General features: G+C 42.7%; 9 protein-coding genes and 7 long non-coding RNA genes across 47 annotated transcripts; 7 read left to right on the top strand and 9 right to left on the bottom strand.

Annotated features, from left to right (window-relative positions):
- Positions 1 to 6,169: 6,169 nt before the first annotated feature.
- On the bottom strand, positions 6,170 to 43,789 carry CLTCL1 (clathrin heavy chain like 1). Of its 2 annotated transcripts, XM_040577190.1 has the most exons (33): positions 43,478 to 43,756; positions 34,368 to 34,575; positions 29,895 to 30,163; positions 29,480 to 29,641; positions 28,583 to 28,696; positions 27,030 to 27,203; positions 26,507 to 26,704; positions 25,911 to 26,111; positions 25,635 to 25,787; positions 24,883 to 25,005; positions 23,983 to 24,120; positions 23,582 to 23,746; positions 22,987 to 23,167; positions 22,437 to 22,600; positions 21,566 to 21,691; positions 21,105 to 21,247; positions 20,258 to 20,492; positions 18,237 to 18,359; positions 17,665 to 17,810; positions 17,085 to 17,268; positions 16,309 to 16,501; positions 15,666 to 15,823; positions 15,409 to 15,573; positions 14,897 to 15,004; positions 14,357 to 14,524; positions 14,126 to 14,275; positions 13,168 to 13,299; positions 12,705 to 12,815; positions 11,971 to 12,141; positions 10,945 to 11,166; positions 10,211 to 10,231; positions 7,974 to 8,049; positions 6,170 to 6,952 (listed from the first exon to the last, which is right to left on the bottom strand). In XM_040577190.1, exons 1-33 carry the CDS (start codon positions 43,517 to 43,519, stop codon positions 6,837 to 6,839), a joined length of 5,040 nt encoding a protein of 1,679 aa, XP_040433124.1. In that variant the 5' UTR covers positions 43,520 to 43,756; the 3' UTR covers positions 6,170 to 6,836. The 2 variants fall into 2 exon arrangements, with proteins under 2 accessions (XP_040433124.1, XP_040433125.1); XM_040577191.1 differs by lacking the exon at positions 10,211 to 10,231 and having other exon boundaries at positions 43,478 to 43,789.
- Positions 43,790 to 44,805: 1,016 nt separating this feature from the next.
- LOC121079649 lies at positions 44,806 to 62,429 on the top strand. Of its 2 annotated transcripts, XR_005825123.1 has the most exons (3): positions 44,806 to 48,505; positions 52,250 to 56,789; positions 61,901 to 62,429. It is a non-coding gene; the product is annotated as an uncharacterized LOC121079649 (long non-coding RNA). The 2 variants fall into 2 exon arrangements; XR_005825122.1 differs by lacking the exon at positions 44,806 to 48,505 and having other exon boundaries at positions 49,622 to 56,789.
- Positions 59,567 to 67,104, bottom strand: SNAP29 (synaptosome associated protein 29). The gene is made up of 5 exons (XM_040577194.1): positions 66,800 to 67,104; positions 65,210 to 65,406; positions 64,160 to 64,245; positions 62,962 to 63,066; positions 59,567 to 61,256 (listed from the first exon to the last, which is right to left on the bottom strand). The coding sequence occupies exons 1-5, from the start codon at positions 66,995 to 66,997 to the stop codon at positions 61,099 to 61,101; spliced, it is 744 nt and encodes a 247-aa protein (XP_040433128.1). The 5' UTR covers positions 66,998 to 67,104; the 3' UTR covers positions 59,567 to 61,098.
- A 255-nt stretch (positions 67,105 to 67,359) lies between these two features.
- On the top strand, positions 67,360 to 128,140 carry PI4KA (phosphatidylinositol 4-kinase alpha). The gene is made up of 55 exons (XM_040577189.1): positions 67,360 to 67,593; positions 69,272 to 69,388; positions 70,917 to 71,010; positions 71,668 to 71,756; positions 72,258 to 72,330; positions 72,677 to 72,936; positions 73,644 to 73,710; positions 75,529 to 75,677; positions 76,246 to 76,311; positions 77,235 to 77,331; positions 77,632 to 77,823; positions 78,596 to 78,696; positions 79,402 to 79,531; positions 81,035 to 81,167; positions 81,799 to 81,894; positions 82,370 to 82,553; positions 83,272 to 83,375; positions 84,068 to 84,236; positions 86,988 to 87,038; positions 99,931 to 100,039; positions 100,492 to 100,628; positions 101,244 to 101,377; positions 102,484 to 102,566; positions 102,831 to 102,901; positions 103,001 to 103,125; positions 103,568 to 103,649; positions 104,381 to 104,464; positions 104,875 to 104,964; positions 106,113 to 106,232; positions 107,227 to 107,319; positions 107,666 to 107,822; positions 108,067 to 108,194; positions 109,350 to 109,508; positions 109,803 to 109,954; positions 110,501 to 110,608; positions 111,350 to 111,477; positions 111,558 to 111,677; positions 112,309 to 112,388; positions 112,535 to 112,728; positions 113,466 to 113,556; positions 114,342 to 114,509; positions 115,055 to 115,108; positions 116,343 to 116,463; positions 116,764 to 116,893; positions 118,484 to 118,554; positions 119,347 to 119,419; positions 119,533 to 119,603; positions 120,177 to 120,286; positions 120,943 to 121,047; positions 121,539 to 121,664; positions 121,976 to 122,096; positions 122,743 to 122,902; positions 124,227 to 124,316; positions 125,198 to 125,281; positions 127,429 to 128,140. The coding sequence occupies exons 1-55, from the start codon at positions 67,375 to 67,377 to the stop codon at positions 127,478 to 127,480; spliced, it is 6,372 nt and encodes a 2,123-aa protein (XP_040433123.1). The 5' UTR covers positions 67,360 to 67,374; the 3' UTR covers positions 127,481 to 128,140.
- Positions 89,853 to 98,474, bottom strand: SERPIND1 (serpin family D member 1). 2 transcript variants are annotated; one of them, XM_040577193.1, is made up of 5 exons: positions 98,319 to 98,474; positions 95,461 to 96,332; positions 91,833 to 92,106; positions 90,755 to 90,899; positions 89,853 to 90,364 (listed from the first exon to the last, which is right to left on the bottom strand). In XM_040577193.1, the coding sequence occupies exons 2-5, from the start codon at positions 96,314 to 96,316 to the stop codon at positions 90,173 to 90,175; spliced, it is 1,467 nt and encodes a 488-aa protein (XP_040433127.1). In that variant the 5' UTR covers positions 96,317 to 96,332; positions 98,319 to 98,474; the 3' UTR covers positions 89,853 to 90,172. The 2 variants fall into 2 exon arrangements, with proteins under 2 accessions (XP_040433127.1, XP_040433126.1); XM_040577192.1 differs by having other exon boundaries at positions 95,461 to 96,348; positions 98,319 to 98,472.
- A 756-nt stretch (positions 128,141 to 128,896) lies between the features above and the next one.
- LOC121079725 lies at positions 128,897 to 323,657 on the top strand. Of its 3 annotated transcripts, none has more exons than XR_005825149.1 (8): positions 128,897 to 129,145; positions 130,372 to 130,552; positions 215,276 to 215,437; positions 217,431 to 217,588; positions 247,365 to 247,467; positions 277,350 to 277,437; positions 286,204 to 286,298; positions 323,561 to 323,657. It is a non-coding gene; the product is annotated as an uncharacterized LOC121079725 (long non-coding RNA). The 3 variants fall into 3 exon arrangements; XR_005825150.1 differs by lacking the exon at positions 323,561 to 323,657 and adding an exon at positions 296,971 to 297,548 and having other exon boundaries at positions 286,204 to 287,923; XR_005825148.1 differs by lacking the exon at positions 323,561 to 323,657 and having other exon boundaries at positions 286,204 to 296,529.
- LOC121079726 lies at positions 212,708 to 228,503 on the bottom strand. 2 transcript variants are annotated; one of them, XR_005825151.1, is made up of 4 exons: positions 223,187 to 228,503; positions 217,394 to 217,609; positions 214,214 to 214,390; positions 212,708 to 213,314 (listed from the first exon to the last, which is right to left on the bottom strand). It is a non-coding gene; the product is annotated as an uncharacterized LOC121079726 (long non-coding RNA). The 2 variants fall into 2 exon arrangements; XR_005825152.1 differs by having other exon boundaries at positions 217,241 to 217,609.
- HIC2 (HIC ZBTB transcriptional repressor 2) lies at positions 231,082 to 305,662 on the bottom strand. Of its 22 annotated transcripts, XM_040577330.1 has the most exons (8): positions 287,629 to 288,568; positions 287,425 to 287,521; positions 286,153 to 286,286; positions 285,337 to 285,470; positions 264,031 to 264,100; positions 240,003 to 240,141; positions 238,423 to 238,555; positions 231,082 to 233,784 (listed from the first exon to the last, which is right to left on the bottom strand). In XM_040577330.1, exon 8 carries the CDS (start codon positions 233,746 to 233,748, stop codon positions 232,036 to 232,038), a length of 1,713 nt encoding a protein of 570 aa, XP_040433264.1. In that variant the 5' UTR covers positions 233,749 to 233,784; positions 238,423 to 238,555; positions 240,003 to 240,141; positions 264,031 to 264,100; positions 285,337 to 285,470; positions 286,153 to 286,286; positions 287,425 to 287,521; positions 287,629 to 288,568; the 3' UTR covers positions 231,082 to 232,035. The 22 variants fall into 22 exon arrangements, with proteins under 22 accessions (XP_040433264.1, XP_040433263.1, XP_040433277.1 ...); XM_040577329.1 differs by lacking the exons at positions 238,423 to 238,555; positions 287,425 to 287,521; positions 287,629 to 288,568 and adding an exon at positions 305,263 to 305,661; XM_040577343.1 differs by lacking the exons at positions 238,423 to 238,555; positions 287,425 to 287,521; positions 287,629 to 288,568 and adding an exon at positions 259,727 to 259,877.
- LOC121079728 lies at positions 322,691 to 333,682 on the bottom strand. The gene is made up of 4 exons (XR_005825154.1): positions 333,131 to 333,682; positions 327,804 to 327,944; positions 327,526 to 327,564; positions 322,691 to 323,227 (listed from the first exon to the last, which is right to left on the bottom strand). It is a non-coding gene; the product is annotated as an uncharacterized LOC121079728 (long non-coding RNA).
- LOC121079727 lies at positions 325,115 to 351,988 on the top strand. Its single transcript, XR_005825153.1, has 4 exons — positions 325,115 to 326,110; positions 342,870 to 343,025; positions 343,125 to 343,263; positions 351,012 to 351,988. It is a non-coding gene; the product is annotated as an uncharacterized LOC121079727 (long non-coding RNA).
- Positions 351,989 to 353,714: 1,726 nt separating this feature from the next.
- On the top strand, positions 353,715 to 373,328 carry UBE2L3 (ubiquitin conjugating enzyme E2 L3). 2 transcript variants are annotated; one of them, XM_040577354.1, is made up of 4 exons: positions 353,715 to 353,732; positions 363,783 to 363,878; positions 367,646 to 367,832; positions 371,235 to 373,328. In XM_040577354.1, exons 2-4 carry the CDS (start codon positions 363,810 to 363,812, stop codon positions 371,387 to 371,389), a joined length of 411 nt encoding a protein of 136 aa, XP_040433288.1. In that variant the 5' UTR covers positions 353,715 to 353,732; positions 363,783 to 363,809; the 3' UTR covers positions 371,390 to 373,328. The 2 variants fall into 2 exon arrangements, with proteins under 2 accessions (XP_040433288.1, XP_040433287.1); XM_040577353.1 differs by lacking the exon at positions 353,715 to 353,732 and adding an exon at positions 355,380 to 355,513.
- YDJC (YdjC chitooligosaccharide deacetylase homolog) lies at positions 371,741 to 393,952 on the bottom strand. 2 transcript variants are annotated; one of them, XM_040577352.1, is made up of 6 exons: positions 393,874 to 393,952; positions 389,809 to 389,981; positions 380,409 to 380,568; positions 379,632 to 379,731; positions 378,723 to 378,900; positions 371,741 to 376,585 (listed from the first exon to the last, which is right to left on the bottom strand). In XM_040577352.1, exons 2-6 carry the CDS (start codon positions 389,964 to 389,966, stop codon positions 376,255 to 376,257), a joined length of 927 nt encoding a protein of 308 aa, XP_040433286.1. In that variant the 5' UTR covers positions 389,967 to 389,981; positions 393,874 to 393,952; the 3' UTR covers positions 371,741 to 376,254. The 2 variants fall into 2 exon arrangements, with proteins under 2 accessions (XP_040433286.1, XP_040433285.1); XM_040577351.1 differs by lacking the exon at positions 393,874 to 393,952 and adding an exon at positions 390,385 to 390,606.
- Positions 393,953 to 395,668: 1,716 nt separating this feature from the next.
- Positions 395,669 to 396,697, bottom strand: LOC121079729. The gene is made up of 3 exons (XR_005825155.1): positions 396,445 to 396,697; positions 396,233 to 396,344; positions 395,669 to 396,068 (listed from the first exon to the last, which is right to left on the bottom strand). It is a non-coding gene; the product is annotated as an uncharacterized LOC121079729 (long non-coding RNA).
- A 222-nt stretch (positions 396,698 to 396,919) lies between these two features.
- SDF2L1 (stromal cell derived factor 2 like 1) lies at positions 396,920 to 400,858 on the top strand. The gene is made up of 3 exons (XM_040576905.1): positions 396,920 to 397,147; positions 398,072 to 398,268; positions 400,178 to 400,858. The coding sequence occupies exons 1-3, from the start codon at positions 396,976 to 396,978 to the stop codon at positions 400,454 to 400,456; spliced, it is 648 nt and encodes a 215-aa protein (XP_040432839.1). The 5' UTR covers positions 396,920 to 396,975; the 3' UTR covers positions 400,457 to 400,858.
- Positions 400,859 to 401,072: 214 nt separating this feature from the next.
- Positions 401,073 to 484,725, top strand: TOP3B (DNA topoisomerase III beta). Of its 3 annotated transcripts, none has more exons than XM_040576904.1 (18): positions 401,073 to 401,951; positions 470,448 to 470,607; positions 471,279 to 471,410; positions 472,408 to 472,514; positions 473,932 to 474,006; positions 474,937 to 475,133; positions 475,579 to 475,735; positions 476,837 to 476,950; positions 477,855 to 477,945; positions 478,255 to 478,409; positions 478,641 to 478,746; positions 479,582 to 479,728; positions 480,501 to 480,674; positions 481,451 to 481,579; positions 481,835 to 481,984; positions 482,461 to 482,561; positions 482,817 to 483,018; positions 484,208 to 484,725. In XM_040576904.1, the coding sequence occupies exons 2-18, from the start codon at positions 470,538 to 470,540 to the stop codon at positions 484,687 to 484,689; spliced, it is 2,589 nt and encodes an 862-aa protein (XP_040432838.1). In that variant the 5' UTR covers positions 401,073 to 401,951; positions 470,448 to 470,537; the 3' UTR covers positions 484,690 to 484,725. The 3 variants fall into 3 exon arrangements, with proteins under 3 accessions (XP_040432838.1, XP_040432836.1, XP_040432837.1); XM_040576902.1 differs by lacking the exon at positions 401,073 to 401,951 and adding an exon at positions 470,172 to 470,367; XM_040576903.1 differs by lacking the exon at positions 401,073 to 401,951 and adding an exon at positions 470,172 to 470,361.
- LOC121079517 lies at positions 401,087 to 422,352 on the bottom strand. Its single transcript, XR_005825050.1, has 3 exons — positions 422,281 to 422,352; positions 404,703 to 404,930; positions 401,087 to 403,611 (listed from the first exon to the last, which is right to left on the bottom strand). It is a non-coding gene; the product is annotated as an uncharacterized LOC121079517 (long non-coding RNA).
- Positions 484,726 to 487,948: the final 3,223 nt, after the last annotated feature.

Genomic DNA, 487,948 nt, shown 5'->3' on the forward strand with positions numbered 1-487,948 from the left:
CAGGCAGGCCGCTCTCCCATATGCACCTGCAATAGAGGCCACTATGACAGGGGACAGAGGCTGCTCCCTGGGGTACAAACCCCATCCCAGGACACCACTCAGTTCGCCTGGAGAAAGTCACCAGTGGGATACAGCTTTGCTTCCAATTATAACACCTGGTAGCTAGAGATCCCTTTCAGTATGAAGAATTATCAAGGCTCCTTTGTTTTACAGGAAGGCCCTTAGCTCCAAACCCTAATGCACTTGACCGTTTCTATTGCCACGTGTGCTACTAAATCTCAAAACCCCTGTCAGAAAGACCTTTGCACTCTTTCATCAGTACAAGCCCTGCGCCTGCCCCACAGCCTTGCTCTCTACATGAGTACTGACCACTGGCCACCTATGCAAGCACAGAGCTAGGGGAACTTAACAACACCATGAGGCTTCACCACATGCTTAATAGTAAGCAACCTCAATGGGATTCACAGAGGTGCTTACTTTGCTGAACAGAGAAAGGATTATTCATATTTAATCACACAGATTGCAAGCCATCTCAACTTGACCTCCAAGAAGCTGCTAACAACGCTCGTCAGCAGAAAGCCTGAAGGAAAAGAGCATCTGATGAAGATAAGCAACCTCTAAAATACTAGAGGCTGCAAAAAGCATGTTTTAAATCCTGTGACTTACATGAAAGTAAAGACTTGACCAGACTCATATGGTCAAGAACATCTCCTAGGAACTGGGTGACCAAAGCATAAAAGAGCAGCTACTATTACAGACAGGGTATTGAGTCCTTTGTTTTATTGCTCTCAATCCAGGAATTTTCACGGGAACAACCACTTGGCAATCTGAACCCATTTCTACTGCTGGTGTCTGGCACTTGTTTCTGCTGCCATAGAAACAGATAGGAGAACTGTTAAATACATAGACAGGTGCTATCGTAGTTCATACACCTCACAGCAGTCCTTTCAGGACCCAACAATCAGAATTGAAAATAACTGCTGAAGATGAAAGCAACATTCATAATTTTTTTGAACACACAAACATTGATTGCAGACAGAGCATCCTGGATTCTAAAAAGCACGTAAACAATGACCACACTTGATCAGCTCCAACTTATTCCTCCCTTGCCCTCACTCACCCTCTCCCAAATAATTTATTTATCACTGGCATAACTTGCATGCACACCATGGTTTTAGAGACCATAAGTGACCAATAACTTTCTATTAAATGTCCTTGAATCAGAAAATCTATTCACCTCACTGAATAAACAGCTCTATCATCAGAATTATTACAACTCAAACTACTACAATTTTTTCCACGCATTATTAATCCACATCGCTTGGGGTCTTACAGTACACTAAGAAACCTTAGTTCCTCTCAGGTTTCCTGACAGAGCAAACAATTCTTTCAGGCGGAACAGATCTTACATATAACAGACTTCAAGGAGAAGCGATCATGTCAGACATTTCTGAGTCAGTGTCTCATCAGCTTTTAGGCATACGCAGAGGGAACCTATGACTATAAGATAATGCTCTTCCAAAACAACTTGCATGATTCCCACTTGAGTACACATCCAAAAAGAGCTCCTGTTGATACTCAAGAGTATTTACTGAGATCAACAGGACTGATTATCCAGAGAGCCCAACAGAAATCCCTGTGACATTAACATTTCGAGTGGCCCTGACTCAGCTCAGATGATGAGTGAAATCCATGTAGTGCACAAAGCATTTACAGGTTCTCATTCTGCTACCAGACTATGGTCACACTTCCCTCTCAGCATGATATATTACTGAAAAACTACTTTAGTTGACAAACACTGTTTGCTGTTTACTGTAGATGAGACCATTTTCCCTTCCCACCCAAACATCTTCTAACTTCCTGGTGGGATAACCAGCACTTTGGGAACTTGTGCTCTGCATAATATGGTAGACCTCACTACTGCAGAAAAGAACGTACCAGATGACTTGGCAATTCTTTCCTTTTATAACCATTAGGGGGGAGGAAAAGGAGAAATACTTTTTTTTTAGACAAAGTTTTTTTTTTTTTTTTTAAGTCTTAATTATAACCACAGCAGACAGAGAGAAGAAAAAAGATATTTTTCCTTGACTCACTGAACCATGCAGAATGCATGACTGAATAAACTCAAATTTTGACTCAGAATTTTTAAATTCTGACACATAAGAGGAAGACAAGACTTACCCTTCACTGACTGTATTTCAAATTCACATGAACTTAATACTTAAAAGTTGGTGACATTATAGTATCTATTTTAGTTCAGAAGAAAAATTATGTTTTTTGCTACCTTCCTGAAAGACCTAAAAGTCTCCACACTGAAAGACCTAGACTGAAATATATGCATGCTAACAATTTTGCAGCATTTTATTAGTAAAATGTGAGTCAGGATCTATCATTACCTTTGGAAATATGCCCACAGAAAATACATAGTAATGAAAAACAAGAAAACTATACTAGCAACAAACTCTTTGAAAGCTGAATGCTTGTTGAAGTAGAAGATGTAACAGAATAAAAAGACCCCAAGACCATTAAGCTAGACTGGTACACCTGCAGGTTGCTATAGCAAGTACTAATTCACTCTGCAAACCACAATGTAATTACACACCAGTGTTACAAAGCACTCTTGTGTCGTTAAGCATTTTTCAGCTTTGGGTTCCATTATATTTTATCACAGATTCAAGACGTCCCAGTTTGACCTGGTGGAAACAAATGAGATCAAAGCACTCTTGGTGTATGCTGTAAAACAACAACAAAAAAATATACTCAGGTTGGAAACAGTGACAAGCCAAACCACTTACAACAGAACGCGAAGGACCAAGAAATATGGGAATAAGTTCTACAGTTAATTAATATGCCCTATCACAAAGTTTTATGCATGCTTTCCAAACTGCTTATTATGGAAACCCGGTATATATAGTGCTACTTGTTCTGAGATTTGCAAGTTATATAGCCTCATTTTTTTTCAGTGCAAATTTGATCCACTGGCATGCCGTTTTAATCACACTAAAAGTTTCTCAGTGGCCAGGCAGGTTCTAGCCTGCCAATTAAAATGTCACACACACAAGCATTATCTAACCATGCAGCAGTTTAAGAATCAGCTTTGCCTGAATATATCTACCATATGTGCCCAAGTACAAAAGATATCCACACATCTAAGCCAGTGGACATCAGACAACAAAAAATTTACTTGCCAGTTTTATAGTTGAAGAAACAGAAGCTTTTTATGCTTCTGAATAACAGTTGCTGGTTTTGCTAGGGAAAAAAAATAGTTTTCTCATTTTATGCAACCTTACTAATGGATCCATGTCATGCTAAGTGCCAGTTTTCAGCATTGCAGTTGCTTAAAAAAAAAAAAAAGGAGCTATTAAATCAGAATTAAGTTTTGGACCTCACAGTCACTATTTCTTCTATCACCCCCCAAACTGGTACCTACTTGAACAGGCTTTATCCACTCATAATTTTTATTTTTCAAGCAACAAAGCCACTTAGGAGCTTTTTCTTCTGCTATGCTACCATTTAATTGCATATCCCTTAAAAGAGGGGTGAGGAATAGAAGTCTGGTAAAACATCAGAACTTAGTGTAGACAAGAAGCAGCACTTACCCAGCAACACATTCCTCCTGAGCTTACAGGGTCGGCTCATCTGGTTCAACAGAGCAGACAGGAACAGCTACACGAGAACTCTGCTTCCAACAGCAGCTTAGACGTTCTTCCTTCCCTCCCCTTTCACTTGGTGTTTATACCAAAAGAAACCAGTAACATTTGAAGACGTGAGGGAGCAAACAATAGTGGTAAGGAGCTCAAGTGCTAGCTCAGAATGAGCAGCTGAATACAGGCCAGAATTTTATGCCAAGATCAGCACGTCCCTGCAAACATTTTTTGAGAGGTTCATTTCCACCTAGCTCACAAGACATTCAAGTGGCTGCACAGCAGTGCTTGTCAAATCTGATGCCAGACCTGTAGTTGCCCAGAGTTTGACTGATGGGGCAAAATCCCCCTAAAGTCTGTCAAATAGCAAGAACTATTACAAAAGGAAATCCATACTTGGTTTCTTACAGGAAAATCACGAGTATGTAAGACATGCTATGTAGGTTCTTAAGCAAGTTACTGTTTGACAGTATCACAAGCCCAGAAGTTAGTCTCCAGATACTGCTCTCTGCGGTGAGTTCTGCATGAACAGTCCATTCTGCATGACAGCACTAGCCTAGTCTCACTGAAGCAGTGGGAATTAGTGAGAAGCTTAGTTTTCAAAGGAGGTTTTGTGCAAACAATTTTATCCAAGTTTTTCAAAAACTTGGATTAACACTACAACTTCATAAACTGTATTAAGTCTTCCATGTAACCCACTAAAAGAGGGGTTATTTCCTGCTGAGAAAGACTTAACCATTAAAGAAACAGTTAAATAATCTGGTGTGCAAGCATTTGTTCCACAGTTTAGGTACAGTCACACAGTAACAGCAGGGACTATGCTTCTGGATGCATTTTAGAGTGTAAGAAGATCACAGAATTTATAAAAGCCGTTATACTTAGCAAGAGCTTAAGATTCCAGGAGACCAACTAAAGCAGAACTATTTATCAGAGCTGACAGCCTTGCCTTCCTTGAGAACTCAGTCATTCCTGTAATTAGATTTCTTGACTGAAGCAAATTAAGATCCCCAGGCTAGCTCAATTCTCTACAGGTCATGAGCTGTTCTGCTATTTAATCCAGCAGTTTACTGTATTTCACCATCAGCTTGTAATTGTTGCTATCAAGTCACAGTAAATTCTCAATTTGAGGGGAAGGAAACTCCCAGTCATATTAACTGTTGAGCTTGTCTTCAGTTCTAGCTGCCTCACCCAAGTTCCTGTTGACCCACAAGGAACTGGTTACAAAATGGAAGTATTATTTGCCTGGAAAATAGCATGCTACCTGGCTAATTCCTGCTAGGAATAAGTCTAGACAGAGTGCAGATTTGCTTGAACTCGTTAGCTGCTAAGTATTTCAAGCTGAGCCATTGAGTGCTGATCAGTACAAAACCAAGGTTAGTGTGTTACATCAGCACTCGGAGCGCTCTGGCCTTTATTAGAAAAGTAGATAGCACATCTCTTTGCCACTGCTATCACACAGTACAGCAAGCAAGGGAGACAACGTACTAGTTAGAATCATGCTAAAACAGTCTACTGTTACTGATTTCACAGCACTGTTAAGTCTCTACTGGTTGACACAAAGATGTTTTGCCCCATTCAAGCAGAATTCGATATGAAAGGTGTAGCTTACCAATACTGTTGCTGTATCAATGTATTTCAGTGGAGCAGACTTAGAAGACTATCTGCAGCATCTCCCCCAGCACAGGACTGAGCTTACACTTTTCCAGTCCTGTGAATGAAGTCACGTAAGCATGTGACCACCTGCTGCAGCATGACTCCTGCACATGACAACGTGTGCTGTGTTCATTGAAGAGACCGCAACTCCCTTTTACGTTACTTGCTAAGCCCTCTACGGTATGTGCTTTGGCACAATTTTCCCATTTCCTGTCTGGCATCCTTAGCTGTCACAAATTAAGAAAGCTGATGCTTTAAGTGGTAGTGCATTACTACTAACCAGTCCCCACCCCCAAGATAGGAAGACTAGAACCACACAGTGGATACTGCAGTTTTACATTTATAGTTGGACTTTTATAATATTCAAGATTAGCACAAGATTCATAACCATAAATTATACATTGTTATCTAAGTACATAAAACGTTAATGATACATGTATTTGAAGAGTGGCACAAAGTAATAATACATCCCTGTTGGCATTCTCAAAGAAAGAGGTGGGTGGTAGACACACCATTGATACTACTGCAGCATAGCAGAACTGAGTCACTGCATCTTGTTAATTCAGATGGTGTTGACTCTGCCCACCAGACAGGGTCAGAACATGGTGTGGCAAGAAGCCAATGCCAGAATCAATTAAAGGTGCAAATAAAAAAGTCAGGATTATGGCCCTCCCTACCGCCTCATTATTTTAGCAGTATGCCCCCCTCCCCAGCCCTGACACTGTGCTCTTGCATCTTTAGTACTTCGGCAGGCCATGCACACTCCCATGTTCACTTGCCACACATAGCTGAGTTTTCCTTTAGTACCATTTAATGTCAACAAGTAACATGCTCTCCTCTTGATAAACAAAAAGGATCTGGGAAATGTTTGCTCTCTGGCATGAGAAGATTTATTTTCTTTAAGTCTCAGATCTACTCCAGAAAATATAGAACAGACTCCAACAGCATTGAACCCCAACAGCATTATTGTCCAGAAAAGGAAGCTTTCCCAATATTCCTCTAAACATTCAGAGCACAAATATCAGAAAGCCCAATTTCTTTTGCACGTAAGACTGCAAACAAAATGGGGTAGTCAGATGTACATAAGCTTTCAACAATTCATTATTAAGGAGATGCTTCACTGAATTGTTAAGAACCCTGCTACTTCAGTAGCTTCAGCTAAAGCTTTAACAACTTGGTGCCAGGCAATTTCCCAGCTGCCTTCAATGGGCTTTGCAAAAGAAAAAAATACGCTCTTCCCCCTGGCCTCAAGCAGTTATTGCTATATGAGTTAGTGAAATAGTGCCTTAACTTCAGACAAGAGTCTCACAATGTCATTAACAAAAGCTGCCTTTCAGAGGTTGAAATGTAACCGGACAATAATCAATAAATAACAGTAACAGGCATCCCGTTGAAGTCTCCTCACTGAGCAGGGCAGCAAGTGTGTTCAGCCAACAGAAGGTCATCTGTGCCTTTAGGACCATTGTACACTTCTTGGAGAAGTTAAAAAGGGACGGGAAGGAAGAGAACAGAGACAGCAAAGGTCTGTCAGAGAGCTAGTTACATGTTGAAACCATAAACAGGTGGCTGGGTGAATCCTGGTGCTGAGTATCCGTATGGGAAGTTTGCCTGGGGAGGTACTGCGCTGGGGCCTGCTGTTAACATCAACTGCTGGCCTGGAAAAGCACGAGAAAAAAAAAGTTAGTTTAAGTACCCAAGGTTCCCTAGTGCTAGCTGTACTATGGGACAGGATTATTAGGCTTTTAGCTAAAAATCAGCCACTGTGCAAGCACACACTAGCAAGTTACGCTATTACTCAACATGCACCACACAGAGTGGGCACTTAGGCCATCTGCTCTCACTACCAGAAAACTAAGCAAGCAAGGCAAGACTCAGATGGGAAGAGGAGTATCAACTGTTCTTGATGGCAAGATAAACGTGGCTTGTTTTGAAAAGACCACACTGAAAGCCAAACTGATTCTATTTAAACACCATGCATGGTCAGAACTCAAAAGTAAAACAATTCAAGCAATTAGTTAGGTCTGTTAGGTCTCAGTCTGGAAAGTGCTGCAAAAGGCCTGAATGTACCTTGATAGAAGATATGTTTTCATCACTAGGAGCACACATGCTTCATGCATATATTAAATTTAAGTTAACATTTACATTAGACAGTGAACCAGTCACATCCTTCCCTTACCAGCCACTTCTAGGTGCTTGTTAGCAGAATGCCTCTTCATACGGGCTTCTAAAATAGCAGCACACTTGGACAGCCATGGTTTTTTGGCTGCATTTGTCTTAAAATGGATGAACTAGAAAGCCAGTCTGCCTTTCTACTTGGAAGAGCAGAAAGCAGACACATTCCTCTTAGAAAGGAACAACAGGAGGAATGAGCATGCTCTTTAAGTTATTTCTGGTGTTGTGCACACCTTGGTATCCCCTCTCCTGTTACCGTACTAAAAGGCTATTCCTAAGCTAGGGTTCTGAGCCATGTAAGAGGAGTAATACTTTAGCTGAAGAGTAGAAGTACTGTAAGAGTGAGGTGTCACTTCAACAACTTGTGCAGTCCATCTAGCAGAGACGACCATTTTACTAGCTACTGGAAACCAGCTTACTTTGGAGACAGTCATTCAAGTAACCTCCATAAAGAGAGACCACAGTGGCAATAGGTAATCAATTAAAACCAAGTCTTTCACCTACCAAATACTATTGGAGTGGGTTCAGTTACTTGTTCCTCTTCTTTTCTTAGGCTTTCAGAAGCATCAAGTTTATCCACCTACATTGAAGTGAACAGGAGATGTATGAAGGCCTTGCCCAGGAATTGCACTATCACATGAGGCTTTCAATGCCTGGTACCTTAGCTATCAAGGGTTCCTTACTGTAGTCCATTTTGGAGACTATGGCTGGGAACATGCAGACTGAAAGTCTGTAAACCTGCCTTCCCAATTGCTTTAGTTTTATTGCAATAGCTGTCAAATGTAGCTGAGAAAGACCACTATTACCTTCAAGCACAGCATTTTTGGGAGCCCTGCTCTAGTTACTGTTAACTCTATGACAAAGAAAACAAGTCAGCTCACTGTAGTTCCAAGGATCATCTCAAACGAGCCTAACCTAGTTGTCTACCTAGTTGTCTATTAACCTGCAAGCCCTCTCCCCTTCATTAAGGGCACCTAGATATTTGCAAATATTCCAGACCATGAAGTTTAATCTTATCTACAACTACAGCCTAACTCTGGTTACAGAGTACTGGTTTAACTGTATTAATATCCACATAGACTCCTTTTAGAGGAAATTCTAGAACCATCATAGGAAGTGGTCTAGTTGTATCAGATTTATATAGAACCCAGTGTTGTGCGAAATAAAGCTCTGTTCATGCTAAACTCACTTGTCAGAGTGCTATAGTAGTGCAGGAGCTCTGAACACAGCTTTAAATTGGGGGTGGGAGGGTGAAAGAGGAGGGCAGAGAAGGCAACAGTACCTTCCTTCTTTCAGGTTTTAAGTTACATCTTCCATAAGCGAACCATTGAGACTGAAGGCTGCAAAGGCATAAAATCACACAGCTTCATATCCAGATACAGATAGTACTAACATCCTGGGAAAACCTTCTTTTAGCCCAATGCCGTATTTCAGCTGCTCCTCAGCCTCCTTTCCCACTAAAACGATCATATCCAATTTGATGAGTGCTGCAAAAGGGGTCTCTATTATACTTTAGAAAGGTTACCTGGATCTATTGCTTAACAGTTTCCTGATGTTTATTTTTAAGTTTGATGCTCAAATTAATAACTTGAGTGTCAGTATATCTTAACTCATTCCCTCAGAGCTGTCAACCTAACAGCTTTTCAGGATAACACTAAATATTGGTGTTACAAATATTGTCCCTATTACTGTGGGTCAAAGCAATTGAAAGCTACTGCTTTCAAACTAGTTGTATTGCTGTACTTATGGCCTGGGATTCCCACTCTCTCCTGGATTAGACTTTACTCTTTACTGCCCCTAAAGCATTAAGGAATTGGGAACAGAAGTGCAGTTACTCCCTCTGTTGGAGAAATAGCAAGCATGCTGAGAGCAGATACCCTGAAGAAGGGACAAAAACAGCAACTCCAGCAAAGGCTAAACTTCTTTCCGATTTGATGCCTAGAAGTGAAGTTGTTTGAAAGGTTTCCAAATGAATGTTACCATATTTTTTGTACCCGGCCCCTTCTGGGACATAGGCTATTCTATGCTTTCACACCTTTGGTTTAATGCATAAGAGAAAGATAAGTTCTGGAAGACTTACACACTCTGGTGATAAACCAGTCTATTCTTTTGTACCTCTGAAGTTAGTTACATGACAGGATTTTAGACATACTACAACATTTATAAAACCCATTCTCTAATTTCATGTTTGTAGTTAATTCAGACTAAATTAGTTCCACTGTAAACCATTTTCATCATGCAGATTTTCCTTCTGACAAGTTATCTGGTATTTAGTAAGAGATCACTTGTAAATCCAACCAGCAATTTAAAAACCATGATCTTGAAGGTACACTTCGCATGAGGGAGTACAAGTGAACTTGTGTGGCAAGTTTCACCTCAGTAGAATTTGAGGAGGAAGAGTTTAAGATCAGTGCAAGTACTTTCATTATACTAATGGGCAAGACTTATAGGTATTTGTAAAAGATACCTGCCACAAGTTTTCTGTAATATAGTAATTAGGAGCCCAAACAGTCAAGTCCTCAATTACTTGCTTCCATTTCTCATGAAAAAGAGCAGAGTCTGGTTGGATTTTCAAGTTGCTTGTGAATAGTTATCCTTTCAGCATTAGAAAGTGAACAGAAAATGAGTTAGAGCTAAATTACACTGCTTTTCTGGCAGAAGCTACAGCTAGATTCCTGTAAAAGAATCCTAGGGTATTGAGGGAAACAAATGAACACAAAAGAGTTTGAAATCAGTGTCACCTTATAGAACAGCCCATCAACCTGCAAGAAAATTCAGAGGGGAATACTTAACATGACTGATTAGAGACAACCTGAAGCAGTCATTTCTAAATTACTGATTTCAACAGAATTCTCCACTGTGATGTCCTACACAACACTAGAGTCTTTTAAGGAAGAATCTTAGTTTAATATCCTGGGGCTGTTTGAGACAAGCATTTCAGGACCACACATGATCAGAATCTCTCCCTTCTCAGTTCAAGACTAGCTACTGGTATCAGTATTTTACAGCCAGACTATGCATCTGAAGTTCTGTCTTCCATAAACACCTTATTTTCAGCAATCTACCCATATGGTTGATGTAGGAACAGTGTGTACTGTTACAGAGAGTACAGCTTTTGAATAACTAACAAGAAAACATACAGAGTACTTTCACAGTTATACCAAGTAAAAAATGATGCAGGTTCTCTTCAGCAAGTCCTCAACTTCATCAACTATGCAGCTGATCTAAAAAGCATACAGTTGCTCACACCCATTGTTAAAAACAAAAGTTAACTACACCTCTTTCAAGTCCTATGCTTTCTATTTAGAAATTTAGCTATCTAGCCTGAAGTGACTAAACCCAGAGAAATTCCCAGAGGACTTAGTGTGAGGAATAATAATACTCTAAATACATGCAAAGAGCTTTACCTGGTTTGCATAACACTAATTGCCCAGCAGACTAAAAGACTCAACTTCTTAGCCTATGCAATACTCACTTTGGTAAGGTACTCTCTCATCACTTGGATGAAATAAGGCATTGCAAAGTCCATGATGTTATGCCTCCATGCCAACTCAAGGACTACATCTGGGTGCAGCAAGTCATAACACGTGAAAAGGCAGGCTGCAAAACACTCCTGCTTGCCTTCTTCCAGGAACCACTGAAGCAGCTTCTCAGCTAGTTCTGCATCTTTGGACTCTGCAGCATACTGCATAGCATCCTGCAGAAAAGGACAACAGTTAAGCTTGATCCTTGTCTGTCAGTTCGTTGTTTTATACCTTATGTATACGAAACTGCTAGCTAGATGGGCCATGTATTTTGCAAACCAAGAAGTTAGTCTTTCACATCACCACACATGTTGTACAGGAGCTAAGTTACGGTATATACACTCATTTAAGTCCTCTTATTCCCAGGCAGTCCAGGTGCTCATTTTAAGGAAAGCCTGTTGCACATTCATTTAAGTACTTGAAGTGGCCCAATGAGATTTTGCTTAGTTTTGAAGAAGCAAAGATAAACTTTCTGGTATCCCACCTACCTCACAATTAGACATTAAGGATTATCTACAGCAGAAGAAACTACTGCATCAACTGCTTGGTATCTGGCAAAACTGAAGACTATTTGTCAGCTTTGCTACAGAGCACTCAAGAACTGGCTCATGTGAAATCACTACAGGCTTAAGTGCTATACCACTCTACTCATGTTTCATCTCTACCCTATATGGACAAAGTTTTTAGGTCTACATAGAATGTTCTGCACTGACAGAGAAAACCGTCCAGATACCTTTGATGGATATAGAGAGATCTCTGAGTACAGGACAGCATTATCAAATTAGACTTAAGGTCTACATTTGAAATTGCAAGCTATTCTGCTCTAAGATTCTTTCCTTAAACTTCAAGGGAAGGGTTAAGATTCATTGGAACCCCAGATTTGAAGCTAACAGAATGCATTCAGTTTCCAGGAGCCTATGCTTCAGATATCAGACTCTTCTTTTTGACAGTCAGGGAGAAAAGCTGTGTTAACTCACCTTATACAGACGGTCTTTCTTGCATAGCTCCACGCTCTGTTTCCAGCGGTTGTTGCCCTTATACAAGTATGCTGCAATACGCCTAAATTCAATTAGTTCATGCTTTTCCAGACGCTGAGCCAATGTTATGTTATCAAAGTTGTCATAGGCATCAATGGAAGCTCTCAAACCCTGTTTGAGAGAGAATTGTTACCCATGCTTCCAGATGATGGTAGGTGAGAGCTACAGGAGAGAAGCATCCAAGGATGCCTCACAAGTGCTTAGGTTACTCCAGACAGATATTAATGCTATGGCTGGCTACAGCTTCTTTGCCCTGCATATTTCAGGCCTTTTTTTCAAAGACTGTTTTTAATACAGCAAGATTTTAACTTGGTTGTACGAACTTCACTTTGCGGACTAAATAGAATAGAAAAGCTTGTCTTACAAATAGCAGTCAACAGGGCCAGAAGAAAATCTGTTTACAGAAGTTTTGCCTACTGAAGTACATACCCAATGCCGACCTTTGTGAAGTCTTGTTCTGAGAGAAGTAACTGCGGTATCTGCTTTGTTTGCAGGTTATCAGATTGTGACCAAAGCAACCCATGGCCCAAAGGGTCTGATTCTATCCCCACTACTGTTACACTGCAGAAGTTCCCCTTTGCTCAAGGGAATTACACCTTGTCAGCTGCGAAACAACTAAACCATGACTACTATATTTTTTTTGATCAGGCCTACTGGTCTCTTGTGGGGCTCACCTGATAGTCTTCCTCCTCTGTTAAAAGGTTGTTTAGAGCTTCATTAACTCCTTTGTTGTTGTGGTTCTGGACTGAACGCAGGTAAGGCTTTACTAGAAGTAGCTGATTAACCTGGAATTAAGATATTTTCAATACAAGATTAACTATACTAGTTCTGACACTTGATATTCCTGAAATAAGTTCCCATTTGTTATAGCAAGAGTTTATGCTTACTATCAGAACTACAGACAAGTCATATTGTGTTGTTGCTGGAAGTAAAATGAAACAGCCTCCTAGGCCAGTTATGCTAACTCTTCTAGTGCTTCCCGTATTAATCCAGGACTGGACTGCTTCTCAGTCCCTCATACTTGAGGGAAAGCCACCTGACAGACACCAGTACTTTTTTTCCCCTCCTCAGACAGAGACTAGAATGTCTTTACTTGCACGGGGGGTTTTCTGTTCACCCACTATCTCCCAAACTCACCTTTGAGAAAAAATTGACTGTCCTCGTATGATCCAGTCGCGGAGATAATACAAGCAGAAGATCGTTGATCAGCAGAGGTTTGTAGTCCAAGTAGAATTGCAAGGCTTTGTAATACAGCTCCACGTTGGCCACCTGCATGGTTACACACTAGTAAGTACTTCACATGCAAGCAAATCTAAGGTGCTTAATTTGGATCATTTAACTCAGCAGAAAGTTTATCTGACTCTTATATAAAAGCTTAAATTTTCTTCCACCAGACAGTAGCATTACACTTGCATGCATAATTCTTGTTGAATCTCATGACTGCTTCTAGTGTCATCTGCTTCTAGATGGTGAAGTTACAACCTAGCAGGAGCAGTCCAAACCAATTCTAACCCATCCATGGTTAAGAGATCCCAGCACTGGCAGCCCACTAGACTTAACGTGATCATGTGTTTAACTCCTAAAGGCTGTAAACTTAACCACTCTTAAGTTGTTGCCTTGAAACCCGTAAGACCAGTAAGAATGGGTTCACAGCCTGAAATCTTATCTAAACTATTCATTAATACCCTATTCTCCACTGCATTCATAGGACTGCCCAGCCCATTTCTCCCACTGAAATAGCTGGAAACTCTGCAAGGATCTTTCATAAATGTTACAACCTCAGGCTGAGGCAACAGTCAGGTCAAAGATATTGAGGAGGTTGTACCCTTGCTTGTGACCTACAATCCTCAGCAGTCCCTGAAAACATTCTGTGCTATAGGCTGCCACTCATCAGAACGTGCTGCGCAACAGCAAACAAAGGGTACAAGCTTAGATTAATTCTTGAGCTAAACTATTTGGATGATTTGTTTTAAATACAGCATGAAAACTGGGTAATAGTAGCTTAAGCAAACTTAAGTGGGGATTCTGTTTTGCATTTTTGCCTTAGTTCTGAAAGAATCTTTCAGCACCCTGATTCCGTTAACTATCAACTTGCCTTGGCAATTATGTCTTTAAACTGCCCTTCTTTCCAGGCATCGGTGGGATGATTCATCATGGTAATTATTGCATTGTCATACTCCTCATATTTGTCATAAAGGAATACGAGTTCTGCCCAGAGATGAGCCTGTTCTGCAGCTCTGAGCACCTGATAAAATAAGAAGACAGTCAGTTTGATTCATTAACAGCTTCCCTACTTCACTTGCAGTGTAGTTACTTTGCTGCATACCTTTGGAATATTAACTCGAGACCAAAAGAGCTCCAAATGTTCCCTCATTTTCTGAGGCTTGAATTTAGAGTATAAGATGGCAAGTTCAGTAAACATCCCCATGTGAGCACGCTCTAGACCCAAAGCAGCTTCCAAAAGAGCAATCAGTTCTTCAAAGTAGCCACGATCCTGGACATTAGGAAAATAAGGATTAATTGCAAATTCATAACCAACTATCACTTAAAACTTGCTAAAAATAAAAAGCTTATTTACTTAAATTCAACAAACTTTTCTCTCCAAATTAGAGTGTTTAGTTTTATAAGACTCTATTCGAATAAGGCAACAGAATTGTAAAAGAAGGGACAGTGAAAGCTGTCACCCTTCCATTTACTATAAAAAGTTTGCATGAAACTATTAGGAAATAGAGGAAGAATAAATTCAATTTACTTCTGCAGTCATTAAACATTAGTCCCACAGGGTGTCAGGTTTTAGCTGGGACCACTTTATTAGCAGATACAAGTCCACTGTATAGATTTTCTAGGACATTAACAGTGATCTAACCTGATAGTAACTAATCAGCTCTTCAAGTTCATCAGCATGAATGACTATGTGTAAGCCACATATCTGTGCCAAGCGGAATTCTTTTCCATCCACACAGGCAAAACATACCTGTAATGAGAGATAGCAGAGTCAGTTCACAGGAAAATACTGCAATGCTTATTTAGACTCTTTATATTAGAGGACAAAGTTGATTAGCAAAGCTTTAACAAATTCAGGGCTTACTACAGTTCCTAATAGGTATTACTGTAATACTGCCATTCATTTTACACTGTTCTGAAACTAACCTTTATTATCTTGGGCAAGGTGACAGCTTATGAAGATACAGATGTGCTCTGTAGCCAGAAACAGCAAGTCACTATCAAATATCATCATAGATGGTTATGAATCAACTGTTCTTTAATTCCCACATTACTGACAGAGCAAAGGAGTCCAATTATGCTTCTGAGCATGTTGCTTTTGAGCAACAATAGTGTGTGTTCTGCAGATTATTAAAAAACGCAAGTTTTAGTTACCTCCTTCCAAGTCCTTGTGCTGTTGGCTTTGCGGCCACTGTCCACTGCTGCCTGATACTCTCCAAGGTGTACCAAGGTAGATGCCAGGCGAGCAAAGTTAGACACGTTGTTATAGAGTAGTTTTGCTGCTTCATACATCCCTTCTTCGTAACAGCGATCACCAACCTGGATTAGGAGTCCAAGGTAAACAAGGGTAACAGCAAGAATCAAGTCAGCTAAGCAGCAAGTCAGACATAGGAACTGTGATCAAGACATACCTGCTGTATATGGGCATTATTAGGGCCACTAATAAACTCCTCCAGTTCTGAGAGACGATTAGTTTTTGCCAAGGCAAAAATAAGTTCCGTCTCTACATAAGACTCTCTAGCCTTCTTCCTGGCCATCTGTAAGAACTTGACTAGGTCCTCCCAGTTATCTTGAAGAGAGAAGAGATATTTCAGATCCTCTATTTAGTTATTCTGTCTTGCTCTCCTTGCTTACATCAGGAACACAGTTTTCACCAGTATGCTCAATGATACTAAGCCATCTGCATCTGAGTTAAGATATTCTCTGCTAAACACTGAGTCACCTTCATGTAAGGTTGAACTTCTTGCAACTATCCTAGAATTCAATTGGCAAGCAATTCTGCCACGTACAGCTAAAATCAATACACTATACTCAGTTGTATTTAGACCATAACGGTCTAAATTATCTTCACAGGAAGGTCTTCATTATTGTAGCAAAACAGACAAATTTGTTGACAGGAATCTCACTAAACTGACTCATCCACTCCATAGACTAGCTGGTCCAATTTACTCTGAAACAGAATTTGCAAATCTCAAGAATCCTTGCTGCTCAGAGTAAATGAAATAACCCAACTCTTACCCAAGCAATCTTAAGTTTGAAGATAATTTGGCTTACCATTTCTATTAGCTGCTTGAACAACTTCCATGTAGGCAGACGGATCATCTGCCTTTATGTAGGAGTCAATGGCTTCTTTCACCAAGTCCTTCTGCAGCTGTGCTCTGGCTAGTTGGCTCCATACTGCTGGTTCATTACATCTCTCTGCAAATTCATAAGCACGGTCTAAATTGCCAATGTGTTCAATCAGCACCTGTTTGAAATTGAAATTGCAAGATAAAAAAATAAAATAAAAAATCAAAGCCTTGTAACATCATCCTTTCCACAAAAAACTCTTCCTTCAAACACATAGGTTGTTCTAAGTAAGCAATACAAAACTAACTGCTTTTAGAAAAGTCCTTTCTGTCCAGTGAAGTAGAGCAGCAAGAACAGAACTCCTGTTGCTATCATTTATCTTCCACCCTGAAGAAGTCAGTATTCTGGCCTGAAGACAACACCTAGTAGCATTTGATTCTCCTGCCCCTTTCAGGTGTAAGTCTCCAAGGCAGTCATTCAGAGTCAAACACAGCATGCACACAAGCGTGTAGCACAACACTCTAAAATCTTTTTATTACTTTGAACAGATCTGCATCTGAACTCATCACTTTGAATCTGTTTTGTTATTCTTTGCACGTATTCCCACTTTTTGCTACAAACTGATATAATTTAGGAACCATACTGTTAAGTCTCAATGATTTAAGTTACAATCATTCCAGGAGAATCAATTTAACATTATACTTTTTTCCATTCTCTCTATTACTAGCATTCTGTATGTTCATGTAGGAACCACACCTCACCTGGATTGCTGAAGTATTAACATCAAATTTTCTGAATATAGCAAAGGCTTCTTCATATAGTTCATTACTGATGGCAATGTTTGCAATATCTGGGGCATCATAGTTATCCAGTCGATTAATGTACTCCATCACACGAGTGCGGTCAGCCTTGATGGCAGTCAGGATCAGCAGATTCTGGAGGTTCCTTTGGTTAACAAAAGGCACAGGTTATAAGCAGGTGTTGTGCACTGTTTAAGTGACACATATTGTACATGCAACAACAGCTGCATACACCTGCTTTCTGTTGATAGCAACAACCTTTCATTCCCAGATTGAGGAATATTGATATTTGCCTTCCAAATGAAATTGCTTACAAGTGTTGGTGTTGTTTTCTTTCAATGCATCACTGCAAATTGAATAGCATGAACTAGCTCTGTATTTAAATCACAAAGAACCTTAAGTTCTCCTTTTTGGCCTGCCTATTCACATTTAGAAGCGCTTAGGTCTTGGAACCAAGAAGCCCACAAATAAGTTGGGTCACTTCACAACCTAAAGGGACGCACTGAATAGGCTAAATTTGTGAACAAAGCTCTCTCCTTACCTGTGTTCACTGAATACAGAATTATCCAAGACAATTTTTTCCAATAACTCAATTAATTCATTAGGCAGGTCTGCAGTCATGAAAGCTTTCACAGTGACAGAAACCTCCTCTGGATCCTGCGTCTCTGATAAAGCTGTTTGGACAACCTGGATTTGAACGTAGGAGAATATTAAGCATTTTTTCCAAATAAGATATTTACCAACCCATTACAGTGAGCTACAAATTAAGGCTTCAGAACTTTGAAAGTATTGTCATACCCAGCAAGAAAGAACTACTTCTGTACTAGATATACATATTAAAAGTCACACCTTGGGACTGCACAGGGAGCAAATTCACTAGAGACCCGTTCTGTCCTGTGGGTCACTCCATAGGACAGAACAATATCATCTTACTGATAATTAAGTTTTCTGACCATGAAGCTCTGAGCTAATACTTGCCACTCAAACTCTTATAAACTTTTGTACAACCGAGATGAGGCCTCAGAGAACCTTGTGGGGAAGACAGCTACTTCAGTGTTTCACAAAGGTTCTGAGTTCTCCTTATAGTGACAAAGTTTAGCCTTTGTGCTGTACCTGGTCAATAAGCTGCCGCCTGAATGGGTTGTTTTCTTCTAAAACATTTGCCCAGAGTTCAGGGTCCTTCCTGCGTACTAGATAGCGAGCCTCACTCTTAAACAGTGAGTTCTCATTGCAGACCTGAAGGAGAAGTTGCAAAAATTGGAATTAACATCAAGAGTTAGTACCACAAGACAGGTTTAACTAGCTATGAGTCAGACAGTCTAAAAAACTGACTAGAACTAATTGCTGACCAATGCTAATGCCACAGACAAAGTTCTTACCCAACCTCTGATCTGGAAGGCTCATGGAGAAGGTCTCCAGCAGAATTCCTATAGCTTCTCTTGGTTTTGCCCGACACACAAATACTGTGACAGTGGCTTCACAGTAACTATCTGCTTCTGTTTGAAGTGGAGACCTGCAGAAGCCTGAAGAACTTAAATTTTAAACCTAAGGAAAGGGAGCCACTTGCTTGGGCAGTGTTAAATAGTGAATTGAGGAATGGTGTTGGTGTTTAAAGCCAGAAATAGGTTACCTATTTGGTGTCATTAACTTTATGCTAGAAATGTTCAGAGAAGCAGGTAGCTTGGTTTCCCGTTAAAAAACATTAAGGGTACAGAATAAATATGGGATTTCCTATAGAAGTGCAACAAGTTGTTATGAGTTATGACCCTATTAGTGCCACTAATTTAAATGTCCAACTGGAAAAGTAGAAACCTGAAGGCCTATTCGGTCTTCTACCAACAGGTCATGTTCTGTTAGTATCAGAATTAGCTCTTGAAATCTCAAGTACTTCGCTGTAAGCAAATTAGTAGTAGCACAATTTTCCTTTACACTATACATCTATTAGTTGCCTAGTTTCAGGAGTTGAGCCCTTTCCCAGGAAGGAGCAATGCCTCAAGAATAGTTCTCACAGGAGGAAGAGCTTTCATTCATGACCTGAAGCACCCGTTCAGAATATCAGCTCAAGGAAAAAACTGGTACTGACAGGTTTTTATGATTAACATGAAAGTTAAAGTCTATCCTAACAAAGTCTCCTATGGAAACAATTCAGAGCCACTTTCATATTCTGAAGCAAGAAACAAGCTGAATACAGCCAGCTACTTGTTTTATCTTTACAGCTACAAAGTAGGTATTGCTTCAAAAATAGTTGCTTCAGGCTGAAAAGTCATCCACTTTTAGTGGCAAGTCTAGATTATACCTTCCTTCTAACAACTACAGTGGGGGTCTTGTCAGGAAACAGCATTTACTTCCTTTTACACAGTGCAAAACAAGCTAGTTCTTACCCCTACACAGCTGACATTCTTTGCATATACTATATAAGGCAGAAGTGCAAGTAGGAGAATGTTTTCTTTAACAGCAGTCACAAGAACTGCAATCTGACATTAAGCTCTGGTGTTCAGTATGAGACATTAGGACATATTTGAAAAACACTGTGAACTTCACTTGCCCTTGAACTTCTAAGGGAGGTTCGAGGAATCAACAAGTTTAAGATAGGAAAGGAATGCTATCTGAACAAGTCCTTGCAGTTTGACTGTCAACATTTATTTTCCTCATTTCTAGTTGTGCATCGAACAGCTCTTCAAGGGTCAACCACAGCAAGGGAAAATCACATGCCCCATTCTAGTTTCAATCCGAAGTTTCAGGGAGGATTTTCTTCCTCCTACCGAGTTAAACTAGGTGACAACCTCTCCTTTCTGTTGATCAAGTGCTCAATGCTCAAAGAAACCCAAGTTAACCAAGGTTTAACATTGGTATATTTGTCAGCTGGGCCAAGTAAACTTGATCTAATTTTGAGCAGTCTGTGGATGAAAGATATGAATGGTAGCTTAAATCTGCAGAGCTGCATTATTTTAGTTTTGACATAAAGCATGAGAGCTCCTTGTTATCATAAAAATTACTGTCTCCATGTAGAAGAATCCTGTCTACCTCAACTCCTGAGTGAGACTGCAAGACAGGATTCTGCAAATGTTAGTCAAATAGCAAGCTAAGTTTCTGCTTCAGGCAACAAGTATGTTTATAAATGTAGTTTTGCCAACCTTTATGAGTTCCAGATCACATTGCCCCCTCTCATATGCAACGCAGGCCAGATGAGGGTCCCTCTTTTCACAATATTTGCCAACTACACGGCTGTCATAGTAAGGATTCTCACGAAGGAACCGCTCTGGATTATTATTACTATCAATGTAGATTTTGGCCAAGGCATTATGAGTCGCAGGTTCTTCACAGCCTTCGTGAATCCTTGATTCGAGCCATGGCAACAGCAACTTAAGCCTTTGAAGAAGAAAATATTTTAGGTTTCTAAGTTAAATCAAGGTATGCATGACAGATACTAATTAATACCTGGCCTTCCCTTCAAGCAAGTTCTTCTGGTCAAACACAAAAGCAGATGGAAAACGGCCACCTATTTTTAAATAAGTCTTAAACGAATCGAGGCCAGGTCTGCAGTTTAACATCAGGGAAGCTGGCAGGTGGCATTAGTTTTGTCATTTTTCTTTATAACTTCTGTTTTAAGTGGCTCTTCACACTTAAATCCATTTGTACATTTTACAGGTGGCTACAAACTAATTACACAAGCTGCCATGTGCCTACAATGAGACTGTTAAGACAATTTTATCCAGATTTACTCCAAAGGCACATCCCATGGGAAGATGTTCAGCAACCTAGAGTTCAAATGCCATATTATCCATCATGTAGTGCTGTCAGGCATCTTATATTGCCCATGTAATTCAGAGACTTGCTAGCAAATCTAAACTGCTTTTCTATAAAGAAACATAAAACAATATTAATATTGTATCATTCAGTAGAACTGCATCCAATTCAATTTGGGCATATACCAGGGTCAGGAAAGCCTGACACTGGTGTTTACAGATCAATTTTCATTACCGATTTCTTTTTTCCACTTCAGCCACCAACTCATCTGTTGAGAACTGGCCTCTAACCACCATGATCAAGTTCTTAATTACATCTTCAGAACAATCCACATCAAGAAGCCCTCCAACCACTGCTGGTATACGGCTGGGATTCACCTAGAATAAGCCACAATCATTAAAATCAGTTATTAGCATTATTAATAACCCATCCCCAGTCTTCCACATAAAGAAAGTTCTAGTTAATAGTTTAAACTATGTTTTAAGAGCAGTGATTTTTAAGTTACTAACACATCTGTATATGAATTCCAGGAAAAACTACACTTGTAGGTTTGTGATAGAGGAGGGCTCAATGAAGAGCCTCTGCATGAGAAGTGTGAGCATAAAAGATGTAGCCAAATCTGCTCTAGTCAACCGAAAGGTTAAGTTCCTTAGAAGGAAGGAAAGAGCAGGAGCTTAAAAGTGCATTCTTCTTACCTTCTGTACATATATCTCTATATACTTCTGCAGGTTATTGCGATATAAGTAGAGCACCAGGTCATGAACAAAGTCAAATCGATCACAGACAATGATCAGAGGAAGTTGGTCTGTCAGCTTTGCCTCCTGTATTTTGTGCAAAAAAATGTAAGAAAGCAACCATCCTTTGTCAAAGCATTTTCAAAGCAGTAAAAGTCTGACCAAGTTGTCCCAGCACTAGAAATCACAACACATTCAAAAATTTAAGACTGCCTGCAGACAACTGACTTCAAAAGGAAGTTAGCCACTATGAGTGCCACATGGCCAGTCAGGCAATTGAGTTTTAAGTTTAGGCTCTTCAACAAGTGCTGTATTAGGCCCACATCCCTAGCTTCAACATGACTACCAATTCACATATCAATTCAGAAGACCATTGCTGGGCCAAGAACTTACTGCAAAATTAAATGGCCTTAAAATGCCATTTTACCCGTTACAAAGCATGCAAAGTGTTGTGCATGATGAGTCCTGTTTTAATAAGCTTCGTCTAGCCAATATCATTGATAAAGCTTCGGCTGATACTTCAGCACAGTATTTCCTTCTGCCAACCTGGATTCACCTACCGTTAGGTGAAAACACAACTTGTACCAAATTCATGAAATATCATACTGGCTAGTTTTATAGGAATGGTGAATTTGTTTTTCCAGACATAGCACAGAAGGACCTATTATATTCCTGCAAAAGGACTAGATTCCTATTCTGGTTACATAGTAAACTATTCATGGCCATGCCAGCTAAAACTTGAGTTGCTATTTCCCTTCATTTAGAAGGCTGTAGTTCTGCTGCTAAGCAAAACATACAGAGGATTGCTTGATTTGTTAGACAGAATATTTACCTTCAGAAAGTTCTTCACCCGTTCTGGGTTATAGCAGTTACTTTCACGGCAGATTCTTTCTACTTCCTTTATCTGACCTGTCTTGCAAGCTGCCTGGATGTACTTGAAGTGAACATCTGGATCCTGGCTGAAGTTTACAATGGAACCCAAGAAATAGAACAGTCCTAGAAAGAGTCACATGTTTTTAATATAGTTAAAAGGTGAGTGAAGCAAGTGTACTTATGGGCTTCATCTTTTAACTTTGTTCAACACTGCTGAGAGTAATTTCCCTTCAACTGCAGGAAAAGCAGAAGGTTTTTTTGTTTTGTTTTGTTTTGTTTTCCCCCCCCTTTCAGGTTTTGTCTCTCTCTGAGACTTACTCAAGAGGGTTAAGAAAGTTTCTAGACAAAGTTACCCCCAAAGCTATTCACTGTGATGAACTCAGAGCTTTGATCAATGCATTCCAAGATTCAGCCATGTGAAGGTGCCTTTCCCATAAAAGCTACAATCCTTACTATAAGCTTCAGTTGAGTAGTGCTTCCAAGGAAGCTGCTTCCTTTTAATACTGTACCTTCGTAGCTTTTGAAAGATTCAAAAAGCTCCACAAGAGACTGGGTGCCAAGCTGTTCATGGTACTTAGAAGCAACCTGCACACAAAGCTGTAGATTTTGCCTGATGTTGGCTGACAGCATAGCACGCAGGCACTCCACCGAGTCTTCAACAGAGAGAGAGCCAAAGAAGTTCACAAGCCACTGCAAAGAGAAATTTTACTGAGTAACTTATACAGGATTCATCTGACTTCTCACAACAGAACAACTAGCCAAAGTTTCTACCCCAGGCAAGTCTTTCATGTGTTAAGACCAAAGACTTGAAAAGAAACATACTCATCATCTTTACAACTGCAACAAAAATGCAGTTTGGAAATAAGATCTGAAATGCCCACCCAAGAAACTGAAGGCAGACAAGCTATCAGAAGTATAGATTAAGGTTTAATCATTAACTGGATAAATGTTCTTGAATCACAGTTACATGTGCTGCTTAGGTACTTGTAAAACATCTTATAGCTGCTGCAGGGATTCTAACAGCTACAGAAATGCTAAGGAGAGGTCACTTCACCCACCGAAGCTCAGGCTTTCATTTTTTTTTCCTGTGCTCAATAAACTTACCTCGGGATTCAAGAGATGAGTATGAACAACAGCACGTTTAATATCATAGAGATCGGTGTAGTGTTCCAAAGCTCGCTGGAGCAAGCCTGCCTTTTCACACAGCTGGGCAATATGAGCACGATCATAGTGTGTAAACATTTGGTTTCCAAGGATGGCATCTGCAACCTGGGAGATCACATTTCATTTCATACTCAGACTGTTAGAGAATCACAGCAGCTCAAACTGAAGTTTGTTGAAAAGACATAGCAGTGACTCGTTAGTAGTCTTTGATGTTGGTAAACTGTATATAGATATCAGTACCATACATTAGACTGTTGTAAGAACTTTAGATGTAGAAAATCAGCACAAGCCTACTAATGTCTCTCCTTCACTTTCTGGAGGAACTAGGTTAAGAGTCTTACCTGTGGGGCATGAATTAAATTCATTTCCAGCAGCCGAGTCTGAAGGTGGCCTTCTGCAGGGCGGTTATTTTTCAAAGCATCCAACAGAAAGGACGTGCATTGCTGAATGAGACTGTTCTCCATGAACACATCCACAATCTGTTGAGATTGTTAGAAAAGAGTGGTCTGTATATACACGTGCATGTTTATTTGTGTATACTAATGGCCTGGCTAGAAAGGCAGCTCATCACAGCACTTAACATGCTACATTTCCTTTTTTTTCATAGTATTACTACCATGGTAATACAGACACAAGTTTCACGCTTTGTTTTTTTCTCTAGAATGCAAGGAGTGCATTACTTTAATCTGTTATGCTAGATTTTGCCACCCACTATTCAGTTTTCACAAGGTAAGCAAATTCCATCCCTTGTCCTTTTTTGGGACAGTTTCAGAAAGAAAAGCTAATCCTTTTTCTAAACAGCTTCAGTTATTTAATAATGCAAGTTGTTGCTTTAGTTCTTTGTCAATTTAACCAGAAGCAGCCTCTGTAAGACAGCACTCATTTGAGGTTTGTTTGTTCACCTTCCTGTAACTTCTCTGCTATGGGAAGAGTTCACGGCTGCTCCATTAGAGCCAACAGTAGGAGCTTCCTAAATTGACAGTAACACTCATTATTGTTTTGACTAAGACTGTGACAGATTCATTATCAAGTTTCCTGTAAGAATCCAGAGAGCTTCCACAAGCACTTGAGAGCACACCTGCCTCTAAAGACTTTAAGGTAATCAAACTTGACTAGAATAGTTTAGTCACTTTTCTAACCAAGCCAACTAGAGACCTGAACTGGCCTTACCAGTCCCCAGAATGGTACTATGCTATTACCTCTGTCTAGAAAGAGACCAGTACTCTTGTTGTAGGCATCACCTGGTTAATGTTAGCCAGTGGCTCCTCATCCTGTACCAGCATCTGAGAGAACTGCAGGCCTTGATCAGGGCTGACTCTCATCACACTTCTCAGCAAGAAAATCCAGTCTGGGGTATAGCCAACCTAGAGATTTCAGAAACAGTCATGCGTGTCTGGGAAGCTTTAAATCTCTTTTAAGCCTTCAGAATCTTTAGCATAAGCACCGTGAACTGTTCTGAGGCTTGCCATGCCCATCTCCCATGTTCCAGGTATTCACAGACAAAAGTATTATCTGTATGTTGACACAAAAATTCAGTATTCACCTACTTAGTAAGTAGCTGAACTTACACTAGGGTACATTTTTTATTGGGTAAGAAAACTTCTAGAAACAAATTTTTACAAGCGTCTTAACGCATTATCACGCAAGGTTCTAAACTTGCAAGTGGACATAAGGTAAATTGTTTTTTAATTCTATACAAAAAAAACCAACAACCTGCCTTATAGATTTACAAAGAATCTTATCTTTATTTTCTAGAATAAACTTGAACCAATTCACAATTTGATAGTTCATATAATTGAGGAGGTTCTGATTTCAACTTTTGTGGATTGCTTTGCTGAACCTTAGACATACACCATGAATTCCACTATTTCTCAATCTTTGCTACTTATCAGTTTTGAGTAAGAGAAATCAAACTTATCTCATGGAAGATAATTTGAGAATGTACACATTAAACATAAAATAGAGTCTAACAGTTTGTGACAAACGAATTTACCTTTTTAGCATACAGCACTATTTTCTGGAATTGACCAGTTTCAGCGAAGCACTGTATCACTTTGTTTGGCACATTGGCACGAAGATAGACACTGAGTGCAAGGGTAGGGTCAGCTGTCTTCACCAAGTCTCCCAACTCCTCTGAGCACTCCAGCTGAATACAGAAGTGGTATTTTGTCAAGCACAAGAATTCAGAGATGTAGTACCAACAAAAGAGTTGTTCACACTCAACTGCTACAAGGCAACAGAATTAAGCTAGTGTAATGATCAAGCCTACCTTGTCTTCCTTCAGCCACTTCTCCAGAAGCTGCTTGCGGCCTTGCTGTAGAACAGGGCGACAGAGCTCTAGAGACTCAAACTTGTTCAGCTGTCCCTGGTCAAGCAATATCCCAAAGTACTGGAGCAGGGGAGAGGCCTGCCCAGGCTGAGCTGGTACACTCTGGAACTTCCTGATTGTATCACTGGTACGTAGAATTCCCTGTAGAGGCACAATATACAGAAGAGAAACATTTAATTTTTGAAGGCTGAATAGTAGTAGACAAAAACCAGGTGTTAAGTTCAGCTATGTACTGAGGCATCTATTCTTAACCCCTCAGGGTGGGGATCTTCAAACCCAAGCCAATGATGTTCTAGCTAGAAGTCAGTGCCCACAGCAAGTCAAGCCCATGGTTGGAAAAGTATGGCAGATGCTCCTTGATAGGACACAGGAGAATATATTACACAGAACAAGCAAGTGAACTGCAGACAACTAAGGCTAGTAGTGCAGCACTTTAGCTCTTGAATGTCAAGTGCTGAAATGCAAGTGACCTAAGCAAGTCAACTAAGCTAAGGCAATCCTGATGGCTTCTAACCTTTGCCCTTGGAGTTACTTACCTTTGGTGCAGATGCAGCTACTTTAGCAGCATCTGCATAGCTTCCTTGAGCAAACAATGTGTTGAACTTTCTGGCAAATAATTCCTCTGCGCCAGCTAGATTACTACGTATAGCCATACGCAGACCCAGATCAGGATTCTGGAGAACGTTTGTAGCGTAGTTCACTATGTTGTCTTCCTCAACACATACGGAAAGCACCTAGAAAGGACAAAAGGCATAATTGAGAACTACTGTCCCTTCCACAACTACCACAAAATATAGCAACCAAATGGCTACACAGACTATCAGTGAAGTGGTATGTTATTAAAAAATAATAATATATATATATAAAAAAATAATAATCAAAAACCACAAACAAGTTCCTCCCTCTCAAGCAGTCTGTGCTAGGAGAGGTTAAGAAATGATTGAAATCAAGTAGTAACTTGATCTCTTCCATGATGTTTGTTGCATCAAGTCACTCATTAGGTTTGTTACACTCATCTGAGCTTTAGAAGACTTAAAAACAGATTGATGGATTTGTTACCTGTCCTTTTTTGTTGACACCAATAATGCCTGAGGTAGGTTCATGAGAAGCTGTGACAAAAATAGTGTCAGCACTAATACGGTTCATGTAGATGCAAACTCCAGACTCCAAGTCATACATGTGAATATAACCATACTTCGTGATCAGGTAGATAACACCATGCTTAATTCCAATCTGCCAAAAGATGAGTTTTCATTAGTCAAGACTAAGATTACAACAGTTAAGACAGCTGCCTTTAGCCTAGTTACAAGGCAGTTTTGCAGTGACATGCCTTTGCACTGATGCTAGGAACAAATATAGCTTCAGGCTTCTTCATTACAGACTCAAAGCAATGAATAGCTTTGCTTGCCATTTGGAGCCAGAGCTCCACTGAACACTGAGGCTGAAGGGAAATTAATATTCATCTGCAGCAAAGGACTTACTACTCCTCATCCTAATGAGCCAGGATAAGGAATAAAGTTTGGACATAACTAGCATTCTAGTCAGATATGTCAGTACAAGTTTCTGTTCAAAAATATTAGCAAGATAATCCTCCTTTCCATCAAGGCCTACCCAAAGCACAGCAGAACCTAAACCAAGCTCAGCTGCTGAGAACTCCAGTTTAGCTGTTAAGTCACAAGAACAAGGAGGCTTTTAGACCAAAATGGTATTTAGAAGTATTTTCACTTTGGACCAAGTCTTCAAAAGTTTTGTTAATGAGATCCATGAGTCCTGCCATGAAGACAGCTTGCTTTGTTTAGTTTATTATGGCTTCTCTTGGTTTATTTATGAAGCTGGTCTATTAGACTGGTCAGCAGTTGCACGCTCCGAGATAGTTTGTTTTTCAAGTACAATGTGTAGTCCTGTAGACACCCTAAGTGAAGTTTTGTCTTTCAAAGCAACTAGTCATATTATTTCCCTGAAAAAAACTCCCAGTAATGTCCTAAGGTACCTTTTCTGTGCTGCTACTACAGGAGGTAGGCTAATATAGGAAACTCCACCCGATTTGTCGTATGACATCTACTGTAGATGAAATGCCACTTTCATGCCCAGTTACACCAGGGGCTGTACCACTCATATCTAGAACGCTAATCATTAGTAGACAGTTCAATAGCCTGAAAATGCAGAATTATCTGCTATTAACAAGAATGATCAGTATAGACAAGAACCCATGAGTTACAGTACTACTTATTTGACTGTGTCCAATACTTGGTGTCTTGTTACTTTTGGACTGCTGTCAATAAGACAGAAGCTAGTCAAACTTGTTAGCTATTCAACAAGAAGGTTGACCGATATTAGAGACATTCTACCAGAAGACACTATTGATTTTGTGTGTGTGTATTTTGTTTTTAATACAACCTTAAGTTGACATGTCCAGACAAATACTGGAACAGCCTATATATTTGTGGGTGAGTTTCCGTTTTAATGTGCAGTCTGCTCCCCGTAAGTCCATTAACAGTCCTCCCAGAGTTAGGAGGAATAACAGTGAAGCCACAGTAGAAAACATTCTTTATGACAGACACCAGCTACATGCCAGGCTATAAAGTTGGGGTTTTTTTTGGTCAAACATTTACCTGCATTGCCACAGGAAAGTCTGTCTGCGCCTCCGGTGGGAAAAACACATCAACAGCTTTCTTAACAAATGGCTGATTCCCAGTAGCTGGCTGACCCACTTCAATTATGTGAAGCTAGGAAGTAAAAGAGTACATGTCACAAGACTGCCTGCAAGACCAACCACATTAAAGAAGTTCCTCTATTCAGATAAGCTACTGAAATCATCTGCCACAGCTGGCTGCTAAATATCTGCCCAATCCTGAAGCAATACAGTCTGGGCAGCTGTGTTCCAGATACTTATCCGAAGGACAAGTTCCCCAGAACTTGATAATACAAAAAAAAAAACAGAAAAAGCTAAAGGACATGTTTTCTATGAAAGCAGACTGTATATTTCTATTTCAAGAAGTTTTGAGTGAGACTTCTTGTCAATTTATCAACAATTTGTGCAGTAAAAGACTAGAAAGCATAAGAATTTGTAATGTTCTTTACAGACCACTCAGAAATTGTAATATATTCAGCTGCTGCTCAGACCCACTACCAGCTAGATGCAAACAACCTACCTACAGCACTAAGGCTTATCAAATCTCTTCTGTACTGGATTCTAGACATAAGTGGCTGCTTGATGACTTACCTTCATACACAAAGCATAACTTGGGCATAAATTGATGCTCCAATAGCTTGGACTCAGTTCTTATTGCATCTATGCTTGTTCTTATGCTTAAGTTTCATGAAAGCAACTCAGACTTTTAGCAGTTTCTATCCCGTTAAAATAAAACATTTTCATACTGACCAAATATGCTGAATACAAGGTCCACAAGCTGTTCTTCCCACAGCATACAGTGAACTGTGAGCTCACTTAAGTTCTACTAGTACTGAGTTCTGCTATACCAAAACAAGAAAATTGTTGCAAACTTTACCTTGCCCCCTGCAGGACTCCTCACAGCAAAACAAAAGAGAGTGGAAGGTTTGGCATTTCCCTCTATTTTGAATTCTGCGAAAGCTGCTGCATGGCCCTCTATAGGTTGGGAGACTTTTCTATCAACTGAGTACAGCTGCATTGCACCAACCACACGATTTTGCTGGGGGAGAAAAAAAGTCAGCATTTAGAGGTAAGATTTCAAATGTTTATAGCAAGACCACTGGGACAGTTAACTAAAAAGACAAGTGCCTCTCTCATCCCCTCTTCCAATGCTTTAATCACATTAAAGGTCAGGTTATTCTTCCACGAAAGGCATTTTTGAAGAAACCAAACTTAAGAAACCACAGCAGCTATTAAGTAAGGCCAAGGCTCTCCTGATCATTTTCATAGCATGATGTTTACAGGTAACTTACCTGTGCTGAAATTCCTATGAGCAACAGCCATTTTTGGTGTTCATCAGTTCTGTAATTGATGATTTGGCACCCCGCAAGACTAGCATGCCTGTCAAACATCTTTTGGGGTTGAGATTCTCCCTCCATGCTCCAGTGGTAGACTGCTGTCTCTGTTACCAAGGCAACCGTATTCACAGATATCCATTTCCAGAAGATCACCTCCTCCGCCATGGTGTGGGCTTTCATTTTACTTTTCATCTCAATGTTAAAGATCTGTAGTGTTTTCCCAGCTAGTACGACAAAACCCAAGAAACATCATAGATCAATTATTACGACAGCCATCCTGTAGTCTGCCTACCTACAAACATCCTGTTCAGTCCACTATTCCAGTGATGTTACAGACAGGGTCAGTGTCCTGTCACACCAGTGTTCTTTGATACTTGACTCGTACCAAACAAAATCTCCTCCCAACCCACAACCTCCTCCAGCCCTGATGCAAAAAAACTTGTTATGGACACTTACACGGCATTCCAACCAATGACTGACAAGCATAGATATTTTGACTAACTATAAAGTGTAGTTAAAAAAACAACAACAACAAAACAATATAAGACAGAGCTTGAGTAAACTAGTTTATGTAGCAGCACTATGTATCAACTTATAGCTGTCTAGTTGATGTCATTCAGTGTAATTAATAGAAAGAGTGGCTCCAGTTTGTATCAATCTAGTAGCTGCTGTAGATCACCTGAACTGAATCCAACAGCAAGAGACTTGCAACAGCTCTTGAAATAGCTAGCCAAGGACCATAGCTTCCATTCTGTCCTTCTGTTGGAGCAGAACAGGCTCTGCACTTAACTGGGAAATGGATGGGCTATGTAAAACAGTAGTATAACAACTGCCTATTGAAGAGGACAGTAAAAAGGTCGGAAAGTTTACAGAAAGGCTTGGAGCTTTAGTTCCAGTTTAGAGTGCTGCTTCATGATTTGGGAAACTATATTGCAGGTTTAAGCTTGACTTTAGCATCTGTTTGAACCACCAGAAGCACGTAGGAGTAGACTATTAAAATTAATGTAATCGAGCCAACCCAATGAGCTGACTAGTCAAAGAATAAGGGATTCCATCCCTTTCAGGAAGTCGGTAATATTTTACTTGACTGCAACTAAGACTATTCAGCTCTAGGAATATTGTTTTCTGTTCACAAGACACCCACTCAGACTGCTAGAGTATTGGCTTGTAATGCCTTTATTTCTATCCACATTTCTGAAGTGTTTTCCCTGCTAGTAACACTTCTGATTATCTACTGGGAAGTCTTGATAGATGAAGGCTGCTGGCCACTGTGGAATCATTTCCAAGAGACAATAAACCCAAGTTAATATGCAACTCAGGCTGCTCTGTAAGGCTTTAGTATAACAAACTAATACGATCAATTTACTGTATAACAGTGCCAAGAGACAAAGCAAGACACTTCAGAATTCCCACATGCAGCATTTATGTTCCCTGTGTTAACAGCATAAAGATCTGTTATCATGATCAGTTAGTTCCTTGGACAGCATGCTAGTTTTCCTGAGACCAAAAGCAGCCTGTTTCTGATCACCTTGCCACCTCTGCACACGCAGTTACTGTGTTATACAAATGCAACAAACCCAGGCCTAACACCAGCTGTAAACTGATAGTTGGAAATAACGTATTTACTATGTTGGATATTTTGTCCAGCAGTAGACTGGTGTTGTCAAAGGACTGATTTGGGAATAGTGCCTGGCATCCAGAAGGCAGACAAGTAGTTCTGGAAGGGCTCTAGTTCACCACCTAAACAGGAACACCAGTGTGTGCACACAGAAACTGCTCTTAATCTTCCTAAAAACAAAGCAAGATGTCCCTAGTTTTAAGAACATAGAAAGAACCGATAAGCTAACAAAATGAGCTAAAAGCTCATGCTTGTCTATTGTCTAGAATAAACTGAACTGCTGTGTTACAGTTGGAAATGGCTTAAGAAGCTTCATCAACTGGCTAGCTCTTGATGGTGGGTGGGGACCGCAAGCTCCAAAGCCATGTTATTTAAGTATGGCAACATGAGTTTAAGGTTCAGAGCTCTAAACTGCAATTAAACTACAATAATTTAGTTACCTGGATTGAGAGTGGAACATGCTATGAAGTCACAAACAGCAAGGTTGAGTGAGTTTGAGTCTTACACCTACTTGAGTGCTTTCTTAGGCCAAGATCTGAGACAAAAAGCCAGACTCTTACATAGGTTTTCCTGGCCAAGATACAGACTCATCAGTATATTTAAGACTATTCTCTGCAAGTGTAGTCAGGCAAGCACCTTTTATTGTTTTTTTGGTTTGATTTGTTTTTATAAAACTGGCGTTTACATTTCAGTTCACTGGAGCATGAAGTTTCTCCATTCCACAAGGAATGGAAGCATCCGTTGAGTATTGCATTCTCCGCTGACACCGACTGGGGAGTACTCTCGGTACAGAGCAAAGCAAGAGAGAATCACGGACACAAGGACAATGCATAAAGCTTGGTACACCTGGAGAATGCCACATGCAATCCAGAAATGAAATTGTGCATACGCTTTCACTTTAACTCAAGAACCATTTCATTTCTTCTTTGGGAGTGGGATTGTATATTTATTGCTCAATAATCCACAGGTTATGAGCAACTCCCAATCACAGCACACTTGGTCACAATACGCAACAGTTTTAACTACTAATACCTCAGTCAATCAGCAGGGAAAGTCTGGTGTGACATACTGACTTAAAACCATATCCTCAGCACGGTTTACTGTAGTTACACTGGTTATCTTGGGTAGCAACAGCGTGTGGGTTAGGTAGCTTTATTTATTCTCTTTTCCCCAAAAACCTTTGGCCATTACACTATTGATACAAGAAAAGCTCTAAGTTTGCAATACCTGACAACACAACTTTGCATGTCAATGTGAAATCATACACTTAGCTTTGTCTGTTCACAGGACAAGCTTATTCACTCTGCATGGACAGAACAATACTCCTTTTGAGCAAGTCTAACAGTGGCAAGAATAAAAATATATTCTTAGAAACTGTTGATAATCTGTTTAGTAAGTGTTAGCAGGTAAGTTTTAAAAACAGATGCTACTGTTTCCTTTTAAGAGTTAGATGAAATTCTGCCAGTATAGAAAAGGCACTTTCCTTGCCAATAAGGTTTGTTAAAAAGGGGTCCAAGATTAAAGACAGTGAATGCTAACAGATCTGAAATAGATCTTTTCATCGTTACCTTTAACCACACCCCAGGTAAGGCAGTCCTTTGCAGGATGTATTAGCACCCCAGGTGAACCACAATTACAGCTAAAGTCAAATGTTAACACATTAGTTTTCACTTCATGTCAGTGTAAGTCTGATATTGTAGACAGCAAGTTATATGCTTTGTACCAGTTCTGAGGACAGTTATTTCTTGGACCCCTAAGCAATGTCGTCACACATTTTCACACCGAATACCACACTTAGGCAGAAATGAATAGCACACAGGACATGCTAGCAGAGGTCTCTCATAAAAGTATTGCAACTTGGTTTTGTCTATCAACTGTACTTCCATCATATATACACACACACACAAACTAAGAACACACTTCTCCACAGGGTACAGTCAATAGTCAAAGCAGCCAAATGGTTAGCAACAAGCCAATGGAGAACACTTTCACTGTAATACCAGTTGAGGATTAAGATCCCCTCTACAGGGCTATGAAGTGAACTGTCAAATGGCTACCTCAAAGTTCAGTACTTTTTATGAGATTAGACCATTCTGTACTACTGAACATGAAATGTCATGACAAAGTTCACTCACCATCTGTTTAGATAAGATGCAGAAAGAAAAGTACATAGTCAGTAACAAACAGTTATTGAGAGTAAATACTAGAAGTTACCCATTTAAGAAAAGAGATATACTAAAAATGATTTCTTTCAGGTCAGAGTGTCATTTAAAGCCAAGATCAATGCCACAGGTACTGATAAACAGATGTCTTCTATCTGCAGGTTCTCAGTTATCAAACTTAACATGATTGTACGTTCATGCTTTTGTATGTTCAGACTCACATAGTTACTGGCCAGCCTTATAACAATTTGCTGGCATCTAGTAAGCTCTTCAGAGCTACGAGAAAGGGTCAGCACAGAGCAGAGAGTAAGAGTGGCTTTACTCTCCCCCCATTCATGTCTACAAGTGTCTATTATGCTTAGAACATCTGCTTTAAGGGAAAGTATACCATACGTTCACCTGGTCCTCAGTGAAAATAGTAGGCTGCAGTGCCAAGCCCAAGCATCTCACACCTACTTGGAGGCAAATCATCCAAAGATTACTGAAAAATCCACTACCAAAATACGGCATGCAAGTTCAGGCAAGACTTGTTATTCTAATAGACATTCTTCTTAGAAAGCTTACACAGCTCTTACGCTTAAGAGCATACATGAGCAGTAACACAGCTAAACAGTAGGTTTCATGTTACAAGAATAAAGGGTTACTCACCTTTTAGAGCAATTACTTTAGAGGCTGGATTCATGATGGCACTTTCAGCAGAAATCGGACGTCTGATGGGTGTTGTTGGGTCGCTCATGTCAATTATCACTACTTGCGCCTGCTCTCCCACTTTCTCCCTGATGCAGATGAATTTGTCAGATTCCATTGTTAGGGTGCTGAATCCAATGTTTGCTGGGTTAATGCCCAAATTTTGGAGCTAAAAAGAGGGAACAGAGCACTTTACTATTCTTCTCATGGAGACGTCTAACGTAAGCCTCTACATATAAAATCTCCTCCAGAAGGAAATGCACAACTAGCATATTTATCTGAGAACAGTGTACATTTTGGAACTATAATTTATCATCTATTTCCTTGCTTTGCTCCACACGTAAAAACTACACAAACATCGATGTACAAGTTCCAAAGACATTCCACAGTTGTGTTATTGATGCAAACTAAGGAATTTTAACTTAAGTATTTACTACTTAATGTGGTTCTAGTAATTTGATAGGCTATATTCAATCAGTAGCATTACTATTCCAGAGAACCTACTACCCTTACGGAAACCATTCTGTGATGTTACAGAATGGAATCTACATAGCAGGTCTTAATCCTCTAGCCCAATTCAGCTGGTGAGAGAGAAAAGATGACAACACAGCAAGATACTTTCTCCTGGAAGTTCACCTGATCACCTATTTAAATTGCTTGCATCATATGTAGAGACATCAGACTTATCCCGTTTTCCCCTTAGATGGGAATTGATATTGCAGTATTCCCAAGACATTTAAGGAAGCATCAGTGTTTTGACCACCATAGTCTAACGTGGACTATTGCATTGACAAGAGTAAGTTCAGGAATTGTTAAGCATCGCTTATCTTTACAGGTTTTATGCCAGCTTCTCCACTAAAACAGATATTCTAATAAGCATAACAAGGTTGCAATGTTAAGTACGAGTTCTTTTCCAAGGAAGGGCCTTAAGATGTCAGAAATATTCAGCTGAAACATCTATAGTATTTCTAGTACAATTAATGAAGCAGTCTTAACTCCTTTATCTTTACCAAGCTTCAACTCTGTATCATCTCATTAGGAAAAAGAAAGCTGAGGGAGCAACAGACAGATGAAGAACATACATCACCCCAGGGCCTGTCTTAATTGCAGAGACCTCACCACGTCTACCTTGGCAAAGCTGGAACACCATGTTCCAGCTTTACAGTACTGGTGGAACGAAAAAACAGGATATAAGGCAACTAAGAGATAAAACTTCATCCTATTTTCACCTGGAAACAGGCTACATGACTGGCAGGTCCAGGAGTTCTCATTTAGTTTTGGAATATCTCTGATACCTCTTTCCTCTGAGATCACTCTAGCACCAAGTACTTCCCTGGAAGCACAAATTAACCTTGAATGCACTGGATTACAGTTATAGCTCATGTTTAGACAGTATTTATGCTATCTCTGTATTTTCTAACTAGCTAATAGATATCACGGTTCGGTAAAATCTACCCTCTGCCACACCAACCAAAATACTACACAAAAGAAAAATCTGAATTCTGCTGCCAAATAATTGGTATCATGGTGGTATTTGCTTCTTCCCCCAGAGGACCTTAGATTTGTTTCAGATAAACCTCTAGATATAGCCCCTATGAAGCTGTCCTGAGATGAAAGAAACTCTTAAGTTACAGTGGTACCAAATTTAATCTGCTTTTTTGAATTGCAGCTACTTCCTGCTGTCCAGCCTCTTACTTCTGCTGTAGTCTCAAAGGAACACTAGTGCTAAAGCTTCCAGGTTATTTCAAAGCTTTAGTAGAAATGCTGTGCAACTGCTCACACAAATAGCTCAGTGCAGTGCAGTTTTCCATGGCCTATTTTTATAAACGGACTTGTTCATCTTTCTTCTCTGAATTTAATCCTTACTAGTGCAAGCTAAGAAAAATGTGTTAAAATAATCAATTAATTATTTCATCTTCGCTTGCCCAGGATGCCACAGCATTTGGATTAACAGCAAAGACCAGGATTTCAGTGCAGACCTCGCCTCTGAGTCCAGCTCAGGCATAACTTGGGCTCAGGCATATGACCATACAAAGTAGCTATTCTTCATGCAACTTTAAATCATTCTGTGTCACTGCCCTAGAATATGAATATTTCTTACTTTCATCAGTCTGCGTTAACTTTGTTTCCAGCCACTTCCAATTTCAGATTAACAAGAGGAGGTGGCAGCGAAGGAGGATCACTGCTTCAGTTGGTCTGGAGTAAATCAGATTGACCTACGCAGCACGCCCCAGCTGGGCGTGGATGTAAGCTGCATTTTGTGCAACTGTAAGCATGACAAGCCCAAGCACCTGCTTCATGCCCCACAGCAATGATTTCCAAGCAAATGAACAGAGGCTTCAGCTTCACTGAAGCTTCTTAAGGGATTAACCTATACTGCTTTTCAGTGCACTGCAAGTGAAAAAGGACTGCCCTCAGGCAGAGAGGATAGAAATACCACCAGCATCACCCAGTCGTTAGGCTCCTTCCATGCACACCATCAGTACCCTCACACAATAGAGTAAACTGCTTGGGCAGCGAGGGACACACAGCTCACGAACTGTTTAGTGTGTTTTGATCTGTTTGATCATGGCTTGTTACAGCTCATGCAAAGCCACTCACCAAACCATAAACTGGGTACCTAAGTGAGATACCGAGCAGTGAGGCGGTGTCAGAGCTGTGCCCAGGATGTCTCAGGAACTGTTTTCTGTTCAGTTTTCTGATAAGGAGCTCTTCAGCTCAGTAACCGCTCATCTTGGCATACTGAAGTTTCAGTAATACAATACAAGCCAGATGTATGCAGGTATAAAAAGATGTTTGCTCTTCCCCAGAAGTCTGCCAGAACAGTGCATTGGGCATGCAGCTATTACAGGCTTCTGTGTCAGGAAGGAAAAACATTTACATATGAGGAACGCAGAAAGTTTTGGTACCCAGTAAACACACAAGTTGTAGCTGCATCATCTGAGCTTGATCAAGAGGAATAAATGATCGTCCCTTTGCTACAGTGCTCTTGCTCACATGCCAGAGCCTGGACAATGTCCACTTACTGACAAATTACATGTTCACATAAGCAGACACTTGAACACTTTAATGTTGGGCATGATCCAAGTCCATCTACCAAAGTATAGTCCATTATAAAACACTGATAAAATGAAGTGTCATGAGAAATTTAACTGCAGCATAGGCAAGTTTCTAACTCAGTTTAATTAATCCAAGCTCAGAGTATTGGAGTAGAAGTGAGTAGAAGTGCAGGCTGTCCGATGTCCCCTCTCGGTTACTGTGCTTTGGCTCGACATCCTCTCCAAGAAAGCTGCTTGACACTCAGTCTGTGTGGTGAGAATCTGGAGGCATTAGCCTACTTCAAGTTCAGCTTTAAGCCCAAGTTTATTCACTTCAAAATCTGGTCTATGCTGGCTATGCTGGAGAATCATAATCCTTTAGGTACCTTCAGTAACAGAAAGAAGATTTTGCATCAAACTCTGGTATTGTAACTTGCAGATTTAACTGTTGTAACATCTAGCAAAGGTCTCAGAAACTGACAGTACTACTGCATGACCACTGCTGGCGTTATTAGGGAAGTCAGTCACATCTTTTAAAGGCAAAATGTTAGTACTTCCTAAAGGATGGTCATGCAAATACTGAAGGCTTCAGTGCATAGCAAATTCCTACATTAGCAGTGTGAAAACACTGAAGACTCCTCCTTCCATCAGGGCAGGAGTAAGTATCCTTCTCAGAGGACATGCGCTCCACAGAAGCAGTGCAAGATGCACGTTCCTTATGACTACACCTAAGAGCAGATTCCCTTTACAACCAAATAAAGGAATATTAGCCAGCACTGCTTCTAGCCTGGGTGGGACTGCCTGCCGGGCCAGTCTGGACTATATTATCCTAAAACACTGTCTCCATTCCCTCAAGTACAGAGCTAAGAAAACTTTACTACAGTAGGTAGTATACATTTAGCTCTACATCTTAAAAACCCTCAAGTAAAGGCACTACATGTCAGTACTGAAGCTTACATACATTACAGATTTTTGCAGTTTTTTGTAAAGGAGTAAGCAGGCCTCTACTTGCTACTGAATTTCCATTTTTTATTATACTGCTTACGCAAGCAGTACTCTCAGACCAGTTTTGCTTTCTTCTGAAAAGTAGGACTCTATATTACAGAGTCATTCCAGAGGCATTTATTATGGAGAGCACCTCCTTAATGATTTTACCTCCCACTTTACTTTTTACTAATCCAGCTGAGAACTCCACTAAGCACACCTATGTAGGTCTCACTCTAGAGGAAAGGACAGCACTGTGTTCTAAAGTAACAGCCTGATTCCTCCCCTACCCTTCTCATGCCCTAATGCATCTTATCTACGCGTACAGTGAAGAACTCTTCACTGTCAGGCTGAATGAACCAGATAAGGATTTTTGCTTTACAGATATCTAGTATTACTGCAGGCTGGATTAGATCACTGCCTACCAAATGTATTTTTAAGCATCTTAGATACTGAGAACTTCTGACATGGTAAAAATTAACCTGAAGTGTATTATTTAAATCCTACACTTAGGATGAAATCACTGTTACTCTGAAATTTAGTAATCTTTCCTCATCCCGGTTTACTGATGCCTTTACATGAGAGTTCTACTGAACATTGGGCTTTCTAATGCAGTTCTTTCTGTAGAAGTGCAGGGATCCAGACTGAGAAAGCAGAGACCAATGCAGACACTAGTACAGAGTCTTCAAACAAAGCCCATTTCTCTAATGGGAAATACGTGAGCCTAACTTACTGTCTGTTCAGTACTAATACCCAAATATTTGGGCCATATCATCAGTTAAATGCTGGAGTCTAAATGACTTGGGGAATTTAAGATCCCTCCAGGGTTCACTAAATATCCCATTTGAGCTTAATGCCACACAGCTCTAGTGGAAAAGCTTTTCAGCGTTGATCAACTGTTGTTTTAAACCCACTAGAAAAGAGTATGGCTTGGACAGAAGCTATAGATATCTAAATATTAAACGCTGCCTACTAGAACAGCAAGAACATGTATCATTTAAAGCATTATGCAAGCCAGGAACACAGTAACAGTTTCTCAGAACACTTTATTTCACTTGTATGGATATATAAAGTTATAATCACATGCCCAGGAAGAATCACACATACAGTTGTTGGACATCCCCTCCCCACTCCCACTCTGTCTCCTGCTATAGTCTTTCCCATTTTGACAGGCAAGGGACTTTAAGGACATGCAAAAGCTGAAATATGCAAGACCACAGGATCACAGGTTTTAGTTTTAGTTCCAATTACACTTCCATTTTAAATGTTGGTTACTCCCAACACAAAACCCTGTTCCTGTATGTCAGCAATGATGACTAGATCATCTGTTCAGTAAGCCTCCCCACCACATGTAGAGCACTTTTCAACCCAAATATGAACAAATACGGTCTCTTCTACACTAAACAGCCGAATCAAGTCATGATATTTAGCCCTACCTTTTGAATACAAGTCCAAAAAAGTCATTTGCAGCTTGAAAATATCCTGAGTGCTTTTACACCCGCATGCCTAGCCAAAGCAAACTTCTGAAATCCATTACAGTTCAGCTCAGTCATGCCTATTGCACAACAGATAATAATTCTTAAGATGACATCTCAGACTATTCAAAAAAGTGGTTTTGTCAAGAAGACTACATCCTTTTATGTTTAAGACCAGGATACTTTTAACTTCTCAGTGCTGCACCAAGATGCATAAAACTTATGCATCAAAGGTGTAAATCACGCACACTTTTTTTTTTTTCAGTTGTTTGTGCTTAAAAGCCTTTATTAGTTACTCAGCAGAAAGCAGAAACCTGCCTACAGATACATGTATCTGTCCATCTATGGGACAAAGCTCCCAATGTAGAAACCTGAGAGTTGTCATAACCAATGCTTTCTGCACAGGCTAGCAGAGATTTGTGCTATTGAGTACTGAAAGAAGCTCACAAGGGGATGAAGAGAAGCTTTTAAGAACAAACCTAAGACTACAGAAAGAAAAAGTTTGATTTTAGACCAAAAACACTTTGTTCACTGAATTTGAGTAATATTGGTTCCAGTTTATGTACCAGCATATTTACAGTGGGAATGCCACAAAAGACTAACTATAATCCCGCTAGAAGAGTTCAATCTGGTAAATTTATATTTCACTGCTCCAACAGAAGCTGCATCTGGTTGACTAACAGAGGTAAAAGCAAGTCCTTAGTTTATCCCCATCCATTGCTGTAGGACTTAATTTGTTAATTATGATTACCTCTGTGGGAAGGATGAGCAAAATACTAGTTCTTTATGGATTTGTGAAGAGTTCACAACTAAAAACAATAGTTCGATTGTATTAAGTGGACCTAAACAAACAGTAAAACACATGAGTTTATTCTCAGCTTGAGTATTGCCCCATCAGTACCTGGACATCTTTATTTAACTACAGCTGCTCTCCCTCCTACAGCTCATATGCTCATACCAGAGGTGAACATACAAGCTATAACAACTTGGGATTTAATATGCACTGTGACTGACAGTCATTCTTCCTGCACAAGCTGGGAGCTACAGTTCAGTCAGAAGAATGTTCAACATAAAGCAAAATGAGCTTCACAAGGAATGTAAACAGTCTACTGATTCCTAGTACTCCTCCAATTTTACATGGACCAAGATCATTGTTTCAGTTCACATTATCGTTTATCCACTTCCAACTAGAAAGTAGGAGAGAAGAATTCCGTATATAGCACTACAACTTATGTTTAACTTCCCTGAAGAACGCTTTCTGCATCCTTCATTTCTCCATCCAGTAAAGTACAGGGGAGACTGAGGATAAGTGAAATAACATTCCCTCAGCAACAGGCTAAATTCAGAATTAAAAGCTACTCCACTTAAAGCCATATTTAATTAAAATAGCTACAGATATAAACAGTATACAGTTTGATTTAAGGTTAGAAAGACTCAATATAGGACCACTGATACGCAGCACAGTTATAAGAAATCTTTTTATTTAATATCATAGAGCAGTGTAGTAGAACTGTCATACTACTTCTTTTAAATACAACAATTTAACTGCTTCCAAGGAAGTGGCTTGGCTACAATCTGGAAAAAAAAGAAAGATTAAGCTGATAAAGGCAAACATGGATTATAATGAAACATTATAGGAGTGAAGGCCTAGGCCTTTCATAAGAAAATTCCCTACCAGCCAACAATAAGCAGCAAGTCTAGATGTTTACAACATAGTAAGAAGTTAGAGCTGATAAAACCATACTTCAGATATCTAGCCAGAGCAAACACTACCAGTTCCCACATTCCTTCTGATCTCCCTCTCCATTTCTCCTGCCATGTAGAGACAAATGCAGAAGCAACACCAAGGAGGCTGACTGCATTCCTGTTCCCAGCTACTAATCTCAGTTCCCCATCCGCAGGGCACTGGAGCACTGCTTTGGAGCTACTACTCTCAGCTGGGGGCGGGGGGGAGCAGCGGGGAGAACATGGAAGAGTGAATCCTGAAGAGCAATTTGGTCCCAAATGCTGGTGGCAGGGGTCCCCTACGCAGCTTCCATGCTGGGGGAAAGTCCCTTAAGTGCAGGTTTAGTCAGTCCAGTAAGATCAAATTCTTTAGAAGCAAAAGCAGGTGGTAGCAAAAAATAGAATATGACTTCAGTACAGCTCCCTTGAGATGTTGCTAGCCCCCCACCCAAAACAGAAGTATTACAATGCTAATATTGGCGGTGTTGCAAGACACAGAACTAGCCCTCACAGAAACAGTCATTTAATATGCAAAGCAGCACACTTATTAGGTATGATGCTCTCTCATCATTACTGTACAGACCAAACACAACCAGCAGGACTGGTTACATTTGCTAGCTTTAAGTTGTGAGAACTACATTCTTCTTCCCTAAGGAGAGCCTGACATCAAAAATGCTTTGATCTTAACTTTCTTACTCAGACTGCTGCACAGTCGCTCTCATGAATTAATTTTATGTTACTACAATCGCAGCTATTCCGTGGATGTTGGCAGGGAGAAGGGGAAGATACAGTCTAGTTCTCCTCTATATGAAACTCTCTTGACTTGCGAGAGCTCTGGGGAGACAGGTGTGTGCGCTCCCTCTGGCGCAGATTAGATATTTCTGGAACTCGCTTGCCCTATCATTGTTTTCCCAGGCTTGGTCTCCTTCCAGAAAGGCCAAGACAGTTCTCATATTCAACCAAAAATCCCTTCCCAAAAGGAGCTGGACCTGGCCGTAACCATTCCCTCAGCTGCAACGCCTGAGGTGGCACCAAGCCCCCCGACGGAGGGATGCCCGGTGCATATTTTGAAATGGATGCCTGATTTGACAGAAAGGGGCGGTGCAGAGACAGAAGGATGACTTGCCAAGTCCACTTCCTGTTCTCTCATTCATTTAGCGAATTCCTTTAATTCCTGACTCAAACTGCACGTTCAGAGGCTGCTGTTCCCTCACTCCATTTACAACCCTCCCTCACCGCCGCTTTACACGGGAACAGATAAACCGGTTTGTCTGCACCGCATCCATTAGGCATGGACCTTTTCCACTGCTGGCATTACGCTTTTCACAGGCTATTAAGAACAGAACCGTGTCATTTTTCGTCAGTTTCTTTTTCCATTTAACGTCGTTATGTTCGGAAGGCGGGACAGAGGCCGTGCAGCTGGTAACCCCGGGCGGTTTCTCGCAGCCCACCTCACCGCCCTCCTCCTCCCAGTCAGCAGCTGCGCGGCGAGGGGGTCCCCGGCACCCCCGCGACCAGTCTGCCGCTCGGGAGCACAGCGAAGCCCCCCTCCATGGCAGCCCGAGCTGGATGCGCCCCCCCCCCCGGGGCTGAGGAGCCCCCCGCGGCCCTGCGCTCCCCCACCTCCGTCCCCCAGTGACTCTGCACAAATCGCGGCCGCCCCGCACGCCGCAGCCGGGCGATGAGGGGAGGCGACAGAACCCGGCACCCCGCCCCGGGGCTCCCCTCACCACAGCGGCCCCGGCACCCCCCGACCGGCCCCTCACAGCGCCCTCCCCCTCCTCACTTCTGAGGGGCAAGGGCGGGACCGAGCGGGGGGGGAGCCCCCTCCGCCACCCCCCGCGCTCACCTGGAAATGCTCCTGGAAGCGAATGGGCAGGATCTGGGCCATGGCTGAGGGCGAGCTCCCCACCGGGGCGGGGGGTAAGGGGCGCGGGGCAGGGGCCGGTGGTGGCGGCAGGGCGGGCGGGCGGGCGCCGCAGCACCCCTCACAGGGCGGCGGGGAGGGGAGAAGGGGAGGGGGAGGCGGCGCAGGCGCAGTGCCCTGGTGGGGCCGGCGGCCCGGCGGGCTCGCCTCCCTTTTCTGCCTCAGCTCGGGGCCGCTCACTCCGGCCCGGGATCACTCCGCCCCTCACCAGCCTGCCAGGGGCTCCTCGAATAAATAGTCCCTTCTCCCAGCACCGCCTCCTCTCTCTCTCCCCCTCGACATACTCGCCCGCCCAGCCCTCAGCCCACCCCCGCGTGCTCGACGCCTCTCCGCTGCCACCGGGCTCCCGCTGGGTGGCGGAGCCGCTGAGGCAGCTCCTAGGGGAGGGGGCTTCCCCCTCTACCCCCCTCCGTTCGGCTCGCCGCGGTCAGGTATCCTTCCGCAGCTGCCACACAGTGCCACGTGACGCGCCCCCCCCCCCCCCCCTCCGCTCCCCACAGCGGGTGGGCGCTGCGGCCACCGCACGCTCCCCTCACGGCTCCCTCACGGCCCCCCCGGGGATCCCCGGCCCCTTTTTTCCACCCCCTTGGTGGCACGGAGCCCCTCCGAGCTCGTCCCCAGCCCGGCGGGTGTCCCCCCCGGAGCAGGGCCGGGGACGATGCTCAGCCCTCCGCGCCCCGAGGCTCCCGCCGCTCGCTGAGGAGAAGGGTGGGGGGCTCCCAGGCTGCGGCCCCCAAAACTCCCCCGCGGCCTCTGGGGATGCCGGCGGTGGGTCCCCAGGGGCGAGGATGCTCGCAGGTAGGTTTGCAAAGCCCCCTCGGCTCCTGTGGGGTTTCCGAAGGGAAATGCAGAGCCTCCCCCGGGGAGTCGGCATCGCAGATTGGAAAGGTATCGAGTAACGAAGTGAAGGGTCCAACACAGGTGTTTCAGCACCTTCTCGCTTTTTGTTTTTTTAAAGCCTCGCTCCCAGTTAGCCCATTGGCATCAGGTGGGGGAGATGTAGGTAATGTTACTGGTGTTATGTTCCTCTGAAATTACAGTAACTGATTTTTATCCTTTGAGATGAAAACTGATTGCTACTGTGTTGCTAGCTCCAGCAGTTTTATCATGAGCATGGTGTTATTTACATTTTCCCAGAGAGCCCAGCTCTGGGCAACATGAAATTATGGGACAATCTCTGGTTTATTTTTTTAAAAATGAGTTTCTCATGCTGTGGGTTGCAAAGAAAAACTGAACAAGGGACCCCTGAAGACTCAAAACCAGAAAAACAATTCCAAATATATTGCAATTTAAAACCTCATTCATTTTATTTTAACCTCATTCATTTCAGTGCATGGAGCTGGGAATTACCAAAATTGGGTTAGGTTTCCAAAGGAATCATAGGCATGACAATGCTGAGACATATTGGTTTCTCCTGGAGCGTGTGATTGCTGGCTGCAGTCGTGGGGACCCTCTTGCCATGTGTGGGAGACCTGAAGGTCTCCAAATGGACCAAGGAAATCCCTTAGATAGTGGCAAAAAGTGCTGAGACAGAGGTGCTGCTACTGCTACAACCCTAAGGAAATCTGGGGTCTATATCCCCTTAGGCACCAAGGGCTGTGCTTTCAAAAGCAAGGGAAAATGGAGCCAAGGTAGAGACAGCGTTTTTTCTTTACATGGTCTCAGAAGAGGTTTGAGTCGCATCTACTCCATTGGTTTGTTGATAGCAGTTTGTTTACAGTGCGTTAGCTCTATCGGTTTCTAAACAAAGGCAAGTCAAAAGTGGTGTAGAGACAAGACCATCTGCACAACATGATCTGTCACTGGTCCATTTTGGTACAATAAACGTGTTCTGTTTGCCTCCGTCCAACTGCATTCCCTCACAATTACTTTATGGACGCTAATTATTTTTATCTAGAGCTCCAGTCACTAGCTTTTGTTCTCAAATTTTGTAGCTAACTAGCTCCGTTTAAAAAAACAAAACAAAAAAAAAAAAAACTGAGCCACAGGCTTTCATCATCTATTTCATAAATGAAGCAGGACCTCTTAAGTAATGTGCATAGTCATAGGATGTATATTTTTATGTTACATTTATATTTTAAAGAAGACTGTGACAAAGGATGGCAACAACAGGTTTGTCTCTGAGATATTGTTATTAGCAAGGATTACAAAATCACTGTTTACTGTCTGCAGTCATTCTTAATAGTTTGGCACTGAACTGCTAACACGTACCAGAGGAATCACTGGCTAAGGGAATCAAGGCTCTCTCAAAGTATAGTTAGAATGAAGGGTCTGCTCTATTTCTTCAATCCAGTTCTAATAAAACAATGCTTCCTGCCCACACCTAGCTCACCAAAGTGTGCTGATTACAACATGCCCTCCTTTCTGTAGTAGAATAGGCATCTTACTTTGTATACATGTTTTTGGCAAGCTTTTGCCTGCTGATGTCTTCCTCTTCATTTGTGCTTTCTTTATAGTGTTGTGTTTAGATATCTGTTCTTTATAACACCTTGCTTTACTGTTCACAGGGGTTAGATTGTTTGCAGCCTGATCAGCTCCAAAGAATTAGTTGATACAGTTTGAAATTTAGACACAAATCAAAAAATAGGGAAAGTATTTTGCCTTTTTTTCTCCACTTTGCAACTAGCTAAGCTTCCATAGTTAAGTATCTTGACCTTTGTACAGCCGGTTGTGTGTGTGGATGTTTTAGCTGAATATTCTAACCTTGTTTTCTGTATTTAGTTTGGGATCTCTCAAATGAAAGGCACTACTGGCCTTATTTAGGCATTTCTTCTACAGTTTATAGTCTATAAAAAGGAAATATAAAGGGTCTCAAGTCTCTACATGTTTGCTCTGGTAGCACCCCTTAGACTAAGTAACTCCTTACTTGCTCCTTCATAATGGCAGAGCCACAGCACTTAAGAGCTGATGAGGGTGTAATCCCTAGCAATCCTTTAACAGCACAAATGGAAAAGCTTCTAGTAAATGTTTCTGTTTTTTTTCAGAGGTTGCTCTCCTCCAGAGGTTTGGTTTTCTGGCTCCTCCTATGGATGGCAGCCTGACGCTCTTTTTCAGTCTTTGGGAACAGCCCTGAGAAGAGCTACATTTTTGACTTGGAAGGGCTGTTATTTAAATGGAAAAATGTTACACATATAGTGCGTGTTCCTAGTCGTCTTCCCACAGAATCAGCCAAAGAAGTGTCACTGGAAAAGCAATATGCATTTCTCTTAAGTGTTTGTCTCAGAGTCTTGCTCCACAACATCAGTTCAAATCACAGTTTAATTACAGAAGTGCTCAATTTACAAATGCTTGGCCACTCTACTGTTTTGAGTAAAGAAATAAAGTGGCACTTGCACATATTCTGGCCTAGATGAGAGAGTGCCCGCTCGTCGACAGCAGAGCCTATGAGTTGCGAACAAATAAAGGCTCAAGTAACAGGGAGTCTGCAGGTTGGACCTGAACGTCCTTTTTGCTGGCCAGCTATGAACTGCTGGAGAACCGATGCGCATGGCACAGCAGTGAATGTAGAAGGTTTGATCCACATCTGTTTCCAGCCGCATGCTGGCTGGAGCAGCCTGAGCATCAATGCTTGCCCTATCAGGTAAATGCTGATCTTAGGAACACTGTACCAGCAGTCACAGCACAAAGGTGTGGTGGTGCGGCAAAGGCAGAGCATCACAGCAGCTCCAAAAGTTCTGACTTGGTTTCTCACAAAGAAAATTTACATTTCGTGCATCTCAAGGTCCTTACTGACTGCCCTATTTGCTTCAGGATCCGGTTTGAAATTGTATTCCTTGTTTTTCAAACCACACCCTCACTCCTTGGACTTTTTTCCAGTTTGTCTCCTGGAGACAGTGAAGCCCTCCCCTTTCCTTCCGTCTCTTCTCTCCTTCCAACAGGCTCCTTGCTGCTGAGTTCAGAGCTGTCTCCTCTCGTCTTCTCCTGTCCAGAACCGACTCCCTGTGTGTGTCCTGGAGTCATTTTCCATTTTAGTACAAAATTCCATTCCAGTAATGTCCTTTTCCCTTGGAATTCAATTCTCCTTGCCCCATCTGTTGTTCTTATTGAATGCATCGAACTTTGAATCATATCAAGCACTTTGTGGCTCTGGATGGGGTTCTTCTGTGGTTTTTGTAAGACATTGTGCAAATTCCTGACAGCAGGCTGGTAAAAATTGTATGTGGAATGTTTTGGAAAAAGCAACTTGAAATGCAAAGGTTCTGCTGCAGCATTGTTCAGTAGGTGAGTGTTTAATGTTTAAATTCCCTCTAGTTCTTTCTCTGGTGGGGACATGTCACTGTACACACTTAGCATTTAAAGGAAATCCCCTTTTATGGTGGATTTAACTCCTGACATGTTCTCGATAAAGGTCACTTCATGAATTTATAGCTTGGTATGTGAAGCCCCATCCTGTGTTCCCTGCGCATGGAAAGCTCAGCTGGAGATGATGAATTCTGATGGTATTTAATGTCAAAATGAACACAAGTGTCTAGAGGCAGTAGCAGTGCAGGCTGGAGGTCTCCAGATTCCCCATAGAACTGATGCCATGATGATACATAATTTACTTGTAACTTGTAAGCAATACACCCGTCTTTCCTCCCAGAAGCTCTTCCATTTAAAGAAGCCATGTCTGTCATTGTGTAGCGCGCTGACATTCATGCTCTCTCTGCATTCATACAGGCGTTTGGTTCTTCTTTGGACACCTGCATTCTCCAGAGTGTGCAGCACAGATGCTGAATTACTTGCACAGCAATGTATAAGGCAGCTGAAATTGCAACTCCTTCAGCCTAACCTTGTAAAAACAGAGTTCTACTGGTCAGTGACGCAAAGCTGAATAAAGAGCATGGGAGTCAACGTCTGTCTTCAGAATCGTGACAGTTGGGTCAGGGCTGCTTGCTACGTCAACATTTTTAGAAGCTGAATTCCTCCAGAGTGTTTTCTCTGGCAATATATCCATTAAATGGATAGAGGGTGAGCATGTTTTTTGAAAATATAGCTAATGAAAAGAAATGAGGTAGCTAATATAAATCAAGTTTGCATCTGTTGCTAATTGCACTAGTTCTGGAATGACAGAAATGTAGCTCTAATTATAAACAGACAAAATCTTAGCCTAAATTGGCTGAGTGGTTAAATACCATTCAGGAGAATAACTAGTAGGTGAGCATAAATAGGATATGAACATACGAGGCTGGAAACAATCTGAAAGGGTCTTCTGGTTATTACCTCTGCCCTACAGCGAGACTGAGTAAGCCAGTATTTTCTAATCACGGATTAATAGGGTGATTTGGGGAATACTGAATATATTGGCTGTTAGGGCCTTTTAGCTATTTCCTTTGAAACAGACCCTTGACAAGGAAACCTCAGTATTCATTTTCTTAACATTCTATTTTCCAGGAAACAGAATAAAGCCAAGAAAAGCAGAAACCCCATTACATTTTAGAGGACAGTAGTAAAACATGCAGATGGTAAACAGACTTTTAATTTTCTGTAGGGCCTTTACAATGTATTTTCCCTTCTATTAATCCTGGAAAGAAACACTTGCTAAATTCATCAGCTGCAAATTCCCCCCATCCCCAGAAGGAAATGAGACTTTTATGACCATGCTTTCATTATGTTTTCCTGTTTCTTTTTCCCCACCATTGTAAATTTTAAGACCACTGGCCAAATTCAGCCATGTGATAGAGATGAATAGGCTCACAGACACTGTATTTCTGTGAGTTTTGTGAAAATAGGCAGCAAGAATGTGGATGGAGACTTTTATTTAGACAGAATGGCTGAAAAGAGAGTTCAGTCCTACTGGAAAATCTGTGAAACAATGAACCCAAAGCATCAAAAAATAAAATCTTTGACCGAAGTTTGCATCTTCTTGCATTAGATTAGTTAGTCATGAAATACTTCTGTTCACTTTATGCCCAAATTCCTGTTTTTGTAGGAATCTGTACTTTCGTCTGCATTAACCTTAAAGATAGATAAGTTCAGAAATCTTCTCCTGAAAAGACCATTCTGAACTTTCTTCTCCCCTTCAGAAATGGGTTCTCATTGTACTATGTAGTGCTAATTTATGTAACACAGGTGTGGGGTTTTTTTTGTTCGTTTTTTTTCTTTTTTTTTCTTCTATTATCTGGTAGGATTTCAGGAAGCTCAAGATAGAAGTCATCCTAATTTTCTTACTCCCAGTTTTCTCAGTCTTAAATTGTTTGTGGAACAGGTTTTAATGGAAGTTCTTTGCATTTCATAGTTCCTAGTGACGTATATAACCTGAGTAAAATAGACTGGCTTTTCTGGATCTTCAGTCTTAGCTAAAATTTTTGAGACACAAGCACAACGCAAAGGCATTTCCCAGGGAGGTTCAACAGCTGTACATTTGCTGCCTTTTAGATTTTTTCAGAAAATAACAAGACTGCTAAGCTAGAATAAAATGTAGGTAAGTACAGATTTATGTGGTCGAAGTCCTCATAATGAAATGTCTAAACAAAAAATTTGCCTTTAAAAGTATTTCTGCCAGTGCTACCAGAAGCACTATAACAGCAGTTTTGCTACCTGTCAGTAGAATAAATTTAGATGAGGCAATGATTAAAGCAGCTGTGCCCCTTTATGCCAGTGCTTTCAGCGTAACTGGTACTGCTTGTTTCGGGGATGTTAAACAAAGAGAAAAAACTGGTGCAGAGGCAGCCTTTACAAACACAAGAGGGAATTTGCTGTCCAATCTTTTTAGAAATGTGTACCTTTTAGAAAGATCTTCCTGAATTTAAAAAGTATTCAGTACTTCCTGCTTTTCTAAAGGCCTAAAAGGTGCCTGCAACATAAAAAAGCAGTATCATTTTTTGGCAAACCATGCTGTTCCAAATATGTAAAGTGTCTTTAGCAAATGCAAAAATAAAAGGGAGAAACACACAAAGTGCTAGTTAAAACATTTATTTAGCATATTGTGGTCATACGTTGAAGATGTTTGGTCTTCATCATGGAATATTGTGATCTAATAGAGTGTTGATTTCAAAAAGAACGTGTAGAGGTCTAGTTATGTAGTGGCTTTTTGTTGCCTCCCTCTTTCTGCATCATGTAATACTGCATCCAGGAAGCAAAGAGATGATTTCTAGTCCCAGTGTCAGAGTTCTGTCTTCCTTCCTGGCTATCCATAAATCATTTGCTCAAACTCAACCAGAGCCTAGTGTAGGTGTATTTATTATACTGGATCAAGTAAGGCTGTGCTGCCAGAGCACATCAGAAGTTGTCTTTGTGTGTTTCTATCTATTTACATTTTATGAGGACTGAAACATAACTGTTAAGAATAATAAGCAGCTCTTCTTTTGTTTCTTTGGATAGGCTGGAAGAGGAGAGCTAAATAATTGAAAGAACCACATTTAGCATTAAGAAACACCACTTTTGTGAGTCCTCCCAAAGATCCTTAAATATCTGCATGTTTCTCTTCTAGCTAAGAATGTGACTGAGGCAGCACATGATGTGTTGCCTGATGCAAGAACTATGCTCAGTTAGTGCATATTGCCAAGTTTGTGTCTGCAGATGGGAGCTTGGTTTGCTATGTCTGGGCTGCAACTGATCGTACTCATTCATGGAGCAGGAGAACAAATGGATGTATAGACATCTGCTAGAATACAGGAAACTCAATGTTGAGCTGTTTGATCAATGATACCAAAACAGAGATGGTCAAGAATAGGCCATGGGATTAAAATACAGCGTGAATCCATCCTCATTTGTAATACGAAGTTAAACACTTTTGAACGGTCCGTCCCCTCTCAGTCTAACCACTCTTGTCAAAAATGATGCAGTTGTGTTGGCTGGTGATACCAAGATTCTGGTGAGCTATTGGCATGGTCCTGCTGTGGTTAGTCAGGGCTTTCTGATTCTGTTTGATCAGTATGTCACCTCCTCAGCTGTTGGGTTACGAAGCAACGAGCTAGCATTTATTATACTGCTTATCTCAGATATCACTTCCTCTCTATTCATTTCCATTCATAGTTACATGTGACATGTAGTATTATTTTCAGCTATATTTGGCTTGCACTTAATCCAACCTTCCAGCTCCTTTCTCTATTATGTAAATACAACAGCAGGGAAAAGAAGCCTTTTGTCCCCTTGTGCCAGGAGGATATGCTGAACATCAACATGGACATGTTCCTGAAGACCAAGCTGTTTTCTGGAAGTCTGCTCACAGATTTCATAATCCATCTGTTTTCTGTAGAATGCAGTTATTTAAAGCCACAAAGTTCACTTCAGAGACTTTGTACAGTAGCTGTTGTTTATGTTGGTATTTCTGATGAGGCTCAATATTGTCTATTTTCCATTATATCTCAACACTGCCTTTAATTGCCTTTTTCCACCAGATTTACATATTATCCCTCCCGGCTGTTCACACACAGACTTCCCTTTTACTTGGCAACCTTCCAGTCACTCCATACTACAACAGAGGTACTAAAATGGCAGAGCAGTTGATGAGAGTCAAAACGAAATTATATATTTATACTACATGGCCTATAAATAATTGAACAATTAAATAACAGAACATCTGAGACTGCCATCAGAAGTTCTTTTTCCTGAAAGACAGTTCAAGTAGTTTTGGGCAGGTATATAACAAGGTGGTAGAGGCTTAAGAAATATCTCCAAATGTTATCAATTCCATTATTTATCACTATTCTGAGGAAGGATAAACTGGAATTAGTGGTTCTCTCAAATACCAAATTAAAATTGTTCTTACAGGGCTTGGCTTCAAAACCCTGATGCTTGAGAGACCTGAGGAAGCAAAGACACTCCCTGCAGATTCGCGCAGATCATGAACACCATCAGACTGACTCAGCAAGTATTTCTACATATGCCTAACCACAGAGGTGTAAGGAAGTTTAATGGTTTTAATATGACTCTCAACACGATTAAGAAATATGCACAAATTTAAGCACGCATTTTTCAATTAAGGACCATAGCTTCTTGCCTTCTAACGCACCCAGGCTCCACTGCTCTGTTATTGCCACTGGCTGCTGGTGTCTAACGATACAAGGAAAACAGTAATGTCCTGCTTTACCCCATAGTGAAGAGCTGCTTTGGTTGTGCTGTTCAGCTTACCTCTCTTGGGCGCTGGTGAAGTCCTCAGGTGTCTGGCAGGCTGTTGCTGTAAACCCAGCATAGCACATGTTATCTTGAGAGGGGAATAAGACCTCAGTGCTGTGTTTCAAACACCCATTAGTAAAGCAAGCAATTAAAAAAAGTCTTTAGCTTATGGAGATTGCAGGAAGGAAAACAGCTCCAGAAATTTGAAGTTGGAAATGTTAGAGCAGTCAGGTTCATCAGTTTCCTAAGAACAAGCTTCCTTTCCACCACTTTCAGCTGCAAGGATGACAATCTGACCATCCACTTTCACGCACTGAGCTGGACAAGGAGTGGAAACAGCTCAACAAAGAGCTATTCAAAAGGGTCAAGAACAGGGATTTAGTCCATAACAAATAAACACCTGAAGATGGAAAAAAAAATCAGGCTCTATTTTCCCTCCCACATGTTTTGGGATCATCGTGCCAGGAAATTATTAAATCATACAAATTTCAGTAATGAATGCACTGCTTGGATGGCACGTGAAATTGCTGAGGGTTATGGCTAAGGAAAAATAACACATTTTTCAGGGTCAGTAGTGATGTAAAATCAGATAGAGGAGTTGGACTACAACTTAAACGGATTTCTGAAAATAGTACTGATACGGGAGGAGACTTCCCTACGTGATACAAGTAAGCATTAAGAGGAAGCACATACATAAAAAGTAGAGTTGCACCTGCTGCGATTCAGCACAACTGTTCCCCTTGATGTTTTTGTTTGATTGGGAAGACACTGCCACCTAATTAAAGGAGGGAGGAAGCACCACCACTAAAGCACTTTATGTATCTAGAAAACCATGTTTAAATATCGAGAACAAGGCTACTTTGGCTGTGCCATAAATGCCAGTTTGTAGCACATTTGATTTGTTCTGTGGTTATTAAAGGTTGATGCACTGTTAACAGGACTCTGACACTTTTCCCACCTGCACTTTGCTTATTGTTGCAGTTCAGTTTTGGTGCATTAGTTCTTGCTAAATGTGTACCAACAAAAATTAACGCATCACTAAATTATTGCAACTATGTCCTTTAGGAAACAATATCCTTCTCTCCATCTTGTGCTACAGTATTTTCCAATTAATATTTTCTCTGTATCTCTGTGAGTCACAACTGAACATAGAGCCTGTGGACTGGAGGTGGGAGGCCACAGCTGGCAGCCTGGCCAGAGCAAAGCAGGCTGCGGCATTGTTACTGACTGCTGCCATTTTGAGCACATCGGGTGAGGTGGGGATAATGCCAAAGGCAAGGATTGAGGATCAGCACCCACAAATACTGCTAGCTCCTATCTAATACTGTATTACTTCATGCCACTTTAGGAATAAAAATAAAAGCCAGAAATGTCAACAGCCTGTAACACAGCAAATGTACAACGAAGCAGATGAAATGACTCACAGGTCTCCTCTGCAGTGTTGTTAGCAGCTCAAGTATTTTCAGGGCAGAAGGCTGCAGAACTTTGAATCTGGAATTGTCTCAGAGTCTCCATCAAATTCCCATCTTTAAGAATTCTTGGCTTTCCACAAGAGTCAAATTACAATTGACAGGTCCTTGGACATTCAGTCCAGATCATCCTGCATGCATTGTTCCAGGGTGATGCTGTCCCTCCCTCCCAAAGCTCTTTCCATGGGCAGGTGGATGCAATCAGGTTTTAACCTTTGCTTTCTTACATGACTGTTTTGTAGCCTTAGTATTCATGTGTGTCTGATGGATTTCCTGGCTGCCTTTCTGCCTAGTCATCACTTGAAAAGGGAAGGAACATCCTGTCATCATCATCCAAGTGGACCAGTAGGCAGAGACATAAATAGATTGGCCAATCCAGACACAAGGCAACAGTGAAAATAAGTCAGTTAAGATCGACTTCATGAGTGTTAGTGTGCAGTAACTTTGTACTGTCATTACTGTGGATCCTACTGGAAGCTAAGAACAGACTGACTGCATTACCACCCTTCTCAGTTACCTCTCACAAGGGAATTCCTGCAGGAATTTTTCTTCAAAGGCACTCAAACATACTAGCCAGTAAACCCCACAGAACAAATGAATATTGGATGCAAACAAACATTGGTATTACACAGAAATTCTAAGAGAAATCTGGAGCTCAAATCCTAGGGTAAAAACGTCAAATTTTAGTACCCTCATAACTGAGCTCAACGCAGCATTAGACTGGCAGAATTAGTATACCGATGAGACTGTATTGAAAAAAAGTACCTTCAGTTAGCTCTTTCATTCCCGTAAGATGGACAGTGGATGAATGTAAAGGATAAGAGAACAAGGAAGAAGTTGGAAAAGACGTAGGAAAAAAATCAGCTAGAAGAAGCAAAATGTTACATTAATAACTTGATTGAATGTAGGGAAGAGGTTAAAAAATGGAGTAAATAGCTTACATTTTTATCTATTTTACAAAACTTTTAATGTCAGTAAGAAATTTTGTTGAATAAAGCCAGAGGAAGACAATTAAATTCTAATTTTTCCTCACAAGTCATAACATACCTTTTCTTAGATTATAAACTTAGGGGCAGGATTTCTCACTTCCTAGGGCAGATGTGCACCTGGCTAATTGACAAACACATTCCAGACTGTATCGTTATCTTTCTATGCTGAAGGGTTAATGAATGCAGCATGGCCTCAGTGGCACTCCTCATACTCTTGCTGCCCTAGCTGGCCTTGGAAGGTTGTGAGACACACTGAAGCCAGGCAAAGGTTTCTTCTAAGCAATAGAAAGTCTAGCAGTTTTTCAGAGTACTGATCTACAGGCAGAGCTTAGTCATTTGCCAAAGATATCTGTTAACAGAAAGAACAGATTTACAATTAATATAGAGGAAAATGAAGGATCAACTAGAATCCAGATGCCAAGGAAGACAGTTATTTTCCCAAAAAATATTCACAGAGAGAGCTGGAATGCCATTTTCTAGAAGGTTCTGCCTCGCTAACAGCAAAGTCACAATCCATCTAGACTTTTTATAGCTGAGGCAGGGCTCCAGAGTCACTGTATTTAGAAAACCCTGCCTGGCCCCCCTCCAGGGGTCTTCCCAATTTGGCAGACTGTTTATCGTGGGGGTACCTCCCTGCTTTCTTTCAAGTAACCCTTATCAGCCCATCAGTTCTGGATCCACAGATCCCTGGATCTCAGAGATACATATTTACTTGGAAGCAATGTACAACATACGATGTACAAAACCAAAATGCAAATTGTAAGACTCCCTCCTTTAAAACCAAACCAAACCAAGCTGCTTTTCAGACGCAGGGGAAAAAGACAGACAGGCAGAAGCACAGTACCTGCTCTTCCCACTTTTTCATACTTGCACGAGCATCTTTTTTACCACCCCCTTCCTCTCATTTCCCAGAAAGGCAGAGACTGCATTGTAAGAAAGGAAGTCCTTGAGAAAGCACAAAAGGGTTGAAATGCCGGACCAGCCATGAACTAATTAGTGTGAAATACTCTCTCTTCTGACTGTCCAATTCTCCATGCAAGTAGAGCAAGCTAAGAATATTTCTAGCAGAGACTCAGAATTCACCACACCACTCCATTGTCTACCATCTTCCTCTGTACTCTTGGCATTGTTTTGATTTTTCTATATGCAACAGTAAGGTGCAGAGATGGAAGAGCTCTCAGTTCCTATCTGTTGGAGAACTCAGCACAAGGGCAGGAAAACAGTTCTTTGAATCTTAAAAACCTGTCAATCATCTCTCTAGCATTCTGACTTTCCCTTTTCAGAGCTTCTGTAGTAGCACTTCTGTGGCTTCATGGTATCAAAGAAAATTAAATCTCTATTATGAAGGAAAAAAAAAGAAATTCAGAAGCCAAGTTCCTCTTCTCACATGCAGATAAGAACCTAGCTAAAGGTCAAGACATTCTGAGGACTTAATCAGCAAATTTGGGACCACGCAGGAATATTACATACCTGTGGCTTTTAAGTTTCCAAGATTGTACAATTGTTTTTGCCTTATGTACAATTGTTTTTGCCTTACTCCTATCTTGCCTGCCTTCTTCACGTATATATATCCAGTTGATGATATTCCAGATGATAACAAGCACTATGGCAAGACTACTTTTCAAGCAACATCTTGGATTATTTTGTCTGCACAAGTTAAGGTTTTGCATAAATGAATGCTTGTCTGCATTCCTCTTTCAGGATCTAGGAGAACCTACTCAAGAGCCACCTAATAAGGTAATACCTTTCATTTATTTCAGGAAAACAAAACCTACCAGCTGCAAACTGATTTCCATTTTGACATAAAATTAACAGAATATGCCCAGCATTTTAACAGATCTTATTATGGGACAGAAGTATCAATGAAGTTGTAATGAAAGAATTATGGGAAATAAATGCAAAAACTCTCCATTAACAATAAGCACCTTTATTGACCATCTTACCATTCAACACTTATTTAATTTAATTTCCTAAATTGATGAAGTACAGTCCAGTTTAGCATTTAAATAAAAGAAGAAGTGTTATAGCTGGGTGGTATAGAACTAAAGTACTGTTTAAAAAAAAAAAGCTGTAGACACAACTAACGCTACCTGTGATTCTAAAAATTAAGCCCCAAATATTTCAGAGTCAAACTTAATACATCTCCTCCACATGACATTATGCCTCAAAAAATGCCTGTGAAAGTCTGTCTGTTTAGAAGGCGGAGTGGTTAGTAGGTATTTTCTATTTCACCATTTAACAAGTGTCATCACAAAAAATACTAGGCAGCCAAATATTTCAGATAAGTTTTACAAATTAAAAAACAAAACAGAACAACTGTAAAACCTTCTTCAGGGAAAGGCCAGCTGATTACAGACAGCATTTGTATATAAACCAAATAAAGGCAGTAGTTTTTATTAGAAATTTTGGATGGCAGCCTTGCTACGTCCTCATAGGACACAATATAGCATCCCAATGATTTCAGTAAGACAAAAGAGTTCAGCACAGCAACAAATCTTTGCAGTACAGACGAAAATTCAGCTACGTATCATTTGTTACAGTATTTAATTCAACACTCAAGCAATTTAAAATCACATACACTGAGGAAACTAGTAACCAGGTATCTGGTTATTCCCACCTTTTTTTTCCTTTCTGTTTTTAGAACATATCTTACCACGTTTCCAGTACTTAATACTTCTTCGAAATTTATTAGCAAATTTTGAGAAGCAAGAAAATATCCTTTTATAAAGAAGATTGAAAAGAATTTTTTGGTCTCTTATGCTGACCTTAGTATTAAACTTCTACTCAAGCCAGTAAGAATAAAATTAATCAGAGCTATGTGGCTGCAAGGACACCCACTTCTATGCCAACATGAATATTTAGGCAAAAATTTATTTAGCTTATCAAGTTAGCACTGCTGCCTTCTGAAAGTCCTAAACCCTACACAAGGTAAGTATCCAAGAAGAAATAAAACTCTATGTCATATCAGGAAATAGTAAGAAAAGTTGCAGAAAGTCCTTCATAACATATATAAAGTGACATTTCCTGGAAAGGCAAAACTCATGTGTTTTTTTTCCTTTAAATTTCCCTTTCCTGCAGGATAGAAAGTTACTCTAATGAGAAAAAAAAAAAATCACTATTACAAGATAGAGTTTTCTCTTCACATCAATTAAACTTCTTTATCAGCAGAAAGTATAAAGCATCTTTATGAAAGTTGTGAAAGAAAATTCATTTTGTAGCAGATACTCATTTATAACCTTGCACAATCTTTTTTCCCCCCACAATGAAAGCTCAGCATGGGAAATAGTCCTTTAAAACAAGGCTATTAGCAAAACAAAAATAATGCCTAGAGCAGGAAAGCTTAACTAGCAAGAAAACAAATGTTTTCTCAAAAAAAACCAAATAAATAGCACTGGAAAGCCTACATAGCAAGACAACAAAGACATATGTTACTGAGACTGTGAATGGAATTGTTAGGAGAGATGAAATGTTAGGCCTCTAACTTCCACATGGCTGAGATCTTGGTTTTCTAGTCTGCTTGGATCATGAGGTTCTCAAAGCAGAAATAGGATTTATTTTTTTATTCCTCTTTTTTGCCTTTGTTTTCAAAGGCATCAAGAGAAATCCAGAATGCAGGCTGATACAAATAAGCTGTTGACCAAAAAAACTGAGTCCATTTCATGAAACAATTCAGAATGAAAAAAGGAAGAGCTTACATCAGAAAGACAACATACTTTTAAATCAATCAAAATTTTTGCTTGGATTCAAGCTTCACATTTCTTATTACACATAACATAACTAGATCTTCCAGATGCATTTTTCCTTCATTAACCATGACTTAGTGGAGAAAACCTCAGCCTACAACCTAGTTACCAAAGTCTAACTTTGGAAAAAATGTAATTGTGAAATAGTTGCATACAGATAAAGGCAGATTTCAAATTAAAATGAATGTTTTTAATTACTGTGCTTTTTTTTTTTTAATCTCCTCTATTCTCAACAGACTTGATATATCATTTTTAAGATGCAAGTGTTACTATTAATTACTTTAATAAAAAGGGGAGAGTCAAATACAAAATTAAAACAGGTACACTCAATTTCAATATTCCTTCACTGAGATACTTAGAGATTTTGAAAACTAATGATTGGCATCATTTCCTAAATAAATCCATTGACCTTCTTGAGACATTAAATCATATAATTCATAAATATTCTAACAGAGTAAAAGAGAATTAATTATGATATACACACACAAAAGTAGATAAGTTGTCATTAATAAGGTTTTCCAAGCTTCCACATGAGTGTAAGTGACATGTAAAGTGAAAGTTGAAAAGCAAATAGAGATGCTAATAGCTCATAAAGTTTTAAGTCTCCATGATGCATATCTTTTTTAGGGACCCAAACCAATGACACCAGTAAGGTAAGGAGAAACCGAGGCTCACTTTCAATCTAATTCACAATTGTACTTTGCTAGAAAGCCCAGGAATATATGCCTATTTTTTCATAATACTATGCTCAAGAAGTGTAGCTTTTTTTTAGTGATTTATTTTTCTACAAGTGAACTCTCAGGAGACACTGTAAAACAAGAAAGGCTTCAGTTTTCCTATGCTTCCTTAACAAACTAGGTACACTTTATAGCAAGTCAGCTCAAGGTAACAATTCTTTTTACAAAAGAAAGGAGAAACTGTGAATGTGATATTCATGAAAGATGCAAGCTTGACAGTCCTGAACATCAGGGTTTTAATTTAATTCATAACATAATGTGGTACCAGCTCAAAGAAATGACGTCGTCTTAGTCACTCATTGTCATTTGTGATATTTAAGTGTTGCAATGCTGACAGGGGCCTTCTCCAAACTGAAATAGCTTATTTGTTTTCAAGACAGACATCTAGTTCTCCCTGTCATGTCTTCAGGTTGGAGTAGAGCTGTAATTATTTTATTCTACAGTGATACTTACTGTAATAAAGAATAAAACAAATTGGAAGGCTCAACATTTATCTGGAAGACTCAAACTTTTTAAACCTTTCTTAATCTGCAGAAGCTTTTTATACCTGCTAAGCCAATGTAGGAGTATGCGAATCATAGTTGTGCGTCTTAAAACCAGTCACATTATCAAGGAAGACACAGCATCTACTCGCTCCCTAATCACTTTTATTTGAACTAAATGTTAAGTTAAGGAATGATCTATGATCTGTTCACACAGTATTAGACCAATTCTTCTTTTCTAAAATGGAAACTACTTTCAAATAACCACCTACCTGAATAAGCTGAGAAAGGGCAGAAAAAAAAAAATCAGATGATGACAATATATTACCCAAACCTTTTGGGTTTCTGTCAGTCAATCAAGATTTTGTGTAAACCATAATATACCCCTGTAGATCTTTACTGATAACAGCATAAAGGTGATGGCATTCACTGACTCAGTCATAACCACCACTGTTCATCCACCTCTTGGGAAAAGTTGTCTTTGGAAAGGGAAAAAGCAGAGGATTTTATCATTCCTGCATGACACCCTTGATAGTTAACAATTTACAACTTCCATAGAACAGTTTGTTCCTTAAGCCCCAGAAATGCCAGAGGACAGTCACAATTATTTTTACAGCTGGAAATCGGCATTTTTTCAGAATTTTAAATAGCTGTAGGTAAACAGAATTAGCAACATTTGCTCTGAACAAAGAAGTACATTCTGTTCCCCCTGACCCCTCCCCAAAACAGAGGCAAAATGTAGTTACTTTTCTCATCACAGCTTTCAGGCCAAGGACACTGAAGCTTTGTAGACTCCGAATTCTTCACGCACACAACACACAGTAATGCAATTGAGAAAGGTATCCAGCACAAAAGAATTAATAGAGTGCTGAGAGATTTTACTCAGTGTGCGCTTTTCCTATGTACATTATAAAGAAACTTAGGTATTATGCTGCACTTAAGGTTATGCAATTTTAATGGCAACAAAATCAATAACATACCAGAAAAAAATTAATAGATATTGTCCAAGATTTTTTTTTAAGAGATCTGTTGAGATAAGACATCCAAGAAGAACTAATGCTGGACAAAAATTTCTATAAGCTCTTTAAAGTTGTCGGATTTTTTTATCAGTGCTTTTAATATTGACATCCAGTGTCTCTACTTTTTTGGTTAGCCGATCCAGCATATCATCTTGCTCCTCTATTTCTGTCTGCAGACCAAGAGCTAGGTTTTTCAGACGACTCAACCCAGAAGACATCTCATCTGTCAACAGAGAGATTGACCGTAAGGATTCAAGGCAGTATAAAGCACACTGTTTAAACGGATGCTATCAGGACTCCCTCTTCTCCAAAACCTGGAGTTAGGAAACATTAGTTAAGACTGCTCAAGTCCGAGTATTCTCTAATAATGATGGCAGCAAAATTTTGACATGGCTACTGAATTACTATCAGAAAGTAATCACTTCCTTCTTCTTCCCATTAAAAGTTAAACACTTAAAACCAAATCGTATCTTTATAACATGAGGTATCCTGCAATATAGTTTTCACTTTTAAAAACATTTTATAGAAGGCTGGGATACATCTTTTCTCAGGTCGATATACACAATATTCTCACTAACTTTTTTTTTCCCTTTAAAACGATCTTCATGCAGAGATATCAATACACTGAACATTTAAAATTTAAGCAGTTAATTATTTAACAGATGTAAAAAAATTAATTTCCAGATTTTCTAATTTGGCTACAAGGAAACTCTTTTATTGTGTGATTGATTGGTACAAATGCTTCTGAGGCTAGTAAGTTTTTGCATGGCTTGGGAGTACAACAAATGTGCTTCCACTAACTCTTATACTTAATTATTTCTCTTTGATCTATTCCTTTCTGATTTCCTTCCAATCTCTTCTTTCTAGGTCAGCTAAACAGTGACACATGTAAGCAAAGAGGCACTTTGTATATATACCACAAAACAAGAGAACATCAGCTGAATATTTTTGGAAGTAATAAAAAGAAATGCAACAAATTCACATGTGAAATATTTAGTGCCTTTTGATTGTTCTGTTTTCTGCATTTTTTTTTTCAAAGTTGCACACAGTTGTAAATTCTTTGGGTTCAAACTGATGTACAATTTAATATCTCAGTTTTAACTGTCAATGAGATAAGTTGAATGCATCTTTCAAAACAGGTGGTAAGCTTTATATAAGTATCCATACTGGTCTAATCTGGCTGTCAATATGGGGCATTATTTCTTTCTTAATATTATTAGTATCTGTTTAATAATTTATTTTTTCAGAATGGAAGAATTAACCTGCCTGTCCCAGGGACATTCCAGTCACTTACAGGATGATTCAAAGAAATATTTTCATATCCTGAGTACAAGTGTTATGGGATACATCAGCACCATTTTCTCATTCAAATAAAAGAAACTTGCTAGCATATTCACATTTAGTAAGACTATTTTTTTTTTTTTATGGTCAATCTGTGATCCAAGAGGATTCATGCTTTGGGTGTAGTTTTTCTCCCAGTTTCTTTGTTCAGGGGCAGTTCAAAATCTAATAGTTTTAAAGCACAAGCATGTAGAAGAGTTAAAATAATGATGCCAGTAGTGTATTGGTTTCCATAAGAGATTTATACTATTCCAGGCATCCTACCCAGTTTGTTTCTAGCTGGTTTCATTTGAAAGGTATTTCTAACTCAGATTTGTTATTAATATGTGCAGATAGATGACCCACAGACATCCCACAGCATAGAAATATTCAAATAATGCATGCCTCAAAAGAAATGTTGGATTCTGTCATGGTTATAGTTCTGAAAGAGTCTACAAGTAAATGTTGTTGTTATTCTCAAAGCTCATATGCGACCTATACCAAAAAAAAATGCTTCTTGGGAACATATTGCTTAGAAATTCTCTCTGGCTTGAGAACCAAAAATTAAAAATTGTATTATGTCAAACAGCTTCAATTTTCTCACTTACCTAAGTTGTTATCAATTTTCTGGTGGTAAGCTCGCAGATGTTGATTCTTTGGATAGGCATCCCGTTGCACTGAAGTAACTAAATCTATGTTGCTGAAATCACTGTCTGCCAAGAGTATAAAATACATAATATTACACAATAAAAAAGATAGAAAGAAAAATTCAGGTTTTAGAAGGGCTATTAAAAATTGGTCTGACTACAGATGCCATGTAATCATATCGCCTGTTAGCCAGAGTATCAAGAGCAGTCCAACTTCTTTATCTATAGAACATGCTCAAGATTAACAGTTATTAAGCTATAATTATTCTCTTCTGAATTGCCTTTTGTAGTTCTGCTAGGTAGTTGAGGGAGAAAAAAAACAAAAGAAACCCACAACCAACAAAATAGGCTTACCTGCTTTCTATCCGCATTTAGCCCTCCCTCAGGTAAACCCACCAGAGAGTTAGTTCTGCCCTCTGTTGGTCAGACTTTTAATATTATACGGAGTGGAATGGAGATTGATGTTACTAAAAAGCATTTCTTGTCTTACAGAGCTACAATTATAAAGATAACCTGAAGCTTTCTCACTCTCACTAAACTAAATAATTAAACTTCACTTTAAGAAGTAACAGTTACTCTGTACATAAAAGTAATCCAAAGTTAACTCCTAAGAACGGGGAACAAGACCAAACCCTGTATGCTTCCTTGTGCGAATGAAGTAAGGACTTCATTGTGAAGGGTTATAGTTCACATTTCAAATAACAAGGAAAACATATACAAAAACTATGGCAAACCATGGTTAAAAAGAAGAACCTCTGAAAGTACAAGTCAACATTTTGGCAAATGTAGGACAAGGCTGGCTGTACATTATGTGGATTATTGGCCAAAGTCGCCTCTGTGCAAATATAAGCACTAGATGTCTTTACATCTGTAGATGCACTACAGTCTTTAATGCATATGGCATAAATCCCCCGCAGGAAGGGCTAGATACAATCCACGTGCAAGTAAAAATTTTCACATCTTCAGGATGGGTATAAAGAGATTTAGGGGCAGACAGTTCCCAAGAGTTGAAAGTCACAAACACTGGGATACAATCTGCAGAAGTTGGGTAACAATGCAAGTCAGCAGTTGGGCAGGGTAAAGGATCTCTGCCTTCATCACTGTGCAAGTTCCCTCCACTTTGATGGCAGACATTCAGTATAAAATAAAGTTAACAAACCTGAATTATCTAGCCGCCTTAAATTCGGATGAGTTTCCTGGTATTTTGACTCTTGTTCTTTACTAGACATCATTGCTTCTTTTAATCTGGTAATAAAGAGAGTAAAATTAAAACATTCTTATGGACCACAGGCTTCATTCTAAATCCATTAAACAAGAATGGGCATCAAAATTATCCAAGAAAATATTTTTTTTAGACTTAATCCAACAAGTCCCTTTACAATAAATTATTGTCATGTATTCAGTGAAAGCAGAATTGGTTGCTTTAGTGCTGAAAATAGTGTAAGCTTTGATATGAAGAACAAAACCATATCTTCGGTCTTGGAGGCAAACTATTCATTCTCTCTAATGGAAGATGGGGCAAGGAAAGAAAAAAATAGTAACAATTAAAAAAATAATAATAAAAAAAAAAATAAATCAATCCATGCAGCATTACCAGGCTTTACACAAATTTCTCAGTTGAAGAGAGACAAGTACTGTAAGACATGGTACTTTCACAGCGATTCATTTTTGTTTACAGCTTTTAATAAAAACTAGTGAAACATACATAATATTTAACTAGAAGCACTACAAATATAAAGGGATGCAAAAATATTTTTCTCGGAGTTAAAGAAAAAGGGAACCAGACACCATCTCAGGAGTTTACAGAATCAACAAATCTGTAATTGATTTTCTGGTGACATTTCAGAGATGCTGTGAGAAATGTCTCAAAAAAAAAAGTTAAAAATGTAAATGGACTAGGTGAGGAGTTTAGGGGAAAGATACACGAATAAAACTGGTGACACGGTGAAGAGACCCTCTCCCCAGGAGTCTGGTACTTAGAAGGACCAAGTAACATAAGTGTGCACGCACACAGGAGACAGCCAGGACTCTGATAACAGAATAATCTAATTACAGATTACTGGGGAGAAAAAGATTCCACTTTAAGAATTACTTCAGAAAAACTGTTCTAGATCCAGAATCTCTCAGAACATTTCTGATAACAGACAGGTCTCCTGTTAGAACCCAAGAAAATACTATCATTCCCAAGTGAAATGTTTATTTTCCTTACCTACTGTTAGCATAATATTCAGGAGTGCCATTCTGCTCTGGCTTGCTCTCTGGAGGTTTGGGTTTGAAGTAGTTAACCAGGCCCCCAAAAACACTCTTAATGCTATTTATGTGTCTTTGACTGGTCTTCAAGTCCTGGTCCATTTTATCTACCATCTGTTCTGTGCGCTTCAGTGACTCTCCTTGACGTACAAGCTCCTAATAGATATTGACAGATAAAAGGCAGCTAGTGAAGCCAAGATAAACTGAAACATCAAATATTTTTAACAGATATTCTGAAGAAAAATAAGAGCATTCCTTCAATCTATGTAGATGAGTTATAAGGGGGTGCAGCCTTTTCACTCACTCCTGTTTCTCCAGGGCATTTCAATCAAGAGCTGCTAGTCAGCTGTAGCATTAACCAGCTATAAAATCCTCATCAGTGCGATGCCGGTTTTCTGACAGGTACTACAAAGGGGAGCCAGGAATTTTCTGTATTGGCCGCTTGTCAGGTTGATGTTTGTATCTGCTCTCCGTGGGCAAAGTAGTGAAAATTCAAAGGTTTATGGTGCGGAAACTAGAACTACTTCTAGTTGTGAATGACACCTTCGTTAACAAGGGATGCTATTTTCATGTTACTGGGGTGTTCCAGATAACATAAACAGAATAACTGAAGAAAATAAACACAACTAGAATTTTTCATACTGCAAGAATAATTTTTTGGCTAACAGTGCAAGATTTAGAAATTCTGATATACACAGCTGTGTTACTTCCTATTTCTGTGGCACAAATACTATTCCAAAGTAATCCAAAGATTAATTTTGAGATTAATTTTGGCCGCAGAGTTGCCCACAGCCAACACTAGTGGGAAGCAAAGGACTTGTGCTCATACTCTGTCCAAAGCTCGGGGAATTATTGTTAAATGTGCTTGTTTTCTCACTCAAGCAGCAAGCCCACACAATTTCTGTTCTACCATTACCCCTGCGTTAAGACTAAGTTCTTAATTCCTCATTTAGGCTGTTTTTAACAAACAAATCACGAGGCAGGAAGCTCCCCGAAGCGCTGAGCGCAGCCCTGACAGCTCCCAGCCGCGCTGGGCTCGCCCAGGCCAACCCCCGGGCAGGTGACTCCAGGGGCAGGACCTCTCCCTATTACCGAGGGCCTGGACACAAACAGTCCTCCCGAACGAGCCCGTAAGCACGAAGGAAGTGATTAATCGGGATGAAACTGAGCGCCTGGTAAACAACGAAGCCAGCAAACGCTTCAATTAATTAGAGAACAGCTAAAAACTTTCTAGTCAGATGGGCATAAATACCATTAATAAGGCTTAGTAAGGAGTTTAGCATAGCTAAGCTCTGCTCTTGGCGCTGTAGGGGTAAGGAGGGACCCGAGGGAGGTTTTTGATGTAAAACCCAAGCCCCCTTCACCCACAAAGCCGCTCCTCGCTGACACACCGCCCTGAAACGCCGCCCAGCCGCCAGCCGGTGACAGCGCCGGGCCCGCGGGGCACAACAGCAGGGGCTTCCCCGCCCTCACTAACAGCCAAAACGAAAAAAAAAAAAAAGGGAAGGAAAATTGCCCCGCCGGACACCCCGCGGTGCCTCGGACCCACCTCGGAGGCGGCCACGCCGATCCGCTCCGACTCGTAGAGGAGCGACAGGGAGCGGGCGGTGCTGTCGGCGGTGGCGGCGGAGCGCCGCAGGACCTCCCGCTGCAGGTAGCGCTGCCGCTCGGCGCCGCCCGCCTCCTCCTCCGCAACCTCCTCATCCTCCTCGGCGAAGGGGTTGTAGCTCCTCGGGGGGGCCGACATGGCGCCGCCGGGCGGTGTCAGGCGCCGCCGCCGCTCCCCCTGCCCAGGCCCAGGCCCAGGCCCCGGCCCCGGCCGCGCGGCTCCTTCCCCACACAGGCCCCGGGCGGCCCCGGGCGGCCCCGGGCGGCCCCGCCCACTCCGCTCCGCCCCGCCCCGCCCCGCCCCGGGCGCCGCTCTGAGGCGGGCAGCGGCTGGGACCGCCCACCGCCGGGGATGGGGGGAGCCGGGCGAGCCCATTGCTGAGGGGTCGGAGGTGCGTGTGGGGGGGTGACTGGCAGTGAAGCCGCAGCGGGCGCCGCCATTTTGTTGACGCGCGGGGCGGTCCGAGGGAACGCCGTCCCGCGAGAGGGGCCCCGCCCGCTGGGCTCCCTCCCAACATGGCGGCCGCGGCGGTGGCGGCGGCGGCGGCGGCCGCAGCAACAGCGGCGACGGCGGCCGCGGCGGGGACCTCCGCCACAACGCCGGCGGCTGCCGCGGCTCCCTCGGCGGGCACGGGGCGGGGGAGCAGCGCAGGCACCGCGCGCGGCTTCTACTTCAACACGGTGCTGTCGCTGGCGCGCTCGTTGGCGGTGCAGAACCCGGCGCCGCTGGAGAAAGTGAGTGAGGGGCTCTCCCTGAGGGGAGGCTCCTCCCCGGGGCGCCGTGAGGGGCTCTCTCTGAGGGAAGGCTCCTCCCCGGGGTGCCGGTAGCTCTGAGGGGCCCCGTGGGGTGGTCCTGAGGGGGTGTCCGGGTGCCCCGTGGGGCCCTGTCACGCGTGGCAGGCGGCGGGGCTCAGCCGTGTCCCCTCCGGGGGGTGCTGAGGGGAGCAGAAGGCTGAGGTCCGGCCCTGAAGCTTGTGAGGTGTAATTAGTCTCAGCCTAATGAGGGCTGGTTGATTTACCCTGTGTATCTGGTGAAATCAAAGTGATGGAATCAGCTCAAGGTTAAAAAAAAAGCAAAACGAAAAAAATAGAAATTTTGGTTAAGATAAGCATCTAGTGACCGTGTAATTAAATAAGAGAATTTTAGCCTTGTGAGGGTTCTCTCTGTGGGTCCCGCTGCTGGCGTGGGCCGGCTGACTGTGCAAGTTCCCGTGACAGCGAAGAGACAACCTCGTGTGTCAGTATCTGTGTTGGAAGGGGCCGAGCTTTTAAATTGTTTCGTGCCTTAATGAGAAGTGACTAAATTGGTGAAAAGCACAGCTCTGCATTGGTGAAAATCATAGTGTGTGACTTATTCTTGGCCAGCTGTTGCAGGTGTCTTTGCTTAGTTCTTGTTCTGGAAATCTGTCATTGCTTTGACAGCCACCTGTAAATGTTTTCTTTAACGTCTTGCTGTTGGTTCACTCTTATCCAGTGTTTATTTTTTTTATTTGAGAGAGTACATGTAGGAGTTAAATGATATCAACAGGTCATATCTAGCTACAATTACTCATGTTATTCCACAAAGTAACCTGACGTGGAACACATGTACTAAAAGTTATTTCAAAGTTCATATTTTCTCTGCTGGATTTTACGCTAATCAAGAGGATTACTTGTGTTGTATTACAGATCTTGTAGTTATACTGGGCATCCACTAAGTTGTTTTAATCCTCTAGGAAAACAGTTTCTTAGTTTATAAATTTCAAGGTGGAATGTTTAAAGTTTACTATGTAAATGGGAAGTAGCTTGACATTCAAACATAGGTTTTGTCCCTTTTTGCTACTACTTACTAGCATCAAGAAGATTTATAGAAAGTCCATCTGCTTGTTGCATTCCCCCTCCCCTTTTTTTAATATAACAGTTCCGTAAGCAAACTAAGCATTTCAGAGATTTGAAGTATTCTTTAATTGTGCGTTTGCTGGGTATGCAGTGAACTGATAGGTAAGTTGTGGGGAAAATAAGTTCTGGAAACTTAACATGTTAAAAGGATCTGAGCAAAAGTCAAACTCAGCTATGCAGCAGCATTTATTCAGGGCTGTTTATGAGGAAAGCACTGGTGCAGTTGTAACACCACTTCAAATGCTGGATGTCTGAATGAATCTTGAAAACCACAGCCTGTCAGCTTGTTTCTCTGCTATGAAAATATTTGCAACTGCCTTAGTACTACCCAGTCTATTGCTTGGCATGCTCTAGGGCATGGACATGATGGCTAAATCTATTCCTTTAACAAAAAGCTGGGAGCTATTTGCATTGCTTTCCTTACCAAACATCTACTGGTAGATTTTTGAAAGACAATTTTAACGCTGTTGTTCCTTTGGATTGTTTTGACGCTTTTGGTCTTGTTCTCCCGTCCTTTCCCATCACTGTTTTTCAGGTACAAAAGCTGCTTTGTATGTGTCCAGTGGATTTCCATGGGATTTTCCAGTTAGATGAACGTCGAAGAGATGCTGTAATTGCTTTGGGAATCTTTCTAATTGAATCTGACCTTCAGGTATTTTTCCTCCCTTGGGCTATTTAACTTGAAAGATGTTGGATTAGTTGTTCAATGAATGAAAAATTGGTATTTAATGTTAATTTGAATTACTGTAATGTGGGGAAAATGAAATTTGTGAATGCCTTACACATGTGGTACAATATTCATGTCCTTGCTCTAAAGAGCTGACTAGATAAAAGATCAGACATAACAGATGGATGCAGGCAGGGGAGCACAAGGAAACAAGGACAGTACTGATGACAGAAATCGTGGTACTGCCACGGCCAAACTGCTGTCATGTTTCTTGGTCATCACAGCTTAAGGAGGGACAGGAAAGCTTAAATTGTTTTACAGAGGTTTTTTGGGGGTGGTAACCAACACAAAGGCACTTGTTTGTAGATTTTTAAAAGGTAGCTGATGAATTGGCCCCGTGGCATTGAATTTGAGGTAGTAAAGGAGGGAAGTGGTTTTTAAGAGGAAGCATGAAGCGTAGAAGTTTCATTGTTAGAATATATGTTGGCTGAATATGGAAGTGCAAGAAGTTTTCATAGGTGTGGGCAAACTGTTCAGTGCAATTTGCTCAATGTGTCATTGCTTGTCCTGCCCTCGCCAGCTTCTAAACAACAGGTATGTTTCAGGAGCAAACATGCTCCTGAATGTCAGGTTTGTAACAGCCTTTTTATGCCTGGGCATTAGCTAGGGTAAAAAGACAAACAGTGCGGATAGGTTGCATTGTATACAAATGTCCCTTTTGTATCTGTCAGCTTGTTTCTGACAAGGTGGTTCTCTTCTCTTCAAACTCTGGGGATGGTATTGTTTCTTGCAGAAGAAAGGAAGGATGTATGGAGTCCTGGTTTCAAAGACATTCACCTCACTTCAAGTCTTTTAATGTTGCTGGGGTTTGGATTGAGCCTGAATTTCCTCCTCTTTGGTGCCTGTTTACTATGATACAGCTTGCATAAATAGTATTAACAACTTTGTCCTATTTGCATTTTGTTAGTATGAAGTTTAAGGCAATTGTATTCATTTTTCTTAGCGTTTTTGTGATGTTTTCAAAACGATCAGTTTTAATTAATCCAGCTCTGTGGGGAAGGAAATTATTGTCCTTGGATTTGCAGATTTAACTGAGGTGTTAAATGGGTGTGCTAAGTGATTTGCTTAAGGCCATGGGATGGATCTCCAATATTGAATTGGGACTGGCATTTCTAAATATCTAGCTGCCTTAAAATTATTTTGTGACTTTGGTGCAAATTGATAAATGAATTGGAGAAAAAAGATACAGAACTTTAATTAATCCCAAGTTTTATGGAGAATGAACAGTTGCCCAGAATGAAATGCTTGGGTTTATAGAACTGAGTTAATTTGTTTACTTTCCTTTGCCTGTGTTGAAATAAATTTTGCAATATTCAAGAAGCCTGTGGAGTAATCATTAGAAAAAGTGTGTTCTGTGTTTGTTTAATGTAGTGTTTCCATGCCTCTAAAATACCTTGAGTAGATATTTTTCGGCTTTTTGCTTCCATTTTAAATAGAGTATTTTCCTCTTTAGCACAAAGATAATGTGGTTCCTTACCTCCTCCGACTTCTGAAGGGACTTCCCAAAGTCCAGTGGATAGAAGAAAGCAATGCACGGAAAGGCAGAGGTGATGTTTGTTGTTGTGCGTGTCCTTATCATTCTCATAGAATGGTAGACAAGAAATAGAAAGAACAAAGCCTATTCAGGACGTGGTATGAAGAGAGGTGGGAGAGGGTCTGGTAGGTCCTCAGCTCTTGACTTGACAGTGTTTAATACTGGTTGTTCTTTAGAAGCAAAGAGGAAGCTGAATACCTCCCAGCTTTCCTGCTTGACTGCTTTATGATAAATTGTACTTCCAAATAAATCTGTGCTCAATACATTTCAGGACTAAATTGGAGAAGTTTGCATGGCAGTTAGGTCAGGAGAGCAGAACCTGAGATTTTTGTGATCTGCTTTTAGTTAGATACTTAGTTGCTATGAAACCACTTAATTTCTTGCTCCCTTAATACCACTTAAAATGAATATAAGAATACTTCTGTTTCACAAAGTGTATTATATTATATTATTTATTTGAAAACCTGGAAAGGTTTTTACAAATTTAAAAATAGGCTTTTAACCCTTCACACTGGAATTATGATGGTTAGAAAGTACTTCTACATTATGTATGTAGGACTCTATCCACAGTCTGTCTCAGAACTGTACAGCATGCGAATCAGTTGTGTTGTCTTTATCATTATTTTCTCTTATATGCCATCTCTAACAGTACTTCTCTCTTACTTTGCAGGGTTGCTTCCAGTAGCAGAAAACTTCAGCTTCTGCTTGGTAACGTTGTTATCAGACGTTGCTTACAGGGATGCCTCTCTCAGAGAGCAGGTAGAGTTTAATTTTGTGCTTACCTCATACACCACTCCAGTGGTGTAAATGACAAATGTCTAGGCAAGAGTACATCACAGCTGCCTTCCTTCTTCCTTGCCAAGGGATTGGTTGCTTTGACATGTATACTGACGCGTTACTTTGCTTCAATTAATGAAGTCAGGTACACAGAAGAAATTCTTAAATCAGTTTTTGCTTCTGGATGTCAAAGCATGACAATCACTGAGTCCAGAGTTCTAGAATTCAAGCTTGGTACTAAGATCAGGGCTGCTGCAATTTTATTCTGTTGTACACACCAGTTAGCTGAAGGCTTTACAAAGGAAGCTCTGTAAGCTGAATGAGACCAATATACTTTTGTAGTCACATAGCATTAAAAACATCTTGTTTACAGAGATGCTTACATTGATAAGTAAGTGTCATATGTGTTGTAGTGATCTCATATATCATGATAAAACCTCTTTACCAACATCTGTTTTTGTATGTCTGTCATGATTGCTTTAGATTTTGGATGCAATTCTACAAGTTATGCAGTTTCTGTTGGGAATGTGCCAGACCCCACAAATGCATGATAAAGGTACTTTTAAAATAACTCTTCATATTTTTACTATATCTGAACTCGTCCTCTGAAATTCTTGTATTTTCAAACTATCAGGATCGCTCCTGAGAAATGAGAAGCTTTTCTCCGTTGACTTCTTAGCATGTGTTTACTCTGTTGCTGTAAATGAAATACAGAAGCTAGAGATGTATATTAATTTAAGATAACTTGGTGATTTTTCATCTGCTTTTGAACAAATCTTTGTAAAGCACTTTAGGCTGAAGCAGTTTTGTGAACTGGTAGAACTACCTCTCTTCAGTTTTGCGAAGTTACTGTTAATATATTCTTATATCTTTTTTTGTTGTTTGTTCCCCTCCCTCCCCAGAATATTTATGCAAGTATGCAGTGCCCTGCCTGATAGGAATTTCTCGAGCCTTTGGTCGCTACAGCAATTCAGAGGAGGCTCTCCTTTCAAAGCTTTTTCCAAAAATTCCCCCACATTCCCTGAGAGTTCCAGAAGAGCTTGAAGGAATTCGCCGACGATCCTTTAATGATTTCAGATCCATTCTTCCCAGTTCTCTGCTCACTGTTTGCCAAGAAGGAACACTAAAGAGAAAGGCTAGCAGTGTATCTAGCATCTCACAGGTCTGTATGACTTGCCATGTGTTGGAATTGGTGCTACAATGACATTGTGGTCTTGATGTGATTAAGGCAGCCTTAAGCCTGGATACGTAGAATGTCTCTTAACAAGTTATTTGACCACATTCAGAAATCTTTATTTTGGTTCTATGGCTGACCTTCAAAATGATTTTGGAGCTTCTGAGCTACAAAATAATTAGTGACAGTTAAACTAATTACTGTACCAATAAATCCTGATAATAAATTGCTGCCCAATTCTATTCCTAATTTTATATTATGTTTCATGTTATCCTCATTAAAAAAAATACATATAATGTTTATTGGAAAATTTGGGAAACTGTCAGTTTATGACTAGAGTTTTCAGAAGTGCTGAGCCTATAGGAGCTCTTGCTGGCTTTACTGGCAGCTGTGCATATTCATTGTCATAGGGGAAAAATGGGTTCAGGTGCCTGTTTGGAAACCATGGATTGTTATTAGCATAGTTACGTGTAGTACAGAAGTTGTCATTCTGATCTGTTTCCTCTAATCAAAACTACTGAACTAGCCTTTTTTAACTTCCCATTTTTTGGTTGTAATTGAGCTGTTGGGCCTGTCAATACATTGTTCTGGTAGTTTCACCTGAAGCTGTGTTTCACTATAAGGTGTGAACACACTGATGAGTATTTCTCAATAGTTTTTAAAAGGATGGTTTTAAAAAGTGTGTGATGTTTCAGGTTAGTCCTGAACGTGGAATTCCCCCACCCAGCTCTCCTGGAGGATCTGCAATTCATTACTTTGAAGGTAAATTATTTTGCAAATGAATAATGTGTGATTCTTTTATTTTTATTTCTCTTTACAGAAAATTGAGAACCAAAATCCTTTTGACCTCTTTCTCTACATTCTGGGATTCTTACAGTAATTCTCAGGCACATGCCTGCTAGGTTTCTGAAAAACTGTGAAGAGTGAAGACAGCAGGAAGTAGTCATTATTAATACTACTGATCTCCAGGGTCAGTTGTTTCTGGCAGGCTTCTGAGAGACATGATTTCCCGATGCTAGGCAGTGCCTAGTACTGAAGAGCTTAATTCGACTAAGCCAAAAATATTTGGGAAGATTAGGCTGAGTAACTTTCAGAAACAAGCGTTAATACTGTACTTCACTAAAGAAGTAAATTGGTGGACTAGTGTCTAGAATGTACCTCAAAGGTCTCAAAATTCTAGGATTCTAAAACAACAGCTCCATTTGAAGTAAATTTGGTACGAGTCACTGTTTAAGGACCTAGTAATTTGCTGAAGTGAAAAATAATAAAGGAGACACTGAAGTTGCCTCTTAACCACTGGGTTTTGGTACAGCTCTAGCTTTGAGTTTTTGTGCTGTGACATGTAGAAGCAGCGCTTGAAAATAAACCGTATTTGCACATGTTCAGTGGCAAACTAATTCCGCATGTGAGAAACAAAGTTGAGGTGTTGTGGTGTCTTTGGTTTTGTCTGGACCTTTGAAGTCTTTATTGGTTTGGACATTCTCGGTTTCTCTGTTCTTTCTGTCTCTGAAACCCTGGTTTAAGATGATTTCTCCCACACTACATTTTCTGTTTTCTTCATGTTACTGTTTGAAGAGGCATCTGTCTTCCTTCCTTGTATCACTGGGATGCAGGGTAATTCATCATAAGTGGCCAAGTAAGAAAAATAAGCTATCCTCTGTCTACTCTGTTGAACCAACCTAAACACTTCTTCAGCTTTAGGTTCTCAAAGTTTTGAGTGTTAAAAAAACAAACAAACAAAAAAGCCCGTCAGATTAAAGAGACAATAGCAAAATGCAAAGCATAATTAAAGCCTGGAGGCAAGCCTTATATTTTTTCTCATAGTATAGTCTGTGATAATCATCATATTTAGAAAATAAGACTAATGGTCTTGTTTTTTTTCTGGCTAAGGGCTTAGGGAAAAAAAAAGACTGAATTTTTTCATTGTTGTTAGTAAACAGTGCTACTTGAAAGTCTATTAATTGCAAGAACGCTACTTTAGCACAGGCAGCTAGGTACTTTAAAAAGGCAAAGATGTAACTTCTAAACTGCAAGCAGTACCCAAAGCAGTATGATTTGTAAGCTATTTGCTTAATAGAATATTTGAATCTGAAAAAATAATTTTGTATTTATCTTCGAACTGCAGTAATGAATTGGCTCTTCTTCTAAAATTAAAGCTATGCCCCATGCTCATTCGCTCTCATATAAGGAAAAATCTCACAAGATAGTTTTGACTCAGTCTGTTTTTTGTATCTCTATGCTCAATTCTAAAATCGCATTACAGAAATAATTTCGGGTAAAGGGACATCAGTAGTATGGTAAGAGTTGTTGTCAGCAGTGTCTGTGACATGAACACAAGCTAAAATCAATTCCTCGCAAAGGATTGTTGCTTTTTGATGAACAAATGTGTTTTTCATTGTAGTTTTGTCTTGATTTACCAGTAGATGAGCTGAATTGAGCCTCTTGATAACTTGTCAGTTAAAGACTGCACCCATGTTGGAAATAACTCTTCAGTGGTGATTAAACACTACCATTAAACAAAATCTATGTATCCTTTCTCTCCCAAAAATTTTTTCTCATACTTCTTTATTTTTTGATCAGGTTCATATCTTCCTGATGGGAGTGCACTGGATCCTGATTATTACTTCACTACGATCAGCTCCAGCTTTTCAGTTTCTCCTCTCTTTAATGGCATTAACAATAAAGAGTTTAACATCCCACTGGAAATGCTTCGCCAGCTTTTGAACATGGTATGTGATAGATTGCTATGAAGGTTGCAGCAATTTCCATACTAGAGGAAGATGCAGTTTATTTAAGCTTTTAGAAGTGCACATAAAAAGATTGTGTTTATCTTTCAAGCTTTGTGTAATGTTATTTTTATGGCATTTAACATCATGTTTCAATAGTATTCCTGAAATGCAAAGATGAAATGTGAAGTTGGAATATCAAATAAGTTTGTCAGATTCTTTCTTTTGGTGTGTCTCAGACCATGTGGTACTTGTGTACTGACAGTTGCTGAAGTAGATTGTTTTTTGCTGTGAGACTAAGACCCTCTTCCAGAAGAGTGTTGTTGCTGTGAATTCATGCTGAGTGGTAGAGGCTACTGGCCCTGGCTGCTTCATGCACGAGCTATTTTGGAATATTGCACAGAGGCTGAAATATATTAAATCTTGTTGCAACTAAAAATTCTTGTAGCATTAATTTCATCTTACACTTTGCAGTAGCGATGGGTGTTGTCTTTCCATGTGCAAAATTGTATCATCTTCCTATCTAGAGTCATGAATATAAATCATCCTTTTTTTCTTTTTTCCTCTGTAGGTAAAACAGATTGTTGGGGATTCTCTGCTAAAGACTTTAGATGCAGTTGTAGCTGAAGTTGCAGAGGTACGTTCTTAAAATACCTTTCTCTTGACTTGAATGCTTTGTCTTAATACTTGTAAATTAGTTTTGTGGTTTTTTTTTTTTTTTTTACTATCTAAGGTATGCCTTGTCTTTGTAAAAGGATATTTGTTTTCTGTTTGATCTGCTCTTTCAGTTTTTTTAATCTAGCCCTGGGCTGTGTTAAAATGAGGGGAGAGAATATTTTTCACTAATAAAAAAGGAAATAATTATTTTCTTTATTCAGCTACCTGAGCTCTGTTACCCTACTAAATTACAGCAGTGGTTGCCCAAACTGGTTTACTGTAGGCTCAGACTGTAGAATTGTTGCTTATTTCAGTAACGCTATTGTCTTTTTTCATGTAGTTAAAATGTGGTGTGTGTTTTTGTTTTTTCTCTTTTCTTCTGGCTTGGAAATCACTGCTGTTCTTGTAGGTATCATTTCAAGAAATGTCATAGCATTACAATTCTTGGACCTTCAGTTTTAGAGGTGGCATACGTGTTCCTGTACCACATATTATGGAGTTAGCCCCATTTCATTGGAGGTGTAAAGCTGTCATAAAAGGAGTATGTTCAGTTGTGTGGGAATGCAAGTGCTGTTCTCTCCAGCCATCTTTCAAGTTCTGCCATATTTGAAATGCAGGCCAAAGTGGAGACAGCTTCAGTTACTCCTTTGCTGTCTCAGTAAAATGATCAATTTGATTTTTATTTATTATTATTAGAATACTGAGAACACACATGAGCTTTTCAAATCAAAAGACTGACTGAATCTTGTTTAATGGTGGTTGTAAAGTTGTTAAAGTGCTTGTACTTGTCTTTCTGTTTACATTGTGGGGTAAAAATTGTGACTCGAATGAGAAGATTTATTTATTCATGTTATGGAAAATGTTGCATTTTTAATCTGGATGGTTGTTTCTTTTCTTTTGCAGACAGGTGCTAACACAGATCTCTATTATAAAACATTCAGTGATCCTCTTTATCTTGCACAGTTTAAAATGCTGAGAGACACATTATACTATATGAAAGGTATAGTATTTGTTTGTTTATTTTTTGCCATGTAATTTCTGATGTATTTTGAAATGTTTCCATGTAAAGGTGCTAGGGAAATAGAGAAAAAAATTCTTATGACACCACTGAAATGATTAACAGATGGCATTTTAATTGTCTGATTACTGGTGGACTTTGCTACATATTTTATCTTTTTAGGTAGGGCATAAACTTCATGAAATCATTCATGACATTGGCAATTAATTTCACACGTGCTTTCATTCTGATACACTATCTCCCTTTCTCCTACTATAATGCTATTTCCTTTTATTTCTTTAGATCTTCCCACTTCATTTGTGAAGGAAATCCATGATTTTGTGCTTGAACAATTCAACACCAGTCAATCAGAACTTCAGAAAATCCTTCATGATGTTGACCGACTGCACAATGAGCTGAGTCCTCTAAAACTGCGTTGTCAGGCTAATGCTGCCTGTGTGGATCTCATGGTGTGGGCTGTGAAAGATGAGCAAGGTGAAAAATGCTTTTCTGTCTCTGGAATGTCTGGTTTATATTTTATTTTTAACTTGTAGGAATACTTATAAGCTCTTTGAAAGCTCAGAGAAATATAAATAAACTTCAGTTGAATACTTTTAGTTATTAGAATGCACACCTTAAACTTCCATCAAGAAGTTAATGAATTAGTTGGCCAGGTAGTTAGACATCTCTTTACAGAAATGAAATCAGAAACTTCCTATTGGCTCATTTAGAAGGGACAGTACAATTGCTGCGTTTTGCTTTTTATTTTCTAGTTTGTTTTATGTTTTCAATTATTGCTTTTTGTGTCTTAAAAGTTTCTTAGTGATTCATTAAAGGGAATGTTTTTTCTTCATTGCTATCAGTATTGGTAAACTCTCACTTTTTCTCAAATTTCTTTTTCTTGTGTTATTCTCACACATCCTCTGAGTACATGTAGCATTTTTTTTCCTTTGACCCTTGCGAAAATTCATTTCTGTCAGGTGTGAAGTACCCTCAAAATCAACTTTAAGTACTGTCATTCTTTCCATCATAGTGTTTGACAGGGCTGGTTAGTGCAGATGCTACGATTTTGTGTTAACTCTAACACAACTTTTTTTTTTTTTTTTTAGAAAAAGTACTAAATCTCTTTGAGGAATTGTAGTACAAAGGGAGTGAAGATGATAAATTTTCTTCATGTTTTAGGCATTCCAATAACATTGAGCTGTGTGTGGCCTAATAACAAATCTGACAAACTTATTTTTTTTTCTGTTGGGTTTTTGGTATTAAGGTGCAGAAAACCTGTGCATCAAGTTATCAGAGAAGCTGCAGTCAAAAACGTCCAGCAAAGTCATCATTGCTCATTTGCCACTGCTAATTTGCTGTTTGCAGGTCTGTTTTTACTGTATTTGGCATGACTATATTGGGGAGGGAGTTGCAGGTTGCTAGAAGAGCATTTTATATCTCCTGTTTGCATTACTTTCCATCAATGTGTTCTTCATTTGGATTTTAGGGATTTGGTCTTGAAAGTAGATCTGCATAAGAGTAATGCTTTCAAAATTTACTTAGCTCAGCTTGTTCTTGCGGAATAATATTGATGAGTGTTTTTAACTCGTATTTCATTTCTGAAATATTTAGTGTTATAGCCTATTACATAAACAGCTAAACTGGGACTGGCAGATCACTGACATTGAAGACTAAAACTTGGTTATTCTAATTTTTGTCTTCTTGTTGGACACAGTCTTACAGATGTGGTACTTTGCGAAATTAGGATACTAAATTATCAGGATTCTGTACGCATTGGAACTTGTCCAGTAACTGTATTTTTAGACTGTGCAGTTAATTTCATATACCTCCTCTGAAATTAATTGTGAAGAAAACAGCAAGGCTTGAGTGGCATGCCATATTCTAGGATAACCTGAAAGAATTAGAGGCTTTAAATGTCTTCAGTCGTACACTAAATATTGAATCCCTCAGAACTATCTTTGTTTTTGGTGTTCAGATGAAGTTGCAAGCTTACAGTTGAATATAGCAGCACAGTTTTTATTTCAAATGATATATGTTACCTAAATGATTTTTTTCCTGTTTTGCTTTTAGGGTCTAGGTCGTTTATGTGAGAGGTTCCCTGTTGTGGTTCATTCTGTCAATCCATCTTTGAGAGACTTCCTTGTGATACCTTCCCCAGTGCTTGTGAAGCTTTACAAGTATCATAGCCAGTATCACACAGGTAACTGGGGGGTGGTGTCGTGTTCCAAAGGATATGCTAGCGGTCATTTTGCAACTGTTGTGGCTTTCTGATGCTTTTAGATGTTCTGTGATGATGGATCAGTAGGGGGAAAACGGAGATGAATTTGATTTTTAGAGTGGAGAGGAGGAATGCAAATCAAGGTAGAAGTATATCTGTGTGCTAGCAGTGTATGTAGAACTGCGTTTTATTCTAGGAGCAATATTGCTGCGCTTGTATGCTGAAACTGAGATAGTCTTATCTCAAGCACTTTTCTCCTGAGTGAGATCACCAGCAATTGCAGTGTGATGCTGTGTTATTGAAGGTTGTATTGTGTGTGTTTTATGACAAATTTACTGGCAATGTCAGCTTATTTAGCTTTAAGTAGAACTAACCTATGTTTTTCTAGTTCCAGAAAAGCAGGTGCTTTTTCCAGCAGGCAGTTGAAATAGTGTCCCATTGTGTAGACTGTGCAGCATGTGTTGATAAGCAGAGAATGGTTACTTTCAGTTTGCAGGTTGAATATTAGATTTGTATTAGGATGTTACCAGGATAGGGTGGATGAAAAAGTGTGCTATTTTTTGTTTGTTTGCTTTATAAGGCAAATCCTAAGTGGGTGGACAAATGTGTGGCTGCACTTTGGTACCTTTTGGCCACTTTTAGTGGGTCAGCATCTGTGTGCAGAAGGGTGTGCTTACATGCACAATGGGGTGAGCAAGTGTTGTGAATCAACTTCATAATCTTTAAAAATGCAAGCCTTTAAGGCTTGTTTTCTGTCCAAAGTTAATCTTGGAAAAAGTGGCTATCAGTATACTGTTCCATTTTTATTTTATGACAGCAGTTTGCCATGGAAAATGTTGGTTTTCCTGACTTGACAGCCTTGTAGAATCTTCTTGCTCAGGACAGCAAAGACAGAAGGGTGGCATTAAAATTCTGCAAGAAAATTTTGTTTATAATGACCAACACAGAGTAGAATTTTCTATGCAGTATGAATGAAAGAAAATGAGTAGATAGGATATGCAGATTCAATGTGTTTAGGAGGCTTCGTAATTTTAAACTATTCAATCTCTATTACATCATAGCTCAAATTTTAAAACAGAGTTCTTCAGCCCTCTGACTGTTTTGGTGGCACCCAGTGATTCTTTTGTTGTTGTTTTTGAATTGTATTAGTGAGTTATGATTTCCCAAAAGAAAATGTTCCATGTAAATTAATTGCTAATGCAAAAGCAGTATCGTAATGCTAAGGCAGAATAGATAAAAATGGAAACTTGAGGTGACTAAATTTAGGAATGATTGTATTTAATTATTATTAATTTATATTGTATTAAGTGATATCTCACAAAAGTACTGACAATATAAGCAATTTCAAAGTTCAACTCAATTCTCTGACCTGTAAAGTATCCTCTTTTGCATTTGCCAGATACAGCTCTGCCTGTGTACTCTCAGCTTGGGGCGGGGGGGGAACATTTTTTGAAAGGTGCTGATTTCTGTACTCTGTATTCTTAGTAGGTGGTAATGACATCAAGATTAGTGTAACCAATGAGCATTCAGAGTCTACTCTAAATGTAATGCCTGGCAAGAAAAGTCAACCATCCATGTATGAACAGCTCCGTGACATTGCCATAGACAATATCTGCAGGTAAGAGGTGTGTGGTAACAGGGGAGGCTTGCACCATTTAGGAATACGTGTTCTATTTCCCTAGCAGAAGAGTATTGTGACCATTTAGAAGGTGCTGCTCTGTGTTATAAAGGCTTTGTGCTCTTTTCGTTTTGTGATCTCACTTTCCTTCAGACAATCCCTTGGTGTTATGTCCTAGTCTTAAAATTCTCATTTAGTTTAATTGTTTTGCTTCCCACGTGGGTAATTCATGCTAGTCACGTTTTGGTACCCGCCAGGGTTTGTTTTTTTTTGTTTTGTAATTATTATTCTTCCCTTTTAGACAGCTGCACAGAGCTTTAGGGAAGACAAATAGTTGGTGACTAGAGGCAAGGAGTTAAGGCTTCTAAAGGAATGGATTCTGAACTTGACTTACTGCATATTCACATCCTTACTATTGCTGGAAGAAGCAGCAGTATAAACTTCAGGGTTTTTTTAATACATCTGTGGTGTTCTAGGCAATTGGTTCTTAAACTTCAGTGTAAATTCTTTTTCCTTATACTTGGTGTGCGTTTACAGTTGTACAATGTGAAATGTTTAATTCCTGTGACTCTGTTGTGTTGTATTTTTCCTTTGGCTGTTCTAGCATGTTTTCTGTTCATTGTTATTCCAGGTGCTTGAAAGCTGGCTTGACGATAGATTCAGTGATTGTTGAGGCCTTTCTTGCCAGTTTGTCTAACCGTCTGTACATCTCACAGGAGAGTGATAAGTAAGTTGTTAATTGTGAAGACTCATTTTCCTTCACTCAGTGAACATGAAGCTTATTCTAAAACTTAACGACTGACAGCATTATTTCAGAATTAAATATCACTGAGATTAGTGAGGGGAAGTCCTACAGTAGCTGGCCAGACTGTTGTGTCTTAATATTTTGCAGATCACATTTACTTCTTTCCACTGTTGTTTACAGAGTAGTTTGCACACAGATTAGTGTGAGTTTCTTGGGCAGTGCACTCGTGGGTTCTGGTTTCTATTTAGTTTTGCTTTTTTCTTTTTACCTATGCATGTACATCTCTAACGCTAATGTTCGGAGTAGATATGTGTGTATAGGGGCAATAGTAAAGTTTAGTGATGCTTAAATTTAGTTCACGAATTGTTTCGTATGTGAAATGTACCATACTTTGAGGTCTTGTTGACTGTTGAACAGTTAAATGTATCACTTTGGTTTTTTTGTTTGCTTTTAACAGGGAAGCTCATCTGATTCCTGACCACACAATTCGTGCTCTAGGGCACATTGCAGTGGCACTGAGGGACACCCCTAAAATGATGGAACCCATCCTACAGATCTTACAGCAGAAGTTCTGCCAGCCACCTTCTAATCTTGATGTACTCATCATTGACCAGCTGGGCTGCTTGGTCATCACTGGGAATGTAAGGAAAGAACTATCCAAGAGATTTTCAGTTCATGACTTTTTTTCTTCCCTTTAGTTAAAAGGAAAGCCTGTATTTTAAAAACTGCATTTGCAGACGTTTTTGAAGTATTTACATATCTTACTTGTTCACACTCATACAATCCTTGTCTCAGTGACATCAGAAAATAAAAGCTAATTAATAATGTGTAAAATGCTGTCCCCGTAAAGAAGATTTAGTCCCCACAGAAAATAATAAAAGTTTAGAAAACCAACCCCATGTTTTCAAAAGTTAAATAATTCCTAAACCTGGCCTGTATGCCCAAAAGATAAGCATTATCCTTTTTTTGTATCAGTAATCAGCTTAGAAGTCTTGTAGGTCCATATATTTAAAAGTAGAAGTTGCCTTGAATGATGCGAACACTGACTCTGCCTTTTCCAAATGTAACTTGTTTTTCTGAGACAAGCAATGAAGAATTGCCAGAACTCAGAAACCTGGAGAAAAAAATGGATGGAAAAAAAGGATGGGAGTTAAAGAAATTAATAAACTTTGTAAAATCCAAGCAGCTAAAAGCACTAATGAAAGCACTTCCACTGTGTGGTTTTTGGAAGCTGAAACTATAGCTCAGGGTACCAGTAGATAGCTAAAGAGCTTTGTAACAATTTATTTTACAGGGTCATTTTTCAGTGAAATCGTATTCAATAAACTCTACTTAGTGTGTGTTTGTTTTTTTTCACAGCAATATATTTACCAGGAGGTGTGGAATCTATTTCAGCAAATCAGTGTTAAAGCAAGCTCAGTTGTTTACTCTGCCACAAAGGATTATAAGGATCATGGATACAGGTAAGGTTTATCCGTACACTTAAGCGACACAGCTATTATACTGAATATTCTTTATTCTACATTGTGGATTTTTCAGTCTTTTCCAGTGCAGGTTTTCAAATCATGTTGTAAATAATGCTGTTCTTTTCTTAGTAAGTGAAGTATAATTGTAACAGGGACTGAAGCATAAAGATAATCACTGGCTTCATTGGTAGTTGGGCTAAGCTGGGTATGTTTTAAAATAGTATTTGAGTAACTATTAGGACTATTCCTGTCACTGTCGCATACTCTGACCCAGTGTGATCCCAGCTTTAATAACAACTGATACTAGTTCTGATTCTTCTGCTCTAAGACATTTCCCATTCCAGAAACACAGCCATTTGCTGTTCTTTTGTCTGTAGCCATATCTGATAAAGGAAAGTAATTTCCTCTTGGCAATGATAACATCATAAATAAAAACATCATTCACGGGCAAAGTTGACAAATAATTTTTTACTTAAATATTGATTGGAATAAAAATTCAATTATCAGTAAAAATGATTTACCGGTATTCATAGGAAAAAAAAAAAGCTCTGAGCGCAAAATAGCCCCACAAAAACTGATGTCAGCAGCCCTGCTAAAAGCATTGCTGTTCAGCATTACTAAGAAAGGACTGAAGGTAGAAAAGCTTCTGTTGAGGAATTGCTTGTTCATCATTTTTTTTTCTTTTTCAGGCACTGTTCCTTAGCTGTCATTAACGCCCTAGCTAACATTGCTGCTAACATTCAAGGAGAACACCTTGTGGATGAACTGCTGATGAACTTGCTGGAACTGTTTGTTCAGCTTGGGCTAGAAGGAAAGAGAGCTAGTGAGAGAGCAAGTGAAAAAGGACCAGCTCTGAAAGTAAGATATTAACTGTTTTTTGGTTTTAATTGCATGCAGCTTTGTTTATATACATGGTATTACTAAGCATAGTCTGTATCCTTTTTTGAATCAAAACCAAATGTTTGCACACATTTCAAAAAAACCCATATACTTAATAGAAATCTCCCCTGACTTGTAAGGGTGCTTTATTTAGGGAGCAAGCTTATTCAAAAAGCTTGCCTAAGAAAGGCAAGACTCGTCTCTTTGATGAATTTGTATGATAGGAATACTTTGCAGAAGAGTAGATTTAAGTAGCTATGCTTTAAGATACAGAGTTCTTTCTGAATGTGTTTTTTTTTTTAATTGTCATTTGTAAAATTTAACATATACTGGCCTGTAAAAGTCAATGAGAAGGTCTGGAAGACAAATATATTTAAATGCTAGTTGAATTTTTACAAGAGCAGTTTTTATGCAGTTACTTTATTCATTTAGAGTTCTGCTTTTTTGTTATTGAAGCCTTTCACCTCACTTCATACTAGTTTTTATTCCTATTTCAATACAATATCTGGAATTCTTGATATGCTTCTTCTATTTAAGAAGCATATAACAATCTCAGCCTTTCCCACAGTACCTTCCTCTCTTCTTTGCTCTAAAATATGCTCATAAATGTGCTGCTAACCTTGACTTTTGCAGTTGAGTTCTACCCTATCAGTTGAAAAGCAAAATGTGGTTGCTTCCTACTCATTGAAAACGAGATCTTTCCTCCCTTGCATTCAAATACAGTAACTTCTTGGCATTCTACGCTATTCCTTATCGTAACTTTAAAAATCTCATGGTGTTTGATAGTGCTTTTTTCCCCTTTTTTTTTTTTTGAGATGTGTTTTGAGAGCAGTTCCCTGCTACAACATTTTCTTTTGGTTAAGGCAGACAGGTAACATTTCCTTTTGAAATAGACACATTGTCCTAGCAGTAAAAGGAATCTAAGATCTGTGTGTTTGCTTCTTGTTTTTTCTCCTACCTGTTGTTTGTATCAGCACTCTCATCTGTAGCTCTTTGCAAGACGAGGAATGGGCTGTCTATACATCTAGAACTCTAGTGATTCATGGGTTTGCAGGGAAGGGAAAAATACACAACATCATGTAGAATCAATGCTTTAGAAAGCTGTGCAGGTCTTGATTGCCTTTCTTCTTTTGACTGTTATCTAGCAAGACAGTATTTGAGCTTTGTGATTAGTTTCTAAGACCTTAAATGGAGTTTTTTCAATAAAACACTTGAAAGTAAATGCCACTTGTCTGTGCAGTCTATTACTGTAGTACTCTGTATTTATTTGCATTCACTGCTGTTATTTTTGAGAATATCCCACAGACAAAGTGCAAATTAATTGGTTTACTTGAGACCTGCTCCTGACTTATGCCACTAAATGTGCATTCTCTTCGTTTTAATGGAACTTACTTATGGTCATTCACATCTGTGGGAATTCAAAATACACAATTCTCACCTGTGAGTTGCGTTGACCTGCATTGTAATTCCCCTTTTTTCCCTTTGAAGGTCAGGGAGGATATGAATTCCACTTGAGTTTATTGATGCTTTTACTTGAGCCTCAAAAACAAGCACAGTGGGCCAAATGTTTTTCTGTTCAAATAATTCTTCCTTACATTTATATGGCTATTTATAGACTCAATATATTTCAAGTGTTAAAAGATAGTACTGACTTCAGTTGGAAATTATTAATTAATGTGGTTAATATTATATACATACTCCACTTAAGTATAATATATGCTAATAAAACTTCAACAATAACAAATTTGAAACTTTTTTTTGCTTTTTGACCTCTTCCACCCTCCCTTCTGTGCATGCTACACTGTAATAGTATTAAGTTCTTTCTTTATCCCTTTATGGAATGGGTGAACTCTTGGTGAATCCCTCAGAAATGAATGTTTGCTTTAAAGGTAGACTGCATTTAATCAGGGATGCCAACTCTGCTTTTACAAAGGAACTAAGATATGTACAGAATTTGCTTTCCATGAAGTTTATATTGGAAAACATCTCTGCACAGCTCTCATAGATTCTTTTACCACAGATAAGCGAGCTGAAATGGTGAAACGAATTGTAAATATTGCACTAAAATGATACTTTTAAATTAGGTTCCACCCTCCCCCTTTACAGGGATGTTGTCGTACTGTTATTGTTTTAAATTGCTATGGGAGACAAATTGCTGTTCTGACTTAAGGCTGTCTGTAAATGGAAAAATGTGACTGATTTAGCCTGAATTTTGAGCTAGGAGGCAGTGTTTCTTTATTTTGAAGATACTGACAGCAGTTTTTACTAGAACACTCTTTATTCGATGTAGAGTAAAAAGTTATGAAAGAAATTCTGAAGATTAGGCTACTTCATTTTCAAGAAGAACTGAAGTTGGTAAGACATTGTACATGCTGTGCTCCAAAACAAAAGCATTTTTTTCTTTGTTGGTTGTCAGTTTGCCCATGTCCTCTACCACTTTTATGTGGAATTAAGTTGGCTTGCCAGCAATTAAAATGCTTTAGTGGCATTCCAGATAGTTGTTTTAAACCAGATCTTTCAGCCACGTGGAAGTGGCTTTTGTGAGGGAAAGGATTTTTTTTTCTATTGCTAGCAGTTAACATAAATGTCTATTGAGTAGCCCAGGGATGGAAGTAATGGCATCCATTTGCAGAGACAGTAGGAATTTTTAATGATTGAAATGTTACCTACCAAGTATTTTAGAAATGCTTTTGTAGACGTATTGATGATAACTTCCCTTTTCTTTTCCAGGCCTCCAGTAGTGCAGGGAATCTTGGTGTGCTTATTCCTGTCATTGCTGTGGTGAGTATCCAATGGTTGGTAGTTACAAACAGAATAATTTTTCTCACGTGTATCGAATACGAGTGCTATTGCAGAGTCAAGTGGTTTGATTAACAACTCGTGTAGAAGTAAGCATCCAAGATATAGTAGTATAGTAGTACTGTTAATCTTTCATGATTCACAGTTAAATTGTTGCTTGTCGTGAATTCAGGAGATTAATGAACTAAATAATACCACAAGGCATATTTCTTTGAATAATCTTTGGTGTGCAGTGCATAATAAATGGCACATACCTGAAGAAAAAGTGGCCTAAGAACAACGAAAAACAAAAGTTAATAGAAAAAGAGTTAAAAAATAAAACTTAGTTTGGCAGCACAGAGAATTCTGCTTCTTAAAAAATGATTGAGAAAGGAAGAAAAAGAAGAGGGAAAAGTATTGTGTATCTCCTGAAACTTGAACTGGCTATCATCCTAATGGCTTTTAAGGAAATGTGCAAGGACTCTGGCCATTCCATGGTCATTTGTTCTGATGTTTATCTGCTTTTGGTCTTGGATGATGACTTCTGGGGTCTAAACATTTTTTATTTTTTTAATAAAATGTAACTACTAATCCAGTCAAAAATGATGTGTGACCTTTATAGATTCCCCAGCTGAAAACTTGATTGTGTCCAAGCTTGGGTTCCCAAGTCAGTAGGACTAGTCATCTAACTCTGACAGTTTCTACAGAACAATCATGTCTAGAAGATCCATAGGCAAACTTAGTGGAGGACAAAAAACATCAGATCACTTTGTCCCCTTCTGAAGTTATATTCTTCTGTGGCTTTTTTTTCTGCACAGCTAGTGGGACAGAAGGGGACAATGTATTACGTACTTGCAGTAAGCATGCCTATTTGTAACTTGCTCCTATTGCACGTCCATTAACAAGAATAAAAAAGTCATTAATTTCATACTCTGCCCTCACAAACCTCTTTACTGAAGCTTTTCAAAGAGAAGGGCCTTAAATTAGCACCGAAGACTGCAGAACTGTTCCTTTCCTTCTCCCATCTCTTCCATCTGTTTCCAACATAAGCTCTTCACAAATTCACCAACAGTCATAAGGATCCAGGAGTGTATTTATAAGTGTCTCATACTACTATTATTCAGTAGCTGCCCAATTTTTGAATAAACTAGCTGGTCCTGTGTAGAGAGAGATTCTAGTGGGTAGTATTTTTGAGGTGCAGTGAAGCTAGTGGTAATATCACTGATTAGAGTGCAAGATCATTCCTTATGTATTTAAAAAAAAAAATTAAAAAATGTTAGAGACATTAACGTAAAAGTTATGGAAATACTTTCCTGTTTCAATTTTTATTGATGATGCGTCTGTTCTGAATAGCTGGTGATAACTATTTTTCTTAACCGATGTGACCTTTAAATAGTCAGATAGTGCCAGAATCTGAAGCAAGAGTTAATGGTTACATTATGGTTGTTGAAGCAAATATTTGACTTTCTTGCACAATATATGAAGATCATGAGTTTCGAGCAGTAGCTGATTTGCTTTTCTGCTTGACCTCTTTACCTTGAATAATTCTGGTTACTTGGGTCTCAAAAAAAAAATCCATCTCATTTAATCTTTGATATACTAATTAAATTTGCAACATGAAAATTTCATCTTTTGAATACCCTGTTCTTTTTTAATTTAGATAAAACAAAACGTGTACGTAAATGATAATGATTTCCATTGTGAAACTTCAATACTGAAAATTATGTCTGCCATATGGAGTTATGAGTAAGAACAGTATAAGCTAGGAATAGAGAAACATTTGAACTTTTTATTTGATGTCAACTCTTCATCATTGTGTCATTTAATACCAATCTTTCTTTGGCTGTCATGTTAAAATGGCTTTGTGTATGGGACAAATAATTGTAGTACATGCAAAATTACAAGTAGAAGTAAAATCAGTAAGTTGAATTTAATATTGAAAAATACCTTTTAAAGAGAATTCTTACTCCTTAAACTATTGGTTGATAGCTTTTCATATTTTTGCTAACACGAGACATTTATAATACAAATATATTTAGAGTGATGCAGTATTTGACACTGCAAATAAAAAAATCACTGGTTTGTGAGGTGCATCTTTTAGAAGTTATGATGCAATGGAAGATATAAGAGGTGAGTATGTCCATGGACTTTAATAACTCACATGTCAAGTCTAACTCTGTTCCTTGCACCACATTGGTAATAATACACTACAGAATGCAGATAATTTTTTGCTTTTTCAGACATGAAACAAGCTTGTATACAGCATGCATATTGCTACCAGAATGAGTCAGAAAGTTTACAGTCTTAGCGCAGGCCTTGCAAGGATTTGTCCATTGGATGGTGTGTAGAGAGTGCATTTGAATTCTTAACAAACATTGAAATTGCTGTAAATTACTTCTTGTAGAGAGGGTTAGGTTTCCCTGGCTGCTTTCAATATGTAAGGTATTCTAAGGTATTACCTGGTTGGCCTAAGCCTGAAATTGCTTCTACTGATGAATGTTGGAGAACTGTATCAAAATCATTGAAGTTAGGCTGGGGAAAAGTAGAGGATCCATTATTATTTCGTTCTTCCAATACATTTTTATCTCCTCTTATTTGGTACGTTGGTCCATAAAATTTATGTTCTGTGGCAGTCTGCTGAATGTTAAATGACACAAGCAAAAGCAAGGATGCAGGCACCTACTCTAAATAGTGTTAGATTATATAAAATACCCAGAAGAGACAGGTTTCTAATGTCAGTTGGGTATTTAGGATTTATCTATTCCTATTTATTATAAATAGGTGCCCTAGCACAAATTTAGAGGTGAACTTCAAAAATCCAGTTAGTCTAAATATTTTATTGATTACATTTTATACAGTGAAGTAGAACACAAAGTATAAGTTACTTTGTGGTAATTTTTTAACACACTTGCATTTATATATGGCACTAACCACTGCAGACAAATCATCTACTATTATGAGTCCATTCATGTGAAACTATTTCTAGGCACTTTATATATATATATATTTTTTTTTTGTATACCAATGGCTTTTGTATTAACTAATATGACAAAGAAAATTGCCTGTTATGATACTGCTATATTAATGCATAATTATACAGCCTGTGTATGAAAGCATGTTGGAGGTCTTCTCTGCTTTTAAGACTTGGCAGGGTTGACAACTCTACCCATGAACAGGAGACAACTGGTACGATGTTCGTAGATGAGAAACAAAAAGGGACGGTCAACAATAAAGCGAATCTGAGTAGAAAGAGGCATGAAACCGACGTTGGTTATTGCTCCAGCCTCTGTGCCTTCCTCATTCACAGTTATTGTGCCTTGGTGATTGAACTGCAAAAAATAAAATAAAGCAAGATCTATTCAGTATTCTCAAAGGATGTCCTCACAGCCTTCCCCCTGCCCGCCAACCCATGTCCAGCATGTGCCTCCCTTGTGACACTCCTGCTGGCAGCCCAGAGTGGCAGTAATCCTTTGCTTTTAGGTTCTAGGTAGACTGACTGACCAACCACACCATTTCTAGTAATTTGACATCTAATCAAACATATTCCTCTTTTTATAAACAGACAATAAAGACATGCAGAGAAACCCACATCCGTCCACTATCCTTCAGGAAAGATTATAAAATAGTATGTTAAACTGAATTACTTTTACAGCATTGCTTTGTTTTCAGGTTATAAAGCTTAATCAGGAAGGAAATGAAAACAGAAAAGGAATAAATACCCTGTCAATGGTGACTTTCTCATCTGATATACCAGAGTAGTCGCCTTTTTCATTGAACAGTTCTTCTATTCCCATGGATCTCAGAAAACCAATCAAGTTGTAGCTCTTCTCCAGCTTAAATTTAGGCAGAACCACTTCTCTTGTTCTAATAAAAACAAAAATGAAAAAAATTGTTAAGGAGATGCGTATCTGCATAACTCCTTTGCTTTACTTTTTTAAAACTTTTCAGCAAGCAGGGCATAAATATACAGGAAATTGTACTGTACTTTTACTTTCAAAACTTGGGAATAGCTAATCTTAAGCTGGGTTCTTTAAGATTAATTCCTGTCCCCAAACTGCTTATTTGTCAATGTAGCATTTAATTTATGATGCTTTACTTTGGTTGCGTGCATAGTATATAGGGCTCTGAGCATTTCAGTACATGATTGGGTATGCTTCTAATAAATATTGAACTGACAAATTTTCTGGAGTACTCAGGTGGGGATTCGTCACTTCTGTACAACAGAAATAGGCTGACCAATTGCATAACACGTCAGAACAGCTCTTATCTTTTTCTCAAGACAGAGGAGAGACTACCGTCTAGTCTGTCATATAGCCTGCCTTGGGCAAGATAATTTTTTACAGGAGAAAAAATTGTAGTCTGCATAGTTGACTACTGAATGTGTGATTTAATGTGACTTGTTGAAATGGATACTGCTGAAATGTAGGCTGCTTTCCATATCATCCAGATTATTCTCCATGAATAATCTGTTATTATTAAACTCTATTTTTTTATTCTCTTTGTAAACTTTAAAGAAAACAAAGTTCTTACTGATAAATCTATAAGATTAAATAGTTAGCAGCAAGAATGTTGGAGCTCTGTTAGAATTTTTTACTACCACTGCCCTTGATTTCTCAACAGCCTTTTTTGAGGCTTGATTTTTTTTTGTAAATTCAGTAAGTCCATCTTTTTTTCTAGAAGCTCAGTGTTTTTAATCAAAATGTCATGTGTTATCTTCTATTCTGTCTATTTGCCATTGCCAATATGATCAAGAAAGTATATTAAGACTTTAAACAAGGTGTAATTTTCAGCAGATACCTGTTTGTCATGCTTTTCTGCCATTTTTCCACCACTTGAGGGGTTATCTGCTTTTCTAGGGTTTTCATGCCAGACAGCTTGTGTGGAAGTACAATCAGCATACTGATATTACCCACAAATGGGAGCTGGATCACACCACAATCTAGGTCAGGGTCTGCAGCAGCCAGGAAGTTCCCTTTAGTCTGCATCATAGGAACCTTTATTGTTTGCTTATCATTCAGTCGGAAACTTCTTTTGGTTGTCATTTCCACTGGAAACTTATTCTCCCATGTTCCTGTTAATACAGTGCAGAAGACATGAACAAAAAGCCCCAGGACCTTATTTAGAAAAATATTCGCAGAATAACAACATATATTAAACTTCCTTTCATGTGAATTTGGATTTGCTGAAGGAGATCAATTTTAATTAAGCCTGAATAAGAAGACAATTTCAAAGCAGCTTTAAAATTTCTGACTTTTTTTTTTAACTTATTTGTCTTATTTGAATGTTCTGAATTACAAAAGGAGGTAAACACAGACTGGAGATCCTAAACGGCTTCATGTGTGCTTCTTTTCCCTACAAGAAATCTAGTAATTACAAAATATAAACATGCAAAATAGTTTACAGGGCTTGCACCTAGCAGAGCAACAGACACAGCTCTATGTTCTGAGAGATCTGATACTTGAAACCAGTACTGCAGTGGACTGCTTCAAGCATGGTATTGGTACATCAGAGCTAGGTAATAGCCAATTTCAGCATTACCTTGAAGACATTACTTAGACTTAACTTCATCTATGCTAATCAATGTACCATGTTAAGACCTCCTGAAGAGTTTAGGTGTTGACTGCCTAATTCTGTGCTGGAATTTGATTTAATTTTAGCACATTTGTATGTCGTCTGGCAGGTTTATTCCCAAAGAATGCGATTCACCATGTTTTGCAGCTGAGAAAGCATGATTCAAACCCTGATAGTAAAGATACGTGAAGATTCTGTGGGCATCCCTAAATATTTATTGACTGTGAAAATTGAATGGGAGAAAACACAACACTTTTTCAAAGCAAATTGCTATTGATCTTTTCAGAACAGTATCTCTGGAACAACATCCCTCTTTCTTAATAGGCAAAGCTAGAATTTCATAGTGGAAATAAGGCTACCGGTATTTCCTATTTAAACTCTAGACCATAGGTCACCATTGGCAAGCAAATGCATGAGGAGTGTGGCTGCTACTGTGTGGAGAGACTACAAATTTAACTTTAATCTAACCTTCTAAAAAGTTGCAAATGATTCTGAGGCCTTTAATCTGACTTTTCTAAACTGACTGTGAAGTAACAAAATTAAAACCAACAAAAATCCACATAAATCCAACTTTCATTCTAATATTTTCTTAATGTGTCTAGTCTATGAGAAGCAATAGAAGGAAATGCAGAGAAGCAAAAGAAGCAAATGCTTCTTTCTCAGAGAAGCAGTTTAGAACCTGTTAAAATTTTTCAGTTATCGAAAGCTGCCATGGTCTATCGTGGCTAAAATAACCAGCTTCTACTGAATAGGAAGCTCATTCAAACCCTGTCAAACTAGAGAATAGATCTCGGGTAGATGTGGAATGGATATCTATGCAGGCTAAAACTTACTTCTAACCAAGACTAAATACCTTCCAACGAATTCTTGATTGTATTTAGCGTAAAAGTAGCCTAAGACTTAATGACGTCTGCCAACTATAGTGTTACTCAATATTTCTTGTGTTGAGCATCTCTCTGTACCTGAGAATACTCACAGGTTTCTTAGCTCTGAGGGCTAAACACAGGTTCTCTGTAGTGACACAAACAGTGTAAATGTCATAAATGGAAAGATGTGGACAAAAATTAGTATGTCTTAAAGGAGCGGTAGGGACACTAAGAACACCAGGAGCAGAACCTGCTTTTGAAAAGTTGTTTGAATTGAAGTGGAATTACCAGGAGATGTAAGAATGGGAGATACTGATATAGAATACGTATTTTTTGGTTTTGAGGGTTAGAAATGATAGCCTTCAGCAGCAGACACTGGGGTAATTTGGAGTAACAGGACTTCATAAAGGAAAGAAAAAGCCAAAAGTCTTTTTGGTCTTGATGACTTGAGAGTTTCAATTCTAAAGCTGTTTAACTTTTGGTGGTGTTTTTTGTGTTTTTTTTTTTTGTTTGTTTGTTTTTTTGAGATAGTGCAAGCATTTAATGATTTCAAAGTATGTATTTTAAAATACGAGGTATTTTAAATATGATCAAATCAGGAAAAAATAATTCATCTGTTGCACATTGTGTAATGGTCTAATTGACAGTAAAGACATGCCTTTATTATGACAAGGTATTATCATTGGAGATGTACTTAAGGATACAAATAAGTTGATTTTGGATGGCACTTCAAAATAGGGTATCATTGGGTCTTGAGCTAAGGACAGCTCCAGAACTTTTAATGAGACAAGTAGCATTGCTCAAGGAAGTAACGCCCTGCAAGTGAGTGAAAAAGGTAACATTTTGTAAACTTGGAGGAACACTGTTGCAAAATCAAATGCTGACAATGCAGATTGCAAGAATGACCTTAAGCATCTGTTTCCTGGAAGCAGGGACATAAATAGGAAAAGGAACCTCCCTTTATAAGTTATGGAAAGCAGTATGTTGTACTTCCAAACATTGCTATCCGATTATGGTAATCTCTCTTTTCTTAGTGATGTTTTACTTTATCTGATTTTATTTTATACAGGCAGTAACAGATTTTGGTTTTGTCCTCAGTTCTTTCACTTGCACTTCCCACCTTGTGCTCATTGAATACTGTTTAAAAAATTGTTTAAAAAAAAAAACACCAAACTTTCAACCTGAGGGAGATAACCAATGTTAAAAACCTCACTCCAGACTACAAAATAAAATGTAAAGAGATTGAAAGTAAGAATTTTTAGTAACGGTATATATTTAGAGTAAAAGTATTTCAAGCCTGTTTAACTGTTCAGCCTATAGTGGAACATGTAGGAGCCTATAGCTGCAAGCTGCAGGCAGTCCATGCGGAATTACTGAAGTACTCCAAGTAGTGAATGTGGTTTTAGTTTTAGAAGAATAACATTTTGATTATTGTCTTCAGTCCGCTGGATTGACTTGTTGACAAGGATCACACCTTTTCATATAAAAATACATACTTTAAACTGAAATTCTATAGTCATTGCTGTGAATCTTGAATACTTCAGAAACGTTGTGTATTGTAACTGAAATCAACCTTTACAATTTCAGTGAAGCCACTAACCTGAAGCAGGACTGAATCTGACCATTAACTTGCACATAAAGTACTGCTTCACCATCTGAGACTCCTATGAAGTCCATGCTTTCTGAGGCAGTTATGCATTCATGTTATTTTTTAAGTCTCAGTTTTAGACTATAAGCTTTTAGGTGTAATAAGTGTTTGTTGTCCCTGTACAATACCCGCGAACTTCAGGGCATGACTAGAACATCAGTGTGCTACGGAAACATGCAAATTTTGGGTTAATAATAAAGATTCTTCTTAATGAGGGAATCAATAGGCTATTTTGAACTGTAGAGTAGATTGAAGTTTAGTCTGGAGTTTCTATTAAAGTATACAATGAAGTGCAAAGTAAGAAAATCTACAGCTAAAAACTGAAATATCAGATACTTACCTTTAAAGTAAAGACAGTTAAGAATCATCATCAGTGTTGTAGGGTTTACATTCACAAGAGCTTCCTTTATTAATCCTTTGGTCAGCTTCAGGATGCGTTCGTTGGTTTTAGTTATGAAGTTAGGATCTGAAAAATCAGCTGGTTGGGCATCAGCAAAGTAGTATGTTTTCATATTGTTTCTGAAATCATTCAGAATAGAAAAGTCCTTCTGAATATAAAGATCATTGACAGACCTCAGAGTATAACCAAAATTGCGCCTGAAGAGCCGATGAGTGAGTTTGCGGAAGAGATTATGAACAGTCATGAGCTCGTATTTGGTGCTTGCATTAATGAAGTCTTCAAAGCCAAGAACCGATAATACTTCCTGCTGAGTTTGACCCTTCAGACCCAGGGAAATCATAGCCATTGCAGTGGAAATACCAACAGGAGCCATGAGAATATTATCCGAAGAGTTGGCTTTGTCTGCCATACTCCGATAAAGGTTGAAGCCAAAGTTTGCATTAAGGATATTAAGGCGTTGGATTCTGGTTTTGCCTTGGAAAAGTTCAAGAATATTTCCTTGCTGAATTTCAGAAACAATGTACGGAGCAGCGTCAATAATGTCACTGTAGTCATCTTCACCCAGTATTTTGTCAAGATCTAGATAGTCCTCTTCCTCCTCCTCTTCAGGAATCAAGTCATTAGTGATGGTGTTTTCTCTGTGGAACTCCAGTGGTAAGTTTGGCATATCATAGCTCACGTTTTCATTTGGATGTGCATCACTGAGGCTTTCAAAATGCTCACTGAAGTCCTTGATTCCACAAAATGTGGAGGTTATGATGACAGCAAAGGCAAGCAAATGAAACAGGAACTTCATTCTGGCAGGTCACAACCTGAAAGACAACAGAGCTGAGATAGCATAGGGTAATTGAATTTTCATTGTCTCTTCACTAATTTTAGGTCTACAATGAATTCTGTTAGAGCAGAAAGTCTGTAGTTACTTTATTCAGCAGCAGTTTTTTTAGTGGGACAGAGTGTAATTAGATGGATAAATCGGTTTTACTGGTAATCATTTTTGCTTACATAATGCCTCCAGCCTGCCAAATGAATGGTTGAACTTCTCCTACAGAAGTAGTTGCTATTGACATATTTCAGTGGTAACAAACTCATTGCCTAAAATACATTGGACTCTTTGTATATAAACCACTAATACTTAAAATGTTTACTAACTGTGTTACTAACGTGTGCTAAAAATACAAGGTGAAGATAAGCTGAAAGATTTGAGCTTGGCAGGAGGAGGGACTAGGCGTCCACTGAAGGAGCATACCAGAAGGCTGAGATGTGTTGAAGAATTTGCAAAACAGACGTTGCATAGCTACAGCAAAAAATGAGTTTTATGGGAGTATTTTTGGATGAGTGAAGCTGAAATTTGATGGAATAAAGGAGATCTGGGGATGTAGCAACAAATCTGGGAAAAGGCATTTATTTGTACTAAATATTGTTAGTGGGGCTGTGCTGTGTGAAGTGTTAGGCATAAATGTACATACTGGCATGCTCATCATCTTACTCAGGTGTTACTCCATGGTCACATACACTTTCTGCAGCTGTGATATATGCATCTGTCTCTTTTGTTTGGATTATCTTGATTCTGCTTTTTGTTTAGGTTCAGTTTACTTTTTGTGTAGCACTGCAAAATATGCAGTGCTGTTTTCTTTATGAAGTGAAGTCTCTTAAGTTCCTATTTATAACTGTTTCTCTAATCTTACTATTTTTCTGATCCTAGATTTCTAACTTCATTTATTTTATTTGAGAATATGTTCAAGCAGAACCTGCTTCTTCCAAAGGGAAACTTGATCTCTTCTTCATCTATTATTGGACTGCTTTTTTTCTTTGTGATTTTAAGATCAAAATCTAGTCTTAGATACATAAAATTTGAAGAGAATTCATAAGCCTTACTCATCTGCCAAACACTAAAAAGAGGTGGGTCTGAGAGACTTTTCACCATAATACTGGCTTGCAATAACTAGTGATCTCAGATATGAAAAAGTGCAATTTCTTTCTGTGCCAGTCAAAAGACTAAAATAAAAATGTTTAATAACTATGTCAACTGAGACTGTAAAATGGGTGCGTGAATACTAGGATCTTGATTTTTGATCGCACTTTAGAAAGTTGGTGACTGTATAAAGTCTATCTCTTTTGATAGTACTTGTTCTGAGGGTTTGTTTGTTTAAGTATTATAATCTAGGAAAAAAAAACACTCAATATGATAAAAACAAAAGATTACTAATATGTTGATTAAAATGTTTTGTGAATTAGCAAATAGTCCAAAGAGGTATTCTGTGGAAGTAAAATACATAGATACACATCTGTAAATCACTGCTTGTGTCAAATATTTTCAAACATGTTGTAGGAGGACTGAAGTAACTGAGCTAAAACTTTAATTTTCTGAACTCTCCCCTCAAGCTAATAAGCCTGAAATCTTAAAACAATTCAAGATGATTATCCCATATCAAAAATGAATTTTTTTACAATGGTGAAGAATCACTGGAAGGTATGTTTGAAAATGTTTTACGTTGTGACTGAAGGTCTCGAGTCAATAGCACTTGTTTCTTCATAAATTCATTAATTTTTTTCCCCGCCCCCAGAAGTCAGGCCCTTTGGGCTGAGATTCTTTGTCCAGTAACCACTGGTAAATGTTTTCTGCTTTTGTCATGTAAGAGTTTGCTGTCTGTAGTTCCCAACATTATATTCTAGTCTTCACCAAAATTTAATTATCGTTCAGCTCCACAACACAGGCAAAGCATTCCCTCACTCTGCAATATATATATATACTTGTGTCAGATCTACCTAAAATAACAGAAGATGTAAATGAAGCTTACCTTTAAGCCACTGTACGGAAAGGATGTGTTGAATAGCTCAAGTGAGGGGAATAGCAGGGTTTAAATCTGAACTTTGACGCTAGTTTTTTTGTCTATCTCCCAAAGTAAACATTCTCTAAACCAAACACTGCTAAACTTACTTCGTCAGCCAAAATCCCTCCCTTGCCTAGTGATCTCTGCTGGATCGTTCGGTCTGTTGTTTGTTAAACTACTTTTATGGCTTTGCAGGTACTTGTTCACTTTTGAGGAAAATCTTTGAGCAAAAATTGGTGTGTATGTAAAATTTCAAAGTCAAGCACGCGCATAAACTTGGCTGTTTATGACTAGTAGGAACCATATCGCTGCTGTTTTGTGCTGAGTTGGGGATATATTGCTATTTGTCACTTCAAATGTATTTGAGGCTGCTGGGGTTGTGATGGTCAGGCTACTTTAGTCAGTGTGGATATGTGCAGACATTTGCTGACAGCTCCACAGGGCTTATTCTCAAGTTAATTTTACTATTGTAAAGGATTTTTTAATAAACAAATTGCTTCATGATTTACAAATACGTCCCAAATTGGCTTTATATAACATTTTATTAAGTACTGTTGGTTTTCATACCACAAGAGAATTAGTGTACAATTAGAGAAAATATCTTCAAGCTATATTGGAATCTTCTTTTTTTTTTTAAATAAAGTTTGCAGTAATAATATCTGGTCATACTGGATAAAGCTGACAGTTTAATGAACCTTTGAGTTTTTAAACACAGTCTGTGCTTGTAACAATTTCAGTGTAGCAGACTCTTAGATTTGTTTTTAAAAATTTATCTAAAATTATGTGTCATGTTGTCTGAGAGTATAAACTGTGCTCCAGCAGTAGCAGCTGTTTGTGAAAAAAGTATAAGAGAACTTTAATAGATGTGTTGAAAATAATGCTCTTTTACTTGCTTGTTTAGATAGTAAATTCCCCAGGACTGATGTCATTATGTGCGTGGGTGCAAACAATGAAAGATCCCCAACTGGAGCCTCAATGTATTTCCACAAAGCCAATAAACAATAGCAACCAGAAGTATGTTTGACTAATACTTGTTTGGTTTTGAGTTCCTTTGTACTGAAGCAAAGCTGCATGGCACTTTAAACACACAGTTTAAAGGACCATGTGATCTCTTCGCTGCAATTGATGTATAATAATATTACTTATTTTCTTCAGAAATTACTGTATCAGTATGGTGGTATGTGTGTGAAACCAAGGAAATTTACTTCAAGCATCTTGAATGTTAATATTTAAGCTATTCTAAAAAAATCTATTTTTCTCCAGTATAACAATAGCAATGTAGTATTAGTTTCCAGAGGTGACAAAATACTATGTTTCTAAATCAGAGTAGATGAAGGTACATGAATTGATTCCTGTGCTGCCCAGGGAAGTTGTGGAGTCGCCATCCCTGGAGGTGTGTGAATGTGGCACTTAAAGATGTAGTTTACTGGTGGGCTTGGTAGTGTTACATGGTGGTTGGGCTTGATGATCTTAGGAGTCTTTTCCAACCTAAATGATTCTGTGAGTCTATGATTCTACGTGGAATTGGGTTATTGTAACTGCCACTGATTCCTGATTTTAATATTTATTTCTTTGTTAGCTCACTAGACGCTTACCACCCATCAAGGAGGCCAAGCCAAGGTTGCAAAAGCTGTTCCGTGACTTCTGGTTGTATTCAGTTCTCATGGGTTTTGCTGTGGAAGGATCAGGTAGTGTAAATTTTAAGAGTATAACATTGCTGCTTGCATTTAAACTCTTGATGAACAGGAGTATAACCAATCTGTTTTGCTATGAGATTCAGCACAATACAACTTATCCTTGGACTCTTTTTTTTTTTTTTTTTTTCCTTAAGAAAAGATGGAACTTAGCCATGACTTAAGTATGAATTTTGATAGGCAAGTTCCTGAAATGGAAGATCAGACTAGTGGTACAATGGAAAAAAAATAGAAACTTTTTATCCATTGAGAAGCTTCACTTAGAATTACCTGAAAATGTGTATTATTTTTGGAACATGAACTACTTGTGCTGAGTGTTTGTGCTTAAGTGTGTGAAAAACTGGGTCTAGGAAGTGGTACAAAGCTTGATGATGCTGATTAACTTTGTGAATCTTAATATTGTTTTTCTACTCTGCCCCACTGTCCTCTTTATACTTGTGCTTCAGGTCTCTGGCCAGAGGAATGGTATGAAGGTGTATGTGAAATTGCCACCAAGTCTCCATTACTCACATTTCCAAGCAAAGAACCACTTCGATCTGTTCTTCAGTATAATTCTGCCATGAAGAATGATACCGTGACTTCTGTAAGAATTAATTTCTTCTATTACCTCTTCCATAATGTCTGTCAGGTGTTACATGATGTACCAACAAAGAAACATTGCATATTTCATAGCACAATACTCTTTCAACCTTCCTCCTATTAGTGAAAAACAGCTCTTTTACACAACTCTTATGTTAGCAGTGTACATAAATGACTTGGGTTTGGTTTTATTGTGTTTTAATGCAAGCATTTAGGGTAACAGCTACATGTTTTTGATTAGCTGTGGAAACAAAATCTTTCTGGAGATGGAAGCCTTTTTAATAGTCAGTTTCATCTATTTTTTATCAGACAGACAAAACTTGAACTATGAAAAAGAGAAAGAATTTTCAAAATGTATTTCCTCATGGTATTGCATGGAAACTAGTAGTTACTTCAACAGGGAGCTTGATTCCAATGTTTAATTCTGTTTAATTCTGTATTTTAAGAATCCAGCTTGCTAAGTTAGAGCAAGTTGGTCCTAGTCTGCATTCAGAGCGGGTCTAGCACATTGTTTGTGAACATTAAAAAGTAAAAAGACTAGTATCTGAAGGCAAATGTTTTCAGAACACAAACTAACATAGTCCTCCCACTTCAGATAATTGCATGTATTCATCTCTAGGCTGAATTAAATGAACTGCGGAGTACCATAATAAATCTCTTGGATCCTCCTCCAGAGGTGTCAGCATTGATCAATAAGCTGGACTTTGCCATGTCTACTTACCTCCTTTCTGTTTACCGCCTGGAGTATATGAGGTACACATACACACACACACACACCTTTTTCCCTGTTTGTTTTTGTCGTTGTTGTTTTTTTTAAGTTGTATGTGTTAAAGACAGAATTTCCAGGCGCTATGATAAACGAGGATCAGTATTTTGAGTCAAAATACTCCATGGAAGATTCTGAGACTGAGTATTCAACTGTACAGAAATGAGGATGGGTAAAGGGATGGAATAATATAGCAGGGCCCAAAAATGGGAGCTCCTCTCTGTAGGGTCTAATAAAAGATGGGCAAAAGGGTTCTTCAGAGAATTATCTTGCAAGTGTAATGTATCTTCTGCGCAGAATTGAAGTCTTGTGCTTGCTCTTCAGAAGGATAAAATATCTGAAAGATAATCTCTTCTCTGAGATTAGTGTAATGTAGGAGCTGTGAAAACGTTTTTTTTTTATGGTGTTTTTCCCTCTCAGTAGTGTGTGTTAGGTTGTACTGTTCTAATTTACTGAATTCACATATTTTTTTTCTTTAGAAGTGTATTCATTACTGCTATGCAAAGAAGTGTGTAGCTGAAAGCTGAGGTGAAAGTCTAGCAGTAAGGAAAGTAGGTAGAAACTTCCCCCATCACATTTTTACTTTGTCAATAGCTAACTTGTGCAACAGTTTCCAGAAACATACTGGCTGTATTTTAGGAACAATTTTTTAATAAGTGATATTTGCATTGTGCAAATTCAATAGAAGCAAAGACTACAGAAATGCCAAAGATTGTATGTTTGTGGTGTTTATGCATTTGTGGTGATTGATACAAAGCTTTTTAGAAATGCCAAAGATTGTACTGTATTTATATGTTTGTGGTGATTGTATAAGTGCATCATCGTCAGATTTCCTGCTCCTGGGGTGTGAAAGTTACTCCCTCAGTGACAAACTGGTGTTTTATCATCTAAGCCCAGTTAGCTGAATGTAGAAACATAGCAATATCACACTTAGTAGAACTTAAAATTACCATGAAGTGAATCGTTACTGTAAGTGTGGCGTTTGCAATGTGGGGTTAAAATACATAGATTTGTGTTGAAGGTGTTTAAATAAAAGGGGAAAAAAAAAAACACCACCAACAAAAAGACAACAGCAGAACTCTTCCTCTCCTAGGGTATTGCGTTCAACTGACCAAGATCGCTTCCAAGTCATGTTTTGCTATTTTGAAGATAAAGCAATTCAGAAAGACAAATCTGGTAAGTTTACTTATTTAGGTTATCTTGCAACTTGAAATACTATGAAGTTATCTCCAGTCATGCAAAACTAGAACAAATCAGGCAACTAAATAATACGAGTCTCATTCATTAGATTGCTGTTGTCTTATTCTTGCCAAGAATGCTGTTTTCATTTTGAAACTGGTTGTTTCAGTGCTGGCTTGGTAAACATAAAGAATTTGTAACTGTTAAGCATAAAGAAAACACAGTTCTTATGAAAACCTTTGACTTCTCTCAATTCTTCAGGAATGATGCAGTGTGTGATAGCTGTCGCTGATAAGGTGTTTGAAGCTTTCCTGACAATGATGGCTGATAAAGTAGGTTACATGACAACTAAAATTTAAAATTAATATACAAGTTCTGATTCAGTTTATGAAAGTGTGCTTGGATTTATACTACTATAATATGTTTTTTAGCCTAAAACCAAGGAGAATGAAGAAGAGCTGGAGAGACATGCTCAGTTCTTACTGGTGAATTTTAACCACATTCACAAGAGGATCAGGAGGGTTGCAGACAAGTACTTATCTGGTCTGGTAGACAAGTAAGTATAGATTTCACTTTTCTTTTTTTCACATTGACTGCTTAGTGAATATTCATGCAATTAAGGAAAACAGTCATGTGGATTTGGTGGCTGGTACTTCTGAAACATGGTCTTGTAAAATGACATCCAACAGTATTTTTAATGCAGGCTCTGAAATCACTGCTTAAAATGTCTGTGTCCACTTAGCATTTCCGTGGATTGAGCAAAGGAAAGCACCCACTGGAGCTGACATTGCCTTTATTTAATGAAATAGCTCTACTTAGCTTGCTTTTTAGAGAGCTTTCAAATGTTTATTGAACCAGTCTGTTGTGAGCCAAGGCAAGCTTTGTGATTTCTGTGCAGTATGAGATAGTTTTCTTTGAGCAGCTCCATTTCTTGATAAAATAATTTCGTTCCTCAGTTCTCCATGGTTACTGTGTTTCTGAATCCTGTCTTGCTGTAGATTTCCTCACTTGCTCTGGAGTGGAACGGTGCTGAAGACTATGCTAGATATTCTGCAGACACTCTCACTGTCACTTAGTGCAGTAAGTGTCTTTTTTAGTGATGCTATTAAGAATATAAGGGGCATATTTCCTTTTTTTTTCCCCTTTCATAGAACTGATTTTTTTTTCTACATTTGATATTTCCTTTTTTGGAGTTCTTCATCTGCTTTTGCTTTCATCATTAAGATTGTATCAATTTTAAGCAGTAGACTTCCGTGACATAAGGAGTAAATTTGCACTTCTGTTTCATAGACAGTAAAATAGTGCTTGATAGTTGTCAGATGTTCAGAAAATCAAATTTAGCTTTAAGAAAACATAGGATTACCATTCTGGATTGTAACTAATGAATTGTTTTATTTTAAATAGAAAATTGATGATGGTTGGTTTGTTTTTGTTTTTTGAATGATAATGGTTGTCACATTATATTCTTTCCAGTCTGTGTATGTGCATCCATATCTTTTGGATTTAGCCTATATTATTAATCTGTATTACTAGAAATATTACATATTAGTATTTTTGAAGGTGGAAATGCTTTATCAAGATTTACTTTCGTACTAAATGTAGAGAAGTCTTTGGATTTTTAGAATTACACAGAAAACCAAACTGGAATAAACCCCATCTCTTAGAGTTATTCAGACTGACTTTGAAAGCAAATATGAACAAAATGTTGTGTTAAATCATACATTTTAATCGGGGAGTGTGCTATCTATATTGTTCAAGTTAAGTGCTGATGAATTTTATTTTATTGAGAATTGATCATTGTTTTTGTTTAGGACATTCACAAGGACCAACCATACTATGACATTCCTGATGCTCCATATAGAATAACTGTCCCTGACACACATGAAGCCAGAGAGGTAGGCAGTCCTTCTTAATATATCATATAGCAAATTAATGCCTGAATTTTATTCTTTTTTTTTTTTTTTTGTCTCGGTAAGTAACTCTGAGCTACTCTAAATGGTTGTTTTTTAAAAAAAACAGCCAAACAAAAAACCCAACTTTAAAAAAAAATGCTTACTTGTAGGTAAGGATTTTTTAATACAATCTGACACTTGGCATCTATATTTTTGAGTCTTATTATTTCACTTGACTTGAAGTATGACAGTTCTTTGCTTACCCAAGTGAACTGTTCATTAGAGAAAATATTAACTGTATCATGTTGCTACAACCTGTCTTAATCCCTGTGCTGCTTATTACACCATTAAAACCTATGCCTCCTGTTAAATATCCTGTATTTTACTGATGTATTGGTGCTTTGTTGTTTTAGAGTATAGTCAAGGATTTTGCTGCACGCTGTGGGATGATTCTGCAAGAAGCAATGAAGTGGGCTCCCTCTGTTACAAAATCTCATCTACAGGTGATGAGCCTGTTTCTGTGAAAGAATTTAATCCTTGTACATCTTCAAAATCAGAATTAAATTGTGTTGCTTTTTATTTTTTTAGCTGTCCAAGCTTCATTTTTACTTTTTTTTTGTCACTCTAAGATTCCCTTTATATCATTGCCAGAGAATAAAATTGTTGCTTTGATGTAGTCTAAATCTGAATATCTTTAATATGACTGGTTTGTAAACAGTTGATCAGCCTGAACTTAATTCAGAAATCAGAATTCGGTGCAATAGAAAGCTCTGCCTAGAAAAGTTTAATTATAGCTAGCTTAAAAAACCAGGTGGACTGAAAAATGTAGTTAGGTTGTAAAACTTGTTTCTTGTTTCCCTCTTGGGAGGATGTTTTTTTCCATCTATGCAGTTCATTTTTCAAATACAGAGAAATACTGTTATATATGAGACCACTGTAAACTACAGACTTTAATTAGAGCATGAATGTAGAAAATGCTCACATGTGGCAGAGTTCAGCAGAAAGTGGTAAAAGGACTTAGCAAAGACTACAGAAGACTCTTTATGATGTTCTAATAAAATAAATACTATATGTACACAAGAAGTCTCACTACAATAAAATAGAGGTCTCTTTTTGTTAACCCTTTCAGTAGTTGAAGAAACCATGTAATCTTGTTTAGACCAGCATTCTGTATTCTTGAAGCTGATAACAGAATTTCTATGTAGGCTCAAGAACTATCTTGGACACTGAAAATCTACTTGGTCTTTTCCTTTCCTAAAAACAAAATCCCAAGGGATTCTATCCTTATATAAAATAATAAATATATTCTCATCTTCCATGGAGCCCAAAGCACTTTGTTTTTTAAGGTTCTTTTTGTGAAAAGTCTTTCTTTTTAGAGGACTCCGGCCTTAAAGCATTACCTTATTCACTTCATCCCTTTACAAAATGGAACAAGGCTTACTCTTTATGTATTTTGGATGGTGTTCAAAGTTTCTTACTGCTGGGGAGTAATGCCTAAAAGGGATGAATAGAGATGGTCTACTTGTTGTCAGATGCATGTGTAATTAAGTTTTCTGGTAGTTTGTAATATTGCAACACTTGCTTATGAGCTGCCTTGTTTTAAAAAAACATAGTAATTTTCCAACAAATACAATTTTTTTGTGTACATCAGGAATACCTAAACAAACATCAGAACTGGGTATCAGGTTTGTCCCAGCACACAGGACTGGCTATGGCTACAGAAAGTGTTCTGCACTTTGCTGGCTACAACAGACAGAACACCACTTTGGGCGTGAGTATTTGCTTGTGTAGCTGTCATGTTAATTTTATAACAAAATCAATTACCCATATAATACAGATTTTCTAAATCAACTTTGTTGTAGCACTTAAAAATTACTCAGATACCTTACTTCTTTCCATCTCAAGTCAAAGTATCTTCCAATCACATTATTGTACTGTATATTACTGAAAAGTAGGGTAGTAACAAGCAAGAAAGTAAAAACATATCTAATGTCTTTTAAGAGTTGTTTAGAGATGATTTTTAGTGGTTTGAAAGTAGTATCTTTGTATAAGGCTGAAACAAGCTGCTTTCTAGAATAGTAAGGTGAGCCACATCCATTTGCTCTAATTTTACACAGGTACACTCAAAATATACTTTTGCATTGCGCGTTTCATACAGTTGTATGCAGTTTGTTACATTTCCTCTTTTCTCATATGTGGTTGTAATTTCTGACTTCCTGAAGAAACATCCAGTAGAATATGTTGCATTGTCAGCCAGCTTGTTTTCTAAAGAGGCAAGGTGAGAAATGAGAAAAATAGAGACTGTGCTGGAAGAAACTTTAAAACTGGAAAGTAAATAGGAGAAACAACTTTCTCATTTTCCTAATGTGTTCACACTACTTGTTTTGATTAGGGCCCTCCTGCATGCTAAGAACTGTACTGAAAGAAATATGGCAGGGAAGTGACCAATCAAGTGACAAAAGCGCTTTTAGAAAGCTGTCAGAGTCTAGAATTTTACTACCTTTTTAATGCTTTTTTTGGTCTTTCTAAAGTGTGTCTTTGTATAAACCTTAAAAAAATTTCAAACTGTATACATGGAACTAAGGCGCATTTTCCTTATTTCATTTTTATCAGTCCTGCGACTGTTGTATGTAGTGGACCTGATACTATTCTGATTATAAGCACAAAGAAAACTAAGCTTAAAACATAGGTAAAGGTATAAATAGAAAAAAAGATAAGTGGTTGGATATGAACAGTATAAACAGCTATATGTTGTCTGGTCATAGGCAACCCAGCTAACTGAAAGACCTACTTGTGTGAAGAAGGACTACTCCAACTTCATGGCTTCTCTAAATTTGCGCAACCGCTATGCAGGAGAGGTAGGTACATACTTTTCTGAGCGTGTGGAGTGTTCACCAGCTCTAGCATAGCTTTTTAGGGGATGTCTCTTCCAAACTAAACTGTTCCGTGATTCTATGTTCTTTTAAACATGGACTCTAAATTCCTACAGGATAAAGGGTATCATTTTCCTATGTTATTAAGGAGCTCATTTTACTCTTGGTCTTGTACAGAATTCTTAGACTGCAGACAAAGCTATGTGGCATTAGCAATGTAGAAAGAAGAGAGAGCTGTTTGTTGTGGATATCCTTACTCAGCACGTGACCAATACCAAAGTAGACTCCTAAAAATATTGTTCTTTGTTGAAAAACTCATTGTATTTTACAGGTTTCTGGAATGATTCAGTTCTCAAATGCTACAGGACGAACATCTGACCTGAATAAACTGATGGTCAAAGAGCTGAATGATGCCCTTGAATTGGGTCAGACTGAATTCTACACCCAGGCGATGTTTAAGTTGACTGCACTGTTAATAAGCAGCAAAGGTAACGAAAACCAAATGGAGTTCTGCTTTCTGGATGTGAATGCCAAGATTAATAAACTGCAAAAGCTACCTATATACAAACCCCATACGCATCAACTTGATGCAAAGCTGCATTTGGAGATTTTTCAGTCAGGCTTATATTAAGGAAAGGGTGCTTAAGCTAGAAGCTATTTATTACCTATTTTCTTGTTGATGGTGCATTTATTTATTCTGCTGAAGAAATCTGTGTGAATGTTTGTTTTCAGATTGTGATCCCCAGCTACTTCATCATCTGTGTTGGGGTCCTCTGCGAATGTTCAATGAACATGGCATGGAAACAGCAATTGCTTGCTGGGAGTGGCTGCTTGCTGCCAAGAATGGAATAGAAGTGCCGGTAGGAAGCTTTCTAACTACTCTTTCTCTGCCACCGCAAGAGGGGGGAAGAGAGAATATAGGGAGAGATTCACAGCTGTTGTGAATCTGTGTCAAACAAGGATATTAAATGCATTGCTAATCACTTTAACCTGCCAGGAAATTTCTGCTTATGTATTGTTGGAAGTCTGAACACCCTCGCTCGCTATGTGGAGTGTGGGAAATGGATCTTTCTCAGCAGCAGGGAAAACTGTTGGGTTCTCAGCTGTACTTTGCTGCTGAGATACCTGAGCTGCTCATGAATCGGGTCCTGAACTACCATGATTTATAGAATGCTGTTTTAAAGCAAATACTAATTAATGTCTCTGCTCATCATTCAGAGCCTCTGGTATCTGGCGTTGCTCCCTTGCATAAAAAATAGGCTTGCAAAAGTACTAATCCTGTAGCAGGCTAGACCAGCTGTATTTCTGACGTAAGGATGAATCTAATAGTAATAAACCAACTCGGCATGGTCAAGTGACAGTCCACACATGGCTGAGAAAGCTGCCTGGGGTAATTGCTGCAATTAGTGAGCACTAAATATTTAATTTGCTGGATATAATCATCTATCTAAAAATTTACGTACATCAGTTCTATGCACGTTTCAGTGTTTACCTTTCTTAAGCAATAGTTTAATTTCTTCTCTTAGGCTTCTGGGAAATTTCTTTGTATCTTGTTGAGGAGATCAGACAACCATCAACAGTTTCTTGGCCTCCTTTCTATTAGATGGTGCCACTTCCTAGAGAAGGTTCAGCAAAAGTGAATTTGTGTCATCTTTCTGTTGCGAGTCGACCCAGTGTTAAAGGTGGTAACCTTTAGCAGAGGGAGAGAAAGGACAGCACTAGGTGATCTAACAGTTGGGCCTCTTCAACAAAATACAGCACTTGTCTGCTGTTCCCTCTAGTCCTTCTGTTACTAGCTGAACTCCCAAAGGAGTCTTTCTTCCCTTTGTGATTTAGGATGTGAAAGACATTTTACTTCAGGTGGAGTTTGTACACCTGTCTTTGCCTCTCCATTAGTGCTGCAGTGAATTTTAATCGAAGTAGTAGGTCATTGTGTGCCCTGTGGAGAAATAGTATGCTTCCCATACAAGAAGATGCTCTTGAAACAGGAAACGCTGTAACCTTTGTTTTCGCAGTTCATGCGGGAAATGGCAGGAGCCTGGCAAATGACAGTGGAGCAGAAAGTTGGCTTGTTTTCTGCTGAGCAGAAAGAAGCAGATCCATTAGCAGCCTCAGAAGAGAGCCAGCCAAGGCCTTGTCCGCCAGAGGTCACCCCACATTACATCTGGATAGAGGTGTGTATTTCTTCTGGAATGTCCCACCTATGATGGTGTTGCAGTGATGCTGCGATTAAGCTACTTTGCACTAATTGTTCTTATGATTTGGAAAGATAGTGGAGTCATGATGGTAGTCCCTCTGTCACAAAGCCCCAGGGACACACTGTTTTTAGAGGAGTATAATAATTGGGAGGGAGAAGGGTGTTTGAAACAGAAGAGACTGGTTTATTCATGTGTTGTTTTTTTTTGTTTTTTTTTTTTTGAGTTGAAAAAACATCAAAGAAAGCATAGCATGTCTTGTCTCCTTCTCAGTTTTTGGTGCAGAGATTTGAAATAGCCAAGTACTGCAGTTCTGACCAAATAGAGATCTTCTCCAGCCTGCTCCAGCGGTCACTTTCGTTGAACATTGGAGGGGCGAAGGGCAGTTTGAATCGGCATGTGGCAGCAATTGGACCCCGTTTCAAGTGAGCAGGGTTTTCTTCCTTGTTGAAAACAATAAGATTATATGGGAGCAAAGAACTAAATATAAATAAATAAATAAAATATAAATAAATAAAAATAAATATATATCTTGTCCTTGGCTTGAAGCGGTGAAAATTCTTTTAAAAGACTGGAATTATAAAGAGTCTAAGCTCTGTTTTCAAAGTAGAAGTAGCTAACTTTAGTTTGAAAGTCATTTTGGTGCTTCAGAAAACTTCATGGGATTATTTTGTATAGTGAATTGTCCAGATCATCGATCTAGTCAGTGCATCATTTGGGAATAATTTTGCTCCATCAATTATTTTCGCATTTGTGGCTTGAGGGCTTTAACTTTCTATGGTTTGGTCATCACAGCCTTAGGAACAGACTGATGACAAAACAGTTGCCAAGAGCTCAGAAACAGACACTTTCCAGTGAGCTAAATGGGATTATAGCTGTAGTATAGCTGTAACTGTGGTTTGTATGGTGTTGCATTGGTCACCATTTCGAGAATGCCAAAATTTTCATTCTGTAAATATTTTGTATATTAGGTTGCTGACTCTGGGGTTGTCTTTGCTGCATGCTGATGTGGTTCCAAATGCAACTATTCGAAATGTTTTGAGGGAGAAGATTTATTCCACTGCCTTTGATTATTTCAGGTACTTTTTTTTTACTTGCAACTACTCACTAAAAGTGTGTGTGTGTGTCTGATTTCCTAAACCTTCCATGATAGCTCAAAGTACCAGCTGTCTTTCTGTTCTAGTGATTTCACTTCCTTTCGTGTTTTTGCCCATTTTAACAAAGGCTTTTATTTTCCTTGTGCTTCGGTGTAGTTCATGAACCATCTTGATGAGGCTTAGGTGTAAGTTCCATTTTTGTATGTGTGGTTTATAAGGTAGTATCTTCAGGGATGTTTGTTCTTTTCTTACTTACCGTATTTTGGTAACTTAATGCTCAAAACTGTACCTAGATTTATAAGATGTAAAAGGCTGCTATTACAGAATGTATGGCTGAAATGCAGTTTTATCATTTTAAAATACACCCACATTGAATTTGATTTCATGATTTGATGTGGACACAGCAGAAAATAATGTAGTTAACAGGAATGTCTGACAATGTAAGGAGGTTAGTCAGTCATAACATTAAATGCCGAATCCAAGATGCTGACAGGCTGCCATGTTAATTTTCAGTTACAATAGGAAACTTCTCTTATAATAGGAAACTTAGTTATAATAGGAAGCTTCAGTCAGACAGAATGAAGCAATGAGGATAAAATATGGTGATGTGTAGTCTCATCCTTGAAGACTCTGGTCAGAAGGAAAAAAAGTTGTGATTAATTTGTGGCCCTCCTTTTTAATCTAATATATTTGACTTGATATTATTTGTATGATTTCTTTAAGTTGTCCTTCAAAGTTTCCTACGCAAGGGGAAAAGAGGCTTCGTGAGGATATCAGCATATTGATCAAGTTTTGGACAGCAATGTTCTCAGACAAAAAGTATCTGACAGCGAGCCAACTTGTGCCACCTGGTAAGTTCTTTTATTTGCAGTTTCAAAAGCCCGTTGTTTCTTTGGTTAAATTCTACATCAGATCTGTGTTCTGTTATTAGATAATCAAGACACCAGGAGCAACCTCGATATCAATGTTGGGTCTCGACAGCAGGCTACACAAGGATGGATAAATACCTACCCTTTGTCCAGTGGCATGTCAACCATATCTAAAAAATCAGGTATCTTTTCAATTCTAACCAGCCAACTTTACAGCATATTTTGTATGCAGATGTTGCTTAAGGTCAGTATTTAACATTGGGCTCATGTTCTCCTCCCTCCAGGAGGAGATATAACATACCAATGCCAACTCTGGAGAGGAGAAAAAAAATAGTCTCACTGACAGCAAGCAGCAAAGTTTTGAAATTACCTGTTTTATTTGATAGAATGTTAAATTCTGTAGTACAGAAGATATAAGAATGGAGGTCAAGATATATTGAAATCCATAAAGAAATTGCTTTCCACAGGCGTGCCCCTAGTGCTTTTTTGGGGTCATCAGAGTGGCATTAAACTGTGAAGTGAGTTTTGTACCGTTATGAACTGTACTCTATAATAGGCTGTTGTGTTTCTAAAGTGAATGCAACATTGGCTAAACTAGTATCCCTGTAGCCTGTTGTACTCCATATACTCAGAGAACAACTGCACAGTGAGTAGCTGCAGTGCTGACTTTGAGGTCACTCCAGTGTAAATTTACAGGTGTCCTACGGTGATTCAGTTCTTATGTGTTGACGTTGCCAGGTGTAGACAGATTGAAAGCAGCATTTAACACACAAAACAAAAGCCACTGAAAACTTTTTTTATCCTTTTCTCAAGGAATGTCTAAGAAGACTAACAGAGGTACGCAGCTACACAAGTACTACATGAAGCGAAGGACGTTATTGCTCTCATTGCTGGTGAGTGTTTAGAAGAACGGGGAAACCGTATGAATTTATAAGTGTGTTGTCTTTGCAGGATGCATAGACTAAAGTATCTTGTGAGGGTGAAATGGGAGTATTTTATCTTCTTCCAGAAGATATGTATTTTGTTCTGTTTCCCTCAGGCTACTGAGATTGAACGCTTAATCACATGGTACAATCCACTCTCCTCCCCTGAACTAGAATTGGATCAAACTGGAGAGAGCAGTGTTGCAAACTGGAGGTCTAAGTATATCAGTCTTAGCGAGAAGCAATGGAAGGATAATGTGAATCTGGCTTGGAGCATTTCTCCTCATCTTGCTGTACAGCTCCCTACCAGGTGAGAAATTTCAAAAGAAAAATCTGATGTAATTCCTGCTGCCTTTCTTAGAAGTTGAGTGAATACTGATACTGTAAGTATTGATGCTGCTTGCTCCCATGTACAATCTCCTTACATGCTTTCACAGCTGGTTGAGACCTTTCAAATATAAAGAAGTGGATTACTTTAAAAGATAGTGATTTGGCTTAAGCTCTAGTGGCATCTGGTTTCCATTCTTTCCATCCATTCTATGCTAAAACTTAGTGTTTTGTTCAGCAAGAATTATGCTTGTTTTTTAATAGTGTTTAACCCATTAGCAGGCGTAGCATTTAAACAGTTCTAAAGTATCTTTGAAAGAAATGTTCTAGCTATATATTGGCTTGCACTTTAATAAGTATTCTAGGAGAATTAGCATAGTTGGCTTTGGAAGGGAAAGGAAATTCTTTCCCCATTACAACAGTGATACTTTTTGCCAAATAGAATTCTGTGTGCAGGCTTCTGTAGAATCCCAGACATTATATTTCAGTCAAGAATTCAATAATGGGCTAAAACGCTAGTGGTTTGTACAAAGCACTGGATGAGGACCAGTTGTTCCAGAATCCCTTTTTGACAGCATATTGTTCCCTCAGTGTGCATTATTTCATAGTTGGACTATTTGCTTATTAAGCATATACATTTATGCCTTTTTGTAGTTCACAGCATAATTAGAGGTTTTCACAATTTTCTGATAAGAGTATTACATTCCTGGTTATACGTAGATTTAAGAACACTGAAGCTATTGGAACAGAAGTGACTCGTCTGGTTCGGTTGGACCCAGGAGCTGTTAGTGATGTTCCTGAAGCAATAAAGGTACTTGTGAATATTTATACTGTCACAGGGCCCCAGAAATCATTCAGTTACATTGGAGAATACAGTCTTTACTTAGCACAGTATATGTTCTAGTGCTAAGCATATTTCCGTAGGAGAAAATGACAGAACAGCTTTGGAAATAAGATGCTGAGGCAAGAATCACAGGAATAAGAATAGGTGGCTAGTTAGCTCTTGCTATCAGGCTTATTGTCACCATACACAGAATGTCTGAAAACTAATCACTTGCAGTACAGCCACCATTTCTGTTCATTTTGCATAATGTGTAAAAAGACCCCAGGACCAAGTCATGGTGAGCACTGTTGCTGAAGCTAATTCCAGCTTAACCCATTCTCTGTGTCAAGAGGCCAAGCCTCTTAAAATGGAGAAGACTCATCATGTTGATCTGCAGTAAAGCATTCTAGTCATGTGAGAGACAGTCTTGTCACTTGCAAAATAAACAAGAACAAAACTGCACCTTCTTTGACTGTTGCAAAAGGGCTCATTTTTTCTTCTTTCTCCCCATGCTAGAACTCCTCTGTTGTGCTTTTAGTAATTTGACTCACTAATTTCATCTGGTGATCTGTGAGGTGAGATGATTCCAATAGTTAGATTTCCATGGGAAAAATGCTTTAGATAAAATAGCTGTGATTTTGTAAAATAAAACCTATATTTCATTTGGCTTGCTATAGTAAGCTAGATAATAGCATCACTGTCTGCTCTGCTGTGTATTACCCAGACATTACTGGGTGCTGTAAACTCCTAATGTGTTTGACCTGCTTTTCCAGTACCTGGTTACCTGGCATACAATTGATGCTGATGCACCTGAGCTCAGCCACGTTCTGTGCTGGGCACCAACGGATCCACCAACTGGCCTTTCCTATTTTTCAAGCATGTACCCACCTCATCCTCTAACAGCTCAGTATGGGGTTAAAGTCCTGCGATCTTTTCCTCCGGTGAGTTCCAAGACAGCCTTAATGCTTCAAGTGTGGTTATGATCTCAGTCATTGTGACAGTTGGTTCTCAGTTTTTAATACAGTGGAGAGACATGTATATGGAATGGGCACACCACGTTGGGGAGAGTGAATAGATTGGGATGAAAATTTAAAGTTGATCGTCCCAAATAATACTGGCTTGTGTACTTCTAACTTTTTTGTCATAAATCACACCAAGTTGAATTCTTCAGAGTGTTCCTCTCAAATAGTTCCTTTCAGATCTTTTCCTTTCTCTGGATAATTTTTAATCCTTGTTAAACTTGTATTAGGACTATAAAATATGTGATTGTTAATGATATTTTTGAAGTCAGAAAGGGCAGAAAAAATCCTTTGATTTGAGAAGATAATGTGTGTGTGTGTATAGAGTTTAAAATGAAGAGGCAGTGGTATTTGAAATTTTGTTCCATCATGTAAATGAAGGAAGCTTTTCAGTGCGTGTGACCTATCTTCCATTCTTGAGTGCTAAAACAATAACAATAAAAACCCTGATGACTTTTCTTTTCCAGGATGCCATTTTATTCTACATTCCACAGATTGTTCAGGCACTACGGTATGATAAGGTGAGGATCTGAAACAGCTGTATATGAACCAAGCAAACTTCTAAAACAGCTTTCAGACTTAAAACTGCAAATTAGTCAAACTCTAAGGTTAAACTACTGCTGGTTATTATTATGTTATATCTAATATATAAAATACAAATGTCTGTAGAGGCTAACTTGCTTTGGATACACCTTTTATGAACAAGTAAACCTGAGAGACCAGAGGCTATGAAGCTCATCTGTCAGGAGCAAAATTTTGGTATGGGAACCCACAGCTGAGGACTCTGAATATGGCTTCTGAAGGTCTGCATGGGACAAGCAATAAAGAAATGAAATTAAAATCGCTATCCTTAAGCATTTTGCTGTGGAGTTATCCAGAAAAAACATTTAGGGGTGTCTCACTGTTCCATCACCTACGTGAAATCAGATCTTAGCTTTATCTTGCAGAAGTAAGGAGCAAAGTTTGAGGACCAAGTTCACAGTTCATTAATATGAGGTCATTGTTGTATGCCAATAAGGTGTGTGAACTTTGGCTGGTGCATTATTTTCAGATGAAGACGTCCACAGACAGTAAAGTAGGTGACTGTATATAGTTATTTTTTTTAAGAACTTCTTATAAATAAATAACCTCTGCAGTGCAGATCATGAACATCAGATGTCTTGTTAGTCAAACAGAGAAACCTTCACAGACTAAAGTAGCAGCTGCAAGTAGAGGAAAGGGAATGCCGTCCCTGGAATGAGTAGAATTCCCTTATACATTTCAAATTCTTTTGTAAGTTTGTTCTTATTACCTAGAATTTCTGTGGAACTGTGCCAAGATGTGTTGTTCTTGACACCAAAATGTTGAGTCTGTGTAATTCTGTCTACATTTCTGATATTACAGGAACATTTAGTGATGCCAAGCAAGACCAATGCCTCTGTTGCATTTCCTGTGCATTGTACACATACTAGGAGATGCCCAGATCTCAAGGAGATTTGAAATCCAAATAGAACATATAGTAAATGGCACAGAGGTGGGAAGTTAGAGTAGTGGAATAGGTCAGTAATAAAGCTGAAAACAGTTTAGGTCAATTCCCTACCTGTTAAAATACACTGTCATTCTTAAATGGGTTTTTAACAATGTGAATTTGATTGCAGCGGTCTTCCTTTCATCCTTTAAATATTTTTGAGTTTGAAGAATTGCTGATAGAAACAGTAAAATTTAATCTGCATGAGTTGTAATGATCTTTGCTTACTGAACTGGATATGATTGCAGATGGGTTACGTTAGAGAATACATCATGTGGGCAGCTGCCAAATCCCAGCTCTTGGCTCACCAATTCATCTGGAACATGAAAACTAATATCTACCTGGATGAAGAAGGACACCAAAAAGATCGTGAGTGCTGTAAAATATAATCTAGTTTAACTCCTTGCCTTAGTTCAGAATAAATCTCGCTTTTGCTTTTGGCAGGAGGAATCCTTTTAACTGGGAATTTCTTCCATTTTTAGAGATAGGGTCCATGCCCATTCTATAGAAGTGTTCTGCCTGACAGAATGTATCAAAAGAGATGCAGCAATGTTTGTGTCAATACTTTTTTCTTTTGAATACTACCCATAGGTGGCTATTCCCATCACCCATAATATTTAGCTTTTAAAAATAAGCTTCTTATGCAGATGCTTCCTTTTTCACATGCAGCTGACATTGGGGAACTCCTGGAGCAGCTAGTAGAGGAGATAACTGGCTCATTATCTGGCCCAGCCAAGGAGTTCTATCAGCGGGAATTTGATTTCTTTAATAAAATCACCAATGTTTCAGCCATTATCAAGTAAGTGTTATACTGCAGAGATTGTGCTCTTCTGGGACTCGTAGTTCTGGAAATTCCCAGTGTCATGGTTAAAAGGCTAAGGTGCTTTCAGTGGTTTTGAAGATAGTGTTTTCAGGAAAAAAAAAAAAAGAATTAATTACTCATATGGTAAGAAATTGATTTTGTTTTTAATGTAACTTAAGAGTCATAATAGGATGCAAAGGCTCATTTTACATTGATGTTTTATATTTGGTCTGATCTGTGTGCTTTGGACCAGCAGTTCTTCTGTCTGAAACATCTATAACATTTTTATAAGTATTTTTCCTTCCTTCCTAAATGGAAGGAAAAGAATTCCCATGGTTATGGAGAAAGATGTGGTTTCACAAGCACTGGATTGTGTATCTTTAAAACTGAAAGTCTTGCTCACAGATTCTCACTGCTGACTGCAGCAAGGTATTTAATTTAACTTTATAAAGCTCGCCAGTGGATGGCAGCAGCTCAGCACACAAGTTGTAAGTCTGTAAGTGTGGTTTTATTGCATATTTTAAAATTATTTTCTGGTGTGTTCAAGTATTTGAAAGGCATTTAAAATGTATATCCTGGAACGTACCTCTTTTAAAATGAAGCTTTGCAAACCACCAGTATAAGGGCATTGGGCTAAAGGACACTTGTTTCGCAAAAACTATCAAATATTAAGTGTCTTTTATGTGTGTGTCAAAATGTTTTCATCCAGTAGGATGAGTTAAAATGGGGCCTTAGGGTCTGAATATCTTGATATTTAGGATGAATTTGTTAGTCGTAATTAAGCGACTGTTTATAATTGTGCATTGCAAGCATTTTTTTGCACCCCAGACTTAAAACACATCTGTTTTTTATGCATCTCCCATGTAAAGACGACACAAAGGCAACACTATTTGCTTTGTAGATGGCATAAATGAACAAATCTATCATCTGTGATGATTTAATTATCTTAAGTGTTATGTTACTGCCTCAGTAATCTGCTGTACCTCTTAAACCAGAGCATAAGGAATACCTTTCAGTTACATGCTGCTACTCCAGGTGAGCGTGCAATTTGCAATTACATGACTAATTTCAATAGATGGTTAACACAAGTGCCTGTGCAAATTGGGTAATTGCACATGCTAATCGTTAACCATGTTACCAATTATCCAGTTGACACCTGCAGTCATGCTAAGTATGTGAGCAAATTAGGCGTGTAATTGCATAGGCATTTTACTGGCTTGTCCTTTTCCAGTTAGCTTGTACCACTTCCAATGCAATGTTCTTACTCTGGAGTAAGGTCCACAAAGGAAAATTATATCAATATAACTATAGCACTGCTTGCAAAAGCATAATTATGCTTGAATTTCTCTATGAGGAAGAATCTTCATATTTCATTTACTGTTTGATTTTGTCAGCAACCTGTATATCAAGTCAGCATTAGATCTGCAAAGCAAAGACTAAGTCTACAAAGTGAAGACTCATTAAGAAGAGGTGCAGTAAGAGATCTTTGTCATTACAGAAGGAAATGTATTTTGTGAAGTTTTGTATAAATGTGAAACAAACTTAAGGGTAGTATGTAGGTAGATAAAATATCGTTTATCTTTCTAGGCCATTTCCTAAAGGAGATGAAAGAAAAAAAGCTTGTTTGAGTGCCCTGTCTGAGGTGAAAGTGCAACCTGGTAAGAAGTAATTTAATAATGTAGTGGACTTTTTGCATTCAGTATGAGTAGTGTATTTTCTGCAAGCAAACGTTGAAATGTCTGGCAAGTGGATGCTCACAGTTTTGATGCTTGTGACTAGGTGACTGCTCTTCTGTTTCAGTTGGATTGCTTATTTCTTGAAACAACTCAAATATTTTTACGCCGCTAATAATTTCTACATGGTGCATCAAAACTTGCCCAAAAGTGCTTGCAGTCAAATTAGGTAACACAGAGATAAATATAGTGATGTATATCTGAAAAGGGAAAAATAAGCCTTCATTCTCCTTTTTCTCTCATCAGACACGCCCTTGTAACATCATTGTCTCAAGGTCCTTATATTTTTTAACATATTTTCCCTATCTGAATCTTCCCTTTAAAATGGACTTTGATGAAAGCTTGTCCTGACCTCTGTCTAACGAGTCTCAATTCTTGTACCATGTTTTCGTTGCTAAAGGTCCTCCCTAGTACACTGGGACATGCTGCCACATCTTACTAAAGGCTATTGTAAGAGAACCCTATCTTTACATTTCTGTGATAAAGATTCTACAGTATTAGTTTAAAACTGTATTCTTGTAGTTTTGCAGTTGCTGACTAATGGAAAAGGTACTGCACCCTTCTTGGCTCACAGACTGTACTCTCTAGTTTATCTTTAACATTTATTTAATTCAGAAGCATGTACTGAAGCTAGAGATGCTAACAGCAGGTATTCTCTGACTGTCACTGTCACACTGGCCAATGAGTTTGTTCTCAGCTGTCTGTTCCATTTTGCAGGCTGCTACTTGCCCAGCAATCCTGAAGCTATTGTTCTGGACATTGATTACAAATCAGGAACTCCTATGCAGAGGTAACATGCTCTTGTTGTATTCTTCCTTCAAGTTAATTCATTATATTTTGTTCTATAAATTCTTGTTTGGATAACTTGTGCTCATCTTCATCTTTGTGTTTATCACAATTTAGTGCAGCAAAAGCACCCTACTTGGCCAAATTTAAAGTGAAGCGATGTGGAGTTAGTGAGCTCGAAAAAGAAGGTTAGTAAATGGGTCTTAATCATTGATGCTACTAATGAGGAGTCAGCAATTCCTCTAAAACTGTCTGCTTTTAGTGACCTGTGCTGCTGCAGTAAAAATATTTCCATATTGAACTTTATCTGCAGTGGTTCAGCTCAGAAACGAAACTGCATAAAATGGAGACTTTTTTTTTAAAAGTCTCTGGAAGGAAGCCACTATACATGTCCTGAAGAAATGTGAACAGTTACTTTAGACTAACATATAAATTAATTGCCTTTCTCTGGTCTTTAGAGTGTAACAAACTCCATGTTTTGGCACCTTTTTATTGTAATAAATTTTGTGGGATACTCTAGCTGACTAGCTTAATGTAACTCAGGCATTTATCAAGTAAATCACGAAGATTATTTTAATGTATATGTTCCAATTCCAATATAGAATGGGAACTGCCTTGCAGAATTCACCTTGCAAAGCAGAAAATTCTGTAGTGGAACCTGCAGTGTGAAATGTTATGGTTTTGAGTGCTAAGGTTTTGTCATGATAGAAAGTTACTAATCAAAGTCTACATCTGGGTTTTGCTTTGTACTCTTCTTGCAGGTCTGCGATGTCGTTCTGATTCCATAGACGAAAGTGCAGAAGAAGGGGTAGACAGTAAGAAAATCTGTTGGCAGGCAGCTATCTTTAAAGTGGGCGATGACTGCAGACAGGTACAAAGCTAACTAGACTTTGCAGTTGTAGAAGACAGATTTTTAAGTGACAGTATGTAAGAAGGAAATAATCTTAGTGTGGAAATGTTTTTTTCTTTGGAATTTTGAGAATCCCCACTAGCTGTGGACTGGGGGAGAAAATTGATTTATGCTTGAGGGAAGAGAACTGTGTTGTACCACTGTAGAAAAATCTGGTTTGGAAACAAAGGTCATTCTTTCAAAATAGTTCATCTAATGCAATGACTTACATTTTATTCTTTTTTAGAATTTACTTTTTCAGTTGAACTATCGATAACATAAAGTACTTTCCAAGACGATATCTTGTATGTTGAAGCTTGATTGGTTTTGGTTAAAGGGGAATGCTTGCCATTATTTCTGGAGTTATTAGTAGTCCTCTTAATCAAAGAATGATGGAAAAGTTTGTTCTTCATAGTTTGTCAGCAGTCAAATCTTCTGTGTTGCTTGTTACCCATTTAAACAACATTTATCTTTTCCTTTTTTGATTTCCCCCAGTCTCCGTGTATGCACAAGCACACATCTGCAGACCTTCTGGGGGAACTTAATGTTCACTTCAGAGTTCTTCTGAGCTTTTTTGTAATCTGACTTATGATCCGTAACCCCTGTAATGTTCATGCAATTTTTTTCTTGTATAACAGGACATGTTAGCTTTACAAATCATCGATCTCTTCAAGAACATATTTCAGCTGGTAGGCCTGGATCTTTTTGTGTTTCCATACAGAGTAGTCGCCACAGCTCCTGGGGTAAGTGGGCCTTTAACTGTACTGCTGTAGAAAATAGTTCCTAATTAAAAAAAAAAAAAAAAAAAAAAAAAAAAAAAAAAAACTTCTCTTCTAGCACACACAAATTTCCATACTGCAAGGAAATACTGACCACATTGCTTATGCCAAATGTTTGGATTACCATTGACATGGAGAGTCTTTCCTCTCCTGCTTCCTGTGTTTCTAAAGTTTTTGGCTCTGAAATTTTGCTGTTTGTGGTTATTCATGTTTGTTGTTTGATTTTGGGGACTACATTGTGCAAGTCTATGGAAAGTAGCAGATCTTGTCTTATGTTGAATGGAAATTCTTGAAGTTTGGATATACTTTCTTTATGAATTAACTAGAAATTCTGTATTCGGTGATCTGTAGGCTTCCCTACATTTCCTGGGGGACCTGTATGACTGCCAGGAGCCATGAACAAAATATATGTTGGGAATGTGCTTTACAGACCTGTTTCTCTTTTTCCCCTTCAGTGTGGTGTTATTGAATGCATTCCTGACTGTACATCCCGTGACCAGCTGGGCAGGCAGACAGACTTTGGGATGTATGATTACTTTACAAGGCAATATGGAGATGAGTCTACCCTTGCATTCCAGAAGGTAAAATATCAGTTGGCAGGCACAGCAAAATCTCAACTGAGAAACATTCTAGCTATAAGAAATAATGACAAATATTAGATAATGACTACCATAATGCTGTATCTGGCTTCTGATGCAGATAATCCATTTTAGCTATGAGCATTTTAGCTATGAGTAAGTTACTGCAGCTGTAGATACATGGAGAATATCATTGAACACTGCTTCAAACTAATCATGAAAAAGAATAAAATGTTCAGCTGTATCTGCTTCTGGTATGGAGAGTTATTAAATTCTGTGTTCTTATGATTTGTTTCAACTTCTTATTTGTACAGGCTCGCTATAATTTTATCCGCAGTATGGCTGCATATAGCCTTCTCCTGTTTCTGCTCCAGATTAAAGACAGGCATAATGGCAACATCATGTTGGACAAAAAGGGACACATCATTCACATTGGTCAGTTGTAGTCATCTTTCCTTCTGCTGTAAAGTATTGCTCACAGAAGTTAATAAGCCATTTCCATTTGAGATTAATTTGGTTTCATGGTTTGTAAATATACATAGGACATTTTTCATGCCTGTTTAGTAGTATTTTGTGTATATTTGTGTTGGCTGCTTCTGTGTAAATTTGGCTTTACAAGGTTTAACCAGCTTCAGGAAAGTATAAACACACGTGTATGGATTATGTTTGTATACATAAATATGCATGTATTCATATATATACAACTATATATATTTATAGATATATAAATGTATCTTTGGATTTCTTTCATCAGTGTATGGGTCTGAACTAAATTTGACAAGTAAATTTATGTAATTATGTAAGGCTGTAACTTCTGCCTTAGCTTTGCTTTTCTGGAACTGCACAGATGTTTCAGCACAAAGTTTATTTGATGTCATCGTCCTTGAATATAGTCTAGTGTTACAGTGATGATTCTTTCATTGGTGTTTTTACACTTCATCAAAGCTTTTTTCCATTTGGATTTTAAATGCTGGTAGGAAAACAGATATTATGCAAAATCCACCTCTCCTTTCTTCTGTCAGCTTTGACAGTGCACAACTAACCAACGAAGTTTCTGAAGCAACTTATCTTTTGTGCACAGATTTTGGATTCATGTTTGAAAGCTCACCTGGTGGAAATCTGGGATGGGAGCCTGACATTAAGCTGACTGATGAGATGGTGATGATAATGGGAGGAAAAATGGAGGCAACTCCTTTCAAATGGTTTATGGAGATGTGTGTCAGAGGCTATCTGGCAGTCAGGTAATGCAGTCTTAACTGCTCAAAGGTGGATGCTCTTGCATGCCTAAAACCAGATAGGAAGATAAATAATAAACACTAGTCTGTAGGGGGTCTGAATTTGTCAGACTTTTCTGTTATATCTTGCAATCTTTGAAACAACTTAAGAATCCTGCAATTTTACAGCCTAACTTCATGGTTTTGTTTTTGTTTTTCTGGTTTTGTATGAGATATTTGAGAAGTTTATGTATTATATTCAATTTATAAATGTGATGGTCTCTTTTCCTCACTCAATTTAGTATGCTGATAAAACTTTGCATTAAGAAGCTCCAGGAGAATTGTTATCTTGTTTTCCCAAATAGGACAATCATATTCATTGTTATTTCAGCTAGAGATAATTATGTAGGAAAAAGTGCTATGATTTCTGTTGTAAAATATGCAGGGGTTTTGTTAGCTCTGCTTTTCAGCTATGATTGCCAGCCAGTCACAGTAGAGACTTGCAACTTTACCAAGCTTCATACCAAGCATACAAGGTTTGCTTTAACATGCATGAGCACTACTAAATTTATATGGAGCAGATGTTGGATGTGGTTAGGAGGAGGACAGTATGACAGAGTCCAGATAAGGGATTGCTCTATCGTAAGTGTGAAGTATTATTGATGTTACCTTACAGAATTTCTTCAGCTAATAGCCCCAGAAGGAGCTGTCTTGAAGTCATGCAAAATTTGCTTCCTTGAAGGGGAACAATCTGGAGAAAGTTCTGTCAAGCCAGAAATGGTAGCAGAATAATACTACAGTAACATTGTAAAATACTACTACAGTAATACTAGGGTAATATATATATATACCATTATAGTAATATTGCTCTGCACCCAAGTAGTGGAGTAATAGTAGGTAATATTCTGAGTGGGAGCAGAGGAGGGAGAAGGGAAGCCTGGCTTTTGTAGCAAAGAATTACGTAGGGTAATTAGGAAGTAGCAGATAATCTGTTACTGTGGTATTGCTGGTTTCAGCCCTCTGTACTGTTTTGATGCACTGATTTACTTTTCTGTTGCCAAAGAAGTGTTATTTCCAAAAGTATTGCGTTATATAATTTCCCTTGAGGCTGTTCATCTTGCAGCATTCTGAGTATCTGGTAGTCCAACATAGAGGAGTGACATTTAATTGAAGTGAGAGATTGCAAGCAGTGGTGTAGCTCTACCAGCAAATGTAGAGAGGTTTACATGTGTTGATTTAATTACAGAAAAAGGTGTGATTCAGCTCATTGAACTCCTCAACTTGTCTGCTTTGCCTGCTAAGGCTGCAGAAGTTTGAGTGCTGTAACCTTTTTGTCCTCTTTTTCCTCCAGGCCTTATATGGATGCTGTAGTCTCACTGGTTACATTAATGTTGGATACAGGGCTGCCCTGTTTCCGAGGGCAGACGATCAAACTGCTAAAGTAAGTCAGCATTTATATGAACTGGAAAACGTTCATATGTTCTTTGTAGCATGTGCACTGTCACAGCTTGTGCAGTGAGTATTGTTGTCATGCTAATCAAATATCTTAAATTTCTTACTGTTGTAAAAATAGTAACGTTTTGTTTATAGAATATCTCAAAGTAGGAATTTCAAAGGCCTTTTCATATAATTAGGTTCAAGCTGTGCAGTGACTGTGTGAGTGCATGATTTCAGTTCTTAGCACTACGAAGGAAGCACTACTTAAAGGAAAGGTATGCTTTAATGAGAGGTAACATGTTGCAGAGTTTAATGTTCTCTGAAATGGTGTTGCAATCCAAGGAATAGCAACTTGAATTTGTTCTGTGGATAATGCAGCAATGAATGGGACTATGTTGTAACATTGTTTATGCAAACACAAATTATGATGTGATTTTTTTAAACAGCCCTTTGTGCTTATGACTCCAGAGTTAACTCAGTATTTCCTGCACATAACTTCCTACAACTTCCTAAACGTAAGCACAGTTTCATGAAGTATGATGGGCTGGAGCTCCAGGTCATTGCTAGGCACAAAGATATTTTAAAAGCATCAGCTGTCTAGAAAGAGGGATCTGCTGTTCCTATAGTTACCACTATAAAAGTGGTAACTATAAAAAAAATAATAGATTAAAAGTTCATAGCCTCTGTCTCCACTGTAAAAATAGAGGCAAGTGCTTTTAAAATATTACCTAGTTTGTACAAGGTAGTCTCAAAGGAAGTAGGTACTTGCAGCAGGTGAAACTGACAGCAGGCTGAACTTTTACAAAGGCACATTTGTGTCATGCTCAAAAGAAAGTACACTAATTTGTACTCTCACTTTTTGTGATTTTTTTTTTTTGCATACAGACACAGGTTCAGCCCCAACATGACAGAACGGGAGGCTGCAACTTTCATAATCAAGATCATCCAGAATTGTTTCCTCAGCAACAGGTTTGCTATCTATGTATGTCTTGTCTCTACAACCAAAGGAAAGGTGAACCCATAAGCTGGTGAATCTGAGCAGAGCTAAAAACGTTTAGTTGATCTTGTGATAATAATAGATATGAGCTTTGCTTCTGAACGCATTGTATCTCCTCCGTTTTATGTTGGAAAGGAAGGCTTATGTCCAGGCTGGTCAAACAGCAAGGCTGGCTAGTCTAAAGAATAGATTTTCTGTTAGAGTGAATCTTTGGTCTAAAAGTAAAGCATTTTGTCTTCTGTGTTGGGGTATGCCCAGCTGTACTATTGAGGTGATATGTCTACTTGTGTATCCCTGTTTGTGTAGGGTAGGTTCACCTATGAAGGGATAAATTGTAAAGAACAGTACTGGATGGCAACAGGAATAGTATGCTTTCTGGTCAGAGTAAGGAGGGAATATCTTGAAGTTTGTTGTCCTTTATTTTGTAAGGAGAAGGTTTCTTAAAAAGAAATGTGCGTGGCCCATTTGTCTGAGTATGAATGAATCTGCAACAGAACTGCAGTGTCTTTTCAGAGTCTTTTCTATAGTAGCTTGCAGGTATTAAATTATTTTTAATTAATATTTTAATTAATATTAAATAAATAATTAAATAAATAATAAGTATTAAATAAATAATTGCAGGCATTATCCTTCTGAAATTCAAAGCTAGTATTCTTCACAAAAAATGTATTTGACTCTTCTTTATGAATGAGTTCCAATCTTCTCACTTTCTTGTGATTTGATATTAACACTAATCTGCTAATAATTTTGCTAGACCATATGTTACTTACTGTACAATGTTGGGTAGGGAAAAAATTCTCAAGTAGAGAGCACTGGCAATGCAGTGTTTTAATATCTGTGTAGCTGGGCCACGTTCATTTGTGATCTGCTATTCAGTATGCTGAATGGAATAATTCTGTCAAGATAATTAGCAATTTAAAAAATAATCATAATGACAAGCTAGTCAATCAACTGTAGCTTTTTTCCCTTCAAGTATCTTACAGTTTAGTATAGTATCTACATAAGTAGTTTAGTATCTTGTACAAAAAACATGAAAGGAAGTTATGCATAAACTGTAATTTTAATGTAGTTAATATGTACAATAAATTTAATATTTAAATATCTTAAGTACATGTTTTATCACCTTTGATAAGGGTTGCTATTGACATTTCTCCATCTGTAGCTTTTGCTTCTACTCCATCAGTGATATGAACCATATCTAACTGTTCATTATCATAAAATACATCGGTTTTGTCACCTGACCTATATATATATATATATATGTATCCAAGTTAATGCAAATTTTGTGGGATATGCTGGGGAATCTAATACAAACTCTTGCGTAGCTGTGCACGTGTTCATCTTGGGAACAGTAAGGCTCATTGGCTCAGATACAGCCCTGTTAGAGCTTAATTGGATCAAGTGCCTGCTGGTGCATCTGCTATAAAACTCTAATATTGGGACTTGTGAACTCAGTCACACTGCTGTGTTCATCAGAGACAGCTTAGTTGTGGCAAGCTTGCGCTTCTCTGCTTGTGGCATGGTCAGTCTGCGACCTGACTAAGCTCTGTCCGTGGATTAATCGAGTTGTCTGTAACAAGGCTTAGATATGTTTGTTCGGTCACTGATCAGAGATGATGCTATTAATGCAGCTATTTCCCCTGCACTTTTTTTCATTATTAGCATTCTCCTTCCCTGAGGTTACTTTGATATCCACATGATCCTGGATCTGTACAGACCTGTGTTGTTCATTATGCATTTCTTTCTCCTAAAACAAATGGCCAATGCAACATGAGGTGCTTCTGGTTTATCCAAACAGGTTCCAAGCTGCAATTGCAGCACGAATGTGTTGTGTTCAGAACTGCACCATCTTATGTCTTACTGTTCTTACCACAGTGAGAAGCACAGAAGTAATTTTTTAGCTAATTTAAACAAGAGCAGGACATTTTGTGCTGTCCATAACAATAAATGGGCCTTCACAATGCCTTCAAAGTGTGTAAGACTGGTTTTGATTATAAGCTAATTTGCTTCACCTATGTTTTATTTCTGTAGGATCTTGATGTTTGTTTTCGTGACAATGGATACCATGTTCTGTTTTTTTCTAACTTTCATTTACCCTGGCTTTGCTTTTCTCCTCTAGGAGTAGAACATACGACATGATCCAGTACTACCAGAATGACATCCCATACTGAGAGAGTCTGAAGATTCACTGCTGAAGTGAAACACGTGGCCCAGTGCCCTCGCTCCAGACTTGTAATAAATAGGAGATACTCAGTCGCACCTTGCTATCTTCCACCTTTTGTGTATGTGTGTGTACATGTGGGTACATGTTTCCTAGACATTGCAACAATCAGTCTGGTTCATTCCTTTTTCTTTATCAGGTTACATATATTTATTTTTGTCCCTGGGTTTTTGGAGTTGGGCTGCAATCACAATAAAAATTGTACTACGATTATGAATGTGTGAAAGAGGTAAAGCTTGGGGAGTTTGATAATTTTTCATGCAATGCAAGGATTTTATAATACCTTTAAATAGTAAAACAAAAAAAAAACCACTTTCCTGCATGATTCCACAAAACGCTATGGAAGTGATGTGTATGGATTTCTCTTTGGAAGCAGAAATGTTGCATTGTTCAATTTTTACTTAAAAAAAACAAAACCCTGATAATCGTCCAAGGTGGTGATATCTTGTGTAGCTATGTTCATACTTTGCACTGTACATGGTCCCTGCTACATGGTCAGTATTTCATATGTACATGAAGAATGTATTTTTTCCTTCTGTGTGTTTTAAAAAAGAGACTCTACTGAAGATATATTTAATCTATAAAATGTAATAAAAGACCTTAGACTTTGTGTCTGTTGCAAATCTTTTGATGTGTACTGAGTTTTAGTTTATACACTACATCATTCACATCGTTCTGCACATTTGTGTACTGGCCACTGTTCATTATATTGTGACCTTTCTCCTGGAGAAATGTGGTATTTTTTTTCTTCAGCTTCTCATCTATCTTTAATGACAGTTTTTATTCATGAAATAAATATTTTGTCCAAGACGCGCAGCTGAAGGAGCTGAAATGTAGGAACAAATGCTTTCTAAATGCTTCTTGCTGGGTTGGGCCACAAGGTAAAATCTGCTTTTTAGCTGTTCTTTTTTTCATGTTTTCTTGTGCAGTTTAGATGACCATTGTGGCTTTCTGGTGTCAGTGGCCCCGGAGGGGTGACAGTGCTGTGCGTGTTTTGTGGGGATGCCCCCCTCAGAACATTTTTACTTGGGAGCCTCCTCAGCAACCACCTCACGGCACCGCCGAGCCGGGGAAGGCCTCGTGCCGCGAAGGCGGGAAACGGCGGGGTCGGGCTGGCCGCGCGCGCCGCACCTGTGGTAAACTGAGGGCGAGCACCTGAGGGCGAGCGGCCGTGAGGGGGTCGGGCGGGGCCGTGCCTTCCCTCAGCCCCGAGGAGACGCCGCCCTGGGCGTGAAGGGGCTTAACCGGGCGGCGGGGCCGTGAGGGGAACCCGGGCCTGAGGCGCGTGGGGGGGCTTCGTGAGGTGGGTACGGCCCTGAGGCGGGCTCGGCCCTGAGTGGGTGGACGCGTGGGGAGCCTAAGGCGGGCCCGGCCGCCGTATGCCGCACGACGAGGAGGTTGCAGCCGTTCACGCCGGGGCCCTCGTCTCCGTTGGAAGCTTCCCCCCCAGGAAAATGGCCCTGGGGCGTCGTCGCCCAGCCCGGGGCCCCGGAGTTCCCCCCGAGGGCCGGGGGAGGCGCTGTGTGTGGGGGGCGGCCGGGCCCTTGTCAGGGTCCCCTTTGGAGCACCTTCGAGTGTCCCCCCCGAATCTCCTGTTCACTGGGAAAAGTAGTGTGTAAGTCTGTCATATGTGTTTATTCAGCTCAGTTTTAATAACGAGCAACTGGGACGTGGAGTAGTTCTTGTGCTCTAAGCTTGAAGCTAGTCATACCTACTCAGGCTTCATAGGAAAAGGAGCCAGACAACATTACAAATGCAATGTGCTTACTCAGGCTTTTCCTGAAACAGGGAGCGGGTGGGAATGTGAAGGCCTCTTCTTGTTTAAGGGAAGGAGGTGAGGAGTTCTATTATTTAGCTAACTAAAGCTAACACGTGTATTTTCCTCTTTTGCACCTAAAGATAAGTGTGCCGTGTAAGTTGAAAACCCAGATGAACGTCTTAAGCAGCCTTATGATGAGAAGGTCAATTAGTAGCTAGCAGTAAATGGAGAAGGCATGAGAAGTTGCCATCTTGAATGAGTCCAGGATAAATGAAGACTAACAGTAGTAAACACCCTCGCTAAAGCTGTAGCAAAAACTTGTAGTAGTATTGTTAGGAAGATCTGGTTCTAGAAGCATCAGCTAGTGATTAATAACTTTAGATATATTAATATTATGTGGAGCTATGCTACAGAAAGTCACTCCCAGTTGCAGATCTCAGCTCATGTATGCTAGAACGCAATTAAAGCCATCCAGGGGTTTGTATCAGAAAGTGAAGGAGTTTGAGAGCTCTTCACAGTACTTGCTTATTTTATGTACTTCAGTCAGGCTGCTTAGAGATCTGACGTGATCTTAGTTTCTTCCATCAAGTTTGTGCAAAAAAAAATGAAAGTTACTGGAGTCAAATGAATGTAGAGGTCAACTGGAATGATCACAAGAACAAGTTAGTTCAGTTATATTTGCAGTGCGCTCTTAAAAAATTCAAAGATGACTGCATTTGGGATCTCTTGGTTGTGTTGCTTCTTCTGGTATGCAGCCAGCAGAAATGTAAACATGTTAAAAAGAAACCCTTGTTAGTAGGAAAGATGAGCTCTTGCGACTTCGTTTCTCTCCATGGTTTCTAGTGATGGCATGCACCAAAGCTCACCTGCTGACACGTGCAGTTCTCATTTTCACAAGTTGACTGTACCTCCTTTCCTGCCCCTCAGGGTTCCTGCACACGGTACAGGGATGAGAAAAACCTCCCTTATAGTTGAGTGTCTGGTGGGATACAGAGAGGATTAGCTAGTGTACATTTAATCATGCAAAGCAGTATCCTAAAGCTGATTCTTCCTAAATGGATGTGTTCTGAAACTTCCTCTAGGGAGACTGAGGAGGGGAGGTGAGAAGAAATGGCTAAGGTGCTCCAATATATTGCATGCACTTCGGAGATACTGAATCAAGGCAGTTGGAGATGACGGACTTATTTCACCTTCATCCTCCCACCCAGGAAGGATGCAAGTCCTCTGTGCAAGAAGTCCGGCAGGCTTTCAGAAGTCACTCAGGTAATTAGGATCAGATAAAATAAAGACCTACACAAAAGTGTTCTGAATGTTTTTGTCCCTAAATGTTATATCAGGATATGTTGTAATGCCTCCACAGCCCTGGCAGAAAAGAAGCATCAAAAAGAGGGAGGGAAAAATGCTCGCACTCCCTCTCAAAAAATCTCTCTCAGCAAAGATGCTCCTGTCATTTCTCCACTGTCAGAAATCCAGGTCACAGTGACAGACAGATTTCCGTGTCCATACCTACTGCAGTTCTTTCTGCGTTGGCTGTGAATATAAAGAGCCCTTAAGAAAGGAGCAAAATTTATAGTGGCTCATTTGCATCTGATGGACCCAGGGTTCAATGCTACTGGTAACTTGATCAGCACTATTCAAATGCTAATCTCATTATGTGCGTTAGAGACTGAAGCACAGCAATCCAGCTCCATTAGTGCGATGTGTCTGTGATGTTCTGGCTGGTGTGCAGGGTTGTGGGACCCCCTGCGGACATCTAGCACATTCTGCATTACACTGGGGCTGATGTGGGCAGAGAACAGGAACAACTCTGGAGGAGCCAGTGAAATGTTCAAACATGGGAAGAGGAGCTAGATTCCTCTTTGGGATGTGCTGAGAGAATGGAGGGTGGGGAGGGAGTAAAGGTTTGTTGCTGACAAAGCAATTTAGTTAAAACTTTTTTTCCTTTTCACCATATTTCACCTCGCTCTCTATAGGTACGTTAAAGGAGGCTGTAGCAAGGTGGGGATTGGCCTATTCTCCCACGTGCCTGGTGACAGGACGAGGGGGAATGGGCTAAAGTTGTGCCAGGGGAGGTTTAGGTTGGATATTAGGAAGAACTTCTTTACTGAAAGGGCTGTTAGGCATTGGAATGGGCTGCCCAGGGAAGTGGTTGAGTCACCATCCCTGGAGGTCTTTAAAAGACGTTTAGATGCTGAGCTTAGTGATATGGTTTAGCGGAGGACTTGTTAGTGTTAGGTCAGAGGTTGGACTAGGTGATCTTGGAGGTCTCTTCCAACCTAGATGATTCTGTGATAAGCATGCCCATTGGTACCCCTTGGTTCCAAATGAACACCGTGGAAAAAAAGAACAGTAAGTAAAATGATTTGTCTTGGATGCAGATACAGCTTAAAGGCATGATTAATAACTGTTTGACCTTATGAAAAAGATCACCCTGTGCTGCACAGTGTTACGACATGGCATTTCTGCTTGTCATGTACCAGGACTAAAATTGGTTGGGCAGCATGTAGCATGCTCAAGGAAAGCATGTGTGGGTTTGTTTCTAGATAAAGGCTCTCTGCCAACCTTGTTAGTGAAAGCAGATTGAAATCAAGTTTGGAGGTGCTGCGTCAGTTTCCAAGCCTGGTGGAAAGGAGACCTACCCCAAGCTGTTACCTACCCTATGTCAGTGGTGGCCTTGTTGTGTTTGGATTTTTTTGTGTGTGTGTGTGTGCCTCATCTGCTTTAGTCATAATTCTGCATTTGGGAGGTCATGGGGTTTGTAATAGTAAAGAAGCAAAATTTGTAACGTGACAAAGTATATTTATTAGATAAGCTACATAGCTGGCAAAAGCAGATGAGCTGTGATATATGCAGTACTGGCATCAACTGGTTTATTAAATAACACGACCTCCCCAAAGGGACTGTTTCTGATGGGCTATTGCAACTGCAGCAGCCTTATTGCTAGAGCTTTGTAGTTCTAGGTGATGCTTTTGTGTTTTTTTTCATACAGTATCAATGGTTGTGTTTCTGTTAGTCTTGTTATTCTAACACATCAACTCAAGGTCAACGCTGCTGTGGTTATCCTTGGTACTTGTTACAGAAGCAGCAAAGTGAGAACACGCTTGTGTTAAGGTTTATGAACACTGTGTGGCTCTGTTTGCTTGTTGCTTTCCTGGCTGTACGTCCCTGGCAGGGGAGAGCAGAACACGGCTGTTGCAGAGCACAATAAGGAGGATGACATTGTGACACAGACAAGCGATCTCAGTAGTCATCCATGCTGGCAATGTGCGTGGCAATGATGGCTGGCAGTTCTCTGAAGCAGAGTTACCTACCTGACTGCATTCAGGTATCTTTTCCCAAGGGAAGCCAGGGAACCAAAAGGGAAAGGGAATTGGGGAATCTGGGTGTAAGTGCCCGTACCTTCTGTTACACACCCTGACAGCCCTTCACACCCCTTTGTGAATGAAAAATCCCTCACTGGTGACAGATAAACATTTAGGGATGCATCCTCTTCTGTTCTTAAGCAAGTTGTCTCATCATTGCCATGGCAAGCCTGGCCAAATTGTGCTTTTGCTGTGGGGAAAAAAAATCTAAATTTAGCAAATCTAGGAGACAGTCCCAGTTGCATGTACTGGTTAGGAGTGGATGTGTGGGGTGATAACCATGATCCTGACATGAGAAGGGGTGAGTCTGTAGCTCTCTGAGGAATTTCATCCTTGTAGTGGTATCAGAGTGATGCCTCAGAAACATGTCTCTGGATGACAGAAAAGAGAAAATCCTGTATTGGTATCGTGAAGTTCCCTTCCCCTGTGTGAGACTTGGTTTCAATTATTACACCTAAGCTATCTAAGATGCTTGTTGAAAACTGTGTGTGCATTTTTGCATGCACGCATGCAAACTCCTTCCTTTACAGAGAGCATTTCATTACTCTTTGGCGCACAGATCTAGCAGCTTCACAACACCTGACTTTCTCGCACAGCAAATCCTGTACGTATTGCAAGGCTGTTCCTTGCGCGGGGCAGTGCGGTGCATGTGTGGTAGCCAAGTTACACGAGTGAGCGATCTAACAGAGTGACCTATGGGTGTTGGGCTTGAAAGAACTTTATTAACTTATGTAAGTAACAGATTTGCAGGAACATCTTTATTCTGAACACTTTATATCTGGCACTGAGGGTCAGAAACTAATCTTAGAGTCAGGCCTGGCAGCCTGTACCAGCTTGAACATGTTGCTCCCCTTACACAAGGCAGAAAGATCATTGGTAAGGGTGGGGTGAGGATTCTTGGAGCTGTCAGGATACCTGACTGACTAAACAGCTTTGTCAAGTAGTAGAGGTGGTAAGTCAGTAGAAACCTGGAATATCTGATCTCTTACCACCTAGACAGAAAATTCCTGTGCAATTTTCAGAGGACCCCCGCTACCAAAAGGAATCCTGGTTCTAGGTCTTGTGCCAGGACAGGATGAAAGTCAGTTTTCCTGTTTTCCCTGGGAGATGGGAGTTACTCTTTACTCAGATGACGTGGGCTGAGTAGCAGTGAAGAGTAAAGCTGCCAGCTGTGGCTGCAAAGGAGGGATCCCAGCAGTGCTAGTACAAGGGGTGTCTGCTGTCTTTTCTATCCCAGATAGGAGTGATCAGAATGGGGCAAGAGCTTTGGGAGGTGTGAGTTGTGAGCTGAGGTACAATTCCCCCACAAACTGAACACAGACCTGAAAATCAATCGTCTGTGCACCCCTGCCATGTGGCAGTGCTTTCTGAACCCGCTGCATTTAGAGCTCTGGCAGGGACCAGATGCTGAGCTCGGATCTCAGCACTAGCATGGGGCCTCTGACATGACACGAAGCTGTGTGGTGCTGAGTGCTGTCTGTCCTCATGAAGATCCTGCTCATTTTTCCGGCCACATTACCTATAGCCTCACAGCTGTGTGGGCTGGGCGGTAGAGGGCACTGTGAAACAAGCGATAGTACCTGGGACACACGGACCAAACAATTGAAGAGAGAAACAAATCTGCCTTTCCTGTAAGGCGAGGAAGTCTGGCAGGTAAAACCTTGCCGTGACCTTTAGTGGTGACATATCTGTCACAGCAGGCACCGAGTGGTAGAGCTAGTGAGGTACCTGAATATCAGATACGAAATCGCTCAAGAGCCTGGCAGTTTGTATTCTGGCATATTCAGCTGTGGATGTTTTTGACCTTCCAAGGGACATAAAGGAAATGCGTTCTGCTGACTCTGCATTGTTGTCGCAGGTGAAGTCTTTAAATATATGAGTCTCCTTCCATATAGCAAGCATGCAGAAATCCATAGTGCATTTACCAAAAAACAGAGGTTTGCTGTGGATAGTGCCATAGTTCTTGTTATTATCACACTGTGTTGGATGAGCAGCAGCTGTATTCAGCTCCAGACGTGGCTGCATTTCTGTGGTTCTGTGCATGTACATTTTTGGAAAGCTGCTTTTTTTCCATTTTTTGAAAGATACTCTGTATGCAGGCCCAGATGTAAGTTGTCCCATATTTTGGTTAAGATTCATGAGTACATGTAAAAAAAATAAAACCCTCCTTAGATAACACTAGTTTACCTTCATCTTTTACCTTCGAGTAATTCACCTTGTGCTTCACCTTCACAGTAGACATAGACATAGGCTAAACACTTCACAGTGGCAAGTCTCAGAGTAAACAACACGAGTGGTAGGATGGGGAAATAAACCAGGTCTAAGAGAAGAAAACACAGAAACAGTTCAGCTATAAAGAACTCAGTGAGTATGAATAATTCCTGTGTTCATTTGGAATCCAGGCAAGTACTAGCTAATAGTCTTCCCCTTGCTGTTTGTGCCAAAGGTGGAATCCTGTGCCATGAAGATAGTCCTGGCCTGTGCTGTTAAAAAGGCTTTTAAAAAAAATGCCGTCTAGGTGTGGATCCCAGCTGAAACCTGGGCTCTAAAAAGTTCTTTCTCCCTTTTCTCCCACATGGGAACTGAGATTTGCATTTCCGTGCTTTCAGCATCAAGCCTCACCTTTAAGCTGCAACCCATCAGTGAAGAGAGAAGTAACTCCAGCTACAGCTGTGGTTGTGTCACAGATCAGAGCTCAGAGAGGGGCAAACAAGTATGTAGTAATTTCAAGCTCATTAGCTTGCAGACAGGCTGACTAGATCAGAGGAAGGGATTAACTCCAGGTAAGAAGACAAACCTGCTAAGGAAACACCTGAGCTTGATCCATGGTGAAGCTTTGCAAAGACCTCAGAAACCTGAAAACCCAGTTGGTTTCCAGGACAATGCTGAAATTATTTTTCCCCCCACTTCTTTGCTGATACTGTGATCCTTCTTCCAATTTGGAGAGTTGTCTTTCCTTTGAGATGTAGCTCTTATCGTGTTGTGGGAAAAGTGACTCAGTGCAGTGCCTGAGGCTATGGGAACAGGTCTGATGGTGACTGAGTTCCTACACATCAGCTGAGCCTGGATAACCAATCGTGTTTGTGTTCCTGTTTTGTCTCAGGTGACAGGTAAAACTCTTGAACTTAAATCTCACTGAAAGTTCCTTAAAACCAGAGCAGCCTTTAGAGCAGATACATCAATTCACAACTTCACCGAGGAGCAGGAATTCCTGTTGCCGTAGCCCCATCACATGGGATGTATGATGAGCTAAATCCCTTTAGAAATGCTTGAAGTGAGACATAAGGAGCTCAATTTTTCACAAACTCTGTGCTTTAAATTCTGGAGCTCCTTTGGCTGCTCAGTACTTAGGAAAATTGAAGCCAGTGGGATATCCATTGGGGATCCAAAAATCAGCAACTGCTTCCTGAAAACTGAGTGCATTTGTATGGCTGTGTAAGGGGGCCCAAAGTATGAAGTGAAATCTGAGTCCTTTTTCCTCTAGTGTCTATCACTGGGATGTTTTGGCATTAGTGGTAACAGTAGAGTAAAAGTGAAATTTCAGCTGATGCAAGTTTTATGCTGAGAATGACTTGAGTTTAAAACTGGTTCGTGACTGAGCCTGCAGATTGCTGTCCCTCAAAGTTACTGTGGTTTGCCCTTTTCCCAGGAGCTTGTTTGCTTGTTGTGTAGAAGTGACAGGATAAGCAGAGCTTGCTTTTCACTTTATTTGGGACCTTTTGCAAAAAATTCTCTTCGTGGTGTGAATGGCTTTTGCTGAAATAACGTGGCTGGTTTGCCTCTCAAAAAATTGATGCAAAGCAAGTTATTCACTGGACTTGGAATTACACTACACTGCTCAGAGGACGTTTGGAAAGTAGAGGTGGGTACTGTGTGCGCGCTCATACAAGCTGCCACCACTAGGTGACACCATGACTCTGGCAACAGGGTCCAGATCAACCTTAAAACCAAGGGCATTTGGTCTGCTGTGGAGGTTTTGCTACAAACCCAGAACATGGGCTGGATTTGCAAACCTTTCTGTGAACCAGGTTCAGGTTTCCCCCCAAATGCAGATTGGAGCAGAACAGGCTTGGCTCCAGGTGACAGGGTGGGATTTATGGCTTGGGATGGAAACCATGTGAATGTTTGACTTGCAACCAGGCTGATCTTGGCTGTTGGTTATGCGTGGAGGGCCTATATGTATTTGAAACAAAATCTCAGACCCAGGTTCAGGAAATGTGAGCCTGCCTGAGCCAAAGCCAGAAGGGGTTTGCATGACCCTGCCGTGAACCGCTGTAGGAAGGTTTCACGTGCCTTCATTGCTCACTTGAGGTGGGCCCAGGCGTGAACCCAAAAGCAGTACCCAGACACGGTCAGCTGTAGCCCCACTTCTCTTTTAACCTGCTGTCACTGTGGGCGGTGGGTAACTGGATGCTAGCAAGTAGCACCTTGCAACGCCATGGCTGGTCACCATAGCATCGTGGTGGCTCAGTGAGGGGTGTGGAGGCAGCCTTGTCTCCAGGAGCACTTTGCTTTCTGATGGACTGACTGGCTTCTTGCGTACCAGCAGAAGGTATCTATTTCTCCTGGGGTGTCTTTCTGGGTACTCATTCTTTAAATTGCACAGAGTGTAGCAGTTACAACTATGTAACTGTTCCCTGAGCAGTGGCTATTGTGTGGTATTTCTTTATCTTTTTTTTTTTTTTTTTGGTAGAGGAAATGCTTAGGTATTGCCTAGCCTGAAAAAGCTTCTTTCTTCTGTAGTTACTGTATATGTACACCTACTAAAGCCACTCTTCCATTGCTTTTTTTTTTTTCCATCCCTTTCAATGAGACTCAGAGGATGTTCACATGAAACATGTTCCTAAACCAACCTGCGTGTCTTTGACTCTTGCAAAGGGTATTTCTGTTTAGCAGAGTGTGGCAACTATCATGTAATTACGTGGCTCCAAGGATAGATTCAGGGAACTGATAATCTAAGAGATGTTTATACAGTGCTCTGTCATCTTTGAAATTCATGTCTTTCCACTACCACCTCAGCAACAATCCTCACATGCAAACTGGTTAAATGTCTTTTAGCAAGGAGTCAGCAGGGAGTGAGGTAGGCATTCCCCTAACGAGCACATTGTGTGTAAGCAACCCCAAACGCCTGATGCCCTAGTGTCTGCCACACTAGTCATGGCCTAGAGGGATCCTGGCAATTCGAGAGACAGGTCTTTTCAGAAATACTGTGGCTCTCAAAAGTGTGTGGATATTTGTTTTTTATTTTGGAAACCTTGTAGTACATGGGAGTTTCCCGAGTTATTGACTTCACAAATTTATATTTTCATATGATGCTCAGATGACCAGCAAAACCAAGCTAGCCATGTTAATAGTTTTGTTATTCTGTGTGTAGAAGTCATTTTCAAAATAACATTCATAAAAGCTTCATTACCATCGTAAATTTAAGCATCACAGAAATCCCCACTACAAATATTTTGGTTTATTGTTTGTTTTTGTAGACAAAACAGCACAGTGTTTACCTTGGATCATCACAAAAGTGTTGTTCTGGTTGGAATGTTTTTATGGAAGTCGGCTTTTAATGTAAGGCTGGTGCTTCGTGATACTGTCTTTTGTTTGCTATATTCACTTCAGTGAAGTCAGAGAACTCTAACGGATTAGTAAAATAGGATTTTCCTTTACAGAAACTGTTCATGCCCATCATGGAAAAGCAGTATCATTATTCCTATTTTTAATTAACAACTAAATGAATTTACCAGCATACAGCCTTTGAGTCTGCAGCTCTCCAGAGAACCCTAAGGGCCTTTTTGAAATACAGGTACCACACTTGTTACCGTGTGGGGCTGCAACACAGGAGCTGGTTTTAATGAGATTGCATATTTTCATTCCCAGTTTAAACACTTTGTTCTTATAAACCTTTATGTCATTAGACGTTGGGAGAGTCAGGACTACAGGAAGGAAAAATAAGAGGCAAACTCTTTCCTTTCTACACTATGGTAGCTAAACCCAATGTACTCTACTACGGGTTTTGCATAAAACTGACACCATGACAGATCAGAGGAGGCAACAGATAAGGGTAAGTAGTAGATGTAACACAAATGGGTACTGATGGCCTAGAACGCCAAGTGTAGTATGGACGTGTTGGGCTGCATCAGGTTGTTCCAGTCCCAGTCTGGATCAGGGGCATGGTATTCAGCTGCTTTGGCCAGATCATCAAATGGGAAAGCAAATAGGAGCCCGGTCAATTAGTCTCACTCCTGGCTGTGTCAGGTAACTTTCATCCCTGATAAGCCTTCCAAAATCTGTTGCAATTTTTTTCCTCCCCACACTCCCCACAGCCTTTATTGCTTAAAGAAAATTACTGCTTTCTGGGCAGTGTGTCATCTTGCAGAGATTTCTGGCTGTGTTGGAAGACAAAAGATACAGCTACATCTAGCAACCAGCGCTGTGTAGTCTACACTTATGCTACTGTTAGTGTTCTCCTCAAGTCCTGTGTGAACTTTCGTTCCAGAGGGCCAGTATACTACAGGCACAACTTCTTTCCTTCTCCTGTGAAGCACCTCTGGATCAGATGCCCGAGGGAGCTGAGTGGAGCTGTCAGGCACCCTCCAGGGCTCTGTGCAGCTCTGACTACTCCAGAATTAATGGGCTGAGGTCTCTGAATGTTAAGACCATTCTTAGCAGCTGTTCATTCTCACCTTTAACCCTTCTCTATTGCCATATAGAGAGCAGGCACAGGGAAAAGAATAATGCCTGTATCTTTTTCCCTCCTTGCCACCCACTCTGCCAGGCTTATAGTATTCAAGGTAGCTTCCTCCAGTGGTAGAGGATTGATGGCCTCTGGCACAGAAACTGGAGTGAGGAAACTCCAAACCTCTGCGCTGGGAGCACCATACTCCTTAAGCTATGAAAGACCTTATGCCTTGCAGGAAGGAGCAACATTACTGAAACATCAGTGCTTGTAAGTGTGGATTTCTAATTTATTCTGTGACTGACTTCTGCTTAAGGGGCTGGACTCCTGAAAGGCTGACTGTCATGCAGAATGTCTGTGAGGCTGAATGGAACTCTTTAACAGGATGAAATGTCACTGCAGCAAGCCTCTTTGGTGCGGATTCCTATGATGCTTGTAGCTTTCTGCTTGGCTGGGGGTGGGGAATCTCTTGCCTGAGAACTGACACTCTGCAAGTTAGTGCTTGCTGCCTGCTCACTTTCTGCGTGCTGATGTGAAAGAGAAGCAACCCAGCAAGCTGATGCACAGTCAGAGAAATGTAGTTTGGAGAAGAGGGCAGGTGCTTGGGAGAATCAGTGCAGTCTTCCCTCTGTTCTGCTACTTGTCCTGGTCACTTGTTGCCACATTTACACACAGGATATCAAAGTGGGTAACAGCTCGGCCTAGTGCTGAGTCCTTCAGATAAAATCTGAAGTTAGAAGCGTTGTCTTTGCTAGCCAAATTTCACTACTTCTGTTTAACGCTGTGCTGCATCCACTCTCCAACAAGCTTCTGCAAAGTTACCTTCCTGTATGGATGCAAGAGTCCTGCAAAGTTGTTTATGCAGGTAACTGAAATGATGTGAGTGAACAGAGCTGACAAAATGAGAAGCCCCGCTTGATGAGGTGCACTATTCTGGAAAGGTCAGCTAAATGGCCTGGGTCTGTTTGCCTGTCTGTAACACTGGATAATGTGAAGAACCTGCTATTGAAAGTGCTCTGTGACCCCTGGACTGAAAGTGCCAAGCCTTGGTGCTTCATCAGAAGAACTGTCAGGCTCCTAGAATTGCTCCTGTTTGTAGGGTCTGCTGAGACCCTGGTGGGGAAGGATTTAATCTTCTCCATTACAGCTGGGAAAACAGATGAAATTAGGCTTGAGTCAGTGATAGACTCCCATGTACCCAACTTTAGCCCAAGAGCTGCTGTTGTCCACCATGGAGAGATCTCAAAAGTGAAGAGCTGAAGCAGTACACTGACGCCCTCTCTACAAGCTAAGCAAAAGGCTGAGGGCTCCATTCAGTGGGGCCCCAACCAGTGAGCTGTCAGCAGGTCACGGCAGTAGACTCCCTGCTTCTGTAGGGGATGAGAGTATAACTGCAGGGAATGAAGAAGTAAGTGCTGCTTCTTGCTTGAAGTCTTGCCTGTAGAAAAGGAGCTCCAGCAAAGGCTATCGCTCTCCCATTTGCACCCTCTTGGTCTCTCTCTCTCTCATTCTCCCATCTCCCTTTCTGGCCATTTGTGCTGCCTGCCAGTTTGTTTGTTGGCTGAGTGCCTGTTGAATTATTTACTAGCCTGGCTGAATTAAGCAGCAGCAAAAACAGACGAGTGAATCCCACCTGAGACTCTTCCAGGGAGGAGGAGGGTGGAGAAGTAGTGTTTGTGTGTGTGTGGTTGTGGGGGGTTGATACATCGTGCTTAATTAAATGCACTAGTCCCTTCCAGGCAAAACCTTGTGGGAAGGGAAACTCCTTTCTTGCCCTGCGAATGCACTGAAGAAAGCTGAGCGCACAGCTGACACCTGCCCAGGTGGCAGCATGCCCCATCTCCAAGCTAAGAGAGGGTCTTACCACTGGGAGTTATCTTCAGGTCAGCACGCAGGGAGTACGCCACATCAGGTGCTCAACACACCATTGTTTGTGATGGTTGTTGTGCTGGGTAGGGTTAATTAGGTTAATGAGTGCATTGTTCATTATTAGAGGCTGAATCAGCCAATTACATTAATTATTGTGTCTCCCAAAGTGCAACAGTTAGTGAGGATGTTTAAAAGTACAGGGGTTCTCCTACCACCCAGTAGATCAGAGCTGAGTATCTATCTGGGCAGCAGAGGACCTCTACAAATCGTGGTGCACCAGGTGTTTGAGGTACAGTAACATCTCCTTGTTGAAAAGAAAACTCAAGCTTAGCACACAGTCTTTACTTAGCTCGTGCAGGTCCTATCTACTCTGCATTTTCCAGCTGTAAAATCTTACAGATGGGTGAACTAAGACATAGATCGTTCTGTGATACATCTGGTTTGCTGCACGTGTCGCAATCTGGTTTGCTTTCCTTGTGCAATTCCTCCCTACCTTGTCGTTGTCACAGCCTTGTGACTCTGGAATGTGCCTTCATCACAGTCCTTCAGATTAGCAATTGGTTCAACTGCCAAACGTCTTCCCAAGACTCTGTCCTCCTTCCAATTGTGTTTTGTTAGCAAGTGCTCTGTCTGTACTCAAGTGTCTGTGTTTCCACAGGTCACTATTTGCCAAGGAACTGAAGCAGATTCTGATTTGTAGATGTCAGTTGGGGCTGCTCTGTAGGTTGCATCACTTTGTCAGGTAGTTATTCTTGTCGTGCCACTGTAACCATGCAATCCTGGCTCTTTGAGTAGGTGGGTCTCCTAGTAAAAAGTAACCTAAGGAAGCCTTTGTCACCTGAAACTAACCTTTGAACATTGTTTCTGGATTTTTAACAGTTGCAAACTATAAAGTAGTAAAGGGTTTTAGAAAAGTTATCTTCCCTGCTTCCATGGGCTCATGTGCAGTGCTCACTGAGAGGGCTGCTGGCTTCAGGGAGAGCAGAACTGAGGCAGATAACTGGGGAATGCCACAGTGAGCTCTAGTTTGTCTTCAGTGCTGATCTGAAAGGTGCCTGTTCAAAGACTTTTTCCCGTTACTCCTTAAGTCTAGCCATATTCGTGCAGTATAGCTATAGACTCGGGGCTAATTCAGACTACAGAATTTGTGACGGCTGGGGCCTGGCACAGAAAATGATGCACCTTTTAAATCTGTATTTTCTCTCATACTGTCTTTTCCCTGAAAGAATTTTCATCTTACCCAACATATCAGGGAACACCATCCTTTTAGTAAGGTATGTGTGAACCTGGGAGTGCTGTAGTTGCACACATACGGTACAGAAATACTTGTTTTAGGCCAGCTGATCGAGAGCTGGTCACTGTCAGTTCTTCCCTATGCATTTGGAGACACATGCTGAGTATGGTAGGAGAGACTTAACCCCCTCAGTCAGCCTGCTTGCACTAACATCTCCCAGACTTCTGACTTGTGGCATCTTTTCCCTTCTGGAGCATGGCATGTCAGAAGAGGCAACTGTTGCAGGCTGGTCCTTATTATCCATAGTACCCATTTACCATGTGAGATAGAAAACTACCTCTGGAAGCTGGTTAAAGAGGGAGCTGAAAATGGCAAGACATGAGAAGAGCACTGTGAGATCAAAAGTACATGCCTCATGAATTTATCATGAACTAACTCTGTGGGACTCTTGCTACATAAATCAACTGATAACACACCATGTAAAACATCATATACAGCAATTCACCATTTCCTTCCCATTTCTATTTCTTTATTTCCATTTCTGAAATTCACTGTACAATTGGTGTGAACGTGCTCACACGCTGCTTTGTTGCAGCTGTATGTATGTGGCACATCAAGGTAATGGATTTTTCTTGATAACCTATGCAAGTATTGTCATGTTTTGCATCAACAGTAAGTGATTTCATATTGCATAAAGCAAGCAGTTTAAAAGAGTTGATGACCCCTTCTGGCTTTATTCCATATGGGGGTCATGTGTCTGGGTTACTGCCCAACCTTTTCCAATAAGTTAATTCCCCTTCTTAGTATTGTAATGGCTGCATTGAGCTGTGCTCCCCTCTGTAATGATTACTTAAAGAGAAGATAAAGTGCTTTTTCACCAGACTTCAGAATTCTTCATCGTGCCTTGCCAGGATTTTGTGCAAGTGCTTCGCTTTCCACTGCTGTGAAAACAGAGGCATCAGGTGTGTAAATGCTGCTGGCATGAGCACACGTGTGACATCCCAGGGCTGTGCAGGAACACTCAAGTCAACCAGTTCTGTGCAGTCTTCATGTGTTCAACTAATTTCATGTGTTTCTGTAATAAGAAAACTTGATTGTCATGGATCATCATCAGACATGATCTGGATAGATTTAAGCAAAACACTTCATAAGGAATATTATTTTCTTAGGCAGAGGAAGGAGGAATTAGCACATGGCTTGTATGGTAGAAGAGGGCCTAGTGTCAGGAGACTGCACAGAAAGGAAAAGTCATAAAGGGTGGAATTCTATCAACACAGGGTTGATGTATTTATGAACTTTAGTTCAACTGCTTATGTACAGATCACTGAACAACATTAGGGTTCCCCAGAAGCATCTGTATAAACAAACGTGTCAGAGGAGCCGAGGGTCCTCTTCCTTTGGCTTTGGACCTGTTGAACAGTACTTCCTTGCGCTAGTTTCTGCCAGAAGAAATGACCCTTTCTGGTGCTACCATCCCCTGCTGTGTTTCATGGAGACTTAGGGCTCCCTATTCACTGACTGCAGTGGGGAGACTTGTATAAAGGTAAATACTTCAGGGATGCGTGTCAGCAAATCTTGGTCTCCCTGATCACTGAAATTAGCCAGTCAAAGAAAGGATTGTAAGTCTGGATCTGCCCTCCTCAAGCTAGGACAGAGTTTCCCCCTGCATCTCTTCCTGTCTGCTTGTCTGAGCTTGGAAGGAGAAAGGGACAGTCGTACCTAGGGTGTCAAAGGAGAGAGCGTTCCTGGCTGGTGCCAATACCAGTGTCCGGGAGAGACACTCTTTATATGGCGTCTGTAACCAAGCAGGTAGCTGTATGTGAGCATCAGGGTCATTCTGCCTCGCACTCATAATGCTCTGTACAGCTGCTGCTGCTGTACAATGGCAACGTAAAGGTCATTTACCTTCTTGGCAGACTTGTCAGGGAGATGATGGAAGAGATGCACCTAGGGGAACAGGAACAACTGAGGGAGCCCCAGATAGAACAAGAGGGAGAGATTCAGAAATGATGAGCAAGACTGAGGAGACATGGAGAAGGAAGAGAATAAAGAAGAAGATGAAAACAGGAAGTGGAGAAGTATTGTGGGAGGATACAGACAGGGACTAACCTCGGCAGCAGCCTTGAAGAGGATGTTTTTCTTCTCTTCCCTTTCTCTTTCCCAGCCTCTACCCTTTCTCCCTTTCTCATCTTTCTCACTTACATATCTTAACCAACTTCCACCATGGCAAGCCAGTCCGGTGTGCGTTCTACACTGCTCTGTTATCAATGAGATGCTGTTCTGCCTTTTCTGTGTGCTTTTTTTTTTTTTTGTGCCAATTTGATGCCAAGAGCAAACCTTTAGATCTGGAGGTGACGTGTTAACATGAAGAAGGGAAGGAAGGCATCAGTGCCTAGGACTTGGGAGCCCTTTCCTCTCCCATTCATGGATGTTCACTAAAGATGTGTTTTGGTGTAACTGTAGCTTATTGGATTATATGATCGTGGAATTTGAACTCTTTATTAGATCTTTTCTATTTTGGTCTCTAGGGTAGAGAGGGACTTGTTTTCTGGCCTTTGATGTGCTTGAAAAGTCAGGCTATCTGTATCACTGTTCCTTTGCTTTGATTCTTTGACTGCTCTGGGGAGCATTTTCATGCGCAGAGCTCAGCTTTGTGTGCATCTACTGTATGGGATGTCTTTGTGGTTTGTTTTTGCTATGGTCACAAGTCACCTGTCCTGCTTCCTTCTTTGCAAGCTGTCTTGAAAGCAGACTGTTGCTGACTGGTTCTGTTGGAAAGCTTATATTTGCTGAAATCTGTACAGAAAATTTGGTGTTTCATGGGGGGAACAATACCTTTGCTCAGAAGGGATGGGTGGCATTTCAGCAAACTGGAATTGCACTGTACATTTTCAAAGTGTGGGCTTGGTCTAGGCCACTGGTCAACAAGCTGCCTGCCAGTAATACAGCACTACAGCAGTGTTCTGATTTTCCCTTGTCCCTTTTCTTCTGTGTCTGATCTGATTGTAAAATCTGATTGTTATAGTTTGGTTATCAAAAGAATATTCCCCCGCATTCTGCCAAATTTGCTCTCTCCTGATGATTTTGACTGATGTGCCAAGAGAGGACTCCTAAACCCCCAGTCGGAAGTGAGAAGCTTCTACTCCAGTGCTTAGCCACAAAGCAGCACCCTGTGAGCAGAATATCAGAGAAGGGAAATTTGCTTAGCCTGCAAGAAAAGGTCAGTCCCAGCCCGGTAAACCCTGCCAAGAAGGGTCAGTGTGGTGAACCAACTTACGCTTCATTTGTCACCTGTCGGGGCTGAGCGTGCTACACTTAATAGTATGGTAGTGCAAAGGACAAAGGGGATTTCTGATGGGGAGAAGTGAGGTAAGCCATAATTAACTAGAACACGGAAGGAAAAGCTCCATCTTGGAGCTGCTGGGTTTCTCTTGTGAGCTCAGATGTTTTTCTCATGCGCTCAGCCACACCCACGTGTCCCTCATACCCACCCAGGGTCACGTTCTCTGTGTGACAGATCAGCAAATGAGACAGTAAATAAAGGGATGACTGAGCCTTAGTGGGCATCGCTGATGAATGTAGTATGAAGATCCGTGATGCTGAGCATCCCTGCCAGTGCAGAGCACAGGCTCAATTTGAAGTGCTGCCTGTGGCAGCAGAGAGGAGCCTCCTGTGCTTCTGCTAATTGTGGAGTTAACCTCCTCACCCAGCATCAGTGAAAAAGGGCTCACGGGCCTCTGAGGAGGATAGAGTTGATGTTAACAATCACCTCTGGCAAGAAGAAACAAGAGGTTCCTTCTAATACTTCCTTTTCCTATAGCTTGAGCTTAATGCCAGTATCTGTAGTGGGGGGTTTGTGTATAACGCCATCTTTGCTGCATGAACGGTTACTGCTGCATTCCTGCTTTTCCCGAGATGTAAAACGCGTGTGTTCTTTTGTTACTGACTAGCTTTCAGCCAGTGCCATGTCCCCATGTAATGTACCTCAGTGTACTGCATGACACAGGCTTCTTTAATCTCGAAGCACATACTAGTTGGAAACAAGCAAATTGGTGACCTCTTTTTCTCCCAAGGCATGTTTTGGAAATAGCTCTGCAAGGACTGCTAGTGCCCAAGCAGTGATTTGGTTCCCACATCCTGCTCATTCTATGTGAGAGCTGCTCGTGTTTTGTGTGCAGACAACTGGCAGAGCAGGCTGTGAAGGCTGGACGCAGGCTCTGCCTCACCCCCCAGTGTTGAAATTTAAATGGCACTGAACTATTTTTAAAGGAAACCTTTCAAGTGTTGGTAACAACAAAGTCATAATGGCAGCCTCTGATGCAGCTGGAAAACATCTGCAAACACTTGGAAGAGGTACCAGTTTGATGAGCATCAGACTGCTCATGGGGATAAACAGCCATAGCTGGTGGGGTTAGCGAAGTTCAGAAGAGTTATGTGTTTTTGGTTCGGAAGCGTTATGTGTTCAGGAAATGTTGGTAAATCCCAGCACCTCCTTGCTTCTCGAGGGTGTTGGGATGTAGAATACCAAACAGAAATGTAATTTACCTTACAAATGTAGCCCTGCTCCTTATATGGATTTTTCTTCTTGCATTTGCTCATTAGTCAAAGTTTGTCAGATTTCTGTGGCATTTTGGAGGGTGGAGAGTGGGCATTTTGGATTGTTGTAGGTTTTCTTTTAAACAGCTGCCTGCACTTGGTAACTGTGTTGGCTGTCAGTGGTTAAATGACTAATGTTTTACGTTCCCTAACCTTAAAAATAGCTATAGTGAAGATTTTGCTGAGATTAGTTTTGTTAATCTGTTTCTGTAAAGACTTATGCAAGCGGCTTCCAAAGATGCTTTCCATGATTGTCTGCATCAGCAGAAGTTATTCACACAAATTACAGCATGAACGCAGCAATGGTTAAAAGAGTGATTCATATGTCCAAATGAATATTCATTAGGATATTTTTTTTTTTTGCTGTGTTTGCTCTGAGGAGTGTCTGGATGGTCAGAATGCCATAATTTTTATGTTCCTGATATTGTAGCTTGAGATTTATGGGGTGATAGGGAGACTTTAAGTGAGAACCACACCACATGGTGAATATAGCAAAAAGACAGTGTTGTGTTCTGTGTCCTCTCCACCTACCACCCCACCATTACCATTGTCTTCAACAACAGTTTAATACTTTTTTTTATCATTTTAATAGAAATGCCATGTGAAATAGATTTGCAGATTAAGGTCTTTTTCTGTTCATTGTGGAGCCATTAAGCAACGCTGCTATCTCCCCATACATGATAGTATTTTTGATGTCACAAAAGCCACTGAAGATCTTTTTTCTCCTTTACTAATAAGACGCACTTCTCACTTGAAGGAAGCACAATCAGAGCAGGGCAAACCTAAATACAATAAAACAAGACAGAGCTTCAGTGTTGCAGCTACAGCACATGGTGTTGGCTGGACCTCTGTGATGCTGTTTGGCAGAGCAGTTCAGCTGCTGCTAGGTAAGAGGTCTGATAGAGAAACTCTGGCTTTATGGGGCTCTCAATTTTCTGAGATAATGTTTATGCAGAGTAAGTAATGTCAAAAGGCCTTACTGGAAACACCGTGACACTCAGCACATGTTGGAGATGCTATTGTTGAGTCAGGGTTTACCAAGAGGACTTTTCAGCGTTTGCAGAGGGAGAGGGTTTGAGTTTTTGAACTTAGTTAAAGGGAAAAATTCAGTTTAATTATTTTCTTCCAGTTTCAAATCTAAGATTACCTAAGAGAGCAATAAACTTCTTCCCTACCATATCCTTTTTTTGGGTTTACTGTAAGTACCAGGTAATACTCTAAGTAGCCACTTTGTTCTCACCATATATATCATCATGGATTAATCCATGAGGAGGCTTGTCTGTGGGGATGTCCAACTCACCTCAGTTTGAGCATTTGGGGGAGTGGAGCAATGAGACGTCTCACAACAAACCAGGGTCTTCAAAACTTGATCTATGCACCGCTTTTGTATCTGCATACATTCCGTTGGTAAGGAGTAGGGTTCTTTGGCTAATTAGGGTTCTATTGGTAAGGAGTAGTGTCAGAAGCACCGGGACAGCCTCTAGGCTATATAAAATTATGCAGATATAAGGGTATATTAACAAACACAGATGTGAATTTGTTAATGTTATTCTCTTCCCCTAATGAAAACACTTGCATCACAGTCAGATTAGTGGCAAACATTGTCTTGCAGCCTCAGCTGTGCTAGTAAAAGATGTTACCATCACCAACCAATATTATTCTCTCCACTGATCACTGGAAGAGCCCCTGGCAAAGCTGAGTGTGTCTTAAGCATGCACTCTGTGCACTTAAACTGGCCAGAGCAAACCTGTTGGCTCCGCCTGAAGAAAATGAGGAGTGCTTACTGGAAGTGCTCCTTTGGCAAATCAGTGGAAACACAACTGCTGTAGGGAGGATGAAAGAGACGTGAGAAGTAGGCAAGCAGCTGGAGGAGGTAGGCTCTGGTTCTGGGTGGTGATGACTGGCTGTGTCCTTAAACATCTTTGTACCACTGGAGTGATAGCAGAAAACTGTCTGAGTGTAGACACATCTTTTGTTTGTTTCAGCAGATCTGAGACAACTTCTTTACCTTTCGTAAAAAAGCAGAGTATCGTAGTTACTATTTTTATGTAATTTTTAAGGTACTTCTGCAAGGTTATGTTCAGTAAGTGACAGTGACAGACCTAGAAACAAAAGCCAGGACTCCTATGTTCGTAGCTATCTTCACTAACCATTGGATGATACTTCCTCCAGATGTTTCAGTAAAGCGTGCTATAAAAAGTTCTTAACGTTGCTGTTCCAATTCCTCATTTCCAAAGGGCTGCCTGCCTTTATGGTTTTAATATCACTGCTTTGAAGCACCATAGCTAGAAGTGACAGTGCCAGAAATAATAATAACAATAATAATCTGCATAGCACAACAAGCATTTTACCAGCATGTAGGAAGACAAAGGTCTCTGTGTTTCATATTAGCACACTGGAAAAGTCTTATTGAGTCTATCAGGAATTCATAGGTGGGAACGTTAACCCCTCATATGCTGAGGAGAAAATTGTATGCAGACCTGAGGGCTGAATTAAGTGAACAAAAGGGCACGTGAGCTTCATTCCTTTGGCAGTGGGAGGTCTTTCTGGACCATATGGCTTGACAGCCTCGTTCAGGCTTATATATATCTAATATCCATGTGACACCAGGGTAGTTAATTTACAAGTATTTTCCAGTTTCTCCAGTCATATTTAATTATTCTTTACCATAGCCCAGAAAAGAGAGGGAAGGGAAAAGCTAACCCAAACGTTAAAATCTGTGTTTTTTCCTCTGCGAATTCCATCCTTATTTCAACCATGGCCCATGTTCAAAACTAAACAATAAAGCATACAGCTGTGACATAGGGGAATTGTCCAAAAAGGATGATGTCTGAAGGTTTATGATTAGGTTTTATATTCCCTCTGTCTATAGAGCAGCACTTCCTGAATGTTTCTGTGGCGGGAAAAGCATCCCAGCCATTTCCCCTTATGGATGATGGTGTAATTAGAGCTGTAAAGAAAGAACCCATGACACTAAAAGGCTATAAGTGCTGCAGATTTAGGACAACAGGTTACTATGGAAACTGAAGTGAAAATAGGACCTTAAATGGGTGAATAACAATAATATAGAGTTCTCAGTTTGGATCAGTCTGTAAGTTGCACTAAAATACAGACTGCTTTCCTGGCAGTTATTTGCATAACCTTTTCCATGGTGCTCTCAGTGAAACCTTGCTACTCCCCACATCAACTCTTCCTTTCTGTACAGAAACATTTTCTTTCAAAAAGAAAGAAAGATGCTCAATTTGCAATGGATACACACATAATATCAAAATAAGTTGAACTTAATATAGGGAAATATTCAGCGTACCAAGTTATGACATCTGTTGCCATCACTAGTACTACTGCAATGGAGTCCTTGGTAGTAGCTAAAAACTTCTGCGCATCAGGTGGAGTATGAAGCCCTCTAGTATTCAGGTTTAGTACTGGTGCACTGGAAAGCTGGGGCAATGCCAGTGATGCCTTTGTGTAATTCACTGTCTGCTGGATTTGTCAGTTCTTCATAACTAATTGTCTCCTGGAGCCTGCTGGAACTCATGTTTGGTGTTCTGAAACTAGTTCTTGTGTCTATGGTGGAAGATCCTTTCCTTTGTCTCTCCAGTTTCTCTACCAGTGAAAGATGGTTCTCAGTCTTTTAAGGATTTTCAGTAGAATAATGGTGTCTTGCATTGGTTGTGCCGTGTTTTAAGCAACATCTAAGAAATGGCAGTACTATAAATGTTCCAGGAAAGAACAAAGAGGGGCTCGGCATTCTTTGCACCATGATTTTTCTTTTGAGCATTTAACAGAAGTGGAAGAAAGGAAACTGTGGGGAGGGAAAGATTGAATTGCTAGTGTCAGAAACACCCATATGGTCCTGTTTGTTTCTGTAGAAGCAGCTGTGCAAACTTTGTAGTAATAAATATAACAACTCAGGGATATTTAGGAAAAAATACTGTAGATGATGGACTTGGCTGCAACTAACTTGTATAGGCTAAATATATAGAAACATGTATGTGGAATTATCACTGAAATCAGTGGCAACTGAACTGGGACACATCTGTACAATAATTGACCCTAAAAGCTTATTGTCATCTTGGCACTCTGAGTGGTTCATGTTCTCTACAGCCTGAAACATGAATAAATTTTGCAAGCAGTGGGCTAAAAGTAACGTAAGCCACAACTTAACTCTTTGCAAACCATCCCAGTAGAATAGCCAGCCTCATAGTTCTGGGTCTCTTTCTCTGGCTGCACTGGCATAGTTCCTAGAAAACCACCGTTCCAAATGGGAACCGCTTAAACCAGTCAGTTGCCAGTCATCAAGAGTGAGTCAAGGTCCCAATTTGTGAGAATGGGGTTTACACCAACACACTGTGCCCAAATGCCAGTGATTTCTGGTCTGAAGCTGGTGTCCTGTGGTTTTAGTGAAATAATATGGGCTTCCCTGACTCTCCAGCTTTATGTTGCCATAAATGAGAGAGAAGCCGTTTCTTTGTGCACGTGTCCAGAAGCTCTCATTACATGGCAAACCAGGCAAATTCATGATTCTGGCTGCTCTGCTTGTGTAGGCTGAGGGCAGCATCCAGATGCTGATGTGCTGGCTCCAGACAGCCTCCCCACAGAATAAATGCTGTTAAATTCTTGATCTGATTGGCAGCCTTGGGAATTCAATTCAGGTCCCTGGGGAGAGGCAGGAGACGGTTTCTTTTCTCTGTGGCTATTGTCATGAAAATGAATAAATCCTCCTCCCTACCCCCATACTCAGGTTGTAATTGGCCTAGATTAATTTTGTGTACATTTTTCATATTCCTACCCTTCATCTTGAGGAGGGAATTGCCCAGTTCACTGTCTGAGTGCAAAGCAAAGCTGAGCAACTTGGCAGGTTGGGAGGTAAGAGACCTGGCTGAAGCCACTGTGCCTGAGTGCTCTGTGAGCACCTGGTGCTGGGTCCTGGTACCCCAGGAAAGGGACAGGCTCACCCCTGCTGCTGGGAGCGGGACCAGTCACGCTCTTGCCTTTGGCACAGCCCATCGTCATTCTCTTCTTAAGATATTACGTGATGATTTGCCCATGGCTTTACCCATTCTTCTAGACAAATGTAAGTTATTCAAGGCTGGGCTGGCCCTAGTTTGCTCCCATCGTCTGCCTCCTAGTCATCTGTGACATCTAACATGGGATAACAGCTCAGCGCTCACCAGTGAGGAGAGCAAGCCCCTGCAACGCAGCGCAGCTTAGGTCTGGCACAAATGAACTGGAGGTGAGCAGCAGCTGGGACCCAGCACCGGGGATGGGCTGCGGCATTGGGCAGTCACTGAGTGCCTTGGGACGGGGTGCTGGAGGCGGCAGGGTCAGGAGCAGATGCTGCAGGGCCCAGCCCTAACCTGCCTGTCTGAGGGTGCCCTGTCGGGCCTTTGTTTCAGCACAGTATTCAGGTATAGGTAAACTTCAGGTTCATGGAAGAGCTTGCAGAGGAAAAATGCACTGATATTTGCACTGAATTTTGATACACAGTAAATGTCACTGTCTCCTCCCTTTTGAAGGGAAAAATGAAATTTTGGTTTTGGGAAGAAATTTTTCAATTTTGAAAATGTATGTTTAATGGTTAGCAAAACAAAATATTTTAATGGAAATGAAAAACTCTTCCAGAATTTTCTCTAGAGAAGTAACAAGTATTTCTTAACCAGCTTTATTTATGTGTTTTAAATTATATGCTTAAGAGTCTTGCTGAGTCAGAACTTTAAAAGGAAAATCTTATCCTATCTCAGCTTCGGTATCCATCTTAACTTACATAGAGCATTAACTATGATAGTTCTATGCTCTCTCTGTTATCTCTTAATTAGAGGTCTTTAAAAACTTATTTTCTTTTGAAGTGTCTGTACTTATTATATAGGTTGGAGATTTTACCTTTAAATGTCAGGTATTTGCATAAAAATTTACATATATTAATGCTAAGCAGGGCCATAGGAAAGGAGACAATTTCTCTAAACTCCCTGCTCCAAAACAGGACTCCAGTGTCAGAGGGCAGGCTGGAAAACACAGACCATTCCAGCTGCGCTCCCAAAATCTTTTTGTAATTGCAAAATTGACATTTCCATGGGTGATCGTTCTGTCAGGCTGGTGCTGATGTGCGTGTTGCTGCGCTGTGGTGCTAACACCTTGGTGAGCTGCACAAGGAACTCGCACCTCTTTTTAAGGCCATTGATTTAGTGATTTATGATCTGTGCTCTGGAGGCTCTTCTAAGTGTGACTAAGGTAAGTGAGCCTGTTGCCAGTGTGCTTTGAGTTGCTATACAAAGCATGGGACAATCACTGGAAAATATGTAGAATCTGGAGCATGGAAAAGGTTGACAACTTGATTTTAGACTGTCAGCAGCCGGAGCTGCTCCTGGTTAAGATGTGGAATGTTTCCTCTCCAGCATCAGATGCAGTGTACCTTTCCACCTGGGAGTCTGGGTCTTTTCTCAGTCACTCTGAGTGCAAAAAAGCATTACTGAAATACAAAGTGTTCAGGAGTAAGTGATTATTCCTAGAAATACAAGGTAGCTTCCACACAAAAAGATTATTTACTTGAAGAGTGAGGGAATGATGGAGAGTTATCCTAGAAGCAAGTGAAACGAAGACTAACATGATGATGGTAAGGAACTCTCCTTTATGAATGTTATAGTAGAAGAGGAAGGAGATGTTTGATAACTTTGAAAGGAAAAAAAAAGTAATGTCTAAAGAACATGGTCTGTTACCTGCTTCAGGACATCCCACCAAATGTAGCACTGGGCCAGGAGTTAAGCAGAATCCAGAGAAGAATTTAAAAGAATTTTCCAAGGCAGAAGAAACGGGCTGGGCATCTGACTCACTGTGGGAATTGATTGAATGCTGAACCTGCATTCATGAGCTTGAGATCCCCTCCTTGTCTCTGTGGTGAGAACTTGAACAGTTGCCTTAAAGAGGCTAAAGTGAAATAAAACAATAAATCTACAAGAGCCCTGTATGTCGAGGCATAAAACTCTGGCTTGTGCCAGTTAGGAAGGAACTTTCCCCCTGGGCAGATTGTTCTGTAATTTGCCTGCTGTGAAGCTCCTCACATTTAGATCTTTGCTAGGCATTGCTTAACAAAAAAGAAAACAAACAAAAAATAAAATCTAGATTTTGAAGCACTGAAATGCCAAAGTGCATGAAGTCCTGAGCTGCTGAACAGAGTTTCTGTCGCTCCAGACCAGGGAGAAACTGCTGCGGCTTGTGTGGGTGGAGCGGTGCTCATCTGGCCGCCTGCCTGCAGTCATCCTACCTGGTGCTTGGCTGGGCTGAATTTGGAATGGGAAGGAAAACTGACTGTGCTTTAAGGGGAAGTTATTTTTTTTGAACTTGTTTGAATGTTGATGTTAATTTGTCAAGTGTTATAATAAATACCTAAGTAGCTGGAAGCTTTTATCCAATCATTAGTGCAACAAATCTATATTGGCACAGAGCAGCCTTCCGTAACGTCTAAATCTATGGAAGGATTTCATTCAAAACACAGGCCTCTTACATACAAGCTAAATGAGCATCATGTTGTTTAGGAAGTAATTCATTTATGGCGAGCAAGGGCTGAAAAGGAGACAGTTACAAAGAAGTTACTCTAGCCACGTAGTAGCAGCGTTTAGGTACACCTTTTGGAGTTATAGATACATAAGGATGCTATAATGTTATCATTATGCTTGTCCATGTAAAATGAGAATGACACACATAGGCTAGCATGTGGAAGGAAACCATGCTATTTTCTTTGTGCTATTTTAAGATGGCATCATTTTCTAATAGTGTCAGAGGCAAGCTTGCTGTGGTCTGTAAGCCTTTAACTCAGCAGCGGTCCAGGATGGAAAAAGAGCCCACCTACCTGCAAAAAAGTCATCCCCCTGCATCGTGCTTGCAGTTTGAATACCAGAAAAGCAGAGCTTTTAAAGCCGAATTAATATGTAAAAGCTTAGCTATATCCAGTTGTGAGACATCTAAGGCAATTTTAGTGTCAGTCTTTGGGATTATGATTTACACCACGTATGCCTTTTGACTGGGGCATAGAATAGCTTTAAAGTATGTTCTGATTGAACATGTGCTGCTGCTGTCTTTGGACTGGTATGGGCACAGTCAGAATCCACAGGTATCTAGAGCAGAGCTTAGTGTCTTTAGAAGAATGTACTTTTTTAAAAAAACCTTTATGGCTTTGATATATATATATATATTTTTTTTCTCTCAGAGTCATGATGCAAAAAAGGACTCCAGTTTTTGACAAATTATTCTTTTTGTGGAAAAAGGCAAGAAAGTGTTGTCTGTAGTCATTATAAAAAATAAATTGTTTTGGTACAGATGAGGCCTATATATATTAAAAGAACATTTCAGAAAGCTAATCATTTAACATTAGTAGAAAGAGGGCTAAAAGGTAGAAGACTGTTTTCCACAACTTCCATTCATATTAGCAGATCTGGTTCTGCAGTCATGGGCACGAGTATAATGCAGAAGGACCTCTCAGCAAGGGAGAAAAGAGCATCTTATACCTGAGATGAGAAGAACAGAGTTGGGTCCAGTGAATACTGAGAGTCGGGCAGAGTAAAGCTGGTAGTATATTGCAAGGAGGCTATGTGGAGCTTGCAGCTTCGGTTGACACACACAGCTAATTCGTGCAATATACTGCAGCGTTTTTGTGCATGTTGTATTTTATAGAGGATAGTGCTTGCCTTGGATATAAGCATTAATTGCTCTGTGTTTGATTGTTTTACTAATGCGCTAGATGCAGAGTAGTTACAGCACACTACACCGATGGCACCTGAACAGATTATTAGGACCTGCATTTTGCTGCAGGGCAGCAACCCATGTGATAAGGATTAGAGGTCAAATTCTGCTCTCCTGTATACTGTTGTAAATATCAATAATCCGATCGATTTTATCAGAGTGACTGTGGGTTTAAACTGGTATGATTAATGGCATCTGACCTTGTTTTGTTGTGTTTGTTAATACATCCAGTACGCTCTAGCGGCAGTTGTCGGACAGGAGAGGAATCCATAGATTCCCATAGGTTGCTGAGGTTTTTGAAGGAGTCTAAACAACTGTAATGTGAGCCTTTCATTAACTGCAGTGGTCCAGTATTTCAATGTTAAAAATCTCAGCCATGCAATAGAATATGGAAATGATATTGTAGTGCAGTTTTGTGCAACATCCTCTGAAGTGAATGCCCTCATTTCAGTCTGAGCTGTTAGGAAGAGCAGTGTGCTGCAAGATGTTGCAGTGACAGCATGATCACAAGATATGTAATGCTGATTATACGACATGAACAGGCAAGTGGATGCAAACAACATAAGTGGTTACTTATGGATTTAGTACTTGATTTTATTACCACCAAAGCCTGTAACAAAACTTCCTTCAGCTCTAGGAAGAAAAATCAAACCCTGCTGTTATTCACGTCCAGCACAGCCTTGTTGTATGTGCTGCAGAGAGAAGAGTGCATCGTGATGTAAGATTGCATTGGTTTGCTGCAGCATCAGGGAATCTTCTGGTGGTGTGTGCTCTGTGATAGAAATATGACTTAGCCTGCCTGCTTTTATAAATTAATGTAGTTATTTTAATGTTGCTCTTGTTAAATTCACAGCTGCTAAAACAGCTCTGAGTGGCAGGGGTGAGCCAGCTTCATCTGCAGCCACCCTGGCAGGCCACAGGATTTTGTTGCTTGCTCCTCCAAGGAAGAACAGCAATTTTGTTCTCACACTTCCCGTCTGACCTTGCAGTTCCTTCCAGAGCAAATGTTGCACAGAGCCTCATGTGTGGGGTGTGGGACTGATGATGGATTTTTCAAGGGGAAATAATTTTTGCCTCTGTTGCAACTCTGTCACTTGCTTTGCCTCTCTGAGTGGAGGGAGCTAAGGGCTAGTGCCTCTCTTGAGCTCTCAGATTTCTTCCAGGCTTGGAAATGGTCACCACTGCTAGAAGTGTGAGTGGCTGCACGGGAGGCTGGGAGTCACAGAACAGAAAGCAAAGCTGCCTACTAAACCTGGGTCCAGGGTCCTGTCACCTTCCCAGAGTGACACATGGGCTTTGTGTGTCCTGGTGCATCCTGTTTAGGGACTGTTTGCACTGTGGATAGGCCGGGGTGGCCAGCAGCCACTGACTCACTAATGATCCCATAAATAATGCATATGCTAGAGTTTAATTGGATGGATACTGGGCCCTGTGTGTGACTTCCAACAGAAAGTCTTTCTTTGAGCCTTTTGATTGTTTGCTCTTTTGATTTCAGGGTCACATCAGCTGCCGATTCTTCCTTGGAGTTTGGTTCTTCTGTAGGTGACCAGCTATGGAAAAGCTAAACACAAGCCTGAAAACTAGTACTTTTTCTTTTTTTTTTTTTTCCTGGTGCTTCATACAGGAGATGACTTGTCCCCTTTTCTGGTTTGCTAGAGGCACCCACTGACTAAACACAGTCTGGACTGGCTGGAGGAAGCAGTGACAATACAGTCTTTAACTTTGTGCTCTGCAAGACAAAATGTGGGCAAGGCAGTGGTAGTGTGCTGTCTTGGTGAAACCTGGAGCTGGTACACAAGAGACTCGAGGTCTTTCCAAAGTCCTTTCCTGGTCTGTTCTATTGCTTTTAGCACCTCAACTGTATGCCTTGTTCCCTGCCTGTCTGGTGAAATTTCAAGATTTCAGAGCCCAGAAGCGTAGTGCATCAGTGTGACATCTATAGACGGTAGGACTTTAGTCTCTGACTGCAGTTTTTAGGCCAGGTGGAAATGTGGTTGGGGTCTGGTGCCCTGTCTGGTGTGTTTTAAAATGCTGTAGCCTGGCAGGGTATGAGTCCAAATCTCTTGCAGTGCCAAGCATCACAGCAGGTGGTTCTCTAGTGTGGCTGTAGAAGTTGTCATACAAACAACAAATAGGTCCCATGGATGAACTCTGCAGAAGGACTGCAGAAAGGGTCCCTGTCAATCTGAGGGTGTAGAGAAACGGGATAACTGCTTAAAATGCAAAATGCTCTCATTTTATTCACTGCCTGGTCTCCTTTTCTGTCTCCTTCTGTTCCACCCACCTGTTGTGCCTGTCATTAACTCAGACTGTAATCAGTTCAGGGCAGGGTCACAGTCCTGTGGTAACGTAGACCGAGGGATCTTTTATTAATGGGAGTGATGCACCAGTAGTAGAGCCAGAGCTGAACACATGGCTGCATTTGCCTCACCGACTGTTCATGTTCTTGGTCTAAAAACCAAGTGTTTTTGCACTCAGGTTTGTGTAAGACAGCTATGTGGAGCCCTGTGCTGTTGATTTTAACTAACTGAATAGCACCAGGCTCCAAAGGAAGTTCTGAGGTTTGAACTTCATTGAAGGGAATGCTATTCTGTGTGTAGTGGAAGGGATGAGTACGCCAAATCTGACTTAGTCTGTAGATCTGAGAAGTTTCTCTGTTACAAGTGCACCCATTCATGAAAACAAAATCCCATTCCTTTTTTTTTTTATTCAGTTCTAACCCTCTGTGTGTTAGAGGGAATTTAACCCATGGCATTCAGAATAGGAATTTTGAAGCAGTCACACGTATTTGCTTCCCTGACTGCCCCATCATGTCACCCCAAATAGCAGCGATGTATTGACCTACCTAGGACTGTTAGCCCTAGGTGCATTGGTTTATTTCCCTGTTTTCTGCCCCCAAAAGTTAGACAAGGGAGGTTAGAAAATCTGTGCAAGTGTTAAAGGGATTTATGCAGCTTTGACACAGCCAGAATCACTGGTACTCAGCCCTGTCATTATTACTATAACAGCTTAATTATTTGATTTCCAGTTGCTATTGTATTGTTGCTATAGGCACTGTATAAACATACAAAAAAATGATGGCCTCTGCCCTGAAGCAATTGCAATTTTGAGTATACAATGAGAGACAGCAGGCTGATGCAACAAACGCATTACCAGCCAATTAAAACTGTAAAGCAACAGTTGGGTTTTACCCTTAGGTCCTCATGGCTGTCAGGTGCTGGTCTTGTGGTTAGGTTTAAGTCTGCTGTTGCCAGGATGGAATGGGGCAGGCTTGCTTGTGTATTGGTTTGTGTGAGTGTATATGCTCTGGTTTGTCTTTAAACAGTGTAAATCATCATTTTAGCGCACAGCTTCAATGAGACAAGAAGCCTGAGTTAACTAGTGGGAGGACTGTCACGTACCAGATAGAGCTCAGTGGCTGCTGACAAAAGCCACCGGTGGATAATTGATGGTTTTCACTGCTCTGTCTCAGTTTCAGTGCAGAATTCAGCATAAGCTATCAGAACATCATCCTCATGATATCTCTGACTTCCTCTGTTGGCTTTCCCTGGGTGCTCTAGCACAGTTTAATTTATAGAGGTGTTGGGAAAAAGGGACCCTTGCAGATAATTGTGTTAACTCTGGACATAGGCAAGCATTAATGTTGAAACACTCAGCAGCTACTCTGAAGGCTGATTTTTATTTGAGGAGGCATCTAGGCAAGCAGCAAAGATAGAAATATGATTTAGACAGTTACTCACACTAGCGTTCCAATAAAGAACACTCAAAGTAAACAGTTGCGGCAAGTTGTTTGCAAATATTCCAGATAAGTAAGGTATTCCAGGAAGTATTGGAGCTATACTGGTGTGTAGTATGTTTGCATAAACCATCAGATAAGGATGTGTTACACTGTTAAAACACTGATTGTGGAAGTATCTATTTCTGGGTTTCTTTTAAATAGTTTGACTTACACCTGGCTTGAAACTTTAATAATTTATCTAAAAGTGGTTAGACTATGACATTTTTGCATGGTTGCAGGGGCAAAAGTTGTAGTATAAAGGTAGATACAGTGATAGGTAGGTTGTTAGTAGGCAGTTTTCCAAGCTGGGCAATAGGAAATGAGGATGCTGTCTGAGCTCAGGAAGAGCCAGGGGGATTGCCTTGCATGAGGCAAGATTCAGCCATCGGCTGCTGCAGTGAGCAGCCACTCTCAGCTCCTGCCTCTAGGCACTGACCTGCAGCTGCTGGGCGGTGTTCTGCTTCTGTGTGAGACAGCAGCCCCTGCAAGCTCCTTCCAGGTATTTGGCGTGCGGCTGTTTGGCTGAAAAGGCAAGGGGAGGGGCGGCGTGGTGTTGCAAAGAAGGGAAAAAGCATATGTGCCTCCGCATATCAGTGCCTCTGGGCAGTGCTGCCAGAGGTGACCTCCCATTTTCCCTACAAGAATAGCGAAATCTGCATAGAATGCATTTAAAGACAAGATCTGCCTGGCTGGGGAAGTTTGTAGGTGCCTTGTTCTAACAAAGCAGCCAAGCTTTCTAGTGCACACCGAGCCCCAGGCAAAGCCTGGAACAAGAGCAGTAGTGTTACTGTTTAATGGTGGGTGACTTGCTTTTAGAGATGTGGGGAACCACAAGCCATGTGGGCATTTACTTCCTTCGTAAACCCTAAGGTGCTCCATGTGACACCAATGAATAAGGTTAATTGTTTCTGGGAGGTACCTGTGCATCTGTCAGTACCTCAGGGCACTGAAATCTGGTGAGAAGTTGCTCTGATCGTTGTCTTTTAGTGTCAGTGCTGGAGACCTACAGGTTGTAGTTTTATAAAACTGATCTGAACGGGAATTACCTTCCTAAACTTGTTTTCAGCTCTTCTTGAAGATCAGGTTGTTTTTTTGTTTGTTTTTTTTTCTCTGTTTGTTTCATTGCTGGTCAAAACAGGGTATCTTCAAATGCATCATCCTACATTGGCTTCCAGTCTTCTTGGCTGTTCTAGAGTTTGCAGAAGTTAATTTTTATTGCTGGTTTGCAGGATCTGACTTGTCATCATCCATATGTAACTAGTAACTGATAAATTCAGGTTCTCCCCACATAAAGCATGTAGAATCTCATTATCTTTGGAAGTTGAGGTCTACCAAAAGGCTTCCATCGTGAGCACTATTTCATGGGAGACTTTGGTGAGGTGCATGTTGGGTTAGGGTTTGGAGAGAATGAAAGCGCAGAGTGCTGTTGTGAGTAGTGTTACAGCACTGTGGCAATCCTTAGGATCATTTCAGTGTTTTCCACGCTACACTGGGATTTCTTGAGTGTCTCTAGGGCACAGTGGGTGCCTCTAGTTCTCATTAAAGTACACTGGGAGTCCCTGGTTTGTCTGTACAGTATCCCTTAGCAATCTGGGTTGTGCTGAGAGACATTTGGAAGTACTAGATGGCACTGGGAGGCCCTGCGAGGCATCTAGGGGACACTAGAGTGCAATGCAAGATCTCAGCATGCTTGTAGGCTGCACTGGGAGGCCTCTAGTGGATGCTAGACTACACTAGGGGCCGTTTTGAGGCTTTCAGGGGTGCTGGAGCGGACTAGAGGCCCTTGCAGACATGCACAGTCTATAGGTTAGATTGGAGATTCATGGAAGGCATGCAGTGAGCACTGGAAGGCTTTTAGGGTGCTCTGGAGGACACTGGAGAGCCTTGCAAGGCTGCTAGCTGGTGCTAGACCACACGGCGGGGCCCTGGGAGTCCTGGAGTGTGCCCTAGAGTGCACTGGGGAGCACTGGGAGGTCTCTAGGCTGCATGTGGAGGCTCCTAGGGCATCCAAGAGTGCACTGGGTGGCCCTGAAGAGGGTCTAGAGTGGAGAGGAGGGCGACTGGCAGCCTCTCGTGTGAACTGGGAGGCATTTACAGCACCCTAGAGGGCAATGGAGAGCCCTGTGAGGCATCTAGCTGGTGCTCGAGTGCTCCGGGAGCCCTCTTGTGTGCCCTCGAGCACACTGGAGAGCTCTTTGAGGTCTCTGGGTGGCATTGGAGTACGCCTGGAGGCACTGGGAGACTTTCACGTTCTGCTAGACTCCACCAGGAGCTCCTGGAAGACTCTAGGTTGCACTGGGAGCCCTCTAGTGCTCTCTAGAGTGCACTGGGGCTCCTGGGGAGCCTGCAGGGGATACCAGAGGCACTGGGGATCCTGGGAGGCCTCTACAGAGCCTTGGAAAGTTTTGGGAGGTGCTAGAACTCACTGGAGAGCCCTGTGAGGTCTCCCCGGGGGCACTAAATTACAGGACGAGGCCCTTGGAGCCTGTAGGGCGCTCTGGGAGGCCTCTGGTGCCCCCTAGAGTGCACTGGGGCGCAGCTGCTGAAATGGGGTGCAGAGGCACAGACCTGGTAAAGGAGCAAGACCACCGAGCGGAGTAAGGTGACAGAGTGAATTGTAGAGAGAGGCAGACTTGCTCTTCCATAAAACATAGCCATCTTTATAAATCAATGAACCTCGCTGAAAGGCAGCGTAAAGTTAAAAAACGTGCATTTAGCAGTACTTCCACCAAGCTCTAATAATTTGAAGCGCTGCACAGAAACTCAAGCAGTGTTGTTCTGGGGCTCCAGTTCTGCAGGAACATTTGCAGGAGCTCACTGACCTGACAGCCCGAGGAGGGGCTGTGTTGTCCTGCAGAGTGCTGCTGTGGCAGTGACAGGGCCAGGGCATCTGTGGTGTGATTCTGCCTATGGTGCTCCATCCAAATCAGTCTTTACACTTTGTCTTTGCTACAGAGTTCATGGCACCCTTTTTCTTAGCATCCTCCTCGGCTGTTCTAGATAACCGCACCGCAGAACTGCAGCTGAGCTAATGGTGCTGCGCTGCTCCACATCGTCCACACTGCGAGGATCTCTGCATCCACAGCTCCCTGTGCCACAGTAAGATGAATATTCCTCAGTACATTTTCCAATGAGTTTGTCTGTCCTAATGTGTATGGAAATATTGGAGAGCTATCAGTACTGGAGTGATTGAGTGGATTTGAGTTACCAAAACGAGAACACCTGTGATATTGCTTACCCTCCAGGGCTCCACAGTAGCACGTTGCTGCAGTCATTGTGGGGCTGCTCTTGGCAGACTTGCTGTGTGCCTGTAGCAAGACAATCTCATCCCGATGCTAGGTGCAGGGCCTTAACAGACTTGTCAAATCCGATACGCTAAGCGAAAGATCTGCACTACTGATTCTTCCCTCTTCTCCTCTGCAGCTAGGACATAGCTCACGTATTTACATTATATTGCTATGGTCACCCTCCTGCTCTGTGATCTGTGCCCCAAATGGTTGTCACCCCTGTCCTCCCACCATCAGGTAACTGGGTGCTGTTTCACATGTTAATGAGGACACTTCAAAGGTTTCCAGACATGGTTCCTATGCGTCTGTGGAGTGGCACAGGGGTGAAAGTAAGAGATGGAGTCAGCCTCCTGTCTTTTGTCAGTGGTGGTATTGGTAAGATAGCAAGAAGGATCTCAAATACCATGATGTTAACAACTACAGAAATACATAACTAGACCTTGGCTGTTTTTATAGTGGCTTGAACTGGGTACAGCTGTAAGTGGTCTGTATTAACCTTACTGCTGTGCACGGGCACCTTTCAATGTGGTAACTATGTAAAAATCCAGCTCTGAAGAGGTTGGGGAATGCTGATCTCGAGGCACGGGGCTGGACAGCTCTGCAGGAGCCAAGCTTTAAGTGCCAACATCACATTCCCATGAAATTCTGCATCCTTCCAGAAGTGGGCTTCAACTCCATGGCCCTTCCACAGAATGTTTTCAGTCTGTTTTCCTTTGCCAGTTTCCGTATGCTGTTATTCCCCCTGTGGGGCTGTACCAGGCTCCCTGTGGTTGGTAATTAAACACACTGGAAATTCTTGTGCTTTCATTTTTGACCAAAGACCCTAGGCTGACTGGCACAAAGGGATAAGGTTTGCTGACTTTGGTGTAGGAAGCCCTGAGCTCAGATTCTCTTCCCTTTCTCAGCACTTTTCTCTTTCTAATGAAAACAATAAAAAAAAAAAGAGATATGTGATCACAAAGCACTTAACAAGTACAAAAATATTGGAAATGGGATGTTTGCTGCAAAAATGGGATGAAGTTAGTACAAGCAGAGCCTCAGAATGGGCCAAGTTAAATAAGCAGCAAGTCTTGATAACTTGGCCCCTTTTTTCTAAGGTTCATACGCCCACATATAGGATCTCAAAAGGGTGAGCCAATGTAACCCTAATTGTGTCTTATTTATCTTGGCTGTTTAAACAGCTCACCATGCTGTAACTTGGCCCCTTCTACAGTGATTGCATCTTTATACAGTTGACCTTTTCTTCCCCCTCCAGTTTTTTTTTTGTATGTGCTACAAGTTTTCATGTCAGATATAATTATCTGAACCCCTGTAGGCTATAAGGATAAGGTTTCAGCCATTTTTGGCAATGGGGTTCTTTCCCAGGGCTGCAGATGGGTTAGGTGAACCAGATGTACTCAGATAAGTTTGTTGCAATTTCTGTGGGTTTTTGGGTTGTGCTTCAAAGGATGGCCCTTGTGCTTAGGGGTTAGTTGCCTTATAAATTGTAACTTACATTTTTGCCTTTGTGATGAGTGCATTTTTCATTTCATTGAAACCTGGCATAAACTATCCTGTTCTTGCATGTTCGTTTCTAGAACTAGGGATGTGACAGTTGTGTGCGTTTGCTTGTAGGCAAGTGCTTGGGCTAAAGTTGAAAAATAAAGTATTAAAAGATGTTTGGGAACCCAGAGGTAGCTCTGCTGCTGCAGTACTCACCTGCAGCAAGCTCCGCGTAGGGGGGCCGTGCTGTACTGGCACCAGCTTTACCTGGGAGGTGAAGACACTGCCCGGGTATCAAAGCCATGTAGGCAGCCCTCCCGACCACCACCTGGCTTCTCCTGCAGTTGCATCTGAGTCCGATTCTTACAGATTATTGATGGACTGAAAAGTAGACAGATTGGTGAGCTGGTTAATTAATTCTGTTTGATTATTACTGTTTATACTGAGAGACTACAAAGAGCTGTCTGAGGTCAGGCACCCCCCACCCCTCCCTCACTAAGCACTTGAAAAGCGTGTGGGCAGGACACTTTCTACTTTGATTTGGTTTCTATCTCACTAGAAAAGGGTGGGGAAAAATTACGTGTTGTGACCCTGGTTTTGCACAGGGCTAAGTGGGAAAGGGGGGAGGCTAAGAGGCGTGGCCAAGGCTGTACAGACCCCGGCTAAGCCAGAAAGTAATGTCACCTCTCCCAGACTCCTGTGCAGGGCCCTTATCAGAAGGCATCCTTGGTTTTTGCTGAAGCCTTCTATTTCTAAATTTCTCCATCTTAATATTTCCATGACAAGTTACAACATCCTTTCTTTGCTCCCTGTCATCCCATCTCTGTGGTCTCAGAACCACAATACCACCATCCACCAGGAACAGCATTATTTTGGAAGCAGAACACAATGTGTTTCAAAGACAGCCCTGCTCAGCTAAGCCACTTGTAAGGAGCAGAAGGGAAATGTGAAGAGCTCACTGGCTTCTTTTTATTAGTGAGTCGCTGTTTTTTCTGTTTTCTGCAGATGCCACTGAGGAGCACCCCCCAGTTTCTGTTAAAACCCTGTTCCCTGACAGACCACGAGCCACACGCTGCACTGGTGAGCCCCAGCTGCATGGAATGAAGGCGGTCAGAGCCCATAGTGCTCAGACCCCTCAGGAATTGGCTCTTTTTTTTTTTCCTCCAATTTCATGTTTTTGTCTATTTGGGAGGTGACCAGTGGCACTTAATGTGGGTCAAGCCTGGCAAACTGATCACCATGGCAACTCTTAATGAATGCCATTGGCTCAGTGGTTCCATCCCTGCATCTCATTAAATTTCAATGACTTTCATGGGGCTCGGACATGTAATTAATATCAAACACATGGTATTCAGCAGGGTAAGGTTTAACAGCAGGCAACGTGTGCACGAGCGGGAGACTGACATGGGGGGGCAGGGGGAATGTTTGGGCTCTGTCCCCAAACGCTGCAGGAACAAACAGTCCATGAAAAAAAAGCAGAAGGCAGAGCCTGGCGGTTGCTGCTCGCAGCCTGGCGGAGACGTAGATGGGCTCTTTATCCCCGTTTGCTTTGGAGAAGATCGGGAAGCAGTTCTGTGACAGGGGCCGATGCCCGCGTGTCAGAGAGTGGCTCTCGTTGCTTTGTGACCAGTAGCCATCTTGCTGAAGCAGTTCCATTGTTGTAGGAAATAAGGAATGGGGGCACATGTGCTGGCTAAAGGGAACTCCCCAAAGGCCCAGAAGAGTGGAGGAGGCTGCACGGGGCAGGAAGAAACCTTTAATTGCGTAATTCGATTTATTTTGGTCATTTACAGGTACAGTCTCATCTGTGGCTTCTGTGGCACAAAGGAAACTGTCCCTGTCCCCTGCACAGCAGCACCACAGAGCAGCTTCCAAAGTCCTTGCAAAGTCCATGGTGGACTTGGAAGCATCTTGTGCTTATCATGAGGCTTGAGTGAATCACAGCTTTTCAGAAGTGGGCAGTGCAGCCCAAGTGCAGGGCTGCCTGAGATGGTAGCACAGGGACCGCCTGACCCTCACACCATCCAGCTGCACAGTAGGCCCAGGGGAGGCTTGTTCTCTAGGGGAAGGGACAGATGCCAAAATACAGGGGGGAGTGGCTTTTGTTGTTTGCCAAATTGAATTTGGATTTCCTAGGGTTTGCCTGCCTCTAGTGAAGATCCCAGTCATTTCAGCTGTATTAAAATCTTACAGCGTCTTATCTCCCATGGACTAATGTTATCAGACATGAAATGAAGCAAAAAGGGGGGAAGGAGGGGGGAGAAATAACCTCTGCTAATTACTAATGCAAAATGAGTAATGAGATGAAGAAATGATGTGCTATCAGATACAATCCTGGGGTTTTTAAAACGAATTATTTCATCTTCAGCTGCATTGCTGCTATTCCCCAGGGAATAATATACAATTCCCACAAGGATATGAGGGTATAATTCAGTGGCAGCTCTGGTGAAGTTATATTCAGTTTAATGAACGTTGGTGGGAAGCTAAGATTGAATTATTGCCTGAGTGCTCTGTCAGGTTGCCTCATGTTGTTATGCAGGATATAAAGAAAATTATTATTGACAATACTAAGGAGATTCATTTTGTCTGAGTGAAGGAGGTAAAGGAGGTGTATTGAATATGTGACGTAGTGGGAGAAGGTTAATCATGACTGTAATGTGGGATGGGGAGATCGATCATGCGTGGATCATGGGGATGGATATTTAATGTGTATGTGACACAGCAAGGGAAGTTTTACTGACTAGGATGCGTGGAAGGGACAGGGCTGGAGGCAATAACAATGACTTACTACATGAATAGTAAACAGTGGTGTGGGGAGGATGGTATTCAGGGATCCATGATGCACTTGAAGGTGCATCAATGGGTGGAGAGTGAATGGGATTTCCTACGGAGTTAGGCTAAATTCAAGGCTTCTCAAGGTCTGCAAAGAAAACCCAGACCTTTGCAAGTGTTGCAACTGCTGCTCGTCCTTTCTTGCCATTAGGTGGCAGCATCTTGATGTTCAAAAAATGCTCCTGGAGCATTTACAGGGCCCTTTCGCTCCAGAAATCCCAAAGGCATCTCCGGAGTTTGGGCTCTCATCCGTAACTCCAACCAGGACATTCTGTGCCCAGGTGCCTGATGGGGAGTCTGGAGGGCAGAGTGTTACAGGATTACAGCACGGAGATGTGAGCGGGGTCTGGTGAACTAGCACATAAAATTCTGTCTCTGTAGGTCCCGAGCTGTGTCTCTGTTTTCTGCTTGTTACAGCTGGAGACTCCAGTCGCTTGCCAGGAGGCCACCTCTGAAGCTGGGGAGGGTGGGTGGTGTTGGGACATAGTGACAGGTGTCAGACAAAGGATGGCAGAGGCTCTCAAGTTTTCCCAATGCTGTACAGACAGATGAACCTTGGAAACTTTTTGGCACAAACAGGGGACGGCAACAAACACCCTGGCCTTGCACTTGCTCTGCACTTCACATTCTGCACTGAAATAAGCTCTCTGGCCAGCAGCTGTGGTTGCACATAGCATGAGGGAGCGCTTTTTATTCGGTTGTCTCTCTAAACACCTTGGCTGTTCTATTTCCCCCTTTCTGCTCTTTCTTTCTTTCCTTTGTCCAACTCACTTTACTTCCTACAGAACCATAGACAAATTGAGCTGGAAGGGATCTCAAAAGGTAAAGTTATTCTTCTCAATCAGGGCGGGCTCTTCTGTCCTGGTGCTCGCTCCTGGGAGATCTCCAGCCTGTCCTTAAGGATCTCCAGTGACAGAGCTTCTGTACCTTCCCAGACATCTGCTTCGTTATTCCTTACCATAAGAACTGGCCTCTTTTTGTCTTACCTGGACCATCCTGGGTTCATTTTGCATCCGTTTTTATTACATCTGCCATGGACATAGAGAATAAATTGCTTCTTCCCACTGCCACGTCCTTTTCTGTGTTTGAGGACTTCTGTTATACTTCTTCATGGAGTTTTCTTATTCCTCAAGAGTCTAAACTAAACAGCTGCAGAACAACAATTTTTGCTTGCAGAACATTTTTTTAAGCTCTTATCATTCTCACTGCTCTCTTCTGAGCTCATTAGTAGAGAACGATGGACATCAAGAGTTTGATTGGTAAGTTGCATTTGCATCAGAAGTTAGATAGCCTCCCTGGCTCAACAAAGAGTAGTGGACTGTCAGTCTTACCAGTTCTAGGTATTTTCTTGGACAGTCTCAACTTGAATCAGAAAAAAGATTTTTGCGAAAAGAGCAATTCGGTGCAAAACAATGCAAAATTAGCAAAGCTAGTTTTTGCTAAAACCAGGTCTGAGTATCTCTGAGATCTTTACATGTCAAATTCGGTTGACTTTGGCCAATGAGTTACAACTGGTAGACAATCTGTAGTATAGGGGTATTAATAAATCACCCAATTATTAATGGGGAGACTTGCACAAGCATGTAATAGAGCAGGATTGCACAAGACTTGTTTTCTCAGGAAACCAGCCTGTAAGTAACGGATGGTTTGGAAAAAAGTATCTGAACTTTTTCAAACTTCCAAGAAATGTTTGCTCAAAAATAAACATTAAAATGCTTTTTAAAAACTCCTATCAAATGTCTTTCTTATCTTGGCCATTCGTACACAGGAAGTTCGTGATTTATTTTTAAAGGTTCTAACCAAGATCTCAGTTGCACGCACTCAGAAGGTAGAGGTCACTGACTTGAGGGTTTTGTTTGATTCTTCATACTTTCCATGCTGAAAAATGTAGCCTCCAACTTGGAGTACCATTAGGGTAAAGGGATGTTTGGGTCTGGAGCACTGGCTGAGGTCCATCTTTAGTACGGAATAGAGTCAGTAGCTATTAGAAGGAAATGAATGTATTGGAATCCAGTGCAAAATACTGTAAGCAAAGCAGCTGGTGGTCTTGTTTCAGCAAATTCCACTAGTTTGCAAAATAGGAGATCTGTTCAGCAATTATTTTCACGTTTATTCTTACCATCCACAAACAACTTCAAAAGCAGATTAATTTCAGTCTCCTTGGACCTGTCCACCACACTTCACTTTCATATTTTCTCAGAGAAAAAAATCATACAACGAAATATGGAGATGATTGTTTCATTTTCTTAACTTGTCACTCACATTGTTTGATCTGCCTGTTCAAAGTGCAGTCACTTGCAGTCAGCATGTTTCCATTAGAGGCAAGAGGAGTGCCTGGTCCAGACTATCTAGCACTTCTCCAGCGGAGGGATGGAGAGCAACATGGAATATTTTATTGGTTTCTGTTCTGTTGAGATGGGAAGAGTGGTAGGAGGAGAGAGAGACAAATTCTCTAGTGGTCAAAATATGAGATACTCATACATCATAAGGTAATGTGGGTTGGAAGAGACCGTCTTGTCCAACCTTCTGCTCAAATTCCATATCAAACATTGAATTTTGATATTGTAGACCTCAGTGTCACATTCCTACACTGCCTTTTCTAAGATTTACTAAAGTCCCATGGATTACTTCCCCCTTAGTGCATTTCTGCTTGGAGCATCTTTTATTCTTGGTATTTCTATTGCAAATAGCAGTAGGCAGTCCTCAGATGCAAAATTTGGATCTGCATTCAGAATCGCAGTCACAGGAAAAGTCTGTACTAAAATGGAGCTGAAGCTGAGAATACCTATCAGTGACTGAAGGGTAAAACATTGCAAGGGTCTGTTGTATGTATCATTCCAGTGGGCATTACGTGACCAGGGAATTCAGAATTGAGACAAAACTGTAAAAGAATCTGAATAAAGTAAGGAATGGAAAACCATCCGAAAATAGCTAACTGTCCTTTTCAGTGTTACAAATTTGTTACTGTGATAGAAATGTCATAGTGCTTGTGGTGAAAATTAAACAGATTTTAAGGCACATTAGATTTTATGCATTTTTTTTTTCCTATGTATTCAGTTAGCATCACTTGGAACATGATAGAGAACATATGGCATTTCTTAATGGACCCGAATTTTAATTTATCTATATCAGCCATGTAGTGATAGATATTTATAAATTTCCTAGTAATTCCTGTTGTAAAACCAGAATTTGAAGTTTTTACTCTGAGAAAATACCAGACTTCTTCATATAAAACAAAGATGTCTTGTTTTTAGGGAAACCCATTTAACAATGGACTCTGCTCTGAACTTGCGTACCTGGCACCTGAACGGGGTGCACGTGGATTATGGAGAGAAGCCCGAATGCAGTGGTGAGATGTATCATTTTGCAAGTGTGATGGCCGCAGACCCTGTGAGAACCTGGCAGTACCTTACTCCTAACTGAAAATAGACAGAGTCATCACACCTTATTTTTTTCGTGGCAGAATGTGAGTCACAAGCAGGACATGCCCACAGTGTCCAGAACTGCCTCATTTGAGACTCCCCGCTCTTCCCAGTCTCCAGCTGTAGTCAGGAAGGTTGCTCCTATAGGTGTGCTGTGGGTTTTTGTTTTGCTTTGGTTTCATTTGTTTGTTTGTTTTGAGGGTAGAAGATGAGATCTGCAGAAGTGGTGCTTCCAAGCCTTCTGGGGTAGAAGAGAGCTGCTGCCATCACAGCAGGCTCCGTTTTGCCTACTGCAAAGGAAAGGTGCTTGCTTAAATCAGCAGCTGCCTGCCAGAAGCCAAGGGTATGCCAGCTAAGACAGATGCGTTAGAAATGCTAAAGCTGCATTCTCTCGCAAAAGGCTATTGGAGCTAAATGTGCAAAAGCAGCGAGGCTGGGGAAGCTGCTGGGACTGAAAAGGGGAACTGTAATGGGAAGATGCAACCTGTAAAGGTCCATTACCCTTCCTTCTAGCCTCAGGTCAGCAGTGAATGAGATTTTAATTCTCCCATGGCTGCTGCAGGGCGCTTGTTCTTTGGTCACATTACCAGAGCATTACATTATGCCTAGCACAGAAGCTGCTTCCTGAAGGAGGATGCTGCACTTGTTTCTCATTTTTCCTTAGAGTATTGGTGGAGGCAAACTCTGAAACTCAAAACCGCCTGCCCTGAATCTCACACTCAGCATCCATGCCATTTTTCTGTGAGGGGGAAGCGACCCTCTTTGGCTAGGTTGAAAATCAAGTCTGAGGAAGGGGCACAGGTTAGCACAGCTTTGTCTAGGTACTTAGCAATATGGAGTGAACCAGCTGCAGTGAAGCTCAGGGAGATTTCCTTCAGCTTTATTTCCTATTTGGGGGCCTAAGTCTGCTGAGGGCTTGGCATGGGTGGGGAGCTGTGGTCATTAAAAGAACTCAGAAGGTCCGGTTCCCCAGTTTGGGGTTACAGTTCAACACCAGCGACCATTGGAGCTGCTGGTAGCATGGAATGAAAAGCTGGAAGCCCAGGATTTCCTAAGGCTCATGCCAGGTAACTGTTTTGGCAAGTGAAGCCTTAGCACTGAAATACAATTCCAGCCTAGTGTTTGGAAAGATGACAAGGCTCTTTTGCGGATGTGTGGATTCCTTGATGGTGGATAGCTTCCTTCACTTAGACTTTCCATCTTCCTTTCTTTCTCTCTCCCTCTCTCTCTTACATATTATCCAGTCAGCGTGTTTGGGAGCTCTATGCATTAAATAGATTTATGTGTTTAATAATTATTAGTTTCAAAGATTTACAGTGCCCTGCTGCTGTTGCTGTGACTCTGCTTCCCTGGGGGGTTGAGAAAGTGAAAATCCTTCATCAAGGGAAAGGAAAAAATTAGAAACTTTAAATCTTTCATCATTTGGAAAATAGTTTGAGCAAAGAGTAAATGCACATTCTATGGATGTCACTGTGCTAGGTGGGTGCATGCATATGTTTTGGGGTTGCACATTATTTCATAGCTGTTCTGACACTCTTGTGCAGTGATGATTTCACAGAAGGAAGCAGCCTTGATTTGTCAAAAAAAAAATAATAATAGTAGGATTTACCAAGAAGAAGATACAGCTACTTCTAATACAGCATCACTGTTTTGTGTCATCTTCAAAGCTGTCTCTTGGTCTGCGCTTGGATCATCTCCAAAGCTGTCTCATGCCAGAGCAAGTCCCATCATGCAAAATGGGCATTTCAGTCTCCTTTTCATGCAGAGTGATTATAGTTACTACAAAAGCAAAGGGAGCACAACGAGGAATTTGAGAACTGAAATGTTTTTACTTAATGCTTGCTAACGTATTCCTGACTGGATATGGTGCAAAACCAATGCAGATCAATTATACAATCCTAGAGGAGTAAGGAGTTAGGGATGCAACTTAATGAAATTGAATTTAAATGACCCATTTTGAAATGGAAAGAAGAAAATCCTTTTGGGTGACATTTATAATAGTGAAAGAGTTCATGAATTGTGTGCTTATTCCAGTTAACTTAGGTTGTAATTCAAAAAACTTGGGGTTGCATGATAGAACTTAAGTAGCACTAAACTGGAAAGTGCATGATGCTTCTGGGAAGAGAAAGTTTAGGGAAACAGTGTACTGTGAAAGGTTGGAATTATATGCTAAAGAATTAGGATTCCAGAGTTTCCTGACACCTTGGCATTTCCAGGGTCCCAAAAAGATGCAAGACATGTAAGAAACACCAAAGTTCCTGCTGTGAAACAAGCCCTGGAATCTCAGGAACATTAGAGTTGTGTGGAGAGCATTGTAAATGAAAGCCCAAGGTCATCTCTTCCTTCTGATAAAGGGAGGACCTTGTTATGCAGAACACAGAGAAGTGATTTTAATTTGGAACTAGCATTAGTGAGTGATGGCAACAAGAAAGAACTACATGGAGAACAGCAGTGCTCTTAGAGGCCAGCAAGGTTTGTCATTTGAACATTGATCTGTGGGCACCCACTTATCCCAGCTCCCCCCCCAATCATAAGAAGTCTCTGTCCTCTCCACCTGTGACCTGGGCAGCTCCAGCGGCCCTGAGAGGGAGAACTGAGCTGTCTGGTCTGGTTTGTACGCCTAGGTGTGCAGACTGCAGCCTCACTACCCAGCACACATTAAGGGATCTGCGGAAGAGAGGTTTATCCTGAAATTTGGCAGCACAGAGAAGTAGATAATATTTGAACGAGGCTATGAAGATCTTGCCAAGAAGCCCTCAGGGCCTTAGCAAATTGTGGCTTTTGAAGGACTAAGCTGCATTTCTTGCTCGTGATTTAATTTGAAGAAACTTGTGGAAAAATCCCTCTGTAATTGGCCTTGCAACCTTAGTTGGCTAATTCAGATCTGAGCAGCATGATGAAGACAGTCTCCCAAACTCTTGTTCACGGGCAGCCCTGACCATCTGGCTGGAGGAGCACACAACAGCCTGCAAAGCAGACGGTTCGTATAGATACAACAACATGGCATGCTTCAAAAGCACCGGTGTTGGTGACAGGCACCTCTGCAGCAGTTTCTGGCTGGCAGGAACCAGCACCAGGAGCGGCCAGTCTGGGCTCTGGCTGGCGGCTGCAGGGGCTGGCCGGCTCTGAGCACCGACAGGCAAAGAAATTCGATTGCTGGAGTGGTCCCTGCTCCTGGTACAGATGAAAAAAGCCCTCATGAATGTTCCAGCCTCTGCAATGAGTTCACTGCCTTGAGGAGGGTCTTTAGCAGGCTGTGTAAAAAGGTTTCATATGGTGCAAGTGGTTTGCAGGGTTCAGTGCTTTGCGTGCTCTGGTTATAGAAGAAAGCTGCTCTTATGCCTGATGGATGAAGAATTTGGAGGGCTGCTTCTAAGCCTCAAGACCTCTGTAGTCTGATTTCAGACAGTTTGCTTTTCTGCTCCAATTGCAGCCATGGTGCCTTGCACGTAGATAGCCAAAGCAAGTTGGTACCATTGTCCTGCTAATACACGGCATAGTCTGTGCGTAATTACAGAGTGACAAGGTTTCCCATGCTGCTGTCCTCTTGCTTGCGACTGCGGGGTTATGCAGGTCTGGAAAGCTTCTTTCTCTCCTTCACCAGCTTTTGCAAGTGTCAGTGCCCATCTTGCATGTGTTACATTTTAATGGCTTTAAGTAGAAAAACATCGCACTGTAGGTGGTTGCTGTGGCCTGGAATGGCCATTTGCTAAGCTGTATTTGCAATCCTAAGAAGAACAACAGAGAGAAAAAGACAAATGGAGATGGTTTCCTCCTAATGCGAGGGGTGGTACGCATGTGTGTGGCCGTGGAGATGCACGTGTGCACAGACATTCTTGGCGGTCTCTGTTGTGTATGTTTGAATATTCGTATTTATTAAGCTAAAGCTAATCATTTAGTTTCTCCTGCTGCTATTGGCTCTACTTGCTTTTTGTGCAAGCCCTATGACATGAAATCTGCCTGGGGATTTCAAGTAGCACACAGATACCTTCAAGGGAAGTTATGAGGATGTAGGGCTTTTCTGTATCCTATGCTCAGTTTTTTTTTTTTCCCTATAAATAAGAAAATATCATATTTTTTTCCTTTTTTTTTAATGATTAGTGCTTGTTGGCCAAAGGTGTCTCAGCCCAATGTAGCTGTAGAGCAATTTGTCCTACTTGGAGCTGATGTGGAGATGTGTTCAGGACAGTGGAGAGGCACATAAATTGCTGCCTTATCATCGTGCTGCAGTCTGTATCCCTTCCCTGGCCCCAGATGAGCAATGGACAGACTGATTTTGATTCCCAAATGCTCCCTGTTCCTTAAAACGCTGGGAGGAGAGATGCTTCTCAGCATGGTATTATCCGAGATAAGCAGATTTTGAATCAGCTCCTTCTCTTGTATTTTCATGCCTTTCCTTGACCGCAGTTCAGAGGTGCTGTATCTTTGCTAGGCGCTCAGTTCCCTGCTGGCCAAGAGTATAAGGGCAGCTTGGAGCAGCCCCTCTCAGTAACCCTAATAGCCTGCTGTCTCCCAAGTGTGTCTTCTGGTACGTTTAGAAGAGCAGGCAGGTGTCACATTTCTACAGATCGGGCTGGAAGGTGATTGGGATTGCCTGTAACTCCAGCTCATCTGTGAGAGATGCGTGCAGGACCTCATCTCAGTAAGACCTGGATTAAAAGCGTGCTGTTGAAGTCGGTGGGATTGTTTCAGCTGAGTTACTTAATTACTTAAGCACGTCTCTGGCGAACACTGAAGATTTATAGATGTCTTTTCAGCAACACTGAAGATTTATAGATGTCTTTTCAGTATATCCTTAATGCATTTGCAATGCACTTGTAATAGGACTACTGTTTTACTATTATCTTTTTATAGTCAGTACAGTTGTTCTACTTTTAAGATAAAAAGCTGAGTTAATATTTTTGAATGGGTTCAATTAAATTTGGGACTTGTGTTGTAGGCATTAGATCAAGATATGCTGAAAAACATGTACCTGCATTTATACATTGCTACAGGTGAAAGCAGCTTCATTTTTTCAGTCCCAAATGAGAACGTGTAAGGAACACAAGGACGAACAATAACATCTACTCATGAGAATGGAGATCTGTAGTACGTTTTGCAGCAGGCTCTTCTGACTTGAGAACAAGGCAGTCGCTGTTTATGCAGAAAGTTTATTCATAGAAATGTAAAGGCACAATGCCTAGCAAAGGAAGGGAGCAGTGACGAGCTGTCTGTGCCTCTTAGGTGCTGCTGAATGAGCTCCTGCATCCTCAGCTTGTATGAGAAGTTGGGATCTCTGGCACTTGCATTTACAGCAGCAGCTTGCACAGTGATCTTCGTGACTCAGTGCTGGAAGAGAGCACTCAGACCATTGAGAAGATCTTTCTTGGCTTCTTCCACCTTTCTTTGATAGCTTTGCAAGGAAAAACATATACCTGAGGAGGATTAACGTGCTGTGTTTCTGCAGGGTTGTTATTCTGTCACTCTAGGCAGAGAATTGCATGCCAGCGGTTTACTGAATTCTTCTGTGGGGCCATTGTGACATTGTTAAAAAGTAGGTCATTTGAATGCATTGCTGATAACAGTAATGGATTCACACATCAGCTGGCTGCTCTGTACACATGTAACCCCTGCCCAATGTCACCTCCGGAGTGGTTCACTCCTCTCGCAGTGGAATGTGCCATTTCGCTAATGCACATATACATAGTTTGTATTTCAAGCTAAGGAGAGCTGGGGGCATACAAAATCCTATTTATGGCTATTCCATCCCAAAATCTCAGACCTGGGCTCTATCACCAGCCATAGTTGGGATATATGAAACAGTCTCAGGATTAGAACTTGCTTAAAATGCTACATGTTGCAGGAGAGCTGTTTAAAATTAATAAGTTAACACACACACACACCTTCCTATCTTTCTGGAGTACACAACAGTGCGTGTTCAATAGTGTCTGTGGGCTGCTCAGTCTGTGCAGCATCCTCTGAAAAATGCTTTCTGCTTGCCCGGCTGTGCTGCAGCGTGCACTGGTGTGCAGTGCGCTGCTGGCGCTGACCCAGCTCCACGGTCAGCGTGCAGCTGGGAGCACGCAGTGCCTAGGGAGCTGCAGGCTCTGTAATCAGCAGCTCTGCACCAATTTGCCTAAGCAGTTGTTCCTTCCTACTTCCAGGACAGGTGAATCTAACTTCTAAAGGATGAAATCTTAATTACTGTGCTTCTACCGTCCCCCCAAAGCCCTGAAGTGTTGGCAACAACCAAGTGCAGAAGCTTTGGGTTAGCCAGAAGCTTTGGGTTACTTTTGCATGCTCTGTTCTGGCTGTAGGTGAGGCACACAAAGCAACAATAAGCCTCTGCCTTCCCCGTGCCAGCTCTCAACAAGCAGCACTGAGTTAGGGAGCAACTGTAATTGTAGTTACGCTAGCAGATCAGACAGGCAGTGGCAGGGCTTGCACCAGGGAATTAGCATTGTCATTTGTCTGCTGCATGCAGACCAAGAGGTGGGAGCAGAGCCTTAGAGAGGCGTTGCAGGCCACTGGAGCCATCCTCTGATGAAGCAGGCTTCAGTTCCCATGGAGAGGATAATTCACTTGTGAAGCAAAACCCATAAACCCTACATGATCTCACCTAAGAGAGTCAGAGTAATCTTGTGCTCGCTACCGAAAATGAAGTTAACTATGGAAACAGTGCAGAAATCATTTGCTTTTAAAGTGAAAAAGAAAATAAAGCAAGTCCAATCGCTTCTTAGAACCCACTTGTTCATGTAAAACACTGGCACTGGGGTAGATGTACTAAGTACAAGGTAGGAAAGCCCAAGAGGTGAGCAGAAAACACTGGCAGATGCACAAAACAATGACTTAACTATTTGATAGTTGACTGTGCCATCAAAGGATTACTCAGACTGTAAAACCTGTCGTTCAGTTGTCTCATTGTTCATGTAGTGCTGGACAGTACAAAATTGTGCTTGATGGGTAAAAGTAACCTGGTTAAGATCACCTTTGCTTTTTTTCCCCAGTTAATAGACATAGTTCTGCTACAATCAAGAATCATATGTGTGTCTCTTAGCTGCTTTAAAATATTTTATTGTTGGTTTCACTTTTCTTGTGTAGATTCAGGAATTGCTGATGAGACCAAAACCTGCAACTTTAGAGAGAATGTATCTGAAGAGTCAGCAGCGATATGCTACCACAGGCTGTTTCTGTGCGTGCCTGTGGTAGGAGGTTAGCTTTTCCAGCGCAGCATAATGCAGCGAGTTGATGGAAAGCCGAGTGAGATGCAGGCTTGGCTAATTGGAGCACTCCTGGGAGGATGTGAATTGCACAGTTTCCATAATGAGTAGAGAGAAAAGATAGTTTACATCCCCTAATGTAGCAGCGTCAGGACAAGATTAATAGCAGGACCGCAGCAGCGGTGTCTATCAGGCACTTCATTATTAAAGGGACTGAGTTTTGCTAATGATATTTTGCTGGTGATGGGTGCTGTGAGTCAGTAGGCAAAATCCCTTCCTTGGGTCTCCCCCAACTTTCTTATCACCAAAGCCTGAGCTTAAAAAGGATGCAAGAACAGAGGTTTTTACTGTTATGAGATGCAATTAAATTGTGGTTCAGCTCCAGAACTAAGCTGGAAACGGAGTCATCTAAATGCACAATAGTTCATGGATCTTTGCTGCTGTTTTATACAGGGCCATCTGAGGAGAGTTAATGAAGAGTCATTAATTTGAGTCTAGGGAAATGGACTAGGTTTGTGTCAAAACACCATTTTCCTTCATGTTTTGAGTGCCCTATACAGTCTGGCCAGGTTCGCAGGGTACTAAGTTATGTCTCAGCCCTAGAGAATATTTGTGCATTCAACTGGGACAGCAAAAATTTGGAAACAATTCTCCTTTGGTAACTGTTGTCCAGGAATGGGCTAGCAGAGGATGCTGCAAATCAGCATGCATGCACCAAATTTGACTGGGAAACCTTAGCCCTGAGAAGCATTTTCAGATCAGAAACAGAAAAGGTAATTTTGCTATTACCTACAGCAGCATCGGGGCTTGATCCACAGATTTTTATTTTTTATTTTTATTTTATGCTCACAGGGACCAAAATCCCAAGAGACTGTACAAGTCATTCTGGTGTCTCACTCTTCAGTTGTTTATTAGAATACAAGCTGTGGCATTGTTTGTAGCCATGGAGGGAAAAGACATTTGAATCCTCACTGCTCTAAAAAAGGTATACATATGCTTGCTGCAGGTTTTGGGGAAAATCCCAATTGGCAATTTCTTAGGATCAGTGCTGGCAAAAAGGCTCTGTATTTTTCAGCAATCCATTCGCAGGAGGTGCCTTTTTCACACAAACACCGTTTGGGGTATCACTAGATAAGTGTCTCTAATCCCAGCAAATGCTAGCTAAAACCTTGTTACAGACCTAATCCCATACTGGTGAAGTGAAATTTTTAGTCCAAAATGAGATGAGATTTGTATGTAAATCTGTATCCCCTTCCTGGACAGATTTGTGTATCTGTTAGCAAGCGTATCCTCAGCTCTTGCCAGACATGGTACCACCACAGGCCCAGATTCAAGGCATGTGCTGTGCCAGCAGAACTTTGCCATTACCAGTTTTCAGGATGGCAATAGCTCTGATAAGCCTGGAGGCCCCATTTTACTCTGTCCTGTTATAGAGGCTTGACGTGCTCCAGCCTTAGCTTGGATTGAAGCAGGAGGTGAACTTAAGATGCAATAACTGTTCTGAATAAGTCCCCGTAGATATGCTGTCATTATTCGTAGAGAACTTAGTGGCAGTTCTGTCTCCAACAACTGTGAGAGGGGAAACTTTTGAGGCCAAAATTACAAAAGGTCCTGAGTCTGCCACAACCACAATGCATGCAGTTGTCTAAAGAAATTTTTTGCTGCAGTCACAGAGATTACACACCTATAGAGCAAAGAAAGCGAGACTTGGGGGCTGCTTTGGGCATACAGACGTCTTCCCAGTTGGCATTCCATGTGTGCATCCGAAGGTGGTCGTTTAACCACCTGCCTGGGCTGTTCTGAGTTTGTTTCTTACTGGAATTGCTAGGGTCATCTCAGACTGTTAGTATACTGAGCACGTTTCCTTCTCTCTCTCTCTCTTTTTTTTTTTTTTTGAAAGGATTCAACCACAACTCAATATTTATATCATTCAAGCTCAATTAAAAGCACACACACACAAAAGTTCATGAATAGTCTGCTTCTAATGAAGAGACGTACTTTCATAACAGCCCATGTTCAAAGATACTTTTAACAACAAGAGCAAAGGATTTACGATATAAGTGTTTTAGTCATTAGAAAATTGGAATTGTTTCTTTGGAGAAAACAAACAGGCTCTGGGCTCTTCCTAAGAGCAGTATGAACTCAGCGGCTGGCAGCTAGTTAGCCCCCCTGCTGTATGAATTAATGATAAAACTGCATTCGTTCAGAAGGGAATTTTATTGGGCAGGATGCCGGGTACCAACACAATGAGGTCTCCAGGCGCCCCTCCCTCTAGGGGTCTTCAATTACACTTCGTAATGAGCACTGTTTCATTAGTGAGGAAAGCAAAAGTCGGCACTAATTAAAATTAAATTAGGACACACTGAAGTTGTGTCGCACAGTGTGCTGAGATATTAATAAAAAAAGAAGCTGCCTTGAACAAGCATGGACTAAAGGGTCAAGTGATAACAATTAAAACATTGGATGTGATGTCAATGGTGAATTTTTAACACTTCAGTTTTGGCTTTGTGTATGGAAAGATGATGTCTGGGCTGGTTTCTGTAAGTTGGAAGAGGCATTGCATCTACATCTGTCAACATAATGTCTGACAGAACATTTTCCTAAAGCTTGCTTTTCTGCCAGAGAATTTCACAAGAACACATGCATGTGCACATGTGCCTGCAATCTGGTGTTCATACACGCTGCTGAGCTGACGTGTGAAAATAAGATGTACATTTCATGTGAGAAGCCTGCATAAAGTCCTGCTGACATGCAAAAGGTGTCTTGCACGAGCACTCGTGTGGAGAAGCAGGGCATCTGTGCTGTACATATGCATACCATGAGATGAGCGTGTATCTGTGTGTGTGTATCTCACATGAAGGCAGTGTCTTCTGAGAATAACTGGGTTCCAGTCCCAGCCTTTAGATACCTTCCTGGGAACACCAGTCCTTTGCCTTAATGCTCACGTGGTGCTCTTGACAGGAATTCTCAGACATTTTGTAGATGAGCTGCGCTTAGGTTTAGACCAGCGCTAAACATCCTCATTGATTCACTTTCTTTATTTCCAGCTCCCACTTTTCCTTTTGTCACGCTCTGCCTCAGGGCCTTCTGCTCTTGCTCCCCGTCACCAGTTGTGCCACGCGGTGCCAGGAGTGCATCACCAGCACCCAGGTGGATCTGCTGAGAGGCAGCGCAGGTCTGGCAGAGCACAGGCACCCCAGCTCCAGTCCTCCAGTGGGATCAGTCTAAGCCTGCAGCTAATTGTTCAGGCTGGTTGCTGTAAGCATTTTTGAGGAAACCCTACTGCCCAGTTTAACTGCAGTGTTTAATTAAGTTGGTTCCAAAGGCATTTGCAGAAATATTAAAATATGTTTGACCTTCAAAATGGATTAAACAGACATGATGTTCACTGAGGCAAATTACAGTGAACATCTGTATGTTTTGTGTTTATACACACGTGGAGCTTGCTGGGCTGGTGAATGTATATGGAATATTCAGCACATAGATTGTAATCTGGAAAATAATTTTTTCTTCTTAGTGAATGTGTTCTTGCACATTAGTAAAATTCTAGCCAAGTCACTTCACGCAGTATACATCTGTTTGCCTGTATAATAATTATTAATGCTTGTTATGGTACATCAGTACATCATTCATTAGTCTTGGGTGGAAAACAGTGTAAATACTTTCCTCACATTACAGAAGACATTCTGTGGACACTCAGGCTACAAGGCCACCAGCCCACCCGAACGTCCACGTCTGCGTAAATGTATTTCAGAGAACGCAGTAGGCTTCATCCCTGGGCAGTATGACTTTCTGTGTGTAAGTCCTTTTTCCTAAGCGTTAAGACAATTGGTTCCTTTAAGCTTGCTGCTTGCTTAAATTACTCCTGCACTCTGGGTATTTCCTATAGCAGCAACTACAAACAAAGCTCTACATCCTGTGCAGTCTGTGCCTGTTTATCTGAGGTAGAGCTGGCAAATATTTGAGGCCCGGCACTGAAAGTTGACTGCTTACATTTCCTTAATATGTATTTACAAGACAGATCACGAAGCCTGTAAATATGTGTTACAACAAAAACATCCCTAACGTGTAACTGAGTGCTGTGCCGTAACCATTCCGCATGGGCTGCTGCTCGCTGTGAGGGCAACAGCCTGTGTTGCACTAATTTCCTAACGTATGGCTTAACAAAGAGCCTGACTTCGCTAGGTCCTGATTTACAATTCTATAAATGCTCTACCTCTTTAGCGCAGTCAAAACATGCATTTGCAGATCTTGTGGGTTTTTGTTTCTTTGCTGGTTGTATTTGATTATAATGACATACACTTATACCATGCCTTCCATCCAGGAGGCAGAGATGGATCTCAGATAAAACGTGTGTGACTTCACCGACACAGAAGTTGCTCAGAGGTAGGAGCACTGCATCCACTGAATGCTGCACACAGACTAGATTGAAGAATTTTAAAAGCCGCTTAAAACCCCATGTCTTGCACAGAAAATCTCAGCTGACATTCTCAGAGTTGTTGGAAATGAATGTTAACTCTGCTAAGCAGAACATTGATCCCCTAGGGAAAGATGTGAAGGGAGAAAGTTATCAAACAGATCACCAGAAAGCATTCTTTAGCACCTTAGCTTTCTAGATATCTCTGGTTGTATGAAACCTATTTCTGATTAGCCTTGGGGCAGGACAGTCTGTGAGGGTAAAGGTTTTCCTCAGTGAAACTGTTATTTAGCTCCTTATAACACCTGTACAGCCTTAGAGTCAAGTGCCAGCCCCACTGCTTCTCCACTGAGTCCCAGGCCACAGATAATGAACATTGTAAAGTAAAAACCAACAATCCTAACCTAAAGTAGTTAGCAATAAGAAGCCACAGAGACCTCAGCGTGGTTGGTCACCTTTAAAGGAAGCAAACTGGCAAAGTCTCAGACCTCCACATCCCAAAACCAGGTGTTGGGAGATGCCCCCGGAGGGGAGCCCAGCGGTCCCAGAGGGACCCATCGGAGGGAAGATGCTCACATCTGCAGCAGGCAGCACGCGGGCTCCACATGTCGGTCTCTAGAGCTGACAGTCCAGCACTACAGCTACCAAAACAACCGTAAGCCACCGTACCTAAACACATTTCTAGTCCCAGTGTCTCCCTGTTGTGTTAATCTCCACTTGGTGAAGGTGCAGGCAGGCCCTGGGTGGGTGAGTAGGAGGCAGGATGCTAACATGCACACGCAGCACTGCTGCACTGGCATACCTCGAACAGGCATTTGCTTGCTGGTTCCTTCTGCCTCTCGCTTAACTTGCTGGGAATTGCAAAGGAACACTTCAGTGTTTGCTTACATTGAATTACTGGATGATACGGATCTTTGCTCTCTTACCAAAGGCTGCCTGGTCCCGTGCGAGGGCATTTCTTTCTGTTGTACAGGGGTACTTGCTCTTGCCTGCTGCAGACCTTTCTTAATGGTGAATGGAGATTGTGTGCGCGCTTTACGAATCCCTTATACACACCCCTTTGGCAACCTCTTTTATGAAATTTTTATTAGTATGTTCAGCAATGTGCATGTCCTCAGGAATAACAAACAGCACAGAGAATATATAGCCACTCAAATGGTCCAGGGGCTTCAGGAGGGAGGTGAACAATGCTACTTTAAATATTGCAGGATGGTTTACAACCCTGAGGGAGGAGGTGTGGGGGAGGAGGGAGGAAGAGCAGATGGGCACAGTGTCCATTTAAGGTGGTCTGGCACAGTTATTGGTCAGCAACAATGGGAGTTTTATTTGGAGGTTCTTTCTAGTCCCCGTTTTCTCCTGGGTTTACATACATGTCTGTCCCTGCAAATGCTGCCTTGGATTTCATGGGGTTTTCCATGGGCTGTGCCATAGTGATTAGGTTTAAAGATGGGCAGAGCATTTTGGTGATCAGTTTCTTTAGACCAGAGGGATGTATGACATGGCTGACATACCTGTGTTAGGGGGCTAACATGGCAGGTAGTGCTGCACACCTTAGTCGTGGTAAGCCAGTCTCAAATCACAAGGAAATGTGTGCCTGCTACTGGGATCTGTTGGGCGCAAACCTCTGGCAGGGTCTGGAAACCATTCAGAAACATCACTGGCCATTATCCCAGACATGAGGCTGGCTCCAGGCTGTGTGACATGGGGAGTGAAAAAAATGTGTTATTCTGGGCTTTCAGCTCCAGGGACATCAGAACAACACAAGATCCTTGGCTTAATTCAAAGCGTCAGTGTCAGAGTAACCCGTAACAAAGAGTCAAATACAGCAAGGTTCTTAGTTTGCATGGTTTCCATCCAAATTGGTAGAGTTGAGGGTGCTCTTGCATCAGGGTTGGAGCTGGGGAGGTTATGCTGATTCTGGCAGCCTCAGCTTGGAAAGAAATCACCAGACTGTGCTGTTTGTATATCCCCAAATCATATTTGCATGTTCCTCGCTCCTTTCTGAATACAGATCCCTGAATGCTGGGGGGCACAGAGCTGTTAGATTCCATGGGAGAAAAAGGACCTTTTATCTATAGCAATATATCTGTCTACAATTAGGGCCTGGTTTATCTGCTAGTTAAGTTTTGCTGAATAGGGTTGTATTTATGTTTCCCAATTTTCCTCTCCAAGTGACCCATTAAATAACATGAATCTGTCTGCTCACCTACTAAAATCCATGTCTTCCTGTAACTTGCTTCTCATCACCAACCCATTCACCAGTGCTCCCAGTTGGGGTGGAGGAAATTCAGCCCGGTGTTCAGCAAGGGGAGGTTACAAACTAGCAACACGTACCTGCTCTTGGTGCAGCTTTCACTCCCTGCGTGATCCCCTGAAAAGCCGCCTCTGACTTCTTGCCTCAGTTTCCCCGCCTGCAGAATTGTCACGTTGTGAGCAGTGTAAGGCTTAGTGCAGTGAGGTCCTTGAGGAAGCTAATTTATCAAGGCTAAGAAAGAGCATTTCTACTCACATGAACCTTGATATAGGTAACAAAATGAGCCTCATTCCCCTACTTTTTCTACCAACAGTGGTATCAGGCTCCATAATAAACTAAAACCGTCTGTGTAAGAGTTCTAGTTTATGTTTGCAGTAGGATTATTCTGTTGATCCGCATGGCAGCATGATGCAATATCCCACAGGGGAATTGGAAATGAGCTGTTTTCTTAACTTCAGCATCTTCAGGCGTGTGCGTGTGAAGAGGCAGGCAATGATCCTTTAATGGCACGTGGAAGGACCAGTATTTGTATTGCTTTAAGTAGGAGATGATAATGTACTATTCAGCTCTTCATGATGCTACAAGAATAAAGCGAAAGGAACATGATCTCGTGCTAAACAGAGCCTGAACTCTTTGGGGCAAGAACCGTCACTTTCCATAATGTATGCACTGTCTCTAGCATGATAAGCGGTGTGGCTGGGAGGTGGTTAAGCATTCCATCAGAAAAAATGTCGTTGTCACCACTGACTGCTTGTGTGATGAGATTTGCAAAGAATGGTCTGATATTTTTAGGGGTATACCTGCAAAATATTAAACATTGGCTGTCTGCTGCTTGGAAGCTCGATTTCATCCTTATGCATTGACCTCTCGGGACTCCTTCAGCTGTTCTGGGTTCCAAGGCTGTGGCAGCAGGGGCTGTGTGACAACCTCACTCAATTTTCTGCCGTCTGGAGTATAGCCACGATTAGCCCAATGGAGCATAAGGGTAAGGGCAGGCATGTGCAGTACCCAGGCACTAGAGCAGTCAGAATGGGCGTGACCCAACAGGAGGCTGGAAAACCGCCTGACACACTTGGCAAGTGATGTAATGCTCCATTCTCAGGAGGAAATTCTTTATTGAACCCCTCTAGCAATGAACTTTTGGCCTGAAGCTGGAGTTTAGATTGCACAAGCTCAATAAATGTGTAATTATAAATACCAGAGACACACCAAGCCCCCGTACAAGTAGGACCTGTTTCAGGAGTCAGGAAGAAGCAAACATCTAGGCAGTGAACCCGCTGCAGGAGCCAGCTGCTCTGAAGGAGAGCAGGCTCTGATCAGGGTGTGGGCCCTGCAGGAGATGGCTCCTGCCCAAGAAAGTGTCATCGGTCATCCTGGGCATCATGGCAGCCAATCAAGCCAGCAAAGCCATCAAACTTTCAGCCTCCTCCTCAGGTCTGGCTGCTTTGAATTGGCTGCTTGACAAGTGTGTGGTAATTCTGCTTTTACCTGAAGTCATTGCCTAATTTAGAGTTTGTTTGCAGCTTTGCCATAGAGGAGCCAGAGCTGGATGGGAAGCCTACGGCTATTGGGCTTTCTCTGATGTGGCAGATGGTATCACGCAGAGGGGGAGAATCTCAGCTTTCATAAAACACCAGCCCCCGATCTTTTTTTTTCCTCTTCTTAAATCAGGGTGACTAAAACACAGTGCGGAGATACCAGAACCACTTTGGTGGTGGTTCTGCCTATCTGCAGCAGCTTGAAGCACAGCACTGGTAGATCTGTCTCGCTCCCGTAACTCCAAAGGATGGATGCAGAGTTCGTGCTCCGCTGACACTTCCACACCTGTAATACAGCGCTGTGAATGCAGCAGAAAGCTATCACTCGGGCATGAGTGCTTACTGGGTGATTTCAGGGCAAACAGTGCTTATAATATTCCAGGCTAAGTGTGTAAGTGCACACCAGTTCTGATACGAACACCCTAATTTTCAGATTCTTGTGACTTGAACTAGCAGTGTTTCACGTGCTTCTATTCAGAATAGGGTGAGGCTGGGATGGATGAAAATTGTTTACAACTTTGGGTCACCTGTGACAGTGTGGTGTGGTAGACGAAGAGTCATCACTGCTTGAAAGCTTGGAGATGCTGGGTTTATGGGGCTGACCAAAACCACGTTAACTGTAGCTCTGCCTGTATGTAAAACTTCTGCACAAACCCCTGCTAGTTTGCATGGTGGTTGCTGAGCCTTTCATGTCTTGGGTGGATCCAGTGCTGAAATAGGCAAATGAAAAGGCTGTCCAAGGAAGGGTTAGGAGCGGAACCAAGAGATGGCATATTCTGTCCTTTCTGAAGGCCAGGAAGACCTGTCCAGCCTGCTCGCTGCAACTATTAGGTTACCATAAATATTCAACACCATTTTGAAAACTCTGCTGTACATATAACTGCAAACAATAAAATTGACTGTCGCTGAACAAAATCAGGCAGGGGTAAAAGCCAAAAAAATAAGACTCTTACGTTAGGTTGGAGAGTAGAAAAAGGAATCCTAAAGCATTCAGAGCAATCACCCCAAAGCTCTGAGGCACTGTACAGCAGCACCATGTTTGGAAAGCACTACGATAAAGCGGGGTGTGTGTGCACGTTTTTGTGTGCGTGTGCGTGCATTTTAAGGTTAGCAAATGGAAATGTTTTCTTTTCATTTCTACCTCAATATGGATTTATCTTCCTGCTTTCAGGTATCTACCACATCACTGTTTCTAAACTGTACAGCTGTCGGCAGTTATGAAGCACCATTAGTAATTGCTATCAATCAAGACACCTGAGCGATGATCTAGGTGTAAGAGACTTTTATTTATGGCTCTTTAAACTTTCTCACCATGTTTCTTGAAGCACCAAATGACATTAGAAGTGGTTGAGCAATAGTCTGAACATCTCTCCGCAGGATATGACAGACCATAGACCAACAACGATGTTTCTTGCTCTTAGAGCAGGAACAACAGCATAGCTCTGGTTTGGATGTTTACTTACTGTGTTCTTCAGATGTATATGCATTAAACAAATATGACCAAATAGTTTGTCACTGCACACGTGCAGTTTATTTTGTTACTCCTATAATAGTAAATGGAAATCAAATGTTTCTGTGACCATTTTAAGCGAGTTGCTCTGTGACCTTCCCAGCGTTCCCTTCCTTCAGGTTCTGCAAAGTGATTCCTTTTGCCAGTTATTGCCTTTGCCAGTGTTTTCCCTTTTTCTTTTTGAAGCATGCTGGTCTCATAACTTTCCGTTTCCTTTTGTTCTGCCTGTGGACTTCAATTTGTTTTGGCATTCTCTGCAGTTGTGAAACTTGAAATTAAGCAAAGATTTTTCTATGTGCTAAAGCAGTTGCCTTAGGTGTGGTTGAGTAGAAGAATGTGAAAGTGTCATGCACACAGTTCAGCATAATATTTGTTTTAGCTGTAATCACAGTACACTATTATAATATCATGGTAGATTATAGTTTATTGTGGTATATTACTGCAGCTAGCAAACAATGCTATCCAGTCTAATTGTTATATCAATATGACTGTTTCAGGGATCTACCAATGTTTGTACTAGAAAACAAGGTTTCAAGGGTTTATAATTCATCCATTATATATTGCCTGAAGGTGGAACTTACCATAATATGTACCAATATTGGGGAAATCCCTGTTCTCTTTGTACTATCCACTGGATTGAGGCCTATCAGGCCTGGAGGAAGATCTAACCTCCTAGAGCTAAGGCTATGGAGGCTTATCTTTATGGGTAGGAATCTGTGCCAATCCCTGCAATAGAAGATAGATATTTACTCTATCCAGCTTCTAATAAACATATCTTCTTTTTCTTGTTTTGCTAACCAGTTGACTCATTTTACACTTAGGGGAAGAACTGAGTGATAGAGAAAGAAAGGGGGAAGTGTTTAAGACAGAAATTTATCTGCTAGTCAGCAAAGAGATGAGAGTCGGGAACACCTGGAGACCGAATCCCAGTCCCAAACTGCTGGCAGCTCCCTGCCAGTCAATATTTCTTCCTTAATTTCCAGAGGGAAGGAGGTACGATGTGCTTGAATTAGTCATATTCCTATCTCCCTTACCCCAGAGTGTGTTCTAGGGAACCTTTTCCTGCCTTAACCCCAGGGAACCTAAATGGTCTGTCTGTCCATTGGAGATTTGGAGTTTTCTTTCCAAAGATTGCTCCCTAGAACTCTTGTCTTTCACTTGTCCTTCTTAGAGCCTAGTCTCACTTTAGCTGAGGATGAGGCTCTGGGTATCAACATCAATCTTTGTCCCTTGCAAAGGGACCTCAAACCCACTCTTCCCTTCTTGAAGCCTACCAGCATGACAAAGTTAGGTAGAGGTTTGGGCTATTAGAGTATGGATGTGTATGTGTATGTGTACGTTTATTGATTCATTACTGGAGATACGCTTGCAAAGAGCCAGGTGAGAATGTGAGAATAGATGGTGAATCACAGAGGACGTCAGTGAGGAATGAGACTCCTGATGCCAGGTGCTGATGTTGGTGCTGCAAATGCCCTGAAATGGAGGCAGCATGCTGTGTGCACAGCAGCTCACTGCTCTATCTACAGCTTGGGCTAGAGCTGTGCCTGAATGACTGTTCATAAAGGAACTCTGATCTGTTTGCACAGAGGCACTAGAGGTGAGGTTTGACATCTACTGGATCTGTGCGTTAGCATCAGCATGTCCTGCAAACTTGTTAAGATAGTAATTACACATAACAGAATTAAAATCAGAATAATTTCGTGGAAGGACTGCTAGGATTTATTATTTTTTCTATTCTTGTTGCATGTTGGGTATGTGCAAAAAGGAGTGCAACAAGAATGAGGTCCCAGAACGGAGGCAAAGCCAAGGAGCCTTTCAGGCCTGTGGTGGGCCCTGGGGTAAGCGAGCTCTTGCAGCTCCTTGTGAGTGCAGGAGTAGTGAGGACCAGTACGCATGGGGTGAGCTGAAACCAGCTGTTCTCAGGTCGATTCAGGGGAATCTTCTCATGGCTCTCCTTTTACCCATCCTCCTTTCCCACAGGTTTCATGTGGGAGGGTGAAACCCAGCTTTGCAATCAGAACATTGTCAAATTAGCAGTAACTGGCAATGCAGTAAATAATGCGCAGTAATAGGAACAAGTGCTAGGGGGAGCAGAAGAGCTGTCGGTAGGACACCTATCAATTAAACAGTAGGTGTTGCTGGTGGCTTGTTGCAGTGGGTAGGAAAAGTCTTTAAATCTGCAAAAAAAAAAGGCACTAAATGTGTTTAAGAGAAATATGAATGTGTTTTTAAAGCTTCCTGGATGATTCCCAGAGTTCTAGTTAATCAGTTGCACTTATCTTAAATTGTAATGGGCTAAGGTCTTGTTGGGCACCGTTCTCTCTGTAGGAAGCATCACAGTGTAACAGATTAACTCCAAGAGCTACTCGCTCTCTAGTCTGATGCAGCTGCTCTGGGTTGCAACACAAAAATTAGTTAACCAACAGGACTTCGCAGCCGAGTTTGGGAGGGACACAAAATATGAGATTTTTGTATCAGCTGCCCTGGTGAAATCTGGAATAATTCCCCCAACTGTCAGAGGAATTGTTTGATTTATACTCATGTACAAAATGTAGGCTTAAAAATGTCTCCAGTTGAAACTACTTCAAAATGTGAGCAGTAATTTAGCCAGAAAATACAGTCTAAGGCAATCTTTGCTGGGAATGCTGTTCGCAGAGATGTATTTAAGCCAGCTGCATACACTGGCTTGGGTTCACACGTGTAGTTCTGGGTTGTACTCACAGGAGAGAGGACAGTGTGCATCTAAGCTGTTGTGCTATACTGAAAAGCACTATGGAACCTGAAGGCAGACAGGACAAAGCCTTCCTATCTCATCCCACCATCATGTGAGACTTGCATGTACTCACCCAAGAGGCATTCCCCTCTGCTGGTCTGGCTGGTTTTACCACAGTATGGTTGTGATACTAGCAATTTGATTATGGTGCAAGTGAGAGGATATTAAGGATTTAAGTTCGCTGTGGTATAATTTTATGATTCCGTGTGCAGAATTACTCTGATATTACCAGAACTGTCTACTGAAAAGAGATTTTAGTATAAAAATGTTGGCAACATTTGCTTTTTCCTCTTCTGTAGGAAAAGTTTGTTCTACTGCCATCCACCATTGGTTTGTTGTCTAGGGGCTTGCTGAAGAGCAGTACTAGGTCTCTCCGCATGTCTGGAAGTTAATTCTTCTTCATTCGGCCAAGTGCCTTTTCTTTTCTCTTTCAAACAGCTCTCAATACCATCCACCTTGTTCTTCTGTTGCCTTCTGTGTGCTAATATCTACCTGTTGCTTCAGTAATCACTACTGTTTTGATAGCACTTCGTAGATTTATCTTCCTGAGAGTGTTTATTCTGTTGCAAAGCACTCTGCATAGTAATAGAGCATTCATTCATTTGATGAATGTATTAGGTACCTCTTCAGTGCCACGCTAAAAGGACAGTGCTAATGCAAAAGCAAAGCTCCCCGCTCAAACATCGAAACTGGACAAATACCGACCAATCTATAGCAAAAGCAAATGTGAAACCCATTAGATAAATCTCCCCTCCATAAAAAGTTTAGTCTGACAAAGTGCAAGGCTGAGAGAAATTCTATAAATACACCAGGACAGGAAGAAAACGGGAGGCAAAAGCCAAGGAGGGAGAGCAACTGCTTCAACTAAAGGCAACACTGGCACAGGAACAGATGGGTGTCATCTAGCCACTGGTAACTTTAGGCTGGTAATTAGAAGGTTCCCAACCATCAGAGGAGAGAGATTCTGGAACAAACTCCCAAGAAGAAGTGATGCTTTTTGTTGTGTTTTTTTTTTTTCCACCCCTCTTGCTTGGAAATGAGTTTAAGATAGAACTTGGTAAGCTGTCACGGGGGTTGTGTCTGATGTACTGTCAGTGTTTGTGCGTGTTCTCCCTCCGTCCTGGGTCCCCACAGTCCTCAGCAGAAGGGGTGGAGGAGAGAATAGCATGCAAGTAAACCTCAGCATATATGCAGTGTGAGTTCATCGAGAGTGTTTTCATCATTCCCATCTTGGAGGATGAGAGAGGAAATAGCCAAGAGCTCTCCTTTGTGCTTTTGTGGCACAGACGATCAGTCCCACAACAGGGCTTCCTGGTGCAAAGGCCTAAAGATACAAGGAGGCAGCAAAACTCACCCTGGGGAGCCTGCCCCTCTACAAGGGCCCTCCTTAGCGCTAGAGAAGACAGGCCTGGACCAGAACATGAGATCTGAACAGCTATCGCTTTTGCAGCTCGTCAGCTCCACATCTGAGGTCTGTAGCATGAGCTTATCTCCAGTGACATCTCATTGATTCTGAATTACTTCTCCTGCTGCTAATGCACAACAGGCAGATGTGTATTCTCACACCCACTGCTCACCTGTTTTTCTGTTTTTTGCTTTAGTAATTGTGAAAGTCACCTGATAATTCAGCTAAAAGCCCTTACGAGACATTACATAATGTCCTTGGAGAAACCCTGTCTGCTGTAACATTGGATAGATTATTATGTAAAACTTTCTCTCTTTTTCTCAGTTGTTTGTTTTTGGGTGGGGAGTCAGGCTGGATTTCCACTTGGCTGAGCCTAAAAGGTTTTGGGTTTACTCTGGATTGCTCCACTATTTTATTAATCTCTGGAGACTCTGCTGGAATTGGCCTTAGCATCACAAGTGAAATGAGTTTGGCAGGGCTCTCTGGAGGCTAGGCAGCACACCTGGTCGTGTTCTGAGGTGCGATTCAGCTCAAGTGGCAACACTTACTCAAGAAAGCCCTCAGCTCTAATGTGATGATTTAATTAGCATCACTGGACCAGCTCCATGGGATAAAACCTTCTCCCCGTTCTCCCTCAGGAGCGCTGTGCTTTCTGTATGCTGAACGGATCGTGTATTGCCTGCAAACGTGGGCAGGAGAGCTGTGAGCAGGCCTCTGCTGAGGAGAACGAGTACAAAGAGACAGATTGCAGCTTACTTGCTGAACCCTCTGCCTGTGGCTTCTGTCTCTTGAGTGACTACTGGAGGCTTGAGGAGCACTGGCCCGCTGTCTTCTCCCTGTTTTGGTCAAGACCCTGAGGCCCTACCAGCCCTAGGGTAACAAACTGCCTGTGGACAACACCAAGCTCCCATGCAGGTATGAAGAAAGGTTAGAGGTTAACAAGTGAAAGAGCAGCGAGACACCTGGACATCCCTCAGCATCCTCTGTCTGTGTCTTGCAACTCTCCAACTCCAGCTACAAGGGCGGATGGGAGGAAGTCTGACCTCTGCTCACAGTTTCCCCGCAGGTGAAGCAGCAGCAGACAACTGCCCAGGCATCAAGAGCAGCTGCCACCAACACCTTGTTTTGGGAGGGCTGGAGGAGCTGATTCATTGCTGTGAGTCTGCAGCCTTGCACCAGTGTCTGTCTGCTGTCCTGCCTGGCATCCAGTGCAGTGTTGTTCATTGCCTGCTCCTCGCAGAGACATCAGGAGCTTGTCAGGGCTGTGCTTTAGGCAGCATTTTGTTACAGAGCTTTGAGGTGATGTCCTGGGCAGAGGAACCTGCTCCTCGAAGCCCCACGGCTGGGTGCCCACACATGGGGAGGGCAGAGCTGTGAGCCACAGCTCGGGTCAGCAGAACTAGACAAGACCCATTTTCCTTTCTGTCCAGAAGTTCTGAATGGAAGTATTTCCTCTGAAACACTTCTTTTGCCTGGATGTGATGTTTCAAGGCTGAATGAAAAACTTTGTTTCAATTCATAGAGTTCTCTTTGAACTGAAGTTTTGAGAGAACCTTTTCCTCTTGAAAACTGAGATTAAAGAAAGGCATCAACTGCAGAAGAATTTCTGTTGAGAAATATATCAAAAAATGCAAAATGTTAATTTAAAAAAAATCCCCTATGATGTGTGTGTGGGGGTGACAACAATTCCTTTTAAGAGCTGTGTTTTTCAAAGGGAATTTTTTCCAATCAGAAAAGTATCAAACAGCTCTATCAAAATTGTGTTTCCTCCTGCTTGTTCACTTCTCTTTTTTTCCCTTATTTGGGACATCCTGTAACAACTCAGAATCCAGAAAGTCTTTTTTTCCCCAAAGATTTGCAAACCTCCTCGATGAACAAGCTTCAGGCTTGTCATGAAACCTGAGTCCAAGGAAGGTTTCCTGGCTTCAGCTTTCAGTCTGATGTTGCACATGGCTCTGGCTCAGAGGATCGCTTTAGTCTTGGAGCAGGGATGGGAAATCCACTTGTGCAGAGGAAAAAAAGATGGAAAGTGTATGGGCTGTAGTGTGGAAAATCCAGCTGCGGGACAGCCTCTCCGTCCCCGCTACTAAGCCCCAGGCTGGTGTTGTGCTGCAGTTCTCACCATCTTTGGCAGCGGAGCTGGATTGCTGTGGACCACCTTAAATGTTTTCCATGCCAGCTGAGCACAGAAAGCTGCTGAAATGGGTCTCTGCTGTGCAGTGCGCACTCTCTCTTAGCAATGCCCTCATGGTGACTCAGTCCCATTCCCCGCTTCTTTTAACCCACAGCAGGTCAAGAGTTTAACAAAGTGACTAGGGCTGGGAGCCAAGTCCCCAGAGTTGCAATCTGCAGCCAGCATGCCAGCATCTGGAAAGCGTTTGTGACCAATAAAAAATGAATGTGCAGACTCCGCCAAAGCAGCAATCATTTGGCATCTCAAGCCCAGATCTTTACAAGATGATTCTTCTGAGGCTTGGAAAGGCTTGCCTTAGTGTTTTCTAATAAAAACAGTTTTGGGCTGGGCCAATAGTCGGGTGAATAGTGCTATGCGTCGCCACATGGGAGACAGCCAGCCGGGGATGGGAAGACGCTGCTGGAGCCTAACCTCTGGGCTGGCTGATGCCGGATGCCTCGTGTCAGCGATGCTCTCACTCGGGCCAGGGCACTATGGGTGTTACAACAGCTGCCTTTCAAACGTGCTTCGACCTTGGGCTGGTTTATCTGGTGCCACAGGACTCCAGGGGAAGGACACGTGGAAGAACAGAGAGTAGAGGAGTGCCCAGCTATTAGGGGCAAGAAGTTCTCGGTCTTGTTAGACTGCCTCAGTCTCACCCCTGGAAAAAGTGGCCTCCAGCATTCAGCAGTTACCTTTCCAGCTGGTGCAGCTGTCTCTGTAGGGTACAGCAGCATTCCCACCTGTCTCTCAGTTCCTGACTGCACAAAAACAGTGGGATTCACTTACAGGCAACACGGTAGGTCCATGCATATATAGGCTTGATACCTTCAAGCGGCAGAGGCCTGCTGTGGGTGTTCAGGAAAGGGGAAAGAGAAACAAAGTATGTGAATGCTGCCAGTGAGGGTCCTTGCCAACAGCTAGCTCGTACTGCTGTTGTTGAGCTCATCCAAGAGTCCTTCCCATTGCTTCCGGACTCTGTCCCTAAGGATGCATTGAACTCAGCACCCTGCTCCTCCTTGCAGTGCTCAGCAGGATGGGTTTGTCCATACGAATGTTCCTTCCCACAGCTGGATTCCTTCTTTCTCATTGCTTTATCGCTCTTCTCTGGAGTGGCCATGGCTGGCAGTCATGTGCAAGCCTCTGGAGCTTTGCACTCCACCACCACATACCCTGGATTCCACTGTGAGGAAACAAACACAAATGAGTGGGAGCTTAGTAATTGTCTCGCAAGTTGCCAGAATATTTTTCGCTGGAGCTATATGGATGTTGTTCTTATGGTGTCATCCTTCTAACTACAGAATCAATACAGTGCCGTGGCTAGAGCAGTGCAGCTGGGGTGCAAGAAACTGTGGCTAACCCCTGGTTTAACTCTGAAATAATGAAGAGAAACTCAAGGTTGCTTGATGGTTTCAAAGAATGACTCTGCAGAGGGCCTTCTACCACAGAAGAGGAAGCTGGCGTCTAAACTGCAGGATTAGAGCACAGTTACAGCACAGATGCCCTAGTTTTGTACATTTGTTCTTGCCTTTGAGGGGCATCAAAGCTGAAAGATTGGGTTAGAAGGATGTGGAATCCTGTAAATGAAGAAATTTTATTTTTTACATTTCAAACCGTGGATATTTGAAGTGAGGCTCTCTGGGACTGCTAGGGCTGCACGTAGCACTGCTGCTGTGCTAAGTTTGGTTTTGACTCAGCATTGTTTGTTCTCACCTGGGTTCTGCGTGCAGTAGGAAGATGAGGTAGAGTTAGCCAGTACCAGCTTCTGCATGGCAGCATGCTTTTCTGTATGTGTACAAAGGGTGGATGAGGGTAACTGACCCAGGGTAGGTAAAAACAGCATTGTTTGAAGAGATGTTAGTGGCTTTGGTCAACCTATAGTATTGCTAAAATCCCCCCTTGTGTGCCTAGCCCTGGCAAAATGAATGAAACAAAACCAACTCCCCCAAAATGCTTTTTGCTTTGAGTTTGTGTCAAACGTGCAAAATCCCTCCCTCCAAAGGAAACTCAGCCAGATCCACTTTATTTGCCCTGCTTTGGAAACTTTAGGTTGGGCCAGGTTGGCTTTAAAAGTTGAAGGACTCTTGGCCAAAACCAGCCTGAGTTTAAAACTCAAAACAAAGAGAAATCCAGATACTTTCTAACTTTTGCTTTGGGACGTTTCTTGGAGCCCTGAAGTTATTGTCAGTTTGAAATCCTTCCCTGGGAGATGGCTGGTTCACGTGGCCCATGGTCTCCAGAAGTGGCAATTTTTTTTCTTCTGTTATTTTTCATACTTTTGTGGGAGGTGCCCTATTAGCCCAGTAAGAGATTATTTAGAGCTTGCAAAATATGTCTTGTGACTACTCAGCACTTTCCATGCATCCCTGAACACTGCTTCTATTTCCTCTTGGTGGAGATGGGGCCCGGTCTCTTTGCCTCTGTCGTCCATGCAGCAGTTTCCTCACAGCATTAAAAATGTTCCACTTCCTACAGATGCTCAGATACGCTGCACAGGGGATGCGTTAACCCTAGCACTGCTGCTGCACTGATGTGAGCCTACCACTGGTACGAGCTGCCTTCTGGTAGCACCCCAAGGGGCCCGTGCTCCACTCCAGGAGGTAGTGGGGCACTAGGTGGGCAGATCTGTAATAAAAGAGCAAGGAGGTATTGGGCTGTGACATGTCGCAGACACCTAGGCAGTGCAGCTAGCATTGGTTTGGATGCTTCATATTTTGCACGTATTTGGATGCGTGTATTTTGCACATCTGGAGGCAGATGACAGCCTAGGCAGCAGTGGGCTGCAGGGCAGTGGTGTGTAGTGCCCAGTGTACACATTGGTGAGGCACAAGCAGACAGTGCACCCACGTCGCAAAGTGACAGTGGCGTGTAAGTGAGGCATTTCATCCTGCGATGATCCCCAGGCTGGATGTCTTTCACCATTTGGATTTCTGGTGACTTCCTGCTGTAGCTGGTGGCTTTAGATCATTAATGCTCTTGCACGCAGCAGGCTGCTGCCTGCCTGCATGGTTGCAGAATACTTCTGCTGTTTATCCTTAAGCATGTTCAAACAAAGGTTGCTGTGTTCCATCTAAGCATTCTCTGTGGTTGCTGCACCGCTTTCCTCTCCCCCACCTCTGACCGTGAAGGGTTAAAGCCGACTTTTCCCATGTGCCTGCTGATGAGCTGTGAATATGCAGCTAGGACCTGTTTTCACACATATGTCCCTTTCTATAATCCAATCTTCTTCTCCACTGTGGCACAGACCTGGAGGCTCTTCTGCAGCATAGTGTGGCAGGTCTGCTGCCATGGGATAAGATGCAGTAGGTTGATTTACATAATCACATATGCAAATAGGTCGAATCAGGGTCCTTTCTTTCAGCTTTGGTTTTAAGGGGGCTGTGTCCATGGGCTTGAGAGCAAAGGGATTTGAAAGGATGGTTCCTTCTCTTGAGCTCTTGCAAAACAGAGTACAGCCTCAGAAATGTATTGTTGTTACCAGCCTTGTACAGCCCACTGGGCATATATGATTAATTGTGCAAAAACACCTGATAACCCATCCCATGCAAATACACCCTTACCCTCTAGGCCTACATCATCTGTTCCCTCCAATGGAAGTGTGGACTGCATCCTTATGCAGGAAATGAAAGAAACTGAATCTCTGAGGAACAAAGGGAATTCATCTCTTCATCTGGTGGAACGTTTAAAAGATGTTAAGAGCAGCAACAGCCTCACACCTGTGGCATACCAGATGAGCACTGGTGGAGACACGTGGGGAGGTCATTTTAATGTGTGCCCTTAAAAAGGCTACAGAGAATAAATCAGAGCACGGCGGTGTCTGTCAGCACTCTGAATGAGGATTCCAAACATTTGTGCTCCTACTTGGTTCAGTTTCTTTTAGTCATCTGCGTTACCTCTGTCCTGCAGTGATGCTGGCCAGCCTGGTCCGGGCTTCAGGGAAACTCCCGAAGTTCCAGAAGAGAGCAACATGAACCATCCATGATGAATTCATCGATCAGTTCAGTGTTCTGTTTCCAGTAGTGAGCCTTGTAGGAATTCCCAAGGAAAACTCCAAAACAACTGAGGCTAACAAGGTAACAGTTTGTTAAGGCAGTACACGGTCTGGACTAGAGTGACTAGGACAGGTACCAGCAGCATCACATGTTCTAGCCTGTCTGCTAAAAAAATAAAAAATAACAAGCTATTCAGCTGTTCCTTGCAGCAGTGAGACTAGAGGTAAATTGTACGTGTTAAACGTTGCATGAAAAATAGTGACCTCTGTCAATTTTAAATGCTTTTCCTATAGAATTCCACTGACTTTAAGGGAATGTGCATCTTGCTCTTCTCTTCTGCTTGCATGGCCAGCTCTTGCTTGAACATAGGTGGAACTCGCCAGCTTGGTTTAAAGCTTTACATGAGGGAAAACATGGCCAGGTGCCCTAGCTAAATGCCACGGTTGAAGCACAAAAAAAACAAGAGATGCAGTAACTGGGTACTGTTGACTCTTGTCCATTACAGAATCTAATGGCATGAAGCATAACAGTGGACATTCAGAGGTAGGTAAATCTGTGTCTTTAGCTGTGGGCAGTCTCCTCGGTGAGGGAAAATATTTTGCTCTGTCTGTTAAGCAGCTTCATCATCCTGGAGTTTATAGTTGCAGGCTCTAGGCTGCTGTAGGTGTGCAGCACAGTGCAGTGGCACTTATATCTTCCTACCCAGGGGCTGGCAGAGCTCTGTAAATAGCTACTGTCATATCCACTATGCCGAGGGCAGAAGGAATGAAAAACTGCCAAATGGATTGCTTGGAGTAGTAGGAGATTCCCTCTGGCATATAGTTAAGTCACTTCTGCAGTCTCTTTATCCCTGGAGCGGCACAAAGTTACCATAGATAGGATCAGAGTTGCCTCATTAGAAGTGTGTAAACTGCTCCTGCCCAATTCTGCCTTCCTTGCACGCTCCATTGCACCCAGGAGACTTCTTCTAAATCAACATTTATTGCAAAGGACCAACAGCAGCATTTATGCTAGCAGGACATCTCAGGAGAGCAAAGAACCAAGGATGTTGTGGTTCTTCTAAGAATCAGCTAATGCCAAAGAAAAGAGAAGAACATCTCTTCAGCCCTGGGAACACTGATATCACAAATAGCAAGGAAGCTCTGTCCATCTTTTGCAGCTGTAATGCTCATATGCTGACAGTGTGGAGGATATTGTGCATTATCTGAGGCTTCATCCCAGAATAGAGCTGAATACACTGTTACTGGTAGGAAACGGTGCTAATGTTAAGGCTTGATCTGAGTCCTGACGTTGATGCCTCAGAGTGATATCCATGCTACCGAGATGTGTTGAACTGGTATAACATTTTGCAGCACCAGTGCACACCAGGTCAAATAGTTAAATGAACTGGTGTATCATGGGCAAGAACCAGAACAATCTCTTCTTGAATATGAGTGGATAGACAGCATAGCTACTGCCACCACCACCTTTCTTCAGCAAGCCTGTTAGCAGCTGAGGCAAGAAAGGTAGGGCACTGAAGGATGACTGGTGACTATTTTCCTTGAAAGGTGAGCTTTTGAAAGCTACGCCGAGCTTGCACATCAGGCAAAAGCTGGGTGTGCCTCTGCTGTGGTCTCTTGGAGAATCTGGGTCTGGAAGGCTGAGGCTGCAGCAGCCTTTAAAAGTGCTCATCCATGTAATTTGATTCTGTGCTTAGTATCTACAGTCAGTTTGGTTGTCTTTGCCATCTTGTGAGCCTTCTCCTAATGAGAAGCTGACCTGGGCCATGATTGTCACCCAGCATCCAGGTTCTCCGTTCTGACCACGTCCAGGCTGAGTGAGATGGGAGGCATGCTGACCAGCTCTGCTTTTGCATACAGAAGTATTAGCCATAGCGGAGAATCTTGCAAGTGTGAGTGTGTGTATTTATAGGGAGGCAGATTTAAACCACATTTGTCCTGTGTTTCTGGCAAAGAGAGAGCGTGAAATATTTGTGACCCGAGTCATTGGCTTTCCTGCCATTTGTATAAAAATTTCCAGATGTGATTGTTGATGCCTCACCTGGGACCAATTAAAGAAAGAAGGAATATCCAGAACCAACTGTGTACATGTGGATACTTGACTTGTTTGTGTGTGTGCGTGCGTGTGCACATCTCTGTTGCAATGTGTGTGTTTTAAAGTAAAGCAGAATTTCAGTTCAAAGAACTTCTGTTTTCTCCTTTCAGGGCTTTCCTTTTGTCTACAGTATCCTTTCCTCCTTGGATTGTCCCTGTCCCACAGCCCAGGATCAGTTTGGATTCCTTTGACACCTTCCTCATATTCATCTTCACACCTTTTCTGTTTTACCTCCAATAGCTGTTCTGTGGCTCACCTTGGTTGCAGTGCTCTTCCATGCAGGTACGACAAGTTCACTGTAGAAGAAGGTTCCTGAATGCTATGAACATCTAGAAGGACAGAGAGGAATCCTCAGTAACACAGCAGAGACTAACCAAACCAGGTTCCAGCACAATGTTTAGGCTGCTCATCACAAAGTGAGCCCAGCTTCCTGATCTGTCTCCTGCTCTCACTTTTCTCACCTATTATTTCAGCTGTCAGTTTGCTGGGTCCTTTTTAGACTGTGCCTAGGGATTAAACTCCTGGCTCTTCCCTTCCAGGTTGTGTCCACAAGGCCTTTTTTCACCCTACTCGTGTCTGGAAACATCTATCCTTCTTGCTCCTTTTTTGTTGAGTTTCTCCATATTTTTCTGTTCCTTCCTATAGTCCTCCCTGAGCGCATTTACTAAGCTACCTCCCTGCTTTAGTCATGCCCTGCTGGAAAGTAAATCTAAAGTCATCCAATCTTCTTCCCTTCTTTAATTGTTGTTTTTGCAAGGGGAGTTCAAACAAACAAACAATCCCCCAAACATCTGGTGCCTTTCAGGAGCCTTATACTCGTAGCCAGCATGAGCATGTGGAAAGACAGGATGAGAACCCAGCTAGCTAGCAAAAACTAGGCATAGACCCAAAGACAGGGACCTGTTCTCATTTAAAGTAGCCAACAACACAAATTTGAACTTACTTTCCTGCTTATCAGCCATTCCCTTTAGCCACGATCAAACCCATTTAATGTAGATCCCTCAGTGCCTGCTGGTGTTACCCAGCTCGTGGTGTGGGCACAAGGCCTTCCCTGTGCAAGCATTTCTTTTCAAAGGGGAAGAATGCAGGGTCTGGTCTGCAGCAGGAGTTATTGGACAGAAGGTCTGGAACCAGAACAGTTGCTGGAGGGGCTGTTTCTGCCTAACTTCAAACAGTGTGGCAAGCATCAGGTCCAAAGTGAACTTTGCTTTCTTCTGTCTCATTTTTTAGAATTCCCCATAGAGCTCTTCCAAGTGGATTTGGGTATGTTTATGCTTCTTTTCAACAGAGAGGATAATTAAAATACTATTGTAAATGCTAGTGTACATTTTACACAGTCATTTGTTCATTAACAAGAAGTTTCCAGGGTAGTTATGTTTTAGCTCTAAACTTTCAGCTAGGATTTTATTCCTCTACCAACAGATACTTGTAGCTGGACTAGAATCGACAGCCTTATTAGATGACATGTTAAAACAGGACTACGACTCCAGTGTAGATTTATCTTTTCTGTCTGCTGGGGAGAAGTATACACATGCACTAAGCAGCTGCTTACAGCTTTTTCTAAAAGGGATATTTTTATTTCCATGGGATATAGTGAAGGGAAATTATTCAGTGTGTTGTTTTGCCCTGGGAAATGTCTTAAAAGGTTAAAATTGTCCTGCTTCATTTTTTATGAATTTGAAAGAGACACATTCAGAAAATCACAACATGGCTGTCTTTTGTATAGTGAAGCTTTTAGGTGTTTTATCTCTATTTGAAGTGGTATTCTCTTCTTGAAGTTGTAGCTGGCACATGTGTAAACCTCTCAGACTGCCTTTATGGTGTATGCTGGCACCACCAGCCCTTGACACAAATGGTTTCTGCAGTATGGATAGGAGTAGTTCAACGCCACCGTGATGGTGTGGGTGCCAGGCACTCCAGCTGCCTGGTATTGAGCCGCCTCCTGTATTGCAAGTAAGAGAATTAATGTGGTGCTATATTAGTGCCGTATCTGCTGCGTTTCTCTGCAGACATTCCAGCTGCCCGGGGCTTTGCACCACCGCACCATGGCGTGTGCTGTACACAGCTGGTCCCAGAGAGGAAGGGTAAAGATAAACTGCAGCAGTTTAGCAGTACAGCAGCCAGGTTATCTCAGCTTCCTGCTGGTGCCAAAGCTTCCCTGAGTTGGCTCTTTGATGCTTGGCCTCTCTGTCTTTAACCCTAGCAAGTCCAGGGCAGTATTTTTCCATGTGCTGTGAGCTGTGGCCTCTTGAAGGAGGGGGTGAGACAGGGAAGTGACAACAGTGCCCAAAGGGCAAGTGTGGGAGGAATGACGGTGGGCAGCTGGAAGCCAGGGGGTGGGAGCCGGGCTGCTCTCACTGTGATGGCCCCAGGGCAGCACAGGAAGACCAGGACTGAGGGAGCTGACTAAAAGACCAAATGGAAGACAGAAGTGGGTGAGGAAGAGTCATGGTTATATTAGAGCAGGGGAGCAGAGTGCTAATATTCTGGTGGCATGATCAGGTATCTGGCAGGGTTTTCTTGCGGAGAGGCCAAGCTGAATATTCTGCTGCAGAAATGATTCCTTGCTTTGCAGGGGAATTTCTGCCAAGTCCCTTCCTCTTCTGGCTCCCAGGTCTGGGTGTCTTGCTCAAGTCATGGGGCTTCCAACCAGTTTCCTGGCCGCTGCAGACTAAGGTGGTGCCAGTACTAAAAACAGCCTGTGCTGTCTCCCCCTCCTCCTCCTCTTCTCTTTGGTGAATTCCTGCCTCCTCCCTTTCAAGCAATGCTTATTCAGCTTTCCTTTGTAGATTCTCCCCCCCACCTCCTCCCTGCTCTGGAGCATACTGAGCCCTGACCTGAGGAGTGGAGTAGGTAATGCAGGAGGGGCAATTTTAGGAAATATTCAGCCTTCCCTGCTATTATAGGACAGGTCTGACTGCTTTAAGCTGTTCTTTACCATCTACGCTGGCTTGTTTGTCCCAACAATGCTTAAACGAACTCTTTTAAAGCTTTGCATTTATTTTCTTTCTGTCTGAAGGGAGACTTGTATTGTTGAGGATCTGGCCCAGTTCCTGTTTACTTTAATCAACACCAAGCTTTGCATGAAACCCTAAGGATTCAGGGGGCCAAGAATCCCCCGGCTACGTGCCACCCACTGGTGGGTGCCTGGCATTGGGCACGCTAAGGGCAGGGAACCTCAGCTGTGGCTGCAGGCCAGGAGGGACCTGCACCCAAGAGCTTCACTGCAGCCATGAGCCGCCGCTTGCCCTGCACGAGCAGAGCTGTCACACTGGTGGCAGCGAAGGTCCCAGGGCCACGCCGGGCTGGCGGGAGGCAGGGGGATGCTGCGTCCTCCCTGGGGCTGGTGGGGCCGCGGCTGGGCGCACGCCTCCCTTCAGTGGGTGAGGGCCCAGAGGTGGCTCGGGGCAGGTGGCCTCACGGGCAGAGGTGCCGTGAGGCTGGCGTGGGCTCTCCCAGCGAGGCAGCACCCCTGTGGATCAGGGGGAGGCCTGTGGGTGAGGGGGGGTGGTGCCTAAGGCAAGTGGCTGTCCGCCTTGTCTTGTCTGTCAGACTTGATTAGATTTGGCTGGCGCTCCGGCGAAGGCCTCCACGCTGCGAGGGGTGGGGTCTGGCTGGAGGGGCAGAGCCAGGCCCTCCTTCTTTTATGTGCTGCTGAAAAGTAGCCTTTGTTGTGGGGTTTGCAGGCTTTGTCCCCTCCTGGAAGCTATGCCCCTTTCTCGGGGCTTCAGTCCCTGAATGAGGTGAGCAACCCTGTCTTTTTGTGTCAGATCTGAGCTCTGCCTTGCGTCTGTGCTCGGGTCTCTCACTGACCCCCCAGGGGTTGAGAGAAGCGTTTTTCCTGCTAGTTTGGAGTTCTTAACGTAAAACCATGTTTGGCGAGGATCCAGCAAGGTGTTAAGCTCCTTTCAATCAGGAGTTCCCCCCAAGTCCCTCCCCTGCTTCGTCAAGCCTTTGTGAAAGGGTTAGAAGAACAACTGGAGATAGAAACTCAAATAAAATCCACCTTTTCAGGGCTTTCTGCAAACACGTTCCTCTCAGCCTGAGTGATCTGCAGTCAGCAATTTCCCATAGGGGTTTCCATCGTAAGCTTTTGTCATGGTAGTATTAATTTTAAGCAGCGTGACAGACTGGGAGTGAGCAGCCCTTAGTGGACTTTATGGACACCGAGCTCAGGGGTGGATCATTGTCCAGCCCCTACAAACTGCATACCAAAACCTCCCTGTTTAGAGAGCCACAGGATGTATACCCCAGCAGCCAGAGGGCTCGGTGGGTAGGAAGGCAAAAGGTTGGTGTTCCAGGGAGTGATTTGCAGGCCAGAGGTGACTGTGGGTCCTGGTGGTTTTGCCTTGATGCAGGATGGAGCTGGACTGAACATGCAGCCGTGTCCAAGGATGGTCCAGTGGTACTGCTGCCCTGCTCCCTGTGCTGAGGGCTTGGGCTGCCCAGCAGGTCCCGTAGCACCCCTCACTGTAAGTCATTAGCTACACGGGAAGTGCTTTTGGGGTACGTGCAGCTCAGAAGTGCCACAGTTTATCTACTGATGCTCCAGTGTCTCTGTTCCTGCATGCAGTAGGTGGCTCATTTGCAAAGCTGTGTGAATGGGATGCTCCTTAAGGTCACTTTCTGCACACAACCTGCATGGAGCATGACCAAGCACTGGGTCTTGAAGCCGCCCCCAAGGCTCCCCACACTGGCCTTCCCCTCTCAGCATCACACCAGGACAGCACCAGAAGCAATACTGCAGCCTCCGGAGAGGAATGTGCAAGTTGCAGTCTTCTTGCCCCTTGCACTTGGAACACGTTGGTGCCCATGCTGAACTCCTCAGAGGGTTTTCAAGCACTGTTTGAACATGTCCCAGACCAGGCAGCACAAGGGGAATGGAACCACATCCGAGTGACAGTTGGTTTCACAGTATTTACTGTGTGTTTTCATTGCTTAGGTTAAAATAATTTCCCGAGTACAGTAGTTGGAGCTTTTGGCTATTGTCTTTAGGCAGCAGGTCTTCAATATGACCAGACCCTCCTGTGGTGCCTTCGGGAATCTGGGAATGACGACTGACCTAGTGATTCCTTCTCTGCAGACTCACGCTCTCGTTGCCCTGGGCATGCAGAAAGCTTCAGCACTGCAGGGGTTAAATAGCTTGCACAGGGTGGAGGATTCTTCAGCCAAACCCAAACTGATTGCACCTGGTTTGCTCAACCTGTGTGTAAATGACACCATGGTCTTCCCACTCCCACCCCAGCAAATGCCACAGGGGCTGCCAAGGTAGACGTGCAGGTAGGGCTGCGGGAGCAGGTGTGGGGCCTGCAGCGGTAGGAGGCTCCTCGCTCTGTCCGGGGGGAGCAGCTGTGCCAGTCACACGCACGCTGCAGCCTTGCGAGCTCTAGTCTCCATAAGCCACTGAAATGACAGCGAGCCAAAGTGAAAAGTCCCCATTGTTAAAATTTGCAGCCTCCTCTTAAACATACTCGGCGGTTACTGGCAGGGCGTAGGAGGGTCTGTTCCTCGGGAGGATGAAAAGTGCAAATTTTGGTCAGGCAACCTGCTCACTCTGCGTGGCTCTGCCTTTGTGCAGGGCATGGGGCTCTAGGTGCCCAGCCAGGCAGGTCTGTGGCGAGGCTTGCTCCTGCCTTTGCTCAGCTATCTCTGGGACGGTGCTCAATGTGCAAAACTGAAAGCGAGGAGGTTGCTACACGCTGGTCTGTGTCACCATTGCTTTGCTGTCTTGGGGAGGTGATGAAGGATTCAGGGCCATAGAGTCAGGACTCAGAATTTAGAGTTACCGATGTGGAGTCTCTGGAAAATCAGAGGAATTTAGGGTCTTAGGAAATTGCTAAGGATGCACTGAGTTCCTTATGGGAAACTAGTCTGGAAGTGTGTTGTGTGAAACTATGCCTCTTTTCATGTGGGTGCCTCATGCAGCTCTGAAAACGATCACTATCATGCAGTAGAGAGAAGATGAAATTCACATTTATCCTCTTCCCCCACCCTCTCTCCAGGCAGAGACCGTCCTTCCTTTTTCCGGTCTGCGCGCACAAAGACAATGAATGTCACTAGGTGATCCTGCTCTGGAGTAGCCCGTGCTTTTTTACATGTCAGTGGAGATGCTCATTTCTTGCTTCTGTGTTCACCATTAAAATCTACCATTAATCTGTGGGTGTAAATGATGCCATTCTGCTGATTTCAGTAAAGTTTTACCCAGCTACGGTGCGAAGATACTGGCCCAGAGCTCCCGAAAGCTGACCTGCATTTGGGTTTTCTTTGGCTTTGTATAAAGGCTCTGAGGTGAGTGGTAAGGGCTCGGGAGATTCCATGTTGTGGCCCAGCTGGCGTGTGCAGCCACAAATAATAATTAATTGGCTCTTTAAGAAGTCTTGCAAACTCTTTTTTTTGTCTGTCTGTCTTAAGCTCCTTTTAATTAACTTCAGTCATGTCCCAACACATCATCTTGGCTGAATCACAGACCTCACTGTGCCAGTTTTTCACATTCCTGAAATACACAGGCCGCCAGTGTTGCGAATGCAGCTCGGAGGCAGCGGCTCAGAGGAAGTCGGGCAGCTCTCCTGGAACTCAGAAATTTTCAGGAACTGTTGTGAAATTGAGAGGCTATGCAGACCAGCCTCTCTGCTTCAAACTCCCGTGCTGCCCAATTCCCAGCAGTGTTGCCGTCTTGCATTTTCCCCACTGACTCAAGGAGCAGCAATTGTAGCAGGCACCGGTGTACAAGCATCTTTGTTCCTGCAGAAAGCACCTTTACTCGGGTTACAGTGCTTGGGGCACGCAGCCTCTTTTTTTTTTCCCGGTCAAGAGCTTGTTTCTTTGTCACACTTCTTATTGCAAAGGGTCAGCTTTCAAGATTGTTGGGCATGTTAACAAGATACTCAGGAATACTTAGTCACCAAACAAAGTCTGTGTGGCAACAGGACAAAGTTTTGTGCCTCTTCACTAGAAAGCTTCAAGCCCAGTGTAAGGATCATTTCCTTCTTTACAGGAATTTGGGGTTCAGGAGTGTTTCTTTATTGCTGTATAACCTGGCAGTGCTCTCACCAATGCTGGTGGAAATAATCCCCGTGTTTCCATTGACTCAAAGGTGTATCAGTGCTTGTTGTCCCTGGTCTAAGTGTTTTGAGCTGGAGACTTCTGCATTTGATAACCCATAATCCATCTTAGCACCCATTTAACAATATGTTTGGTTTACTGAAAAGAATGCATATGTTACAGTAATCTGTTAGTACTTGCTTAGAGAGTGCAGCTTTGATAATGAAATTGTCCAACCAGGACAAAATCGGTGTGTTACATTCAGTGGCTTAAACCCGAAGATCAGTAAATTTAAGCGAGAAAGAGTGTGCAGCGTTACAGTGGTGAGGATCTTCATCCATTTGGACAACTGACCACTGAATTCTTCATCCCTAACCCCTGGGCTGCAGGTGAGGAGCCGTGAGATGCCCAGAAAACCCTTTCAGCAATACTTGTGTTTCCATAGCAGCTCCAGGAATGAGTGCTCAGAGGTTGTTGCTGTGACACGGACAGTGGTGGCATGTTGGATTGTTATGGTGGTGAGTTTCGAGTAAGTGGGAGGAAGACAAGTATTATAGCTAACAAAAAGCAAAGAGAAGAGTGTCTCAGCCTTTTGGGAAGATGATAGGAAAAACAGGAAAGGTGATGACAAGCAAGCACCAGGTATAAGCATGGGAGCCATGCCTGGGGGGCGTACAAAAGGTCCGAAGACATAGACCCATTGTGAGAGGATGAGAAGCAGGAGCAGCATTTGATAATGAGCAAGTGAGTAAAACAAAACTGTCACTGATGAAGAATGCCACATCGTTCACGTGGATCTCACGCTAATTCCTGCTGCATCTGGTGTTTGACACCTCCCTGTGTGTATGGACCCTGCCCTAGCTGCAGCAGTCACTGATCGGATGTACAAGTTGTTTATGTTGGGGAGAAAACTTGTTATAAGTCAATAGTAAAATAAACTGACAGTGAAAAGGAGTGAGAGAGAGAGAACTTCACGAGCTGTTAGGGTACACAGTCAACTCTGTTGGCTGTTCAGGATTTAGGTGTCTGCTGAGACACAACGGATGTGTTTCTTCCCAGTTCCAGCCATAAGGAAAGACCAGCTGTGCTACAGTGGGTATGTTAAGGAACACACTTCCTCTGAAATACTTCAGTTCTAACCACTTGGCTTTAAGGAGCATGTTACTAACTGTTTCCCAACGTGATTGTCCCAGGAATAACACTGCCATGGATCTGGGCAGGAGTAGACCCAAGGCAATGGCAATGTGCACTCCATTGTGCGAGTGCAGAGAATGGCAATCTAGAGAGGGCTGGGCCCTAAGAGAGGTGAATTTAAAATGCTGGCGTGCCAAAACTGCACGTCTGTAATAACAGCGATTAAAAAAAAAGAAGTCATGGATGTTACAGTATTTTTCCAGAAATTCTTCCGATCAGGAATAGTAAACACTGGTTTCTAAAGCACTTATTGGGCACCTGTCCCGGAAGAAGTGCTTGAACAGCAAAACTAAAGCGAGTTGTCAGAAAGGGCCAGACTTGGCCTTGAGCCATTGACAGCCAGTTTAATTCACTGAGTGAGGTGCAAGAGGAGGAAAGGAAAACTGAGTCACTGGCTATTAGAAATGATGAAAACAGCTATGAGGACCTGCTCGAAAAGATCCAGTGGTAGGTAGCATGCTTTTTCTCTGAGTAGGGGCAAGGCTTCAGGACATCACAGAGGAATATGCTTAAACAAATCGTGGTGATGATGATGATGTATTATTTTCAGCTATGTGTTTCTTTCAACAGCCCCCGTTCGCCTAGGAAAACTCTGAATTTTCAGGTGTTGATAGTAAGGCTGTTTGTCTTGAGTATCTGGTGTTGGGGTTTGTAAGTATGTTTATGAGCAGAAATACATGCAGTCTTGTAGCAGCTTTTATACTACCCCTCTCAGCTTTAAGTCACTGCTTTTTGTAAGTGAAGGTGTTAATATAGCTCTCTTTCACCCCAGGTCAAGATGTGACCCCATGCCTCACACTGATGCACGAAGAGGAAAAGATCCTTTGAAAAGACAAAGTTTGGGATTACATAATGTGAAAAGTAAATGGCAGTGAGAAAAAAAGAAAAGGGCTTAGATAGCAGTACTCAAAACTGCGGCCTGCTGACTAGCCACTAGTTGCCTTCAGAGAGCTGACAGGGCAGCTCCAGGCTCACTGACCTCTTCCAGCTACTCAAACAAATATATAAAATATTTATTAGCTTTCCTTCCCTGTATTCCCAGTGGCTGGACCTCCCGTAAGGTTTTCCCAGCACTGTGCGTAGATGTGACTCACAGCACAGAAAAGGCTGGGAAGCTGTGCTTTCCGGTGTTATTCTCTGTGCTTCTATCTTGGAAGGCTGTTTCTCTGATGTTCTGCGTGGTTGTGTACCAGGCATTTTCAGCCCACATTTCCAGTTCCAATGGACTTCAAAAGAGGAAGATACTCCCATTAATGTTTTGCATGATAACAAGTTAGGCAAGCATCAGTTTTGGATCCGGTTGATGGAAGACTGGTTACTGCCAGTGCCAAGTGGGCGTCTTAGTTGAGACTATCAAATGATGTCTGTTGTGTTATATGCTTTGTTGGATTTCCTGCTTGGAAAGTGACGCGTGTGCCAGACAAGCAGTGTTTTCTGTTTTGGCCTTAAAGCAATCTTGGCACCCGGTATAAGCTGTTTACTTTAAAAACTTAATTTTAACTATAGTTTTGGAACATACTTGGAAATGTCTGCAGATCGACAGCAACAGAGAGGACACCAGAGCATCCTTTCTTTTACTTCTGTGTCCTTTAGAAATACCTTTATCTGCTTTGTTTATGAGAGCTGCTTGTGATCTGTGTGATTTATTCATGCATTATCTCTTGCTGGGTTGGACAGACAGTAAAGAACGTATAGCTGAAAGACAATTAAGAATGGAGAGCACAGAAGAACATAACGGACAGCAACATTTTAAGTCCTTTTAGTATTGTTTCACAACTCTTTCTTGTGATATACCTCTGGAAGGAGAACGTACTCCATTTTGCTGAGTAGTCAACAGAAGTAGCCCATGTTAGGATCTGGAAGAGCACTCTCCAATCTGCTGCAAAGCCAGTGGTCACACTGACATGCAGTGCCATTAATTTCCACCTAGCGGAAAGGTTCTTCAGAGTGCCAAGTGTGACGCCAGAATAGAAAACACTTCATTCATCAAAGCCATAAGTAAGAAACTCTGTGTTTTTGGTTTTAGAAGTAACTTTTGTACATTTATGACTTTTTCCACATTAAACACCATTTATGGTTTGGAAATTGTTCAGGCAAGAGGCATGTGGTTTGTGCTCCCAAATATCAGCAGCAGTTTTGTTAGGTTGAGTCTCTATTTTATGTTGACATTTTTTTGGCTTTTCATTTATCTTTTCATTTATCTTTAGACCTCTCTGAAGAAGCTAGCTGCCTCAAGGAGAACCCATAGCCTTCTCTCTTAACCAAGCACTAAGTGCTCTGCTTAAGGTGAAGAAGATGGTGTTGGGAAGACGGTATAGGGAATCTGGGTTTGGAAGCCAGACTTGTGAAAGTACCTAGTGAAGAAGTACCTTTTCTGGGATGTTCCCTCGTTAGAGCAATTGCTGGAACAAATTGGGAAGAAGGAATTTCACACCTGGATTTTGAGACATGAGTTGATGGGTTTTTCCATATGCAACGTGAGAAATTATGGACTAGCTGTTGAATTTTCAGTTCATTCTATTCCTGCTGAATAAATGGTAAAGGGCTGATGCAAGACCTTGGTTTATGATCTAGGAGCCCCATTTTACAAATTCTACATAGATTTCAAGGGCCTGCTTTGCAAGCCTTTCTATGCATAAGTGCAATGTTTGAAGTGGATGGAATTGTATAAATATGTTCTCTGTGTGTATCGAAGCAGAGGAAGCTGTATGGATTGGATGTGCTTTTGTTCCTGCAGCATTTTAGATTCTAGCATTAATTCTTTCTTTAGTTGACCAGCCAGGACAGGATTTAGAAATGAATGCCAACATTTTTGCCTTTCCATATTCAATGTTCGGGCCTAGAAGAGCAATGCTTCTTTTCCAGAGTGTCTGAACACTCTACAAGGACCTAGTTTGTCCCATTACTCCACTGCGTTACTCCTGACAAATATGTGCTGTGGGATATGTGAATGCAGTGACAGGCACTGCGGTGCACAAACTTTGGGAGCTGCTAAAAGCTCTCAGTCAACGCCTTTGTGATTTGGGGGTTTGAAACAGCACAAAAATTGCCCTGCAGGGTCAGACCAGTGGGCCAGGGCCGTCTAGTAGTCTGAACCACAGTAAATGATGCTTGGTGCCACTGGAATACGGGATTTTTTTTTTTTGGGGGGGGGGATGTTGCAGCTATATTTTTACCTGTGTTTCCTTTTTTATCTTTGATTGGATTCATCCGTTACCTACCACGTTTAACCTTCTGTCTGTGCAGGGTGAACAGCAGCACTAAATTTCAAGGAGAGAAAACCAATTTTTCATTTTGTTGCCTGACTTGGCTAGATTTTTGTGTGTGCATACTTTGTATCCCAGCTGCAAGTCTAATGCCTCTAAACCCAGCTTCTCTTTCCTGGAGCCCTGGCCTGGGGGCTTGGAGCACTTATCTCTGGCCTTCCATAGCAGAACACCCTGTAAGAGCAGGGTGTCATTCCCGTCTTCCCTGGGTCAGGACCACAAGCCTACGCTTGGTGGTGCAAGCTCTCCTAGCTCAGTGTGTAGCTTGATTTGTGACGGTTTCCCAATAATGGGAAGAGATGATGAAAGCAAAGAAAGACGTACAGATGAGGAGAGATATCTCAGGGTTGCCAGGGCAGCTGTTTGAGATCTCTGAATCAGATGGAGACAGAACTCCACCACCCTCAGCCTCCCCACCCTCAAACAAGCCATCTCCCTTGTGCAAAGCAAAAGGAGCCCCACCCCAGCCCTGCCATGTTAGCTAATGGCCTGGTTAATAAATGGCAAATTCCAAGGGTAATCCTGTCAAAGTCTTCCTGACATCTCCATTGATAATAGTAACCACAAAAGTGTCCCCCTGCTCTTCTGATTAATACCAAAAGAATTCTGCTTGATTAGATCATTACTGAGGGGAAATGTAGGAAAACATAAATATTCTGGGGAAAAAGCAGACTCGAGATGAGGGGGAAGGCTGCAAGTTTCCATGGTTTGTAACATTTTCCACCTGATACAGAGAAAAAAGGTGTGTGATTGTCTTCTGCTCTCCAGCAAACCTCCTAAGAATATGCACGTCCCAGCCTTTCTTCTTTGCCTGTAACTCATTCGTATGATGTTGGTATGCGCAGCTAGGAGCCACGCAAATGCATACGTCTTGGAAGGGTTGGAGTCTTTGAATGTAAAGTCCCAAGGGCAGAGACCCAGGTAATTGTTTCCTTGACAAGTCTGGCAAGGTCAAATTAGTGCAATTTGGGATCTTGGCACACCACGGAGGCATTGAGAGTGCAGGGAGGAGCCGTTTCCTTATCTGTGTCTCCATGCTACCATGTACTCCTTCCCTGGAAAAGCTGGGATGGTGGTGTGGAGGCTGGGTAAGAAACGCTGTATTTCGAGAAGGATACCAGGCTGCTGCTGTGTTACCCATTCCTACCCCTTCCAGATCTGTGGTTCTGAGTTATCTTACGTTGAGATAAGTGGAGGCTGTTTGTGCTTCTCAGGCTGTCTGCAGATTCAGGCAGACATCATGAGATTCCTTACACATGGTCTTTTATGTATTTAGCACCCTGCAGGCTTATGGACATGACGGTGGTTTATTTTTGCCTGTTTTAATGAATGTCAAGATTGTAATACAGAAGATCAGTAGAGCACTTCTTCATACTTGTCTTCTGATGCTGGCTTTGACATCTGTGGTGCTGCATCCTTGTTTCTCTGTCACTGCAAATTACAGTAAGCATTGGCACCACAGGCTTGGTCATGTAGGTTTGACCAGAACAGGAGCAATCAAACACTTGGGCTCCCCTGGGTGGTTGTTAGCTACAACTTTCACCCTGGCAGCTCCCTAAAACTGGAATCTGCTTCACCGACTGAAGCAAGTATTAGTGGGAAAAGGAAGTGTGGAGGCAAGAAAAGAGCAGGTTTTTCCATGTGGACCTGATTAGCCAATACATGCAAACACTTGGTGGGTAGGAATAAAGAGGATGAGGCCAGAGTCTTCTCAGTGATTTCTACCATAAGGGTGACTGAACACAGGGAGAGGTTGTCCAAAGAGGTTGCAGAATCTTCATCCCTGGAGGTCTTCAAAGCCCAACTGGAGAGGTCCTGGGCAGCCTGGTGTAGTTGAGCCTGGCTTGAACAGGGGGGTTGGACAAACAATCTCCAGGGATGCCTCCAAACTGGTGATTCTGTAACTACATTGGCAAAATACTTGTTAAAGGGTAGTTTGGTAAGCTGCTTGGGAGGTGAAACTAGCTTCAAAGGTTCTCAGTAGGTCCCTGAAAATATCCTGGTTAACAACAACTCTCCACGCTTCTTTTTTAAGGTATATTTTTCCAGGCTGTGCTGGAACATAGCCTGCAGACTAATTGATAATTTCAGTGAGGAAAGGGATGAGCTGCAGCACAGCAGAGACAATGGAAAGGGGAAATTCTTAAGCTAGCATTATTAGTTAAGGCAAACTGTCATGTAACTGCACTTCAGTCCCTGCCCCCAAAGTGTGGGCCTGTGCCATCCTCTGCTGAGGTAGCAAGCTTGGCATTTGCCTGAAGGTATGAGAAGAGGATTGAGGAGGTCTAGATGAGCAGAACGGAGAGAGCCCGAGGCTCTTAGACAAGGAGAATGAAGGAGCAATGCGATAACATCATGAAGTAGTAAAGGGCTGGAGGGACAATACAAGTAATGCAAGGAGGATGGGTATAATTTGTTCTCCATATCCAGGGCATATAGGACAAAATGTCAAGGTTTTTAACTACGGCAAGACGTCAGGAAAAATCTTCCTAGCACTAAGGCTAATGAAGCCCTGGAATAAAGTGCAACAGTGGCTGTGGGGTCTACAAAGGCAGTTTTTAAAGCAGGGTGTAAAAATTTCAGTCTCGGACTGCAGACTGAACTGTCCTGCCTTGGAGCAAGCAGAAGGACTGAGCAGAAGGTCCCTTTCTGTCCCCCATTTCTGTGACTCCCTGCACCAGTGGGAGTTAGCATGCAGGTGAGAGCTTGCACGTAGGAAGGAGCTCCTCTCACTTTCCCTCACTTATATTCTAACTCAAAGGGGAAAGCAACAGAGATGCATTTTGCCCTGTGGTTTTCTTACCTCTGAACCTTCTCATGACTGCTCACACCTGAAGTTCACAGAGTTTACATTTCAAGCTCAGAGTTAGTCCTGGGTCCAGCCCCCATCCTTGCAGAGGTGCTCAGCACCAGGAGTGGCCTTTTTGGTATGCTGAATGCTGGTCCTTCTCCTTCAAAGTCAGTAGCCTTTCTAGAAGACCTGTGCAGAGTGGTTTAAAGCCTAGCATATCACGTAACTTGCTGCCAATATCAGTGTGTTTGAAAATGTCAGGTTACACATTAGGGTGGCTCCTTGACATGGAGCAATGCTTCAGGAGAGGGAGTGTGGTAGACAGGCAGGCAGCCTGCCTGGAGTGAGGAGAGGCAACCTTTCTTGTTGACTGATCATGTGGGAGGGGGAAAGAGTGCTGATAAAAATAATAAAAGATCTTAACCCAGAGAAATTTGGACACCAGTTCATGTACAAGAAACATCTCTAATCCAGTGAAGGACTTATCGTCCTGGTCTGACACATCCACAGGGAATTCCCTACCAAATATGCCTTACTTCCCTCCTATTTTTGCTCCTACACCCCATCCTAGACCACAGATAACACTTTTAGGCATGCTGTGAGTAAGCACAGGGGACTGGATCCTACTGGTAAAGCAGGCAGTTGGGGAGATGACGCTGCGTGCTTTGAAATGTCTTCTCCAGAGCCTGCCTGGCTTCAGATCAGCGTTGGGAATTCATTGGCAGCTGAGCAGGGATTTTCACGTTTTACTGGGGTCTAAGTGGGGAAACTGAAACCCCTGAGAAGTGTCCAAAACTGTCTGAGGCTCCAGGTTATAGTGCCTTTTCAGACCATCACCCATTCCTTCCTTCTGTGGAAGGCGCTGGCCTCAGCAGCCTCCTGCTTTTTGCACCCTTGCGCTTTACAGGGGGCTTTTCAAGTGTGGGTTGGCATCGTGCTGCCATGAGTCAAAAACCCTGTAACATGCTGAGAGAGCAGACTCTCCAGTCCTGGCATTTTGTTATATTCCAGCCCACAGCCATTCCCTTTCTGAGAAACCTAACCACTTTGTCTCCTTTATTCCCTCCCTCTCAGCTCCCTGGACACGGCTGCTGCCATGAGATGTCTCGGCCAAGGATTTTGAGCCAAGATATAAGGGAAATGGTTTAACCAGATGTGTGCCCATGCCTGTGACACTGAACTCCGAGATGCCGATCTGTAAAAAGCTTGTCATCTCCCCTGCCTCCCCGCAGCTAGGTGAGTATGGGTGGGACAGCAGCATATCCAGAAAAACGCCTCTTTTCAAGGGGAAGGAGAGAAGGTTATAATTCGACTGTAAAATTTTGCTCCAGGCTGAAAGCTTGGCAAACAAAGGCTTAGCTTAGAAGTTTTTTAAAAGGAAACAACAACAAAAAGCATAAAATAGATCAGGGTAGTCGTTTTGGGTGGAGATGAGGGTATAGACCTTAAAGATCATTCTTTAGTGGGGGAGGAGAAGGAATAGCTCAAGACAGAGTTGTATTTGGCTCTCAGCCCTACTATAACTAAGCCTTTTAAAGCCAGGAGAATAAACTGCAGCATCTGAATACACCTCCAATCCCTGGCCTTTCCCTTCACCCATTTATCAGAAGAAAGTAAGGCCCTACCTACTCTTAAAAGCATAGTAGATACAGATATGGTGGCACTAGGTGAATTCTTCCAACTGCTACTTTCTGAATGTGGATTTCTCTATAACTTAAATTGTAAAAGCAAATAAAGCCACTGAGTTTCAGCTGGCCTAGAGCAGAAGAGGAGAATATGTTGCTTTCAGCATTACAGAGCTTCTCATGTCTCTCCTGCTCTGTGCTGTATCATGCTTGCTGCTCAGGATTATGTCCTGCAGAAGCAGCCTCGCACTTGTAGCCCCTTGAAGCCCTTATGTGGGCTGACTTCTGCTCAGTCCCGGGCGTACAAAGTTAAGGAAGAGGAAGGAGAGCTGGCTAGCTGCATAGCAGCAGAGACCATGAGCACAGAACATCCCTCTGGAGGAAAAACATTTCCAGCTATTATCTAATATGCACACCACACATGGTTGGCAGCATGGTTTGTACAGGCCTTGGGAACAAAGACAAGGCCCAGCCAGTTAGCAGTTCTTTTGTCTGTCCTCATCTCCAGACCCTTGGGCCTTGCAGCCTGTGCGCCCACACATAATTACACTGTAGGCTCCCTCTGTATTGGGGGCACTGTGGGACTTTCCCCATGGTCTGGAGCCCCCACATGTCAAATTAGGGAGGAAAGCATAAGGCTGGTATTTTAGACAAACCTCTCAGCCCACTGAATTACCCATCAAATTGGATATAAGGAAAAAGCTTTTGCAGTAAGAGTGGATTAAGCACTATAACAGGTCACCCAGCAAGGCTGTGAAAGCTCCATCCTTGGAGATTTTCTGATCTTGATTGGATAAGGCGTAGAGCAACCTGACATAGCTTTACTAACTCTCGTTATTGCTTTGCACACTTCGAAACCAGCCAGCCCCTCAACTGCCTTGGGGAGTGCTTTGGCTATAGCAGGTACCAAGGTACAGAAGACTAAGTGACTGATCAAAGGCATGTAGATTTAAAAGACCCTTTCTGAAATTTTTTCTCTCACTCCATGGTTCATACATGTTCAATTCCATCAGCATAAGTGACACAGACAGTCCTGGTTTAGATGGGATTTTACCGAGTTCTGCCCAAAACAGGCCTCCTTTGTAGGGCAGCACAGCTTAAACTTTTCTGGCTTTTGTAACAGACTTCAGAGATTGCTTGCAAATCTTTTCGTATGTGTTTGCAGATCCTTTCTTCAAGCACTCCTATGCTGTCTGAAGAACTTAGTGCTCTCCAGCAGCAGACAGGGTCAGGCTTTGCTTCATATTAAAAAAATACACTTTAATTCTGTCGTTTCTCCAAGCTTAATGAGGTAGGTGGAAGAAGCCAATAAAGAAGCATTTAGGACTAGGTCTATTTGTTAAGAAGACTTGGAGAAACTTTGCCTTGTGCTGCTGGCCAGGTAACATCACTGCAGTATTAAAAGATCTCTTACCTATGCTAGTATATTGCATAATTTGAGATGAGGTTGTCCAAGCATCGCCTTTCTGAATGTCTCAGTAGAGTCAACTCTACTGAGAGGTGGAGGAAGACTCTTTCAGATATGTTGTTAAAGAAAAAGAAGTCTGGCCTTTTAGTCTGCTCTTACATTTCAGTGTTGACGCTTTCTCTGTTGTCATTTCTAGGGAAGACTGAGGCATGGAATCCGGTCCATCTTCTAGCTCCCCAAGTGCAGCAAGAACACTTACGGACTGATCTTCTACATCTTCTCTCAAGCACTTGAATTTCCAGGTGCATGCATTTTCAGGGCACAAGCAACCACAGGAAAACTGCTTTTCAAAAGGTATGTCATCTCTTGTTTAGACTAAAAAAACTCAAAAGAAAAGAGAAAGGGAAAAAAAGAAATGAAAAAAAATTGACCTTTGGCATCAAAACAAAGCGGGTCTTTCTTTTCTGTAATCTTTTTTAACTGTGCCTCACGCAAAACAAAGTGAAACAGTAACACTGAATTAAGAAAATATGGATGAAGGTAAAAGCAAGGTACTGGCATTGGAGATAAGGCTAAATCAGAGCCCAGCAGAAAGAAGATGGCAGGGGAGAAGTTTAACAAGTTCATTTTATGTGCCACTGTGTCATGCTTCCCTTTGTTGCTCAAGAATGTTGTCTCACTGGTTCCTAGGGTGTGAAAGGGCCATGTTGCTGGGAAGATGTGCCCCATAGACCACGCATCAGTCACTATTGGGCTGATGCTGACAGAAGGGTGATCCTTCTGAAAACTGTTGTTTTACTTGTATTGCAGTTGTGCTATGGATCAGGAACTGATCAGGACTTTTTGATCAGAGGCCTTCTGTACTGCAGTAGTTTGAAGAACAATACCGTGCAGGGCAAAAGTGTAATGAGAGTAGGTAGGCACTTGAACTCAATCAAGGGAAATTAATATGTCTCTGTAGAAAGTGTTCACAGTGTTCAAGAGGCTTGGAAAATATCCATCTTGTTAGAAGTTCAGGAGATTAACCTAAATGCTCTCTGAAATAATGGAGATCCCCCTCACCTTTGCTGCCTTCAAAGGAAAGAAAGAGGACAAGAGTGCTCATAAACAGCGTTCTGTGTACACATATGAAGTAAAGCACAGGAGGAGCCTGACGGACCTTGTCAGGAAGGGTAGAGTGCACAGGGAGCTTGTGACAAGCTCTGGCACATATAGACCTATCCACTGCGATCAGTGGCTTGAAGCCAGGCTAGGTCAGAGTTTACACCAAGAATTGACATCTCTCCCACTGCCAGTATTTGTACACATCCTAAACTGCTATTGCACAACCTGGCGTGAGTGGCACGCTCTGCTCAGAAGCAACCTGAGACTGGAAGAGCAGGCTGCATCTGTCTGTTGGGCAGGACTGCAGTGCGCTGCTAGACACATCCAAGCCTGCTTGCTTTCCTTCCCTTCCCTTCTTCCAGTTCCCACCCATGCCCCCAGCCCTGAAACAAAGACTCCCACTAGAAGCAAGGCAGGAGCTGTAGCAGCAGATTCCCTAGTTGCTGCCCAAATGTTGACTGCTGCTGCAGGCTGTGGCTTGTGTGATGACAGCACTGATTCAATTAGCTGATTTTTGAATCCTTCCTCATATAGCAGTAAGTCACTTGTGTGGACACTTAAACCAGTTAGAGTGACCAGGAACTGATCGAGTGTAAATCTGTTAAAAAAAAGGAGGTGGAACACTTCTTTCCTTCTCTTTTTCTGTCTGTTGCCTCTACCTAGATGCGCAGCCAGGCAGTCTGGTTGCAGTGCTCAACAGCTTTGCCTTAGAAATTGCTGTTAGCTCTTTCTGGGAAGACAGAGAAAAAGGTTGTTCTGCCCTTAGTAATCTCAAAGCCTGTTCTAGAGCAAATTCTTGTGTGCTCCAAGGCTGTTCTTTGTAACTGCCCCTTCAACCAATTCCAGCCTAAAGACACACGAGAACTGACACTTTACAGGCCTTTACAGCAAAGGACCACACTTCACATGTAAAGGACTTGGAAAAGTCAAGGTATGACTCCTGTAACAGCTGTAGCTCAGACCTTTTTGCACACATATTATTTTTAGTTAATATAGATGGTGTTAACATTAATGCCTTAACCCTTAAGGAAGCCAGTTAATTTCCAGCTTGATACAAGCAGGGAGCTGGCTAATTTCTAGTGTTTTGGGGAGAGAGCCAAGATGAGCAATGCCAGGGTGGTTTTGGTTGCTGGCGTTCCTGAATGGAGCACATCCGGGCCTGTGCTTCATCCCGGGCCTCCACCCATGGTCTGCCACCCCACCATCCTCTGCTTGAGCCGTGGGCTAGGTGCCTGCAATGGCAGGGCTACAGGTTACCCAGCTGCAGCTGCGTGTCGTGATACAGTCAACCAGGATGCCTGGAGGGGGACAGACTGGCAGCTTGTTAACCGAGTCACACAAGGCTGGTGGCATAAGAAGACACAGCTACTTTGGTCCAGGAGTTCTGCACGAGTAAGATGCAGAAAAAAGTGACACCATCACCCATGCACCCGTCTGTTGTTACTGAAATGTGGATCTAGCAGGGAAAAGGCTGTGGCAGGCAGGCAAGAGAGGAAAAGGGAGGGGGGAGTTCAAACCCCGTGGCCCAGAGAAAGAAAACCCTGCCTTCGTGCTTGCGTCAGTAGCCTGTCTGTGTGCTGACCCCAGGCTCACCTGAGCCTTGGCAAAGCTCCCCTTTGTTCTGTGTTGGCTTCAGAATCCAGAGTTATCCCGCAGCCACTTTGTGACCCGTTCCACCCAGACAGCCTGCCCATGATTGCTTCATAAAGCAAGACCCAGGAATCAAAAACAGGGCATGCTTCCTGAGCAGAGATGGAAAACAGCTGGGCTGGAAAAAAGGAGGGGTTTGCTGGCTGAGCAGTGGAAAATACAGATCAAGGCCTGGTTGTGCAATCTTCCCTGGCTGGCCTTTGGCTGCTATTGTGGCAAGGGGACCAGCTGGAGTTGGCAGGAGGCTGGTGCCAGGCAGTAGGGTGGTGGGAGCCTCTGATGACAAGAAGGCTGGAAATTCAGATCTTAGTTTTGCATGTTTTAGACTTGAGTGAGAGGTGACAAGTGCCACGTGGTGATGCTGCCCTCTCCACTGTGCTGCAGTCAGATCTGTCCAGCTAGCCCAGATGGCATTTGAGTGGCCAAACCAGTTACAGTAAAGGCAAACAGAGCTGTAAGGCTACAGAAGAGCGACCTGACTGGTGTGGAGCTTGATTCCTGGTGCTCATAAAGTGCTCACTAGGTGGCCACAGCAAGGGCTGTGGTTACGTACTCTGGCCAGGTTCCTGCATCTGAATCCTCCGTGCCCATCCTGGTGAGTGGGCGCACACCAAACAATGAAATAACGCGCACACGTTCTGCAGGGAGGCTGACCAAAAAAAACGCAGAGCTAGCAACTATCACCACCCCCTGAAATCAAGGGAGGGCCTTGCCATGTTTTCCCTAGCCTTAACTGCTGGTTGCTTCAGGTCAGGCTTCTGGACGAGTTCTTGATTTGTGTTAAATTCAAACTCTCTAACCAAAAGTAAAAGCCTGTAGCTTTAATGTGGCAGCTGAATTTGAAGCCAGGGAAGAGGGGTGTGGGGCTGTTTTTTTCTTTTTAAAATCTAATTATTGAGTTCAAGAAGGAGGGGATGGACAAGAACAGAGATGGAGAGTTAGGCTTTTGCTTCAGAGCCAAATTATCCAAAAAAAATCACTACAATCTCCTGCTGAGAGAGCCCTGCAACATCCCTCTTCTCCCAGTGCTCCTCACTATAACTGAGCAAGAAACTAAGGGAAGGGGCAAAATGGTAAGAAAGCAGAAAGCAAAGGATGTGGGCAGGACCATCAATCACCTCCTCGGCTGATACATACCAGCTACATTGGCCTCTCTTCTTAGCACCTGGAACAGGAGAAAACAGTATGATGAATGTTTTTCACTATATAGTATTGGAGCCATGGACGCGCTGTAATTGCAGGGAGATCGTGCTTTCTTAGAACTGGCTCAACCAACCGAGCTGAAACATATGGATTCAGACCTTGCTCTGCAACAGTTTTCAATCGTGTTCATCAATAAGACACAGCACAGCTGCAGAGGAGAAAAAAAAAAACAAACTGCTACAGAGCCCATGAAGGGAAAGAATGAAGATGTGTTGTGATGACCTGGAGGAGGGAGGAAACTAGAACTGAGGCAAGAGCAGCGCCCAGAGGAGTGCAGAGGAAAGTGGTTTTGTCCTAAATTGCAAACTTGGGAGTATTTCTGGCTCTCTGTGCCAAGTTTTGGAATACAGGTAACTCAAAGTGTGAGGTGGGATGGGTGTTGGCTTCAAATGCTGGAAGAACACAATCTTAAGGAAACCAACACCAAGAAGCAGCACTGTGACCAGAAGCAGGCCGTGGCGGGACACAAACTGTCCTGCAAAGAAGGATGAAAACAGCATTACATTTGCAGGCTAGGGGCTAGACTTCAAAATGAATGCAACTATTGAATTATTGGAGTTTTAGGCAGTTTTCATCCTGCCATAAAGTATCTGGTGGTCCTGCGTGGGGAGCTGAAGACTATATATACACCAGATGAAAGGAGTGAGGGACCTACCAGCTCTGCTGGTACCAGTGGGAGCCCTTTCAGTTGGATTCCCAAGGTGCAGCTTAAGGGGTGCTGCTGGAGGCAACTCCCACTGTGCAAGAGGCCCAGCCCACGACTCTTACCCCAGCAGAAGAAAGCCTTTTCTTAGATACTCCTCTCATGTCATGGTCTGAGAGAGTATATGTAATAGATTTTGAAAAGAATTCCTCTCTCGGAAGAGAAGAAAATTAGAAAAATGACATGCTTAGGGTTTTGTTCCTATAACAAATTCTTTGTAGACAAAGAACAATGAGTTTTGCTAAGGCAAATGCATAATTTTAGCTATTGCAGACTTAAGCCAGGTCACAGTACACTTGGTACATAGCAGGCTTTTAACAAGTGCACGCAAAATCAATTTGTTTAAACCTGGGCAACTTTGTAGTACATCCAAACAAACAAAACCCAGGCAGATACACAGAATTAATGGGTGGTAATAGCTTCAGCATTCTAAGAGCTGTTGAAAATTTGGCATTGCTTGCAGATAAAAAAACAGTGTTTCAGAGTTTATTTTCAATACAAAACAGGATGAAGGCATATTTTAGAAACAATTTGCAAAATGAGGTGTTAGTCTTTTGGCTTATATTGACCTGAACTTATTCTTTATTAAAAAAAAACTGTCCTTCCCTTTTAACTTCTTAGTATGATATCTGTCATCAGAATTCTTATGAAACAAACATTCTGCATCTGTATCTACTCAGCAGGGTCAAAATTGGATTTCAACAGTGGCTATAAGAAAATTTCATTTAACAAAAAAAATGTAAGTTTTGTTCCCACAGAAGAGTTCCAATTCTGATGAAATTGTATTCCCTGCAAAAAAGCAAAAACCAAACCTATCGTTCGAAGGTTTTACCCAATGTCTGTGTACTCCTCAAGAAGGAGAAAGGCAGTGGAGAGAAAGCAAGTGTGGGTTTGGGAGAAAAGGAGTCCTACCAACCAATAAATGGGAGCAATGAAAGCGGAGGGATGAAAAGTACAAATTCCCAGGCATTCCAGACATATCTGGTATCCTTTACATCCTGCACTGGGCACTTCGCTTGTACATATTTCAGTGTTCCACCACAGAGGCAGCTGCATTTCAGTTGTGAGTTATTATACAAAGAGTTTTGTATAGTTGTCACAGGATCTTATGAGATGAAAAGGAGCTGACCGCGGCAAAGAAAGTAAAATAGAACATGCAATCTATTAACTATGCTGGAAACCACTTATGCCACAAAGAAATGGGTGCCAGGAAGCAAAAACTTCCAGAAGAAATTAGGGGGGGGAAAAAGGGGGAAGAAAAAAGAAAAAAAAAAAAAAGGAAAAAAAGTCACCGGTAGCTGGGAGAAGAGTACAGGCTCGTTACCACATCTGAGCTGTTGAAAAATAGCCGCTGGTTTTCTGTAGCTCTTCATCTGTTTTTCTGTTCATTTTTGTCCTTCTATTTAACCTTGCCGGGTAAAACACATCTCCAAGGACAAATAAAAATGATATTCTTACCAGTGCTGCTGACTTTGCAACCTGTCAGAAAACTGACTAAACTTGAAGCTCCTTCAGTCAGTCACTTTAAAATATAGTCAGCATTGTGCTTAAAAAGAAGAAGAGGAAGAACAAAATACAGGAATTCAACACCAGGATTACTCTGCTGAATATTAAGATGTTCCAACAGGCTCTGGGAGAAACAGCACAACTGTTGTGATGTGCAGTGTGACAAAGGGAAATGTTGCATAATATTAGGCTTGGTTCTTGCATTATGGTGCAGATACTTAATTTGTCTTCATTAAATATATATTATATCAAAGCATACTTAGATCCAGAAAGGTGGCCTGGGAACTAGAAAATGCTGTTAAAACATGGACCAAAGAAATGGTAATTAATTTCACTAGGTTCACACTTCACCTGTCCAAGGAAAAATGTCTGGTTTTTAGCATTTGAGAGGGTAAAATCTGCAGCAAGTGCTTTTGTCATTACTTATAGTCATCTTCCCTGGAAGCATTTCCCTGGTTTATGTGCACCACATGTGGATGGAGAACCTTATTTCTTTTAGGAAATTTTTCTGCTTCAGATGCTTCTCTGCTCCTTGGAGATGGGCCTACAGAGCTAGACGTGCAGCCCAAACAGGCTGAAGGCATCTGCAGATCAGGAGGTGCATCTACCATCTTCTGTCTCTGACAAAGATTGCTTTCAAACTGTCATTAGGACATGAACAGAGCAAAGCAAGAGTGACTGTTCAAAAACAGCCTCAGGTTGCTCAGGGTCATGACAAGAAAGGTAAAATTAGGATGCCACCACTGTCCTTTGCCTGCACGTTTCCTGTATGCCAGCCTGGCCCGTGTTATTCATCCCTTCTTATATTCTAACAAGCAACACATCCTGGTTTATGAGCAGTAGGTGCATAAAATGAGAAGCTGTGTGGCTAGTTAGGCTGCGTATGTGTGGGGCAGTGGTTCTTCTTTGTGAAGCAACTGGTTCAAATCCCTGGGCAAGAACAAATGAGGGAGGAGAAAACATAGACACAGTCAGCTGTAGGAACAAGGTGAACTCTAGAGCAAAAGATGTAATTTTTCAATCAAGCTTTTAATGAAAAGATCATAAAATAACAGTTTCTCATCACTGTACATTAAGACTGCAAATTTCTGAATGCTGAGATCATATTATAATTTCTGTATCTTTTTATATGACACTTGAGTTGAAGCCACAACTCTGTGTGGCTCTGACCTGAATTCAAGCTCTTGAAGGAAATGAACAGAACATTGCAGCAGGAATGTCGGCCTTTACCTTGCCCTGCCCTCTTCTCCCCCTCCCCAGGAAACATCCAGGGCACCTAGACTGACTGACAATTAAGGCTTAAAATTAAAAAGAGAGAGAGAGAGAGAGAGAGAGAGAGAGAGAGAGATGGAACATCCCCTTTTTAGTTGTATTTAAAGTATTAAAATAAAGTGGGGGAAAATATCCAGCCAGCCAAAACAAGGTCCTGTCCTCATTAGAAAAGTTATCCTCAGCCAGTTATCCTCAGCTCTTGTGGAAGTTAGAGCAACAGTTGTCCAGGTGCTTCGACTGATAACTTGTGAACGAGAAAGTTCAAAAAACATCCCACTCTTCAGGAAAAGCAAGCACTATGAGGTGTGTCCCATAACTGCCAGCAAATTTTGTAGCACAAAGGATTGTTTTAAACCTTCCCTACAGCATCCCACAGGGTCTTCTCTGTTCAGAAAACACTGATTCGTTTATATCTGTATTTTGAAGCCACTGGGCTTCAAGGAGAAGAGACAGCAGTGAGGTGGAACAGCTGAACAACAAATTAATTTCTCTCTCTAAACTTATGTTTCAGTATTTTTGAGTCATATTAGTTAAAAGAAGGAAAGCAGAATAAATAGCTGTTACATTGTGGCACAGAGATGAACTAGGGCTGAAATGAAGAAGCCCTCCTAAGAGGTCCAGCTGGGAACTCTACAGCAGAGCTGGAACTGCCTCACAGAAGATCCCATAGCTTTTGCTTTTACAAAGAAAGTAACAAATTTAGTGAGTGACATGGGAAATCATCAAAGGTAAAATTGCTTTCTTCCCCTACCCTGAAAAAAATGCAAATACAAGGAGTGGAAAGGCACTGAAAATTGACTGCTTGCCTCCTTATCTCCTGCACTAAAAAGAGGACAACAAGGTCCCATGGGACTTAAAATACTGCAAAAGCAGTTTCTAACTACTGAAAGCAACCTCCAAATTTTGTTTTTCAAGAATGTGACCAGTTCTGGAGTGAAAGAGTAAGCCTGTGGAAAAAAAGGGGGTTACAGTAAATGAAGAGACTTTGTTGATGTTGAGAAAATCGTTAAGTTTAAACAAAAACAACAACAACAAGAAAAAAATGCTAGAGGACCAATTAAATATTCCAGGATCACAGGTCAGAGCTCATTTAGAATTTAAACTCCTGCTTAAATAAGTGTTTAATCAAACATGCCATCTCAGTGATGAGCATTTCTGCTGGCTAGAGAGAGCTCGATGTTTACCATTTAGCTCCTCAAACCCATTTAAACTGTAGGGAGGATTTTTTTGCTTTGTTTTTGATTTACTTTTCCCTTAACTCCAGTACAGCTGATTGGAAAGGCTTCTGGATTCGGCATATACCTGGTAATCAACAAACATCCCTTTCTTCATGATAATTTTTAAGGTTATTGCAGGTCCATAACTGCTAACTCTAGCAATACTGGAACGAGAGGCTTTGTAAAGTACAGCTTTTCCAGGGACTCTTACCACCTCGCTTGGTAGGGAATCTGATGCTTCAGTATCGTTTGCGAGGCCCGTCACAAAATGGCACAAATGCTGCTGAGTTTGGCATGAAGCTTCCTCTAGCTACCTTGGGCATCGCCTCCCCACCTTTGAGATCCTTATTGCTTTTACAGTAAGCAGTAAAAGGAGGAAGAGAGGGGGTTTGGTAAAGGAGCTTTGTCCTGACCTTCAGGACGTAGATTCCTCTCAGTCACAAGTTGCAATCGGAAGCACACACCTGTTCCTCTGATAACTTTTACATTCTCTGAATTTTGCCAGCATTTACCCCAGAATTCATTTTGTTTGACTGAGTGCGCTGGATGTTTCCCTGGTCAAGACCCATATTCCTGCTTTTCGGAACTGAAGCGACACGGTAAAATACTGCTAACCCAGACTTTGAACCTGCACTGCTTGAAAACAATGCTTTCCACACACACGAGAGAGAGGAAAAAAAAAAAAACAAAACAGGAATCTTAAAAGAGTGACACTGTAACTGGAAACATTTAAATACAGCAAAACATAAATTCCTTTTCTATGCAAAGCTACAAAAGTCCAGTCTTTGTATTGTCTTCACAGGTTATGGTTTATGGCTATGCTGAGAGTCTCTGAGATTCTTTTTTTTTTTTAATATATTTTTTCATTTTTTTGAAATCCTGTAGAGAAGACCCTGCGGACACATCTTTGTGTTTGCAACTTTCTGAATTACATTGCAAAACTGTGCATACAGAATCTGAGAAATAAATACATTCATTACTGCACATACATATTGATACAAAAACAACACTGTCAAATAGTGTTTGCACCATCTTTGTTAGATATTAAGACCAGGCAAAATTAATATTTCATTTTCCATCAGCCCCCCCCCTCAAACGTTTGAGGTGGCTTTGGTGTAGAAGGTAAAAGCTACAAAGGGTCAAGACTAATGATGGGGAATTTAAAAAAAAAAAATCCTTTTTTTTTTTTGGCTTCAGCGGTAGTTTAGCAAACCATCTTCATTGGTCATCTTTAGACTGTTCTAACATGCAAATCAAGCTTAGGTTTCACCTAGAAAGCCTTGCAGGTTTTGGTCGGTCTCTTTGCGCATGACTGTAAGGTCTGGAGTGAATCCATCCAGCTGTTCAACTAAAAGGTGGCTCACAGTCCGAACAGTGTAGCGCAGGCCCCAGCACAGCTCTAGACAGAAGCAGGAGGCTACGTGCCTGCGTTCTCGCCCTCACCCCAGACCCTTAAAGCTACCCAAGTCACCACCTCATCCTCGCATGGACGTCGGCTGCCTCTGCGCAGCCCCTGCCCGGCGCGGCGGGGCGGTTCAGAGTTGTGCGTACTCTGCCACGTCAGCAGCCACAGAGCCTCACAGAAGCTGCGTGCCAATAGCTCTTTGGTGTCTTCTGTGGTCTCTGTGGCTCCTGCTAACTCCCCCAGATGCACAGAGCTGGGCTTTTTTTTTTTTTTTTTTTTTTTTTTTCCCAGGAATTTGGTTTTGGACGTTTTGCAGTAAGGACTGGAAAACAGTTCAGCCCAGCTCACCCATGGCTAGCATTAAGGAGATGTGCTGGGTACAGCAGCTCCCACCATCTTCTGCCAACACCCTTCTCTGATCTCCAGAGCTTCTTGCATCTCTCTACCCTCTGTTTACCCACTCATACTCCTCTGAGGAAGAGCTCAGCTGGTTTAGGCCAAATACCAATATTTGCCTTTCTGTTGCACCTGCAGACTGAGGGCCTGGGCAGCCCCGGCTGCAGTGGCCGGCGGCACAGCTTCACGTTGTGGCCCTAGCCCAAAGCACCTCCTGCTTGCCCAGACGGAGACACTCCCAGGAGTGCCTCCGCACTACTGCCTGGGTCTCTTCTGTGATGCCCCTCTAGGGTTGAAGACAAAAATCCTAAATCTCCGTGCCATATTTCTGATCGCCCTCCCCGAGCAGTGCTGGAATGCAGGCTGGGTCGCAGGTTTCCCCTCTCGATTTGGGGAACGCTGCAATAGCCTTCAGACAAACCAATGGAAAAAGCAAAGATTAATTTTGACTGGCCCCTAGATCTGTTGAGGTCTGAAACTGTAAAAGTTTATGTAAACAATGAGATAAATATATTAGTACTTTTCTGAGCCAAGTGAGGTTCCATACTCATTCAAATGTGCTTTGGTTTAAAAAATAGTTTTGTGAATTTGGGTATGAGCTTCTTTATTTTTTATACAACTTTTGCTATTTTATCTTTTTTTTTTCCTGTTATTCCGAAAACATTCTGGAACTAAGTGACTAAAGCATATACTTAAGCTGCCAGGCCTCTTTTCTTTTTTTTTTTCTTTTTTTTGTTGTTTTTAAATTGTTTTATTCCTCTTGAGGCTCTTTGTGTATTTCAAAAAAAAATTTAAAATAAAATTAAAAAAAAATGCAACTCCCTCCCCCCCACCCTAAAACTCTTAAAATCTTAAATATGAAACTAGTGTTTTGCTTTCTCATTAAAATACAGAAAAATGTTTGATACAATACTATGTCGTACAAATGCAGTTGAGTGTTCAGGCCCCAAGGAGGCCTTAAACAGTCCCTGAAGTTTTGAGTATTATTAGTTATTCATTATTACTGTCACAATTTGGAAAATGTTGTTTATACTCAATCTATGGAACACAACTTTACACAGCTACTTGAAAAAAAAAGAACATAATTTCCTTTTGTACAATACTCTCGCTGTACACAGACTTTATGTCGTATTGTTTAAGTGCTGGGGGAGGGGGATAAAGTTTTAAAAAACGCTCCGGAAAAAAAAAAAAGAAAGAAAGTAAAATTCAAATAGCATTGGGTCCTGAATCTTCACAATGATTCTCAAGGCCTAAAAAAAACAAATGAAGTGGGGGCCTAGGGGGGCGAAGGGGTTAGGAGAGGCTGCATTACCCATACACATGCTGTAAAAATGGAGTTAACCGAGGGGAGCAGGTTGTGGCCCACCGCGGGTCTGGCTGTGCTTCCCCTTGGCTGCTCGGGCCCAGGCAGCCGCAGCTCCGGCTGCTCCCAGGGGGCTCTGCTCAGGCGCCCGTCCGCTGTCCCCAGCGCCAGAGCCACCGCAGGGCAACAAGTCAAGGGGGGCAGTGGCAGCTGAAAGCCACAGCAGGGGGCAGAGCTCAGCACCAGCTGCGCAGTGCTCACCAAAACAGCTAAAAATTGTTCCGGCAAGCTGGGCTCCACTGGTCCGGAGCCAGGCAAGGGGAGCTGTGCTCGGGAGGCAGCCTAGGATCCAGCTCAGCTTGCGGGCTGCTGGAGGGAAGGGAAAGGCAGGGTCAAAGTGCCTAGGAACTAATCTCGCACGGCTGTCCCTGAGCCCTGCTGAGACTTGCTCCGAGAAAAAGGAAGATGGCAAGGCTTTCCCTGTCTAAGCCCGAGACGACTCCGAGGACGTTCTCAGGGGGTTGGCAGGGAATCGAGGGGAGAAGAATTCAATATATATTCAAAACGTGGAAGTGCTAAAGACACTAAAAACCCACCTAACCCCACAAAAGAAAACAGTGCATCTCAGCACAATGAGAAAATAGAAGGCCAAGCTCCCTTCATGTCCCCAGCTCGCAGCGGGGCCGGAGCAGGCAGACAATGGCACGAGCAGAAGCACAGCGGAGCGGGCAGGAGAGGGGCGAGCGTGTTCCCTGTAACGTGACACCAGGCCAAGGCGCAGTTTGGTTCTCTATTGCTTGGAGCCTGGATTCCAGTTTCCTCAGTCATTCAATTGACCCAAAAACTTCTTTTGGACTAGTCTACCTTAAAAAACAAAACAAAACAAAAAAAAAAAACAGAAAATGAAGCTTATATTTCTTTGTTTTAGTTAAACATGCTCACTTTTTCCTTTTTTTTTCTTTTTTCTTTTTTGGTCAAAACTTAAAAAAATTGGTTTTGTTTTTTGTTTTTTAAAAAAGACAAAATGTGAGGTTTGGTAAACCCTACGCATAGAGACTATACTGGTTTGAGCAGAAAAAAAAATATGAAAAAAACACAAGTGTAAACCTTACTCAATTCAGAAGGGATGATTCTACTGGCTGTGAATTTTTACCACCACAGTCACGGGAGGCTTGAAATAAGCCATAGCTTTCCACAAGGTCACGCCAACAAAGTCAAGGGGGCCAAGAATCGGTGGGCTACGTTCTCTGTCTTCTCTCCTAAACCAATAGCAGCTGTTGGCTGTGATGTCTTATGCAGATGTTGCAAGAACATTTTGTTTCTTTTTCTTTTCATTTTTCTTTCTTTTTGTGTGCGTGTGTTAAATTGTCTAAAAGGGAGGATATGAAACACTTTGGTTTGCTTTTTCCTCCTCTCCCCCACCTTATTGCACTCTGGATTCTAGTAAATTATAGGCTGCTATGCCCTCACCCTCTGTCCTGCCAGGTGTTTGCAGACTGACCCAGATGTGCTGGGGGAGTGGAAGATGAGGGGGACATTTTCCTCTCCCCAAAGTATCCAGAGTCAATAAACAAAGCTGGAAAGGGCCCAGAAAGCTCAGAGAAGTTTTCTTCTTTTATCTAAAAGTTACTACAACCAGCCAAGAGACTGCCAGCAAGCCAATCCAAGCAGCCAGCACAGCTTCTGGCGCTGCGTATTTTTTGCTTTGTCTTTGGCCAAGCTTTGCGTTAACATTTCTCTAGCTGACTTTCGATGGAAGGACAGGGTGGTAAAAATCCCTTAACTTTAATTTAGCTTCTACTTTTATACATTTAATTACTTACAATAAGAGAAAAAAATGCCTAATCTTTCACTAACCATCTTATTGTTCTCATGAATTCAAGAGGTAGCAAAGGTAACAAGTCTGTCCACACAGACTCGCTCTTTAGTGAGGGAGGAAAGCTAAAAACATACACACACACAAAAAATAAAATAAAAAATAATAAAAAAGTACCTAAGGAACTTGTAGCAAGTCCAGCCTACATCAAACCCCCTCCCCACCCGCCCACCCTAGAATTAACCTCAGACCTTCCAGTTCAAACATTCACATAAACGTTACAATGGTTTTTCCTTTAATAAAACAAGTACCTCTAAGCAAAGAATATTCATACGAAACTACTAGAAAAGTAAAGACGACCCCCTGCTCACTGAAGGAAATTCCCAGGGCATCCAGTCCCTGTTCAGTCATGGGTAAGGCAGAAGAGGTTTGTGTGTTTTGTGGGAAAAGGTGGCATGTGGTTATGCGTGCCAGGGATAAAGATCAAAACGAAAAGAGGGAGGGACGGCGAGGGAAGCATCACCATTTCTTGAAGTGAAGCACCCTGGCAGTGCATGCCTCAGTAGGCTGCTCTCCCCACCACGGGCAGCCCATGGGGACGGCTGGTGGGTCCCACCACTGCTGTGGCTTTCCCACCGTATCCGAAGGGGCTGCCGACCCTGTGAGATGGTCCACAGACACAGCTGCCGTGCCTGTGAGGGCAATGCTGTGTTATTCACAGCTGCTCAGGCCGCTGAAAAGATGTACTTTCTTTCTTTAATGGCAAGAAATGCCCCTACTGAGTTGGATGTTAAAAGAGGACGTGAGTAGGGTAACAGCAACACAAAGGAACGAGGCAGGGAAGAGGCAGCCAGCGGAGGTCAAAAGTTCCCCCACAGTCCTCCTTCCCACTGCAGGTAATCAATATGGCAAAGAAGTCAACATGCTCAAAAAGAAGTGGCATTTCTTGCCAGATCACCAAGATTTGGAGGGAGAGTTGGACTAAATGCATCAGCTTGGCTGTGGACCTTTCTTTTTTTAAAAAAAGGGAAAAAAGGAACTTTTTTTTTTTTTAAATGTTAAAGCTACATTTGTTTAGGCCTCCCATGACTGAACAGAGTGTGGGGAGCTGCCCCCTTTTTTGTTTTTTTTTTTTCTTTTTTCTTTTTTCTTTTTTTTTAAGCAGCAAGTCTACAGAAAGGTAAATCACTGCGGATGGGCTCGAAGCTCATTCTGGAGTCTTTGGCTTATGTGGGAGAGGTATGCATTCGCAGGTGGCTGATCAGATTGCGCTGCTGGGTGAATTTCCCACCACACAGTTGACATTCGTAAGGTTTTTCTCCTGAGTGGACACGCATATGCTCTGTCAGTCGGTACTGCCGGGTAAAGCGCATCCCGCATTCCTCGCAAGCAAAGGGCTTGAGCCCCAAGTGGCTGCGCATGTGCCGTGTCATGGTGCCCCGCTGCGTGAACATCTTGCCGCAGATGTTGCAAGGGAAGGGCCGTGTCAGCCAGTGAGTCTTCTCATGCTGCCGCAGCGTAGCTGGATCCTTGTAGCTCTTCTCACACACCGAACACTTGAAGGGCCGGGACTCCGCGGCGTAGGACTGGTTGGGGTTGGACAAATCCTCAGCTTCATCCTTGCTGCCGTACGTGCCTTCCTCCTTGATGTAAAGGTCTTCCTCGGTGTGCGTTTCCACATGGGCATTCAGCTGCTCGGAGCTGGGGAAGCCTTTGCCACAGGGGATGCAGACGTACAGGTTGTCGCCGTAGGCCACTGGCTCAAACCCCTCCTGCCGGTAGACGTAGTTGGCACTGGTGTGCCCGCCGCTCTCGCTCTCGCTCTGGCCGCTGTCATCGCTGTTCTCCTTCCCGTTTTCCACCTCCTCCTTACATGCGTAGGGCAGGTCTGCGCCATAGGCTCCGGCCAAGCTCCGCTCCACAGATTTGGACAAGGGCCCCAGAAGGATACCGTTGGGCAGCCCTTCGCCCTCGTCCCTGTCTTTGCTCCCCTCCTTTCGGTCAAAGGCGCTGTCTTTCTTGATCCACTCCTTCTTGCGGGACGAGTGCCGGAGGCCCTTGCGCTGGCTGCTCTCCGTCAGCGAGTGGTGGCACTCCTCGCTCAGATCCATCTCCATGGGGTCACTGCTGTCCGCCATGCTGTGAGGGGCTCCGACTCCGGACTCGTCGAACGATGAGGCACTGTTGGCTGCGGGGGCTGAGGCAGATTGGGGAGAGCCATGCTGGCTTTCGCTGTGCTGCGTGTCATCATGGGAGGCTGCAACAGGAAGCGACGGGCTTTTTTTGGACAGATCGAGGCCTAGCTCCTGGTCGCCGGTGCTCCCGTTTGCACTGCCGCCCCCACCGCCGTTCTTACTGGCTCCCCTGCTTAAGGAGTGACAGTTCTCTTGGTTGGAGCTGCTGATGAAGACCTCGTCATCGGAGAGCTTTCCCTTTGACAGCTCCTTTGAGTGCGAGCCCTTCATCCCCTCATTTGACCCTGAATAGCGAGCTTGGATGACCGAAGCGGTGGAAAGTCTCTGACTCCTGGCAGATCTCCCGACCCCAAGGCCACCGGCCTTGCCAGCAAAGGACTTGCTGTTCCGCTTCAGCTTCTTTCTGCAGAGAGCTGCCAGGTCGTGCAGTTGGAGGTAGCTTGCTGCGGTGAGGAGAGCATTAAAGTTCTGTTCACCGGGCTGGTCAGTCGTTAAGAGCTTACCAGTATAAATAAAGTCCAAGATCTGACGGAACACGGTGGGGTTCACCATGTCCGTGTCTAAGTTAATCAGGTTGTCATGCAGGACAAGGGATTTGAAATACATGCTGCTGGCTGCCAGGATGTTCTTATGGGCACGAAACAGGGCATTTTCTACCACAATGATCACATCACAGAGGAAACCTTTGGCTCGTTGCTGGTTCAGCTGCAGTAGCAGTTGTTTGGCATGATTTGGCAGTTCCATCTCCACCTTCTCTTCCTTTCACCTTCACTTTACCACCTGCAAAACAGGAGGACGAGAAGTGTGAACCTGCTGTTTCCACTTGAACAAGTCGACATTTAATAAACTGGCTTAACACGGTGCAGGCTGTGTTCGGCTTGACACTGACTAAGGAGGCCTGGGAACGATCCAGCCTTGCAAGCTGTGATTCTGCTTGGAGTACAGAGAGAAGTGGTTCTCATGCGAAGATTTCAAGTCTCAAAAATCAGATTTGCGAGTATCTTTTTACAAAAGAAATCATCATTGGCTGGAATTAGTATTCAAAAGATACCAGCGAGAAAACAATAGTTAGGTAGAGAGGAAAGCTGTTTCCCTTCCCTGGTGCAAATCTGAAGGGTGAATGGGGAGATAGAAAAAGGGAAGAAAAAAAAAGGATCTACCTCTCTGCCATTTGCATATCTGAGCATGCAAAATAATTAGCATAAGCTGCAGCTTCCCTGCTTTACCATGTAGTTTGTTTCCTGGCTTTTACATGTTGAAGTCTTACAAAACCCGGTGGCTCTGGCGTTGAGAAAATGACATGTAGCAACTAAATCTGCAGGAGATGGAATTAATCACACTGAAGTGCGAATGGGAAATCTCCTTAAGAGTATGAAAGGCTGCTTTAAAAACCAGCCCCCTGGCAACGTCCACATCCCAATCCACTAACCTTAAGGGCTAGAATCAACCCTGAACTGGCTGAAATTCAGGGTGTTGAGCTAGCTAAATGCCACCAAAAGTCTTCAGCAATCTGAAACTGTTTTCTTAAGTCAATTCCCCTCCCTTAGTTTTGGAGGAATTTTGTTTAAACTGATAAAGTCAAATAACCTGTCTCAAGTCACAGTCTCTCTACCCTGAAATACTGAGAAGAGAGAACGATTGTGGTTCCCTCTGTGTAGTTCATGTATTTCACAAACAGTATTTATGACGTGTTTTAGTTTAGATATTTATATTGACTTTCCCACTAGTATGACACTTAGGAAACATCTACTTTGAGAAGGATCAGAATTAACTAACTGCAACTGCAAATTTGGTAGATAGTAAAGCACATAAAAACTAGAATTTAAAGTTGGGGCTGCGGTCAGAAATACAAGATCTTTTTCTTTTTTACTTTGTTGTTGAGATTTTTGTTTGAAAGTGCCAGCTACTATTTGTAATAGACTTTTATCTGTTAAAGTTGTTTTAAAGCAATTGCTGAGTTTCAAACATAGGAATTAAATACCAGACACAAACCAGCTACCTTTAGCCTTCCTCTTCTTCATTTCTTTCCCACTTCATGTTATTATTGAAACAGATTTCTGCTGGTCATACATCCATAGAAATGAAGAGCTTAAGTTTTGCCTTAAAATCATCTTGAGTTAATGTTTTTATTGCTTGTGAGCCCCATTACCACATTCTGTCCCATCAGACTTCAAATGATGAAGCATTAGACTGAATTATCTTCTCTCAGGGTCAAGTATGTGTACTCGAGAAAAAGAAATATGAGTGATACTCTCATTAGTAAAAATAAGCCTTTTTCAAATGTGATTCTTACTGACTGGTGATAAATAGAAATATTTCATTTGGCAGAAGGGTGGTAAATTTACATCATCCATTTCTGTACAACAAAAAGATTTTTCTTTATGAAAAAAGCTACGGAAAAGTAAACTAATGCGTTTTTTCCTCCCATACTGCTGACTCGCTAGCATGGTACTTTTGTGGTTACCAAAAGATCTGCCAAGGATGTGCCTCCCTTCTTCCACAGGACACATTTCTTCACTTGGCTAGCCTGAAATTTGGTTAGGCATTTGGTACAATTTCGTGGCCCCTGTTCAGTGCACCGGCACTTAGTTCAGCACCCGCACGGATCTCAGGGGCTTTTCACCTTGACCCACAGCTAAAATGACTGCTCTGCTTTTCTGTTCTTTTCCCATCCGTTCCAGCAGTGGATGAGAACCACAGTAGATGGGGCATTCGCCACTGTGCCTTTGGCACATTAATACTGTTCCCTGAGGTGGCCGGCTTTAAAAAGGGTTGCAGCCAAAGAAAGAAACGCAGGTTTGCCATGGTATTAGCCAGTTAGTTCTTCTCTCTCTGTAGTGTTTCTGCCATAGAAACTCATTCTGCAGCATCACAAAAACACGACAGAGACAGGGATTACCAGCACTCAGCAGTGTTGAGCACTTTAAAAACGAGTTTTGCTGTAATTAGCTACATCAGAGTTGCAGCACGAAGGCGATGTGTCTGGCTTTAGTGGCTTGCTTCCAGAATTGCTGATTAAAAGGAGGAAGCAACAAGAGAGGCACCAAATACCCACTTTTATCTAACCAGGCCAGTAAAAGCACTTACTTCTGGGTCACCAAGATATATCGATAGGGAAGGACAAAAACATGGCTTGCAACATAACGCAGCATCTCTCTCTATATATATGCATCATGCTCAAGAGACAGCCTATTACTACACTATTTCACTGCAGATAGAATGGTGCTTCTCCATGCATATAGCATACAAAATCCCTCAATATAATTTTTAAGTGTTCCATGAAAAAGAAATGCAGGAAGGGAAAGGAAACAGCATACCCAGTATTTTTTTCCTAAACAGACTAAAAAAAAAAAAAAAGTATGTTACTAAAAGTCTAAAAGTGAGCTAATTTCCCATTCATGTGGCACTTGAAGCAGTGGCCTAGAAATCTCTGTATATGTGCTTGTCTAAGCCTTTGCAAAAAGTCAAGGATTGCTGCTGCTACTGACAGGAAATGGGTTTGGATTTTTACTTCTGGTTTTTCTTTCTGCTTTAAATGATCTTGAAGCCAGGTAATGAGCCTGCAGGGAAAGCCCTGGAAGCCAATGCAGAATTATAGTTTTGCTTTTTACTGACCTTTATGAGGAAGATAATGTTATTATTAAGTCTCAGGACATTCTGCAGCAGAAAAATTAGCATAGTACAAGTTGTTTAAATTACTTCTATTTATCTCACCTGTCAAATTTTACAAAAGTACTCAAAGTAGGGCATAAGTATGGGGTCGGTTTTTACCTTTAGGAGGTTTTAAAAGCAGTGGTCTGCTATAAGTACTACAACACTGCCTATCACCTTTGAATTTGTTAGCTGAAGTCTAACACGGATTTATCAACCCCAACAAAATGAATGTAATAGAACAAGGCAGGAAAACCTTCAGCCTAGTTTAGAGCCCCATGTTTAAAAGTTTCCCAGGAATTGCCCACTGAGTGCTTTTACCAGGACAGCAATGTGGGTCAGAGAACACACCCTTTTACTGGCGTACCTTTGTTTTGCAAAAGCTTTATAGCATCACCCTGGCTTCTGTATCTTGTGTAGTCCTGAACACAAAGAAATCCATTCCAAGATGTCTTCCAGAGCTGACCAGTTATAAACACTTCTTAGCAATGATGCATTTTTGGGGTAGGAAAAGAGGGGGGTGTTGGAAATCTTGTTAGCAAAGAGAGAAGCAGGCATTATTCTTTAATCTATGGCATTCCTAAGATCTCACTTCTAGCTGAAAGCATGGGACCAAAGATAACTACAAGGTTAAGTCCAGCATAAAAGTTAGCAGACCTTCCCAAACAAATGGCAGGTGCAGCCTTACAAAGCCTTGCTATCCATTAGTTTGCAGAGAATGGCTCTTAACAAACCCTGAACATGTGGCTACCACCACCAATAACAACAACAAAAGCCCCAGAATTCCCTGAAAAATTGCAGTGGTTTATATTTCATGTATTTCAGTATAATTTTAAGAACCCTTCCTTTTCTTTTTTCTGCATGTAAATACGAAAAATAAACTCCCCATTCAGAGGAGCCCTGGCTAAGAAGAGGCTTGGATGCATTTCAGGATAAAAAAAACAAAAACAAAAACAAAAACAAACAAACCTAAAGAATATGTAAATATCTTACTGGGGGCCACAGTCTATTAGCATTGAAGTTGGTGTGCAAAATTTCATTCCTTTGCATTTAAAACAATCACAGAAGGCTTTGTTCAATTAGCATTCGAGATGTTTTTTCAGATTTAGGTTGCTTCCTAGTCATTCAAGGCACACAGTTTTCAGAGCAGTGAACCTGCCTAGATATTCTTGTGCAAGTGAGGAAGGAAGCAAGGCTGAGGCTCTCCACTACCTCCACCATATCCATGACACTGAGACACAGCACATGCAAAGGTGTGGGAAATACAGGGCACAAATCACAGAATACAGTAATGCTGCAAGCAGATGCCACACATCAAACAAAGCTACACAAGCTAAGAGCTGATAGCATTTTCACAAGCAATTGTGCCCAGGGAGCTTGGTAGCTGTGAGTTGCTGTGCCTAGTCTGGAGCACACGGTGATCCAGTGGGTATGAAGATGGTGCAGAACATACCAGCTGCTCCAGGAGCTTTGCTGCTCTCACTACAAAGCAGGAAAAAACGTAATTTGCGCTCAATTTCCATAAGGACTCTGGAAATCACTAAAATTAGATTGCCAAATACAGGAGAAGAGGAATGCCTTCACCCCGTTAAGTAGCATAAAATCTACATATTCATTACAGATTTGATTCTCTTTAATATTGCTACATCTCTTCATAAAAGTAATTCCGGAATGAATGCTAAATGTGTTATCTTAGCAACCTCTGGCAGGAGATGCTATTTGATTTCACCTCTGTGTTATAGATTGCAGCATATGAATATTGTTTACCTTTTAAGAAGCAACACCAGTGAAGCAAAGAATCAATCAAAAACAGATCTAAGGAATCACTCATTTCACGTAGAGGATTTGTGGATGGATGAGAAGGCTAGACACCGAGCACCTGAGCAGTGCACTAACCGTACTGCAGATAAAAACCAACAAACAGATTAGATGTGATGTATCAAATTAGATGCCATTAAAGCACTAGCCTACTGTGCATGTTATAATATACTTAGGACAAGATAGTGGCCTGCTTACTTATATCTCTGCCTTTCCAAGCAGTTCTGCTGCACCGAGCAGACACTGCAGTAGTGAGCATGGGGAAGAACAAGACAAAACAAAATCACACGTTTACTATGTCGCTCTTCCCACCAATTTCCTTCTAACATTAAAAATACTGTGTCCATGTACTACTGGATCTGGGTGAATCTGAAACAGATCACTTTTTCACCCTTCAGTTTCAGAGGAACTAACTGTTTTAGAACACTGCGTGGAAGACCCCAGTGGGAAGAGCTTTCCTGTTGCTCACTGGCTCATCTGGTCTTCCTCTCCCCACATCCCAACAGAGCTTATTTCCATTACTCTCCTGAGGTATCAGTGAGGTGGTCTTTCATGGCTGCTAACCTTCCCCCTAGGAGCTGCAGTTGGCAGGTCATTAGCCCATGCCTTGTAAACGTATTCACATTCCAGAGCAGCAGAGGCAGACAGAGGAATGAATGAACTGTGTTAGCTCACATGGTTCCCTATCCCCATCCCCTGCGAGCAGGCAGACAGCAGAATGTGGAAGCAGAGGCAAGAACATGCACTTTTTCATCATTGGCAGTGGAGCAGCAAAAGCTCTTTGGGGTGATCTCAAGCAGAAAACAGGATGCAGCACCCTTGTTTTCACACAGAAATATCTCACACTTCAAAATAGGTAAGAACAACATGTCAAGTTACTCGGAAAGAGGTCTGCAGAGCTGGGCAAGGGAGAGAAAGCGACATGCAAGGCAGAGCAGGATGCACAGCTGTTGTTGCAATTGTGGACATGGAAAGGAGGAGAATGGAGGATTATTTCACAGAGGATACCACATCAGCAAACTTAAAGTGGCCCTTATTTAGTTTGTTACATTCCAATTAGTGCCAGGCAGAACTGCCCTCCTGGCTCCCTGAAGCAGCTCTTGCAGGACTCCCACAGAAATGGAGTAGTTTTGCTTATGGACACAAGCACCTGTTTGGTACCCTTGTGCGGCAACGTTTGGACATTTGGTACGTGGGCAATACATGCTCAACTGCTCCCAGCTCCTGGCCCAAAAAGGAGAGAAGATAAAGAGTCAGATGATGTCCCCAGTCCCTTCTCTTTCCTGTCCTAGAAGAGCAAGCAGAGCCTGACATGGCTAGTCCCTTCCCTACTGCATGGTAAACTGTACAGGGAAGGGGAATCGCCATGGGTGAAAGGGGTAGGGGCCCTATGTGCATGAAAGCACTAACATCAGGAGAGCAAAGTGATTTCCAGTCATTGCAAGGCTGCAGCAAAGCAGGAACACCTTGCTATACAAGCTGAGACTACGAGCAGTAGAATGCAGATTAACCACTTGGTTGCCGCTTACCATGCCAGGTACATTGGGCTAAAGGCACCTCCATCCAGTGCTGCCCGACGTGCCAGGTACATCCCATGATGTTCCATTGAAATCACAACAGGCCATCAATAGAACGTGGCTGCACGGATGCAGAATGGAGAACCAGGCGCTGTTAAATGCAATTAAAAAACTGCAATCAAAATTGAAACGTACATTTTAAAATGGCCGCCTGCCTTAAAAATGTAAGTGCTAGAACAACCTCCCCTCCACCCATCTCCCCAGAGCTGCTGAACTGCAGTGAACACAGCAGAAGGCCTCTGCAAGTTTCTTGGTGACTTGCTCTGGCCATCTCCATTCGCGACTCCAACGGCACTGAGCTGCGGGGGGACCAGGTGACACAGATCCAGGAACAGCAGATCCCATGGTGTCTGCACCAGCTTCCTTCTGCCCACGAACTCAGGCAACTAAATATCATCATTTAGATATGCTTCTACACCAAGAAGAACACGGTGCCAGAGCTTCATCGTCTTGTTCCCCGCATACAGGCAATGAAAGAAACACATAAATGCTGATCCTCTGCGGTGGGTCCTTTTCCCTGACCCTCTTCCCAAGCCCCTGGTAGCCTGCAGTTGTAATTGAGCCAGGCCAAGTCCTTTGACTTTTGTTACATCTGGGGAGCAAGGAGGGAGGAGGGAAAAGGGAATATTGTGTACCCACTCCTGTTTATAATAATGCTTCACTCATAATTTAAGTCTCCATTCTTGGAGACTGGAGATGAAGCTGATTCATGGTGAACTGCAGCTCATATGAGAGTCACACAACTTAAGGTGTAATTCCACCCTTCCCTGCCCAAAGGTAAAAACAACAACATCCTTTGCATGCCAAGAAAAGGCACGTCCCACAGACACACTCAGCTTGTCAAACTTGGATATCCTCTGCAGTGCATATCCTCCTCCAGGAGTTCCTGTAATCAGCTCTGGCAGTTATCAAGGAGGATACTCGCAGGGCAGATGGCTAAGTACAGGTCTCTCTCTACAACTGATGCTGCTCCCCCAGTGGGAAAAAGAAACAACCCACCAGAAATAAGCCTGTGGCTGTTCAGGGATTTAAAATAGGTTTTTAGACCCTCCTGGCAAAGTGAAGCTTTTGCACAGCTCTTGATGGCTGCATGTCTCCAGCTGCGCTGTTGGAGATAGAAATCTTACAGGTAAAAGGTTAGAAGAATATCGATTATCATTTCAACCTTAAAAGATAAAAGGCTGAATGAAAAATGCTTACAATAAGGAATCTATCTGGATGACAGTGAATGGAAGGGAGGACAGTGGCCTGGCAGCTAGGAAGTGTCTTCACGAAAAGGACACCGAACGTAAGGAGATCTTCATTCTTCCTCGACATCTGCTGGGCTCAGGCCCAGGACAGCATGTTCCCATTATTCCCACCTGAGTTCTTACCCCACAGTTCTGTAACTAAATCCCTTCCACAATGAGCTAACAGGGCTTTTGTATTCAGATTGTCCTGTTTTGACTGCTATGGACTGTAGATTTTTAAATCTTGTCAGTACAATGAAGAAATGAAATGTAAGCAAGTGTTTGCTTACTGACCTGGGCTACACTGATCCAAGAGCATTTGCTGAACTACGGACAACAGGCCACTGCCAGCACAAACAGGCCAACGCACATTTAAATGGCCTGCAGCTTTAGACATAAAGGGCCTGAGCCCCGGGGAGCTGGAGCTCCCCTCTCCAACAGATCACACCCTCTAGACTGCCTAAAAGCAACGCACTTCGTCCGCCAGCATCAGGACTCTGCAAAATCCTCAGCAATACTCAGCTTAAGAAAGGCTGAATGCTGCATTGAGCTATTTTTTGGACTGGTTTCGAGACAGTAGCTCAAGAGCAGATTTACACCCAGATTACAGCAATTTACTTCTTGCTACTGTGAAGCAAGAAGCTCTTCTCCATAGTTGTGTTTCCCCTCTAGGGCAGAGATTAGCAGAGAACTGCTTAACACAAAGGTGTTTCCTACTGCTAGAACATCACGCTGCAGTCAGAAATAAAGCTTCCTGCCAATTCCTAAACAGAGCTTTTGTATACTGTACATCTATTTTCACCGTTGACATGAAGACTGCCCAAATCCTTCAGATGGGAGAAAAGCAGAGGCATGGACATCGGAGATCTTGTCAGGCAGAGCCAGGCACTACAAACCCTTGCATGTCTGCAGAGCACGGTTGATCTCAGCACAGCAGTGGCACAAATAAAGGCTCAGAAGCCAGGGAGCAGCAATAGATGTTGGGCCCTCCTGCAGCCCTGCACCAACTGAGCAGGCTCAGCTCCAGCTTGGTACTGCATTGCAAGTGGTACAGGCACCTTTGATGCCCCACACTAATCTAAGGACTCCTTATTGCACTAAAATACCCACACAGCCAGTGGAGTAGCTCAGTCCTCAGAGGAGGAAGGGAACCCCTACCCACCCACCAGGTAGGGGCCCTTTGGTATGCAAAATTCCTGTTTCCCAGCTACCTTTGAGCCTTGATATACAGAATTCTCCCTTTACAATGCAAGAATTTAGGACATGACTAAAGCACTGTTGCCACCTCCCAGCTAATTCTAGAGAGTGTTAGGCAGAATCAACAACCCTATGAATTACATGGAGTGAGAAGATGCTTCTGGTCCTAAAAGCATGGGGCCTGTTCCTCGCTGTGGTGGGCTAGAGTTGGCAGGGGGTGCATGGGGTGGCAGCTTCGTGCCGGACATTGCTCTGGGGGCAAGAGCACGCAGCGTGGTGGGGAAGGAACGCTGTGACCCTTTTCCAGCTGACACTGTCTTACAGCAGCCTCCCAGTTGCAGCACAGCTTTAGGGCTCTGAGTCAGCGCAGGTACAAGCTGATAGCTGGGTTGTGAAATGCAGCAGTTCTGGAGCAAATGTATGGCTTTCAGCTGTCCCTGCGACTGGGGAGGGATCTCCAGGACAGGGACGAAGCAGACAGCTGGGAGTGTTAAATCCACGAGCTGTTGTGACTCAGACCCCTTAGTTACAGGGTTTGTTAGAGCAAACAAGGCCTCAGAGTACTAGAAGAAATGGGAGAGGGTTTGATAAAGATCCTCTCAATTGGCCTGCTTATTTTTATTTCTTGTGTGGACTCAGCAAACTTTTCTGCAGAGAGCAGCAGTCTGCGCAGGAGCATCTGCATACAGAATACTGCTAATGCTGTGAACGTGGTGCAGTAGTTTACATTTCCACTAAGCTCCATGCTGAGGGGTGCAGGGAGGACGTGGGCAGTCACAGTCTTGGACCAAAATGTCATCTCTCTCACCATATGCCAGGTGCCAGTGAGTAGAGAAACAAACTTTGCCATCCCATTTTTTTCTACAAGATCAAATTTCATTGCCTTATCTCATCCATACCTGTGGCTGCAGCAGCAGTTCTCCTTAACACAAATAAGCAATGCCTCAAATATGGCACCTTTTGCATTGTATCCACCATTTTTTTCTTTGTTTTTGCCAAGAACTGACCGTGTGCTCAGGCCTGTACTTCCAGAGAAATCTTTGCCTCCAAGCACTAACCTGGCCTCAAATTCTTCCTGTATGCTCCACTCCTGTGAAGTCTTTCAAGCAAAGCACTGTTTAAGAATTAATCCTGGTGGAATCCAGACCCTGTGCTGTACTGCCCGTCCAACACCCCTCCAAATCATATGCTTAACTGATCATCCTGAACACTGAGGTATTGGGTTCATTGTAACCACCGCAGTGTTTCTGCAACTCTGAGCCTGGCAAACGAAGATGCCAGAAAGCCACTATCACTTGTAAAAGCAGGCAGCCTTACACAGACTCAAGGTCTTGCCAACTATTTGCATTACAGCCAAATCTGTCCAAGATGAAGATATCCTAAGGGGAAAACAGAGCTTGCGGCATTGCAGGAATGGTTTGTGTGATTTTACTCATTTTAAAAATTCACGTTTCCTTCTCTGACTGTCTTCAAACACTACTGGTACCCCAAATTCTCATTTCAACTGTTTTATTCCTCTCTTTTCTTCACTTGAGACTTCAAACTTTCTCTACGTTTGGCTCACTGGCTACAGGGAGGTCACCCCACATATGCTTCCAAATCCATCTCTTCCCAGCGACACTAGCATCCTGCCATCCTTACCCTGCAGCACTGCACAACTGTGGTCCAGGGCTGCAGATATCTCAGGCACATTTGGCCAGCCTTCTCTGTCAGAAGGCTTCTCAGCTTCAGTGATTACAACCCCAGGAGGGTTATAAAAAGCTGCCCAGCAAGGTCATGGGATGTTGAAAACTTTGCTACAATCCAAAGCAAAGTATCTTACTCCTTTCCTTCCCTACACACTATTCTTGTCAAGGTCAAGGATTTTCTGGCAGTTCTCAAAACACACAAATTATAGACTCTTGTCATGAATCAAGACTCGAAACATGTCTCCATTTAAAAAAAGCGAAAGGGGAGGGGCAAGGCAGAGGAGAACGTAGTGTCGCCCAAGATTTTGTTTGAAAGGGGAATTTGTAGCCTATGCATCTTCAGAACGGGACCCCCGAAGCGCTTTATGCTGAACCATATGCACACCCCGCAGCAAAAGAACCAGCATCTCCCGCATCCCTTCCAGTCTGCTCAGCTTCTCCTAAATCAACACTGCCAGAAGGCAAGACAGCGCTACAACAAATTAGCACCACTCACAATTTGTTGAAGTTGCTGTTCCATTGTTTGTTTATTTAAAACACGCGCGCGAACACACACACACGCTCAGATCTCACAAGCTGGCTCTCTGCTGCCATCATCCAAACTCGAGATTCGTCTCAGAGAGGCATCAAAAGGCAGTGGATTAAACCCATACAGAGCAACAGTCACTCCACTGGAGCTCTGCTTGGGTTTTGCTCTTTCACTACAAACAAAACAAAAGCATGCCCACACTGTTCCAGCCTGGAAGACAAAAGTGTCAAAATCCTTATTCCAGCACTTGACTGGGAAAGTGTCGTTAAGAAAAAGAAAGGGCCACGGGCTTGCAAGGACCCAGCACTAATAAAACTCTTAGTGCTAATGCTGTTTATGAACATCCAAGGGATAACCTGCACCCCTTATCAGCACACAAGATTATAACATCTTTAAAATAGGGAACATGTCTTACTTCATAAAGCACTGTATAAGTTTACAAAGTACAATGTTAGTGGTAATAAATAATTGTCAGAGTAGAGCAAAGAGGTGGCTGTAAAACCTGAACAAGTACCGCCAGTCTCATTTCATTCTGAGCTCTGGGTGGTAGGACTGTAGGATGAGGCTGGTCGTTCGACTTGGTTTACTCTTACCGGTCTGTTTTGGTTTTAAGAGATTATTTCGGCGATGTGTTATGCTTTTATTTGCACTGGAGAAATTAATATTTTATGGTGAGGTGATCACGACAAGGATGATTTTAAAAGCTGCAGGAAAGTCTTATCGTCCTACAGCCTAATTTGCCAGCATGTATCTGCGTGTCACTAATGCTTCCTTCGCACAGCATTTGTATCTGTAGGCACTTGTTCTGTGCAGAGCACCCCAGCATTTGAGTGATTGCTCACCAGTTGCTTCATATAGCCTATAGACAGCTTCTCTTTCGTTTCTCTTGATTTACTATGATACAGTCTGGGCTGCTGTGAGCATAGTTTAAAGCACAGTAAAGTTGGCATCATCACCGTAAACCCTTACATGCAGTCTTTGTGTTTTTTTTTCTTTTCATTTTAAGAAGGTTTATGGTTTACGAACGCTCTACATGTTTGCACCCTCTGTCTGCTGCATCACTTGCTGAAAGCAAGCTGCATCACCCAAAGCATCTCTGCTAGCCTGGGCTGAGCACGGCTTTGGTTTCTGGACAGGTGAACGATACCACAGTTATCTCCACCAGCCTAGCAACAATTAAGGAAACAACTACATTTTATACTCAGACTGAGACCTTGGCATGGAATTCTGTCGGCTCCAAAACAGTTAAAATAATTTTATTCTTCAGATAACCCATGGTTTATCAAATGTTTAAATACTCAGGCTTAAGTATTTCGAAAGCTACTCACTTTGCAGTTGTCACCTAAGGAAATTGCTAAGCCATTTGTGCATTTATTTCCTGTCAGAAACAAGCCTCAAAGAGCACAGCAGAATGGATCACCCTCCTTCTTTCAGCACTATTAAAACCATCTCATTTGGTAATTATTCTCCTCAAGATGGGTGTGGGGGAGTGAAAAGCTGGAGCAGATTCTATTTATAGCAGATAACCTTGGGAAAACAGGAGGTACAAGAGAAACAGGCACGAGGGGTGAAGTTGTGACAGTACTGAAACTAGCAGGAGACACAGGTGTACCAGGTGTCTGTGCCAGAGAGCTCTGAGAACACAAACGTGGCCGCACCTCCTGCAAGATTCAGGCTTGACTGGCAGGTTTCATAGGCACTCAGATGAGAATTCACAGGGAGAATTCACATATTTAAAACCTTGAGCAAGAGTAAAAAAAAAAAAACACACGCTAAAAGGCTATTTTAAAAGTTTGCTGGATCACTTCCCACAGAGCTCTACCCTCTCAGCAAGAAAAGTGGTTAAAGAAAAAAAAAAACAAAAAAAACAGAACCAAAACAGAAAAACCAAAACAGCCAGAGGGACTGAAACCTCCGTTACACAGATGAAACAACTCAGCAGTTTTACAGCTCCATAAATATGATCAGAATCTGGCCAAAGGAGTAATATATGTACAAACTACTGCTAACAGCCACAACAAACACCAATGCTACACCTTGGACTGGGAGGAAAACATAAAATTCTTACCACTTCCAGCAGAGCTTGCTAATATAACAGCATCAAGAGACTTCCAGGTGATGCAGAAAGTATGTTTAATGAAGATATATTTGGACTAAAACCTCTCTTTTGGCATTGTGCATTCCCAAACACCTGTATCTAGTATCTAGCTGCTTTCAGTCCCAGGCCCTTGGCTGCACATTATTCAGCCACATGCAGTTCTGTCCTGGAGGAGGGCTAAATAAATTGTAGCACTGTTATGCCACAGTGCAGGTGCTCCAAAACACGTGTCCTTAAGCTCATGAATTTGAGAAGAGGTATGCTTCATCTTCCTTGTAAGACATAGTGGTGTTCTGATGCCATCCAACTTTCCCTGACTCACCAGGTCAATCCATCTGGGGTTAATCTGATCCCTTCTCCAAGCCTTTTCTTGGCAGACACCTTTTCTAGCAGCAGGGAAAGCACTCCAAAATCCATCTCCTGTAAAGAACTTGAATTTGTGGCATGGGTGGCATCCTTCTTACCATAAGGATCCTCCATCATGAAATACATCTGTTGTCTAAAAGAGACTATGTTCGTTTGTAGGCAGGCCACTGTGATGCTAACATGGCTTTTATGCTCTTTCTCTCTCAGGTACCTCAACGTAAGAAGCCTGACAATAATCCCAGATCCCCAGATCCTTCCAGGACCAGTCATTGCATACACAGACCCACTCCAATCAAAGTCTTAAAACAAGGTATGTAATATAAAAACCCTTTTCATCTTGTGCAGGGGAAAAATAGCAGGGACTTGCCTGAAGAAAAAAGTTCCATGGTAATTCATCAAATTGATTTAATACAGCCCAGCTGCATGTGAGAATGCTGGCCCAAGCAGAGAGGGTTCCAATGCTATGAATTTGCTTTCAAACAGGCAAGGTGCTTTGGCACTACTACTGCATCCTTTGAAAAAGTTGGTTTTGACATGTTGGGAAAGGACTTGGATTTTCCAACGCCTCTCTAAGTAGGAGGCAATTCAGCGAACACACCCAAGACCCTGCAGCAGACACCACTCTAAAATTTGTCTTCATTATGTTCTAATTTTCACACAACTTTCTATTATTTGTAGTAGCCAGAAAGTGCTGATGAAATTTTTCGTGTTTCTAAAAAGAGAGGAAAGGTCAAGAAAGCACTGTTACACATGATTTGTTCTCTCTCTAGTAGCAGTCACTGAAAGTGCTGGGCCAGGGTTTACTGCTCACATTTTCCCTGTTACTCTTGAACCAACATATCAAATAGGGGTGTCGGCTTTGGTGAGTTTTGAAACAAAAGGTGTATTGGAAGGGAGTTGATTGTGTTTGGTTTTGTTTTATTTTTAAAGGCAATTGTTCATAACAAATAATGAAACTGCTGAGAAAATAATTTCTGCTTTGCCATCTTGAAAATACTACTTCTTCCCCTTCAAGCTCCAGACAGGCCTAAAAAATGTGCTGAAATTTACTGAGATGCCCCAAAATAGCTGATGAGTTTGGGTCTTGCAATGGGATGAAGGTAGCAAAGGTGCAGTAAAAATTCTTAGGCTTCCTAGCTTTTTTTCTCCCTATATGTATTCTTTTACTATTTGTATAAAACTTCCATCATAAGAGACAAAAATATGGTTATCAGAAGCTGTGTAAGCACACCAGAACTTCAGAAAGAATCCCCAACTCAGACTGTCTCTCATTTGAAAGACAGGGTGATTATTACAATCCACTTTTTCTTTAACTGAATTTTTATTTTCCTCATCTGAAAAAGCTTTTTTGTTCATTTATTTTTAATTGATCATATTATTTAAAGGACTGACCAAGGAATCTAAAAATCTAAAGAACAGTTTGTCAGGGAGGTAAAAATTAGAAAAGCTTCATGATAACACCCCCCACTCCAAACACAGGGTTTGCTCCTCCTGCCACACATGCTCACTAAATGCCCTTTTGCCTTCCCAGGAGAGAAACAAATCCAAAAGATCTGCCATAAAAGGCCTGGAAGACACCACGCTCAGTTGGACACATGGTGGGGTGGTGCTGGGAAGTAAAGAAATAGCTGAAGTTATATGGGAATAACAAGCTTCACAGAAGCTCCCCTTGGATACAAGTCAGCGTGTGGGAATGATGGATTAAGATTGAGGATTTGCATTTCCCAGTCAGATGCCAAGATATCAGTGCTGGCATGCTAAGGTGTTCTGGCGTTTCTTTAGGGAGTCTCCAGCCGTCAGCACTGCGTGTGTACAGGGCTCTCCTGCTTGCAAGTCTCTCTCTCCAGTAGCACATGCATTTTTAATTTTTTTTTTTTTAAATATGTGATCTAGGTTAGTGCTCATAAAAGCGAAGGATTAACAGCTACAGCCTAGCACAGGCAGCTGGGCACGCTCTGCTGTCAGATCCCTGCTAACACAACCAACCCCGCATTAATCCCGCACTGCTCCCACCCACACGCAGCACGCAGGTAGTGCCACGGCTTCAGGCAGCGTGTAGGGGCAAAGACGTGCCATGTCACACCTCTTCCTCCAAAGGACAGCAGAGCATTTTGGTCTTTGCATGTAACAGGCCCATTGACCCCTGCAGAATCAGAGCACAGAGCTGAATCCTGTGTCAGGCAAACTTTTTAGGATAAGATGTAGCACTCCTGTATCATTGCCCACCCTACTTTCACCTTTGTTTTTTTAAAGCTAGCATTAACATTGCCAGTGGCAAAGACAGATACATTATTTCCTCATTTTGCAGCTCAGGAAAAAAAAAATAAATCCCTAACTATAAATGATGAGGCACTGTTTTAGCCCATCCAAATCAAGGATGCCACTGAAAAGGTTAGGTCTTGCCCTTGTCCTGCATTGAGCCTGCTCTGGCTCAGCCATATACCCCACGGTCTTCCACTGTAGCGCAGCTGAGCAGGCAGGAAAGCACAGACCAGGAACACTCATCAGCAAAACTGGCTGTAAAGCCAAATCCCGTATGTCAGAGGTCACAAAACTAATTGAGGATCGTGCTTCAAACTCCAAAACATCCTCCCCTGTCCAGGAAGGCTGCTGGCAAGGGGTGGAATATGGTGGGGAGACAGAGGAAAAATGAAGACAAGGAAGGTGGTGACAATTTTTGCTGGCACTGCATGGTGCATGTGCAATGAAAAGATGGATCAGAGCAGCACTCTGGACCAGGAGGAGCTTCTCTCCCACCAAAGAGAAGAACAGAGGCGAATACTTCTGCCTGCTTTGGGCCTGAAGTTCTCCTCTCTGACACTCCAGTCAGAAGCAAGATCAATGCCTAGCAATGAGAGATGCTTCTCCTTTATAATAATCTTTATTTCTAGATGCTTAATATTTGCTGGCTTCCCCCCTTGGTATTTTGTAGCAGCCTAGCAAGGATGAACATTTAGAGGTTCTCCCAAAAGTCCCCAAGATGCATCAGAAACTGAAAGCTGCTGCAGGGCTGCAGTACGTTGTCTCAGCAGATTTAGTGGGTAACAAGGTCTTCTGAAACAAAATGTAGTACGCATTTCTGCCTGGACTTGCCAAAAGACCTTAATGCAAATACAACTCCAGGAAAATTAGGGTGGACTCTAGTAGCTGCCTCCCCCTCAGGGTTTTTTTTTTTCTTCAATCCTGATGAAATTCATTACAGTTGCATTTAAACTGAGGTTGTGATTTACATTTTCCAAAGCAGGCAGAGCAGGTTTGAAAGCCTGATATATCAGAGTTTATGCACTTCCTGAAGAACTAGAGCAGTTGCAGAGCCTTCCCAAAGTGGTGCCTGGTCGGTCCCCTCACCCCCTTGACATGTCTGCTGTCACACAGGACACCAGATTCCTGGCAAGTTGAACAGGCTTGCTCCTTAAAACGAAGCAGCCCCACATTCAAGCATGCCAGTACTTTCCTTGAAGGTATTTACAGTTTACTTTTTAGTGCTACTTTAAGTTCAAAGGGGCTAGTAAAGCCCCATTAAGCCATTTACATCAAACTGGTTAGTTAATTATCCTGTTGCAGGCTTTAAATTAGCAATTTATAACCCCTTCCCTAGAGATGCTAGCATTTGGAAACAACTGAGCAAGGACATTTTGCAGTGGGGCGCAGTTAAGGAACCAAAAACAAAACAAAAAAAAAGAGAGAAAACAGAATAAGTTTCTCCAATTTTTGGTTGGAAGTTGATTAACTCTGTGGGAATCCAGTGGGGACAGGGGTGGGAGAGAGCCCACCATTACCAGCTAGCAAGGATAGTGAGGCCGTGTGTACCCTAGGCTGTGTCCGTGCAGCAAAATGTAGTGATGTGCAGAGATACAGAGCTCGGCCAAGTCTGGGGGGCACCACACCCAGCCGAGGATAATGCTTCCCTTACAACGAGATATTCTGCTTCTCAGTGTCACGATCAAAGGTATTTTCACATTAATCCATACAAAAATGTGTCTGCACAAGACTGAAACCAGTATCTGCCCACAAGGAAGAAAACGGTCTTGAGTCTTTGGGGCTGGCCGAACTGGGAATGCCAGCATACAGGGACTGAAGAGAACCGTGGGTTTTGGTCAGCAGTTCTGCTCACCCGTGCAGCCAGGGAGGCTCTAGCCACACTGCAGCCACCTTTCAGAAGAGGATTAACAAGATTCCAGATGTCCCTGTGCCATAAGGGTCAGTGACCTGCTCACTCTGGGACTGCCCCATGGGCCAGGTGAGGCTGGAGCTGAGGAATCTCCAGTCCCAGGGTCTTCTCCCTTGCCAACAACATTTCATATATGAAAAGGAGAATTTGTTGTCCCCTCAGGGTCTGGTTATTCCACCACCTTGCTCAGAATTCAGAGCTTTTATAGAAGGGGATAATAACCACCTCCCACCTCAATACCTAACAGCCAAAACTAACCAAGTCCTGAAATAAAACGTACCTCTCACCATCTCTCTTGTATTTCTGCCAGCCATTATTAGTTCTAAAAACAACTAAATATTAGATATTCATTGGCAAATTCTATTAAAAAGGATGAGAGGAAAAGACCATTCAGTCGCTACTATTTTCACACAACAATCAGGTACAGGAGAAATCTTGGCCCCAATCCTAGAAGCTGTCCCACACCAACAAGCAGTTATAACACCACCAAGAGCAGGAATCCATAAAGAGAAGTGTCATACAGTGTGGAACCAAGGCAAACTAGGAGATTCCATACTGACATCCAAAAAAAAAAAGCACATGAAAAGAAGTTTGATAGAAAAATTCCATTCTACTTGAAAGACCAAAAAACCCCAAAACAACAGATAGAATCAAGTCATATGGCAAACTCTGCAACTTTTTTTTCTCCACCTTAATACATCCCCTTTTCAGTGACGAAAAACTTCTGCCAAATAAATGTCAAATTAACTTTAAAAAGAGAGATAAAAATCTAAGCCATTTAATTTCTTTATAGTACACAACCATGAGATTTATTTTGCATTTGCTGGCTTTTTCTTCTCCGTGGAAAGTAGCCATTCACAGTTTTGGGGATGGGGGGCAGTAGGGGAGAAGAGAGAGAAAAACACTCAAAGGTTTCGAAGCAAAGGGATGACATATTTTTGTACAAAGTTTGGTAAATTGATATCACTTATGTGTTTTACTGCTCTGAATTGCAGGACAGTGGTCTTATAATAAAAATACAGGTAAACACAACATAAAATCTGAATCATCTAAAGGACTCAAAAACCCAGCCCCACACATAGATGACATTCTCTGAATTCTCTGCCCTTTCTTGGGAGCAGTTACACCCAAACCATCACTCAGTCCAGAAGCTGTTCTCGCGTACTAATCACTCTGGAATCACACAAAGGTAAAAAAAGTTCAAATGCAAAACGCTAGCCTGGCCTTTGAAACAGCCCAGTGCTAGGAGGCCACAAGATTGCGTGATATTAGGAAATTATAAAATAACGTGAGGCTGGGGATAAAGAAGAAAGGAAAGCCCTCCTGTGGATGAAATAGGAGTCTTTCCTGCTCCACCAAAACCTCCCATTTCCAAAGCATGCAGTGCCCGGGCCTGTGCCTAGAACAGGTGTGTCTCCTTAAATACCTCACATGTCACACTTGTGTCTCATGGACACAGTCCTGGGGGATTATATTAGTACCAGTGCATACCAGCTGGAGCTACCCCCAGCGGTATCCTGTAACTCCTCGCACGGGGGGAGCCGCTCTCCATACCACACAGGGCCATCGCCATGTGACTTTCCGGAGACAGACAGCGACCCTGGGCCTGCAGCTTCACAGCATTTGTGCTCAAGGGGCTGGATCAATTCGGGAATGAGCAAGAGACTCCTCCAAGAGCAATGACAAGGCACTGCCAAGTGACGGTGAGCAGAGGGCTCCAAGAATTCTCTTTTTTCCCTTCTCTGCACTTACTACCAGCAAATTCTCAACTGATTTATGCCAAACAGACACTCTGGAGATCTCCTTTAACTAAAAAAAGATGCATGGCTAACAAAGCAAAGTCCACTCAGCCATTCCTAAGCAGAAAATGCTGACGGGGCACAAGACAGATATGGCTAGCACAGGATGAAGGAAGGACAAAGGAGAGTGAACCTCACACATCTCTTCAAGTCAGTGCAGGAAGAGACACCCCTTGGCAATTTCAGCCTAATTCGTCACTAGGCCTTGCTGGCGTAGGTGGCTGCAAAAGCCAACAAGAAAATTCTGGGGGCAGCAAATGCATTAACGGCAGTTTCTGTATCACGTCTTTATGCTTGGCACAGATAACAAAAAGAGAAGAGCTACTTGGTTTTGCTATAGCTCTGTGTTGCAACACAGAAGTATTCAGCATGAAGAACTGCTCCCATGCCACCCATCTCATGAAGGGCATCATGCAGTACTTGACAAGGAGACTGAGCACTGATGGAGGCAAGAAGCTGCTGACCAGCAGTCATGGGCTTGGAGGCGGAGGACTGCAGAGCCTTGTAGGACCCTCCTGCCTTATTCTTCCTTCGTTTTCCAGCAGGGGATTCTTATATTCAGACAGCAGCTTATAGGAGAGAGTGCACGAGTGAGAGTGCACGCACCGATCTTAATGAAAAGTCTAATTTATGAGGAATCTACCGCATCCATAAATTATTCCACTGGTTAATTAATTCAGATTTCCAGGTTTGAGCACACATCAGGTTTGTCTGCTCATCCCTACGATAAATGGCCCCAGGCCGTGCGAACAGCTGGCAGCGGTGGAGGCAGTGCCAAACTAAACGTTCCTCAGAAGTGGCGTAGGTAGAACTTTTTCAGGCCACCAGAATGCCTCGAGGGCTGGGTGACACAGAGGGTTCAGTGTACCCAACTCATCAGTCCAGCACAGGTTGGAAGCAAAGAGAAATTCTCACATACTCTACGTCCCAGTCATCTCTTCAGCCCACTGGCCATCCCTGGTCAAATGAATCCCAGAATAAGGCCATGCCATGATACTTCATTCTTAGACAAATAAGCAGAACCCCAAAACCCCCAAATCCATCTACCCCTAGAAACATGTACAGTTCTTACTACTGCCATTTCTCATTTTCAGGAGGTCTCAAGTCCATAGCTCTAAAAAGCAACATTAACTGCCAGGTGAACTCTTACTCTTAAACCAACTATTTATTACACCGGGGCTTTGATTACCAGACAAGCATCTGTTACAAATGCCACCCCATGTTCTCAGACAAGAGGAGTTTAAATGTTGAGCAGTTTCCCATAGCCAAGATTTAACATCTTTACATTTTTATTTCTACTTTGGCGATCGCAGTGTTACTGACTTCCTGCCCAGTTAGCAGCCAGCCTGGTAAGAGCACTTAACTCTTCACATCTGTCATGAGATCTTAGAATATACGCTACCATGTCTTTCTCAAGCAACTTGAAACCAAATCACAAGGGTAGGTCTGTGTCCCCAGCAGACAAATGGAGGCCCAGCTGTATTTTATATCTGTGCAGTATACAAGATGTATTGAGAAACATTCATTTTTAATGATGCATCTAATGCAGAAGCAAATAATTAAGAAACCATTAAAGAAATTCCCCACATTTTGAACAGGAGTGCAATCATTCACATCATTTTTCTACAGATAAAAATTCAAACTTTGAGAAAACCAGGCTTTCTTATCAGCAAGCTCTACATACAGCCAGGTAATGCTGTGTTCCCATGGGGAGGCAGCAGCACTCAGTTTCTCTAAAGGCTCAGGAAGTTTGAATTTCTTGGTGAGAGGGCAACAAAATAGCTCACTTCAGGTAGGAGTAGCTGCGAACAGAGCTGTCCATGAGCCTCTGTACAGGCCTCCATCCAAATGCTCAACTCCCACTCTTGTCAGTACTTGCAAGCGTTTAATCCAAGAGAGGTTCTTCACCAACCTACAGCTATTTCATGACATGCCTGTCTTGGGGCAGAAAATCCTAGACAGCATCCCTTTAAACCAAATGCTGGCATTATATAATTGAAGAAGTTTTACAGGGGAAAATGGCAAAAATCCCACTCATTAAGAAGAAAATTAGTGATCTAGTGCATAGCAATGATTAACCAGATAGCTATCCTTTTTTATTGAGGAACCAGACTAATAATTAAGGTGTTTTTTCTTGAAATATATAAACAAATTATTGGAAAGTTTTACACAGTTTTAACCAGCAGAATTTCAGAGTTCAAATAAATTACAAGCTATTTCACCATTGGACTGTCTGCCTCTAAGGTCATAATTAATTTTAATTTTCAGAAGTTACTGTACCAAACATGTGACCAGTAGTAAAATAAGAAAAACCTCTCTAGGGCTCTCTTGAAGTTTGCATCAAACATAGAGAAGACAGGAAAACAGGAGGCCAGATGCACTTATCTCCAGAGGCAGCTCACACACCTTGAGAAGTATGTACACATGACAAATTTAAAATCCAGTTGCCCATTTTGATATTTGGGGGTGGTAGTGGAGATGAGAGAAAGAGGAAGGGGAGAAGAAGGGGACCAGAGTGTAAGGTTATTGACTTACTCCATGAACACATAGAGAGAGTTCCTTTATCTGTCACATCGCAGCAGATACAGGAAAAGCCGTGGCAATGCCATGCCAGCAGTTAAGGTGCTTTTACTTATTCCTTTTTTCAAATAGTGTCCAATGGTGAGGGAAGGGTAGATTGAAAACAAAGTCATTTAAAGCTACCAATTCTAATCTTGTTTTACATTTACAGTCATGTTATTTCTGTAAAGGATGATCAGTGGCTGGTAACTGCTAAGCCATTTTGATTTACATCTAAATGTAGCCTGCTCTCAATTTGGTATTATTTTTTTGCTAACTGGAAGAATGCACTATCTCCAGTTGAAACTTTATTTTATTTTACAGGTATTTATCCAACTGACATTTTTCCTCTTTTTTATTATTTTAATAAACAGCCAATGACATTTATTAGACATTTTATTTTTTTTCATTTGAATTATACGGCCTGAAAACTCAAAAAATAACCAACCATTGAGAATTTTCTGACCTCATTTCCTTATCAGGCATACTAAACATTTAAGTCAGAACATGTTTAACATTTAAAACAAACTGATTTATTAAGGAGAAGTGAGCTGTAGCTGATGATGTAAAACTGAATTCTTATTTCCTTGTCCTTCAAAATGTAGAGCTAGCTGATATTTGCCTCCCATTATACCTAGTCCTTATTCACCAACTTAGAAAAGGAAAACAAGCATCCCAGTTTTCTTAAGCTTTCATTGGTTTCTCAGCTTTGAATGAAATCCTTTACTGCATTAAGTAGACTGAAATGAAAAGAAATGCCTCGGCAAAACCAGATTAAAAAGTCAATACATTTACTGTGTCCCTGCAACTGCATAAATGTCAAAGCAAAGTGAACCACTTGTTCCTGAAGTCAGAAGACACTGATCTCATGAGGAAGTCTTTGCTAACAGCTTTCAGTATGTGAAAGAAATGCAGGCTTCACCTGATCAGCCAGGGGCTACTGGTAGGCTCCCAGTGACTCAGTGCCATGAACGGAGCACACCTCAGTCACAGCTTGAACGAGACTTCTTGTGCTTCAGCCGATCTGACAGCACTCCTAACCCTGAGAGATGCAGCATGCATGTAGCGAGCCCCGTTTCTGAATGGTGGAGCTCATCCATGACCACAGGTTAGCAGTAATCCGGCTGGTGTGATTACAGCAGGAGAAGCATGTATTAGACAGAGTGCCCTGGTCTATGTCTTGCTGGACAGTCCTCCTATGTGGAGCTTGGCAACCAAGAGAATCTCCAAGGGTAATTGACCAGTACTGCTGGATTTCAGTGGTGGCTAAGGAGCAAGCATGGAGAATGAATTGTTGAGTTTTTACAGAGTTTTGAAAAAATCCTGACGTGTTGAAGAGGTAGAATCATAAAACTTCCTTGCTCCTCTGTCTAAACATCGTTTGGTTTGCTGGTATGGAGCTAGGGGCAAGCAGAGGGAGTACAGCTGCATGTCCCTTCTTCGACATACCCTAGTGAGAATGCCACTTCCCTTAGTTAATAAAGTCCCTTATCCAGTATTAAAGGAAAGTAATCTTTCAGTAGCATTTCTGCCACCTCAAAGGGCAATTTAAAAAATAATGTTCTGTTTTGATGTTTAAACAAGCTTCCCCAGCAATTACTTGTTAATAGCATCCAGAGGCTCCAAGTAAGAAGCCAGACCCATCGTCCAGAGCAGTTTATAGTAGCAATACATGGAGTCGGGCAGAGGATTTGAAGGGAAAGAGAATGCTGGGGACAGGGAAAAGGGGGAGGCTTAAAAACCACAAGTAAGTTTGCTAAGTTTATCCAACAACTAAAAATTGGAATAAAAGCCAATGCCATGTTCCAAAGCCCTCTGGAAATATAAACTGTTTTTTTTTTAAAAAGTCATTACTTCCTTGTTTGTCCAGTCAGGTCAGACACAACAGCTTTCCTGCAGCCTGTATTGTGGAGTCCTCGCTTTTTGCTAAACCTTTGGCAACCCTGTGCCCTTGAGTACTCGGGTGTGGCAGGCAATGACAGCTGACAGGTACAAACTCATTTGCCCCAGGGGTGCCTGGCATGCAAACTCAGAAGGGCTCCATAACATGGAAAAGAAACCACCAAACGTCCAAGAAGAGACAAAGTCCAAGAGGAGAGAGAAACTCTCACTATTTTGCCTTGAAAAGCCTCCTAGTGCCCTCCTCCACAGAGCTGGCCTGTGCTGTGTGTAAGATGTGCTGTTGACGCCCGTGCTGCAGTCCGTACTCCTCCTCGGCCGGGGAATGCCATGCTGCAGTGAGCTCGCTTGCTCCCAGGTTCACGTGGAAGCATTCCAAGCTACTCAGCTTCTGACAGCGCTCCAACTGCTCTACCACGCTGAATTGCTTTACATTACATTGGTTTCCCTGCCAGGAGGCACTGCTGTATTACAGTATGGTCGTCTAGCAAAATGTAAAACTGATTTTTTCACCTCCCAAATACCAACTGACTGTTGCCACTGCAGTCACAACTAGACGCCCTGCTCTGTATTAGACTCTCCTGCTTTTATACGTATGCAAGAGATTTTAGTATCTCCTGCTCAGCTTGCTGCTGCTGCTCTCCCTGCTGTGCTCCCAAAGCATCCTCAGCTTCCAGCCCAAGGTGTCACTACTACTTGAGCTCAAATGCCTAAGCCAGCTCGTTAGGTGCATTATCAGGCAAGCTGACTGCCTAGCAGGAAACACAGAGGTGGGAAAAATAACTAGAAACATAGTAGTGACTCACTGCTTCATTAAGACGGTCAGCTTTTTGCTAAGTCAGAGTTTTAATGAAGTAAGCAGGCTACAGAAGCATTTCATAACAGATTTTTAAGGTATTAAGGAGGCATTTGGCTCCTAATTCTCTTTATTTCAGTGTGCTATGCAGTACTTGTAGGCTGCAAGACAAAACCAGTTCCCTGCACTGCACTGTAGCTAGTTTCCCTTCTACTTTTGAACTATAAAAATAGCCATATTACAATAGAGCAAAGGTCTAGCTTTCTATCTGTTCTTCAGGAGTAGCCAGAACAGTGGGAAAAAAAAGAGGCAGTGAAATAGGGTAGAGTACAGGCAGCCTTTTCCCTTCTTATACCCTCTGCAATTGTTAAAGATTTTCTGATCCCGAGGTTGCATCCAGGCCATCACTTTTAATAAGAACTTATCTGCCCTTCATCGATTTTTGCATCTGTTTAGACTTTTACTATCCATAACACCCTTTGGCAATGTGTTTCACGTGGTAACTGCTGCTTGACAGTGTGTGCCGTCTTTGCCTGATTTGATTCAGTTTAGTTAAGACAACACAAGAACTGTGAAGAATCCCTCCCTCCTCCCCTTCCCCTCCCCGTTCATGACAGCACAGAACAGCTGCAATTTCTGTAATAAGTCATCTCCTTTCTATGGTGAGAAGAGAAATCCTGTTGACTGACTTGAGACCCGTCTTTGATGATCTCCGGACTGTCCCTGGTCCACCACTGCCTTGGAGAGGTGGCAGTCAGAACTGCATAGTGTTTAGGGCACTGACACACCACGAATTTACACAGCAGCATACTGATGGTTTCTGTTTGGTTTACCAGCTTGGGTAAACATCCAGAGAGTTTGTTGATCACTCAGGGAGTGCAGTGTTTCCTCCCAGCTGGCCCATGGCCTCTCTGTAAGAAGATTTTGGGGACTCGCTTCAGAGAGCGCTCTAAAACAGCCTGCTGGGATGGCGAGTGAACATTTTCATCTCCAAACAAGTGCCACCACAGATCTGTAAACTTTTTACCCAATTCAAGCTAGTAAAAATAAGGATTTTTTTGTGGTTAAGGTTTGTTTTGTTTCTTTTTTTAATACGTGGGGCTTAAAGTAGGCAGAAGTAATTTGTAAAATACTGTTCCAGCATGAAGAGAGAGGAGAATGGCATTCCAGAACCATGAGGGAAGAACCTTGTCATCATCTGCAGAGAGACCACAGCTGAGGTGCTTACTAACTTCCTTCAGCTCGTGTTATGCCTTCTTTGTCTTAAAGAATTAAATTACTATGCAGAGGTGGATTTTTACAATTGCCACCACCGCCCCTCCACACATGCTGGCATTCTGCCTACCTGTGAACTGCTGGATTCATCCCAGCAGGAGACCAAGGCTGCACACAGGGTGGTTGCTTGGCGCTCTCCTGGGGACTCAGGTAGTCATCAGGTGGTCCCAGGACCCCGGGAAAGGACAGCACAAAAGGACAGCTCATTCTGTCACCACAGGCTAAAACATGAAACATGATCTACATGTGTGTTATTTTTTTCCCCATTTAGACCCAGAAAAAGCTTCTGAACCCAAGTCCGTAACTGATTTTGCTGCTATGTTAGTTGGCTTTATATAAGACCTTCCAACAAACCTTGCCTTCTTTACCTTGCTTAAAAACAAATAGTAACAAAAAATGCTAAAACTTATTTTTTTTCTTCCTAATTTAAGCTCACCTTTGGTGCAAATTTGCAGGTTGTTTCATCGATGTATACTTAGCTCACAATGTAAGTTCCTCCCGTACTGTCAAATATCTACTAAAACACCGAAATGACACTCCCTCCCTCCCCCATTTCCTGGCCTGCAGAGTGCTCGGTACTGCAGCTACCCTGGGCTTAGAGCTGGAGCAGAGCAGTGTGCTCTGAGTCAAAGCACAGCAGCAGCACAAGCCACAAACACCCTCACGCTGGTCAGAGCGGTACCTGCGGTCCCTTCTCTTCCATCTCCCACTCCTCTGTTCGTTTCCTTGCTCCCAAGAAAGAGCCATTTCTTCCAGTATGACTCGTCTCTTATGAAACTCACAGCTTTCAAATCCCTGCCGCTCTCCCCTTTTTCCACGAGCATGTCAGTTTGCAGATCCTCAAAGCTCACAGTTTCTTCTTTCACCTGCACACCCAGGAGGAAGTCCCACAAGCCAGAGAAGCAGAAAGTACGTGGTTCTCCCCGGCAGGCAGGAAGAAGCATGGGTACACTAAAATCTATACTGACCAACCCAGGAAACTTCCATAAGCTCATCCCAGCAAACGCCCCAGTTTTAAGAAGTTTCCCAGGTGTTCCCATATCAATTAGTGTCCTGCAAGGATCAGTCGGACTTGGCACCATAATGCACACAGCTCACTACACTGCCTCATGAGTCGCCGCTAATCCCAAGAGGCATGCTTCACCAAATATAGCTGCTCCATTTAATTGCTTGGCTTATCTCCCCTCTCTTCTACATGGTTCCTAAAGCCCTTAAAATTAATGATAGATATGCTTGCAGATCAAAATCTCGTGTAATGCCACATGCATCACTTGTTCACGACAGCTCTGTCAGTCACCGTGCTCAGCTGCGATTTCTCCATGCTTCTTAGTAGCAGCTCAAATCCTGCCAAATTTGTGAATGCTGGGAGAAACATCAGAACAGTTCGTATGACCCCAGCTTCAGAATTTCTGGGAAGCATTGTAATGGACCATGAGAAAGGTAACACAAAACAAAGTTATGAGCAGGAACACTGTATCTCAGCATAGCTGATCAGAAAACTGAGCAGGTAATTTGAGCAAACACAGACTGCTGTGAACATGCAGTTAACAAAGATCGCTCAAGACACTTTAACAAAATAATAGCAGAAACACACTTTACTTCCATAGTTAGAAACCTCTCAATCTGAATGAGTAAATGGTTGAAATGACAACCTTTGCACATGGATAGAATTCTGCTAGTGCCCAGAAGCGTCAGATAGCATGCGGAAGCTAGGTGAGTATTGTCAGCCAGTTGAATAAATTGAGATCTAAACTTTCCTTCTGGGTATCTCATTTTCTGAATGTTTTGCATACAGTGCCTGCAAAAATAACATTGGGCGTGTTAAGTACTGGGGAGAAGAGTCCCTTTCCTTCTGCTTCTGAAGGAAACTAATGTGGGACAGAGCATCACTTTTACTCAATGGGATGAGAAATTCCAGCAAATCCCTTGCTGGATCTCTGACAGACGCAATTCAGAAAGTCAGCCAGAGACCAGCCCACACCCATCACCACTGCTTTCCAAGGCTGGAATGAGATAAAGTTGCATTTAAGTTTCGCACTCGGGCTCAAATGTTAGTCACCTCAGTTCTCTCTCTTTTGAAAGACATACATGTGTTTATACACACGCAGACACACACATCACTTCTGGTATTTTTTCTGAACTTTCTACTCTTTGTAGGGATTTTCCGAAGTTTGAGTCACAGGACTAGTTACTTGCTGCTATCTAGGAAGGTGTGCACAAACAGGTAAGGAAACATCTCCTGCCTCATCTTGGACTTCTGTCCAGGCTTTCATCTGCAAAAGTCACTATGTGCAGTTTGCTCACATCCCCATTCTTTGGTAACTGATTAAGGACATGTTATTTAGCTTTAGCATGAGCCAAGAAAACACATTTCTTCATAGCTGAAAAACATCTAGTTCCAGCTCAACTGGTTTTGGAGAAGATTTGGCTGAGAAGAATGAGGATGCCCTCCTGGAGATAGATGTTCTGGCCTCTTGTGGGTGTGACTCTCCCAGCAGGACTTGACAATTCATCATGTTATTGCAGAAAATGCATGTGAGTTCTGTTAATAGGGTCCTCTTCCAGTAAAGACTCTAGAATCTCTGTTCACCTGGTGTCATTGTTCCAGAAGCAGAACTATTACTGCTGGAAGGGAATGGGCTCTTCTAAGCCACAAAAAGAGGACCATGGGTGAATTTAGTTTGCAATTTGAGATGAATGCTTCTTACCATCCAGGACATTTGCATAAAATGGCTTCCCCAGTTCTTAGTTTCATGGATAAACAAATCAAGTCTTTCAATGTATATTGAAAATAGCCATAAGGATTTGCCATCTGAAGCAGCTGTACATTTTGCTCCCTTTCCATACCCATTGTCTACAAGTAAGCATTTCTCAAGTGGTCATCTAGAGGAGCTGGCAGAGGGAAAGCTCAATGCCTAGCCAAGCTGACTCTTCAAGTAAAACATTTGGACAACACAACGATGAAAGTCTTGGAGATATTTTGCAGTGGCTTTGCTATGCTCAGTTTTTCTTCAAAGAAATGTTCTTAAGATTTTCTTGCAAGCTGGTAATTTTCCTGCTGTATCAAATTTCCTTCCCTCCTTCATCTATCTGGGAGAAAATTTAGTTGGTATATGAACATTTGCATGGCATATTTATTTGTGCTGGAAAAAAAAGTTGAGTATAGAGGTGGAGAAACTTGCCTCAAAGTTACAATGGCAGCTGCAGAGCTGATGAAGGACCCCCATCCCCAGTCCCTTAACTATTCATCATCTTGCAACTAAACAAAAGGATAGCCAACGGGCAGTTAAATAAATGACAAACCTGCACAGCGATCTGGCTTCATCTGCCAGAGCTAAAGCTGCTTCTTACAGTCAGTGGCAGAATCCCATCCATCTCCTCTCAGAGGCAAGCCCTGAGAGCCGCCTAGCAGCATGCACTGGTGACACACAGAGCCCATGATCTATCCATGGAGTTAGGCAGAAAGTAGTATCCAAGGTACCTATCATGGCAACATCTAAATGCAAGTATCAGAGCACTTTACAGACAAAAAGGTCTTCCCCCCAGGCTGTTTAAAATTTGCATGTTCCTGTGTAGCACTGAAGATAGCAGCAGTGGTGATTCATTAAGATAATGGTTTAAGTAGGAGGCTTAAGAAAGTCAGGGTGGATTACCATCCAAAGGGCTGCAGTTGGAGCTTCTCCACTCCAGCCTGCCACCTTCCATTTTATGGGAAGGGACAAATTCCAGAAGTCCAAAAGAGAATTATGAATTAACAGCAACTATATCACAACTACAATGCATTAAAGTACAAGAGCACCATCTCTATTCCAGCTCATCCTCCTTAGCAAGGTCAAGCACAAAATTTTGTGTTAAAAGAAAATTTTCTTTGGCATTATAAGTTATTGTTTTTTTTTTCTTGTTTTTTTTTTTTTTTCAATTAGTTTGTTGGTATAGGTTCTCCTTAAAAAAACTGCATTTTTTAAATCTAATATTATTTTCTGTCCCTCTTAGAAACAATAGTTTTCTTCTGAACAACTGTCTTTCCCCACTATTGAATAATCAGACAGGTTTGATAAATTGATTGCTCCCCACATAAAACTGTAAATATACACAAGGAAAAAAGCATACAAGTCCTTTCCACACCCCAAAGTTTAATGCAGTTGTGATCAGTTACGAGCTGAAACATGTTTTCTGTCCATAACGTGGGGTTAATGCTGAGACAGTGACAGGTAGCTAATATTTATCCCTGCTAAGTGAGAGGCCTTTGCACAGTGATTTTGTTACAATACTCAATTGCCGTCTAGAAAGATGCACAGGCAACCCATTTTGCTATTCTTCTGCTCACTCGTAATAGTTGCAATAGGGCATCCCAGCGCATATTGCCCCACTCACCGCTAGCTGTGCTTGGTCTGAACGTCTTCTAGGCACTCTATCCCATGCTGATTCAGTACAGAATAGCTTCCTAGAATACAATTATAGAAAGAGTAAGGGTTTGTCTTAAAAAGGGATTATTCCAGAACAGCTATTCCTTATTCCCAATCACCTCTTCATTAGGATGAAGTTAACTGGGAACAGCTCTTCTGCTCAGATTTGTAACTTACCTTGGTCTGAATCAGTGACCCTGTGTAAATGTGCCCTTAGTTAGTACATTATCATACAGTCATTGTGATGGGTTTGTCAATAAAAACAGACTCCTAGTTGCAATGAGAGTAGAGCTGCTGTGTGGACCCATCTCAGCTGACTTTGTTGTAACTTGGGCAGCTTACAGGATCAAGAAATAGGTTTAAAAAATAGTTGTTCCTATAATGTTAGGTCTCATCAGTACTGCATGTGACATTTTCTAACTTAGAAGTCTTTGGGTCTGCTTTGTTCAAACTTGGTTTATTCCTTAGATATATGGACACTTTAACAGCAGGGAAATTTTGAGTTCTGTAGCTTCTTTGTTTATTAAGTTCTTAGCTTGCAAGATTTCTCATCCAAAAAAGGCTGAGAAAGTACCTGGCACATCTTGGATGCTTATTGAATACATTAAATAAATCAAACGTTTTATGATAAAATTCCACTCCCCCACACCAAACAGATGTAGGTGCAAGTCAAAGAGGCTTGAAGAATTGCACTAAAATTGATTTTGCTCCAGTTTTCCCCAAAGGAAAAAATTTGTGTGTGGGTTGAGACAAAAACATGGAAAATTTCAGCTATCACGAACAACTGAGAAGAGAAATGGAAGAAAGACAGAAGCCAAAACTGAACTTCACATTCAGACTGCATAATTTATATTCTCTCTAGTGTTCTGTATTACAGGCATTCCTGGACTTAAACGTAAAGTGAAAGACTTTTCCTTGGGCTCATCACATTTATAGAGAAAAGTGCCAAATAGCTTAATGCTGGAGCCTTCCAGCCAACTCAGGGGAAATCGCAGATCCATAGAGAACTCTTTGCTTGATAACAGATTCTGAGAGGCTGGAAAAGAGAGGACCCAACATAGCAAGGACAACAGCTACAAAATTGGGTGGAGTGTCGCTCAGAGATACTCATGAAGTCCTACAGCACGAAATTCTGAGAACATCTACCACTTGAAACATATTCAAAACCATTACATGTACAGGGAAGGGACAGAAACAGAACATACTCTGTTAAGGCTGCATCTAGGCTGTTAGGGTATGATTTGGTTTGCCCAGCTGTCAAGCACCACAGCCAGTTCTTCAGCTGGTGCTAGGTATTGTTCTGTAAGCGGGGCCCCTGCACATTGGCACCTCTCCTGGGAACTGTGGCCTCAGGAGGAAGCTTTCCTGCCTCATTGCCCAAGGAGAAGTCCCTGCTCTTGGGTCCACTCTCATGCTGTTGTCACTTTACGCACCAACTCCAGGGATAAACAGTACTTCCCACTTTGACCCTCTGCACAATTTCCTATGCCAGAGGCCCGTGCCCAGGCAGAAGGTATCAGTGGCCAGAGTTCAGCCATTTGCAAGGACAACACTGGCATCTCAAGGAACTCTCTGACAAAGACAGGCAGAGCACTCAGTATTTCAGGGCAGCGTTCAACTGCCAGATCCACAAGACCATTTTTTTATATCCCTGCAATTCCTTGTTCATCCCACACCTCCCACATCCACACTGACAGAGCTGGTCCATCCCGTACACTGAGTGAATCAGGGATCCTATGTCAAAAAATAGCAGGTGACCCAGCCTGCAATTACTTGGTCGCAGTATCTGTGTAACTTTCAGTCTCCCTTTGCACATAGGCAATCTTAGTCCACATATGTATTATTTTATAAGCAACTTCTATGGTCTCTTTTCCCTATAGGACAGAAATTTAAGAGAGACGTGATACTAATGGGAAAGGGCAATTATAAATATATGCAAGTCAGATCAGGAAAAAAAAAAAAAGAAAGAAACTGAAACCACTTCCAGTCTCTCTATCCAACAAATTCCACACTCTCATGGTCTCTGGCACTACTTCACAGTAACCCCAAAAGATGTTCACCTGCTCCCACAGCAATAAGAAACAAACAGTGAAACAGGAACAAAGAAGCTCCCACCTAGGATGACCGACATAATCCCCTGACAGTATATCACAGAGGGAAAACCTTATTATCATTAAAGCAGAGGAAAAACAAACACACATGCACACACACACAGCTCCACTGCTGTGCGCTACTAGCATCCTCCCCATTTTCTATACACATCTAATATCAGGAGATTTATATTCAGGCCAAAAGCTCACACTGGCAGGAGAGGAAAGTACTTTGGAGAAGAGAGGGGAAGGAAAAAAAAAAAGCTTACAGTTTCTTGGCTTGTGATCAGCAGGCTGGATGCATTCTGTGGAACTAGGCCAAAGCGTTAGTTATTATATTCAAGAGAACATCTGAATCCCAGCTCAAGGGAGCCGAGTTTGTGGCTCTCATTTATGCTGTATATCAATTGAATATCAAACCACATTTTCCGCCTTCTGAATAATAAAGCTTAATAGTTTGGGACTCCCATATGGTCTATTGTTAAAATATTTCCAAACACTGGCTGCTGCTTTATTTCTGAAGGAAAGATTTCTCTTTCCTCTTCAAGCTTTACTTGTTTAAAAGATGCTTGTAGCAAAAGCTAAATATATTCATCTTTTAAATATTTCCAGAGTTCTAAGGAGGGCTGAAAAATGAGGGGATAAGGAAAAGCAAATACATTTTTTAAAGTGGCTCTTTTTTTTTTTAATGTCACATGCAAATGTTTGTTCCAGGCAGAAGCAGCTGGTGCCACCAGGCTCTGCTGTTCAGAACAGGGGGTGCAGGAGCTTTCAGAACCCATGAGCTGTTCTAACAAAGGAAGACCACACAGACTCAAGCCATTCACAAAAGGACCCAGGCCGATTATTTGACTATTACTTACAAGGAAGCTTGGCCAGTAATGTAGGCAATAAATACTGGAGAAACCTGTTCTGTGCATAACCCAGGTTTCTCTTTTCACAAGTCCTGCTCTCTAATTAACTACTCATTCCTGGAGGGCATTGCTGATGGATGGAGTGTATCAATTTGGTATACTTTAAAAAAAAAAAAGTTAAGAAACTTGTTAAATAATAAAAGCATTAGCATACTAAACACTGTAAACACTGTGCAGTGTGTTAGGAACAGTAACTAGTGCTTCTTCCCAGTCACACCACAGAGGAATATTCCTGTTCTTCCTATTTGGAAAAATAAAATAAAAAAATTAGTGGCACAGAGATTCTCTAGCTTGCGAGGGCTTCCGTGCCGTGAGAAATGTTCAACTTCTAGCCCTGCTTTCACCCCTGTTCGATTAACGTGGTAGAGCTCAACCGCGCAGTGAGCAGAAGTGAAACTGCACAGCACAGCCTGGTTGTGCGCTGGGGTGAACCTCAGGTCTCCACCTCACCCCACTCTGCCCTCTCTCAGATAAGCCTCAAGCTCTCTCTGATGGAGCCCTTGGTGCAGCACCAGCTTTCATTTCTGCTGGTCACCCAGCAAAACAGAAGGTGCTGTGCTAGGCATGGCCAGCAGCACAACAGTACAAAAATGCAGCAGCTCCTAGGGCCCAGGGACCTGCATAGAAATTTCCGCTCTCTCCTTTCTCTTCTGTTATTGCCCTCATTGCTGCTTCTCATTCCTGTCTCTTACTGCCTGCCTTCTGCCTGCCCGCTCCCCTCCATCACCTCTCTGTATCTGCCCCACCATCACCTTCACCGCTCCAATGTGCAAGTCTTCACAGTCAGCGGTCCTAACCCTCAGACTGGCTGCTCATATTCATCAGCTGCCTCCTCCCCAGGAAGGAAGAAATTCCAGTATTTCAACATTTGCTCTCATCCCAAATTAGGGAGAAAAACTGAAATTAGAGACTCTTCGTAGATGGAAATTCACAAGTAAAAAAAAAAAGAAAAAAAAAAGAAGAGAAACCTATTCATGAACATCAGTGCATTTTGTCTTATTTGAAATGGAATATTTTGACATTTCTGAAACCAAAGTTGGTTCATTTTGTTTTGGTGACCTGACCCAAGAAATTTTGCTTTGAGTCAGTACACTGTTGAACTGCTTTTATTCTCACAGTGGCTTCTGGGTCTGTCTCCCTGGCTGGAAGGCAAATCCCATAGCACAGAGGTGCCCCATGGCACAGTGTGGTCTCAGGGAGAGCTGTACGGGAAATCCAGGGCCCTTAGAGTCCAGAGGAGGACAGGTACATCAGAGTGCTGCTCTCTGAGCACCTGTGCATAGCATAGACCTGTCACATAGCATAGACCCGTCAATGTAATATTTCTGGTAAAGAGCAAGCTTATTAGTTTTACAGGTGAACAGAAGTCTAGAATTGGGCTTTTCTAAGAGGAAAAAAAACAGTTTCTAATTCAAAGAAACTATTTTTCCCTGAAAAAGCCACTCCAAAGGAAAACTCAGATCAGGCTCAGACCAACCACAGCAGCACCTTCGTTCGGGCACTTGAACGCGCTGTCTTAAAAGCAATCCCATGAGCGAAGCTCACTCTTACAGAAATTTCCCCAGCAGAGAACTTAAATCGCAGCAATACCAGCACCCCTCCACCTCCTACACAGCTCCTGGTGTGACCCAAGGACTGTAGGATTGAGTGAATTGACCAAGTATAATGTCTGGTTTAGAGAGGGTCTGACAAGGATGGAGGTTGAGGTTTTGCAACAGATGTCTGAATCTCGCTTCCAGCCAAGGCATGGCCGTGGCTTTTGCATTGGTTAGGTAGAGGCGAGTGCTGGTGGAGCTGCCGAAGGCTTTGATATCTGCCGCAAACCTAAGGGGTGCCACCAGCTCGTGCTCACCAAACTGTTCTTAAAACAAGGCAAGAAGATTCAATGAGGTTTAGTGCACGTTCACAGAAAGTTAATTTAGCACTTTTCCTGCAGAATCTGTAATGGTTGTCTTGCAATGTGTGTTTTTACCCCTAGTTCTGTGTATCTGAGAGGAGGTAGAGAGAGTGCATGTGGATGCATGGTTTTGATTTACTTTAAAAAAAAAAAAGAGAGAGAGAGACACTTAGCCTGTAGTTTTAGTGTTGGAAACTGTAATAAACCTCTCTTTTTAAACCCCATAACCTTGTGACTGTTTTATAGTTATAAGGAATCATAACCAGAGAAAGATTTAGCCTAACAGTGATCTGCCCTCAAAGACATTAATCTGTCACATCTAATAGAAAGGGAATAAGGAGACGAACCTTTTCTCTGAGCAATACAAACAGATGGCGCATGGCTTTGGTGGGAACTTACTGAAAATTGCCCCTGTAACAAGGGTGCATTTGGCAGTGCTGTGCACCCAAAGACGCTGCTTTTGAGTCAGTGAGAAAGGTATCTCTGTATGATTTCCTTGTGTTTTAAAACCTGAATTCTTTATGATCGTATCTCACTGCTTTTGTGGCTGACACATCCAACCAGCTTTCCACCCACTTTTTCACCCCCTTTCTGCCAGTAAGATTGGATCTTCCTTCTGTGTGTAATTTCTACATCTTCTCAAATTAATTCTTCACTTTTGGGGAATCAGCAGAAGATAAACAAGTGCATTGTGCCAACACGTTAAAGCTCATTTTTCTATCAATATTTCAAATACAACTTCATTTGTCTGGGCTTCTGGTCTTTTCTTTCTTACCTCATAAAGCATACTAAAGTCTTCAAGTTAGTTTTTCTTTTCTGTCTTTCCTGTGCCTTATAGGGGAAATAAAGGGTTTATTTTCTCTTCCCTCTTCTTCCCCCAAACTTGAATCCCAAACTTCTCTGGTTTAATATTTTGTGTTCTCTCCCTCCTTCTCTTAAGCACTGTGTTCCTCCAGACTCGCAGTGAAAACCATTTCTGGATCACTTTGCTCTGGGTTCCTTCCTGTCCTCCAGAGAAGCAAAAACTGGCTCCTGGGACACTTTGCTCTGTTTCCTCTCATGGAAGAAAGCCAAAGCTTACTCAACTCTTTTCCTCAGGTCTGCCGCTCAGCCCACTAACCTATCCCCATTTTCCACCCACACCGAACAAGCTGCAAGGTTTCCAAACTTGTCTGAAGAGCTTAGCCCTAAATTCAGCTCGTTGTCCTGTAAGAGACCAGACGTGAAACCAATACCAATGCTTAAGAGTTCTCATGATATCTCCAAGCAGGTGAAGACCATTATTGTCAGATTCCTAGCATGCAACGAGGCCGACAGGGAGCACCGAAAGATACGGGGCAGCAAGAAACCAAATTCACTTGCAGCTGCAGTCCACGAGAGCAGAATGAATTCAGAGGGGCAGTAAACTTAGACGCTGGTTTTCCAGACCAGTCAGGGGCGAGCTGGTGTTGGAAGACCCGAGGTAATCCCCAGCTTACCCCTCAACGCAGTCACAGGGAGCAAATGTCACTTTGCATGGTGCAGCATGCCAGCCAGGGAGTGTGCTTTAATTGCACGTTAATGAACATCGGCATGGAACCCAGCTTCCTTCCTCTCCCTATTTGTGATATAATTAAGATCCCGAATGAGCATTTTGCTTTAGCCTGCAACAGTAACAGAGTGCAGCACTGGAATAACAGGAAAGGGAGAGAATAAGGAAAAAAATCCAGGTGGTAGACACTTACTGCTCCGGCCACTGCAAAAAGTGGAGGCTTGAGTGCACATTTTTGCCTGATTGCATAGCTGTCTCTGCTACCCATCTAATCTGCTTAGAAAACTGGTTTTGAAGGATATGGTTCAGACATACCACTCGCATGGGGGGCGGGCGGGTGATGAGGGGAAAAAAAAGTGCTGCAGCTGCAAAAGATAAAATAGAGACAACTAATTTTCTCAGAGGTTGCAACACAACCTCTCCCCCTCCTCCACATGCAGTCACTGCATTGGCAGGATAAGCTGGAGATTCTCCAGCGTAAGCAAGAAGGCACAATGAGGTGTGCAGGCCCTTCCCCACCCCGATACCCACAGCCCTTGGGGGTACCACAGAGAGCGCAGGCTGACAGCCCAGCCACTCAGAGGGAGGTGGTGACATTCCTCTGCCTGCTCCTTTCAGTTGCGTTACCATTTTTAAGGGGGGGACGTGAGAAAGGCACACTGCTAGATGTTACGCTGAGACAATAACGAGCGTGAGGGAGTTGCAGGCTCCTGCTGTACCAATTGGTGGCTGGGCTCTGAACGTGCATTGTGTGATCCGATTTCTCCTGTCATCCAAGCCGTTTTGCAAACCCCAAGCATACGTTCGTGTAAGCCATGTGTCCTGAAATTTAAACAGCTGAAGGGGACGGGAGGGGTCGGGAGAGAAGAGGACCACTGGATTTCTGGTGACAGTGTCTAAAATATACATTTGCACAAGGAAGTCTCACTTTAGATAGTCACTTAGCAAAACAACTACAGCTGCTGACAGGCAAGAGGTACAGTTTCAAGTGACCATCAGACGTAAAATAGGCCAAATAAATTACTGCAGCCTACAGGAAGCTGGTGGGTGTGCTCCCACAAATGCAGCAGAGATAACAAATGGATTACCAACGGGTGACCAATGTCAGGATGAGCAGACCCTGATTTCAGTTACACCGTAGCGATGATATTACCTAAGATCTAGCAGAAGCGAAACTGAAATGAGAGTCCGACCCAGGATGTCAGGGAGGCCGCTGCTTTGGGTTTTTAATGCCTAGAATTTCAGCCCAGTTTGCTTTGTTTCAGGAGTTTAAGCTGTCTTCAGCAGAAGGGCAGGCAGCCTCTGCCAGCTGCCATGTGATCTGTAAGGGTGTTTTCTAAATGGATTTGGACTTCTTTTGGGGTGGGAATGGGGAAAAAGAGGAGGGGACTTTTTTGTGATGAAGGCAGACAGCATGATAAGTATATTGGCATTTTATTGTCCCTCTCCTCAAAGGTATATTTTCCTTAATTTCCATTCCCTGCCATATATACACTTACTCTCTCCTTTGTGCTCTCCTATATGTAGACCCATCTGCTCCTTGAAAGTATGAAGAATGCCAGTTCTGGTCTTTGTGGGGTCTTTGAGCTTGCACTGTGTGAGTGCTTACTCTCTGACTGAAGTGAAATACAAGTTTTTTTCTACATGCGTATAAATAATTTTTCAGCTTTCCAAAATATTAATTGCTTACGGAAATTAAACATCTGCTAGCAATAAAATCCCCATACAAATGAGAAGATAGTTTCAGTTTGACTAAAATGCTTTTCTTTGCTAATTGCTAAAAATACCACTTTCTTGTCTGCTATAATGGCAAATTCATTAGTTTGCCAATTATCAAAATATTTCAGTCCTTTCATGACAGAAAGGAAAAGGTCCAATTCATATCTCCAAGCAATTCCTACAGTCCTGCAAAACCACATGAGAAACTGGCTGTTACATCTAGTCACAAAAAGTTTTCAGAGCAGAGACTGACTACGTGGGTAGCAGAGTCCACCTGCACACCTCTCCTCTGTCGCCCACAGTCCCCCAGGAGTCTGCCAAATTTTCTCAAGTATTATTCTGCACGCCACAGCTGCTGTGGCAACTAGGTGCTGCAAGTGCAAGAGGCGCCAAAATGCTGATAACATGAGAATGCTTAGAATAGCTGGTGCCAGAGGGAGAGAAGGGGCACACCAGCTGAATGCACATCGCACAATGAAGTAAGTTAGTTGGGTAAAAGCCCCCCATATGGTTGCTTGAGAACATAGAGCTAAAAGGGCTTTCACTGTTTTGAGAACTGCAGATCTCCTCCAGCTTATCATCTCACTCTCTGCAACTTGATGCAAAACCATGAAAAAAAATGGAGAAAACACAGCATTTTATTATACAGGAAAAGCACTAGTCCTTTGCATGAGTATGTCTTCTGCATTCAAGAATCCAAGAACGAAGCTGCAGTACTTGCCCTTTATCCACTTAAGGGATGAAAGGCCAGGCCTAACTCTCTCAAGGTCAAATAGCAAGTTCAGCAGCAAAAGATGACGAGGACTCAGTTACATCCAAATCCCATTCACCAGTTCTACCCATCAGATCGAGGAGACGTTAAACACCCTCGTGTGTCAAAAATGCCCTCGCAGGTCAGCCTGTGAGAGAGAAGTGGGAACTCACACGTCTCCTTCCTCTGTCCCCCACCCCTCTCTTCCCACTCCAGTGTCGTTCCAAAGGCCACGTGATGAGATTTCCCTAATCAGCAATTAAACAGTTAACGCTTACATTACAGCAGATGGAACTGGAGTTGCTGCAGGGAAGGTATGCAGAGGGAAGGAGGAGAAAAGAGACAGCAATGGGGAAAAAGCAGGCACAGAAACAATCCTGAAGGAAAGCAGTTTTCCCACTAAAAGGAGTGATTAGTTGACTAGACAACGTAACCCTTAAGACTTTGTCTAGACTCGGATAAAATGCTATATTATAGAACATGCTCGAGAGGCATCGTGGAGGCAAGGCTCACAGCCTTTAAGCTTGTGGTAGCCAAGGCAGAGGCTAATTAGGACGTGTTCGCTAACACGTCCTGATGTTCCACGCTTCAATCCTTGCCCAAGAACTCAAGGCTATGCAAAGCAAAGGTCTCTGATGTTGTCTCAGTGATCGTAAGGGCAGCGCTATGACATGGTGCAAAGAAATCAGAACGGTGAGGATCAGCCCGAGTGTTAACACCCAGAATTTTTCATATGCTCATTGAATGTCTCTGAATATGTGTGTCTAAAATATTCGTCAGTATCTTACTGTTCAACCTGCTATGACATTTTTCCTCTAAAAATCTAATCAGAGCTCCAAATGCCAATACCAAAAGAGGCCACAGGCTAACAGCCTACACTCTTGTGAAACTTCTCCTTTTGCTCCAGTGTTTGCTCAGGCAGATTTGGGAAGGAGGGGGTGGGGGGAAAAGAAGAGAGGGTGAAGAAAAGTGTGCCCAGGGCCTTAGCAACACCATCATTTTGACAATCCACTACCAGATTTGTAATTAAAAGCAAGTCCCACCTCACTAGGGCAGCCAGATGCATCCACAGAGAACTTGTTCAGAGACTCGTTACAATAAATACCAGGAGAATTACGAATGTTGTAGCTTCTTCTTAACCCTTCCAGCAGTATTTCGGGAACCGCCTGTCAGTTTGAAAGACTGATCGTTTTTCTCTCAGCTTGTTGTAGGCTCTAGGTGTGCCCCTAACCAAATAGGCTTACCACTTAAAAGCTTAATTGCACCTGTGGCTTAAACCTTATCCCAGACAGTATTTGGGAGCATTTGGATTTGGGCGTTTCAGGTGTGGGACTGGGGCCTGCATTCACAAACAGAGCTAGACAAGTCAGAGTAGGAGCCCCTGCTGAAAGCAGACTATGCCAGGGAGACAAGGATAGGGAAAAAAATAGTGCTTTTCCCATTTTGATCACATTTACTTGTATTTACATTTCCAAAGTTGGGTCTGAGTAATGTCCACCTCCTTGTTTGTGACTGAAGGCAGGTTTCACGGTCTCAGATTTCTTTTTCACAACAAAAAAGATCAAAGTTTGAGCTACTTGTGCAACCTAGGTGTTTACAGTGAACTGGTCTAATCGCGTGGCAAGCCCTCCCTCCCTTCCGTTATCAGTCTCACGCTCAGCCCAGCTCCTTCATTCCATATGCACCAGGAAGGACGGCGAGGAGAGAGCCCACGTCTGGCTTGGATTATAACCCACCATCCCTTCTGTCTGCTCCTACCCTGGAACTAAAACACAGCGTGCTGGGGAAAGGTTTAACGCATTCACTTTTCTGCAAGGCTGGCAAGTCATTCCCAGGTTGTGTTCTTAAAGAGGTTTTTAAAAAGCAACCAAATGCTGTGTGAAGAACCAAAATAAAAGAGTAGATTCCCTTCACTCACCCTCTCAGCACTGCCCAGGTTATACAGACACATAGCGCGTCTTAGTGCCAGAGGAGACCTGTGCTGCCTTCTCAATTATTGGAGAAGGAAAGATAAATAAATGCAGCCTAATAGGAGTCCGTGCTTGAGAGCTTCCTCATTCCTGATCTCATTCTGTCTTCATGCGAGGACACACAAACTTTCTGGGTCTCAGTTCTGTAAGCTATAAAAATGGAGCTAAATTCTAGGGTTTGGTGAAATTGTTTTAATTAATAATCGCAAAGCGCACATCTTAAGATGGGAGTAATCATATAAATATTAATGAGCTCTGACTACTGGCAGTGTGCGTGTCTCTGAGGAATCGTAAGCACCATGGATGGATCAAAGAGGGCACATAGCTCTGAGACAGAGTGATGGGAGTTGGCTCTGTGTTTAACTATTTTTTAAAGTAGATCCTCAAGACTGTTGTGGATATTCCCTATCAAGTTACAGCAACTTTCAATTAAAATTACATCTTATCCTTAGGCAAAATTCCACAGTGTACCTTTTAATATTAGCAGGGCACATTTCCACTCATGTAGATCTTTATTCTACATACACCTACCAATAGATCTCTGTAAATAGGGTCAAACCAACTGGGAAATAGATCACCTCATTCTGATCAAAGTAAATCCCCCCTACCCAGTTGCGTTACCAAATGACTTCGTGCTGTAGTGGCCATGCCGTGGCAAGACGTGAGATGAGGACACAGCATCTGCTTCGCGGTGTTAGTAGGATATGGACGAGTCCCTCACACTTCAGGCATGGGACAGACCTTCGAACAACTGTGACAGAAAACTAAGCTGTCATCTCCCGAGCATGAGTAGCCCAAAGACTTAGGAGAGGTCGGAGCCTTTAATCACGGCGCTAAGTGGGTTTGCTGGCACAGTGACGGGGGCAGCCCCGGAGCCCCCGGGACGCGCTGCCCTGCCCGGCGGGCGCTGGGAGGCTCAGGAGGCTCGCAGCCTCCTCAGGAATGCCGGATGGCCGCAGGCCTCAGGAGTGTTTTCCAAAGAGGTACTTACGTTTGTTTCTCTTAGGGTCCAGCAAACCTGTGGGTGTTTTTTTGGTGGTGGGGGTGGTGGTGGGGAATGAGGAAGAGTTGCTTTTTTGTTGTTTTTTTTTTGAAACATTAGAAGACAACAGGGGGCAGGAACCAAAGATCTTTCTTTCTGTGAGGAAAATTCAGTCTCATCGGCTGCCTCCTTACCTCTCTCAATGTAGTAAGACCCCGTGGCCAGCTTTCTGCCCACTGCTCAGCAGCCAGGGCTTCCTAGGTGCTTTGTGAGCCAGGGACGTGGCGAGCCAGAGGGTCTTGCCTGCTTTGTGGGGGATGCGTTTCAGTTCCTCAGCACTCAGACCAAAGGCCCTCGGTCCAGCTGATCTCAGCCACGTCTCGTAACTTCTGCTTTTTTCAGTCAGTGCTAAGGCAATGCTGTAGCTGCCTCTGGTTTTGTCTGCGCTGAGGCCACTGGAACTGATCGCTTAGTGCTGGTAGCAAGAATGAAAATCAAACAGCATTGGCACCCTCAAGGCATTTGTAATTGTGTCCCTGAGCGGCTCAGAGGGGGTGCAGCAAAGAGATGGCATTAAGGATCCTTAACACTTCTTTGGTGAAAGGGGGAGAAAATTTTAAGACGTGCAGGACAGACAACATCTTGATAGTTACAAAGAAAAAAAGAAAAAAGCTCCAGAAATGCATTTCCTCCTGGGGTACCAGTAAAAGACTGGATGTTCACAACATATGGTGAGTGGAGGCCAAAGTAAGTTTAAAAACTTGGATCTACTTGCTGTGTTCAGTGCTAAAAGATAAGATGGATAAATCTTGCCAACAATCTTTAGGCAAGGAACTGTGAACCCAAACCAGCAGGACAGGAGGTTAATTTCTTCCCTCAGCCACACCAGGGAACAAACAGTTTTTATAGGAAATTCAGGCACTAATCTAGCAAATACCTCTCCATAAACTCTAGCCCAAAAGAATCACTTTGGAAAAGGTCATACCACCTCCTGTTCCCAGAATTAAGTTAATTAGCACTTGTCCCTCTCTGTATAAGATCAGGGATCCTCCCACAAAGGAGGTACACAACCGAACTGTTAAAAGATATACATATGCCCTCTTAAGCAAACAGGCTTCTTTGTAGTATCACTAAGATTCCCTCTGGTCATCCCTATAGAAAAACACTCAATTGGAAGGGAAGCAGACTGAGAGATTAGCATAACCAATGCTTTGCCAGGTATGAGGGGCATAGTACTGGGCAATGGGCATGCTGGTATTTTAGTATCAGGTAGCAGCAATCTCCCCCTGTCTGGATGAGTTTTACGGGGTACAGCATCAGCCTTGCGTACAAAATGAAATATTTGAACAATTGAAATTTTCTGTCATTGAATTTGAAAGATCTGTAGTGCTTTTTCCCCTCTGATGTGCTTTGTCTCTCTTTATTCCATCCAGGCATTTATGCTGTATGTATTATTATACTGAAGTATTTCACTTCCCCTCCCTGTGACCAGCTATGTGCATTGAGAGAAAGTAAATCCAGGTAAGGCCTGCTATCAGTTATATCTGGGTGCAACTGAAGTTTGATCAGCAATGAAGGTCAACACACTGTTCTGTATTTTCTGTCCACAAAAAAAGTTACACAGTTCACTTACTGAGAGAAGAAAAAAATAGCCTAGCCTACCATATGGTTCTTGGGCACAGAAACATCTTCATGGGTTGTCTGCCATGGTACTTACTGCTGGTTTACAACAGTAGTTTAAAAACAGAAACCCAAATCCAAGTGTTTAATTACAGACATGTCCAGCATAATCTAACTCTAGCATAGCATAAACTACATAGGATGCTAAACCCCACTTCTTAAGCTGGGAGCCTTTCTGACAGACAGCCATGACTTCTTGCTCTGAACACAGCCTTGAACCTGCTAAGCAAGAAAGGATTACACCAAGGAGGGTAAGCTCCGTTTCACCAGGCAGAACACTGCTTTGCAGGCCCGTAAAAAGGGTCCAGAGACTATTTGTGTCGACTCCCTAAACCACAAACCACAGCTAGCCCTCCCTCTGAAGCAGTTGCACACTGCTCTGTGCAAAGCTGGAGCAAGATACTTTGGCATCCAGATCGCCTTCTCTGGGGGCCCACCCATCCCTTTTGGTCTCTTTCCATTCCTTATCACAGACTTACAGACCCTCTCCTGGGCAGCAGCAGAAACTGGAGCATATTTGTCTCCACATTTGGCACCCTTCTGTTTCACCATTACCCTGTTCTTCTGACCAGGGTGCAGCTTACCCACCCTCGCTGGGTTCTCTGATACCAAGAGTGGAGTAATACATCTAGAATCACATATAAGAAATGTAAAACTGGCAACTGGCATTTGAAGCAGAATGAGAATTCAGGATGCACTTGGCATTTCAGCTTTAAAGTTTAAAATAAACACAGCAAACCTGAACTGTAGCAAAGGAATGGCTTATGGGCAGCTCAGACTTGTCCTAGGCTTTCAAGCCAGTCATTTCCCATAAATACTCATCATTTTAAACATAAGAAAGGGGGAGAGGAGACAAAACAAACTGAGTCAACTGCTTAGTGTCTTTCTGATTCAGAGTCCTCAGCAGATGTAAGACAGAAAACTATTCTATGAAAAAGTTCCTTTTTGTGTATCTGGGACAGCCCCCAAAATTTTTACCAAAGGGGAAGAAGAGGACAAGAACTAAACTGCGAACTTGTCCGCACCCTAGCAGGAATTCACCCGTTTTTCACCTCCCACAGGTATCATTAGCATGCTACTGAGAGCAGAAAAAAAAAAGCAGCTAAGATCAAACACAAGCTAGTAACAAAGCTCTTCCTCTTGTCATCCTGCAATGGACCAGAATTTCTGGCTGCAGCTAGTCTTTTCCTGAAAGGCAGGGTAAGTTCAGAGTCCCTTTTTAAAAAAAGTGCCACACTATGAACGTGCTACAGCTGCGACACAGAAAGTGCAGAAGGCAGGAAGTCTGACGTTCACACCAACCTCGGCCCCTTCACTCACACCTCTTTTCAAATAGCTTTAGCACATGGAGCCCACATTTTCACATTCTCAGAACTAGCTTTATCTATCACATTGCAAGTTGAAGAGAATTTTTTAAAATAGTACAAATCCCTCTTTTCAAATTCAAAGAATCACTCTATTGAGAGAAGCTTTTAAATTATGAAACTTACAAACTGTTCACCTCTCTGATTTTTGCAATGTGGCTACAATCTCTTTTTAAATAATCAATCTAATTTTTTAAAACTAAAATATGAATTGAAACACCATACCAACTGTTGTCACAGTCCAAAAATGTCTGGATTTTCAAACTTAAGTCCTCCCCTGTATAAAAGGGCCACACACATGTAGGTGTCAATCAGACTCTGTGGCAAAACAGAGGAACCCAGGCTGAGATTTCAGAATGGCACAGACTTTCCTGGAGAGAAACAAAGTGCCAGTCCTCACCCATCTGGAATAATTTCTGTATTTTAAAATGCAGACTTTTTGAATTTGACCTGAAGAGGCAAGTTGCTTGATTTCTGCATCTGCTGTTTTGCAGTGTTGGTGATACAAGTAGGAAAAGGGAGAAATAAATATATATAAGGCTACTCCATAATAACGCCTAATATTATCACTGGGGCTGCCTTTGCAGGCAACTCAAGATCTGTTCTGTGCCCAGAAATTCTATAGCAGATCCTGTGCATTTTTATTCCATTCTGTTAAAGAAACTATCTCCATTCCCCCCCTCTCAGCACCCGGATTAAAATAAAAGAACATTCAAAGTATTTGTGGGAAATGGCAAACAAATGTGTAGTAAAGTCTGGAGATTGCTCAGCAGCAGAAAGCCGCATGCAGAAATTAGCCATGGGAAGTAACTAAGTGAGGACAACAAAACCCAGCATTGTCCAGCATTTGGACACTCTGCAAAAGGCTGATGATTGAGTGGGAAGAGCCAACCCCACATGATACTGCAAAGTCTCAAGTACTATTTTGAATCAGGTAAACTAATATCTCCTGTACCTGTTCCAAACCATGCAGTAATACACGGTCTCTGTTTCTACAGCCTGCTGGCTGCCTGCTTCGCAGTAGCATCTATCTGGGAGAAGATCTTGTATTTTCTCTTTGTCTCTGAAAAAGGATCCCAAACAAGTGGCAGGGACACACAGTTTTAGAAGCCTTTGCGTGTTTATCTTTACTGATAAGCCTGCAATCTTTGCTGCAAGCACATCAGCTTGTGTCTGCAGCAAAACCTTATTCCAGTCAATGCCTTCCTTGGAATGGGCTTCCTCAGAACTGGGCAATGGGTTTAACCCCTGAGTGGCTGACATGAAAAGGCTCAGGTGTAAAAGACCTATTTTCCCTCCTCAAAGATGCATCATGTTTTCATACATCTTTGAAAAACAAGCAAGCAAGTAAGCCAGCCCTGCCTTGAGTCAGCAGCAATGCGGATTACATACCTACACAGATACTATCAGGGAAATTTACCCTAAGAGAGCTCCATCTTCCCAAACAGCCTCTGGTTCTGTGCAGATCAAAAGTATTGTCCATTTAAAATAAAGGGATGCAGATATCTAAATTGCAGGTTGAATGTATGAAAATTCATTAAGAGGGTTTGTTGAAATTATTTTGTCTAATTGATTGGAAACTGTCAGCAAGAGGCATTTGGATTCCTAGAACCAGAGAATCAACCATAATTCCAAGACATCTGATCCTTTTCTAGTAGGTTGAATAAACCTGCTCATTCAGCTTTGTTAATACTCAAATTCTCAGTTCACACATACATATGCCTGCCAAGGGCAAATATCCAGAAAGTCACTAGGGATCTCCCAAAGCTGAGATGCCAAGAGCTTGGACAGCCTAAAAATTACAAACAAGTGGCTTTTTTCTGACAGCAGGTTCCATTTATTTCCTCCCACTTGCTCTTTCCCCATCTCCTTCCTACACCCCTGAGTCAACCTCCACCAACTGAGTTTCAGTTAAGCATGTGCTTTGCCAGAGGTGTTTTTAAATTAGGTTTTTAAAAGTTTATTTATAGTACACGCACAGTGCATGATGCTTTCGGGGCTTCTGGAGACTTCAGCGTTTCAGGTATGACTTTGCCAGTTAGAAGGAACGTGAATTCTTCAACTGATCCATGGAAAACCACCTCCCTTGTGTTTGCCTACCTCTGTACTCCAGCTCAAATTTGGAGTGAAAGAAAATAATTTTTGCTCTTTTATCTCCTCCCCATTATTCATAACATCCATGATCAATGTACTGGAAATTCCAACTGAAAAAAATTTAGAGGAAGCCAACTGATCCTCCCCAGTTGATTTTTTGGCAAAAACAGCAATCCATGAAACAATGCAAGGATTCTATGAACAACTTCCCATTAGGGCAAGAGTTGGAAAACAGTGCAATAAACAGAACTGAGTGAAACTTGCAGGCAGAGTTCACATGGTCCAACACTCCTTGCATCTGGCAAGCAGCAAATTTCATTAAGCAGTGTTTGTCCTAAATGGACATACTTGACCCATGTGACCAGTTTGTCCTTTCATAAGAAAAGTGTAACACGGCCACAAGATCACTTCCAAGCAGAAAAGCATGTATGCCCAGAAGCAAATCCCCGAGCTCAAGTCCAACCCCCCAAAAAATAGCTGTGCTAATTGTTTGGCTTTCACATCTAAACGCAAACCTTTACTATTGTAGAGAGATGCCACATTTTGCTTCTTGTTCTCTGTATCTGGAGTGGGCAGTAAGCGTCCACTAGCCAGGACTTTCAAATCAAAGGGTATGTTCGTGGCTGGTTTTACAATGAGTTTGACTTTCCCTGTTCTTAAATAATGTAAGTTGCTGAAATATTGTTTCTCCAGCTGCACAGCAAATAAGAACAGAGCAAGTATTCAGAGTAATGGCTCAGAAACTTTAGTATTAGGAGGTGGCACAGAGGCGTTCTGGGAGGAGAAGAAAAGGATGTGGTAGACAATTTGCTAATGCCCAGTCACTCTCCCTGAAAAAGCTAGCTGCACGCCCGAATGCCTCAGGACAGGGCTGAGTCCATCCCTCTTTCCACAAGAGCAGCTCTTTCTAAATAAAGAGGTCTTACACACAGGACTTGGGAAACTTAATTCAGATTAACTAAAGTTGTAAATTTAAAGTGAATGAGCTAAACCACATCTCTGTGCAGGCACACTCATTCAGTTTGAAAAGGAACTTTAATTTGGTTTATCTCATTTTACTGAATTAAGAGCATTTTAATTCTGAGTGCCCATGCAGGATTAATGAGCTGAACAAAGGATGAAGTTACATGTTATGTTGGAGTTGAATGTGGCATAGGAAGTCCCCCCACTTCCATGCTGAAGTTAATTCTCACCCACACTTAAAAACAAGCCAACTAAAATTATAAATTTGACTTTACTAATTATTAATATCTACAAATCTCAAGCTGCATTAAAAATAAACAAAAAACAACAATGAAACAGAATTCTGGCTCTACATTTGCCTTGTGTTTCAATGTACCAGAGCACATGTGTTGTTAAGAATAAAAGCATTAGCAGGCAAAAGTGAGGAAAAAGGACATTGATATCATAAAAACTGGGAAAAGACAGCAGCGCATGAGAAACACTCATGGTATTACTTCATGCAGTGAAATGACAGACACCAGACCCCAGCCACATCTGTACAACAGGCTGCTTATGGACCTACATCTAGATTTGACTTCCACCATTTCCATGACCTAAATCTACCTACCTACCAGATAGTTCTCAAGCTTTAGGGCAACATTGTTGTGCTGTTTGTAAGCAACTGGTATGTTTCCAGCTTACCTAAGCAATCCAAACCTTTTATAGCTAGTTTTGTGCATGGCCATACAACACCACAATTCTGTTGTGGCTGCATGGCCACAACATTTTTTCATCATAAGTGTTCAGCAAAAATTATTTCACAGATGAGAAGTGGCAAGCAATGGTAAATTTCTAGCTGCCACTTAGGAAAAGAGACTTAACTTTTCTACTGCAGTTTACTTAAAACTGCTGCGACATCTCAGGGGAAATCAGAACCAGGATAAACGATTCTTTCCCTGCTAGTCACATCTATATAATAATGTCTCTTATATTTATATAAAAGAACTACAGAAGTCCAGCTAGCAACAGGGAGACTGACCAACTGCTTGAGGCGAGAGCACCTGGTAATGTGGGTGCTAAATAGGCCGAACCCCAAAGATCTTCCTCCACAGAAATACACGCTCCTCTTTTTGAGTGGGAGAAGGAAAAAAAAAAAAGGATAAAGAATTTTTATTATAAACGTTAAGTAAGCAACACTCTGGCTCTGATGCAGTCTTCTACAGGAGGGGAAACCAACTTCTCAAGCAAGTAAAGATTGTTTAACAGGAGACAGATGAAAGCATCACCTCAGAATGCAAGGAAATCCCAGGCTGGCTGGTTGGGAAAGAATTAGCAATACATAATTAAAAAAGCACTCTCCCCTTCCTCATCCCTGAGGTGAACACAGGTCCTGCATAATACTGACTTCCACATCAGCACCAGAGAATGAAGATATTGCTTGAGGTCTTTCTCATTTCTAGGCAGGCCTCTCTCCCTCTTGCTTTCAGTTGCTGGAGGCTGTTTCACACCAGTTACCAGCAATGTTCCTGTGCAGCAGGACATGCTGTCTGTATTTGCAGCTTGTGATGAAAGATTTAGCCACTGGAGAACACCAGGAGGGAGGGAACTAGATGCTAGTTCTTACCTTGCCTTGCAGTAGAGGCTCAGTGGTCCTTTACTGGCGGCCTTGATTCTGCACCAGTGGAGCCACCCTCCTGCTCCTGTGTTTAGAAGGGAGGAGTAGGAGAGAGATCCGATCCCACTTTAGTGGACAGGGTAAATCCCATCATTTGGTAATACCACCTGGAACATGCTCTCTCAGGACCCTCTCCAGGAAAATCTACTGAAAGACCAGGGACATCTACTACATTAACCAGGCCTAGCATGCAGGAAGAGATGAGACACAGCATAAGGCCACGTACAGTGTGCAAAGACTGCTGTACAGAGGTCAAAAGGACTGAGACAGAGGACAGAGATATGCAAAACTGAGCCCTACGAAAAAGCACACTGGCAAACACAGTTCATGCCTTTAGCACAAGACGCGGGGCTACTGATGGCAGATGATTGAAAACAGGTCAGTAAACAAAGCTGGCAAAAGAAAGAAAAGAAAAAGGAGGTGTGAATGGCAGCTGCCCAGAGTGAGCACTGCTCTGTAGGCAACGATGTCAGTGATGCACCGAGGAACAACATCACATCTCACTCTCCCTGTCCCACAGAAAGTTGAAGACTGAGAACCACTGGAGCACAGTGCACAGCAGTGCAGCTGACCTGCGGTGTGCCTTGGTCCCCAGTCCAAACAGGCAGGGAGTCAGCAAGAAAGGATTAACTGCAAGTGTGTTGTACGTGAAGGAGAATACCCAGCTACACAGAACACTCATGGAAAGGCTAGGAACTCTCTCGCCTTCGGGCATAAGCCAACCACTAACTTCCTCTATAGGCAAGTTATTGCTTAGTTGTTTGTTTTAGGAGTTCTTGTACCTTTCCCTTAAGCATCTGGTGTTTGCCTCTCTTGGAGAGAGGATGCCAGACTAGACAGACAGATCATGGCTTCTTTCTGGTATGGCAATTACTGCATTCCACCCTGGAAGGGGGAGAACACACTGGGGAAAGCGAGGAATGTTAGATGGCAAGTTCCAGTAACACACAGCCCGTTAAATAGCCTTCCTTCTCCATCTGGCCCTGCGCTCTCCTGCCAGCAGCACGCTGGGAGCACACAGCAGCAGAGCTTGGCTCTTTACATTTTCAAAGAATTCTGTGTTCCACTGCAGAACTGGGATCAAAGCTGATCAGGGTTCGGCTCTCACCCTGGAAGTCCTCACACATACAAGAAGCAGGATGTTCCCATGCAAATAAATGTGTTACAGAACAGGGGGCCACAGCAAAATTGTGGTCTGCAGCCCAAGTTAATATAGAATGCAATATTTAAAAAAAAAAAAAGAAAACAGATCTCACTAGACACAATAGTCCCTCAACATCAGGCTAGATCAGATTGTCCTGTATAATCTGTGTCTCTACAGCTAAAAAGAGCCCATCAACATTTACCTACAAAACCTATTCTCTGCAACCTCTGAATAAGACAGCACATCTCCTGTAGAATTATAAATACTTGTAGCAGCTTATGAACTAGGGGTTTCGGGATAGCATTTATACTTGAAATGGGCATTTTGCAAGGCCCATTCTTCCTAGAATGTCTAGGAGCCAGAGGGCTTCCAAGTCCCTCAAGCCAACTGTAGTCTGGGGAAACTTAGCCCTGCCTTTCTACCCGAATATTCTTCAATCTGTTGATTTTGGCTCTCTGCCAGTTTAACCTTCAAACCCAGGTCTCCCAGTCTGTGTGTTAGCAGAAATTGCTGGTAGGTACCTGTTCAGATTGGCTGCCCAGGCACTATCTCACTTGTAGCCTGCTTCATGGGTACTCTTGAAAGCAGCTGATGATGCATTTATCCACTGGAGCCCTCGTTTCCTTACTGCCGATCTGCTCACGGGGAGGCAGAGCTAAACAGACAAGATACAAACAGACGACAGCAAAGACCTTGCCACACCAAATAATAAAAACCAGGAAATCCAAAGCCTACACCTACCTATTGAATTTGTGTTGGTTTTTAAAAGCAGCAGAAGAATGTGGATAAGCAAACACAGATACAGTTGAATGACTTATCTAAGTTTAGACAAGTGGTATCTAAATAATGCTATTTTAGCTTATTACTGTAACAAATAGGAGAATTGATTTAATAACCTAATGTTGTTTTTGGACAGTAGAGGTCTGCATCAATGGACCAAGACACTAACTATATTATCTTATCAAATCAGTGTACAATAATAGAACTTCTCTCTGCATTGATGGAACTAGGTTTGGCTCTGCATCAGAAAATAATCCGTGAAAGAGGAGATAGTATTTAGCAGGAACTCTTGGTGGACTAGGTGCATAGTTGTTATTTTCTTTCTTTTTCAAAACATTAACAAGTATTATCTTTAAGGTATCACATGACAAGATATTTCCTCTAATAATCTTTTATTGCTTGTTATTTAACCTCCCTTTATCTTTCTGAAAGGTAGTCTATATAATTCTCCAAAAGACTTAAGTAAAAGGGAAAGAACTGCTGGTGCATATGCAAATCTATTCATTGTAAGCCTACAATAAAGGTTTTTCCATCAAGGTACAAGCAAAATGACTTACTGACATTTACTGGCAAGTACTTTGCATTCATATGATATCTTTCATCTACAGACTTCAAAGCATCTGACAGGAGGCAGGCAGGCGTTGTTTCTCCATCCATCCAAGGAAGAAGCTGAAGCACAAAGTGGCAATGTCTACCAGACAAGGTAAAACCATTAGCAGAAATCTAAATTAACTAATTCCCAGTCCTTAAAAATGAACTACATTGCTCCCAGTACAAGTTAGACGTGCACCAGAGGGCAGAACCACCACTCACCCACGCTTCTCCGAGAACTGCTAGGGATTATTTAAGAATTTAAATCACATTCATTAGAAACTAAACAAATATGGAACGCAGTACTCTTCTCCACAAATGCAAAGGATGGGGATTGGAAACCAATCCAAATCTTAAATTCTGCAGTGCTCCAAGTAGAAGCACTCCTTGAATCAACCTGCAGAAGCACAGGTTTTCATTCATGAGGCGAGGAATGAAAATCCTGCTTCATAACCTAGCAAGTGTTTAAATAAACCTGTTCAGATGAAGATCTCTCCTCTCTGGAGGAAATCTAATACTACAAGAAAGGTCATGGAAATAATTTCAAAAATGCCACCTTAAGAGAGCCTTGTTTCAGCTCTTCACCTTATTCTTTTAACTGAAGAAACATTGATTGCCTGAAGCACTCAAATGGCCAGCAGAAATTCCTTTTAAACATAAATAGGGAGAAAATATCCCTGCATAATGTTGTTTTAAAAGAACTGTATGGATTCCTGTAAGTTTCAAAACAAACAAACAAAAAATGATGCTGAGGCAATCTTTGGAGCAAGCATTGGTCAAAGAGACTGCAATAGAAATACTTAAAAATGCACTCCTTGGTTATGAGATCTCCCATGGCCTATGGAGGCGGATAATATTAGAGGCCACTAAATCCTAAAGTTTATTTTTCTTAAAGTTTTCACTTCAAATAAAGCTTTGTTTTAAAATGTATGAGGCCAACTGTTAGTGCATTGAGGTCCTGGTTATTAGCCAGCTAGAGCCCATGAATTATGTTTAGTGAGAAGTTTATTGGCTCAGTAAACACCATTCCAGTTCCCCTCACCCCTGAACTGTGGAAGCCAAACCAAGAGATATTCAATGCCATGTTACCACTAGCACCAGAGCAACCATTATCTGATTACAGGCATTTTATTTTTATTTTTTGAGAAGAATTTGCTATTGCATCATTTAATACAAGGAAGTCTTTAAGTTTACCAAGGCAACTCACAAAGACTAAGTAATTGTTTGGTCCAGTTTACCATGTTCTGGAGCAGGAATATTTGTTTCCGTCTCACAGCTTTCCAAGTCCAAGCACTGCAGAAATGCAATCCCTCAAATGCTTGGTAAGACAGGAGTCTGGCAAGGAAATTTAAACTAGCAAGATTAGAGCAGACAACCACAGGACTTTTCTGATAAAACCACTCTGTGCAGTATGGAGTGGTAAGAAGTTGCATTTGTTTTACCTTACTGGTACTTTGTCTCAAGGAAGACACATAAAAACTGTCTCCACTCTGTGTTCTGAGGGTAGGTGCCCAGAGGTTGGACTGGGTCTTGGGGAATGATGTTGCACTTTGTAAGTTAAATAGTCAAGAACAACTTACACCATTATGACTTAATCAGAGAGCTGGCTACAGCTCAGTCACAGCTCAGGTAAGATGCACGTGCATGCCCAGAACACACCTAGGGCAGATTCATGTGGCGTTAGCACTGTCTTGTCTAACACCTGCTTGTGGGAAGCACCAGGAAACAAAACAGAAGGTAAGCATCGCCAGAACTAGCAAGACTGACATGTAGCTGTGCAAACCCAAAAGCAACTTCTATTTGTGTGGCTGCCTTTGTCCTGGGCACAAAGCTGTCTTGTCTGGTTACCTTCCTCTGCCATGAGTTAAAGACTCACATACTGAGTGTAAGCAGTGATCCATCAGTGTGCAGTAACTTGTTAGTGTGCTTGCTGGTCCAGTTCTCTGGAACAGCTAAAATATACCAGAAGACTCTGCAGGGATTGTGTCAGTTGTTGAGGCAAGGCAAGTTAATTTAGTTGGAAGAATAAGGATGAAAAAAAAAAAAAGAGTGCTATGATAACAGTAGTCTATTCTAGTAGCAAGGTAAACTGGAACTCAAGGTTCTCTCCCTCTCCTAGTCCTCTGTATCTGTCACACTACCTTGGCTTCATTTCTTCATGGCTTTGCTTCCTTTCTCACCTTTTGCTTATCCTGTCCATTTAGACTGTGGCATCTTCAGGGAAGAGACTGTGCTTGTACTGCACCTAGTGAAAGCTTTAGGGCTTTGCATTCCCTAAAATAAACAATGCTTTTATCTATAGTCTTTGCTATAGAGGAGTATATGTACCACCAACTCTGAAATCTCATATACTCACGTAAATGCTTCTTCTGATACCCTGAGAGTCATGATGCCGGAATCTGTCCATATGACAAGGAAAAACCTCGGCAGTATAGATCCTTAATGTCCAAGCTATCCTACAAGGACATGTCAAACCTGTATCATCACATCCATAACGAAGCACCTTTAGGAAGCAGGCACAGTTAAAAACTTTCCACCCCAGTAGTGGTGAAAGACAAGATACCCTTCTCTTTAAACTTAACCCTCTCCCTTCCAAAGAATGCCTGGAATTTCTACTATTTCCCAGCAGAGACTGGAAGGCAAAGACTTGGCATGGGGCAAGACAGATAAGAGCAGTTGCCTTCTCTGTAGGTTTTGTTAACTCCGCATAATTGCTTAGGGCATATGATGGTTAGAGAGAAACACATACACATCTGTCAGAGACAGACTACAAATCACTAGTATAATTCCAAGCAAACAAAATCTAGTTTACAATGTGGCTGTGGTATATAAAACACCTCTGTAAAACTACAGTATAATTCAACTGCTGCAGGTTTAATTTACAAAGTAATGATATAGTTTTCCCTCTCAAAGACTGCCATTTAGGATCACTAAGATGTTGAATGAAGTCTTAGCTGTCTTCTGGGACACATGGTTAAGGTTGATTGTTGTTGGAAGCCTCTCTAAGCAAGCCACATTTAAATACCATGTTTTGCAAAAAGGCCCATATCATCTTGCATGTGAATTCAAGTCCCTTTACCAGTTTAAAATCTGGGTCAAGGCAATTTGCTTACTTTTGGAGTCCTTTTCCAAAACTAATGGCATGTGGGATTTAGAGTTGTAGATATAAGACAACCGGATGAACTGCTATTATCTGCTCTGCATCATGCACGTACCATCTACAGTTTTCCTACTAAGTTTTGTTCACATGTACAACCCACTTCTACAGCAGTTGCACATTCAGCATGCTAATGATATTATTCTTGGCCATCCTGTTAAACTCCCAGTATAAGTTAAATGCACAGTAGGGGGCCCTGCTGGATTCTCAACAGTTTTTAGATGGCTACAAATGATAGCTGGGCAAGGGTGGAAGTTTTGATATGCAGTCATGAAGCTGAGAGCTTTTCTATTCAAATAGGGTGTTGGCTTGTACTATCTCTGTCACTTCTCTGGTGATAACTAGATTACCAAAATGTACTATGCTTAGGGCTGCAGTTAGTAGTACGTACAGCTGCCAAATTGCTTAGCTAAATTTCATACAGGGATCACACGGAACAACTGTGATTGTTGATGTCCTGTTGGTTTGGCATTGCCATTCAAGGAGATACTTCTGGATTATTAATACCTTGTACGACTTGGGTGCTGGCTATTTCAGAGATTATGTATTTCAGTGTATCCTGACAGGCAGTTGTTAGCAGGATCCTAACCCCTCAGCAACATTTTTAAGTCTCTCTGATCTGGAAGTTTGGGTGGTGCAGTATCCGTTCAGGATTCTCACAAAGAGCTAGGACCTTGCCCAAATTTATTTTGGTGCTTCTTGAAAGAAGGAAGAGAGAAAGGAAGGAAAAAAGAATGAATCCTAAAAACATAAAAGAAATTTGTGGCAAGTTAAACTTACTGGCAGAACTGACCTACGAGGTACAAAACAGTGACAAAGAATGATAATATTTAGTCTTTCTCATAGTATTCCTCCAGGCACATAATACCAGATTTTCTTAATGGAAGCCAGTTAGCAACAATCAATGAAAGAGATTAAGTACAATAAAAATATTGGTTTTAGGATAAAAATGTGGTTCCTACCTATGGGCTTGTAAAGGAAAACTCGGCATAGTCCTACACTTCTCATAGGTAAATTTTGAATTTTCATCCCCTTGTTCATAAGCCAGGCAGAATAAAAATATCCACCTACACTAAACCAAAGGGAGCCACTCGTAACCCAGACACAACCACAACAGACATTCTCAACAGTCCTTGGCTTAATAGAACACTGCTTTGTGGTTATACCCACCACTAGGATTTCATCTCACAAGTTCTAACACGTTTAATTTATTCCAGGTCATACATCAAATATAGTATTAAAATTTAAGATGGCATTTGAGATTGAAACTTTGCTTTGCAGTGTGAGTAGAAGGAATACAGTCAGGGCCGTGGGTGCGTGAGTATATTAATACATAAACACAAACTTGTAGCCATCACTCAAGAAAAACAGTTGGTCTTTAAGAGGGGAAAAAGTTGTAAAAAGAATCAATTCCATTAAATAGCTCTATGAATCAATTCCACGAAAATCAATGGGCAGCTACATCCACAAGGTGCCAGGTAGCTCCCACACATCAGGTGCAACTGTCCGTGACTGCAGCCACGCAGCAGCCCTGCTGCCGGGGGTCCCAACAGCCCAGGTCTGGAGCCAGACCCCCTGCACTGCCCATGGTCCCCCCAGCGCCCTCCTGCAGCGCTCTCTGCCCCACTCACGCAAGGTGAGCTGCATGCTGAGGCGGCTGGGGAGGGCAGCAACATCACTCACATCCAAGGCCTGTATATCTGTCTGATGGAGCCAAAAGTGTGAGCAGACTCCTGGTGAAATTCCCCACAGAGGCCATGCAGACCTTTGTCTCCACACACACACAGGTGGCAGTCCCTCTAAAAAGACAGCAGAGGAAAGCCCACATTGCTCCATTAGAGCCAGGCATCCCACGGGCCCAGGTCTGCAATGGAGGAGGACCTTGTGTCGCATCAGGGACTTTTCAGCAGGCTTTGTGTCACATCAGGTGTCCTGCCCCTCCTGAGGGGAAGCTGCCTTATGCACAGACATGGGGAAGGTGTCAGAGGGACAGCCCCATTTGGGATGTGGGGCCCAACAGCCACCAACATGTAGAGTGTAGGAAGTCACATACTGGCTAAACAAATTACTTCTTTAAGCACAAGTTCATGAGTTCCACATTGCGTCAGTCTCAACTGTTCAGTGACTCCCCAGAGACTGTGCCACACCGCTGTCCTCTCGCTTTCAAAGTGCAGCTTAGTTGCATTTTCACATTTACAGGCACCGGGTGCCCCTTCAGTGACTGGAGAAACCCTTGGGGCTTTCATTTTGTGCTGGCAGCTCGCAGATGACTCTAGAAACAAATCCCCAGGGGCTTCCATTCTGAGTGGCAGAGCAGAGGGCACAGACAATTCTGGCTTTGTTAAAACCTGCAGAAAAATTCATGTCTTGTGTCTTCCCCTTCATGTGCTCCACATGTGCTGTCATGTCTCTGTGCCTGTTATAGACACACACTATTTAAGAAATTCAGACATAGCATATTTGCAACTGGAAAACTTGATGAGTTGGCCCCTGATATTCAGCACTAAGTACCAAAACCTACTTTTTGCTTCTGTAACTGAGCACCAAGCATAAACGTGTTCAGTTAGTCCACACAGGCACACTCATGTCTGCTATTATACCAATATATTTAAATGAGAGAAAGAGTGCATATGTTATGTTTGTGTTTAATAAGTAATAATCAATGTAATGAGAAGGCTCAAAGCTGTCCCTGACAGGGAATGAGACCACACTGCTTCTCTCCAAAGCTCTGTGACCCAAGTGCAGGAATGACTGATCTGATCTGCAAATTGCATATCAGCTTTTGGGCCTGATCTTCGCAATGAGCACTCTCAACCTACTCATTTCAATAGGATTTGAGAGCACTTGGTATCAAACCCTCCATCAGTCACAAGTTCCCCTCAGATGTAAGGGCATGTAGACCTGGAAAGCAAGACTGACACATGCTGGAGGTTTGAGCCTAAAAACAAGTGGGAATTGTACAACCAGAGGCTTCAATGTAACTGCTGGTATCTAGCAAGACAAAGCAGCGAAACATCAAAGTTCCTCTCTTCTGGAATATTCCTTAGAACTTTATCATATGACTCTTCCAGAAGAATTAATCAAACATTGAAAGGTATACTAAGGGAAGCAGAAAGGCATCTTCTTCAACAGAACAGCCAGAAGAAGATTTTCGTGCAAGTCATAATAGATATTCCTCACTTTCATCTCCCTAAGAGCATGATGCTTTCTTATTCACTGGGATCTCAGTTTGATGCAAGTCAGGAAAAAAAATATTTCTGCCCAGCGGTTTTCAAATATTCTCGTAGGACTAGTGTTCACAGGGAGTTTTGGAACACAGATCTCCTTCTAAAGAGAGTCTTCACGCACAAACAGATGCCACACCAGCAGTTGCGTGGATGCAGTCTGAGACTATTTTGGTGACTCTCTGAAGTTCTGGAGTAGTTTAAAGTGAAGGAATGACTGTTGTGTTTATGAAGGACATCCCAGAACATGGTGCAAAGTCTGTGTGGAAAGAGACAGAGAAAACAGATAGGAATGGGCACATGCCAGAGAATGAACTGATTACAGTGATAGGGCAAATATGTAGAAATGGTTGGACAAAGCAAGTATGTGCACAGCTGAGAATTCTGGAGGAAGTAAAGAATCCAGCAAGTTAGAAAACCAAAGTACAAATCAAAATAAGCTGGCTCTATGGACTCTTAAGTCAAAGCCAGCACTGGGATCTAAAGCATCAGCTTGCATTTAAAGACTATCATGGTTAGTCATACACCAAATTGCATAATAGACAAATGATACGAATTGAAAGAAGATTAGTCTAGGGGAATAGACTCAGAGGGAGGATTGTAAGGAATTTTATTATTGAAATCCTGCTCCTAAGCTCTTCCATACTCAAGGAAAAAAATCTTAAATCCCATTTCCTGCCGCTATAGGGCTAAAAAGTTAACACCATATTTCATAGCAGTTAACATGAAACAGGATTACCATGCTGACTTGTTTTTAAAGAGCAAATGCATTCTAAAAACTAGATTGAGAAGGAGGTAGATTTCCTTCTGCCAAATCCTCTGACAAGAAGCAGGATGGAGAAAACTTATTCCTCTCTAAGATTTCTGGGGATGAACAGAATTTAAAAGCCCGTTGCCCTCAGTAGAACTGATATACTCTCTCAATTTGGCTTTTTTCCTGTTCATTCACTGCAGAGACTGACTTCATATGAATAATAATTCTTTTATTTCCTACTCAAAATAAGTGCTTATGCTTTTTTTTTTAAATGAAACCAAAAGAAATGCTTTGTATATCCCCTAAACAGTAAGTTTTTTAAATAAGCTTTACAAAGAAGATCCAATGACCCATCAGAAGGAATAACTTTTTAGTGCCAGCCAACAAACTGCTTCCTACCAACAGGAAAGATTCAAACCCCTACCCAAGCAGACATCCCAAAGCAGAGAGCGCTGCAGAAGCCAAAAGCCTTCTCTGGCACAGAAGTACTGGAGTCTGTCTGGGACTTAGCTTTCTCAAAGCCTCTTACATGAGGAGCACCTAGGCAATGAGCATGTGCCATACATCCCGCTAGACCTGTAATGTTTTGGCCAATTTCTCTCAAGCCTCTGAACTGTGATCTCAAAGCAAATGAATATGAGAAGAAAATACATTAATCAGGCATTCACACAGCCACGCTAAGGATTTTTAAACCAGGGATCTGAATCAGCTCTATTGCCTCCCACTTCTTTCCTGATACAATTAGCATCTGCCTCTGCAGCCAACCCTCTGCCGCTCTGAGGGGGAACAAGCAGCTGCAATTGCCTTGTCTGATGTCAAATGCTGTCCCACTGCCCACTTCCCCACAATGGGCTGCAGGAAAGGGGAAACAGCTTCCAGAAGTGCCTTGTGGAGGTTAGCATCCCTTCCCTACACACGGGGAAGTGAGAGGAGCTGGGAGCAGCTACCATTGCAGCCTCTGCCTCCCTGCTGCAGCCCAGGCGCAGGTTCAGACGTGTCCCAGCCACAACTCTCCCCACCTAGGGCCAAGGCCATGCCAGCTCCACACACCTGTTGGAGGCTTCCCCACATTTTAAGGGAATCCCCAGAAGGGGATTTGCAGGTGCTCCACTCCCTTTAAAGTGTTCAGGCAACAAATCAGCCTAGGTAATTGGACCCATAGTACTCAATGTGGCCCTCTGACCTTTTCTGAAATGTCCTCAGCCCACCAGGCTGGCAGGACTGAACGTTATAGCTAAGTGTTTTGAAAGAAGCATGTGATTTTTAAATCCAGTTGATTTTTTTTTTTGCTAGAGAACCTTTACCAAAGGCATCACTAGCGTATCCACGGGAGTTTTGCAATTCTAGATTACAGGTGATTAAGAATATCAGCAAATAAGCAGGCATACAAGTCAGGGTCGGAAGCAGGCTTTTACTTAACACCAGCCTCACCAGGCACTTGAAAAATAAATAACCCCCCCGAGCAGTTCTGCTTTACCCAACAGCTATAAGGCTCCAGCCCCACTCCTCGGGCAGAATTGTGCAAGCTCTTACCCCAGCAGTCACACTGGGTTCAAGCGAAGTGCCTGAGTAAGCATTTGCAGAATCTGCCCCCCCCCCGGCAGTTATCTATACTGCACCTATTTGTGCCTTGCATTGCAAGCTTCTTAGCCAGGGACATGGTCTGGAAGTATATTGTCAGCTGCAACGTGCTTTATCTCCATTTATGGCATTAAATCTAATTTTTGGTGCCAAGTGCAGCATTACCCTTACAATGACATCTATTAGAGACAGTTTCCCCTGAAGACTGTGATCTGACCAACAACCAGTTTGCACTGTTCATTATTTTGTTTTATTGCAAAACCACCGTGTTCATATTACCTCTCCACTTCTTTAATTTCAAGCATTTTCCTAAAAAGTAACCAGACGAGCGCTGTATTATAGAAATCCTGCGCCCCGGCATTATACTGACTCCACTTCTTGCTGCCATCCTTTCGTCCTTGAAGATTTAAAAGAACTGGGAACCAAATCCAAAATTATAGCAACAAACGTGACCGGTTTGCCTCTGCTAAGCTTACACACAACCAGAGGCTGACTTCCCTCCCCATGCCAGCGCTGGCATTCCTGCTGGGCACCCAGCCCCTTCCCCCCGAAAGCAGACAAGGGGGAGGGGGTGGGACAGCAGCGTGGCACAGCACGGAGCGGTTCGTATGGAAAAAAATCCCCAACTTCCCCTGAAATGCTGCATCCTGCATGCCACAAAGGACAGCTGCTACCTTCTCACTTACAAAAACGTGACCCCAGCCAGTCAATGCACAGCCCCAGTGCTGTCAGATACCCTCCCACGCACCGCTTCTGATGGTCAAAGCCATTGTAGGGAAGCAGCCTCCCCTCCACCTCCAAAAGGGCTACGTTTGCCTTGTGCTCCAGCTACACTCAGGGTGGCTGTTTGAGGAGTTTGGTTTGTTTGTTTGTTTGTGGGTTGTGTTCTTTTGTTGTTGTTTCTTCGGGTTTTGGTTGGTTGGGTTTTTCTGTTGTTTTTGTTTGTTGGTTGGTTGCTTTTTGGTGGGGATGCAACCCAAGCTGCTGCAAACACAGAGGTAGCACGGGTCCATGTGTAACCATGGAGGAAGCAAGCACAAATAGGCAAATATTCTGAATAATATCAGAGTAGACGCACATGGAAATTTGCTTGGACTCACCTGGACTCCTTTCCCCCTTTCTAGTCCAACCAGTTCAGGGCTGGGGAACATCCCAAGCCTCTGGCATATGGTATTAGATACTCTGGGTTTTAGGTTTAAAACTACTGATAAATCTCTTGCAATGGTACAGCTGGTGTCACATAGCCCTGGTCCCATTTCATGTGAACCTCAAAATTTGGAAGGGAAAGGGAGATTTTGTTTATTTATTACAAATGAGAGAAACTGGGGTGCTTAATCAGCCATTTGCTGCATCTACTGGGAGTGGAAGCTGGTTTGTCTGGCTATGGCCGTGCCTTCTGTTCTGCTAAGGGAGAACCCTTGTGCAGCTTTCAGAAAGTCATAAAAAACATCTCAAAAATATTGGGCATAGCATCATTATATGAAGATACCAGAGGTAGAACTGTAAAGCATAGTTTACCAATTAGGAAAGCATTTTGAGATCCTAGGGTGGAAAGGATGTCTTTGCTAGTTAGGTAAATACTTTAATTCCATACTCCAATGATCACTCTTCCAGCAAGACCCTTAAATATATTTGTCTTCCATGACTGTCCTCTGTTGTTAGTAATACCTTCACACAGCTTTTAAATAACAGCGTGGTTTCCACTACTGCAGCACAATTAAGTGTGCTGGTGTTCTGTGCATTTGCTTCCTCTTACAAGTCACTGAATTATTAGCACAGGATTCAGCATGATATCCTCATGTACCATTAGCAGGGTGAAATATTAGACAATAGCGGCTACTACTGTTATTTACCGATAATTAAATGTTAATGGAAATTCATCCCATCTTCAAAATATCATGCCCTTACACAAGTAGCAATGGAGACATACAGACATGAAATGATTTTTCCAGAATCAAACGGCAAATCAGTACCAAACAGGTTCTCATACTCACGTCTTTGTTTTAAACATAGTAATACTCATTGTCAGAATGAAGATAATGGCTAACAGTCCTCTCCCCTCACTCAGGTGACTTTTTCCCTCACTTAGGAGCTAAGTAATATCACTATGGCAATTACACCCATCACTTAAAATGAACAACCAGAAACTGGAAGACCCAGCAAAACTGAGACAAGCCAGCTGTCTACAGCTACTAAAAGGAAGTCCACACTTGGGGAAATACTCAAGACATTCCCTTTCCAGAAGCACCACCCATAATAACAGGCCAACAGTCTCAAACACCTCTGCATCTTGGATGGGTATGCAGAACCACATACATTAAAGTGCTCTTTTTGGAGTTCACTTAAGAATGCTGCCAACTTGTAAACAGCAGAGTCAGTTTTGCTGCCAATACAATTTTTACCTAGAGCAAGCGGAAGTGCTTTTCCAAGAATTTCCAAGACTATTGCGTCATGCTGTATGCTGGCACTGCACCCTGCAACCCAAGGAGGAAAGACAAAAAAATAAAAGCTGCTGCTCAGCACATCCTGAAAGGGATTATTTAGAGCAACTTATTTATTTCCAGGAAGAGACTGGCAGTGCAAAACAGACCTCCCAAAAAACAAAACAAAACAAAACAAAAAAAAAAAAAAAAAAAAAAAAAAAAAAAAAAAACAAAAAAAAAAACACAACAATTAAACAGTTTTCACTGCAGGGGAATGCTATACCTGGCATAACAATTTTTGAAACATTGTTTGAGAAAGTACAGTAAGAAAGAGAAATGTAGCGTATCTGAAAGACAGGAGAGCAATCTTTTCTATTCTTTCTTGCCCACTATGAGTTTTGCAGAATACTGTAGTGTTAGTCCTTTGGCAACTTTACCATTTTGAAGCTTGATTAGAATTATGTGTATGATGACAGCATTTACAGCCCCTGCTAAGGTCAGGGTCCCGTTGTGCAAACGTTTAAATATGATGAGTATTTATAAGATAAATACACAAGACAAACCAAGAACATTGTATTCTCCATACTTTAAACATGCAGAAAACTTAAGTTGCTTAACTTCCTTTATGACCATACCATGGAAAATTTAAATCAGTGATACAAACTGAACCCAGAGTTCCCTAGACCAGAGCTCACCCAGAAGAATTAAATGTGTGCATACATTCAAGCACTGCACCAATTCATAACAGTAAGTACCTAAAACCAAGTTTTCAGGGTAAAATATTTCTCAAGTTCCTTTGCTTTTATAACACTCTCAGCCAAATACCGGTCTGATGATATCTGAAGAAGTACAAGACAGCTATCATTATCACCCCCAAATTCCTTTTATTTAGTGTTTTGGTACTTCGGTCCTGGCTGTGTACGCTTCATAGATGTACATGCACATTTGTATTTTTTAGTGGATTCCCTGCCATATACAACTTTGGTAGATATTTTCCTGCCTAGGAGGACATCCACGTTTTTCTTTGAAGACAGCATGATCATGTCATTAATATCACAGTATCAAAGAGTATTTGAACTGCCTAGAAAATGAACAAAGAGCCTTTTTCAAGGACTCAAGAAGTTTGATGCAAAAAGTTCCACATGAGGACCATTCTGAATACTTTATATACTTTATAAGGGTGAACAGAAACTAAGAAAAACAACAAAGCAACTCACCCTTCCAGAGGTAGAGGAAAGAACATTATATAAAAACAGCCCAAGTTCAAGTCTCACTATACAGTGGCATAATTTCAAACATACTTTTAAATAGCTCGTTTAAAAAAATGATGGTCTTCAATTGTATGTGTTTGCTAGTGAAGTTCTGAGGAAAGTCAAATCCTAAAAAGAGAAAGCCACTACTTTATTGTTTCATCCAATTCTGGGCACTTAACTAACCTTTTGCATCAGTACCCGCTTGTAAAGGGACAGAGGGGATGTTTTCTTCCAGTTTTAGTTTTAGTTCAATAACTAGTTCTTTCAGACTGGAGAAAGCAATTGAGATTTGGGGAAGGGCAGAAGGGCAGGAAAGCTTGCTTCCTTCCGAATTAAAACTAGATGTTAGAGACTAGTATCTGCTAGTTCTAAACTCGTAAAAAAGCCGCATAGCTAGAAAATAATGAATTCCCTTTTGCTCAAAGAACATTTAATTTGCTTTGCATTTAAAATGGAGCTGAATAAGAATCACGGAGTAAATCACATAGGAAGGAATCTTAGGAGGTCGTCAGAAAGTATTTTGATAAGAAAGCATTTTCCAAATATTATTTTGAATTCAGCACTTCAAAATACTCAGTTATAGCATTAATTAAAATCAATGCTATAGAAGTTGCTTGATATATTTATCAGAAACAATAACACAGTAAATTAATTTCACTTCTGATTTGCATGTTAAATCATAACTTGAATGTGTTAAGCCCTGTCTTCCTGCTTAACAGAAAACAATGCCAAATTTACTTTAATGGTATGTTTAGTTGCATGTCCACATGTTTTAATAGATACAAACCAGTGAGATCCAGTCCTTCCACTGGAGAGTATCTACTGTATAGAAAAGCAAGCAAGCTTTAAAATAAGGTTTCTTGTTGGCTGGTGTCAATTCACAGCTAAAATTGGCAATGCAAATCACTCTATTCTGTTCTTTATCGGACAAGAGAAGACCTCCAAACTGTCAAACGGACTGCTGGCATCTTGACAGCAGATGGAAACACTGTAAGTGCAGTCCTACATGGCAGCGTCTTTATGTGACTCCCAGAAAACTGAATCCACACACTGAATCCATTCTCATACAATAGGGAATGTTCACACATTTATCAGAAGAAACCTGCTGTACACCTCTGTCATCTTAAACTAGTCCATGTATAAATGGGTTTAGCCCAGTGTCAAGAACGTAGCAAGGTTGTTTGCCATCTGAGGCTTCTTCCCCTGTTAGTTTGTTGTGTCTCATTTAAAACCCATGGCAAAAGAGTGATCTGAAGACAATTTCATCTTGCATATTGTTTGGTTCAGCGGGGGAAGGGAGCGGACAGGGCAAACATATATTATTGAAAGCTACCCCCTCTTCCTTTACCCAAGAGACTGAAGGACAGCTAATGCCTCAGGCCAGCATACTGAAGCGAAATGCTTTCTACCTCCCATCCAGGACGTGAGTGAGAACACCACTGGCAAGTTTTTCCATCCAGTATCTAAAACTGCAAGGACAGGAGGGAATTGTTCCTAGTTCCCGCATAGATCTCTCAGAAAGTTTTACAAAAGAAGCAAGTATATCCTATTTTCAGAGCCATTTTTATTAGGAAAGCAGCCCCTGATGACTGTTTTGAGCAGGAAGCTCCCTACACTTCTATAAACTCTTCTAATTGTCTGCTGAAGACTGGGACCCTTCATCTCCCAGCTTAGCTGTCTGTGCATGTTGCAGTGTATGTTCTGGAGAAGAACCAAGCAGTTTTGTCCTCTCTACATTAGCAATAAGCCCACACTGAAGAAAGCCTATTGCTAACAACCATTTCCCACAATATGTCCATTTCTGAACGTCCACTTGAGGTTTTCAGTGTAAAAGATCACTCTTAACCTCTCCAAATCCTGCAGTGTGCGTATAAGAAAATGTGATAGAGTACATACGTAATCCTGGATAAACTACATTCCCCACCCCTTTCCATTAAATAAAATCAGTAACTAGAATCCCTGTTTAGGATTTGTGATTACAAGAATCACCCTCCGCCCTGCCCTGGTCAGACAAAACGGTCTCTAGGAAAGCCTGGGAGCCATCATTTCAATAATGCACAACCCTGTTGCTTCCACTCCAGAACAGCTGACTTGAAGTGCATGCTAGGCTGTGCTTATTAACAAAATGAGAAATCTGATATATAGAAAGAAAACACTATGTGAGGATTAATCCTGGATTGCAGTTTGTGGCCAGCACTGGGCCGTCATCCAGACACAGATGAAAAAGAACAAAACTTCTCCCACCTGTCACTTACAGCAGGTACAGCTATTGCGGTGTTGTAGCTGCCTTCATACAGCTACTGTAACAATCCCTTTTATATCAGCTTAAAATTCGGGATTGACCTCACCATTTCGTTTCTTCCTTGTTTTGCGGGAGCCAGCACTGGAGGGTGAATTTTCTTTCCAGGAATTACAAACAAGAAGTGTGAGTAACTTACGTGTTTGGACAGCTAGCTTGTAATACTCACACACTTCAAGGAAAGAAACCCAGCATAAAATTGGCATTCTGTTGGAAGCTGGAGATGCTAACTGAACGAGAAAATACAACTCTCAGGAACGTTTTTTTACAGTGTTTCTGCTGGTTTTGAGAGGAGTAAGCACACTGTAACAGCTGATTAAAAAAAAAAAAAAAAAAAAACCTAAACAAACCAATACAGTTGCTTTGCCAGTGAGCTGCAGCGCAGCAAACTGAAATCACTGTTACAATACATTGTCCTTGTCCCTGATACTACAGCAAGATTAAAACCGATTTAAGCAGCCTTAGTGGTTCAATCCACACCAAACCAGAGGAGAAATCATCTTTATTTTTAAAAGATATTACGGTTGGGTCAGGATTCTGTTATAATTCCACAGCTGAGCCCTGTTAATTTTTCTCCAAGCCCAGCAGGGTAGGCATGTCCACTGATGCTGGAATGGTTCTCCTTCCCACTGAGCTTTGCCCATCACCGTGTAGCCAATACAGTGGCTATGTCACAAATGTCTTCTATTTTATTCCAAGACCACATTTGCTGCTACACTGAAATGCCACTTTGTGGCAATATTCTTCCACTGATACTGTCAGGGATGGCAGCTCTGTTATTACACTTGATCAGGATGATTTGGTTAGGGGGCTGGAAGGTTGGTTTTCTGTGGAAGAAACATGACAACCTCCTAATGCCAATACCTTCTGTCTTTCAAGCTATGGTGCATTAATCAGACTGGATATGAGGGTTAAACGCTGCAGTTAGCACATACAGGAGTTTTGATACAAAGGCAAATGTACTTCAGTTTTCAAACATTATCCTGTTTCCCTACATCTGTCATCAAAGAAGGTAGCAAGAGCTCAAAAAATAGCCATGTAGCCGTGCACTATTTTCTATACAAGGTCAAAGGAATGCACAACATGCAGTTTATGTTTGACAGTTCTTAGTTACTGTGAGCTGTAAAGGTGCTAGAAAATAAGAACTCTCGTTGCATGATCTACTGTTTACAACTTCAAATTTTGTACTGCGACCACCAATTTGGGGCTACATTAGCCGTTTTAGGGAGTTTCAATCCATGACACAGCCAAACCGACTAACATTAGGTTCTGTTCCAGTCGTTCTAAACAGCTAACCAAAGTGAACTGATCATGTACCCTTCCAGAATAAGGCCTCCAACCTCCTCTTTCTCTCTTTCTCTCTCCCCCACCCCTTGTCACACATTGGCTTCTGCCAAACAATTCAGCACTGACACTAGGACGCACCACGTGATACCAAGTGCTTGAAGCATCTTGCCATACTTATTACTATCTATACATCCATAAGTCATTCTGCCCAGCAACGTATATGAATACTAACATGAGGTATGTCTTTATGCATTAAAGATTTAGAGCTCACCCAGCTCCTTGGCAGAAGCATTTTCCCCAAACACTGAAAAATCATCCCTTTTATGTATCTGTGCCTCATCTGCATTTCACATAGATTAGGAAGCGTGACATAAGAAAAACCTGCTGTATCCTCAGATTCTCCCATTCCTCCTGCTTGCACCCCTCCAGCCACACAAGTCTGCCGTGATTAAGCAATGCATTTTAGATGCAAAAGAGCACGGCGCTCATGTAGGGTTTCCTTACCCGTGTTAGAATGGAAAGTAACAAATGTAAGAGGTTGCTTATTCTTAATGCTGATCTCCTCCGGAGCTAAAATGATATGTCAGTGGCAGGTGGCAAGTTTGAAGACCCCCCTCCCCTCCTTTTTTTTTTTTTTAATAAATATAACAAAGGGCACACAGATTTGACCTGATGGGTCAACCATCAAAAGTTAAACTGATTTAAATAATTAGACCTAGAATGTCAGGCACCACTGCAAATAATTGCTCCTAATGCTTTTAGGATTAGATTGCTAATGAAAAGGCGCAAAAAGGAGGCCACTTGCAGTTGTGGAAATAAGTCAATTTTCTTTCCATATGTCATTTTCTCCATGTAGATTTGCTGTGAAATCCTAAGGAGCCATTTACAGCTTTCTCTACAGAGCTGCTGTAGCATATACAATAGTTCTGAGTCATAAAAAATAGTAATAAGTCATCCTGAAATACTAGTTGTTTATACACTGTATTTATCAAGCATAGCAAACATCTGCTCGCAGTTCTGACATTTTCCAACGAAAGTGACTATTGCATATTGTTTTCCCCTTTAATTTGTGGAAAAACATGGAAGCCATTCAAATATAAACAGCATTCCGCAATAAATTTAAACCAGTTTCGGTCAAAGGACAGTTTATTAGCAGAAAGCAATTTTGATGCTCTTCCCTCTGCCTTCTGGCTGCTCCCTCAGACCCACTCTAACAGCTAAGCACCATCCAGGGCGGTCGCAGCACCCACCGCTAAACCCCTCGCTTCCTCAGACAATTCATTAATTTGCTGCCGAGCTATATACACCCTCCCGACTCGCAGATACCGAGCGTGAAGTTACAAGCCTGGCGGCCCGCCGGGGGCGAGCCGAGTTCTCCAAAAGCTGCGGGTTTGGCGGCGGAAAAGTTTGCAGGGCACCCAAAGCCCCGCGCCCGATCGCGCAGCGGGGCCGGGCGGAGCGCAGCTGGCGGCCGCGATAACGGGGGGCGCGGGGGGCGCGCCGAGAGCCGCCCGCTCGCCGCTGTGCCCACTGCCACCTGGGCCGCGGCCAAGCCCGGGTCAATTATTGACTTCTCGCCGCCGGCTCTCGCCCCATACAAAAGGGGCCGGGAGCGAGCAGGGCGCTGCGGGCACCGCGAGGCTCGCAGCCGGGCCGCGCACCGCGCAGGGGGCCGCGCACCCCCCGGTCTCGCCCGCCCCCCCCCTCCCCCCCCCGTCTCCCCGCCCAAGGCTTCGCTTTTTTCTTAAACGCCAGCAGACCAACAACAACATCACCACCAACAAAAAGCCCGGCTCGCCCCGCCACCGGCACGCCCGGGGATGCGGAGCCTGGCCGGGCTGCGCCCCGCTCCGCGTTCACACGGGACCGGGCAGCGCGGCTCCGGCGTCACCGCGGAGCGAGCCCCGGCCACAGCGCTGCCAGCCCGGACGTACCATTTTTATTTATTTTTTTAATTTTTTTTAATTTATTTTTTTGGAACAGCTCTGCGCCCTGGCTGGCGGGGCGGGGGGCGTGCATTTCCTCCGGGGCACAAAGCCGGGCGGGCAGGGTGCGCGCTCCTGCGCTCCGTCCATTGCATCCCAGCCGGTGCCGTAACAAAAGCCAGAGACCCGCAGCGACGGGCAGCGAGAGCGGGGCCGGAGGCTCCTTCCCTCCGCCATCCCGACCGGCCGAGGGGGCCGGCGGGGAAAGGGGGGAGCCGGGGCAAAAGTTCACCGCGGTGCCGGCAGGGCCAGGGGGTGCCCGGTGGGGCAGGGGCAGGGGGTTTGGCTGGGGGATGCCGGCCTGGCTCCATCGCCTTGCAGCCTCGCCGAGGGACAGGGGAGGGGGAAGGAGGCGATGCGAGTCCCGGGAGCCCCTTCCCTGCCCTCTCCTCCACAATACGGCCGGATCCCCAGCACAAACACGCCCCCCCCCCCGCCCCGCACCCCGAGGCTCCGTTCCCTCATTTCGAGGGGATTAAAAAAAATAGAATAAAGACACAAAAATTACAGCTCACTTGCAAGGCACGAGTGGGGATGGGGAAAAGGCAGCTCCGGGGCTGCCGGGCACCCCCGGCGGGCAGGCGGCAGCTGCGGCCCCCCCGCCCCGAGCCCCCCGCCGCCGGGGAAGGGACAGCGCACCCCCATGCACACACACACACACGCACACACACGCACACACACACACACACAAATGGCACGGGAGGAGGGGGAAAGTTTCCAGCCGCTCCAACCAAATAGCCAACAGTGGCTATCCCCAGCCAGGCGCCGCGGCCACCGCACCGTCTGCACGCCCCGACCCCAAAGCTCCGGGGGCAGCGCGTTGGGAGAGCCGGGGGGAGCCGAGGGGGGCGGGGGGGCACGGCACAGAGCACAGAAAATCCTCTTTTTGCTTTCGGGGCACTGCCGCCCAGCTAGCGCAGGGCAAAGGGACCGAGGGGCCACCCCCCGGAGGCTCTGCCGGGTGGCCCCGGTGCAGCCGGGCACAGAAAGAGGGTGGCGGAAAAAGAGCGGGGGAGCGGGGCTGGGCTGCACCACGGAGCCCGGCAGCCCCCGGCCCCAACGGGACGCGCGGCCCCGCGCTCCCGGCCGCGCCCGCGCCCCGCTCCGCGTTACCTTCTTATTGCATCTGGAGCAGCAGCTTGGCTTCCCCTGCCCCTCTCCTCCTCCTCTCCCTCTCCTGTCCTCTCGGTTTATACCAGCCTGTTCCTCATCTCACAGCCTTCCTCCCAGCGCCATCTTGCAAGCTTGTGACGTTGGGAGCCGCTCACCCCTGACCCACATTTGAATAGAAGCCAAAATGAAAAAAAGAAGAGGAGAGAGAGAGAGAGGAGAGAGAAAGAGGGGGAAGAAGAAGAAGAAAGAGCGGAACAAGGAGAGGCAGGGAAAGCAGCAGCTAAGCAAGTGCTGTGCCAGTGTGGAACAGCATCGGCTCCCGCTCCCTTGCCAGCTAGTTTAGTAATAAGCAATTTCCTGCTTTTGCAATAAATGTTGCAGCGGCAGGGCTGGGAGAGGGACAGGAGCTGGGTAATTCCCACTGAGGGACCAGGGCTTCCCCCACCCCGAGCCGCCCCCCTTCCCTGCCACCCACACCCCGACACCCAGCCCCGAGCCCGACCACTGGCTCCCGGCAGCACAAATACTGCGGCTCCCACCCAGATTTTGAGCAGCGAAAAAAGGCATTTATTAAGATTATTTCCCCCATCACCGATGAGGTCTCGAGTGTGTGTTAAGGGAAATTATATAGATTATAACTTGCACATGTATCAGAATCCTAAATGAGCTTTATGCACAAATTAAGAAAGCATGCTCATGTGTAACGCAATTTGCATATTAGCTTTTTATCACTCCTGTCTATTTGTTAAGGACTGACAGTGCGTTTCGTACCATCCGTGACACAGATGAAGACATGGCCTTTGCACCTATAGAATCAGTAGAAATCTGAAGTTTTGGGTTTTCGGTTAGTTTACCTATTAGAAGTATATTGAGGGAAAAAGTTATTTGTATTTTGCATCCCTGGTCCTGCAAAGACTTTCATGCACGCTTAACTTTAAGCACATCAGTAATCACAGTGAGCAAGCACAGGCTATTCAGATGCTTACACCAAGCATGTGCACAGCTTGGCAGCTCAAAATGCTGTTTTGTAAAATGTTAAGTGAACTGATATCATTTTAATCTTACTGACCATTGCCACAAAGTACAACTGTGCAGAAATCTGAATTGTACCTTTGTTCCTCTTCTCCCCTTCAGTGTTATAAAGACAGTAGCTAGTTAATCTGTAATACAGGAGTAATGCATATAAACATTTTTATAGTAATTATGCACGAGAGTTCTTCCTCCATCCCATGTAAGAATCACTGTACTAGCTGCAAGTGTGAAATGACATTCTTTTTTCTTGTGTGCCATCCCTGCCACCCATAACCAAAACTCCCTGCAGCCTGAGCAAGGTGATTCATTAGTGAAGCTGAGCCTACCATTTAGCACAGCTCTAAGAATTCCCTAACAGCTCCAACACCAGCGGCTCTCGGCCACTTCCTGTGCAGATCTCTGCAGCTTGTGTACACCTCAGCTGTATCCCAGCTGCAGCCTAAGCTCTCCTTCCCCTATAATAAAGATATTTTTTAGTTGCTCATCCAGAGTTCAAAGTGTTTTTGCAGGAGATGGTTTCTTCAGCCCTACCAAAGTGGCTCGAGGAGCAAATAAAGATAAGACAGATCACAACAGCCGTATCAGAAAGGTCTGGACTGGTGGTTTGTTCACAGTACACCCCATAAAGAGCAGAACACTTTAACCGCAGTGAGAACAGCAAACCTGACTGTCAGCACAAGACCCAGTGAAGTAGATAAGGATCAATTCAAGACTCTTCCCCCACCGGGAAAGTTAATTTAAGATTGGTGGTGCTGTTCCTAGCTGTATTTTAAAGCTAAGCGGCCTTGCAAATAGCCAGGGAGGTGTAGGTAGCCATTTGCTTCATGCTGTGCAAGAGGAATTGGTAGGCAAATAAACAGAAGTCCTTGTGCCATGTTACCTAAACAAGGAAACAAAATGCATCCTGGAGTTATTTCAGGCTGGTTTAGACAGTTGGGTTTAGAAAGACTTGCTTTTGTGAATCTGTGTGTCATTTCAAGACCTCAACAATGCCACTGCCTGCCCTCAGCCTTCCTTCCTTCCCCAGAAGCTTACCGCCCCAGAAACACAGTCAGCAGAACAGTCTGTGTGTCCCTGCCAGTTCACAGACCCACATCTTAGTTCAAACCCACTTTCATCAGACATCTGAACAAAGGTGCCAGGCTTTGCGCAGGAATGGCTTGAGGCATAAGCATTTCAGTCTGTGTGCCAGCTTTGCTATGCAGATGATAACCTCTGAGAGTGAGCAGAGTGAAGAAGGTTGAGAAGAAGAGGAGAAACATCCTAAAATCCCACCACAGGATTTGCCGGAGCTGGTGTGCAAAAAGCTTTACTTTTGTTTGAATCCTTTCAAGGTTTGGGGACAATCAATTCACGAGCATCCCTAAGTAAATGGAGGAAATGTCTCAGTGAAGACAAAAAAAAAAAAGAGAGAAATTAGGTGTCTGGCACCTGGAAATGATATGGTAGGATGCAACACTGCGTTCAGCTTCATATATACATGATAATTATAAGGTTGAAAAAGAATTAATGAGAAAGCTAGACCTGGCGCTGTCACTAGAACCGTGGACATCTGCGGAGAATCTGATGAGCCAAGTAGAAGTATGACCACACCTACCTGGGAAACATCTACAGGCATGCAAGGGAGATACCATGATACCTACAGTGTCTCCAAGCAACCTCAGCCAGGGAACTTGCCATCCAAACAGAGGGTACACCCTCAAGTTCCAGGAAATCACACCCACTGTGGGCATGCCTAGCACCGGGTGAAACCTGTGCCCATGTGTGTGAAAAGCAAATGCCTACTGCGGCACGGAGAACGGCATTCACAGGTGAAAGACCAGACTAAAAGGCAATGGTGGCCTTCTGTTTGTAGATGTGGTGGCACAACGAACATATCAGGAAGGATGTTTTGAGCTCATGGATACTTTGAAGAAAGTATCTTTGTTTGAAAGTACTTTGGTTCCAGCCAGATGCATGTGCTTAACTTTTGTTTCCAAAATTGTCTTTACTGTATTTTTTTAAACATTATTTTAAAAGGGCACAGTCAGGACTCACTAGTGGATTGTGCTGGATGCTCTGCAGCTACAAATAACAGCTTCAACTTCCCAGTCCAGTGCCTTGATGAATATATTGAATTCTATGTGTCTATGGTAGCTACAAAGAAAAGATTTTTGTCCTAACAGCATAAAATGAATTCAGAACAGAATTCAAAGAACACGGAAACGTCATGCCATCCTTGTGTATTAGCCCTCACTATCTATTCACAAATAGCTTTGTAATGCTGCTGTCAGGCATAGAAGTGTAATTAATATTACGCACCCCCAAGTTCTTGCTGGCAAAATACTTGGATTCAAATCAAGGTGGTGGCAGAAACCCAGAAGAATTTCAGGGCTTCGGTTTGTTTTTAATCGTTTTTGACCAACTGATGGATTCAGGAGCACCTCCCGTCCTTTGTAGCTGTGCTAATAGCAAGTTTATACTCCTCATAAAACAGGAAGAGGACGTGGGTAGAATTGATACAGTGGCAAGTCAGTGCTGTGGATGGGGAATGAAGAAATCTGAGCAAAGAAAATGCCACTGCAAAAAGTAAATAGAGTAATGACCAAAGTGTGGCCGTGTGCCCTTACAGCTCTTCAGTGCCACCTGCCTTCAGTCCCGACGCTAGTGGATGTCCAGTGCCATCTAGCAGGCAAAACAGTTGTTTACAGTAGTAAACCGGTGGCTAACGCTGAGCGGAAAAGTTGAAGCGAAAAGGAAGAAAACGGTGATTCAGGGAACTCGGGAAAACACACGGGGCAGAGAATGGCAACCCAGCGGTATGTCTCAAAGCAAAGCAAAGGCGAGGGCTAGCCAGCCTGCTCCTCAAGAATAAAAAAGGATTTAGCTCCAGTAATAGAAATGCTTCTGAGCAGTGGTTTGCAGTTACTGCCTCTGCAGCGGGGTAGTTGTGACAGTGCCTAAAGATGCTGGGGACCGGAATGTCAGATAGGAGCCAAAACAAGGCATCCTTGGAGGCATTTCAGTGACCTGGGAGAAGTTTTTGACTTCTGCTTGAATGGTAACAGAACAGATGGTGATAGCTCATGAAATGAAGGTATTTTCCTGTCTCCTCAATAGAAATATCTCTCTGCAGTCTGACATACAGGTCTGGAAAGTCTTTTCCAGCAGACTTCAAAGTGTCCATGGAGGAGACTAGAATTTTATGCTGAGATGTGTTGTGAAAATCTTTCATTCCTTAGCTGCAGATGCTTCTATGTGTGAACATACTATCCTCAGTGAAGCCCCTATATAGTTCGCTGGGTGAGTTGGTTCCCCCACTGCTTTCTTTGGTCTTTTGGCTGCAGTCAGTGGATGGACACAAAGAACATTTAATTTTGACCTTTCTATCGTGATACCTTAATTTCTCATGTCTGTTTCTGTTGTTACTAATTCAAAACTTAATAGTACACAAATTCTATGATGAATTTTTCCACAGGTTTATTCTAAGGCAGCTGAAAAGCAAACTACAGTCTTTTGGGAAACTTACAGATAATCAAGGCAAATCAAAATCTCTAAATGTAATCTGAAATCTTAGTATCAAAATTAACTACAAAGATCCCCAGTTCTGAACTAGTTTTATGCTGCAACTAATCACAGATTCACTCAGCTCTGCATTGGTTTGCATTTTAAGGGTTCTTTTCAAAGTCATGGGGTTAGAAAGCCGTTTTAAAAAAAGAAAACAAAAACAACAAAACCCTGAAGGGAACATCTTGAAAAATAAGGCTAGTCATCTAGTGCTTGTACAAAGTACCATTTTGTACCCTTCTGCTTCTGTTGTATTCTTAGTGATAGAAAGTTTTAATTTCCTTGGAAGAGAAGGAACATACAATATTTTTATTGCTACAAGCTGAAGCTTTTTGCTAGGCATTGTGGCATACATGGGGCTGATGCAAGGTTTTTTGCTACTCTAATCAGATAAAAACATTGCTTCCATTATAACAAGATCTTTGATTTCTGTTGGCCCATGAATTTCATTGCTAAATGCTCACTTTGTACCTATCTACAAAACATCTGTATTTAACTGTGTCTACCCTGTTAGTTAAGGCAGTCTGTGCAATGGCATAATTTCACTAGACTATGGGAGAGCGTTAAAAAATAAGGAAAACATCTGATGAATAAAAACGCAACTTATATGTCTTAAGAATAAAGGGAGATTTGCTGAAAATAACACTGAAGTAGATGTCTAAAGGAAATTAAAAGAAAAAGGAAACATTTATTTAGCCATGTAAATAAACAGGGAACAACAAAAAAAAGAACAGGTGCTACTATGAAGTGTGCGGACAAGGAAAAGAGCAAAGATAACTTTTGCACACATAATCTAAATGAAAGCTTTGCCATAGCTTTTAGGAGAAAGAATGGATTTCAAGAAGGGAACCACCATGATTAATTGGAATGAGGGGATGAAAATAGAAATTATCACAATAAATGTGAAAGGAAATATAAAAGAGCTCCACCTATTCAAGTGAGGGAGACCAGGTCATTTCCATCCCAGAATTCCAGAGAAACAACAGATTGATAGCAAAGTTTTAAAATATATTTTTGAGATGAAGGTGATTCTTGCATGTTTTAAAAATAGTACATATATATAATGCTTTTATTTTAAAAAGTAATAAAAAATTAACTAAGTAGCCACTGAGCTCGTTAGCTTGACTTTGAGACCATTTCAAACTTTCAGAAGAGTTTTGAAGGAAAATACAATTAGCTAAAAAAAAACCAAACCACACACACAAAATAACCCAACAACAGGAGAGCGAAGGAGATGATAAATAGGATAAAATGCAACCACAAAGCTGATTTTGCTGGAGTATCCTGAGCTATTTCTTTGCTGAGATAACTGATCTTCTAAGCAAGAGGAAATGTAGTAGATCTAATCTATATGGATTTTAGTCAAGTATTTGATATGACGCCACATGGGAAGTTATTAATTAAGATGGTGAAGATGGGGATTAGTACAAGAACAGTAAAAGGCATAAGGAATTGTCTGAGGGAGAGGTGCCAATAGATTACTATTGGGATAGAGAGATTACTGGTGATTCAAGACAGAACTTGTTTAATATTTACTATAATGATCTATTGTCATTTAAGCTGGAGTGTGCTAAAAAAAAAAATCTGATGCTATGAAATCAAGAGGCACTGACATTAAAAGGATCATAATGTCATGGACAGTGAGCTGGAAGATGTTGAAAGCAAAGAGCAAATGAAATTGGATACAACTCCATGCAAAAAACAAACATACATTTGGGGTGTGCTTCACCTTTAGCCATCAAAAATTAGGAATCTTCTCCAAGATGGTCATCAGGGCTTCTTCTGCACTCAAGGAAGAGAGGGAAATACCTCTGGGATGGTGGTCTATCCCACGTCTTCTGGGTTCCTAATTTAGGATAAGAGTAACTGTTTCGTGGACGTGACGGTCTCTCTATTAGCTGTAAAGAATCCTATACAGAAGGACGAAGAAAATAAATTCTCTTCAAGGAAGAAAACTGACTACAGAAAAAAAAAAAAAGAAAGAAAAAAAAAGGAAGGAGCTGAATGCATTAGTTTGTCAGTGGATGACTGTGAACCGTTGGTACGTGAGGCAGTAACAGAAGTGATAAATGTGATGGTCCCAGATGAAACTCTTCCAGCAGCAATAGAAAGGCACCGCTGCCATTATACAAGGTGCTGCTGGACCTTTGTGTCTGGTGTTGTGTAGGATCTCATCACAGGGATTAAGACAGGTATTCATTTATCAGGATGCCCAGAGTAATAATAAGAGATGCTAGCTTTCTAGAGCTAGCATGGAAATAGGAGTAGGAATAGATAGAAAGTTTTATCATCAAAAGCGTGTGTATATTTTGACCAGTTGTGGTCCCACTTTATTTTTTTTGAGTTTACGTATAAGTATACATGTGAGTGTGTACATACACATGTACACACACATTCATAATTACCTATTTAAGTGATGTTTTGATGGTCTTTCTTTTGGGTAGCAAAGAGATACTGAGCTATATCTTGTATGGTTTGTAATAACCCACAGAGCCAGCCAGTGTTTGTTAAATGGTATTTCTAAGTATTCGTGGTATTGATTTTCAAGCTACAGGTAGCATAAAAATCTGTTCTTGTCCTCACATTTGATACAAATCAGAAAAAAAAAAAAAAAGCCCACAACATAACAGCAAACTTGTCTGTACAAAAAATCTTTTTGCTTTCTTTGTATGTGTGCTTTGAATGGCAGTGTGTACAGTATGCATAAGTAATTAATGCTGCAGGCTGGAAGAATGACTTATTGTCAGATGGAGGTAAAGCACACAATATGGTCAAGTAAGCAGTTCCAATAATAGCAGTGCTTATAGAAGCAAAATGTAATAGAGGGCAAACTCTACAGGTTGCCAGATTGCTGTGAAAGTGGAGCTTTGTTGCCAGTTGGTGACCAGGGGACATCAGAAGGACTGGTTTTAGCTGAATGCCTCTGAGGTTACATGTTTGCCACACGTAGTGAGATTGTTTCTCAAGCAGTGGCACTTAAGCAAAGAGCATAGGCAGTTTTAGCTTGATTTAGTTGGGGGAGGTCTAACCAAAAGTCACCTTTTCCTCCCTCCCCAACTTGGCATTTTTTCAGAGTCACATCTAGGTGAACTGTCACTGCTGGGACTTTACATGGGAGTAGCAAGCTCAGGACAACACGTGCCTCTCCAGCTGGGAGCTTAGCAGGAAAAATTGGAATTGCTTTGGAGCAGTTGGGCAATGCAAATTCCCCAAAGCTAGCACTGCCCTGGTGTAAAATGTAAAGCCAGGAAGAACTCCACGTTTGGTCAGTTCACAGCAGTGTTTGTAATTAATGTGGTGGAGAAGATAATGACAAGAGACAAAGACAGCAAAAAGGCTCATTTCCATGTAAAGTGGAGACCAGAGTATTAGGATATGTTGTACCCAGATGAAGACTGTTCCTTAAAGCCAATGGACACGCAAATACCTCTTTTTATACTATACAGTAGCAATTACGTATGAGAGACAAAGTGTTACTTCTGCCTGTCCATTATAGATTGGTGCAGTCCCGTTGATTACATGCACACACATGGGTGTATATAAACTGAGTATCAGTGGCCCCAGAATCAGTGTGTGTCCCCCCCAGGCACACGCACATGGTACACACATACACGTGCACTTGGGGCATGGTCCCTGCAGGGTGCTGCTACCTGCCCTATTTACCTATTAAGACTGGCATGGAAGAGCCCATGGGCAGCTTGGCAGCCCTCTGTAGTTACTGGTTCCAAAGGTCACTGAATGCTAAAAAAATAAATATGCTCCAGTGCCAAGAGGGCACTGGTGATCGAAGATAAAAGTTCCTCTACCACCAGAGAAATGTTTTCTGGTTTGGTACCAGTGTGGACAGTATTTGCTATGATTTTGTTTATGAATGCTAGTGAAAAGATATGGGTGAAATATATTTTGCTTTATGCTGGCAGGGGATCTGCTTCAGAGGCCAGCCTGTCTTACTCTAGTACATGCTATGTTGTTTTCATGGAAAGTGGCTTTTCTGTGCACCCGAATGGAAACAAAAAAATAAGAAATTCACTGTGCTTTGGTATTTCTCATTCTTTTTATTACTTCAAACATGTTGTTGGATTTTTCTTTCTTGAAAATGCCTTTCTGTTAGAGTCTGACTTCACTGGTGCTGGTGTAAATCAGGAATAACTACACTGGAGCCACTGGAATGATATGGGTGAAAGGAAGGGAAGAATCCAGCCCAGTGCCTGACATTGTTAAACAAGGTTATAAACACTGTTGGTCAGTTCATATTCATCTTCTGTGATTAACTCCGATGACAATGGGGAGCCTGGCTAGTCATTTCATGCCGTGTAATGCAAGGTGACTGCAGTTCAGACGACAAAGAACAAGAGATTGGTGGTGGATTTTCCTTTTTTTTTTTTTTTTTTTCAGGAGTATACAGAAATGTGGTTATGAATGTTTGGGGAAATTTAGTTTCATTCTTATCTGTATCAGCACCAGTGCCTGAGTGAGGTTTCTTATGGATTTCTAGCTATAATACCAGTTTAGGTATTATATATTGGAAGGCAAATTCTGTGCTTCTCCTTTCTCTTTTTACTCGTTGTACTGTTTTTTCCTTTTGTTTCTGTGAAGGCACATTATCTCTGCAATGTTCTCACACCATTTTAGCTTAAGGACAATGCATGAATAAAGCAACATACGAGAAACCCAGATAAAAATGGGAGTTGCAGGTGCTATTTTATTGCCTCTGGGCCAGACTGTCATTTACAGCAGCTTTTAGCCTGCCCTAACTAGTGATGGGTGACAGGATGGTGCAGGGACAGGGAACTATAAATATCATGGACTGGGAAAACCAAAGACATTGCAGTGGCCACCGAGTACCACCCATGCAGCAATAACACGCCAAGGAGATCCCCAGCAGAACTCTGGGCTGAATAACAGCAAAAGATTTTCATCTTTTGCTTAACTTCTGGTGATAAATCCGATGTTCTGAATTGTACTGCTGCCTCCATTCCTTGATGTAAAGTTTGCAAACCGTGCAACATGTTGCCTGGTAATAGCCTACTTATCCCAAAAGTCCGCTGAAGATTGACTTCTATGTGGAGAGCAAAACAGTATCTATCATCAACACTATTTGCTGAAATATACCTTTAGATTGTCAGTAAAAATGCAGCATTTAGGACATTACATTTTTCAGTGGCTTTACAAACACTAGAGAAGGATACGGAGCAGGAAATTTTACAGTCTTACCTGTACAATTAGAGAAATGAAGTGGCAAATCTTTGTTCCAAGTGCTTGTGCAAACACAAGCCAAAAGAAAATTCTGCAGTAGCAAAGGACCAGAAAAAGTGTGTGGTTGTGAAACAGATGAGCAACGCTGCTGCCCTTTCCATCCAGCAGAGCAGATCCGCTGCACTTCCTCTCCCAGAGGCAGGAGACAAAGGATGGCTCCTGAAGGAAATGCTCACACCTTGCTGCATACCAAGTGACTCGGCGGTGCTCCCCCCCGGGGCTGGATGAGGGGCACGAAGAAGGAAGGGGAGCTGGAGCAGAACAGCTGGGCACTTCTGCCAGCTCCCCCCCTTCTCCTGGAGCCTCTAACAGCACATCTGAAAGTGCTCGGGGTTTGCTTTAGGAATTGGGAACTTGCCCAGAGGCTGAGAAGCAGCATGACATGCCTTGGGCCACAGGAGGCCGTGTCAGAAACTGGTTGGAGCACAGGCATTTCTGCATCCCACTCCCCTGCTTAGCTGAGCAACCCACGCCTCTGCGGATCATACAGAGGCACTCCTGCTACTTGCTTTGTGTGCACGCAGTAAATCACAGAGGCTGTGGTGCAGGAAGCCCCATCTGCCTGCTGGGCTGCGGGGCGCTGGGGCACTGCTGACTCTGGCAGGGCTGATTGACAGGATCTTTTTTCTGAGGATGGCACGGAGCTTTCTGGTGCAAAAAAGGCTTGCATCTTCCTTGTATATTCTTATACGTGCATTCTAGCTATCATTCAATCTGTTATGAAACACTTGTCTTAGGATAAGATCACTGAGGAAGCTGTGGCAAGACAACCCTGACAGTTTCTGGATGCTGCAGATTTTCTTGGCACTTATCTCTTTGATTACAGTCCTGAATATGCAACTGAAACTACATTTTCCCACTCCTCTGTAGTTACTGCAGCTTTCCTGGTGAGTGTTCCCAGCCCGTGAAACTTCTGTCTCCTTCATTAGCAAACTCACTCCAAAGTGCTGCTGACTGCTCTGTTCTTTATCCTCTCTGTCCCAGTATCTTTGCATGGCAGAGTGGGACTGCACCATGAAATGGGTAACTGTTGCTATATAAAGTGCTGCAAAGCTTCCTGATCCCCTTGGTTCTCTACCGGGCAGTCGGGTGACACCTGACTCGTGGTGGCTTCAGTAAAGGCTAAGACCCTGTTTGGGACTCTTTTGATGGTAATGCCATTTGTGTGAAGCACATCAACCTGTTTCTTGAGCAAAGCATCTCACAAGAAATTGATCCTGCTAAATGCCTTCCACCTGCATTGGAACAGAGTGTATTGGCTTTGTTCTTCATAACCACAAGTGCTGTGAGACTTGCCTAATTGAGACGCTGCATCTCTTCTGCAGGGATTTCAGCAACAGAAATCAACAAAGGAAAACATAACCTAAAGAGAGCATATTGTTTTCTCTCCACTTTGAAAACTGCTTTGTCCAAATGGGCTGAGACTTGTTGGTTCTCAGAACATGTAACGGTGAGCAGTAAGGGAGGTGTAGGTGACACAGCGAGGAATTTGCTGGTTTTGTTACTGTGATTGCGTGGCTGGATTTTTATTAGTCTCAGTGGCTTTCCTGGCTCTGTGTAGAACAAAGTGTGACTGGTTTGGGACAAGAATGCTTCCAGGGGCACTGCATAGCCACTTTTATGGCCATGTTAAAATTATAATAAGCATAAATACTTCACCTGTCTCTTTTATTTTTCTGCTAAAAAAAGCAAGAATAGGATAAAATCTTAAAGCAGAAAAATAACTTTTTAATGGGTCGGTAACCTGTTAAAATGTATTTATGTATATTGCTGTTTCTGCTTTTGCTGCTCTAAACAAATGGCTATATTTTGTTCTTAATTAAGAATTAAAGGGTTTATATGCACGTGTCTACAGTGGAGACCCCCAAGTGATTCCGAGATGAGGGTAAACTGTGGGTTTTCTTCAGCTAGTTGGTTGAAATTACTTACCACTTGAATAGCATCTGCAACAGCGTAAGGCACGGAAGCAATTTTTCTTTTGTAAGAAGATGAAAAAGAAATAAAAAAGGAGTCAAAGAGTAAGCAGGCTGAATGGGCCATTAGCACCAAACTCTAAAGATGTAGAAGTCAAATAGGATAGAAAGGCCCCATAAATTTTTACAACTCCTTGGAGAAAAACACTGTGATTATTAAAACATGAAACCTTGCTTTTCTAAAATGCTTAAAAGATTAATATAGAAATGTCATACTGTGGCTGCTGGAGGGATTATCCTTAATGGGAATGTTAGAAGTTATTTTAATGTAAAGCAAACATAGCCACCGAAGAAAGATCAAAAGTGGAACAAATTCAAGGCTCTTAGTTTCAGGAAAATGAAGTTTGTCGAGAAACTATTCCTACTTTGTTAATTAGAATGAGCAAATTCTCCATAAATACTGTATATATGTGACATAGAAAGTGATGACCTCATCTAATTAGTCATTACCTAATCCAATCACTAGCACAAGAGCAAGGTCTCTGTTACGAAAAAAAATTGTTCCCTTTCTGGCTTGAGAAAAAGTGTATTTTCGCTACTGCACATTTTTGTGAGGTCATGTGTGTGTGTCCGAATAGTTTTGCCGATAATCCACCATACAGAGGCAGGGGAAGGCTGTCACATGACTGCTGCCAAATGCTCACAGAATTTGTGGTCTTTTCGATGCAAGAGCAAATTCAGTGGCTTTTTGTTTTCTTTTCAATCCAGCATTGTTGCTTTTTGATGTAAACTCACCGCAGAGCAACATGCTACTCTGGCCTCTGTGTAAGCCTTTGAAGTCTAAATGAAAACTTCAGTCTTGCTAACATAGAGCAAGAAATGTAATATTTCCTTTGCAGTTCAGGATAGCACTTAATTTGTCCTTGTCTGGTCATTGCTGCAGTCAAACACCTGATCCTGTTAGACCCCCAGTTAGCAGCGTGAGACCATCAGTTCCAGAAGCAGTAATTGGTTTACAAATTGGGCTGCTGTTGACTTGTTTTTTCCACCAACACGAGGCACAAAACCACACTACACCATGCAGCGGTCCTAATACATTGCTGTCCTTGTTTCCATGCGAAAGGGCTGGGCTCGTGGAACACAGGTTCTTTTAATATTTATTTCTAAAAAGATCCGTCATGCTAATGCTCAGCCTGAGTCTGGTGGTTTTGCAAAAAAAAACTTTCCCAGAAAGTAAAAAAGTGCTAACTCATTCTAACCAGTGCGAAAGTTCGCTTATTCAAATGTTTGGTATCATATATGAAGCAAGATATTGCTGGGTAATAAGAATACTTTTCTTGAAAATAATTGCAAATATTTATAGGGAAGTTTCATTCAGCTGCCCTAATCTGCTGCATCTTTTGCTTGTCTTACTCTGGATATAGAAGTAAACTCGACTGAAACTAATACAATTTTTTCCCTGCTCACAACCCTGCAAGTAGTCAGCCTGCAGTTTTCAGTTCAGACAGGATAACACCACCATGTAGTCACAAGAAATTTTGCTTCAAGCTGGAAGTCAGTTTGTAAGACATTTGCATGGAAAAGACAGTGTTGATAACAAGGTACTGCAACGCCTGGGATGTGCTTGGTAAGGTGAGGGCTCAGCTTAGTGGAAGGAAGGTCTTACTTGAAATAGAGGAAGTTAGTTAATTGTCAGGGTTATTAAGATTTAACCTTTCTCACTTGACTCAGTAACAAACTGTAAGTTTACAAAACTCCACGCAGTTTCTCTTGGAAGAAACTAAAATGTAGCACAGAATATAAACTGTAGACTTAATGAATAGGGAGTCAGGATATACAGAATCAAAAACTTAATTTATAACAGCAACAAAAAAAATCCCATTAGATTATGCTCCAGAATTTTACCTACCAGCTCTCGTTAACATTATCTTTGCTTTCTTTAAGAATTGTTTTTAAAGTACAAGAGTGCAGTAACTAGCAGTTTTGGTATCTAGCAGCTTTCTCCCTACAGTTCTGGGAAATAAGCTGTTAAGATAAAATGAAAGTGCCATAATTTCCCAATGCATGCCAACTCCAAATGCCAAATACATTAGTATTTTCGTCACCAGTCTGGTATCACAGTGACAAAACTAATGCCATACAATTTTTGTTAACTGAGTTTGGTCTACATTGCAATCACACAGAAGAAATGCCTATGACAGAACAGTCGAGCTCTACGTGAAGCAAGTGTGCACCATCCCTAAAAGAGGCAGAGGGCTGTAATTCTTGCTTCTCTGATGTTCCTGTAATTTGCAGCAGTAAGAATAAGTCTGCATGCTCTACTTCTTCATAAAATACAGTTATTCAGTTATGATAACAAATCCAGAATTTGGTAAATACTGTGAATTTTACAGCCTTGTCCTGCAGAACTTGTACATTCTCATACATCAGTGCTCAGTTCAGAATTCACAGTTACAGCAGTAAGTTGAACATAAAACTTGACCTGCAGGGTAGTAGGATCAGACCTGTAAACATCCTCCTTCTCCACTTAACTTCAGCACCCATCACTCATTAACTCCCTGCCTTCTCTAATCCTTGCACCAAATGCATTCAGTGTGGCTGAAAGCGGAGGAAGAGCTTGTAACTTTTCTATTTCCCAAATAACTCATGTTCCTAGTTGACTTGCTAGTGAGTCGCTTGCTTAACAGGGCTGAAAACAAATTTTCTAGTTACAAGGCACCAAATGCAGAGTGACAAAGCGAGCATCCCGTGCTGCTCCACTAATGAGCTTCAGGCCTGACAGAGAGCATGAGCATGTAGGAGACAGGACAAGACGGAGAGGATAGCAATGCTGCTGAAATCAGTTCTAGCAGCAGAGCTGTATGAGTGGCAGACATGGGGCCTGCATTTCACCCTTCTTACCTGCTTAATCCTTATTCAACCTGCTGACGCTGCCAGAAAGACATGGTGCCATCTGTGCTTGTTTTTTGGTGGTTTTTTTTTTCTTTCTTTTTATGTGAACATAAACTTGGTGGTTTTCATGTCATTTCACATAGCAAGTCAAAATCTGTGAAATGAAAATTTCCAGTTGCTACCAAGCTGAATGTTGCAGTGTTCAGTGCATGAAAATATCTTGTAGGCCAGTACCTGTGCTTTGCATTCGAGTTATCTAACATCCATTTCTGCGTGTCACCTCGACATCCCTGGCAATGACTCTTCTTCAATCCAGAGCTAGTCGAGCTGGTCTTTGTGTTGTATTTCTTCAAGTTGCTCTGGCAAATGAGCTATAACCCTAACAAAATTAATACTCTTCATTTTTCTCTAGCATCTTCTGATTTTCTTAGGTCTTATGAGATGCTGCTTAGTGTCAAAAGAGAGACTTCACTGTGTCTGTCTAGTATCCATAAGCTGAGGGACTCAGATACAGTTGAGATCATGAACAGAATGGGGTACCTCAGTGACACTGATTCATCCTTTCCTGGCACCAGCAGTGCTACCATATAACGTAGGCTAGCAGGTCTCCTTGAAGTCACTGGAGGTACATTGGTGTAGCCATTTGGGTAATCAGATGTAAGGTGTACTAGAAAGTATCTCAACAGTGGAGATCGTCTAAAGCAATTGAGCTTTTGCAGCACTTACCATACAGGGAGATAAAGTTTCTAGTGTGGAAGAAGGGACTGACTCTTCCCTGCAGGTAAGTGGCTTGTGTTTCTGTTACACTTGCAGGCAGCAAGGGCTCATGGACAGTTCCCAATTCAGACGAGCAATGGCTTACAGCCAAAGCAAGGGGATGAGAATAACAACCACATAAAGCTCTGGCCCCTGAAATTCCCAGTTCAGTTTGTACACTGTGCAGATCTTGGCAACACATACCTTCTATTTACAACACTTTTGCACTTGGAAAAAAAAAATTGCTTCTCCATAAAAGAATTTCAGTTCTGCAAGTATAGGCAGGTAAGTGGCAGTGCGCCTGTGAGGGGGAGAGGGATGCTTCACCTCTCCTTAGGCCACCATTTTGGTTTTGGTCCGACAGGAGCAACAAAATGGGGATCACTTGCTCCCCTTTGGACAGCACTCAGTCAGTCCATCAAATAGATACTGGCTCTGCACCAGGCTGGATCTGAAGGAATGTTCTAAGGAATTGCATGTAGGTGCAATTTCTCAGCAGCCATATACACCCTAAATACCACCTGCTTGAACTAAACCATGTGGAACAAGCATTGCTGCTTTAGAAGTGTGCGCAGCTGTGGTCTGGCTGTCTGACATGCAGGAACTAGCACGGGGGTGTGCTTTAAGTGTAGGAAAAGGATTTATTCCTCCATCAGTTTCCTGCAGGATTTGCTCATAGCACCCAGGTTAGTGTCTGGTTATCAGGGTGTTCACTGGAGGAGCGCATGCAGCGAGTATGAAATGCATTTTATAAGCATCCTTCTCAATTAAAGGTAGAGCACAGTGTGTTCGGATGCAAGCCCAGGCACAGTCCCATGTAAGATCTTGTTTACCCTTTTATTGCGAGCGTACTTGCAAACTGCTGTTTTCTCACATACGACCAGCTTTCAGTTTTATGTCGGGGGGCTGTAGGGCGGGTTCTGAAAACAAGGAGGTGAATCAGTGACCTCACAGCATGCTGTAACTGCCAGTAACCCTGTGGAGAACATGAACACACTCAACCAGATAAAGTCAGATAGAACAGAGGAAGCTCCATATAGATATATGCATATATAGATATATGATATATGATATATGCATATAGATATATGCATATAGATATACAGCGAGGGAGTTAGCAAGCTGTAGAATAGGGACTTGGGAAAAGCTATCAAAAGGTAGAGGGTTCTTCATTTTCTTGGTCACACCTTTTCATCAAGAAATGAAGGGGCGCAGGAAGGAGGCTGGATAGCCCAGCAAAGAAGAAAGCTCGACCAAAAACATGACAGCAGGAGCTTGCAGGCTGCTCCCAGACCCTAGTGCCAGCGCAGCAGCAGTGCAGCAGAGCAGCAGCAGCAGCTCAGCACAGCACCAGAGCAGCAGCTCAGCGTAGCAGCAGCTCAACACAGCAGCTCAGTACAGCAGCAGCAGCAAAGCAGCTCAACACAGCAGCAGCTCAGCGTAGCAGCAGCAGCAGCTCAGCTCAGCACAGCACAGCACAGCAGCAGCACAGCAGCAGTCTCCTGACATCTTGTGGCTCCGCTGCGGAGTACAGCAGCCCCTTCCCCCACAGCCTCAGGCACGGGTGTCAGCTGGAGCTGACCTTGGCATTAACCACAGGCACTGGAGATCCTTATATATAGCTACATTTCTCTCACAAATGCAGGGCCACTTCTTTTTCCCTCCTGTGCAAGAATGAATGGGTTTGAGTGAGCCTGCGCTTTCTCAAGTGCTTGTGTATGAGGTTTACCATGATTTACACCAAAGAGGACCCTAAATTTGCATCAAACACAGATAACTCTATGTAAACTGGATCCCAGATTCTGCATCCATCATCCTCCCTTTTGCAGGTGGAATGAAGCCCGGATCCAAACCCAAGTTTGCTATCATCTACCCCCAGCCCCACATGTGCATTAATGCTCAGATCTGTCTGGTTTTAGCAGAGCGTGTTCGTATCTTGTCTGAAGAATCATTCACTCCTCTCAGTTGCGATGGCCCAGCTTCAACGCTAGTTATGCATGAGCTGTAGGGGAAAGGACAGGAATTTTAAGTATTTAGTAAGGTGTATTTATTTTTAATGATTGATTTTATTTTTAAATAACATGGCTATTAAGAATGTTAAGTGTACACACATCCACAAAGCCATGCAAGGCAGTCCTAACCTCTGTCATCTGAAAGCATTGCCTGTTCGTGAAACATTCATGAAGAGTCTTTTGTCTCATCCTCTAAGTACCTGGGACTGACTCTGGACTTGCCTCAATTACTCAGTCTCAGAACCGGAAAAAAGACAAATCACAATGAATTTTTTAAGCAGGGATCAAGCTGTTTTCCTGGCGTTGGGTCCTGTCGAATCTCCTCCTTGTTCCTCGTTACACCGGGCTCTTGCTCTGGCTGAATTCGCCATGGCAGGGCAGAGGAGGCTCGGAGCGGGAGCTTTTGAATGCTGTGGCTGGGACTGGTGAGAGGTCAGGGTGCCACGTCAGGGGGTTTAAAGCAGGTGCTGGTGTGGTGCAGGAGGAGGAGGAAATGAGCTGCTCTTCCATTATTTGTGCAAGTGTACTTCACACGGTGTTCCTCAAAGTGGCAAAACACTGTACCAAGGAAAAGACACACAACCAGGAGTGACCGTTCACTCTCTGGCAGCCCTGCATGGAGGAGAAACTTCCACACGCGACCCTGCCCTGCCTCAGGAAGTGTGGTTCAAAGATGGGAAGGAAATGGGATGGAAAAGGGCGGGGGGAAGGCTCATTTACTGCTGGGGAGCTGCCACTAGACCCATGGGGAAAGCTGTGGCCAGCATTAGGGCTAGGGAGAGATTACCACTGTTTACCAAGAAGCTTAGTGGGAAACACATGGAGAAAGTCATATGGTCGGTCTGTAAGAATTCATCCATGTTCCCATTCTCCTCTCCCATTCTCTCACAGCCTGGAAGTTGCCCTCTGAGGAGACCATGCTGCACGGACGGCAGCGGGAGGAGGCAGAGCAGACAGGCTGAGAAGCCCTTCAGGGAGCTGAAATTTCATTTTGCTCTGTGTCTGTGGGAATCCCAGCAGCACTGCACCGTGGGGAGGTAGGCATACTGCTTTGTTTACCACTGCACCCTTTCTGCTTTACCGTTTGGATATACACATCTGCAACAAGGGCTGTTAGGGGAAATTCAAGGTATTTGAAAAATCCAGCTGGGCAGTTTCAGTCTGAAGAAGTATGGAATGGATGAAGTGGCACTAAAACATGAGAGGTTTCTTCTAGTGCCCACTATTTTTCAATGCACATAGACCTTTCAATTTAAGAAACGTGCGTAAGGAACAAACTTCCATGCATTTTGTACAATGTCTGCATTTGTCATGGTCTCAACAGAAAATAAAAAAGGATTTAATAGATGCTATGTTTTATTATGAAACTTACACTACGTTTTTGTAAGATAAATTGCCCAATTTCGTGTTACCAAAATGATGGTTGAGGTTACTGTAGCAGTGACTGCAGTATAGACATACCATTTCCAGTTCAGCTCTATCAGTCCCTTTGTTAAAGTCTGCTGCTAGTATACAATTGACTATTTGTGGCTTGTGGCTACTCTCTCAAGAGAAGTTATAAACTGAAAGTGATACCAAGTGTTATACAATGGGGAAACAAATCACAAAAAAGAAGGCATTAAAAAACTAAAAAAATCCCCTTTTAAATATATATAATTATATATAAATACGTGCGTGTCTAATGCACACACGCATGCACACAGACGCATGCATGTGTGCAAACGTTTAATTTAACAAAAGAAATTACATTTTTGAAAATAAAATAGTTCCACTGCAATATTTTCTTGCTGAAAACCCAAGTCATCTGTTTATCTTGAATACTAAACAGGGTGAAGGCAGCTTGCAATTTGAGCTTCTCTGCACTGGCCAGCTGGTAGCTTAAAGCCAGCAAACCAGGAGGGGGAGGTGAATTATCCCCACTGGTTGGTCTTAGAAGCAGTCACTGTACAGGATAGCTTTGAAATGACATAGTTTATGATTCACAGGAACTGTTGGGCTAATATTATTACAGATTTTTTTAAGCAAGACCAAACAGTGGCTGGAGGCTCAGCACGCGATAACCTCCATCACCATATACTGATTCAGTGCCACCTGCACAGAAACAAACACATCACTTACTTTTTCTACACTTTCCATTTGTTTCTCTCAGTTGCCTTTGAATCGCTGTAATTGTCAAGATGCTGTAAGTGGTATTCAATTACAAACACCAGAAGTATAGGATTATGGTTAGGAACTGGAAACATCAAGCAGGTCAGGTGCAACTCCTTATAGCTCCAGAGTGTATTTAGAGGATGCCCTGCACTTGATGTGGATAAGGGAGAGAAATGTTACCTTGCTTCAGCAGCTGCTTGTGGTGAACTGGCACAATGACATGTATGGGGGCTCATTTGAATGAGTAACAAGAAGAAAGAGAAGGGGGGGGATGTGATTTATATCCATTTCATTATTTTCACTGACAAAACACTGCATATAAGCTGGCTTCAGCTAGGTTTCTTGAGTGAGCCTAAACCCTACTGTGCTTGTAGCCCATGGATTACCATGTGCCATACCTGCGTGCATTGAGCCCTCACACATCAGTGCACTTTAACAGCAACATGCAACCCATTTGCCACCACTTTGAACTGGCTGTAGTGATTTCTATACTTGTCATTTGCCTGCACCCAGATCTTATGATTTCCAAACCACAGCATAAAAGCTGTACAGCTCGTAAGCAGCCATGTGGAAAAGCAATGTTGAATATATATGCATGCACCATGTCTGGAAGCATAGCCATATTTTTCTCTGAAGAATTTGTTTAGGTTACATAAAAGAAACAGGCAGGAACCCGTGGGTTTTCATTTGGTGGTTCTCCCTCTGTTCTGCTTGGCTTCTCAGCTTTCAATAGATCCCAAGGTCAGGCTGTTATTTGTTGCTAGGCCAAAGCGGCAACCTCCCACCCTAACAATGCTACTATCTTCATATCATCTGAGCTATAGGGGCCACATTGTGATGCTTTGGCAGTGTTGCTAGGGAGGTTGCTAGGTTAGACTGATGTCACTATGTGGGTTATAAATTGCCTTTACCCTGCTGGCCCTAACTTGGCCCCGTAACACAATGATCTAGTAGATGACATCGAAGTGTTGAAATGATACATCAGAGCAGCATCTTTGGACCCTGAACTTGGCAGCAAATGCACGTTGTATCTATTCAGCAAAGGAACCTACCTGCCATCTAGAGAAGAAAATAAACAATTACTTCAGATAGTACAACCAAAATAAAAATGCATCCTGTCATGTCCAGAAATTAACAAAACTCTGATGAAAAATACCGAGTTACTGACCTACATACATTCACTAAATATGAGGCTTTCCCTTAACACAGACTGTGTGCCCTCTGCATGCCCTGCTGTTGAGAAAAGGAAAGAAGTTTTATAAAGACGAAAGTGATAGCTGAGAAAACAAGGTAGGTGAACTGAGAATTTCCCAGCTTTGAGTAGTATCTGTCACAGTCTCAACTCAACTAAAATATGCCGCCAACGCCTTTATTATCACACCTGTTTATTCTAGCACAAAAGTGCCATAGCACATAGTCAAATTATTTGCATGTTTCTGGTTTATGTCCTCAAGGGACATTTTAATCATGACTGTTGCAGAAAATAATAATGGCTGAAGAATCACTTAAATGATTTTTCAATATAGTAATATATCAAAATTTAGAAACACTCTGTTGCATAGAATATTGATGCACTTGTGTGTGTGTGTGCATTTCATTTCTTTCGAAAATGAATAAATAAAAATAGATAAACATGCATACCCTTCAGAGCTGTTCTGGTTTAATAAGTAACTACATCATTAGACAGGCTTTTCTTTATGCATTATGTCTTGATATGCAGGGCTTTAGCTGCACACCTCTCATTAGTGCTAATGAAATTTATTTGGCTAAATCCCCATGCATTGTGTAGAAGGTACACCTTACTATACTTGTAATTATTTTTTAAAGACTGCCTTCATTTCAAGGCAGACCAGAACACAGCTCATACAGTGCCATGTGAGTCCATAGGGTATATACATATTTATAAATATTTTAAAAATGCATATTATATTTCACCCACAGAGCATAACATCTCTGCTGGCTGGAAACATGTATTAAAGAAGGTAACAAAAATCCAGAGGAAATGTCTTTGAAAAAATAGTTAGTACACATGGGTTACAGCTGCCTTTTAAATATTAATTTCTTGGCCATTTACAATGTGTTTTTTATTATCAAAAGCCAATGGACCATATTACAGAAAATCTTGCTTTGTAAATGCCTTTTGCGCTTCTTGGGACTGATTCTGTTACACAAAATTCAGTGATTTTCCCTCCAGACTTACACCATCACAAGCTCAAAACTGGACTTAAATTGTCACAGGGTTACTTCTTGTCCTCCTTAGTTGTCACTGTATTAAGCAGTGATCCTTGTGCATGTATCAATGCTGTTAAAAGAAGGTAAAAGATAGAGATCTGAGCCTTTGTTTAAACTGTGGCTTGCAATGCTGCAAACGTGAGCATAACTTTGCAAAGATAAGTCATATTCATGGGTGTAGGTATTTGCATAAATTAAATATGTAAAATAGTTTACAGAGCTGGAATCATACTTTTAAAATGTGGTCGTGCTGAAGGTGTACTAGTTCTGACTGGATCGTTTATAACCCCTTTTAGTTGTTGATTTCCTCTAACATTTGAAAATTGACTAAAGACTGCGCTGGCAACACATTTATCTTATTATTCCTTCTCCTGGCCTTCCCCTTTTTTTTCCTCAAGACATACAGAGTTTAGTTTAGTGCCATGTAATCCTCCGTTTCTACATGGGACTGGATAAAATGCGAAAGTACATACCTCTGAACACAGCAAATCCTGGCCTGTCTCCCTTTCAACCTGTGAACAACAAAACTTCCAATAGACAAAGGATTTGCAGAGCCCATGCATGAGCTCTAGACATCCCCATAGCCAAATCCAGATCTTTTCAAGGCTTTTCTTTAAACCCTAAAAATCAAGGGTGGAAGCAGAGGGAGAGGGAGAAGCTAGCTGCTATTAAATCCCACCAAGCAGTAGCCAGGGAAGACGGAAGAAACTGCAGGCTCAGAGCTGTATTAAGGACGATAAATTGCTCTTACTTCTTTGCAAGCCACGAGAGGATGGAGAATCTACCAGGGTGGATCCCAGTCATGGGTGTGAGTTCCTTTCCCAATTCAGAGGCTTGTCCTCTGTGACCTTGGGCACATCATTTAACCTCGCTCCATATCGCTGTTTGATCTCTGAAATGAAAATAAACGGCAGTAATGCACCAGAAAAGCTAAATGTGCTGGTGATTATGAGGAACTCAGATGAGGATGAAGGTGAGATAAATATTTTAGACAGATGAAAATAATCCTTCCTCAACTCCTGTGAAACCTTCATACATTAAACTCGGCTCCTCAGTACGAGAGACAGTATATATCCCTCAATAAACAGAATGGATTGCATTTCAGTTACTGCGGTATAATTAGGTGACTTTTTTGGGGGGGACTTGTCTTCTTGTTCCAGCGGTACCTCTCAAAGCAACGTTTCTGCATTTGCAACCCTGGCATGCAGCGCGTTCCAAGGTGACTTATTTCAGCAGAGGATTCACATGCTGACTGGAGCCATTGGTGTACATCTTTGTCTGGTGATATGGTGTCTGCACTAACATGGAAATTTTCATTTCTTGGAAAGTGTTAAAATCTAATACATAAATGTTGATTTTTTTTAATGTGCTCCTGGGGCTTTTTCATCTACGCCAGAATTAAGTGCAAAGGGAATTTTTACAGCCGACTTGTAAATTCCTGACAAGAGGAGTTTATAATAGAAGTGTTGACATAACCTTAACTACAGTGACAACCGAAGCTGGTTTGTTAGGAAAGCAGCAAATAATTTTCTTGCAGGAAGGCAGGAGTTGGGCATAGAAGGTGAGGCAGCTAAATTTTTTTTTCCTGAGAATCCCCGGAGGCTATTGTGTGAGACAGCACGTGAAATGAAGCTGAAGCAAATCGCATAGCAGGCAGAGGAAGAAACACTCTGGAATTCGCTCATTTTCATGAAGGAGAAGGTGCAGTTATCCTCTTATAATTTTTTTTACAAGCTGCGTTTCTCCCCTCAGAGGTAATCACAAGGGTCTGGTAGCAAGTCGGTGCTCGCTTTTGGCCTTCCAGCTGGCTCTTACTTCGTTCTTTGTCCTGCAGCAGTCAGGAGTGAACTCTGGTGCCTCAGCTCCATGCCTGCACCAGGAGCAGGAACCAGCCCTTTGTTTGCAATCCGTCTGTGTCTCTTACAAGCAATAATTTTTTTAAATGCCACTAAATCAGATTTATTTCCTTGAGTCACCCACAAGAATTCAAAACCTGAGAACTTAAACACCCAGCAATAGATGGACAAGCTTTTGTGTTTGAGGCTGAGCCGTGACCCGAGCTCCTGGTCCAACAGACGTTTCTGTCACTTACACGGGAACTGAGCCTATTGATAGAAAGAGGTGGGTTTGGCTGAAACCTGAAGCAAAGGAGCCCATGTAGAGCTGATTTTAGTGCCTTTATTTCCCAAAGTTGGGGGTTTGTTTCATACTTGTCACTTCCCTCCTGTGAGTGAGGGCAAGAGGAGTTTTTCATCTCTTCTTGCAGGTGTTAAATCATCAGGGCAGAACAGAGATTGTGCCTGCGTTTGCCATCCTGCAGCACAACCTGCACAGGGCTGGGCTGTGGCGTTGTTCAGAAGGGGTTCAGAAGTCAGCACTTGCTCTCACCCACTGTCCCACACCCATCTGCCAGCTCCTACCCTCCCTGATTCTTTGCAATTACCTTCTAAACGGTGGCCTATTTCCCAAAATGTTTGACTAAGTCTATATCTTTGTTGCAATTTTGCATGCAGAGAAGCAGTTAGCTCCCTGGCAAGCAGCAAGAAGATTTATTGTGAGCTGGCACACTCCAGAACCATGGTAGGTGCTGGGAAGGTGTAAATGCCCAACTGCCTCTCTGTCCTGTCTGTCTGACCCCAGCATGTTTGGCAAAACCCTGAAGTAACTTTCCTGGAAACGTGGAGGGTCCAGGGACAGAATATTCAGCGTAGAGTAAATAAAATATGATACTGAAAGCAGAGAAAAGGACAGCTTTGAAAATGGGAAAGCCAGAACTAAATCCCTCAGTATTTCCTAATTATTTATGGGCAGCTATGGCCCATGGAGCTTGCAATCAAAATGCATGAGCTATTGCTGAGAGACAGAGCAACCCAACCAGAGGGTGACTGAGCAGCCCTGCTGAATGATTTCCGTGAGCAGTGATGGATTTGTAACCCTCCTTTGCACTATGGCAGGGGTGAAAGGGCAATGGGAGCTGGGCTGGCAGGGTGGCAGAGAGAAGGGAAGATGGACCAGCAACGCTGAGATCGCACAGAGGTGTGAAGGAAAGCAAAAACTGCAGATTCCTCATTTGCCCTCTCCCCATTACAACAAGATTTTTTACCCTTCCCTATATTCTGGCTTTATTTATAATAAATACTGAAATATAATCCCCAGCTCTCAGGCACTGCCAGCAAACCTGGCAGAAATACTGCAGCTGGAGCCACGGCCATGAGCTGGAGGACGCGGAAAGCTGTCACTTTTTCCCCTGGCAAACCAAACACGCATCAGAGGAGCAATGTGCCAATGAATGTCTCTCCTTTTTTTCCCAGAAAGCTCATTTTCTGTCAGGATTTCCTCCCTTGCTGAATGCCCCTGCATGAATAGAAAGCAAGCTGGCTGGTCTTTGCATGAAAAACAGCAAGAACAGGATCCCAATGCAGGTTTGCCGCAGCCGCCCAGGACATCTCCTCCTGGCTCTTGGTTAGGACTGCCCTCTGCTGGGTTCCCAAACTGAGCTGGGGCTGGCCTGGGACTCGAGGCAAATGTATGGGGTCAGCAACACACTGAGCTTCTGCAGGGCTGGGGTCTTGTGCGCTGCGAGTGCGCGGGAGGTGGCTGCACAGCAGGCTGAGTGCCTTTGTGCTGCGCGCACTCGTGTGCTTTCTGCGGAGCTGTTAATGGAGCTGGCATTTGGCTGTGTGCTCTTATCTCGCTGCACTTCAAAATGGAGTAATACCTCCTCACTCGGTTTCAAGGCTAAGGGATGTGTCTTGGTGGTATTTATATACATTTAGCTCCAGGTCCCTGCCTCTCACAAGAGCATATGGTATGTAGAGTAGTCTTGTACCAAAAATGAAGTGACACAAGGAGCGGAGGCTACCAGAGATAAGTAGTAGGGCTGCATTTTCCATCCCCTGCTCCTAAGTGAGACTTGTGATACAAAACGTTGTCTGCAACAAATTGGCAACATCTGGCACTGCTGTGTTTTGGCCTGTGCTTATGGGACTATTGGGAATGGTTTCTCCAAGTATTCTGTTAAATTTTGGAAGGGACTGCCTCTATAGGCAGCTGCTGTGGTCTGTAGCAGTTGTCTCAGGATACAGAGCTGATATCTAGTGTTGTTTCTCAGGAGTATTTTCCTTTTTCTATGTCCTTTTAAGCTTCTTCATTTCACTTTCTCTAAAACTGTCTTTCATAGCAAGCTGATGAGGCAGCAGCGTGTGGAGGAAGGCAAAGCCTTGGGTGGCAGCTCTGGGTTTGCCAGGGGATGCTGAGGTATCCCCTTGCTGGAGGTTTTCAAGAACAGATTCAGACTCAAAAACTACTCACAGAGGAAAATGTAGATGAATTTGAATGAAACTCAGAGCAGGATGGACAACCACACATCTTCTTCCAGATCTTCGTTATGAGGCACAGGAACTTTTTATGGCAAAAACTTTCAAATTCTGTCCAGACACTCACTTTCATGAAACGTAGGCACTTAATATCTTTGAAACAGTTCTCCTTGAAACTTGTCATCCACTCCAAACATTACTGGGACAAGGAACAGGCAGACAACATGACTGCAAAAGCCTCGTTTTCTGTGGAATGCAGATCCTGAGGGGTCATTGCAGGTTTGATTTAAATAGCGAAGGGAACTCTATAGTCTCATGGCCATAAGTGTCTCACATGTCCTGGCATTTAACACCTGCTGATGGCAGACAGGAGGGTGTCTGAAACATTCCTGGCCTTTTGTGGTCATTCTGTGTTAAATTCTCTGAGAGCTTTCACAGACTCCCGTTTATGCTCTGCTTTATGGTGAAGCCAGCACAATCTGGGTCCCCTTCTTCAGGCTGTTTGCTCTTCCCACAAGCACAACCTGTCTCCGGTTCTTCACCCCATCTCTGCACATGTGCTCACTTCTGCTGTGCCTCCAGAAGCTGTTTGGAAGGAAGGGATGGGAACGCTGGCCTGGAGAGCAGAGCAGCTTTCCTAGCAGCTTTTCCAGGCTGGAAAGTGTGCAAGGGATGCGTGGCTGTGTGAACAGACAGCAGTGAGAAAGAGACTGGAAGGAGGGTGAAGGAATTTTAAAGGAATTCCTAAAAAACATTGTTTGCAAATTCAATGTTTGACTGGAAGGCTCAGGTGCTGAGGTCTGCAGAGACTGTATCTCCCTGGGGGACAGATCTGACAGCTGAGCAGATCCATCGGAGGCCAAGCTCTCTGGTTATGCAGTGGAAAACCAGAAGTCTGATTTCTGTGCAGATGTGATCACTAATTCCTTTTTTGACTCTTGGCAAGCTACTTCTGTGAACCACCACTGCTTTGGCTAAAAGGAAGAGGTGCAGCTACATGGATACGAGTGAGAGCAGAGACTTTTCCAGACCTGATGACAAATGAGAGAAACATAAGTCTGGCAGAGACCTTGAGAAATTGTCTAGTCTGGCAGTCATCCATTTTTTTAATCAAAAGACTGCCCTGGCTTTTTTTTTTCTTTTTTTTCAACCTATACCATTGCAGAGTGCCAGCAGAATGGTTTAAATACAAAAACAACCAAAAATTTGATTTTATTCTTTAAATTGAAGAAAGGCCAATGTTGAGCAAATGTTATCAAAGAAAATTTAAAGCCACATCGTCAAAATACGTGCAAGTCCACTTGACATCACTTGTTTTCATAGATGCTTATAAACATTTTCTTTACCAGTTAATTCAACTTTGTTGAAATGTAGTGGGATCAATGCACCAGAGAAGTGTCCCCCACGCAGCTCTCAGGCTGCAGGAACTGTGCTGCAGCAGGGCTTACTTACAGATCGCCCAGCAATATTACCAACTCCACCCTGATTCCAAACATTGCTTCCCTTATTAATCACCCAGAACATCATGATGTCACTATCATTTTTATTTTCTTTATTTTTTATTCTATTATTTATTTTTTTATTTTCTCCATTTATTTGGAATGTCATACAAAGTTCCTCTATCCAATCAAACCTGCAATGCAAATAACAATAGCAATTGCTCTGTGCTTCAAAGCATGTTGCTGTTAGGAAGAACAGTCAGAAAGAAGCCCTGTAAGTAAGGGATATAATTCCAGAAGAAAATGCCAAACAAAGATCACACCTTTTCACGATCAGCTTCTATGTGCCTGAGCAGAGGTTTGTATTCGTCTACCTCTTTTTGGCTGAGTCTGTTGAAATGTGCAGAGTAGTAACACACTGCCACAGCTGCTCCACAGGCAGCAGAATGCTAATACAGTTCTGTAATGATGGTGCTATGTGGTCATCTTCTTCACATTAACTGATTCATATCCTGTACATCCAGGAAGCACTGAGCATTTTATTAGAGCTGATGAATGCACATTGACCACTCAAACACAGTGTATTCACAAATGCGTGTGTTAATGCATTCTTACTCTGCTTAAGAGAATTGACAAAGAAGGATAGAGGGGTAAATAGTTAGTATCTGTTGCACATAGGCAGTTTCTGCCATCCTAGATTCTGATAAAATTCTGTCTTTAATGCAAGAAATAACTACAGCTTTCTTTGTAATAGAAAAAGATCCTTCTGCTAAAAAAAAAAAAAAAGTTCAAAGAATATCACTTTATCATGTAGGCAAGTACTTCATCAAGTTACCAAGTAGTTGATAATGTTCATGATTCCAATCTATATTTTAGTCCAACTAAAACTTTAATTTGATAGCCTGGAAAAGACCAAGAGAAGACTGAAAAAAAAGTGTCAGATAGTTTCTGAGTTGTAGAGCATAAAAATAAACCTGAGTTATTTCATACCTGAAATAACAAGAACCTGAGCTTCCCTGATGTACTCTGTTTTTCAGAGCTGAAAGTGCCATGCTACTTCCAACATATGATCCTAAATATGTTCAATTTATGACACAAAGGGAGAGGATTCCCCATAGCTGTTTAGATTACAAATGTGATAAAATCCTCCATATCTGGAAACAAATGGAAAATAGTCTTGTGACTTCAGCTTTGCAGAATTGATTCTTATTGATGAGTAGGATACTGCAGTGTCTGGAATAACTCCAGTGATTTAAGTATAGTATGGCAGAGAGGAGGACAAGTTTTAAGTGGCAGGTGAAGTTCCAGTGATTCATAAAAAATGGCATTTTATCAAGGAATAATAGAAACTGAGAGAAGTTACTGAAATAAAGTCACACATAAATGTGTATGCTCTATTTGCACATTTCCCCCATGTAGAACAAGAGCAGTGGAAGGCACATCTTCACTTTCTCAATACCACTTACCCATTACCATTGCCATTTACCCAAAGGCTATTTACATGAGCTTTCCCCAAGATCTGAAACGCTGAAGAAGGTAATGAGTTGTGAATTGTTTCCCATTTTTCTGCTGCACGAGGAAGTTGGGGTGAGTTTTCTTCTCCACAAGCCAGCTGCCAGGGGGAAGAGCAGACTGGACAGAGAAATCCTGAGGCAGTGAGAATCCTCGAGTGGTCCTCGTGTCCCACATGGCAAAATCCTGAGCCTCAGCGCACAGAAAAATCCGTTTCTGACTAGAATTTTATGCTGGCTATTTCTTCCTCATTGAAATGTACACTTGACCCCCCCACCCTCCCCAATAATTGTGTATTGCAAATAGGGGAAAGTAATAGTGTTTTGTGCATTTAACCAACAACCAATTCCTTCTTGAAAGCCACAATTAAGGATGAAGTAACCTGAGTGCTTCTTAAATCCACGACCCTAGTTCGAAAAAGATTCACACACAAATTCATGGATATAATTTATCTTTCACACACAAATTCATGGATATAATTTATCTGGAAAAAAAATATTAAAAACCTGAACACATCAAATGTGCATGTAAGCAAAGCCTCCCTTTGTGTGCTCTCAAAGGGTTTATCCCCCCCAACACACGCACACACGCACACACACGTGCACCCCCCGCCGTGAGAGATCCATTTTATAGATTCAAGGACAGCTCTCTCCAAGAGAAGAAGAGACGTTGCCAAGATACCAGATGCGGTTCCATTCAAGACCACTCATAGGAGCAATTCAAGATGAAATCAAATTAGATGTGTTGGTTATACATAGCGCAGCCTGCTCGGGATACTAAATGACAGAGTTTGCCAATAATTAAGTGAAATCTCAGAGATGATGAGTCCCCAGAGCTCTCTAGGTTATGTCGGTCTAATTCTAAGTGTCATCATTATAGCAGCAGAGCAAAATACTCTGCATAGGCCGCAGAGCTGGAATTTTTCCTGTGGATATTAGCTTTTCATAGCCGGTGCTACAGGGCAGTGCTGAGCTTCATTACATGTCTTCTGCTATTACACTTGCTTAACCTTTCCCTGTTATAAAGCTCCTGAAACCTGACTCCCACTTAATAATTGATAGTTAGCACTTACTATCCGTAGCTGTATCCATATTCAAAGCACTTTACAAAGAGCTCATTAATCTCTTCGAGCCCCCTCTGCTCCCCTGCGAGGTGTCCAGCACAATTACCCTAATTTTGCAGAAAGGGAAACTGAGGCAGAAAGGTTGCGACTGAGCCTGGAGCTAGAGGATAGCACTACAGCTGGCACCAATGCTCAGGCACTTCTTTATGGGAGAGCTGGCTGAACTTGGGTTGTTAGAAAGCAGATTGTTCTCAAATTCTCTGGGGAGTTGGAGGTTCAGGAAGCCTTCCCCCAGCCCTAGAGAACCTGCATAGGGAACTGCTGAGCAAGAAGCCAAAGGAGTGAGCTGTTGAGAGCTGCAGCGTGCGTGAGCCCTTCTGAGGGTCTGCCAAGATCAGTCCTGCACTGGAAGGAGGCTGGAAGCATCCTCTGGATGGGGGGAAAAAGTGCCACCTCCTGGCATATTCTCCGTGGCAGCTTTACCTGAGATGGCTGGGATGGACCCACTGCTGTTGTCTCTGTCTAACTCTCTCCATTCTTACAGTTGGGGCTGAACAGATCTGCTAAGGAGCACAGTCGACCCACTTTGCGCAAGGATTCAGAGCATGACACTGGCCAGGATCAGACCCACGTGTTTCCAAAACGTGCTCCCAGGGAGGCCACCCTCCACAGCCCTGCCACAGCAGGACCAAGCCTTGACAGAATCAGGTTACCAGGAGTTTTAGTGGTTCAGTAATCATTACTGCCCCTTGCTCTGCTCCCAGTGAACTGAACACCACTGTGGTCATGTTCAGAGGGGTAATGACTGCTTCCGGTTTTGCAAGCATTCACTTCAGATCACTTGGAGTTGGAAATGTTGCACCGAGTTTGTGATTCAGGAGGATCACTGTATGAACAGAAACCACCCTGAAAAATGGGAGCTCATTTTAAAAAATAACCTCAGTATTAAAAATAAAGAAGTTAGTGGAGGGTGGATAGAAACAAAAAGTCAGTCTGAAGGCTAAGGCTTCCAGGAAGGGCTTGCTCAAAATTTAACAATCATGATGTACAAAGAGAGGGAAGAATCTCGGGGACTGTGGCATCGATACTGTCATAACCACCAGCAGGAAAGGAGAGAGGTGGCAGGGGAAGGACCAAATCCCAATTCAGCAGTGCTGCAGTACCTCTGCTGGCCCCACTTGGCCCCGGTTGCAGACACTTCTTCGATCTCCGTGCCGAGTGACGTGCGCGGCCCTGGCCACCCTCCCGCTGGCGCTGCTCTGCTGCCAGAGGGGACCCGCAGGGCTCAGCTCGCCCTCAGCTCCGCGCCACGCTCTGGACACATGGGCAGTGCAGGGGGAGCCGGGTTTATTCACAATGGAAAACAGCATCTCCAGGATGACTCGGAGGAAGTTATAAAATTTATAGGAGGTTCTGATAAAGATCTCGGATAGATACGGTCATATTGCTAAGAGTCAAACCTAAGAGGCTTTTAATTAAAGACTGGGGCACTCAGAGCTATCTTACCGAAGAGGTAATAAAATTATTGACTAAATCACTAACAAAGGCAACTGAAGCAAAGAGTTTAAATGATTTCCAGAGACTGTTCTCCAAGTGAAGGTTGTAGTGAGAGAGCCAGCAGTGCAATTAAACCAAATGAGGTCAAGCATGTTGGGCCTTAAGGCCTCTGCCTGCTCTTCAGATTCCTTTTGTTCTCATAATTCAATTATAAAGACCCCCCCTCAAGAACCATTTAACTGTCTCGTAAAGCAGTTTGTAAACTTTTTTATTTTTCTGTAAATTGTCTCCTAAAAGTGGCTTTTAGCATTTGAGGCAGTGTGGGGTGTGTACAGGCTTCACCAGGCCTTTTGTTCCCGCTTGTGCGTCACATGCACACGGGCGCTCGGACACACTGGAGAGCTCCCATAGCATCCTGAGGCCGTGCCAAACATCGATGGCTGGAGATGGCAACTGGTAAATAATAAAAAAAAAAGTTATTTTCTCCTTTCAAGAAAGAGGGAATTTGAGGAATGAAACCATTCCTGATTCACAATGGCATTTAAGTACCAATGGAAGAGGATAGCTGTCCAGAAGGGATTAATAAACTTCTAAGCAGTTTAAGCACAAAACTCCAGATCATGGCTTTAGAGGCTTAAATGACTTAAGGGTCTTGGATTCCTGTCTGCATCATGAGGGGCCTTGATACCTTTCTATATCAGGCCCAAGGTGGCAGCCCTCAAATGAACCCCAAGTGAGAGTCTAAGTCTCGTACCTGGACGCATTCCCTGTTGGAAATGAAGACTCAGAGGCGGCAGGATCCTGTCTGTCACATGAAGCCCCAAGTAAGAGATCTCTGCTCGGAGACAAATCGACTGTTAGAAGTGACTGCTGTAGCAGGAAAAAGCAATTTTTGTTCTTCTCTATTTCCGTTTAATTACAGTGAAGACAATTGGGTTGAGACATTGGAGGCAGTACTGACAGCTCTGCTTTCTCCTCTAGGTCCTGCAGAGGCGGTGCGAGCCGCTCCCTCGCTGCGGCTCAGCAGGAGCTGGGCAGCTGAGCAGGCCGAAATCTGTCAGCCTCTGCGCCGCGAGGCCTCACTGATTTGCCAGCCTCTCTTCCCCTGACGGTGCAAGCAGGTTTTAATAAGGGGACACCTCCTTTCTGTCGAGAGGAATACTTATTCCTCTTTAGCACCATTGAACTGAAACAAAAACACACATTAGCAGCAACACTGAAATCACTGAGCGTTAGACGTGAACTCAGAACTCACTCTGCGACTGATCCCTCTAAAAGGTTAACATCCTCTTTCTCAGTTTGTTAAAATCTTGTGCCTCCTTCCCCAAAGGAAAGAAATGTCAATACATGAAAGGGGAAGATAAGTTAATGCAACATTCAGGTTACAGAGCTAGAGATTTTGGAAATGCTGAGGTAAGATGCCTCTCTCAGCGCCAGCTCAGCCACATTCCACATAGACAGCACAGCGGCCTTGTTTCACTGGTCACATGCAGAGATTAATGTAATTACCTTTATTAATTGATATCCCAATGTATTGCTTGTTGCTAATCTGTCAAATTCTAGATGTGGTCAATGATTGTACCGTGGTGGCATCTATAAGCAGTCATGTAGCACAGTGCCTGGGACTGCTGTTCTCTGCAGTCATGGGACCGACAGATTCACTCTCATGCATCTAAACTAGCTGCAGCCCAGTGGCACTTGCTAGATGGCAGAGGAGATTTCAGCTGAGAAAGTGCTTTTATTACTGCAAAAAAATAATGCAAAATGTCAAATATTTCACGCCCTAGCCGATACTGGCAAAAAGCCAGAAATATTCTGGTTTCGCTTGGGGTGTGAATATATTTGATCATCTGTAATTCAAAAGCTTTTATTTCAAAGGAAAGAGACAGTGTGTTGCAATAGACTTTGTAGTGATAAATATCAACTGTGCCACTTCTCTCCCAAAAGGGGTTTCCCACAGTTCTATAGTAATATACAGTTCAAAAGGCCATACTGAGATTTATAGAGCTATATATTCAAAAAATGGCATACGAGTCACTTCACTCAGCTAAAGCAGATTCGACTTGCAGCCTTCACTGTTCTGCAGGACTGAAAAAGCAGCCACAGGTCCGGGCTGCCAGCAGGCACGAGTGATTAGTGAACATGTGGCAGTTGGGTCACTCAAATTTGTACGTGCAGTTAATCTAGCGAGTCTAGCTGTGTCACTAGATAGTCTGGAAGCTTTCAAAAGTGTTTGGCCAGGAGATGTAGTCAGTTTGGAGTAAAGGGAGAGAAATTCATTTAAATCAAGACAGTCAGAGCAGTTGATGACAGCAGTGAATTTGGCCATCTCCATGCATTTATTGTTATGAAAAACTGCTCTTACGTTGTCCAAAGAGCATCCCAGTTTCTTCTCATTGCATATTTAAAGCTTCACCAAAGTTCTAACCCACTTGTATGGCAATAACTTTTGCTTGTGAATTTCAGCTGAATGCCCCAAAATGCTTTCTCTGAAGACAGAAGGCAAATTTCCACTAATTTTATTAGGGGCACTCTTAGACTCTTAATGAAGGAAATTCATACCAAAGATTCATTCTGTGATAGCCTTAACAGATGTGTTGGTGTGTGAAGCCTCTGGATGAAGCCATGTCTGTACGCCATGGCCTGAAGTCATTGTCCGGTTTACATTCGTTCAGGATCAGTGGATCTTGCTTCAACGAGCAGGAACTGAGTAAGGACTGCTGGAGCTGGCCTTACATTGCATTGCTCTAACCTCATATAGCTGCTGCCATGTATTTGAAAATGCAAAAATCATTTTCTTCTCCCTCCACCCCCCCAAAAAAAAAAAAAAAGTTTGCACAACTTTAAAAGTATATGGACATTAAAAAATATTTCATTAAAATACACTGCTGACCTGAAAGTTATTCCTGCTCCTGTACAGTTTAAAACTTTGGTTTTCTCCTACCAGCAACTACTACTTAAAATGTTGCTTTTTACAGGGCTTTACAAAAATGGAGAAAGTTTAAAAGAAAAATTAATTTAAAGACTTACCTTCATTCTCAGCTTCATATAAAGAATCATATAGAGAATCTACATTGAACCCCACTAGGGTTCTGCCTATCTTCTATCATTTAAAGGTACCCTTACAGGTACACTCTGTATGTGTCCATAATTTACAGACTTTCCATCCAATTTTTACTGTGTGCCATGAAGGACCTTGAGGTACAGGAATTTGGGAGCCATGTGGAAATGTTATATTTTGTTAAATAAATGGGAATTACTGGCACTAATTTTCAATAGCAAATGCGTGAATTTTCAAGCATCTGTAAACAAAAGCATGCACCTTAGATTTTCAGTCTGTAGGTCTTCAGAGATTGGAACAACATGTAGAAGAGCAGCAGAAATTTTGTTATTGAAGAACTTTCCAAGAATTTCCTACATAAAAGACAAGACATAAAACAGGACTGCATAATATCTGACTCGTGAGCTTATGTAGCCTGCCAAGAACTTTCTTTGACCCATCATACTGCTCTAGTAAACAGACTTCTCTGGACGGCTTTCTTACACTTACTGTAGTGTACAGCTGGCATAATGCTGAGCTTGCTCAAGGTCAGGACACATGGTGATGTGCTAGCTCTCAGACATTTAAGTTTAAAATCTAGAATGATTTTTCCTCTTGGTTACTTGTGGCAATGCTTTAGTTCTCTGTGAGATAAATGAACAGGAGTGTAGTGCATAGGTAGCTGGATGGCATGAAGGGTTGTCATCTATCACAGACTGAATGTGTCTACAAAAAGGCACATATGGAAATAACGGGTGCTTGCTCTGCCTGGTTTAGTGCTTGTGAGAGTTCAGCCCGGTTGCTGTTTCTAGTTCTGGACTCTGCAGTTTGAAAAGAGCAAAACTGGGGAGAGAGGAGAGAGAGAGGGAGAGCTAAAGTGATCAGAGGTTTAAAAAACATGACCCAGGAGGCAAGGTTGAAAGAAATATATTTTCTGAGTTTAGAAAAGTGATGAGGGAAACCCCAATTCTCCAAAAATGTAAATGGTGTTTTAATTTGATATCTTAAAGTGTCAATCAGTCACTGTTTAGGTTACTAACACAAAACAAAAGATACTTGGCTAATTTTCAGCAGGTACATTAGGTCAAATAGTAGGGCTTCCTTTCTGAATATATGGACAGCGAAGCAATGGAACAGGTTATCCAGGGAGGATGTGGAATCCCAGAGGGGGAAAATTTTTAAACTAAACTAGTCATTTGCCAGGTATGAGATAATTGTTATTTTTATTCCCCTGTTTCCCCAACTCTGTTTCGTTGTCTGCTTGTACAGGTAGGTGGGATACGGAAAACCCTTTCTTATGTCTCAAGAATCACCACTGATCATAGCTTAAAGATAGTTTTCATCTTTATTTTTAGATGTTGCCATCTTTCCATTTCACTTAAGATGGCACCTGACAGAATTCCTGTTGGTTTAGATGTTTTTAAAAGCTTGCTGGTGCTCCAGCATCCTGTTTTCTAACATTATAAATGAAGCTTGTCATGAAAACTCCAAAGCAATGAGACAGTTGATGTTCAAAATTGTGCTTAGAAAAAGACATTTTAGAGACAACGTGTCACCCTCAAAACCACACTGAGCAATGCCTTGTCTGCTGTTGGAAGAAAAATGAGATTGTTTAATATGAGTGTCAGTGTTATGCCATTCCATCTCTAGATGCAGTCCCATTTCTATTGGCTTGGCTGACCTGTTTGGATTATGCCCTATCGGAATCATAGAGACACCTTATTGACAACACGTGCAACACCTATTTACAACACTACTTGAAAGCATACACGCTGATGTGAGGAATAATGTATAAAATGGTTATTCCCATAAAACTGAGCTTATTCCTACTCCTCAATAACAAGTGTTATAATAAAAATGTACTTTCAAAAAGTAATCGATCCATCACCTCTACTTTCACAGTAACTCTGAACATTTGAAGTCTGAAATAAGAAATGAAATTTCTTATAAAACCTACTTTACAAAAGAGTTTTGGCATTTTTATCCAGGTTATCTTTGATTTCCAGAGCTAGCTATGTTAAAAGCTATTCAGACAAATACCAAAAATCTAACCTTGCAGGATAGGTTATATTGGGCACAGATGAGTGATGCGCAGAAATTAAAACAAATTTGCCACTGTTCCAAGCAACGAGGATTAATCCTGGTCTGACTGAACTCGCAAAGTAACAGGCCCCTGGATTCCAATGAGATAATAATTTGATCCATGCGATTGCTTCTGTCTCTTTCTTTGATATTCCTGTAATTGCCTCTTCTTCTTTAATCCAAAACAACTGAGACAGAAAAGAAAAGCCACATATGTTTATATAAGAAAAGGGCAATACATAATGTTAAAAACATGTTTCATTAAAGGTGCAACTATTTAAAATGCAAAACAGATGCTAAAGCAGTGACAAATTCAAGTTCTTGCTCAGTGTTTTTATGTAAGCTCTTTCAAGTATTCATTTGCCAGGAATACTTGTTTAAATTTTTTAATACATTCAGTTAGTCATATTCAGTTCTCTTTTATGTCCACTTCTCATGAATCACTTGACAGATGGACTTCTACAAGCACATCCCTTTGGGGAAAGTAAATTTTAAGTCATAATAAGAACATAAGACCTGCCATAGTGGATCAGAGCAAAGGTCTATCTAGTCCATACCCTGATTTTGGCAGTAGCCAAGAGCAGTATATTAGATTTTAACGGTAATGGCTTTGATCTTTCAGTGAGTATTAAGTTGGTGACTAAGCAGAAAACGAAAAGAAATCCCAAGAGCAGAGTATTCCACAACTCAGAAGAAACAGCAAGTGAATCCGTTTCTCCCTGTGCCTCAGACCTAGCTCAAGGTCCCCTTCTCACCAGAAGTACATACCATGAGGTGTTACACGTGCTTACAGGGAGCACTGGGGTTGCTGAAATTTAAATATTGAGTACCAATGGCACTGATTTGTTGTGTTCTTTTGCCTCACTAGATACAACTGCTTTGGGGTACTACAGCCAGTTTTTCTGTTGCAAAATGGAAGTGCACGATTAAACTCCAGCAACATGGAGGGGAAAGAAATGGCTGGAGAAGAATGCGGAGCAGACAACAGCAGGTCAGCATAAGCATAGTTTGAATTCTCGCTGTGGTGAGTAGTTCTACTGGCAGGGCTAGTCTCTGTTTAGAAATCTGGATTTGCACAATGTGTAGTAGCAATACCTAAAACCCTTTCTGCTCTCTTTTACAGAGTAAGAACTCCCTTTTTCCAGTGAAACAGTACTTAAAAGTGCTTGGGATTTATCTTATCTTTTTAAGTGCTGCTGTCTCAATTAAATTTCACCTGTGATACCAACAGCCCTCCTGGAGACCAAAAGGAAATTGAACAGGTTGTAAGTAAATTAAATAGCTTTGTAAATTACAAAGTTTACATCTGCTGGTCACTGCAGAAAAAGCTACATACAGAGTACATGCTTTTTGTAACCTTAGTGATTTAGGAAATCAGGAAAAAAATGGAGTTTAGCCTGCCAAAAATCTACAAGGATCACTGATAATTTGTTGATCAGCATTAGGTTCCTTAAATCCATGCACTTCATTATCTGATTAATTCAGAGGCAGGTTTGTAATCAGTGATGAAATGTTTAAGATTCTTCTCCTCTGGCCTCTGCAACCTCCTGCAGCTCATTAGAAAAGCTAATCAGATTGAATTTTCCACCATGCTGTTTATTGTAGCTCTAATGGAAGACAATCACTTTAAAATTACACACTTGGCAGGTAATTTCTAAAAGCTATAAGCTATGGAATCAGTGTTTTCTCTAGACTCTGTTTTTCTTTACTAGGGTAAGGTAAGTCATGGTGATTTCTGTTAGAATTTGGAGGGCTATTTTGCAATACAACATGTAAAGAAATGCTGCTGAAAATATGTACTTTTGTATTTGCCATACTTCTTGTCGTCTGCCTGCCTTTTTAGAGATGATAAGTAATGTATGATAAGTTTAATTTAAAACTCAGTCTTCCTACTTTATCATTTGATTTTTCAAACCATTAAGAATTTTCTTATGGGATGAATAACGTTAGTTTTCTTAAAAAAAAAAAAAAGACAACTTTTTGGTCCCCATATTTCATAGATAAGTTGTTATAAACCATACTGATACCTACTGATTATTTAGCGCTAAGAGCATGCTTTTGGTCATATGGAGGGGAGCCAATCAACTAGTGTGTTTTGAAGGATGCGGTCCTTGAGGCTGCCACATACTTTATGGATTTGTCTTCAGTCACATTCACTCTGTGAATAAGCAGCAAGTTGCATAATGCCAACTCTGCTTCCTTCTTTTACATGGATGTGACAGCTTGAGTCGCTAGCACCAGTTGTGCTCGGGCTGTGAGGATGAAACGTGTTGTGCAGGAAAAGGTCAGGGGTAAAAGTCGTAGCAAAATATATCCCCTTAAAGTGGATGCCACTCCTGCTCTTCATTGCTTAAAATAATATTAGGGTGTTGTTGTTTTTTTTGAAATACTGAAATCTAATAAAACTAGACTTGGCCTCGTGGCATTGTTCTACAGGATCTGTTCCATCAAATGTGTGCAGAAGTAACTGAGCTGAGAATATATGAATGTTGTAAGCATTTCTTGTGAAGGGCAAGTGTTTGTGCCCAGCCTGTGTCAGCTTTGCTCTAAAAAGGTATTTCTTAGAGGAAATACTTCTGGAGTGATGCATTATGTTTTTGGCTGCATTTTACAGGACTGACATGTGAACCACCCTGTGGGCTTCTGTGCGTGTCTGCCAGTGCCACTCATCCACCAGTCATGTTGCATACCTGTGTGCCTGAAGGGCTGAATTTCACCCATGCCTGACCCTGCACTCAGAAGCTCACAGCCTGGGCAGTAAAGGAATCTAGTTTTGAGGGCATAGGTATAGGCAAAGCCTCAACTTAGGAGTCTGGACCATTACCTCTGATTTTTTGTTGTTGGAAAACATGGTTGCTGAGAGATGACACCTTCTTTCAATGCTGATTTATTAAAATCTAAGTTCAGCTTCTGGAGGGTGGTTCGCTTAAATGTTACCCCTCAATAGTTCTTCAAATTAAACCCTGGATGTGAATGAATATATATTTAATATTAAATTAGGTGTGCATGGGCCTACTTAAACATAGAAATTGGACATTAAAATAATAATCAGTCATCTAATGCCATCTCCCTGTGAATGTGCAGTTGTTTTTATAGTATCTTCAGTCCTTTTGACTAGTCTGGCTTTGTGCATCTCGTGGAAATTTCAGCTATTTTAATTAAAACAACACCTCCTAGGGCATAAGACCTGCCAGTCATCCTTTCAGCACCTTCAAAGTCCATTGCCAAATGATATACACCACCTTTGTCCTTCAGCTGTCTAATATTTCAGTGAATTTGCAAGTCACGTGCAGGTGGTGATATCTAGGACAGCTGTACCTAGTGGCATTCATGACGCCCCAGGAAAACCCAGTGCTATACCTATTGCTGCATTGCTCTCTGTTTCAGCCTGGCTCAGCACCGCTCGGTGTGAGCTCCATCTAAGGACCCAGGCTGTGCCCCCTACGATGGCAGGCAGCCCAGTTCATAGCTACTACTCAGCAGTAGTGCCCGACTTATTTTCCTGCTGGCTGTTGCAAGCTGAGAGCTAACCTGACCTGTGGCTGGTGATCCATAAGGGTATGGCTGATCCAGGCTTTCAGCAACTGTACAATGTCCTCCCTCCTTCCCAGCAGGTGCCGTTAAATACACTGCCACCTGCTACTCCCATGGCTTCCCTGCAAATGAGACAGAATCCATCCCCAAACTGTCCCTGATCTTGTCCTGCACCCCCCTGACTTCATCAGGCCCAATCTTTGGGACCCATGCTTGTTCTAGACCACTGGATTATTAATTTTTCTGTTGTTTCCCAAACTTGTAGCTATATAACTAGAGAGACAGACTTCTGATAGCTCCCTCAGCCCTTTCTATGTTGCTTGAGTTCATACTATCTTTACTAACAGTTACTGTGATAAAAGATTATCTATCTGCCCTTTTTTTTTCCCCATATAGGGCAGTGGTATTTAAACTTTTTTCAGTCGCTATGAAACATACTTTAGAGTGACAGGGTATGGGAGGAAGTATTAAAGTATTTTAAGGGTTGGAAACAATCTCTGCAGTTTATTTGATGTAAAAGAGCTTCTTAACTTTTCCTTTAAGTGCCTTGAGTCTTGCAATCTGCTCCCTTCCATTATGTTCAAATTTAGACCTTACTTTGTAATATTGCATATCTTTAAAAAAATATATGCTTTTAAGTACAGTTACATTTCTGTAATGGAGTATTCCTAACCTCATTTGTGTCAGAGCAACGAACGTTAGAAATTCAGATTTGGTTAAAAACTCACCCTTGTTTTTTAAACAGGCTTTTCCGAAGCGGAGGCAGATATAAGGATGTGCATAAATTTGGGGAAGGGGGGAGAAGTCACTTACTTAAAATAAAGATCTGGTCACTGATCAAATTATTGAAGCTGTGAGAAATACAAAAAGTAATGTAACACACGAATGAAGGTGTTTTGATTAGCGTTCTCTCGACTTCTTATTGTAAGTAACAGCAGACCCATTTAGGAAAGCCATTTAGGACAAGTGATAATGCAGACATCCCCACTGTAATGCTGTCCATAGGTACTTGTTTCTTGGGCTCTGCTGCCATCTAATGGCTTTAATCGCTATTTCTGAAGTCAGTCATTTTAAATTGCTTTCTGCATGGCTAATTCTGCTTTAGAAGCAAGTGTTTCATTACCATTTGTTTTTCAGTTATAGAAGTCTAGGAAATGACTGAATGTTGGAAAGGAATACTGTGGGTTTTTTCTTCTCCCCCCAGTCACAGGATCCCCAGCTTGTCAAAGAGATTAATTTATCAGTTAGTCATGGAATGAAATACAACAGAAGGGCTAAATAACTTTATTAAAGTTATAATTTTGAAAACACCATTCAGTGAAGGACAAGAGAAAATGCTGAAAAGAGTGCTTTATTGTTATAAAGGCTTACTTAAGAACAAGCCATCTCCAACATCCAAAATCTAAACAAATTTGTATCTTAAAAAGTGAAATATGGGAAGAGACAAACATACTATTTAAAAAAAAAAAAAGTAAACCTTCCACTGGTCTAAATAAATTATCTTAAATATAAAGAATTTTCTTTAAATATGTTAATACTTACATATTTTAAATATCCCAAATGTAATTTAGCTGAGTCACCCTTTACAACATATATAGCCAGATCCAGTCATACTTTTTTCATATATAAATACTTGCCTTATTTCTAGTGCATTTTTAAGCCTTAACAAGTAAAATAGTGTAATGTTTCAAGCAAACAATTATCTACAGAAAAAAATGCTTTAATCAGTTATGGGGCGGGGGAGCACAAAAGGTAACCCTGATTCTGGATGTAACTTGGTGGACTCGTCCATATGGATGGAGTCATTGTAAAACTGGATACCTCAGTGCTAACTGAACAGAATCCTGCATTTTGAAATCTGAGCTAAGGATAACTTTTTTTGAGTATGGGAGCATTTATGGTGTGCATGGGTATTTCATTCATGTCTTAGAAGACTGTCTCTGCCAGTCACTCCTCTGTGAGGTATCAGTTAAGACATATTTCTGGTACAGAGTCTGTGTTTCTATATAGAGATGGACAAGAATTTGTGCATTAATTGTACACTTTGGAAGTTGCTGAAAAAAACTATTCAGTTCAATTGGAACAAGATATGTTCATTTTTTTGGCTTCTACATATAAAAATAGAGACACTATATACATTATTTTAAAAAATAAAATAAATACACATTTCTTAAGTTCACTCCAGATAAAAAGTTTAGTGAGAACAACTGTGTGGGATTTTCTTCTACTGGTTGAAGAAAGCAGTGTCTTTCTTCATATGAAGATCTCAGATGAACAGGATTTGTATGAAAATGTCATGAGTCTAAATCACATGGATTCTGCTATGAAAGGGCTTTGTACTAACTTATGTGCCTCTGTGGCTTGTCTCCTGCTGCAATATTCTGCTTACTGCTGGTTGTGGAACTGCTTAGAATCAGAGGGAGAGGAAACAGGCAACTGCGAGTATAATCTTGCAGAAGACCTGAGAAGTAGTAGTTTGTGTCTGTTGCTACAACTTCTACCTGGTGTGGAGGCAACAACAATTTAGATGGTATGCATATGGTTAATAAGAGATGAAAACTCCTTTTTCCTTTTTTTTTTAGGACTAACATCTTCCTCTCTCTTATTTAAAAAAGAAACAAGAAAAGAAAAGCAATATTACCTTAATGGTTAAAAGTTGAAGTGAAATTGATTTTCATTGTGGTCTCTTCTGCCACATGTAGTGTTAAATGTACAGATTGGCTGAAGTCTTTTCATGGATACCAATCATACTAGTTTTTTGTAATGATCACATTTTTAATCTCTATCCAAACACTTGTTTTTGCTTTTCTTTTAAGCTGTGTCCCTCTTTGTTACAATTATATTTTTAAAATTACTGTCTTACTACTGTGAGAAGGCTTTTAGGAAGTCAGAAGGGTCAAGGCCCCTCTGTTCACCTGTGGTGGGCTGGCTGTGGCCAGCAGCCAGGCCTCCCTCAGCTGCTTGCTCACCTTCCCCCGGCCCTCATGGTAGACAGGCAGCTCGCCCTCCAACCATGCCAGGATGTGTTTGAGGACACTCCAGCTGCAGCTGTTTTGGACTGGTGACTGTGGGTGGCCTGGCTACCATCGGTGTCCCAGCAGAGCTTGCTGAGGACATCCTGGAGCTTATTGTGGAGCTCCACAGGTTGCAGTCCCTTCAGGGATGTGCCTGCTCCGACCTTGTTGTTTCGTCATTCCCTTGTTGCCTTCTCCTAAGCATTTTCTGCCTTCTCTTGAACGTGTTTTCACAGAGGTACCACAAGCTCATCCAGCTGGTTCAGCTGTGGTGTGCCGCAGATCTGGCTGGAACCATGACTGACACAGGGCAGTCCCTGACCACCTCGCACAGAGGGTACCCAAGCAGCTCCCCACTTCCAAAACCTTGCCATTTATACCCAATATGCAATCTAACTCTGCTTCTGTCCTTGCACGTGCAGGAAAAATCCATCATCATTCACAGATTCAAATACTGCGAGCTTTATATGGAAGTTTACTTTCCATATGTATTTAATGAGTTCTCTTGTATGACACCTTATCTTCAGCTGCCTCAAGATTAGGTGACACAGATATGGGATCACAGTCAAAAAGCACCACAGATATACTTAGAGAATTGTTGTTACCCATCTCCCCCGAGAATGGGCTGGAAAACAAAGATGTCAGGACTTGACTTATGCTCTCAACTGCACACGTTGTTCTGATGTAAGCGTGTTATGAAGGAAAAGAGAGATTCCTGCAGGCTAGGATTACTGTTAACTCCTGTCTCTATGCTATTTAGCCCCCTGAACACCCAAAGCTAGGTCCTCTTCTTCCAAAAAGAATTGAAAGACCGTAACTATGACTGTGGTAGTTACGATGATTCAATTTGCAGTCTCCTGTTCCTGACGTTCAGTGTAGGACGTTCTGTGTAGAAACAACAGATCCTTCCTCTGGAGACAAAGTTGTTATGAGAACTCTGAGGTATATGGAACAACTGTAAATGGGGCAGATCCTCCAGGGCACTCCCAGTGCTGGAGATGCAACTTCTGCCATTTTATCCATCAATATGAACAGCAATCTTCATTGGAAGAGCCTTCAGAATTAACTGATGCTGGTACAGCTGACAAGCCAGGCTACCACCTGAACATCAAGTGGAGCATGCAGTAGTTGTGCAGATGGAGTAACAAGTCTCAGTGCTGCTGATTCTTCCTCCTGCTTCTTCTGGTTGATGTACTACTTCATGTCCTTAGGCCATACTCTCACTTTTGCTTCATGCTGCCTGTTGCTTTGCAAGCTTTGGAAAGTAGAGCAGTAGAACTTCGCTGCATCGCAGTGCCTTTCATTAAGGTACACAGCATGCAAATAATTGCTGCTGCTTGGCATCCGAGTGACCCCTGAAGTAGGAATGATGCTTCTAAACTTCAAACCTTTTGGAGCTATCTGGAAGTCTTTCCCTACCAGAATAGTATGCTGCCTCTTATCTGAATTTCCTTTCCATTTTAATCTTTGAGCTGAAATTCAGTAGGTCTTATTTCTTTAAATCCAAGCCTTCAATCGCTGTTTGAGTCTCTGAGCTAAATCTCACATTCTGGCTATATAAACCACACTTGGTATCTACATAAATGTTACAGTTCTGCACCTCCTCCCACGCAGCTAGCACAAGTGGAGGCTCCCAGCCAATAATAATACTTCTTGCAAATTGTTTGATTAGGATGAGATTTCTTGGATAAGGTACTGCTGCATGATTAAGAGGAATCTCTGTCTCCTAGTCTATCAGCCAACACTGACACAGATTCCTTTGTCAAGACTATCCCTTTTTCCTCTAATGCTAACACTTTGCTGCAAAAACTCACTTCATGGTCTGTGTTCTGCAAGAAATCAGTTGGCTGTGGAGGCAAAATTGTCATCAGATCATCTGAAACTATCAAATTAGAGGGAGCCAGTCCTCTTCTGCCACCTGTCAGCTGTCCCTCAAAGAAACCAGCTTCATCCATGCTTCAAAAGTAATAAACCTTATTCTCTAGCCATTAGAGGAAGCTCTGCTTCAGACTGCTTTTTAGGGTCATCAGAAGGATCACAGCTGTGTTCAGCGAAGTTTTTGGTTAAGTTTTGCTGGTGGTTGTCTTGGTGACTCCTACTATTAAGGAACACTTCTATTACTAGTTCTCTGTATCATTTAGTGAACTTCTTTGAAAGAAGGAAAAACCTAGGGCTGTTTTGTACAGAATCTGATTCTGATGTACTTACATGGGATGCCAGGGCTCTTCTCAGAAGTGTCAGAGTTATCTTTAATGCTGTAAAGATCACCAGAATCCTCCGCATAGGTCTGTGCCTTGGAAGAACATGCAGTGTGGCAGTTCTTAAATTATACAGTTGTGTTTTCCCTCTTTTTCAGTTGTTCAAGTTCCTGAAATAGTGACTGATATCGTTCTGTTTGATTCTGATGCTGATTCTGCAGTTCTTTCAGCTGAGCTTCATCATGTTCCCTTTTTGCTGGCCAGGGTCAACCCACAGCAGTGGTTATTTCCAGGCCCCGTGCACACCAGAGACAAAAAGGGCACAGAGGAGGAGCAGAGGTGAGATGTGATGGTTGGCTGACAAGTCCAGGTCGTGCTGCCGTGACTCACCAACAAGAGAGGTCAGTCTGATCCGGGAACGGGGAATTCCCAAAGCCTGATGGCTAGACTGAGTCACTTGCCTGAAGAAGCCTTGCTTCCTGTCAGTCTTTGTGCACCTGGATATGAAGTTTAGCCTGTAGTAGCTCTAATACTAGAGAATTACTGGATCTGCTGTTGTTCCAATGCAGCTAACTGTACTAATGAAACAACTTGGATAATTGTATGACTGATTACTGTTTGTTACTGTACTGTTATTTAGAGAGAAACAATTTATCCCTAAAGCTGTTGGCCCTGTGTCTGTTACCCAAATTGTAATGCTGCTGGGCCATCTAAAACCCTTACACTGGGACAGCCCCGCTCTCATCCCCCACCCCAAACTGGGACAGGAGAGCAACTCCTCAGGAACTGGGACCTGCCCAGCTTTGGAATTCAGAAGAGACCTCAAGATATCTGCCATAATGTGCATTTTAAATAATCTTCCAAGCAATGGCGCACACATTTACCAGCCATCCTATCTCCTGAGTTATTCGGAGAGGGATGCACTGCTCACTTCTCAGTTTTTTCAGTGAGAGATTTTCTTTTTCACTGTGATGCTGAAGAGTTTCTAGACCTGTGGGACCCCATCTCTGGTTCAAGGTTATAGATGCTAATGCAACTTGAACAGAAGGCTTGCATTGCTAGCAGTCTTTCAAGTACTTGGATATTTGCAGTTCATGGTGTAGCTGCTTTGGTAGTTCATACGTTTCCCTTGCCATCTGTGTATCAGTTTCCAGCAGCACACTTAAACAGTTGCTATTGAAACATGGTGTAATTTGGCAATGATTTTATTAAAGCTGTTTTGAAATGTCTTTCTACCACCACCTTGTCAGCACAGTTATGCAGTTATAAGGGAAACCTTTCTCAAACTGTCTCAGCACTGAGGAACTGAGCTGAGACACTAGGTGTGAGTGAGGTTAGAGCTGAGCTCCTTGCCTGCTGCAAGAGCAGCAACTTGCAGTGCTTTTCTCTGCTTTGTGCTCATTTTTGCAGTGCTGACCAGGGCCTGGAAGAAGGCTCTCCCTTTGTTTCCTGCTGCTACACTTCATTAGAAGGCAGCTTAAAAACGTAGCAATATACGTGACTCATTTAAATAAGCAAATTACTACCAAGTCAGTTAGGTGTTACGTGATCATGGATGGAAGTAGAAGTAATTCAGAGTTACAAATGAAAGAAATTGGTCACAAAGTGGTATTTGGTATATGCAGTGCACTGTTAACTTGATCCAGAGTCTAAGTTTACTCTTAGTACATAGGAAATCAACAGAGCTCTTTTTTTCTTTTACCTTGGAGCAAAGGGCATTTAATGTTTTCATCTTTTTCTGTAAATAGTCAAGGAATCTCCTCTTTAAGAGGAAAGGGTTCCATATAGGGCAGAATCAATTTAATAACGTACATAAAATACCAAACACAGGAGGAGGAAGATGAGTTTATAATTCTTTACTAGATGCATGATAGTTATCTGACATTTGTGCTATCATAATATATAATTGATTGCTCTAAAATGCTTATCATTGGAGATCTAAGAGGCTGATGGGACAAGAAAACCTGTGTAAAAACTTAAATTTGTTGGCAACTGTACAGGAATATAGGGTAGAGGATTCTCAAAAAAAAAAAAAAAAAGGTATGGCTTCACTTCTTAATCCATTTTAACAGTTCCAATTTAGAGCCATATAATGATTTAAGATGTGAATTATTTTGTTTTTATCTTAGTTGCTTCTGAAGATGAACTTCAAGCCTGCAGACCACAGGTAGATCCCTTTATTGTGTTCTGAATTAATTAATTAACTTTCAAATCTGAATTCTGTCTCTATTCTGCAAATCAGCATATTTCTCATATATTCAAGCTGTGCACCCAGATTTAATGCAGCAACAAAATTGTGAAAACTAAAGGGGAAGAGCAAAGGGAGCAATGCTTTGTTTGTTTGTTTTTTCTTTCAGACAGTCATTTCCTAATGTAAAATATTCACAGAAATTTTCTCTTTTGTAAAGTTTTCAAGCGTTGGGCTATGTTGTGGTTCACTTGTTCAAACCGGTTACACAATTTCTGTTTTTCCTTTTCTTTTTTTTTCTTTTTGAAGTTGAACAGTTATGTCCCTTATTTAAATAGAAATAGATCATAGAATATGATCTTAAGAATGGGCAGGCATAGATGTAACATCTGCCAGTCCCCTGAAGACATCACAAGACAAGCGCTAAAACCTGACTTTTGTGTACTCTTGTCAAATAAAATAATAGATACAACCTGGAAACAACAAAAAAAGTTCCAAAATGCAAACTATCTGCAAAATTCAGTATAAGTAATGACCTGTTCTTGTCACCAGCAGGGAAGTAAGAGGTGTAAATTGATGAAATTCTGTCTGAAAGGAAATTCCTGTTACTTCAGTATTGAACAACAGCATTTCATGACTGCCAGTAATTGACATGCACGAGAGATCTAGCAATATGACTGTGGTTGCTTGGCCCTTGCTAATGAACAAGACATCATTCAACAGCGTTGGCATCATAGCATCTGCTCTGTATCCAGTCCAAAACTGGACACTGAAAGGACCCAGGATGCTGGTGGCAGGTATGTGAATGTGCACAATTCTGCCTAAACTTCTCAAACACCTTGCTGTAATAAAGGATTTCAACATCAAAAGGCAGTTTGTGAGGACAGCTACGCTCAGCAATGATTTCTTAAGAACTGGCTGGGCTATTGTTAGTTATAGTGTGGGTGGTATTTTTTCTTGTCAAAGGAAATGCGGATTATCATAGTAATTATCCCAGATACTTCTGACACTCTCTTACAAACTGTAAAAATCATGGATTAAAATTATAGATAGTAAACTCAGATTTCCCTGTGGTGCTTTTAGTATTATCTTTTGTGCATGGAGGCTACGTGCCTCTGTGCAAGTATAGGCAAGGGCCTGAGTAATTCTTTTGGACAAAAAATGTTTAGGGAATACTTGAGACATATGCTGCTCTTAGAAAACTATACAGTTGAATAAAGATAAGATAAAGAAATGAATAGAGTTTAGGCACATAAAGATAATACCAAAAGCAGCATTTTTTTTGTATTTTTAGACATCTGTAAAATAATTTGTAAGAACTGTTCTTCCAAGTTACCATGGTATCAGACTTGGGTATTTCTGAACTTCAGTAGCGTATAATCTGAGGTAGTCCTTTTATCAGAGATCAGAATTCTTTAATCTTTAGCACCAGCATCCCACTTCAGCAGCACATTGCTACTCCTTCGAGTCTCTGCATTTCTGTTTTCACATTGTGTGTACCAGCCTGACACACGTGGAATTTCTCCATTTGGCCAGCACACATGCTTGCTTTACATCTCCACTATTTCAGCCGGATGGTCTGCTCCTTTCATTTAGCTTCCTCTGACTCCATTTTCCTTGAGTAAAATGGATGTGGTAATCTTTGAATGTATCATATCTATTAAGAGTTATGATCTCACTTTATATTATGATCTTCAAAGATGTTTACAAACTATTTTACAATACCCATATGAAATGGTGAGTACTAACTTAATTCCTTTATAGCTTATTTCACTAACAAATATTAACTGAGTTTTGGAGCAACAAGACTATATAAATGCAAAATATTTGTTATTGAATAGTTGTTCAGGGAACAACTTCTCAGAACATATATTAGACTCCTTGTTCATTACCACCAACTTCTGTTGCATTTTTGAGTTCTTGAAGCCTCCTCTAATAACTATATTTATTTTTAACTTGTCTGAGTTTGTAAAGCTTACTTTAAAACTTGGAGAATTTTCCGGTGATAAAAGTAACTTTGTTGTAGAACAAGTGTTAGATCAGCTGAGGCCACTAGCTGACGTGGTGAAGGGGAAGCAAGGTCCTAGCCAGGGGCAGCTCAGATCAGAGCACTGAGGTGGGGGTGAACATCTTTGGGGGCAATTCAGGTGCACAGACACAGAAATCTGACAGCAGTGGGGGCTTCACCTTGCGGCCTGCTGCTGCCACTTCTGCCCCGCGCCTCAACCCCAAGCCCTGCGGGGGGGAGCTTTGGAGGCCGGGCAGCGGGGCGAGCATCCCCCTGCTCCTTCAGCGGCCGCCTGGTCGAGCTGACAGCTCCCTCTCCTCTGAGGAGAGGAGGCACCGAGCCGTGCCGCGGAGGAGAAGGGTAAGGCGAGGAGGAGAAGGGTAAGGCGAGGAGGAGAAGGGCAAGGCGAGGAGGAGAAGGGCAGGGCGGGACATGCCGGGGGGCCGCCCCGCCCCGCCCCGCCCCGCCGCCCCAGGAAGCGCAGGCCCGCAGCGCCCTGCCCGCCGCCGCCATGCATTGTGGGGCGGCAGCAGCAGAGCCAAGATGGCGGCCAGCAGGAGGCTGATGAAGGTAACAGCAGCGCCGCGCCGCCGCGGGCCGGGGGGCGCCCGCCCGCCGCCGCCCCCTCTCCCTCAGCGCCCCTCCGGCGGCAGGGGAGCCCCCTCCCGGCCCAGCGGGACCCTCGCCCTGCCCCTCGCCGCTGGCCGGGCCGGGGCGGCCGGGCGGGGAGCAGCCGGCACCTAGGCCGCGGCCGTCAGGGGCCGCCCCGGCTCCCCCCCGCTCCCCGCCGCCGCGCCGGGCTCCGAGGCGCCGCCGCGGGCCCCGTTGGGCGCCCGGGGCTGGGCGGGGGCGCTGGACGGGGGCCGCCCGGGTCCCCTCCCGCGGGGGGCTCCCGCGGTGACTAAGCAAAGAGGAAGGGCCGGGGGGGGAGGAAGCGCCGCTGCCGGGACGCCGCGGGGAGCGGCCGAGCCCCGGGGCGCTGTGAAGGGTCGGCCCGCCGCCGGGGGCAGCGCCGGGAGGGAAGGGGAAGGAAGGGAGAAGAAGGGAAGGGAAGCGAGGCGAAGCGACCCGGCCGCCCTGCCCGCGGGCGGGGGGCTCGCCCCTGCCCCAGCCCTGCCCTGGGCAGTGAGCGGGGCTCCGTCGCCCGGGGGCGGGAGGGGTTTGTTCGGGGGGTTTCGTGGTTGGGGGATTTGTTGGGAGGGCTCCGAGCGCCGCGGCAGCCGGGTGAGGCCGGGGCTTATCGCAATGAAGTCTGGACCCGGGTTCAGCAGTTTCCTCACACGCGCCGGGCGCGGTGATGTTTTCGTCTTCAGCCGTCAGCTTGCGCCAAAGTACGGGTGGTATTTCCAACTCGGCTTCGACAAAGGGAATGTATGTTATTTTAAAGTGATGTTTGGGCTGAGAATCTCGTGTTGTTTTATTTTTATCATTTTGTTTGAAGACTAAGGTACTTCTTAAAAACAAAAAGATAATAATTGTCCCCAAAAGGTGCAAGTTTCTTTTATGTGTTGTGTATAAGTGCCAATTCATATCACAAGCTGTTTGCAGTGGAATTTGCCTAGGACACGCGTACTTAGTGGCATAAAATCTAGTCACCTGTAAAATGCTGTGGCAGTACCGTACAGTATTTGCATGCCTGTAACATAAATCAATGAACTCTACAGGCTGGTCCTATGAAAACATAGGGGAAGGACCCTCTGTCAGGCAATGTCATAACCTGATTAAAAACCACCTCACTGTGGGGTGCAACATAACCGTGCACTAGGATTTAATAGATATATGGGTGATTCTTTTAAACTTACCCGTTTAATACAGGATTTACAAGTTACTTCAAGGATGCAGACCCCCAGTAGGGCTGGGATTTGGCTGGGATATGTAGATATTTGACGTTGTATTTCCTTACCTGCGCATATACATAATTAACCATTGTAGCACAGTCACTTTTGAAGAAAACAATAGCTCAGTATTGCTTCTATAGGGGTAGTTTTGGTATTTTAATTGTGCTATGTAGACATTACAAATTAAATAGTAAATACATTATGTGCAGAGTCATTCATATATATTAAATCAATAGGAGTAAGCCTTTAATTGTCCTTAAGGATCCTGGTGAGATGACATTCATTTATTTCATTTTTGATAGCTGTTATTTTTGTCACAGAATTAGAATCATCAATGTGTCTGTTCCTTTGTACTCAGATAAGGTTCTTTGTTTCAGATAAACTGAACTGTTGTTTACTATCTTTTTGCAAAGCAGCTTTTATGCTAGTTCTGAAAAATTTGTTAATTGTTCAAAAAAGCAGCACTACTCTCTAGTTAGAGAGGAAAAAGTCTTTTTTTTTTTAAATAACATAGAACATAAAAATCCAGGAGGTGAAATAAATTGTCCTTAATATTTACAGCACCTCTTGCTTTTCAGCCCCCCGTTCAGTTTCACTATGCTTCTTAACTGTCAGTTAATAATTCAGTTTTCCACTGAAAGCATACCGTAAAAATGATTTTTGATAATGTGACGTTCTTTTCTAGAAAAACAGTGTAGCAATCCCTTTTCAGAGGGAGTGGTGTAGGAAGGAAGGAGACATTGGTAACTTCCCTCTTACGTTTTTACTTTCATTTTTATTGCCTTATATTTATGGACTGTGTGTGTTGTGTGCTTTTCTATGCAAGTTCAACAGCTGTGAGATGCTTTATTGTGTAACTTGTAAATGCTATTAAATAAGCAGCTACCTTTGTGCCTTTTGTAGGGTCCAACATGCTCTGAGTCTTCATTCATCTCAGTAGGAGCAAACCAGAGCTCTTGTACAGATGATGTAATGCGGTTCTCTGCAGCATGATGTTTTGCAGGTCCGATCTCATCTGTACCAACGTGATACCTTTATTTAAGTTCTAAAGTGGAAATTCATAGATCAGCAAATGACTCTCTAAAGTCCTTCACTGTTACAGTTTTGCAATATTGAAGAGTCTGTGGAGTTTATGTCTCAGGGCCATAGAATGATGAGAGATGATAACTAAAGGAAATAGTTTTTCAGCGTGTCACTCCATTTCCTAAAATAATTCAGGATAAGCATTAACTGTCTTTTTTTGGGCTAAATATCAAGTTTGTCTTTGGTACCTGAGAATAAACTTTGAACCTTTTATAGGTCACATAAAGTAATTCCCATTTCCGTAAGGTCTTGCCAACGTTTTGAAGGACTGTAATTTTTTCTGGATGCGTGTCATGCAGCATAGTTATTCATATTAATCACAGTGGCATAAAGAGACTGGATGTAGTAAGTTCATAATAACATGCTACCTGCCCACAGAAAACTGGCAATGGGAGTATTGTTGCCACTTTGCAGGTAGAAGTGAATATCTTTTTCCAGCTGTGGAATCCTCAATTTGCAAACCTCCTTGTGAAAGAAGTACTAAAAAAAAAAAAATCAAGTCCTAAAAAAGTCAAGTTATAACGTGCATAAGATTGTCTTGTTATCTCAGGCTCTGTGTGCGCAAGTTACATTTCATAGGCCAGAGACCTTATTTATGGCCTATTGTAGCTTTATGCCATTGACTTTATACCGTTGACTATTCTAACTCAAGTTTTCTCTACTGTTTTTTCAAGTCTTTCCAGGAGCACACCTAGGTTAGTAAAAATGTGAAATATTCATAGCTAATGAATCACGTTCCAGCAACATTTGAAGTGAAGTTTTGATCTATGAGCCACCATTACACCTCTTCAAAGAGCCACAGTTGTCAGATCTCAGCTCCTCATGAAATGTGAGAGGTGGGAATAAGGCAGTCTTCAACAAGGGTTTGTTGTTTTGGATCATCTCTCGGGGGGGGGGGGGGGGGGGGGAACAGGCAAATACAGAGTAATTAGATTTAGGAAAGCAGCATAGCTTTCTCCTTCAAGGGAGCTGCTTTGCTTCAAGACCCTTTCTCGTAAAAATCAAATTGTCTCCAAACACTTCTGATGGGGAACACAGATCTCCAGGAGACATGCCAGAGATTTCACTCGAGTGCTTTTCACAGTTGCCACCCACTGATGTAAAACAAGCCGCTTTCCATTGGAGATCTGGAGCTAAATGATATGTGGAGAGGTAGTGGGTAGTTGCAAAGGGAAGGCTATTTCAGGGCTGGATAGTCATAGTACTTGGGGTTTGAGTAGTGTGTGGTACCGAGATGGGCCTTCAACTGGCATTTTTCAGCAACATTTGAGAAGGCTCTCTGGTCCCAGGGTTGGAGCTACTTCTTTCTGTGTTCATCTGCAATATGATCAAGCTAAGGTTGCTGTAGGATCCACGCTTTTGTTCCTGGCTTTTAGACATTAAAAGTATTTTTAGCGTTAAGAACTGAAAATAGATTTAAAGAATAAGTAACAGTTATTTTCTTCTTGTTGTTCTCACTCTGCTGCCATGATTGCATAGTCAAACATTTATGCAACTGTTGAACTTCATGATAAAACAGAAAAACAAAGCCACGCCCATGTACCTGCTGTAGATGGCCTGCAATTTGCAGTATGCTGTGGTCTTGTAAACAGTATAACCATTCCAAATAAAGGTGTTTTAACCAACTTTGCTATTGAAAAACAATTCTAAATGGATCCAGTCACTGGTTCTCAGTAACAAGGGAAGTCTGGCTTTGAGCAGCTATGATTGTCCCTATGGAAAAGTGAGAATACTGGTTTATTTTCCTTTTTTGAAACTGAAAAGTGGCAAAAGGATTTATAATCAAAATCTTAAGAAAACATTTCTGAATAAAGATCAGATGGAAAATATTCTGCCAGAAAGTAGAATTAATAAATAAAAGGCACGTGTGTATACAGGCTGTAACGTCACAGTGGAAACTTAATAATAGCTCCTATAAGAGCTAGAATCTGTTTTGTTTTCCGTTCTACTTGATTTTAATGTGTGGTTTTTTTTTTTTTGGACCTTTCTCAGCAGTATACAAGATTCAGAGAGTAAAAGTGGCCAGCGTCTTATCAATGTTTTGGAGCCTTGTTTAACTTTGTCACACTTCTCTTAGAGATTCTATTTATGACCAGGTAAACAGAAATTGTAAACACAAGACAAATGAGGTTTGGAGTTGTTTCAGTAAACTCATTTTTCTTTGTGAATTTAATAGCATTTTGGGCTTGATGCAGAACTTGAAGTCAATATAAGCCCTTATGCCTACTCCCATATCTTGGATTAAACTCTTACAGTTGTTAAGTCTTCACTGCATTTTCATACTAGGTTTGTTTCTTTTTAGACAAGACCCCAAACTTCAGAGATGCACGGGCAAAGTAGTTGCAGGACTGTGTTCAGAACCGTTTTTTTCTAGTCCTGGATGGAATTTAGAGGAACCAGGAATTTTAAAAATTATTAGAAAGAGAATATATGGCTTTAGGTGTATATTTAATATTTGAACCTTCTTTTTAAGAGTTGAGTACATTTTAAGCTGATGCCACTCTAATTTTCTTCTTCATTTCAAACAGTTGATTTTCAATAGCATGTAATCATTTGTGCTGTTCAAAGCCAAAATTAAAATTTTAACAATTTATTGATAGACTATATATGAGAAAAGTAGCACGTACTTGTAGGACTACCTTCAGACCAGCTACTACCTCTGAAACAACGTTTTCTCCTTCTCACGCACTGTGTATAACACTTTCTCTGAACATATCCAAACTACAAACATCACGTCTCAAGGGAGCCCCCTGAAATAAGAAGACATTTCTGTTTTATAAACGGGCAAACCAGTGCAGGCAGGCCACGTGCAAGGTTGATAACAGAGTAATGAAAGATGACTTAAATTCTTACTGCAGTGTTCTAACCTCTAGTTACACTCCTTCTGTGTGCCTTTATTTATGTTACTTGACAAAATTAAGGGGTGGAGGACGGGAATAGGAATTAATCCATTCACTGTCTGCCTAGACTCCTGAGGGTTATTTTAAAATAAATATTTGAACTATATCCTTTAACATCATCAAGTAATTTTTGTCTCTCTGGACTTGCTCATGCTAAATAAAGTATGAACTTTTAATCTGTGCTGTTTGATGGTATTTAGTAGCTCAATGACTCTTTTAACTGTACGCATATGCTTTAGTTGTGTCTGCCTCTGTAATTTAGATCTTTATTAGGGGTTTTGTCAGTTGCCAGAAAAAAAACCAAACACCCCCTTCGCCCTTTTAATCCTGAGTGCTGAATCTCTTATCACTCCCGATGAATTACACACACACAAAAAAAACTAAAAATATGAATTGCAAATATAGTATTACACTGTAAATACACTTCTAGGATAAATTGGAGCCTGTCTTAAGCAAATAATTCGTGCAAGTCATATCTGTGTGAGGAGAGGAATTGCTTAGTTTATACTCCTCTGCTTCCTTTTTCAGTTACTAGTTACTACCTCAAGACCCAAGGCAGCAGCAGAAGCACAGAATATAGTCCCAATGCACTGCAGTAATTTACCACTTCTTTGATTATGAAAGTGAATTCCTGCATAGGCTTAGCAAGTCATTTTAAAAGAGGAAGGTGCCCTGAACACGGTTTCTGCTTGCTCTTTGCCCTACTGTCTTCCAGGCTATTTAATTCCCTCTCCCGTGTGGTGGACTTGAGGGAAAACAGGGAATATTTTTTGCATATTTGTCTGAATTTTTTCTTCCTTTCATGCAACTTTTCTGAACCTGTGATGATAACTTCCACGTGGAAGCTGCACTCTCAGTGGGACATTTGGGGATAAGTTTCTGTATACATGTAATGTTTTAAACAAATTGACTAGAAAATATCTAAACCCATTTTTCTTTCCTTGTTTTAGAGGCAAACTACTTGTGTTGCGTGTTTATTCATGCTTGAATGCCTTACGGTTAATCTAGCTTGTTTTATTCCTGGTGTTTGGTGCATTACATCTGGTGGGGATTTATCCCTCTTACACCCTGTGGAGTGGTTGTTTGCTAGGACTTCACAGTTCTGTACGTGTAGACAGCAAGTGGCTTAGAGCAGCGTTGTTAGTTCCTTTCCTAAACTAGCCAGGATGAGCAGTGTTGGTCAGGTTCTTCCCGAGCTGATGCTTTGTGCAGTAAGCATTCAAAGCTAGCTATAAAGCAGCGTGCAGATTTGCAGTTTCAGTGGTCAAAAATGATCTCTCATACCTGTGATAATGAAGGTTATTTTCATCTGGGTACTTTGGCTTGCTCTGGATCCCTCTAAATGTTCTTCATGGGATTATTTTTGTGTGTTTTTTTTCCGTATGTTTTCCTGCATTAAGGAAATAGGATAATCCTCTTATCCTTTAAAAAAAGCAAAATGACAACAAAAAAACATCTGTGATATTGCGCAAATCTAACAGCAGTGGAATTTGGGGATTAATCCAGAGATCTAGACTAAGCAGCTGGTTTTAGTGTCATGAAGGTTGTGTTGGGCATCGATTCAATATCGGAGACACCAAGGTTAAACTGTTGTGTTGTGAGTATGCTCTTGCTTTCAGAGATGCAGTGGGTGGAAGTGTAAATGTTCATCTTCTAGTCTGTAGCTGTCGTGACTTTTTTATTTTCTTTGTGCATTTGGAAATCTTGTTCCCCTTTTGTGTTTGTGTTTTATCGTGTTGCTATGTTTATGCAAGAGATCACGGCAAGTATTACATCTATTCCAGTCAGGTGCAGAAAAGGTTGTTCTATGATGAAATACAAACATTTTATCAAAAAAAAAGTCCTTTTACCATGAAAACTGATCTTTTTTTCAGCATATAGTGCCTTTGATTGTAGTTGGAGTTCCTATCAGAATATATAGCCTAGTTTCGCAAATGTGGTTACACTCAGCAAAGAACTGTGTGCTGGCAGAGTGCACATAAGCAACGTTTTTCTGAACATGTGTGGCCATACAGACATGTGCTTCAGTCTTGAAATCACCAGGAAGATTTTACGTTTCACTGGGGATGACTTGAATTCATCTCAAATCAGTTAAATTCACTTTAAAGGTCAAACTCTTCAATAGCAAAGGGCTATAACTACTGTGGGTTAAAAAAAAAAAAAAAAAGTGGAGCCTTGAGGTGTTTCTTTTTTGGTCTTAGAGCTTTAAGATAAAATACTCTGGAAAACAGTTGATAAAGTAGGGCTTATATGTGACTTTAAATATAAAAAAAATAGCCAAAATATTTGTTTTGGTGATAGTTAGATCACTAACTGACCAAAAATAATTTGACAGATGATTGATGGGTACAGAAAGATGCTTTGTTCAAGAGTGATGTAGTTATAAAGAGAGGCACCTTACTAAATACTGCTATCTCAGAGGTATGAACCAAAGATGAAGAAGCATCTTCTTGAGTTACAGATATAAATAAGACTACCTTGGGTTGGATACTTTTCTGGATTTACATCAATTTAACGTCATCTAGCAGGAATCTGGTAGTTTTCGGTTGAAATAATGGGTCTGTTCAGTGACTTTCAGTGTTTAAAGCTGTTTTGAAGTAATTCTTCCAAATCACTAGTTCTCATTCAGACAAGTCCTCAGTTATGCTTGATTTCTATTCTTCACTATTATCAAAGCCTGTTACCAAAGGCATTGATTTGCATTTGAGATGTAAAAACATTTTAAAATACACTTTTTCTTATACTGCTACTTCATTGTATGTATAATGATGTTATTAACAAAGCATTTTTGTATCTTTGTGACATACCAAAAAACAACTTTTTAAACACCCTGTCTCAGAAAATTTTACTTCTCACAGGGGCAAAATTTTCTGGTTTACGTGGGTCGCCACCACTGAAATCTCAATATTCTGTAGTATTAAAGAACCCACGTTGACCTGCAAGCATTCTGAAATGTCAGTATGAGCATCTTGTCTAACGTTACTGTTAACTTTCATTTACACTCTGCTTGTTTTCCAGGAGCTTGAAGAAATCCGCAAATGTGGAATGAAAAACTTCCGTAATATCCAGGTTGATGAAGCTAATTTATTGACCTGGCAAGGGCTTATTGTTCCTGTGAGTATAGATGATTCCTTATTCTAATGAGCTTTAAAATAAAGCAATGATCATTTGTATCACAAATGCACAGCTTAGCGCTGCTGTTAGTGACCGTTAGACAACTTTTGCACCCTCACAGGACTTTCTCTTACTACTGTAAAAACTGGCTTTCGAGTTGTGGTTTTCTGGGCATTTAATGTGGCCCTAGATTTAATTCTTGGTTCTCTTTAGACTTCTCCTATAATCTTAGGCAAATACTGTAACCTTCCTGTCTCATTTTACTTGAATGTTTTGTGTGGTTTTGTTCTATCCATGTCTGATTACGTTAGTAGGTGTTTCTCATAACTCCTGTGAAGAAAAATCCATACGTAATTGAAAGAGATTCTAGACTTCTCTGATCGATACCTGGCTGGATGCTGCGCAGTCATAGGTCTGGTCCAACAGATGGCTGCAACTGGCAAGGGCTGTGGCTCGGTGACGGCACTGGGTTAGTTGGGAAAGGTATTGGAAAGGGCAGGCAGGTTAATTTTGTAGTTTATTACGTTAATCTGAAAGTACAAAATCTACATCATGGGATAAAATCTGAGTTGTGAATACTTTGTTTACTCCTCAATAGCTTTTGGTGTGTTTCGGTTTTTAGTTTTTTTTTTGTTGTTGTTGGATTGTTTTGTTTGTAACTGACTGTATTTCTAGAACAAAATTTAGTATTGGAAAAAGTTTGATGCAAGGAAAACGTTTGGATTCTCAGAAGAGAATTCTCTTTAAATTGAAGTCATGTGGATTTTCACCTCCTTTATTTTCCACTGCCATGGCTCACGCTTACTTAGTTACATGAGCTACTCAAATGTCTGCAGCAATAGAAGCCATGCTAGTAGAGCATCAGTTCTGCTTTTCCTTGAGTACAACCTAAAAGGTCTCCTGACCAGCGTAAATCTGTCTTTTTAAAACACTTTGAAACTTTAGTCTGGCAGTGCCTGTGCTGTGTTAGCTGAAGGGCATTCCCAAACTTGGATCATGCAGTCTCTGCTGAGATAATTGCGAGGCCTTTGAACTTGAGGTACTGTAGAACAGATTTAGTTTACTCTTTACATGCGTTTCTGCAAGTAATTCTAGTGGTTGAGGTTATTCTCGCAAATAAAGCAAGCAGGATTTGACACTAGAATTTGGCATAGCTGAGAAACAGTGTGCTTTGTAAGCCACTCCGATATTTGTGGTTCATGTATAACAGGATAGTGTTCTGATAATACTTTAAAGTTGGTAAATGTGGCTAATAAAGCAAAACACCAGAAAGTTTATTCCTGTTAAAATTTGCAGTACATGGTGTACTACTTCTATTTTTAATAGTTTCTGCTCACCAGAGTATGAGCATGAACTTAGTGTTTTATTTGCAAAGATTCACATCACAAGTCTTTAAGCATCATTGCGAGGAACCACACTTCATGCCTACCTTTTGCTTTATATTGTGCCCTGTTGCAAGGGAAATAGCCATAAATTCATCGCTGGTGTAGTTAAGAGGGAATTTTGTCACGAAATCTACGTTTATTATAGTAATTAATATTTATGTGTTGTAAGTGTTGAAAGAGTAGTATAGATGACTATTTGGAGGAAACACTAAAAATGATGCATTCTCTGAAGCATAATTTTCTAGCTTTTGCACTCTTGGGGTTGGTGGCTTAAAAATGTCAAATACAAACTGGTTGCAAGTATAGGTTGGGTTGGGGTTTTTTTGGTTTGTTTTCCTGAGTTGTTGCTTTTGAAGTTTTACTTGCTGTTTCCATTTGTTCTTGGTAAGGGTTTAATGACATACTGTTCATATTTTAGTAGGACTAACTGGTTACTGATTATTAAAGTCTGTAACTAGGCGTTATTTTGGTCAGCTTCTTAATGAAAGTGTTAAAAGATATGAAGGTTAGTATTTTGGCATGTTCATGCAGAATTACTGTGAAAAATGCTGCTCTAAAAACCTTTACTGTATATATCATATTTTGCTCTTTGGAACAACTGTTAGTTTTCCAGTGTTCAACTGAGACAGCTCATCAACGTCTTTTCCTGTTCTAAATCCTAGAATAGGGCACCTTATGTACCCTATGTTGAGAAGATACACTGTTCGTTTCAAACACCAGTACAAGACTTCAGGCTCCTTGGCTGAAGTAAGAGGTACTGTTGGTGTACCATGAATTTCATTTAATCTTGTCCATAGCAAGCAGTTTTGATAAACTTTTGCAGAGCAAAATACTCCAGGTGAATGTAAGTCAACTTCTTGCCATCTGTGTTTCAGTATTTATAATTCTGGTTCTCTCCCTTCTCAGTATCAGAATAAATGTAACAAACTATTGGAAATGAATTGCTGGAATGGTCTGTGTTTTGTCAATTGAAAAGATGAGCAGCCCTTTTACATACATTTTTAGTTAAATTTATTGGTGAGTTATGGTGAAGAACTGTTCTGACTGAAAGAGAGTCAAGCAGAAAAGGGATATTTTTAAGCCAGGTCAGTTCCCGTATCAGTTCATTGAACGTCCTCACAAATTCTAGCGTGTGATGGAGGTAAGAACAAGTGAGCGGTGTGGGGAGAGGGCATTAAATGCTGAAGTTGTCACTATGACCAGAAAGTTACTTGTTAAACTTACCAGGCTTTTATGATTGCTTGGATAAAAAGTGATTTTAAGACACTTTATTTACCTCTAACCTTGACTCAAAAAGTTGTGCTTTATTTCTTAGAAAGGCACAACCAGATTTCCCCTTGTGGGTGAAACTAAAATTAAACATCTGTTGAGTAATACTTTAATAAAATGCTCCTTACCCCCAAATTTTGGTAAAGCTTTTTTTCTGACTCGTGGGTGGGTTTGATTGAAGGAAATGATCTGATGGGTCGTGAAGGATGTGTGTGATTATACTTAACACAAACTGGAAACATTCAATCTTCAACTGTTTTTCTTCAAGTATCTGGAAAAGCTTCATGACAGTTTCTGTTTTCATTGCAGAAAGGCATTTTCATCAGCTTGAAACGTAGCAATAGCTTATTTTTCTTCTGCCTTTCTTCTGCAGTTAGTATTTCAAACAATATCAACAGTCTAACAGGTTTTCTAAATGAGATTCTAGGCATTTTTTCTGTTAAAGCAGGAAGATCTACTTTGCCTACTTCACAGTTCTTTCATCGTACTCCTTCAAAACTGATCTGATAACAGTGGGTGCTAAAACTGCATACAAATTCAGAATGTTCTCATCAGCAGACGCAGTGAATATCTATCTTTAGTACAAATGAATGCTCAGCAGATTTTTACGTAGTCAGCACAAAAAGGTTCTCAGAATGTACAGGGAAATCTGACAGATCAAACTGCTTTGCTGTTCGAACCACCATGTTGTGAGACATACAAAATAACTAGGTTTAGAGAAACCAATTTCCTTGCCAGGTTTCCTGTTTGTATCTCAGAAAGGGTTTACAATGTTTTTTGAAATATAAAGGTGTAGGAATAAAAGTTCTTATTAGATAGATCTCTGATCGTGGAATAAATGGTATTGGGTGCTTTCCTGCTAGTAGAAATGTCAGCCTGCTTCAGAACAGTGATAATTCTCCTTTTCCAGGGTGAATACGAAGATAGAGATCATATTGTCTCTTTCTTACCAAATTGGTTCTGATGTTTCCTGACACATGGACACGTCAGTGTGTTCAGGGAAAAAAAGTGCTTTAAAAAGAGGTCATTTGATAGATTGAAGCCTGGAGCTTGCTTTTTCTTAAATTTTGTTAGGATATGCTACGTTCTTGATATTTTGTTATCTTGTTGCAGGACAATCCTCCGTATGACAAAGGAGCCTTCAGAATCGAAATCAACTTTCCAGCAGAATATCCATTCAAACCTCCTAAGATTACATTTAAAACAAAGATCTATCACCCTAACATCGATGAAAAGGGTCAGGTTTGTCTGCCAGTAATTAGTGCTGAAAACTGGAAGCCAGCAACCAAAACTGACCAAGGTAGGAGTCTATGGGGAAAAAAATGTACATCAAGAGTCTTTGCATTGTGTGTTTGAAGCTAGTAGCATTTCACCTTGTCAGGCGGTCACTGCTTTCCTGATGTATCTGTTTCCATAAGCTTTGCATCATGAATCACATGTTGTGAGCACAGTGTGCAACTCTTTTGGAATCTCATTTTGTTATTAGAACATAAGGTAATGACACTGACTTGTGGCATTTCCACCTCCAGGAAACCGCAAAACTCTTAATGACTGAAGAGTTTATTAAGGTGGTAGCTCATGGTATATTTAAAAAAAAAAAAAAAGCATTTCTGTTGGCAATATGGAGAGAATGGTGAGGGTCATACTTTGTGTTTAGTTTTAAACAGTGACTTTATAATCTAAGTGTGTTGTTTGCCTTGTTTGGTTAAGCGAAAACAGAATTATAACACAAATTAACTCTTAGCTCTTAAAAGATCACTGCTGTGAGGCTTAGTGTGTAGAGTGTCTTTGGATAAGAATTTAACTATTTTAAGGAAGACGTTTCATCAGGTTCTTGGCCAGACTGAGAGTATGATATGAATAGGCTTTGTCTGTTGTTGTTGTTCCTGTTGGGGTGAGAATTTCATTTTTTCTGGCAGGGAACGATAAATTTGATATTAAGTGATTACTACTGTACACTTAAAAAAAAAAAAAAAAAAAAAAAAAGGGGGAGGGGGGCAAGCATTCTTGCAATAACTGCATGTTTTAACAAGTTGAATGCAAATCAATAGCAGTTTAATCCAGTGCAAGAACTTCAATGGCACTGATCTGTCTTGGTCTGCAGGAAAAAGTATTTCCATCTTCCAGACTCTTTAGGATTATTTTCATGTGAACCTTGTTCCTGATAGTAAACAATGCTCTAGTTAAGATTTCTGTATATTTTTCTATGCTAATAAAACTACTTAGTTTGCACCATCTCACCCCACTGACAAAATAAAATATGTATATATACATATATATATATATATTTCTTTTGGAAAAGAATGAGCAGTTGAGTGCTGGGGGGAAGTGGGGACAGAAGCAAAAAACTTGTTAAATAGATAGTGAAGATCTTGCAATTTATTCTGGATTTTTCCTAGACTACGTAGGACAAAGATCCTTTGGAGAAATGAAATTAAAGTAATGTGTAGAAGGTTTCTGTGAACAACTTAGTAGTTGTCTTAACTAGGGAAGGCTAATAAGTTGAAGAAAAGGAACCACCTCCACCTGGCTGTACGTGCGAGTTGGCATCCGTTGGAACAATTGAGGAAATAATTTGCATGTGGGAAATAGTGTTTCCTGAAGAAGTAGTAAAATCCTCTTTTTCTGAGAAAAGCAATAAAGTACCTTAAAATTAGAATTTGGAACAAATCCTGGGTACCAAAATATTTCAAATTTCTCATTCTGCTATTTATGGTCTTTCGTGCTTTTTTTCCTCTTAAAGAAGTCATTTTAGACAAGTCATTTTAGTGTCAATGTCTGATGTTGTTAATTCATCTTTGTATGAGCCTGCAACAGTATCATTACAGCCCTGCTTTTAAGCGTCTATTCCTTTTTCTGTAGGACTCTTCTGCACTGAAAAATAAACTTCAGTTCCTTTTTCAGGAAATAAAGCAACGTTATTAGTATGGTGTCAAAATAATTGGTTTTGATCAGTCAAGTGTCAGAGAATAGAGAAATGAGGTTTATCATAGATCATTAACTCATCTTTCATATAATGTTTACATTACAGTTGAACTTCTTTATTAATTTTGCTTAATACTAAGAGACTACTGTGACTTTACGGTTTTAAAATGCTGTGACTGTTGAGGCAATTACTGGTTTTAGGAATTTAGGGAATTAGGAAAAATGCTATTTTTTTCTGGTTTGTGTGTTAACTTTCTGTAAAGTGTTACTGGATTATTACAGTGTTTTAGCATGTTTTACTGAGTGAAAAGGGTTACATACAGTATTGATCCTAGTCTCGTAAGTAAATAGTAGTAATATGAGTTTTCAGAAGTACAGGACAGGCAAGTTGCTGTGAAGTAAGCTAGTACCAATTCTGCATTCCTTAGATAGTTTGTTACAGTTTAAACTCTGATTTATGGTAAGAAATGTTCCTGCTTGGCAATATATTGACAACCTTACTTCTTGGGAGTTTGAGAGGTGTGTCCCTCCTTTGTGTCAGGTAAGGGTAGAAAAGAGTACGAGTGTGAGGAGACTTGTGCTCTGAAAGAAGCTGCTCTAGCATCTACCAGAGTGATCAGTACTGTAAACTTATATTGCCAAACTAGGGAGAATGCAGTTAAACTGGTAGGTAGCAGTTTCAGAACAAACAATAGCCCCTGACTCTGCACACAATGTGTAGTTCTGTTGTGGAGCTCCCTGCCACTGGATGTTATGGCTCTCAGTATTTGACGTGAGTTCAGAAGGAGGAGGCTGGCTGTGGTGTGTAATGCATGCAGTTAACAGGTGTGGTACACTTGCTTTAAAATATCTTGGTACTGCTTGGTGTTGCTCTGGATAGCCCAAACTTACTTCAAGTGGAATGTTGTTATTGTCATACAGAGAAATGCATTTTCTGTGTCCTGCCCTGTTATGCACCTACCTCTCAGTGGATGGATATCAGATCTCAGGATTGTTGTAACCAATTTAGCTTTAAATGGTCATGAGAACATATATGAGGAAAATGTAGCAATAAATGTCAGTTGTATATGAGTTTCATTTTGTAAATGTGAAGTATGATTTAGTTATTGTAAGAATGACTTCCTTTGACAGTGATGGTGAATGCTGATGAAATGGCTGTGAACAGTAAGGTAAAAAGCATCTTATGGTTCTTAACCATTTGTTTTCCACAGTATATCTCTACTAGGAGATATATTTGGCAGTTTAGAATAATGACAAGACTTGCCTGCTGTTTGTAGGGGAAGTAAGAGTCGTAGAAAGATATAAAGCTGAAAAAATGGTTTCCCGAAGCAGGCCCAATTACAATTGAATGGTGTAATTCATTGTGACGGGTGTCAGGAAAAAATGCTTCACAATGGAAGTTTCAGAGTTCTCTTCATCCAGTCCATTTTAGATGAGCTTTTCTGTGAAACTTAGTTTCCTTCTTAGCTGTATGAAAAGTATTTCATGGATAGGATGCTAATTACATGGGAAATAATTTGCAATGCATTTTGATCTATACTGAAGTAGTTGATTCTGCTTACAGATATGATTTTCTGATACTCACTGTCATCGAACTCAATCTTGGCATACTGCTATAGCTCGTTCATGCAGTACCTTGGTCTGCTCTTGAAAAGACTCTAGACTTGTAGGGGTATATGTAAATGCAGTTTTTTTCTTATTGGGGGATCTTGCTTACATTTTCATATTAAAAATGAACCGTCTTAGTATCTGACAATATTTATACTTCTTTTGACAGTAATCCAGTCCCTCATAGCACTGGTGAATGATCCACAGCCCGAGCATCCCCTTCGGGCTGACCTAGCTGAAGAATACTCTAAGGACCGTAAAAAATTCTGTAAGAACGCTGAAGAGTTTACAAAGAAATATGGTGAAAAGCGACCAGTGGACTAAAATCTGACACAGTTGATGTCAGCAACGTATGATAGAAGATCGGAGCAGTGCATTTGAGACACCCCGTAAAGCAGGACTCTATGGAAAATTGACAAGTGCCACCTTTCGGTGTTAACTTGTGGCTGTTACTAACTTTCTACAGTTTTCTTAATCAAAAGTGGGCTAGGTAACCTGTAAAGAAAGGATTAAAAATTTAAGATGTTCTAGTTCTGCTTTCTTTGTTTAAAAATCACTGCTTCAATATACTTTAAAGTATGCTGTTTTCTTTTTCTTGTCAGAATTTATCAAAAATATCTTAGACTTATATTCTGCCCTTAAATTGAAAAGGTTGTGGCTGTCATTTCTTTTTTCCCTTGCAGTTCCCACTATCCTGAGTTCATTTAATTCTTCATTGAATTTTCTCTCCTTCCCCAAACTGATGTCTTAGAAAAAATATCCCAGTTCTGGCAGAAAATGATTGAGTGTTTGGCAGTTTTGTTTACTTTTCTCTTTGAACATTGCACTGTGCTTTTTGGGACTTGCTGCAAGTTCCCTTTAACTTCAGTTTGTAACATAATAAACAAAAAAACAAACCCCACAAATACAATCAGAAATAATGTCCAGGTCTTATGTAAATCTGGCTGGTGTTACCACAAAATGTTTATTAAACGGGGAAACCCAAGTTTTTGTGTGCGTGATTGAATTAAAATATGGCTTATGTCCTGCTTTTGGAAAACTTTGGGAAAAAAAATCCATAGCAAACAAGTAGTGGAATGTGATTACAAACTCCTTTCACTTCTTTATGCCTATGCATAGTAGCTAGGAAAACATGCACAGAACATTGCTACCAGTTTCAGAAACTGAGGACCAAGAGGTACCAAAGTAATAAACTGTTCTTGAGTAAAAAGTCAGTATTTTAGAAAAAAAAATTGAATTCAAATACTAAATCTGTCAGCACTGCTAGTTATCTGAGTATGTTTTCTCATCAGAATGCATATGGAACATCTGTGCTTTAGGGGATGGCACTCATGTCACTTCCCTGCCCAGTTGCTGTACAGTTCTTACTTAAAATAGTATGAGAATAGGATTAAGCAATAAACTGTAAGAGTACACTTCACTACTGCTGTTCCTGTGTTTTAAAAATACATGTTAGATGGTTTAATGAGTACTTCAAGTATTGTTCTATCACTAACTTAATCAGGCAGAGCTCTTTTCCCTTTGCTCCAGGGCACACCCATGCTGAAGGATGCCCTTTCTGCTCAAAACTGAGCATCCTCTACTCTCTATTGCTTCTCTTCTGCCTGCCTGTCCTAAATCTAAAGTGTGATCATAGCTCCATGGTCAAACTGCCATACAGTCAAACTGCCTTCTCTTCCCCACCTGTGGAATTTGGGTATGTTAATGAGCAAACACATTTCCAGAAATCCATAGGTATCTGGGAGTACATATCACGTTGATATGCACAAAGTTGAACTAGAAAATCCCTCACACCCAGATGGTTGTTTTTACTCCTAAATTCAGTTTTAATACAGCCTCTGCCTCAACCTTTCAGAACTAGTGTGTCAAGCGGTAGGTCTCCTTTTTTGGTTTTTAATGTATTGTATATTTGCTATTTCTTCATTCACTCTTCTCATCCAGCTTTTATTTCAGACTTAGTGTAAACAATGACAGCCCAGTACCTCACCTCTGTCGAAAGTAAATTTTTTTATAAGTTAGGGAGCTAAGAAATTTTATGTTTAAGTGTTCTTAGACAGATTCTTTGGCAGGTAAATAAAGTTAAACCACATTCACCTTATTTACGGAAACTTGCATTTCGTAAGTGTTTTCAGGCTTGTGAGAGCACTGTCTATTACCAAATTTTCACATCTTTGTGTCTTCATTTGCAGACAGTTGGTACTGATTTTGTTTCATTCACGCTCACTCAGATTCATAATAAAATAATGCCAAATTATCTGTCAAACTGAAGTGTGTGTAACTTCTGCATCAGATGAGTCACTGTACCTTTTGATCATGTCTGCTGACATGGAAACTTTCCATTCTTTAAATTTGCATATTTTTTTGATTATTTAAAACAACTGTGGCACTAGTTTACTGCCATCGTTACTACTAAACAATATACTTTCTGGTTGTAAGCCTCTCAGGTTAAAGACTGCATTTCTTTGAATCAGTGTGACTTGGATGCCATTGAAAGGGAACTGGAAGGGCTGTGTAATTCAAGGAGCTGCAGCTGATTCATACAGGCCTATAGCAGTGCTATACACTGGCTACTCGAATTCATCTGTAAAGATCATGTAGAAGACAGGTGTTGCTATCAGTTCTCATTGTGTGTTCTTCATAGCTGAATTTCTAAACTATGAGGTGTGTAACATAAATAATGGCTTTTGTCTGTAGGTGGCCCTTGGAAAGAAAGATGAGACATCAAATACTGTACTGTATGGTTGAAGTCGGGGGGGGGGTAGGGGAGAAGTCAAATCCTTTGTTAACTCAGGAAATCAAGCTCTTGTGCTCTTTGGTTCCCTAAGCCATGCTGAATTCTAAACATGCAGTTTAAAATCCAAAATAAAAACAACATACTGGTGAAACTACACCCAGGAGCACTGGTATAGGCTTTCTGCAATTCCATACTGCTACCCTAATAAAAATTGCTCTCAAAGGTGGTGTGGCATGGTTTTGTTTTCAGACTTCTTAAGTATTTTGATCCAGCATCATTCATACGTAGTGGTCTGAATGCATTTTTAATTTGAACTCAATGTTATTTTAAATTAAAGCTTTCATAGAACTGCTGAGAAAACTTCACCCTGTGTATTTTATGCAATTGAAAGGTTTCTTATTTAGAAGTCCTTTAGTAGTTTTTTATTCATTTTCCCATTTAACACTCATTTGAATTTAAAAGAAAATTTGTTTCGATGCTGTTCACTTAAAAATATGGTATTTATAGAATGTTTTTCTTAACTGTACAGAACCAACTCACGTTAAGACTGCTGTCATCATGTTAATTTCCATGTTGAGCTAGCAGAAAATGCACACAAGTCAACATGTTGTAACCTATTGATTGTGATCAGAGCAAATTGATCAATTAGGATATGGTGCAATCTAAAAGTTAAAAATAAGGTTAAAAATTATACATCGAAATATGGTCCCATTATATTAAAAGCTGAGAACTATTAGCTAAACTGTGTTGGTGTCAGGCATATTCCTGTACACGAGTAAGATACCATCAGTCACTAGATGGCACTCACACGTCTAACCAGGTCTGGCTCTTAGTCACCTTCTACAGGTTTACCATCTCTTTTTTTTTTCGGCTTCTGTTGTCAACACAACATAAACTTTACCATCAAACACCAATGGGACAAGCTTCAGAAGTTGTCATTCCACGTGATAGCTACTACTGTAACCTGAAACTGTTTTGTATAGCACTTGCACAGTGTGGCAGATGTTTAAAAAAAAAAAAAATTGTCAAATTAACTCTGTGATAGTAATCTCGAAAATAACCTGAAAAAATATTTATAAAATGTCCTTGGTGATGTTTTTTTGTATTTGTACAGAACAAAAACTCCCTCAGATGTCCAAAATGAAAGGTGAACTTGTTCCCATTAATGATATAAAAGGATGTTCTTTTGGCATTCTGCATGTGAGTGGATACATGAGTGTTTTTTAGCTAAAAGTAAAAACGAAAGTCTCTTGAAGCATTACAATAGAAAAAGGCCTGAGTTTATTCTTCATTTAAAAGAATGATGGTCATATTGAAATTTTTAATATTTTAAAAACAGTTAAAAGTAATGCTAAGTAGAGTGCTTTTGTGCAGAAAATTAGTGTAAACAATATTTTTTCCCCACATGAAAGTTACGAGCAAGTGACAGGGCCACAGTTAAAAATGCAATTAAACATAGGATTACTAGGGCTTGTTGGAGTTCAAATGCTTTCATGATTAGAATAAAAATGAGCAAAGGTACGAGGACTTTGTCCCCTTGAAAACTTGCTGCTAGCTGGTGGACAGCCATCCCATGCATTTTTCATGGCAGGCAGTGGGCAGCACAGTAACGGGTGCTGGTGAGCTCCTACATGCAGCAGCTCCTGAAATAGCAGCTGGGTCAACAGTTGCTGTTCCTGCAAAGTCATCCAAAAAAAAAACCATGAAAGGGCTGTCACTGATAGTTACTCTCCTGTGATGGCTCAATGCTGAGGCAACAAAAATAGAAAGCGCCTTAGTAGTGCTCACTGAGGAATGCCATGGAGCATGGCTGCACTCACCATCAGGCTAAAACCACGATCTGGCTGCTCTGACCAGGGAAGTGCTCCAAAGTAACGTGCCCTTGGCACCAATGGGCAGGCACGAGCAGCAGGTGAGGGTCCATGCAGCAAGACTGTGCGTTAAGAAAATGAAATGTTGCACGTTTCTAGTCCCCCTGTAGCCAGCCTACAATGATGGGTTGTTCCAAAGCCTTTGCTACCCAGTATGTGGGTTTGGGTTTTGTTTTGGCAAGTAAGTCCAGAAATGAAAAATGTTGCTGAAACAGAAACGATCGTGCCTGTCAGGGTGCTAGCAAGCTCGTTGGTCTCACAGCGAACTGTCTTCGTGCCGTTTACCATCACGTTGGCCAGAATTGACCTCTGGTAGGTTGACCTGACCTGTGCTGCCACGCTGGTGCCACGGAATGGTGTGCGAGTGGGCTACACTGAGAAGAGCTGTAACGTTCAAAGCAGATGCTGTGACCTAAAAACTGGGCTTTGGGGTACTGCCTGTCACTGCTCACAGGGTGTTGCACCTTCCATGAAAGGCCTAATGCCATCCCCAGCTCCTGTCAGGGAGGTAGCACAAACAACAGTGGGCTGGCTTCTGCGCATCCTCAAAGTACAAACATAGGACTGTGTGTATGCTTGCTTCCTTAAAGATCTTTGAATGAACAAAGCTGAATGTTCCTGGTTTTGTAATGGCCCTGCAGCTCTGGCTTAATTAATGTCTGGAGTTCGTGCAGGCGCTCCCAGGACTGCGAGAAATCGTCTGGTCCTTCACCACAGCCACCGATGGGTGGGATGCTCGGGTACCCTGGATGCACCATCAGTTCAATCGTTACGGTCCTGCTCTGTGGCGTCGGGTGTACGGGCGTGGGTGCCTTGGATGTGAACTCCACAATGGCAGCGTCGATGGCACTCCAGATGGTGCTCACAGACATGTTCTTGCCCATGGTACTCAAGCCTATGTAAATGTCTGGCCACCTGCAGCCAGAGGTGGGAACACAGATATTAACGCTAACAAGGCAGTCAGACAAGAGCGTGTCATGTCCAGTGGACTAGGCATCACAGTTTCTTTCTTTATCAAAATCAAGACACTATTTAGCGTAGCAGTTCTGCAGCCTGGCAGAAAGTCACAGCAGAGCCCCAATACCAGCGTTTCTGTTATTACTCTGGTAACATATACTGCATCACAGCACTGGCCTTGTTTGGCATCTGAGCGCTTACAGGTGCACAGCATTGGCACAAAAGGGAAGAATGGAGCTAAACTGAAAAATGCCACTTGATTAAAATAACTATTTATAGGCCAATTAAAACCTGAATAATAACTATTTCCAGATAATAGTAACCTTCAGCTATGTGGGGAAAAAAAGTGACTGAAATAAAATGGAAACCTACTTGATTAACAAATCATTCTCCTCATATGTATCAAAGAGCCGCAAGAACTCAAAGGACAAGACGAAGCACCAGGCAAAATGTTGCTACTGCTAAAGACCATACACAGCTAAGAGGACACCAGCTAAAAGCTGCTTCTTATATAGCTTCAGCACAATTCTTTGTTCAAGTCTGGCTGCAAACTGCAGTTCTAGTTTGGTACATAAAAGCCCAGGAAGGATGTGCAAGTGTATCTGAGGGCAGAATGAGAAGGCTTTTGGAAGAAACAAGCTAGACGCTCTACCCATGTGGTCAAGGATGAGCCCAGCTGAATGCCCTCATCTGAGCTGAGTTTGCAGCACTTGGGGAAAAAAAATAGTTAACATTTTTTTAACTGTAAACTGATCAAACTTGCTCAAAAGAGAGCTGTGTTGTTACGCAGTAAGCACGGTCTTGCCCTCTACAGTGTCATAAAGTGTACTCAGAGGGCTCAGTGTGGTATCTCTTTGCACAGATGCAGAAATTGAATTGCAGCTTGTTTTCCTGTGACTTCTGCTGACCACCTTCTCCGCATTTTCCCGGGATTTTTCACATTATATGTTTCTTTTGTAGCAGTCCATTCCTCCTCACTCTCCCTGGTACCTGGAGAAGAGGAGGAGCCTGGCCCACTGCAGTGTTTTCAGGCAGGAGGCAGCTGCACTTATTGGGGCGGTGCCACAGTGGGTATAAAGGCACAGCTCCCATAGCAGCCCTTTCTCTGGGTTCCTTCCTGAGGGCCAGTAGGGTGGGTGCTGCAGCAGGGGCTTCTTGGAGGTCCTGTGATATGGCCCCCAGAGGGCATAGGGAGCACTGGAGCATGCAGGATTTCTGCCAAGCTCCCCTGCGTTATTCCTGGTGCAAAGCTGCACTAAAAGGTAGGTTAATCTCTCTTGATTTCCCACTCTGAGTTACTGTACCCCTCTCCTCAGAAATGAGCTGTTCTAGGAGAGTCTGCGTGCTCTGCCTGGAAAGAGCACAGTGAAACGCTGGCGTGCTGTTGGTGTTGAGAACAACTGAAACCCTAAACAAATTGTGTAAAAGCCAAGAAAATAACTTTTTCAGTAGACTGAGAAAGTAATTAAGTGTGCCACAAAGGACAGGTGACTGCAAGGATCTCAGCTAAATAACTTTTCATCTGTAAAACACTGGTTTAAGTTTTTAAAAGAAGTATGTTACTGTTGGAAGGACTGAGCTCTTGAGATGCAGGACACTGAAAAGACTGCTTAAAGCAGTGATCGCTTTCTGTGGCGCTGCATGCTCTCTGACCTTCTTGTCTCCCCATAACTACAGGTACTTGTTTTTAATTAGTCTATTTCCTGCTACTTAAAACCCTTTCTCCACTATTCCAAGGAGATGAGAAGTTATCTTTTGAAACCTTCCCCATGATTTTACTTTCAGAGCTTCAGTGTTGAAGTAGCACCTCAGCCTCCTAATGTCCCAGAAGCCAGACTAATCTACTTGATTAGAAAGGCTGAGAAGCAAACCCTGAAAAGAACAATCCCTTTCAGGTAAGAGGTGAGTTATCCCTGTTCAAACAAAACTGCATGCTACCCTTAGTGTCTCTAGTGCTGTTGTACTGCTGCTGAAGCCCCTTGGAAACCCCAAATTGGAGAGAGAAAGATCTTGTTCCATCCCTGAAAAGATCCTATCAGAAACTGACAAGATCTTAAAGATTTACCACAAAAAGGATGAGTAAAGCCTGTCTTACCTTATTCCGTGACTTGTAAACACATCCACTGTGTTAAGAGAATCTTCTTCTACTCCCAGATAAAAGTCCATCAGGGATGGTGTGATCCAGTCACAGTTATGAAGGCCTGGCTCTATTGGGACACGTGTGTATTTGATCCCATATTCTTCTAACACCTCTGCAAACACATTCCTGACCTCTGTAAGTAAAAACAGAGATACTTTAGTCAGGAATCAAAAAATCAACGCACATTCCCTGCAACCTGTTAGCCCAGAGACATCTTTTCCTTTCTGCATTTAAAAAAAAAATGTATCCCATTTGGTTTCTCTTCTGCTGAAATGGTTTTGTTCATCTTGATGGGAGTCCCCTTCTAAACTGGAAATATCTGGAAACATTACTCCCTCAATGCCTGCTACAGGTGCCTTATCTTCCCCTCAGCACTAAGCATTTAGTCCAGCAAATTCTCTTAAGTGAGCCTAGTTGTAGAGTTGCACCTGAGGCATCCGCACAGCTGGGAAGAGGTTCTTCACCAAGCCTCTGCACAGGTGTATCTGTTGAAAGAGTAAATTACCAAGAGCTGTGTTGATGTGGGGAAATACTGATTTTTGCTGTTTTCCATCTCTACCACATTGACCTTAGTTGAAAAACGGATACAGATACTTGTCCACCTATGGAAAGCATGTTGAGACCTGCAAAGATTGGTGTGGAAATGCAACTGACAGGATGGAGATCTTGAAGCACTTGAAAGAGCTACCAGCTTCAATCTCAGTGACTAACTTGACCCAGGTGAGAACGCTCAAACTGCAATTGTAGGGCCTCTTCAAGGTCTTATAAGGCTTATTGCCCAGGAAGCCATGGCAAGTGGAGTCATCTCTCAGCTGACTGTCTCTCACCTGCTTGGTGCTGGGAAGAAGAGGAGTGCCTTCTTACCTGGGAGGACATGAACGTGCTGGTGCCCATCCATATGAGGAGGTAGGTGGCCTGTCAGCTCATGGAACAGCTCCACCTGGGCCTTTAGCTCCTGCTTCACCTGTACAGGAGAGAAGGGTTAAAGAAAGACCTGTCAGTAGGCTGAGGTCAGAAGAGTGCATGGTGCCTCCTGGAGATATTGCTGGCCTGTACGTGGGACAACATGCTGAGAGGTACAGGTTTCTATCACTCTGGGTGAGTGGATGGTGCTGATGCAGGGATTTAAAAAAAAAAAACTATATTTGAATACCCCTTTTCCTTTAAAATGGAGGGCTGCTTTAATCCCATAGGCACTTTTGATCATCTGAACACATTTATCCTTGTTCATGGGGCAAAACCAGCCACTCCCCTAGAGAACAAAAGCCTCTGACAAGGTGATGCAAGGCCTACTTAGCACTTCTCTGGCATTTTCCCTTTATTGATTTTCTAGGTTCTTCGTAAGTATCTGTTCCAATGTCTATTCTGCCCCGTTGGACAAGTAGTTAGCAGCACATTAGCGTGCGTGCCTGTCACTGAAGCAGGGAGGAATGGGTTCTCAAAGGTTGCACAGGCTTTGGCAAAATTAGGTGTAGGACACAGAAAGGCAGCTCCAGATGCCAAAATACAACCTAGATTCATCTGTAAGCATACTCCCAGCTGGGACCTGCGAATGACCTTCAACGGTTACATTCTGGGATAAGTGCAGGTTACGTTTTATTAGTAAAGTAAGTTGCATGGTTGTATGTGGATTTCTCCTACCTCTGACATATTCAGGAGACCTTTTGATAGGGCTGTTCTGAATCCCATCTTCCCATGGAAAAATCCATCTTCATTGAGCAGAGAAGAGTTTGTCTTGAGCACCTCACATACAGGGGAGCCCTCGGAGAGGTTGGCATGCAGTCCTATTGGGATGTTGTATCTGTAACAGGATTGAAATATCTGTTAAGCTTTGCACCTCTACCTTCCTTACTGGGTCCAAAGAGTGAGATTTCAGTGAAAGAGCTACTCAGATCTAAACAGTGTTGTGCTCACTAGAGTACATCTTTGGACCTCTGCTCTTCTAGAAAGGAAAGCAGAACACACTAGAACAGAGCAGAGTATTACTAGATAACAATCCTGTCCAGCTTCTGAGACTCCCCCAATTCTGTTCTCATCCTAGTTCATGTGGAGAGCAGCCACAAGGCACTTCAGACTAAATTTTGTAACTACAGTAAAAGCTATAACTGTATGGTACTGAACTCATTAGTGACTGACAGAAATCTGGACCTTGCAACTCTGTTCTAAAGCATTTCATTAGCCCAGGTATTCCCTTGAGCTCACACTTTTGAAGATGCTGCATTTCTGAGACATTAGAGTTTTACTTGATGACCTCTAAAGCTGCCTTTAAGCAGAACCCAGCTATATATCAACAATGCCAAAGGCAGCAGTTATGGCAACAGCACAGGCTACAAGTGTAAATACTGCCTGAGTTTAAGGGTAACCTGGTCCAAGAGGCTGCACCTGAAATTGACAGCAGTGGCTAGGTTTCTGGCTACTCCTGCAGATGATCAAGCTAGGCTGTACAAAATAACATCTCTCTAGCACAAAGGAAGAGTTACATAGGAGGTTAGTGGTGTAAATGTAGGGCCTTGTTAAGGATTCACAAGGGTCCAAGTGAGTTGCATTCTGGAAATTAAAACAAAGACTACTAGTGTATCTGCACAGCTCCTGTCAGCCACAAGGCTTTGCACAGTGCTGGTGTTTCCTTCTGTGTGCCGTGGCTTCCCCTAAAATGAGAACAGGACCTGGGAGTGCTCAGCCTTGTGTGAGTCTCACTGCCACTCCCGAAATCCTCTCAGGGTGGCCAAAAAGATGCTCTGAAACTTCTCCCAAGACACCCTCTAGCTGAAGTGCTGTGCCCCTTCTGTGCTGTCCAGCCTGAGCTGTGGTGCCAAGTTAACTTCAAGGCAACAAGTCTGTGGTTTAAATCCTTCCTGGAACTTCTGCATGGAGCTGCTAAGACAGGACATGGTCTGTTCCCGTTGTCGTGCTTGTACTACAAGGAGGAAAGCAAAAGCAACACCCATTTAGGAAAACTCAAGTTCTCTGGCCAACCAACTTCCCTTCTATCCCTGCTGTCTTGAGAGGGAGAGAGGGTGGTTTCAGATGAAGCTGAAACAGATACACTTCAGAGAATGCTCAAGTTTGGACAAGAAGTTTTAATGAGAAAATTTCTTATCCAGTCTAGGAGCTAATTTTCCCTTGTGTTGATGTAAGTGTTGATATAAGTTTCTCCACACGCAAAGAGGCATTCATGGAAGAGGGACCTTTCTGGTTCAGGGTTTTAAGACTCATCAGACTGTGGCAGACTATATCAAGTCTGTGGCCCAAAGGATATGTATCTGCAAAACAGAACAGTTCCAACAGGAGATGTGGATCATCACAAACTCCTTCCTAAATGACAAACAAGGCAGGAATTTTAACACCCAGCTTACAAATAATCGACCTTCTCCCAGAGCTATTCCAAGTCAGATATCTCTTTCATCTCAATGTGGAAATGCCTGTTGAAGTGTTATGGGACAGGAAAACTGTCCTGTCCAGCTCTAACCCCAAGTTCTGTATTATCATAAATTGGTTCCTGTTTAGACATGAGTTCTTGGGGTCCTCTGAGGAGCTCTGCAGTAATTCCAAATGCCTGCGGGTGGACAGATCTCTGGATGCAGTGTTTGCTTCCTGTCCTGTTCTTGGAACAGATTTCTCTGGAGTGGTAATGGAAGCAGGATGGCTGAAGGGTGCTAAACTTCGGAGTACTTTCACGGAAACACTCCATGGTGTTCTGGTTGCATAAGGGAAATGTGAAAACCTACAGAGGTGCCCCTGGGATGGATGGACTACCATAAACTTTCTCCAAGACAAGGCAAAGGGCTGGTGGAAAACCAAATCTCCCCCTTCTGTCTGCTGTCCTGAAGCTGGTTAGTGAAGTACCAAGTTACAGGGGGCAGAAGGATTGTGGATGGATTAGACCATGTCAGAATCATTTATCTCCTTCAGGTTTTAAGGTTTTGGTCCTTGCAGGACTGAAATTCTTTCTTCCTGGCTCCTCCATGTCTTGTGCTCCAGGTGGATGGTGTAATCTGTTGCTAGGTACTGCTCCTCCTCACAGATGTGTTAAGTTGTACGGACAGCTTTGTGAAACAAAATGAGTCCATGCCTCTGCAGTCCACTGTGTGATGAGGGAGTTTGAATGTCTGCTTAATGGAGCAAAACAGCTTGTGGAGGAAAAGGTCCTCGGACTCTTCTGATTTGGTGATTTCTCTGCAGCAGGACCTGATTGTATAATTGACCATCTGGTTTTCACACCAGGGGCCTGAGCACATGCGAGGAGTTAGCGTGGTTGTGTCCAAGTTATTACTGGAAGATGCAGTCACTGGGAGCAGGGGCCCTTAAGCATTCTGCTGAGAAGCTCACAGGCAGCTGATGGCAGGGCAGGAGGCAGCTACAGTGCAGAAGAGGAGCTGTGGCAGAGGGCATCCCTTCCCTCCTGTCACCTGATGTGTACCTTGCATGAGCCCAAAGGCAGAGGGGGAGCTTGTTCTTCTAGAAACCCACTGCAGATTCGTTACCGTGTCTCTGGGAAGCTCTGACTACGTCAGCTGATAGCACTACTTGCATCACAGCCACTGCTATCGACAAGAAAGGGATTCATGTGTTACCGTGAATCAGCAGATGGAGGACTTCTCTTGTTGAGCACTTGCCTTCTCATGTGTTGCAGGAGGGCCAGAAATGAACAGCTGGGCTTCCCAGGGCTGTCTCCCAGGGGCATCAAATGAACTACCTCCAATTGTGCAATGCCTCAAATGCTGTGAGTGAAGCTATCTCCAGGAAAAGGCAAGCCCCTCTGACAGGTGTGGGACACCGAGGAGCCAAGCACTGCACTGCATAACATTAGAGCCTCTCCTCTGCCTGAGCTGAAACAAGCCCCAGAGCTGGGGAACGTGCAGAATGTGGAAGTGCAGAGAGCTGGCCTTGTTCTCGCTGTAAGGAGAGCCTCTCTCTGTAACTTTAGAGCGTGTTTCAGAGCTTTGGCTAACACCAGCTGAGTATCTTAATAGTTTTCTCCTGGAGTTAGTCCTGGCTGGTCTGACAGACTGTCCACATTGAGGCATCTAAAGAGGAACTGTTAGCATTTAATAGCTCTGGGATAAAGGCACTGAAACCAAAACTCGAAATGCTGCACATGCGAAACTTCTTTGGGAGTATTCATCTGTGGGAGATGTATAGAAGCGAGCACGCCAGGAGAGCTCTAAGGATGTGAGAAGGTGGACAACGCAGTGGGCACACTGCTGCTAGCTAGCATTTTCCTGTAGCTAAATAAGTGCATGTCTTCTGGATGCAATGAGCCAGGTGCTGCTTCTAATCAGCACCAAATGCCCTGCAGCTGAGTGTTCCTGTCTGACACTGCAGAAGTATCTGAAGCCCTAAGTAAAAGGATGAAAACATGAGCAAAACTTCAAGCATCATGGTAACCGCTGGGCTGTGCCTCAGGAAAGTGGGCTCCAGTAATGCTCTGTCCTGACCAGAGGCTTGGCCTTTAAGACCTATTCCGCAGGCTTTCTTCTACTCTTACAAACACTGGACCAACTCTTTCAAGTGCCTCTCAGCAGTGAAATGTAGCTTCTGCAACCAAAGAGCAATTCCAAGGCATGTGGCATTGGAAGAAAGTCATGGTGAGAAGTTAGAAGAACACCCTGGAAGGGCCCCATTTTCAGCAGCGGGCAGGTAATTGTTTCCTCTACACAAACGTACTTGATAGTTGCCCAGATCTTTCCAAAGGCAGTAACTGAAATACTGAAGCAGAGACAAGAGCTCAAGCTGCTTGGCTTGTGATGCCATACTGGGACCAGAGCTCAGCTGCTGGGGGTTTGCCCTCATACCTGAATGTCTGCCTCAGACTTCCCTTATAGATGGGACAGGATGAGCACTGCTGCTCATTACCAGCCGAATGTAACTACTCCCAAGACCCAAGATCCAATTCAAAACAATTGGCACCAAGGTTCAAGCACCAGTTTCTGCAATAAAAGAGCTGCAGTTAACAGCTACTACTGCCAACACAAAACGAAGCTGAGGCAACTGCTTGGTCTCTCTTAACTTGTGTTGGTGGTTGTTTTAAGCAGCAATGACCCTTCCACAATCTTTTTGGAGGGGTGTATTTCTAGGTGTTTGCACTCCCACTGCCCTGGAGAATGCACAGATGTGAAGTGAATTTAGCACAAGGGTTTAATTCCACCCTGATGAACCCAAAGGACAATGTTTACAAATGCATGTTCATGCTTCTACAGCAACAGGAGTGTTGGACTGGGGTCTGTGACCTCGCTGAGAGGAGTTTCAAGCCAGTAGCTTCTGCAGCCACTAAGGCTAGTCCATTAGTGAGCTGTTTTCACTGAGAAAAATTTGGCAGTCAAAACAAGTCCACCTCTGCAGTCCACTGCTCAGCATCCCCTGTAGAGGGGGGGGGAAAGAAAGGAGATACCCTTGCAACAAATGCTCCAAGAGGCAACAAGGAATTAAGTCTGGAAAGATTTCTCAGTCAACACACCCAGCCCAGCTATCAAATAGAGGAAATACAATCGGCTAAACTGCTTCCTTTTCAAGTAGTTGCTTGTTTTGCCACACGAGTGCTCTGAACAAATGGCTCTGCTGAGGCAATGGGCTTTTGTGCAATTGCAATCCCTGCTCATTCATATCCTTAGCAGTAAAGGGTCCCCAGAGACTGTGTCACTGTACTGAGGCACTCCTTATAATGCTGCCAGCATTGCTGCACGTTTCTGAGCTTGGTGGATGACTACAGTGCCCTGGCTCCTGCCTGGCCACAGAGTGGACTCTGTGCAGTCCTTGTGTTTCTGCAAGCAGCTGCAATAGCTGTGGAAATGGTGTGATTTCCCCAGGCCCAGACCTTGACAATTGTTTCACTCAAGGCTGCGTACTCTGGGATAAGCATGGCACTTACTCTTTTCCTTGTTGGGTAAATAGATCCCACCTTCAACATCCTGGTTGGATCCTTATCTGTTACTGGCTCATCGGGTTTCAGCCCAAGTGTGATGCAATTAAAAGCCCCATGTAAATATCTTTATCCAGACATCCTGCCTCAGTAAATGTCCAAGTGTCTGAATCCAGTCAAAGCAAGGCTGTGCTCTGTGCAAAGAAGGGCACATCTTAGTTTCTTCAGGTGGGTATTTGCATACTTTTTCCCCCCACTTTCACTCTATAGCAAAATGTGTTTTATCTAACTGTATCTCGTCTTGCTCCATTACTGCTAAGGATTTATTCTTGGTGGGAGAAGCACTCCAAAGTCTCTGTTGTATTAAGAACCAATACTATAACAGTGTTTAGAACTGACTTTCTTTTCAGTTACATCTTTGTATCAGCGTTAGGTTTAATGTCCATAACCTTACATCAGCAAAAAGTGCTGTTGCCAGTGGAGTTAATTTGATCTGGGTCTCTAGTTTAAGGTCTCAGCATGCTAACCCTAATCCAAACACAGTTTGGCTGTCGGCTGTGTGATTAACAGTCAGATAAAAGGATGATGAAAAAGCATGAGAGACTTCTAGATTAGTCAGATGCCAACTGGGAGGGTCAGAATTAAGTCACAATTTACACACATTTTGCAATTAGTGTTGATGGGAAAGGAAGTGAAAACATAGACAGCAATTAAATGTGGTTTTGTTAGATTCCTCTGTTAAATGTACCCAGATGTTGTAGGGGCTTCAGCTTTTGTGTAGTTGATGTTCAGCATTTAACAGAAAGGAAAAAAAAAAAGATGACTCAGGTTGTGTTCTAAAATATGCCACTCTTTATCAAGTGTTTGGATATAATCGTCTAGAAAATGCAAAAAGGGGCCTAACAGTCACAGCTGAGCTGAGTGATAAAAAGGGGGGAAAAGTAAGGCAGCAAACACTCATAGGTCTCTGTGTTCCTGCCATCTCCATATTTGTTTCTAAGGAAAAATGAAGAGACCTGTTCAGTTCACAAAACTCTTCCGATCTCTGGGAAAGGTTCTAGAAGCACCAAGAAGACCGTCAGACTTCAAGGTGGGGCTTGATAAATACACAATTACGATTACCTTTTTGGATAACCAGGATATCACGTTGCCTCATGCCTCATAAAGAGAAAACTTTTGAGTTACTGGAAAAAAGATAAATCAACAATAGAAATCTGTTCTCCCTTCTGCTGCTCTGGTTACGCACTGCTCTAGCAATTGCTGTCAATAGGTTTGTCATCTGATGATGAATCAGGCCTCTGCTGAAACTACTCTTTTGCCTGAAGTGAGTGGGCCCTTTCTTTTGGCCCAGTTGTGAAAGTGAATGTGAAAATCCCCAAATCCACAGCCTGAATGTGATGGAAGGTATATTATTTACTGCTTGGTTCTGCTGCTTTGCAATTAGTTTGTGTTAGAGCTGGTACAAACAGCTGCTGACTACAGTTACATTTCTGCCAACTCTTCTAATGAAAGCACAGGACAACAGATGGTATACCCAGAAGCCTACAGAGTTATTGTGAAAATGAAGGGAAAAATGAAATTCCAGAAGAGCTGTGTTTCTGAAGGATGGTGAGTCCTAACACTGCAGGACAGCATAAGGTGCTTAAGAAAGACTAGCCTCCAAGAAAAGCTTTTTTGTTACTAATTAGCTTTGCATGCATGCAATTAACTGCAGACCAGGTGAGGAGAGCTCAAGACCTTCAGAGACAAGCAACCAGGACACAGTTAACCAAGAAGCACACAGATGATCTCCACAAGTCACAGAAACACCAGCAGTCTGGCACCATGAGCGCACAAGATCAAATCCCACAACACTGGAATGCACCCCAAGAAAGCAGAAGCTGCTTGCTTCAAGCCTTTTTTCAACTGGCGATAGATCCAGCCTCCCAGTTCACGCCACTGTGTAGTTGCAGGCTGAAAGCTCTCCTGTGGAGTTGAGCATGTATGTATATATGTGTATGTGCATGGTACTTGCTTAGCAGGGTGTCTGTAGGGGAAGGCAAACATGGGGGGGAAAACAGGGCAGATTTTCATCCCATAAAACATAAAATGCTGCAAAGTGTCGTCATTCACAGTGGAATAGGAGACAACATCAAGCAGGGGGAAGAGGCAATACAGTGGCAAGGCAGTAAAGCAACAGCGATACTTTCCCACTCCTGTTTGCCTTTCATCATAGCACCACAAGATGAGGATTCAATGACATTTTTAGGAAGTCCAACCTATTAGACATCCGTGTCTACAAAACTGCACAAATCTTTGCATTATGGGAACATATATATCTTAGGGGTGACATGAGTTTGTTTACATGTTCAGATGCCAATTTAGTACACGTATATTAGCAGCACCTGAATTGAGGTTTTGCATTAGACAAATCCTTTGTCCTACACCTGTGAATATTTCTCCAGTGCGTGGGTAGGACTGAATACAGCTGCGGTGAGTTACTCACAAATGAGGAATTGTAGAATGTGGGTTGCTGATCGTCAGTGCTAACAGATGTTCCCAAAGTCACCCAGATCATATTCTCAGAAATAGATTTTAGTCCATTTTGTTCACACATACAATGCAAAACCACCCCTAAAAAAGGAAAATTGCAGCAACAGGTTGAGCAGCTTCTGCTGTCACCAACCCTCCAACCTGGCTTTTCATACCCTTATCAGCTGTCAGCACAAGTGTCATGACCTGGATTCAAAGATGCTTTTTAAACCTCTAACTGTACAGCCTACTTTCTGGCTATGGAAATGAGGCCAGGTGGATTCTATATTTAAAAGCCTGCTAAAGACCACAGCTAAAATAGCAGACAACATTACCACAGCTTTTGGGCTTAAAGGGTTTCATGGTGCCTGCAAGTCTGAGAGAAGTGCTGCCTTCACCTCCTCATTTTACATTTCATTTGTTTTACTAACAGGATTTTAGACACCTCAGCAGTGTTGTGCCTACCCTGCTGCCTTTCCCCTTATCAACCCAGGGGTGGTTCCCTCTCAATGTTTGTGTCATTTCTAGCCTTTTTAACAGAAGACCAGTTTGCCACTAACACCGCACCCTGACTTTCCTGCACTACACAATACTTATTTTCACCAGGGAAGCTGCAGGCAATTTCTAAGTACCTCTAAAAGTACAATTAAATCAGGGAGAAGTGTTCCAGGAGAACAAGGACAGCATGGCTCCCATCAAACTGTCCCTTGCAGGAGCCATATATGTAAAGCATAAGGTCTCAGTTTATCTAGTCCCATTACAGTTTATTTCCTCACTTTTTTCAGCCCTACTCTTCTTTTTTTTCAGAATGTGCTCCAGCTTCAAAGTGTCCTTCCCCCCAGAACTATAGTATTAGCTGGGTTTTACCTTCTAAATAGAAGTAATGCTTCCTGTTAAAGGATTTGCTGGGCTAGTCCATGAGAATGATGCATGCCATTTGATTTGCTACAGTGCAAACCGTACCAGAAACCTCTGAAAAGTTCGTGAAGGAGCAAAAGTGGTAGGTACAAGACAGGTATGAGGTATCATCTCTCTTTATGCTTGAAGGTTTTTTGCTTGTTTGTTCTACAAATGGATTTATCAAGTCTAGAATAAATAGAAATGTTGATGTGTTTTTTAAAAAGTTTTTTTGATTGACAAAGTTGAGTTTTCCACTGCCCAACTTTATAGTTGAGCCTTTGCAGAACAATACTGCTTCCGGATTCCAAAAAGAATCTGGCTAACTCTGTGTTCAGCCTGGCTGAAATTAATCAGATTAGGTTTAAAGATTTGTGCTTTTATGCCTCAATAGTTTTAGGGGTAGCAGTTTAGTCTGGCAGGGTAGTATGGACTTTCATTCTGATGGTACATCTTTTAGAAGTGTGGGAAAAGAAAATTCAACAACCCAAACCGTACCAGTCAAATTGTGTAACTGGCCTTCTATCACCATAACAAAACGGGCAGTGTAGTAGCTAACACCAGAGGAAAAGCCACTTTGGGTATGACTTGTAGGTTGGTGGTTTTGATATGAAGAGTCTTAGTAAAGATGCCTGTAATCCAGTTTTCTTATACCAATCCAGGTTATGGTACAGTGTTTATACTAGGGCTACAATATACTACAGTTCACAGGCTCGGCTTTCCTTGGATAGCCTGAGGAGGCTGTCCACAAAGGAGCTAAAGAAAGTAGCTTACCTCCTTGCCAGCTTGGCTGCATCTGCTGCAGCACTTCCGTTGACTAGCAGGGACACGTTAGATACCGCTCCAGCCAGGAAACAGTCCACAATGCCTTGGTTTCTCCGAGGACAATAGCCAAAGTCATCTCCGGTTACTATGAGCTTCACCTGAAACATCCTTAGAGGTCATCCCTAGCAAAAACGGAAAGGAGGCAAAATCAGCACAGCCAGCAGATCACGGGCAAGCAGGAAAAGACGCCCGGCGGGGGCAGCCCCCGTCGTGACTCAGCTCGTGGCTAACTCCTCCTGCTTCACCTCCGCCTGCCCGGCGGCTGGAGCTGCGTGCGGCCGTACCTGTGCGCCTGGCTGCCTGAATGCACCGAGGGTGCGCCAGGGGGCAAATTCCTTTCCCTCCCGGCGCACCCCGGCCTGCAGGGCCCGGAGTAACAGGGCACGAGGGCAAAGCTCCCGGGGCGCTGCATCGCCGGTCCCCGACGGCCCCGGGGGGCAAGAGGCGAGGCGCGGCCCCGGGCTCGGGCCCTGCAGGGGGAAGGGGGTCCCGGCCGCCCCCCTGGCGGTGCAGGGCGCTGCGTACCTCCTCTCCTGCCCGCTCCCGTGCCCAGGGCCGCCGCCAGGTGCGGGTCCCGGTCGCCTCCGCCGTCCCGGGGGGCCGCTGGCTCCGGCGGCGGAGCTCGGCCCGCGCCGCCCCGCCGCGCATCCCCTCACACACCCCCGGTACGGCCGGGCAGCCCCAGCGGGGAGCTGGCCGGTAGCGCCGGGTCCCCCCTCAGCCGGCCGGGCCCCCTCAGCCGGCAGCACCGCCCCACAGGCGGCCCCTGGCGGCCGCGGCCTGCAGCGCGGCCTGGGCCCGGTGAGGCGAGGTGAGGCTGCCCTGCCCTGCCCTGCCCTGCCCTGCCCTGCCCGCGCGGGGGGACCCGGCCGCGCTGCTGCAGGCTCCTGAGAGAAAATTGAGGCCTGCGGCTGCGGGAGGCCTGAGAGATTGGTTCCGTTACACCCCCTGGCTCCTTCAGGAATTAGTCTCGATCTGCCAGAGTGAAAGCGAAAGCGCTGAGTACCTTAGAAATTTTGTGGGGGAGATGCCAACCTGCGGGTTTGCCTGTGGAAGGAGAACTTTAAGTTCCACCAAAGCAGAAACACGCCCCTTCTCGGTCTGTAATGTTAGCCCCACATACCTGGCCACTCCTACTGTCACAGGAAAAATAACAAACTGATGCTTGGGCAGGGAGAGAATGATGGTTCTGAAAGCTTACTCTTCCCCAGCATGTAAATGAACACTGACTAGAGGAAAACTCAGTGAGAGCTGGAGACAGCCTCTGCCCCCTTAGTGACCCTTTTCTCATCAGAAAATTACATGGAATTAAATTAAAACCAAACCAAACAAAAACATGCTAAAATGCATTAGAGAACTTGCTAAATCTTCATTCTGGCTATACCTATGAGTATTTCCATGATTTCACATTGTATGCTTCTGTTACAGACGAGTTTTTGATGCTCGATAAGGGTTTCCAGTGCCCTTGGCATTTCAGAGCGGATATTTGTGCAACTGCTGCTTGCTTCCTCTTCTGGGACGTGAACCTCACATTCCCTCAAGGCTTCATTTACTGATGAAGGCTATTACTATAACAGATTAAGTCAGCATGGCTCTGAAGTAATGTCATGAATGAAAAACAAGTACATCCTGCCTTTGCCAATGCAAACCCTTGGGTTTTGGTTTGCCTCTTTCTAGTACTGTCAATGCTGCTTGCCTCTGCACAGATGAGAGGTGCTATGTAAGAATCTTAGACAAAGCTTGGCTTCTCAGCCTTCTTAATCTTAGTGTGTGTTTAATGCTATTAACAGTAACATCCTTCTTAAATATTGCATGCAATTCCTGGAGGCTTTTATTTTCTGATTTTATTCCTGTTTATCCAGCTCTCCTTCCTGTGACTGGAAGCAAACACAGCAAGCAAATCTTGCCACAGTGCCACATCCCCCTCAGCCCCCCGCACCATGTTTTCTCTGCAGAATGCACACCCTTGCAGGCTGCCAAAATAGCCTTTGCATACTACTCTCTGTGTAGTCTGGAGGAAAGCCTCTTACAAAATCAACCTGGAGCTGAAAGGCAAGGCAGGCTTTCTCTGGCTACTCTCTCCTCTTCATTAAAGTCACAAATGAGAATATTGGCCAGCGTTTCTGGTGGAACTGCATAAGCCAAGGCATGTACAAAGCACAAGCTGCATCTTCCAGCTTACTCAATAAATAAATAAATAAATAAATAGCCCAACCTTATCTTAGTCACAGAAGCCAGCAAGAGCTTTCTCCATCCTCAAGTCATGAGGCTTCACTGGTTTTCAGTTTGCATTTCTTTCCTGAACTTCCAGTTATTCAGTAGCAGATTTAGAGGTTTCCTGTATTTCACAAAAGCATTTCCTAAAAGCAAATGCTTCCAATAAGCTGTCTGTTGACATAGAAAATGTATGTTGCTTTTCTTGTTCCCTCAGCTGCAGTGAGTTAGTTCATTTGGGATTACAATGGTAGCACAGTAGGACTTCATTTGTCTTTTCCTTGAGCAAGAAATTTTGTTGAAAGTGTGAATTGTAAAAGACAAGGTGTTTGAATGAGATGAAGTAAAATCCACTTTTAAAATGAAAGAACATTAACTTTTTTTTTTCTCATCCACTTTTTAAATGAATGTTAACTTTTTTTTTTCTCTTCCCCAGTCTTGAAGATTTACAAAATCTTGGAACTCAGGGTATCAATGTTTAAATTAAAGCCTTCTCATCCCTTTGATCTGTTTTCAAAGGAAAAAAAGATGCAGATGGGAAAAGAGATGGAGTGGGCTCTCAGAAAGGGTGAGGTAGGTGGCACGCAGGAGTGTTTGTAGGGGCATGTGTTCGTTAGCTGTAACTCAATACCTGTGCTGAGTAAACCTGAACAGGAGCAAAAGGGTCGTAATGCTGAGGAGAGCTGGACTCCAGACTTCATAAAATTCACCGAACTGGGTGGGACAGAAAAGCAGGTTTCCCCGGTCTTTGAGGACATTTCTGCGCCGTGAGGGGCCAGGGCAGAGCTGAGGGACCGCACCCTGCAGTCAGTCCCCTCAGCGAAGGCGCAGACCCGCTGCTGTGAGAACCCCCCGCCCCGCTGCGACGCCCGCCCGCACTACAACTCCCGGCGTGCCCCGCGGCGGGGCGGCCGCTGCGCTTGCGCAGTTCCCGGACTAGTCCTGGCAGTGGGCGCTGGGAGGCGCGGCCCGGGCACGTGGGCGCCATTTTGTGGCGAGGGGTCGGCGTTGTGTGGCTGTGTTACTGAGGGGAGCGGTCAGGTGAAGGCTGGGGAGCCGGCTGCTGAGCAGTGCTCTCACTGAGGGGGCTGTCCTGGTGGTGTGGGGGGTCTGAGGGCTCAGCCTTAGCTTGCTGCAGGACCAAGCAGGGTCGCGTCAGCTCTAGTTCTTGCTCTGCCACCCCCAGCTCAGAAACAACGGGAGGAGCAGTGCAGAGCCACATCTCCCCTGGAAAAATACCTAGGGGTTCTTGCATCAAAAGGGGTGAAATCCCCAAATTCTAGGGTACGCCTGCTAAGAGTACAAAGATTTTCCTATGCTATAACACATGGTGGTGTATCAGTCACCTTCGCTTTCCCTTCTGAAATCGTTTGAATTTACAGAAGTACAGATTTAAGTCAATTCCTCACAACGTGCACAGTGCTAGCAAGGGGGCACAAAGTGAAAGGCGAGATATGCCCCCATGACCTTATTATTAACTTTACACTTCAATTAAATTATCGGGTATTGCTCAAGTGCCAATCTCAAATCCTCTGTGACCCAGACAGGAGGTTTTTCTTATTCATCGAGGCTATGTTTAGATGTAGGGAGACACTTTCCCATTTTTTTCAGAGGGTTATTTTCTCTCTGCTGCTGATTTTCCGTCAGCGTGTCTAATGTGGAGTAAAAATTAATATTTGAGCGTGACCTAAGCTACAGCATCTGTGATTTCTGACTGAGTTTGAGATAATGTAAAGTCAGCCCATCCCTGCTTCTCAGTAACATTACTACACGTGGAATTGAATCTGTCAGATCACTTACAGCAATCCTTTTCATCTCTCAGCATCACTGAAAGCATCCTGGAAAATCTCAGCTGATTGAATGGACACAGAAAATAATTCACTGGGAGTTATGAGGAGAGAGCCCATCTTGAAGGACAAGCATTGTTCTGGAGAGTAGTTGAAAGATGCTGACTGTTACCAGACACAGACTGCCAGGACTCTGCAGAACTTTTAAGGAAGTCCTCAATTCTTCATAGTCTAGAAACAGAAGACAGCAGTCAAAAAACATTGTCTCTTCTCCCCCAGATGAAAAATGCTTCAATTTAAATATCTATGTATTTTGTCAAATAACTTCTTCTTAGTTACTTTGCTTATTCTTCCATTCTGTTTTTATCTACTGAATGCAAATTTCTGGGTATCTGATTTTGGGTCTCTAATCCTTAAACAATATGGGCTAAATGATGAACTGTAATTCTGTAAATTTTTAGCAAGCCACATCTTTTGCCATTTTGATTTCTCCCTGGATGACAGCATTTTGTTGTTATTACTACTTCTTACTATTTCTATTTAGGTCGTACTTAGAGGTCACAGTTAGAAGAGCTCTGTTGTAAGGCGTGCCAATGGGTACAAATATTCAATCTGAAGTAAGGTTATAACTGTCAGTTCATCAGCATGGGGTGAAAGGAGACAGAAAGAACCACGGAATGTTTACAGGCCTAATTCCCCGATGTTACTCCCTTGAATTCAGTACAATTTGTCCTCACTGACATCAGTGAAAGGACTGGATGCAGAGGAAAGTCAATGGAAAAGCTCACACATTTATTTTTGCACCAGGTCTTAACAAGGTCAGAACTGTGCCCTTATTTTGTCTTAGATTAATGACAGTATGCAAAAGAGAATCCAGGCAATACTATTGCAAGGTTCTCCATAAATTGGGAGCTGTCTCTATCCAAAGATACACCAGTGCTTTTTCAGTTGTAGATCAAGCCCAGGAGATGCCTATTATGCTACCTTAGTTGTCAGTCACTGCTTTTGTCATGCAAAATAAATAGAAACCAAAAGCATGTTTAACAGAGGTCAATATAAAAAGACGGAAAGTCCTTTTCTATAACATGCTCCTTTGAGTTAGCCGGTTTTCATGTGCCACAGATCTCCTGTTCCTGTGCAGTGAAAGCGTTTGGCCCTGGCACTAAAACTTGCCTATCAGGGAGGGGCAGATTATACTTTGAAGTACACCTGAATGGAAATTGTAGGTGCTTTCAGTCCTTGAAAATCAAATGTGCAAAATGACTGCAGAGTTAAGTGACTGAAGGCAGAAGGCATTCTTGTTACATACTGCATTCTCCCTTTTTGCAGCGTTGTTGAATTATTTTGCGTGCATAAAAAAGAATCATGATGAGATTTTATTAAAATAAATAAATTAAAAAAAAAAAGCTGTCGTTTCCATTACCAACCTACTCCATCACTTAATTTCAATAGCAAATTTACCTGCAGCTTACAGCAGTCTGCTAGAAACAATAGTGGGCTCTGTCACAGTGAGGTGGCTGTTAATTGCCATGGGTGTTTGGCATTGATGGGGTTCTTTGTTGGCAACCGTTCTAACCCAATTATGTTTCTAAAGTAGAACTGAAAAGCATTGTAGGGAGCACCATGTAAATGGCACTAAATGCACTGAGACTGAGTGACCTCCCAGAAAGATAGACAGGTGCCAGCTAAAGCCCCATATTATTGATTTTCCGCGGCTAAAATGGCAACTACGGACATCTGTTTTTGCCCCATTTATAACAACAGCAGCAAATGTGAGCTCTTGTCTTAGTTATAAGAACAAGGTTTCTTAGAATGACAAAGAAATACGTTATTTGACTATCGAATCTGTGGGGTTTTTGTTTGTTTCTGTGAGCAAACAAAAATATTTCTGGGACAATGAACTTTTAGTCCTCAGAAAAACACACTGGGCCTGTGTGTGTTCATGTGCACATGTATGCCTATGTGACTAGGTTCAGGAGTCATGTTTGCTTAATGCAGGCCTGACATTTAAGTCAGAGATTCTTCTGAGATGTAGATATAGATACATAAAACAGGCCAGAGCCAGCATGAAGAAAACTAACCATTCAAGGGAGCGGTATCAAATGGGTAGGAAAAAGCCTCATAGATCAGTGTAGGTGATAAGGAGTCAGCTGAGCATCGTATGATGTTTCCACTAGCCAGGGACACGAACATGCTTTCTAAATCATCCTGTAATAGAAAGTGCAATGTTGCAGTTCTGTGACGTTGCTCACACAGAATCCGATTGTTACAAGGAGTTAAGTCCCAAGGCAGGTGCCCTCCTAAGTATTTCTGTGCTGCTAAGGTAAAAATCCTGATAAATTATAAATTTGTTGTATTCTTGGGAGCGTTACCTGAGACTGACACCAGACTGTCCACGATGAGATACATGGGTCGATACAACAAGCAATTCCTGAGGCAAAACTAACGGACTGTGTGTCCTTTGCCAACCTGCAGCCTCCAAACCTATGCAATGAGGGACACGTGTTAACTTGTGCAGCTTTCTTTAGTACAGAATAGCTCCTAATAACCTCTTTATTTTATAAGACTTTCACAGAGAGACAACCATGGCAGGTGAAATCCTAGGAAGTCACCACACGCTAACGAGTCACCGTTAGCTCCTTGTACAGCATTTAGCCCAGCAGTGACTAGACCCAGGCAGCGGTTCGTTTCTCCCAGGCTCTGGCACTGAGCGAGTGCTCGGTCCCCTCACAGGTCCCGGGGCCGTCACCCAGCGCCCGCCCCGCCCCGCCCCGGTCCGGTCCCCTCAGCGCTGCCCGGCGGCCGGGGCACCCCGCAGCCCGCTCGCGGCGCCGCAGTCCTCCTTCGCGTCCTCCCCTGGGAGGCGCCACGCCGCTCGCTCTGATTGGCCACCTCTCTCCCTCAGCCCAATGAGCTCTCCGTGCTGGGGGGGACTCCCGGCTTTGAGGTCACCGAGGCGCGGCCCAATGAGAGACCGAAGCCGAGCGGAGGGCGGGCGGCGATTGGGCGGCCGCGGAGCTGGCGGGAGGCGATTGGCTGAGGCGGCTGCGGAGGGGGAGGGAGGTGCGGAAGCGCGCTGCGCTGAGGGCAGCGGGGCCGGGCGGGCTGCGGCGCGATGCGGGGCGGCCGCCGCCTCCTCCTCCCGCTGCTGCTCCTGGCGCTGCTGCGCGGGCCGTGCTGCGGCAGGGAGCCGGCGCCGGGCGCTGTTACCTGCGGCTCGGTGCTGAAGCTGCTCAACACCCGGCACAGCGTGCGGCTGCACTCGCACGAGGTCAAGTACGGCTCCGGTGAGCGGCGGGGGGCGCTGAGCTGAGGGGAAGGGAGCTGCGAAATGGCGGGGGGGGCTGAGGGGAAGGGAGATTGGGGGGGGGGGGGTGGCGGGCTGAGGGGAAGGGGGGGGAAGTCCTGAGGGGAATGGAGATGTTGGGGGGGGGGGCCGAGGGGAAGGGAGTTGGGAAGGGAGGGTCCTGAGGGGAAGGAAGATGGCGGGGGGGGTCCTGAGGGGACAGGGAAGTGGTGGGGAGGGGGGGATCCTGAGAGGAAAAGAAATGGTGGAGGGGGTCTGAGGGGAAATGAGATGGCCGGGGGGGTCCTGAGGGGACGGGGAAGTTGCAGGGAGAGAAGGGGAAACTGGAGGTCTCTCAGGTGCGTGTTGCTGGGGCAGAGGGAGCAGCAGCCCGGAGATGGGGTTGTGGGGCGGGCTGGAGGCCTGGCAGCCTGGCAGGGAGAGGGGGAAGCTGAGGCCTGGGTGTGGGAAGACGTTGCAGCAGAACCTCATGGGTCCTGGGGTGGTGATGTGCTCTGCCTGGTCCTTGAGGTGAACCCTGATCTGCATCTAGGTCCTCAGCAGCACCTTCTGGGGGAACACCTGTTCTGGTAAGGCTGAGGCTGCTGAGTGCCTTGTCTGGAGACTTGAAGAACTTTTTAGTATTTCTGAGAAAGGGTGGTTTGAGTAGTACCTGTCATGAGTCAGAACTTCACCGTGAGCTCTGACAATTTGCATGTACTAACATGTATCATGTTTAAGTGCGTCAATCTGAAACATTACATGGTACCTGCATTCCCACCAGTCAGTAAACAGACTGTGAGAATTAAGCGTTTCTTAAATATGAGGGCATGAAAACATTAAAGCAGATTTCTCTAGTTCTTTCAGGACTTTCTGAACTGGAGAAATGGGTTAAGTCTCTTGCTATATAATTCTATTCCAACAGGAAGTGGGCAACAGTCAGTGACAGGAGTTGAAGCTTCAGATGATGCTAACAGTTACTGGCGGATTCGTGGGAAGAGTGATGGCAGTTGCCAACGTGGAACACCAGTGAAATGTGGGCAAGCAATACGACTTACCCATGTGAACACGGGAAAAAATTTACACACTCATCACTTCCCGTCACCACTCTCCAATAACCAGGTAAGTTGTTCTAGATCTTAAGCTTTTGTGTAAACAGTGCATGGCTGATTTTGACAATGCCTCTCTTCAAAACCAAAGAAAATGTAGAATCAGGCATGTGTACTGCCAGAAACAGAGTATCGCTGGATATAGCAAGTCCAGGTGGATGCTTCTCTGCATCTTTGTCAAGAACTTTAGTGCATTATTCTAAGTGTAATATTTACCAGTACTGGTTTGCCACAATAGTTTTAACAAACCTGTATTTGTTTCTTTATTCTGCACCACTGATACTGGGAAGACTCTTCTAAAGTGTTTAACACTTTTACAGTACAGGAGATTGGGCACCTTCCTGAACATTATGAAGACTGTGTAGAGCCAGACAGCTAATCTAGTATTAGGACACTAGGCTGTCCTGTATCCAAGTTCCTTGGTGTTCCAATCCAGTAGTCTTAATCGTCTCCTCCCTGTCCCTGTTTTACTTCTCTCTACTTATTTATCTGTCTACTTTGCCAAGAAAAAAAAATAAATCCACTGTCATAATCACATTTATTTGCCATTTTATAAATTTCTAGAACAGTGGTTTTCACTGTATAAAAAATAAAATATCCAAATTTATAGGTTATTAGTAGTCATTTTAGTTTTCCTTTAGGCCAAGAAGATAGGTCATTAGATTCTAAGTTGAAAGACCAGACTTTGAAATAGATTTGTCTGAAGGCGGCTGAAACAATGAAGTACAGTTTTGTTTAGAGTATCTAGTTTACATATTTATCAAAACAAAAGAAGTGATGGAAAAATAGCGTATCAGAAGAATTAAATAACAGATTAAAACTTTCCACCATTTGTCATTTGCCAGTTTAGACAATTCATTTAACAATTTAACATTGTCATTAATGTAAAAATACTCAGCAACTGTATTTTTTTTTTTCTTTGTATTTGCTACATACTTGCACAGTTTCTAAGCAAAAGGAGAGTTTGCATGGCTTCCCAGAGATGGACAGGACTATGACTTGTGATTGTATTGAAATATGGTGTGGTTCTGAACACAAACTTTAATTTCATATTCTTAACAAATAAGTTTGTTTTTCAATTAATAGGTTGTCTTTAACACCGTTTGGACTACATAAACTTGAATAACATGACCCTAAAAGATTAGCTTGCTAGGTACAAACTATTTCTCTTCTACTTTCAAGTTGTTATTCACTTCTAGTCATCAGATTTTTAAGAATTAAAATCTGTGCCGAGTCCTAAATGTTTAGAGCTAAGACCTACCGGGTTTCTGCAAACACTTGGAATATTTTGGGGTGCATACTGAAATCTGATCTTTAACTTTTGTGTTAGCAGGAATTCATTTGCTTTATCTTCATTTTTTTTTTTTTTAAGAGCCATTCAGCTGTCTGTCTGAAGAGTGCAAACCAAAATAGTTATTAACCCAATTGTAATCGTGGTGTCATTAAGTAAAAAAGGAATACAATTACTTAGGCTAAATTGTTGCAATGTTGTGATTAAAAACACATTATGCTGAAAAAAATCTGTTGCATTGGTAACTCTGAAAGTGGTCATGCTAAATATTTATAGTTACAAACTTGTTTTAGCAGAGAAAATTTGTATCAGCATTAGTGTTTCTTTTGATTTTTTGTCAGAAGGATTGTTCTTATCTCTGTGCTCAAGTCCTCTTTAATTTGTATTATATGTTGGGGTTTGGTGGCTCTTTGCTCAGATTATGCATTGGAGTTTGTTGGCATCTTCAGATTGTGGTGTGAGAAAGTTACTGCTTCTGGATTTGACCGCTGTTGACAAAGCAATTGAACATCTTTTTCTTTCCTCTCCACCCCTGCCTTTAAACTCTGCTGGCTTTGTGGCTGATATTTCTGTGTGCACGTTGGCGGTGTTTGCTTACATTTTCACTTCAGGAAGTTTGTGTCTCTAACAGGAAGTAAGTGCCTTTGGTGATGATGGTGAAGGTGATGACCTCGATATATGGATTGTGCAATGCAGTGGGACACACTGGGAGCGGGAGGATGCAGTGCGCTTCAAGCACGTAGGAACTGAGGTGTTCCTTTCAATAACGGGGGAGCAATATGGCCATCCAATTAGAGGCCAACGGGAAGTTCATGGCATGCCCACCGCCAATCATCACAACTATTGGAAAGCAATGGAAGGAGTCTTCATCAAACCCAGTATGGACCCTGCAAAACACGATGAGCTCTGAATTGACAGAGGATCCAAAATGCTTCAGTTTACTCCAATGTTCGGAGATGCTAACCCTTGGTCTCTCTTAAGTCCTGCCTTGCCTAAGTGACTGACTTCCTGTGTTACCGAAGGGCATTAGTTCACTCTAGGAATGCAGCACTTCTGTGGGGAATGACATCTGCCGGGTTTAGATACGGAGATTTATTTAAGAAATCCTTTCTAAATTTTCAAGCTTGTTTGGTGAAACTAGTTCATACATCTGTTAGTTTTCACTATCATTTGTTTTGCTTGTTACTTTTTCTCAAATTCAAAGGAAATGGAAAAAAAAGTAATACATTTCTGTAGTCCCAAATACTGCAAAACTTTGTATTTTGTAATTTTTTTTTTCAATTATAATTAAATATTTGGAAACTTCCTTCTACTTGTTAGTGGGGAGAATGTTATTTCTGAGGAGTTGGAGTAAGTCTAGAAAGGGAATATAATCCTTGGAATGTGGTATCTTTTGAACGGTTTGAAGTCAACTATTCAGCCTTCCATAAAAATATCACAGTCCGTCTAAAAATTGCCTCCAATGTCTTTCATGAGTTCTGCTGTATATGTATGAAAGAGTTGAAAATGTTGTATATATTGGCATAAGAAGACAAAAGTTTTTGTTTCCTTTCTCCCAAGAAGTTTGGGTTTTCTGGCAATGGTGATACTGCTAATTATCAAATGGTAAGACTGTCTTACTCTAAGAACTGGTGCAGGAAGCTACTGTTCAATTACTACTAGAATTTTATAAACTGATGTGAAGGAATTTGATTTATGTTGTACTTGCATGTCACTGCAAGATCAGTATGAGAATCCAGATGAATAAATAGCGGGACTTATACCCATGTGGGGTTCTTTTGTGTGAATCCAGAAGAAGAGGAAAAAGAATTAATTTTAAAAATAGTTTGGTTCTGGATTTTCCTCATAGAGGTATGCTATAGAGTGCTGGCAAGGAATCTGCACTGAATAAGGCATGAATTTCTGTGTTCCTGTGTTTTATTTTTATAAAAAAAATAATTCTTGAGCATTTGTTGTGCAGTGTTGCTGGAAACACGGATTAAAATTTAAAGTACCATACATTCTCTATTAGCTTTAAACAGGAAAGCTCACTAAATGAGTGTGAAAAGTCAGAAAATCCAGGTGGTTTTGTTTCCATGTGTAAACAGTTTGCTAATTATGGTCTGAATTAGTCAATCAGTTAAAGAAGCAGGAAAGTGATTTGCTGCTTTTATATTGCCAGTCACGTGGTGTAGTGTTAGAGCGTTGTGTTGATGAGGTGCAACACACCAACACAATTTCATTTATACTTTAACTGTACCTACACACGTATGCTTTTTACTCTGGTGCCTTACGCAGTGGTGCTGCACAGTCTAGCTCCAGTTTTTAGTTAGGGTTTTTGATACTAGTGAAGATCCTTCGCATCCTACAAAACAAGAATCCTCCGTAGCTGTTGTTCTCCAATACCTGATTATTCTTCAAATAAGGTAAGATTACTTTGTTTTCTTATGAATCTTAGTTGAATGTTGGTATTTAAGGATTGCAGGCATTGCATTTACAGGAGGAAAAAAATAGATTTGGCAATGAGTTCTCTGTCAGTAAGAGTTAAATATGTGTTTGTTGGTGCACTTGTGGAATACTGGTTTAGCTGAGAAGGGGTAGGTCTCTGTGGCTCATCTCGGTCTGTGTGCCAGGTAGTTTTGCTTGTTTTGCTTTTTTTCACTACAGAAGCTGTGCTGTCGGACTCTTAAACAACCCAAGCTGAAGTACCTCTTAGTTTGGAAAAGTCTGTTGGAATACTGAGATAACTATTATCATTGGAAGCATGCTAAATACAGACTATAAAAGTCATGAGTTAATGTAGGAAATGCAGAGGTTTGTAGCTGTAAAAAATGGTGGCTTGTACTACTGCTAATGTGCTTTCCTTCTTATGTAGCTCCTAGACTTAGAGGATCTCCATTAGTATCTGTTTAATGTCATATTTTGTGCTTTGAACTGCATTACTGAGACTTCAGAATCTCATTCAAGTGTTTTTATTTACTCTGCTTACAATTCAACTCTTCAGTTCATCCTCCACAGCTGAGGACTAGAGACTTAGAGAATCTTCAGTTTCTATATTGGGTTCTGGTTTTGCTTGTTTTCCATGTGGCTTATCTGCCTAAAGATGTTGGGACTTTGGGTAAAACATGAAACACTCAGATATAGATATGAAAGTTTGGAACACTGTTTTGCTTCTTTCTCTTTACCTTTTTCCCTCTTTTATTTTCTACTGTGGCAATGTAAATTTTATAGTACCTCTTTCCAAAGCTCTATGTGCACTCTAAGATTAAGTAAAAACTACATGTTTTGGTTTCTGATGCTAGCGGAATGTAGTGCTTTCAAACAACTGGTAGGTGCTCTGCAATTTGTTGCTGGTTGTACTATTCCAAGAGCTCTGTGAGAAGGTGTGCCAATGTTACGCTTCCTTTAACAAGCTAGAAAGGCTTTGGGGGAAAAGCATTAGAGGGATCGTTATAATTGTTCTCAGTGGGAATATTTGCTGAAAGAAATCTGCTTTAAGTTCTCTGCTTTGAAAAATCTGACAAATGCTGCATTTATTTCACATAAACGTGTATATAGAACGTACCTAATTCGATGTGGAATGGCACAGAGTTGCACAGGCATGTTAATTTGGGGGTGGGGGGGGAATTGTGTTAGTGCAAACACTCTTACTCTCTTATTTCCTGAAGCTTTTTTAAAGGTTTGTCTAACTGCTCAGCATACAAACACTTGCCACATACTTTGTCTTTTCCCTCAGTATGAATGAGAACTGTTTAAAGTGCCAGAAGGGACTTACTGTGTGTTGATTCTTATTTCTGAATGTCAAGGCTAAAGATAAACCAGTATTTTTATTTCATTATGTTTGGGAATATTAATTGGTTATATTTGTTAAGTTAAACCAACTTTTTTTTTAATCGAAAGAAGGACAAAAAAAAAATGACAACCCCCTGTTCCAGTGATGCTTACACAGCAGTATTTCATGCTGTTATTTTCCTCCGATGCCTTCCACTAGTTCCCGGCTTTGTAGGCGCCCCACGGAGACACATAAGATCCTTTATACACCTTAGGGTTTGTTCTCTACATCTAAATCGAGGCGACTGCTCCGTCCTGCGTGGGAAACAGCACTTTAAATTACCTCCACAAAAACGGGTGGCGTGGACGCGAGCAGGGCGGTTGCCCCTGAGGGGGGAAGAAGGGGTCGGGCGGGTCCTAGGTCTTTCTCCTTACCCCTTTTTACAGCCCTAAAGCCTTGCGAGCGCCGCAAGAGGCTGCGGGACGCGAGCGGCCGCTAGCGAGCGCTGCTGCCCCGCTGGTGCCGGGCTCGCCGCGCCGGCCGGCTCCGGGCAAAGGCAGCGGGGGCTCGGAACTCGCACCCCCCGGCACGGCCGGGCCCGGGGGGGGCACCGGTGGTCCCCGCTGCCCGCGGGAGACTCTGCCCTCAGCCGTGCCCGGCTGGCGTGGGGGGGAAGCGTGCGGGTAGCGCAGGCTGCCAGGGGATGCTCTGGGCGGTTCTGGCTGTCCGGGGGATCCGTGGAGCGCGGCCAAGGCTGAGGTCTGTTTGCTTAAGGTAGACGTTCAGGGCAGTTAGATGTATGGTAAAAGTAGGTGCCGGTTTCCGTTTCGGTGTAGGGGAGGATGAAAGGCACGAAGGGGTCGTTAAAAGGGGGAGAAAAGAGCTCCCTGGGTGCATGCAGCAATCCCGCGGCATTTTTCCGAGATTCCGAAAGCAAAAGCTGAAGCCGGACCGCACCCCTGCCAGCCAGCCCCGCCTCCCGGCACCAGCGATGCTCTCTCCTGGAGCCAGCCCGGCCCTGTGCGGGGCCCGCCGGCAGGGCAGCCGGGGCTCATTCGCCAGGTGGACATAGGGTTTGGTTTTTTTTTTCGTCTTTTTTTTTTTTCTTCCCTCTGCGCCTCTCCCTGGCAGCGTTCTTCCAGCATCAGCCTCCCGCCGCTATTCCCTCGCACCCAGCGCGAAGCCGCTCTTCAGCGGGAGCCTTCTGCGAGCCCGGGCGGTAGCGTTTGGAGCCAGCCCCGCTACAGCCGTCCTCGGGGGGTGGCAGGAGGCTTCCCCCCCTTCCCGGCCCCCGCCAACTGGCAAAGCCCGGCTCCCCTCCTCCGCCCCGCAGCTGCCCGCCCGACAGAGCCGGCCTGAGCCCCCGGGGGGGCGCTGCCAGGCTCCCCCAGCGCTCGTGTCGCACCTGAAGGGTTCCGCTGCTGCTGGAGGGCTTCAGAGAGGGTTTCCAGCCCTGTCCGGCTGCTGGCACTGCGGGGGAGCGCCTGGTAGCGAGCTTCCAGCAGTTCCCAGCTTGTTCCAAACTGGTCTGGCGCGGTTACTGGCTTAGATGTGGAAGACTCACGGGGTTCGGGGTCATAAGTGGTGAGGCGTTCGTATAGCAGCCGCTCTACTCCGCTTGTATCTTCCCCTCCTGCTCAAAGAGGACAGATTCTTGGTTTGTGCCAGCAGCGTGTTATGCAGGGCTGCCGGGTGACTCTGTCGCCAAACGGCTGCTGCAGCGTCAAACCTGCGCGGCTTGAGCAGAAACTGGGAAGGGCAGAAGGCGAGGCTCCTCCCGAAACTGCACCCGAGGGAGCACCATCTGCTGTCTCTCTTGCAGAAATCATACTGCTGCATGTATTAGCTCTGCCCTCCCTGGGTGCGGGTGCGGAGGTGATTCCTGGCGAGCTGGGGGCAATTTTCCGTAAAGCTGCGCAGCAAAACGCGTCCGTTTGTGGTGTGCCGCGTTTGGCTCCCCATTTAAAAAAAAAAAAAAAAAAAAAGGTAGGGCGGAGAGGGCCTCTAAGTCGAGTTTCGACTTCAGTCTCTGGGGTAAAATGTTAAAATCTACCTGTCTCCTGCGTGGCCGCGGGTTTCCCTGTGAGACGGGAGGCTGTTTGCTGCATTTAGCTGAGACCTTGCTTAGAGGTCCCAGCGGTGAACCAGAACCGGGCTGGGAGCCCCTTGGGGGGGGGGGGGGGGGGGAAGGTGCCTCGGGTCGGCCCCTGGGGAGCTGCATTCACCGGATATCAGCCCCTGCAGGGCTGCTGCTGGGCAATGGGCGTGTGCTAGGGCTGGCCGGCGGGGAGACGTTTGCTCCTTAGAGTACGGATTTCCAGCTGGGAGAGTATGACTCCCAAAAGGGAAGGGGGAGTGTGACTTTGGAAGCGGTGGTCGCTGTGGAAAGGACACCCTGCTCCTGGAGAGCTGCGGTGGGGGGCGGAGAAAAACCCGACCACCCCCCGAGGCGTGAAGTTTCCCCGTGCGGCTTTTAGGGGTGGAGAACAAGTGTTCCTACCGTACCCCGGGGAGAGAGGCTTTCTAAGCCCGGTGGGGCTCGGCAGGGACCTGGAGGGGGCCGGACAGGGGGAGCTTCGTATCCCCAGCCCTTCTCTGGCCCCCCCCGGCCGCGGACCTTCCGAGGGCTGCGGGATGGGATGCTGCCCGGCGGCGCTGGGAGGGCTGGTGCTGAGCGGGGCACTGCGTTAAAGGGCGTTTTGGAACAAAAATAATGATGCAAACCGACTGTGCTCTTCCTAGGCTGCTTTTTAGCGCCCTTCTCCATAGGAAAGTTGCCCACTCTAGGTCGTCCTTGCCAGAAAAGCACGTTGACGCTAGAACGTATTTTCTTCTCTCCGGTGGTAAAACAGATACGCCCCGCTGGGTGTAGTGTTCAAGAGAGTAGGGCCAGGGAGGGATGTGCGTGGGTTTCGGGGATGTTTTGGGCAGGAATACCGGGAAGCGTGGCACTGCCTACTCTCAGCACCGCTTGGCGAACGGTCTGTCTTCCCCCCGCCCATCTTATTGCATGCCCCCGGGTTAACCAAAGCGGTTCGAGGAGAGGCTTTGGCCGGAGCTCCCCCCGCACCGCCCCTTCCCCGCCGGGACCGGATCGTTGGCTCCAGCCGCCGGTGGAGCCGAGCGCCCCTTCCCCGGCCTTGGCCGCCTTCCCCGAGGGCAGAGCCGCAGGAACCCAGCGCCGGGACCGGCTGTCAGCGGGCTCCTTTCGGGTGCCACAAGAGCAGCCCCTTTACCGCAGTCCTCCCGCGATCGGTTTGCGGGGCTCGGCGGCAGCCGGCGGGGATGCTTTGCCCCGCACCGAGCCGGCGGCTCCCCGCGAACCGCAGCCGCCCCAGGCGGCACCGGAGGGGTTGGCTGCGCCCCACCTGCACGGGGCTCCGGTGCTCCCTCGTACAGGGTACGAATGGAAAGCGGTGCGGCTCCGCTTCTCCCCGGATCGGGATTATCCCGATTTCCACCCCTACCTGCCTCATGTCCCGATTTAAAAGCGCTCCTGCTGCTTGTGTGTCTGTAGTGGTTTGGTGGGGTTTCTTGTTTGTAGTGGTTCGGTTTGTTGCTTTTAAAGCGTTCACCTTTCTGTAGGGTTAGTGGGGTGGATGTCTGTGTGTGAAGAGGGGAAGAAAGGGTCGATTTTGATCAGAGAATTTGACCAGAGATTCAAAAGGGGAATGCCAAAACTGCCCTCTGACTTGCTCAAACGCTGCTATAAATACCCTAAATGAATTGCTTGGTGTCAGGGTGTAGGGGGCTGGCAGTGAGGAATTCTTTACTGGTGCTCAGTGTCTCTAACAGCTTACAGATGAGGTGGCCTCCCCTGCTTCTCCAGGGCTGTTGAGAGATCCCCATTTCCTTCAGGTCTGGAAGTCTTTCATTTTCTGCTTTTCTCAGGGCAGAGTCTGCCTTTTTCTTTCTTTTTTTTTTTTTTTCCTCTTTAAATAATTTAGGTTGTGTTAAAGGTGTAACTGCTGTAAAGGGAAAATCAAGCAACAGAACTGCTGGTGGGTTGTGTAAAACCAGATTGTTGTCAACCCAAACCTATCCTGAAATATGATGGGGATTCACAGAGGAGGGACAAAACAGAGTTTGTCTTCTAGTGCAGTGTTTTTGTACCAAGCGTCACTCCCTATTGATTTTAACTGGGTAAACTGCTGGTAAAGAAGTAGCAGCTCCTGGCAGAGGTGTTGATTCTCAGCAGATCACTTTTTGATGGAGGTAGAGGTCTGCCATTCGGTGTAGTAGTAGCAGGGTGACTTTTAAGATAACTGGCTTATTACACCCCTGCAGACTGTTAGGCTCGAGTTTGTGCTGTGCACAACAGCTTATCGCTGTCACCTGGTCCCTGGGTGGCTGAGGAGGTTTCCAAGACCAGGTGCACCCACCTCCCAGGTGAGCGAGTAAGCAGGATTTGTACCAAGCTGGTGTTTGGTGCTGAGCGCAGGCAGCGTACCTAGTTCTGCACAACCACAAAGACAGTTTGGGGTTGCCCCCAAGGAACTTCCATTCTCAGTTAGCCACCCACCCGCCATTCTGCTCGCTCCTTATGGCAGAGATCTCTGCCCACGGAGCTGCTGGTGACAGCACGCTGAAGAGAAGAGCACGGTTTTAAAGCTGTGCTGCTTTGAGACGCTTCTTCCCATCTGTTCGCCTCTGAGCAGAGGGTGCCTTGCAAGGACACGGGGCTGCTAGATCTGGGCCTTGCCCGGGGACGCTCGCTGTTCCCAGGAAGGGCTTAGCTGGAGTCTCAGGAGTTGTGTACAGACTGAGCCAGGCTTCAGCTAATGCCATTGTCAAGCCTCCAGTTGGGGCAGTTTGGCCACCTGCTACTCCCTTTGGATGGGAACAGGATGCTTACTGGAAGGCTTATCAGGAAGGGAATATACCTTCAGGTATCCCATGTGAATGGGATTCTCAGGAGGAGTTAACAGTGAATTGTGCTTTTCTAATCAATTGCAGCCAAGAAGGCTCTCGGATTTTTTTTATTTATTTTTTTATATGCCTCCCCCTCTTGCTTAGCACTTAGTTTGTCAAGATTGCCAGACCATATCCTGTCTTCAGCCTGTGCTGGGATGAATCCTGAGGGCTGGATGTGGAACAGTAGCAGGATATGGCCCTAAAACCAGCAGCCTGTGCTTCCTGCAGGGAAGTGGCTGTCTATGGCAGCCCTTCTAGAGGGAGAGCAACACCCTCCACCGCAGCAAAGTGCAAGGCTGGCCGGCAGTTCCGGGGGGGGGGGGGGGGGTGGAACAAAATCTATTGTGTGTTGGTTTTCAGTAAATATACCGTGAGCTACCTAGTGGTATTAAGTCTAATCACAGGAATTTTCCCCCTTAAAGCTGTGGCTGGATTTATGTTGATCACTTTAAAACAAATCTCACAGATATATTTAGTAGAAGAATGTGTAAAACCCCAACCCCCAAATGGTATTATGTAACCAATACAGTATTTAAGTGCCCCCTGTGTAAACTAACTGAAAAGCCTGCTGTTTGCCTTCTTTGCCTCTGTTGTGTATTGGTCAACTGAAGCCAGGCGCTGTGTTTGCTGTTCTGATTACTATTTTAAAGGATAGATCCATAGGATCATGTTATTCAGAAAGGGAAAAAGGCTTAAACCCCACTTTCTGGGCTTAGAGAGGACTCGGGGGCTGAGAGCCCTCTCGTGGGCTGCCCGGAGCGTGGATTTCTAAGCAAGCCCATGCTATTTGAAAGCATGCACACACCAGGGATGCAGCACAATGTGCTTTGTCCCTTTATTTTGGCATGTGCAGTGCAGCCCTCCTCAGTGGCTTCTACAACAGCCACAGCGTTCAGCTGAGCTCAGCAAAGGTGAAGACGTGGTACTGTGAAGTCAAGGAGGTGGTGGAGGATAGTGGTACCCGGGTTCCCCCGCTACATCTAGAGCTGGTATCAGGTGGAAATGAGAGGTGGATTTCCTCTCGCTTTGAACCAAGAGGAGTTTGTAGGCTTTACCCCTAATTTAGCGTTATTGATCTGCCATCAGCTCTTTGCCCAGTCAACCCCTTTATTCAAGGTGCTGGATCTCAGGAGAACAGTGGTTTCCCATTATTGTTATAATCTTTTGCCAAAGAGATATCCCCCCTTCTCAGTAATGCACCAAAGTGGAAGTAATCGCTCTTTTTTCTTCTTGCATTTGTCCTTTCCTGTTTCATTCACCGATTGAAAAATGGCTAAAGAGCAGCCCCCATTTCACCTCCCCTTTTCCCTGATTGACTCAGCAGCTCCTGGGACAGAGAGAGGAAAGGGGCCTCGAGGTCACAACCTTCACAATCTTCAAAGCCCCTGCCGCTTCCAGCAGCTGTCACAGCTCTCACTGACCATATCCCCAGAAGGTCAGCAAAAAAATAAACACTGGGGCCCGACAGGTCCCCTTCTCATGCAAACTGGCCGTTTCCCTCCCCAGCTCCCATTCCATGCATAGCTTACACATAGGAGACCCCCTTGGATTTGCACAGAGCTATGCAAGAGCGAAATGCCACAGAAAATAAAAGCAGAAGGGCTTTCTGGGCAGGCAGGGTGGGAAAAAGAAAAGCGGCTTCCTGAGCTCTGCATGCCCACCCACAGGCTGCTGCAGCCATTTTGTGTGTGCACAGCCTGAAGGTGAAGCTGGGGAGGGGGCTGACTTTTCCCTTGGAGAGAGACTGCAGGGAAGGATTCGGCTTTTATATCTGCTTGTGCACGTGAGAGACGGAAGAGAGAATCCAAAAGAAATAGGAAATGAAGCATAGACTGTAAAAGCCTTTTCATCAGGATTAGATTGCAACCCTTGTCTAGAGCCGGTCTGCTTTCTGCACTCACCTTCCTCTGCAAAAAGTCATGATGAAGCAGAAACAGTGCCAGGGAGAAGCGTGGGTTCAAAAGGCCAGAGTGGAAAGGTCCTTTGCTAAAGGAAATACCCCTCCCCGGCCCTCTTTTATAGAAGGATCCATTTCGCCATGGCCACTAATAATCACGGGGCTATTTCCTGGCCTTCCCAGCTGCAGAGCACCGTTCTGTTCTCCCTTACTGCAGCCCCTTCCCCTCCCGCCCCACCGCCGAGCCCAGCACAAGGGCTTGCCTCCCGCCTGCTTTTCGGGCTCCACAGGGCAGGAAGACCCCCAGTCCAATTAGAGCCTTTAGCCTCTCCCCACAAAGCGCAAGCCTGGCTGGCCCTGCAAAAACCCGTCGCGGGGGCTCTGCCTCTGTGCGCTGCCGCTGGGGAGGCCGGTGACCTGCAAGAAACCCCCCCGAGGAAGAAAAGGCAGCGACAGGGACATGGGAAGTCACTTTATTTGTGCGGGGCTGCTCACCTCACCCTGCCCCTGCACCCAGCTCCCCACGGCCGCGGGTCATGATCCCAGCTCCCCCCGGCCCCCCGTAAGACAGCTCTTGGGTGGGGGGCCCAGCCCTGCTCGCTGTCACCGGCTCGGCCCCGGCTCTTGCTGCTCCCCGGCGCACTGACGCCCTTTCATTATTGCACTGCTCGCTGCGACCGTGACAGTAGTGCAACAGGGAAAGAGGGGCAGCCCGCCCGGTGGTCCCAGTGCTGGCCTGGCTGCTGGGCTGGGGGCACGGAGGGAGAGCCCGGGCTTAGGGGTGTGTGTGGGGGGATTTCCTGGCTTTCTGCCCGAGCTGGCTGCCGCCACCGCCACTGGAGCGATGCTGGGTGGGTGTGTAAGGGGGTGAAGCCCCAAGCAGTGAGTGCAGCCCCGGCAGCACCCTGAGCCCAGCTGCGCTGCAGCAGCCCCATGCTGCCCGGGGAGAAGCTTGTGAAGCGCCGCAGAGGCAGCGGCTGCTCCGCCGAGCCCCGCTCTGGCCCCAGAGTCCCCTCCCACCACCCCTTTCCCTGGGCCCCAGAGGTCCCGAAAGGGACTGCGGGGACCACCTGAAATGGAAGGCAGGGCCACCCACTCGGCCATCCCGGCTGCTGTCAGCCCCCAGCTGATCCCTCACAAAGCGGAGAGATTTAACGTCCCCGTCCCTTGCTCCTTTCCCACGTACCTCCGGGAACGGCTCTAGGCAAGGGCCGGGGGCCGTGCCCAGCCCCACTCCACCACCCGACCCCGCTGCGAGCCGTGGGCCCGGCTGTGCTCACCGGGCAGAGGCGAGAGCTTTGCTGCAGGGAGGTCACCGGGAGCAGAGCCTCGGCCCCTTTGTGTGGCGCCCTGCTTTGCACAGCGCTGGTTTTCGGGCTGGGATCAGGCGCGGAAACAGCAAGTGTGGCTATGTATCTCCTCCCATCCCTCGGTGGGTGTTTACATCGTGATGTAAAATAGGCACCCTTCAAACCTCTCGGGACTCGTGCTATTTAAAATGGAGACACGATGGGTTTCTCCAGTTTCAGTCACCGCTTGAGCTTTTTAAACACAAGGCTATTTTGAATCCTGTGCGATAGCATCGAAAATACGCCCATTACTCACAACCTGAGTCACCACAATAGCACGATTATTTGTCACAAGTAACGTCTCCGCACCATTACTTGCCTATCTAACAAGGCTCGGTATTTCACAACTTTCCCCTTAACTCGATGGGCACATAGGATTAGTTTTTCCTGCTGTGGCTGTCTTCTCTCCGTGAAGAATACCCCCAAAAGAAAAGACCCTATAAGCAATATTGCACTACTACCCTGAGCACAAAAGCAGAGGCAATATTGATAGGGTCTCATCCTTAAGGTTAGGAAGCTGGACAATGTGTCTTGCGGCAGGTGACTGGAGGGAGCTTCATTCCATGCCTGCAAATGGGGAAGGGGTAAAAAGTTAGAAAGCAGCGCACTGCCCTGTGGATTGCAGCACCCTATGCTCCCGGGAGGCTGGGGTGCAGGAGCAGTAAACCTCTGGCCCTGCAGAATCGGTGCAGGGACACTGTCCCTTCCTCCCAGGACGTACGTAACACCAGTGTGGATTTTACCCAGGTTTCTGTACCTCTGTCCTCAGTTCTCACCTTCTTCTTGCGTGTAAATTTCTCCTTTATTAATAAACTCAGTCAATTAGCTGTCTGAGCTGTTAGAGGCTGTGAAGCACTATTTATTTGGTTAATTGATAGTTGTATTTTGAACCTCTTAGTAATAGGCATCAAGCCCTCGGAGAACTTCCTTTCCAGGGCTGTCCTACTTGGAGAGCCCAGTGTTTTAAAATATCCCTCCCTTCATTGGAAATCACGGGATTAAGTACACCAAAAATTAGAAAGCGAAACAGGATCTCCAGGGCTGGCTCTCCAGCGCTGACTTCACGTTAACGCGCACAGATTAGACACTCTTTGGAGACGCACGCGTGCTGTGCCCTAGCTAGTTTTGTTTAGCTTTTTCTCCTCCTGCCCCCTCCCTGGCACTTTTTCTGTCCTAGGCTGGAAGGCACGATCTTCAGCTGGGGCTGAGCGCACCAGCGGCCACAGAAAGGAATCCCAGGGAGGGGCTGAGGCACCTCTAGCTTTGGGGCTGCTTTGCCAGCAAGGCTCTTCCTCTGCAATTCGGCTCCCAGTAAACCTGCCCCAGTGCTTTTGTCATGTAGGGACACTTGAGAGTCCAGAGGAAGGTGAAGGAAACTTCATTCCCAGGCCATCCCAAACCAGCTCATGATTTTGACACTTTAAGCTTCTCCTTCCTCAGCCTGCTTTCCAGTGGATTAAATAGGAGTGTAATGGAGAGACAATCCCCTAATTCATGGATTCCTGGCTAATTTATGCATACCACATTGATCTGGTCTTTGCCATTAGAGATCCCTGGCGTTTGGCATGCTGGTGTGAGGCAGCCCTGCATCCCCTTTGATGTTGCCTGACTTGCCCAAAGCAGCTGAAAACCAAGGACATGCCAAAGAAAAGAGAACTGGGGAAGCTCCATTAATTGTTTGTTTTTCTAATGGACTGATAAACAAAATCTCCAGTCTGCCCCAATCCCTCCCTATCCCCATCCTTTGTGATGCTTGTTGGAAGCAAACAGGAATCTTTCTTCCATATTATTTATTTGTATTAACCTTTGCTCACACTAATTAAAAGGCCATGTTCACAGAGATTGCTGTAAGCAGCTCAGAATGAGTTTTTATCAAACTTTGGTGTTCTTGTTACCTTGGCAAAACCTCATGTTTAACCCTGCCACTCTGCTTCTCAGCAATCCCTACAACCTAGACATCCAGTTGGACTGAGAACAAAAAAAGATGCAGCTAGGCTCTGCCTTACCTTTCCATCTACTCCCGTCCAGTCTCTATTTTGCTTATGTTTACCATGTGTTTTCCACTCTTCAGCCTCGATGTTATTTCAAACAAGACTTATGCTGAACACACACAATTTAACTTCTCCAGTGGCCCAAAGACAAGCCCACTGGTGAGTGTACAGTTGAAACGTACAATTCACACATCGAGTGATGTTGCTAGTGCATCAGTAGTGGTGGGGGGAAAGCACGACTTGACAATTTCTACACAACTTAAGAATTTCAGTAGTTGCAGAAGCTACAACTGGCAGGAAGGAGTAAGGGATGTAATTAGAGACGTCAGCCACGAGTTAAAGTCCAAGCAAAGGTAATTAAAATACTATGCCTTTATGTTTCTGGATCTGCACTAAGAGCCTAGATGTGTCTCAAGAATTTCCTTATCTCCAAGTGGTGCACTGGCACAGGACTCCCCACACTTCCCCCGCCCCCCCACACCTTTTTTTCTTTTTTAACAAGACAGGAAAAATAAAGGCGGCTTCAAATACCCAATAGTATTTCCCCAGTTTGCAAACAATATGTGCAAAGCCAGGGTCAATCTACGTCCTATAGCAGGGAGACTTCTCTGGAATGTATATGGGGGTTATTTTAAAATAAACGTTTAAACACGAGATTATGAAATGCATGCTATTTATACTCCAGGAGGCTCAGCATCTCTAGATATGTTTAGAAACCTCTCTCGCCTTTAATCACTGTTATAGAAACTAAATGGAAATGTCACCCAGACTAGTATGGAAATAATGCTTTACATGTTGCTCAATAATCAAAGCTTTTTTTTTTTTTTGGCAGTGTTGGGGGGGAATCTCTAACAGTAGTGGAGTCATTGCTGTATGTTTAAGCCCCCCTTTTCTGACGTTAGCAGAAAGCGTCGGTGAGACTGAAGTATCCCAATGATGAAGCTTGGGGGGTAAATATAAAGTAGTGAGCAGCCTCTCTGGAGCTCAGAGGCCTCCTGCTCCATGTGAGATCAAACCTCATCCTCCTTGGTTTAGTTTAGGGAGCCATTTCCCCTTCCCTTCATTGCTGTTTGTTTGTTTGTTTTCCCTTGTGGTTAAAGGTGCCACTTCAGGCAAGAGTGTTTTTTAAACGTTCATCTTGGTTGCAACCTCACAAAACGTGGCAGGACAACAAAGCTTCAGTCCAGCCTCGTTTCCCTGGTCACAGCCATTTCGCTAGCCTGGGGAAAGGAGACCATTTAAAAGCCATCTTTGCAATTAAATACATTATATAGTCCACAATATATTTTCTGCAGCAAAATTGACACTATTACCAAAGGTCAGAGCAAACACTTTGGAAACAGCTGTAGGCTGAGGGTTGATTTAGAGTTTTCCAACCTCTTTAGTAATTTTATCATTGTTTTAAAACTGGGAAGTGTTGCCTTTTTAATTCTCTCTCTCCTTTTTTTTTTTTTTTTTTTGAAAGAGAAAATTCTTAGCATTCCAGTCCTGGCTCCTTAAGTCTATCTTGCAAGTTACTACAAATCCGTCCAGAGAAAAAGGAGATTCTTGCTTCCATGCAAGAGTCAACCTGTCCAGGTGTGAGCCTGGAGAGGCCATGCTGGCAGCCCTCCCCGCAAACACTGCCTTCCCGAGCCCGTTTCACCCACCAGGCTGGGGGCCTCTGTCACCCACAGCCACTTATCAATACGTCCCCCCTCCCTCCGCCTGCAATCAGGAGGGATAACACACCAGAATGTCCCGCCGTTTGATTCTTGCTTATAATATTTAGTTTGTGGGTTTCAATAACCCTTTTCTCAGCAGCAACATTTCCTCGGCTGGCAGAAGCCAGATCTGCGTCAGTGAGCTCCATTAAAAGGAATGACAGAGCTCCTTAAACAGCCTAGACTTTGTAACCCCACAATACGGCTTTTCTGCGTGGTGTTTACCAGTGCTCTGCTGTCTGATGGAAAAAAAAAAAAAGACTTGTGGTACTGAACTCAGGAGCAAAATAGGGCTAAATCCTATCACCTGGGGAGGGCCGGGCCCGCTCCTGGTCCTGTGCGTACAGCGGGGCAAGCGGGGCATCTCGGCAGTAGCCTCAACTGGTGGAGACGTGTGTGTGGGGCTGACCTTGGAGCCTGCCACCCCATCGGGAGCCCCACACAGCCCGGGGCAGCCCGAGCTGCCCTCACCGCTTCGCCCAGGGCTGTGATCCCCCCAAGGCCCCGGCTCTGCGGCTGGGCCCCGGGGTGCCGCAGGAGGGGAGCGGGCACCTCCTGGCCTCCCCCCGGTCTCCGCACCACCCAACAGCAGCGAGAGCGGGAGCGACCTTAACAGGGCTCGAGCACTAAATGCAATGACTCAAAAAGTCCCCCTGAAAAAAAAAAAAAAAATCCCTCTGAAAACTTAAACCATCTGATTTCACTTTCCGCTCCAATTGGTTGTGTAGCCAGGGCGCAGGTCTGGCCTCCTCCACCACACTAATACCCTATGTGTGCTGCCTCCACAGAGGAGGGGTTCTTTTAACAAGTTTATGCAACAACAGGATGGAGGCTCTGCCGGAGCCCTTCCCCCCGCAGCCCGACCTGATTCCCCGCATTCCTCCCGCGCCCTCCCCCTCCGACCCAACTGGAGACAAACTCTGGCATCTCCACACACATGCAAATGGTTTCCCTTGCACAAATACAGACTCCTGAAGGGGCCTTTGCTTCCGAATCCCCCCGCATTTTTTTTTTTTTTGCTTTCCTCCAGTGCTTTTTTTTTTTTGTGCTGTTACATTCCTCAGCCAGGCAGGGTTAAAAAAAAAAAAAAAAAAGAAAGAGAGCGAGTGGGGAAGGAAGGGCTTGGAATGTGTAACCTCCATCCCAGGCCCAGATCTGCAGGGGACCCCAGTCCTCACCCCCCGCGCCCCCAGGGCTGCCTTTGGCAGCCTGAGCTCGGTGGAGGGCCCGCAGTGGCTCCAATGGCCACGAGCAGGCCTCGGATGGTGGCCCCTGGCCCTTGGCGAGTGGGACACAGTCCTTGTCACCACCCAGGCCTTCCCCTGCATCACACGCCTCGAATCCCCACTGCCCAGGGGAGGTTTCCAAGTGGCGCTACCATCTGATTTGTAAGGACAGAACTTTCCACCGACAAACAGCTCCGCATGCATTCCCCCCAGGACCTTTGCGCCGCCAAACAAGGCGGGCTCGTGCCTCGGAGAGGCCATCTTACAGCCCGGCCTCAGCCCCACCGAGGCCGTTGCTGCCACTTGCTCCCACTGCCCGGTGGGCTCCATGCTGCCCGCAGCAGGGTGCCTCTGGCCGGGCACCGCTCCTCCCTCCCGGCCTCCTCGGAGGGAGGCAGCGAAGGGCCCCTCGTGCATCCCCTCTGGTCACTCTTCTGCTCCTGGTGATGGTGGGGGAATGATGTCCCCCCCCCACCAGCAGGGTCTTTGCAGATCTCGCTCTCTCCTACTTTTTAATTAAACAGAAATTAGGAGGGGAAGGCGCCTCAGCTAACCAGGCCTCCCTGTTCCTTAACACACGCAAAAATGGCAACCAGGCTGCAACGCGCAGAGATGGAGGAAAAGAAAAGCTCCAGAGAGAGGGAGCCATGCAGGCTCGGGTTACCTCCTCTGAGGCTTGGGCACTGCACCGCAGCCGCCACCGGCCCCGAGCCTCTGCTTCGGAGGCTTAGCCTTCTCCTCGGGGTGTGAAAGGGAGGCAGGCTTCAGCTCCTCACCCCACCGGGGACCGAAAAGGTGCCTTTTGTTTGCTTGCTTGTTCATTGAGGAATGGAGGGTGTTATTGAGGTTTAGCTTCCCCTTGTCCCTCTAAAATGGGATCCCCCCCCGCCCCAGGATGTGGTCCTCCATTTTCTGCTTCCCCATGGCTCGCTCGCTAGCATACCCTGGCCTGGGGTACACAATGCAATCTGAAAATGCTCCTTTACCTAGATTTGATTTCCAATATGACGGCTCTCCCCACCCCCACCCTTTGCTCCCAAGGTAACAGCTCAAGGCTTCAGGAAAAAAAAAAAAAAGAGAGAGAGAGAGAAAGGTCCCATCCCCCAGCCCTCTAAACCCCTTTCTTAGCAGCTGCAAGTGAAAATACCACATCTGCCTCCAACCACACCACGAGTGACAGTCACCAACAGATTGTTATTTAAAGATCAATTCTGAATGCAATATTACGGTTCCTAGGCCTGCATCATCCCTGCGTCTCTCAGACCCGCTCCACGCTTGCTATTGAGAACTGCAGAGAAAGATTGTCTTTCAAAATCTATTGATTATTATTTACGCGCCTTCTATTCTTTTTTTTTTGTTTAATGAAAATGAAGGTATCAATATTGCTTTAGTCTTAACAGTAATTCCTCTAAAAGTGAAATACGATGGAACTTGGAAAATACATCAATAGAAAGCAAAAATTAAATTGCCTGTGAATACACGTGTATACATTAAAGTCACTGAATTCTATACACAATAACAACATCCTGAGGTTCCTAAGACTAATTTTTAAAGCAGAAGCAAGAAAATATTCAGACTTGGTCAGGTTATTTTTAAAGGTGGTGATTGCTCTAAAGGAGGACAAGAGGGCTTTAAAATGTGAATAGGCCAGCGTTTTATTTTACAACTTGGACACACAAACCCACGCTAGTGGCAGAAAGGGCAATCCATTTTGTACACTGAAGCAGTCAAAATGGGGAACAAAACCCAAGGAATTTCCATACAGACCACTCAAACTAAACACAAAATAAACAAACAAACATGAGGGCAGGGATTTTTTAGGCAATTTCTACACGATCTTGACATCTTAACGCTCGCTCGAGCCTTTGTGGCAGGGCGGAGAGGAGAAATCAGAGTAGGGGGATGGTTGCCTGCTAAAATGCATTAAATAACTACAGAATCCCATAATGTCAGGGGATGGGTGTGCAACAGTAACTGATCATAAGGATGTATTAGGACTGGAACCAAATGCTTTGACAATATTATTGCACTGCTTTATTTGTGCAGACAGTAGTGCAACATTGTCAGAGCCAGCGATACCAGCAGCCACTGTCACGTTCTGCACAGCTGCCCTGCATCCTTTTGTAAGGGACTGTTACATTACAGCGTTAACCACAATAACGTTTTTATGTTTAGCCCCAATAAAACTCTGCATGACAAAGTTTATTTGCAATCGTAATTAGACAAGGTAAAAAAAAAAAAAACAACAAAAAGTTAGTTAAAAAATGAGAGGGAGAGAGAAAGAAAGAGAGAGAGAGAGAGAGAGAGAGAGAAAGAGCACTGTTAGTATGGCTTGTTAAACAAACCATTCAGGCTTTTGCTACATGCCCAGTATATCTAGGCACGGTACGTTATGAAGGTTTTATACAATCAAATATTTTGCTATAGTAATGGAGAATAAAAAAGAACAAGGGGCTTAATTCAGCATTCCCAAACTTATGTGTTTCCATAAAAACTAAATTGGTCAGTCAATGAATCTGAACTACACGATTTAAATAAATCACAGAAAGTGGCAGCCCCTTCCTGTGCCTTCAGAAGTTTTCTTAATTGTGCTGTGTGTTTTCTAGTGGTTGACCAGTACAGACCAAAAAGCCTGATGTGCATGTGTGTACATATAGACTGATATAACTACACAGTGCTTTGATTTGCTGTGGAGGAAAACGTTACAGAAATGATGGGACTTGTATACAAAAATACGTAGTGTCTGTGCTTCAATCTCAAGCGTATCTCTGTGTCACCACTCAAAAATCACAGCATAAACACAACAGATTCATAGAATCAAATCAACAGCATTAAATCCCTGCAGACATCGGTAGAGACCACCTTAAACATACAGGGAAGAGTTTCTAAGGGGGAAAAACTATGAAGAAATCACTATAAAATTTCATTGTAGATATTGCATGGAAGTGTGTAGAAATTTAATAATGAATTACTCACGGGATATTGGTAAACAAAGCAGGTAACGTGATGCCTTGAGAGCTCCCAGAAATGTTTAGAGCTTGTTTTAAATGGGATGTGTTTAAACTATTCCAGCCCTTTCATATATAAGGACAAATAAAATCTATAACCCAAGATCTCTCTCCTTATTTAAAACCACTCCCACATGTATAAAACCTTATTTCACACACGTGCATAAATACACTGGAGGAGGCATCTATTTTAGGGTTGTTTGCCCACTCTGAAGAGGGTGGGCTGCTAAAGGGGGTCATGTTTCTGCCAGCCAATGCCCTTTTAATATTGCACTGCTCATCATAATTGCCAGTAGTACAACAGAAAAAGGGCTCTGGACAACAGCATACTTCAGAGACTTTCCAATATAAGTGATAAATCAGTTAGAAACTTCTCCAAGTGATGGCCTTCTGTGCATGATTTACTCTAAAACAGATTTGTTACATTCAAAAAAAAGGAGTTTCTTCGACAACCACATTGATTCAATGTTATTCTTTAAAGTCAGATTTTAATATTTCACAACTGCATCTTAAAATTAACTTCAGCAAGAATTTAGAAAAGGTTGTTTTAGGGACTTTTTTTTTCCATGATAAATGTACTGCATTAGAGCATGTGAAAGCAAAGACCAGAATTGGATTGTCCTCCTTGCATTTCAGGACCCAGCACGTTACAAAAGTAGGTGTGTAATGAATTAGATTAAACATTATCCCAAAGACACAATGCAGGAGAAGTTCATATTCTTTCTATTGCTTTCATCTGAATCATCTGCTAAAATATTTGGTATTTATTATATACATGCCTGCTAGTAGTTTAAATTGCTTCTATTTATTTTTAAGTGCTGAGGAAGTTTTGCTATTTTTTGCAAGCATCTAAACAAGCTTTCAAAACAACTGCCAGCCAGGAGGGGAGAGACCTTTAAAAGTCATCTGTTTGCATCGTGAAATTGAATTCTTTTCTTTCTTTTTTTCAGAAAGAGTATAGGGGTAGTAAGGAGAAAACATCAGTTAATCATTACAAATCAGGCATTCCAAATAATTTTAGCAATAAGTAACATTTAAAAGTCAACTTGTTAGTTTTTAGGTTTCAAACTGTTTACCATTTGTTTCTTTAAACAATTTCAAACTTAAAGCTGGAAAACATAACTACTTGTTAAATAAGAATCACTGGAGAAATTACAAAATACTTTGATTTCAAGCTTCAAACAATGCAAAGAAATTCTAGGCAAAGAAATCCAAACTTGAAAACAATTTTCCATAAACTGTACAGACGAGTAAGAATCGTACCAAATCCTACAATGAATTAAACTGATTCGAGTCTGGGGGAGTTTGGGCTGAGTGAGAAAATGCACTAAATGAATTCTGGTTGTCAAATTTATAGAGTAGTATTAACAAAAAGCCAGTTGATTTGGAAGTGTCCCAACCAATTAGAATCTTAAACTGTATCGTTGTTATTTGCTGATTTAATTTTATTTTTTTCTCCTTTTTTTTGGACAAGAATTTCTCCCTAACCCAGAAACCTAGGCTAGTTTGGAGATGTTTAAAAGAGGAAAGAAAGAGAGAAGGGGGTGGGGGAAGAAAAGAGAGAGAGAGAAAGAGAGAGAGAGCCAGAAGAAAGAATGTGCTTTAAACTTCGGGAAGTTTTTTTTTTTTTTTTTAAATTCCCGAGCCCCAGTTTGTGTTCGAGGGTACGAGCCTTCCTTACACAACTCGAAGACCACACACTGGAGGGAAACGGAGTGGAATTGGGGCAAAGTGCAAGAATGCCAAAGAAACACTTTGGGCTGCGCACCCTGGTTTATTGCAAAAACTCTGGACTATTTAAGCAAAGCATTACTTTTACGAGATTTAAATATTAAGCCAATATAAATACTGCTGGAGATAGCATGTGACTTAGTGCCTCGCTCTTTGGGGGTTTTAAGAGACACAAAAAGAGCAGTGGGGGGGAGATCGGGACCTCTTAGGGAAAAGAGAGCTACGCCTTGTGTGCAGGGAGAGCAGCGTGGCTCTGCCGGGAGCAGCGCTAACCGAGCCGTGCCGAGCCGAGCCGAGCCGCACAAAGCTCGCCGCGGGGCCGGCTCGGCTGCGGCGAACGGAGCGCGAGGCGCGGGACCGCGCTCGGTTTCTCCGAAGCTTTTTGCATAGGTGAAGGGACCGAGGGGAGGGGGAGGAAAAGGGAAAGAAGAGGCGCAGCCGGCTCGCCCCTAGCCAGAGCGTTTTCAGCCGAGCCCGCCCGCAGCCGCCTCCCGCGCATCCCCGCCTCTCCCCTCCGCACCGGGCCCCCGGCCGCCCCCGCCGCTCCCCCGCCCCGCCGCCGCCTTCCGCGGCCCCCGCCGGGGCACCGGCAGCAACTTCGCCGCCGGAGCCGTTCCGGAGGGAAGGAGGCAGGGATGGATGGAGGCAAGGACGGATGGAGACAGAGAAGGAGGGCAGGACGGGCTCGCCCGCCCCACGGGGAAAGCGCTCCGGGAGAGCGGGGCTCCGGGATGCCGCGGTGCCCCCGCCTCGCCCCGCTCCCCGCCCGGGGGGGCCGCCCCCGCCGCTGCCCCGAGCCCCGCGGGGCCCCCACGGGCACGGCAGCAGCGGGGCCGCTCCCCGCCGGCCCCCCGCTCCCCTCCAGGGCCCTCCCTCTCCCGCCGTTTCCTCCCCGTCCCCCCAGGCTGCGACCCCCGGGGAGGCTACGGCGGAGCCCCGGAGCCCCCCGGCTGCGGCGAGCCGGGCTCCGCGGGGCGGGGAGGCGAAACTTCCCAAAAGAGGCGCAGAAGCGGGGACGGGACGGGACGGGACCGGCCCCGCGCTGCCCCCCAGGACCCCCCGGGTCCTCCCCCGATCCCCCCCAGGCCCCCGGCCCCGCGCCGGACGGGCTCGGGCGCCGCTCCCCGAGCGCCGGCGCTCGGGGCAAAGCCCTCCGGTACGAACCTCATGGCCTCCCCGCTCCGGCCTCCATCTTTGACTAGTTGACATTCAGCTCCTGCCTGACCAAGTCCTCATTAGCATACCGCCCCGCCATTGGCCAAACCCTGCGCTAGTCTCTGCCACCGCCTCGCCCATTGGCCGCCGGGGAGGATATTTAAAAATATTAGCCCGCCGCCCATTGGCCCGCCGCGGCCGACGTCACGGGCTGCTCTTTATTTTAACAATGAATGCACAAACACATTCTTCCATTCACAAATTTTTTTTTTTCAGTAGTTTGCCCGCCTTTTCTCCAACTACATTTTCATTGATTTTTTTGTTTCAACTGAGGGGGTCCCGGTTGTAAACAGATAAATCAAAGGCGAGCAGAGGGGGGACCTGAGCAAATATTATTTTCTCCCTCTTTCTCTCTTTTGTTCGGTGCTGCTGGTGTTGGGGGAACAAACCCGAGCCCCAGCGGTCCCTTATCTGAGAGGTGTGGTCGGTGTTTCTCTGCTCTGCCCGAGAGATTGCAGCTATTCCGTGCATATTGCCTTCTCTAAGCTCGACCCGAGTAGAAAAGCAAGCCCTGCCTTGGCAAAACAAATCGCCGAGCTGGGCAAAGCAGAAGAGGCAGCGCTGCTCGAGCCGGGGCACCCCGCGTGTGCGAGCCCCGGGCCCGGCTCCCCCGGGTCCGCTCGGTGCCGGAGCCGCGCTCGGTACGGGCCGGGCAGGGCTGGGCTCCGCTGGGCAGGCACCGAGAGCCGGGGGCCAGCGGGGGGCACGGCGTGACACCAGGGGCTGCTCCCCTCGGGCATCGCTGCTGACCTCACATCGCGTTATCGCCGAGTCTGGGGGTAGGGAGGGAGGCTGCGTGGTATGGCTCCCACCCTGCGAGCCGCACAACGCGGGATTTGTTGAAAAAATGGATAAACGGGGATCGGGAGAGCAATGAGGCACGGTCTCTGTAACACGGGCATGTGCTGGTGGTTCTTGTTTGAAAAGATTTCTGCCACGTTGTTAACCAACAAACTCACGTTTGTGCAGTTGCTTTCACCTCTGAAATAAATAGCTCCTCCTGTGGAATCAGCTATTCAACAATTGTTTTCAACAGATGCTTTTTAAAATGAAAGTGTTTTAACACTCAAACGAGACCAACCTAACAGCAAATGAACTGAACAAGCTTTAAGAAAGTGATACGCTTCTGTACATAAAAAAGTTATGATTTTTTTTCTATTGTATTTGCTAGCATTTTTTTAAAGTAATCAGTATTTGAAAAACGTATTTCTCCCTAAAGTGATGAATGATTTTTGTTTCAAAATCTCCTTTCATTCCATTTGTTAACTACCTTCAAACACAGCCCGACCCCAAAATCTATCTCGTGTACACGTGAACTAGAATTTTACGTTATACAAGAAAAAGGATATTAGCTATTTTCAAAAATAAACTAAACTTCCTTTGTATCTATTCCTGGGCTTGGGAGTCGGTTCCCATTTGGATATTTTCTCCATATAAGTATGTTCGTGTGAGCGTAGCCCCCACGCACAGACACTGAACCCGAGTTGTAACCGCTGGGTCTGGGGCCGAATGGGTGGGGACTTGGGGCAGTGGATCTCTGGCAGTGTTTTTGGAGATGGGAGAGAAGGGCAGTGGGCTGTGAAATCACACATTCCTGTCCAATGGAGCTGAAATAATGGTATTGTTCTCTGGAAAAGAGGTTGCTTTTCTCTTCTCCATTCTTCCCCTGATCTGCAGGGACCTGATTGTGCAGTTAATCAGCAAAAAAGCGTTTGATGTAAGGCAGGGCGTGAATTCAAAAGGGCCAGGGGGGATTCAAGAGGGATTCTTCTGTCTGTTAGAAAATGTTTTTCTGATTTCAAAATGGTAGACGTTTGAAAAGCTGCGCTGGTCTCTTCAGAGATCCGGGTCTGTAGTAGGTACCAGCACTAATTATATCGCTTCCTTTGTGGGTTTGACACTTTACTGCTGGGAAAAAAAAGAAAAAAAGAAAAAAAAGAAAAAAAGAAAAAAAAGTAGATATCTTACAGCAAAACCAGAAAGATGTCCTTCCTGGAGCAAAGGTGAGCCCCTATATCCCTGCAGTTAATTCCTTCAGCTTGCGATCGGTCGCCAGTGTCTCTTCACAACTGTCTTGCTAAATGTTTAGCACTGAATGAGGCACAGTAAATAACGAGCAAGGGAGCCAGTAAGAAGTAAGTTGGTTTTGTAGCTCGTTTTGGTGACCTGTGTCCTGAGTATGACATCCTCCTCCCCCAGTCTTTAAACATAGAGGCTTTCCTGTCCCACACTGTCTCATCCACAAATCTTTCATTGCCAGCCTTGTCCTGAATGCCAACAGTATCTGAAGCATATTTCTCACTGCAGAGTGGTCAAACTTTTGAACAAAATGCTTTCTGCCGATTTCTGCTGTTGTATATATACAACATCCTGCTAGCTTTCCTACGCCCAGCGTCTATACATGCACAAATATGCAAATCTATTGCAATCCCTTTACTTAATATATTATTGCAGCCACACAGGAAATGACACATCCTAGAGAAAGGCAACTGCCTTGGATGTTTACATGAAAAATGTGTAACTTTACGGCAAGCTCCGAACGGCTTTGTCAGTTTAATTTTGGCCCAACTGTAAATAAAGTTAATGGAAGTTCCCCATCAGCAGCTCTGCTCGCCAGCCCCGGATCCACCGCCTCTTCGCGCAGCTCTTCCCACTGGGCTCCTCCTGCGCTACGAAAGGAGCATTACTCTGCTGCAACGCCGGGCCGACCGGCTGGGTTTTTGTGTTTCAGGGCTGGGGGACATTGGGGAATTCCTTGGATTTTTCTGGTGGTGCTTTGCTGCAAACGGGCAGTTGTGCTCTTCCCTCCCTTTGGAAAGGAAGGCGGATGAAAGACATTTGTTGTGATGTTAGGTTGCTTTAAAGAAGGGCTCCTTGCAAACGTCCAGTGCTGGAGAAGAATGGCGTTTTTATCATTTTTAAACATCAGGGAGGGGAGGGAGAAAAGCAGAATTTTTTTCCCCTGGTCCTGGGGTGGTTTTGCAGTGTAACTCAATCTGATGTCACCGGGGGAGGAGTCTGTGCTGCGTTCCTTCAACTGGGGCTGCCTCGGTTCAAGGCCTTGTGGCTGAAAGTTCTTAAATCTGTGGCAGACAGGCATGACTATTTCTTAATGAGACCCCTGCTGCAATAACGCGTTTTTTATTTTAATCAGCTTCTTAATGCTATTAATTACGATTTCTTTAATAACACTCTTCCCGTCTGCAAGGTTCCCATAGTCCCACCCGAGCGGCACAGTAACACGCTCCACCGTTAGCGTCTGTGTGAAAACACATGTACAAACCCATATAAAACCTTCCTAATTAGGTCTTGAACATACATATGCTTTGTGAATGTGGGTGACAGGCAGGAACAAAGGGAAAAGAGGAGGGCAAGGAAAATTTCATAGAAGTTTCCAATGATATTTGCAGAGGCTGTTATAAATTAACTTTAAAGTCCATCTTTGTGGAAGATTGATATATTTAGGAAGAATAGATTTGATTTTTCTGTTTTCTCTTTCCTTCCCGGCTCACTACCTGCAAACATTTGCTCCTGTGGATAAAACTGTAAGGCTGGATTCAAAACGAATTGATAAAACTCCACAGGAGACAGGAACAAATAGATTCGTAAAATGTTCACGGGACAGCATTGACTAGTAATGTTTAAACTTAAACAGATTGGACTTTTGGTTTGTCTCAACCTCAGAAAGCCCCTGCATGTAGTCTGGGAATCAAAGTCACCTCTGGGCTCATCTAAAATCCTAAACCTCATTTTGCACAGCTACCTCAACTTTTCTTTTTTAACACACAGACTTCAGTATGAAGTGGACCCTTTCTTTAAGCACCGATTTGAATGATCCTTAAAGTTGCCAGTAAAATAGGTGAGATTTCACCATCCTCGTATTTTTAGCCAAGTAGTTTACAGAAAAGTTTTATTTGAATGGGCTTTGATTCAGGCACAGGAGAATAAAACAGTTTAAAATTGCTCTGTGAGTGTATATCTCTATTCGCATATATGAGGCTACACACCAGTGAAATTCAAATTGTTCTTTCCTTTTTTCATTCTTAGAGTTTTTCAACAAATGCAGCTGCTTAAAGGATTTTTAAATGAAAAATATAAACAAAAGAACTATTCACGACAAAAAGCCACCCTCGGAAACGTTTTAGTAATTGAGAAGCTGTCAGAAACGATTTTTAAAAGTTTAAAACGCACCCGCGCCCACCCCCCCAAACACGTCTTTATTTAGGCTGAACAATCGTTTTAACGTGATACAAATGCAATATTTTCTTAATGGCATTTTCCTGTCTGCAGGATTGAAAATAAGAGAGCCGGAGAAACCTCCTCGTTCCTTTCGATAAAAATAAATAATCTCAATCATTTCCTAGCTAGCGGATGGCCAGAAATACCTTTCATGTTTCCATAAACATATCCAATCGATAGCTTCAAAAGTGATTGAATGTAACCCAAACGCAGCCAGCCCCAAGATCTCAAATCTCTGCTGATCAAACCCCTACAAAGCAGGCTCTTGTGCTCGCTTTGACAGTGTCCGAGAGGGAAGGGAACATGAATGAGAAAAACAGTCGCTAAATGCGAGTTATGAATGAGGGATTGGATGGGAGGGAGGGAAGAAAGAAAAAAAAAAAAGGAGAGAGAGAGAGGAGACGCAGCCTCTGCCCCAAGCCGGGTGAATTCCGCCGCTTTGTGCCCCGCCGCGATTTGTGCGGGTCGGGCCGGCAGCCGCAGCCCCGCACGGCCGCTGCTGGGGCGGGGGGCTCGGGGCCCGGCCGGGCTCCCCCCCGCCCCCCTCCCGCTTTTGTAAGGCAGGCCGGGGAGGTTTTATAGCGACTCTAATTCTCACTCCCTCCATTTCCTTCCTTTCTGCATTTTTTATCCCCCCTCCAGCCCGCCCCTCCCCTGCCCGCAGCCCCGCTATTGATTAACCGCTTCGCTGCTGCCCCGGCCGGGCGCTGCCGCTCCCGGGGAGCCCCCCCGGCAGTGGGGACACCCCCCCGGGATGGCCACCGTGCCCCCGGTGTGCCCGGGGAGCGGAGGGAGCCGGCGGTGGCCGCTTCCCCCCCCCTCCGCGACCCCCGACCCCATGGCCGGCGGCGGCGGGGAGCGGGCAGGAAGGGGTTAAGGGGCGCGGGCGGCATCGATCCGTATTGATGGCTTCGGCAGTTTGAAGGGATTTGGGGGCTGGGGGGGGGCGGGGAGCCTTCGTCTTGCTTTGAATTGGAACCCCCCGGCTGGGAGCTCGCTCCTAATTGCATGCACAGCATTCCTTCGGAGTGGGTGGTATCACCTTTTACTGCTGCTCCCTTCCACAGGGAAGGCCTGTAAAAATCCCTTTCATCTGCCCGAAAATCAATAGCCGGGGCTCTGCATGGCTGCTGTAAAGACAAAACAACCCCCCTGTCCCTCCCCCGCCAAAAAAATATAAAAAAAAAAAGAGGGGAAAAAATAATAATAACGCTAATAATAATCATAACAATAACTCCGGAGGGATGGGGGGAGAGGAGCCCCGAGCAGCTCCCACCCCGCAGCCGGGCGCAGGGCAGGGCCCCCCCGGCGCTGTTTTGGCAGCTGCTGGGGGCTCTTTGCGAGGGGCTGCGTGCTCCGGGCTGCTCCTGCTCCGTTGCAGCGGCCGGGGCTGGGCTGCAAAGCGCCTGCTGGCCGGAGCGGCGGGGAGGATGGCTGGAGGTCAGGAGCAGTGCCTAACAGGTTAAAAAGGACGGGGAGAGTGGGAAGTTGCAGAGTTATGGGTGGAGTTACCCACGCTTTAAAAAAAAAAAAAAAAAAAAAAAAAAAAAGCACAACGGGGTAAACAAATTCATTTGGCGGAGAGTGCCACGAGCTAGGCGAGGGTGCTGTGTCTCGCTGTGTCCAGCACCGGGCTTTTGGAAGTCAGCAAGGAGAGGTTTTGCCAGGAAGCATTTAAACCGAGCCGGTTTTTCGTTCTGCCCCCAGCCCGTGCAAAAGTGGTGCGGGGCTCGCTTAGGAGGGAACTTCCCCTTCGCTGCTGGGTCTTAATTTCTTTAGCACCGAGGGGAGAGGGGGGGATTGTTAAGCGTTTAAAAATCCATGCAAAATAAATCAATGTGTTTCTGCCATCTACGTTTCAATTCAATAACATCGTTTTCATAGAGCTATTTCATTAGTATGGAATAACTCACCTGTAAGTAATTACAGCTGACTTGCTCTCTAGCAGAGACCAAGGCAAGTCCAGAAAGGGGATAAAGGTTAGCTCAAAGAAATACTGCAGAGGTTTGGCATGGGTCTAAAAGTGAATAGCTACGTTCTCTCCTTAGAAAGCAAGCAGTTCTTAATCATCATTTAAAAGAAAATTCATAGCTGTGTCTGGAAGCTTCATTTCAATGTAAAATCTAAAAGCAAAAAGCAGCCTGAAAGTGTTTCATCAGTACAACGTAATGTGGCTGCATCTAACAGAAAAAAGCTCCAAAGCAGCAAACAACCCCAAGTTCCTGTAACAATTGTTTGAGAAATCTGCCTTTCTCAGATTTCACACAGGCTCAAACAGTCAAATAGTTTGTTTGATATTTGTTGGTGTAATTCTACTTGTTGAAATTGTGTGTTGGCACCGGGCTACATTTGTTTGAAATTAGTTTATCAGTGTAACACTAACTGAGGAATGAGTTTACTGGTTCAAAAGTGCACGACTTTGAGAAAGATAATTTAAATGGAGCTACACAAGGAAAAAACAAAGTATTTTATTTTTTCCTATATAACTAAAAGTAAATATTTTTTTTATAGATTGTTTAGTGTAAAGTTGTATTCAAATCACAGTTCAAATGCTTCCCATTTTTATTTAATGATTTTTATTTAGACAAAATTGTCCCAAACATTTTGTATTAATTCAGACAAATATGCAACAGTTATTTCTATCTTGTTCAGAATATGCCTTAGGAAGCTTTCCCGGGCATATTACTTTTAGAGAACGCTGGGTTTCTCAGTAACAAATACAATTTTAAATAGAAAGAAGCTTTTTCAGGGTTAGCTAATTTCAGGAAGCTCATCCTTTCACCATTGTATGTACATTTTAAAATAAAATATTTACAAATAAAAAACCCTTCCTAAAATACTTAGGATGAGCTTATCTTCATAATTCTGTGAATATGTACTTAAACCTCTGTTTGTAACAAAAGTAAAAAGGTCGTTTTGCTGAATCAAACAATTAAAATGTGCTTCCAGCTAGCCAGGGAGCTGTGCTGTGAAAGACTGGAAGCATTTTTTTAGGAGTGCACTGCAGCAACAAAACACACACTTGAAAGTATTTCAGGATCTCACTCTTTCTTTTAGTGTCAAGAAGAACATTTTGGTTATTAAAAAAAAAAAATCCACTAAATTTAATTAGAAGCCAAACCTGAGGTTAAGTTTTTTCCTTCTTTCCAAATCTAGTGGCTGTTTTTTAAATAGTTTAAATGTTTTTTGTTTTTACGAACAAAACAAAATCAACTGTATAACCCACAGTTCAGAGAGCATGAAAAAAGGAGAGTGATTTCCTTCATTCACTGAATTAATCTCAACAAACAATTTTGGAATTTCATTTGTTTGAAATCTGCAGCATATTTATCTCCCAGGCATTTTAGTGCACTAATCTGCTTGACATTCAAGAAAAGTAACTGAAGAACAAACCTCCCTCCTTACCCCCCCCAGCAGAGTTGCCAATTAATCTGAATCTGTTAGCCCTGACCAAACGGGAGGAATCAGCAGGGTATTGTGGGAGATTTATCTGAGGGTCACATCTCACTTCTGAGTTAAGAATTTAATATGAAAATAAATCAGTATAGAGGTTTTCTCTGCCTTAGGTTATCTGTAAAATATGTGCCAAACATGAGGATAGTTGTGTGTTTGTTGAGGTGCAACCGCAGCCTGTCTCTGTGCGGTGTGAGCAGAGGTATTTGTTTCTCTGATTAATGCTGGGAGCAGCCTTTCCTTTTTTAACTACAAAATCCCACCAGCAAACACTTGTGCAGATGCACTTTGTGTGTGCAAAAGTAACTGACCTGCACAGATGGAGTGATGAAGTTATGGTTTGATTATCAAACCAATGCTTTAGTTCACAAAACTTGTGAATCTTCAGCCTAAATTTGGGGGGCGCGGGGGGTGACCTGTGGCTCTGTGCTCTCGGTTTGACTAGCTCATAAACTGTCCTTCAGAATGAAACAGAAAACTGCAGAAAGAAGTGTTTGCAGTTTTGCTTGGCATGGCTGCTGAATTACGTCCTAGAAATGAATTGAAAACTCATTTCCAGTGCTTTTAGCTGTTAACCAATATAACTCTGTTTTAAACCTGCAGCCTTGGTGGATGCTTCCAAAGTTAAATCTAACCTTTGTATTGTTCAGCAGCACCAGCAAGGCTTCATTTGAAATAACCTTTATTAAAACTTTGTTTCAAGATTAATTTCCCATTACCTTCAAACTTGTGTGGTTTGATCTTCTCACAAATCCCAAACAATTAATATTAGCATTTTGTTAAATTATTTTCTTGCAAGCTGTATACCAATTATTCAAGTCCATCAGGGATCAGTGCTTCAGTTATATTTAAAATATCACTTATTAGTTCACATTCAGAATTCAGATCCCTCTGGTTAATTGAGCAGAGCACCTACCTTAAATCATAACCCCGCATTCCTCATCAGTTGTAATGAAAGATACTGAACTAGTTAAGCAAGGCTTTGTTGGCACAAGTGGAAAATGAAAATAAATGAATTAACAAGCCTTGAAAAATAATCTTTGCAATTACAGAGTTTCTTTGGTTAATATCTCACACACATTGTGCATTTAACCACAGGAAAGTGGTGGGTGCTTAAGGTGTAAAAGAGCCTTTAGAAATATTTCAGTCAACACTGCTAGCTCTTGAACATGTTTATGTATGCCTTTCATGTCAATGGGGAAAAAATAGCAATGAAATTTGGGTGTTTATACACCTAGAAACTGGGAAGTCCTGCTTAAATGCAGCAGCCTGTAGCTGGGAGCAGTTCTGTGAGAACTAGAGCTTTTTCACACTAATTGAGATCTGTACCTGGAAAATAACAACCCACAAGGAGAACTAATTCTTCAGTGAGAGCTCAAACCTGTTAGGAGCCTGTGACCAAACCCAGGACAAATTCAGATAGGGTTTACTATAAACACTCTCTTACAGAATAGTAGCTTTCTCTATCTGTGAAGGTGGAATTTAGATTGCAGAAGTCATCTGTTAAGATCAAACAGATAACAGGAGCTTTTCAAAACATTTAAAAATATTCCTTATCCACAATGTTATCTTTCTGACTAAATGATTTTAGTAAATGCTGGAGGGAATATGACATTAGCTAACCGAATGCAAAAGGTCCCTGTTTGTCTCAATCCTCCGAGTATTCCTTGTAGTGGACTGAGTCCACATTTAAAACGTTCAAATGCATTTCCCCAAATGACATCAAAGAGTGTTTAAATCAATATTTGGATGATCAGGGAGCAAATGTTTGAATTGGGAAAGGAAGGGGCAAATACAGCCCGTGCGTGGTTGCTGCAGCACGTCGCATGCATTTCAAAGTGGGCAAATGCTGTGACATGGCAGAGCTGCAGTGGGGAGGCAAGGCAGGGGTTCTGTCCTTGGGCAGCTCCTCTGGGTAGAGAACATTTGGGGGGAATTACAGTGCCATCAAGGAAGGCTTGGGTTTTGCCTGGACAGTAGTGACAGAGAACTAGAGAAAAGGGCAAGTGAGTGCAGGGCAGCAGCAGTTCACCAGTTCTTCCAAGTACTTGATTTAATATTACAAGTGAAGAGGAAGACTTATGCTTTGTGGCAGAAACCAGAGAGAGCAGTTTTTTGGACCTCAACTTAGAATGAAGCTACTTTGGTGCTGTAAACACCATCAAAATCCTTTAAAAATTTAAGAATTTAAGAGAAAAATTGCTCTCCTAAGACCTGACAGTGGAAACTTCAAGCATCATTACGTTTCAGCTCAGACAGTTTTTCTCTTTCCAGTGTAAAAATTTAAGAGAGGAGAGGTGTACTCTGACTGTGATTAAACAAACCACACACACACACACAAAGAAACCAACCCACAGTAAGAATACCTTGATAATATTTAAAACAGACTATTAGGGTTTCTTCCAGGTATGCATGTAAGCTTTGTCTAACAGGAGTTGACTCGGATGCAGTGTAAAGTTTATTTACTGCTCTTCGCTGGCTCTTGGCAGACCTTATCTTGGTTTCAGCACAACTTTCAGAAGTCCCTGGCACACCAAAACTTGCTATTTGTTAGCCTCCTGTAAAAAGTAACCAGCTTTCCTCCACTGCTCATGTAGAGGATGCACACTCTGTGCTTCATTACTGCTCCTTTGGATTTGAATTCAGTGGTACATTAAAAGATAACATCAAAAGAAATCTCTAAAACCTTTAGATTCACTATGTGATGGGGTGTTTTTAGTACGAGTTTGTTAAACTATCCTGACTCAAGTAACAATCAAGATAGCATCTCTTTAAGCTACATTAATTCAGAGTCTTAAAGACCAAAATGTATATGGCAAAGAGTGCAAATTAATATGGTAAAGGGTGTTGTGCACTTAAACCACACTTTGAAACAACAGACTGTTCCAGAGAATAGTCTGCTGAGAATGCTCTCATCTCATTTAACTGAAAATAATCAAAATTAAACAAATTCTCAAAATGTCAAAAGTGATTGTAAAAAAACAATGTGCATTGCAAACCCCACCACCTAAACAGCCGTTATGTTTAAAGGAAATCTGTGATCTGCAACCAATTAGGAGCAAAATGGTTGTAAAATATTTAATTTGTGAGTAGCATTTTAAATTCAGTAACAGCTATAACAAAATGGGTAAGTAAATGACATTAATCACTCCTGATACTAAATTATCCCTATTTTCCTTCTAAGACAGGAATCAGACTGGGCGATGTTTTCTATTAGTTAAATACATCCATGACCCAATGAAAGCCTAGGAGGCCATTTAACTAATGGGGATCCCAACATCCTTGTTGTTCCTTTATTTTGTGTACTTTTTAAAGGTCATATAACTGTTTTAAAGAGTCACCCCTTGATTTTTCGGCAGAGGTAGCGAGCGTTATTTTCCTGATAAGAGCTATTTCAGACAGGTAGAGCAATGTTTCCTGCAGCGAAGACTAAACACCAACCTCATTTGAAATGATTTTAACAACTTCATGGCCTAGAGGAAAATCCTGCTCTCTAGCCTACAATACCAGTTTTTTTTTTTTCCTTTTTGGTTTTATTTCAAAGAAGAAGAATTTTTGGAGGGTTGCATAAAATAAAGCAGTAAAACGCAAGTGGTTATTTTCCACAGTTGAGCCATTGTGTCATTCAAAATCCGGTATCTTGTTTGTTTTCAGTAAATTAATGGCAAGTGCAGCAAGTGGGTGCAAGTGCTCAGCTCCTCCATCCCGAAACTCCTCCACAGTGATCCCGGCTCCAGCAGCCCATGACGCAGTCTCCCGCTCACCTGTTTTCCAGTTTTTTGCACCCTCTGACTGCCCATTTCCATTCCTTATTCATAGAAACTAGAATTGTATTTTTTGACATGTTTTCAAGGAAAATAAACCCATTTTTAAAGCCCATTTTAATTTGCGAGCATCTCAGATTAGATTCAGCTTCTCAAGATGAATTATTTCCTGCTTTTCTTTCTTGTAAATATCTTCCACCACCAACCACCTTCTGCAGATAAAACTTTACCAATTAGTCATTTACAGACATAAACTCACAAGGCAAAAAACAGCCTTTGCAGCTCTAGGCCTCTTTGATGATGATGATGTTTACAAATGCTTTCACTGCTGGGCTAGTAATGTGCACTTTGCCATTAGCTCAGAAACTGGTCGACACACAAAATGTGCTTCTCAGTAAGGCAGATGGTAAGAAAGATTGTTCCTTTCATTACACGCAGGACACTTATAAAATAAATAGTGGCTGGGGTGAGCGTACCGATTTCTTCAGACTGAAGAAAGCTGTCTTGTTGTTCAAAGTGATTTCACTGGGAGCAGGTCGCTCACATAAAAATCTGTCCTGGTGAGATTTCTGCTGTTACTGCTGCCACTGTGCCTCCCAGCAGCAGCTGAGGCAGGGGCTTCTGGTGCCAGGTGCTCACTGTAAGGGAACCCTTGTAGGGGAGACACAACCAAAATCCCTTTTTTTTTTTTTTTTCTCTCTCTACTGTGGTTTCTTCAGTTCCAGTGCAAATCTGTGGTTCCCTCCTTCTTAAGGTGTCAAGTGCATCAGGAGACGCTGGTTCCCGACAGCACTGATATAAGCAACAAACAAAAGCTCTGCGTTCAGTGGAGATAGAGGAGGTAAAAAGGGTTAAGTCAGGCAGCAGAGATGTGAGTAATCTGCACTGCCTGAACAGAAGCAGAAGTGTGTTCCTGAACTGTGCAGCTTGAGGGAAGACTAAGTGAGAGAAATGTCAGAGCCCAAAGAGCAGGAGAGAGTGGCAAGGTTTATACTGCACACACACCACAGGTGTTAGAGCCCTTTTTATTGTTGCAAGAACCCTCAGCAATACAGCACTGTCCATTTGGAGTTGGACTGGAGAATGAGGTATCCCAGCTCTTCTCCTCTGTGGCAGGGTGCACACCCTGCACTCTGCTTTTCTTTCATTTGTCCACTGGGACCAACCGTCCCCTCCCCTGGCACTGCTTTAAGGCTCAGACAAGGTGTTTATCCCAACACAAGCAGTTTTTGCTTTACAGGTGACCAGGGACTGCCCAGCACATGGACAGCAGGCAGCGTGTTTCATTTTTCATCTGAGTACCAGATACTTAGAAATGTGCAGGTGTGGAAAATGAATCAGCTACCCTCTCCATTTGCTTCCCCACGATGCTCTCCTGTGGTCCACGGGATTACCTAAGCACCAGCTGAGTTTGGGGTTTGCTGAATATCTACCAAAATATTTTAACAGCTAACTTTGCTATTCCAAGAAAGAAAAAGTAGCTACAATAAATTGGATCAAGTCTCTAACCCTGTGGGGCAAAAACCTCTCTGTCAGAGCTTTAATAACTAAATGAAAATGAAAGTCAGAGAGAGAGTAATAAATTGTAAGAAGAGAATCAAAACTCCCCAGTGGTAGAACATCCCTCTTGCAAGATGACTACAACTTGATCGTGCATCATAATCCATGTTTGGATACAAGAGGAGAAAATGCTCTGAGTAATTCTGGATTCCTGTGAGTTTGTCACTAGGGCATCTGCTTGCTTCTCAGAGGATGAAATCACGGGAGGTCTTACCCTGATCCCTCCTGTACTTACAGATTGTGGGGCAAAGCAAATATCTTGATCTCTACTCCTCCAAACCCATGTGTCAGGTTAGATTGGGGGGGGAGGGAGGGGGAGGGCATGCAGCTCTCCACTCTGGAGAGAAAATGGGAGAGGGAGCTGAAGTTTTGAGCATGAACATTGTAAACTGTCTATGGGTCAATAGGAAAATATATTAGAGGACTCAGAATACAGATCTGCTTGAATAAATATTCTTAGCACAGGCCACTGAGATTGCTAATGATCACAGTATCTCTTGATTGCTTTCATAATCTGATGTGTCCGTAGTTCACACTTCTTGGATTTTAGTTTTAGCCTTAGCGAAGGCTGGGCAGCAGTCCTGTGGTTGAATTCCCAGAGAAACCCGTCTCTAGGATTTGACTGGTTTGTCCCACTGAGACACTGACTCTGGGGAAAGCAACTGAGGAGTTCTCATAGAAACTAGGGCTGGACAAAAATGTGGACCAGCCTATTTACTGACAGATTCTCACTTGCCTTCTCTTGCTTTCCATTGTTTCCTGAAACCTCAGAGAAGTCAGACAATAAGACGTTTCATTGTGATGTAGGATCTAGCACTGTCTCGTCTTCACTTCTGTACACCTGTGTGCTGCGGCTCCATCAGCACTGCTGCCATGGCTCTGAGTAGTGCTGATAGGAATGATAGATACCTGCTGCTCCTTGGGAGGATCCATGGAAACTCCTGCGAGATTTCTGTGATATCCTGTCGTCAGAGGAACACAGGCATGGCCCTAGTAGATCAAAAGAGCAATCTACCTAGGTTTGTCCCGAAACAAGATGCCGATCTAATTTAATGCATTCAGAAACTAGAGATGGGGAAAGCTCTGTTAGCCCAGCTATTCCTGGTAGGACTTCTGCACTGAGAGAGAGATTGCTTTTAAGAAATCCCTCAGCAGCAGATGGGTGAAAAGCAAGCACTGCAGAAGCTGAGATCATTTCCCCTGGGCCGTGCAGAGTGTGGAAAAGGTCCCATGTGGGAGCTGACCAGGTTTGGGGGGACGCTCAGTGTAAAGCAGTGTCTGTTTTACTACCCAGTTCCGTGCTTTTCTGTGCAGTCCTGCTTTGTTACACTGTTTGGAAATGGTTCGTTTGTTGTGTTTTAGGAAGACATAGAGTATCACTGTTTTCAACCCTTTGAACATGGAAGGCGCTTATTCATTTCTAATTTGGCCACTTAATTGAAGATTAAGGGCTTGGAACAGTTTCCATCTGAAAGCAGTGGGACTGTGCTGCTGGCTTTGAATGCAGGTAGAATTACACTATTAGGCTGTGTCGGTGCAGGACGACAAGTGCACCAGAGTGCTAAAGAAACAGACTTTCCACTGCAGCCCAGAACTGAGGTCTGGAGAGCTTCCAGTCCCTAACCAGCCAACAGCATCTTCTGCTGAAATCATTGAAGTGGATCAGTGTGAGGACTGAAACTGCTTCTGGACACAGGCGTGCGGCTTTCATTGGCTCCGCTGGAGGCTGTGCGCGCGTGTCTCAAGGGACAGTACATATTCAAAGGTGCAGGATGCTGTCATCAGAGCTTGCGACAACAGGATTAGTTTCACGTTCCATGACAGGAGACCAAGATACTGGTACACTATTCCAGCTGGCTAGGGAAAGGATCCCCAGGAAGGAAAAAAGGATAAAGAGGCTTAGATCATGCTCTGCCAACAGGAATGCAGTGGTTTCCAGCTACAGACTCTTGCCACATTTCTGCCCAGTGTCTCGCTGTTCCCTGTGCTCTCAAGCAGAGAAGAGACACCTCCCTCCCCTTGGTCCCGCAGAGGAAGTTGTCCACTCTTACTCCCTGCTACCACCCTCCCTCTAGAGCAGAACAGCATTATTTCAGCTGAGGACATCCTGTGCTTCTGTCAGGTACATAACTGACACAGTGAAGGGTGGGAAGAGGTCAGCAGTGGGTAGCTGGAGCTGTGCTGCCCCAAATAGGGCTGCAATTGGGGAAGAAAGGAGCCGAGGTTGCCCCTTGTCTCCCCCATGCACAGGCAGCACCCAGAGGCAGGCAGCAGTTCCCTGGACAGACTGCCCCTACAAGGCAGCCCAGAAACAAGAACAGGAAGATCCAGAAAACGGACTGGTCAGTGATTCCTTATATTCCCCTTTCTCTTTCCAGTAAGCAGTGTTGGGGCTTATCTTGCCCACGCTTTAGGACCACCTGGTGTCAGTGAGCTATTCATTACAGCAAGCAAACCACTTAGCGCTTACCCAGCTGCACCAAGCCCGCTGTTACAGGGACTCCCTTCCCAGAGAGCACCGCTGCATGCAGGGCTAGGCTTTAAGTTTGACAGGTCCAGCTACTTCAGCCTTACAGGGGTAATTCTGAGAGTGACTGTGCTTTGCAGGAGGTTCCTCTGTGGCTGCTGGTGAGTGAGTACCTTTAGCCTGTGCTAGTCTGTGCGGGTTTTTGTTGGTGGTGGTGTTTTTTGTTTTGGTTTTGAAGGCAACGTTTCTCTCTGTGTAAGCTATTGCTATCCAAAGCTCTTGAAGTGCGTGACATTCTGTAATAATACCTAACATAGATCCAATATTGCTATGAGTAGCAGCTTGCAGTTGTAAATCTGACGGCATTTTATGAAGGTGATTGTTGTACCTGCTTTGCAAGTGCTGTTGCTAAAGCAGAGTGGAGTTACGCTGCCTGCCCTAGGACACACAACTAGTCTGCACCAGAACAAAGATCGGAGTGTGCTGATACCAGTTGCACTTGCTCTGTTTGCTCCCCTGGCCTCACAGTGTTGTGCTGACACTGCATAGCACTCAAGCAGGGTGATGTGGGATGGCAAAACCCTGACACCCGCAGGTGGGGGGCTCTAGTTCTTGTTCATTCAAAGTGGTGATGGGCACCAAGCTTGACCTTTCCTGTAAAAAAGTGCTATTCTTTAGTCCTGAGAATTTGGGTTTGGTAGCAAGTAGCTTTGTTGTTTTCTTCACTTTCCTTGAGCGTTCATTCTTGCAACACTTGATGTTACCTTTCTACTGTAGTCATTATGCTGCTTCTTTGCCCCAAATTCAGTTTTTGGATGATGGTGTGTGTTGGGTGAGTGGGGAATGGTTGTACGTGTGCAGGGTCTTGTAGTAAAATATCAAATGGAGTGATGGTACCCAGCTGAAAGCTAGCAGGATTTTATTTTGGTTATTTGAATGCTTTCCTTCGAATGAAAGACTTTTCCAACCCCATCAGCACTCGTGAGCAGCAAGCGAAAATGATCAGATGACAACGTATGCTCAGTAAAACAGCTGCTCTTTCTATAGCCATGAGTCAAAGTCTGGTTTACTGCAAGATTTCATTGGAGCCGACTGGAATTTTGCCTGAGTAAGGTGCTCAAGATTTTGCTTCAAGTAACTTTACAGTTCCTCGCCGCGAGGACTGGTTATCACGTGGCATTCCTGACACTGGATTATGTTTCCAGCCGCACTGCACAAGTGTACTTATCTGAAGATTAAGTAGATCTTGCTCTTACAAAAGTGCATGCTCATGCTGAAGGCAGACAAAGACCTTGGAGCTGTTGCGTTACTGGGACTCAAGTTATTTACCCAACTGTCCACCATGGCAGGAGTTTTTCTGCTAAATATATAATTCCCCACTTTTTTTTTTCCTTAAACAAGAGAACCAGAGGGTGAAAGGGTTGAAGATTAAAATGTAAACAGCAAAATTTATTATAATTACAAGAGTGTTTCAAATTATTTCCTTAAACTGCAACATAATTTACCTCTAGTCAAGGTCTCTATTGGTGGTGAAAGAGGAAACTGCTTGACCTGGGGGTGACCTGTGGCCCCCGGGGGTCAGTGCCCGAGGAATGCGCAGATGTCACGGTTCATAAGCAGGGACAGAAACTCTCAGGTTTCCCAGGCAGAGAGGCGCCAGTTCGGGGATGGGACCAACATGTGCACCTCCCTTTGAAGCAGCCCCTCGTACCTGAAATCACGCCGAAAACGAGCACGCGCTGGGCCGGAGGCAGGAAAAGTCCGGGGCAGCCCCAGGTGGAGGCTTGCTGCAGGAAAGGGCAGAAGCAGTGGGATGGAAGGAGGGGAGCCGTGAGGGTCCTCCAAACACAGGGCACGTATCTGTGCTACCTGGGTAGCTGTGCCACAAATAAATGTGGTTCGAAATAGGGGTCTGCATATAGTGCTTGGCCAGAAGCTTCGGCCGCAGCCAACCGATGCGGCTTGTCAGCGCTGCAAAAGCAAAGGTCCTGTACTCTCAACAAGGAGAAGGAAGGACGGGGAAACGGAAGGATTTATTGCCCATACTATGTTAACAAAAACTGTGCATGGGCTGAATGAACGCAGTGCAGATTGCTGCTAGGGCTTCTGTAATATCAGCAGAGATCCTTGTGGTACCCCAGGTCTGCTGCTCGGGTGCCCCTCTCTCTGCCCCCGCAGGAAAGCGATTTGCATTGCCAACCCTTTTTCTTTTAACAAAAGAAAAGAAGCAACTGAGACCAAAATCAAGATATACTTCAGGAAACTCATCTTAATAAAAGCCAATAAATAAGGAAAGCTAAGTTTAAGCTAAAACAAATTGTGTGGTAAATATTAAGGTAAGGGAGAGAAAATTATACCAGCAATAATATTCAAAGAAGAAATGGGATCAGGGGAAAACACAGGCACAAGGTTAATTTTAATATTAAAATCATACCTTATGTATCAAAATAAAATTTATATGCAAGGAAATTGTGAACCCAAGGGTTCCTTTTAACTATTTTCAGCCTACAAACCACAAGTTGTGCTAAGCATGATCAAAGTACTTCACAATTAGTTTGGTTTTAAATCACTATAATTGTCAGCCTAGGTTGTAATCAGAGAAACATTGTTTTGAAGCAGCAGCAAACTTGCCCTGGTTGTAATCTGGGGAAAATTCAAGAAAAAATGCTGGGATCTGGTTGGCTGACGGTAGCACAGCATGAGTGCTTGGGGACAGCGGTGTTCACCATGTTAAACATCAGAGAGCCTGTCCCGAATTCCCGAGACAGCCAGCCTGCCCTTGGCCGCTGGTGCGAGGACCTCTGCAGCTGCTTCTGATCAGCTCCGTGCGTCAGTTTCTCTCGTGGGAGAAGCAGGGATGACACCAGAGGGTCTTTGTAAAGTGTAATTCATGAAGTGCCGTAAAACGCGTGAGCTTCAGGTGATTGTGGAAGGTGCTCGCGCACGTTAGTCATGGGGCCGGTAGGAAGCGGCAGCTGTTGGAATGAGCTGTGCAGGATTCTTGGATGGAGGAGCCCGCGGGAGTGCCAAGAATGACTGCAATGCGAGTATGAGCCTGCTCGTGCATTGCTCTTTTAATAACGCTGGCAGGGCATTATCTGGAAGCTGCAATGGGTTTCCGAATAGATTCCTTGGAAGTTTCAGGTTGGAGAGCTCTTCCAGGGGCTTTGCCAACAACACAACAGAATAGAGGATGAGCTTAAATGCTTTTGTAATTAGGAATGGCGTATTTCTTGCAATTAAAAAGATCTTCCAGGAATACAGGAAATAAAGCTGGTCTTTGAAGGAATTGTGCTTTCTAGACATTAAAAGGGTGAAGGTAGCTTTAATCTGGACTTCGCTATGAAGAAACTGGAGGACGTTTCCCCACTGGAAGCCTTGAAAAGAGAATTTGCTCAGCAGTACAAATGAATAAAACAACAGGGCTTTGTGCTTGAGGATCTCAAAGCGTTTTCTGCTCTGCACCAGGAAATGTAATACCTCCTGGGAGCTGTGCTAAATTGGAAACAGGGACCCTCTAAAAGCTCGCTCAACTCCGCTCCAGCTGAGCACAGCCATGCTTCCACCAGCGTTGGTGGAAAAGACATGTGATGTTTTGACAACTTGAGTCTTCAGTCGTGACTTTTCTATAGGGATGCAGGAGATTAGCAGGCAGCGTAGATTTAGTGAAGAAGCAGTTAAGAGAGGAGAATTAAATTTGCCATCTCGCATCCTTGGCCTCAGAAGAACAGCCAGCTCCTCACCTCAGCTGGTTCTCAACAGTGAACATCCTCACTCCCCCGAAATGGGGGTAAGGCCAGGGTGGCAGCGAGGGGGAGCGCTGGTTGAGGAGGGTTTGTGTTGGGCTGGCAGAGCTTCCCCAGCTCCATTTCAGAAGAAATGCGGACCCGAAGGAAGTTCAAACCCCGTTTACTTGGTATGAGTCACTGCTTTTCCTTCTGTCTTCCAGTCACCGAAGAGGCATGAGGGAAGAGATGACAACCATAGCAAAGGGCAGGCAATGTGACTGTTAAAGTGGAGGGGGATAATTAGTGGGAGAGATAAAAACTCAAAAGAGCAGTGGGTCTTCGTCTGGGGAGGTTAAACCATTGCCCTAGAAGCACTTTGGGCTCAAGATGCACTGAACAGAGAGCCCCAGAGGTGGGTGCCCAAAAGGAGATGAATGTAGCCCAGCAGAGGGGGACGTGGAGGAAGGTGTGTGTGTGTGTGTGTGTTGTGCTTTGCTAAAGGGGTTGCAGCCACCTTCTTGGTCTACTTCTGCAAAATAGCTTATTACAACTATTTAGTTAAAGAAATCACAACTAGAACTAGTAAAGGAAGGTGGGCCAGATGGCGTCTCAGTCTGAGAGTTGAAGCTGTCAAGATTTTGGGGGGATTTTTTCCTCTCCCAAATTTTAATTTATTTTAAATTGTTATTGGTATTTGCTTTATTTCTTCAGAAAACAGTTTATGTCAAGATTCTCTTATGCTAATTTAAAATGTAGGTGGGATTAGAAATTATACATACATTTGTATGACAAGAGCTATTATCTCTTAAAGTAAAAATCTGACAGCACATTGCTAGCGCTAATTTGTATTTTAGAGAGCCTTTGATATACAGGTATCACAAACCTTGCACACAAACTATCCTCTCTGGTATTAATCTTTAAAAAAGACATGGCTGAAAGTCCCTTGCAGTTGGCAGGAAATTTTTTTGGGTTGTACAGGAGAAGAGACTTGGTCCTTTAGATTTAAGCCACTGAACAGAATTGTGCTATTCTCTGATATGGGATTGTGCCTGCCAAACCCCTGGTAGCCCAGTGATCCAAAAGTTTGGTAATCCAAACCATGGCCGTGTGGTTGTGGTCCTGCTGAACTGCCCAGAGCACCTGACAGGATCTGTGCTGGCTTTGTAGTGCAGTGACTGGCACAGCCCGAGGGAATGGCACAGGCAGGTGAGACCTGCTCCAGTACAAAACCTCGGAACAAGGCTGCCCTACTGATCTGCTTTCAGTGAAAAATTGGTGGGTTGAGTTAGTATCAAAGCCATCTTTTTTGTCTGCCTGTGTCTTTTGTGAACCAGTGCCTAAAACCTCATAGTTTCACTGTATTATTGACTTGTTGAAGGACCTTTGGGCCCCGCTACTGGTTTGTGTGTGTAGTGGCACGTCACGTCATCTCAGTTCTCTGTCGCAGAGCTGTTATGAGGTTGTGCCAGCTATGGTGTGGTACTGTGACCCCATACCACAGCGTTATGTGCTTTGGTGTGGAGAAGTCGCCCATTATGCTGCTGCGCAGCTCTGAGTATCCGTCTGGTGAATGAGTCCTGGCACTGTGTCAGCGATGCCTGTTTGTCTCCAGCCCCTGCTCGCGCCCTGGCTGTGGCATGTGGCTTGGATGTGCCCCATGAGGTTGTCCTCGTGTGCCTCGGCCCATGGCCATCAGCAAGAGGTGCTCTGTAAACCTGGCAGCTGGGAATCACAGCTGTGAGGGGAGAAGAGGAGAACCAAGACTGCTTTTGTTATCTCTTTTTCCCCTTTTTCCTGACTGGGTGGGCATCAGAGGGAAAGGAGGGACAGTTCTGGGGATGTGTTGATGGAAGGGTTCTCCCACTGACTGGTTTGACTTGGCGAACGAAATCCTTCCCCACGTGGAGCCGTGGAAAGCAGAGGGCACAGAGGGAGAGAAGTTGCAGCATGGCTGCACCCAGCCCTCCAGCAGCAGTGAAAGCCAGATATGGAAATTGTTCCCTGAGCAGGCAGGCCCCAGGGTTGTTTCTTTGGCTTTCCTTTTGCTGGTCTACGTTTTTCTTGCTGTCGGGAAGAGCTTAGGTGGAAAGGGTGGGAGGGAGGGGGAGACTTGTGCAATTCTTCCGCTCAAGTGCAGAGAACAGAGAGCAGAAGGTGCGGTGTGGTGGGAAGCCTTTTAAAGTGGTCGTAGATGTGTGAGGTCTGATTCTGTTTTCAGAAACGTATCTGTTAGATGTAAGTGCATGGGAGGTCATTAGAGCTCGGCTGCCTTTCAGGGTGAGGCAGGAGGCAGCGGGCAGGCAGCGGCAGCGAGAGCCGCTGTGTGACCAGCAGGCTCCGGCAACGTGGCTGGCGGGGGAAAAGGACAGGGCTCTGCTCAGCTAATGGCACCGTGAGCCACGGGCAGCCACTTTTGTTTAAAATCACACCAGTTGTTTGTGATTATGCTAAGGGTGACTCTGGAGATGAGTACAGCTAGCTGGCAGGGTTTTAAATGCAGCAGTAGCTGTCTTCAGTGATCACCTAACATCCTGTTATTGACTGGATCTAAAAATAAGGCATGTTTTCCCAGAGCAGAATATCTGCCTGTACCAAGTGGCAGGTATTTCCAAGCTGCTCTCCTGGTGGCGGCTATCCCTGGCTCATCCTGTGACCCTTGCTTCCCTTCTCAAATCACCGCTTACCTTGGGCACCAGGGGCTTGACATGTGGGTTTTGATTCAGTAAAGAAATAAACTAGTGGCTGCACATAGATTTATTCCTGAGGAAGAGACACATTTACCAGTCTGTGTGATTTTCCTGAAGTTACAGGGATAGACATCCTCTTGGACAAAAAGAAACTGCCTGATAGTCACCATGCACAGACACTGTTTTGCTAGTAATCATACTACTCGCTAATATTGAGATTCTTGTTGCATCTGAAGTAATCCATGCTATGTCTGTGATAAGCCACATGTGAAGACAAAAAGGGACAGATATGAAAGGAGAGATGTGATAGTCTCAATTTAAGGCTGGCCATGGACTGTATATGACATTCTTGTAAGTAAACTGACAGTGTCCAGGTTTATAATAGCTAAACTCCTCAGTTTCCTTTATGTAAACATTTCACTCTAATGGAACATTATACCCAGGACCGTGCTTCAGCAGACATGCATGTATATGAATTGCATAAAGATAGACCAATAGATAAATAGATATCTGGATTTAATAAACACTCACATTCTAACACTAATAGGCTGGTGAAATCTTACAGAGAAGGAGAGAGAGACTGAAGGAAAATACAAAATACTGCCGAGAGTTTACAGACTGGCACAACTGGAAGCACTCAGCATCAAAAGAATGAGGGGAGGGAAAGGCCGAGATGGAACAGGCAAATGCAACATTAATAATGTTTTCCTGTCGTGCTGCAAAGGATGGTGAATGAGCCAGTGAGGTAGATGCCTGCTATTTCTTCAGAGGCGAAATCGTCATCCGATTCAAACAGTTTCACTTAGGAACTGTGGAAGTAGAAGGATTCAGATATGTTTTTGCCAAAGTCAGAGACTCTCTAGGAATTTATTTTCCCTGAAAGTCGGGTAGGTGCTTTTGAAAATTGTCTTTGATTTCTCTTGGAAGCAAAAATGCTTTTCCACTGGGGACAGAATTTCTTCTGGAAATGATTGTTTTCCTGTACAATTCTCTTGACGTTTTCCTTGTTATCATTCACCTTAAAAATAAATAAAAATAGCCAAAGTCCTCTATTCCCTATCCCTTCCCAAACAAATATCTCTTCCAATACTTGCTCTCTGAACCAAAATGCTCTAAATGGTAGCTCTCTATTGAACTTGTTGAAAATGTGCCCCTTGACGGACTATGGTCCTGACAGCTGGCACAGAAAGCGGGAGGATTCTGTGTCCAAAAAGCCTGCGTGAGGGCTCAAATAATCCCCTTCAGTTTGCTATGGCTTCAGCATTCAAGGTAACTAGGTGAGAAGAGGAAGAGCTTCCTGACAGTAAATAAGCAGCAAATCAAAGTCCAAAACTGGACTTACACTGGGAAAATGAATTTCTAAGTTCCCGCTTGCCCACTCCGGTCTGTCTTTTAAGCTAGCGGTGTCTATTACCCAAGTAAGGTCAACGCAGCTATTGCCTCAGCCCAGACATCCTCTTTCACTCTGTTTTTACAGTGCCTGGGTTTATTTTTCTTCCCTTTATTTGGCTCTGTGCCATTTCATTGGCTAATGTTCACCTTGGGCAAGCGTACTGAGGAAGGGCCGTCCCTTGCTTCACCGGAGGTGTGCGCGACGTCCATGCGCAGCCAAGCCCGCTCTTCCCAAATGGCTTCCACCATTGACTCTGTCTGCCACCATGTTGATCCATGGCATTTTGAGGAGCCAGTGGCTTCAGAAACAAGCCTCCTTGTTAGCTGCCTTTTATCATTGCTCTGACCTAGGCAAAAAAAAAGATTTCTCTCCTTCATGGAGAAAAAGCAATATAAGAGAGGGGGCTGCAGTGCGCCAAGCAGCCAGGAGCATGGTGCAAGGGGAGCCCCTGCCCGGGCACGGCGTACTCTCCCACCAGGGATCTGGCAATCTTGCATGCATGAATTGCCTTGCAACGGCCACTCGGCTGTCATTCTGTCAGGCCCATTTACAAATCGCGTAACAGGTTTAATTTTGAAATCTCTCCCCACCACCTCACCCCCTCCCCCCCCTTATTTTTGCTGAAATGGATTTACAATGAAAGTATTTGAAAAGGAATAATTATCTATATGAGCAACAGCAGCACAATGCCTGCAGCATGGGGGTGGGGCTGGAGGGAAAGGGGAAGAAACGAGTCTTTAAGTCTGAAATCTGCTTTTCTGTGTGCCTACGTGTTTACAGGGGTAGGTGTTCGTAAATACCTACAAAATATCTGGTGCATGTGTATACGGCGTGGTTTTAAGTTGGGTGTCAGACACGTGAAACATGATCCCAGCTTTTTTTCTTGTGATAAATGCCACATTTTCCAATAAGTCTCCCACCTTGTGATTGTGTGCGTTTTATATCTGAAGTGATATTAACCATGAGGTTGGTTACCAAAACCTCAGAAAAGCTTTCCAGAGCCTTTCTGCTTTATATTTTTGAAAAGGGCAACCAGCTCACTCCCTGAAAGTGCGCGGAGCCCGCTTTATGCAGGAGTGGACGTGAAGCCGAAGCTTTTTCTATAGTCTCTGTCCATTTCTCTCAGTGAATTGAATCCAGTCAAAGGTCAAACTGGCCAGAGGCACTTTTATTGTCATGGTAACCATGACTTAATCAAACAATCCTGAGATTCCAGGTTTGTGGGAACAGGCAAAGATCTGAAGAGACTGGAATTAATCAATCAAAGGGGGCAGGGAAGAAAATCCTAAGATATATGACTTATCCTTCCAAATCTATTACTCTGTCCTTAAACACACAAGAATTATGCCTTGGACAAAGCCTCTTTTCAGACCAAATACCTCTGATTTTTGTTTTCTTGTCCTTTGCATCAAATTTCCTAACATACCTCTGTCCTACAGCAATCAAACCTCAGCCCAGATTTAACCAATAAGAAAGAAAGAGGGAAATGACAATTTAGGAAAGATGAAGATTATTTAGTAAAAAGCTACTTAAAGAAAATAAAAAGGAAAAGGAAAAACAAGGGAAAAAATGCATTCAAGAGAATAACCACCTTTGACTCGGAAACCCATTTAAGCTTGTTAGTAGCAACCTAGTGCAGATCCACAGGCAGTAAACACGCTTTAAGGGGGCTTTGCTTTCTGGCTAGCTATTTCTTCATTCCATGTGTCCCTCATGCTGTACCTTCTTGGGATGCCACAGGTGGGGACTTGCTGTTGTCCCAAGCACTGGAGTCATTCAACAGTGCTGAGTTCCTTCAGCCTCTGCTATTTCTTTAGAGCACAGTTGCTTGAAGATTGTTTTGAGGCATCTGGTGAGTACTGGGGGCTGGAACTCAGCTGGGCTGCTCTTTTATAAGGATATTTTGTGCTCCCCCCGACCCTGAAGTGGTTTGCTTATGTCTTACCTCCTGCATTTTGGAGGACGAGGTAGAACTGCAGGTTCTGCTCTCCCCCTCTCTTAATGTCGTCTTTTTTCTGGGACCTGACTGCAGGCTGTGTCCATGTGCCATTAAACCCAAAACCTAATTCTTGCTTTGGCTTCTAATCAAGGTAATCTGCTGCTTTGTCTTGCCTCTGCCTAGAGAGGTGACTAATAAAATAGGAAAATTATGTGGGTATGGCAGGAGTTAGGAGGTGAAGTGTTGGTGGCAGTAGATTTGACTTGTTTTACCTTGTTAGGTGGAGATATCACCTGCTCTTCTCCAGTTTTAGAGAAGAATTGGCCAGAAACCTGAAATGTATTTGCTCTTGGAGGCTTTACAGAAATTGGGTCTCTTGTGAGTGGGTTTGGTTGCCCCGTATACATGCTCCAGTACCTGCTCTGTGATAGACAGCCATGGACACACTGAAAAGCTGTTGGCTGCTGCGCTAGGTTGGAAGCTTGGTTTTGTAATGGCATATAGAAATGTTCACCTTTCTGCCCTGCTTTCAAATGCAAGGCAGGCCGAGATGCAGCTGCCTTTTGTCTGGTGGCTACTCAGTCCTAGGGAGATTGCAGCTGAAATTTTGCTATATTCATGTTATACAAGGAATGCAGGTAATTACTTGCAAACCCCAAACCTAACTACTTTAATGGCAATCAGAGCATGAAAAGAACTGATTGCTTCTTGTTCTTAATGTAGAGGTATCCTCACAAAAAATTTATCCTTTCAATGCTATTGTGGGTGATCTCAGCAAACAAACTGTGAGGGGTGAATTGTCCTGGAAAACAAGCTCTGTTCTCACTGCCAGATGAGCTGGGACTCACCTGCAGAGGTAGTTGTTGGTAGTTAAAATATACAGAGAAAAATGTATTGTAGAGCATAGCAGATGGACAGAACTCTGTGGAGGGCCAGCATGCCGGCAGGACAGAAAAATAAAAATTACTTGAAGCCTGAGCTTCAGACAGGGAAAGGGGGAATTAGTAGTTGAGGAAGTCTGGAAAGAAGGAACACTGACCCACTGGCCCAAGGAAGATGTGATCTTCAGGTGCAAGAAGAAAAAGGTCCCCCTTTTGGCCTGGTTGTAAGGGGGCTGCTGGTACCCCGACCAGAAGAGTGCTTTGGGAGGGAGATGGTTGTAGCTGCATGCAGAGGATGGAGGAGAAGGCACTTGACATGGAAGAATAGCAAAGCTTAGAAAACAACAGGGAGGAGGAGGCACAAAGCTGATTATGTCAAGCAAAAGCCTTTTCCAAGATCTGTAGACATGACAGCAAACAAAAGAAGTAGGAAGTAACAGTGGAGGTAGAATGAGAGGACAGAGATCAGGAACGAGGAGCAGAGGGTTGGATGAGCAGCTACATGAGCAGGGAAGTTGGACTTTGACATTCGGGGAGCTTAAATGGCAGAACAAGAAAGAAGTTCAAGAGGAAGACAGACTGTGCAGAGCCTGTTCTGGGGATAAGCAGGGGCTATGGTAGGGAACTTGGCGTTATGAAAATTGGAGATTTTTTTGATGGTTTTTGATAGGGAAGAGCTTTTCTTCCTTTCTTGTCCAGTGTCTGAAAATGTCTTCGAAGACCAGGGCGAAGAGCAATGCTGGCAGCACCCTTCCTACTGCCAGGAGCAGTGGGGGCTCAGCACCACTGTTAAAGAAGCCTTAAATCCTCTGTACCTAATCTGTTGATCCTCTCAGGACAAGGCTGAGGAAATTGGGGAGATGGAGGACCATGGGCAGGTTACAGGCAGAGCCAGCACTGCACATGACCTGTGCTGAAATGAAATGCACGTCTGGGAGGTAAAAGCCCCTGAAAAACTCCTTCCTCTTTGCAAAAATACACTCCAAGTTAGTTTTAACACTTAAGTACCATGGTTCCTGAATGCTACCTTTAAAGGTTAAAGCATTTAAACTATAGGAACAGCCAGGGGCAAAAAGAGGCCCATTTCAATTTGATATGTGGAGGTTCTGCAGAAAGCCAGACTGGGGGGTCTCTGAGCTATTTGTGCTTTCCTTCCCTCCCGAACCTGAGATGGCTCCGAGGCCCAGGCTGGGCCGTGTTTCAGTGTCCTTTCTTTCTCTCCCTGTTGTGGTAAAATAGCCATTTCCAAAGGTTTCAGGAAGGGGGGCGTTCTCCACCCCTGACTTGCATGTTGCACAGTGATGCTGTGCAGGAGGGAACTGAAAGTAGATCAGGAAATACTTGGTGCATGGAAAGAAGAGCTGCACCTCTGCCAGAGACTCAAAGCTTTGTGCTGGAGCTCTTTTTGGATGAGAGCAATATGTGTCTGCCACGGAGAGCCCTGCTGGGAGTGGGTGGGACTGGCCCCAAGCAGCTTTGCTCTCATCTGCCTCCCACGGCAGATCGGGGTGCTCCAGTGACATACCGCTTGTCCTGTACGGCTCTATCAGCATGTGGTCAGGAGCCAGAACCAGGGACGTTTGCTCTCCCAGGCTTGCTCTCTGCTCATCTCCGTGTGTTTGCTCCCAGCCAGGGGAACCTCTGGGACAGTTGGGGTGACCAGGGTAGCTGTTGGCTTCAAACCAGAGTACCTTTGGCTGGGACCCTATCTGTAGGTATGGCTGAGCAGGACAACTGCCTTCCCTGCCCGTCAGCACGCAGTGATGGGCAGCAGGGCTTTCACACTTCCCAGCCTTTATTTTGTCCCCGTGCTGTGGCGCAGGCCTGACACTCACTGCTGTGCACAGCACCTAGCAGGCAGCCCTGCTCCGAGTCCCTGTGTTAGGTGTTACTGCACTACACACAGCAGGGCTGTCCCGGTGTGCAATGAATGTTTAGCCTGCAGAGATATGAGAACACCCCGTGGACTTTACCCCACACTGTAATCACAAGAGTACTCCTCAGTTTACTCTAGCCTAAGCCTTTCTGCAAGCTGCTGCTTTTTACTGTATTATCTGGTATGATAGTGACAATATTAATAGTAGGAACCCTCCTTGCGAAGAACCCTTTGCAGCTATAGTGCAGCTCCCATTGCACTCCTTGCTGGCAGTGCTATCTCTCTCTGCAAGAAAGCACTTCCAGGTTTACCCCAGTGGTTACAGTTAATGGAGATCTCCATCCATTTATCCTGCGTCAGCATAAACAGTCCTATCTGTAGGTGGTGCCTGCTGTCAGCTCCCACCCTTTACAATTATGCTGGAACTTCCTCATACTCAGAGATATTAACGAAGGGCTCCAACACTTTGTAGACAAGAGTAAGGCTGAAGGTGACTACTGAGGAACAGAAGTGCAAAATCTTTCTGGAACTCTCTGCCACGGAGAGAGCTTCTGTTGTTGTGCTTCTTTCTTTGAAAGAGACCTCCTTATAAACCTTTAAAAATACCTGGAGGGATTTTCAAGTGATCATTTAAGGGGTCAGGAAAGCCCAACCTCTTGATAAAGATCATTGTTTTTACCTTTAGGGAAAGAATGTTAATGCTGGAAAGCTGCCATGTGCTGATGCAGGGTTGTCCTTACAAAGAGATGTTGTCTTAGAAGAGCAGTTTTTGAGGAGTGAAGAAGAGATGTATGTGGCCAGGGAAGCTTTCTGAGGGTCCCTTCCAAGGCTTGCTGTTTTCACAAGAGCAGATAATGCTCTGAGAACCACTTCTGTTACTGTGATAGACCTCACTCTTGCTGTTACAGCTACAGGCTCCAGTTCTTTGTTGTGCACCTGAGCATCTCTGGTGGTGAGAAGTCTGATAATGCTGATTGAGTGATTAATAACATACTTTCTAGAATTTTTTTTTGAGGAAATGTTACTTGCATCAAACAAAATCTGCATGTCTTACTTGAAAAAAACTTATTGATTGTCCAAGTACTTGGAAGTGACCACTTGGAGCCCTTCAAGACAGGTTTCATTGTGTTCTCTACCAGATATGCAGTGTTCTCCATTCTGCCCCCTGCACAGCCCAGAACTGTGGTTTTGTTGGGGACCCCTGAATTCCACAAGTGCCTGTTTCCACATTGTGCTCCGATGTGAAGTTTCTCTTGTCGCATCAGTCAGAACAAGATCACACCGAGATATGCTCATGTCTTTGCCAAACTTAGTCTGATTTATAAAATAGCTCCAAGTCATCACAAATTCTGATACATGGTATTGAAACCTCTCCAAATAGTTCCTACAAAAGTCTATAATAGACTTTTGAAGTGTATTAAGGCATTGAAGCAACATGTGAAGATGATTGGAAAATTTTGGCATAGAGGCATTTGCTTCCAAATGATGGATGTGCAAAATCTTTTCTCATCTATCTTGAATTCCTTGAGTAAGGATGGAGTGGATATGTCTGAGATGTTTTGCTGGCTGATATAAGAGGAAAACTAAAATTTAGTTCCTAAGCTTGTGTGCGAAGGTTGTGGTGGAAAGCATTAGGTTCAGCTCAATGAGAGGGAAGTGCCTGATGCCTAAAGCTAAATCAATTCCTCCTTGAAAAATAGTCATAGCCACTAGGATTTGTTTAGAGAATAAAACTAATTCTACCTCTCCGTTTGTTATTGAGGGGGGGAAACAAACAAACAAACTACCTTTCCATGGTCATGAAAAAATAATTGTACTGCTAAATGAAGCCTGGAGTCTTATTCTGACTTCACTTTATAACAGCATGTGAGTATGAAGGAACTCAGTAGAGGTTAATGAATTTACACCCCTTAGTGTCCACTTGCAGAGCACGCAAGTATTGAATGAGAGCCCCAGCGGTGCGAGACATGCAGGCAGGAAGCTGCATCAAGCTGCTTTTGAGGAAATCACACTTTTCAGATAAATATCAGTCAGCTGCAAACATTTTTCTCTCCAGGATGTGTGTGCTCTTCTAATGTTTAGAATAAAAATGTGGTGCTAGGAATTGGGAATATAGTTTTCACATATTTGATTACTTCAGCATTAAAGCAGCATGATAATATTAGTAGTAGCCTTTAACATGAACTTTGTTCTATAACTTCCAGGCTTCAAAAACTAATGAGGAGCAAAACTGGAAAAAAAGTCTTCCGACAAGCTGGTCTTCAGCACCTTTTTAATGGATAACAGATTTGCCGTCATCACATATCACTTAGAATATATTATGACAAGACATACTGGCTAATATAGTGCATCATCTACAAAAGGCTGGTAATGGGCATAGACTAGTGAATTTCTCTTAAACTGGATCAAAGATGAACTGGATCCAGTTACATAAGCTTTCAAGAAGTTTTGTCTGAAGAACCTAAACCCCAAGTCTCCCAGCAGCACTGATACCCAGTGTAAACAGAATGCATCAGATACTTCATTAGAGAAGTTGCAAAATGGTCTCTTTGCTTCTGTGAAATTTGGAAAGCATAGCATGAAACATTTCTATCTCAGTGCTCTCAATCAAGGGCAAGTTTTCAGGGAAGCTCAGGACCCAGACAGGCAATGAGAAATGTCAGGTTTTCACTGTACTGAGCTACTGAGCTCTGTTCCCAGAGGTAGTGAGTTTGCACCTTGAGTCCGTCTCCCTTTCATTTCCAGTGTCCAGATGTGAATCCTGGCTGTGTGATTCTCAGATCTGTCAAACTACTGACTGCTGGATGTTTGCCTTGTTCATAGGTTTGGCTAGCAGGTAGCATGTAAAAGCATCATGTTCCCTCCTGTACAGGGAAAGCAATGAAAGAGATGCAAATCTAAAACTTAAAACCAAAAGACTTGTTATTAAAAGACTAGTATATGTAAAACACTTTTGTGAAAGTTTGATCAATGGAGCAATATCAGGTGATATAATGAATGCATGCTTCCCTGTAGCAAGCATAACTATTTCTCTAATTAGCTATTGTCAAGATTCCCTCTTCTGCTCTGCTTCTTCCCTACCTGTAAATGTCAGATCTAGAAACGTATCCCACTTCCTTGTCCTCATTTTGCCTTATCAGTCAAGAAAGTGTTTCTAAAAACATTCCTAAAAGTGCTCTTCAAACTTCTCCAGGCAGGTTGATGGACAGTTGAAACCGCAATGACCCAGAAGCACTGAGTCATCTGACTATTTTTTCCCCCATCTCCACTTCTCCAAGAAATGATTTGTTTTCCTCCTTCCTCTTGATTAGCTCTATAATACACTCAGATTGTAAAGTGAACTCAATTTTGTGTCTCTTATTTTATCTGTAGTGTCTCATTAGCCTTGGTACTATTATAACCCCTCTCTGAATCATCATTTGTATATGGATGTTTGACATATCAGCTGATTGTCCCTTTTTCTCTTTCCTCTTCCATTTCTTCTGAAAGGCAATGAAGCTATTTCTGTTGATACTCAAATATAGCAATTTCTCCCACTGTCGCTAATAGCATAATGGCATTATGAAGAACCTTTCTGTAGTGCATTTTTGTGTGACGTAATGCAAACAAGGCGGAACTCAATGAAAACATCATTAAAAGTTACCCTCTTAAAACTCATTCAAACAAGAGTGAGCAAGAAGTTTGGACCAAGCAAACGGTGGCGTGTTTGTTTTTTTATTTAGTTGTTGTTTTCTTTTTTTTTTCCCCTCAGGAACTAAGCATATATTCTGGAATATTCCCAGACCAGTTTTAACCAGGGCAGACCTGATATGGTGGAAGGTGCCATAGCGTTTGTGTGCATATGACCATAACACAGGCTGTTGTGGGCAGGCAATGGGTGGCTACGTGCTGCTGATAAATCACAAAACTTGTCCTGTTTTCACCATTCTCATAGGGTGCAGTGAGAAGAACTTCCTTGGGGCTTAGAAACGTTTCTCCAGGTAAATGCTACAGTCAGATTTAGTGTCTCCTGCTTCTACATATGGGGCAGTCAAAGTAATGTTAAGTTCTCCTGAGCTTTCTCTGCTCTGCACAATATAGCACGAGATTCTTGCATACATAATATTTTATTTTTGTTTTTTTGGCCCTCAGTCACAACCTGTTTTATCTTCTTCCAGAGACCTTTCTACAGTGACATGCCATTTAATCAGTATAAATCAATTAGAAATTTTATAATTTTTTAACACAGCATAACAAATTCTGGCAGGTTTTTGTACTTAGTATCCCAGAGGAACTGGCACTGCTTTGCAAACATTTTCACGTTTTCAGTCGATTATATCACCCACCCTGAATTCACCCATCTGCCTGGCAGAGAGCAGGAGCAACCTAACGCTCTGTAGCATTGTTCCTTGAGCGTTCAGACACCGCAGGCAGCACAGACATTGCAGTATCGCCTTGAGCAGGCAGAATGTGCCTACCTGGCCTGGAATAAAGATAAGCGAGTGAATTTGATCTCCCTGGCCCTGATGAAAATGCCAAGGAGCTTTACATGGACTTGCAGAGGGCAATGGTCCTTCCCTGCTCCTCTCTCACATCTGCCAGGGAAACCAGCTGCTCCATGGGAAGCTTTAGGGAGAGAAATATCACTTGGTTAATGGCTTGAAATAATCAAACTGTATTTGTTCCTGTAGCTTCCTACTCTGAGCAAGTCTGCAATGTTGATCAGCATTGGTCCCAAGTCTCTGTGCACAGTTTCTACTGGAGCCTTTTATTCATATGTGGATATCCCGCACATGCAACTCTTGAGAAAACATTTAATTTCTCTGAGTAGTTCCCCTTTCTCCACTATGGCTTTGCACTGACTTTCACGATCTTGTTTCATTAAATACAACCCGCATTTTTCTAATATTTTTCTTTTCTCAGCTTCCCTGTTGTCTCATTCCATGTGGTCTCACTTGAGGCTCGGTTTAGCTATGATAAGTTCTTTTGTTTTCCTATTCATCTTATCTTCACAACCATGTTTATTTTGCTAAAGACAGGCAAAAATTTCTTAGTGCTACAGAGCTGATGTAGAAAGCCAGAAAATTCTTCTCAAGAGTCCCAAGTCACTTGGCTTAGGTAGAAGTGAAGCTGCATGTACATTTGCTGGGCTGGGGCCTTTCCTTGGTGCTGTTTTGCAATGTGTTTGAGCAATTAGTTAGCTGTGGCAAAGGGATGCTGAGCTATCAGCCCTTCCTCATTCTGTGGCCTCCTGAAAAACAACACAATTAGGAACTGTCTTGGAAGACTACAATTCTTTTATCTCCAAGACTAGGGAATACTGTTTTCTGTTGGTATCTGCTGGATTTTAGTTTTGCAGAATTTTGTTCCAGCTAGTAAAAATAAAAATTATCCTCAATATTTAGTGCTCAGTTAGGGAGCACTTGAGAGGAGAAGTGCTTGGTGATGCCAACCTGCTGGGGGTTTAGTTGAAAGACCTGATGCTCCTGCAAGTTTTCTCCAAAAGCACTTTGCTTGCTTTGGTCCTGGCTCTGCCCAGCACTGGCAGCAGCACCGGGGCCAGGCTGGTGCCCCAGGAGGAGAAGGGAACCTGCAAAGAAGTACAGGGCCAGGCTTCGCTTTCCTCTCTGCATGTGCTGGGGAAAGGATAAGCACTGGCAAACAGGACAGGGAAAGGTGGCAAAGAGCTTATCTTCCTTCACACTGCTGTGCAAGTAGGTGATGGGCTCAAGCCTGCACTTTTCTGAATGGAATAGTTTTGTCTGCACTTCCCATCAAGTGGCTCACTGAGGGGAACCCCTGTTCTCACTTGCTAATTAAGCATTAGCATGCAGGTATTGCCTTGCACAGGTATGTCATGACTCGCACAGAAATTAGAAGGCTCGTTTTCCATGCACTTCTTACCGGTGTATTTTAGCTTTTGGACTGGATGAGGATGTTTCCCTCTCCTGAGTAGTCACACCGTTACGATGGAGAAGCTGAGGAGCCAATTACCCACCCATGTGATGTTGTTTGTGAAGCAATTAGAACTGACAGTGTGTGATTAAAACCAAGAAGTTATTACTTTTTTTTTTCTTGAAGTAGGAGGGGTGGGTGTTTACAGATGAATATGCACCAAATCTACAATGGGAATAATTTCCTCACCCACTATGTAATCTCCTCTACTTCATTACTGGCTGGATGTATATAGCTGTACAGTTTTTTGCGCATGAATTAACACTTGTAGCTAATAGCAGTAAACTCACAAATGGACTATTACTTTTTATAGCCTTTTAGCAAAGTCAGCCTAATGGAGCAAAACCGTTAACAAATTAAGATACATTTGACAGGGCTTCAAGCAGGAATCATAACCCAGGAGTCACTATTTGGGACTCAAATGCAAAGGTCTCTGCAGAACGTGGGTGCATCTCAGCTGGCGGCTGGTGCCAAGTGCTAAACAACAACAAAACAGTTAAGGCAACAGGTTTTTGTTCTTCTCGGTGAGATTTTCAGAGTGAGGAACCGACTTCCTGTAATGTTTGTAAAGAGCCTGTCACATCTGGAGTGCTGCAGGATACAAAATAATTGTAATAATAGGCATAGGAAATGTGAGTTGAATTTGTCCACCTAAAAGCCCCTTATGACACTGTAAATATCTCAGACATCATATGATTCTGAGGCTACAGGAACATCTGATCTGGGGACAGTTTTTAAGCCACAGACAATGTGTTTGACAGTGCAGATGCAGGGCTTGCGGTGTTGGCTGCCGGAGCAAGAAACAAACTGGCAGTAAGGCTGGCTGTAAGAGCTGCCAGATGTGTTCAGAATGAGGTGCCTGCTATAGCAGATGCCCTGCAAGAGCCTGACACGGCATGGGTTTTTCTGGGGGAAGCACATGGCTTCAGATGATGGTTTTTTAGTGCAGAAGTGGAGGTGGCTCAGCCAGGGCTGCGCTTGCAGCATGGCTGGACGTGTGCCGGAGTTAACACAGAGCAGCTGCCCGCCTCGGAGCGAGCTTTCTGCCTCTCCGACTCCAGCTTTCAATCCTATAATTCTGCTTTTTCTTAGGGATTTTTGTAGTGCTTAATCTCTTTTAACTCATCAAACTCCATCTCAAAGAAAATCAGTCGCCTCTAGCCTTTCCCTTGTTTTGGAGCAGGCTGATGGGGCACTTGCATCTGACATTGCCTTACTCCGCACCTCACCTTTGCACAACTCAGCCCTGCATTTCATAAGGCAGAGATGCAACATACTCCTCGAAGCCCATACATAAGCTACATGCTACCAGGGGGCTGTTCTCCTGTGCATTCTTCTTACTGGATCTTGTTGACTGTATGCAGCATCACATCAGGCACCTACCTGCACCTGCATGTGCTCCTGTTAAGGAGGTCAGCCTATGGCACCAGCTCCCTGATTGCTATGCTAATTGCAACCTATGCTATGCTAACTTGCAAAGCCCAGACACAGTGACATTCAGACGTTTTTATTCCTCCTTCTTCTATCTCAAACCTTTGCTTCCCCCTAGGTTTGCTAAAACTTCATTTAATGTAATGTGAAGGCTTGTTCTCCTCCTAATACCTTGTGATATTCCACTAAGAACATCCAGTGTTACAATTCCAGCATAATTATATATTCCCCATAGGTGTAAAAAGTGTCTACATCAATAGCTTATTAAAAGAGTGTAATAAAAATTATGACCCTGCAATTCTGCTATTAATATAATGATTCGGAGCCAAGAAAACTCCCTGATCCTTCTTACGTATCTGCTGTAACGTGATATGAGAGCAGAACACCTTAAGCCAGTATAATCCCTTCTTTTCACCCCCTAGCAATATACGTTGGCCCATAAGAGTAGCGTGAATTGAAAGTTTAATTTATTAATACGCAATAGTGATAATGTCAAAAGAACAATATATAAAAACCCATACAGAACAGGATTACGCAGCACATAGGGGAAAGCCTAGAGCTAATATTTAATATAGCAAAACAGAGCCAAAAATAACTTCTCATCCAAGGAGCAAAAATGGGAGAGCTGTGCGAGTGATGGAGCCGCGCGGGAGCCTCCAGCCAGCCCCAGCGAGCAGCCCTCAGCGGAGCCACCTCTGCTGGCAACCCGCAGAGATCGTGGCGCTTCCCGTGAGTGCCAGCTGCTGGGGCAGTGACTGAAGTTCCCAGCTGTCGGCTTGTCCACCTTCATCCCTCGCAGTGCCGATTTAACAGCGCACACAGGAATCTGAGCAGCAGGCACAAGTGGCACGCGTGGAGAGCAAGCAGTGTCCAGCACAGCTAACGGGGAGCCTCGCGGCTCGGAGCAGCTCAGTAAGTGAAGCATGAAACCAACTGTTCAGCTAAATTGTTCACTTTAGCTTGGATGATTAAACTTTCACCAGCAGCCAAAGTATCCTGTAGCCCTAGCAGGGATACGGACACATTAACGTTTCACGAGCTTCGCTTTAAATGAGCAATTTGCCATATAGCCTTAAACCATTAACATTCTTGTGAGTGGAAAATGTTCCAGCCTCCAAGGGGCTGGCGGGTTTCAAACGCTTTCTAGAGTTTGCTTTCTTACCCCTTACCCTAAAAGGAAGAATAGGGGAGGAAAGAACAGATGTAGAGGAATAAAACCCAGTACATCCCCAGCATTACTGAGCATGCAATGCGCAGCCTCTACCAGGGAGCAGGACTCGCTCTTAGTGGAAGAGCTGAGAGGGATGGGGTGGGGATAGGTGTCAGCCAGGAGCTGCTGTCCTGTTTCAGTTTCCTGCTCTGTTCTTGAGAGCTGGGTTCCTTGAGAGATGGGCTGATGTCCAAGCTGACCCTCCAGCCATGGACACATCCCCGTGCGTGGCCAAAGTAGCTGCAACAGCAAATAAACAAGTACATGGCCAAAATGTGGTACCTCCTTGTCTCTGCTGATTGAAGAGTTGGCGTCTGACAGCCAGGGCTGTTAGCTGTTGTACCTGTAGCTGCACCCCCCCCTCCAGTTTCTCTTCCAGCTTTCCCCGGGACTGAGCTCCTGGCCGTCCTTCCCTTTGCAGGAGTTGATGTTCCCTTCATGGCACAGCCTGAATTAGTTGAGCCAGGTCAGCTTGGCAATGCTCTGCTGCTTTAAACTAACTCAGCTGCTCTTAATAACACAGAAGATGCTCAGCTCTCAGACAGCAATAATCTCTAAAAGGCAGGAGGAGGCTGCGGAGATGAGAAGTGAGGGCAAACCAGGAGAGCTGCCTCTCAGCACAACACTGCTGGCTGGAAGTGGGCGAGTACCCACAGCCTGGCCCTGCTGCAGATCAGAGTCCACAGGCTTGATGGGAGAAGAAAAGGAGAAGCAAAGCAGCTGGGACTGCTGGTCCAGCCCCTTCCAGCCTGACAGGAGTAGGTAGAAGAGGGCGATCATAGCAGCGGTTCTTGTACAAGTCAGCAGTCGCCTCCAAAACTTGTCCCACTGGTATTTCTCAAGTGCCAGATCCTGGCTGGGTTAGCACAGGTCACAGCTGGCCTGTGCGGAGCTGCACTGCCATGCTGCCTGCTCTTATACATGGGGCTTCCATGGTTTATTTGATATTCCTTTCAAAAGCTTTACTTGTAGCTAGTTGGTTAAATCAACATTTCTGTTAGCACCTAGGATGGGTGAGGAGCTGCAGACTCGGCCCTGGCTTGCTTTCTTGCCTCTGCAAGGAGGGTGGGGTTGGGATGAGCACTGTGCTCAGCATGGTTGCTGCTGCCTTTCGAGGCCTTCGTGGTACTCTTCTGCTTTTCTCTTGTGGTGCCATTGCTCTGCAGTTCCCTATACTGTGGTAATTTTTGAGTTTTATTTTGGTACTTGTTAAATCAGTGATGATATTTTGTTCTACTCAAAGCCTTGTGCAGTGCGTGCCAGGGTCGTGTTAGCAATGTCTCCTCATCTGACTGTCACTTGCTCCAGGGAAACTCAGGGCTGCAAGGCAGTTTGCAAAGGGCTGTGCATATGGGGCCAGTGCAGCCGTGGGCTGGCTTTTGGTGTTGTTTCAGGCAACAACCATAAGTGCAAACTCTAGACCAAAATGAATTATGTGATTCCTTCTGTATGATGCTAATGAAGTTGATCTGGTTTGGAGACGCAGAAGATGTAGACAAGAATGTTAATAAGGACTGGACTCGTAGGCTGCGGCAGAGCAGTTACGCTGGATCTTAGACCAGAGTTACCTGCTTGGTTCTGCACACTCAGCTCCCCGTCGGAGAGGAAGAACATCCTCACACAGAGGAGCTAGAGCTGGTGACTGTGCGGAAAGTATTTGTCTCATGGGTATCTTTGGAGTCACTGCAAGGTAAAACCAAGGTATTTGAGGACAGAGTGTGAAGGTTTCTTAGAGAAGGACATCGCATGAAATGCATCTGCTAGCCAGCCCTGGGATTTGACATACAACCGGGCTGCTAGCAGGGCAGACTCTGCATAGGCCTTCCTTTCTGCAACTTCTGTTGCATTTTGATGGTGTTTGCAGCTTTTAGAGCATACACCAAAGCTTGGGATTTCACTTCACAGGATGTGTTTGTGACTACGGGCCTTGAGGTTTGGTTGGGTTTTTGATGGTTTGTTTTGCCCTTGAATTGATTCCAAGAGAGACACTATGTCTTTGGGCATGTTGAGTCTGAAGGTGGCAGAGTGTGTTTCAAGGACCTGGAGCACAGAGGTGCGGTAAACTCAGGACTAAGTCACCTTGAAAGGGCAGCTGTAAATGTGTTCAGGGTGATGCAGTTCTGAGCAGGATAAATGGTCTGGCAGCAGAGGTATGCCCAACATCAGAACGGTATGGAGGGAAAGGCACTGTGCCCCTTGGGCTGTAAGTGAAGGGCACTGGGTGACCTGCCTGATGCCCCTCCATGGCTTTGTATGCTGGGTGAGGTGGTTGCTGGATTGCAGATAGAGTGGTTGTATCTGCTGCGTGGCCTCATGGACCAGAGGAACGTGAGGCTGGGGTCAGATAAGTAAGTCTCACTGGTACAGGGGGTTTTATCCCACTTTTACACCAGTGGGTCCTCAGCTGACTTCTGCTCTGCCAGTAGGTAAGCGGGGAACAAAAAGGAATCTGGTTTGCATGGGCACTTCTGCAATAGTTTCTGTGGTTTTAAATATCGCGTTGTATTACATCAGTCAGATGTGGGGGTAGAGCAGAAGGGAGGGGCAAGAAAAGTGAGCGAAAATGAAGAGAAATGCCATCGTGTTCAGTACAGATGATTCTACCTGGGGCTGAAGAGGGCAGGAGGAAAGAATGACAGACAAGTTTTTGACCAGCAGTTGAAAGGCAAACCCTAAAAAGAGCTGAGAGGAAACAGGAGGGAGTGATTCTGTAGTAAAGGGAAAAAAAGATTAAGATATGACCTAGATACAAAGATCCCACCATTTGCTAGGTCAGGAGAGGTAACGAGGAGAGCAAGATGTTCCAAGGATCACTACGGAATTCCTCCTGGGCTTTGAGCCCCCCTCTGTGAGGCTCAGCGGGACACAAGGTATCTGCTGCACCACCTGGGTGCCGGTGGTGTCGAGCTCTGGGGAAGTGCCTTGTTCGCTGTGTCCACATTCCTTGGCTCCTCACAGCATTGGGTAAAAGCTGAGAGGTGGAGGACGATGTATGTGAAGCGATAGGTGAGCATTAGATTCACCCACAAAAGACATGGTTTTGCTCAGCGCTCAGCTTAGCAGCAGCATCTCAGCTTCCCCCATGTGCAGTATTTGACCTCCTCAGTTCTTTTTGGACACTTTTCCCCTGCCCCGTGAAGGGTCAACTCTTGCTGTTGTCCTGAAATAGAGGTACAGAGCTCAGCCGAACAATGCAATCTAATGATAATCTGCCAGTAGGTGAAGGGTTTAAAAATATCGAGGCTGTTTTAGGAGAAATGGCAGAAGAATAGAACTAGGAGTAATAAAATGAAGTTTATAAAGGAAGAGTCACCCGAAAAGTCTCTTGGGAGGTCTGCTATGCTGAGGCATGGCCTTTTAGGATAAATGTGAGCCTTCCTATGAAACCATTCATAAATTATGTGAGCTGTTTGCTTTTAAAAGCTTTGTAGCAGAGACAGCCATCTATATCAAGTCACCTGTTAACTCCCAATATTTCCAGCCTCTTTTCTCTGCCTGCTGTGCCCGTACCCTGATTACAAGGCTTTCTTACACTGATGAGTTAAGCCTGGTTCCCTATGCGATCTGCCAGCAAGGCTTGCTCTCTGTGGAGCTTATTCACAAGAAATTTGACAAAAATATTTCTTGCTCAAAATTGAAGCTCTTTTACCTGAAGGTTGATGTCCTATATTTGTATGTTGGACTTGAAGTAAATTTTAAAAAGTGTCCTAAAATACTGCCAAGTACTGGTTTAATTTTTGAAAGCAACTTGGGCACCTCACTTGTGGGCAATTTGACCCATTTGAATTCAGGTCCGTTTAAATTCTGAGCAAGGTTTGGATCATACATTCCTCCAGCCAGGCTTGGATCCCTGATTGTAACTGAATCCAGACCTTTGTACTGAAGCTCTCCAGTGTGAACTGTGAAGGAAGAACACCCACGTGGACTCTGTTGATAAAACCTTTGGGTACTTGTGTGAGATAATTAAGTAATGTTACTTTTTTCTTTTCTTTTCTTCTTTTTTGTGGAAAAACGTATTTGACGTTGTTTTTTTACTGGTCTTTAGAGACTGGCATTGAACACAAAAAACCCCACATGCAACATGAAAATAAATCTTTTATCTGTTGGCTTTCATAAACAAGGCGCACAATGCTTTTTTCCACTCCACAATTTGAGAAAACATTGATTTGATCCATTTAAGTGATGAATGCCCACAGAATAAAACCTTTTTTTTTTTTTTTTTTTCCTGGAATGATGACCTTGGGCAGATTACAGCAGCTAGGTAAGAAATCCAGCAAGTATTTATCAAAGGCTTCTAAGACAGTGCAAACTCTAGCGAGTTCAAAAGCGAGAGACTTTTAGTCTTCATACAACTGACAGGGTCATAACGTTTCAAGAATGCCAGGAATCTGTGTGGCTGTTCCATTAAACACCCCTGATTAGTGAACGTGCTGATAAACTTCGAGAGTCAGAGGTCAACACTGTGGAGCCGAAGGTACCCCAGGTATCTGAAAATGTCTCCAGGATTCACGATCCTCTTGCCCGGTTAACCCTTTCCATCACTCCACCCATGGAGGCTCAAAATGGAGAGTGAGTGTCCTCGGCAGTGTCTTCCAGGCAATTCTGCAGAGATGTTAAGAGTTATTTTGAAAACGATGGAAAAATGACCTCAGGCACCTCCCATGGAAACGTTCTCGACAGCTGGCTGTTCTTTGATTTCAGCTCCAGCTCATAGTTAATATATGTCTAAAATACCATGTTGCCACTGGCTCATCCAGCCTCTCTCCCATCAACTTCAGGTGATACAATGATGGCAGCAGGCTGTGCATTAAAATACCTCCAGAGCTATCAAATTGCAAAGAGGAATGCAATTTCAAAATACTCAGACAGAAACAGTCGCACCACCCCGTCACCATGTAAAGCTCTCTGCTTTGTTCGGGTTTCCTTGTAAGAGCTGCAGTTATACTCCCGCCAAGTGCCTGCAATGAGAATTTGGGAAATCCAGCAAATACAGGCTCTGTGCCCGACTGTCGCTTTCCAGGACATTGGTTTATCTGCAGCACAGTCAGGAGGGTCCCAGGAAGGCTGAATTATCCCAGCAGGGTCCAAGCCCATTTTTCAGGCTATTGCCCTAACTGGCAAGCCCACCCTGACGCAGCGTGGATGTTGCTTCTGTCTCAATCTCCCAGCCAGCAGCACAGGGCTCAGAGTTTAACCAATCCTGCAATATATGGCTTTTCATTCCACGCTCTGATTATGAGCTGCTGGAGGTACTGAGGATTCATCTCCTCTGCTGAGGGCCACAGCGTGACCCCATCAGTTTCTTTGAAAATCAATAGGAAAATGTCGAGGAATGCAAAGGAAGCAGGAACAGTCAAAGTAAAGACAAGTGATGTCCTGTAATGGCGGTAATGATTCTGAAACACGCAAGGTCACAGATAATTAGGAACCTAATTCTCCTTTGAAAGAATCTGTCAAGTTACTTCCCTACCTCAAAAACAATTGCTGATTGATGTTATTTCTGGGCTAACAAACTCATTGAAGGTACTCTGAATGGAGGTTGTATGGCTCTTACTATCCAGGTGGGGTTAGGTAGTTGCAGCTGGAGAATAAAACCCAAGTAAAAGATTTTCATTGTTGTAGTAATGGTCTTAATGGGACCTGTTTCACAACGATGCTAACTCTGCTGCAAGTGAGAGCCACCGCGCAGCAGTTCTGTTAATCAAATCCTGAAAGGTTTCTGTGGGAGAGCTCTCCACATTTAGTTTCTCCACTGTGCAGCAGATATGAAGTGGGGAGAAAAGACACGATAACGGTGAAGCTGCACTGGGACCAGGCAAAGGCCTGCAGAACGCCCAGGGCAGGTGGGGAAGCTGTACAGGCATGAGCTCAAGCTTTAACAGACAAAAGCAAAATCTGGGGTCTCGTTCTCAGGGCTCTCAGTGTGTATCACAGCTAACCCATCAGGAAGGGTGTATGCTGCTCTCTAGGCTGCATCTGGTACGACTTTGAAGCCAGTTTGTACCAATGTAGGCTCCACTGGGCTGTTCGGAGCCACAGAGCTGGCGAGTTGGTAACTAATGCTGTCAGACTTCTTCTCTACCACGTTTCTACCCTATTGCATCTTTTTGTTTGTTCTTTCACCTGTAATTGTAAAGAGTGAGGGAAGTGCTGGTCTCCTGGAGGAGAGAGGGAAAGGGTCTTATAATGCCCAGAGCGAGCGAGTCAGCTGAGACATGGGGCTCCTTTCCCCGGTCTCTGTGTGTGCCCGGCACTGGCAGGACGGTCGATGGAGCTTGCGGCGAGGGAGCTGTGGTGTGGGTCCAGAGCCAAAGCAACTTCCAAACAGCAGAGATGCAAGGCAAATGTGGACTTTGGCACAAGCGTGGGTGTTAGCTCCAAATATATAACAAAATTGACTCATGGCTCAAAGGCCAGGGCCACAACCAGTGAAATAGCAACCCCACAACTCAAAGGCAAAAATTTGTTATTAGGGTAGGTGATGGACACAGGCAGAGCAAGGAAGAGGCTCATCGAAGTGTAATTTTAAGAACACAGTAATTCTGAACTAAGTTCTGAGAACTTTCTGGTTATAAGGTGTCTTCATTTTTTTCCAAGGTTCATTCTTCTGCTTTCCACAGCTGCTTCAATCTCATCAAGGTCCTAGACTTGAGGGGAGATAGGAGGTTGTCCCTGAGCAAAGAGCAGCCCAGCCATGGTTCTTTAGGTCATTTTAACTTCAGAGACATGGAACAGAGAAAAGCTATAAGAAAGGATAGAACATAAAAATGCAATTAAGCGTTCAAGGTCCTGAATTCGGCCCCATCCTGGTTTGAGTGAGATGTGAAATTCAGGCAAAGATGAACTTTTGGCTGGTTCCATAGGGAATCAGCTGGCAGAGCTCTTGGCAGTGAGGGTTAAACCCAACTCAGAGCAGAAATCCCAATTTCCAAACCCGGTAAAAACTGATTCAACAACCAGCTGAGATTTCTGCAAAGTGACAGCAAAGAATTTACCTCACCCCTAATTTACACAGCTCAGACACTTGGAAAGCAGACATGAGTAATTAGGTATACAGTAAACTTTACAAGACTGTCTAAACATGCCTGTATGGTTCTGAATAATACACATATTTCCTCACATCCAGGTATCAATTTTAGCATTTTTTCCCCCACGTTCTTTTATTATCTATGTATGATTTGAACAAGAATTTAAAAACTGCAAACATAGTCAATTATCACCAATACCCAGTGTAGGCATGGTCAGGGTGCATGTCAGCCTGTTCTGCCAGAACATTGTTGGGTTTCTGACAGGCCAGCTTGCATGTCTCTGTGTTGCCATATTATAGTTGGGAGAATAGTGTATGTATAGGTGGGGGACGTGGAGCAGAGACTCCACGAGTGCCTCTACGTGATCTAGCTCATCTGGGCATTTATGAGCTTGGTCTTGGTGCCAGCAACACTTGAGACAGTTTATGGGAGGGTGGGCAGCAGTAGCAGGTCCTCAGAGTGGAAAATGAGAAGCAGGACACAGTGCAGGGCAAGAGCAAAGCCAGGTCTCTCAGGTGAAGTTCAACCACAGCTGGAAAAAATGTGCAGGAGTTGGGGAGCTAGCTCAGCTCTCAGAAAACTTGCACATCAGCATCCCTGTGGCAGTGATTTCCCTGACATGGTGTGAAGACAGCATTACCTCCCTGGGAGGACAAGCTTTCCAGGGATGCTGAAGCATGCTGAGTCTGCTGATGGTTGGTGATCTTAGGGCATGTCTATACCAAAGCGGTGAGATTGCAACTTATGCAGATCTTTCTGTTCAGATAGGCTCCCACATGGGCTGCGCTACCCAGATCTCAGCTACTTGCTTGGAGACTGGGGCCTTGTGTGGCCACGGGTGGGTTGCTGTTAATTTGCAAGTAACCCCGTGAAAGCAGCTGGGGTCTGTTCTCCTCCAGCCATACCCTCAGGCCTGCAGTACAATTACATGCGTGTGGGGCACAGGTTTCAGATGGTCAGCATCATGTTGCTTTTTTTTTTTTCCCTGCTGTTTTGTTCTGTTATTGCAGACTGCATTTGGAGAGGAGCCGTGTTAGCCTACCTGGACTGTGAATTGTTGTCCATGCCAAAACTGGGCTGGGTTATACAGTGGCTGGTACAAGACCAAACCTGAACACAATATGTGTGTTTGGATTCTCTTGTTCTGTCCCTGTGGATCAATTCCCATTCACACTGATCCCTTCTACAAACCCTTCATCAATTTTAAGAAAGCCTTAAAGTGAGAAGTGCTGCAAATGATAAATGGGCACTTTTAGCTCCACAGTCTCTTTACTCTGGTGTTTTTTCCCTACCATTTTAGTAGGTGAGCCTTTGTCCCTAACCAGTACTGCACGGATTGGCAGATGTATATTGGATATATATGGGGCTGAAGCCTGGATATTTTCTGATATAGAGCTTTGGTTATCTGTAACTTTTCAATTTCTCTTTGATTAAAGGGCTGCTACCTAAGGGGAAAATTAAAGCCAAGATTGTACGGTATGTCATGTGTGTCCCCAACACCAGCAACTAATAATATCCTATTTCAGTCAGCATTCACATTCTTCTGTCCCTTCTGTTATTCAAATATATTTATTTTTAGTGCCTTATAAGGAGCACAAGCATGACTTGAACTCCAGCACAAAATACTGAGTGCTGTTATTTCTCTGTATGCGATCGACTCTATCTCCTGCTTCCCAGCACTGAAGTATCTGGAGTCCAGATCTGTAGTCATGATTTCAGGCACATTTTTGTGGCCTCATAGTTCTTGCTTAGTTTCAGAAGACAAGAAAAACTATTTTAATAATTCGACTTGCATTTTCATCATTTCTAATGTCTGTGGCATCCTTCCAGATGTGTTTCTGCCTGCCTGACCCTCCTGTCAATACTTATTAATTTCATGGCTATCTTTTCAAGTGTGTTTGGAAACAAACAGGAAAAAGTTACTCTAGGGTCAAGAATGAACCCAAGGAAGCGGAATAGGAATGATCACACTCCCTGCACAATCATTTGTATTTCTGTAGGTTTTCCTATCTTGCTCTTACAAATACAGATCTGTCGAACATCCCTACTTTAGCTGGCTAAATAACTGTACCCTGAAATGACCCAGGTGTGAAAAACTTGGGGCTCTACAACCAGCAGCACCAGCGTACAGATGCTTTCCCAGCATTGTAGCATCCTTGGTTAAAGATGCTTATCAAGTCAGCATAAAACAAAATCTAACTGCTGCTTTAAACCTAGAAACAAAACTTGCTCTTCTCTGAGAAAACCACAGAAGAGTCTCCTGGCGTTATTTAATATAAATATATTTAATTTTGCCCCCATCCACGCGGCCGCAGAGCAGCGTACACGGCCTTCCGCGCTTCCAGACGGGAGCCTGAATGAGCAGCGGGCAGGCCTGAGGAGAGCCGGGCACGGGGAGCGGGGACGCGGCGCGGCTGAGGTGCGGGCCCGGGGCCTGGCCCCGCGCGGCCCCGGCCTGGCGCAGCCACCGCCGCCGTCCCGCCCGCGGGCCCCGCCGGGCGCCGCCTGCCCGCGCCGCCACTGCTCCCTAGCGGGGAGCTGCCGGGGCTGCGGGGCGTGCCTGGCGCCGGCAGGCCGCTCTGCTCGCCGATGGGCTGTATAAATAAAAATATATAAAAAAAAAAAAAAAAAAAAGGCAGTTAGTGGCACAGAAGGGCTGAGGGTGGCAGGGACCTTTGGGTCTATCTGGTCCAACCGCTGCTCCAGTAGGGGCACCCAGAGCAGGGTGCCCAGCGCCGTGCCCAGGCGACTGTGGGAGGTCTCGGAGGAAGGAGATTCCGCAGCCTCTCTGGGCAGTTTGTGCCAGCGCTCTGGCACCCACGTGGCACAGATGTGCTGCTGGTGGTCAGGTGGAACCTCACACCTTCCAGTTTGTGCCTATCGCCTCTGCCCATCATTATCTCATCGTCTGAGTAACATGCTGTAGGTGACCCTGCTTGAGCGAGGGGGGGTTGGACCAGAGGATCTCTGGAGGTCCCTTCCAACCTCAACCATTCTGTGATTCTGTGATCTGGGTCTGCTCAGCATTGACCTTGGAGACAGTGATGGGGCAGCCCAGCACACAGGCCTCCTGCTGCTGTGGTGGAAGCGGCCTCAGCATGGGAGGTGGAGAGGCAGAGTGAGAGGCCATGAGTGTGAGTGCCCAGGGCAGCACCAGAAGTCTCATACCTATGCTGATCTGTGGTTTGACCCTAAATGAGCAATAACGTGTTAATTCCCCATGTTTGGCGTGCAGGCCACCTGTGTGTTGCACATACATCTGGTTTGGCAGCGTGTGTCTCCTCAGCGTGAAGGAGGCCAAACTGCTTGCATCTTGCAAAGCACCCAGGCTGCCACAGGATGCCCTGTTCAGTGCAAGTCTGGTGACAAAACTGTTCAAAAAGTGTGGTAGCACTCTTTGGCTCCAAATCTGTGGCAATTAGCTGTTACAGAGATGTCACACGAACCAGTACCTGCCTGTTTGTGTGTGGACCCAGCTGGCATGGGGAAGTCTGCAAGGAGTGTTCACATCGAGCGTGTGCAGGTGGGAGACTCTGGAGCCGCAGTGTTTGCTTCTGGGGAGCGTGAGGAGCCTGGTACATAGGTGTCTCTTAAAATAGCACATGGGCCAAGGAGAGCTGTGTACGTGGACTGCCTGGTCAGCAGGACTCCTTTGGCAGGGACAGTCTTGGTGTGTCTCGTTAAACCAGCTACACACATGTGTGTACAGGGAAAGTGGAGCGCAGGGACCCTGAGCACCCAGTCCCTCAGCCCCACTCAGGAGAGCCCCAGCTGCCCCTCACAGGTAAGCACAGGTTGGAGTTTGCACGTGGCGTTGCATGTTAAAGAAGAAAAGAGGCGTTGGATTTTGTACAGGGCTTTTAGTAGAGGAAAATGAAAAATATGTATCTGACATATCTGAAGACTCGGTTCCAACTTGCATCCTGATTATTCCAGCTGCTCCCCAGATGTCAAAGGGAACCAGGCACTGAAACAGACGAAGACATTTGTTTTAACAGGTTCTAACTTCAGTCATGCCAAAGAACAAAGAGCCTTGAGTTTGTCTCGACTTTTCTTCCACTAGTAACTTGCATATCTATTAACCGCCCACCAATCTATCCGCAGGTGAGCCGGTTCCTTTCACTCAGGGCGGCGATGGGCTGGCTGAGACCGGGCTCGGGGCCACCGGGCCCCGCTGATCCCCCGCTCCGCCAGGAGTCGCTGCCGCGGGGGCCGGCCCCTTCCCTTCCTTCCCTTCGCCCTTCCATCCCTTCGCTTCCCCTTCCCTTCCCTTCCGGAGCTGTGCCCCGGCAGCGCAAGGGGGCTGTGGCCTCCCGTCCAGGTGCGGGGCGGCCCTCACGGTGCCTCAGCGCCCCCCGGGCCCTCAGCGCCCGCCGCCGCCATTTCCCGGCCCCGCTGCGTTCCCCGGCCCGGGGCACCGGAGCCCCGCGGAGCTGCGAGATCCGTGTGAGTGTGCGTGGCCTTCGCGGTTAGTTGTCGCTGGACATGGTTTTGCAGCACACCCGCCCTGTGTTTTCTCCCCGCAGGCCGAGAGCGGGTTTCCCCCGTGAGCTGCGTGCTGTGGCTGCAGGAGGCTGCACCGAACCGCTGAGCGGTGTGGGGCTCGCCAGCCGAAGATGAAGACCGTGCTGATGGTCGCGGAGAAGCCTTCTCTGGCTCAGTCGATCGCCAAGATCCTCTCGAGGGGTAGGAGAGAAAATAAGTTGATTTCACGCCTTCTGTTCTGCCAGACTTCACGGGAGGTGAAGTGAGGTTGAGAAGTACCCAGGTCGGCTACTCGGTTGTCTCTGGGGCAGCACTCACCTGGGAACAGTGGCTTAGCACAGGTTGAGGTTCTGGAAATAACCGTATGGTGCTCTATTCTCTTTATTTTATTTTTTTTATTTTAACGTGCTAATGCCTGTTCAGTTTGAGTAATGGAATCTTTGTAGCTGTAGCGTATGGTAGTGCACATGCTTTCTGGAAAGTGCCAATCAAGCACCTAGTTTTTTTTTCAGGGATTTTTGAAGCTATGGTAAATGTTTTATAAATCATGTGGAGAACATAATGATTTAATTATTAACTGCAGTGATCGAGAAAACTGACTGTATTTGCATAAAGATTCCCTGATGGGAGGAAAAAGTTAAAGGAGATTCTGAATAGTTTCAGTTAAAAATGAAGACTCCTAGAGAAGTTCTAAAGTGATAATTGACTTGAAAAAAGCCTTGATCAAAGAGTAGAATTTTGTGATCAGGAAGACCCTAGCTGTGAGACCTAGACAAAAGGGGATGTCGTTTCACAAGAAACAATGGTTATTTCAATACGTTATTTTTGTTTGCATGTTTTAAATCCCATTGATAATGACCTTATTCTTACAGGAAACATGTCCTCTCGCAAAGGACTGAATGGTGCATGCTCTGTGCATGAGTACACTGGATCATTTATCGGACAGAGCGCCCATTTCAAGATGACATCTGTGTGTGGTCATGTCATGACTTTGGATTTCATAGGTATTTGTTCATGAAATGTTCTAACTGATATGATTTGTAAAATTGTCAAGGACTTAACTATTTTCATGATTGCTGTTTTCTTCAGGAAGAGCATTAAAGAAAACTAGAGAGGAAGGGAGGGTGACAAGATTGCTTGTGGTCAGCAGTTCCTGGCTTGTTTCTAGTCCTCTGGCTGACTTCTTTCATGACTGTAGGCATGCAACTTATCTTTCCAGTACCTGAATAACATTACTGGAAAAAGAGGGCAGATGAGGTCAGTTTATTAAGTATTAAAAATTTGCTACTGTCAATGAAAAGTAATTAAGGAATAGAGTCCAAAAGCATAATCTCTAAAGCACCATAGTGAGCTAGTACAAAATAGAAATGTGGTAAGGATCACGTGCAAGTAATCCTGTCACTAACTTGCTTTGCAGTCACGTGAGTACTCTATTTTCTCTGATCCTAACTACCTCACAAGTTTTGAGGACTAAGTTCTGAGTTATTTACACAGTGCTTTAAAGAGGTACGGTGTCATGTAATTGCTAACCATTATCACCAACAAGTACTTTTGGGAAATGGAAATGAACAAATGCAGCAATATGAGAAGGTGATGACACAGGATGCTCGATAGCATAACAAGGCTGAGACATAATAACTGGCCAAAAGTAATGAGTGGTAAAACAGTCTGCAGTGCGCACTTTTTATGTGTGCTGTGAAAACAAGGGAAAATAGACCCCCCTCCCCCCATCACGACCAGTTAATTGTACAGTTTTTTTAATAGCTCATGTTAAAATTTCTGAAAGGTGAATAGTATTTGGTTTTTTCTTCTATCATGTCTCAAAATTAGAGCTGCAATTCACACAAAAAGGGGTCCCTAGATAACCAGTAAAGCAAGATGTATTAGGGTAGAAAGCTTTCCAAGACAAATTTTGAAAGCAGGGTGTTTTATGAAGTAATGTTTTGTTTGCTTTTTTAAATATAAGTTTATAACTCAACTTAATACACTTCTGCTTTTCAGGAAAATACAACAGCTGGGACAAGGTGGATCCAGCAGAACTTTTTAGTAAAGCTCCCACAGAAAAGAAAGAAGCTAATCCCAAACTGACCATGGTGAAGTTTTTACAGGTATGCTTTCTTATGAGGTGTATTTGAGATGCATCTTTCAGTTTTGTCATTCTTTTGTTTTATTTCCTCTGGAGCATATTCTCTTCACGGATATGTTGTCCTTATTCTTCCTCTGTTGAACACAAAGCGGTGAGATCTATTTTTATCATTCCAAGAAAAGTGAAATAAGTGAAATTATTCTGTGGTTCTGAAAAGCAATAAAAATTACTACTAATTTCCAAAAAATGGTGTAGTATTTTGCTGTGAATTAGCCTGGCTTTATTAAAAAAAAAAATCTTACAGTTTAGCTAGCACTATTTAAGAACTAGAAACGTAATCTTCTCCCAGCTCTTAGAGTGGATCAGTTACCTTCACTCTAATATAAGGAAGAGAGTCTGTTTTCACCATAGATAGTTTTCTATTGGAGGGTAATGCCAAAGGATTCCCTGTACTTCAAAATACTTGCTACATACCTTCCCTCTACTAAGGTAAACAGGCCATCAGAAGGTACTGTTCCTCACATTGTAGGCTGTTGAATGTTTGATTTATTTATATTCTCCTACTTCCCTAAAGTGGGCAGCGTTTGGCAGTATGTTATACAATATTCTAGAGTTGTTCTAGAGTCAAAGATAAACGGGTACATTCCTAAATGAGAGCTTTCTTCCCTGCAGAGAGCAGCTTTTTGCTAAAGATTAGATATTTTTTTTAATTTCATTGTTTTTTATGCCTTCTGAAATCTTTGCCTTGTTGAATTGACACGTGTCTTTGCTCTGTTTTTTTTTTTTGGCTGTCAGTATCTTGCTTCTCAAAATTGGAGTGTTGGATACATGTTTGGCTCGTAGCAGCACATGCAAGACCTAGCTTGTAAATGCTTTAAAATGTCTCTGATTATTGGTCACTTCTCACATGTGCCTCTGAGAGGAAAGTGGTCATTTGGATGCCTTTTCAAAATAATACTCTTTCTGGAAAGAGGTATTTGTGGTATAAAACTGATTTCTGTAAGATAAGTTTGGACTTCATGGTATCTTTACGAGCTAGGAAAAGGGTTCTTGGTATTTATATATATATATATATATATATAATATATATTTTTTTAAATGATCTGGGAATTAAGATGCAGAAAGAGGAAGGAACTGTGCCCAAAGTTGCACACACAGACTGGGTCAGGAGTTTAGGAGACTTCCACTGCTGTAGAGCTGTGCCGATTTTTGTTCATATTCTGCAGAAAAGTATCTTGTAGGCAGACTTCTAGTCCCATGAACCACAGCTTGCTTCTCTCTTCAGCCACTGTTTAAGTACAGCAGAGTTCTTGTCAATTCTAATACATTCTTCCAACCCTTTTTGCACCAAATAATTTACCTTTGAAATAGAAATAAAAGCTATACAGTTAGTGAGAATTTTTTGAATTGCTGAAGAGCAGTGCTAATTTCTTTCACAGGTGGAGGGAAGAGGCTGTGATTGCATTGTCTTGTGGTTGGACTGTGATAAGGAAGGAGAAAACATCTGTTTTGAAGTAAGATTTCTTTCTAAGATTCATAATACTGTAATATATTCGTTTGTGGCATACAGTACTACCATTATGTTGTTCTGATGTACTGATATACAGTAAAATTTAAACTAAGTTGAATAGAGATTTAAAGGCACGGAGGGCCTTGGTGGAAATAAATCATATTTTTGAGCTCTAATTTGTCAGTTAAAAAGTATAAACAATTTCACAGGTGTTGCTCATCTGAGGTGAATAAGAAGGTCTCTTAAATGTTCAAACATTCCAGTGCTTTAAGAATCAGACTGTTTCAAAGCTGGAGTAGTTATTTTGCCATCCTTACAAAACTTAATTTCTATCATTCTTGGTTCATTAGGTGATTAGACACTTTTGAGCGTAGAGGCTGCTTTTAAGCAGCAAGAGTTTGGACTCTGCCCACAAAAGGTATAGAACTAAAATTTTGCACAAAGATTATTTTTTAAACATCCTATTCCCAGAAGTCTAAATGAAAGCTATTTTTTGTCTTTTTTTTTTTTTTTTTAAAGAACCTCATTTTATCAAGTATTTAAGTTCTTTAAATACCACTGTTTCATAACTGTGCCCTGGTAATACATAGAAGTAAACCGGGATAGAAGCAGATAAATACTCACCAAAAGATGCTGCAGCTGCACTGGTGGATTTATTTGCCCTTAGCTAAGAATAGTGCTTCATTTCCGGCACTTGCTGTTTAATAAATAAATCCTTCAATTTTGCTCATTCTTAATACACTTCTGAGAATATGACAAATACTGTTCTTATCAGTTAATGTATTGCCATGACATCTTCCGAATGAAGAAAATAATTACGTGTCAGCAAACATTTTCTGGGTAGTGTGTGGGTTTTTTCTCCTCTAAAGAGAAAAAAATGACTTAAGCCCTTAGCTTTCAATTACTTACAAAATATGCTTCTGATCTTCGTTAGGTTCTTGATGCCGTTCTTCCTGTTATGAACAAACCTCGTAGCAGCGAAAGGACGATTTATAGAGCTAAATTCAGTTCCATTACTGACACAGACATCTGCAATGCCATGAATCATTTGGGAGAACCCAATCGCAATGAAGCTCTGTCAGTGGATGCCCGCCAGGAGCTGGACCTTAGAATTGGCTGTGCATTTACAAGGTGACAGCATAGATTACAGACGGTTTTGTGAAAGGTTCAGCAATACTGCGCTGTCCACAAAATATGCCTTAGACCTGTAGTGGCTAATTCTGCTGAGCACCAAACCAAACAATTTTATGCATGGACAAATAAAAAGAAATTTAAAGAAAGTGTTATGGCTTTAACTGAGCTAAGATAAAGTACATTAGCAGCTATTATATACTCTTCCTTTATGACTTGCTCCCACATTTCTTTGTGAATAAACAAGATTCTGTGAGGCAAAGTATTTATGACTTCTTTAGCTTTAAGACTTGATGTTTCTGAGATTTTTTTTTGACAAATACCTGAATGACTTAATAGATTATTCATTTATGTCTATAAAAGTTTGTGATTTTTTTTTTTTTTTTTTTGCTTTTCATGGGAATGAGGGTATTAATGTACTTGTTCCTGTATTTTTTTTTCTTAGATTTCAGACTAAGTATTTTCAGGGGAAATATGGAAATTTAGACAGCTCCCTCATCTCCTTTGGGCCATGTCAGACGCCAACACTTGGATTCTGTGTTGAAAGGCATGACAAAATCCAGTCATTTAAGCCTGAGACTTACTGGGTGCTGCAAGCTAAAGTAAGCTTTACAATACTTGTTTGGTAAAAATATGTGTTCCTCATATACAAAGAAATGTGCTTATTTCCATTTTGTCCATTCATAAATTTGTAGCTGCTGACAAGAATTCACAATGCTTACAATTTACTTGTGTGCTTTTATTCAGTTCACATGTGTCACCACTCTCTCTAGAACAGATTCCAGGATGTCAGTTTTTTGTATTAAAGTGGTTATTGTGTGCTGCTTATAAGAATTCTTCAGTGTTAACCAGCTAAGCTTAGACTCAGCCAGAAAGACTACTTGAAACGGTTTGCTTTTGTTCCCTGGGGTCCTTGGGCTGACTGTGGTGTTAATTTGAATCCAAGAATTAATTAGGCTGCCAGCAAACATTGGCATTGCTGAGTATTGGAATTTTAAAGCAAATAAAATGCTCATTGTGTTAATTGGCAATTGAGTCCTCTGAATACTTTGGCAGCTTATGGCAGTTTTATAGCCTTGCTGCTGTCCAAGCTCTCAGAGCAAACTAACATGATTTTACTGTTTGTGATGACAAGGATTGTTTAAACAAATAAAAGATAGATGGTAAGAAGTTGCCATTTTTAGATTTTAAAATAAATAATAATAATAAAAAAGAAATCTAGCATCTACTCTCATCTGTTTTCTGATACATGTCATTCATGTGTGTCATGCCAGGAAGTATTTGGTGCCTGTTTTCAGAGTTTCATGCTCTCACATTGTCTGGTTCATATTTATTTTTGTATGTGGGACTTGAAATATGACCTAGTTACGCTTTACTTTTAATACAAAGAATTAGTTTTGCTAGATCAAAATTATAAACTTTAAATTTCTGCCTGCTTCAGCTCTTGCTATTCCTAGCACTAAAATAAGTGTGGTATTTCAATTAACTGCAAGAATAATTCTAGTCATTCTCATGGCTCCTGAACTCAACATACTCTATCTTTCTCAGAAGTCCCTGGGAAAAAGAGCATAACTGCATGTTTGGAGCACTTGTGTTGCAGAATGGGTATTATTAGGGTTTACTTGCTGGATTGTTGTTGGAAATGTGCATTCTCACACTTTCATTAATAGTGTTGGTGGCAATTAAATTTTTTTGACCATTAGGTGAATCCTGAAAAAGAAAGTTCTCTCACTTTGGATTGGGATAGAGTGAGGGTGTTTGATCGTGAGATTGCTCAAATGTTCCTGAATATAACGAAGATGGCAAAAGAAGCAAAGGTAAAAATATGTATGAAGTGTTGATAGAGCACATTTCACATTAATGAAATACTGTTTAATATCTCATCTACTGCATTTTGTTTTCTGTTAAAGAGGGGTGTAGAATATCATCTGTATCTTTTTTATTATTATTTATTCCATTCAACTTTGTATAAAATAGAATAAAAGTCAAGAGGTTCTTGATTGTAGTTCATATTACGCAAGTGTGGTCATCTCAACAGAAAGCCCGTTCTTAATATTGACTTCAGAAATGATCATCATTCATGATAGGAAGTCTTCATTACTAAACCTGCTGAGAAATACATTTCAGAACTCTCCAAGCAGACCTCTTATTTCCCATGAGACACTGTATAAATCAGAATTTAATTACTTATATGGCAATATTCCTGCAGTTAAATTTTTAATCATGTGTATGGTACAGTCTTTATAGCCAATTAACTTGTAATTCTGTTCTGTTCAATACTTGTTTGGCAGTATGTTTGGATTTAAGTGTTTACAGCCATCAAGGTTCAAAGACTGCATGATGCTTTTAAAAATCTGGATCCTTATAGTTAGGACCATTACTTGGATTAAGCATTAAATCCTTGTAGCACCGACATATGTGCTGCTTAGTTAAATGAGAAGTAAAGATAGCAATAAGCTACCTTGCTGCATTTCCAGTTGCAGGTCTAATCACATAGCACAAAGGGACCTCAGGACTATAACTTTACAATTTGGTAAAACTGTCTCCAGTCAGATTTCCTAAAGTAAAAATATATTGGTGGTACTGCTCTAAGAAAAAACCCACAGATATGATGGCAACAGGTAATGTTAGGTATACCATATGGTTCTAGTCACAGTGGAAATGATATATTTATCAGTTACCAAGCTTCAAAACTTTTACTGGAAAAATACTATTTTCTAGGTAGAATCTGTGAGTAAAAAAGAGAAGGTGAAGCAGAGACCACTGGCTCTGAACACGGTAGAAATGCTACGAGTGGCCAGTGCTGCTTTAGGTATGTGTACAAGTTCAGATTTTCACACTGATATAAACCAAAATACCTTGGCTCCTCAGCTGAAATAATCAAGCATATACATGTTTTGATAGCCTCATTTCCCTATATTGTATCGTTTTTGCGGAAGGAACAAGTTTAGAAAGCTTGTCAGAAGCGAAGTGCTGGGTAAGATCAAGGTGACAGAAGTCTTCTAGAAAGGCCAAACTGATTTATTTAAATGCTTTGATAATGAATACTTTTGAACACAGCTAACAAAATCATCTACACATCACTGTGATTATGATTTCATTCTCTCCTATCCCATCTCAGGAATGGGTCCGCAACATGCCATGCAAATAGCAGAGCGTCTTTATATGCAGGGTTATATTAGCTACCCTCGAACAGAAACTACCCATTATCCAGAAAACTTTGACTTGAAAGGATGTTTGAGACAGCAAGCCAATAATCCCTACTGGGCAGAAACTGTGAGTATATGAAGCAAAACCTGTACTGTTCAACAGATTGTTCTCTAGTTAGTGTTTCAGAAATGTCTTACCTGGTATGTCTTAATCTAGATTTTTGCAAACAATAAATGTCTGTAATTGCCTTTATTTATGGACATTGTATTGTTACAAATTTGATCTGAAAAGTTTCTTAACCTGATAGTAGAGGCCTGTTATCCACTTCAGTCAATTTTCTCTCTTGTCCTTCACCAGGTAAAAGCATTGCTATCAGAAGGCATTAATCGTCCAAGGAAAGGCCATGATGCAGGGGACCATCCTCCCATCACTCCAATGAAAGCTGCAACAGAAGCAGAATTGGGTATAGACAAATTGAATAGCATTAGAACACTGTGATGAAAGTGGTTCCTTGAGTTACAGGGGCTGGGTTGAAAATCCCTGGGTTTTAACATAAAATATAATTATCTGAATTTCAGGAACTGGAGAGAGAGCAGACTTAGTCTTAACTTTAATTTCTGATGACAGTGAAGATCAGAGCTGGTCTGCTCTTCAGTAATTGATTCTCAGCACCCTAAAACTGTTAAGAACAAGGAGTAGTCAACTTAACACAGTATTTCATACTTTCCTTTAGAGAAATTTGACCCACAGTAGTAGCTTCTAAGTATTGAAATTTGATTGTATGTTTCTGTTTGTAAATCAGACTTTAACTGCATTTTAAATTGGTCTCTATGGTAAGTGTTACTTATATTAAAATGTAAGATTTGATTCTATGGTGTAATCTCTGAAAAGAATTTAAAACTTAAAGTATAGTAAATGGATTGTGCTGTTTATTAGGAATAACTAAAATTGTTGTAGAAAACGGGTAAATTCTGATTTTCAGGAATCAGTGAAATAATCTCTGATAGAAAAACTAAGTATGTTAAAAGTTTGAGTAACTGTAAAGGTTATTAAATGGCCATGTAAGACTTTTATTATACACAGCAAGATGGAATATTGAAAGCACAAGAGTAAGAATTAGTTTCTGTTCGTAGCAGGATAACCTCTCTACTAGTAGATTTTGATGGATTTTTGAATTTTTTCTTTCACGTACCAGTTTCTCCTGTGATAGCTGTGGAAATCTGGTGCAAATTTTAGTGCAGATTTTATGTAGAGCTGCAGGACTTGGTTTGTGGGACTAAGATTTTGTTTATCTTCAGGTGGAGATGGATGGCGACTATATGAGTATATAACTAGGCATTTTATTGCCACTGTAAGCGCTGATTGCAAGTACCTACAAACCACCATTTCTTTCAGTATCGGCCCTGAAAGGTTTACCTGTATTGGAAAAGTGGTAACTTCACCAGGTAAGACTAACGAGGAAGTAAGTAGTCAGCTACAGATTATTATTTTTTCCCATATATTCATTGGATGGATATAAAAGTGAAGTTTTGGGGACAAGTAGAATTTTGAAGACTTTTTATTTTTGGAACTATTGAAGTCACAAGGACCAAACCTTTGTCTTCATTTCCATACTTCAATTACACTAGAAAAAGTCTTATTTTTCATGTAGTAGTTTCAAGAGTTAATGCTACGCTTGCCAGTGTAAAGACAGGCTTTTTTTTAGACAGCAAATGTCTTTTGTGGTTTAGATTATACAAAGATGGATTTTTTTTTTCCACGAGTGTAAGAAACTCAGTTTCTAGTCAATAAGAAGAGTGTAGTACCTCACCACTGAGATCTTCATAGCAAGCAATCCCAGTAGTCTTTATTGCATTAATACAACTTCCTATTTGCATTTTCTTAACAAGCTCTTCCCATGCATTTGGTGAGACTTCTGGAACTGTGCTTTCATTCAAGGAAAGATTTTTTTTTTTATTTAATTTTTTTTTTTACTCTCCATACATCATCCTGACTCAAGTCACCCACAGAACAGATTTGATGCAGTGTCATGTGACATCTTGTCTCTTGATATAGTATTTCAGATATTGTCTGCATGTTATGGCAAACAGTCTGTATGTATGGCAGTGTATGGCAAACTTTGATCTGTATAATGTAGCCCATGTTAAAATCAGAAACATATATCTTGACCTTTTGAAAGCTGTGAAGATAATCTCTCGTTACTTTGTTTACCTCCAGGGTTCACAGAAATTATGCCTTGGCACAGCATACCATTAGAAGAGAGCCTTCCGCACTGTGAGAAAGGAGATCTTTTCCCAATTGGTGAAATAAAATTGCTGGAAAAGCAAACCAGTCCTCCTGATTACCTAACAGAAGCAGAACTTATCACTCTGATGGAAAAGCATGGCATTGGTACGAACTCACTTAAATTACTTTATCCTGTAATGCATCTATCAAGAGAGCAAAGGCTCTGAATCGTTTCTCTGAGCTATCTCTGTCAGCAGTGACCTTTCAGTATTCATTTGAATAGGTTCAGTAATGATCTTTTTCCCTTCAAACCACAGTAGCACCTCTTAGTGGATAGTGGATTCTCTATTCCCCAATATTCCTTTCCCCTTCTTATTCTTATGCCTAGTTTCTGGCCAAAGCAACGTTCTTTCATAATCCATCATTGTCACTTCTTTGTTAGAAAGAGCTGATGTTGTGTGGAAGAATGCAACTCCTATTCTTAGGAATGATTTCCTGTCAGAACAGCGTGCTTCAGCTTTGCTGGCTCCAGTAGTCCTTCTGTATCTTATTATACAATTTATCACAATATTATTTTTCTTTTTCGATCTGACTTGCTTCCTTCAATACATTTTCATAAACAAGTCCAGTCGAGAAGAACATAGTCTTCTCCTGTATTTTTCCAGAACAAGTGATTGTGAGAATAGCTATCTTTCTGTCACTAATTCCTTGGAAGAGATTAAAGGATTAAGGTTAAAATACATATTTCAGACTTTTCAGAACTGCAAAGGAACATATGTGTTAGTAGGTAGAGAAATTATCCACTGGAAACAGGGTAGCAGTAAAAAAGTATATGCATTTTAAGCTAAGAAGTGCTGTAATATGATACAAAACCAGAGAAGTCAGAAATAAGTAATTTCTTGAAAGCTTTGATGGATGTATTGTCTTCCTTTGTGTGGCAGGAACTGATGCAAGTATTCCAGTCCACATCAACAACATTTGCCAGCGGAACTATGTCACAGTAGAGAGTGGTCGGAGACTAAAGCCTACAAATCTTGGAATTGTTCTGGTTCATGGTTATTACAAAATAGGTCAGTCAAATACTCTTCCCCCCAAACCCATCCTCTTACCTTTTGTCCCCTTCAATATGTCAAAGGCGGTTGTTGCTGTATAAGTAATGTTTCTGTCTGAAATGATGCATCTAGGAAAATATCACTAATTTGAAAAGCTATAATAATTAAAACTTGTTTGTTTATTTTGATGTCAGTTTAGTTTGGGCAGTTTCCTACTGTTTTTGGTATTTCATTACTGCTTCTCTGTTGCTGATATCTCTGGTTTTCTGTTAGATGCAGAGTTAGTTCTTCCTACAATTCGCAGTGCTGTGGAAAAGCAACTCAACTTAATAGCTCTGGGTAAAGCAAATTACCATCAGGTCCTGGAGCACACCCTTGACATCTTCAAAAGGAAATTTCACTATTTTGTGGATTCTATTGCAGGTAAAAGTTGTTTTACATGTAAAATTCTATGCAACTACTTAATTGTTGTAAAGACGCTGTTAGAAAGTACTTAAGTATTAGGTTGCTTTTTCAGAGGTTTAGGCTCACTGAAAATTGTGCTGTGACTGGGAGTTTCCAGTCATATGAATTCCCTCTCCAGAGGGAAATAAACTCAATCGTGTCTCTAAAATTCCATTTTAGATTTATTTGTGACTGTGTAGTGCTGAGTTCTGAAAAGCTGCAGACTAGCTGAAGTACTTACCCTAGTGTGTTTGTGTGTGCTTATTACAAAACTCTTTAAATAAAAAGTCATCTTAAACAGAGAAGAGCATTGTGAATAAACTGTTCACAATAACTATTTGAAATAAGCTGTTGACTATTCTCATTACTTCTTCACAGGTCCTGTAGATGATTTTGTGAGAGGTTTCCTCCTAGGAATTAGAATTCTAACATAAATGTTACAATCTTTTCTGCAGGTATGGATGAGCTGATGGAAGTGTCTTTTTCACCCTTAGCTGCCACAGGTAAACCTCTTTCCCGCTGTGGCAAATGCCATCGTTTCATGAAGTATATTCAGGTAAGTTCACATCACACTTGTATTTTAAACTTCACTTGTTGGGCGACGTTGAGTAGAAACCCTTTTTCCATTACTGAATTTGGATTCAAATGTGGTTGTCAGTAATGAATTTCTTGGGTAGGGGTGTAAAGGCAGGAAGTCTGATGGAGCTTTTCCATGGGTTACAAACCAGAAAGTGGTCACAGTTGGATTTCCTGTGAGTTTTGAACCCTACTGACATTACAGATGTTCTGGAGATTTATGTTCTCCTTCCAGGCGAAACCAAGTCGTCTGCACTGCTCTCATTGTGATGACACCTACAGTCTCCCACAGAATGGTACAATTAAACTCTACAAAGAGTTGCGTTGCCCCCTGGATGACTTTGAGCTGGTGCTGTGGTCTTCTGGATCCAGAGGAAAGAGCTACCCTCTCTGTCCATACTGTTACAACCATCCTCCCTTCAGGGACATGAAAAAAGGTAGGAATTTTGTGAACATGCAGGCATCACCTTCACTTGAAATAAGTTAGATGCAGTCTTATCAACTGTGCTTTTTTAATAGTTTTTAATGAGGGTTGCTTAGTATAAAGTGCTACTCAAATTATATTAGATACCTAAAATTCATATCAAAATCGGTGAACAAAATGTGTTAGTTAACTCACTTCTGAACACTATTATTTTTTGCTTTAATCACCACTAGCAAAGATGTTAGTCATCTTTGCAAAAGTTTCCTGTGTATTTTATTGAATACAAGAGAGGCTACTCTTATTACATTTGCTGTAAGACAGAAGAGAGAGGCGAGTATTTTTTAAACTATTCTTGTTATTTCAGTAGCCCTAGAATTTACTGAAGCTGTTTTCACTGAAATAGCTGTGTTTTGTGCATGAATTCAAGTATTTCAAGATTGGCTATTTTTGAAGTGATTTTCTAAAGTGGCTTATGTGGAGTGGCTAGAGAAACACTTTACTGTTAGTCATATAGCCATGTCTTAAAATTTTTAGAGAAATGCTCAGAATGTTGAATGGACCACAACAGATTTTATAAAAGCAAATATGTATATACAAATAAGTTAATTTCTTGACTTTTCTAATGCATAATATATGGATGGGATATAGTTTAAGGCCCTCTCTGAGAGTAGGGGAATTGTATTTTGATGCAGAGAAATGTCCTTCAACAACTTGTAACACACTAAGAAGAGAAAAAAGTAACAGTTAGTATGATAAACGTGAGATCAAAACTTATTTAAGGTAGCGCTTGGAAGCTCTGACTGCATATCAGGAGCTTTTTGGCATCGTTTTATTACCATCTTTTAATTAAAAATGTCTTACGCTACTAGCATACAGTGCAAGTATTAAATGAAGTAGCTAGGATCCATACGTTTCACTGAAAACAATTTCTTTTAATCACTAATATATCCAAGCTTTATGTACTGTACAGTGGCATTGTCTAGGAATTCTGAAAGCCATTAATAAAAAAAATTCAGAGCAAGGGATTATTCTGAGTATCTGAAAAGTCAGATTGCCTTTTGGGGATATGTTCCTTTGTGCAGTGGTTTAGAAAACCTGTAATATACTAAGCTGTCTTTCAGTTCTGTGTTTCTCTTCCTGCAAACTGAGCAGTGGTGATGTAAAGGGTTCCTTGTGGTATAGTTTTACTCTTCTTCCACCAGGAATGGGCTGTAATGAATGCACCCACCCCACATGCCAGCATTCTCTTAGCATGCTTGGAATTGGGCAGTGCGTTGAATGTGAGAATGGGGTTCTGGTGCTAGACTCGACATCAGGTCCCAAGTGGAAGATGGCCTGCAACAAATGCAACGTGATCGTGCACTTCTTTGAGAATGCCCACAAAGTCCGAGTGTCACCAGAGACGTGTGATTTGTGTGATGCAGCCCTTGTGGACGTAGATTTTAACAAAGCCAAATCTCCTCTGCCTGGTGATGAGACCCAGCATTCAGGCTGCGTATTCTGTGACCCTGTGTTTCAAGACCTGGTGGAGCTGAAACACGCAGCCATGAGGCACCCCATGCATCGTGGGGGACAAGGAAGAAGGCAAGGTCGAGGAAGAGGTAAAGGCCGGAGGCCTGGGGGAAGACCCAATCCAAAGAAACCCAAGGACAAAATGGCAGCTCTGGCCGCTTACTTTGTATAACGGCTGCACAATACAAAAAAAAAATAAACTTCTTATAAAAATTTGTTTCTCTTTAAGTTCATTTTAAGTATTTCTGATCTTTATCACTTTCCTGTTCTTAGAAAAGTTAAAGCGGTATAACAGTCCAAGATTTAATCATGGTTTAATCAGCAAACAAATTGTTCTGGGTGATCAGTTAGTGACTAAGCCTTTAAGCTTTTAATTGGAATTCAATTGTCCAAGTGGACTTCACAAACAGGAAGGAGACTGAGAAAGTCTACCTACACTGTTACTTGTGGCTAATTGAAAGGAAATGAAATTTTCCTTTTCTGTCACTTCCAAAGCCTTTGTCAGCAATACAAATGCCAGGAGTATAATAGATGATTAAGATCAGTGTTATGCTGCTGTAGCTTTTAGTTGTGGAATGGGCTTTGTTTTATCTGACTTCTCATCTTCTAGTAAATGATTAGTAGCCTCAGATTTTTAAATTACATCTGCAATAATAAGAGCACTACAAATCTGCCTCTCTGCTGCATGTAATAATATATGAGAATAATGCCAATAGACATACAAATTGGAAATTCCAAATACAAAGGGGAATATCTGTCTTGAGCAGTGATTCCCAAATAATGGTCCATGCAGCCAAGTATCTTTAGGTCAGTGAGTCACAGTTAAGTGAGACCTCCTCCCACTGCTGGAGGACAGATAGCTCTCGTGCTCCTCTTTTCCTCTGTTCACATAGCTGGTCATACCCGATCAAATACAGTTTGTAATGTCTGCACCCCCACATTGTCATGTCAGTGTTGGCTAATTAGAGGAGTGTCCTCGTGGTTCATTATATGGAGCTGTATCTAACCACTGGGTTCCACACTGCAAAATCTAATGCTGTACAAATATGTAATACTCTCTCCTTTCCTTCCATGTGCACATAGCCGATCCATCTGATCAAGTACAGTTTGTATCATCTGTATCCCCAAAACAGTTTCAGTGCTAGTTGTGCTCGGATGAGAGGATACCATCGGTTTTACTTGCTGCAAAGGCCGCTGCATTTGAACGCAGAATATGCAGAGCAACGTGACACGTGATTGACTTGAAACAGAATGGAAAGATGAGTCCCTGCAAAAGGTATTGTACAACCCTGCTGTTCTAATTGGCACTGTGTGCAGTTACTGAACAAGAGAAAACACAAAACACTGCAGCCCCCTGTTCCTTTGATCAAATGTTTATATAGTTACAGCTCAAACATGACCTATATTTTAACAGTATTACTTAAAAGACACTGATTTAGGTAGAAGCTTTTTTTCTGTAGTTTTTGTTTGTTTTTATCCCAAGTACTAAATCATCTTTCTGGTAAAAACAAACTCTTTGTATCTCCCTTAACCTAGACTGAGTAGTTTATTCTCTTGAAGTTCATCTTGCTGTAACATCTTAGGCCATAAAGCTTAGCATAAACTATAGTAGTTTTCAGAGGGGATTGTATTGATTCTGTTGTTCAAGCCCTTTCTTAACTCTGTAGCCTGCTTGGATACGCTAGGATACTGCTTTAAAAATACCTGTGTGTTCAGCTAGCTTCTGCTGCTGTGTGTGCCGCTGGCTGGGATTTCTGCAATACTTAGTGTGGGAAAAAAGTGTGGGAAGCCTGTCGTTAGTCATCCCATGTGGCTTTTGACCTGTGTGGGAACCATTTTTTTTATTTTAAAAAATATATTTATTTATTATGTTTTTATTTTGGCCATTTTCAGGCAAACATTTCCTTGTAAAATCTCTTTGCTGAATTAGCCCCAGTAGAAATTAAGTGCTGGGAACTTTCTGTCATGCATAGAACGAGCCTCTTAAGTGTTCTGGAAGGTTTGAGTAGCTCCCTTTTAACTACCACAAATGGCAAAGGTCTTCTTTTGCCTGTGCCTGAGGAATGAAGGCATTGCAGGGTGTGCCTCAGCGGGCTGTCAGTGCTGTGACCTGGCACACAGGCTGGTGGTGACGATTGTCTTCAGAGTGGAGCGGAAAGAAGGTGGAGATTACAAGTGCTTCCAGTTTCTGTTTAAAACTTAAGAGGTGCATTCCTGGGATTGCTTTATGAGGTGTGAGAGAGCAAGAATTTTCTTAAAATGTTGAAGTTGCTGGAGATGTTTCTAACAGTAAGGTGAGCGCTATATGTATCATGTCTGTGGTTCTTACTGGAGAAACAGGTGTTACAGCTTATGAAATAAATCTTTTCTACTTTTGGTTTCCATTCCATGGAAAAGACTCCGGAGAAAGCTTTTACAATTTAGGAAAGTTGCTTCGTGAAGTGGCGTTAGTCACTTTTGAAGAAAGGAGACTGTTTTGGCTCCCATAGGTGATGAAACAAAAATGAATTATCTGTGCTATATGGCTGCATGCTTGTCCATGTCTGAGATGGCACTAGCATGTCCTAGGATGCTTGCTTTTGTCAGCTTGGGGCGAGAGAAGTAGCAGGTCTCCCTGGAAAGTTGATGCCAAAAAATGGACAGACGGTGCTCGGGAGTATAGAGAGTATCAAAATACAGATTTTGATCTGATGATTATATGGAAAGGAATTAAAAAAAAGAGGGTCAGATCTGATAGAAACAGGGAAAGGGTGCAATGCAGACAAAAAAACATCTGTCTGAAGGTGATCAGTGGCGACTTTGGGGCTGGTAATACTGAAGGGTTGACTTCATCCCATACCTATGGTTGCTCATTTAAATCATTCAACTTTTAAAAACTTTTTTTTTTTCTTGGAAGTGACAGTAAGGAGTGGTCATAAGGATGCTGCAGCTTTCCCACTTGGCTGGTTTCCCAGCAGTCTTTGAAAGTACTTTTTGGTCTTTCCTATGTGAAGCCACTGTAGGGCTGCCCAGTATGTACTTCTTGTTTTTCCAAAGATAATTGTATGTGGGATAAATCTTGAACAAGACTCATGTTCATGAATGAATTTTGGGAGGAATGAAGTTGGAAGTTGTTTTGAACCTTGATAGATTTTCTTCTGCCAAATCCACTGGGGCTGATGCTCAAACAGTATATGTTTGGTAAAACCTGCTGTGGCTTTCAGGGACTCAGTTGGGAACATTTTGTTGTGTTCAAGTTGTTACGTCAGGTTGTGACAAACTCCTCAGTGATTTTTGTCATCCAAATCTAGTCTGGATCTGGGCATTAGGACATCAACCCATGTGGGAAAAAAACATCTTGATTCACCCAGGAACCAAAGGGAAGAGCAATGTTTAGATGCCCATCCTGCCAACTGCTTTTGAGGAAGGCTGCTGTTGGCTTCAGCAGAGCT

The sequence above is a fragment of the Cygnus olor genome, chromosome 17 (assembly GCF_009769625.2).
Source record: "Cygnus olor isolate bCygOlo1 chromosome 17, bCygOlo1.pri.v2, whole genome shotgun sequence".
NCBI classification, from domain to species: domain Eukaryota; kingdom Metazoa; phylum Chordata; class Aves; order Anseriformes; family Anatidae; genus Cygnus; species Cygnus olor.

What these genes read in the sequence shown, in the direction of transcription:
- CLTCL1 (XM_040577190.1), bottom strand. Translation starts at nt 43,519, where the DNA reads ATGGCCCAGATCCTGCCCATTCGCTTCCAGGAGCATTTCCAG. An exon ending in AGTGGCTGAAGGAAGACAAG is followed by an intron (nt 25,788 to 25,910) that starts GTAGGCTTGATC and finishes TTCTGTATTCAG; the next exon opens with CTGGAGTGCTCAGAGGAGTT. An exon ending in TAGTGCTGTATGCTAAAAAG is followed by an intron (nt 25,006 to 25,634) that starts GTAAATTCGTTT and finishes TGAAATCTCTAG; the next exon opens with GTTGGCTATACCCCAGACTG.
- SNAP29 (XM_040577194.1), bottom strand. Translation starts at nt 66,997, where the DNA reads ATGTCGGCCCCCCCGAGGAGCTACAACCCCTTCGCCGAGGAGGATGAG. An exon ending in TCGGCGTGGCCGCCTCCGAG is followed by an intron (nt 65,407 to 66,799) that starts GTGGGTCCGAGG and finishes AATATCTATTAG; the next exon opens with GAGCTTGTACGTCAAGGAGA. An exon ending in AAGGCGGCTAGATAATTCAG is followed by an intron (nt 63,067 to 64,159) that starts GTTTGTTAACTT and finishes TACTCTTGGCAG; the next exon opens with ACAGTGATTTCAGCAACATA.
- PI4KA (XM_040577189.1), top strand. Translation starts at nt 67,375, where the DNA reads ATGGCGGCCGCGGCGGTGGCGGCGGCGGCGGCGGCCGCAGCAACAGCG. An exon ending in AGAAGGACACCAAAAAGATC is followed by an intron (nt 116,464 to 116,763) that starts GTGAGTGCTGTA and finishes TTTCACATGCAG; the next exon opens with CTGACATTGGGGAACTCCTG. An exon ending in TGGGCGATGACTGCAGACAG is followed by an intron (nt 120,287 to 120,942) that starts GTACAAAGCTAA and finishes CTTGTATAACAG; the next exon opens with GACATGTTAGCTTTACAAAT.
- SERPIND1 (XM_040577193.1), bottom strand. Translation starts at nt 96,316, where the DNA reads ATGAAGTTCCTGTTTCATTTGCTTGCCTTTGCTGTCATCATAACCTCC. An exon ending in TAACTGTCTTTACTTTAAAG is followed by an intron (nt 92,107 to 95,460) that starts GTAAGTATCTGA and finishes CTGTATTAACAG; the next exon opens with GAACATGGGAGAATAAGTTT. An exon ending in CAGAAAAGCATGACAAACAG is followed by an intron (nt 90,900 to 91,832) that starts GTATCTGCTGAA and finishes TGTTTTTATTAG; the next exon opens with AACAAGAGAAGTGGTTCTGC.
- HIC2 (XM_040577348.1), bottom strand. Translation starts at nt 233,748, where the DNA reads ATGGAACTGCCAAATCATGCCAAACAACTGCTACTGCAGCTGAACCAG.
- UBE2L3 (XM_040577353.1), top strand. Translation starts at nt 355,487, where the DNA reads ATGGCGGCCAGCAGGAGGCTGATGAAG. An exon ending in CCAGCAGGAGGCTGATGAAG is followed by an intron (nt 355,514 to 363,782) that starts GTAACAGCAGCG and finishes CTTGTTTTCCAG; the next exon opens with GAGCTTGAAGAAATCCGCAA. An exon ending in GGCAAGGGCTTATTGTTCCT is followed by an intron (nt 363,879 to 367,645) that starts GTGAGTATAGAT and finishes ATCTTGTTGCAG; the next exon opens with GACAATCCTCCGTATGACAA.
- YDJC (XM_040577352.1), bottom strand. Translation starts at nt 389,966, where the DNA reads ATGTTTCAGGTGAAGCTCATAGTAACCGGAGATGACTTTGGCTATTGT. An exon ending in GTCTCCTGAATATGTCAGAG is followed by an intron (nt 379,732 to 380,408) that starts GTAGGAGAAATC and finishes TCTCCTGTACAG; the next exon opens with GTGAAGCAGGAGCTAAAGGC. An exon ending in GCACGTTCATGTCCTCCCAG is followed by an intron (nt 378,901 to 379,631) that starts GTAAGAAGGCAC and finishes TTTTACTTACAG; the next exon opens with AGGTCAGGAATGTGTTTGCA.
- SDF2L1 (XM_040576905.1), top strand. Translation starts at nt 396,976, where the DNA reads ATGCGGGGCGGCCGCCGCCTCCTCCTCCCGCTGCTGCTCCTGGCGCTG. An exon ending in CGAGGTCAAGTACGGCTCCG is followed by an intron (nt 397,148 to 398,071) that starts GTGAGCGGCGGG and finishes CTATTCCAACAG; the next exon opens with GAAGTGGGCAACAGTCAGTG. An exon ending in CACCACTCTCCAATAACCAG is followed by an intron (nt 398,269 to 400,177) that starts GTAAGTTGTTCT and finishes TGTCTCTAACAG; the next exon opens with GAAGTAAGTGCCTTTGGTGA.
- TOP3B (XM_040576904.1), top strand. Translation starts at nt 470,538, where the DNA reads ATGAAGACCGTGCTGATGGTCGCGGAGAAGCCTTCTCTGGCTCAGTCG. An exon ending in CCATGGTGAAGTTTTTACAG is followed by an intron (nt 472,515 to 473,931) that starts GTATGCTTTCTT and finishes TTTCTTTCACAG; the next exon opens with GTGGAGGGAAGAGGCTGTGA. An exon ending in GATGGAAAAGCATGGCATTG is followed by an intron (nt 480,675 to 481,450) that starts GTACGAACTCAC and finishes TTTGTGTGGCAG; the next exon opens with GAACTGATGCAAGTATTCCA.